The sequence below is a fragment of the Pristiophorus japonicus genome, chromosome 1 (genome assembly GCF_044704955.1).
Source record: "Pristiophorus japonicus isolate sPriJap1 chromosome 1, sPriJap1.hap1, whole genome shotgun sequence".
NCBI classification, from domain to species: domain Eukaryota; kingdom Metazoa; phylum Chordata; class Chondrichthyes; family Pristiophoridae; genus Pristiophorus; species Pristiophorus japonicus.
Genome location: NC_091977.1, coordinates 26,112,047 through 26,688,762, shown reverse-complemented (window position 1 = coordinate 26,688,762; position 576,716 = coordinate 26,112,047). Strand labels below are relative to the sequence as shown.

Below are 576,716 nucleotides of genomic sequence, written 5' to 3'. Positions count from 1 at the left end.
GCACAAGATAAAAGTTCACGGGGTTGGGGGTAATATATTAGCATGGAGAGAGGATTGGCTTACTAACAGAGAACAGAGAGTCGGGATAAATGGTTCATTCTCTGGTTGGCAAATAGTAACTAGTTGGGTGCTACAGGGATCAGTGCTGGGACCCCAACTATTTACAATCGATATTAATGACTTGGAAGAAGGGACTGAGTGTAACATAGCCAAGTTTGCTGATGATACAAAGATGGGAGAAAAAGCAATGAGTGAGGAGGACACAAAAAATCTGCAAAAGGACATAGACAGGCTAAGTGAGTGGGCAAAAATTTGGCAGGTGGAGTATAATGTCAGAAAGTGTGAGGTCATGCACTTTGGCAGAAAAAAATCAACGAGCAAGTTATTATTTAAATGGAGAAAGATTGCAAAGTGCTGCAATATAGCGGGACCTGGGGATACTTGTGCATGAAACACAAAAGGATAGTATGAAGGTACAGCAAGTGATCAGGTAGGGCAATGGTATCTTGGCCTTTATTGCAAAGGGAATGAAGTATAAAAGCAGGGAAGCCTTGCTACAGTTATACAGGGTATTGGTGAGGCCACACCTGGAATACTGCGTGTAGTTTTGGTTTCTATATTTACGAAAGGATATACTTGCTTTGGAGGCAGTTCAGAGAAGATTCACTAGGTTGATTCCGGAGATGAGGGCGTTGACTTATGAGGAAAGGCTGAGTAGGTTGGGCCTCTACACATTGGAATTCAGAAGAATGAGAGGTGATCTTATTGAAACGTATAAGATTATGAGGGGGCTTGACAAGGTGGATGCAGAGAGAATGTTTCCACTGATGGGCGAGACTAGAACTAGAAGCCATGATCTTAGCATAAGGGGCCGCCCATTTAAAACGGAGATGAGGAGAAATTTCTTCTCTTAGATGGTTGTAAATCTGTGGAATTCACTGCCTCAGAGAGCTGTGGAAGCTGGGACATTGAATACATTTAAGACAGAAATAGACAGTGCCTTAAATGATAAGTGGATAAGGGGTTATGCGGAGCGGGCAAGGAAGTGGAGCTGAGTCAATGATCAGATCAGCCATGATCTTATTGAATGGCAGAGCAGGCTCGAGGGGCTCTATGGCCTACTCATGCTCCTATTTCTTATGTTCTTATGTTACTTTCTGTATGCATGTAGGTGGGTACAAAGAGGCGGATCATCCTTGCTCATATTAAGTCTACATTCGTTCTCTGACCATTTCTTTAAATTATTTTTTTAAAGATACAACAAGGCAAAATCATGCTCCTATGTATCACCGTTACTGAAAGCACATGTTGCCAAAAAGTGATGGAGCACGAAATGGAATCACAACACAGAAGCGGTCCTGTGTTTTTCTCCACCTAGGCTATCCTCACTCACTGGACAGAATTGGGACATCGATCTCGACAGGCCTGCATCCCACACCGAGATTTCTGTAAAAGTGGGCATGGAATTGAACCATATGGTTGTGTAGATCCACGTCCAAAGTCTGTTTAGCATTGCTCCAAGAAAAAAATAATGTTAAGCAATTGGCCAAGCTTTTCATCTGAACTGTACTCAGATGAGATTTTTTTTCTCCCCCTGATTTTTAGAACAGAATCAAAATTTTGAATTTTAATTTTGAAAGGCACTGTATTCTATCTTATTCCTGATGCTGACCCAAAGGATCAAACGTTTCATTATTGCATTACCTATATAACAATTAGAAAGGATGCATTTAACTGGGCTAAATAGCCTACATGTGTGTGTGTGTGTGTGTGTGTGTGTGTGTAGCTATATATACTAGATAGATAGATAGATAGATAGATAGATAGATAGATAGATAGATAATTAGAAAGATAGATGGATGTAGATAGACACAGACAGATAGATAGATAGATTTTAAATAGATAGCATTTTAGATAGATAGATTTTTAGTTAGATATATAGAATTTTAGATATTTATAGATAGAATTTTAGGTTGATTATTGGATAGTTAGATTATATCTATCCGAGAGAGGATAGCTATAGTATATATGTGTGTATTTATAATAGTTATATGTAAAATCTCACTTTGTACAGCCATCCTACCAAACTAATATAGTGTTTCCTTTTTAAGTATCGTCCTAAGCTTTTTGCCAGAATATATGCAGTATCTTTTTCTCACCGTCGAGTATTTTATATATTATTTCACGTTATATATTTCTATTGATTCGGCAAATGGAGTTATCTTGGTAATAAAGTGAAGGTGGTGCACCCAAAATCTCACGTCTGTGGTGTTTTAAAATGTGTTACTATTATTCCAATCTGGCCAAGTCTGGGAAAAAGTAATTCGAATTGAGAAATCGTGTTTTTTTTTAGATACATGTTAGCACTTTTTAAAAGTTGATAAACTAAAGTGAGGTGATTATGACCCTCGCCGTACTGAGATGGCCTCCTACTATGCTATTTCTATGATACGAGATTGTCCTGCCATGTTTTAAACAAAACCTGCACCTTTTAGTTACATAAATTAATGTGATGGAGGTTCCCCACCCCCAACAAAGATTTCACCGAGTATCGATACATCCACAGCCAATCCGCGTCTTTTATTTAATTCTCAATATACCATTTCCTTGAGTTCGTTGCAGCCCAGTTTCAATTTGAATTGGTGAAATCTTTAACACGATTCTCGCTGAGAAAGACGGAACGAGCTTAAGTCATAAAAGCTGAGCTTGTTTGTAAATTGTATATGCTGGGAAATAGTAACACTTACCTCAGATTGTGCGAGAAATGCATGGGCAGTCACTGTGGCATTGCAGTCTTGATGTCTTCGTTAGCAGCATTCGGAATGATGTTTCAAGTGGATTATTTTTCCAGTAGCAACTGCAAGGAGACGTTGAACGTTCAATCGCAGGAACAATTTGGCTTCAGCTTGTTCATTCCATAAGTATATTGGGTGCATTTTTAATTAAAGCTGAGAATTGCAGTCACGAGTGGCCCAATCCTTTGTGGCTGCAAGACCTTAGCCCTGTGTGATTTGCAGAACAGTGTGGCCAATGTGACCCGCTCTGTACAGAATAAATGCTCTATTGCATATTGCTGATAAGTCTCTGTCTGCAACAGTCGTGTAAGATGCCACAAAAAATACTGAATGCCAAGCAGCGTACTTAACAGCAAACTGAATTTATTCATGTTTATTTCAAATCCAAACATACCAGGTGAAATGTACAAAGATCAGGGTTTCGACAAATCGTCAAATATTGTTAATCTCTATTTATATACAATTCTTCTGTCACTTTTTTAAAAATGTAATATTCCGTTTAAATAGATGCTCTACGCTCCTCGCACTGCTACAAGTATCCCTTTCACAACTGTGTTCATTCTCACTTCACTTATTATACATTATACACGTTTCCCGTTTGCTACTCTGTATAGCAAAAACAAAAAATAATGGTTTGCACGTATCGTTATTGATTATTGCAACTGCTAAGTGAGGCTTTCTGTTGAAATAAATGCAGCGAGCTGCAGTGAAAAGCAAACTGCATTGTTTTTTAGTAAGCGGTGTTTGGCATTTTCCAAAAGAGTATATACTAAGAAAGCAATTTTCCTTGATAGAGATATACGATAGAGACACTCAATTTGTTCATCTATCTGAGGGGTTTTGTGGGTTGGGCTGACGTGGAAAAAAGAAGCAAAATAATAAAAGAAAGCGTCAAGCAGTCCGCTGCGGCCAGGGTTTTAGTGACAATTGAGATAAAAGGATGATTAGAGAGGCGTGGTGGGGGGGGGGGGGGGGGACACTTTACTTTATTAGACGATACAAGTCTTTGACACTCAAAGTAGGAATAGAATAAATCAGTGCAGCTTTAAATAACTTAAATTGATGATTCTTTGTAGAAGTACATATTAAGCATATGTGTTAAAGGATGAGAGTCAAACAGACCCATCTATACAGCAATATTTTGGAAGTCATATTAGCCACAACCAATCTCACTGGATGCTTCAGTATTCTACCAGTTTTATTTTTCCAGAAAATAGGGACCAAACACGGAATCAGCTCACCCACCCTCCTCCGAACTGAAACACATTTTGACTTATTTTGTCACCAGTGATGAGAGAATGAAATGCCCGCATATACTGATACATCCAACCTGCATTATAGCACACAGGTATAAAACAACAAACCTATCAGATCACTCCCTGATTCCCTTGGCCATCTATCCGTCTCCCTGAGCACCTTAAGGACGCTGTTCTCGTCTTGACCCGTTTGGAATTCTAGGGGGAAAAAACATTAAGGATATTAGCCTCCGTGAGGGTTTTACATTTATTCCATTTTTATGTCGCAAGTTATTCATCCAAGATTCGATTCTTGGCCCAACTCTGGTTAATTTTCAACCTGGGAATGATGGTTCGAAAAATGGGTCCTGCTTTTTGTGTTGATCCGTACTTTTTCCCAAATAGAACACGACTTTCTTATTAATAAAAAAACATATTTCTACCAGGGAATAAAATGTTCTCATAATATTAATGTTCACTTCCCTCAGTGAAAGACATACGGGTTCTTCCTGAGCAGTGCTTGTCCGTGATGGAATGCGTCCCCCCTTGTTGAACCACAGAATGTCCCTTGCATGCTACCATCAGCTCAATTACTTGCCCTGTGTGGAATTTGATCAACTCCGATCGCGCTGAATCGATTAGCAGATCAGGATATAGCAACCTCTGAAAACAAGAGAGAGGTCGTTGGGTGTCGTTACTTTCAGGCATGCACGACCGGTTGCATTTTATTAAATTAAAAAGAAATCTAGCTGGTCGGAAGCACGGAACGACATCGAAAATTAAACTGCTCACTCGACATCTTGCCATGTTTTTGCACGCATTATTATGCTTACAGGTTTAGTTTGAATCATCATACATTAGGTGTCTCCAGGCTCTCTTGTTTTTAATAAGACAAAACAAATAGAGTTATCTTTTAACGACCTTTCCAGAAACAAATATTTCAAGATATATGCGAAGAATACTTGTTTACGAGATTTTTTTTTGCACATTGTTAATTTCATGATGGAAAAGAAATTGCAAGCCAATCCAAAAGTGAGTTTCGGCAATTAGATAGGTAAACAGTCCAAAGAAGTTTTAATGCTGAGTCTGGGGAGCCTCCCCTTTCACAGTCCCATTGGCCGCCCGGCGCTCTGACGAAATATATTAACCCAAGCTGCCCCTAATGATGCAGCTTTACATGGAGATCAAACTCGGAAAATCCTACTGCTGCGGCTCAACCTCGCCGTGACTGGATCAAAAAAAATATTGGAGCACGATTGCGGATAAGTGTTTTTTTTTTGGTCTGTGTGTGTGTGCGTGCGTGTGTGTGTATGTGTGTGAGAGAGACAGAGACCAGTGCTGAACCCTTTCCCAAATCCGTCTGAAGAGGAAGAAGATTATTTTGCGTTGTGTTCCTTGATGCTGCTTGCAGGCACAGGAGCCTAACACACACTTTCTTGTTTTTTTTAAAAGAAGGCTTTTATTCCCCTCTCTCTCTCTTTCCAAGTGACAATTCTTTTAATGTAACAAGGAACAGGGAGAAACTTTACCATGGAGGAAGTCGGTTGTAAGTAAAGCACCGCGATATTTAAAAGTCTAAAAAAACATCCTTCACCAGAAGTTGGTCAAGAGCAAACAACAAAACTTATCTGAACAAAAATATCACACAAAGTTGCGTGGGCTTTTTTTAATCCTCTCTCAAATTCTTCCAATACATTGTGGAGAGGGAGAGAAAGAGAAAGGACTGGGGCGAAATTGGCTTCCAATCGAAAAATGAGTTTAGTTGGAGGATTCCCTCATCACCCTGTGGTACACGATGGTTATCCTTTCGCCGCCGCGGCCGCCGCCGCAGCCGCCAGCCGCTGTCACGAAGAGAGCCCCTACTTCCACGGCTGGCTCATCAGCCACGCCGAGATGTCTCCCCCCGACTACACAATGGCGCCGTCCTACAGCCCCGAGTACGCCAACGGCGGCGCCGGGCTCGACCACGCGGCGTACGGGGGCGTTTCGTCGTCGTCGGCGGCGGCGGCGGCCGTGGCGGCGGCGGGAGGCCGGCCGACCAAGCGCAGGGGAACGGCCAACCGCAAGGAGAGGCGCAGGACTCAGAGCATCAACAGCGCCTTCGCCGAGCTCCGCGAGTGTATCCCCAACGTGCCCGCCGACACCAAGCTCTCCAAGATCAAGACCCTGCGCCTCGCCACCAGCTACATCGCCTACCTAATGGACCTCTTGGCCAAGGATGACCAGAACGGCGAGACGGAGGCCTTCAAGGCGGAGATCAAGAAGGTGGACGTAAAGGAGGAGAAGAGGAAGCGGGAGCTGGTAAGGAAGATTAAGGTTGCACTTTTATTTTTTTGCAGTTTAAAGCTAATTTTTCTACTTTAAGGCTAATTTACCAGTTTAAGGCTCATTTTTGCAGTTTAAGGCTAATTTTTCCAGTTTAAGGCTCTTTTTTCTACTTTAAGGTTACATTACATTTTATCGTGGACCTATTTTTGTCTTCAATTGTCCAACCCAAGGTCTCAAACCACCAACCGGTTGAAGTTTGCGTGCCACATTATCTTTGTCACTTTCTTTAAATTCAATGCAAAAAGGCGCGCCAGGCTTCAGTGTAACGCGCACTAACAGTAAATAGATTGGAGAATGCTGTATGGGTTTCCTTTTAACTATTTTTTAAAATGTAAACTGGACGAAATGATTGCAGGTACTGTACCGAGCTTTTCATTTTGTAACAGGGTTTGGGGAGGCCTGCAAAGGCTGGGGCAACAGGAGTTGTTTTTTTTTCCGCAAATCGTTCATTGGCAGCATTAGTTCTTACTATTCTGAAGTCATTTCCAGAATCTCAATCCTATTTTCATAATGAAGCATTTTCGCAATCTGTCCCTCGCAAAGAAAGGGGGAACGCCACTGAAAAACAGCAGTGTTCCAAGAGGGTGCATCTTTTACAACATTAGCCCGCGTTCTCGACATCCCAGTATAACTGAATCCGAGTTTAATAAGCTTGATTATTGAAAGAATATTCGACGCTTGAACTAAACGGCCTTTCTCCCGCGCCTAAGACCAATTTACAGCAACTCTACCGAATACAATTTCGTCAGTGAGTTATTGTTTTTTATTTTTAAAAAAGCAAATTGTAAAGGAACTAAAATGCTGTTGTCTTCTGCTACTAACACCGTTCCACGGGAAAAGCTTATTAACACCGGGAAAAAGGTAAAACGACCAAGGTCATAGGCTAAATGTGCAAGTGTTTACTCAAAAACACATATCTGAAAGCCAGAAGTATATATGGCTCAATCGTGGAACCAGATATTCCATATTAAGTTTTCAGGGAAGCAAGCAGAAGCTGAATCGGCAGATTCTGTAGCAGAAACTACGCCACAATTGCTTAAAATACCAATGTGCGTGTGCGAACCTATGTTTTGTGAGCGGGCAGTGTTGAAGAAAGTGTATGTTGTGGGGTACATTGCTTTTTTAAATTACAATGGGAGCGGTGGTTGCATCATAAATAATCGTCTTTAATTTCACCTTTTTTTTGCTGGGATTCGGCAGAATGAAGTTTTGAAGAACACAGTCAGCAGCAACGATAAGAAAACAAAAGGGAGAACTGGCTGGCCGCAGCACGTCTGGGCTTTGGAACTCAAACAGTGAAAGTTTGAACCTGAACTTAGAAGATGGGGGTGGAAAAGATTTCCAGATCGGGGTCCCCCCAATACTTGTCACACAAACTTTCGCACGTCGACAGAAGCTATATATGTTCAGAATCAACTTTATTTATATGTGCAATTTACCCCACCCCAGTGAGAGAGAGAGAGAGAGAGAGAACGGATTGCTGGAAGAAAAAAGCATTTCACATTTGGAAGAGAAAGTCCGAGGTGGTAAGGGGTTGTATTGTTCCATAGTAGATGTGAATTTTTGTTTCGTCCCTTTCTAGTGTTAAAAGTTTATAGCACGCATATACATACACACACACACACACAAAGATTAAGAATTATGTATGTGAAGTGTATCTTTGGAAGTACCTTGTGCGTATTTTATTTGGATATAAATATGCAAGGTTTTATTTCCGAACGTTGTATTGGAACGGAAAGTAGGTGTGCCAAAGTGCAATTTTGGTCATATTAGTGTGCAGTTTATAGCATTGTGTTGTTGTGTTGTGGTCATGCAGTATTGCGTTCGATTATTTTCCAATAATTGTTTGACTTGTGCACTTCCGTCCAGCAAGTGGAGATTAATATTCGAGATGTAAACGTTGTAATTATTGTCAATAAAAAAACCACTTTTTTACCAAAAAAAACACATACATATACATTTGCATCATTTCGACTTGAGTCTACCAAGGCCAATAGATTAAATTCCGGGTAGGTCAATGAATAATCACATGAAAATTAAGAATACCAATATACTGTGATATTCGCCCTCGACGAAAGCACGATTTGCCCTATTAATATAGAAAATCAAGTCCAATAATTATCTTGAAATGATTTCCTGTCACAAACCAGGGTCGTTCAGGTTGCGAGGTTTAGCGGGGGTTTTTTTGTAACAGCGCTAGAATTCCGTTTTTTTTTATAGTACTTTAAATCGCAAATGGCAGACATCCAACACATTAATTAGAATAGATTTGTAAAGGTTTCCAAACATTCCCAGGCGCTGAGTAAGCGTTCTTGTCTGAGGAACGTGAACTGATCCCTATAGAATTTTAAGCCCCCCCCCCTCAAAAAATTATAATAATTTTTTATTTAATAAATTCCCTACAGGATTCTTTTTTTAGCCAAAGAAAATATAATTTTTTTTAAATTATTACATTGTTAAAGCGTAGGGTTATGGGATGGACAGAAAATTGAATCATTAGTAGTTGATGAAATAAGGACAAGGAGTCAACAAATCAGCCTGGTCAGGTTGGACTTAAAGTTTGACCCCTTTCTGTGGGCCCGACCAGAACATGAAGCCTCTATAAAAGGTATATTTACTTGAAACTTTATGGGGGAGTGGAGGAGGTGGAATGCTTAAAATTGCTTAGTTTCAAGTAGACCTATTTTGTTGTACAGGTTTCCATGTGCATTCGGGGGCTTGAAAGGGAAATGCTTTTTTTCCCCATTGGGCTTAAACTCTCCCTGTTGAGATGGCACTGATAGTATTGTAAAAGAGGAGATTGTTTTGAAGTTATGTGGGGTCACCTTTGACTTCTGACAGGCCTGAAATGCAGTCGGTGGAAGAGCGATAGTCAGGGAGCGGTACAGATGTTCACAACAGTGTTTGTAACTCCACAAGTAATGCACTTTCTAGGGTTGGGAGGGGGGCATCGTTTTAAAGTGTATGTGTGTGTGTGTGTGTGTGTGTGCGCGTGTTCGGTATTAACATCTTAGATACCAGCAGTCGTAAGAAGCCGGCGTGTGCGCTACATAACTGGCGATTGCAGGTCTTACAACAGCAAAAAAAAAAGTAATTTCAGAGCGTTTGCCCTGCTCAGTAACTTTCAGTATCCTAAGTCACTGTGTAGTGAGTCGCAATATCCCGGTACTTGCGCGGCCGTGGGTGTACCACTATCCACCCCCTCTGTTTTTATGACACGCACCACCAGTTCGGGTAGGTACATCTGCAATTGCCCATAAAAGATAAGAGAAGCTTTACACCCTCGTGCAAATAGGTTACAAAGGCAAAGGTTGCGGGGTTAACAAAACTGGCTGTGGATGGGGAAAAGTGGTGTGCCCTAAAGGGTCATATTTTATGTTTGCTGTGTTTACATAGAAGTGCATTTGTTGCTAATACGCTGGTTGCAGTCTGTCTCATACTTACAAGGGGACTTTGATGCAATTTTCCATTCCCTCCGTGGCCTTAAGTCGCCCCCGTATATGCTCGCCGTGCTTATTTGACAAAACTCGCCTAAACTACGTGAAGATCTCGGTGGAACATATTTTCACCAGTCGCAAACAACCCCCAACATGGGCTGTTGTGGTAACCGAATTCTCGATGGTTGACTGTTAAACACAGCGAACGGCGGCTCGCTCTCTCTTTAACAAGCTAGTGACTCGGCGCTTGCATCTGACTTCGCCACCAACTCTCAAAACACATGCAACTTCCACATACACGGAATATATTAGCCACGGTTTATTCTGAGGAGTAAATAAAAGGGACACCGCACGCTTGTCATTGTAGTCGGCGATCAATTTCTCCGATGTCCCCAGTTATTTTAAAACATATACATTAAAATCCCCTCCACCTCACCCCCCCCCAAAAAAAACTGTATCCGTAAGGAAATCCATTCCAACTGTCAGCAACTGTCAATTGGATGCTGAGGTTTGTACCCGAGAGTTAAAATATCAGGCTTCAAAACTAGATATTGTACAAAGTCGTGTAGATCATGGCTTGCACTGTACGTTATCTGTTTATTTTGATTAATCCCTTTTCAAACAGCACTGGTGTTCCTGGGTGCCACTAGGCTGACACATTATGGTTAAGCCTCTGAATAAATAAACAGCAGTCATTTCCTGATGGCTCATATAGCTACTATATCTCAAAAAGGGTGCAAATATATTCTTTAAAAGAGTGAGAGGAAGTAGGATTTTAGATAGAATGATAGATTGGTTGATAGATTGATTAATAGTACATATATCTAGCGAGAGAAACGGTATCAATAATATATTTGTATAGAGATAGATTGATAGATAGATTAATAGTACATATATCTAGGGAGAGGATATCAATAATAAATGTATGGAGGTCAATAGATAGATTGATTAATAGCACATATATCTAGCAAGAGAGGATATCAATAATGTATATGTATAAATATATTTGTATGTAGATAGATAGATACATTTTAAATAGATTGATTAACAATACAATAATATTCTTGTGCAGCGATAGATTGGTAGATAGATTGATTAATAACAACGTATTTATATAGCGCCTTTAACGTAGTGTAACGTCCCAAGGCGTTTCACAGGAGAAATATTACATATATTTTGCGAGGAAAAGGGTATCTATAATATATCTGTGTAGATATAATAGCCAGCTCCTTGTTTAATGGGGATTCTGCCTTCTTTAGAACAGTCATGTGCAGGGTGAAAGCATTTGGGCCCTAGACATGTCGGAGCCGAAGCAACTGCCCGATTTGACGTTAAAAGTTAAATGGTGCAGTGAGATGTTCTGAGGTAAATTGATGGGCTATCGGGGATGTCAGTGACATGGCCTCGATACAACATGTGGGTTTGGTGTTGCCCGTAACATATTGATTCCAGCGGATGGCTCTGCATTTTCTACCCTGCAACTACACCCCCTCCCCATCCCATCTCTTTCCCTCCCTTTCACCCTGGGAAACTATTTGCAAAGCGTTAGTTGGCTGAACGATGAACCGGGGCTATCAAGGTCACATTCAGTTTTTTTTCTGCCGCTCTCATTTAAAGCAGAATTTCTCTTACCCGCCTTGTCCTTCCCCACACCTCCAGCACTAGTTTAAACCGTAACTGACAGAACTGAATACATTTGTATTGCAGCTGTTACAAGTTACGACTGAAAAATATGGCATGCAACCACCATTAGCAATATAGTTCGCTGTTTGATTTAATTGAGGATCCCTTTAATTTTACTCAAAACTGTCCCAGCTGGATCTCGCGTTTCAAACACCCGCGATGGTATTCTGTTCGGAACTGCTATAATTGAATGTAGAATCTGATTATTGAAATTTGCACCTTAAAATTAAGCACGAATTGCTCCCATTCTAATTAATAGTGTGCTCACCGTGTCTTTGGACTGTAGAGGTACAGCAGATTCAATAGCATGCGTCTTGTTTCTGGGGGTTTCTCGTCATCATCAAATCGTCCAGTGCTACCTTCCAGTTTCTTGAAAGCTGTCCTGAAATATCGCTACGATGTTAATGGACTGATGGAATCAATGGGTATATGCAGCATGAACTCCCGCCTCTGAGCTAACTCGAGTTAACATTTTCAACCGTTTTACATTTGCATGCTTTGCAGTATATTAGTCAATTCACAGGCCCACGCAATGGACACAATTACCCTAGGCAAACCAATAGAACTACTTATGTATATATCCGCAGCACACTGGGGCATAAAGGGACGGCCTGCATTCTATAAGGAAAAAGAGGTGCTTAACGTGCATCCAAAGTGTCTCAGATCGCGATTTGCAACTGCCTGTTGGCTTGTTTGACCAAAATAAGGCCGGATGGAATATGCGCGCCGCGGCAAAGGAATAGATTTGTTATGCGCAGAGAAGTTAAGACATTTTGAGTAATTGGTGTTTTAAATCATAATTATCTCAATTGGTGGGGCCCTCGAACAACCATAATCTCCCATTTAAAAAAAAACACAGCCAATTATTTTTTTTAAGCCTCTTTCACGAGGCGGAGGTCTGGATCACCCTACCTGTAAACAAGAACTGCACCCCTGTATCAAAGAAAGCAGAGTCAAACAGTGTTACAGTGCACCTTTTGTAGAATAGGTTTCAAACGCCGAGGAGTTATAGCACATAAACAATAGGCCTGACTGCAATAGCTCAGGAGTTAAAGAGATGCTGGCTGATGCCATCTTTCAAATGGCTGGATTTTCTTTTTAAATCATTAATGACAATTGACATTTATGTAAAGAACGTTTACATAGATAGCCTACGCGATTAACTATAGGGTGATATATTTACAATTAGTCGCATGTGCCACATTTAGTAGTGAATGTTACACACGCATTTAATTATAAATATAGCACTTTATATACATAGCGCCTTTCACGACCACTGGTCTCAAAGCGCTTTACATCCAATGAAGTACTTTTGGAGTGTAGTCACTGTTGTAATGTATAGATAGATACAATCCTCTGTTTCAACACACACATATGATTATAAATATAGAACTTTAGATAGATAGATAGATAGATAGTTACTGTTTCCACACACACATTTGATTATAAATATAGCACTTTATATATAGATAGATACAATACTATGTTTACACTCACACGTTTAATTATGAATGTAGCACTCTTTATATATCTATATATATATATCATACTCTGTTTCCGAAAAACCTTTAGTTCTGAATTGCCCCCAATACGCTGAATATACGCGGGTTTTGAATATAAAAGCTTCTTGCAACTTTCCACCCGAAAGAGATACATCATCTTGAAGCCAATTCGAGTATCAATGGCCTCCTATCTACCTCCTGTCTCTTGTTTTTTTTGGGGAGATCCGCAGACTTTCCCCTCGACGCGCCGATCCCTGAAGGCACACCAATTGATTAGCTTTAACATGATATTAGCAGGTCCCAATGGCTCCAATAAGCAGATAATTGCTGATAATTTGTTATCAGTGTCAAGATGGCGTCAAAGATAGACTCACGGGCCATTCCCCTCCGATTGAAGCCTCAGATAATCCTTGACCTTGGGACGACCTTTAGGTTGATGGCAGGAGAAGAACCAAAGAAATAAAATTGACCTTACAAGCAGGTGGTTCGTTCTCATCGCTTCCATGTAAAACATTAAAGACAAACATTGCATACCTGTAATTTAAGCGGGTGTGTTGCTTCTGCCTTGAACAAACAGCTCTGTTTAACCCCCAAATCGGTTCGATCCGATAGTAAAGTTGCATCAAACCTTGCGTGTTTAGATATTTATTTATCTCCAGTTCGCTTCCACTACAACCTCCCAGAAATTACAAAGTTATTAGAATGCTACGCATGACAACTGACATTATTCAAAACAAGCCTTCTATATATGGCCGTTCCCCAACTTCCCCGCATCGGAAAGCAATAGATTCTGGTATTATAATATACACATATTATTTTATGTATAATATGTATAATGTATTCTGGTATTATGTTATAATAGATTCTGGTCCTCTGGAGATGGTTTTCCGACAGTGTTCGCCGTATTGTATATTGTTGGCTAAAAGTTTGATCTTGCGGCACCATACAAGTTCTTATTTCTGGTATTACAGACATCTGGGAGTGATTACTGTGCTCAGCCCTCGCACCCCCCCCCCCCCCCCCCGTTGCATTCTTTATCTTCCCAAAGTTGCCTATAGACATATTGACGTCAGATCAGACGGCCAGGAGCCATCCTGTTCTCGAATTGGGTGCAATCATCCCAACTCCTTCCAGTTAGAGGCATTGGATTTCAAAATACGGAATGCGGATGCGAGTGAGTGAATGTGTGTGTGTGTTGCAGAAATATACGAGTGTGCCATTCGAGAGCCTGGGCTAAATATGTTCCATCGTTATAACTTGCGGACTGCAGTGTGTGCTGTCTTCCGTGGCGATGTTTAAAGGCAATTGCAAAGTGTTTGTATGAGAGAGAGAATGTGCGTGCGAGTGAGAAAGCGAATGCATGTGTGTGTGTAGACAAAATGTGATGTGTGTATATATATATATATAAATATGTGTATGTTTGTGCGTGTGGTTGTGTCTGTGTGTGGCGTGAGTGTGTGTGGGGTGTGCGTTATGGTTTAACGAATATATGCGTGTATATATAATGTGATATACATGGATACATACATAAGTGTGTACTTATAATGTGTGTGTATGTTATATATCTATAAATAGACTCGACTCTACATATCCAGTTGTTTGAGAAATATTTTTCGGTGAAACAGTTCTTGGGTAAAGAAAAGTGACTGAAATTTACATTGTTGCGACCTGATTCGGACGTTTCCAGTAGAATTTCTGTCTGATCAGCTTTATAGAAGGCACAAAACAAATGTGAACGACCCGATCTATATAATCTTGTTATTGTTGACAAGATTTAATTCAGTGCAAACGTAGGTGACCTCAGCTCTAGACATAACTCTGTCTCGCAAAGTAAGTCCACGTTTATTAAAATGATAAACCGAGTCGTGCATTAGCTATTGTGATCTATTTGTAATAGCTGTAGTGCATGTGGAAATCCAACGTTTTTATTTTATTTTACAAGAATGAGACAATCCAAAGTGCCATGTTAAGGGATTGAAAAGCTCTATACAAGAAGTCTATATCTGAAGGTCCCTTTGTTAAGGTCCCCGAGTTTCATTACTAAATGTAAGATGGTGGCCTCTTGGCCTTCCTTCCATTTTGAATTGGCTTCCTAAAATTATGAGCTATAGGGGCTGGTTAATTGTGACGAATGAGGTACTCTCCTTAAAATAGATTTTGGGTGCCTCCAGCAATTTTCATTCCAATTATATACGAGACGGTAATCAGGTTCTTATAGTAAATAATGTTTTTAAATGAATGAATGAATTTCGCGGAGGAATAAAGAACGGTTACCTTAACTGATCGCTTTGCCGGGATGTCCTTTATCGAAAAACAAATTGTTGAATTGATTATTTGTCTGACAGATTTTTAAGAATAGCTTTTGTTAAGGTTTTTCTTTTAAAAAGCGAGCCATGGTTTATGGAAGCTGACTTGCATTATGACCTAAAACGTCTACTTTACTGACCACCCAGTATTCGCCTCATATGTATAATAGTGAAAGCTATGGTGATAATTACAGATCCGCCAAATAATGTAAAAAGTCCGCGTTAATTATACTTACTTCAACATTCACGTTGTTAATTATATCCTTGGATAATCTTCTCTAAACTCTTTGTAATTTGATGAAAGCGGTTAGGGAAATGAGGGGAAAAAAATAAATCCTTATGGTACATTATTCAAAATTACAGCCTTAAATATCTGGATTTCGTGCAGTGCTATTGCTAACGTGTTTGTCTTCAATGAGGTGCGGGCTGACGAAACAATTGTTCATCATAACCGGACTGGAATAGAAACAAGATTGACTGTGTCCGCATTAAGTAAGCGAGGAGCAACCCTGGGGTCAGATAACGATTTCCATATATCAGGACATTGCCAGGAATGTGCTCATAGCGGGGCTGCAGAATATATGGAGTGGAGTGTACATGCAATCACAAATGTCTGCAAGGGTGTTCTGATCGAATGACTTGAATTCATTTCTATTGCTAACTTGTTAAATGTCTTTCTAAATATCTATATATAGATATACGCGCACTTGAGGTGCCATCTCTGTGGGCATTTAATCATTTAACAATGGAAATTAAGATATATATATATAGAGAGAGAGAGACATTCGTAAGAACAAATCTAATGGGAGTCTGAAAGTGTATGTATATATTATATAATATACTTGAGCCGCTACCTTTGTGGACATGTAATGATTTAACAATGGAAATTAAGTTATAAATAGAGAGAGAGAGCGCGCTATTTGTAAGACCAAACTATTAAGAGCCAAAAATCATATCAGTTTATTTATATGTATATATATACATATATGTATATATATGTATATATATATATACTTGAAGCGCCAACTCTATGGACGTTTAGAGCTAACAATGGGAATTTATAGAGAGAGATACTCGTAAGAGCAAAGTACTAGTAGGAGTCAGAAAACACATCAATTTGTGCATTGCACAATCCACAATAACGTTAGGTGTCCCATGGACTGGTGTATACAATTGCTGCATTGCCCATACTTTGGTTGCATTTTAATAAATAGATACTCCAAACACTAGATTTCCAGAAAGATGGTTTCGATGTATGATATTGCGGCCAATGTCGATAACCTGAGTCCCAGGTCCGTATGGAGAATGCCGAGGGTTTGTCTGGGTGTTAATGCCTGATGGGCCATTGAATGTACAGCTGGGGAAGAGTGGAGTTAGACGCTGCTAGCAGTGGGTGTATGGTCTGATATTCGGGAGATGCTGTGTTGTGTTTTTGGAGAGTCTGTCTCTGACCTATGGCGCTGTCAGTGTGACAGATCCCAGCTGGGAACTGAGGCCTTCCCGCTACTGTATGTGAGATTGGGTTTCCGCACTGTCCTGTGCGTCTCCACAGCCCTTCTCCCATCGAAAGCATATTGTCGCGCCCAAACCAGGCTGCTCTGAAATCATCAGAGGTGGGATTTTATATCCAAACAGCTCGCCACTCCTTCAGCCCCTCATCTGACCGGACCGAGCTCTTTAATTCTGGGACATGTAAAAGTCTTCGCGTGCTCTCTTACCTGATAATTTTATTTTCAACTGTTGAGCAAAATGAATTTTTGTTTCCGAAGTGAGACTCTCAGATTATTTTGGCCTAAAGATCACTCTTTTGTTTTCAGTTCGAAGGTAAGTCGATCGTTGGCAAATTAACAAATTGTATTTCTACACTACATATGTGTGTGTGTTTAGGTGGGTGGGTGTGTGGGTGTGTTATATTACATTTGTTCTGGCACTATTCGTATTTTCTGACTGTAAAGAGTCTCCGTGCTTGACCGGGAACCAGTTTGGGACAAATCCGACTTTTCCACGTAGTGTTTCCATCTTAATCGTGAAACCTCTTTAAATCAGAAACAATAACGAACAATGGAATTCCTTGAAATCACTCTCTTTACTATTACATAGAATTTGCCAGGAATGCGAGATGTTTATATATAAGTGTATGTCCGTGCGTGTGTGTGTGTGCAATATATTATATATATATGCAGCGTATATGCTATATATTTGTGCAAAATAAATAAAAAAGAATGCTGCATATATGTAATATATACCCATATATATATGCCATACATGTGTGGCTGTGCGTTTGCAATATACATATATGCCACATATATATGTGCAGTATATATATGCAATAGATATGCTATATATATATGCCATATGTTTGCTATATATATATGTGCCATATATAAGTAGAAAAGCAAAGATTAATTTAAGGAAAAAAAGTTCCATTCTTTGGTTAAAAATGGTCTTTGTATGAACGGCAAGCAGTGACTTGTTGAGACTGAAAGTGAAATGAACATTCCAAAGAGAGGAGTCTCGGAGGACGAGTTGTTCAAACTCCATCAGACACTTTTCACTTGTGTACAATTATGGGACGCACTCTTGCCAATTTCTCTTTTTAAAAAAAACAAAATCTGTAACCTACCAAACCAAAGTCTGCGAGCCGGTGTTGCGGGGAGCTGAGACAAAGCAGGAGCCAACTTCAGTGGAAGTGCAAGGCTTTTTAGTAAAATCTCAGTCGAGGGGTGGGGGAATACCCTCCAAATTTGGCCGGTAACTTGCTCGGAATCTGACGCGGCCAGAATGCTGTGCAGGGAAATACATTTGAAAACAATCCGAAAACCATGATTTACATCAGCGTGAGGAGGAAAGAGATGAAGAGATTACAACTTGGTAACATAAGCAAAGCGAGTTTCATTGCATCTTCCCGGGTCGGAATGTAATTTGATTTTGATGTTAGCTAAACATTAAGCGCGCATATTTAGAGTAGAGTCAGATCTGATTGTGAAAGTTGTAAAACAAAAATAGTCTCTTTAAACAACAATCACTTCTCGAATTGTCCACGAAAAACTCAGCACGCGGCAGGTAAAATCCATCTTTAAAAATTGACATTTCATGTTTTGCTTTGTACGGTTCGTTGTAGACGCATGAACCTAGCATTTGAGCACATTCTTTTGTTACATATTGTTTCTCCCTTTATGTCTTTCTAAAGGCTAGGATAATTAACCAGACCTGTGCTGTATATTATCTATATATGTATATATATATATAAAAGGCCCTTTCAGTTCCACGGTAGTATGGAGACCTCCCAAGTGGTCGAGGCCTGGGTGTCACTGCCAGCGATTCTGCAGTGTGTCTGTGTTCAGCCCACGGAGCCAGATTCAGTGTTTGTCAATGAATTTTTTTTGGCAATAACTAAATAGTAAACATTTTGACAAGAAAAGTGGAGCAGCGCATCGAACACCACTTGAAACCCCTTGAAAAGAAGGAAACACAGGCGCATATTTCATTGCGGGAGAGAATATATAGGAGGGGTTTTTTTTAGCTGTGTTACAAATGTTTTCAGTACCAAGAAAATGATTCATTCATTAATATTTTCGATAACAAGTGCAGCTTGAAGTACTCGAAAGAAATGTTCGCAAGCATCGGTCCTCCGCTTGGCAAAAATCGAATAGAATTAATTTCGTCGTGTAAGCACGGATAATTATATTCCGGCTATTCTGTTCCACGCTGGTACGGCCACAGGACGCTGGTTTGAAATACGTCCTTAATACTTCATAAAATGTCATAAATATTTAAGGAGGGGCGTTATAGGCGTGTAATATTCTAAAAAAAAACGTTTGAAGTAATTTAAATGAAGAATGGACAATTATATAAGTATCTAACATGGAAATTTCATTGCATTACAATGCTTTATATTTTGTTTGCAGCTTTTGTTTGATTACAGTGTTCTACATTGTTCAACTTATACTTTGCATTTACTGGCTTTTATCTTAATAGATTTTTTTAAACTCTCTTTAAACGAAACGCATGTTTCCTTCAGTGTGCAATCTCCGTGGCGGTTTTCCGAACTATTCCAATGTGTGAGCACCATGTTTTCATTTGAATCTCAGTAAAATTGCAATGCAATCGCAGCAAAGAATATAATTTGAAAGGAATGGCGAATCATTTATTTCGAATGAACATAATTGGGTCGGATTTGTTCAGTTGTGGGATGGATGGCTTTGCTGACGACTTTTCGATATTTATCAATAATATTGTCCCTGTCTCAATGCTGACTACACGATCTCTCCGTGGTAGGCCTAGGAGTTAATTTGAACACGAGAAATATCTTTTTTTTTTGCATTGCATTCTCTGTAGGAGACAGAAAGTTCGGGGGACTGTGGGGCGTCACGGATTGAGACTCCCAAATTCGTGACGGTGCCTGGTTGTGAGTTGATGGGACAAACACGTGTAAGTGGCTGCATAATAAAAAACAATCAGACAGGTTTGTATCTGGGACTTCACAGAATCATACAATGGTCACAGCACAGAATGAGGCCATTCGGCCGGTCGAGCCCGTGCTGACTCTATGCAAGAGCACTTCAGCTAGTCCCACTCCCCCACCCTTTCCCCGTAGCCCAGCAAATTGATTTCCTTCAGATACTTTATCCAATTCCCGTTTGAAAGCAACGATTGCGTCTGCTTCCACCACTCTTTCAGGCAGAGCATTCCAGATTCTAAGCACTCGCTGTGTAAAAAAGTTCAATCACCTTAAATCTGTGTCCTCTGATTCTCCACCCTTCTGCCAATGGGAACAGTTTCTGTCTGTCATACTCGGTCGAGACGTATTCCAAAATGTGGGCCTCCATGGTTTTCATTGCATTTTAAAGGGTGTTAATATTTGGGCCTGGTTTGCTGGGCACGTTCTATTAGCTCCCTAATAGTTCTGTTGGTTTTACTAAACGTTCAGGACTGACACACAATGACCCCTCGGTCGTTTAAGTCCATTTTCTATCATTCCATTCGGAAAATCGCTAGACGCCGATAATTGTTAGCATGCCTAATGATATATTGAATACTTTATCTTTATTTGTTCGACGTTGGGACGTGGATCACGGCGGTTCCAATCGGCTATAATAATGATCAAACATCAAGACAGCTTATTCCTCACGGAAGGTAGGCAGATGGTGAAATCAATCAGAATTAAAGCCAAGGGTCCTTATTCTCTATTTGGAGACGTGTCGGGTACCCGAGTAGCCTGGCGGAATAAGGCCAGGATAAAAGAAAATCGCTAGGCTTGTTTTAAATGCAAGTGCAATTTCTTTGAAAAAAACGGAAACGCACCTTTGCATCCCAATATAGATAAACATTCTTCGTTTTCGCCGATGGGTTGGTCGGAGAGGGGATGGTCGTTCAAATGAATCAGATGCTAGGTATGGGTATTGCATTGTTAATTTCCCTAATGTAGAAGACCTCTAAACAATTCCAAGAAACAAGAACCAACAAGGTAGAGCAAAAAATAAAAAGTAGACATGATAAACAAAAGGCACTCTGGTGTAAGTTGCCACACAACCTAATGATATCTGGAAGAATAACTGCACAGCCACTTGCCATTTTAATAAAAAATGCATTGTCCTGTGTTGCGCCTGTCGAATGCATACTGGAATTTGCTCTCTTAGAATGTCATCTTAGCAGTAAAAATACTACTGCATCTTTTTGGCAGCAGAACCTTGCAAGTATTAAACCTAATAATTGTTTAACTATGCTCTGCATTTCAGCGGCCTGATTTGGGCCGCTCTACTTTGATTATTGAACAATTCAGCAGAACTTGTGTACCAAGTGCTGTCTCTTAAATGATTGTTATGTAATATTTCCTTTTTAATAAAGATTGTAACAAAAGATTATAATGGGACTGTTTGAACGGGATAGTCAAAGGCTCCAAATAGCGATTTCCCCGCTAACCAACAAGAGAAAATGCTTTATTACTGATTAAGGCAGTGTGGGTTTTTGAAGATTTCAGTTCCAGGCATCAATAGCCTATTCACACACAAAAAAACTCCTGATTAAAAGCAACATTGGAACTAAGTAAACCGGGTCAATGGGCGTCAAATCTCTTAACTTACTATGAAACCTCTGATATTTACAACGGGAACTAGTGACATCTAGTGGCAAACGTAGGTTATGCATCGCCGTTAGCCTGGTCATTTTATATTTATGTATCAAATGGACAACGAGAGAAATAATGGCGTCACATCCCACTTGAAATGTAAAAGAATATTGTTGGGGTGCAATCAATTAAAAGTGGAGTGCAGAAAGCAGCTTAAAGTTAACGACTTCAACAGTAAAGCAATTACATTTACTAACCGATACGAATTTCCGAATCCGTGCGAAATTTTCCCGCACATGCAAATACCGCTGGCATATCAGTTTTGTTACTATTTGTAAGATTTGTAGTCCATTGGACAAAATCACTTGCTAATTAATATCAGTATTAAAATGTTATACATTTGTAAGTAAAGCATATTAGTAACTGGCACCAGGCTAATGCTGTCTGCGGTGCCTGATAAACATCGAGGGAGTGGGACTAGCTGAAGTGCTCTTGCAGAGAAGCCGTCACAGGATCCATGGGCCGAATGATCTCCTTCCGTGCTATGAGTCAATGAACATAGTCATCATATCGGATTGTGATTTTACACTGCATAGTATATCAGCACACACATTTACTTATTAATGTGCATGTAGTCACAGACATACATGAATCCAGACCATTATAAATACATACAGAAATAGATAGTTACATACGCACTAACACACAGAAGTACATTCATACACAGGTACAGACTTACACGTTTCAATGCATTACAGTGTTAACATACTCCCAAAGTTCAATCCCATTTAATACAATCCATCATGGCATTTCTACAAACTCTTGATCCAAGGAGAAATAATCCCAATTATTCCCGTGCTTGCAGAATATACTAATTAGAGACAGAAACGCGTTTTGGAAATTCACTACAAAAAGATTCTGTATAATATATTTGTGTTCTGTTTCGATTATTTAGACTAATGCAGAATGAATAATACCTACGTTTAAATACAGACCTACATCGGTTCAGACATTGGTTATATACAGACTGTCAGGCTTACATACGTCCATACAGAGAGGCAGGGACATATATGCATATGTACATGCATGAATGCCATTTCAATTGCGGACAGCACGTTCAAGTTCTGAATAGATGCAGTTACTGTGAATAAGAATGCGTATTTTACCACAAGCAGGCAGCCAGATTGTTTTCATATGAGAAAAATTGGAAAGGAACTGATAAGTAGAATATAATTTGAACCTCTTTGAGAAATACATTTGGAGGTCAATGTAACTGGGAGACTGGCACACACTATGGAAAGATACAGCGCGGAGCCAGGCTGTGCCCGCCCGGGATGTACACACTAAAGCGCACTGCGTGGCTTCGGGTTAGTGAGGTGTATGTTAAGAGATTGGGCGAGGATTAAGATTTAGGGGTGAATGGTGTAAAGTCTAAAGGCGATGTTGCGGGGGTAGGGCGGGGGGGGGGGGAGGGGGCTTAGCAAGGTTAAGGTTATAGATCGATAACATTTAATAGGAGAACCCGTGTTGTTCGGTATTCACTAAGGAGGACACAAACAACCTTTCGGATATAAAAGGGGTCAGAGGGTCTAGTAAGGAGGAGGAACTGAGGGAAATCTTTATTAGTCGGGAAATTGTGTTGGGGAAATTGATGGGATTGAAGGCCGATAAATCCCCAGGGCCTGATGGACTGCATCCCAGAGTACTTAAGGAGGTGGCCTTGGAAATAGCGGATGCATTGACAGTCATTTTCCAACATTCCATTGACTCTGGATCAGTTCCTATCGAGTGGAGGGTTGCCAATGTAACCCCACTTTTTAAAAAAGGAGGAAGAGAGAAAACAGGGAATTATAGACCGGTCAGCCTGACATCAGTGGTGGGAAAATGTTGGAATCAATTATTAAAGATGTAATAGCAGCGCATTTGGAAAGCAGTGACATGATAGGTCCAAGTCAACATGGATTTGTGAAAGGGAAATCATGCTGGACAAATCTTCTGGAATTTTTTGAGGATGTTTCCAGTAAAATGGACAAAGGAGAACCAGTTGATGTGGTATATTTGGACTTTCAGAAGGCTTTCGACAAGGTCCCACACAAGAGATTAATGTGCAAATTTAAAGCACATTGGATTGGGGGTAGTGTGCTGACGTGGATTGAGAACTGGTTGTCAGACAGGAAGCAAAGAGTAGGAGTAAATGGATACTTTTCAGAATGGCAGGCAGTGACTAGTGGGGTACCGCAAGGTTCTGTGCTGGGGCCCCAGCTGTTTACATTGTACATTAATGATTTAGACGAGGGGATTAAATGTAATATCTCCAAATTTGCGGATGACACTAAGTTGGGTGGCAGTGTAAGCTGCGAGGAGGATGCTATGAGGCTGCAGAGTGACTTGGATAGGTTAGGTGAGTGGGCAAATGCGTGGCAGATGAAGTATAATGTGGATAAATGTGAGGTTATCCACTTTGGTGGTAAAAACAGAGAGACAGACTATTATCTGAATGGTGACAGATTAGGAAAAGGGAAGGTGCAACGAGACCTGGGTGTCATGGTACATCAGTCATTGAAGGTTGGCATGCAGGTACAGCAGGCGGTTAAGAAAGCAAATGGCATGTTGGCCTTCATAGCGAGGGGATTTGAGTACAGGGGCAGGGAGGTGTTGCTACAGTTGTACAGGGCCTTGGTGAGGCCACACCTGGAGTATTGTGTACAGTTTTGGTCTCCTAACCTGAGGAAGGCCATTCTTGCTATTGAGGGAGTGCAGCGAAGGTTCACCAGACTGATTCCCGGGATGGTGGGACTGACCTATCAAGAAAGACTGGATCAACTGGGCTTGTATTCACTGGAGTTCAGAAGAAGAAACGTTTAAAATTCTGACGGGTTTAGACAGGTTAGATGCAGGAAGAATGTTCCCAATGTTGGGGAAGTCCAGAACCAGGGGTCACAGTCTAAGGATAAGGGGTAAGCCATTTAGGACCAAGATGAGGAGAAACTTCTTCACCCAGCGAGTGGTGAACCTGTGGAATTCTCTACCACAGAAAGTAGTTGAGGCCAATTCACTAAATATATTCAAAAGGGAGTTAGATGAAGTCCTTACTACTTGGGGGATCAAGGGGTATGGCGAGAAAGCAGGAAGGGGGTACTGAAGTTTCATGTTCAGCCATGAACTCATTGAATGGAGGTGCAGGCTAGAAGGGCTGAATGGCCTGCTCCTGCACCTATTTGCTATGTTTCTATGTTTCTATGTATAACTTACAGGCAAGTCAGTGTCCGAGGGCTTTCAATGGTGAGAGCCACGTCTGCATTGGCCTCCGGAAATGTGAAACAGGACATATTGATCGAATATTTTAAAAACCCGGTTATATTCAGCACCACGGTCGGTTCTGCTCACCCACATTAACAGTCCCGGCATTTTTGTATGTGATGCACTTTGAGACGTTTCCCACAGATATGCTGAGGCGCTACATAAATGGGACTTTCTCCCAATTCGTATACACGCATGTGTACACGCATGTCCTTAAATGAGGCACCCAGTTCAAAATGAACTCGTTGAAACCGGGACTTTCGCTTTGTGTTAAGATTATTACATTGTTTTGAAACACTAAACTTAAAATGGACGATCTCGAAAACGCCAGCCGCAGCAGGACATGTTGCACAGTTAATTATTTGTATGCAAAGTCAGTAATATTCAAGTGCCCCTGCAATTGTCTGTAAATTGATGGCTCCAATTTAAGAGGGAAAATGCATTTAAGACGGGAATCATTTTTTTTTAAAACGTAAAGACTAGACAACATTGAATGTATAGAGAATATATTGCTAGCACCTTTAAATACACAGAGAGTTGGATCCTGATGAATGCGTTCTTTGCCTGGAGATATAATGCCTTGATTAGGATTATACTGGATCAAGATCACTATAAACTGCAGATAAAAATCGCTCAGCTCAAAACTTGTGTCAATGTTCGTTCCGTAATTTCAAGCTGAAACCAAAAAAAAAATGAAAACGCGAAATACATTAACGAAAACTTTATTTTAAACAATGTCTAAAGCAAGCTGCTGTGATGAGACGGAGCAGGAGGTGTGAGATGGTGATGGTGGGGGATAAAACCTTTTGATTATAGTCAGTAAGCATGCTTTACTCCTAGACCAGGAGCCTGCATTGAAGTGCCCTGTTTGGGTTCTACGAATCGAGAGTGGACGGGAAGTGGGCTTAGCAGGTTGGAATTGTACGGCTGGATCAGAAACAGGTTTTTGATGAGAGCCGCCTTGTCTACGGGTTGTGTTGCGTATAGAAAGGGGAGAAAGTGGCTGTTCAACAGAGGACGCGTACAAAGAGATTCATATATAACCAAGTTCCATTAAATAAATAGATGTGGTCATATTGTAAATTTCACTTCAATGTTTACACATTACCTCACATGGCTGTTACAGTAAGGATCAGAAACGGCCAAATCCCCAGAGTCAGGTCGTTCACATTTGAAACTGATATAATACACATTTTACAGAAAAAAACTGTTAAGAACACCATATAATCACCGCGGCTCTAGTAATTACAAATACGCCTGTTACTGTTGCTAAAAAGAATACGAGCGTGACCCTTATAAATCCCAGCCTTTCTCCTGAGCAATTAATCTAAAGCCAGCGATATACACCCGCTGGATGCGCACGATACAAGGCACATTTCTCCACCACCGCCCCCCCCCCCCCCCCCCCACCACCCCACCTCCTCTCTGTTTCTGCGATCTTTGCTCAGTTGAAGTCATTGTTGTTAAGCCCCATTCTCAAATAAACGCGATTTCACAGCATCCTGGGCTCACATTCAAGTCCAAGAATTTCTGCAATGTTCAGAGTGATCAAACAAGGTAGCCAGTTACTGCAATAAACTGAACACTGACAGGCAACCGCTTCAAAGCGTGAGCCTCCCAGTCTTAATGTGGGGAACATATTCCAGAATGAAAAGGAGAGTTGGGTTCGTTTTATTTTTTTAATCATTGCCCTGAACTTAAAACGGAGATTACATATAGCCCCAATAATGTATCCTACATTGCAACTTCAAACGCACTTCATTAGCTATAAAGCACTCTGGGACGTCCTGAGTGCGTGAAAGGCGCTATAGAAATGCAAGTTCTTTTCAATAACACAATCACTTCCATCTTTTGATATTATTAATATTTACATTTTGCAGTCTTAATTCGCCTTAATAAAGACCAGTAGTTCCTCTGTTTGTCGAAGATACTGATTGCAAGTCCCTTATTTAAGACTCCTTTATGTCCTAATTCTTAATTTAAGCCCTATCATATCTCTTTCTCGAGTTAATGGAGGTCTGTGACAGTGGCGCCAATTCCCACATCAGAATCATGTTCCGGAGCTATGTGCTATCACTCGTTTCCTCTAAGCTTAAAAGTTAAAGGGAAGAGTAAATAAAATCTTAAGTGCAAGTTACAAGCATGTCGCAGGAGAACATGGAGTCTCTCTCACAGAATCGAGGCCGCGATCGTGTACTTTCCCCCTTCTGTCAAACTCCTAAGCAATTTTACAGACTGGCTTAAAACAGTACCCATGCCAAGCAAAACACTGGCTGAATAAAATGCTCACAAAAAACTACCTGAAAGGACGGTGGAAGCAGACTGAATAGTAACCTTTAAAATGGTATTTGATAAATACTTGAAAAGGAGAAATTCGCAGAGCTATGGGGAAAGAGCAGGGAGTGGGGCTAATTGGACAGCTCTTTCAAAGAGCCGGCACTGGCACCATGGGCCGAATGGCCTCCTTCTGTGCTGTATGATCCAGTACAGAAGGAGTTGGAGGTTAATTTTAAAGCGAACTGAACGGGGATATAATAATATCCATTTAACCGTGCCAAATACAAAATCCATACACATTATTGTCAGTGTGTGTTGTGAACTACTTGAAACTGTCAGAGAATTACTTCGTCAGTAGAACAGCCGGCCTGTTGATATCCACACAGGTGTGCCTTGTATTTTAGTGTGAGATCCATGTCTGTTTAAGCATTTATATATATTTCCGTGCACAAAATAGCATCTCTAGGTATTTATTGAATGGTTTACAGTATTGCAAAATCTAATAACCGTGACTGCAACACTAGTAAATTCAACGAAATGGTTTTATCTGCAGTGAATGAATCGGTAAGCTCCAATTGCCTCATCTTAGTCGCTCTTGCTGTTTGCCCATAGTTTTCTTTTCGCCCTATGGGTGTATGGAACCTCTGGGGCGGATAGGCAGTCTCTGTGTCTTAAGCCCGTTATGCCACAATGCAAGAGGAATTAAAATATTGCTTTCGAAGTTTATTTGTCTTTTTTTCTCTCTCTCTCTGTCTCGAAGCATTTCGATTGAAGGCGAAAAGAGCCAGGATTTCCGAGCGCTGGCATTGTCTGGAATCCCAGGCGTTAATTAGCAGGGCACGGGGCGCCGTCCGCTGTCTCCGCTCAGAGACCGTAAATTCCGGTCAAATGTAAACAGTTCTTTTTTTGTTCCTCGCACAGACAGCGACAGATCTGCTGCTTTCAAATTACACCTTCTTACAGTCGAAGAAAGCTATTAAAAAAGAACATAAACAAAGAGAAGTCGAACCGGATCCCAATGAAAGAGATGTAAGTGCATCTAATTTGTAAAGGCGCTTTCTTATATTGCAGGTTATTATTGTCTAATCCGTTTTGTAATACCCTCAAAACCTTGAGAAAAAACATATTTGCAATTTAGATAAGTCATATCCCAGTATCTCAGAAATAGCTCCAAGTGCTTCACATGCAATGAATGACTTTGAAACGCATTGGCTGTTAAGCGGGCGACTTGGTTCGAATATAGTTCGAGATATGAGTCGTTTATTAAGGTGTATTTTTCTTTAGTGGGGGGACTGGCTTTTGAGCAGTTCGTTCCCTTCCACCAAACCTGCTCACAACATCATCTGTAGCAACCGGAGTTTATTCTGCCGCCAGAAGACAGTAATTGAGTTAAAGGACAAAGTGGAAAAATTCCAACTGTGTACAAAACAGTTATGGCGGTGCGCCACCTACACAGATTTTAGTGAAATCTCCTTTTAATTGTATCAACATGTGTTCGTCTGCAAGCCTGAAAAGTTCAATGCATTTTGTGCAGTTAGCAGGTCTGTGCACAAACAGGGGCTGGAGGGGGAGGGGACCATACACCTTGTTGTGGGTTTAATAATTACTTTTATTTATTTGACTCTATCAATGCTTTAGCAACGTGATGTAAGGGTACAGTAGGCGCAAAGGACAGAGAAGAGAACTGTTTTTGACAACCCTTATCCTGTTCCAAATTTACTCTTGTTTAAAGTTACCCTTAAATATCTCGATGCGACCAATCGAATTAAACGATCTAGAGATAGTTTTTCAAAAAAATCTACCAATACACCATAAATAATTACTGCACAGGAAACATGTGATGGTTTTAACAGCAAGATAAGTGGAAGTTTGTTAGAATAAACGTGGGAAAGGACAAACAAGGTGGAGGGGTGGGTCTGAGCAGATAAGAATCAGAGCAATTTACGTCACAGAAGGAGACCATTCGGCCCATCGTGTCTGTGCCGGACGAAAAAGAGCTATCCAGTCTAATCCCATTTTCTAACTCTTCATCCGTAGCCTTGTAGGTTCTGGCATGTCAAGTGCACATCCAAGTACTTTTTAAATGCGATGAGGGTTTCTGCCTCTACCACCCTTTCAGGCAGTGAGTTCCAGACTCCCATCGCCCTCCGTGTGAAAAAAAGTTCTCCTCAACTCCCCTCTAATCCTTCTACCAATTATTTTTAATCTATGCCCCCCTGGTTATAGAGCTCTCTGCTAAGGGACATGTCCACTTTATCTAGGACCCTTCATAATTTTATGCACCAAAAGCGACCGAAGTATTTTTTTTTATTAATCAACTAATTAGATGGAAAAACAGGGCACGAAGTCTCAGCAAAGACCAGGTTTGAGACGGGAGGAGAGAGGCTGTGTTACTGAAGGAGGCCTGGCATGACAGCGCCACCCATCGGACTGCTGTTGCCTTTATTACCCAAGGCTGCAATAAATACCACTCGCAGCATAAGTGGGGTCAACTGCCTGGGATTCTGTGCGATATAAAGTTAAAACGAAAATTAACTACGCGACTATTTAATGTTTATTAAGGGTCCGCTCCCCTGATCGCTGGCTTAACCGGTCCTATTACTGAGAATGACGAATTGAGTGGTTTGCTAATGCAGTCACCCTACAGTACCTGGACTTCAATTCAGTTCTAAACTTATATTAATCTGCAGGAGTCGAACAATGGGTGGGTTTTCCGACGGGGCCTGCTAGAATTACGGTGCACTTTTCAACACAATCTTTGATTGTCAGAGTGCGGAATGCCTGCAATAAATAACATCGAGGTCTGGAGCCTTTCTAGCAACATTAATTAAATTGCAGGTAGATGCTCCGCGTTTAATATTTCACCATAAGGGGAGTGTATTAAAGTAATGTAGCATGTTGAACCATGTTCCTTTAGTCCTCGCCTTCAATTCATTACTTATTTCCCATTTGTACACTGGTGCAATTATGTAAACCCTGGTCGAATGAGTTTATAATCCTCCTACCTAATATTTATATATAAATAAAATAGGTCGAAAGAACAAGTGCGCCATTTACTTTGTGCATGGAACACAATCGTGGATGTCTGATATTTATTCCGTATCTTCATCCGTGTTTTATCGCTTATCTTTCCTTTACGGTTCTGAAAGAAATGTCTCTAGGTATTCAACAAGTATAAGTTTTTAAAATATAAATTCAAGGTGTTGTATGCGTACTGCTCTATCTCCTGCAGCCTCTTTATGTGATCGCAAGTACATCAACTCTAGCATATTTCTCGCATTTAACATTCATTCTCCCAGCTCAGATGTAGACATTGTTTTTACCTATCACACACAATAACTGATGTACTTGCGATGTACTTGCGATCACATAACGAGACTGCTCTGTCTCCTGCAGCCTCGTTATGTGATTGCAAGTACATCAACTCTAGTATATTTCTCGCATTTAACATTCATTCTCCCAGCTCAGATGTAGACATTGTTTTTACCTATCACACACAATAACTGATGTACTTGCGATGTACTTGCGATCACATAACGAGGCTGCTCTGTCTCCTGCAGCCTCGTTATGTGATTGCAAGTACATCAACTCTAGCATATTTCTCGCATTACCATTCATTCTCCCAGCTCAGATGTAGACATTGTTTTTACCTATCACACACAATAACTGACTATCGAAATTACTTGAGTTGAAATCCTGTCTGAAAGATGCTAGATTTGATGCACTTGCGCCCGCTCGCCTCGACAATGGATCTCTGTGTGAATCTTTAAAAAAAAATACATTAAAAGAATAATGTTACATTCGGCCAAATACATGTGAACCGCAGAAGGAGTTCCACAAGCGCCGTGGACCGCTGTAAGTGAGCAAGAGCGGGGTTTCTGCTGCTAAACGCGTGGTCGGGCGTCTATGCAGCAGTCACGATTTGAGTGCGCCACCCGACCGCTGAATAAATAATCCAATTCCCTCATTCCAGGCTAATGTAGGGATTTTGTGCAATGAGCGAATTGCATGCATTTAATTAGGGGACGTCAGAACAAAGCGGTTTGCGATTCCTGGCTTGGTGGTATGGACCCATTTCAAACCGAACCCTTTCAAACTTGCAGCCAACGAATGCATTGGTCGATTCTGCCTCTGGTAAGATTGTTGGTGCAACAATCGAAAGCGCCCAGCTCCTTTTGGACAAGGTTTTTTTTTGTTTCATGTTTCTTTAAAGTATTACCTGCCTGAGATTCTAAATATTAAGGGCAGGAAAGCGTATAGTGAAAACATAAATGGAACAAATTCAGATTTATTTCGCGTGTGCATCTCATTTCTTTCGGGTTATGTGATGTCAGGTTTCGCAATTTGTCACTGTGGATGATAGTCCAGCCGTCCTTTAATGGTGATTTTAAAAGAAAAAAAGTAGTAATTAAAGAAAATAACTTGCATTATCTCAGAGTCTATCGCGATCCCAGGATGTTCCAAAGCGCTTTGCAGCCAATGAAGTACTTGTGAAGTGTAGTCACTGTTGTAATGTAGGACATTTTACAGTTAATTCGTTTAGAAAATCCGATCCATGTTCACTTTACTTCTAAAATACACGATGAAATGTAAATATTTAGAAGCAATTATGGTCAACATAAATCTCCCGTGCATTTTTTACAATGCAATCGTGCAGAAGTGCCAATTCGTGCTTTGCTAACTGTACTGGACGTCTCTGGTAATTAATTAAATCTTCACGCCATGTGATTATTATTCACTGAACCTTCTGTTCATTTGGCAGAGAGGCTTCAGTTGACCAGCTGAAGTGTGTGCCCTCCTTTACGGATCTTTACAGTTTTGTGACACTCTCACCTGTGTGGAAAAATCCACCCAAAATATCTTTGGAAAATCGCGACGTGACAAAATACAGAGGCAGCTAACACGCGTAACATATCTTGGTGAAGTGTCTCGGTGAAATATTTTATTCAAACTGTTTAATACCATACTGCAGTGCGGATACACTTCGTTTTGAACAGTATTACATCGAATTTACATCGAATGTACAGCATAGAAACAGGCCGGTCGGCCCAACAGGCTACTCCACACGATAAATTATCATCCCGTGTATAAAAATCATGGAGAATGCCTTCTCTCAAATTTCCTGGGGGAAGGTTTCCATGGAGTATCTCCCGCGATAACCTGGGTGGATGAAAACCTTGGAGAAATGGTGCAAAGGGAAGGTTTCATTTTTAGGCATTTGCGCCACATTTCTCTAGAGGTTCCGCCGATATTCCGCTGGCGAATTCCTGCCGAGATGCACTGATTCGCTCAACAATGCATAGTGGTAACTTCGAAACTTGCCCCGGTGTATGGGTGGAGTTGGGTCGCTACTTTCCGCCCCAGCGCTCTCCATTTACCGGCGTCTGTAACAAAGAGACTTTACTCCGAATTTCTGCAATCGGTCAGAATGAATCTCCCTGCGCAGGTTGATAACAGCTCAAGTGGATGTGGAATTCGTGCTTTTATACTTTGCATTTAAAAAAATATAATTGATATCAATGTCCATGCATTAATCCCCCCCTCCCCCAAGAAATTAAAATTCGGAGCCCGCAGGAAATATAAATAAAATGTTAAAAAAGGTGTAAAACTCATTGGAGCATGAAGAATTGATAAAAAGCAACAATCGATCTGACGAAAGGTTACACTGCTAGACTCTGAATCCCAAACTAAGCTGGTTCTGCAGTCCCTGTGTATTTCCTTTCATTGGACCTTCCCTGGACGAAACCTGTCTTGTTGCAGTTTATACAAATTGAAATGCATCAATGACCACATTCTGGGTTGATATCCAGCAGGATACTTGCATCCGGTTGGTGCCCGCCCTCCCCCCATTGCATGGGTTGTGGGAGACACACTGGTGGAATAGGCAGACACGTGGCAGCGTAAATTTAACGCAGAAATGTGAAAAGTGTTGCATTTCGGTAGGAAGAACGAGGAGAGGCAATATAAACTAATGGGTACAATTCTAAAAAGGGGTACATGAACAGAAAGATCTGGGGGTATATGTGCACAAATCATTGAAGGTGGCAGGGCAGGTTGAGAAAGCAGTTAAAAAAAAGCATATGGGATCCTGGGCTTCATAAATAGAAGCATGGAGCACAAAAGCCAAGAAGTTATGATGAACTTTTATAAAACACTCGTTCAGCCTCAACTGGAGTATCGTTTCCAATTTTGGGCACCGCACTTTAGGATGGACGTGCAGGCTTTAGAGAGGATGCAGAAAAGATTTACATGAATGGTGACAGGGATAAGGGACTTCAGTTATGTCGTTAGACTAGATAAGCTGGGATTGTTTTCTTTGGAGCAGAGAAGGTTGAGAAGAGGTTTGATAGAGGTGTTCAAAATCATGAGGGGTCCAGACAGAGTAGATAGAAAGCAACTGTTCCCATTGGCAGAAGGGTCGAGAACCAGAGGACACAGATTTAAGGTAACTGGCAGATGAACCAAATGTGACATGAGGAAAAACCTTTTTAACTCAGCGAGTGGTTAGGATCTGGAATGCACTGCCTGAGAGGATGGTGGAGGCACACTCAGTTGTGGCTTTTAAAAGGGGATTGGATAAGTACCTGAAGGAAAAAAAAACTGCAGTTACGTGGGGGCAGTGGGACTAGCTGAAGTGCTCTTGCAGAGAGCAGGCTTGGTCTCTATAGACCCTAACCCTAACCCTAAAATGCCTCCTTCCGTACTGTAACCATTCTATGATTCTATGAGAGTCCATGAACCTTCCAGCTGTATAGGACTGTGGTCATGGCCACGGAAGGAGCATTCACATCGTGACCTGTCAGACTGTTAATCATCCTACGAATCCTTCCACTATTTCACACTGTTCCCCAAGGTAAAGAGTGAGAAGATACTGATAATAATTGCCAGGCGAGCATCTAATAGACCTCAACATAGTATTGATCGTGCATCTAATTCATTCGTATTCCTACTTTCAGTCACCTTTTTAATCAATCCCTAAAAATTAGGAACATAAGAACTGGAGGAGGCCATTCCACCCCTCCAGCCTATTCCGCCATTCAGTTAGATCATTGCTGAGCTGCGTCTTGAGGATATAGCTACCATGGAGGAAGAATGCAACATGAATACAAGAAGATATTAAAAAACTTGAACACTGGGCATTTAAATGGTAAATTATATTTAACATAGATAAATGTGAGGTGATGCACTTTGGTGGGAAAAATAGACCTACACCGTAGAAAATTAGAGCGATTTGGGGATACGAGTGAACAAATCATTAAAAACAGCATTGCAGGTCAGCAAAGCAATTTAAAATGCTAACAAAGCAATCAGATCTGGTCAGGTCGCACTTAGAGTACTGTGCACAGTTCTGGTCATACTATAAAAAGGACATAGAAGCACTGAATAAAGTGCAAACAAAGATTTACAAAGGTGTTACCAGAATTGAGAGGCTACAACTATTGGAAAAGATTGAACAGGTTCAGCTTTTTTCTTTGGAAAAGAGAAGATTTAGAGGAGACCTGATAGAGATCTTTAAAATTATGAATGGATTGGACAGGATAGATACGAAGAGAATGTTTCCATTGTGGGAGAATCCAAAATTCGGGACTATAAATACAAGATAGTTGCTAATAAATCCAATTGGGAAATAAGGAAAAATGTCTTTACTCACAGAGTGGTTAGAATATGGAACTTGCTACCACAGGAAGTGGTTGAGGCAAATGGCCTAGATACTTTCAAAAGGAAACTCGACAAGTACATGAGAGAAAAGGGATTAGAAAGATATGCTGCGAGGCTGAGAGGAGGTAGATAGAGTGAGAGGAGACTCGTGTGGAATATAAACACCAGCACAGACTAGTTGCACCAGACTATTTCTATACTGTATATTCTATGTAATTCCATCTTGGTTCTGTGTCCCTTAATAACCTTACCTAATAAAATCTATCAATTTTGAATTGACCCCCAGCCTCAACAACTTTTTAGGGGAGAGAGTTCCAGATTTCCACTACCCTTTTGTATGAAAAAATTGCTTCCTGATTTCACTCCTGAATGCCGGGCTCTAATGTCCCATTGTTCTGGACTTGCCCACCAGAGGGAAAGTCCCTATCAAATCCTCTAATCATTTTAAGCACCTCAATTAGATCAGCCCTTAATCTTCGATACTCAAAGGTACAAATTGAGAATATATAAATTGGGAGTCTATATATCAAAGTCCAATTTTATTACTGAGCCTTTTATGGAGACGGTAGATGCTGAGAGGATGTTTCCCCTTGTGGGGGGAATCTATAACCAAGGGGCATTGTTTCAGAATAATGGGTCGCCCATTTAAGCCGGAGATGAGGAGGAATTTCTTCTCTCAGAGGGTTGTGAATCTTTGGAATTCTTTACCCCAGAGAGCTGTGGAGGCTGGGTCTTTGAATATGTTCAAGGCTGAGATAAACAGATTCTTGAACTATAGGGGAATCAAAGGTTATGGGGAATAGGCAGGAAAGTGGAGTTGAGGCCAAGATCAGATCAGCCATGATATTGAATGACGGAGCAGGCATGAGTGGCGGTATGGTCTACTCCTGCTCCTATTTCTTATGTTCTCAAGTTCTTATGAATCTAATGTGATTTAAAAGTCAACACTTAGCATGAAGGTTTCTGAGTTAAACATGACATTTTGGATTTGTGTTGATTGGTACTGAGGTGTGGAATTTCGTGACATTGAATCATAAAGTATATAAGGATCATACATTTTGGCGTAATTATATTAAAATATTCAACAATATAATTGTTGTAAATATGATTCCAGTGTTATTCAGAATAAATTGTGTTTCCAATTATGGGTAACTCATTACTACAATTTGTAATCATTATTCTAGGTTTTTCAAAACTTGCATCAGTGCACTGTTGGAAAATTAAGGGACTCACATTTGTTTGTTTTTGAATGAACTTTGAACCTTTAATTACAGTAATGTTCAAGGATAATTCCTCGTCCCCAAATAAGAGAGTTTAACGCGACTATTTCTCTTGAGGATTGACCCACACCAAACGTGTCTTTGCTGGGATCCTACTTGGCTCCACCCCATCCCTGCAGTGTTTCAGAATTACTGATAAAGACACGAATATATGGCTGCTTTAAACACTGCACGAATATGGCGATTATGATGGTCACCTTTACTGTTCCCCTTTCACTACCACCCTTGTGTGTCCTTTTCCTGAACTATAATGAGAAGGAAAACCATCCTACAATTATTGTATGTATGTCAGTGAGACAGAAATTGGGACTTAGTTCTTAGAAAGTAAAATAAGCTAGTGTTTAAAATATAAGATGAGACTCAAATTAAAGATAATTTCTAGAACTTAAACATTCTTCATTTTTCATGAGTTCCATCTCGCTATTATCAATTATGTTGTCCTATGAATCCTGGCAAAGGGAAATAATTCAATGAAAGGGAAATCATTCAATGTAGTTTGCATATTAAATAATGCATATAAAAGATAACAGAAGAACATAAGAAATAGGAACAGGAGTAGGCCATTCGACTTCTCGAGCCTGCTCCGCCATTCAATAAGATCATGGCTGATCTAGCTCAACTCCACCTTCCTGCACTATCCCCATATTCCTTGATTCCCTTAGTATCCAAAAATCTATCTCTGGCTTGAATGTAATCAATGACTGAACATCAACAGCCCTCTGAACATAAGAACATAAGAACCTAAGAATTAGGAACAGGAGTAGGCCATCTAGCCCCTCGAGCCTGCTCCACCATTCAAAAAGATCATGGCTGATCTGGCCGTGGACTCAGCTCCACTTACCCGCCCGCTCCCCATACCCCTTAATTCCCTTATTGGTTAAAAATTTATCTACCTGTGATTTGAATACATTCAATGTGCTAGCCTCAACTGCTTCCCTGGGCAGAGAATTCCACAGATTCACAACCCTCTGGGAGAAGAAATTCCTTCTCAACTCGGTTTTAAATTGGCTCCCCCGTATTTTGAGGCTGTGCCCCCTAGTTCTAGTCTCCACGACTAGTGGAAACAACCTCTCTGCCTCTATCTTGTCTATCCATTTCATTATTTTAAATGTTTCTATAATGTTTCTGGGGGTAAAGAATTCCAAAGATTCACCACCCTCTAAATAAATACATTTTTCCTCATCTCAGTCCTAAATGGCCAACCCCTTATTCTGAGACTGTGACGTCTAGCTTCTCCAGGCTCTCCAACCAGGCGAAACATCTGCCCTGTTAAACCTCTTAAGAATTTCACATGTTTCAATGATAAATCCATGAGTGATGGAAATGTCTGTGTGAGCAATGGTTGGGAAACTACTGGGATTAGAGTAATAGCTGAGGGGCAGTCATTCCTACATATTTCACTCATTTTACTGAGGCAATTGATTTAAAAATATATATTCTTGGGATGTGCCCATTGCTGGCATGGCCAGCATTTATTGCCCGTCCCTATTGCTGTGAGAAAAAGAAAATAAAGACTTGCATTTATATAGTGCCTTGCACGGCCTCAGGATGTCCCAAAGTGCTTTACAACCAACGAAGGAAATGTGACAGCCAATTTGTGCACAGCAAACTCCCACAAACAGCAATGTGATAATGACTAGATAATCTGTTTTTTGTTATGTTGATTGAGAGATAAATATTAGCCAGGACATTGGGGATAACTCCCCTGCTCTTCCTCAAAATAGTGCCATGGGATCTTTTATGTCCACCTGAGAGGGCAGATGGAGCCTCGGTTTAACGTCTCATCCGAAATACGGCACCTCCAACAGTGCAGCACTCTCTCAGTATTGAATTGGAGCATCAGTGCCAGATTTTTGTGCTCAAGTCTCTTGAAGTGGGACAGGAAGCCACAACCTTCTGACCCAGAGGCGAGAGTGACACCCACTGAGCCACGGCTGACACTAGCAGAGAAGGTAGCGGAGGGCCTTCTTCGTGAACTGCTGTTGTCCCTGTGGTGCTCCATACATTATTTTCGTATCCTTGTTCCTTGTAGCAGTTTGATACAGCTGAGTGATTTTCTCAACCAGTTCAGAGGGCAGTTAATAGTCATTCATGAGTATGACTGCAGTCACATATAGGCCGGAACGGGCAAGGATGGCAGATTTCCTTCCCAAAAGGACATTAGTGAACCAGTTGGGCTTTTACAACATTCTAATAACTTCATGGTGTCTTTTAGAGTCTTTTAGAGTTTAGAAGAATGAAAGGTGATCTCATTGAAACATACAATATTTTTCCAGGTCTTGACAGGGTAGACGCAGAGAGGATGGTTTCCCTGGCTGGGGAGTCTAGAACTAGGGGTCACAGTCTCAGAATAAGGGGTCGGCCACTTAGGACTGAGAAATTTCTTCACTCAGAGGGTTATGAATCTTTGGAATTCTCTACCCCAGCAGGTTGTGGAGGCTTTGTTGTTGAGTATAGTCAATGTAGAGATCGAGAGATATTTTTGATATTAAGGGAATCGAGGGATATGGGGATAGTGCAGGAAAGTGGAGTTGAGGTAGAAGATCAGCCATGATCTTATTAAATGGTAGAGGAGGCTCGAGGGGCCGAATGGCCTACTCCAGCTCTTATTTCTTATGTTCTTCTGTTATATTCTTATATGCACTATTTAATATGCAAACTACATTGAATGACTTCCCTTTCATTGAATTATTGCCCTTTGCCAGAATTCATAGGACAATGTAATCGATAATCGCGAGATAGGTCCCATGAAAAATGAAGAACGTTTAAATTCTTATGTTCTTTACTGATGCCAGTTTTTTATTTCCGGATTTTTATAAGTGATTTCAATTTGCCATTTGAGCTCATTTGTTCTGATTTATTAGCCCAGCAGATATGGTATCATAGTGGTTATGTTACTGGGATAGCAATCCAGTTGGCCTGGATTAATAATCTGGGGACATAAATTCAAATCCCACCACAACAGCAGGGGAATGTTAATTCAATTTTATAAAATCTGGAATAAAATAACTAGTATCTGTAATGGTAACCATGAAACTATTGGGTGTTGTAAAACCCCATCTGGTTCACTAATGTCCTTTAGGGAACAAAATCTGCCCTAAAGGACTGGTCTGGCCGATATGTGACTCCAGACCCACAGCAATGTGGTTGACTCTTAACTGCTCTCTGAAATGGCCTCACAAGCCACTCAGTTGTATAAGGCACCTCACCACCACCTTCTCGAGGGCAATTAGGGATGGGCCTTGCCAACGACGCCCTCATCCCTTGAACGAATAAATTAAAAAAAATAACCACTGCACTGTGTCTGTTTTTTGAGATTATTGTTCATGTGGTTCCTTCCCATTTGATTTTCAGTGTTTCTGGGACTTTTGTCCCTGTTGACAATGGGATTTGGATTCGAATGTAAAAGAAAGACTTGCATTCATATAGCACTTTTCACAACCACCGGACATCACAAAGCACTTTACAGCCAATTAAATACTTTTGGAGTGTAGTCACTGTTGTAATGTGGGAAACGTGGCAGCCAACTTGCACACAGCAAGCTCCCACAAACAGCAATGTGATAATGACCAGATAATCTGGGTTTTTTTTGCTTTGCTGATTGAGGGATAAATGTTGGGCAGGACACCTGGGATAACTCCTTTGCTCTTCTTCAAAATAGTGCCACGGGATCTTTTACAGGTTTAATGTCTCATCCAAAAGACAGTACCTCCGACAGTGCAGCACTCCCTCAGCACTGCACTGGAGTGTCAGCCTAGATTTATGTGCTCAAGTTCCTGGATGGAAAGTGTGCTACCCACAGAGCCACAGCTGACACTATATATAAGGGGAGTGTATTCAGGAACTAGGATACCTCTCCCCAAGGTCCAGATTGTAAGTTGTTTCCCTTAGGTGTTTTCGAAGCAATAGTTTTAACATTGAAATTACCGTACTGGAGCGATGAATGAGTCAGGGACAGGTACCTTGGTCCGAGTACCAGCAATGCTTCTATTAAAGTTAAAACACACACCTGCACCCAGTAAAACCACACACACTCTGGTGTGTAAAACAAACAAATGCAGTACAATACATAGTTTGGCCTGTTTAAATAGGCCCCTAACGCAAAGTACCCATGTCTAAAACACCTTCCCTGAAAACCCGTAAAGCTTGGTTGGGACACACGACATCCTTTTACACTATGTGGTGATTTAAAGATCGTGGGCTGGGATAAATGCTCACCAATTAGCCCTCTGGCTTACTCACTGCTTCTCCCCATGAGCGTATCTTCTGGGTCCGAACCAAACTCTGTTATTCAAGTACAGTCTCAAGATCAGCCTCCCAGTCGAAGTAGCGAGGCTCTCTTGGCTCATAGATGATGGTTTCTTCTCTCCGTTCCAGACAGAGTGCTCAGTCCTTGTGCATTGCAAGCAGTCGTAGAAGAGGGGAGATAGAGAGATAGCTTCCAACTGCCCTTTTCTTATACCTGCAAGACTGCTTAAAATCCAACTGTCCTTCCTGCCTGAGGCTGTCCAACTGAAAAGCAAAAACCAAGTCTTTGCCTGCCCCTTTGTCAAACTGGGCTATCCTTTGATGGGTGGCTCCGATGAGTCTGTGGTCAAAGTAGCTTTCGTTTGTCTTTCGATGGCCTGAAACACCGGCCACCTTACTTAATGTCTCACTGATGGATTCCCATTCCATGACAAAAGGCGTCCAATTAACTTGCTTTCAGCCATTCTCATTCCCACCCAGCTGCTGTGTATTCAAGTTAAAACATGTTTTGGACTTGCCCAGGTTAGCTCTTCTGCTGTACAGTGAATGTGTCCCAGCAAAGTTCAAAACTTATAAGTCCAAAAGTTTACGCCGATGTTTTCGCCGAATCTTACAAGATGATGCACCAGATGATCCGAAGCTTCACTGAGATGTATCCAAAATAGATAGGATCAGAAAGCATTCACAAGTTCAATTCCAACCTGGTCACTTTGAGAGTGTTCTGGCTATGGGCACATAGGGTGGGGGAGGGGGGACCCCATTAATTCTATACTTCATCTATACCGTTAAATAATCCCAAGCACAATCTTCATATTATAGTGCAATCTTCTAATAGTGGCAGCTTCCTGCTTTCAAATGAATTGACGCTATGCAGTCCTGAATGAACCCGTTGCATGTAAAAATCTGGTTACCTGCGAACTTTTGAAACAGGAAATTATTTTTAACCAATGGAACTTTATTTCCTATTTCCCTCTGTCGGCTGGAGCAAATTCATTAACACATTTTAAGCATTCCAGGTAAATTTCAACAAACGTGTCCGTCTTTAACTTCTTATAATCCAATTCTGAGCCTATGTGTTCTTATTTGTAGTTTATGTTATTCTGAAGGTAAAAATTGTGCCTATAACTGATGGGAGTGTATTTTTTTTGTTGAGATATTGTTACGGTACAGATCTAATTGAGGGACCAAGTTCGAGGGGCTGAATGGCCTATCCTGTTCTTAAGTGCTGTTCGATTGGCGCTGATGCTCAGTAAAGGATATCGCAATGCACCAGCCTTTGTCTGGCTTTATTTCAGCCGATCGCACGTTGCGCAGCCCTTGTGAAAATACCGTTTTAAGTTATTAAGAAGCTGCCCAATGAACGGATCACCTCTGTTCAGATTGGCTAATGGTCAGTGTAAAGGAGGAAGGACAAGAACAGGGCGCTACTTCTAGTCTTGGAATCGACTGCCCCTGTTGATCTGATTCTCCGGTCTCGGGTGGTGTCGGGCGGTCTGGCAAACAGCAGTGGAAAGGGAACCTATACTGGGGATTGTATCATCCCTGACCAATCAGCTAGTTCTTCTGCACCAACGCGGAAGTAGGGAGAAGCCAGACATTTATAATTGGGGCATATACCTGTAAAACACCAAGTAGAACATGAACAAAGTATTCCAGTCTGCTTTGAAAACTACTGAAAACATGTTACAGTTAAATTCACATTAAAGCAGTCTTTTTTCCAAACAAAACTGGTTAACTTTTGTAACTCGTTTGAATGTCTCCCAAAATATTTATGTTGTTGCCCATTTACAACTTTTGGGAAATATTTTACTCGTCAAGTATTATTTTTAAATTTTAAATATAGTCGGGTAGAAATTCAGTATCACCCTATTTAGGGGTGGTAACAATTGGGAGGCACAAGACTTATTGCCAGGCGTTGAAGGGAAGGGCCCAGGCTGCCAAAGGGCTCACCCTGCTGACTCTGCAAAGGAAAAAGGCATCAACCTGGACGACCATGGAGCAGGGGTGCCGCGCGATCAACCCGACTCTCAAGCAGAGCGCGGGCTGAGCAAGTGCGGCCAGGATCCCGCAAAGAAAACGGAGCATCAGCAGGAAACCCGAGGTATTATTTTTGTATTTTCCCTTGGCAACCTCGCCTTTAATCGTCGCCCCGGTAGCGACCGGCCGCCCAATCCGCGCCTCCTGCAGCTGTTGGTGTTTTCGCCCAGCGCTGCCGCAGGGGGCGGAAGTGAATTTCAGAGCTGGGGCGCTAATGGGGGCGTGGTGCACGGCAATGATGTCACGATCTCTGGGTGTAGGAGATCGGGGCGCAAAGCCGTAGCACCGCTGGTAAACTCCCGCCCAATATGGTTGCGCCCGTTCAGTGCTGAATTTCTAGCCCAGTGTAGTTTTATGAGCCAGAATACACACTTTCATCATTTCTTTTTTTAAATATTGGGGGACCATTGCAGTGTGGAAAGTTCTTAATGTCGCTGTTATGATTGCAAAAATGTAAGTGAAATAATTGCTTTAATTAATCACTATTTTTAATACATAAATATTAATTCCCAATAGAATTGGCCCAGAATGGATGTAGCCACATGTTAAATTCACATTTACTCCGTGGAATATAGGAACACAGGAACAGGAGGAGGCCATTCAGCCCCTCGAGTTTGTTCCGCCATTCAATGAGATCATGGCTGATCTGCGATCTAACTCCATATGCCCAGCTTTGGCCCATATCCCTTAATATCCTTAATTAACAGAAAAGTATCAATCGCCAGTGTAAAATTAACAGTTGATCTAGCATCATTAGCCGTTTGTGGAATAGAGTTCCAAACTTCTACCACCATTTGTGTGTATAAGTGTTTCCTAATTTCACTCCTAAAAGGGTTGCCTCTAATTTTTAGACTCAGCCTCCTCCCCTAGTCCTAGAATCCCCAACCAGCAGAAATAGTTTCTCTCTATCTACCCTACCTGTTCCCCTTAATATCTTGAAAACTTCGATCAGATCACCCCTTAACCTTCTAAATTCTAGGGAATACAAACTAATTTGTGTAATCACTCCTCATAACGTAACCCTTGAAATCCGGGTATCATTCTGGTAAACCTATGTTGCACTTCCTCTAAGGCCATAGTATCCTTCCTAAGTTGTGGTGCCCAGAACTGCTCACAGTACTCCAGGTTGGTCTAACCAGGGTTTTGTATAGCTGCAGCATAACTTCTACTCCCTCGTATTAGAAACATAGAAACATAGAAACATAGAAAATAGGTGCAGGAGTAGGCCATTCGGCCCTTCTAGCCTCCACCGCCATTCAATGAGTTCATGGCTGAACATGCAACTTCAGTACCCCATTCCTGCTTTCTCACCATACCCCTTGATTCCCCTAGTAGTAAGGACTTCATCTAACTCCTTTTTGAATATATTTAGTGAATTGGCCTCAACAACTTTCTGTGGTAGAGAATTCCACAGGTTCACCACTCTCTGGGTGAAGAAATTCCTCCTCATCTCGGTCCTAAATGGCTTCCCCCTTATCCTTAGACTGTGTCCCCTGGTTCTGGACTTCCCCAACATTGGGAACATTCTTCCTGCATCAAACCTGTCTAACCCCGTCAGAATTCTAAACGTTTCTATGAGGTCCCCTCTCATTCTTCTGAACTCCAGTGAATACAAGCCCAGTTGATCCAGTCTTTCTTGATAGGTCCGTCCCGCCATCCCAGGAATCAGTCTGGTGAACCTTCGCTGCACTCCCTCAATAGCAAGAATGTCCTTCCTCAGGTTAGGAGACCAAAACTGTACACAATACTCCAGGTGTGGCCTCACCAAGGCCCTGTACAATTGTAGCAACACCTCCCTGCCCTTGTACTCAAATCCCCTCGCTATGAAGGCCAACATGCCATTTGCTTTCTTAACCACCTGCTGTACCTGCATGCCAACCTTCAATGACTGATGTACCATGACACCCAGGTCTCTTTGTACCTCCCCTTTTCCTAATCTGTCACCATTCAGATAATAGTCTGTCTCTCTGTTTTTACCACCAAAGTGGATAACCTCACATTTATCCACATTATACTTCATCTGCCATGCATTTGCCCACTCACCTAACCTATCCAAGTCGCTCTGCAGCCTCATAGAATCCTCCTTGCAGCTCACACTGCCATCCAACTTAGTGTCATCCGCAAATTTGGAGATACTACATTTAATCCCCTCGTCTAAATCATTAATGTACAGTGTAAACAGCTGGGGCCCCAGCACAGAACCTTGCGGTACCCCACTAGTCACTGCCTGCCATTCTGAAAAGTCCCCATTTACTCCTACTCTTTGCTTCCTGTCTGACAACCAGTTCTCAATCCATGTCAGCACACTACCCCCAATTCCATGTGCTTTAACTTTGCACATTAATCTCTTGTGTGGGACCTTGTCGAAAGCCTTCTGAAAGTCCAAATATACCACATCAACTGGTTCTCCCTTGTCCACTCTACTGGAAACATCCTCAAAAAATTCCAGAAGATTTGTCAAGCATGATTTCCCTTTCACAAATCCATGCTGACTTGGACCTATCATATTACCTCTTTCCAAATGCACTGCTGTGACATCCTTAATAATTGATTCCATCATTTTACCCACTACCGATGTCAGGCTGACCGGTCTATAATTCCCTGTTTTCTCTCTCCCTCCTTTTTTAAAAAGTGGGGTTACATTGGCTACCCTCCACTCCATAGGAACTGATCCAGAGTCAATGGAATGTTGGAAAATGACTGTCAATGCATCCACTATTTCCAAGGCCACCTCCTTAAGTACTCTGGGATGCAATCCATCAGGCCCTGGGGATTTATCGGCCTTCAATCCCATCAATTTCCCCAACACAATTTCCCGACTAATAAGGATTTCCCTCAGTTCCTCCTCCTTACTAGACCCTCTGACCCCTTTTATATCCGGAAGGTTGTTTGTGTCCTCCTCAGTGAATACCGAACCAAAGTACTTGTTCAATTGGTCCGCCATTTCTTTGTTCCCCGTTATGACCTCCCCTGATTCTGACTGCAGGGGACCTACGTTTGTCTTTACTAACCTTTTTCTCTTTACATATCTATAGAAACTTTTGCAATCCGTCTTAATGTTCCCTGCAAGCTTCTTCTCGTACTCCATTTTCCCTGCCCTAATCAAACCCTTTGTCCTCCTCTGCTGAGTTCTAAATTTCTCCCAGTCCCCGGGTTCGCTGCTATTTCTGGCCAATTTGTATGCCACTTCCTTGGCTTTAATGCTATCCCTGATTTCCCTTGATAGCCACGGTTGAGCCACCTTCCCTTTTTTATTTTTACGCCAGACAGGAGTGTACAATTGTTGTAGTTCATCCATGCGGTCTCTAAATGTCTGCCATTGCCCATCCACAGTCAACCCCTTCAGTATCATTCGCCAATCTATCCTAGCCAATTCACGCCTCATACCTTCAAAGTTACCCTTCTTTAAGTTCTGGACCATGGTCTCTGAATTAACTGTTTCATTCTCCATCCTAATGCAGAATTCCACCATATTATGGTCACTCTTCCCCAAGACCTCTAAATATAAAAACCAGTATCCCATGAGCCTTTTTGATTATTTTCTGTCCCTGTTCATGACATTTTAATGATCGATGTATCTGGACTCCAAGTCTCTTTGGACCTCCACTGTTTTTAGCTTGTCACCATTTAGAAAGTACTCTGTTCAATGCTTTTTACGTCCAACGTGGATGAGGTCAACAACCAGGAGGCATAGATGTAAAGTAATTGGTAGGAGGTTTAGAGGGGATTTGAGGGGAATTTTTGTCAACCAGTGAGTGCTGGGGGTCTGGAACTCACTGCCTGAAAGGATAGTAGAAGCAGAAACCCTCGCCGCATTTAAAAAGTACTTGGATATGTATTTGAAGTGCCGTGACCTACAAGGCTACGGACCAAGAGCTGGAAAGTGGGAATAGGCTGGATAGCTCTTTGTCGGCCAGCAATGGACTGAAATGGCCTCCTTCTATGATTCTATGACCTTACATTTTCCGACATTGAAATAAATTTGCTACAGTTTCACCCATTTACTTAATCTATTGACATCCCTTTCTAAATTTATGCTTTCATCTACACTACCTACAATGTCGCCTATCTCTGTGTCATCGGCAAATTTAGATATATGACTTTCTATTTCATCATCTAAGTCATTGATAAATATTATGAATAGTTGTGGCCCCAATACAGATCCCTGCGGGATACCACTAGACACATCCTGCCAATTTGAGTGCCTACCCATTATCCCTATTCTCTGTCTCCTGCCACTCAGCCAGTTTCCTAACCAGGTCAATAATTTGCCCTTAATTCCGTGGGCTTCTACCTTAGATAACAATCTCTTATGTGGGACTTTATCAAATGCCTTCTGGAAGTCCATATAAATAACATCCATAGACACTTCCCTGTCCATTACTTTAGCCACCTCTTCAAGAAATTTAATCAGGTTTGTCGGACATGATCTACCCTTCACAAATCCATGCTGGCTGTCTCTGATCAACTGAAAATTTTCCTTAATTATAGACTCGAATAATTTCCCAACAACAGATGTTAGTCTAACTGGTCTATAATTGCTTCATAAGTAAGACACAGGGGGGTACGGATATTAAATTGTAAACATGTGATTATTAACTGAAATCTAACTTTTTTTAAAGTGGTGATTTAAGGTGCATTTACTCCAGCCAGGCTCCAGCAAACTAATACCACGGCCTTCATCCAACTGGAACGATTGTTCCCCAGGTAGAATTTAAATGTTTGGAGAGAAGGCCGGTAGTGTGAAAGATTTTCTCTCTCTGGCATTAAATTGACAGCAAGACCAATTCTTTTAAAACAATTTGGAATAAGTTTAATAAACACACATACATACATGCACCTAGCCTATCAGACAAACAATAGTCTACTTGTATCCTATGGACTCTACTTAATTACAACAGGTAAGGTAATGAAATACAGATTTAAACAGACTTTTACTTCCCTCTGGGTCAAGCAAAGCTTGCGGTCTTCTTCCTTGCTTCTTGGTCTGGTTCTGTAGAGGGAGGCTTCCTGCTTTGCCTCATGGTCATCAAGAGAGAGCGAGCAGGCTTTGGGTTTCTTTTTTATATCATTTAAGTCCATTGTCTCTTTGCATAAGTCAGTAAAGCCCCAGGATTGGGTCTTAGTTTCATGACAGTTCTTTAATCAGTGTGACTATTTGTCCTAACGCTCGCTTCTGCGCATGTGTCTTCCGCACTGAGAGAAGCGGGGACTGAGAGAGGAGCGGCAGCTAGGAGCAGTTCGTTCTCATTCAGTGGCAATTTGAGTGAAGAGTCAAGCGGCACCATAAAGTGCTTCATGAGGAAAGAGACATGGGGGAGAGAGCATGGGGGAAGAAAGAGAGAGAGAGCCTGGGGGGAGAGAGAAAGAGAGCCTGGGGGGAGAGAGAGAGAGAGCTTGGGGCGGGGGGGAGAGAGAGCTCGGAGGGGGTAAGAGAGAGCTTCAGGAGGGGAGAGCTTGGGGGAGAGAGAGCGATACACAGGTGGGGGGCAATCGGAGGGGAGAAGGTAACTCAGGAAAGATAAATCACTTTCTTCCAACCCCTTGGGTAAGAGACTTTGACTGGGGGAGAGATGCACTTGCGCTGGGGTAATGGACTTCGGCTGGAACTTGGTGGCTTTTGGGGAGATCTATCCTCTGTGGCGTCTGAAGTCAAAATGGATTGAATTATAAATTGGAAAGTCAGTCAGAACATGGGCTGGGCAGTTCCATTACACATTCCAGAGGAATTTCAGGGTGTGGCCTATCCTCCAAGGAGGCCAATCAGCAATAGGTCATGTGGTAATGGAGAACCAATCAGAGAAACGGTTGCCTTTCAGTTAGTACAAATAAACCCATCCTTTAATTGGCTTTCCTTGCACATGTGACTGTCTGCAGAAACTGGTGCCATTTCTTGACCAGGTTAATCATTTTTGTATTGACACCTTTTAATATTTCTGATAGTCTGGTGAGTTTCGATGGGTTTGTTTACCGCAAAAATCAGGCTGTCTTTTGTTCCTTAAGCTCTGCCCACCCAGAGGAGACCTGAACTTGATGTATTTTATCTATTAAGAGCCATTTTGTATCCATTTTGTGTTTGTGAGTCTATACATGCACACCAAATTCATCTCCATTACATACATCCCGTATCAATAGTCTTGACTCCATCACACATCATAATTCTATCATTAACATACATTTTTATTCTTACAAGTGTCTGCAGTCTCTAAACATTTAAATCTACCCCGTGCATGTATATAGAAAGTGCTGAGGGAATACAGGATTAATCTACTGTTAAACATTCTTGACTCTGCTCTGAAGTTATGCTCCATGTGTCAAATCGGAAAGGTGTGATTCATTCAGTGAGGTAATCCTCAGACCTTCTGGCTTTAGGGCAGTTGAGTAGCAACTCAACTCCCAAATTGCACTTTGTGGTAACATTGACCTGAAACCACTTTGTATTGCAGGAATGGAGAATTTTAAATGTGGGGAAAGATTGGATAGGCTGGGGTTGGAACAGGGGAGGCTATGGGGAGACTTAATTGAGGTGTATAAAATTATGAGGGGCCTAGATAGAATGGATAGGAAGGACCTATTTCCCTTGGCAGAGAGATCAATAACCAGGAGGCAGAGATTTAAAGTAATTGGTAGAAGGATTAGAGGAGAGTTGAGGAGAACTTTTATTCACCCAGAAGGTGGTGGGGCAGAAACCCTCATCACATTTAAAAAGTGCACTTGAAGTGCCGTAACCTACAGGGCTATGGACCAAAGCTGGAAAGTGGGATTAGGCTGGATAACTCTTTGTCGGCCGGCACGGACATGATGGACCGTAAATTTCTACGATGCTACAATAAAAATGGAAGTAGAATCTCCCACTTTCAGTGAAAGGATAATATCTTTATTTAAAACATAAGCACTGCTTGGCCACTATGAGGTCAGTGGAATACGATGATGTAAGTGCTTATTCAAGATTAAAGTGGTAACAAGTCGCGGTTCTGACTGAGCAACACTCCCCTTTCCTTGGTAAAGCACAAGGATACTATTGAATAAATGGATGGAAGTAATTAAAAGGAAAGTTCCTATTGAGACACATTTGCTTTCTATTTGCAGCACGCACACATGTATGTTTGTAAAGTATAATGAAAGAACAACAGTTATAAACCGGACTCTTGCTGGGTTATGGGTTCTGCAGGCATTGGAAAGTGATCTGGCACCTTGTCCAATTGTTCATTCTTCATGCACAAACCCAGATAGTTTCCACTTGGTCCTGTCCTTAATGAAGGCCCTCTTGTAACAGGGGTCATTGAGCAGCAACCAGGAGATGGTCAGATCAGTATAAGATAAAATGGGTTGAAGGACAAAATAAAACAGCCCGAGGACCTTTCTTCATGCAAGTGTGGCTCAGTGGGTAGCACCCTTGCCTTTGAGTCAGAAGGTTGTGAGTTCAAGTCTTAATCCAGACTAACACTCCATTGCAGTACTGAGGGAGTGCTGCACTGTTGGAGGTGCCAGCTCTCAGCTGAGTCTCCCTTTTCAAATGGATGTATGACACTATTTTGAAGAAGAGCAGATATGTTCTCCCTGGTGTCCAGGCTAATATTTATCCCTCAAGCAATATCACTAAAACAGATTATCTGGTCATTACCTCATTGCTGTTTGTGGGAACTTGCTGTGTGAAAATTGGCTGCTACAGTACAGCAGAGACTACACTTCAAAACGACTTCATTGGTTATAAAAATGCTTTGGGACTTCCTGAGTTTGTAAAAGGGGCAATAGAAATGCAAGTACTTTCTTTTTCTTATACAACTCTTCATTGTTTAGTGGTGATTAAGGTTTTAAAAATGCCAAAAATCTGAAGCAGAAACAGAATGTTGAAAAAGCGCCGGACACAGGGGAGGGAGGGAAGGAAGGAAGGAAGGAAGGAAGGAAGGAAGGAAGGAAGGGAGGGAGGGAGGGAGAAGGAAGGAAGGAAGGAAGGAAGGACTTGCATATATATATACAAAAGCAAAATACTGCGGATGCTGGAATCTGAAATAAAAACAGAAAATGCTGGAAATACGCAGCGGAACAGGCAGCATCTCAGGAGAGAAAAACAGAGTTAATGTTTCAGGTTGATGACCCTTCACAGATGCTGCCTGACCCGCTGAAATTTCCGGCATTTTTTGCTTGTATTTATATAGCTCCTTTCACAACCTTAGGATGAAAAGTGCTTTACAGCCAATGAAGTACTTTTTGAAGTGTAGTCACTGTTGTAATGTCGGGATTAATAAAACTTTTCACATGTTGATGTGCATCTCCAGCATTTCTCGATTTTCTTTCTGGCCTTCATTGCTTGTTCTGCGTATTATAATCTCCAAGATACATATTTACTGATTATGCTGCTGTTGCTTTGGAATGGAATAAAATGAATAATCTCAGAAATATGACTGCGTACTCTTCATTTATTTTTGGGTGCGTATTGTGGATGTTATTTTAAGTTATAACAAGACCTCAAACTAGCAACACGACAGCAGTATATTTTTAACAGGATGTCTTCCTTCCTGCACTAAATCCAAGTTTGCTTTTACTATTTTTTTGTTTTCTTGAGAATTATCTGCCAAAATTCATTGGAATTTTGCTTGATCACAACAAGCACACAGCACCACCATTACTCGCTTTATAGTGAGAAACAGCAGCCAGCAATCTCTCGTTTCCCTATGCTCTGTACAAACAAATCCTGATAACTGAATAGCTCGTTTGTCAAGAGATACGTTTTTGGATGAGGATTATACTTGGACAAAGATTTCTATTAACCTCTTCTAAACGCAGCCAATTTATATTTTTCATACCACAGTTTTAATCCTTCAAACTGCAAATTAAAAACAAAAAAACAAAATTTATGCAGACATGAAATTCAAGGAAAGAGATTCCAATTAGATAAACTACTTCATGTACTAATTCTGAAATTCTCGATAGCTGTACAATTTGTGGGTTTTGATTAGGATTAGTGTCAGCTGTGGTGCAGTTGCCAGAACTCTCGCCTCTGATTCAGAAGGTTGTGGGTTCAAGTCTCACTCCAGGGCAATGAGCACAAAAAACTTGGCTGACGCTCCAATGCAGTGCTGAGGGAGTGTCACACTGTCGGAAGTGCTGTCTTTTGGATGAGACGTTAAACTAAGGCCCTGGCTGCGCTCTCGGGTGGATGTAAAATATCCCCAGCTCGGGCATTTTTTTTAATATATAAACAGAAAATGCTGCAAATACTCAGCAGGTCAGGCAGCATCTGTGAAGAGAGAAACAGAGTTAACGTTTCAGGTCAATGATCGACCTGAAACATTAACTTGTTTCTCTCTCCACAGATGGTGCATGACCTGCTGAGTATTTGCAGCATTTTCTGTTTTTATTTCAGATTCCAACATCTGCAGTATTTCGCTTTTGCATTAGGAACTTTTATCCCCAGTGCCCTGGCCAATATTTATTCCTCTACCAATATCTAACAAAAACAGTTTATCTGTTCATTTTACCTTGCTGGTGTGGGACCTCGCTGTGTGCAAATGTGCTACATTCACTGCACTTAAAAATACTTCATTGGCTGTAAAGTGCTTTGGGATGGATGTATTGACATTGTGAGCAGTGTTATATGAATGCAAATCTTTCTTTCTTTTTAGAGTGAGGAATGCTGTACAAAGATGATGACTGGGAAGTAATTCAGAATTGTGCAATTGAGTTAAAGTTATATTTGCATGTTGTAACAAGTGATCTGAAGATTTTAAAATTCTCTTCTTTCTTTTCAACTCCCTCCATAGCCCCGTCCCTCCCTTGCTCTGTCACTTCCTCCAACCCTACAACCCTCCAAAATCTCCACGCATCTCCGATTTTAATCACTCCACCATTGGCCTGGCCTCCAATGCCTGGGCCCTAAACTCTGGAATTTTCTCCTTAAACCTCTCCGCCTCTCTACAACTCTCTCATCCATTAAGACGCTCCTTAAAACCTACCTCTTTGACCAAGCTTTTGATCACCTATCCTAATATCTCCTTATGTGGCTTGGCATCAGATTTTGTTTGATAATCGCTCCTGTAAAGCGGCTTGGGACATTTTACTACATTAAAGGCGCTGTATATAAATACACGATGTTATGTATGTATGTAGACCATACCCAATTGTAAGACTTGCCACCAGGGGGCACACCTGTGGGAGACCTGAGGGTCACCCTGGGGCAAGCAGGTATAAAAGGTGACTCACCATGCTGCTTCCTCACTCTGGAGTCTAAAAAAAGTTTGAGCTTGCAATATAGCCCTGTGGATTTATTCTGATTATAACAAATTGGCGACGAGTAACGGATCACGAACTTTCACGCGGTAATGGCTGCCATTGGTATTCTTGAGAGATTTGTTGAGGGTGATGATTGGGAAGCCTTCATTGAGCGCCTCAACCAGTACTTTGTGGCCAATGAATTGGACAAGGCTGAGACAGAGGCCAAGTGCAGTGTGATTCTCCTCACCGTATGTGGGTCATCGGTATATGGCCTCCTAACAAACTTGCTGGCACCGGTCAAACTAACAGACAAATCTTACGCAGAGCTGTGTACGCTGGATAAGGAACATCTCAAGCCAAAGGAGAGCATCCTGATGGCCAGGTATCGCTTTTACATGCATCGTCACTCGAGGGCCAGAACATGGTGAGTTTTGTCGCCGACCTAAGATGCCTTCCGGGGCAGTGTGACTTTGCAAGATCCTTGGGGGAAATATTGCGGGAATTTTTCATGCTTGGAATTGGCCACGAGGTCATCCTTCGCAAACTGTTGTCTGCCGAATCCCTAGATCTGAGCAAGGCCATCACTATAGCCCAAGCCTTCATATCCACGAGCGATAATACAAAACAGATATCTTCACAGAATCGAAGCTCACCAGCGAGCACCGTGCACAAAATAATGTTTGCAGCAGGCAGAACGGCACAGGGCAGGGCCAACACAATTGCAGAGGCCAGACCTAGGCCTAGAGTGACTTGAATGCTTATTGATGCTGCGGGGGCAGCCATAGAGCTCATCAATGTCGATTCAAGCCCTATGTGTGTAAGGGCTGTGGAACAATGGGGCACCTCCAGCGAATGTGCAAACAATCTCTGACTCACCACGTAGCAGAGTCAGAAGAGGACAGCCGATCCAGCGAGGATGAAAATAAATGAGCAGAGGAGACAATTGAACCTGAGGTTGAAGAGGAAGTATATGGGATACACACCTTCTCCAACAAAAGCCCTCCGATAATGTTGAAAGTTGAACTTAACAGCACTCCAGTCTCCATAGAACTAGACACAGGAGTGAGTCAATCAGTCATGAGCCAGAAGGCTTTCGAGAGGCTATGGAGCGACGAAGCCAAACGACCCGAGCTGATCCCGATTCAGGAAAAGCTGCGCACCTACAACAAGGAACTGATGCCAGTTACTGGTAGTGCGGACATAAGAGTATTCCATGAGGGAGCAGTGTACGAATTACCACTGTGGATTGTTTCAGGTGATGGACCAAAGCTGCTTGGCAGGAGGTGGATGGGGAAGAGTCGATGGAAATGGGAAGACCTCTGCATACCCTCTCCGGCGAACGAGGCCTCCCTTTCCCAAAGGCCGAGCAAACCCCCACTTCCAGCTGAACCAGGTATCGAAGCGCAGATCCATTTGCAGATCCCTGAGGCACAGGCCGCTCATCACAACCACGAGAAGGTAAAGTTTAACCGAGCAGCGGTACAGGCGCGGTACCCACCTCCCGAAGCCGACGACCCCTTTGCGAGGATGGAAGAGGCTCCAGGTCGACCATGAGGAGTGGGACTCCGCCAAAATGATCCAAATGCGTCTTTCCGATGCCAGAGGCAAAATACCTTGGGAGGAAGATCACGGCAGTCGGCATCACGGACACGGACAAGAGGGTCCAGACCACGGGATGAGAAGGCGTCCAGACCACAGGACAAAGGTGCATCCAGAGCATGGGATGAGAGTGCATCCAGGCCATGGGACGAGAGAGCATCTAGACCATAGGACGAGGGAGCGTCCAGACCTGGGAAGGTCCGCAATGGAACAGAGGAATGTGTCGCCCAGCAAGGAAGAAAACTGGGTTTGGGGCAAAGGTAAAGAGGTGGCCGCGGTGAAGGACAGAAACCCACAATGCTCAAATAAATTGTGTGCACCATGTAACCCATGCGAGCGGTCTTTCGCAGCCAATGATGTATCATTGTATGGGGTTGGGGGTACCTTACAACAAGCCAAAGTAGCGGGCAAACCCCAATCAGTTGTACATGTATCTAACGAAGCATTTGTAGCAAGTGAGATGTTACCCCATAGGGTCGGGTGTGTTGTACAGCAAGCCAAAGTAGCGGGCGAGTCCCAACCAATCGTATATGTATCTAACAAATATTCGTAGCAAGTGAGATGTTACCGCACGGGGTCAGTAGTGTTGTGCAGCAAGCAAAAGTAGCGGGTGAGCCCCAAACGATTGAACATGTATCAAATAAGTTAAACAGAGCAGCAGCCTGTGTTCACGGGACATAAGGTGACGTACCAAAGAGTGTCCCAATATGTGCTCGAGTCAGACAAGCTGCTCATCCCACGAGCTTGGGAGAGCAGAGGCACCATTATCGAAGCGTTGTTTCGAGAGTGTCTAACCCTGTCTGTGCAAAGTAACATGATCTGCCACGGGCCAGGTACTGAGAGCGACACTAATGCCCTCAATTGGCTAGCGTTGCCCACCCCCAGGGTGGAAACGGCACAGCCTGCAGACCCACTCGCGCGAAAGTGAGAGGTCAACCGTAACGGCCCATCAGCTTAGGACCTGGACAAGCCAGGATCCCATGTTACCGCCTGCCAAAGGTGACCTGCTAGACAGGGTGTGGCAACCTATCCGCCAAAAAGACGATAGACCCACCCCAACGTTGCAAAGCAAGTCAGGGCGGCTACACGCAGTCGGTGGTCCGGGGTCCCCATACTACGGCCCAATGTCCACGGGGACCACTAGGCCTCCCACCACTACCGAAAGTCTCAAGGCCATTGTAGCCATCCTGGGCTTGCGGGACCCCAGGGTCAGCGCCCAAATCACTAAACCCAGCACCACGCATACCACGGTAGACTCCCTACAAACCCGGCTATCCTGGGCAATCACCAGACTGAATCACTCAGAACCGAGCCTTCCACATGCCGTCAGTAGAGAATGCACCATAAGTGCATGGCCCCCTCCACGCGACATCAGAATAAGTGATGTAGACCATGTTCAGGGCCCCAGTCGGGCCGTTAGCACCGCATTAGCCAAGGAGGGGAATGGAGTGCATGTGACGAAAATGAAGTGTCTGATTGTGAAACCATGTACCGAGCTAATGAGTAAAGCAGTAGGACGAGACCAAATGGTGAACGACAGATAACTAGGAACCACACTATAAGAACCTGGCCCCCAGCGACCCACCAATACGATCAACTTCGCTGTCAACCACAAGGATGAACCCACCATGTCAAGACTTCAACCCAGGCAATCGACCCTGGGGCACAGGGTGCCAGATCACCTTAACTTGCAAATAACTTGCACAATAAGACTTTGAGGGGGAGTGATGTTATGTATGTTTGTAGACCTTACCCACATATAAGACTTGCCACCAGCGGGCACACCTGTGGGGGACCTAAGGGTCACCTGTGCACCCTGGGGCAAGCAGGTATAAAAGCTGCTTCCTCACTCTAGAGTTTGAAATAAAGAGACCAAGGTCACAACAGTTTGAGCTTGCGATATAACCCTGTGGATTTATTCTGAACATAACACACTTCAGTGCTGAAGATTTATGAAGCTATCATTGTACTGCTATGTTAACAGACTTGAAGCATCCAATTAAAATAATGCAACCAAAAACAAAACAAAATTACACTTTTAACCCGAGCAGCAGCAAATATATATACAGTTACCACTTGAGCAATTCGCCCAAAAACAGTCCTCTGAAATGATCACATCCATTTGTGTGTGGGGTTTTTTTCCTCAAAAAAGAGGTAGAGAAAAATATAGAGAAAATGCCTCCTGAGATGTGAGGTTTGCAGGGGTTACTGCTGGCTGATGTGTCAGGTTGTGAATGATGGAATATCTTCTTGTACATTTTCCCCTGGAGGCTATGGCAGCACTAATCCGCTATTAATTGAATCCTATTCATCCTCGCCCATTCGCTCTTTATTCAAGGAGTTGAATTGATGTTTTGATTGACATTACTAAGCACCATACTTGCCAGAAGAGTTGTCAAGCCTTTAGTGTAATAGTCTGGAGATTTCAAAGCGATTAAATATTGTAAAGTGTCTTTGATTTACAGACGACTGAGGAAAGCATTCTAAATTGTAGCATAATACCATAATCCTGTCACCTCAATTCAAGAGCGCCTTCTAGATTCCATCATTTACGTAGTTGGTTTCAGGTGGTTATAGGTTTAGAAATATCAGTGTATTGCTTAATGTTACATAATATCACTCATGTTACGAACATAAGAACAGGAGGAGGCCATTCAGCCCCTCCAGCCTTCTCCACCATTCAATTAGATTGTGGCTGATCTGTAACTCAACTCCGTTTACCATCCTTTTCTCCCTAATTCTTTGATTACCGTACCTCACAAAAATCTATCGACCTCAGTCCTGAAACTGCCAACTGTACCAGCATCCACATGTTGGGGGGAGAGAATTCCAGATTTCCACTACCCTTTGTGTGAAAATAATGCTTCCTGATTTCGCCGTGGAATGGTCTGGCTCTAAAATTAAGATTATGTCTCCCTTGTTCTTCATTCCCCCATCAGAGAAAATAGTTTATCTGTATCTACCCTATTGAATCCTTGTAACATTTTAAACATCTTGATCAGATCGTCCCTCAATCTTCTGTAGTCAAGGGAAATTGAGTGTACCTGAATTATATAATACTGTAGTGGGAATATGAACAATTTCATACAACCAGAAGCTGGAGTTATTCTCCTTGCAACAGAAAAGGTTGAGAGGGGATTTAACAGAGTTGTTCAAAATCATGAGGGGTCTGGACAGAGTAGATGGAGAGAAATGTTCCCATTGGTGGAAGAGTCGAGAACCAGAGGACACGGATTTAAGGTGATTAACAGAAGAAGCAAAGGCGACATGAGGAAAAACCTTTTTATGCAGCGAGAGGTTAGGATCTGGAATGCACTGCCTGAAAGTGTGGTGGAGGCAGACTCAATCATGGCTTTTAAAAGGGAATTGGATAAGAACCTAAAGGAAATAAAATTGCAGGGGAAAGGGCGGGGGAGTTGAACTAGCAAAGTGCTCTTGCAGAGAGTCGGCACGGGTATGACAGGCCGAACGGCCTCCTTCTGTGCGGTAACCATTTTATGATTCGATGATATGCTGTGATTCAAGGATAGAAACATTTAAGCAAGAACAAGTTGTATGCTAATACCAAAAGTGGTAAAGGCAGAATAGACGAGTTGGCCTTGTAAGTAATCAAGGTTAAAATGATCGATATATTTCTTTTGAAGAAGTTTGTGCAGAGAGTAATTGAAACTTTATGGCTTTAATCAATGAATGTATACTTATAGATATATTCACTATTTAGTGAAACTTATGTTATTATTTAATTGTAAATAAATATTATGATACATTCCACTGTATTAACATTGTATATAACTAAATAAATAAATACAAAGTATTCATTTATATTCATACACAATTTTCATCTGAATATAAATGAATACTTTGTATTCTGTGCAAATATAAAGCTGAGCCTGAGGAAGATCTATTGGTTTCCTGCCTTTGTCATTTGTAGTTTTCGGAAGGTAGCTACCATCTTTGACTCCCATTCAATATGTTTGTTAAGCCATGAAGACGCCATTTACCTCACGTGAATGACGCCCTCCTGTGGCTCATTCAACCTAGAGATGGGACTGTTTGAGGAAACTCTAATGTCTACTTGGAACATGTGATATATTCTTAGGACATCACTAACAGCATACTGCACAAGGTGGCTCCATTATAGAAAACTTGTCATCATGTGACTTTGCCACATGACTCTTTTATTGTTATACATCAGTAATTGCATTACTACAGTAGTCCACTAGGTGGAGCAGTAGTCCACTAGGGGGAGCTCTATTATAGAACTCACCATGCATTTCAGGCAGTTCAAAATCTAATGGGTCATCTGGACCTTTGGGCTAAAAACTAATAGAGAGAGAGAAAGACTGACCCACAAACCAGGGTTGTCCAGAATTAAACAGAACCAAAAGAATTGCTGGCGTGCATTACACACTTTTGGTCTTCACTGGTACTAGAGTAGACTGTAAATTTAAATGGCATGGCTGCTTCTGTTGTCATTGCCCATAAGCTTGTGCTGTTCTGTATGTGTCCGATGTGTTAGTGTTAATATTATATTTTTGGGTCCTTTTTGTCCTTATGCTAGCTACTTTGGCTTCTGTATGTCCGATCACTCTCATAGGTGAGTACTTAGCTCTTTACAGCCTTGAGAGTATCTTCATTGCTCGATCTAGTAACATGGCAGGATAATGAACATGTCACCGGCTGCTAGGCCTACCCCTTGCCTCCACAGAATCTTTTTTCATGCCTTTCAAAATGAGCAGACCTTGTTTCAGACTATCAACTGAAATAATTAAACATAGATGAACAAGCATGGAACGTATACACCTGTGAGTATGCTCAGGCCTTGCTTTCACTTAGGAGATGGAGCACGCGGTGTCCACCAGTACGCTCGTGGCCTTCCACAAGAGGTGGGCACTGGAGGGACTGGAGTGCATCATCACCCCATGGAAACAGAATTTTAATTTGATTTGGTAAAGTTCCATTTAAGGTTTTATTTGTTAATTTGTGTGTTCTAGTGTCCCTTTAATAAGGGGACACTCGGCTTTATCTGTTTGTTTAAAATAATTGTAGAGCTGTTGCATTGTGAGTGGCTTAGCCAGTCACGTGATGTTCACAAGACTCAATAAAACCCCAGTCAGTTGGGTCTAGTTCATGAGGTATGCAGATGAGTAATGTGATTGTTAAACCTTTGTTAATAAACCAAATAGTTCCCAAATAGTTCTTAATAATAATGTGTTGCTATGAATTCTTAAGCAAAGAATTCATGAAGCAAATACAAAGCAAATGATTAATGGTAGAATACATATTTATCTTTTAAATACTTAACCAACAGTTATAGATTTGAATAACTAACAACTAAATTCAATAATAACTTCCAGTCATACAGATAAGAGTACATTTTGTTTAAATGTGACATGGCTCCTCTCTCCATGCCGTAGCCACCAAAACAACAAAAACTTGCATTTATATAGCGCCTTTAACATAATAAAATGTCCCAAAGCGCTTCACAGGAACATTCGAGAACAAAATTCAACATCGAGCCACAAAAGGGGAAGTGACCAAAAGCTTGGTCAAAGAGACAGGTTTTCAGCAGCGTCTTAAAGGAGGAGAAAGAGGTAGTGAGGCGGAGAGGTTTAAGAGCATAAGAACATAAGAATTAGGAACAGGAGTAGGCCATCGAGCCCCTCGAGCCTGCTCCGCCATTCAACAAGATCATGGCTGATCTGGCCGTGGACTCAGCTCCACTTACCCGCCCGCTCCCCGTAACCCTTCATTCCCTTATTGGTTAAAAATCTATCTATCTGTGACTTGAATACATTCAATGAGCTAGCCTCAACTGCTTCCTTGGGCAGAGAATTCCACAGATTCACAATCCTCTGGGAGAAGAAATTCCTTCTCAACTCGGTTTTAAATTGGCTCCCCCGTATTTTGAGGCTGTGCCCCCTAGTTCTAGTCTCCCCGACCAGTGGAAACAACCTCTCTGCCTCTATCTTGTCTATCCCTTTCATTATTTTAAATGTTTCTATAAGATTACCCCTCATCCTTCTGAACTCCAACGAGTAAAGACCCAGTCTACTCAACCTATCATCATAAGGTAACCCCCTCATCTACGGAATCAGCCTAGTGAATCGCCTCTGTACCCCCTCCAAAGCTAGTATATCCTTCCTTAAGGTGACCAAAACTGCACGCAGTACTCCAGGTACGGCCTCACCAATACCCTATACAGTTGCAGCAGGACCTACCTGCTTTTGTACTCCATCCCTCTCGCAATGAAGGCCAACATTCCATTCGCCTTCCTGATTACCTGCTGCACCTGCAAACCAACTTTTTGGGATTTTCATGCACAAGGACCCCCAGGTCCCTCTGCACCACAGCATGTTGTAATTTCTCCCCATTCAAATAATATTCCCTTTTACTGTTTTTTCTTCCAAGGTGGATGACCTCACACTTTCCGACATTGTATTCCATCTGCCAAACCTTAGCCCATTCACTTAACCTATCTAAATCTCTTTGCAGTCTCTCTGTGTCCTCTACACAACCCGCTTTCCCACTAATCTTTGTGTCATCTGCAAATTTTGTTACACTACACTCTGTCCCCTCTTCCAGGTCATCTATGTATATTGTAAACAGTTGTGGTCCCAGCACCGATCCCTGTTGCACACCACTAACCACCGATTTCCAACCCGAAAAGGACCCATTTATCCCGACTCTCTGCTTTCTGTTAGCCAGCCAATTCTCTATCCATGCTAATACATTTCCTCTGACTCCGCGAACCTTTATCTTCTGCCGTAAACTTTTGTGTGGCACCTTATCGAATGCCTTTTGGAAATCTAAATATACCACATCCATCGGTACACCTCTATCCACCATGCTCGTTACATCCTCAAAGAATTCCAGTAAATCAGTTAAACATGATTTCCCCTTCATGAATCCATGTTGGGGCTGCTTGATTACACTATTCCTATCTAGATGTCACGCTATTTCTTCCTTAATGATAGTTTCAAGCATTTTCCCCACTACAGATGTTAAACTAACCGGCCTACAGTTACCTGCCTTTTGTCTGCCCCCTTTTTTAAACAGAGGTGTTACATTAGCTGCTTTCCAATCCGCTGGTACCTCCCCAGAGTCCAGAGAATTTTGGTAGATTATAACGAATGCATCTGCTATAACTTCCGCCATCTCTTTTAATACCCTGGGATGCATTTCATCAGGACCAGGGGACTTGTCTACCCATTAGCCTGTCCAGCACTAACCACCTAGTGATAGTAATTATCTCAAGGTCCTCCCTTCCCACATTCCCGTGACCAGCAGTTTTTGGCATGGTTTTTGTGTCTTCCACTGTGAAGACCGAAGCAAAATAATTGTTTAATGTCTCAGCCATTTCCACATTTCCCATTATTAAATCCCCCTTCTCATCTTCTAAGGGACCAACATTTACTTTAGTCACTCTTTTCGATTTTATATATCAGTAAAAGCTTTTACTGCCTGTTTTTATGTTTTGCGCAAGTTTACTTTCGTAATCTATCTTTCCTTTCTTTATTGCTTTCTTAGTCATTCTTTGCTGTCGTTTAAAATTTTCCCAATCTTCTAGTTTCCCATTAACCTTTGCCACCTTATACGCATTGGTTTTTAATTTGATACTCTCCTTTATTTCCTTGATTATCCACGGCTGGTTATCCCTTCTCTTTCCGCCCTTCTTTTTCACTGAAATATATTTTTGTTGAGCACTATGAAAGAGCTCCTTAAAAGTCCTTCACTGTTCCTCAATTGTGCCACTGTTTAGTCTTTGTTCCCAGTCTACTTTAGCCAACTCTGCCCTCATCCCACTGTCGTCCCCTTTGTTTAAGCATAGTATGCTCGTTTAAGACACTACTTCCTCACCCTCAATCTGTATTACAAATTCAACCATACTGTGATCACTCATTCCGAGAGGATCTTTTACTAGGAGATTGTTTATTATTCCTGTCTCATTACACAGGACCAGATCTAAGATAGCTTGCTCCCTTGTAGGTTCTGTAACATACTGTTCTAAGAAACAATCCCGTATTCATTCTATGAATTCCTCCTCAAGGCTACTCCATGCGATTTGATTTGCCCAATCGATATGTAGGTTAAAATCCCCCATGATTACTGCCGTTCCTTTTTCACATGACTCCATTATTCCCTTGATTATTGTCCGCCCCACCGTGAAGTTATTATTTGGGGGCCTATAAACTACGCCCACCAGTGACTTTTTCCCCTTACTATTTCTAATCTCCACCCACAATGATTAGAGCCAATATCGTCTCTCACAACTGCCCTGATATCATCCTTTATTAACAGAGCTACCCCACCTCCTTTCCCTTCTTGTCTATCTTTCCGAATTGTCAGATACCCCTGTATGTTTAATTCCCAGTCTTGGCCACCCTGCAACCATGTTTCTGTAATGGCCACCAAATCATACCCATTTGTAATGATTTGAGCCGTCAACTCATTTACTTTATTTCGAATGTTGCGTGCGTTTAGGTAGTGTTTTAATACTAGTTTTTAAACCATGATTTTTAGTTTTGACCCCTCCTTCAGCCCCTTTATATTCTAACATATTGTCCCTTCCTATCACCTTAGGTGGAGAAATCCAGAGCTTCGCGCCCAGGCAGCTGAAAGCACGGCCGCCAATGGTGGAGCGATGAATATAAGACATGCATAAGAGGCCAGCATTGGAGGAGCGCAAAGATTTGGAGGATTGTGGGGCTGGAGGAGGTTACAGAGATAGGGAGGGGCGAGGCCATGGAGGGATCCAATGTAGGTCAGCGAGCACAGGAGTGATGGGTGAACGGGACCTGGTGTGAGTAAGGCGACAAGAACAAAAAGTTGCATCATTTCGATCAAGTTAGGCAGAGGATATGATCTTGAATGCAGCTGCTTTTTGTTTTAACTTCTTATAGTATTCTGACTAATAAAGGAAGTGCTACCAAACCTGTGAGATATTCTTTACGACATCACAAACACACACATTCTACAAGATGGCACCAATACATCATGTGACATGAAACACAAAAGTTTAGTATGCAGGTAGAGCAAGTGATCAGGAAGGCCAATGGAATCTTGGCCTTTATTGCAAAAGAGATGGAGTATAAAAGCAGGGAAGTCTTGCTACAGCTGTACAGGGTATTGGTGAGGCCACACCTGGAATACTGCGTGCAGTTTTGGTTTCCATATTTACGAAAGGATATACTTGCTTTGAAGGCAGTTCAGGGAAGGTTCACTAGGAGATGAGGGTGTTGACTTAAGAGGAAAGGTTGAATAGGTTGGGCTTCTGCTCATTGGAATTCAGAAAAATGAGAGGTGATCTTATCTTGACAAGGTGGATGCAGAGAGGATGTTTCCACTGATGGGGGAGACTAGAACTAGAGGGCACGATCTTACAATAAGGGATCGCCCATTTAAAACTGAGATGAGGAGAAATTTCTTCTCTGAGGGTTGTAAATCTGTGGAATTCGCTGCCTCAGAGAGCTGTGGAAGCTGGGACATTGAATAAATTTAAGATAGAAATAGACAGTTTCTTAAATGATAAGGGGATAAGGGGTTATGGGGAGCGGGCAGGAAAGTGGAGCTGAGTCCATGATCAGATCAGCCATGATCTTATTGAATGGCGGAGCAGGCTCGAGGGGTCTTATGGCCTACTCCTGTTCCTATTTCTTATGTTCTTATGTTCTTCTTATTGTTGTACTATAGTAATCCACTAGCTGGAGCTATATATTACAAAACCCAAACATAAAATTAAAAAACTAGCCATCTAGGATTGCTTGAGTCCTAAAATGTACAAAGTCTCTGCCGTGCAGAAAAGTGAGCAGGGCCACAAGTTTCAGTTCATAAGGAATGCGAGACTTGCTTATGAGAAACATTCTCATTGGGAATTTTCTGCTCCAGAAAGCTATGAAGGCTGGGTCACTGAATATATTTAAGGCAGAGGTATTTGAGCGATAAGGGATTAGAAACATAGAAACATAGAAATTTACAGCGCAGAACGAGGCCATTTCGGTCCATCGTGTCCATGCCAGCCGACAAGAGCCACACGGTCAGCAGCCCTGAAGGTTACATATAAACCTCTGAACAATGACGGAAAGGCAAAGAGCACCCAGCCCAACCAATCTGCCTCACACAACTGCGACACCCCTTATACTGAAACATTCTACACTCCACCCCAACCATAGCCATGTGATCTCCTGGGAGAGGCAAAAACCAGATTAAAACCCAGGCCAATTTAGGAAGAAAAAATCTGGGTAAATTCCTCTCCGACCCATCCAGGCGATCGAAACTAGTCCAGGAGATCACCCTGGTCGGATTCTATTCCCTGCAGTACTTACCATTATAATTGCGCCGTCCAACAAAAGGTCATCCAGTCTAATCCCAATTACCAGCTCTAGGTCCGTAATCCTGCAGGATAGTGCATTTTAAGTGCCCATCCAACCATCTCTTAAAAGTGGTGAGGTTTCTGCATCCACCACTCTTCCAGACGAGTTCCAGATCCCCACAACCCTCTGCGTAAAGAAGCACCCCCCCACTCAAATCCCCTCTAAACCTTCCATCAACCACCTTAAAACTATGCCCCCTCATAATAGACCCCTCCACCAATGGAAATAGGCCCTTACTATTCACTAAGTCCAGGCCCCTCAATATTTTGTTCCAATGAGAACAAACCCAGCCTATCCAATTTGTCCTCATAACTAAGATTCTCCATTCAAGGCAGCATCCTAGTAAATCTCCTCTGCACCTCTCTAGTGCAATTACATCCTTCGTATAATACGGCGACTAGAACTGTACGCAGTACTCCAGCTGTGGCCTCACCGAAGTATTATACAATTTAAGCATAATCTCCTTGCACTTATATTCTATGCCCAGGCCAATAAAGGCAATCATTCCCTATTCCTTTCATAACCATCTTATCCACCTGGCCTGCTACTTTCAGGGATCTGTGGACAAGCACTCCAAAGTCCCTTTGTTCATCTACACTATTAAGTGGCCTACTGCTTAATGTGTATACCCTTTCCTTATTAGCCCTCCCAAAGTGCATCACCTCACACTTCTCTGAATTAAATTCCATTTGCCACTGCTCTGCCCATCTGGCCAGTAGATTGATATCCTCCTGCAGTCCATGACTTTTCTCTTCATTATCAACCACACAGCCAATTTTAGTGTCATCTGCAAACTTCTTAATCATACTCCCTAGATTCAAATCTAAATCATTGATATATACCACAACAAGCAAGGGACTCAGTACTGAGCCCTGCAGAACAGCACTGGAAAAATCCTTCCAGTCACAAAAACATCCATCAATCATTACCCTTTGCTTCCTACCTCCAAGCCAATTTTTGATCCAACTTGCCACTTTGTCCTATATCCCATGGGCTTTAACCTTCATGACTAGTCTACCATGTGGGACCTTATCAAAAGCCTTTCTAAAGTCCATATATACTACATCGTATGCACTACTCTCATCGACTCTCCTGGTTACCTCCTCAAAAAATTCAATCAGGTTAGTCAAACACGATCTTCCCTTAACAAATCCGTGCTGACTGTCCCTAATTAATCCTTGCCTTTCCAAATGCAGATTTATCTTGTCTTTCAGGATTTTTTCCAATAATTTTCCCACCACTGAGGTTAGACTGACAGGCCTGTAATTACTCAGTCTATCCCTTTCTCCCATCTTATACAAGAGTTACGGGGAGCGGGCAGGGAAATGGATCTGAGTCCATGAACAGATCAGCCATGATCTTATTAAATGGCAGAGCAGGGTCGAGGGGCCAAATCCTGCTCCTATTTCTTATGTTCTTATGCTCTGTTTTGACGGGGACAATCCATTTCAGTACTCTTTAATTAGATCAGAGTGCATGCAGAAATCAAGCGCAGGCAGCGGAAGGAGCGTGCGGCGAACTAGGCTCCCTGCCCACCCTTTCCCTCAACAATTATCTGTCCCACCTGTGACAGAGACTGTGGTTGGACTGTACAGCCACCTAAGAACTCATGCCAAGAGTGGAAGCAAGTCTTCCTCAATTTCGAGGGAGTGCCTATGATGATGATGATGATGATGATGATGAATTAGAGCTGGCAAAGATACCAGTACCTTCACAAACACAATTGATCTTTCTGCTTCTGCAATCTGATCTGAATTTGAGACAGAGAGACAGACTATTATCTGAATGGTGACAGATTAGGAAAAGGGGAGGTGCAACGAGACCTGGGTGTCATGGTATATCAGTCATTGAAGGTTGGCATGCAGGTACAGCAGGCGGTTAAGAAAGCAAATGGCATGTTGGCCTTCATAGCGAGGGGATTTGAGTACAGGGGCAGGGAGGTGTTACTACAGTTGTACAGGGCCTTGGTGAGGCCACACGTGGAGTATTGTGTACAGTTTTGGTCTCCTAACTTGAGAAAGGCCATTCTTGCTATTGAGGGAGTGCAGCGAAGGTTCACCAGACTGATTCCCGGGATGGCGGGACTGACATATCAAGAAAGACTGCATCAACTGGGCTTGTATTCACTGGAGTGCAGAAGGATGAGAGGGGACCTCATAGAAACGTTTAAAATTCTGACGGGTTTAGACAGGTTAGATGCAAGAAGAATGTTCCCAATGTTGGGGAAGTCCAGAACCAGGGGTCACAGTCTAAGGATAAGGAGTAAGCCATTTAGGACCGAGATGAGGAGAAACTTCTTCACCCAGAGGGTGGTGAACCTGTGGAATTCTCTACCACAGAAAGTTGTTGAGGCCAATTCACTAAATTTATTCAAAAAGGTGTTAGATGTAGTCCTTACTACTAGAGGGATCAAAGGATATGGCGAGAAAGCAGGAATGGGGTACTGAAGTTGCATGTTCAGCCATGAGCTCATTGAATGGCGGTGCAGGCTCGATGGGCCGAATGGACTACTCCTGCACCTATTTTCTATGTTTCTATGTTTTCTGCGGCAAACATCTGTATCGCCCACCATAGCTTGCCAGAGAGATGGGTGGAAACAATAGGAACAGCTGTCCAGACCCTTCCTCCAGAGCTTACACTGATCTTTCACCGGAGTTGCAATGAGAGATTTGGGAAACCCCCTCCTCAACACAGAAATTCTACCACTTAATCTCCGTCATTCTATAGTGAGTGGGATAGCACAGCATGAAACACCATTTCATCCAGTCAGAGGCCAATTGCCAACATGGTCAATTTTCATCCTCAGATCATACAACTCTATAAAAGCAGATTAGTACAACCATACATCTTCCAAGATCATAGGGAAGCAACATGTGCTTGCAGGAAGTAATGTTGAACCATACAGAGAGCAAATTATTCTGTAATATGAAAGAAAGATTTGTATTTACCTATGTATAAAAACTGATGAAAGGTCATCGAACTGAAACACTGGAGGGTGGGGCGGGGGGTGGGGGTGGGGGTGGGTGGGGATGGCGGGATTTTAATCTAAACAAACGGGTGGGTTTGTAGCCTGGGGGATGTTAAATTTTTAAAGATCGGAATCACGACCTGATCCCGCCTACTTTTAACCTCCATTTTGTGTTTAACTCTATCTGGTCGGGCTTTACACACTCCGTAAAATCCGGCAGCTAAAGCAAGATGGAGACTGCTGCATTCAGGAGATACGTGCCTTTACATCTACCCCCTGGATCTGATGTCACTGCGTGACTTCGCCACCCGCGATCGGAGAACCCTTCAGATTTCCCAGACCCCCTCCCCCCAATGATGCCGAGGTCGGTCCCGATCTTCTCTCCATCCAATCGATCGTCCAGCGGTCGGCCACAATCTTACCAACACCCTTCCATTCCCTGAATCATCCGGAGGCCGGCCAAAACTCTCCGTTCACCGAACCCCCGCCACCCCTCCCATACCCGCTATCATCCGGAGGCCGGCCACGATCTTCCCTCCCCACTGATTATCCAACCATGATCTTCCATTCACTCCCACCCCCCCCACCCCCCAATTATCCAGCCCCAATATTCTCTCCACCACCCCCCCCCCCCCCACCCCACAATCCTCTTAACAGTGCGGCCCAACAGCCTGACTCCCCCCAGGCCAGTCTTCTGCCCGACCCCCCCAATCCTCTGAACGGCCCAGCCCCATTGCAAACCATCCCTCGTTACTCTGTGCGGCCTAGGGGCACAGGCCTACCTACCTTCAGCCAGCCAGTCTCTCAGTCTGGCAGGCTGCGGGTGGGAATCAGAGGGCCTGTTATAGTCGGCAGGGCCTGCGGGAAACCCGGCCTCCCCATGAAAATCCAGCCCACTAACTCTGTTTCTCTCTCTCCACAGGTGCTGCCTGACCTGCTGAGTATTTCCAGCACTTTCTGCTTTGATTTCAGATTTCCAGCACCCGCAGTATTTTGCTGTTGTACATGTATTTATATAGTGGTCATCATGTCCTGGCCCAAAAGAAACAAGAAAGAAAGAAAGTATTTGCTGGACTGGAGAATTGCAAATGTTACACCCTTGTTCAAAAAAGGGTGCAAGGATAAACCCAGCAACTACAGGCCACTCAGTTTAATCTCGGTGGTGAGGAAGCTTTTAGAAACGATAATCAGGGACAAAATTGGACAAGTGTGGATTAATTAAGGAAAGCTAACATGGATTTGTTAAAGACAAATCGTGTTTAAATAACTTGATTGATTTTTTTTGATGAGGTAACAGAGGGTTGATGAGGGTGATGCGGTTGAAGTGGTGTACATGAATTTCTAAAAGGCGTTCGACAAAGTGCCATATAATAGGTTCGCCAGCACAGTTGAAGCCCATGGAATAAAAGGGACAGTGGCAGCATGGATACAAAATTGGCTAAGTGACAGGAAACAGAGAGTAGTGGGGAACGGTAGTTTTCCGGACTGGAGGAAGGTATAAAGTGGTTTTCCCAGGCGTCGGTACGAGGGCCACGGGTTTTCTTGATATATATTAAGGACTTAGACTTGCATGTACAGAGCACAATTTCAAAATTTACAGATGACACAAAACTCATAAGTATAGTGAACAGTGAGGAGGAAGAAGACATATACAGGCTGCTAGAATGGGCGGACAAGTGGCAGATGAAATTTAACGCAGAAAAGTGTGAAGTGATACATTTTATAGGAAGAATGAGGAGAGGCAATATAAACTAAAGGATACAATCCTAAAGGAGATGCATGAACAGAAAGACATAGAAACATGGAAAATAGGTGCAGGAGCAGTCCATTCAATATGATCATCACTGATCATTCAACCTTAGTATTGTGTTCCTAACACAGATGAGGCTGCACACAGGGAGGTTAAAGTAACAGTGACCTCAGTCTTTAATAAGACACTCCAGAGTGAGGAACAGGCCTTTGGGGCCGGCTTATATATGGTGCTCTCAAGGGATGCTGGGATCCCTTGGGACTTCAGGGGATGAGCTCCCTGGTGGTGGAACATGGGAGTGCATGCTTTACAGATACACAACATCACTCCCCCCCCCCCCCTCCAAAGTCAAAGTGAAAACTATTCACAAGGTGAGGTGGTCGGGAGTCTTTCTTTCCCTGGTGGACCGCCTCAGTACAAATGTCTGTTCTGGTGTGTTGGCTGTGCCCTCGCTGGGCTGGCATGTTGTTGGCCCTGCAGGGCTGCTAGGTGAGCCTGGCCTTGCTGGGCTGTTGGGCATGATGGGTTCGATTTCCTGGTCCGGCGTGGTGTCGTTGATCCTTTGGGTGTGTGTTGTGGGCTTGAAAAAGGTGGTGTCTGCTGTGGGTTGTTCAGCGCAGTCTGTGAACTGCAGCATCGATTGGTCCAGGTGCTTTCTGCAAATTTGTCCATTGTCTAGTTTGACTACAAACACTCTATTCTCTTCTTTAGCTATCACGGTGCCCGCGATCCACTTGGCACCATGTCCATAGTTTAGCACATACACAGGGTCATTCAGATCAATTTCCCGTGACACAGTTGCGCGACCATCGTTTACATTTTGTTGCTGCCACCTGCTCTCTACCTGATCATGCAGGTTAGGGTGAACCAGGCGAGGGTCTGGTTTTAAGTGTCCTTTTCATGAGTAGCTCAGCCGGAGGCACCCCTGTGAGCGAGTGGGGTCTTGTGCGGTAGCTGAGCAGTACTCGGGACAGGTGGGTTTGGAGTGAGCTTTCTGTGACTCGTTTAAGGCTCTGTTTGATGGTTTGTACTGCCCTCTCTGCCTGCCCATTGGAGGCTGGTTTAAACGGGGCCGAGGTGACATGTTTGATCCCATTGCGGGTCATGAATTCTTTAAATTCGGCACTGGTGAAACATGGTCCGTTGTCAGTGACCAGTATGTCAGGCAGGCTGTCGGTATCAAACATGGCCCTCAGGCTTTCAATGGTGGCGGTGGCGGTGCTTCCCGACACTATTTCACATTCAATCCATTTTGAAAAAGCATCCACCAACACCTGAAACATTTTACCAAGAAACGGGCCCGCATAGTCGACATGGATCCTCGACCTTGGTCTGGAGGGCCAGGACCACAAACTTAGTGGTGCCTCTCTGGGTACGTTGCTCAACTGAGCACATATGCTGCATTGCCGTACATAGGACTCTAAGTCAGAGTCAATACCGGGCCACCACACATGGGATCTGGTTATCGCTTTCATCATTACTATACCCGGGTGTGTGCTGTGGAGATCCGAGATGAACGTCTCCCTGCCCTTTTTTGGTAGCACTACGCGGTTACCCCACAACAGGCAATCTGCCTGAATGGACAACGCGTCCTTTTGCCGCTGGAACGGCTTGATTGGCTGTTGCATTTCAATGGTGATGCTGGCCCAGCTCCAATGCAGTACACAGTTTTTTACTCGGGATAGCAGAGGATCTTGGCTGGCCCAAGTCCTAATCTGGCGGGCCGTGACAGGTGATTTATCATTTTCAAATGCTTCCATGACAATCAACACGTCTGCGGGCTGCGCCACCATCAATAAGTTTGCAGGCTGTGCTATTTCCACCCCCGTGGTGGGCAATGGTAGCCGAATGAGAGCATCTGCACAGTTCTCAGTGCCTGGCCTGTGGCGGATGGTATCGTTATACGCTGATAGCGCAAGTGCCCACCTTTGTATTTATCCCCTTGTTTTCAGCGAACAAGGATGTGAGGGGCTTGTGATCGGTTTCCAGCTCAAATGTGAGGCCAAACAGGTACTGATGCATTTTCTTTACCCCGAACACACACGCTAATGCCTCTTTCTCAATCATGCTGTAGGCCCTCTCGGCCTTAGACAAGCTTCTGGAAGCATAGGCGACAGGTTGAAACTTCCCCACAACGTTAGCATGTTGTAATACACACCCAACTCCGTACGACGACGCGTCACATGCTAGCACAAGTCTTTTACACGGTGATACAATACAAGCAGCTTGTTGGAGCATAAAATGTTTCTGGCTTTCTCAAAAGCAATTACTTGTTTTTTTCCCCATACCCAGTTCTCACCTTTGCGCAATAACACATGTAGGGACTCTAAGAGAGTGCTTAACCCCGATAGGAAGTTACCAATAGTTGAGGAGTCCCAGGAACGACCGCAGCTCCATGACTTTCTGTGGCCTGGGCGTGTTCCTGATAGCCTCTGTCTTGGTGTCTTTGGGCCGAATGCTGTCCGCCGTGATCTTTCTCCCCAAAAACTGCACTTCTGTTGCCATGAAGACGCATTTCGACCTCTTCAGCCGCAGCCCTACCCGATCCAGTCGCTGGAGGACCTCCTCCAGGTTTTGTAGGTGCTCGACGGTGTCCCGACCCGTGACCAATATGTCATCTTGAAAGACCACCGTGTGTGGTACCGACTTGAGTAGGCTCTCCATGTTTCTCTGGAAAATCGCTGCAGCCGACCGAATTCCAAACGGGCATCTGTTGTACATGAACAGTCCCTTGTGTGTGTTGATGCAGGTGAGGCCCTTCGAAGACTCCTCCAGCTCTTGCATCATGTAGGCCGAAGTCAGGTCGAGCTTGGTGAACGTCTTGCCTTCTGCCAGCGTCGCAAATACGTCGTTTGCCTTAGGTAGCGGGTATTGGTCCTGTAGCGAGAAACGATTAAGAGTTACTTTATAATTACCACAAATCCTGACCGTGTCATCACTTTGAGTACTGGAACAATCGGGCTGGCCCACTCGCTGAATTCCTCTGGGGAGATGATGCCCTCGCGTTGCAGCCTGTCCAGCTCGATTTCCACTCTCTCCCTCATCATGTGAGGTACCGCTCGCACCTTGTGGTGAATGGGTCGTGCCTCTGGGACCAAGTGGATCTGCACCTTCGGCCCGGAAAAGTTTCCAATGCCTGGCTCAAAAAGGGAAGGAAATTTGTTCAGAACCTGGGTACATGAGGCCTTATCGACATGTGATAACGCTCGGATGTCATCCAAGTTCCAGCGGATTTTGCCCAGCCAGCTCCTTCCAAGCAGTGTGGGGCCATCGCCCGGGACAATCCAGAGTGGCAGTTCATGCACCGTGCCCTCGTAGGTGACCTTGACCATCGCACTGCGCAGGACAGTGATAAGCTCTTTGGTGTATGTTCTCAGTTTCGTGTGGCTGGGGCTCAGGACTGGTCTGAATGCCTTGTTGCACCACAGTCTCTCAAACATCTTTTTACTCATGATGGATTGGCTAGCGCCAGTGTCCAGTTCCATGGCTACTGGTAAGCCATTCAATTTTACGTTTAGCATTATAGATGGATATTTCGTCGAAAATGTGTACACCCCGTGTACTTCAGCATCTGCCTCCTCTCTCTGAGGCTCAAAATTGCTTTGATCCACCATGGTCCATTCTTCCACTGCCACATGGTGGTTAGGAGGTTTTGCAGAGCTTGCAGCTCGTTTGCAAGCTTGTTGGAGGTGCCCCATTGTTCCACAGCTCTTGCAAACATACCCTTTGAAGCAGCATGAATAGGCTGAATGGAAGACTCCACAACGCCAACAAGATGTGAATTGCCTTGCATTCATCCTTTCTTGTGAACTCTGAGTCATCTGGGTCACTTGAGGCCTGCTGGCAGTTGCAGACTCGTGGTTTCTGCCCTGTACATTTCTGCTCGCAAACACAGTTCCAGTTAATTTATGAACATTGCTCGCACTTGTGTATTGAGAGATTTGTTTGGTGTTATCACTGGTGGACATAAACGCCTGTGCTATCGTAATGGCCTTACTGAGGGTCGGTGTCTCTACAGTCAAAAGTTTTCATCGGATAGTCTCGTGGCCAATGCCCAGTACAAAAAGGTCTCTGAGCATTTGCTCCAGGTAACCGTCAAAAAAATATTGTCCTGCAAGTCGCCTTAGCTCAGCGACGTAACTCGCCACTTCCTGACCTTCAGATCGCTGGCACGTGTAGAACCGATACCTCGCCATTAGCATGCTCTCCCTCGGGTTAAGATGCTCCCGAACCAGTGTACACAGTTCCTCATACGACTTATCTGTGGGTTTCACCGGAGCCAGAAGATTCTTCATGAGGCTGTAGGTCGGTGCCCCGCAGTCTGTGAGGAGGACCGCTCTCCTTTTTGCAGCGCTTCCTTCTCCGTCCAGCTCGTTGGCTACGAAGTACTGGTCTAGCCGTTCGACATAGGCTTCCCAGTCCTCACCCTCCGAGAACTTCTCCAGGATGCCCACAGTTTGCTGCATCTTTGCGTTGGATTCGTATTCTCATCGCCAGTTATTGTGTTCCTAACACAGATGAGGCTGCACACAGGGAGGCGAAAGTAACAGTGACCTCAGTTTTTAATAAGACACTCCAGGGTGAAGAACAAGCCTTAGGGGCCGGCTTATATACAGTGCTCCCAAGGGATGCTGGGATCCCTTGGGACTTCAGGGGATGAGCTCGCTGGTGGCGGAACATGGGAGTGCATGCTTTACAGATACGCAACACTCAGTACCCCACCCCAGCCTTCTCTCCATACCTTCTGATCCCTTTAGCCGTAAGGGCCACATCTAACTCCCTTTTGAATATGTCCAACGAACTGGACTCAACAAATTTATGTGACTGAGAATTCCACAGGTTCACAACTCTCTGGGTGAAAAAGTTTCTCCTCATCTCGGTCCTATATGGCTTACCCCTTCGCCTTAGACTGTGGCCCCTGGTTCTGGACTTCCCCAACATCGGGAACACTCTTCCTGCATCTAACCTGTCCAGTCCCATCAGAATTTTATACATTTCTATGAGATCCCCTCTCATTCTTCTAAATTCCAGTGAGTATAAGCCTAGCCGATCCAGTCTTTCCTCATATGACAGTCCTGCCATCCTGGGAATCAGTCTGGTGAACCTTCGCTGCACTTCCTCAATAGCAAGAATGTCCTTCCTCAGATTAGGAGACCATAAACTGCACACAATACTCAAGGTGTGGTCTCACCAAGGCCCTGTACAACTGCAGCAAGACCTCCCTGTTTCTATACTCATATCCCCTCGCTATGAAGGCCAGAATGCCATTTGCTTTCTTTCCTGCCTGCTGTACCTGCGTGCCTACCTTCATAGAAACTATGGGCCCAAGTTTCCACACGATAAAAAACAGGTGCCCCTCCGAGCTGGGCGCCCATTTTTCGCGCCTAAAACGGCGCCGGAAAAAAAACGCGCGATTCTGGAGCGCCCTGCAGCTCCTTGTCTGTTTGGCGCGGCGCCCAGGGGGGCGGAGCCTACACTCGCGCCGATTTTGTAAGTGGGAGGGGGCGGGTACTATTTAAATTAGTTTTTTTCCTGCTGGCAACGCTGTGCGTGCGCGTTGGAGCGTTCGCGCACGCGCAGTGTGAAGGAAACATTGGCACTCGGCCATTTTTGTAGTTCTTTGTAGCTGTTTAATTTTTGAACATTTTTTAATAAAAGCACATTGCCATCAGCACATCAGCACTGAGGCTTCCTGCTTACTGCCTACTGCCTGCCCCTCCCTCCCTCCCTCCCGTTCGCGGGAACGACGCCACATCGCTGAGCTGACTGAAGCACTTTCACACAGGTAGGAAGATGGTTTATTTAATCTTTTCTTTGCTTATAAATGTTTATTCAGGTTGGATTTATTTGTATAATATTTGTAGAAGTATAAATAAGGATTTATTGTAGAATTTAATGACTTCCCTTCCCCCCCCCCGTCCCCCCCACCTCGTTCTGGACGCCTAATTTGTAACCTGCGCCTGATTTTTTAATGTGTAGAACAGGTTTTTTCAGTTCGACAAAAATCTTCACTTGCTCCATTCTAAGTTAGTTTGGAGTACGTTTTCACTGTGGAAACTTTGAAATCAGGCGTCAGTGGCCGGACACACCCCCTTTTGAAGAAAAAATTCTGTTCCAAAGTAGAACTGTTCTACCTGACTAGAACTGCAGAAAAAAAAATGTGGAGAATTGCGATTTCTAAGATAGTCTGTTCTCCACCAGTTGCTCCTAAAAATCAGGCGTAAATCATGTGGAAACGTGGGCCCATAGAAACATAGAAACATAGAAAATAGGTGCAGGAGTAGGCCATTCGGACCTTCGAGCCTGCAGCACCATTCAATAAGATCATGGCTGATCATTCCTTCAGTACCCCTTTCCTGCTTTCTCTCCATACCCCTTGATCCCTTTAGCCGCAAGGGCCATATCTAACTCCCTCTTGAATATATCCAATGAACTGGCATCAACAACTCTCTGCGGTAGGGAATTCCACTGGCTAATAACTCTCTGAGTGAAGAAGTTTCTCCTCATCTCAGTACTAAATGGCTTACCCCTTATCCTAAGACTATGTCCCCTGGTCCTGGACTTCCCCAACATCGGGAACATTCTTCCTGCATCTAACCTGTCCAGTCCCGTCAGAATTTTATATGTTTCCATGAGATCCCCTCTCATCCTTCTAAACTCCAGTGAATACAGGCCCAGTCGATCCAGTCTCTCCTCATATGTCAGTCCTGCCATCCCAGGAATCAGTCTGGTGAACCTTCGCTGCACTCCCTCAATAGCAAGAACATCCTTCCTCAGATTAGGAGACCAAAACTGAACACAATATTCCAGGTGGGGCCTCACCAAGGCCCTGTACAACTGCAGTAAGACTTCCCTGCTCCTATACTCAAATCCCCTTGCTATGAAGGCCAACATACCATTTGCCTTCTTCACCGCCTGCTGTACCTGCATGCCAAACTTCAATGACTGATGAATCATGACACCCAGGTCTCGCTGCACCTCCCCTTTTCCTAATCTGCCGCCATTCAGATAATATTTTGCCTTCGTGTTTTAGCCCCAAACGTGGTAACCTCACATTTATCCACATAGCATCTGCTATGAATTTGCCCACTCGCCTAACCTGTCCAAATCACCCTGCAGCCTCTTAGCGTCCTCCTCACAGCTCACATCGCTACCCAGTTTAGTGTCATCTGCAAACTTGGAGATTTTACACTCAATTCCATCATCCAAATCATTAATATATATTGTAAAGAGCTGGGGTCCCAGCACTGAGCCCTGCGGCACTCCACTAGTCACTGCCTGCCATTCTGAAAAGGACCCGTTAATCCACTCTACTAGTTACATCCTCAAAAAACTCTAGAAGATTTGTCAAATATGATTTCCCTTTCATAAATCCATGCTGACTTGGACCGATCCTGTCACTGCTTTCCAAATGCGCTGCTATTACATCTTTAATAATTGACACCAGCATTTCCCCCATCACCGATGTCAGGCTAACCGGTTTATAATTCCCTGTTTTCTCTCTCCCTGCTGTACCCTTATTGCACATGTCCCTAATTTCCTGTGTGATGCCATCCTCAACCTCCCTACTGCTGTTTGGTGGTCTTTCTGCCCTTTGGTGTTTCGCAGCTCTACCCATATAGATTCCACATCATCCACGCTAATGTCCTTCCTTGCCATTGGGTTAATCTTCTCTTTAACCAGCGCTACCCCACCTCCTTTTCTTTCCTGTCTATCCTTCCTGAATATTGAATACCCCTGGATGTTGAGTTCCCAGCCTTGGTTACCCTAGAGCCATGTCTCCATAACCTGGGGGTATATGTGCACAAATTGTTGAAGGTGGCAGGGCAGGTTAATAAAGCAGTTAAAAAAGCATATGGGATCCTGGGCTTCATGAATTAAGGTATAGAGTACAAAAGAAAGGAAGTTATGATGAAGCTGTTTGAAGCATTGGTTCGGCTCCAACTGGAGTATTGTATCCAATTCTGGGCTCTGAACTTTAGGAAGGATGTGGAGGCCTTAGAGAGGATGCCGAAAAGATTTACAAGAATGGTTCCTGGGATGAGGGACTTCAACTATGTGGATAGACTGGAGAAGCTGGGGTTGTTCTCCTTCGAGCAGAGAAGGTTGAGGAGATTTGATAGAGGTGTTCAAAATCATGAGTGGTCTGGACAGAGTAGATAGAGAGAAACTGTTCCCATTGGCAGAAGGATCGCGAACCAGAGGTCACAGATTTAAGGTGATTAGCAGAAGAACCAAAGGCAACATGAGGAAAAAGTTTTTTACGCAGCAAGTGGTGAGGATCTGGAATGCACCGCCTAAAAGGGTGGTGGAGGCAGATTTAATTGTGGCTTTCAAGAGGGAATTGGAAAAATTACCTGAAGCAAAAACAATTGAAGGGCTACAGGGGAAGGGCGGGGGAGTGGGACTAGCTGAAGTGATCTTGCAGAGAGCCAGCACGGGCAAGACGGGCTGAAAGGCCTCATTCTGTGCTGCAACCATTCTATGAGGCCGATTTTCATCAAGACCTCCGCCCGCCCAAGTGCCGCCCAAAGTGCCGCTGATGGCCACCGAGGTACTGGCCGGTACTTTCAGCAGGATATTCATCGCCGAGGTCACTCGAAGGTCGGCAGGTGGCAAATGGACGACGTACGCCGCCAATCTGGGCGGCAGCGGGCGGGAGGGCTCATTCTCGGCGGCAGAGGCGCTTGCCGCCCAAGTGTTGCCGAGGATGGAGTCGGGCCCACGGAGGGGTGAAGACCTGAAAAAAGAATCAACAATGAAAAATACAAAAACTATCCGAAGACCTTCAGGGGACCCCATGCAGGTAAGTCGCTGTTGACATTGTTTTTTAACATGTTCACTAACCTTTTTTTCAGGTTGTTCATACTCACCGTCGTGGACAGGCCAGCCTCGTCGCAGCGGTCTACCCCCGTTCTGCCGCCGAGTTCCGCCGACTCCCGCCCGCAGGAATCCGAGAGCTCGGCGGGCAGGAGGTCAGTTGCGCCACTCGGCTGTCCGCTGATGTCAGCGGGCAGTTCCCAGCGGCTCTCCCCTCCCACCCGCTCCAGGTCACCTCCAAGGCGGCACTGGACGGATCTTCAGGAGGAATGTCGGCCGGAGTGGGTGGCAGTGAATTTCGGCCCCTATGAATCTATGATTTCCGTAGCGCCTTTCGCGACCTCAGCACACCCGAAAATGCTTTACAGCCAATGAAGTACTCTTTGAAGTGTAGTCACTATTTTAATATAGGAAACGCGGCAGCCAAATTGTGCAGAAGCAAGCTCTCACAAACAGCAATGTGATAATGACCAGATAATCTGTTTCTAGTGACGTTTGATTGAGGGGTAAATATTGGCCAGGACATCAGAGATAACTCCCCTGCTCCTCTTCGGAATAGTGCGAAGGGGTCATTTACATCAACCTGAAAGGTCAGACGGCAGCTCAGGTTAAAGCCTCATCTGAAAGACAGCGCTTAAGCACTTCACAGCCAAGGAATTAATTTTGAATGTTTGTTAATTATTGTTTTTGTAGGAAAACATTGGCAGCCAAATTACAGCAAACCTAACTGTTACCAGATGCAGCGTAATAATTTTTCCTGATGTACATTTCTACTCGTTATGTTTCCTGGCATTTAACTCTCAAATGCACCTGCTATTTATTCGGCACAATAATTACCCTTAACTACTATACATGGATCTCGACTGTGTATTCAAATGGTTTGCAGTAGGGTGAAGGCTAACTTCGAAGTCTGTTCACAAATCTGCTTCATCAGTGACTTTGTCTAATCTTGAAGTTTCCCTTTGCAGTTAACTTGACCACTGATTATTGACAACGGTAACGTGCAACTCTCATTATATACCCCAAAGAATAGGGAAAGCATATCCGATCCAAAAACTTAGGGGGAGAAATTGCCCTGTTTTGTGCCTCCCGTTAGCGCCTCCAGGGGACGATAATGAGGTGCTAGGCGAAATCACCGACGCCCGCAAACTCCCCTGGCGGTTTTGCGCTGGCGCTAACACTTACCGCCTCAATCTCATGCGCCCTGGAGATTATGACGACATCCGGTGCACAGCGCCCCATTACCGCCCCGGATGCAATATTCGCTCCCGATCCCTGCAGCATCGCCGGGCATCAACAACGGCAGCTGCAGGAGGCGTTGTCACCTCGGCTGGGTGCTTGAAGAGTGCTAATTAAAGCCAGTGGTGGTCAGGTAGGACAAAAATGTCGCCAGCGTGCTGTATTTTGATTTGTTTCCCACTCCCCACCCAGCCATCGCTCAGCCCTGCGCTCTCTTAGAGTGCTTGGGGCTGCCATGGAAGTAGCGCAGGTGCCATGGCCCGACGTAGACAGCAGTAAAACTCAGTCACCCCAGCAATGGCCCTTCCCTTGAATTGGCCGGATTGGATTTGTCCTGCTTTTTGTGGACAGGACATACCTGGGCAGTTTTCCACATTGTCGGATAGATGCCAGTGCTGTAGCGGTACTGGAACGGCTTGGCTAGAGGCGCGGCTATTTCTGGAGCACAAGACTTCAGCACGACAGCCAGGATGTTGTCGGGGCCCATAGCCTTTGCTGTATCCAGTGCGCTCTGACATTTCTTGATATCACGTGGAGGGAAAAGAATTGGCTGAAGACTGGCTTCTGTGATGGTGGGGACTTCAGCACTTCAGTCTGAAGATGGTAGCAAATGCTTCAGCCTCATCTTTTGCACACGTGCTGGGCTCCGTCATCATTGGGGATGGGGATATCCATTAAAAAAAAAGAAAGACTTGCATTTATATCGCGCCTTCCATAACCACTGGACGTCAAAAAGCCCATTACAGCCAATGAAGATTTTTTAAAGTGCTATCACTCTTGGAATGTCGGAAACGCAGCAGCCAATTTGTGCACAGCAAGCTCCCACAAACAGCAATGTGACAATGACAAGATGATGTGTTTTTGTTATCTTGATTGAGGGATAAATATTGTCCAGAACACCGGGAATAACTCCCATGCTCTTCTTCGAAATCGTGCCATGGGATCTTTTACCTCCACCTGAGCAGGCTGACGGGGCCTCAGTTTAACGTCTCCAACAGTGCAGGACTCTCTCAGCACTGCATTGGAGTGTCAGCCCAGATTTATGTGTTCAAGTTCATGGATCCTTCTCCACCCATTAGTTGTTTAATGGTCCACCACCATTCACAACTGGATGTGGGAGGACTGCAGAGCTTTTTCTGATCCGCTGATTGTGGGATTGCTTAGCCCCGTCTATAGCATGCTGCTTCTGCTTTATAGCATGCATGAACTCCTCTGTTGCAGCTTCCCCAGGTTGGCACCTCATTAGGCCACAGCTAGAGAACTGCATCATCATCATCATCATCATCATCATAGGCAGTCCCTCGGAATCAAGGAAGACTTGCTTCCGTCCTAAAAATGAGTTCTTAGGTGACTGAACAATCCAATATGAGAACCACAGACCTTGTCACAGGTGGGATAGACAGTCGTTGAGGGAAGGGGTGGGTGGGACTGGTTTTCCGCACGCTCTTTCCGCTGCCTGTGCTTGTTTTCTGCATGCTCTCGGCGATGAGACTCGAGGTGCTCATGGATGCACTTCCTCCACTTAGGGCGGTTTTTGGCCAGGGACTCCCAGGTGTCGGTGGGGATGTTGTACTTTATCAAGGAGGCTTTGCGGGTGTCCTTGAAACGTTTCCTCTGCCCACCTTTGGCTCGTTTGCCGTGAAGGAGTTCCGAGTAGAGCGCTTGCTTTGGGAGTCTCGTGTCATGCATGCGAACAATGTGGCCTGCCCAGCAGAGCTGTTCAAGTGTGGTCAGTGCTTCAATGCTGGGGATGTTGGCCTGGTCGAGGGCGCTAATGTTGGTACGTCTGTCCTCCCAGGGGATTTGTGGAGACATCATTGGTGATATTTCTCCAGCGACTTGAGGTGTCTACTGTACATGGTCCATGCCTCTGAGCCAAACAGGAGGGCGGGTATTACTACAGCCCTGTAGACCATGAGCTTGGTGGTAGTTCTGGTCACCACATTACAGGAAAGATGTGATTGCACTAGAGAGGGTACAGAGGAGAGTTACGAGGATGTTGCCAGGACTGGAGAATTTTAGCTATGAGGAAAGATTGGATAGGCTGGGTTTGTTTTCTTTAGAACAGAGGACGCTGAGAGGAGACTTAATTGGGGTGTACAAAGTTATGAGGGGATAGGAAGAACCTATTTCCCTTAGCAGAGGGGTCAATAACCAACGGGTATAGGTTTAAAGTAATTGGTAGAGAATTAATGGGGGGTTGAAGGGAAATGTCTTCACCCAGAGGATGGTGGGGGTCTGGAACTCACTGACAGAAAGGGTGGTAGAGGCAGAAACTTTCACCACATTTAAAAAGTACTTGGATGTGCAGTTGGTGTGCCATAACCTACAAGGCTACGGACCAAGAGCTGGAAAGTGGGATTAGGCTGGATAGCTCTTTTTCGACTGGCGCGGACACGATGGGGTATAAATTTCTATGATTCTATGATTGTATGATCAGAATTGTGCTGCTCTGGTGGACTGCACTGTCGGCCCCTGCAACCCAATCTCTTCGTGTCTAAGGTAACCTGGGATTGTATTCTCTGTAAGTCTGGCATCTATTCCACTGGCTGGCCCACTCCTGTGGGCTCAGCTCCTGCTCCTCCACTGGGAGTTTTCACTCTGTGCTGAGCTAGCTCCCGGATGTTCCTTCACCAAGGTCCCCATACTCTGGCCCGAGCCCATGGTGCTGAACGATCTCTGCTTTGCTGCTATCTGCTTGCTTCTCATGGCCGCTGACTATGCTCCTCCAAAGCATCCTTCGGAAATCCTCCATTAACTTTTGCTGGACTGAGTTTAACAAGCGCCTCAAACTCCTGCAGGGATTGCCTGCGAAAAGGTGGCAGGTTCGACGATCAAATCGCCAGCCCCCCTGTCCGGGTCCCACCCAGTGGTTGGAGGGTGCAGCCAATGACAGATCATTCTGGGGTTCGGATCTCCAGAAAATCTTCCTCCCACAACCCCCCGAGATGTCTGCGCTCCTCAAATTCTGCCCTCTTGAACATCCCTCATTATAATCGCTCAACCATTGGTGGCCGTGTCTTCTGTTGCCTGCACCCCAAGCTCTGGAACTCCCTGCCTAAATTTCTCTGCCTCTCTTCCTCTCTTTCCTCCTTCAAGACGCTCCTTAAAACCTACCTCTTTGACCAAGCTTTTGATCACCTATGCTAATTTCTACTTACGCGGCTCAGTGTCAAATTCTTTGGCTCCAAATACTCCTGTGAAGCACCTTGGGCTGTTTCACTATGTTAATGGTGCTATATAAATACAAGTTGTTGTTGTTGTTTATTGTATAGAACTGCCAGCACCTCAACCATAAATTCTGCATTTAAGGGGAAGCTAGATAAATATGTGAGGGAGAAAAGGAATAGAAGGATATCCAGATAGGGTTAGATGAAGTTGGGGTGAGAAGAGGTCCGTGTGGACCATAATCACCAGCATAGACTAGATGGGCCGAAAGGTCTGTTTCTGTGCTGTAGATTCTATGTAATCTTGTCTGCTTCTCACCAGCATCCAACCAGATTCCTCATCTGATGTAGTCTTCACTCCTCCTCGAGCTCCCTGATCTTCACTGCTCTTGGTCAGTCCTCAGAGTATTGCTCCCACTGCTCCCATTGCTGCTCTGCAGTCCCAGCTGTGCATACTGGCAAGGCCTGAGCAACCTCGGTTGGACTCCAGGATCACCCTCCGCTCACTTATGGTTGACCCACCACACCTCCTAGGCCTGCTGATTCCTCTGTACAACCTCCACCAGCACCACTGCTCATACTCTCCACTTCAAACAGCTCCTCGATACAATCATTCTGCTCAACTGACCCTGAACCTGGTTTGTGGGAGCTCCAAGACGATGTCTATAAGTTGTCTACAATGTGTATAAGTTGACTTAATTCCACCATAGGTCCATAGAGTTTTAACTTTGGACATTTCATGTTATCTCCTCCCTGTTCTGTTTATGACCATGACATGTCTCACACAATCTGCCATTTAACACTGAATGACTCCTCATCCTCAGTGATTTCAATCTCTTTCTCTATCTTGGCTCCTCTTGTCCTCTCTCTGCTGAAATCATTACCCTCTGGTCCTCCCCAAACCTCTCCCACTGTATGAACTCTCCTACCTATATTCATGGTCAAGCCCTTCATTTCACCATCTCCCATGGTCTCTCTAACTCCAGTGGTCTCCTTCAATGAAGAAAAAAATAAACATTTGTATTTATATAGCATCTTTCACGACCACCAGATGTCACAAGCGCTTTACAGCCAAATAAGTACATTTGGAGTGTAGTCACTGTGGTAATGTAGGAAACGCAGCAACCAATTTGTGCACAAGCAAGCTCCCACAAACAGCAATGTGATAATGACCAGATAATCTGTTTTTTGATTGAGGGATAAATATTGGCCAGGACACCGGGCTGCTCCCCTGCTCTTCTTCAAAATAGTAGTCATGTGATCTTTTTCATCCACTAGAGAGAGCAAACAGGGCCTCGGTTAAACATCTCATCTGAAAGACAGCACCTCTGACAGTGCAGCACTCAAGAATCAGTCTATATTTATACACTCAAGTCCCTGGAGCAGGACTTGAATCTACAACCTTCAGACTGAGAGACAAGAGTGCTACCCACTGAGCCACAGTTGACACTGTGATGAAAGTGCCAATTCTGACCACTTCCTCATATCCCTCACCACCTACAGTCCACCAACCCCTTCCAATCACACTTCCTTCTCAGTACGGCCCTGGAAAACATTCTCCTCCAAGTCACTCACAATTGCATTTTCAAACTCTGAACCGCCTTGCCTTTGGCCCTCCAAACACGGCGATACCTCTGCACCTGCCACTTTGCTCAACCACTCTCCCACCTCCGCCCACAGTAAAGGCACTATATAAATGCAAGCTGTCATTGTTGAAACACCTTCTCAATCAACCGAGATCCAGATTTGGGTAATTAGAAAATGTAAAATAAAAAACTATTGCAAAGGAACGCAAGAAAACATTAAAAAACATATTGGCTTCTTCAGAATATGCATAGATTGTTGAGCTCTATATACTGGCACCATGTTCTTCACCTTCCAACCCTATTGCACTGTTTACCTGAGTGATAGTTAGAAAGAAAGAACTCCTATTTATATTGTGCCTTTCATGCACTCTGGACGTGCTAAAGCGCTTCGCAGCCAATGAAGCACTTTTGAAGTGTAGTCATTGGAGGCAAAGTTAACAGCTAATTTGTGTACATCAAGGTCTTTTATCTTTATTCCTCCTCCCATTAGTTGTTTAATGGTTCACTACAAATCATGACTGGATGTGACAGGACTGCAGAGCTTTGATTTGCTCTATTGGTTGTGTAATTACTTAGCTCTGTCTATAGTGTGCTGCTTCCGCTGTTTAGCTTGCATGTAGTCCTGTGTTGCAGCTTCCCCAGGTTGGCACCTCATTTTTAGGTACACCTTGCTGCTCCTGGCATGCTCTTCTACACTCATTGAACCAGGGTTGGTCCCCTGGCATGATGGTAATGGTAGAGTGACGAATACAGATTGTAGTTGAATACAATTTTGCCGCTGCTGATGGTCCACAGTGCCTCATGGATGCCCCATTTTGAGCTGGTAGATCTGTTCTGAATCTATCTCATTTAGTACTGCGGTAGTGTCACACAACACAATGGACGGTGTCCTCAGTGTGAAGATGGTCCTTCATCTCACAAGAACTGTGGGGTGGTCACTCCTACTAATACTGTCATGGGCAGATGCATCTGTGACAGATAGATTGATAAGAACGAGGTCAAGTAAGTTTTTCCCTTGTGTTGGTTCTCTCACCACCTGCCATAAGCCCAGTCTGGCATCTCTGTCCTTCAGGACTCGGCCAGCTCGGTCAGTAGTGGGGCTACCGAACCACTCTTGGTGATGGACATTGAAGTCCCCCACCCAGAGTACATTCTATGCCCTCGCTACTCTCAGTGCTTCTTCGAAATAGTGTTCAACATGGATGAGTATCATGACATCCTTTGTCATTGTGACAAAGGCAAACTATCACCATCACTTTTCTCGACTCCTCCGCAATCTCTAATTTATCAGACTGCTTGTCCAACATCCAGTTCTGGATTAGCAGACATTTTCACCAATTGAATATTGGGAAGACCGAAGCCATTGTTATCAGTCCCCACCACAAACTCCGTTCCCTAGCCACTGACTCTATCCCTCTCCCCAAATTCTGTCTGAGGCTGAACCAGACTGTTCGCAACCATGGTGACATATTTGACCCTGAAATGAGCTTTCAACCACATATCTGCAGCATAACTAAGTCCGCCTATTTCCACCTCCGTAACATCACCCATTTCCGCCACTGCCTCAGCTCATCCGTGGCTGAAGCCCTCATCCATGCCTTTGTTACCTCTACTGATCACAGTATGGTTGAATTTGTAATACAGATTGAGGGTGAGGAAGTAGTGTCTCAAACGAGCGTACTATGCTTAAACAAAGGGGACTACAGTGGGATGAGGGAAGAGTTGGCTAAAGTACACTGGAAACACAGACTAAACGGTGGCACAATTGAGGAACAGTGGAGGACTTTTAAGGAGCTCTTTCATAGTGCTCAACAAAAATATATTCCAGTGAAAAAGAAGGGCGGTAAGAGAAGGGATAACCAGCCGCGGATAAACAAGGAAATAAAGGAGAGTCTCAAACTAAAAACCAATGCATATAAGGTGGCCAAGGTTAGTGGGAAACTAGAAGATTGGGAAAATTTTAAACAACAGCAAAGAATGACGAAGAAAGCAATAAAGAAAGGAAAGATAGATTACGAAGGTAAACTTGCGCAAAACATAAAAACAGATAGTAAAAGCTTTTACCGATATATAAAACGGAAAAGAGTGACTAAAGTAAATGTTGGTCCCTTCGAAGATGAGAAGGGGGATTTAATAATGGGAAATGTGGAAATGGCTGAGACCTTAAATAATTATTTTGCTTCGGTCTTCACAGTGGAAGACACAAAAACCATGCCAAAAATTGCTGGTCACAGGAATGTGGGAAGGGAGGACCTTGAGACAATCACTATCACTAGGGGAGTAGCGCTGGACAGGCTAATGGGACTCAAGGTAGACAAGTCCCCTGGTCCTGATGAAATGCATCCCAGGGTATTAAAAGAGATGGCGGAAGTTATAGCAGATGCATTCGTCATAATCTACCAAAATTCTCTGGACTCTGGGGAGGTACCAGCGGATTGGAAAGCAGCTAATGTAACGCCTCTGTTTAAAAAAGGGGGCAGACAAAAGGCAGGTAACTATAGGCCGGTTAGTTTAACATCTGTAGTGGGGAAAATGCTTGAAACTATCATTAAGGAAGAAATAGCGGGACATCTAGATAGGAATAGTGCAATCAAGCAGATTCATGAAGTGGAAATCATGTTTAACTAATTTACTGGAATTCTTTGAGGATGTAACGAGCATGGTGTATCGATGGATGTGGTGTATTTAGATTTCCAAAAGGCATTCAATAAGGTGCAACACAAAAGTTTACGGCAGAAGATAAAGGTTCGCGGAGTCAGAGGAAATGTATTAGCATAGATAGAGAATTGGCTGGCTAACAGAAAGCAGAGAGTCGGGATAAATGGGTCCTTTTCGGGTTGGAAATCGGTGGTTAGTGGTGTGCCACAGGGATCGGTGCTGGGACCACAACTGTTTACAATATACATAGATGACCTGGAAGAGGGGACAGAGTGTAGTGTAACAAAATTTGCAGATGACATAAAGATTAGTGGGAAAGCGGGTTGTGTAGAGGACACAGAGAGGCTGCAAAGAGATTTAGATAGGTTAAACGAATGGGCTAAGGTTTGGCAGATGGAATACAATGTCGGAAAATGTGAGGTCATCCACCTTGGAAAAAAAAACAGTAAAAGGCAATATTATTTGAATGGGGAGAAATTACAACATGCTGCGGTGCAGAGGGACCTGGGGGTCCTTGTGCATGAATCCCAAAAAGTTAGTTTGCAGGTGCAGCAGGTAATCAGGAAGGCGAATGGAATGTTGGCCTTCATTGCGAGAGGGATGGAGTACAAAAGCAGGGAGGTCCTGCTGCAACTGTATAGGGTATTGGTGAGGCCGCACCTGGAGTACTGCGTGCAGTTTTGGTCACCTTACTTAAGGAAGGATATACTAGCTTTGGAGGGGGTACAGAGACGATTCACTAGGCTGATTCCGGATATGAGGAGGTTACCTTATGATGATAGATTGAGTAGACTGGATCTTTACTCGTTGGAGTTCAGAAGAATGAGGGGTAATCTTATAGAAACATTTAAAATAATGAAAGGGATAGACAAGATAGAGGCAGAGAGGTTGTTTCCACTGGTTGGGGAGACTAGAACTAGGGGGCACAGCCTCAAAATACAGGGGAGCCAATTTAAAACCGAGTTGAGAAGGAATTTCTTCTCCCAGAGGATTGTGAATCTGTGGAATTCTCTGCCCAAGGAAGCAGTTGAGGCTAGCTCATTGAATGTATTCAAGTCACAGATAGATAGATTTTTAACCAATAAGGGAATGAAGGGTTACGGGGAGCGGACGGGTAAGTGGAGCTGAGTCCACGGCCAGATCAACCATGATCTTGTCGAATGGCGGAGCAGGCTCGAGGGGCTAGATGGCCTACTCCTGTTCCTAATTCTTATGTTCTTATGTTCTTATGTTCTAGACTTGACTATTCCAACGCACTCCTGGCTGGCCTCCCACATTCTACCCTACGTAAACTATAGTTTATCCAAAACTCGGCTGCCCATGTCCTAACTCGCACCAAGTCCCGCTCACCCATCACCCCTGTATCACTGACTTACATTGGCTTCCAGTTAAGCCTCGATTTCAAAATTCTCGTCCTTATTTTCAAATCCCCCCATGGCCTCACCCCTCTCTATCTCTGTAATCTCCTCCAGTCCCACAAGCTCCAGAGATGGCTGTGCTCCTCTAATTCTGCCCTCTTGAGCATCCCTGATTATAATTGATGAACCATTGGTGATCGTGACTTCTGTTGTCTAGGCCCCAAGCTCTGGAACTCCCTGCCTAAATCTCTCCACCTCTCTTTCCTCCTTCAAGACGCTCCTTAAAAAATACCTCTTCGACCAAGCTTTTGGTCACCTACACTAATTTCTACGTCTGCGGCTCGCGTAAAATTTTTTATCTCATAATACTCCTGTGAAGCGCATTGGGACATTTCACTACGTTAAAGGCGCTATATAAATACACGTTGTTGTTATTGATTCATCAGCTGAGGTAGGGCGTTCGGTGGTAATCAACAGGAAGTTTCCTTGCCCATGCTTGACCTGAAACCGTGAGACTTCATAGGGTCCAGAATCAATGTTGAAGACTCCTAGGGCCACATCTTCCCAACTGTGTACCACTGTGCTGCCACCCCTGGTGGGACAGGATATACCCAGGGATGGTGATGGGGGAGTCTGGGACATTGGCTGCAAGGTTTAATTCTGTGAGTATGACTATGTCGAGCTGTTGCGTGACTAGTCTGTGGAACAGTTCTCCCAATTTTGGCACGTGTCCCTAGATGTTAGTGAGGAAGACATTGCTTCTGGATTACTAGTCCAGTTAGGAGGTCGCGGCTTCTGGAGTAATAGTCCAGTAACATAATCACTGTGATACCGTTCCTTGCAGTATTAGAGGTGGCCATACCTTGCCTAGCACATCATGACCATTGTTTTGGTGAGGGTCCTTCAGGGTATTCATACACAAGAATAGAGAAAGTGCTCTACTCAGAACTCCTACACGGCAAGCGAGACCCAGGTGGGCAGAGGAAACGTATCAAGGACACCCTCAAAGCCTCCTTGATAAAGTGCAACATCCCCACTGGCACCTGGGAATCGCTGGCCCAAGACCGCTCTTACTGGAGGAAGAGCATCCGGGAGGGCGCTGAGCACCTTGAGTCTCATCGTCGAGAGCATGCAGAAACCAAGCGCAGGCAGCGGAAAGAGCGTTTGTCAAACCAGTCCCACCCACCCCTTCCCTCAACGACTGTCTGTCCCACCTGTGACAGAGACTGTAATTCCCGTATTGGACTGTACAGTCACCTGAGAACTCACTTTTAGAGTGGAAGCAAGTCTTCCTCGATTTCGATGGACTGCTTTTGATGACACAGGAAAAAAGTTTTCCGTCTACATGCAGTTCCAGGTATTGACCACCAGGTGGCGGTATTTTAATTAAACAAATGAAGGAAGACATAAATACACGTGTCTTTGTTTCTTTTTCTCCTCTTTGTTAACTCAGTGCAGGGTATATTCTTATTCAAAATTGACATTTGGCAGAATATGATCTTCTGATCCATTTAAAACCGTAGGACCCAATTTTGGCCATGACTTGCATCAATTTTTTTGGAGTAAGTTGTTTTTTCTGGCATAAGTTAGAAAACACATTTGGCCCCCAAAATTTGGTCCAGAGTAAGTCAGTTAGGTACGATTTTTTTTAGGTCAGATTTTTTTTTCAAAAGGGGGCGTTCCCAGACACTTAACGTCAGTTTTGGCCATTTATACCACTTTGGCCAGCAAAAATGTACTCCAGATCCACTTAGGTCAACGTTTGCGGCCAGCTCCGAAAAACCTTGCGGGCAGTTAAGAAAAAGCAGTGCACATTCAACACACATTAGGACGGGGCTAGGGGAAGGAAGGGAACTGGAGAGGACCTCAACAACCAAGCAGCAAACATTCAGGAAAAGCTCAAACCAAATACAATAAAAAAAGAAGTAAATCCTACCTTATCTTTAAAGTCTGCCCGGGAAAGGCAGCCGGCCAGCCTGTGTGTGAGGCCATTCGGCCTGGGATAGGGGAGGGAAGTTGCAACTGCTGGAGCTAAGTTTTCTTTCTATCTCTGTCTATTGCGCATGCGTGCACGTCGGGGTTGGCATCACTGACCATGATGTACCATGACATCCAGATCTCGTTGCACCTCCCCTTTTCCTAATCTGCCGCCATTCAGATAATATTCTGCCATCGTGTTTTTGCCCCCAAAGTGGATAACCTCACATTTATCCACATTATACAGCATCTGCCATGCATTTGCCCACTCACCTAACCTGTCCAAATCAGCCTGCAGCCTCTTAGCGTCCTCCTCACAGCTCACACCGCCACCCAGTTTAGTGTCATCTGCAAACTTGGAGATATTGCACTCAATTCCTTCATCTAAATCATTAAACTATATTGTAAATAGCTGAGGTCCCAGCATTGAGCACTGCGGCACCCCACTAGTCACTGCCTGCCATTCTGAAAAGGGCCCGTTTATCCCGACTCTTTGCTTCCTTTCTGTCAATCAGTTCTCTATCCACGTCAGTACATTACCCCCAATACCATGTGCTTTGACTTTGCACACCAATCTCTTGTGTGGGACCTTGTCAAAAGCCTTTTGAAAGTCCAAATACACCACATCAACTGGTTCTCCCTTGTCCACTCTACTAGTTACATCCTCAAAAAATTCCAGAAGATTTGTCAAGCATGATTTCCCTTTCATAAATCCATGTTGACTTGGATCGATCCTGTCACTGTTTTCCAAATGCGCTGTTCTTTCATCTTTAATAATTGATTGCAACATTTTCCCCTCTATTGATATCAGGCTAACTGGTCAATAATTACCCGTTTTCTCTCTCCCTCCTTTTTTAAAAAGTGGTGTTACATTAGCTACCCTCCAGTCCATAGGAACTGATCCAGAGTCGATAGAATGTTGGAAAATGATCACCAATGCATCCACTATTTCTAGGGCAACTTCCTTAAGTACTCTGGGATGCAGACTATCAGACCCCTGGGATTTATCGGCCTTCAATCCCATCAATTTCCCCAACACAATTTGCTGCCTAATAAGGATATCCTTCAGTTCCTCCTTCTCAATAGACCCTCAATCCCCTAGTTCTTCTGGAAGGTTTTTTGTGTCTTCCTTCATGAAGACAGAACCAAAGTATTTGTTCAACTGGACTGCCATTTCTTTGTTCCCCATTATAAATTCACCTGAATCTGACTGCAAGGGACCTACGTCTGTCTTCACTAATCGTTTTCTCTTCACATATTTATAGAAGCTTTTGCAGTCAGTTCCCGGCAAGCTTCCTCTCATACTCTATTTTCTCCCTCCTAATTAAACCCTTTTTCCTCCTCTGCTGAATTCTAAATTTCTCCCAGTCCTCAGGTTTGCTGCCTTTTCTGGCCAATTTATATGCCTCTTCCTTGGATTTAACATTATCCTTAATTTACCTTGTTAGCCACAGTTGAGCCACCTTCCATGTTTTATTTTTACTCTAGAAGGGATGTACAATTGTTGAAGTTCATCCATGTGATCTTTAAATGTTTGCCATTGCCTATCCACCATCAAGCCTCTAAGTATCATTTGCCAGTCTATTCTAGCCAATTCACATCTCATACTATCAAAGTTACCTTTCCTTAAGTTCAGGACCTTAGTCTCTGAATTAACTGTGTCACTCTCCATCTCCACTCTTAATAAGGAATTCTACCATATTATGGTCACTGTTCCCCAAGGGGCCTCGCACAACAAGATTGCTAATTAGTCCTTCCTCATTACACATCGCCCAGTCTAGGATGGCCAGCTCTCTAGTTGGTTCCTCGACATATTGGTCCAGAAAACCATCCCTAATACACTCCAGGAAATCCTCCTCCATCGTATTGCTACCAGTTTGGTTAGCCCAATCTATAAGTAGGTTAAAGTCGCCCATGATAACTGCTGTACCTTTATTGCACGCATCCCTAATTTCTTTTTGATGCTGTCCCCAACCTCACTACTATTTGGTGGTCTGTACACAACTCCCACTAGCGTTTTCTGCCCTTTGGTATTCCGCAGCTCTACATCATCCAAGCTAATGTCCTTCCTTACTATTGGATTCGATGTTAAACCAAATCCTGTCTGCTCTCTCAAGTGGACATAAAATATCCCATGGCACTATTTCAAAGAAGAGCAGAGGAGTTATCCCTGGTGTCCTGGCCAATATTTATCCCTCACTCAACATAACAAATAACCCCAGATTATCACATTGTTGTTTGTGGGAGCTAGCTTGTGCGCAAGTTGGCTGCCGCATTTTCCACATTACAACAGTGACTACACTCCAAAAGTATGTCATATTTAACACGTTTGGTGGTCGTGAAAGGCGCTATATAAATGCAAGTCTTTCTTTTATAGGCCAGACCAGGTAAGGACAGCAGATTTCCTTCCCTAAGGAACATTAGGAAGTCAGATTGGTTTTTTACAACAATCTGATAGTTTCATGGTCACCATGACTTATATTAGCTTTTTATTCCAAATTTATTAAATTAACCAAATTTAAATTCCCCAACTCATGTCTCTGAATTATTGATCCAGGCCTCTGAATTATTGGTCCGGTAAAATAACCATTATGCTACTGTACCAAGAAAAACAACCCCAGCCTATCCAATCTTTCCTCATAGCTAAAATTCTCCAGTCCCTTCCTGGCAACCTCGTAAATCTACAGCTTCCCTGTAATATGGCGACCAGGACCGTACGCAGTGGGTCTCAGCGCTGAAATTAGGGCCTATAAATTTGGCCACACATCACCCATTTTGCCGCTAACCAGCCTACTAAGTCCCCAATATGGCGGTCTGGAAGTGCGAGCACATTTCCATCTGGAATCGTTCCAGTCAGACAGACCTCAGATCGTAGCATATCGTTTGTTTTGATTAAATTATTTGCACATGTTGGGGAAATAAGAACTTAAGAATTAGGAGCAGGAGTAGGCCATTTGGCCCCTCGAGCCTGCTCCGCCACTCAATAAGATCATGGCTGATCGTCGAGCTCAAATCCACTTTGCTGCACTATCCCCTAATTACCAATAATCTATCGATCTCAGTCTTGAATATGCTCAATGACTGAGCATCCACAGCTCTCTGTGATAGAGAATTCCAAAGATTCACGACACTTTGAAATTACTCCTCATCTCAGCCTTAATGGTCGACCCTTATCCTGAGACTGTGCCCCCTAGTTCTAGACTCTCCAGCCAGGGGGAAACATCCAGCATCTACCCTGTCAAGCCCCTTAAGAATTTTCTTAAGATCATCTCTCGTTCTTTTAAACTCTGGAGAATATAGATCTCGTCTATTCAATCTCTCTTCATAGGACAATCCCCCCAATCCTGGCTGGCCTCCCACATTCTACCCTACGTAAATTTGAGCTCATCCAAAACTCGGCTGCCCATGTTCTAACTCGCACCAAGTCCCGTTCACCCATCACGCCTGTGCTCACTGAACTACGTTGACTCCCGGTTAAGCAGCACCTCAATTTCAAAATTCTCACCATCCATTTCCTCACCCCTCTCTATCTCTGTAATCTCCTCCAGCCCCACAATCCCCCTTAGATAACTGCGCTCCTCTAATTCTGCCCTCTTGAGCATCCCTGATTATAATCACTCAACCATTGGTGGTCGAGCCTTCTGTTGCCTATGCCCTAAGCTCTGTAATTCCCTGCCTAAACCTGTCCGCCTTTCTAGCCCTCTCTCCTCGTTTAAGATGCTCTTTTAAACCTACCTCTTTGACCAAGCTTTTGGTCACCTCGCCTAATTTATGTGGCTTGGTGTCAAATTGTTTATCTTATAATACTCCTGTGAATTGCCTTGTGATGTTTCACTACGTTAAAGGCGCTATATAAATACAAGTTGTTGTTGTTTTATCCCAGGATTCAGTCTATTTTGTTATGACACACTTTATTTTATATTTTCAATGACAGTGTTGTGGAATATTTCAAAATACTCAACACAAGTCTGACATCGAGGGTACAAACAGTCTTTGTCTGCACGCGTGGGGAGACAGCCTGCTTTCTGTCTTTAGCCAAGCTTCTCCACATTGATACAGAATGTACATGATTTTTATACATTCTAATGACGTGTTGTATAATGTACCCGTCTACTTTCTAGAACATTCCATATTACATAATTTGTCTTAATTCCTGTTACTACCAGGTGTCCTTAGTTTAGATAACAGTTAGACAGTAAGCAGTTGTGATCAGCATTAGATAACAGTTAAACAGTCGCTCTATAGACACTTGCGGTCAGCAGTTAGCCTGACCTATGGCACATATGGCACATATGCTATTGCAACCATTTTCTACTGGCAGTTGAGGTCAGCTCATTTAGCTTAATCATATTTCACTTTATCTTGTTTAGCCTTATCCATTGTTTCGTCACACAAGCTGTTGTCCAACATATGACTAGTTTCTTGGCACACAAGCTATTTCCAGGGCTATGGTCTTATATCTTCCAGTCTCCCCCGTGCTCCCCTTTCAGACAGCTCAATAGAATTGACATACAAAACATTCAAATCCGTCCATTTTACTAAACCTGTCTTGTCGCCAAGCACTCTTTTTAAATTGAGTAAATCAATGGTGTCCATACGTTTTGCCTTCACAGGCCAGGCAGATGCATAGCAGCGCAAGATGTAATAGCAGCATTTGGAAAGCAGTGACAGGTTCGGTCCAAGTCTGCATTGATTTATGAAAGGAAAATCATGCTTGACAAATCTTCCAGAATTTTTTGAGGATGTAACTAATAGAGTGGATAAGGGAGAACCAGTGGATGTGGTGTATTTGGACTTTCAAAAGGCTTTTGACAAGGTCCCACATGAGAGATTAGTGTGCAAAATTAAGGCACATGGTATTGGGGTAATGTAGTGACGTGGATAGAGAACTAGTTGGCAGACAGAAAGCAAAGAGTGGGAATAAACATGTCCTTTTCAGAATGGCAGGCAGTGACTAGTGGGGTGCCACAGGGCTCAGTGTTGGGACCCCAGCTATTTACAATTTATAATATACATTAATAATTTAGACGAAGGGATTGAATGCAATATCATCATTTTTTCAGATGACACTAAGCTGGATGGCAGTGCGAGCTGCGAAGAGGATGCTAGGAGGCTGCAGGGCGACTTGGACAGGTTAAGTGAATGGGCAAATGCATGGCAGATGCAGAATAATGTAGATAAATGTGAGGTTATCCACTTTGGTGGCAAAAACAGGAAGGCAGATTATTATCTGAATGGTGACAGATTAGTAAAAGGGGAGGTGCAACGAGACCTGGGTGTCATGGTACATCAGTCATTGAAGGTAGGCATGCAGGTACAGCAGGCAGTAAAGAAGGCAAATGGCATGCTGGCCTTCATAATGAGGGGATTTGAGTATAGGAGCAGCGATGTCTTACTGCAGTTGTACAGGGCCTTGTGAGACCATACCTTGAGTATTGTGTGCAGTTTTGGTCTCCTAATCTGAGGAAGGACATTCTTGCTATTGAGGGAGTGCAGCGAAGGTTTACCAGACTGATTCCCGGGATGGCAGGACTGACATATGAAGAAAGACTGAATCGACTAGGTTTATATTCACTGGAATTTAGAAGAATGAGAGGGGATCTCATAGAAATATGTAAAATTCTGACGAGATTGGACAGGTTAGATGCAGGAAGAATGTTCCCGATGTTGGGGAAGTCCAGAACCAGGGGTCACAGTCTAAGGATAAGGGGTAAGGCATTTAGGACTGAGATGAGGCAAAACTTCTTCACTCAGAGAATTGTGAACCTGTGGAATTTTCGACCACAGAAAGTTGTTGAGGCCAGTTCGTTAGGTATATTCAAAAGGGAGTTAGATGTGACCCTTACAGCTAAAGGGATCAAGGGTGCAGAGAGCAAAATTCACCAGAACCCCCCCCCCGTGTTGGGCTCATTCGAAAGGAAATTTAATTTGGGATTATCTACCGAAAAGTTTGGAACTCTAAAGTGCTTATGGAAGAAACTACAAACTTTAATAGAATTATGAACTTTTACAAGACAAATTCAAACCTGTGGGCGGACCTAGGGAATAAAGGAAGCCCACTTGATTATTGGAACTGTCTGGGTGTCAGGACTGAGTTAAACTTTCTGGAAGAATGAGTATTTGGAAATCTTCCTCCACAAGAGACATTACCATCAGAGTATCACCCAGAGATAGCACCCCATCAACATGGGTCTGGACAAACCATTTCAGCAGATACATCACAAAGAGGCCCAATCCAGCCTGTATGCGAAAGACTAAGCACAAAAGGACTTTGCAATTACCAAACTAATATTTCCATCAGGAAACAGTTTTCGAACATCAACCCACCCATGACATATCAATTTTAATGAGCCCAACAAAATATTACAAAGAAGAACCAAGTCTGCCAAAATTATACAAAGGATTGTGAACAGATTGGGTGGCAAGATTAGAACACTGAAATCGTGTAACTGGCCACTGTTTTCAACAGAGGTTAGAGAGAGGAGAGAGAGGAGAGAGAGAGAGAGAGAGGAGAGAGAGAGAGCGAGAGAGAGGAGAGTGAGAGGAGAGAGAGGTGGTTGCTACTACCTCATCAAGACAAGGAGAGAAACCAATGCGACAGTTGTAAAACTAACTTCTCCAACCTCGAAGTCTTGAAGTCCTGAAAAAGGAAGAACATCACCATCTACCATTAACTATGAAAAGGATTGGTAAGCATGAGTCCCTGCCTGCCCTGGAGTCTAACCTAGCTAGAATTAGGTGTTGGGAGGTGGGAGGTATAATTTTACTGCAACCCCCTTTGAATGTGTAGTGTATGGTACTTTATTAGAGTGATTTTAAGTTTGACCTTGTACCTTTCCTTGTACTGTCCTTTATTAAGAGTGATTGTAAGTTTGGCCTTGTATTTTCTTACTAGAGTAATAAGCCTGTAGTACTTTGACTGTAATAAAACCAAAGTTCTTTGCATCAAACCAGTGTCCTCTGCACTTTTGTCACACCCCCAAAATAAATCCAGAGTACAGAACCCAAGGGAGAGGGAGCGATTCGAAATCGCTCAAGTTGGTCAGAAGTGAACCTGACCCCCTCATAGAGACCACAAACACCCCGCCCCTCCCCTTACAAAATGGCGACCATGGCACAACTCTGGTACACAGGGTGTGATGTGGAGAGTGCTGATTTGGGTCAAAGAACCAAAATGAGAGGATTTCCTCCTATGTGTATAAGAAAGTGAATATCACTAAATAATGGATGCTTAGTCTATTGCGCACTGAGCATCCGGCTGACGCTGCAGCCCAGTGGACAGCAAGTAAAGATCACAAAGAAGCAGTAGGGATCTGGTTGATCTGTCTACAGCGACAGGTCCAACTGCTCGACAGAATGAATGAAACATTACAGGCAGAGTTATGTGAATGCGCAGAGAACTATCAGGAAAGGGTTATGTCAGAAGAAAGATTATCAGGAGAACTCCGTAAGCTAAAACAGGAAAGGACCCAAATAAGGGAAAGGTTTAAAAACAGTCAGGACTATTTTCAATGTCAGGTTACCGAGGCCAAAAATAATGAAAAGTCACTGAGGGAGGAAAGCACTCGCCTCACCCTACAAGTGAAAGAGCTCCAGGAAAGATTAAAAGATGTGCAAGCAGTGTATAAAGTAGCTAGCACTAATGGGTTTGAATCGGGAGACCACGGTCCCTGCCAGCAACAAATTAAAAGTTTAAACCTTGCTCTGTCCAAGGCAAAAGGCATGGTATGCCTAATAAGCTCGGGTATGTCCCAGGTAAACCTGGAAGAGAAGGAAGAAGCTAACTGGCCATTACCTGTAGCACCGGTGACTACACCGGTTCAGCAGCAGAAGGGGCAAATCAGTTGTGGGGCAGACAGGGATAGTGAACCACCACCACCTGTAGCACCACCGGCTAGAAACCCCACAGGCTTTCGCAGACCGACTGTGGCCGGTGTACAAAAGCGCCTGCAGTGGGGTCATAGGCAGAGATCACTTAAACCCGGACGAATTAGCACACTGGCTCCGAATCCGAGTAGCTAACAGTTTACCCAGAATAAGAACCAAGGCTGAGGCCTGGTTCGACCCAAGAGATCCCCAAGCCACAGAACAGGGAGTGCTTAGGCAACTGACCCCAGCTTACAGAAATGGCAGAGGGACAGAAGAGCACCCACAAAAGGGAAGGGTTCACGAAATCCGACCTAACCAAGACAAGAGGGAATCGCGCCACACGTGGGGCAACTTTTCCAATACAAAACGTACCTGCTTTGGGTGTGGAAAGAGTGGGCACTGGAGAAGGGATTGTAAAAATCCTTAGAAGAATAGCGCAGGAAAGAATTCGCCAGCCCCTGCCCAAAAGACCGAGAAGATAAGCCAGTCCCTCCCCACTCATTTGAGACCTTTTTAACTGCGCTCCGAGCCATGTTAGATGGCCCTGGAAAGGTAACCACCGCCACCGATACCGAAATCCCATCTGCCCCCTCACAACCAAAACCGTGACTAGGACAGGCACAGTCTGTCCACCTGTGTGCCCTCGAGTATGATGCGTGGGGGAGACCGACCGTACAGATGGAAGTGGAAAAGATGAAAGGGACTTACCTGCTGATCACCAGTGCCTCAAGCACCCTTGTCTATGCAGCTAACCCCGCCGACTCACCTCTGTTTAGCGGGGTCCCCTACAGCTTGGTGGGTTTCACAGGCACTGAACGGACTGGCTCATTCTCTGTTCCGCTCTCCATTCATTTAGGTACACTCCACATTAAGTGGACTTGTGTCCTGATGAAGTGGGAGCAGGAAGGGAGAGGGATCCTGGGGGCTGACTTCATCCTAGGCCACAGGATCCTAGTGGATTTAAGAAACCACTGTCTTTGGGGGTCAGTCTGTACGGGACAGGAGAGTGAGGTGATGGTTATCCCGGGAAAACAGGAAAAAGGGACGGTGTGCACCATGAAACCAAAGGAGGGTTACGACCTTGAATCACTGGTCAGTAACACCCCTGTAAAATATCAAGAGTATTTGAGGAAAAACCTTGCAGCTTTTGCCACTCACAAACACGACTGCGGGAGAATAAATGGGGTCGAGGTTAGCATAGATGGGGACCCCATGACCCGACCACAGAAACAGTACAACTTCCCCAGGGAGGCGGAGGCCAACATGGAAACAGCCTTGGGTTCGCTGGTTAAACAGGGGGTATTGAGACCAATAGCTACCCATGTGAACTCTCCATTGTGGCCAGTTAAGAACCCAGACAACTCCTGGAGAGCCACAGTGGACTATCGAGTACTCAACCTTAACATCCCCGCCTGTGCACCCACTGTTGCTGCTGTCGCCGACCTCATTGGAAGTATCTCAGCCTCCGCGACCACTTTCACGGTGCTGGATATTTCCAACGGGTTCTGGTCCATACCTTTAAGAAGGGAAGATCAGTACAAGTTTGCTTTTACCTTTAAAGGGCAGCAATATACTTGGAACTGTCTCCCTCAGGGCTTCCACAACAGCCCCAGTATTTTCCATCAGTGTATGGCCAACTGTTTAAAGTGTTTCAGCAGACCCCAGCAATTATTACGGTATGTAGATGACCTGTTCCTGTTCACCGATGAGGGGGAGGAGCATGGCCCACTGCTGGCTGAGCTGCTGGAGCTGCTGAAAGAAGAAGGATTTAAAGTAAACCCCGAGAAGGCATAAATCGGCCTGAAGGAAGTAAAATTCATGGGACTGACTGTGCGCGCTGGGGAAAGAGTCATAGACAAAGCTAGAAGGGAAGTAGTGCAGAAGTTACCCGCCCCGAACACAGTAACAGGAGTAAGATCTTTTCTAGGGCTAACCGGGTACTGCAGAGATTTCATTGAGGATTATGCAGCCATCGCAGCCCCTCTGCTTCAACTCCTACACAAGGGAGTGGAGTGGGAATGGAACAAAGGTTGCGAGGCAGCATTTATCCAGCTCAAGAAAGACCTGCAGACCATGCCAGCACTAGGGGCCATCGATGGGGGTAAAGAGTTTTTCCTGGAGGTAGCAGCCAGTGGGGACAGCCTGAGTGCAGTATTGCTCCAAGAGCGGCACGGCCGGCTGAGACCAGTGGTCTACTCCTCCAGGATACTCACGGACGTGGAGAAAGGATACTCCAACTGTGAGTGGCACCTCCTAGCCACTCACTGGGCTGTGAAAAGATCACTGATCTTCACAGGGGGGTCCCCTATCACACTCCTTATGCATCATAAGCCCACCCAAATGCTCCTGGACGGGAGAATCAAGAACGGGACAGTGAGCAGTGCCTGCATTGCTCGCTGGACCCTGCTCCTCTCCCAAGTGGACCTAAGGGTAAAGGGTCTCTGCGAGCCAAGACTTGCAGCCAACATGGTTTATCCAGGGACAGCCCACCGGTGTTCCATAGAAGGGATATGGGAAATTAACATAGGCGTTTGGGCTGGGTTACACCCCACAGGCCGAGAGATCAACGTGGACGGTTTAAGCATGGTATCTGCAGGTGAACGACTCAGGCTGCGGAGTTCATGACCCTGAAGCAGGCATTGCCCTGGCGATTAAACTCCCCAGTACTATGAGCGCCCAGCACGCTGAACTGTCTGCGGTGGTGTATGTAGTCACACACCCCAAAGAACTCCCTACTCCATACACGATTTGCTCAGACAGCATGTTCACATGCAATTCGTGTACAGAGTACCTGGCTATTTGGTCCCACCGCGGATACACATCCGCAGAAGGGAGACCCCTGGCAATTAAGCCCCTACTGGAAAAGATCATGAAAGCCATAGGGGAGGAAGGGAATATCTACATACATAAGGTGAAGGCACATTCCACCACAGAACCCCGTAGCGAGGGAAACCAGCAGGCTGACATGTTGGCCAAGCAAGGGGCCCGCACGGGCAAGCTCTGGGATCCATACAACTCAGGACCATAGCAGCAGTCAGGGGCAGGATGGAAATGGCAGGGAAGGCAGGGATAGCTTTGCCCCTGGACCTAAAAGTGGTCCAGACCCAAGACCCCGTCCTCAAAACTGTCCTGAACATGCTAGCTAAAGGGGAAAGGATAGACGGCCCATACGGCACCGCAGCAATTGCCATTAAAGAAGGCATGCTGTTCAGGAGGGAGCAATGGGTAGTACCGCAATAGCACCGGAGAGAATTCCTCCAGCTGGCCCACGGGGGTACAGGAGCAGGACACCCTGGACCTGAGACCACTTGGCAACGAGTGGAACAGGCAGGGTGGTGGCCAGGACTCAGGGAAGACGTCCGCGAGTTCTGCGCTAGCTGTCTGGTGGGCGCAGCCAACAACCCCGATCCCCAGAAAAGAAAGGTGTCTATGGGACATATCAGGAGGATAGAGGGACCCTGGCAATCGATCCAAATCGATTACATCGGGCCCCTACCCAGTGCCCAGGGAGGTTACAAGTACTGCCTAGTATTAGTGGATGTATTCACCAAATGGGTAGAAGCCTTCCCATGCCGAACAGCCACTGCCCTGGGAACAGCCAGGATCCTGGTCAGAGAAGATGGGGACTACCACAATATATGGAGTCCGACCAAGGGAGTCATTTCACCGGGCAGGTGATGCAGGAGACCCTTAAGGTACTCGGCATCAAAGGAAAATGGCATGTCGCCCACAACCCGCAGTCATCCGGGCCTGTGGAGCCTTTAAACCGCACTATCAAAGAAAGGCTGCACAAAGGGCCAGGGGACTCACCCAAAGGGTGGGTAGAGGTCCTATCACTGGTCCTCATGGCGATCATGGGGTTCTTTCAGTCAAAGAGCATGGGGTACTCCTCGTACGAGCTCATGACTGGCAGAGCCATGCGAACCCCCACCCATGTGTTAGCCCCAGTACTCATGAAAGGTCAGCTTAGGGAAGCAAACCGGGACAGCTTTGTCAGGAATCTGTTTGAACACCTTAAACAGATTCACTGGCAGACTGCTAACAACATGGGAAAACAGCATCGGAGCAACCTACTGCTGCTAGATCCTGGCAAGCACCATGAGTGGGAGATAGGGGACCAGGTTATGGTGAGAAACTACGCTAGAGTAGGGGTCTTTGAGGCACTGTACATGGGACCGTACCACATTGTCGACAAGGCAAGCCCCATGGTCTGTTCCATAAAACTGCCCCGCCGAACAAAGTGGTTCCACGTAAATCAGTGCACACTTTTCAACCCAGGGGCAGCAGCTAAACGTAAGGGACAACCAAAACCTGTAAACCGTGCTGAAGACAGAGACCCCCAGCCAATAGCCCCCGACTGTGGAAATCCCACAGGGGACGTGGCAGACCCAGAAATTGTACCTAGAGGGGCGGTGGACTGTGTTACTGGAGGAGCTGTCCCCCCAATCATTTGGGACTCGGACGCACCCCCAGCAGCCAGAGCCTTAAGAAGGACTCCCCGCACACCACGGCCAAAGACACCGTGGTCACCAGCGCTCCAATTTGAATGGTTCAGCCCCGGGAGAGGGACCAGCCGCAAAAGGTCACCTAAGGTCAGAGACCAGCCCGCGAGCAGGGACACCCAGCCGGTAGTCTCGGGCAACGAGGGACCCCCAGAAGAGGTAGCGGTGGACCAGCCACTAAGCGGGAGTCCCCAGCCCATACCCTCGACCAGGCACAATCCCCAGGGGAAGAAACAAACCAGGCAGCCCCCCCTAAAGGAGCGGGGTGCTGCAGCACCGGAGGGGACGTTCCTCCGATAGTGTGGAACTCAAACCCACGTCCGGTCAGGGTACTTGGGGTTAGGCGGTGCAGACCGACCTATTACCTACCTCACTGGACACCCAGCGGCAGAAGAAGAAAGAGAGAAAGCAGGAATTAACCTGGCCACCCGGAGACGGGTGGCAGATGTACATATATAACGATGTGAATTTAGGTATGTTTATTGAAAAAGTTTAGAATAGTGTAAGATTATCTGTGTAGTGATAACTATATATGTATTAGTTACTGGGGTAAGGAAAAGAATCTACCTGTGCAGCTGTTAAAAGAGGCACAGGCCGGGTAACACCCGGGAGTAAGAAGAATCTACCGGTATAGCTATTATGGAAGCACCAGTAAGATAACAAGCAGAACGCCGGTGAGATAAAGGTAAAAGCAATCAGTCCACAAGGAACTAATAAGACAGCCAGTCAATTAAAGACTATGAGCCCAATTTAGAACTCGGTCACCTTTGTCAGGCCAGAGAGCTTTCTCAGGGCTAGACAATCTGTTTTATGTGCCCCGACAGGAATGAGAACAGTATGAGAAGGATCCTGTTCCTGCTCGCCCTGATAAGGATAGTCAGCAGCGACCGAGGAGATGTGGAAGAATCCCTCATTTACGGGTGTTCAGGAGGGAGAGCACCGATCGTAACCGTCGGGGGTGGCCCCCGAGACGTGGAAGAACTCGCCGTTTACGCCCACGAGGGAAGATGGCCAGGGTGGCTGGGATCTAATTCTACCCGCTACTCCAGCCAGGAAGGTTTTACCCACGGGGAGGTCTCAGTTCCATGCCCCCGGATACGGATCATCGCTGCCCGAGTCAGTGTTACAGAGGGAAAGCGTGTGTGTTTGACTTGCAAAGGGAACATTCCCCTGGGAAGATGGTGGTGGCTCAGAAAACTCAGCAAGGACACATGGGACCAGGAATCGGACTGGGAAAAACTCGGTAATAATACGTACCGCACCATCACGGGGACACGGGGAGGAGTAAAAGTGTGTTGGGACAAATGGTGGGAATCCGAACAAGGAATTTATGTTTGCATGTGGGGATCAGAGAGTATTTGTCCCCCAGGCATATTAATCGCCTTCGCCAAGCAATGGCAAGATGACAGGGAAGGGATGGAGTGGGATTCTAGCCTACACGCGTGCACGGTCCCACACTCCCCGTTCCCAATTAACGCCATCGAACTAAGAGCACACATTAACGCACAATATTATTAATTTTTTTTATATATATACACAGAAATGGCATTTTTTTAATATTCAAACCTGCCCACAACCCCGCCAATACGCACAGTAATAGAAAGGTGTCCTACCACCATCAGGGACCTGGGAACGGATTAGTATTGGTACCGACCGAAAAGGTGTTATACCAGGGGGTACATTATGCAGTAGCTTCAGTAATTTTAAACCTTACCGAGGTACACTTGCCTGCATGGTGTCCGAAGGAAACAGAGCTGCTATACCAGGCCCTATTTAGAGACATGTTCAAGAAATTTTATGAGTTAGACTTTGGAAATGTAGACAAAGCAGACCTATACACCCTAAACGCTAGGGACACCATGGGCTCAGGGAGACCTAGAAGGAGAATCATAAATGTCGTTTTCACTACCTACAATACAGCATCTTCTGTAATAAATAGCCTAGGTGACATGGATCTGCAAACACAGATAAACAGTTTAAAGACCCAATTGAGAAAAATCCTGAAACAGGAGAATATCGTAGTAGGCTCAGAGCTACACGAGGACCAGGCTATGACTGTCCATTTAAAGGAAATAGTGGCTGAGCTGGAAAAACATGCACAGGCAGTGAATGCACTTATACGGGAGGATAGAAACGCTTCTGACCAGGCTGCACAGAACAAGGTGGGCATACTATATGGGGCATGTTTGTTGGGCGAGGGCCGCAACAACCTGGATGATTTAAGACAAGGTGTAGTCCCCTCTTGGATCAGGAACAAGCACCTCGCAGCCCTCCACCCGTACAGCAATTCACTAAGCCCGTGCCAGCTCCGCCTAGCCTCTGAAGCCTACCCTGTCCCAGTAGACTGTGGGAAATCTAACCACACTACTATGGGGATAGTATTAAGGATGCCGGTCATGGGTGGGACAGCCCGACCCGCACAGGTATACCGGGTGGAAAATATTGGAGTTATTCAGGGAGGTGCACACATTCGTTTTGCAGCAGTCTCACCCGATGTCAAAAAGTTGGAGCACGCTGTAACGGGTACTGACCTCTCCGGGTGCCGGAGCCGGGGTGCACACGTAATACTGTGTCCCCAGCACTTGAGTGCCCATTCAAAGTTAGAGTGTGGGTTTAAAGCTGCTGGCACACAGCCTATTAACTGCACCAACAAGACCATGTCCCTCCACGGGTAACATACATAGGGGGTGGGACGTATTGTGTCACCACCAGTGCACCCCACTACCAACATGGACACTTCTGGTGTCCGGTAAGTGACAGCAGTGTTTGTTTCAAACCTGAGGCATCAGTTCAGGTGACCCAGGAACGGATTGTCCCCATTCCTCAACCCTCCACTGTCCACCTCACTGTGAAGGAAAACATTACAAACCTGCAGGATTATGTTGTATATTTTGGCCATGCAATTCCTCCTCTACCCGAGCATCTTACCGCTCTGCTAAAAGCTGTAATTATCTCATGAAAATACTTCTATACTCTAGAACAGAAAACCATTGAGATAGAGAAAAAGATTATTGAGATCACCATTCTGCCTTGGTGGGATCTTTTCAGAAATATAGAGGTCCCAGTCTGGATCAGAATCGCTTCCCATACTTTAGTTATTTGTAAACTCGTGATTATACTTTACTTATGGTATCTCACTTGCCGAGTGAAATGCAGAGGCCGTCAGGTCAGGCACCAAAGGGTGCTATACGCTCTTTGGCCGAACTTGGGAATCGTGCAGGGAGGGTGACACCATACTACCATGTTTAATTTGTGTTTGATTTTACCTGCTGTAAACCGCAACATCGCAAGTGTTGTAAGAGTGTTACTTAAATGTTTTGACTATGTACCTTTATTTTACTGAACTTAAAACGTGTTTGACTATGGATCTTTATGCTATTTGAGAATGTGTTACTATGTATTTTTGTTTTACTTTACTTGAAGTTGTGTATGACTGTATACTGTCATTTTACTGTGAAAACCGAGCAACAGAGGGACATCATACACCCTCTATGTTATAACCGAATTGTAATGACTGTATCCGCCTGTATATTGCATTGCATTTCAACGGGGGATGCAGGGTAATGTTTAGCTAGTATAAATGAAGGGAAGGTTGATGCTCGGGAGCAGGAATTTTGCTTACCTTGTTTGACACTCAAGGAGAGTAGAGTGTCAACAGGGGGGACTGCAGAGAGCAAAATTCACTAGAACCCCCCCGGTGTTTGGGCTCATTCGAAAGGATGTTTAATTTGGAACTATCTACCGAAAAGTTTGGAACTCTATAGTGCTATGGAAGAAACTACGAACTTTAATAGAATTATGAACTTTTACAAGACAAATTCAAGCCTGTGGGCGGACCTAGGGAACAAAAGAAGCCCACTTGATTATTGGAACTGTCTGGGTGTCAGGACTGAGTTAACCTGTCTGGAAGAATGAGTATTTGGAAATCTTCCACAAGAGACATTACCATCACAGTATCACCCAGCGATAGCTCCCCATTAACATGGGTCTGAACAAACCATTTCAGCAGATACATCACAAAGAGGCCCAATCCAGCCAGTATGCGAAAGACTAAGCACAAAATGACATTGCAATTACCAAATTAATATTTCCATCAAGAAACAGTTTTTGAACATCCAAGACATATCAACTTTAATGAGCCCAACAAAATATTACAAAGAAGAACCAAGTCCGCCAAAATTATACAAAGGATTGTGAACAGATTGGGCGGCAAGATTAGAACACTGAAATCGTATAACTGGCCACTGTTTTCTACAGAGGCTAGAGAGAGGAGAGAGAGGAGAAAGAGAGAGAGGAGAGAGAGAGAGAGAGGAGAGTGAGAGGGGAGAGAGGTGGTTGCTACTAGCTCATCAAGACAAGGAGAGAAACCAACGTGACAGTTGTAAAACTAACCTCTCCAGCCTCAAAGTCTTGAAGTCCTGAAGGAAGGAAGAACATCATCATCTACCATTAACTATCAAAAGGATTGGCAAGCATGAGTCCCTGCCTACCCTGGAGTCCATCCTAGCTAAAATTAGGTGTTGGGAGGTGGAAGGTATAATTTTACTGCAACCCCTTTTGAATGTGTAGTGTATGTTACTTTATGAGAGTGATTATAAGTTTGACCTTGTACCTTTCCTTGCACTGTCCTTTATTAGAGTGATTGTAAATTTGGCCGTGTATTTTCTTACTCGAGTAATAAGCTTGTATTACTTTGACTGTAATAAAACCGAAGTTCTTTGCATCAAACCAGTGTCCTCTGCACTTTTGTCACCCCCCCCCCGCCAAATAAATCCAGAGTACAGAACCCAAGGGAGGGGGAGCGATTCAAAACCGCTCAAGTTGGTCAGAAGTGAACCTGACCCCCTCATAGAGACCACAAACACCTCCCCCCCCTTACATGGGTATGGAGAGAAAGCAGGAATGGGGTAACGTTGCATGATCAGCCATGATCATATTGAATGGTGGTGCAGCCTCGAAGGGCTGAATGGCCTACTCCTGCACCTACTTTCTATGTCTCTATGTTTCTGTATCATGAAGCACTTGCTGGTCACCTACAGCAAAAATCACCAAGTTACCACAACTAGATTAAACTAAGTTTAGAATCCTAGAATGATACACCATAGAGGTAGATCATTCGGCCCATCGTGCCTGTGCCAGCTCTTTGAAACAGCTATCCAGTTAGTCCCACTCCCCCTGCTCTTTCCCCATAGTCCCGCAAATTGTTCTCCTCTTCTTGTGGGAATTAGGTTAGCCACCAGCTTTTCATCTCTGGGACTTTAACTGAAACCTGGCCCAGGCTGATGTGATGGAAAGAATCCTCTGCTGCTGTGGGCAGTCCCAATCCAGGTCCTAGCAGACAATAGTTGACAGCATAAAACTACCCCTGTCACTCAGACAGGCATCAGGACGGAGCTGAGGAACATCTCTGAGGCAAAGTAGTAGGAGCTATATTGTGCCTCCAATTGTGCGATACCTGACCAGAAACTGCCGTATACAGACGAGAGGTGGCTGAGAAGGAAAGTGTTCCATTTCCCCAGCACTGTTTTTTATTTAATATTGATTCATGGGATGTGGGCGTCGCTGGCAAGGCCAGCATTTATTGCCCGACCCTAATTGCCCTTGAGAAGCTGGTGGTGAGCTGCCTTCTTGAACTGCTGCAGTGACACTTATTTGTAGCGGTTTGGTACAACTGAGTGGTTTGCTAGACCATTTCAGAGGGCAGTTAAGAGTCAACCACATTGCTGTGGGTCTAGAGTCGCATATAAGAACATAAGAAATAGGAGCAGGAGTTGGCCATTTCGCTCCACCATTTAATAAGATCATGGCTGATCTGATCATGGACTCAGCTCCACTTCCCTGCCTGCTCCCCATAACCCTTTATTCCCTTATTGCTCAAAAATCTGTCTATCTCCACCTTAAATATATTCAATGACCCAGCCTCCACAGCTCTCTGGGCCAGACCGGGTAAGATTTCCTTCTCTAAAGGCCATTAGTGAATCAGATGGGTTTTTACAACAACCAACAGTTCCATGATCACCATTGCTGACACTTGCTTTATATTTCAGATTTATTCAATTAACTGAATTTCAACTCCCCAGCTGCTGTGGTGGGATTTGAACTCTTGCCTCTGGAGCATTAGTCCAGGCCTCTGAATTACTAGTCCAGTAACATAACCACTATGTTACCACACCCAACATACTTCTCATTTTGATGAGTATTTAACAAAAAAATAATTTTGCATTATTAAAATCACATGATAGCACTCTACCCAAACTAAAGCCCCGATTCTAACTAGGGGCGAGTGAGGTAACCGCCAATCTCACACTGACTCACCATCAAGCTCACCATTATTACTCATTTAAATAGACAAGGCCCGTAACCAGCGGCAAAGGCGTCAGGTCAACAAGTGGCGATCAGGCGAGAGCAGCGAAGCACAGCAGCCCGGCACCCATGGGAATGTTCCCTGGTAAGGTCGGTGAATTGGGAGGGGTGGGGGGTCCCAGGCGATGGTGGGAAGCCCGAGGCAGGGGAGGCCCAAGGATTCCTCAAGAATCACAATACAGTATTAGTAAAAGCACAGGTCACTATTATTACAATCACAGCACATTATTATTGCAGTTTCAGTAGAGTATTATTGAAAGAAAGAAAGACTTGCATTTATATAGCACCTTTCACAACCACTGGACATTTCAAAGCACGTTACAGCCAATTAAGTACTTTTGGAGTGTAGTCACTGTTGTAATGTGGGAAACGTGGCAGCCAATTTGCGCACAGCAAGCTCCCACAAACAGCTGTGTGATAATGACCAGATAATTTCTTTCAGTGATGTTGATTGAGGGATAAATATTGGCCAGGACACCAGCTCTTCTTGGAAATAGTGCCACAGGATCTTTTATGTTCACCTGAGGGGGCAGACGGGGCCCCAGTTTAACATCTCATCCAAAAAAACAGCACCTCTGACAGTGCAGCACTCCCTCAGAGTATCAGCCTAGATTTATGTGCTCAAGATCCTGGAGTGGGACTTGAACTCACATCCCTCTGACCTACAGGCAAGTGTGCTACCTACTGAGCTACAGCTGACAATTGCCCACAGGGAGATTTTTTCCTATGTCCATCAAAAGATTTGCATTTCTCCCTTAAAGTACAACAACAACTTGTATTTTTATAGCACCTTTAACGTAGTAAAATGGCCCAAAGCGCTTCACAGGAGCGTTATCAAACAAAATTTGACACCATGCCACAAAAGGAGATATTAGGACCAGTTTTAAGGAATGTCTTAAATGAGGAAAGAGAGGTAGAGAAGCGGAAAGGTTTCGACAGGGAGTTCCAGAGCTTGGGGCCCAGGCAGTGGAAGGCACAACCGCCAATGTTGAAGCGAATGAAATCAGGGATGCTCAAACCTTCTGATACAGGGTACGTAAATATTGCAGGATATCTGTGCTAACGTTAGCAATCTGATTATTGTTACTGAGAGCTTTTTACTTATTTAATCCAGGAAAGTGAATTACATTCACCACCTAATTATGCAAAGCCCAGTGTAAGAGCTAATGTTAAAATCGAACACACGGTGGCGCCAAATTCTAACACAGACACTCGTTATAGTCCACAGCTCTGGTCTAGTTCACTGTAATTGTAGGAGTTGTATTATTATGTCCCTCAATATTTTGATTTTCTCTGCATCCGAGTATATAACCAGGATAGTCTGCACATTCTCTATTCTTCTGATCATGCTGATTACCTCCTTCCTTTTTACCATTTTTCGCCTGCCCTCTCAGGTGGACATAAAAGACCCCACAGCACTATTTCGAAGAAGAACAGATGAGTTCTCCCCGGTGTCCAAGGTCAATCTTCAACCCTCAACCAACGTCACTAAAAAGAAGACTATCTGGTCATTATCACATGGCTGTTTGTGGGAGCTTGCTGTGCGCAAATTGGCTGCCGCGTTTCCCTACATTACAACAGTGACCGCAACTCAAAAAGTGCTTCATTGGCTGTAAAGCGTTTTGAGACGTCCTGAGGTCGGGAAAGATGCTATATAAATGCAAATTCTTTTTTTCATGGATGATCACCCTTGCTTGAGAAAAGACATGCCATGTTTCCTCTGACAATATGGTAGGTAGTACCTCTTTTCTAACAGGGCCTCGCACAACCGCACTAGTTTGTTTCAGTTCCATAGTCTCATTATCACGGTCCTTTAGTGTGATCCTTCTAGGAAAAAACATCCCACCCTCTCAAGAAGTCCTTTTGTGTGCCCTGGGAAGATATTTCAGTCTTCATAGACTAGTTAGTAAACACAGGTCACCGGATAGTTCATGTTGCATGTTTTTTATTTAGAGTACACCAACAGTAAGGGCCTTTAACATACACAATGCAGATATAACAGGGGTGAGACAGGGACATAATTCAGTACGATAACTCTGGCCTCTTACATTCCCGATTTTAATCGCTCCACCACTGGCTGCCATGTCTTCTGCTGCCAAGGTCCTATGCTCTGGAATTCCCTCCCTGTGGAATTCCCTACCGCAGAGAGTTGTTGATGCCAGTTCGTTGGATATATTCAAGAGGGAGTTAGATGTGGCCCTTACGGCTAAAGGGATCAAGGGGTATGGAGAGAAAGCAGGAAAGGGATACTGAGGTGAATGATCTTATTGAATGGTGGCCTACTCCTGCACCTATTTTCTATGTTTCTATGTTTCTAAACTCTCCGCCTCTCTACCTCTCTTTCCTCCTTTAACACGTACCTTAAAACCTACCTCTTTGACCAAGCTTTTGGCCACATGTCCTAATATTTCCTTATGTGGCTCGGTGTCAAATTTGTTTGATAATTCCTACTGTGAAATGCCTTGGGACATTTTATTTGGTAAAAGGTGCTGTATAATGGTGAGTTGTGAGTGTTTTTGATAGGACCTAAGATAAAGTCCAACATGCAATCACATACATACTGTGGTATCAGACAGTGTGTCAACATCTTTGACAAACTGGAAGAACGGGTTGAATAATCTCTCCCATTTGGATGCAGGACTCATCAAGCCAATCATTTTCCACCATTACTTTCTAGGCTCGTGGATAGCTACATCATCATCATCATAGGCAGTCCCTCGGAATCGAGGAAGACTTGCTTCCACTCCTAAAGTGAGTTCTCTGGTGGCTGAACAGTTCAATACGAGAGCCACAGACCTTGTCACAGGTAGGACAGACATTCGTCGAAGGAAGGGAGGTAGGGTGGGGTGGGACTGATTTACCGCACGCTCCTTCTGCTGCCTGCGCCAGACCTCTTCATGCTCGCGCCTTTGGGATTCGAACAGCTCAATGCTCTCCCGGATGCGCTTTCTCCACCTAGGGCGGTCTTCGGCCAGGGACTCCCAGGTGTCAGTGGTGATGTCGCACTTCATCAGGAAGGCTTAGAGGGTGTCCTTGTAATGTTTCCGCTGCCCACCTTTGGCTCATTTGCCATGAAGGAGCTCCGCATAGAGCAATTGTTTAGGGAGTCTCGTGTCTGGCATGCAAACTATGTGGCCTGCCCAGTCGAGTGTGGTCAGTGCTTCAATGCTAGGGATGTTAGCCTGGGCGAGGACACTGATGTTGGTGCCCCTGTCCTCCCAGGGGATTTGCAGGATCTTGCGGAGACATCGTTGGTGATATATCTCCAGCGACTTGATGTGTCTTCTGTACATCGTTCGTGCCTCTGATCCATACAGGAGAGTGGGTATTACTACAGCCCTGTAGACCATGAGCTTGGTGGTAGATTTGAGGGCCTGGTCTTCAAATATTCTTTTCCTCAGGCGGCTGAAGGCTGCACTGGCGCACTGGAGGCGGTGTTGAATCTCCGCATCAATGTCTGCCTTTGTTAATAGCTACAGTAGTGACAACAACAACAACTAGTATTTATAAAGCACCTTTAACGTAGTAAATTGTCCCAAAGCACTTCACAAGAATATTATGAGGCAAAAGAAATTTGACACCAAGCCACATAAGGTGAAATTAGGGCAGGTGACCAAAGGTTTGGTCAAAGAGGTAGGTTTTAAGGAGCATCTTAAAGGAGGAAATAGAGGTAGAGAGATTTAGAAAGGGAATTCCCGAGCCTAGGGCCTAGGCAACAGAAGGCACAGCCACCAATGGTTGAGCGATTTTAATCAGGGATGCTCGGGGGGGCAGAATTAAAGGAGCACAGACATCTCGGGGGGTTGTGGGGCTGGAGGAGATTACAGAGATAGGGAGGGGTGAGGCCATGGAGGGATTTGAAAATAAGGATGAAAATTTTGAAATTGAGGCATTGCTTAACCGGAAGCCAATGAAGGTCAGCGAGCACAGGGATGATGGGTGAGCGGGACTTGGTGCAAGTTAGTACATGAGCAGCCAAGTTTTGGATCACCTCAAGTTTACGTAGGGTAGAATGTGGGAGGCCAGCCAGGAGTGCATTGGAAATTCAAGTCTAGAGGCAACAATGGCATAGATGAGGATTTCAGCAGCGGATGAGCTACGGCAAGGACGGAGACAGGCGATGTTACGGTGGTGGAAATAGATGGTCTTAGATATGCTGTGGATATGTGGTCGAAAGTTTATTTCAGGGTAAAATATGACACCAAGGTTGCAAACAATGAGGTTCAGCCTCATTCAGAGTTTGGGGTGAGGGATGGAGTCAGTGTCTAGGGAAAACCCAGAAAAGACATTAAGCTGGTCTCATCAATGGGATTCCACATAGGAGGAGGTTTGAAGGCTTCTTGAGAGGTATCCAGAGGATCTGCACTGGTCAGCTGCTTCTGTGTACTACAGACTTAGACATTCTTCCCTGTCGGAGGGTTGTGAGGGACCGATGGTCTGTTTTGCTTCTGAACAATTCTTATGTTGTTGATGCTTTCAATGGTTGATCAACTGCTGGAGCTAGACATTTTGTTGGTGCCCTTTAACACTGGAGCAATCATTCCTTATAAAGTTTATCAATTGGAAACAGGAATTAGATGTGACCAGTGCATTAGACCTGATTATTTTCCATGCCCGAGTTGAAATTTGAGATTTTAAACCTTTTTCCCAGAAAGTTACTGCTCTCCCGGGGCAGAGTTAAACTTTAATGCAGCGCAGCATATTGCTACATACTTCAATTTACTGCCATTCCTTTGGTAAACATAAGAACATCTGTTCCAAGAGGGAGAAGGGAGAGGCAGTCTTTATGGGTGGACTGTATTTGAACAGGACTAAAATAATCAATGCAGGGTGAACTAATTCACTTCTTCAGGAAACAACATGTTAAATGTCACATTTTTGAACCACCTAACACTAAAAAAAACCATGCATACACACGGCAACTTTATCACGTCTCCTATAAACACCTCATGGCTTTTCATGTACAATGAATTATTTTGAAGTTCAGTGATGATTGCGATGTAGGCACAGTCCTCTGCTTTGGCATCTAAACCAATTGTATGCAATGCTATATTAGGTATGTCCCCAGAAAGTCATTATTCAGTTCAGTTAATTACAACATCCAGGCTTGGGCTGGGAAGTCGCAAATAATATTCGCGTCACACACTGTTAGGCAATGGCTATCTCCAACCACTGCCAAGACCCGCACCATCAACATCCTGAGGGTCACCATTGACCAGAAACTGAATTAGACCAGCCACATAAATGCCATGGCTACTAGAACAGGTGAGTGGATGGGTATTCTGCAGAGAATGGCTCACCTCTGGACTCCCTAAAGCCTCTCTACCACCTACAAGACTCAAATCAGGAATGTGATGGAATTCTCTCCACTACTCCCAACAAAACTCAAGACGATTGACACCATCCAGGACAAGGTAATCCGCTTGATCAGCAGCCCGTCCTGCACCCCAAACATCCACTCCCTCTACCACTGACGCATCGTGGCTGCAGTGTGTACTATCCATAGGATACATTGCAGCAGCTCGCCAAGGCTTCTCAAGCCCACGGATTCCACCACCTCAAAGGGCAAGGGCAGCAGGTGCATGGGAATACCATCACCTCCAAGTTACCGTCGAAGTCACACACCATCCTAATTCCTTCATTGTCACTGGGTCAAAATTCTGGAAGTGCCTCCCTAACAGCGTTATGGAAGTACCTTCACCTAACCGACTGCATAGAAACACAGAAACATAGAAAATAGGTGCAGGAGTAGGCCATTCAGCCCTTCGAGCCTGCACCACCATTCAATAAGATCATGGCTGATTATTCACTTCAGTACCCCTTTCCTGCTTTCTCTCCATACCCCTTGATCCCTTTAGCCGTAAGGGCCATATCTAACTCCCTCTTGAATATATCCAATAATCTGGCACCAACAACTCTCTGCGGTAGGGAATTCCACAGGTTAACAACTCTCTGAGCGAAGTTTCTCCTCATCTCAGTCCTAAATGGCTTACCCCTTGTCCTTAGACTGTGTCCCCTGGTTCTGGACTTCCCCAAGTCCTGCCATCCCGGGAATCAATCTGGTGAACCTTCGCTGCACTCCCTCAATAGCAAGAACGTCCTTCCTCAGATTAGGAGACAAAAACTGAACACAATACTCCAGATGAGGCCTCACCAAGGCCCTATACAACTGCAGTAAGACTTCCCTGCTCCTATACTCAAATTCCCTAGCTATGAAGGCAAACATACCATTTGCCTCCTTCACCGCTTGCTGTACCTGCATGCCAACTTTCACTGACTGATGTAACATGACACCCAGGTCTCATTGTACCTCCCGTTTTCCTAATCTGCCGCCATTCAGATAATATTCTGCCTTCGTGTTTTTGCCCCCAAAGTGGATAGCGTCACATTTATCCACATTATACTGCATCTGCCATGCATTTGCCCACTCACGCAACCTGTCCAAGTCATCCTGCAGCCTCTTAGCGTCCTCATCACAGTTCACACCGCCACCCAGCTTATTGTCATCTTGGAGATATTACACTCAATTCCTTCATCTAAATCATTAATGTATATTGTAAATAGTTGGGGTCCCAGCACTGAGCCCTGCAGCACCCCACTAGTCACTGCCTGCCATTCTGAAAAGGGCCCGTTTATCCCGACTCTCTGCTTCCTGTCTGCCAACCAGTTCTCTATCCACGTAAGTACATTACCCCCAATACCATGTGCTTTAATTTTGCACACCAATCTCTTGTGTGGGACCTTGTCAAATGCCTTTTGAAAGTCCAAATACACCACATCCACTGGTTCTCCCTTGTCCACTCTACTAGTTACATCCTCAAAAAATTCCAGAAGATTTGTCAAGCATGATTTCCCTTTCATAAATCCATGCTGACTTGGACCAATCCTGTCACTGCTTTCCAAATGCATTGCTATTTCATCTTTAATAATTGATTCCAACATTTTCCCCACTACTGATGTCAGGCTAATTGGTCTATAATTACCCATTTTCTCTCTCCCTCCTTTTTTAAAAAGTGGTGATACATTAGCTATCCTCCAGTCCATAGGAACTGATCCAGAGTTGATAGACTGTTGGAAAATGATCACCAATGCATCCACTATTTCTAGGGCCACTTCCTTAAGTACGCTGGGATGCAGACTATCGGGCCCCGGAGATTTATTGGTCTTCAATCCCATCAATTTCCCAAACACAATTTTCCACCTAATAAGGATTTCCTTCAGTTCCTCCTTCTCACTAGACCCTCGGTCCCCTAGTATTTCCGGAAGGTTATTTGTGTCTTCCTTCGTGAAGACAGAACCAAAGTATTTGTTCAACTGGTCTGCCATTTCTTTGTTCCCCATTATAAATTCACCTGAATGTGACTGCAAGGGACCTAAGTTTGTCTTCACTAATCTTTTTCTCTTCACATATCTATAGAAGCTTTTACAGTCAGATTTTATGTTCATGGCAAGCTTCCTCTCATACTCTATTTCCCCCTCCTAATTAAACCTTTTGTCCTTCTCTGCTGAATTCTATATTTCTCCCAGTCCTCAGGTTTGCTGCTTTTTCTGGCCAATTTATATGCCTCTTCCTTGGATTTAACACTATCCTTAATTTCCCTTGTTAGCCACAGTTGAGCCACCTTCCCCGTTTTATTTTTACTCCAAACAGGGATGTACAATTATTGAAGTTCATCCATGTGATCTTTAAATGTTTGCCATTACCTATCCACTGTCAACCCTTTAAGTACCATTTGCCAGTTTATTCTAGCCAATTCACGTTGCATACCATCAAAGTTACCTTTCAAAGGACCCTAGTCTCTGAATTAACTGTGTCACTCTCCATCTTAATAACGAATTCTACCATATTATGGTCACTCTTCCCCAAGAGGCCTCGCACAACAAGATTGCTAATTAGTTCTTTCGCATTACACATCACCCAGTCACTGCAACGGTTCAATATGGCAGCTCACCACCACCTTCTCAAGGGCAACTAGGGATGGGCAATAAATGCTAGCCTTACCAGCGATGTCCACATCCCGTGAATGAATTTTTAAAATGTATATCTTAACTTGTATTTAATTCTCTCACCATGAAACAGTTGAAAAATTTGACACCGTTACCTCTGGTGTCCCCCAAGGTTCTATCCTTGGCCCCCTCCTATTTCTCTTCTACATGCCACTCCTCAGCGACATCATCTTAAAATACAGCTGCAGTTTCCACATTCATGCTGATGACACCCAGCTTTACATAGAAACATAGAAACATAGAAAATAGGTGCGGGAATAGGCCATTTGGCCCTTCGAGCCTGCACCGCCATTCAATAAGATCATGGCTGATCATTCCCTCAGTACCCCTTTCCTGCTTTCACTCCATACCCCTTGATCCCCTTAGCCGCAAGAGCCAGATCTAACTCCCTCTTGAATATATCCAATGAACTCTCTGTGGCAGGGAATTCCACAGGTTAACAACTCTCTGAGTGAAGAAGTTTCTCCTCATCTCAGTTCTAAATGGCCTACCCCTTATCTTAAGACTGTGTCCCCTGGTTCTGGACTTCCCCAACATCGGGAACATTCTACCCGCATTTAATCTGTCCTGTCCCGTCAGAATCTTATATGTTTCTATGAGATCCCCTCTCATCATTATAAATTCCAATGTATAAAGGCCCAGTTGATCCAGTCTCTCCTCACCAGCTCCTCACCACCACCTCTCTCAACACCTCCAATATCTCTAAATTGTCAGACTGATCGTCAAACATCCAGTACTGGATGAACGTGGTCAGTGCTTCAATGCTGGGGATGCTGGCCTGAGTGAGAACACTGACATTGGTGCGTCTATCCTGCCAATGGATTTGCTGGATTTTGCGGAGGCAGCGCTGGTGGTACTTCTCTCATGTCTTGAGATGCCTGCTGTACATAATCCATGTCTCTGAACCATTTAGGAGGGCGGGTATCACTACTGCTCTGTAGAAAATGAGCTTGATGCCAGGTTTGAGGTCCTGGTCTTCAAACATTCTCTTCCTCAGGCGACTGAAGGCTGAACTGGCACACTGAAGGCAGTGTTGGACCTCATCGTCAATGTCTGCCCTTGTTGACAGTAGGCTCCCGAGGTATGGAAAATGGTCCACATTGTCCAAGACCTCGTCGTGGACTTTAATAACCGGGGGGTAGTGCAGTGTGGCGGGGAGGGTTGGTAGAGTACCTTTGGGCGGGCCACATCGTCTGCATGCCTGACACGAGACTCCAAAACAAGCGCTCTACTCAGAGCTTCGACACGGCAAGTGAGCCCCAGGTGGGCAGAGGAACCCTTCAATGACACCCTCAGAGCCTCCTTGAAAATGTGCAACATGCCCCCGACACCTGGGAATCCCTTGCCCAAAACCGCTCAAAGTGGAGGAAAAGCATCCGGGAAGGCGCTGAACACCTCAAATCTGATTGCCGAGAGCAAGCTGAAGACAAGCATCAACAGCAGAAGGAGCTCACACCAACCCAGGCACCCCACCCAGCCGTTCCTTCAACTGCCGTCTGCCCCACCTGTGACAGAGCCTGTAGGTCCCGCATTTGACTCTTCAGTCATGTGAGAACTCACTGTTAGTGTGGTAACAAGTCATCCTCGATTCCGAGGGACTGCCTAAGAAGAAGAAGAAGACTGGATGAGGAGAAATTTCCTCCGACTAAACATTGGGAAGTCCGAAACCATCGTCTTCGGTTCCCCCCACAAACTCTGGTCCCTAGCCACTGACTCCATCCCTCTTCCTGGCAACTGTCTGAGGCTGAACCAGACTGTTTGTAACCTTGGTGTCGTATTTGACCCTAAGATGAGCTTCCGAGCACGTATCCTCGCCATCACTAAGACCGCCTATTTCCACCTCCATAACATCGCCCGTCTCTGCCCCTGCCTCAGCTTAACTGCTGCTGAAATGCCCATCCTTACCTTTGTTACCTCTACACTTCACTATTCCAATGCACTCCTGGCCGGCCTCCCATCTTCCACCCTCCATAAACTTAAGTTCACCCAAAACTCTGCTGACATGTCCTAACTCATACCAAGTCCCGCTCACCCATCACCCCTGTGCTCACTGACCTACATTGGCTCCCGGTCCGGCAACGCCTCGATTTAAAAATTCTTAGCCTTGTTTTCAAATCTGACTATTGCCTCGCCCTCCCTATATATCTAACCTCCGCCAGCCCTACCACCATCCAAGATCTCCTCCAATTTTGGACTCTCACAAATCCCCGATTTCCTTTGCTCCACCATTGGAGTCCTGCCTTCAGCTGCCTGGGCCCTGAGCTCTGGAATTCCCTCCCTAAACCTCTCCTCCTCTCTCTCTCCTCCTTCAAGGTCCTCCTTAAATTATACCTCATTGACCAAGTTTTTGGTCATCTGCCCTAATATCTCCTTATGTGGCTGGGTGTCAAATTTGGTTTGACAACACTCTTGTGAAGTGCCCTGAGACGTTTTACTAAGTTAAAGGTGCCATATAAGTGCAAGTATTAGTTGTTGACACTGGATCCCAGACATATAAGTTTGCAGGATCAGGAGCAATTGCTCAGCCAAGCCTGACAATGTAGAAAATTGGCCAAACGACATGTCCCAACCACAAAGGTTTTTTTAATTCATTCACAGGATGTGGGCGTAGCTTGTAGGGCCAGCATTTATTGCCCATCCCTAACTGCCCTTGAGAAGATGGTAATGAGCCGCCTTCTTGAACCGCTGCAGTCCTTTTGGTGAAGGTGCTCCCACAGTGGTGTTAGGGAGGGAGTTCCAGGATTTTAACCCAACAACGATGAAGGAACGACTGATATATTGCCAAGTGAATTCAAGAGACTGAGATGAAGTGTTTACAAGCATCTTCAGCAAAATATGTCAATGAATGACTCCAATTCAGCCTCCTTCCAAGGTTCCCATCATCATAAATATCAGTGTCCAGCCAGTTTGGCTCACTCCACATGGCATTAAGAATTGGCTCGCTGCTCTGGACAACGCAAAGGCTATGGGCCCTGACAAGTTCCTGGCTGTAGTGCTGAAGACTTGTGTACCACAGCTAGCAACTGCTCAGTCAAGCCTGACAATGTAGAAAATTGGCCAAACCACATGTCATAACCACAAAGATTTTTTTTATTCATTCACGGGATGTGGGCTTAGCTGGTAGGGCCAGCATTTACTGCCCATCCCTAATCGCCTGTGAGAAGGTGGTGGTGAGCCGCCTTCTTGAACCACTGCAGTCGGTGTGATGAAGGTACTCCCACAGTGCTGTTAAGGAGTTCCAGGATTTTGACCCAGCGACGATAAAGGAACGGTGATATGTTTCCAAGTCAGGATGGTGTGTAACTTGGAGGGGAATTTGCAGGAGAGGGTATTCCCATGCACCTGCTGCCCTTGTCCTTCTAGGTGGTAGAGGTCGCGGGTTTGGGAGCTGCTGTCGAAGAAGCCTTGGCGAGTTACTGCAGTGTAGGATCAATTTTACCTCGTCAAATTACACCCGATCAACCTTCTCTCCAATTATCAATAAAGTAATGGAAGGGGTCATCAATAGTGTCATCAAACGACACCTACAATTTGCTCACCGCTGCTCACTGGCTTTGCCAGAAACACTTGGCTCCAGACCTCATTACAGCATTCAGCCAGACATATGTCAGAGGAGAGGTGACAGTAAATGCTCTCAACATTAAGGCAGCATTTGACTGAAAGGAAAGAAATGCTTGCATTTATATTGGAACACAGGAACAGGAGTAGGCCATTTAGCCCCTTGAGCCTGTTCTGCCATTCAATGAGACCATGGCTGATTATAGCATTATTACTGACAGGATTATTACCGATTCAGGACATCCCAAAGCACTTTAAAACCAATAAAGTGCTCTTTGAAGTGTAGTCACTGTTGTAATTCTCTCAGGAACCCCTCTGCCCTAGCCCTGACCTCACATCTTTCTCCAGTTTCTCTCCGATCTCCCCTAATGGCCTCTCCGATCTCATAATGTCCATGAGACCCACTTCCTGCTCCCTCGACTCTATTCCCACCAAACTGCTGACCACCCAACTTCCTTTTCTGGCTCCCATGTTAGCTGGCATTGCTAACGGTTCTCTCTCCTCAAGTACTTTCCCCCTCTCCCTCAAATCTGCCGTCATCACCCCTCTCCTCAAAAAACCAACACTCGACCCCAGCATCCTTGCAAACTACGGTCCCATCTCCAACCTCCCTTTCCTCTCCAAAGTTCTTGAACGTGTTGTTGTCTCCCAAATCTGTGCCCACCTTTCCCACAACTCCACGTTTTAATCGCTCCATTCCAATGTCCGTGCCAGCCACAGTACCGAAACGGCTCTCATCAAAGTCACAAATGACATCCTTTGTGACTGTGAGAAAGGTAAACTAACCCTCTACGTCCTTCTCGACCTGTCTGCAGCCTTTGGCACAGTTGACCACTCCATCCTCCTCCAACTCCACTCCACCATCGTCCAGCTGGGTGGGACTGCACTCGCCTGGTTCCTTTCTTTTCTATCTATTCGTAGCCAGAGAATCACCTGCAACGGTTTCTCTTCCCACTCCTGCATCGTTACCTCTGGTGTCCCCCAAGGATCTATCCTTGGCCCCTCCTATTTCTCATCTACATGTTCCCCCTGCTTGTCCGACATCCAGTTTTGGACGAGCAGAAATGTTTTCCAATTGAATATTGGGAAGACTGAAGCCATTGTTTTTGGTCCCCGCTACAAACTCCGTTCCCTAGCCACTGACCCCATCCCTCTTTCCAACTCCTGTCTGAGGTTGAACCAGACTGTTTGCAACCTTGGTGTCATATTTGACTCTGAAATGAGCTTTCGACCACATATCCGCATAACTAAGACCACCTATTTCCACCTCCGCAACATCGCCCGTCTCTGCCCTTGCCTCAGCTCATCCGCTGCTGAAGCCATCATTCATGCCTTTGTTACCTCTAGACTTGACTATTCCAATGCACTCCTGGCTGGCCTCCCACATTCTACCTTACGTAAACTAGAGGTGCTCCAAAACTCGGCTGTCCATGTCCTAACTTGTACCAAGTCCAGCTCACTCATCACCCCTGTGTTTGCTGACCTACATTAGCTTCTGGTTAAGCAACGCCTCGATTTCAATATTCTCATCTTTATTTTCAAATCCCTCCATGGCCTCGCCCCTTCCTATCTCTGTAATCTCCTCCACTCCCACAACCCCCTGAGATGTCTGCGCTCCTCTAATTCTACCCTCTTGAGCATCCCTGATTATAATCGCTCAACCATTGTTGGTCGTGCCTTCTGTTGCCTAAGCCTCATGCTCTGGAATTCCCTGCCTTAACCTCTCTGCCTCTCTTTCCTCTTTCAAGACGCTCCTTAAAACATATCTCTTTCCACCTGCCCTAATTTCTACTTATGTTAAATCTTTTTATCTCATAATACTCCTGTGAAGCGCCTTGGTACGTTTCACTATATTACAGGCGCTATATAAATACAAGTTGTTGTTGTTGTTGTAATGTAGGAAACACAGCAGCCAATTTACACACAGCAAGCTCCCACAAACAGCAATTAAATAATGACTAGAAAATTTGTTTTAATGTTGGTTGAGGAATAAATATTGGCCAAGACACTGGGGATAACTCCCCTGCTCTTCTTCAAAATAGTGCCAGGGATCTTTTACGTCCATCTGAAAGGGCAGACAGGGCCTCGGTTTAACGTCTCATCCGAAAGACTGAGTATGCTACCAACGAGATCTAGCAAAACTGAGGTCAATGAGGGGGTCAAAAGGGAAAACTGGTGACTGCTGTCATACCTGAAACACTGTGAAATAATTGTGGTTGTCAAAAGCCAATCAGCACGGCCTAGGATATTGATGCAGAAGATCTTTGGCGCAGAGCCCTCAGCCCACCATTCACCACTGTTTTGTCAATAGCCCACCAGCCAGTAAAGGTCATGAATGGGATTCCACAGTGTTCAGTTCCATTCACAGCTCCTCCACTAATGAAGTGGCCTTACAGCAGGACTTTGACAACATCCAGACTTGGATTGATAATGGGCAAGTAACATGCATGTCACATAAAGGCCAGGTAATGACTATTGCCAACAAGTAAAAAAGCCCAACCACTTCCTCCGACCTTCAAAGGCAACACCTATCGCCCACAAGCAACATCTTGGGGTGGGAGGGTGGAGATAATCACTATTGACCAGAAGATTAACACCATGAGCTCCAAGTTCCCCTTCAAGACACACATTTGTGTGTGTATATATATTTTTTTTTCACCATTGCTGAGCAAGGCTATTTGGAAAAAATAATGCTCGCAGAATTGATAAACAATTAGTTAGGTGGATTGAAAATTAGCATCAAGTTCTATTTAAAAAAGCAAGATTTGCATTTATGTAGTGCCTTTCATGACCACCAGATGTCCCAAAGCGCTTTACAGCCAACAAAGTACTTTTTGAAGTGTAGTCACTGTTGTAATGTAGGAAGCATGGCAGCCAATTTGCACACAGCAAGCTCCCACAAACAACAATGTGATAGTGACCAGATAATCTGTTTAAGAGATGTTGATTAAGGGATAAATATTTGCCAGGAAACTGGGGAGAATTCCCCTGTTCTTTTTCAAAATAGTGCTATGGGATCTTTTACGTCCAGCTGAGAGAGCAGATGGGGTGTCGGATTAATGTCTTATCCAAAAAACAGCACCTTCGACAGTGCAGTAACTCCCTCAGCATTGGAGTGTCAGCCTAGATTTTTGTGCTCCAAATCTCTAGAGTGGGACTTGAACCCACAACCTTCTGACTCAGAGGCAAGGGTGCAATCCACTGAATCACAACTGACAATATTTAGTAATCTCAATATAGGATTACATGGGATATATGTCACAGAAACAGGCCATTTGGCCCAACCAGTCCATGCTGTCTTTCCTCATCTAAATCTATTAGCATAACCCTCTATTCCCTTCTCCCTCATATGCGTGTCTAGTCTCCACTTAAATGCATCTACACTATTTGCTTCACTCACTCCCTGTGGTAGCGAATTCCACATTCTTACCACTCATTAGATGAAGAATTTTCTTCTGAATTCCCTGTTGGATTTCTCGGTGACTATCTTATATTGGCCTCTAGTTATGCAGTGAAGAGGGATCGTGGCTGAGATTTGGTGGGTGATGGTTTGGTGCGGAGGGAAATCATGGCAGAGGTGCGGTGAATGTTTGTGTTGGAGGAGCAGTAAGAGATCGTGGTGGAAGTGCGGTGAATGAGGGTACGGGGTCCAGAAGAGCCAAGGGCACAGGGCAGCACGGGCCAGCCCACAGTACGATATGTGTGCGCACTAGGTCCGTGCAGCAGAGCAGGTCTCCAGTCGTCCTGGTTAACTCTTGCCACTGGGTAAAGGCCTAGCTCTGTCAAGCCCGTGTGGTGGCTGGTGTGCAACATAGAAACGTAGAAAATAGGTACAGGAGTAGGCCATTCAGCCCTTCGAGCCTGCACCACCATTTAATAAGATCATGACTGATCATTCACCTCAGTAGCCCTTTCCTGCTTTCTCTCCATACCCCTTGATCCCTTTAGCATTACGGGCCATATCTAACTCCCTGTTGAATATATCTAACGAACTGGCATCAACAACTCTCTGTGGTAGGGAATTCCACAGGTTAACAACTCTTTGAGTGAAGAAGGTTCTCTTCATCTCGGTCCCCCAAAAAATCCACACACAGGCATCTTCCACCCCTCAATTGGAGTTCAGGACTGGAACATGGGGTCCTTCATTGAAACATCTGTGAACTCATGTGGAAGCAAGTCACCCTCGTTCGAGGGACCGCCTATGATGATGAGTTATGCTCTTCCCCACAAGTGGAAACATTCTCTCTGTATCCACTCTATCAAAGAAGCCATGATTAATTAACAAGAACAGTCATGCTCATACAGCACCTGTAAGTGAAATATCCCAGAGCCCTGTAATATCGACTCTTGTGCTGTAGGGGTCGTGTTTTCCCTGATTCTGCACAGTTCAATGATCAGTAGAGGGCAGAGTGTCTCTCCCCTTCTCCCATCAAAAAATTAGCTCAACCTTTCCGACTTCTTGCGAGACGTTATAACGTTTCTCTTCGGAAGCTGTGAAATGCGCTGCTTGCCAAACTGGCTTTGAGTTCACTGTATGGTCCACAAGAAATTGACTTATGCGTAGCAAGCGCTGCTTAACCAGAAATGTAGCCGTATTGGGGAAAACGTGAAACAGACGTAGCGAAAAATATCTGGACAAGGCTTTTGTTCCCATTATTAATACCCTGTAGAAAATGGCATTCTGGTTCTATCACCAGACACTTTGTTCCAAGAACTTGTTCAAGTTCAGGAATATAATTGTACCAATTGCCAACCCGTTAATATTCTTTCCAGGGTTGAGGGAAACAATTCAAAATGGGCACATTCTTCAGGCTGAGAGCCTTACCGTCTGCACTCACTCCAGTCTGCAAGCGCCGTGAGGTTAAAATGAGTAGAAAATAGCTTGTAGCAACAGGAAAGCAACATGCATTTGGAGCGGGAGGGCTAGCCAGCGCACTTAAAATAGAAGAAACACGTTGGCAACAGGAAACTTTCTCTTTTGCAAACTTTGCATTTTTATTTTCTTGGGGTGGACGGTTGTAATACAGAATTATGAAATCCTAGACAAAAGCAAAATCCTGCGGATGCTGTAATCTGAAAATCCTGGAACTCTACAGCGCAGGCCATTCGGCCCACCGTGCCTGCACTGTCTCTCTGCAAGACAGTCCACTCCTGCTCTTTCCCCATAGCCCTGCAAAAGAATTTAAATCGTTTTAAATTGTTTTTAAAGTAGATTTTAAAAAAAAGAACTGGTCAAAGCACAAACCAGTAAAGGATAGAGGAACAAAGGCTACCTCTGAGCTGGCTGGGTGTTAACCTGAACTGCACTATCAACTTATGTCATTCAGCAGAATATTTATATTTAAGACCCTAACGAAGGGGAGAGGGATTCTCGCAATTCTCCTGCTGTGTGCATTCGCTGTTTCCTTCCAAAGTGAATCTATTGTGTTCCTTTCTCTCTCTCTCTTCACACGTATTTTCCCCCTGGATCCTGGCTGTTGAAGTAAGTTAGTTATTCTAATCCCTGGATCTCCGGGGCGGGGAGAAGGAGAGAAGCTGTAAGCTTTGGCAACAACCCCGACGAACACAAAGCCCCGTTTGTGGCTGTCTCTTTAGAAACCCATACTGAGAGGGAAAGTCTAGTCGCCCTCCACAACCGCCCTCGTCAGCTGCAGACTCACATACACACACCACTTCAGAAAGGTAAGTGATCTTTAAACCACATATTCAAACATTTATGTTTTATATATAAATACATCTATATTTAAAAACCCTAACAGGAAGCAGCAACAATGCATCTTGGCGACCAGTACTCAAAGTAAAATATATGTACTGCTCCTGCCAATCTTTTAAATCTGCACAATGTAAGCTCCCCTAGATGTTAAAAGAAAGTTACTAATTATTTCCAATTTGGAAACGAAAATTATAGTTAGGGATTTATTCCAAGTAGGCTGATTTTTTTAAATCTATATTCCAAATATGTGTTTGAATGTGTTTTTTTTTTCCTCATGTTTTCTCAGAAAAGTAATCAAGATAAATAAATATATATAAAAATATACTGGTTTTTCAAGAAATCTGGATTTCGACATATTGCTAACGAACAACCTTCGGAAAAATTGGTAACTCATAGCAACCTCGCTGTCTGACTGAGAACGACTGACGATATTGATCGACCCACGCCTTTCTGGCTTCTAAGATTATCATTCTTTCATAGATCTGCTCCCAGTTAATAATGTACAATTCAGTGACTTCTTTCATTCATAGGCAGTCAAAAGGCTTATATCTGAAGTCGGTGGATGTGGACATTTAATTCACTGAAATTATTAATTAAAAAATATATATATGAAATTATTTTAGCAGAAAATAAAGGGAGATGAAGTTCAATCTATCATTTTTCCAAAGATTGCAAACAGGTTGTTCTATAGCAATGTGTCGGAAGATACACATGTCGCTAATGGACCTTGCATGTTCTGCCCCACAGGCGGTGTGAGAATGGAGAAGCTGGTTGTTCTGATGTTTTTGAGCAGCTTGCTCGCTGTTCAAGCCATGCCCGCCAATCGCCTGTCGTGTTACAAAAAGATGCTGAATGGCCGGAGCTGCCACAATATCCCCGAAGGGACCGAGCACTTGCGACCCATAGACAAAGGGCTGACGGACCACTTCTGGGCGGGAGACAACTGCGAGGTGGTCTGCTTCTGCAATTTGCAAGAGCTGCTCTGTTGCCCCAAGTAAGTTACTCTCAACCTCTCCCCCTGCACCTCGCAGTTAGGGACCACAGCAACAAGGCACTAAACCGTGCGCTGCAGCAGTGAATGAGTCACTTGCCAAACTCTCACACACAGCTTGCTCCTTGTAATTTACTGCCAATTCGCCAATGATAAATACCATGTAATATAGAATAATAAAGAATTATCAATTCACAATATTAAAAAAAAAGGCTCTTCACTGAGCAAAGGAGTATCCCCGGTGTCCTGGCCAGTATTTATTCCTCAACCAATATCACTAAAATCTGGTCATTATCACATTGCTGTTTGTGGGAGCTTGCTGTGCGCACGTTGGCTGCCACGTTTCCCCTCATTACAACAGTGCTTCAAAAGTACTTCATTGGCTGTAAAGCGCTTTGAGGTGTCCGGTGCTCAAGGCGCTATAGAAATGCAAGTCCTCTCTAGAAATGTATCCAAGAATTTTAGGTGCAATCAATTATTTGGAAACAAAAGACTTGCATTTATATAGCGCCTTTCATGACCTCAGGACGCCCCAAAGCGCTTTGCAGCCTTTTTAAAATGTAGTCACTGCTGTAATGTAGGAAAACGCCACAGCCAATTTGTGCACAGCAAACCCTTACAAACAGCACTGTGATGAATGACCATATCATCTGTTTTTAGTGGTGTTGGCTAAAGGGTCATTGTTGGCCAGGACACTGGGGAAAACTCACCTGCTCTTCTTAAAAATAGTGCTATGGGATATTTTACATCTAGCTGAGAGGGCAGACAGGGCTTCACCTCATTGCTGTTTGAGAGATCTTGCAGTGCGTGCAAAATAGTCACTTGTTTAACCCACATAAAGTCATAGGCCCGGATGTTGCAGTCAGGAATGGCTCATCACGCTGACAACTGTCCACAGAGTTTTGTGGGCTTTTTGAGCAGCAACTTACAGTTCCCAGAGATCATTTTCAGCGCGGCGCCCTCTACGTGGGATCTGTGGTGTGTGTGAGCAGGTCAAGCAACAGCGTGTCTCCTCAACCAATCAGATTGAAGAATCCTCACTGAGACACGCAGAATCTAAACCAGGAAGTATCAATTAGAATATTTAATTAATTGTAAAATTATGTACAGAAAGCAAAATAAAGAGGGAAAGAAAGATGGGATTAAGAGAGAGATAAAAGGAACAGAAAGAAAAGAGAAAAAAAGTTTTATTTTAATTCTTTTAAAAATCTCCAACAATAATTAAATTCTGAAAGAATGAGACTCCACACTTGTAAAATTACAATTTCAGTGCCAGAGAGGTTGGTTGGCAATTATTATGAATTATCACGCTGTTAAAAATTCACTTACACCTGAATGCAGCAGCTCTAACTTTTTCTGGTATATTTAGTGTGTATCTAGTGGACAAGTAGTGTAACCTCGCACTATTACATGGATGTCAATGTCGAGTCTACCAGCGAGGTATACCAGTGGAGCGAAGCTTGTGAAGGAACAGTGTCGATGTACAGAGTGACCTGGTTGTTCTTGTACACCAGTCATTGAAAGCAAACATGCAGGTGCAGCAAGCAGTTAGGAAGGCAAATGGTATGTTGGCCTTCATTGCAAGAGGATTTGAGTACAGGAGCAAGGATGACTTACTACAGTTATACAGGGCCTTGGTGAGATGGCACTTGGAGTATTGTGTGCAGTTTTGGTCTCCTTACCTAAGAAAGGATATGCTTGCCATAGAGGGAGTGCAGTGAAGGTTCACCAGACTGATTCCTGGGATGGCAGGACTGTTATATGAGGAGAGATTGGGTCGACTAGGCTTGTATTCACTAGAGTTTAGAAGAATGAGAGGGGATCTCATTGAAACGTATAAATTTCTGGCTGGGAAGTCTAGACCAAGGGATCACGGTCTCAGAATACGGGGTAGGAAATTTAGGACCGAGATGAGGAGAAATTTTTTCACTCAGAGTGTGGTGAACCTGTGGAATTCTCTACCACAGAAGGCTGTGGAGGCCAAGTCATTGGATGTATTTAAGAGGGAGACAGATTTCTAGAAACAAAAGGCATCAAGGGGTATGGGGAAAAAGCGGGAATATGGTGTTGAGATAGAGGATCAGCCATGATTATACTGAATGGTGGTGTAGACTCGAAGGGCCGAATGGCCTACTACTGCTCCTATTTTTTATGTTTCTATGAGCAAGGGAAATCGGTCAGCAACTTCCGGATTTCCGCATTAAACTGCGCATGTGCAGACTCCGGAAGCTGCTGTCCAATTTACTCCAAAATAATGGCGAGCGCGAATAGCCTCACCGTTATTCTCAACACAAAATCCGGGCCACTACATTTCACAGCCATTATACACCACAAACTTCAGTCCTCTGGTCTTTTGTGCATCCTCCCCTTCCTTTATTCCTTCAACCATTCTCTCTCGAACTCCCTCTCCAAGTCTCTCCATCTTTAAAAAACTTCTCCAAACCCAACTTTTCCTCCAAGCTTTCAGCTGCCTCTTAATATGTCTCTGTATAGCTTGTGCTGCTCACTTACCTATTACAGGTACTACTTAATTTTTCTGCTTCCTCTGTAAAGTGCCTCAAGACATTTTCTACATTAAACATGCTACGTCAGTGGAAGTTGTTGCATTTTGAGACATTTTTGAGAAAAGAAAGCCTTATATTTATATATGCACATTTCACAACTCAGTCGCTTTACAGAGAATGAAGTACTTTTGGAGTGCAGTCAGTGTTGTAATGTGAGACACGCGGCAGCCGATTTGCGCACAGCAAGCTCCCCCAAACAGCAATGTGATGATGACCAGATAAACTGTTGATTGAGGGATAAATATTGGCCAGGACACCGTGGATAACTCCCCTGCTCTTCTTCGAAATAGTGCCATGGGATCTTTTACATCCACCTGAGAGAGCAAACGGGGCCTTGGTTTAACTTCTCACCTGAACCTCAGCACCTCTCATAGTGCAGCACTCCCTCAACACTGCACTGGAGTTTCAGCCTAGATTTAATGTGCTCAAGTCACTGTAGTGGGACGATGAACCCACAATCTTCTGACTCAGAGGCAAGTGTGCTTGCTACCCACTGAGCTGCAGCTGACATTGTAATTGTAAGGGACTTTCAGTATATATTTCAAATTGACAGATCATTAGTGGTAAACTCCTAATATTAATGATGCTGTCAGCAATAACACCAATTGAGGAATGGCCTTACTTTACGTAGAGTTGGATAGATTTGAAAACGTGAAAGAACACAGACAGATTCTGAACATATGAACAATGATGGACAGGAAAAGACTCTCTAGTCCACCCAGCCTGTTGCACACAATTGCAATGTCTTGTGCTTCACCATATATAGACGTCGCACCTTCCCCCCACCCCCCGAAAAAAAAACCTGGGCCAAAAAAGATTAAAAAATCAATTTGGGAACAAAATCTTGGAAATTCCTCTCCGACGTCCTTTAGCGATCAAAACTAGTCCAGGAGATCACTCTGGACCTGAATTCCCTGCAGTACCTACCTTCTGTAAGAAGTGATCTCTGCCCAGCCAAAACAGGTCCAGCTCTCGCTTGGAGGAATTCAGCGAATCAGCATTCACCGCACGAGACGGCAGCCTGTTCCACAGGTCCACTATTCTCTGGGAAAAGAATGGTCAGAAGTGACAAAATTACTTAGTGTTGGAACAACTGAGCAGTAAGTGTATGGAGATGAGACTGTCACATCATAGGCAGTCCCTCGGAATGGAGGAAGACTTGCTTCCACTCTGAACATGAGTTCTTAGGTGGCTAAACAGTCCAATATGAGAACCACAGTCTCGGTCACAGGTGGGGCGGATAGTCGTTGAGGGAAAGGGTGGATGGGACTGGTTTGCACGCTCTTTGCGCTGCTAGACTGTAGGTGAAGGTAAACTGCCCTTCATCAGATCTGTGATGAATAATCACAGTATACTTATACCCTTAACTATCACATGGAGAAAATGGCAGGAGCATGTAACATATTACAACACACACAAAGATTTTGAGCGAAATCATAAACTTCAAGAGTGAAATTCATGGAAATGCGAAGGTCTCAAGTGCATATACTTAGCTGGCAAATAGATAACATGCTGTATAAGAACCCTGGAACAGAAATGGTGCACACATTAAAGTAATTGGAAGTTGGTTGAGTCTTATCTAATAGCTCATAAATATTATGCCAGTATGCTGCAGTGTGGTTTCTATCAGATTACATCCACGTCGTGTATATATGTAGATCGTAAGTAAGCTGAGTGTCGGGGGTTTTTGCTCTGCCCAATTACGGGAGTCTTTGGTGGCTGTTGGTGTATTGGGCGTCTCTGTCCCTTCTAGGGGACGGTCCAGCAGCTTATGGCTCGATGACCACTAAACTGGCGGTTTTGAAGCACCCTAGCACCCTTATCTGGTTCTAACCTCAGAAATTTTGGTGGATTATGAGCTTCCACAAGGGAAAACAAAACACTCAGAGACAAGTGGTCCTTGGAACAAAAAAAAAACGGGTAAGTCCAATTTATTAACCACGGTAAGTTTCTAACAAGGTCAAACTTCATCAAAACACATATCTGACCCACACTTATAAACTATGAAAATCAATGGGAAGAAACGGACACAACAAGACATTTCCAACACCACCCCCACCCCCCTTGTTACCTGACTGACCTAGGTTGACAGTTGGGAAAAGAAACCCCAGGATAATACTTATGATCCCTTTTGACAGTTATTTTTTTAACCTGAGGATGGTTGGTTTACGGGGTAGCTGGAGTGAATGTTGCCTCTCCCAGTTACTTCGGTCTCCGGTTCTTCAGCTGGTTGGCCTCGGAGCGTTGTTCGGTGTGCAGCTCGGCTTCTTGAGATGATTTTGGGCCTCTCGGTAGTTGGGTTGTATATTCTGCACACAAGTCGAGTCCAGGGCCCGTTCAATGGTATGTCTCCCAGCCGGTAACAATCCTCTCCGTTCTCTCTCGGTTTCTGTCTGTCTGTGACTGCTACTGCTCCTCGACTCCTTCTCCTACATCTCCAGCTGCTTCTTCTTCCTTGGTGGTTCCGTAGGTCCTATATTTGTATCCAATTTAGATCTGGCCTTTTCGCATCCAAACTCAGTTGGTGGTCATTGTGCAAGTTTGAGTGGGGAGATAGCTTTGAATATTTAATCAGAAGTTGTCACAGGTACAGGTAGGTGTGAGGACAGGGGTATTGTTTCAGTGCACATTGGTGCCTCAAAGTCTGCTGGTCCATTGTAACAGTCCTGGGAGTCAATTAGTTTGGGCCCTCCCTTTGATGGGTCATCACCGCAGTGATCTCAGGACTATTGTCCACTGTCCATATTAAGTAGGTAGATGATGATCCACATTCATAATTTGATTAGGGGTGAGTCACATTTTCGAACTGGGCCGGGTAGTCCCCATTGGTTGAGGATTTCCCCGCTTCAGGCCCGACTCGACCCCTGATTGGCCTGCCAGAATGCACTTTTCCCCCATTGGCCAGTGCCTCTGTCTCGCTTGTGAGCCAGACTCCACAATGTCTGTATCCACCCACACGTTTCCCAGTCTGCCTGGTCTGAGGATTTTACTTGGCCAAAAATGTTCATTTAAAATGTATAGGACAATCCCATTCTTAGTTTTCTTGTCCTTAGGGTGTTCCAATAAAATGCGGCCGTGGATTTTCGAACCTTACAGTAAGCAGGAGACTGAAGATATTGGGCTTTATCCAATTTCACTGAATTCTCTGAAATTCTATTTTTTTTTAAATGTGGGATTTTTGGCAACAGAAAATCGCCTTATCTGCACCTGGTGAAAATGTAACTTTTATAAATTTAAATATCTCAGTGAAGGTCTCCTGTTCCACCATGGCTTCTTAAAGATGCTTCCAGCACTGAACAACTGTGACAGTGCTTGCCGTTAACTTAACATTTTAAATCATTGATTCAGATTCTACAATTTTCTGTTACTTTTCATGGGCTGATGGTTTTCACCAGTTAAGGGATGCCCTTAATTGATGTGTCAACCTTGACCCAGTGGTAGCACTCTTACCTCTGAGTTAGATGGTTGTGTGTTTGAACTCACGCCTCTCCTGGGCCCCGATCTCGTCGCTCTCTACCAACGTTTCCTATAAACTGCGTAGCTGTGCAGCTCTCTGCCAGTCGCTTGCTGCTCCTGCACCCCAACATCACCGCTGCTGTTGTACCTGCCCATGCTTGAATCATCGACTTGGACCTTAATGACATCCAATCCAATCGCTCTCCCCCCCCCCCCCCTGCCCCTGCACCAGCTCGCGCTGGACCTTGCAGTGGTATGGTCGCCACACTGCTCCCAGGGCCGCACGCCACTCCTTTTATGGCCCCGACCTGCCGCTGATGGTCTCTCACAGGTCAAGGCAGCCACACTGTCCAGGGAGCGCTCACCGCTCCTTTTATGGCACACATGCACACTGTGATATGTGTGTGCACTAGGTCCGTGCAGCAGAGCTGGTCCCCAGTCGTTTTGGTTAATCCTTGCCACTGGACCAAGACCTAGCTCTGTCAAGCCCGATGGTGGCTAGTGTAAAAAAAATCTACGCACAGACATCTTCCATCCTTCAGGATATAGTTCGAGACCTGGAATATTAGGTCCTTCATTGAAACATCTGTGAACTCATCGCATTTTGGCGTGAAAACAAGTCATCCTCGATACGAGGGACCGCCTGTGATGATGATGATGTGTGTTTGAGCCTTATTCCAGGGAAGCACAAAATCATGGCTGACATTCCTATGCAGTGCTGAGGGAACCATCTTTCTGATGAGACCTTAAGCTGAAACACTGCCTGCCCTCTCAGGTGGGCATAAAAGATCCCCTGGCACTATTTTGAAGAAGAGCAGGGGAGTTATCCCCGGTGTCATGGCCAATATTTATCCCTCAAGGCGTAAAGAAGTACAAATCTTTTTTTTTCTTCTTTGAATTTATTAGCATTAATGAAGATGCAGATCATAGTTTGTGTTATGTGACCACACCTGTGCAATATTTCAATGTATCGTAGCCATTGTTCCCTGTAAGCTGCGCTTTGTTCTGCGCGGTCTGTCTCTTTTAATGCACGGCCCCTTTAAATGGCTGCACATGCGCGGTATTTACAACGCAAAAGCCATTGAGCGGCAAGTGCGAGACCTTGCAGATTACTGCACAGCCGCACGGCTTAGAGGAATATTGATCGTGGCCCCCAAAGGTGATTTTCTAATTTTAAATTAATTTCTAATTATGATATATATTATTTGATTTTGTTGAATTGTAATTTATCTTTAATATACTGATTTTACTATTATATGCTCCTAATTATAAGAACGTAAGAACTTAAGAATTAGGAACAGGTGTAGGCCATCTAGCCCCTCGAGCCTGCTCCGCCATTCAACAATATCATGCCTGATCTGGCCGTGGACTCAGCTCCACTTACCCGCCCGCTCCCCATAACCCTTAATTCCCTTATTGGTTAAAAATCTATCTATCTGTGATTTGAATACATTCAATGAGCTAGCCTCAACTGCTTCCTTGGGCAGAGAATTCCACAGATTCACAACCCTTTGGGAGAAGAAATTCCTATTCAACTCGGTTTTAAATTGACTCCCCTGTATTTTGAGGCTGTGCCCCCTAGTTCTAGTCTCCCCGACCAGTGGAAACAACCTCTCTGCCTCAATCTTGTCTATCCCTTTCATTATTTTAAATGTTTCTATAAGATCACCCCTCATCCTTCTGAACTCCAACGAGTAAAGACCCAGTCTACTCAATCTATCATCATAAGGTAACCCTCTCATCTCCGGAATCGGCCTAGTGAATTGTCTCTGTACCCCCTCCAAAGCTAGTATATCCTTCCTTAAGTAAGGTGACCAAAACTGCATGCAGTACTCCAGGTGCGGCCTCACCAATACCCTATACGGTTGCAGCAGGACCTCCCTGCTTTTGTACTCCATCCCTCTCGCAATGAAGGCCAACATTCCATTCGCCTTCCTGATTACCTGCTGCACCTGCAAACTAACTTTTTGGGATTCATGCACAAGGAGAGTGCATCATCACGCCCGGCAACCAAATTTTAATTTGATTTTACGTTTTTTAAGTTTAATTTGTTTTAATTGCCGGTGCTTTTAGTGTCCCCCTCTCCTTTTATAGGGGGCACTGGAAAAAAAAGGAAAAATTTGATTTTAGTGCCCAAAAAAAAACCACAAAAAAAAACCCAAAAAAAAACAAAAAAGGGCCTTGTAAATGTCTTGTGTGTGTCATCCAGGTCGGGTGGCACGGATACATGTTTTATGTTTTCGCAGGTAAACTCAAAAGAGTTTCATGCACAAGGACCCCCAGGTCCCTCTGCACCGCAGCATGTTGTAATTTCTCACCATTCAAATAATATTCCCTTTTACTGTTTTTTTTTCCCCCAAGGTGGATGACCTCACATTTTCCGACATTGTATTCCATCTGCCAAACCTTAGCCCATTCGCTTAACCTATCTAAATCTCTTTGCAGCCTCTCTGTATTCCCTACACAACCCGCTTTCCCACTAATCTTTGTGTCATCTGCAAATTTTGTTTCACTACACTCTGTCCCCTCTTCCAGGTCATCTATGTATATTGTGAACAGTTGTGGTCCCAGCACCGATCCCTGTGGCACACCACTAACCACCGATTTCCAACCCGAAAAGGACCCATTTATCCCGACTCTCTGCTTTCTGTTAGCCAGCCAATTCTCGATCCATGCTAATACATTTCCTCTGACTCCGCGTACCTTTATCTTCTGCAGTAACCTTTTGTGTGGCATCTTATCGAATGCCTTTTGGAAATCTAAATACACCACATCCATCGGTACACCTCAATCCACCATGCTCGTTATATCCTCAAAGAATTCCAGTAAATTAGTTAAACATGATTTCCCCTTCATGAATCCATGTTGCGTCTGCTTGATTGCACTATTCCTATCTAGATGTCCCGCTATTTCTTCCTTAATGATAGCTTCAAGCATTTTCCCCACTACAGATGTTAAACTAACCGGCCTATAGTTACCTGCCTTTTGTCTGCCCCCTTTTTTAAACAGAGGCGTTACATTAGCTGCTTTCCAATCCGCTGGTTTCTCCCCAGAGTCCAGAGAATTTTGGTAGATTATAACGAATGCATCTTCTATAACTTCCGCCATCTCTTTTAATACTCTGGGATACATTTCATCAGGACCAGGGGACTTGTCTACCTTGAGTCCCATTAGCCTGTCCAGCACTACCCCCCTAGTGATAGTGATTATCTCAAGGTCCTCCCTTCCCACATTCCCGTGACCAGCAATTTTTGGCATGGTTTTTGTGTTTTCCACTGTGAAGACCGAAGCAAAATAATTGTTTAAGGTCTCAGCCATTTCCACATTTCCCATTATTAAATCCCCCTTCTCATCTTCTAAGAGACCAACATTGGTACCAATGTGCACCACGACAACTGGCTGTTCACCCTCCCTTTTCAGAATGTCCAGCACCCGCTCCGAGACATCCTTGACCCTTGCACCAGGGAGGCAACATAGCATCCTGGAGTCCCGGTATTAATTACAATGTCTTTTGAATTTCTTCTTTTTAGTTTTTTCCCTAGTGTCTATCTGCGTGCGCATTTTGGCTACTGTTTTGGACCTGAGCCTTTAATCCTCTTTTTACATTTTCTTCTCCCGCTTTTTCTCTCTTTCCCTCAATGGCCAATATCTAACTTGTTGTAAAATAGTTGCATCCTTCTGACAACTTACATTCCAACCTAGCTTTACAAAAAGAAAAGACAAGTAGAGAGCAATGCTCTTTGTAATTTTTTCCCCCTTGCACGGCCCCTTTAAGGTGCTGCATGGCCCATTCACACTTTAATATTGCAAAAGCCAGTCCCGGGCTGCACGGGACAGGCAGAGAGCTGCACAGCCACATAGCTTTTCGGGAATGTTGGTAGAGAGGTGAAGAGATTTAAAGAGGGAATTCCAGAGGTTAGGGCCTTGGCAGCTGAAGGCACAGCCGCTGTAAGGGGATAAAATATGGTCACTAAAGTGGAAGTAGACAGACAGATAGATGATCACTAAAGTGGATACTGAAGGTCGTGAATTGATCTGATACATGATCCAGATTGTAGGGCTTATCAGTATTAGGAGGTTCTGAGGAATCGGGACTACCTCTACCTTACAGTAGGGATTGTAATATATCGTAAATTGACAGATTGTATGTAATACTCGCTTATGTATATAAAGCACACTTATAACACTCGCTTACAATGGGGTTTAAGAACGGGAAGCAACAAAGCTTGCTACACAGCAAAGCTTGATGGTTAATGAACCATCCGTTGTGTTAACCTTAGTACAGACTAATGGAAACTTACATTCAGAACTGAATAATATCCACCAAGAATAGTGGAAAGTCAACAGTCTAGAAACATAGATTGTAGCAACATCTGAAGAGATGTTTGGGAACAAGATAGCAAACCCTAGGAAACAAGGTTAATCAACACGTCATGAGGAACTGAGGCAAAGTTGACACCACTGAACCACACATTCCATAAGACTGACAGGTGATGGAAGATGGAGAGGTTAGGGAAACCATTCAGAGCCAGTCTGATGAGGTTCAACAAATCAATGTAACTTCGCTGATAGCAATAGGCTAATCGGTGGTTTTGTAGGAGGGTTGCACACCTCGGAAACTGTATAATTGTAGATGCAAAACCTTTGTTCTTAGAAGGTTCATCTGTGAACCCTTCCCCTGCATGCTTGAATAAAAACCGGTTGAACCGAGGTTTCGTCTGAGTGATTCCGTGATCGCTATACGAGCGGGGGTCGATTCCTTATATCAGGGAGTCCACCTTGAAGAAAAGTCTTCTTTTTACCCCAACCACTGCCAATGGTGGCGATATATCGGAGGGTGGTGGGGCTGGAGGAGATTACAGAGGTAGGAAGGGGCATGGCCATGGAGGGATTTGAAAACAAGGATAGAAAAATAGAAAATAGGTGCAGGAACAGGACATTCGGCCTTTTGAGCCTGCACCACCATTCAATATGATCATGGCCGATCATCCAACTTCAGTACCCCACTCCTACCTTCTCTCCATACCCCGATTCCTTTAGCCTTAAGGGCCACAACTAACTCCCTTTCGAATATATCCAACGAACTAGACTCAACAACTTTCTGTGGTAGAGAATTCCACAGGTTCACGATTCTCTGGGTGAAAATGTTTCTCCTCATCTCGGTCCTAGATGGCTTACCCCTTATCCTTAGACTCTGACCCCTGGTTCTGGACTTCCCCAACATCGAGAACATTCTTCCTGCATCTAATCTGTCCAATCCAGTCAGAATTTTATATGCTTCTATGAGATCCCCTCTCATTCTTCTAAATTCCAGTGAGTATAAGCCTAATCGATCCAGTCTTTCTTCATATGTCAGTCCTGCCATCCCGGGAATCAGTCTGGTGAACCTTTGCTGCACTCCCTCAATAGCAAGAATGTCCTTCCTCAGATTAGGAGACCAAAACTGTACACAATATTCCAGGTGAGGCATCACCAAGGCCCTGTACAACTGCAGTAAGACCTCCCTGCTCCTATACTCAAATCCTCTCGCTATGAAGGCCAACATGCCATTTGCTTTCTTTACTGCCTGCTGTACCTGCATGCCTACTTTCAATGACTGATGTACCATGACACCCATTGCACCTCCCCCTTTACTAATCTGTCATCATTCAGAAAATCATCTGCCTTCCTGTTTTTGCCACCAAAGTGGATAACCTCATATTTATCCACATTATACTGCATCTGCCATGCATTTGCCCACTCACCTAACCTGTCCAATTCACCCTGCAGCCTCTTAGTATCCTCCTCACAGCTCACAAATGCCACCCAGCTTAGTGTCATCTGCAAACTTGGAGATATTACATTCAATTCCTTCATCTAAATCATTAATATATATTCTAAATAGCTGGGTTCCCAGCACTGAACCTTGCGGTACCCAATTAGTCACTGCCTGCCATTCTGAAAAGGACCCGTTTATTCCCACTCTTTGCTTCCTGTCTGCCAACCAGTTCTCTATCTACGTCAATACATTATCCCCAATACCATGTGCCTTAATTTTGCACACCAATCTCTTGTGTTGGACCTTGTCAAAAGCCTTTTGAAAGTCCAAATACACCACATCCACTGGTTCTCCCTTATCCACTCTAATAGTTACATCCTCAAAAAATTCTGGAAGATTTGTCAAGCATGATTTCCCTTTCATAAATCCATGCTGACTTGGACCGATCCTGTCACTGCTTTCCAAATGCGCTGCTATTACATCTTTAATAATTGATTCCAACATTTTCCCCACCACCGATGTCAGGCTTTAAAAATTCTTCCACCTACTTCCAACCCGTGACATTGTCTGTCGCCGCTCCTGCCTCAGGTCATCTGTTTCTGAAACCCTCGTCCATGCCTTTTCTACCTCTAGACTCGACTATTCCAATACTCTCCTATCTGGCCTTCCACCTTGCACCCTCCATAAACTTGACCTCATCAAAAACTCTGCTGCCCGTATCCTAACTCGTACCAAGTTCCATTCACCCATCACCCCTGTGCTCGCTGACCAACATTAGCTCCCAGTCCGACAACGCCTCGATTTTAAAATTCTCATCCTTGTTTTCAAATGCCCCCATGGTCTCGACACTCCCTATCTCTGTAACCTCCTCCAGCCCAGCAACCCTCCAATATCTCTGCGCTCCTCCAATTCTGGCCTCGTGCATCCCCGGTTTTCATCACTCCCCCATTTGCGGCTGTGCCTTCAGCTGCCTAGGCCCTACGGTCTATAATTCCCTCCCCAAACTTGTCATCTTTCCTCCTTAAAACCTACTTCTTTGACCAATATTTTGGTCATTTTTTCTAATATTTTCTTATGTGGCTTGGTGTCAAATTTTCTTTTATGACGCTCCTGTGAAGCGCCTTGTGATGTTTTACTACATTAAAGGTGCTAATATATATACATATATGCAAGTTGTTGGACATAGCGTCAGTGTGAGGTTCAAGGAGCTTTCCCTCTTGCTGGAACACAGTCGTGTGCTGCAGTCCAAACATGGGTTAGCGAGATGCTCACATACAGCACACTGCATTCACTAAAAGCTTTTGTGGCTTTTTGTATTGGTAGCAAACTTAATGTGTTGCCAGTAATGTATTGCCCCTACGATGGATGTTTGCAAATGGGCCATCTCTCAGAAATCCGGCAAAAGAATGCAATTAATTAAAATATATTGGATATAAATAAAAACAATGCAGTTGTGACTCTGGCTGTAGATTGCTGTTTGTCGGCCAAGATATTGTGGAAGAACTTAGATGTGTTAAAAAATGGTGGACTGCATACAGAAAGATAAATTTTCCTATTCATTTATGCTTTTTTCCCCTCCTTAAAAGGATATGTGACCCAAACCTGCAATGTTTAAATTAGGGCAATTTTCACCAATTGATTTAGTTTAGTTCATGTCACCTAAATTCATACTTCAGCTTAGTGCTCTCCCTCCCACACCCTTCCCCCTGTTAAAAAGAGACCATAAGATATGAATTACTGTTGCCAATGCCATCGGCTCCTTAAAACCTACCTCTTTGACCAAGCTTTTGGTCATCTGCCGCAATTTCTTCCTATGTGGCTTGGTGTCAAATTAATTTATAACACTCCTGTGAAGCATCTTGGGACAGTTTTACTACATTAAAGGTGCTTTATAAATGCAAGCTGTTGTTGTTGTATGGCTTATTGCTGGTATCACATTCCTCCCCGCTATTTTAACACAGTCTTTAAACCCTTTCAAATAAACTAAGGAATAAGGAACTGTGCGATGAAACAGAACCATGTCATAAAAACTTAGATCCTCACTAGAAACATTATTTCATAATGCTACTTGAACCTGAGGGCATATAGAAATCATGCAGCACAGGAAGTGTGCAGGCTCTTTGAAACTGCTATCCAATTAGTCCCACTCCCCCTGCTCTTTCACCATAGCCCTGCAAATGTTTTCAGTTGCAAATATATATCCAATTCTAAATTACTGAGCAGCACTGAATGAATAAATCAAAGGAGCACTTCCACCCTGGTTATACGATCAGATCTGTTCAGGAAAAGGCCAAAGTTCATCCCCCAGGTTACAGTACATCCAATGTCGAGTTAGCTCAGGCCAAAAACAGAGAGAGTTCGGGTGTTGGCTTCAGGTGGGCATCGATTCAGACACATCAATTGAGTAGACGAGGCCTGTACTCTCTAGAGTACAGAAGAATGAGAGGTGATCACATTGAAACTTACAAAATTCTTACAGGGCTTGACAGGGTAGATGCAGGGAGGATGTTTCCCCTGGCTGGGAGTCTTGAACCAGGGGTCATAGTCGCCGAATAAAGGGTCGGCCATTTAGGACTGAGATGAGGAGGAACAACTTCTCTCAGAGATTGGCGAATCTTTGGAATTCTCTACCCCGGAGGGCTTTGGAGACTCAATCGTTGAGTATATTTAAGACAGAGATCGATAGATTTTTGGATATTAAGGGAATCAGGGGATATGGGATCGTGCAGGAAAGTGGAGTTGAGATAGAAGATTAGCCATGATCTTATTGAATGGCGGAGCAGGCTCGAGGGGCTGAATGGCCTACTCCTGCTCCTATTTCTTATGTTATGTTCTTATCAATAATGCAACCAATGATGACATTCCATACCACCACCACCATCATCAATTCCACCCCCCCTTTCCCACCACCTCCCCTGCTCTCTATTATACACCCACAGCCTAAATGCTCTGCCTACCATCCAGTGTACTCTAGCTGTAATGTAAAGTTTAAAGAACAAAGAGAAATATTTTAGTCCCGGATGAAAAAAGATATATATATTTCTTACAAGGATATATGAAGCAGTGCTCCCCACCCCATTGCTGTATCTTGGTCATACAGACCAATTTTCAACCCTTGCTCAGCTGCTTGATCTCAGTTGGGATGGCAGTAGGTGCTAGACCTCCCCTCATCAGCCCCTAGTGTGGGGACATTGTGCTCGAGGAGGGTGTGGCTCAGCTATGCTACCCCCACAGTCAAATACCTTGGTCTGAGCATTCACGGTCACAGCTTACAGATAAATAATGACCATTTGGGCAAGATTCGACAGGGTGAGGTTGAACTATGCCACAGCAAGGAGACAACATCTTGGGCAGAGAAGAGTAATGGCAGAGATCACGGAGAGAATGAACAAGGATGTGCGAAGAACATGTACACGTGCACAGCCAAAAGAAAAAAGCATCAGTCTACAACTGCTGCCCATAGTGTCAGCAGTGGCTCACTTGGCAGCACTCTTGCCTCTGAGTCATTGAAGGTTGTGGGTTCCAGTCCCACTCCAGAGACTTGAGCATAAAAATCTAGGCTGACACTCCAGTGCAGATAGTTGTTGCCTTTCGGATGAGATGTTAAATCGAGGCTCCGTTTGCTCTCATCGGTGGATATAAAAGATCCTATGATGGCACTATTATGAAGAAGAGCAGGGAAGTTATCCTTGGTGTCCTGCCCAATATTTATCCCTCAATCAACATCACTACATAAAACAGATCATCTGGTCATTATCACATTGCTGTTGGTGGGAGCTTGCTGTGTGCAAATTGGCTGCTACGTTTTCTACATTACAACAGTGCCAACACCGCAAAAGTACTTCATTGGCTGTAAAGTGCTTTGGGACGTCCTGAGGTCATGAAAGGCACTATATAAATGCAAGTCTTTATTTTTGTAGCTCCAGAAAATCACCTCAGGAATAACTAAGCTGAACCCTCTCCACAAATCCACTTTAGCGATACCAATGACATATACCCAGATTATGATCCCACATCTCAGTACAACGGAGACATACAAAGTATAGTTATTTTAAAAAGTGAGTCTATTCCCATCGGCACGATATAAAAAAGGATTTAGCAATGAATAAATATACTGGAATGGCTATCCCCAGAGTCAGTAAACTTTGATAGTGAAGGGGATGATGACACCTGTGATGTTCACCTTATATAAATGTACTTCAGTACTAAAGCAAATTGGAAAATGTTGGCAATAATCACATTTAAAACATCTTCAATCAAAACATATTAATGCATGCTCTTTATAAATAAAGATTTGCATGCCAAACTAATATATTTCCATAGCAGATGTCACTTGTCAGCAGATTCAGCCTCTAAACAAGTTAAATAGAATTTACCTAGATAATAATTAATACCTGGCAATGAGTTACCATAATCTAAATACGGGAGATTACATGATGCTACAAATTTAGTGAACAATGCTTTAGTAGTTTATAGTCTTACCAGTTAGTCCAGCCTTGAATATACTCCTATATTTCATTTGTTTATCCTCATTTGACTGAATAAATCAAAACTTCAGCTAATCTAGTCTTGTATACAGGGGCGGGAGGTGGGGGGGCGGTGGAAGGGATGAGGAGAGACCCAATTGAACTGTCTAAAATTATGAGGGGCCTAGATAGAGTGCATAGGAAGGACCTGTTTTCCTTAGCAGAGGGGTCAATAACCAGGGAACATAGATTTAAAGTAATTGGCAGGAGGTTTAGAGGAGATTTGAGGAGAAGTATTTTCACCCAGAGGGTGGTGAGGGTCTGGAACTCACTGCCTGAAAGGGTGGTAGAGGCAGAAACCCTCATAGCATTTAAAATGTACCTGGATATGCACTTGAAGTATCGTAACCTACAGGACTGCAGACCAAGAGCTGGAAAGTGGGATTAGGCTGGATAGCTCTTTGTCAGCCGGCACGGACATGATGGGCCGAATGGCCTCCTTCTGTGCTGTAGATTTCTATGATTCTATACGCTGTCTCTCCCCCAAAGCCTCAAAAGTTATTGTCTCTGCGCCAGACAGGTCAGAAGAGGAAGGTCCCGTTCAATCCCACCCCCCCCACCGCCCCCAGTCTATGCTGAATTAGCTACCTTGGGTTGGACAGTGGCACGGTCGGTACAACTGGTTGTTGTGACCCTGTGTTAGAGAAGGGAGAAATCAGTCCGGGTTCCCACTTCTAATCACTATACAGTGACCCCACAGCTAGAAACGTGTGTATGTGGATACCACACAAGGAGGATTGCAGTTAGGTGTGACACCCTCGATAGTAGGGTAAATCTGCGAACAATAACCAGCACCACTCGTTGATTAGCAGTGACCAGCAGCACTCATTGACTAGCACCACTCAACTAGTTGCCACCAACTGCATCTGTCAAAGCTGAAATATGACCTTGGGTGGAACTGCTAACATTTAATGGATTGTCATGTGACTGTGCCAACCTTGTTCTGTTTCAGGGACATATTCTTTGGACCAAAGATTTCTTTTGTCATTCCTTGCAATACTCAATAAAAAGGAAATTGATCAGCTGAAGGAAAATCATTCACCGTCTGAAATCAAATGGAGGATTAAGTGCTGCCCTGTGTATAGAATTCTTCGATTGTTTTTCTCAAACGTTTATAGAATGTGACCCACTGCCACCCAATACAAGAGGTGCTATTTCCCTTGAGGAAACCTAAAATTATTTTTAATGTTTTTTGTCGACTCTCAAAATGATACAGCGCTTGCACTAACACACAATCACATACATGCTTCTTGCTTCTTTCAGCCAACCACTCAGTCAGCAGTCTTTGTTCATCTTGCAAGACGGTCATACAATTTTATTTAAAAGTTACCAGTTCTTTTTTTTAAATCATTCTGGATGCTAAAAAAAATGCAAGCTCGAAATGCACTTAAAATACTGATGATAATCCATACTAATAATATTAATCTGTACTGATCCTGCACAGTGTGTTTTGACAGCAACTGCTAATTCACCCACTCCAAAATGAACATACAAGTAACATTTACAAGTGTTGATATTATTTAAGTGGGGTCATAAAACTTAATATAGGAACCATTTAACACCCCGTTTTACAGATGGTCTTACTATATATTGAAGCAGTTTTGTTGTATTGTAATTATTTTACATGATTTAATAAAAATTACTGAAACAATTCCAACTACTCGAAGTTTATTTTATTGCACAAACATTCCAACTCTGATTATAGATTTTTTTCCATACAGTCCTAAGTAAAGAGTCAAACCCTTTAAAATAAAACACGAGTACATCTCCATGGCACTGCTAAGAATGAGGCTGAACAAACTGTGGTGAATGTGGAGATAGGGGAGCGAGTTAAACAGTAGGAACGAGGCAGTACAGAGTTTGGAAAGGCTGCAGAGCAAACAATTGGAAAATCCTAAGTTGGTAGTGAAAGGCCTGGAGAGCATGCAGCAGAAAGCCCACTGACAGATATTATAGCAGTAAGTTAGAAATAAAGGAGTGGAAATTCGGTTGAAGGCTTTTTCGGGCTCTAATGGTGGCGGGGCGGTAAATTTTGCCCCGGGAAATGGTTTACATAGAAACATAGAAAATAGGTGCAGGAGTAGGCCATTCGGCCCTTCGAGCCTGCACCACCATTCAATAAGATCATGGCTGATCATTCACCTCAGTACCCCTTTCCTGCTTTCTCTCCATACCCCTTGATCCCTTTAGCCATAAGGGCCAAATCTAACTCCCTCTTGAATATATCGAACGAACTGGCCTCAACAACTTTCTGCGGTAGAGAATTCCACAGGTTCACAATTCTCTGAGTGAAGAAGTTTCTCCTCATCTTGGTCCTAAATGGTTTACCTCTTACCCTTAGACTGTGACCCTTGGTTCTGGACTGCCCTAGTATCGGGAACATTCTTCCTGCCTCTTACCTGTCCAATCCAGTCAGAATTTTATATGTTTCTATGAGATCCCCTCTCATTCTTCTAAATTCCAGTAAATACAGGCCCAGTCGATCCAGTCTCTCCTCATATGTCAGGCCTGCCATCCCGGGAATCAGTCTGGTGAACCTTCGCTGCACCCCCTCAATAACAAGAACATCCTTCCTCAGATTAGGAGAACAAAACTGCACACAATATTCCAGGTGAGGCCTCACCAAGGCCCTGTACAACTGCAGCCACAAATTTCTGCAGCTGGGCCCTGAGTGTGGGGCGGAGCGCTAAGGGAGGCGTTCCACACCTCTCTTGGGGCGCTCCGAGGCCAGCTGAGCAACTGAAAATCCCGAGCTAAAGAGCCGGCCTCGGAGCGCCCCAAGGGTGGCATCCCTGGGGAAAAAGAAATCGGCCTAAAACTATTCCCAATACCTTGTTCACCCCACATAAAGATAAATCGCAAAAATAAAACAACCAAAAAACGATAACACTTACCTCAGGTAATCATTCCTTCCCTCCCCGCCCCCTGAACAGCTCGACCGCCTGCTTTCCCAGGCGGTCTCACTTTACGGGGCATTACGGGTCCCACTGCAAACAAATTTCAGATCGGGGCGTTGCACACCGGTTCGACTCTCCCAGGCGGTACTGCTCAGCGCCCTCACAAAACCGGCAACGAATGTCCCGGCAGGGTGCTGGAAGCTGGCCCCCTGCCCGGGAATCATTTCCACAGCCACTACCGCCCCACCGGGGCACAAAAGAGATGGCAACAGACCGAAATACCAGCCTAAGCTCTTTGTCTTTGTATCTTCGCTGGCTGGGCTATACATCAGCCGTGGCTCAGTGGGTAGCACTCTCATCTCCGAGTCAGAAAGTTGTGGGTACAAATCCCACTCCAGAGACCCGAGTACAAAATCCAGGCTGACGCACCAGTGCTAGGACTGAGGGGGTGCTGCACTGTCTGACGTGCCATCTTTCAGATGAGACGTTAAACTGAGGCCTCGTCTGCTCTCACAGGTGGGCGTAAAAGATCCCATGGCACTATTTTGAAGTTGCACATGCTGTTCCGGCCAATATTTATCCCACAATCAACATCACTAAAAAAAAAAAGATTATCTGGTCATTATCGCATTGCTTTTTAAGAGGGCTTGCTGTGTGTTTCTTACGACGGTGACTACACTTTAAAAGTACTTTATTGGCTGTAAAGCACTTTGGAATATGCTGACAGCTTTTCTTTTTATAGAAATTGAAATAAGGAATCATAGAATCATAGGGCTAGATTTTCCACTTTTTTTGCATGCATAACGCCCATTTTGCCGCTGAAATGATGTATAACGACCCTCTATCACCCACTTAGCCACAAAATGGAACCTGTCGGCCATTTTTCGGAAACTTATCGCCAAGCGTTACTTTCCCCATGTGCGTAACGCCAAGGAAAAATAATACTAGCCGTCCACTTTTTTTGGGCGGAATCGTCAGCATAGGCGAAATCAACGCCCATAATATCGCCCAGCATTACTTTTCACGTAGAACTAATGCCGAGATTTAATAATACCGCCCACCCATTTTTTTTGTCGTAAAGACCACATTTGGCGAAACTAACGCCCAGGAGATCGCCCAGCGTCACTTTCACCACCTCGCACACATATCGCCCACAATATCACGCGCCCAAAAACACGTCCTGAAAAAGTGGAACTGTTCTGAACTAAAGCTAGCAGTGTGGCTGCCATTTTTTAAATCGCAGGTCGCTTCATTCAAAAGGCTGTTTCAGCTTCGGGGGAGTTTGCATTGACTCTGGAGTTATTCTCAGGTGAAGTGACTATTGTGTTCCTAACACAGATGAGACTGCACACAGGGAGGTTAAAGTAACAGTGACTTCAGTCTTTATTAAGAGCCTCCAGTGTGAGGAACAGACCTTAGGGGTCCCTTGGGACTTCAGGTGATGAGCTCCCTGGTGGCGGAACATGGGAGTGCATGCTTTACAGATACACAACATCACGCCCCCCGCAAAGTCAAAGTGAAAACTATTTACAAGGTGAGGCGGTCGGGAGCCTTTCTTTCCCTGGTGGACCGCCTCGGTTCTGGTGCGTTGGCTGTGCCCTCGCTGGGCTGGCGTGTTGTTGGCCCTGCGGGACTGCTCGGTGAGCCTGGCCTTGCTGGGCTGTTGGGCGTTATGGGTTCGATTTCTTGGTGTCGTTGATCCTTTGGGTGTGTGTTGTGGCTCGAAAAAGGTGGTGTCTGCTGTGGATTGTTCAGGGCAGTCTGTGAACCGCAGCCCCATTTGGTCCAGGTGCTTTCTGCAAATTTGTCTATTGTCTAGTTTGACTACAAACACCCTATTTCATTCGTTAGTTATCACCGTGCCCGCGATCCACTTGGGACCATGTCCATAGTTTAGCACATACACAGGGTCATTCAGATCAATTTCCCGTGACACAGTGGCGCGACCATCGTTTATATTTTGTTGCTGCCGCCTGCTCTCTACCTGTTCATACAGGTTCGGGTGAACCAGCGAGAGTCTGGTTTTAAGTGTCCTTTTCATGAGTAGCTCAGCCGGGGGCACCCCTGTGAGCAAGTGGGGTCTCGTGCGGTAGCTGAGCAGTACTCGGGACAGGCGGATTTGGAGTGAGCCTTCTGTGACTCGTTTAAGGCTCTGTTTGATTGTTTGTACTGCCCGTTCTGCCTGCCCATTGGAGGCTGGTTTAAACGGGGCCGGGGTGACATGTTTGATCCCATTGCGGGTCATGAATTCTTTAAATTCAACACTGGTGAAACATGGCCCGTTGTCACTGACCAGTATGTCAGGCAGACCGTGGGTGGCAAACATGGCCCTCAGGCTTTCAATGGTGGCGGTGGCTGTGCTTCCCAACATTATTTCACATTCAATCCATTTTGAAAAAGCATCCACCACCAGGAACATTTTACCAAGAAACGGGCCTGCATAGTCGACATGGATCCTCGACCATGGTCTGGAGGGCCAGGACCACAAACTTAGTGGTGCCTCTCTGGGTGCGTTGCTCAACTGAGCACATGCGCTGCATTGCGTACACAGGACTCTAAGTCAGATTCGATACTGGGCCACCACACGTGGGATCTGGCTATCGCTTTCATCATTACTATACCCGGGTGTGTGCTGTGGAGATCCGAGATGAACGTCTCCCTGCCCTTTTTAGTAGCACTACGCGGTTACCCCACAACAGGCAGTCTGCCTGAATGGACAGCTGGAACGGCTTGATTGGCTCTTGCATTTCAACAGCTCCCATGCAGTACACAGTTTTCTTACTAGGGACAGCAGAGGATCTTGGCTGGTCCAAGTCCTAATCTGGCGGGCCGTGACCAGTGATTTATCATTTTCAAATGCTTCCATGACCATCAACAAGTCTGCGGGCTGCGCCATTTCCACCCCAGTGGTGGGCAATGGTAGCCGACTGAGAGCATCCGCACAGTTCACGGTGCCTGGCCTGTGGCGGATGGTATAGTTATACGCTGATAGCGCGAGTGCCCACCTTTGTATGCGGGCTGAGGCATTAGCATTTATCCCCTTGTTTTCAGCGAACAGGGATGTGAGAGGCTTCCAGCTCAAATTTGAGGCCAAACAGGTACTGATGCATTTTCTTTACCCCGAACACACACGCTAATGCCTCTTTCTCAATCATGCTGTAGGCCCTCTCGGCCTTTGACAAGCTCCTGGAAGCATAGGCGATAAGTTGCAACTTAGCTTGTTGTAATACACACCCGACTCCGTACGACGACGCGTCACATGCTAGCACATGTCTTTTACACGAGTTATACAATACAAGCAGCCTGTTGGAGCATAAAATGTTTCTGGCTTTCTCAAAAACAATTACTTGTTTTTTTTCCTGTACCCAGTTCTCACCTTTGCGCAATAACACATTTTACGTTTAGCATTATAGGTGGACATTTCATCGAAAATGTGTGCACCCCGTGTACTTCAGCATTTGCCTCCTCTCTCTGAGGCTCGAAATTGCTTTGAGCCACCATGGACCGATCTTCCTCTGCCACGTGGTGGTTAGCAGGTTTTGCAAAGCTTGCAACTCGTTTGCAAACTCGTTGGAGGTGCCCCATTGTTCCACAGCTCTTGCAAACATACACTTTGAAGCAGCATGAATAGGCTGAATGGAAGCCTCCACAACGCCAACAAGATGTGAATTGCCTTGCATTCATCCTTTCTTGTGAACTCTGAGTCATTTGGGTCACTTGAGGCCTGCTGGCAGTTGCAGACTCGTGGGTTCTGCCCTGTACATTTCTGCTCGCAAACACAGTTCCAGTTAATTTATGAACATTGCTCGCACTTGTGTGCTGAGAGATTTGCTTGGTGTTATCACTGGTGGACATAAACGCCTGTGCTATCGCAATGGCCTTACTGAGGGTCGGTGTCTCTGCAGTCAAAAGTTTTCGTAGGATGGTCTCGCGGCCAACGCCCAGTATCTGAGCATTTGCTCCAGGTAGCCATCAAACTCACATTGTCCTGCAAGTCGCCTTAGCTCGGCAAGATAGCATGCCACTTCCTGACCTTCAGAATGCAGTCACATGTAGAACCGATACCTCACCACCAGCACGCACTCCCTCGGGTTAAGATGCTCCCAAACCAGTCCTCATACGACTTATCTGTGGGTTTCACCGGAGCCATAAGATTCTTCATGAGGCTGTAGGTCGGTGCCCCGCAGACTGTGAGGAGGACCGCTCTCCTTTTTGCAGAGCTTCCTTCTCTGTCCAGCTCGTTGGCTACAAAGTACTGGTCTAGCCGTTCGACATAGGCTTCCCAGTCCTCACCCTCTGACAACTTCTCCAGGATGCCTACAGTTTGCTGCATCTTTGCGTTGGATTCTTAGTCTCGTCGCCAGTTACTGTGCTCCTAACACAGATGAGGCTGCACACAGGGAAGTTAAAGTAACAGTGACCTCAGTCTTTAATAAGACACTCCAGAGTGAGGAACAGGCCTTAGGGGCCGGCTTACATACAGTGCTCCCAAGGGATGCTGGGATCCCTTGGGGCTTCAGGGGATGAGTTCCCTGGTGGCGAAACATGGGAGTGCATGCTTTACAGATACACAACAGTGACCATCTCAACAGACATATTTTCAGACTCTGGAATATTGGAAGATTACTCTAGGTGTATTTTAGTGAGAAAATTATTGCTTCTGATCAATCGCTATTATACTTTCATTGCAATGGGGCCAGCCATTTCTTAGCCTGCATCGATTAATGCGCAGATGCTGCAGAGTGCAGAGGGCTCAATATGTGATGCACATCACTATGTCCCGAATTTAAGATGTGCAAGAATAAGGAGGAGGGCCAGACCATACACACCCCGCACGTATAGGTAAAAGAGATCTTAACTCGACGTGTCCGATCACACCTGCCTTCGGAGACTGCGCTTCCACAAGGTGGTGATCAATGAAATATGTGAGCTCATCAGGTGACATATGCAGCCTGCCATCAGGACATCAATGTCGGTCGAGGTCAAGGTCACCGTGGCTCTGTCTTTCTACACGTCCGGTTCCTTTCGTGCCTCCGCGGTCGAGATTTGCACTCTGTCTCACCATGCAACCTATCGCTGCATTAGACAGGTCACAGAGGCCCTGTACATGAGAAGGATGGACTTTATCAGCTTCCCCATGACCATGGAGGCTCAGACTGACAGGGCTGGAGCAGTCTACCGCATTGTTAAGTTTCCCAGGGTGCAGGGAGCTATACAGTACACTCACATCGCCATGTGGTCACCTTCTCAGGACCCGGAGCATTTTCGTAACAGGAAAGGATTTCACTCCCTGAAGGTCCAACTAGTTGTCGACCACAACCAGATCATACTGGCAGTGAATGCCAAATGTCTGGGCACCTTCGATGAGGCTCACATCCTGTGTGAGAGCGCTGTCTCTGACATCTTTAAGAGTCAGCCACAAGGACAATGCTGGATGCTTGGTGATAACTGATATGGCTTGGCCACCTGGCTGATGACCCTCCTGCGTAACACTCACACCGAGGCCGAGAAGCGATACAACCAGAGCCAAAGAGACACACGCAATGTGGTCCACAAAACAATAACTGTGCTTAAGCAGCGCTTCAGATCTCTGGACCACTCAGGAGGGGAGCTTCAATACAACCCTGAGCAAGTAGGTAAATTCGTGATCGTGTGCTCCATGCTGCACCTGGCTATCAGGAGGGGCCAAGAATTGCCAGAAGGGACTGATGCTGCACCTCAGGAGAGAGAGGAAGAGGACGACGAGGGGCTGGACACTGACCTAGGTCGAGACAATCAGGCTGGCTATCCAATCATGCCCACGACCCCCCTCCAGACCGCAGGAACGGCTCATGGTGGCTACATAGCTGGAAGACTCTTATGTGAGGAGCTGATAGCTGAACGATTTGCCTGAAAGAACGATGCTGTGAGTGACAACTCAGACATCAATGGTGCCCATCACCTTGGTGCCAGTTAAAGTTGATTGAAGTTAAGTTTTATTAAAGCTTTTCATGTTAAGCAATCACCCGTGTGTAACAGTCCAGCTATCTGAGACAATGCGCAACAAGGTTATGTTCAATAAAAAAAATGTTATACTAACATTGGTCTGAAATCATAAGTATCACAGGCAAAAACACCCAAACCCCGCCCACACCCCACTTTTTCCACCATTGACATCAATCAAATGTTCAACATGTCCAGCAACACAGAATACAAATGCAAAGCAGGAGTGTGGTCCCCCCCCCCCCACTCCATACATTACAACCAATTGCATACACCCATATGAAGGTGTAACACAGCCATCACCTGCAGACATGCACCTCACTTTCCTTCCCCTCTCGCCTTATTCCCCACCTCTATCCCTTCCCCTCTTTGCTCCATGACGCCTGGCCGAGGAGCTCCTCAGATGGTGCCTCATTGGGGGATGAAGGCAGAGGCGGTGGTTGCCATGGGTACGGGAGCGGGGGGCAACATTCTCTAGCAGAAGCAGGATCTTGGTTCTTGCTCTCATCTGTCGATCGCAGTGGTGGTGCAGAACCTAGGGGTGGAGAGCAGCGCTTGGGGACCACTGGGAGGCCTGTGCCAGCAGTGTTCCTGGCTATCGTATCCAGGGCCTCCGCCATCTGCGGAATGTACTCAGTCATGGTGGCCTGTTGTCGGGATATGCCCCCCAATGCTTCGATGAGCTGGTCACCAATGTCTACAGTCCTCCTGGACAACTGTACCATCTCTCCGCTCTCATGTGGCGCTCGTGGACCAAACCGTCCGCGTCCACGAGGCCTCTGTGGGGTCGGCGCCGTCCTGAGGACAAATAGGGTGCCCTGTGGCGAGGTGCTTGGGGCCGATACCTCCAGAGTGGAGGCGAGAATGACCGGAGGACCACCAGATGGCCTTGGGGTGGAATGGCTTCTGGAGCGAGGCGATGCAGGTTCCTCGAAGTCGGCGTTCTCATCCATGGAGAACAGACCCAGCAGATTGACGGGCGAGAATCGGAGCTCCTCAGCACCAGATTTCGGATCGTCCGGAGAGTCGGGCCCCACGCCCCCACCTTCTGGCCTCGGTGGTCTTGCCTGGGGCCGCGCTGCATAGTGAGCTGCAAAACACAAATGAGGTTATTAGAGGAGAAGGGAGTGCTAGTGTCACAAGGTGAGTCATGCGCTACACACAGCATATGCATGACAAAAGCACCACCGCTATCAAGATCATCACAGACATCACATTTCATGACCATCAACACATTTGCATTGCAATGATTTTCATCAGGCCAGCATTATTTCTAAGACAATGTTAGAAATCATCTATCATATATGATTGTTCGGATATGAGTGGGTGTGGCATCTATTGACTTTACACCACGCAATGGTGTAAGCTTTACTCACGTGGCATCACTTCAGGGTCTGCAGTTGCTTCTGTGGCTGTCCGGGTGTGCTTCCCCGTGAGTGCGAGCACTCGCTCCTCCATGTCAGTGATGTCGCTGGGGACTGGTGGCCCCTCCACCGTTCGCCTTTGCACAGACTTTATCTTTGATAGCTTCTTCGGTAGAAGGTGACAGGACGACATGGCATGAGATCATTGCGTGATATCATTGCTAGGTACTGTCACAGAGACTGATACAACACATAACCGACAAATGTAATCATCATTATTATGATAATTATCATTCTTTATCTAAAGACGTGCACCGTGACCGCAGGCTTTGACTACAACATTCCTGGTAAAAGTGAAAGACCTCACATCTGCTGATAGTCACTCATGACTGTTACAAAGCAAATTATATAAATAGTACATGTAAATCAATGTAATACTTACTCTTGCGGATCCCACAAGGTCGTTCCATCGTTTGCGGCATTGGTTGCCCTCACACATCTCGTTGGTCGCCGACGAGACCACCTCTGCTATCTCAGCCCATATCTTCTGGAAGGCCTTTGGGATGGGCTTTCCATGCCCTCCCTGTGTCAAATCACCCCAGCATAACTCGACCTCCTGCAGGAGGAAGGCATTTGCCTCGTCCGAGAAACACCTCGTTCTTTTGTGCCCTCCAATGTGCTCCTTTCCCACCTCACTGCTCTCTCTAGCGTTAGCCTCCAAAGCGTGCTGTGATGCCTCCTCCTCTTCCTCCATTGTTGGCCATTTTCGGCCAAAATTGTGGCTGGTAACAGCTAATTTTTGTCTCCCTAGTTGCTGTGAAGCTCTAAAGTCTCCCTCCTTCCTCTCAAAGCAGCCACACCACACCCACACACACCTTCAGTCCCTCTCAGCTCCCTCTCTATCTGTCCCCTCTTCTGCGCATGTCATGATGACCCTTGACCTCCTGAATCATGGGAATTGAGCATTGCCATGCCGTTGCTAAGGACAGCGACACTTTACGGCAGAAGGTCAGCAAGATTTAATGCTACTGCCCATTTCATATCGCTCGTGGTAACGCCCAATTTAAAAAATGGAGACTAGGTGCTTTGAGAATGGGCGAGAAGCCGGCGATATGAAAACCCATTTTTACTGCCCACGCCAGAAATAACGCCCGACAAGCACAAAAGTGTAAAATCTAGCCCATAGAAATTTACAACACAGGAGGCCATGCAGCCATCTTGTCTGTGCCGGCCGACAAAGAGCTATCCAGCCTATTCCCACTTACCAGCTCTTGGTCCATTGCCCTGTAGGTTACATCATTTCAAGTGCACATCCAAGTACTTTTTAAATGTGGTGAGGGTTTCTGCCTCTAGCACTCTTTCAGGCAGTGAGTTCCAGACCCCACCACATCTGGGTGAAAAGAATTTCCCTGAAATCCCCTCTAAACCTCTTACCAATTACCTTAAATCTATGCCCCCTGGTTGTTGACCACTATGCTAAGGGGAATAGGTCCCTCCTATTCACTCTATCTAGGCCCCTCATAATTGTGTACACCTCAATCAAGTCTCCCTCAGCCTCCTTCATTCCAAAGAAATAAAAACCCAGCCTATACAATCTATCCTCACAGCGAACATTCTCCAGTCCAGGCAACATCCTCATCAATCTCTTCTGTACCCTCTTTCTCATGATGGGTCTCTCTCAGAAATGTATCCAATCAGAAACACTAGAAACATTGAACCAGTGGGAAACGGCAGTCATAAGTCTTCATTTGCACCAATCCGAAATTCAGAATGATCTCCCCCAAAAGGTTGTGGATGCCGGGTCAATAGGAATTTTCAAGACTGAGATCGACAGATTTTTTTATGAGTGAAGGGTATCGGATCAAAGGTGAGAACATGGGGTTGAGGCCCAGACCAGCCACAATCTAATTAAATGGAGGAACAGGCTTGAGGGGCTGAATGGCCTACCTCGGTTCCTATATTCCTGAGATGTGAGCCCACAGACACAAAATAGTTTTATAGATAATTGGATAAGTGAAAGGAGGGATGGAGTTCGCAATATACATCAAAATGGGAGGATAAGACACTTCCCCGAGCAAGGCTCTGCCTCTGTCCCTGTACCGGTCACTATAGCCCTGGCCTCCTGTTCCACACACGGCTCCCCCCAAGGCTGGTGTGTTGTATCCTGGGGCCAGCTGTTCCTCCTCTCCCTGCCGCCTCCGGGCCGACCGAGACACCAAAGCTGGGCCTGAAATGCTGATCTCCCGTTGTCCGGCAAATTCTCTTATCTGGCACAGGCCAGGTCCCAAGGGTGCCTGATAACATAGAAACATAGAAAATAGGAGCAGTAGTAGGTCATTCGGCCCTTTGAGCCTGCACGGCCATTCAATATGATCATGGCTGACCCTCTATCTCAACACCATATTCCCACTTTTCCCCCATACCCCTTGATGCCTTTTGTTTCTAGAGATCTATCTATCTCCCTCTTAAATATATTCAGTGACTTGGCCTCCACAGCCTTCTGTGGTAAAGAATTCCACAGGTTCACCATCATCTGAGTGAAAAAAATTCTCCTCATCGGTCCTACATTTCCTACCCCGTATCCTGAGACTGTAACCCCTTGTTCTAGACTTCCCAGCCAGGGGAAACATCCTCCCCGCATCCAGTCTATCCAACTCAGTCAGAATTTCTACGTTTCAATGAGATCCCCTCTCATTCTTCTAAACTCTAGTGAATACAGGCCTAGTCGACCCAATCTCTCCTCATACGACAGTCCTGCCATCCCAAGAATCAATCTGGTGAACCTTCGCTGTACTCCCTTTATGGCAAGTTTATACTTTCTTAGGTAAGGAGACCAAAACTGCACATAATACTCCAGGTGCAGTCTCACCAAGGCCCTGTATAATTGTAGTATGACATCCTTGCTCCTCTACTCAAATCCTCTTGCAATGAAGGGGAACATACCATTTGCCTTCCTAACTGCTTGATGAACCGGCATGTTTGCTTTCAATGACTGGTGTACAAAGACACTCAGGTCCCTCTGTACATCGACACTTCCCGAGCCATCGCCATTTAAATAATACTTTGTCCTTATGTTTTTCCTACCAAAGTGGATAACTTCACGTTTATCCACATTATACTGCATCTGCCATGTGTTTGCCTACTCACTCAACCTATCTAAATCACCTTGCAGCGTCTTTGCATCCTCCTCACAACTCACAATCCCACCTAATTTTGTGTCATTAGAAAATTCGGAAATATACTTGGTTCCCTCATCCAAATCATTTATATATATTGTGAATAGCAGGGGCCCAAGCACTTGATCCCTGTGGTACCCCGCTAGTCACTGCCCGCTACCTGGAAAAAACCTGTTTATTCCTACTCTCTGTTTCCTGTCAGTTAACCAATTTTCAATCCATGCCAAAACATTACCCCCAATCTTATGTGCTTTAATTTTGCACAATAACCTCTTATGTCGGTCTTTATCAAAGGCCTTCTGAAAATCCAAATACACTACAGCCACTGGTTCTCCCTTAACTATTCTATCAGTTATATCTCAAAAAACTCCAGTTGGTTTGTCAAACATGATTTTCCTTTCATAAATCCATGTTGACTTTGTTTAATCCCGTTAATATTATTTAAATGTGCCATTATCACATCCTTTATAATAGACTCTAGCATTTTCCCTACTACTGATGTTAGGCTAACCAGTCTGTAGTTCCCTGTTTCCTCGCTCCCTCCTTTTTTAAATAGTGGGATTACATTTGCCACCCTCCAATCTGCAGGAACTGTTGCATTATCAATAGAATTTTGGAAGATGACAACCAATACATCGACTATTTCCATGGCTACCTCTTTTAGCACTCTGGGATGCAGATCAGGCCCTGGAGATTTATCGGCCTTCAGTCCCATTAGTTTCTCCAACACTATTTTCTTAATAATCAATTCCTTTAATTCCTCTTGCTCACTGGACCCTTGCTTCCCTAGAATTTCTGGGACCTTATTTGTGTCCTCTTCCGTGAAGACAGAACCAAAGTATTTATTTAATTGTTCTGCCATTTCCTTGTTCCCCATTACAAATTCTCCCATTTCTGAACGTAAAGGACATACATAAGAGGTTCAGCCTGTATGAGAGATAGAGAGAGATGGATGATTAGTATGAGCAGCCTTGTTCTTGTGGTAGCAAATAGTGTTCAAATGGATGGTCAGATTAATTTCAAATTTAGAGAGAGGTGGGCATTGGTACTGAAGTGATCTGGTTAGATTTTGGAAATTTCTATGTATAGACTTGGGGTCAGTCCAGTCAGTTTAATTTCAGCTGAGGCGTAACTGGAGCTGCTGAACTTCTCAAGGATTGGTGCATGGGAATTGGCCAGGATTTTTGCTCTTGATCCCTATTCCATGCTTTCCAGATTTCAGGAGAAAGTAAATCAAAAGAAAATAAATTGCACTTATAGAGTGTAGTTCATTATCACATCCCCAAGTTCTCCACAACCAATGAATTATCTTGGAACTGTAGTCACTGTGGTTCTGTAGTGCAAATGCAACAGCCAATTTGTGTGCAGCAAACATCAAATAATCAGTTAAACGGTTTTGGGGGTTGTAATATAAAGCCCAAGTAGGCCCATTTTTCGCGCCATGAAGTGCGCCTAAAAAAAACTTACCTATTCTCCGGCTCCCTGCAGGCCCTCTGGAGCCGGGCGCGGCGCAGCACGAGCTGTAGGGGGCAGAGCCAGGTCCCTGCGCTGAAAACAGTGCCGGGACCTCTGCACATGCGCGCTACAGTGGGCCGAATGGCCTCACTGGGGCTGCGTGAATAAGGCTTCTCCCACCCAACCGGACCCAACTGGACCTCTGCTTCCCCCCGCCCCCACGCCCAGCAACCCGACCTCCGCTCCCCCCTCCCCCCCGACCCGACCCGACCTCCGTGCCCACCCCCCCACGACTCTCTCTCTTCCCCCCCTCCCCCCGTGACTCTCCCAACCGCCCACCCTGACCTCCGCAACTTCCCTCCCCCCCCGGGCCTCCATGACTCTTCACCCCCCCGGACCTCCACGATTCTCCCCCCCACCCCCCAGATCTCCACAACTCTTCCCCCGGGACCTCCGCGACTCTCCCCCCACCCTCCCCCCGGATCTCCGCGACTCTTCCCCCCTCCCCCCCCCCCCACCGAGACCCGACGCCACCTATCTGTAAATCCAGCCCAAAGTCTTGGGCCCGGCCGTTCAGCCTCCTTCTCTCCCTTCCTTCCTTCCTTCCCTCCCTCCCTCCCCTCCCTCCATCCTCTCTCCCTTCTCCCCCTCTCTCCCCCCCTCCTTTCCCACCCCTTCTCCTCCTCTCCCCCCTTCCCCCTCCTCTCCCCCCCTTCCCCCTCCTCTCTCTCCCTTCCTCCCTCCCCCTCCTCTCCTCCCTACCCCCCTCCATCTCCACCTCCTCCCCCCCCCTCCTCCTCCCCACCCCTCTCCTCCGCCCATCCCCCCTCCTCCTCCCATCCCCCCTCCACCTCCCCCCCTCCCCCCCACTCCCCTCCCCCTTCCCCTCCACCCAATCCCCCTTCTCCCCCTCCCCCTCCACCCCACCCCCCTTCTCCCCTCCCCCTTCTCCCCCTCCTACCCACCTTCTCCCCCTCCCCTCACTGTCAGAAACACAGACACTGACAGACAGAGAGTGATAGACACACACACAGACAGACAGAGAGATAGAGACACTGACAGAGACACACTGGGGGGGGGGGGGGGGGGGGGCGTCCCAGCATGCTGTTGGAGGGCTCCCGGTGCTGCAGTCGGTAAGTAGAAAATGTTTTCTTTATTGATTTTTTTAAAAATGTATTTTTTATTAATTTGTTTTGATTGATTTATTGGTTGATTTATTGATGTATTTATCATTTATTATTGATGATGGCTCTTTATTTGTAAAACTGAGGTGTTTAATGTTTGTAAACTTTCCTTTAAACCCTAGCCCCCCCCCCACCCCCTTTCCCTACGCCTACTTTGTAACCTACGCCTGATTTTCTAAAGTGTAGACAAGGTTTTTTCGAACGTACAAAAATCTTCACTTACTCCATTCTAAGTTAGTTTGGAGTAAGTTTTCACTGCCTAAAATTTCAAAACAGCCGTAAGTGGCCGGACACGCCCCCTTTTGAAAAAAAAATTCTGTTCCAAAGTGAAACTGTTCTAACTGACTAGAACTGGAGCAAACTAAATGCCGAGAATTCAAATTTCTAAGATTCTCCATTATAAACCAGTTGCTCCAAAAAATCAGGAGCAACTCAGGCCGAAACTTGGCCCCATAGTTCCACCAAGTGGACTACTGCCCCAACTAGATGACTACTGTGGTAATGCAAACATTGCTGTTTACAAGTGTCATGTATTCAACCAGCATTGTAACCCATGTATAAACTGGCCTAAGTTGTACACCGTGAGAACACTGACCACTCGGTGGGAGACACTCCTAACCTGGACCTTCAGGTATAAAAGGGGAAGTTCCACCCACCTTCATCACTTGAGTGCTGAGGAATAAAGGACAGGTTACAGACTGACCTTCTCTCAAGCATGGGCCTCGTGTGCATTTATACTGTGTAGTAAGGACGTATCAATGGCGACAAGAAACTGGGATTTAAACTACGCGAGCATGGCCACTAGCAGAACAGACGAGAGGTACTGTGTTAAGGAATGGTTGGGACAGAGATTCAACATTGTTAAAGCAGCACACAGTTCTCCAGACAGACAAGGGCAGTCAAGCATGCCCCAACATGTAGTCGAACCCAGAGGGGGAGTTCGACAGAGACAATGGCAAGCTGAACAGCGATTCACGCCATTGCAAGGGACAATGCGGCCAGTAATGGGGCCATCAACACCTGTTAATGGTGCACTCAAGGACAATAACAGGGGCAGTCAGGGACGATCGACTGGCAAGGGAACTTTTGTTTCAAACCGCAACTCATGCTGGAGGCGTGGAGGCATACATTCAGCCGGAGTTTGCAGAGATGAGCAAAATACCTGCAGAAATTGCAGAAATGGACACTGGGGGAAATCGCTGGAAGCTGAAGTTCAGCGAGTTCATACACCAGGATGCCACTGATAATGATGAAAGTGCTCCTCAATGGCATCCCAGTATCAATGGAGTTAGACACGGGTGCCAGCCAGTCCCCGAAGGGTATCAAACAGTTCGAAAAGTTGTGGGCATCCAAGGCCAGGAGGCCAAAATTATCGCCGATTGACGCACAGCTACGGACTTACACAAAGCAGATCATTCCGGTGCTAGGCAGCGCCACGGTAGTCGTGACCCACAAAGATTCGGAGAACAGGCTGCCACTCTGGATTGTCCCAGGGGACGATCCCACACTACTGGGGAGGAGTTGGTTTGCTGTCATGAACTGGAAATGGGGCGGTGTCAATGCAATTTCCTCTGTGGAGCGAGTATCATGCTCACAGGTCCTGGACAAATTTGACTCATTATTTCAACCCGGCATTGGCACTTTCATGGGGGCCAAGGTAGTGATTCACCAGTACACCACAAGGCCAGAGCGGTGCCGTACGTGATGCGGGAAAAGATGGAAGGCGAATTGGACCACCTGTTGAGGGAAGGCATCATCTCGCCAGTCGAATTCAGTGACTGGGCGAGCCCGATTGTGCCGCTGCTCAAGGCGGATGGGTTGGTCAGGATATGTGGCGATTACAAGGCCACCATCAATCAGGTGTCACTCCAAGACCAGTACCCGCTATCGAGAGCGGAGGACCTCTTTGCGACGCTATCTGGTGACCCAGGAGCTTGCGAGTGAGTCGAAGAAGCTGACCACCATCACGACACACAAGGGGTTGTTTGAGTACAACAGATGTCCGTTCGGGATTCGCTCGGCCGCCACGATCTTCCAACGAAATATGGAAAGCCTCCTCAAGTCGATTCCAGGGACGGTGGTTCTTCAGGACGACATCCTCATCACGGGTTACGATACTGAAGAACACCTCCACAACCTGGAGGAGGTGCTACGCAGACTGGACCGGGTAGGTCTGCGACTGAAAAAGTCGAAGTGCATCTTCCTAGCTCCAGAGGTAGAATTCCTGGGGATGAGGGTAGCAGCAGACGGGATCAGCCCTACTGCATCCAAGACGGAAGCGATCCAGAGAGCACCCAGACCCCGTAACACTACGGAGCTGCGTTCGTTCCTGGGGCTCCTGAACTATTTTGGTAACTTTCTTCCCAAATTGAGCATGCTGCTAGAGCCGCTACACATGCTCCTACGCAAAGGTCGCGAATGGGTCTGGGAGGACAGCCAGGAAAAGGCTTTTAATAGAGCACGCAATTTGTTATGTTCCAACAATCTGTTAACGCTATATGACCCATGTAAGAAACTTGTGTTAACGTGCGATGCGTCGTCCTATGGTGTCGGGTGTGTGTTGCAGCATGTCAATGCCAAGGGTCAGTTACAGCCGGTAGCTTATGCCTCCAGGAGTCTGTCCCAGGCAGAAAGGGGCTACGGGATGGTAGAAAAGGAGGCGCTCGCATGTGTATATGCGGTAAAGAAAATGCACCAGTACCTGTTTGGCAGGAAATTTGAGCTGGAGACAGATCACAAACCCCTAACGTCCCTTTTGGCCGACAACAAGGCCATAAATGCAAACGCATCGGCCCCCATACAGAGGTGGGCACTCATGTTAGCTGCCTATGACTACACAATTCAGCACAGACCGGGCACCGAAAACTACGCCGATGCACTCAGCAGGCTCCCACTAGCCACCACTGAGGGGGCTACCGAGCATGGTGCTGAGATGGTCATGGCTGTTGAAGCTTTCGGAAGCGAAGGCTCACCCGTGACAGCCCGTCAGATTAAAGTCTGACAAATAGAGACCCGCTATTGTCTCTAGTCAAGAAATGTGTCCTGAATGGGGACTGGGCAGCCACGTGCAGGGCATGCCCTGAGAAATTTAAACCATTTCACAGGCGCAAGGATGAACTCTCGATTCAGGCCGATTGCCTACTGTGGGGAAACCGTGTAGTCATGCCCCAGATGGGCAGAGAGGTGTTCATCAGAGAACTCCACAATGGGCACCCGGGCATTGTCACGATGAAGGCAATTGCCAGGTCACACGTTTGGTGGCCAGGGATAGACGCAGATCTGGAACTTTGTATTTGCAGGTGCAACACGTGTGCCCAGCTGGGCCATGCGCCCAGGGAAGCCCCCCTTAGCCCCTGGCCATGGCCCGCCAAGCCTTGGTCACGCATCCATGTGGACTACGCAGGTCCTTTCATGGGGAAAATGTTTTTGGTTGTAGTAGACACCTACTCCAAATGGATCGAGTGTGACATTTTAAATTCAAGCACATCCTCTGCCACGATAGAAAGTCTACGGGCAATGTTCGCCGCCCACGGTCTACCGGACATCTTGGTCAGCGACAATGGCCCGTGCTTCACAAGCACTGAGTTCCAGGACTTCATGGCAGGCAATGGAATTAACCATGTTAGAACGGCACCGTTCAAGCCGGCCTCAAATGGCCAGGCAGAACGAGCAGTGCAGATAATCAAACAGGGGATGCTCAGATTCCAAGGGGGTTCCCTACAAACCCGCTTATCACGCCTCCTGTTGGCCTATAGATCCCGACCACACTCGCTCACAGGGGTTCCACCCGCAGAGCTACTAATGAAAAGGACGCTCAAAACCCGATTATCCCTTTTCCACCCCACCATGAAAGAAATTGTCGAGAGCAGGCGCCAGTCACAATATCACGACCATGACAGGAATGCGAGGGCGCGATATATTGATGTAAATGATCCTGTTTTTGTCCTCAACTACGCTGCAGGGCCCAAATGGCTCGCAGGCACTGTGGTTGCCAAAGAGGGAAATAGGATTCTGGTAGTTAAGCTTACCAATGGACAAATCTGCTGCAAACATGTGGATCAAACAAAAAGGAGGTTCAGCAACCCCATAGAAGAAGCAGAGGAAGAACACGATATAGAGTTCACTCCACCACAGATGACCGAACACCGGAACCAAAGGGAGGAGAGCCCAGTCACTGTGGGCAGTCCGGACAGGCCTGAGGCACTGCAAACAGCAGACACTCAGGCCAGCGCCCAACAACCGGAGCCCCAACTCAGGCGCTCTACAAGGGAGCGTAAACAACCAGAGAGACTCAACCTGTGATCCCAATAAGACTTTGGGGGGGGGAGGTGATGTCATGTATTCAACCAGCATTGTAACCCATGTATAAACTGACCTAAGTTGTACACCGTGAGAACACTGACCACTAGATGGGAGACACTCCTAACCTGGACCTTCAGGTATAAAAGGGGAAGCTCCACCCACCTTCATCACTTGAGTGCTAAGGAATAAAGGACAGGTCACAGACTGACCTTCTCTCAAGCATGGGCCTCGTGTGCATTTATACTGTGTAGTAAGGACGTATCAACAAGAATAAAGCATCAGGTGACAGGTCACCTAACAGATTCCTGAGTTAAGAGCCATCTTGTAAAAGTGTGTGTTAGAAACACAGAAATTTACAGCGCAGAAGGAGGCCATTTCATCCCATCGTGTCCGCGCCGGCCGATGAAGAGCAACATGGCCCTCGGTCAGCAGCCTTGAAGGTTACATGTAAACCTATGAACAATGGCAGAAAGGTAAAGAGTATTTCGTCCCAACCAGTCCACCCCACACAACTGCAACACCCCATGTATCGCAACATTGTACACTCTACCCCAACCAGAGCCATGCGATCTCCTGGGAGAAGCAAAAAACGAGATAAAAACTCAGGCCAAGTGGGGAAATAAAATCTGGGAAAATTCTTCTCCGACCCATCCAGGCAATCGAAACTAGTCCAGGAGATCACCCTGGCCATATTCGATTCCCTGCAGTACTTACCATCGTATCTGCACCAGCTAACAAGAAGTTATCCAATTTAATCCCACTTACCAGCTCTAGGTCCATAACCCTGCAGATTATGGCACTTCAAGTGCCCATCCAAGCACCTTTTAAATGTGGTGAGGGTTTCTGCATCCAACACACTTCCAGACAGTGAGTTCCAGACCCCCACAACTCTCTGCGTGAAGAATCCCGTCTGATCCTTCCACCAACCACCTTAAAACTATGTCCCCTCATAATTGACCCCTCCACCAAGGGAAATAAGCCCTTGCTATCCACTATATCCAGGCCCCTCAAAATTTTATACACCTCGGTGAGGTCTCCTCTCAGCCTCATCTATTCCAATGAGAACAAACCCAGCCTATCCAATCTGTCTTCATAGCTAAGATTCTCCATTCCAGGCAGCATCCTAGTAAATCTCCTCTGCACCCTCTCTAGTGAAATCACATCCTTCCTATAATACAGCGATCAGAACTGCACACACTATTCCAGCTGTGGCCTAACTAGAGTATTATACAATTTAAGCATAACCTCCCTGCTCTTGTATTCTATGTCTCGGCCAATAAAGGCAAGCATTCCATATGCCTTCTTAACCACCTTATCTACCTGGCCTGCTACTTTCAGGGATCTGTGGACAAGCACTCCAAGGTCCCTTTGTCATCCACACTTCTAAGTGGCCTACAATTTAATGTCTTTACCTTTTCCTTATTAGCCCTCCCTGTTATGTATGCATGTCAATGATGTACTGTAACACTAGACCTGAGTGTACCTTCACCCTGTATATACCATACCTGTACACCAGAGGGTGCTGCTGCTGGAGATCTAAGGGTCATTTGTATACTGCAGGTAATCAAGTATAAAAGGGAGCTCACCTCTTGGTGTCCTCACTCTAGGAGCTGCAATAAAGGACTAAAGTCTGTACAGTTCAAGTGCCATACCCCTGCCTCGTGGAGTCATTAAGAGAGTGCTTACATATACAATACTCCCCAAGTGCATTACCTCACACTTCTCTGAATTAAATTCCATTTGCCACTGTTCTGCCCACCTGACCAGTAGATTGATATCCTGCTGCAGTCCATGACTTTCCTCTGCTTTATCAACCACACAGCCAATGTTAATGTCATCTGCAAACTTCTTAATCATACTCCCTATATTCAAATCTAGATCATTGATGTATACCACATCAAGCAAGGGGCCCAGTACTGAGCCCTGTAGAACCCCAATGGAAACATCCATCCAGTCACAAAAATATCATCAACCATTACCCTTTGCTTCCTACCTCTAAGCCAATTTTGGATCCAACTTGCCACTTTGCCCTGGATCCCATGGGCTTTTATCTTCGTGACCAGTCTGCCATGTGGGACCTTATCAAAAGCTTTGCAAAAGTCCATATATACATCGTGCACACTACCCTCATCGACCCTCCAGGTTACCTCCTTAAAAAGTTCAATCAGGTTAGTCAAACACGATCTATCTTTAACAAATCCGTGCTGACTGTTCCTGATTAATCCTTGACTTTCTAAATGTAGATTTATCCTTCAGGATTTTTTCCAATAATTTTCCCACCACTGAGGCTAGGCTGACAGGCCTGTAATTACTTGGCCTATCCCTTTTTCCCTTCCTAAACAAGGGTACTACATTAGCAGTCCTCCAATCCTCTGGCACCATGCCCAAATCCAAAGAGGACTGGAAAATCTTGGTCAAGACCTCTGCTATTTCCTCTTTTACTTCGCTCAACAGCCTGGGATGCATTTCATCCGGGCCTGGGGACTTATCCACTTTCAAAGCTGCTAAACCCCTTAATAACTCCTCTCTCACTATGTTTATTTCATCCAGAATTTCACACTCCTCCTCGATAGCAGTATCTGCATTGCCCCTTTACTTTGTGAAAACAGACGCAAAGTATTCATTAGAACTATACCAACATCTTCTGCCTCCACAAAGAGATTACCCGCATGGCCTCTAAGCCCTACCCTTTCTTTAGTTATCCTCTTACTCTTAATATATTTATAGAATAACTTTGGGTTTTCCTTAATTTTACTTGCTAAGAAGTTTTCATGCTCTCCCTTAGCATTCCTAATATCCTTTTTAATTTTACTTCTGAATTTTCTATATTCCTTCAAAGATTCTACAGTATTTAGCCGTCGGTATTTGACATAAGCTTCCGTTTTTTTCTTTATCCTCCCCTGTAAGTACCTAGACATTTAGGGGGCTCTAGAATTGTTATTCCCACCTTTTTTCTTTAAGGTCAGATGTTTGGCCTGAGTCTTCCGGATCTCCTCCTTGAATACCTCCCACTGATTTACCTAAAAGTAGCTGTTTCCAGTCCACTTTGGCCAAATCACTTCTCAAATTAGCAAAGTTTAGCTTTTCCCCAATTTGGGACTTTTATTCCTGGTCTATCCTTGTTCTTATCCATAACTACCTTGAATCTGACTGAATTAATGGCCCTGAAATTCCGCCCTCCCCAGATCCGTACGGAGTGTGTACGGACCCGGGAAGGCACCGGAAAAGCCGGCTTTTCCGATCTGTCAAGTTTCTGGCTTGACAGATGGCCGCATCTCAGGGAGAAGGACATTCCCATGGCGGAGATTGAGCTACTTGCCCATCTCTTGCCCTGTGAATGTCCTTAAAACTCTTGAGCATAGCCTACTTTTACCAGTGTAAGTGTTTAAAAACATATAAAAATAAAATTTAAAAAAAACATATTTATGTTAAAAACCCTGCTCACTCAGGTAATTTTAATTTTAAACCAGAATTTAAACTTTTTTTAAAAATCGGCAAATATTTTTTCTTTTCAAAAACATTTCTATCAACTTTAATTTCTATAATGTATTGATGTGAGGTGTTTTTTTTAATGTTTTATGTAGTGTTTGGGTGCTTGGTGGTGTTTCTCATTCATAGTAATAAGAGTTTCGGACTTAACTATGAATGAGAAAATACTTTACCGTGATTGGGGGTCCAGGCCCATGTGACTTCTACGGACGTCCCAACGTGAACGCGCTCCGTTGCGCAAGAAGAGGAGACCTGGAGTCCAGAATCTCTGGTGAGCGTTTGACCAAAAGGTAAGCGCACATCTTTTCTCCTATTTTTAGTCGAACGCTCGCGGGAAGAAGAAACCGGGATTTCTGCACCATGGTCACTGGCACCCAAGTGCTCTTTTACTGCTACCACTTCCACCTGCTCGGCCGAGGGCTGAGCGCTTCTTGCCGGAAGTGAACTCCTCGCCGATCTCCGAGCCTCCTGCTCCTCAGACTCCTGAACACTCCGACCCTCCCGAACTCACAGGGCCTCCCGACTCGCCTACCTCCCGACTTGCCGAATTCCCAACCCACCGACCTCCCGAACTCACAGGACCTCCCGACTCGTCAAACACTTGTGATGTCATAAAGAATATATCACATTGGCGATGAAGGATGGGATTCTCGAGCTGAAATTTTTATTGGTGGATGATTCCAGCCAAACAGAGAGACTAGATAGATCCTTTATTAACAGAACAGCTAAAAATCCAAGGTAAATTACAAGCATACTTGTCTGAACTGCCAGAGTCCAGATGGCCACACCTATTGGAATAATAGGGCACTTGAGTGAATTCTATCACTACCGTGAAACTTTCGGAGCGTATGTGGAGTGGCTAGAAATGTTTTTCACCTCGAATAGCATCATCGAAGTCCCTGATGATGAAAACCGTAACTGGGTGGTGTTGGAAAGAAAACGGGCTATCTTCCTGACTGAAGCAGGCTCCGAGGTGTATGAAATCCTGAAAAATGTGCTTGTTCCCATCAAGCCAAAGGACACATCACTGACGAAGATTCTAAGGAAGTTAGAACAGCACTACAGTCCTGAGCCCCTGGAAATTGCTAGAAGTTATCGTTTTGGAACACGAGATCAGTTAATTGATGAAAGTTACAGTAAGTACATTACAGCATTAAAGAAGCTACCTATTTCAGAACCTGTTATTTCAGAAACTGTCAGGACCAAGCACTGCGAGACCACTTTGTTTGTGTGATGAAAAATGAAGCGATCAGAAGAAAGTTGTTGACAACTCCTAACTTGGCTTTTGATTTAGCTTGTCAGACAGCTTTGTCAATGGATATTCCCGAGAATTTCATACCATTTACAGTCGTCAGACAACCGAGGTGAATTGCCTGCTGGTTAAAAGTAAAAGCAGTTGGGCCCCAAGGCCTCAGCAACTGGGCAAGGGAATAATACATTGAAGTCATGCTATTGGTGTCTGGGACAACACATTATCTATAAATGAATGAGAGTGTTTATTGTGCATGAAGACAGGGCATCTTGCAAAGGCATGCCGACTGAAGAATAAACCAACTTTCAAGGCTATAAGTAGAAATCCCCAGAACGTACATAGCATGGAAGAAAAACAACAGGACGAGGAGGTTTTAGAGCTACACATCATCAGGAGCACGAGGGTATCTAACAGCGATTTAAAAAATATCATCATCCAAGTAGATGTTGCAGGAACCAAGATACCCATGAAAATCGACACTGGTGCATCCGTGAGCATAGTACCGGAATCGCTATATCTCGACAAATTGCGTGATTTCTCAAATCCAAGATAGAGCTGCGAGGCTACTCAGGAGAGATTCCAGTTGTAGGTCATATCACCGTGAAATACAAGGATCAATTTTGTGGCAGGAGATAAGCCTGCCTTACTAGGAAGAAATTGGTTGGAATCACTGAAGCTGGATTGAAATGAGATTTTTCGTGTTGAAACAAGATTTGCATCGTAGGATGATGTCATCAAGGTGTATCCAAAGGTGTTCTGCAAAACAGGCAGACCGATTCAAGGCTTCAAGGCGAGTGTCAGGGTACAGAAGGACGCTAGACCAGTTTACTGCAAACCACGTCTCGTACCATAGGCACTCAAGGAGAAAGTTGAGCAAGAACTCAAAGAACTAAAGATTGAGAACATTATTTCTATGTAATTGGGCTACACCCATTGTTTTTGTTCCGAAGCCAGATGGTAAGGTAAGGTTGTGTGGGGATTATAAACATAAGAACATAAGAAATAGGAGCAGGAGTAGGCCACCTGGCCCCTCGAGCCTGCTCCGCCATTTAATATCATGGCTGACCTGATCATGGACTCAGTTCCACTTCTCCGCCCGCTATCCATAACACTTTATTCCCTTATCGTTCAAAAATCTATCTATTTCCGCCTTAAATATATTCAATGACCCAGCCTCCATTGCTCTCTGTGGAGAGAATTTCATGGATTTACAACCCTCTGAGAGAAGAAATTCCTCCTCATCTCAATTTTAAATGGGCGGTCCCTTATTCTAAGACTATGTCCCCGAGTTTTAGTTTCCCCTATGAGTGGAAATATCCTCTCTGCATCCACCTTGTCAAGCCCCCTCATTATCTTATATGTTTTGATAAGATCACCTCTCATTCTTCTGAACTCCAATGTGTATAGGCCCAACCTACTCAACCTATCTTCATAAGTCAACCCCCTCATTTCTGGAATCAACCTAGTGAACCTTCTCTGAACAGTTTCCAATGCAAGTATATCCTTCCTTAAATACGGAGACCAAAACTGTACATAGTACTCCAGGTGTGGCCTCACCAATACACTGTACAGTTGTAGCAGGACTTCTCTGCTTTTAAACTCTATCCCCTTGCAATAAAGGCCAACATTCCATTTGCCTTCCTGATTACTTGCTGTACCTGCATACTAACTTTTTGTGTTTCATGCACAAGGACCCCCAGGTCCCTCTGTATTGCAGCACTTTGCAATTTTTCTCGATTTAAATTATAATTTGCTTTTCTATTTTTTCTTCCGAAGTGGATAACCTCATGTTTTCCCACATTATACTCCATCTGCCAAACTTTGCCCACTCACTTAGCCTGTCTATATCCCTTTGCAGATTTTTTGTGTCCTCCTCACAATTTGCTTTCCCACCATTTTTGTATCATCAACAAACTTGGCTATATTACACTTGGTCCCTTCATCCAATTCATTAATATAGATTGAAAATAGTTGAGGACCCAGCACCGATCCCTGCGGCACCCCACTGGTCACTGCTTGCCAATCGGAAAATGACCCATTTATCCCGACTCTCTGTTTTCTGTTAGTTAGCCAATCCTCTATCCATGTGGGTGTATTACTAATTGCATCCAGCTTTCCCTTGGTTGGATGTAAACCATTTTTGTCTACTCTGTGCCCTAGCAATCCTCTATCCTCTATAAAGTAACCGTAAATCAGGTTCTAGAAGGTAATCTCCCCAATACATTGCCAAATGTAGAAGATTTGTTCACAATGCTAACAGGTGGTCAGATCTTCTCAAAGTTGGATCTTACAAATGCCTACTTACAACTTGAACTATATGGGTCCCAAGTCATGCTTGACTATAAATACTCATCTGGGCCTATATCAATTTAATAGACTATTATTTGAAGTGTCTTCCACCCCTGCCATATTCCAAGGGGTGAGGAACCAGATTTTGCAAGGCATTGAAGGGGTAGTATTTAGATGACACACTAATTTCAGCACCAAATTAGCAAATCCATAATAACATATAGGATGAAGTGCTCAAATGACTAGAGAAGCACAGAGTACGAGTGACTACTCATAAGTGTGAGTACTTAGGGCACAGAGTAGACAAAGATAGTTTACATCCAAACAAAGGAAAGCTGGATGCAATTAGAAATACATCCACTCTCAAGAATGTCACTGAACTTCGATCATTTTTTGGGTCTTTTTATTATTATGGGAAGTTCCTACCAAATTTGGCTACAGTGTTATATCCACTGAATGAACTTGAAAAAACAGGTCCATTGGAAGTGGTCAGAAGAATGCGATGCAGCATTCAAGGAGTGTTGAAGCCAGTTGGTAGACAACACCATGTTAGTTCACTATGACATATATAAGGAGATCAAGCTAGCATGTGATGCCTCTCCGTATGGAGTTGGGGCAGAGATCTCTCATGTACTGCATAGTGGGGAGGAGAGACCAATTGCTTTTACTTCATGCACTCTCAGTGCCAGTGAGAGTAATTATGGGCAAAATGAAAGGGAAGCTTTGGCATTAATTTTTGGGGTCAAGAAGCTCCACAAATACTTGTATGGTCGTAAGTTTACCATTGTTATGGACCATAAGCTCCTGACAGCAATCCTCCATCCAAAGTCCTCAATTCCAACATTATTAACTGCAGCCCGAATGCAGAGATGGGCTTTAATTTTGTCAGCATATACATATGACGTTGTGTACAGATGATCAGCTGATCACAGTAATGCTGAGGCTATCTCTAGATTGCCATCCCCATCACAAGTTACACCCAATAGGGAAGAAGTGTTCTATTTGTCATATATTGATGAACTGCCAGTCATAGCTGAAGAGATTGGTAGAGCAACCAAACGTGACCCAGTTATGTCAAAGGTGCATAATTACATAGCAAATGGCTGGCCAAACCAGGTATTAGAGAAAGATATTCATCCATACTTTGTTCATAGGAATGAATTATCAGTGGATAAAGATTATATCATGTAGGGTGCAAGATATACCAAATAAATTTAGGTCCAAACTATTAGGAGATCTTCATGACCAGCACCTGGGAATGTGCTTGACCAATAGTTCTGCACACAGTTACTTATGGTGGCCAAGTCGAGATAAAGATATAGAGTACATCGTCAGTCAGTGTACGACATGTCAATCGGTAATGAATAAACCACCATCAGTACAATTACAGCCATAGAAATGGCCTCCCAGGCTGTGGCAAAGGTTACATATTGATTTTGCTGAGCTAGAAGGACAGCAATTGTTCATTGTGATTGATAGCCATTCAAAGTGGGTAGAGGTGTTTCCAATGCGGAAAATAACAAGTAAAACATATACTTGTTATTATTGCGAGGATTATTTTCTTCATATGGCCTCCCATTAAAAATTGTGCCTGATAATGGACCACAATTTTGTTCAGAAGAATTTGCACAGTTCACAAGAAAAAATGATGTGAAACATGCCAAGGTTCCACTGTACCATCCTGCTTCAAATGGTGCAGCAGAGCGCACTGTACAAATTGTAAAATGTGCTCTCATCAAACAAATTTTGGATCCAAATCCAAAGAAATTACAGTTTCCGTTGGAGCACAAATTGGCTAATTTTCTGATTATGTATCATAATAGTCTTCATAGTGGTAGAACACCAGCAGAGTTGTTTTTCAAATTACAGCCATTATCCATCTTTTGTTATGTATAACCATGCAAGTTATGCATGATGATTGTTTGTTATGATTACTTCTTCATTAGGTGGACTATTGCTCCACCTAGTGGACTACTATGGTAATGCAGCCATTGCTGTTTACAAGAATAAAACATCAGGTGACAGGTCATCTGAGAAGTTCCTGAGTTAAGAGCGATCTTATAAAAGTGTGTGTTGTGATGTCGTAAAGAATATATCCCAGTTGTGAAGGACAAACGTTGGCTAGCGCATGGAGTGTTCCCAGCTCATCTTCAAACAGTGCTGCTGAATCTTTCACAGCCACCCGAACAGGCAAATGGGGCCTCCTCGAACATCTCAACTGAAAGATGACACCTCCCACGGTACAGCACTCCTCTCAGAACTGCATTGAAGTGCCAGCCTAGATTGCACGCTGAAGTCCACTGAGCCTAACTAGCACGATCAGGCAATGATGCCAAATAGTCTGCAAATGCTTATGTCCAGGCTCAACAACCAAACGGCCACTCAGCTGAGATACTGGAGAGCGACTAGTGTCTGCACTACCCAACCGCAGCGAGGACTCAATATATTTGGCTTTGATAAGGTGTCACACAAGAGGCTTGTTCATAAAATTAAAGCACATGGTGCACAGCAACATGGATAAGTCGTCTGAGGAATGGATGCTACAATTAACTTTTGTTCTTCTGGGAGAATTTTCCCAGGCTTCCTGCATTATTGCTATCATGTGACCTCCAGTGGAAATATAGAGGACTGTTTCATGTTCATAAGAAGTTGGTTAAACAGCAGAAAAGAGAGTAGTGATTAATGAATGATTTTGGATTGAAGGGATATAAACAATGGTGCCCTCCAGTAGTCAGTGTTGGTTGCATTGCTCTTCTCAGTATACGCAAATGATCTGGGGCAAGATTTTACACTTTTGTGTATATCGCCCAAAAATGGACATTATTTCCGGTATGGGCGGTAAAAATGATTTTCAAATCGCCGGCTTCTCGCCCATTCTCAAAGCACCTAGTCTCCATTTTTGAAATTGGGTGTTACCGCGAGCATTATGAAATGGGCGGTGGCGTTAAATCTCTCTGACCTTCTGCCGTAAAGTGTCGCCGGCCTTAGCAATGGCATGGCAATGCTCGATTCCCGCGATTCAGGAGGTCAAGGGTTATGACATGCGCAGAAGAGGAGACAGAGAGAGAGGGAGCTGAGAGGGACTGAAAGCGTGTGTGGCTGTGGTGTGTGCTTGTTTGGCTGTTGTGGGAGACACGAGGGAGATTCACCAGCAGCAAAAAGCTTACTAAGCACCAAGAATATAGTTGGCACCGAGTTTTTGTCAAACTTAATAAGATAACACATGGAAGGGATGGAGGAGGCCCTAGAGCTGGTAGCCAGGAACACTGGTGGCAGAGGACTCCCAGTGGTCCCCAGAGTGCGGCACTGCACCCCAAGGTGCCGCACCCCCATTGCCAACCACACAAGAGCCAGGAGCAACATCTTGCTTCTGGCTCGGAGAACACTCCCACCTTAGGACTGTCCTCTCCTGTATCTGTCCAAGCAGCGGTTCGGCTGTCATTCCCCCCCACCACCGCCCAATGAAACATCGCCTGAGGAGCTCCTCGGTCAGGCGGCTTGAAATCAGGAGGGGAAGGGGCAGGGGTAGAGGTGGGAAGGAAAAGCGGGGGGGGGGAGGGGGGGGCGGCGGAAAAAGGTTGGTTTTTACAGAAATACTGATGATTTCAGACAACTGTTCGGTTTAAATGCTTTTTAGTTAACAAAACTTTGTTGCGCATTGGCTCAGATAGCTGCATCGTTACACACTGGTGATTCCTTAACATCAAAAGGTATAATTACACTTATCTTCAATCAACTTAAACTTTAACTGTCATCAAGGTGATGTCCATCATTGATGTATGATGTGCACACCCAGCAGTGTGTCAGCCTTGTAAATAACACCAACGTTCTTTCAGGCAAAGCGATCACTGATGAGCTCCTGATGTAAGGCTTTTGCAGCTATCTTGTCACCACGGGCCCTTTCATGCAGTCTACGGTGTGGGGGGGGAGGGGGGGGCATGGCTTCAGCATCAGCCTGATTGTCTGGGCCGATGTCAGCGTCTGCCTCCTCGTCCTCCTCTTCCTCTCTCTGGTGAATTGGACTGTCAGACTCATCAACCAATTCTTGTCCCCTCCTGATAGCCAAGTTGTGTAGCATGGAGCACACCACCATGAATTGAGCTACCTGCTCAGGGTGATATTGGCGCTCACCTCCTGAGTGGTCCAGGCATCTAAAGCGCTGCTTAAGCACTCCAATGGTTTTCTCCATTATACTGTGAGTGGCTCTGTGGCTCTCGTATCACCTCTCGACTTCAGTGTGGGTATCACACAGGGGGGTCATCAGCCAGATGGCGAGGCCATATCCTTTGTCACCAAGCATCCAGCATTGACCTTGTGGCCGATTGTTAAACAAGTCAGATACTGTGCTCTCACGCAGGATGTGAGCATCATGGATGCTGCCCGGAAATTTAGCATTCACTGCCATTATAATTTGGTGATCGACAACGAATTGGACATTCAAGGAGTGGAATCCCTTGCGGTTCCTGAAAACCTCTGCATCCTGAAAAGGTGCCCGCATCGTGATGTGCATACAGTCTATTGCTCCCTGCACCTTGGGGAAGTTTGCAATTCTGGAGAATCCTAGAGCCCTCTCACTCTGTGCCTCCCTGGTCATAGGGAAGCTGATCAAGTCTCTCTTGCATGCGTACAGGGCTCCAGTGACCTGTCTAATGCAGCAATGTGTGGTATGCTGAGACAGACCGCAAATGTCACCAGCTGAGGCCTGAAAAGAACCTGATGTGTAGAACGACAGTGCCGCGGTGACTTTGACCTCGACGGACAGTGCAGTACTGATGGTGCTGGCAGGCTGCAGATCTCCCCTTAGGAGCTGGCATACCTCAGTGATAACCTCTTTGTGGAAGCGCAGTCTCCGAAGGCAGATGGTGTCGGGCAAGTTGAGGTAAGACTGCTTCTCCCTGTACTTGTGGGGGGGTGTAACGTCTGGTCCTCCTCATGTCTGGCACATCTTACACTGTGGAGCATACCTTTGGCCATCTCGGGTCTGCAGCATATATTTGGTCATCAAGAGAGGGTGAGAAAGGACAGGCCCCATTGCAATAGCTCTCTGTTTTCCACCGATTGGTCACAAACAATGAATGTCCTGACGAAGACACCTATTAAATTCCAATCGGTCACAATATTGTCAAGTTTTACAGATGTTCACATCAACTCCAATGACCTCCAGTATACATCCGAACTCCCCCGAGGTTGAATCACAGCAGTCTTTTAAAGGATGTGACATATGATGGAGAACATGGTGTCCATAACGCTGTGATTAGTTCCGGTTAGTTCCACTTTTTCCGGGCAGTTTTTTGGGCGAGCGATATTGTGGGCGACATGTGTGCAAGGTGGTGAAAGTGACACTGGGCAATCTCATGGCTGCTAGTTTCGGCAAATATGATCTTTACGACAAAAAAAAGTAGGCGAGCGTTATTATTGAATCTCGGCATTAATTCCGTGCGGAAAGTAATGCTGGGCGGTATTATGGGCATTGATTTCTCCCATTCTGATGATTCCACCCAAAAAAAGTGGGCGGACGGTATTATTTCTTCCCAGCGTTACACACATGGGGAAAGAAACGCTCGGCGATAAGTTTCCGAAAAATGCCTGTCAGTTTCCATTTTGTGGCTAAATGGGCGATATATGGGCATTATACATCATTTCAACGGTAAAATGGTCATTAAGTGGGCTTTAAGCATGCAAAAAATGTGGAAAATCTAGCCCTTGGACTCGGGGTGGGGGGGTAAGGGGGTTCAACATCAAAATTTGCAGATGACTCAAAAATGGGGAGCATGGTTAAATTTGAAACAGCAAATAATGTCCCAGAATTTGCCGTCATTCTGCCTTTGAAACTGACTGCAATTTCAGGATTGAGTGCACGCGCAGCCTAACGCGGAAATCATGAAGTTGCGCCAGTTAGTCACTGCTCCTCCACAGGCTGTGCTGTTATGGGCCACTATTTTTTCTAATAAGAATCAGATCCTGGGTAATTTACAAAAATAAATACAGATAACAGAGGCTACTTGCCCCATCATGAAGACTTACGATTTCTTCTCAAGAAACCACGTGTTGGCCTCTTAATACTTCAGTGCGGTGTGGAGTAGTCGGTCTCGCGCCTGTAGCGGATATGTAGCCCACCAGAAGTTGCTATGTTCTATGGTGTAAGAGAATATAACTCTTTAGACTTACAAGTTTCAACTACAGCATAAGTCCGAGCAATGAATAGCTGTTGTCTCGACCAGGGTCCAGTCATTTTAACAGCTGAATTTAAGTTTTTGGTTTACCTGAATTATGGATTCTTTAAAGCCAAGGCCTGATTTCTCCATCTCTATAACTTGCAATTTCTCCATACATAGAGATAACTTGGAGTTATCCCTTTTAATACCATAGCTCAAAGAAATGTTCATATTTATAGCACAGAAACAGACCATTCGGCCCAACAGGTCCATGTCGGTGTTTACGTTCCACACGAGCCTCCTCCATCCTTCTTCATCTAACCCCATCAACATACCCCTCTGTTCCTTTCTCCCTCTAGCTTCCCCTTAAATGCATCTATGCTAGTTGTCTCAAGTATCCTCTGTGGTAACAAGTTCCACATTCTAAGCACTCTCTAGGTAAAGAAGTTTTGCATAAATTCCTTATTGGATTTATTAATGACTCTCATTTGTTTTCCTTAGATCTGGTCTCGCCCGCAAATGGAAACATCTTCTCTACGTCTAAACCCTTTCATAATCTTAAAGCGCTTTCATCCTTTCATCTTATCTTTTCTGGATAAAAGAGCCCAGCCTGTTCAATCTTTTCTGATAGGTATAACTGCTCAGTTCTGATATAATTCTAGTAAATCTTTTTTGCACCTTCTCTATTGCCTCTATATCCTTTTTATAATATGGAGACCAGAACTGTTTACAGTACTCCAAGTGTGGTCCAATCAAGGATCTATACAAGTTTAACATAATTCCTCCACTTTTCAATTCTATCCCTCTAGAAGTGAACCCCAGTGCTTGGTTTAATTTTGTATGGCCTTGTTAACTTCTGTTGCTACTTTTAATGATGAGTATCTATACCCCACAGTTCCCCCTGTTCTCTACCCCATTTAGACACATTTTCCACGAAGTATGCAGCATCCTTACCCAAATGTATTACCTCACACTTACCTATATTGTTGTTCTATAATGCAGCATTAAATAAAAAAGATAATTTAGAAAATTGCATTGTGTCTCAGTAGATGAAACTATTTGATCTTTAATTTTCTTCCTTCCTTCTCAAGACTGAATTCTTGCTGGGATAATAGTCTGCAAGGTCAATTCAATTGAATACCACTCTTCCTCCACAACTGTTGCATGCAGCAATCCAGGAAATAGAGTGTCATATATATATATATATATATATATATATACATATATAGATAGTAAAAAAATAAATATTGTAGCACATTTCTAGTGTCACCTTACAAATTTTCTCCTTTTCCACACTCAAGCAAGTGACTCACTGCGATGAGTTCTTTTTCAAATTAATTTTTTTGTTTGTTCCAGGATGTAAGTGTCACTGGCTTGCCCAGCATTTATTGCCCATCCCTAATTGCCCTCAAGAAGGTGGTGGTGAGCCACCTTCTTGAATCGCTGCAGTCCATGTGGTGAAGGTACTCCCACAGTGCTGTTAAGGAGGAAGTTCCAGAACTTTGACCCAGCAACGATGAAGGAACGGCGATATATTTCCAAGTCAGGATGGTGTGCGACTTGGAGAGGAACTTGCAAGTGATGGTGCTCCCATGCGCCTGCTGCCCTTGTCCTTCTAGGTGATGGAGGTCGGGGACTTCGGGGATGCCTTGGCGAGTTGCTGCAGTGAAATGTGCTCAGATACTTTGTTTAAGCACCCAACTTTCATGGTGAGCCAAGACAGTGAGCGTCAACAGCAACCATGCGATTGGACAACTTGATCCCATTCCTGTTCTCAATATCCACACAATTTGTATTTATATAGCACCTTTAACATAAAATGTCCCAATGTGCTTCGCAGGAGGCTTCACGAAAAAAACTAATATATTTGACACCTAGCCCCATAAGAAGAAATTACAGCAGAAGATCAAAAGTTTAGTCAAAGAGGTAGGTCTTAAGGAGCCTCTTAAAGGAGGAAAGAGAGGTCGAGCGGTTTAGGGAGGGAATTCCAGAGCTTGGGTCCTAGGTGGCTGAAGGCTCGGCCAACAATGGTTGAGTGGTTATAATCAGGGATGCTCAAGAGAGCAGAATTTGAAGAGGGCAGACATCTCTGGGATTGTGAGGCTGAAGGAGATTAGAGATAGGAGGGGAGGGGCCATGGAGGAATTTGTAAACAAGAATGAGAATTTTGAAATCGAGGCATTGCTTAACCTGGAGCCAATGCAGGTCAGCGAGCACAGGGATGATGAGTGAGCAGGACTTGGTGCGAATGAGGACATGGGCTGCCGAGTTTTGGGTGACCTTGGATGAGACTGGGACACCCATCAAGGATCACTAAATACCTATCAGGAGTGGATCTTAGAGTGGATATTTCCCCTCTTTAGCCTGGTACATTAAGACCATCATAGCCCCCTCGCTTCTAGTGACCCTGACAACTACATGTGCAAGAAGTGTATTCAGCTGCAGCTCTTGACAGACTGCATTGCGGCACTGGAGCTGCGGATGGATTCACTGGAGCATCCGCGATGCTGAGGATGTCATGAATAGCACGTTTAGTGAGTTAGTCACACCACAGGTAAAGGTTACACAGCCAGATAGGGAATGGGTGACCATCAGGCAGAACAGTGGAAGGAAGGTAGTGCAGGGGTCGCCTGTGGTCATCTCCCTCCAAAACAGATACTGCAGCGCATTCTGGAGGGGGAGGGTGAACAGCCAGCTGTCATGGTACATATAAGTACCAACGATATAAGTAAAGAACGGGATGAGGTCCTACAAGCTGAATTTAGGGAGCTAGGAGTTAAATTTAAAAGTAGGACCTCAAAGATAGTAATCTCAGGATTGCTACCAGTGCCGCGTGCTAGTCAGAGTAGGCATTGCAGGATAATTCAGATGAATACATGGCTTGAGAAATGGTGCAAGGGAGAGGGATTCAAATTCCTGGGACATTGGAACCGATTCTGGGGGAGGTGGGACCAGTACAAACCGGATGGTCTGCACCTGGGCAGGACCGAAACCGATGTCCGAGGCAGAGTGTTTGCTAGTGCTGTTGGGGAGGGTTTAAACTAAAATGGTAGGGGGATGGGAATCTAAGCAGGGAGGCAGAGGGAAGTAAAAAAAAAAGGGGCAGAAGCAAAAGATAGGAAGGAGAAAAGGAAGAGTGGAGGGCTGAGAAATCAAGGGCAAAAATCAAAAAAGGCCACATTACAACATAATTCTAAAAGAACAAAGTGTTAAAAAAAACAAGCCTGAAGACTCTGAGTCTCAATGCGAGGAGCATTCATAATAAGGTGGATGAATTGACTGCGCAGATAGCTGTTAACGGATATGATGTAATTAGGATTACGGAGACATGGTTCCAAGGTAACCAAGGATGGGAACTCAATATTCAGGAAAGACAGACAGGAAGGAAAAGGAGGTGGGGTGGCGTTACTGGTTAAAGAGATGAACGCAATAGTACGATGGACATTAGCGTGGATGATATGGAATCTATATGGGGAGAGCTGCGAACCACCAAAGGGCAGAAAACATTAGTGGGAGTTGTGTACATAGCACTAAAACAGTAGTAGGGAGATTAGGGATGGCATCAAACAGGAAATTAGGGACACGTGCAGTAAGGGTACAGCAGTCATCATGGGTGACTTTAATCTACATATTGATTGGGCTAACCAAACTGGTAGCAATACTGTGAAGGAGGATTTCCTGGAGTGTATAAGGGATATTGGTCTAAAAAACAACTAGAGAGCAGGCCATCCTAGACTGGGTCTTGTGTAACGAGAGAGGATTAATTAGCAATCTGGTCGTGCGGGGCCCCTTGGGGATGAGTAATCATAATATGGTAGAATTCTTTATTAAGATGGAGAGTGACACAGTTAATTCAGAGACTAGGGTCCTGAACTTAAAGAAAGAAAACTTCGACGGTATGAGACGTGAATTGGCTAGGATATACTGGAAAATGATACTTAAAGGGTTGACGGTGGATAGGCAATGGCAGACATTTAAATATCACATGGATGAACTACAACAATTGTACATCTCTGTGTGGCATAAAAATAAAAAAGGGAAGGTGGCTCAACCATGGCTAACAAGGGAAATTAGGGAAAGTGTTAAATCAAAGGAAGAGGCATATAAATTGGCCAGAAAAAGCAGCAAACCTGATGACTGGGAGAAATTTAGAATTCAGCAGAGGAGGAAAATAGAGTATGAGAGTAGGCTTGCAGGGAACATAAAAACTGACTGCAAAAGCTTCTATAGATATGTGAAGAGAAAAAGATTAGTGAAGACTAATGTAGGTCCCTTGCAGCCAGAATCAGGTGAATTCATAATGGGGAACAAGGAAATGGCAGACCAACTGAACAAATACTTTGGTTCTGTCTTCACTAAGGAAGACACAAATAACCTCCCGAAAATACTAGGGGACCAAGGGTCTAGCGAGGAGGAGGAACTGAAGGAAATCCTTATTAGCCAGGAAATGGTGTTGGGGAAATTGAAGGGACTTAAGGCCAATAAATCCCCAGGGCCTGATAGTCTGCATCCCAGAGTACTTAAGGAAGTGGCCCTAGAAATATTAGATGCATTGGGTCGTCATTTTCCAACATTCCATATACTCTGGTTCAGTTCCTATGGATTGGAGGGTAGCTAAAGTAACCCCACTTTTTAAAAAAGGGAGCGAAAACAGGGTAGTATAGACTGGTTAGCCTGACATCGGTGGTGGGGAAGATGCTGGAATCAATTATTAAAGATGTAATAGCAGCGAATTTGGAAAGCAGTGACAGGATCTGTCCAAGTCAGCATGAATTTATGAAAGGGAAATCATGCTCGACAAATCTTCTGGAGTTTTTTTGAGGATGTAACTAGTAGAGTGGATAAGGGAGAACCAGTGGATGTGGTGTATTTGGACTTTCAAAAGGCTTTTGACAAGGTCCCACACAAGAGATTAGCGTGCAAAATTAAGGCACATGGTATTGTTTTGACGTGGAGAGAGAACTGGTTGACAGACAGGAAGCAAAGAGTGGGAATAAACGGGTCCTTTTCAGAACAAGTGGGGTGCCACAGGGTTCAGTGCTTGGACCCCAGCTATTTACAATATATATTAATGATTTAGACGAAGGAATTGAATGTAATATCTCCAAGTTTGCAGATGACACTAAGCTGGGTGGCAGTGCGAGCTGCAAGGAGGATGCTCAGAGACTGCAGAGGTACTTGGACAGGTTAGGTGAATGGGCAAATACTTGGCAGATTTAGTATAATGTGGATAAGTGTGAGGTTATCCACTTTGGTGTCAAAAACAGGAAGGAAGATTATCTCAATGGTGACAGATTAGAAAAATGGGAGGGCAATGAGACCTGGGTGTCATGGTACATCAGTCATTGAAGGTAGCCATGCAGGTACAGCAGGCGGTAAAGAAAGCAAATGGCATGCTGGCCTTCATAGCGAGGGGATATGAATATAGGAGCAGGGAGGTCTTGCTGCAGTTGTACAGGGCCTTGGTGAGACCACACCTTGAGTATTGTGTGCAGTTTCGGTCTCCTAATCTGAGGAAGGGCATTCTTGCTATTGAGGGAGTGCAGCGAAGGTTCACCAGACTGATTCCCGGGATGGCAGGACTGACATATGAAGAAATACTGGATCGACTAGGCTTATATTCACTGGAATTTAGAAGAATGAGAGGGGATCTCATAGAAACATATAAAATTCTGACGGGACTGGATAGGTTAGATGAAGGAAGAATGTTCCCGATGTTGGGGAAGTCCAGAACCAGGGGTCACAGTCTAAGGATAAGGGGTAAGCCATTTAGGAGATGAGGAGAAACCTCTTCACTCAGAGAATTGTGAACCTGTGGAATTCTGTACCACAAGGTTGTTGGGGCCAGTTCGTTAGATATATTCAAAAGGGAGTTAGATGTGGTCCTTACAGCTAAAGGGATCAAGGGGTATGGAGATAAAGCAGGAATGGGGTACTGAAGTTGCATGATCAGCCATGATCATATTGAATGGTGGTGCAGGCTCGAAGGGCCAAATGGCCTACTCCTGCACCTATTTTCTATGTTTCAAATCCCAAACAAGATCATCTAACTCGGCACCAATAACAAAATCTGGGATCTTTCTGCTCTGAATGACTCAGCACACCTCAACTCTAAGAACACGTCTGTTTTTCTAGTATAGATGATTTTCTAGTGGGCTAAAATTAAGAAAAATTCTTACTGGAATACACCCCCCCCCCCCCCCCCCCACCCTACAGCTCAGAATGGAGAGAAAGCCAGTTTTGATCCTCAAAATGTATGGAGTTAGTTCAGGGCAGTTGGACAGGGCAGCAATAGACCCATTACTATTGGCCTGTCAACACTAATTAGCTTGGCTCAACAGAAGGAGGGAGAATGGCACATTATCAAGGGGCCTTCCAGCTCCTGTGAAACTACTCCAAACACAAGTCTGCCTTGTGGAAAGGGGACAATTCCCTTACCTTTTCCTTGATCCATTGCAAAATGGTACATTGAAGTCTTCTGTTGAAATTGTTACAGGGTTGATGTGCTTGGGCGCCTAAAGACTTGTCCTCTTGTGTCCTATGGAAAAGGCACTTATCCAACCTGACCACGTACCTACCACTGAAGGTTAAAACTGAAATGTTGGCTAGATTTTCCCTTTTTGAGCTTGCTGTGCACTTCCAGCATTCCAATTATTTTTTTCAAAATCCCTTTTACTGCATCTCTTTGTTCAGTCACTTTAGATGGGAAAATGCTCTAAATACACCAACGTTGGACACTTTGAATTCAACTGTGTCAATTACGACCATTTCCTGAGCTCGCCAAATAACAGAAAGCAGACAATTTGTGCATATCTGTTTAATGCAAAATTGACAATCATGTCTCAAGTAGCCCGTAAGGTACAGTAATAACAAACCTATACCTGTGCAACCACACCCCCACCCCACTGAAGCTGACAAGTGTAAATATTACAAAAATTCTGAGTGTCATTGTACAGTACATTGTATATTGATGTGCACAGAGGGGAAAAAAAATAACACTGTAATCAATCTCGAGAGAATCCCGGTGCACAAAAAAAGTTCAAACTTTACAATCGATCACCCTATTGCAGACAGGACAGCGCTTCACCTCCAACGAGGATCAGTGTTTTACAGTACAAAAAAATGAATTAATAAGCACTACAAAATTCTCGATCGAGAGCCTTCCTTTCCCCGCCCACACGAGCCGTGTTTACCTGGTACGAATTCCCAAGTTACAAAATGAAACAGTTACCACCACATTAGTGCGACGCAGAACTGAATTCCTGCACTCTGGAACCTTGGCCAGCTTGTGGTGCGGGGAGGCACTGAATCAGAGCAAGGTGGCTTCCAATCGGAAGGGACAAAAAAAAACAGTGAGGGAGGTCTCCGGCTCCGGGAAAACTCCTAAAAAGCACCATTTCAAAGCATCGATTTCTCTTTCAGAACTTGGCCTCATTTTCACAACAGAAAAAAAAATACATGAAGGGTGTTCGTCTATTTTTGTAGCTCTCATTTAACTATAACGACATATTCTAGATGTTATAAGTGAGAGATGGGAAATCATAAATTCACTTTTTTTATGTTTAAAAAAAAAATCACGTGCCAATTTCAGCTTTTAAGGAATAAAATGCTTAAGTACAACTGACTTTTCGAAGTGGAACTCTCGTCACTGCGCGATCATGTGATCAATAAAAGCACCGATAATGTCTGTTTCAGTGAATGCTGCTGTCGGGTTTCTGATCATGCCGGATTTTGTCGTTCTTCACCATGTAGATAAAATAGGCTAGCGTTTCCTTTTCATTGACAGGAATGGTCCTAAAATGACGACTGATTGTCTGGGGGGGGGGGGGGGGGGGAAGAGAGAAAGAGAGAGAAAGTAATTTTTAAGACTTGAATTTAATTAGGCATTTTCAGTAGAAGTTGATGTTACATTTCAAGCTCACTTCTTCAGGTACTTTCCCCTCCCATGCCAACATACAACTCTGCTTTCGTGGACAAATCTTTGCTCCCCACGAAGCTCAACATGACCTGCTACGTGTGGTATTGAGATGGTGACTACAGCATGATCAATTAATACTTTGGGTTTTTTTAAAAATCACTGATGTATGGACTGAGAAAAGGTACTGGATCGCACCATGCTCACTCAAATCTCTGACACATAACATACCAACAGATCGCAAGACTTAACTGGAAAAGTATGAACCAAATTTATTAAGCAAAATCAACAAAAGCAAAATTAAAACCCACATTTCACTTCACTCAGTGACCCCTTTAATACAACTTAACTCTGGAGTAACTTGGATCACACATCTGTGAGGAAAAGCTTTACGCGAGACTGGTCTCCACCAACTCCCAAATCATCCTTTATAACAGCGCAATAAGATTGTTAAACACAAATGAGACGACCAGCCAGGGTTACGTGATACACCTCCCTTTGGAGTGGCAAATTATGTTCAAACGGTATCTTGTTAAAACAAAACAATTAAAGGCAAAAAACAAAAAGGGCCACGGAATATAAAGGGGCTGCAGGAGGGGTCAAAACTAAAAATCATGGTTTAAAATCTAGTATTAAAACACTCTACCTAAACACACGCAGCATTCGAAATAAAGTAAATGAGTTGACGGCACAAATCATTACAAATGGGTATGATTTGGTGGCCATTACAGAAACGTGGTTGCAGGGGGGCCAAGACTAGGAATTAAACATACAGGGGTATCTGACAATTCGGAAAGATAGATAAGAAGGGAAAGGAGGTGGGGTAGCTCTGTTAATAAAGGATGATATCAGGGCAGTTGTGAGAGACGATATTGGCTCTAATGAACAAAATGTTGAATCATTGTGGGTGGAGATTAGAGATAGTAAGGGGAAAAAGTCACTGGTGGGCGTAGTTTATAGGCGCCCAAATAATAACTTCACGGTGGGGCGGGCAATAATCAAGGGAATAATGGAGGCATGTGAAAAAGGAACGGCAGTAATCATGGGGGATTTTAACCTACATATCGATTGGTCAAATCAAATTGCACGGGGTAGCCTGGAGGAGGAATTCATAGAATGCATACGGGATTGTTTCTTAGAACAGCATGTTACAGAACCTACAAGGGAGCAAGCTATCTTAGATCTGGTCCTGTGTAATGAGACAGGAATAATAAACGATCTCTGAGTAAAAGATCCTCTCGGAATGAGTGATCACAGTACGGTTGAATTTGTAATACAGATTGAGGGTGAGGAAGTAGTGTCTCAAACGAGCGTACTATGCTTAAACAAAGGGGACTTCAGTGGGATGAGGGCAGAGTTGGCTAAAGTAGACTGGAAACACAGACTAAACAGTGGCACAATTGAGGAACAGTGGAGGACTTTTAAGGAGCTCTTTCATAGTGCTCAACAAAAATATATTCCAGTGAAAAAGGGCGGTAAGAGAAGGGATAACCAGCCGTGGATAACCAAGGAAATAAAGGAGAGTATCAAATTAAAAGCCAATGCGTATAAGGTGGCCAAGGTTAGTGGGAAAATAAAAGATTGGGAAAATTTTAAACAACAGCAAAGAATGACTAAGAAAGCAATAAAGAAAGGAAAGATAGATTACGAAGGTAAACTTGAGCAAAACATAAAAACGGATCGTAAAAGCTTTTACAGGTGTATAAAACGGAAAAGAGCGACTAAAGTAAATGTTGGTCCCTTAGAAGATGAGAAGGGGGATTTAATAATGGGAAATGTGGAAATGGCTGAGACCTTAAACAATTATTTTGCTTAGGTCTTCACAGTGGAAGACACAGAAACCATGCGAGAAATTGCTGGTCACAGGAATGTGGGAAAGGAGGACCTTGAGACAATCACTATCACTAGGGGGGTAGTGCTGGACAGGCTAAAGGTAGACAAGTCCCCTGGTCCTGATGAAATGCATCCCAGGGTATTAAAAGAGATGGCGGAAGTTATAGCAGATGCATTCGTTATAATCTACCAAAATTCTCTGGACTCTGGGGAGGTACCAGCGGATTGGAAAGCAGCTAATGTAACGCCTCTGTTTAAAAAAGGGGGCAGACAAAAGGCAGGTAACTATAGGCTGGTTAGTTTAACATCTGTAGTGGGGAAAATGCTTGAAACTATCATTAAGGAAGAAATAGCGGGACATCTAGATAGGAATAGTGCAATCAAGCAGACGCACCATGGGTTCATGAAGGGGAAATCATGTTTAACTAATTTACTGGAATTCTTTGAGGATATAACAAGCATGGTGGATAGAGGTGTACCGATAGATGTGGTATATTTAGATTTTCAAAAGGCATTCGATAAGATGCCACACAAAAGGTTACTGCAGAAGATAAAGGTACGCGGAGTCAGTGGAAATGTATTAGCATGGATAGAGAATTGGCTGGCTAACAGAAAGCAGAGAGTCGGGATAAATGGGTCCTTTTTGGGTTGGAAATCGGTGGTTAGTGGTGTGCCACAGGGATCGGTGCTGGGACCACAACTGTTTACAATATACATAGATGACCTGGAAGAGGGGACAGAGTATAGTGTAACAAAATTTGCAGATGACACAAAGATTCGTGGGAAAGCGGGTTGTGTTGAGGACACAGAGAGGCTGCAAAGAGATTTAGATAGGTTCAGCGAATGGACTAAGGTTTAGCAGATGGAATATAATGTCGGAAAGTGTGAGGTGATCCACCTTTGGAAAAAAAAAAACAATAAAAGGGAATATTATTTGAATGGGGAGAAATTATAACATGCTGCGGTGCAGCGGGACCTGGGGGTTCTTGTGCATGAATCCCAAAAAGTTAGTTTGCAGGTGCAACAGGTAATCAAGGCGGCGAATGGAATGTTGGCCTTCATTGCAAGAGGGATGGAGTACAAAAGCAGGGAGGTCCTGCTGCAACTGTATAGGGTATTGGTGAGGCCGCACCTGGAGTACTGCATGCAGTTTTGGTCACCTTACTTAAGGAAGAATATATTAGCTTTGGAGGGGGTACAGAGACAATTCACTAGGCTGATTCCAGAGATGAGGGGGTTACCTTATGATGATAGATTGAGTAGACTGGGTCTTTACTCGTTGGAGTTCAGAAGGATGAGGGATGATCTTATAGAAACATTTAAAATAATGAAAAGGATAGACAAGATAGAGGCAGAGAGGTTGTTTCCACTGGTCGGGGAGACTAGAACTAGGGGGCACAGCCTCAAAATATGGGGGAGCCAATTTAAAACCGAGTTGAGAAGGAATTTCTTCTCCCAGAGGGTTGTGAATCTGTGGAATTCTCTGCCCAAGGAAGCAGTTGAGGCTAGCTCATTGAATGTATTCAAGTCACAGATAGATAGATTTTTAACCAATAAGGGAATTAAGGGGTATGGGGAGCGAGCGGGTAAGTGGAACTGAGTCCACGGTCAGATCAGCCATGATCTTATTGAATGGCGGATCAGGCTCGAGGGGCTAGATGGCCTACTCCTGTTCCTAATTCTTATATGGTGTGATGCTGAGCCCCACAGACCATGAAGGTCTCACATTTGAACCTTGGGACTGTGCTAAATTAGCTCGATGCTAAGGAGGGAACAAAAAAAAAATAATTAATGTACCGCACATCTAATTTCCAGCAGGGTGCCCTGGATAGTGATGAGTGTACATCAGATGAAGATAGGAGCAATCTCAAAGTTGTCAGTGTAGCAGTTATAGTTATAGTGGAGTAGTAATCCAGAGAATAAGTGTATAAATCACACCATAGCAGATTATTAAAAATCTGGTTCCATTAAAAGTGACTTTGCCGTAGAAACCCAACTAGTTCACTAATGTCCTTTAGGGTAGGGAAGGAAAGCTGCTGTCCTTACCGAGTCTGACCCTATATGTGACTCCAGTCCCACACCGTGATTGATCTTAACTGGACTCTGAAGTGGCCTGGCAAGTCACTTCGTTGTAATCAAAGTGATACAGTGTAGTGGTTCAACAAGGCGGTCCACCGCCACGTTCTTAAAAGCAACTAAGGATTGGGGAATAAATGCCAGCAATGGCCACATCCCAAAAACGAATGAATAGAAAAGTCAAATAGACCACCGACACTCATCGTCTCCGCTCAGACACAAAGAATGGGCGCTTTCAGGGCTGTTGGCACTCGGATCTCAATACGAGAAAAGGGCGGAATGTGAGGGGCGGGGAGCGAAAAGGGAGCAATTTAAAGAAAGACTTGCAATTATACAGCGCCTTGCACAACCTCAGGACATCCTAAAGCCCAGGAGCAGCCAATGAAGAATTTTTAAAGTGTTGTCACGTTAGAATGTCGGAAACGCAGCAGCCAATTTGCACACAGCAAGTTCCCACAAGCAGCAATGTGATAATTATCAGATAATTTGTTTTAGTGATGTTAGTAGAAAGGAAGGAAAGAAGGAAAGAAAGAAAAGAAAGACTTGCATTTTGTTAGCGCCTTTCACGACCACCGGACACCTCGCGCTTTACAGCCAATGAAATACTTTTGAAGTGTAGTCACTGTTGTACTGTGGGAAACGAGGCAGCCAATTTGCGCACAGCAAGCTCCCACAAACAGCAGTGTGATAATAACCAGATAATCTGTTTTAGTGGTGTTAGTTGAGGGATAAATATTGGTCAGGACACAGAGACCTCCCTGCTCTTCTTCAAAAATAGTGCCGAGAGATCTTTTACGTCCACCTGAGTGAACAGGGGGCCTTGGTTTAATGCCTCATCTGAAAGACGGCACCTCCGACAGTGCAGCACTCCCTCAGTACCAACACAAAGGCCTTAACCTCAAAGCCTTATATTTCTAGGAGTTAACAAGAAGCATCCCTTATCAAATAAGCCATAACTAGGTCAAGTGATTTGTTATCATTCAGGAAACAAAACAAATCAACATTTTCACCTCCTTCCAAATGTTTTAATGCAAAATTGTGGATCTTGGGGTGCAAACTACACAATAACCAGGTAGCGTATTTGCAGGTTTTGCTGCACAAGTCCTGCCAAATCACTTGCCCTATCTACCACCAAGTTCAAAGAGGGTCGCTCTCCAACACCTATAACATTAACTTTTGCAATGTGCTTCACTAACTTTGGGAGGATAGAGATCGATCATTATTCTCTCCCCACTCAGGCAGAGATAGCACCTTGAAATAATCTCCGTCCAGGCATCATGTACCACTGGTCAGATCAGAGAACTACAAAAGCCCCAGAATAATCTTAAAGAGCAGATAGCGAAACACAAACCAAAGTAATGATGATGTGTATCCAAGGACTTGTATGGAAGTGGAACAGGTATCCCCCATCCCAACTCTGTTTGAAACAAACCAATTGTTCACTTGGTCTATGATCAGAGTCTGGAGCAAGCAAGTGACTTTTGGAGTACGACTGTTGCGAGTATTAACAGCTTTTAAAAAAAATATGAGTACACAGCCCTGACATCATTAGTGGGGAAAATGTTGAATAAATTATTAAAGATGAAATAGCAGCGTATTTGGAAAGCAGTGACAGGATCGGTCCAAGTCAGCATGGATTTATGAAAGGGAGATCATGCTTGACAAATTGTCTGGAATTTTTTGAAGATGTAACTAGTAGAGTGGACAAGGGAGAACCAGTGGATGTGGTGTATTTGGACTTTCAAAACACTTTTGACAAGATCCCACACAAGAGATTGGTGTGCAAAATCAAAGCACATGGTATTGGGGGTAATGTATTGACGTGGATAGAGCCTGGTTGGCAGACAGGAAGCAGAGAGTTGGGATAAATGGGTCCTTTTCAGAATGGCAGGCAGTGACTTGTGGGGTGCCGCAGGGCTCAGTGCTGGGACCCCAGCTCTTTACTATATACATTAATGATTTAGATGAAGGAATTGAGTGTAATATCTCCAAGTTTGCAGATGACGCTAAACTGGGTGGCGGTGAGAGCTGTGAGGAGGACGCTAAGAGGCTGCAGGGTGACTTGGACAGGTTAGGTGAGTGGGCAAATGCATGGCAGATGCAGTATAATGTGGATAAATGTGAATAAATGTGAAGTTATCCACTTTGGGGGCAAAAACACGAAGGCAGAATATTATCTGAATGGCGGCAGATTAGGAAAGGGGGAGGTGCAACTAGACCTGGGTGTCATGGTTCATCAGTCATTGAAAGTTGGCATGCAGGTACAGCAGGCGGTGAAGGCGGCAAATGGTATGTTGGCCTTCATAGCTAGGGGATTTGAGTATAGGAGCAGGGAGATCTTACTGCAGTTGTACAGAGCCTTGGTGAGTCCTCACCTGGAATATTGTGTTCAGTTTTGGTCTCCTAATCTGAGGAAGGACGTTCTTGCTATTGAGGGAGTGCAGCGAAGGTTCACCAGACTGATTCCCGGGATGACGGGACTGACATATGAGGAGAGACTGGATCAACTAGGCCTTTATACACTGGAGTTTAGAAGGCTGAGAGGGGATCTCATAGAAGCTTACAAGATTCTGATGGGACTGGACAGGTTAGATGCAGGAAGAATGTTCCCGATGATGGGGAAGTCCAGAACCAGGAGACGCAATCTTAGGATAAGGAGTAGGCCATTTAGGACTGAGATGAGGAGAAACTTCGCTCAGAGAGTTGTTAACCTGTGGAATTCCCTACCGCAGAGAGTTGTTGGTGCCAGATTATTGGATATATTCAAGAGGGAGTTAGATATGGCCCTTACGGCTAAAGGGATCAAGGGGTATGGAGAGAAAGCAGGAAAGGGGTACTGAGATGAATGATCAGCCATGATCTTATTGAATGGCGGTGCAGGCTTGAAGGGCCGAATGGCCTACTCCTGCGCCTACTTTCTATGTTTCTATGTTTCTACCACTAATATTCCATAAGCTCAAAGCAAGCACCGTCAAGAAGGAAGATCTCACATTCCCCCAATTTTTTGTGGGGGTTCGCAGGACTGCCAGACGGGCTGCCAGCCCATTCAAAATTTCACGCCCGAAATCTCCCATTTGAAAAGCCTTCCCGGGCCGCGCAGGAACGGCAGACAGCTGTGCGGGAATGTTGCTTGCATTTATATAGTGTTTTTCACGCCGTCAATGTCCCCAAATGCTTCAAAGTCAATGGACTACTCTTGGGATTCCAATCAAGGTGGTTATGGAGGCAACGCAACAGCCAATTTGCAAACAGCAATGAGATAAATGAGCAGTTAATCTGTTTTATTGGGCGTTAAAGGATAAATGCAAGCCAAAGGATGTATGTTGGCCAGGACAATGGGAGATCTCCCCAGCCCTTCTTTTACTGCCAGCTGAATCTTCTATGCCCATCTGATCAAGCAGACGCTTGGTTAAATATGTCACCTACAAGACGACAACTGGTCAGTGCAGTATTGAGGGAGTACTGCATTAAATGTTAGCCTACATAGTGTGCTCAAGTCCTGGAGTGCTGCTTGAACCCACATCTTCCGACTCGGAGCCAACTGAGCCCAGCTCACACCCAGCAAATTTAAGAGGGAGGGATGAACTTTTTTTTTTTAATTCAAAGAGTAACGAATGGAATAATTGCCAGGCAGGGTAGTTGAGATAAAAACATTGGGCATGCCCAACATATCACCGATACTAGAGGGACGGAAGTGAGAATTGAGGTTTTCTAGAAGATGTCAATTGTCAGAGACCACTGAAGAAAAGCAATTGGTTCTGAAAATAATTAGCAGAACCTAAAGTGTATAAGTCACTTGGTTCTGATGGAATTCACCCTAGGTCATTGAAAGAAGTCAGAGGATATAACGTAGATTCATACACAAATACACAAACTGTGATGTGGAGCTGGATAGCCACGAATATTAGACCTTTGTTCAAAAAGGGAAGAGAAGCAAAGAGGATAAAACAGGTCACTCCACATAAGAGAACGTAAGAAATAGGAGCAGGAGTAGGCCATTTGCCCCTCGGGCCTGCTCCGCCATTCAATAAGATCATGGCTGACCTGATCCTGGCCTCAACTCCACTTCTCTGCCCGCTCCCCATAACCCTTTACTCCCTTATCACTCAAAAATCTGTCTATCTCCACCTTAAATATATTCAATGACCCAGCCTCCACAGCTCTCTGGGGCAGAGAATTCCATAGATTTACAACTTTCAGAAGAAATGTCTCCTCATCTCAGTTTTAAATGGGTGGTCTCTTGTATGTCCTCTAGTTTTAGTTTCCTCTATGAGTGGAAACATCCTCTCTGCATCCACCTTGTCGAGCTCCCTCATTATCTTATCTGTTTTGATAAGATCACCTCTCATTCTTCTGAACTCCAATGTGTATAGGCCAAACCTACTCAACCTATCCTCATAAGTCAAACCCCTCATCTCCGGAATCAACCTAGTGAACCTTCTCTGAACAGCCTCCAATGCAAGTATATCCTTCCTTAAATACAGAGACCAAAACTTTACTCAGTACTCTAGGTGTGGCCTCACCAATACCCTGTACAGTTGTAGCAGGACTTCTCTGCTTTTATACTCTATCCCCTTTGCAATAAAGCAAACATTCCATTTGCCTTCCTGATTACTTGCTGTACTTGCATACTAACTTTTTGTGTCTCATGCACAAGGACCTCCAAGTCTCTCTTTACTGCAGCACTTTGCAATTTTTCTCCATTTTAAATTATAATTTTCTTTTCTATTATTTCTGCCAAAGTGAATAACCTCACATTTTCCCATCTGCCAAATTTTTGCCCACTCACTTAGCCTGTCTCTATCCCTTTGCAGATGTTTTGTGTCCTCCTCACAATTTGCTTTCCCACCTATTTTTGTATCACCAGCAAACTTAGCTACATTACACTTGGTCCCTTCATCCAAGTCATTAATATAGATTGTAAATAGTTGAGGACCCAGCACCGATCCCTGCAGCAGCCCCCCCCGAGTCACTGTTTGCCAACTGGAAAATGACCCATTTATCCTGACTGTCTGTTTTGTGTTATTTAGCCAATCCTCTATCCATGCTAATATATTACCCCCAACCCCGTGAGCTTTTATCTTCTGCAGTAACCTCCTATGTGGAACCTTATCGAGTGCCTTCTGGAAATCCAAATACACCACATCCTCTGGTCCCCCCTTATCCATCCTCGTCTCCTCGTCATTACATCCTCAAAAGAATTCCAGTAAATTTGTCAAACATGATTTCCGTTCATAAAACCATGCTGACTCTGCTTGATTGAATCATGCTTTTCCAAATGTCCCGCTACTGCTCCATTAATAATGGACTCCAACATTTTCCCAATCACAGATGTTAGGCTAACTGGTCTATAGTTTGCTACTTTTTGTCTGTCTCATTTTTTAAATAGGGGCGTTACATGTGCGGTTTTCCAATCCACTGGGACTGCCCCAGAATCCAGGAAATTTTGGTAGATTACAACCAATGCATCCACTATCTCTGCAGCCACTTCTTTTAAGACCCGAGGATGCAAGGCATCAGATCCAGGGGACTTGTCTGCCTTTAGTCCCATTATTTTACCTAGTACTGCTTCATTAGATCACCGAGTTATGAGCCAATTCTTAAATGCATAATTTAAGTTAAAATTAATAAGCATTTAAAAATGCATGGATTAATCAAGGACAGCTTGCACGGATTTGTTAAAGGCAAATTGTCTCGAAAAAATGTAATTGGACAATTGGATAGTTAAGAGCATTAGAAGTCATCTTCTATTTTCAAAGATGTTCAACAAGCTGTTTCATAGGAGGCTTATTAGAAAAAAAAAATCAGACCAGGGGAAATGTAACAGTAGTGATCAAAAGTTGATTGATGGGCACTAAGCAAGGTTACTGCGATTGGGAAAGGTTTGGTGCACGAAAGGGGTCAGTCAATGCAGGCTCCACTTTAGTTCTATACATATCTAGACATATACTTGGGTACAGGAAGCACGTGAAGCTTTGCTGATGACACAAAAGTAGGGGGATTGGCAGAGAGGCAGGCCTTAGGAAATCATAAGCTTGTTCGGAAAATAAGCACGCATGGCAGATCCAATTTAATGTGGAGAAGTGTGAAGCAATACATTGAATGAAAAGGCTCCGAAGGGTGTTCCTAGGGGAACAAAACCAATTTTAAGAATAACTGCAGGTACATGAAGCCATAAAAAAGGCCAATAACAATGTGGGTTTTTTATATATGTAACTGCCCTTGACATCGAGGGTACTAAGGAACAAGAATGTTGCCTGGACTGGAGAATTTTGACTATGAGGTATGATTGGAGATGCTGGGTCAGTTTTCTTTGGAACAGAGGAGACAGAGGGGAGACCTTATTGAGGTGTATAAAATTATGAGGAGCCTGGATAGAGTGGATAGGAAGGATCTGTTTTCCTTGGCAGAGGGGTCAGCAACCAGGGGGCATAGATTTAAAGTAATTGGTAGGAGGTTTAGAGAGTATTTCAGGAAATTATTTTCACCCAGAGGGTGGTGGGTCTGAAACTCAATGCCTATAAGGGTGGTAGTGGCAGATACCATCACCACATTTAAAAAAATACTTGGATGTGCATAGGTAGTACCGTAACCTGCAGGGCTATGGACCAAGAACTGAAAAGTTGGATTAGGCTGGATAGCTCTTGGTCGGCTGACGTGGACAAGATGGGCCGAAATGGTCTCTAAGCTTTTTCAATGTTAAGTTTTCGTATGCACAAAACTAAGTGGGCCTCGCAGCCCACTTAAAGGGCACCCCCCCCCCCAAATATTAGAGGGAACATTGGGTTCAAAGTCCCATTCTGAGACCAGAGCACAAAAATCTAGGCTGATGCTCCCAGTGCAGTGCTGAGGGAGTGTGCACTGTCGAAGGGGCCATCTTTCGAATGAGACATTAAACGGAGGCCCCATCTGCTGTCTCGGGTGGACATAACAGATCCCATGGCATTATTTCGAAGAAGAGCAGTGGATTTATCCCCGATGCCCTGGGCCAATATTTATCCCTCAATCAACACCTAAAATAGATTATCTGGTCATTATCGCGTTGCTGTTTGTGGGAGCTTGCTGTGCGTAAATTGGCTGCCACGCTGCCTACATTACTACACTTCAAAATTACTTAACTGGCTTGTAAAGCGCTCTGGGATGTCCTGAGGTCGTGAAAGACGCTATATAAATGCAAGTCTGTCTTTCATTTCTTTCTTTACAAGCATCACCCACTCTGCAGGTGGCTTATTTTGCTATCATTGCCCAACACAGGCAAATAAACACTTTGGAAACAAACACATCACTGAGGATGTAGAATACCTCAGCCAGCTGAGCTTTATTTAGTCCGGGTCTGGTCTGTAGTTTGAAGTGTCTCTTATAACGCCTCAGTGTATTTACTTGCAATTGAAACAGGTCAACCTAAATAAAGAAATAAAAAAAGTTGAGCATCATTTGGTCAAATCAAGTTGGAGATCATAAAATACAAACAAACAGAGAAATAATTGCAAAATACAGAAGTGATGATGGATGCGCTGAATGGGGGATAATTTCAGGACACGTGAATTGAAGAGAAAAGTAAAAGCTTATGTTGATGCACAAGACTTCCGCCAATTCTCCAATCCGCAAACGTCTATAGGTCTAAACGGAGTTGCAGGCTTGCGACATCTCCCATCACAAGCTCTCAACCATAGACACGTTACATCAGAACATTACAGAGTACAGACTTGGAGGTGGCAATATAGAAACTGCTGCTGCTGCTAGTAGTGCGTTAAGTCCATGTACGAGTAAACCTACATCGGATAGAAGAGCGCTAGTCGGAAATCATACTCAATTACAATACTTATTGTTAGATCTCTTAATTTCCAATGAAATACGAACTCCGATGGTAGTTTTAACTTTTTAATCTTGGCAGAGAGCAACAAACTTCTTGGCTTCAAGCCAGGTCTTTGTTCTTACTGAGACACATGGTCAAAATGGCTGTATTTTATACCTGGATCAATTTACAGAAAAGAACTCGCCTTCATTGACCTTATTGGCTCACTACCCAAGGTCCGAAAATGTCAAGTTGATTGATGGCTTAATGCAACATGCTACCACTCACGTAGCATCTCTGACTTGTTGTCTGTGAATTTTCCCAGCCTGTCTAAATGCAGCCTGTTTGAATTCTCTATCACTTATCCACGTATATACTTGAAAAAGAATGATTTGCATGGCTTTGGGAAAAGAGCAGGAGGTGAGGGACTAACTGGATAGCTCTTTCAAAGAGCACGATGGGCCGAATGGTCTCTTTCTGTGCTGTAAGATTCTACACACATTCATGAACAGTCTATCAGAGGGTCCCTCCCCTTTAATTATTTGCCCATGAAGACTGTAACTCATGCAAAGTGTCTGGGTACAACTGCCTCGCCAATAGCGTGCAAAAATGGCCATTTTCTCTTCCAAGTCCTGACAGGACAGTGATTGCCATCGGACTATCTGAGCATGACAGGTGGGTGGGAGGGGAAGGAGAGCAGCTCGGACACATCCTCACCCAAGGTCCCCACACCAATGCACATCAGGACAGTCACAAGGAGTGGGAAACCGGAATAATTATTTTTGACTTCCAGGCACACCAGTACCAGGGTAGAATATGGCACCCACGAATACCTAGCTCATATCAGTCAAAGGAACAATTCTTTTTACAGCCTTCTGGACTCAACAAGTTCAACAATTTCAAACCATAACCTTTGTCCCTACTGTTTTTCTGCTTTTTTCCCTCTTTTCCACCGTTGCTGTTGATAATTCTGCCATCTCCATTTACACCCGATCTAGACTCATCTTTTCTTTCTTAACTTGTCCCATTACCATCTCCTGTTGCCTTGTACCATCATCCCTTTTTGTCTCTTATTCACGTCTGCCTTCCACCCTATTGTTCTTCCCCTCCCCTCCCCTCCCCTCACACTTGCTTAAAAACCTGTTACATCTCATTAACCTGAAACGTTAACTCTTTCTCTCTCCACAGATGCTGCCTGACCAGCTAAGTATTTCCAGCATTTTCTGTTTTTATTTCAGATTCCCGCATCCACAATATTTTGCTATTGTATTATTAAAGTAACAATTCTGTTCCCAGTACTAAACCACGAATCCTTCTGGCCAGGGTCCCTCAGTGCCAGATATAACTATTGAGCAGTTCTGGAGTACTACTGAATTACTGCAAGTAAGACTTGCCATTTTTATAGTAGCTTTGCTACCTTGTTACATCTTAAGGCGCTGTACAGCAAATAGTGCACTTTTGAAGTGTAGTCACTGTTGTAATGTGGCCAGCGATTCACGCACAGCAAGGTCCCACAAACAGCAATGTGATAATGACCAGATAATCGATCTTTTTAAGTGATGTTAGTTGAGGGCTAAATATTGGCCAGAAAACCGAGGAGAACGCTACTGCTCCCCTTCAAAATAGAGCCGTGGACTCCTTAGGGTCTCTCGATGGGGCCTCGGTTGAACATCTCATCCGAAAGATGGAACCTCAGACAGTGCAGCCCTCCGTCATTACTGCACTGGAGTGTCAGCCTAGACTTTAGTGCTCAAGTCTCTGGAGTGGGACTTGAACCTACAACCTTCTGATGCAGGCAACACTGCTACCACTTAGCAATAATAATTCTCCCAGAGAGGTACTGACTCATGCTAGTATACTCTTTCATGGGTCTGCCCTCTCAAGCGGACAAGAAAGATCCCATGGCACTATTTTGAAGAAGCGCAGGGGAACGCTCTTCAGCGTTCGGGGACAATTTTCATTCCACAGCAAACATCACTATCTGGTCATGATCAGAATGGTGTTTGTGGGAGCTTGCTTGTGTGCAAATTGGCTGCTGCGCTTCCTACATCACAACAGTGACTACTTTTCAAAAAGCACTTCATTGGCTGTAAATCTATGTAGGGAGACATGGGAAGTAAAATGGGGGCAGAAGCAAAAGATAGAAAGGAGGAAAGTAAAAGTGGAGGGCAGAGAAATCCAAGACAAAAATCAAAAAGGACCACATTACAGCATAATTGTAAAGGGACAAAGAGAGTGTTAAAGAGAAGGCTCTGTGTCTCAATGCAAGGAGTATTCGTAATACGGTGGACAAATTAACTGCGCAGGCAACTATTAACGAATATGATATAATTGGGATTACAGAGACATGGCTCCAGGGTGACCAAGGCTGGGAACTCAACATCCAGGGTTTTTTAAAATTCAGGAAGGATAGACAGAAAGGAAAAGGAGATGGGGTAGCGTTGCTGGTTAAAGAGGAAATTAACGCAATAGTAAGGAAGGGCATAAGAACATAAGAATTAGGAACAGGAGTAGGCTATCTAGCCCATCGAGCCTGCTCCGCCATTCAACAAGATCATGGCTGATCTGGCCGTGGACTCAGCTCCACTTACTCGCCCGCCTGCCGTAACCATTAATTACCTTATTGGTTAAAAAATCTATCTGTGATTTGAATACATTCAATGAACTAGCCTCAACTGCTTCCTTGGGCAGAGAATTCCACAGATTCACAACCCTCTGGGAGAAGAAATTCCTTCTCAACTCGGTTTTAAATTGGCTCCCCCGTATTTTGAGGCTGTGCCCCCTAGTTCTAGTCTCCCCGACCAGTGGAAACAACCTCTCTGCCTCTATCTTGTCTATCCCTTTCATTATTTTAAATGTTTCTATAAGGTCACCCCTCCTCCTTCTGAACTCCAACGAGTAAAGACCCAGTCTATTCAATCTATCATCTCCAGTATCAGCCTAGTGAATCGTCTCTGTACCCCCTCCAAAGCTAGTATATCCTTCCTTAAGTAAGGTAACCAAAACTGCACACAGTACTCCAGGTGTGGCCTCACCAATATCCTGTACAGCTGCAGCAGGACCTCCCTGCTTTTGGACTCCATCCCTCTCGCAATGAAGGCCAACATTCCATTCGCCTTCCTGATTACCTGCTGCACCTGCAAACTAACTTTTTGGGATTCATGCACAAGGACCCCCAGGTTCCTCTGCACCGCAGCATGTTGTAATTTCTCTCCATTCAAATAATATTCCCTTTTACTGTTTCCCCCCCCCCAAGGTGGATGACCTCACATTTTCCGACATTATATTCCATCTGCCAAACCTTAGCCCATTCGCTTAACCTATCTAAATCTCTTTGCAGCCGCTCTGTGTCCTCTACACAACCCGTTTTTCCTTTGTCTCATCTGCAAATTTTGTTACACTACACTCTGTCCCCTCTTCCAGGTCATCTATGTATATTGTAAACAGTTGTGGTCCCAGCACCAATCCTTGTGGCACATCAATAACCACCGATTTCCAACCCGAAAAGGACCCATGTATCCCGACTCTCTGCTTTCTGTTAGCCAGTCAATTCTCTATCCATGCTAATACATTTCCTCTGACTCTGCGTACCTTTATCTTCTGCAGTAACCTTTTGTGTGGCACCTTATCGAATGCCTTTTGAAAATCTAAATACACCACATCCATCGGTACACCTCTATCCACCATGCTCGTTATATCCTCAAAGAATTCCAGTAAATTAGTTAAACATGATTTCCCCTTCATGAATCCATGTTGCGTCTGCTTGATTGCACTATTCCTATCTAGATGTCTCACTATTTCTTCCTTAATGATAGCTTCAAGCATTTTCCCCACTACAGATGTTAAACTAACCGGCCTATAGTTACCTGCCTTTTGCCTGCCCCCTTTTTTTTTTTTAAAAACAGACGCATTACATTTGCTGCTTTCCAATCCTCTGGTACCTCCCCAGAGTTCAGAGAATTTTGGTAGATTATAACGAATGCATCTGCTATAACTTCCGCCATCTCTTTTAATACCCTAGGATGCATTTCATCAGGACCAGAGGACTTGTCTACCTTGAGTTCCATTAGCCTGTCCAGCACTACCCCCCTAGTGATAGTGATTATCTCAAGTTCATCCCTTCCCACATTCCTGTGACCAGCAATTTTTGGCATGGTTTTTGTGTCTTCCACTGTGAAGACCGAAGCAAAATAATTGTTTTAGGTCTCAGCCATTTCCACATTTCCCATTATTAAATCTCTCTTCTCATCTTCTAAGGGACCAACATTTACTTTAGTCACTCTTTTCCGTTTTATATATCGGTAAAAGCTTTTACTATCTGTTTTTATATTTTGCGCAAGTTTACTTTCGTAATAAACATAGAAACATAGAAAATAGGTGCATGAGTAGGCCATTCGGCCCTTCTAGCCTGCACCTCCATTCAATGAGTTCATGGCTGAACATGCAACTTCAGTACCCCATTCCTGCTTTCTCGCCATACCCCTTGATCCCCCTAGTAGTAAGGACTTCATCTAACTCCTTTTTGAATATATTTAGTGAATTGGCCTCAACAACTTTCAGTGGTAGAGAATTCCACAGGTTCACCACTCTCTGGGTGAAGAAGTTTCTCCTCATCTCGGTCCTAAATGGCTTACCCCTTATCTTTAGACTGTGACCCCTGGTTCTGGACTTCCCCAACATTGGGAACATTCTTCCTGCATCTAACCTGTCTAAACCCGTCAGAATTTTAAACGTTTCTATGAGGTCCCCTCTCATTCTTCTGAACTCCAGTAATCTATCTTTCCTTTCTTTATTGCTTTCTTAATCATTCTTTGCTGTCGTTTAAAATTTTCCCAATCTTCTAGTTTCCCACTAACCTTGGCCACCTTATACGCATTGGTTTTTAATTTGATACTCTCCTTTATTTCTTTAGTTATCCACGGCTGGTTATCCCTACTCCTACCGCCCTTCTTTTTCACTGGAATATATTTTTGTTGAGCACTATGAAAGAGCTCCTTAAAAGTGCTTCACCGTTCCTCAATTGTGCCACCGTTTAGTCTGTGTTCCCAGTCTACTTTAGCCAACTCTGCCCTCATCCCACTGAAGTCCCCTTTGTTTAAGCATAGTACGCTCGTTTGAGACACTACTTCCTCACCCTCAATCTGTATTACAAATTCAACCATACTGTGATCACTCATTCCGAGAGGATCTTTTACTCGGAGATCGTTTATTATTCCTGCCTCATTACACAGGGCCAGATCAAAGATAGATTGCTCCCTTGTAGGTTCTGTAACATACTGTTCTAAGAAACAATCCCATATGCATTCTGTGAATTCCTCCTCAAGGCTACCCCGTGTGATTTGATTTGACCAATCGATATGTAGGTTAAAATCCCGCTAAAATTAGCTTGGATGATGTGGAATCTATATGGGTAGAGCTGTGGAATACCAAAGGGCAGAAAACGCTCATGGGAGTTGTGTATAGACCACCAAATAGTAGTAGTGAGGTTGGGGATGGCATCAAACAAGAAATTAGGGATGCATGCAATAAAGGTACAGCAGTTACCATGAGCGACTTTAATCTGCATATAGATTGGGCTAACCAAACTGGTAACAATATGGTGGTGGAGGATTTCCTGGAGTGTATTCGGGATGGTTTTCTAGACCAATATGTCGAGGAACCAACTAGAGAGCTGGCCATCTGGACATGGGTGTTGTGTAATGAGAGAGGACTAATTAGCAATCTTGTTGTGCGAGGCCCCTTGGGGAAGAGTGACCATAATTTAGTAGAATTTTTTATTAATATTGGAGAGTGACACAGTTAATTCAGAGACTAGGGTCCTGAACTTAAGAAAAGGTAACTTCGATGGTATGAGATGTGAATTGGCTAGGATAGACTGACAAATGAAACTTAATGGGTTGATGGTGGACAGGCAATGGCAGACATTTATAAATCACATGGATGAACATCAACAATTGTACATCCCTGTCTGGAGTAAAAATAAAAAGGGGAAGGCAGCTCAACCGTGGCTAACAAGGGAAATTAGGGATAGTGTTAAATCCAAGGAAGAGGCATATAAATCAGCCAGAAAAAGCTGCAAACCTGAGGATTGGGAGAAATTTAGAATTCAGCAGAGGAGGATAAAGGATTTAATTAGGAGGGGGAAAATAGAGTACGAGAGGAAGCTTGCAGGGAACATAAAAACTGACTGCAAAAGCTTCTATAGATATGTGAAGAGAAAAAGGTTAGTGAAGACAAACGTAGGTCCCTTGCAGTCAGAATCAGGTGAATTTATAATGGAGAACAAAGAAATGGCAGACCAATTGAACAAATACTTTGGTTCTGTCTTCACGAAGGAAGACACAAATATCCTTCCGGAACTGCTAGGGGTCCGAGGGTCTAGTGAGAAGGAGGAACTGAAGGAAATCCTTATTAGTCAGGAAATTGTGTTCGGGAAATTGATGGGATTGAAGGCCAATAAATCCCATCAATTTCTCTGTACTCTGGGATGCAACCCAAGGAAGTGGATGCATTGGTCACCATTTTCCAACATTCTATTGACTCTGCATCAGTTTCTATGGAATGGAGGGTAGCTAATGTAACACCACTTTTTAAAAAAGGAGGGAAGAGAGAAAACAGGGAATTATAGACTGGTTAGCCTGACATCGGTGGTGGGGAAAATGTTGGAATCAATTATTAAAGACGAAATAGCAGAGCATTTGGAAAGCAGTGACTGGATCGGTCCAAGTCAGCATGGATTTATGAAAGGGAAATCCTGCTTGACAAATCTTGTAGAATTTGTTGAGGATGTAACTAGTAGAGTGGACAAGGGAGAACCAGTGGATGTGGTATATTTGGACTTTCAAAAGGCTTTTGACAAGGTCTCACACAAGATATTAGTGTGCAAAATTAAAGCTGATGGTATTGGGGGTAATGTATTGACGTGGATAGAGAACTGGTTGGCAGACAAGAAGCAGAAAGTCGGAATAAATGGGTCCTTTTCAGAATGACAGGCAGTGACTAGTGGGGTGCCGCAGGGTTCAGTGCCGGGACCCCAGCTATTTACAATATATATTAATGATTTAGACGAAGGAATTGAGTGTAATATCTCCAAGTTTACAGATGACATTAAGCTGGGTGAAAGTGAGAGCTGTGAGGAGGATGCTAAGAGGCTGCAGGGTGACTTGGACAGGTTAGGTGAGTGGGCAAATGCATGGCAGATGCTGTATGTGGATATATGTGAGGTTATCCACTTTGGGGGCAAGAACACGAAGGCAGAATATTATCTGAATGGTAACAGATTAAGAAAAGGGGAGTTGCAACGAGACCTGGGTGTCATGGTACATCAGTCATTGAAAGTTGGCAAGCAGGCGGTGAAGGCGGCAAATGGAATGTTGGCCTTCATAATTAGAGGATTTGAGTATAGGAGCAGGGAGGACTTACTGCAGTTGTACAGGGCCTTGGTGAGGCCACACCTGAAATATTGTGTTCAGTTTTGGTCTCCTAATCTGAGGAAGAACGTTTTTGCTATTTTGAAGGGGTGCAGCGAAGGTTCACCAGACTGATTCCCGGGATAGCAGGACTGACACATGAGGAGAGACTGGATCGACTGGCGCTGTATTCACTGGAGTTTAGAAGAATGAGGGGGGATCTCATAGAAACATATAAAATTCTGACGGGATTGGACAGGTTAAAGGCAGGAAGAATGTTTCCGATGTTGGGGAAGTCCAGAACCGGGGTCACAGTCTAAGGATAAGGGGTAAGCCATTCAGGACAGAGATGAGGAGAAACATCTTCACTCAGAGAGTTGTCAACCTGTGGAATTCTCTACCGCAGAAAGTTGTTGAGGCCAGTTCGTTAGATATATTCAAGAGGGAGTTAGATATGGCCCTTATGGCTAAAGGGATCAAGGGGTATGGAGAGAAAGCAGGAAAGGGGTTGAATGATCAGCCATGATCTTATTGAATGGTGGTGCAGACTCGAAGGACCGAATGGACTACTCCTGCACCTATTTTCTATGTTTCTAAAGTGCTTTGGAATGTCCCAAGATCGTGAAAGGCGCTAGATAAATGCAAGTTATTTCATTAAGAGGGAGAATTTGAAAAAAAAAAGTCTGAATGTACAAGGTGATTTCTAATGGTACAAGGTGATTTCTAAAGGATATCCTGACAGCGAGGTTTAAAATGAAATGTTTGTCCTCATCAAGGCGATGGAAGGTGGACCAGAACAAGGCTCATTCTTTGTGATAGTGAGAGCTTTTTTTTTTTAAAAACAGACATGTAAAGTGAAAAAGTGAAAAATGTCAGTTAAATAATAAATCTTAAATGTTGTACTGCCTCAAGCATTTGCAAAAAGAGTCTTTGGAGGATAGCATTAATGCCACAAATAATCAACATATCCTATACAATCACCGCCTTTCTCTTCTCCTCGAGATCAAAACAAATCATACAGTGAGGCGCTGTTACTTCGCATTGCATCAAATGACATTGCAGGAAGTTTACTAATAAAGTACGCAGGAAAGCCCTTGTGTGGGAAGTCTGGAGGGAAAAAAGTGGGAGAAAATTTGCAAATAAGGTCTTTCAATTGCCTTATCCAACGAGTCGCTGAATCATTCCGATCAGCAAAGGCCCAGTTTCAAGCCATGATCTGTACTGTGTTCGCCACTCTCAATGGGGGCAGCGGTTGGCATACAACTGACCTTGGCAGCCCTGGTAAGGGGTGCAATAAAAGCAGGGCACTGCCACTGTCCTTGGTGCTGTTGGTTTAGAAAGACAGGGAAAAGATCAGCCAGTGCATGTTTTCCTAATCACTTATCCAGCGATCTCAGTTGGACGTGTATGCATTCTGCACGTCGAATGGGGACATTACTGGACTTGGTCATGATGCCTCTGCACATTGAGCAGATGCGCACCATCACGTGGACAATAGCCACCCTAATGACGTACCCTAGGGAAACCTCAGCTTGTGAAGAGCAACCCAGCCAGGAGTCAGTGTAATGAGAAGAGGTTGGAAATTTGGGTTTGGGGAATTTGCAAATAAAGAATTTTGAAGCAAAAGGCAAATAGATTTTTAAAACTTGACGATGAAAGTCCCTTAAAAAGCACCCAAACTACCGGTGTTAGACACATTTACCTCTGGAGATTCAGCGTCATGGTCTGGTGAATCGCCCCCATCGTCATCGCTACCTTTTCTCTTTCTCTTATTTCGCACACTTTGGATGAAACTTTTGTGAAAGTCACATATGTACAGATGTCGGACCTGGAAAACAAATGTAAAGAAAAAACAGCACCAGTTACAATACGCTGTAATGAAATCGTTGCAGAGTGGAGGTGGGTCAAATGTAGCGAGACAGAATTGACGTCTCGAACTTAAATTAGCATCAGTTTTCACTCCACTCAGAGCCTGAAAGTAGCAAGCCAGGTGGATAAGGTGGTTAAGAAGGTATACGGAATGCTTGCCTTTATTGGCCAAGGCACAGAATACATGCGTAGGGAGGTTATGCTTAAATTGTATAATACTTTAGTGAGGCCACAGCTGGAATACTGCGTGCAGTTCTGGTCGCTGTATTATAGGAAGGATGTGATTGCACTGGAGAGGGTGCAGAGGAGATTTACTCGGATGCTGCCTGGAATGGAGAATCTTAGCTATGAGGACAGATTGGATAGGCTGGGTTTGTTCTCCTTGGAACAAAGGGGGCTGAGAGGAGATCTCATCGAGGTGTATAAAATTTTGAGGGGCCTGGATTTAGTGGATAGCAAGGGCCTATTTCCCTTGGTGGAAGGATCAATTATGAGGGGGCATAGGTTTAAGGTGGCTGGTGGAAGGTTTAGAGGGGATTTGAGGGAAAGCTTCTTCACGCAGAGGGTTGTGGGGTTCTGGAACTCACTGCCTGGAAATGTGGAGGAGGCAGAAACCCTCACCATATTTAAAAAGGTGCTTGGATGTGCACTTGAAGTGCTGTAACCTGCAGGGCAAGTGGGATTAGACTGGATAACTTCTTGCTGGCTGGCGCAGTTATGATGGCAAGTACTTCAGGGAATCCAATACGGCCAGAGTGATCTCCTGGACTAGTTTTGTTTGCATGGATGGGTAGGAGAGGAATTTTCCCAGATTTTTTTCCCCACTTGGCCTGGGTTTTTAAATCTGTTTTTTTATCTCTCCCAGTTGATCGTATGGCTCCGGTTGGGGTGGAGTGTAGGATGTCGCAGTTGTGTGGGGCGGACTGGTTGAACCGGATGCTCTTTACCGTTCCGACATTATTCATTGGTTTATATGCAACTTTCAGGGCTGCTGACAGAGGGTCGTGTGGCTCTTTGTTGGCCAGCGCGGACACGATGGGCCGAAATGGCCTCCTTCTGTGCTGTAAATTTGTATGTTTCTAATGCAGAAGTTCCCGATACCTTCTCTTCATCTAGCAGGACTCAAAACTGTCAGCAGTCTCAGGCTATTGAGGGGATGCAGCGAAGGTTCACCAGACTGATTCCTGGGATGGCAGGACTGACATATGAGGAGAGACTGGATCGACTGGGCCTGTATTCACTGGAGTTTAGAAGAATGAGAGGGGATCTCACAGAAACATATAAAATTCTGACGGGCCTGGACAGGTTAGATGCAGGAAGAATGTTCCCGATGTTGGGGAAGTCCAGAACCAGGGGTCACAGTCTAAGGATAACGGTAAGCCATTTAGGACCGAGATGAGGAGAAACTTCTTCACTCAGAGTTGGTAACCTGTGGAATTCTCTACTGCAGAGTGTTGTTGATGCCAGTTCGTTAAATGTATTCAAGACGGAGTTAGATATGGTCCTTACGGCTAAAAGGATCAGGGTGTATGGAGAGAAAGCAGGAAAGGGGTGAATGATCAGCCATGATCTTATTGAATGGTGGTACAGGCTCGAGGGGCCGAATTACCTACTCCTGCACCTACTTTCTATGATCAAGTAGGATCTATCCTGGTTGGGTTGCGTGGAGTAGGGGGGGGGGGGAATGAATATATTCTTAACTGGATATATACTTAAAAAGGAAAGATTTGCAGGGCTACGGGGAAAGAGCAGGGGACTGTGGGACTAATTGGACAGCTCTTTCAAAGATTTGGCACAGGCACGATTGGCCAAATGGTCCCCTGCTGTGCTATATGAGTTTATGAAATTGCCCAGTACAGGACCAATAGGTATTAATATTAAAGAGCAAACAACATAGCTTAAGTATCTTCATGAACTTTTCAACTGATGTGTGCAACGCAATTGAAGCTAGGCAACAAACTGTGAAGTGGAAGTTTAAAGATTTCATCCAGCCATCGTTCAAAATTTCAAAAACAAATGAGAAAACATTTGGCCATAAACCAGAAGTACTACTTTAAAAAAAATAGTCCAGTAAGTTACATTGTGGCACTGAAAACAAGTACAGCGTCCCACACAATTCAAAGCCAAGATTCCCATAAATAGAGGTGTCAGCCTTGGCTTAGTGGTTCGCACTCTCGTCTGAGTCAGAAGGCTGTGGGTTCAAGTCCCACTCCAAGGACTTGAGCACAAATGCTGCTCTAGTCATTATCTTGTACAGTATTTGGCAATCCTACTCACGGTGATGTCAATTGTATTGGTTCTTTGCTGACTATATATGCAATGCTGTAGCTGTGATTTGGCTTCTACTTGGCCACAGAATCACAATAAAACTTGTATTTATATATCACCTTTAACATAGAAACATAGAAAATAGGTGCAGGAGTAGGCCCTTCGAGCCTGCACCACCATTCAATAAGATCATGGCTGATCATTCCTTCAGTACCCCGTTCCTGCTTTCTCTCCATACCTCTTGATCCCTTTAGCCGCAAGGGCCATATCTAATTCCCTCTTGAATATATCCAATGAACTAGCACCAACAACACTCTGCGGTAGGGAATTCCACAGGTTAACAACTCTCTGAATGAAGAAGTTTCTCCGCATCTCAGTCCTAAATGGCTTACCCCTTATCCTAAGACTATGTCCCCTGGTCCTGGACTTCCCCAACATCGGGAACATTCTTCCTGCATCTAACCTGTCCAGTCCCGTCAGAATTTTATATGTTTCTATGAGATCCCCTCTCATCCTTCTAAACTCCAGTGAATACAGGCCCAGTCGATCCAGTCTCTCCTCAAAGGTCAGTCCTGCCATCCCAGGAATCAGTCTGGTGAACCTTCGCTGCACTCCCTCAATAGCAAGAACGTCCTTCCTCAGATTAGGAGACCAACACTGAACACAATATTCCAGGTGGGGCCTCACCAAGGCCCTGTACAACTGCAGTAAGACTTCTCTGTTCCTGTACTCAAATCCCCTTGCTATGAAGTCCACCATACCATTTGCCTTCTTCACCACCTGCTGTACCTGCATGCCAACCTTCAATGACTGATGAATCATGACATCCAGGTCTCGCTGCACATCCCCCTTTTGCCTAATCTGCCGCCATTCAGATAATATTCTGCCTTCGTGTTTTTGCCCCCAAAGTGGATAACCTCACATTTACCCACATTATACTGCATCTGCCATGTATTTGCCCACTCACCTAACCTGTCCAAGTCACCCTGCAGCCTCTTAGCGTCCTCCTCACAGCTCACACCGCACCCAGTTTAGTGTCATCTGCAAACTTGGTGTAAAACGTCCCAAGGAGCTTCACAGGAGCGGTATCAGACAAAATTTGACACGAGCCACACAAGGAGATATTAGGACAAATAACCAAAAGCTTAGGCAAAGAGGTAGGTTTTAAGGAGCGTGTTAAAGGACGAGAATGAGGTAGAGTGGTTTAGGGCTCAGGACATTTCAGAGCTTAGGGCCTAGCTAGCTGAAGTCACGGCCATCAATAATGGGGCGTAAGAAATCAGGGATGCACAAGAGGCCAGAATTGTAGGAACACAGAGGATTGTAGGGCTGGAGGAGATGACAGACATGGGGAGTGGTTAAGCTATGGAGGAATTTGAACAATCACAAGCAAGTGAGCAGGGGCAGAGTAGAGAATAAGTACAGCAACATCACTACAGGTTGAGGGATCCACTGCAAGTGCTGTTCTGTGAGCAATCACTGAAATATCTGCAAGAGATGTCCAACTTTTCCTTCGATCCTTTACATCTCAGTTCCATAGGCAAACAGCTCATGTTCAGTGTGGATTGTTCCTCCCAATACTACTCAGTAAAATAACTACCGCACTGTAGCAAAAAAATGGGACGTCCTCTGATCACGAATAGATCTGCTGCAGAATCTAGTCCTCGTGAAGCAGAAGTTCGTTTCAAGGTACTGTACAGTTCAAGAAGTCAACACTGATCGTAATTAAATTGCAGTCCATGACGGTCACTGATGCCAAAGACTCGAGATGACAATATCATACGCGGTCCCACGAAATCGAGGAAGACTTGCCTCCATTCTTAAAGTGAGTTCTCAGGTGGCTGCACAATCCAATGCAGGAATTACAGTCTCTGTCACAGGTGGGACAGACAGTGGTTGAAGGAAAGGGTGGGTGGGGAGCCTAGTTTGCTGCACGCTGTCTGCGCTTGATTTCCACATGCTCTCGGCAACAAGACTCGACGAGCTCAGCGCCCTCCCGGTTGCTCTTCCTCCACTTTGGACAGTCTTGGGCCAGGAATTCCCAGGTGCCGGTGGGGATGTTGCACTTTATCAAGGAAGACTTTGAGGGTGTCCTTGAAACGTTTTCTCTACCCACCTGGGGCTCTGGCAAAGATGACAATAATGACTGTCCTGAATAGTAGAAACTTACAGCACAGAATTTTACAATGGAAATTCCTGAGGGCTCTCCTGTTGGGGAACTACTGAACTCAACAGAGCAGGAAGATTCCAGGTTTGATCCCTGGTCTGAGAGTTAGTTGATCACTGGTAGGGAAACACTTGTGGTGATAAATCTGGCCATGACAACATTTACAGGACATTGGAGGAAAAAGAGTAGGGGAAATGAGATTAACTGGATAGCTCTTAGTTTCCATAGTTCACCATAGGCTGAACACGTATATTCTAGAGCAGCAGGGAAAGAATGTCAGAACTCACATTCTTGATTACTATACAAGTGCATCGTTCAGACAGGTCCAGGTTTGGCTGCGACACTTCCATAACAAAAATATAAGAAATAGGAGCAGTAGGAGGCCATTTGGCCCTTCGAACCTGCCCCGCCATTCAACAAGATCATGGCTGATCATCTATCTCAACTCCACCTTCCCGCACTATCCCCATATCCATTAATTCCCCAAAATGTATTGTCTTTTGTCTTGAAAATACTTAACGATTGAGCATCCACAGGTCTCTGGGATATAACATTCCCTTCGAGTGAAATAATTTCTCCTCATATCAGTCCTAAATGGCCAAACCATTATTCTGAGATTGTGACGCCCATGTTCTAGACTCCCCAGCCAGGGGAAATATTTTATCAGCATTAACCCAGTCAGGCCTGTCATGATCAAATAGCTTGGCCGCACTGACTAGCCCAACTCGCGTGTAAGAAACTGCCATCAGAAAAAGCTTCCAAAGGGCTCTCGCTGACTAAGGAAGCAGAAGTCGGCTCAAGTCAACATCTTCAGGAGTCCGAGGAAAACAACGACCTCCTCGCTTACACTGTTCCAAAACACAACACAGCATGCCACTCACTGGGCACACTTGGCAATGTCACAAAAATCAAATCTCATCACTCAAATACACTTGCCGACCCGGTGATTCAGTAAGGTGTCAGCCGTGGCTCAGTTGGCAGCACTCCATCAAGTCAGACAGTTGTAGGTTCAAGTCCCACTCCAGAGACACGAGCACAAAATTCAGACCGACACTCCAGCTAAGGGAGCCCTGCATTGTCGCCATTAAACCGAGGCCTCATCTTACCTCTCAGGTGGTTGTAAAAGATTCCAAAGAGATTCAAAGAACAGACCATTTTACACGGTGTCCTGGCCAATATTTATCCCTCAAATCAACATCTCGAAAACAAATCTCCACATTGCTGTTTGTGGGAGCTTGCTGTGAGCAAATTGGCTGCCACATTTCCAACATAACAGTGACTACACTTCAAAAGTACTTCAATGGCTGTAAAGTGCTCTGGGACGGCCGGAAGTCAGGAAAGACACTATATAATTGCATGTTCTTTCTTTTGGTTATCGTTTCGCAATATCCCGTAGGAATCGCTTTGCTTTAACAGCTCCTAGGGTCCAGTGTGTCCCTTTCCTCTCCTCTTCTCTCCATACAGCACCAATTCTCAGTCAGCATGTGGTTCCATATGCCTCAGTCAGCTCAACTACCTCAAACAAAGCGGCAAGCCATCATGTGCGAGGCTAGACGGTGTGCCAGCAGGCTATTTGACGACAAGGTCAACACATGCCAAAATACATCCTCGCTCGATGCTCATACTTCCCATCTGGGACTACCGTGCACCCATCAGGGGCCAGACCCTGGCTGATTTTCCTTTCACTGAACAAGTCACTGAGGCCAGTTGTATACCCTCTCTTCCTACCTCACTCGGTGACACCAGCTGAAAGCAGCACAGACCCAAGAATGCAAGCTGGAACTTTTCCTGATCTGTTGTGGCTCAAGATCCAAACTGGGCTGAGCATTTACCAACTCTGCAATGCCATTTAACATTCCTGCCTGGGCAACGACTTCACTCAATCAGGACGACTCTGTGACCACATACTCCCCAATGTTAAACTGTAGGTCACACGAGACGTACAATTTAGGCCAGTTTAATACAAGCAGTAAGCTTGTGAAAATGCTGGTCTTCTAAAACCAGGATATCGGATAAACAGAACTAAAAATCGGATGTTTTCATTTTTAAAAGAAAGATTCTCTGTTGCCAGGTTAAGTCGGTACAGGGTATTGAAATTCACTACATTTCAGGCCTCTGATCGACCTCATGACAGTCTTGTTGAACGTCCAGTACGATTGCTGAATTGCAGACACTGAAAATTGTCCCCCCCCCACCCCCTCTTTATTTACAATATTACTTTGGCTACTTTTGCAGAAGCTACCGGCCTGAAAAATTGCAGGGGGTTTAAAAAAAAAGTATAATAAAACTCAACAGACTTACGTTCTTGTCGGTTTCCAGCTTGAGTTTCTTCTGTGAAATACTTTTCTGGATCCTCTTGCTGAAGCTGGCGTTGCCGGCAGGGCGGTTGCACCTCTCCCCATCATCAACCAGGCAGCAAATGTGCCCAAAGCCCGGAGCCCCGGCGCCGCCATCCCGGCTGTCTTCTTCTGTACTAAATCCGTTCATCTTTCCTCAAACCCCGCTTCAGAGAACGGGTCTCTCAACTCAATGTAAGTAAGTGTGTGTAAGTAAGTGTGTGTGTGTGTGTATGTGTGTGTTGGTTCGAGACCGGCGGCAACACTACCAGCTCCACAACAACAGCAACAAAAAAACTCTTTTTAAAATAAAAAAATTCAATATGGCAGAAAGTGTCTCTTTAACAGCGGCTTAAAGAACTCATGCTGCAACTTTCGCAGTGGGTTTTAATTTCGTTTTTTTTAAACCCCCCCCCCAAAAAAAAATACAACTCTCTCAACCAGCTCACAATGGCCGTTCAAAGCCCTTTAGAACAATTCTTCACCTTCTTGCGGCGTCTTTGTAGAAGAAAAATAAAAGAGGGGGGGGGGGGGGGGGAAGAGAGGAGGAGGAAGAGCAACAAAAAAAAAGCTAGCGGGATTAAAGTGTTTTCATTCAGCCTTGGACAATACAAACCTCAAGCTGGTGGATAAATAAACGTATTGCACACGTTTTCTTTCTCTCAATCAAAAAATGGGGAAGGGAAATAAAAACATACACACACACACCCCAAATATTAGATTACAGGAGGTCCGACCGCTCCAGGCAGGCTCTGACTGCAGTGTCCAGGTTGCCTCTGCCCAACAGCTGTTGCCATGTATCAGCGTTCCAAATTGGAACCAGGAAATAATGGCCCCTGCAATCGCTACATTGCCCCAGCGTTCCAAATTGGAACCAGGAAATAATGGCCCCGCGGTTGCTACATTGCCAGCGTTCGGAACCCTGCGTCAGTGACGCACCGCGGGAAATGTAGTTCCTTTCGAGGGGGGCTCTTCCACGCGCGTCACATCAACGTGCGTCAGCCGGCCGGCAGAGAGAGAAACTACACGTCCCAGAATGCTACGCGCAGCGAAGGGGGGGGTGGAGACTGGTGCGCACGCGCACACAGATTAAACGCAGAAGAAGTGGCGCTCGTAGGAGGAGGAAACCGAATTGAGCACCAAGATTTTTTTTTAAAAGCCCTACACGCACACCGCATTTTTAATTTCAAAAATATACTTTATTCCTAAAATTTGTAAAGTTGCATTACAGTACAATTCAAATGCTGCAATTCAACACAATGCAATACAGATTAAATGCAGTGCATGGTGCCTCTTTCCAGTTACAGTGCAGTTTATTATCTACATTTACATTACATTTTCTGCTTCATGCATGCCTCGCTTTCGCTGTTTGTTGCGGGTCGGGGGGCGGACAAGCACGAATAGGGTGACCAGCAGTGTAAAGTCCTGTCCCCTCAGTACAGCTTCACACGAGGCATGTCGTGAAGTCAAGGTCACTGTGGACCTGCACCTTTATTTCACAGCTCTGGAATGCTGCACTTGCCTGAGACCTGTCCTTATATACCTGTCTCTTGCAAGTGCACCCCTGGTGGTAAGGTATGCTGGTGGTTACAGGTCAAAACTTATTACAGTCATGTATAGCATGTTAGGATATAGTTATATATAATAATGTAAGATACATGACATCACCCTCCCCCAAGGTCTTATTGGCTTTATAGGTTCAGTCTCTCAGGTGGTCTACGCTCTCGCGTGGAGCATCTGAGTTGTGGTTCAGTTGTTTGCCTTGGTGTCTGTTTTTCTTTGGGTGTGGTTGCTGGTATCTCGCCTGGGCTGTCTGTTTCGATTGGTGTGATTGTTGTTGACTCGCCTGGCATGTCTGTTGGGATTTCCCTTTCCTCAGGTTGTTCCCTCTGTCTGTCCACCAGGTGTGGTGCGAGTTCCACATTGTAGTCTGCCTCTGGTTCCGCATTGTTGTTGGTAAATCTGGTTTTGACTTGGTCTACATGCCTCTGGCAGGTTTTGCCATTGTCCATTTGTACTACCAATAGCCTGTTTCCTTCCTTGCCCGTTACTGTCCCTGCAAGCCATTTGGGACCCTTGCCATAGTTTAGTACAAACACTTTGTCCCCTATCTCATTCCATCTCCCCCTCGAATTTCTGTCATGGTACTCAGTCAGCTTACGGCGCTTTGCCTCAACGATTTCGTGCATATCTGGGAGGATTAATGAGAGCCTTGTTTTTAAAGTCCTTTTCATCAACAGTTGCGCGGGGGGGGGGGGGATCCCAGTCAATGAGTGTGGATGAGATCTGCATGCCAGCAGCAGTCGCAACAGGCGACCCTGCAGCATGGGACCTTGGATTTTAAGCATGCCAAGTTTAATAATTTGCACTGCTCTCTCCGCCTGGCCGTTGGAGGCCGGCTTGAACGGTGCCATGGTCAATTATAAAGTCTTGGAATTCTGCGCTGGTGAAGCACGGACCATTGTCACTGACCAATATGTCAGGGATTCCGTGCGTTGCAAACATGGTTGCGAGGCTCTCCACAGAGGTGGAGGTTGTGCTCGAGTTTAAAATGGTGCATTCGATCCACTTTGAAAATGCATCTACAACTACGAGGAACATTTTGCCCATGAATGGGCCCGCATAGTCTACGTGCACCCGCGACCACGGTTTGGTAGGCCAGGGGCTCAGTGGAGCCTCCCTGGGGGCATTGCTGAGTTGGGCACAAATGGTGCACCTTCGGATGCAGAGCTCCAAGTCCGCATCAATACCAGGCCACCAGACGTGGGATCTGGCTATGGCCTTCATGAGAATGATCCCCCGGTGCTCGCGGTGGAGCTCCCGGACAAATGTCTCTCTGCCTCGCAGAGGCATGACTACTCGGCTGCCCCACATCAGGCAGTCTGCTTTTAGTGATAGCTCATGCATACGCCTGTGAAAGGGTTTTAATTCCTCGGGGCAGGCATCGCGAGCCTCTGTCCAGTCACCGGTTAGGACACATCTTTTTACTAAGGGTAACGTGGGGTCGCTGGCCGTCCAGGCTCTGATTTGGCGAGCCGCCATGGGCGAACCTGTGGACTCAAAGGCATTGATTGCCATGACTATCTCACAGTCCTGTTCGTCAGACCCTTCCGTGGTCGCCAGGGGTAGCCTGCTGAGCGCGTCGGTACAGTTGTCTGTGCCTGGTCTGTGCCTTATGGTATAGTCGTAGGACGCCAGCATGAGTGCCCACCGTTGAATTCGCGCCGAGGCGTTGGCGTTTATTGCCTTGCTCTCGGATAGGAGGGACGTGACGGGCTTGTGATCGGTTTCTAATGCGAACTTGGCCCTGAAAAGGTATTAGTGCATCTTTTTGACACTGTACACGCACGCGAGCGCCTCCTTTTCTACCATAACGTACCCGCGCTCCGCCTGCGAGTGACTTGGAGGCATAATCTATGGGTTGTAATTTGCCCGCACTATTGGTATGTTGCAAAACACACCCGACCCCATATGCTAACGCATTGCATGTGAGAACTAGCTTTTTACCTGGATCAAAGAAAGTCAAAACACTGTTGGAACACAGAAGGTTGCGTGCCTTATTGAAGACGTGTTCCTGAGCGTCCCCCCAAAACCAATCGCACCCCTTCCTGAGTAGCACGTGGAGAGGCTCCAGCAGCGTGCTTAAGTTCTGCATAAAGTTCCCAAAGTAATTGGGTAGCTCGAGAAAGGCGCGCAGTTCTGAGACATTCCGGGGCCTGGGTGCCAGGCGAATTGCTTCCGTTTTGGACTCTGTTGGACGGATTCAATCAGCGGCAATCCTTCTGCCCAAAAATTCAACCTCGGGTGTGAGAAACAGGCACTTGGATTTCTTGACTCGTAGGCCTACCCGATCTAACCGCTTTAGTACTTCCTCCAAATTACGGAGATGGGAGTCGGTGTCCCTGCCCGTGATAAGTATGTCGTCTTGAAATACAACTGTCCCCGGGATGGACTTGAGCAGACTCTCCATGTTGCGCTGGAATATGGCAGCTGCCGACCTGATGCCGAATGGGCATCGATTGTACATGAAAAGGCCTCGATGTGTGTTGATGGTGGTGAGTAGCTTGGATTCCTCGGTCAATTCTTGCGTCGTATACGCAGATGTGAGGTCTAATTTTGAGAAAAGTTTACCTCCAGCCAATGTGGCAATTAAGTCCTCCGCTCTGGGTAGCAGGTACTGGTCCTGTAGATTTGTAGTCCCCACAGATTCGTACGGATCCATCAGGCTTCATGACTGGGACGATGGGACTTGCCCAGTCGCTAAATTCCACAGGTGATATAATGCCTTCCCGCAGAAGCCTGTCTAGTTCATGTTCAATCTTTTCCCTCATCACATAGGGTACAGCTCTGGCCTTGTGATGGACCGGTCTAGCATCCTGTGTGATGTCGATTTTGACTTTGGCCCCTTTGAAAGTTCCCACACCTGGCTGAAAGAGATGTTCAAATCGCTTTATAACTGTTGAGCAGGAGGTCCGTTCCTCTAATAACATGGCATCCAGTTTAGTTTTGCCAGCCAGCTTCTCCCCAGCAGTGCTGGGGGGTCTCCGGGGACAATCCACAGGGGAAGTCGGTTCACTGTCTCTTTGTGTGTGACAGAGAGCATGGCGCTGCCGAGGACTGGTACGATTTCTTTGGTATCGGTCCTTAGTTTGGTGTCGACCCTTGTGAGTTTTGGTCTGTCTTTTTTATGCGGCCACAGTTGTTCAAATTGTTGAGCGCCCATGAGAGATTGACTTGCTCCCGTATCCAGCTCCATGTTGACAGATATCCCGTTGAGTAGGACCCTTATCATTATAGGAGGCGTCCTGTTGTAGGAGCAGCGGCCATTGATCGTGTTGACCCGCTGTACATCGGTGTCCCGGGTACTGTCCCCACCATCTTCTGGTCCGCTTTCCGACCCATCCGATTTGTATACCAGCCGAGCTGCCGTTTTTTTGCACATGTGGGCCAAATGCCCTGTATTTTCACAATTTCTGCAAAGAGCCTGCTGAAATCGACATCCCCTTGACGAGTGCCCACCCCCACACCTCCAGCACAGACCTGTTCCATTGTTCAGTGTTCCCAAAGAATGAGCTGCGTCTGGCTGATCTCTCTTGAGCTTCTCTCAGTTTGTAGTTGATTGCTTGCATTGTGGATTGATGAGGTGTGAATGGCCGTTCCTGTGGCCCTTGATGGCTTCTGCCTGCTGTCGAGAGCCTGTTCTCCCGGTTTTGTCTGTGTGTGGGGGTAGCAGCTTGTTTAATGCTGTGAACTTCTTGTTCCGATATTTTGTTAGTTGTCGTACCTGCATTGTAAATCAACGTCGTTACTTCTTCCCCTACCAAGAATGTCTGTGCATCCAGTGCTGCTGCCTCTAAGGTGAGGTTCTTGGTCTCTATGAGCTTTCGGAATATGCCTGCGTGGCCTATTCCTTCAATGAAAAAGTCTCTCAGCATTTCTCTCCTCAGTTCATCGGAGAACTCACATAAACTAGCCAACCTCCGAAGTTCCGCTACAAAGTCGGGTATGCTCTGGCCCACACAGCGTCTGTAGTTGTAGAACCTGTGTCTGGCCATGTGTAGGCTGCTCGCTGGCTTCAGATGGTCTCTTACCAGTGTGCTCAATTCTTCAAACGACTTGCTTGCTGGTTTCTCGGGTTTCAGCAGGTCCTTCATTAAGGCGTATGTTTTCGAGCCACAGCTGGTCAAGAGATGGGCTCTTCTCTTGTCTGCCTTATCGTCGCCTAACCAGTCTTTGGTTACAAAGCTTTGCTGGAGCCTTTCTATAAAGTCCTCCCAATTGTCTCCCGCATTGTACTTTTCATCTGATCCGTTGTTCGCCATTCTGTGGATTCTGTAATCCCGTAACTCGTTGCCACTGTAAAGTCCTGTCCCCTCAGTACAGATTCACACGAGGCAAGTCGTGAAGTCAAGGTCACTCTGGACCTGCACCTTTATTTCACAGCTCTGGAATGCTGCACTTGCCTGAGACCTGTCCTTATATACCTGTCTCTTGCAAGTGCACCCCTGGTGGTAAGGTATGCTGGTGGTTACAGGTCATATCTTATTACAGTCATGTATAGCATGTTAGGATACAGTTATATATAATAATGTAAGATACATGACAAGCAGGAAACTAATGTACTTTAAAAAACATGGTGTACAACTAAAAATTGCATGGCCGATTGTAAAAAGGTGACACCGGTTCAGAGAGCAGTGCTTTCATTTGTGAGAAAGCCAAATGGCAAGTAGAAGTGCCAACACACGTTGCCTGTGTTTCTTAAAACACAAAAATTGTGTGGGGAGTTTTTTTGTTCAGCTACTGTACTGGTAGTTTACTTCTACAGGATGCGTTCAGGTTGTGTTTGTATGTGCTCTTGTTACTGCTGTGTAATCATTCTCCGGTATCGCTTCCTGCTTACTTTGTTCTGCAGCAGACATCCGAAAGCTTTTTAACAAGTAACACGATTCAGGATTTTGTAGAGCTCGTCTGAATTCATTCTGAGCTAAACTCGAACGTTTAAGTGTAATGCTGTAAAACCCCCATGTATTTCTGTGAGATCCCAGTGAACCCAGTAAATGCAGTTATGTGAAAGTTAAGTTTAAAAAAAGATCCTGCCCGAGACACGTAGAAAGTTACGATTGGATAAAGAAAACGACTGTAAACTACAAAGTAGGGAACGTCAAGGCGACTGAGTGACAATTCAATGCACAATGGCAGAGCAATGTGGTCGGAAGCGGTTTGGGCCTGCGATACCGTACATAATGCATTACAGTCCTTGGTTTGACGCTAACAGGAAGCGTTGAGCACAGGGAAAGAAAAACTCGATGTGAGACATTCATGTTGCCCGTCCTACTCCTGGGGCAGCCGTCTCAAATTTGTTTTCGAACTGCCGTTGTCAAGATGCACAAAATAAACGCCGAGTACAAAAAAGATGTGTGCAATATGTTAAAGCCTTGTTTGCGTCAGTAAAAAAAGACTGGGACGAGGAGCCTATTTGGCAACGAGCATAGTACAATGAGGGGGGGAGAATAAATTCAAAATCAGACAAAAGTAGCAACTCGCCAAAGCTTCTTCAGCAACACCTCCCAAACCCGTGACCTCCAGCACCCAGAAGGACAAGTACATTAGATGCATAAGAACACCATCACTGCCAGGTTCTCCTCGAAGTTATGCATTCATCATATATCATTGTTTCTTTATTGTGCTCAAAAGCCTTGAAAACTCTACCCAACAGCATTGTGGCAGTATCGTTATCACACAGACTGCAGCGGTTATAGAAGTCCCACCATCACCTCAGGGCAACTAATGATGGGCAATAAATGCCAGCCTTGCCACAAACGCTCACATGTACGCTCGCGGCCTTCCGCGAGAGGTGGGCACCGGAGGGACTGGAGTGCATCATCACGCCCGGGAACCAAATTTTAATTTGATTTTACGTTTTAAAGTTTAATTTGTTTTAATTGCCAGTGCTTTTAGTGTCCCCCTCCCCTTTTATAGGGGGCACTGGAGGAAAAAAAAGTGATTTTAGTGCCCCAAAAAAAAAGAAAAACACACAAAAAAAAAGGGGCCTTGTAAATGTCTGGTGTGTCATCCAGGTCGGGTGGCACCGATTAATGTTTATGTTTTACAGGTAAACTCCAAAAGAGCTTCAGAGAAATAATTAAAAACAAATGCATGACAAATACGTAGCAGGCCAGGAAGCAACTTAAAGATAAAAGGAGTCTAAGGATAGGGCGTCGGCCATTTAAGACCAAGATGAGGAGAAATTTCTTCACTTATAGAGGGTTGTGCATCTTTGGATTTCTCTACCCTAAAGGGCTGTGGATTTTGAATTGTTGAGTATATTCAAAGGTGAGATAGATAGATTTTTGGACTCCAGCGGAATTAAATGATATCAAGAGGGAAAGTGGAGTTGAGGTCGAAGATCGGCCATGATCTTATTGAAAGAAAAGGACAGACTTGCATTCATATAGCACCTTTCACAACCACCGGACATCTCAAAGTGCTTTACAGCCAATGAAGTACTTTTGAAGTGTAGTCCCTGTTGTAATAAAGGAATGAATGAATATTGAATGGTGGAGCAGGCTTGAGGGGTCATATGCCCTACTCCTGCTCCTAATTCTATGTTCTTAGTACGTTCTTATGAGTAAACATTTGGGGTGTGCAACCTTCACTTTCAGATTTCCGGCATCAGCAGTTTTATTTTTGATTTGTGCAGTTTCAGTAATTCTGGTTTGCTCCATCGCCACATCCCCATTTCCAACAAATCAAGTAGGCACACAAACATCAGAATGAACTCATAACAAAACATTAAAAAAAGTAAAGCATTTCATTCCCTGCAGGCAACTAATCACACTTGTAATTATTTTAATAAAAGTTTATTAAATTGTAACTAGCACTGACATTGCAAACATAGTTACTAAAAATAACAAAATCTTGAAATTAAACTTTTTCAATAACACATAGCTGGGAATTTGTACATGCTTTATGTACAGATTATTTGGGTTTAGTTTACAGGCTCACTGTTCTTTTTGATGCTGTGTCATGTCATGCCTCTTTCTATTTGTGTAACTTAAAACCAAGATATTTAGGCAGGCAAATTTTAATCAACATCAGGAACTTAAAAAAACTATATAATGTGACTTCATTAGTGTTCCAAGATCCTATGTCTGAGAGAAGTAGGATAGCAGTTTATACCGACTCTTCTTCATGCAGCCCATTCCTGCATTTATTCGGCACAGTGCAGGCTCTGCAGCCCCATGTGACATGCTATAACAAGTCCCACAAATTTCCACTTACCCCAAATACAGCAATTTTTCATTAAATCTTCCAGAGACAGTAAAAGTGCAAGTTTCTAAGCAGATTGAACCGGCGTGATAGTAAATCACTTGCCCGAGCCTTTATCGGGGCCACCTAAATTAAGGCATGCCTTCCTACATTACAATAGTGAATGCTCTCCAAAAATACGTCATTGGCTGTAAAGCGCTTTGGGTCATTCGGAGGTCGTTTAAGTCAGGATAAATAGTTCATTCTCGGGTTGGCAATCAGTAATTAGTAGGGTGCCGCATGGATCAGTGCTGGGACCCCAACTATTTACAATCTATATTAACGACTTGGATAAGGGACCGTGTAACGTAGCCAAGTTTGCTGATGATACAAAGATGGGAGGAAAAGCAATATGTGAATACAAAAAACCTGCAAAAGGACATAGACAGGCTAAGTGAGTGAGCAAAAATTTGGCAGATGGAGTATAATGTCGGAAAGTGTGAGGTCATGCACTTTGGCAGAAAAAAAATCGAAGAGCGAGTTATTATTTAAATGGAGAAAAATTATAAAGTGCTGCCGTACAGTTGGGCCGGAGGGTCGGGGTGCATGAAACATAAAAGGTTAGTATGCAGGTACAGCAAGTGATCAGGAAGGCCAATGGAATCTTGGCTTTTATTGCAAAGGGGATGGAGTATAAAAGCAGGGAAGTCTTGCTACATTTATACAGGGTATTGGTGAGGTCACAGCTGGAATACTGCGTACAGTTTTGGTTTCCATATTTAAGAAAGGATATACTTTGGAGGCAGTTCAGAGAAGGTTCACTAGGTTGATTCCAGGGATGAGGGGGTTGACTTATGAGGAGAGGTTGAGTAGATTGGGCCTCTATTCATTGGAATTCAGAAGAATGAGAGGTGATCTTATCGAAACGTATAAGATTATGAGGGGGCTTGACAAGGTGGATGCAGAGAGGATGTTTCCACTGATAGGAGAGACTAGAACTAGGGGGCATAATCTGAGAATAAGGGGCCACCATTTAAAACTGAGATGAGGAGGAATTTCTTCTCTGAGAGTTGTAAATCTGTGGAATTCGCTGCCTCCAATGAGTAGAGGCCCAACCTTCTTTCATATGTCAACCCCCTCATCCTCTGTAAGGGCATCCAACAGCTTTTATGTGCAGGACTTGACTCTCACTGACCAGTATCAACTTATACGATAGCGAAACATAGAAGAGGTAACAATACATCCCCTCTTGACATACATAATTCTGGATGTAGCATCTTTCACAAATGCCTTCATGTGCAATTTTCCAATCATTATGAAGGTGGACCAAGAAAACATTAGGTAGGACATGGCCTGATATGAATCGTTAATTTGTTTTATTTCACAGACAGCAAATCAAAATATAGAGCAAATTATGATCGGATTAATTTATTCAAATCAATACAACTTGTCTTCGCATATTAATACAAAGTAGTGAACATCAGTGGTTTGTCTTGCTTGACGTAAAATCATTTCACCATTAGAAATACATCATACAGCACAGGAGGCCATTCAGCTTGTGCTTGTGCCAGCTCTTTGAAGTAGCTATCTGATAAGACAAGGGAAGGAAGGAGTCAAGTTGAAAATGAGCAGAAAGGAGAGTTGACACATATGATAATGTGTGTGATTAAATTAGCGCAAGACCAGGGCCCTGATCACCTCAGCAATTGATTAAATTAGCAGCTTGAAAACTAATTTCACCACCAGGGAGCAACTATAAGGCAATGCACAAACTTTTAACCAATCATAAAGTTAAGAGAAAGAAGCAGGATATTTAAATGCATAAAAAAGGAGGATTCGATTAAAGCTACGGTACTTCTGAAGAGCGTGTGCCTACATTTGAATGTATCCTGTTTATCGTATTTTAACATTGAAATAAAGGCAAGACAAGAAACAAGGACCGAATCTGCCTATTATTTTACCCAACAGATTTAAATTCATTTAACTTCCAATTAATCCTACTCCCCTTTCCCCATAGCCCTGCAAATCTTTCCCCTTCAAGTATTTCTCCAATTCCCTTTTGAAAGTTATTATTCAATCTGCTTCCATCACAATGAATTACAGACTGCTCTCCTGCATACCAACTTTTTTATTACTTTTATTTATTTATTTTTAAATAAGATTATTGAGTTATTATACACAATTTATTTTTCTATGAACAGTATAAATAATTAAAAGACATGCTGAACTTTGAGATTAAAAGGGCAACTAAAGGCAAACATTTAAAAATCTAGTCTTGCGTTACAAAAATTAATACACACACACACAAACACATCTCTGTAATCTCCTCCAGCCCCACAACAACAACCCCCCCCAAATCCCTGATTATAATCGCTCAATCATTGGTGGCTGTGCTGTCTGTTGCCTAGGCCCCAAGCTCTGGAACTCGCTGCCTAAACTTCTCCCCCTCTCTTTCCTCCTTGAAGACGCTCCTTAAAACCTACCTCTTTGACCACGCTTTTGGTCACCTGCGCTAATTTCTACTTCTGTGTCAAATTTTTAATCTCATAATTCTCCTGTGATGCGCCTTGGGATGTTTCACTATGTTAAAGGCGCTATATAAATACAAGTTGTAACTGCCATGTTCATCAGCAAACCCCCCCTACCTTGATCTTCCTCCAGCCATTAGGGCTTCCCCAACCCATTCCTGACCTGTTCCCACCAATCAAGTGGACCCTCTTCCCACTTTAAATACTGTATTGGTAAAATTTGCCCATGAGCTCCCAGTGAGAAGCTGCATTTGCAGGGAGTGCGGTTTGGACAATTCAGAGTTACAACATGGCTTGAGCAGTGGTGCAGCAGGGAGGGATTCAAATTCCTGGGGCATTGGAACCAGTTCTGGGGGAGGTGGGACCAGTACAAACCGGACGGTCTGCACCTGGGCAGGACCGGAACCAATGTCCAAGGGGGAGTGTTTGCTAGTGCTGTTAGGGAGGAGTTAAACTAATATGGCAGGGGGATGGGAACCAATGCAGGGAGACAGAGGGAAACAAAATGGAGACAAAAGCAAAAGACAGAAAGGAGATGAGTAAAAGTGGAGGGCAGAGAAACCCAAGGCAAAAAACAAAAAGGGCCACTGTACAGCAAAATTCTAAAGGGTCAAAGTGTAATAAAAAGGTAAGCATGAAAGCTCAGTGCCTCAATGCAAGGAGTAATCGGAACCCAGGAAAGGGCTCTGAGCTAGTTAAGAGTGGGTAAGAACTCAGATGAACAGGACCCCAAGAAAGAATGCAAAAGGCAGGAGGCAACAGAGCAGAGTAGCACTGGGGTAAGTGTAAACCACAAGGTGACAGGAAGGGACAATATGTATGAATATCAAGGGGCTGCAGGAGGGGTCAAAACTAAAAATCACGGTTTAAAAACGAGTATTAAAAAACTCTACCTAAACGCACGCAGCATTCAGAATAAAGTAAGTGAGTTGACGGCACAAATCATTACAAATGGGTATGATTTGGTGGCCATTACAGAAACGTGGTTGCAGGGGGAGCAAAGACTGGGAATTAAACATACAGGGGTATCTGATAATTCGGAAAGATAGACAAGAAGGGAAAGGAGGTGGGGTAGCTCTGTTAATAAAGGATGATATCAGGGCAGTTGTGAGAGACGATATTGGCTCTAATGAACAAAATGTTGAATCATTGTGCGTGGAGATTAGAGATAGTAAGGGGAAAAAGTCACTGGTGGGCGTAGTTTATAGGCCCCCAAATAATAACTTCATGGTGGGGCGGGCAATAATCAAGAGAATAATGGAGGCATGTGAAAAAGGAACGGCAGTAATCATGGGGGATTTTAACCTACATATCGATTGGTCAAATCAAATCGCACGGGGTAGCCTTGAGGAGGAATTCATAGAATGCATACGGGATTGTTTCTTAGAACAGTATGTTACAGAACCTACAAAGGAGCAAGCTATCTTAGATCCGGTCCTGTGTAATGAGACAGGAATAATCAACGATCTCCTAGTAAAAGTGAATGAGTGATCACAGTATGGTTGAATTTGTAATACAGATTGAGGGTGAGGAAGTTGTGTCTCAAATGAGCATACTATGCTTAAACAAAAGGGGACTGCAGTGGAATAAGGGCAGAGTTGGCTAAAGTAGACTGGGAACACAGACTAAACGGTGGCACAATTGAGGAACAATGGAGCACTTTTAAGGAGCTCTTTCATAGTGCTCAACAAAAATATATTCCAGTGAAAAAGAAGGGCGGTAAGAGAAGGGATAACCAGCCGTGGATAACCAAGGAAATAAGGGAGAGTATCAAATTAAAAACCAATGCGTATAAGGTGGCCAAGGTTAGTGGGGAAACTAGAAGATTGGGAAAATTTTAAACGACAGCAAAGAATGACTAAGAAAGCAATACAGAAAGGAAAGATAGATTACGAAAGTAAACTTGCGCAAAACATAAAAACAGATAGTAAAAGCTTTTACCGATATATAAAACGGAAAAGAGTGACTAAAGTAAATGTTGGTCCCTTAGAAGATGAGAAGGGGGATTTAATAATGGGAAATGTGGAAATGGCTGAGACCTTAAACAATTATTTTGCTTCGGTCTTCACAGTGGAAGACACAAAAACCATGCCCAAAAATTGCTGGTCACGGGAATGTGGGAAGGGAGGACCATCAGATAATCACCATCACTAGGGGAGGGTAGTGCTGGATAGGCTAATGGAACTCAAGGGAGACAAGTCCCCTGGTCCTGATGAAATGCATTCCAGGGTATTAAAAGAGATGGCGGAAGTTATAGCAGATGCATTCGTTATAATCTACCAAAATTCTCTGGACTCAGGGGAGGTACCAGCGGATTGGAAAGCAGCTAATGTAACGCCTCTGTTTAAAAAAGGGGGCAGACAAAAGGCAGGTAACTATAGGCCGGTTAGTTTAACATCTGTAGTGGGAAAAATGCTTGAAGCTATCATTAAGGAAGAAATAGCGGGACATCTAGATAGGAATAGTGCAATCAAGCAGACGCAACATGGATTCATGAAGGGGAAATCATGTTTAACTAATTTACTGGAATTCTTTGAGGATATAACGAACATGGTGGATAGAGGTGTACCGATGGATGTGGTGTATTTAGATTTCCAAAAGGCATTCGATAAGGTGCCATACAAAAGGTTACTGCAGAAGATAAAGGTACGCGGAGTCAGAGGAAATGTATTAGCATGGATAGAGAATTGGCTGGCTAACAGAAAGCAGAGAGTCGGGATAATGGGTCCCTTTCGGGTTGGAAATCGGTGGTTAGTGGTGTGCCACAGGGATCGGTGCTGGGACCACAACTGTTTACAATATACATAGATGATCTGGAAGAGGGGACAAAGTGTAGTGTAACAAAATTTGCAGATGACACAAAGATTAGTGGGAAAGTGAGTTGTGTAGAGAACACAGAAAGGCTACAGAGAGATTTGGATAGGTTAAGCGAATGGGCTAAGGTTTGGCAGATGGAATACAATGTCAGAAAATGTGAGGTCATCCACCTTGGAAAAATAAAACAGTAAAAGGGAATATTATTTGAATGGGGAGAAATTACAACATGCTGCGGTGCAGAGGGACCTGGGGGACCTTGTGCATGAATTCCAAAAAGTTAGTTTGCAGGTGCAGCAGTTAATCAGGAAGGCGAATGGAATGTTGGCCTTCATTGCGAGAGGGATTGAGTACAAAAGCAGGGAGGTCCTGCTGCAACTGTATAGGGTATTCGTGAGGCCGCACCTGGTGTACTGCATGCAGTTTTGGTCACCTTGCTTGAGGAGGGATATACTAGCTTTGGAGGGGGTACAGAGACGATTCAGTAGGCTGATTCCAGAGATGAGAGAGTTACCTACCTTATGATGATAGATTGAGCAGACTGGGTCTTTACTCGTTGGAGTTCAGAAGGATGAGAGGTGATCTTATAGAAACATTTAAAATAATGAAAGGGATAGACAAGATAGAGGCAGAGAGGTTGTTTCCACTGGTCGGGGAGACGAGAACTAGGGCACAGCCTCAAAATACGGGGGAGCCAATTTAAAACCGAGTTGAGAAGGAATTTCTTCTCCCAGAGGGTTGTGAATCTGTGGAATTCTCTGCCCAAGGAAGCAGTTGAACGTATTCAAATGACAGATAGATTTTTAACCAATAAGGCAATTAAGGGTTACGGGGAGCGGGCGGGTAAGTGGAGCTGAGTCCATGGCCAGATCAGCCATGATCTTGTTGAATGGCGGAGCAGGCTCGAGGGACTAGATGGCCTACTCCTGTTCCTAATTCTTATGTTCTTATGTTCTATTGCCGAACTGCACTCACTCACTGCAACTATCGTGCAGCATAGGAACTTGAATGTAACAGATTTATAAACAAAAGACTCTTTAAACAGTTGACAATCTCGATGATGTGCAGAATGAAGTCAAGATAGCCTGGAATATTGAAATAAATATGAAGCATACCTATTAATACATACAGCAAGCGGGTTTAAAAGAGCAACAGGGGCCAATGACCGATCCCAAAAGTAACATGATATTAAATGATCATGGGGCAGCAAATATCTATAAATATTTAAAAATCTTGAGCCTACATGTACTTCTGTCAACTTTTCCCATTATAAATTCCAATGTCCATATTTATAGTGGAAACTGTCAATGTTAAATTGTGATGCTGTAATTACATCCTTCTCCACCTCTCTTTAGGGAAGAGTGTAATTATAGGATGACAAGTTTAGATTGGTTGTTTCATTATAAATGTGATAGGAGTTTATAACACAAATATAAAATTAGGTCATAATGTATGACTTTAAAATGCAAATGATTGGAAAATTGTACTTCATTCAGCTTTTTAAAAATGGTGAGAGAGTGAAACTAGGGAATTCTAGACCATTTAGCCTAACATCTGTTGTCGGGAAATTGCGAGAGTCTATAAGTAAGGATTGGGTGATTGAACACCGCAAAAACTTTCAGTTGATCAGAGAAAGCCGGCATAGATTTGTGAAAGGTCTGACAAACCTGATTGAATTTTTTGAAAGGTGACTAAAGTAGTGGACAGGGGAATGTCTGTGGATGTTATTTATATGGACTTCCAGAAGGCATCCAGAACCCTACAAGGCTACAGACCAAGAGCTGGAAAGTGGGATTAGGCTAAATTGGTCTTTGTCGGCCAGCACGGACACGATGGGCCAAAATGGCCTCCTCCCGTGCTGTACATTTCTATGATTCTATGATTTGATAACGTCCCACATAAAAGACTGTTATCTAAGGTAGAAGCCCACAGAATTGAGCGCAAATTATTGACCTGGTTAGGAGATTGGCTGAGCGGCAGGAGATAGAGAGTAGGGATAATGGGTAGGTACTCACAAATTGGCAGGATGTGACTAGTTCTGTCCCGCAGGGATCTGTGTTGCAGCCTCAACTATTCACAATATTTATTAACTTAGATGATGGCATAGAAAATCATATATACAAAATTTGACGATGACACAAAATAGGCAGCATTGCAGATGAAAGCATAACATTACAAATGATATTGATAGGTTAAGTGAATGGACAAAACTGTGGCAAATGGATTTCAATGTAAGCAAATGTAAGGTCATCCACCTTGGACCTTAAAAGGATAGATAGAACAGGGTACTTTCTAAATGGTAAAAAGCTAAAAACAGTGGGTGTCCAAAGAGACTTGGGGGTTCAGGTACATAGTTCATTAAAATGTCATCAACAGCTACAAAAAATAATCAAAAAGGCTAATGGAATGCTGGCCTTTATATCTAAAGAACTAGAGTACAAGGGGTAGAAGTTATGCTGCAGCTATACAAAACTCTGGTTATACCACACCTGGAGTACTTAACCTGTGAGCAGTTCTGGACACCACACCTTAGGAAGGATACATTGGCCTTGGAGTGCAGCGTAGGTTGACCAGAATGGTACCCGAACATCAAGGGTTTAGTTACCAGGAGAGATTATACAAATTAGGGTTGTATTCCCTAAGTTAAGGGGTAATCTGCTCGAAGTTTTCAGAATATTAAGGGGAACAGATAGTGTAGGTAGAGAGAAACTATTTCTGCTGGTTAGGGATTCTAGGATGAGGGGAGGGGGCATCGTCTAAAAAAAGAGAGCCAGACCTTTCAAGAGTCAATTTAGGAAACACTTCTACACACAAAGGATGGTAGTTTGGAACTCTCTTCCGCAAACGGCAACTTATGCTAGATCAATTGTTAATTTTAAAATCGGGAGATTGATAGCTTTCTGTTAACCAAAGGTATTAAGGGATATGGGCCAAAGGCGGGTATGTGGAATTAGGTCGCAGATCAGCCATAATCTCATTGAGTAGTGGAACAGGCTCGAGGGGCTGAATGGCCTACTCCTGTTCCTAGACTAAATTACATCTGCAAGTCTTCGTTCAATTAGTCCTGCCATCTAACCTGCTTCACCTGAAGATTACAATTAATCTTGTCAATATTTTGTGACATTGCGCACTAGAAGTCTAGTACTAAATTCATTTTTCCATGTTCATGGAACAGATCATGGACAGTCTTCCCAACACTTAAGTTAAATGTCTTCTGGGGAACCGGGGGGGAGGAAGTACTAAAAGAAATAGAAGTCGTAGATAAAGTAGTCACTGAAGGCTGAAGATGAAGGAAAACAAGTTACCAAACGACATTAGAATAAAAAGTAGTTCAGAAATAGGAGGGATCAGATATGGGGGGGGCGGGGTGGTGGTGAGAGGGTGACACGCAAGTGCACGTGCATAAATGCATGGAGCTGGTAAATAAGGTTGGTGAGCTGTAGGGACATGTGGATTATAATATATAATAACAGAGACCTGACTCAAACAAGAGAAGGAATGGGCACTTAATATTCCTGGCAACAATGTATTCAGAAAAGTTAGGGGGTGGCAGTATTGATCAAATATACTGTTTACAGTACTAGAAAGGCAGAATCTATTTGACTAGAATTAAGTAACAATAGAGGAGATATTAAGCTGCTGTCGTAAATTATAGGCCATCAAATAGTGGGAAGGTGATAGAGGAGCAAACGCGGAGACAAAATGCGGAAAGGTACAAGAACTTTAGAGTAGTTACAATGGGAGAATTTGCTAATCCAAATATAGAAAATAAAAGTCCAGAGAGAGGGGGAAGAATTCCTGAACTGTGTACAAGAGAACAAGCTGAAGAATAATTCAGTAGAATTCTGACCTATTCTTGCAGCAACAAACCATTGAGGGAGTGGAGTTTCTTATTTGATGTGTTGAAGCAGACATCTTTGGGAAGTCGATCTGCATCTGGTCTGACTTTATTATTTGTTTTTCAAAGATTATTCCTTCACCTCTTTGCATCTGATGATGAAGGAATAGAGTGTAATATCTCCAAGTTTGCGGATGACACTAAACTGGGTGGCGGTGTGAGCTGTGAGGAGGGCGCTAAGAGGCTGCAGGGTGACTTGGACAGATTAGGTGAGAGGGCAAATACATGGCAGATGCAGTATAATGTGGATAAATGTGAGGTTATCCATTCTTTCACGTCCCTGAAAGATCTTCGTTGAGTCACAGCTTTGAAATGGAAGTATTTTCAATGACAAGCTTGATCTATTATTTCAAGCTCTGACTTTAAAATGTGGCCTCCAGATCTGACTAGCTATTGTTCTGACAGTCTGTTTTCCTAAAATAGACATTTGCTCACTTAATTCCAACATCAACTTCTTCGACAACACCTCCCGAGTCAGCATGGATTTATGAAAGGGAAATCATGCTTGACGAATCTTCTGGAATTTTTTGAGGATGTAACTAGTAGAGTGGACAAGGGAGAACCAGTGGATGTGGTGTATTTGGACTTTCAAAAGGCTTTTGAGAAGGTCCCGCACAAGAGATTGGTGTACAAAATCAAAGCGCATGGTATTGGGGGTAATGTACTGACGTGGATAGAGAACTGATTGGCAGACAGGAAGCAGAGAGTCGGGATAAACGGGTCCTTTTCAGAATGGCAGGCAGTGACTAGTGGAGTGCCGCAGGGCTCAGTGCTGGGACCCCAGCTCTTTACAATATACATTAACGATTTAGATGAAGGAACAGAGTGTAATATCTCCAAGTTTGCGGATGACACTAAACTGGGTGGCGGTGTGAGCTGTGAGGAGGACGCTAAGAGGCTGCAGGGTGACTTGGACAGATTAGGTGAGTGGGCAAATACATGGCAAATGCAGTATAATGTGGATAAATGTGAGATTATCCATTTTGGGGGCAAAAACACGAAGGCAGAATATTATCTGAATGGCGGCAGACTAGAAAAAGGGGAGGTGCAACGAGACCTGGGTGTTATGGTTCATCAGTCACTGAAAGTGGGCACACAGGTACAGCAGACGGTAAAGAAGGCAAATGGTATGTTAGCCTTCATAGCTAGGGGATTTGAATATAGGAGCAGGGAGGTCTTACTGCAGTTGGACAGGGCCAAAGTGAGGTCTCACCTGGAATATTGTGTTCAGTTTTGGTCTCTTGGTCTGAGGAATGACGTTCTCGCTATTAGAAACATAGAAAATAGGTGCAGGAGTAGGCCATTCGGCCCTTCGAGCATGCACCGCCATTCAATGAGATCATGGCTGAACATGCAACCTCAGTACCCCATTCCTGCTTTCTCGCCATATCCCTTGATCCCCCGAGTAGTAAGGACTATATCTAACTCCTTTTTGAATATATTTAGTGAATTGGCCTCAACAACTTTCTGTGGTAGAGAATTCCACAGGTTCACCACTCTCTGGGTGAAGAAGTTTCTCCTCATCTCAGTCCTAAATGGCTTACCCCTTATCCTTAGACTGTGACCCCTGGTTCTGGACTTCCCCAACATTGGGAACATTCTTCCTGCATCTAACCTGTCTAAACCCGTCAGAATTTTAAACGTTTCTATGAGATCCCCTCTCATTCTTCTGAACTCCAGTGAATACAAGCCCAGTTGATCCAGTCTTTCTTGATATGTCAGTCCCACCATCCCAGGAATCAGTCTGGTGAACCTTCGCTGCACTCCCTCAATAGCAAGAATGTCCTTCCTCAAGTTAGGAGACCAAAATTGTACACAATACTCCAGGTGTGGCCTCACCAAGGCCCTGTACAACTGTAGCAATACCTCCCTGCCCCTGTACTCAAATCCCCTCGCTATGAAGGCCATCATGCCATTTGCTTTCTTAACCACCTGCTGTACCTGCATGCCAACCTTAAACCAAAAAAAGAAAAACACAAAAAAAAAACAAAAAAAAAGGGGGAAAAAAAAAAAGGGCCTTGTAAATGTCTGGAGTGTCACCCAGGTCGGGTGGCACCGTTTAATGTTTTTTAGTTTTGCAGATGAACTCCAAAAAGAGTTTCAATGACTGATGTACCATGACACCCAGGTCTCGATGCACCTCCCCTTTTCCTAATCTGTCACCATTCAGATAATAGTCTGTCTCTCTGTTTTAATCACCAAAGTGGATAACCTCACATTTATCCACATTATACTTCATCTGCCATGCATTTGCCCACTCACCTAACCTATCCAAGTCACTCTGCAGCCTCATAGCATCCTCCTCGCAGCTCACACTGCCACCCAACTTAGTGTCATCCGCAAATTTGGAGATACTACATTTAATCCCCTCGTCCAAATCATTAATGTACAATGTAAACAGCTGGGGACCCAGCACAGAATCTTGTGGTACCCCACTAGTTACTGCCTGCCATTCTGAAAAGTACCCATTTACTCCTACTCTTTGCTTCCTGTCTGACAACCAGTTCTCAATCCACGTCAGCACACTACCCCCAATCCCATATGCTTTAACTTTGCACATTAATCTCTTGTGTGGGACCTTGTCGAAAGCTTTCTGAAAGTCCAAATATACCACATCAACTTGTTCTCCCTTGTCCACTCTACTGGAAACATCCTCAAAAAATTCCAGAAGATTTGTCAAGCATGATTTCCCTTTCACAAATCCATGCTGACTTGGACCTATCATGTCACCTCTTTCCAAATGCGCTGCTATGACATCCTTAATAATTGATTCCATCATTTTACCCACTACTGAGGTCAGGCTGACCGGTCTATAATTCCCTGTTTTCTCTCTCCCTCCTTTTTTTAAAAGTGGGGTTACATTGGCTACCCTCCACTCCATAGGAACTGATCCAATCGATGGAATGTTGGAAAATGACTGTTAATGCATCCGCTTTTTCCAAGGCCGCCTCCTTAAATACTCTGGGATGCAGTCCATCAGGCCCTGGGGATTTATCGGCCTTCAATCCCATCAATTTCCCCAACACAATTTCCCGACTAATAAAGATATCCCTCAGTTCCTCCTTCTTACTAGACCCTCTGACCCCTTTTATATCCGGAAGGTTGTTTGCGTCCTCCTTAGTGAATACCGAACCAAAGTACTTGTTCAATTGGTCTGCCATTTCTTTGTTCCCCATTATGACTTCCCCTGATTCTGACCGCAGGGGACCTACGTTTGTCTTTACTAACCTTTTTCTCTTTACATATCGATAGAAACTTTTGCAGTCCGTCTTAATGTTCCCTGCAAGCTTCCTCTTGTACTCTATTTTTCCTGCCCTAATCAAACTCTTTGTCCTCCTCTGCTGAGTTGTAAATTTCTCCCAGTCCCCAGGTTCACTGCTATTTCTGGCCAATTTGTATGCCACTTCCTTGGCTTTAATACTATCCCTGATTTCCCTTGATAGCCATGGTTGAACCATCTTCCCTTTTTAATTTTTACGCCAGACATGGATGTACAATTGTTGTAATTCATCCATGCGGTCTCTAAATGTCTGCCATTGCCCATCCACTGTCAACCCCTTAAGTATTATTCGCCAATCTATCCGAGCCAATTCACGCCTCATACCTTCAAAGTTACCCTTCTTTAAGTTCTGGACCATGGTCTCTGAATTAACTGTTTCATTCTCCATCCTAATGTAGAATTCCACCATATTATGGTCACTCTGCCCCAAGGGGCCTCGCACAACGAGATTACTAATTAATCCTCTCTCATTACACAGCACCCAGTCTAAGATGGCCTCCCCCCTAGTTGATTCCTCGACATATTGGTCTAGAAAGCCATCCGGCTGGCAGAGCTGCACATGGCAAGGCCTACTCGACTGCGTCTGCAAGACCGGGAGCCGCTCAAAGTTCGCCATCGAGGGCCTACTCGACTGCGTATGCAAGAACGGGAGCCGCTCAAAGCCCGCCATCGGGTGCAAAGCCGAGCTCAATGTGTTGGTGTTGCGGGGTCAATCACCGACCCAATCAGTGCCGCTTCAGGCAGTATGTATGCAGAGGGTGTGCGAAGACGGGGCATTTTCAGGGAATGCAGCGAAGGTTCACCAGACTGATTCCCGGGATGGCTGCGCTGTCATATGAGGAGAGACTGGATCAACTGGGCCTTTATTCGCTGGAGTTTAGAAGGATGAGAGGGGATCTCATAGAAACATATAAGATTCCGACGGGACTGGACAGGTTTGATGCGAGAAGAATGTTCTCGATGTTGGAGAAGTCCAGAACCAGGGGACATTGGGATAAGGGGTAGGCCATTTAGGACTGAGATGAGGAGAAATTTCTTCACTCAGAGAGTTGTTGACCTGTGGAATTCCCTGCTGCAGAGAGTTGTTGATGCCAGTTCATTGGATATATTCAAGAGGGAGTTAGATATGGCCCTTACAGTTAAGGGGATCAAGGGGTATGGAGAGAAAGCAGGAAAGGGATACTGAAGGAATGATCAGCCATGATCTTATTGAATGGCGGTGCAGGCTTGAAGGGCCGAATGGCCTACTCCTGCACCTATTTTCTATGTTTCTACCTGTGATGTGCAACACCTAGAAGGACAAGGGCATCAGGCGTATGGGAACACCATCACCTCCAAGTTCCCCTCCAAGTCACACACCATCCTGACTTGGAAGTATATCGCCGTTCCTTTGTTTCGCTGGGTCAAAATCCTGGATCTCCCTCCCCAACAGCGCTATGGGAGTACATTCACCACACGGACTGCAGCGGTTTAAGGCGGCGACTCACCACCACTTTCTCAAGGACAATTAGGGATGGGCAATAAATGCTGGCCTTGCCAATGATGTCCACATTCTGTGAACGAATACGAAAAACATCTCAAGAAAATGTATTTTAATTTTTTTTTAATTATCCTTTGACCATATTAGTGTTCTCAAATCTTTTTTTTTCAGAATTGAGAAATGTCTTCACCTCCAATAATATTCATTAAAAAATGAATCTGACCCTTGCATACCGATCTTCAGGCAATATTAGTGCCAATCAACTTTCAAAGTCTTAGCTTTAATGCTGTATACTCCTGGAGCTAGAAATGGCCCAGCCTTGCACCCGTTTTTTTGCGATATTTCACCATTTTTGACAGTAAAAGGTGGTCACCTAAATTAGCCAAAGTTGTGCGCCAGCAGTTTTGAAATACCCTTGAAAAGCGGACCGCCTTCATGCAACGCCAAAAAAAGCGATATCGCTTTAAATTGGCCGTTCGGCGCAAAAATAAAACATAGAAACATAGAAAAGAGGTGCAGGAGTAGGCCATTCAGCCCTTCTAGCCTGCACCGCCATTCAATGAGTTCATGGCTGAACATGAAACTTCAGTACCCTCTTCCTGCTTTCTCGCCATACCCCTTGATCCCCCAAGTAGTAAGGACTTCATCTAACTCCCTTTTGAATATATTTAGTGAATTGGCCTCAACTACTTTCTGTGGTAGAGAATTCCACAGGTTCACCATTCTCTGGGTGAAGAAGTTTCTCCTCATCTCAGTCCTAAATGGCTTACCCCTTATCCTTAGACTGTGACCCCTGGTTCTGGACTTCCCCAACATTGGGAACATTCTTCCTGCATCCAACCTGTCGAAACCCGTCAGAATTTTAAACGTTTCTATGAGGTCCCCTCTCATTCTTCTGAACTCCAGTGAATACAAGCCCAGTTGATCCAGTCTTTCTTGATAGGTCAGTCCCGCCATCCCGGGAATCAGTCTGGTGAATCTTCGCTGCACTCCCTCAATAGCAAGAATGTCCTTCCTCAAGTTTGGAGACCAAAACTGTACACAATACTCCAGGTGTGGCCTCACCAAGGCCCTGTACAACTGTAGCAACACCTCCCTGCCCCTGTACTCAAATCCCCTCGCTATGAAGGCCAACATGCCATTTGCTTTCTTAACCGCATGCTGTACCTGCATGCCAACCTTCAATGACTGATGTACCATGACACCCAGGTCTCGTTGCACCTCCCTTTTTCCTAATCTGTCACCATTCAGATAATAGTCTGTCTCTCTGTTTTTACCACCAAAGTGGATAACCTCACATTTATCCACATTATACTTCATCTGCCATGCATTTGCCCACTCACCTAACCTATCCAAGTCACTCTGCAGCCTCATAGCATCCTCCTCGCAGCTCACACTGCCACCCAACTTAGTGTCATCTGCAAATTTGGAGATACTACATTTAATCCCCTCGTCTAAATCATTAATTTACGATGTAAACAGCTGGGGCCTCAGCACAGAACCTTGCGGTGCCCCACTAGTTACTGCCTGCCATTCTGAAAAATATCCATTTACTCCTACTCTTTGCTTCCTGTCTGACAACCAGTTCTCAATCCACGTCAGCACACTACCCCCAATCCCATGTGCTTTAACTTTGCACATTAATCTCTTGTGTGGGACCTTGTCGAAAGCTTTCTGAAAGTCCAAATATACCACATCAACTTGTTCTCCCTTGTCCACTTTACTGGAGACATCTTCAAAAAATTCCAGAAGGTTTGTCAAGCATGATTTCCCTTTCACAAATCCATGCTGACTTGGACCTATCATGTCACCATTTTCCAAATGCGCTGCTATGACATCCTTAATAATTGATTCCATCATTTTACCCACTACTGAGGTCAGGCTGACCGGTCTATAATTCCCTGTTTTCTCTCTCCCTCCTTTTTAAAAAAGTGGGGTTACATTGGCTACCCTCCACTCGATAGGAACTGATCCAGAGTCAATGGAATGTTGGAAAATGACTGTCAATGCATCCGCTATTTCCAAGGCCACCTCCTTCAGTACTCTGGGATGCAGTCCATCAGGCCCTGGGGATTTATCGGCCTTCAATCCCATCAATTTCCCCAACACAATTTCCCGACTAATAAAGATTTCCCTCAGTTCCTCCTTCTTACTCGACACTCTGACCCCTTTTATATCCGGAAGGTTGTTTGTGTCCTCCTTAGTGAATACCGAACCAAAGTACTTGTTCAATTGGTCTGCCATTTCTTTGTTCCCCATTATGACTTCCCCTGATTCTGACTGCAGGGGACCCAAGTTTGTCTTTACTAACCTTTTTCTCTTTACATACCTATAGAAACTTTTGCAATCCGCCTTAATGTTCCTTGCAAGCTTCTTCTTGTACTCCATTTTCCCTGCCCTAATCAAACCCTTTGTCCTCCTCTGCTGAGTTCTAAATTTCTCCCAGTCCCCGTGTTCGCTGCTATTTCTGGCCAATTTGTATGCCACTTCCTTGGCTTTAATACTATCCCTGATTTCCCTTGATAGCCACGGTTGAGCCACCTTCCCTTTTTTATTTTTACGCCAGATAGGAATGTACAATTGTTGTAGTTCATCCATGCGGTCTCTAAATGTCTGCCATTACCCATCCACAATCAACCCCTTCAGTATCATTCGCCAATCTATCCTAGCCAATTCACGCCTCATACCTTCAAAGTTACCCTTCTTTAAGTTCTGGACCATGGTCTCTAAATTAACTGTTTCATTCTCCATCCTCATGCAGAATTCCACCATATTATGGTCACTCTTCCCCAAGGGACCTCGCACAATGAAATTGCTAATTAATCCTCTCTCATTACACAACACCCAGTCTAAGATGGTTTCCCCCCAAGTTGGTTCCTCGACATATTGGTCTAGAAAACCATCCCTTATGCACTCCAGGAAATCCTCCTCCACCGTATTGCTTCCAGTTTGGCTCGCCCAATCTATGTGCATATTAAAGTCACCCATGATAACTGCTGCACCTTTATTGCATGTACCCTTAATTTCCTATTTGATACCCTCCCCAACATCACTACTACTGTTTGGAGGTCTGTACACAACTCCCACTAACGTTTTTTGCCCTTTGGTGTTCTGCAGCTCTACCCATATAGATTCCACATCATCCAAGCTAATGTCCTTCCTAACTATTGCATTAATCTCCTCTTTAACCAGCAATGCTACCCCACCTCCTTTTCCTTTTATTCTATCCTTCCTGAATGTTGAATACCTCTGGATGTCGAGTTCCCAGCCCTGATCATCCTGGAGCCACGACTCCGTAATCCCGGTCACATCATATTTGTTAACCTCTATTTGCACAGTTAATTCATCCACCTTATTGCGAATACTCCTTGCATTAAGACACAAAGCCTTCAGGCTTGTTTTTTTAACACCCTTTGTCCTTTTAGAATTTTGCTGTACAGTGGCCTTTTTTGTTCTTTGCCTTGAAAAGCCTGCCCGTGAAACGCCTGCGTTGCAGCCCCAGAAACAGTGATAAGTATGACGACCTGCAAAAAAGGTAAGTTAAAGTTTTTATTTAATTTAATTCTTTTGTAGCGATTATTTAGTTAAGGGTCTTGTAAATGTTTTGCGATTTTTGATTTTTTGTGTGTTTTCCCGCCTCCCAGGCCTGTCTTTTTAGCGGTAATCAGCCTTAGACCATAGAAACATAGAAAATAGGTGCAGGAGCAGGCCATTCAGCCCTTCTAGCCTGCACCGCCATTCAATGAGTTCATGGCTGAACATGAAACTTCAGTACCCAATTCCTGCTTTCACGCCATACCCCTTGATCCCCCGAGTAGTAAGGACTTCATCTAACTCCCTTTTGAATATATTTAGTGAATTGGCCTCAACTACTTCCTGTGGTAGAGAAATCCACAGGTCACTCTCTGGGTGAAGAAGTTTCTCCTTATCTCGGTCCTAAATGGCTTACCCCTTATCCTTAGACTGTGACCCCTGGTTCTGGACTTCCCCAACATTGGGAACATTCTTCCTGCATCCAAACTGTCCAAAAACGTCAGAATTTTAAACGTTTCTATGAGGTCCCCTCTCACTCTTCTGAACTCCAGTGAATACAAGCCCAGTTGATCCAGTCTTTCTTGATAGGTCAGTCGCACCATCCCGGGAATCAGTCTGGTGAATCTTCGCTGCACTCCCTCAATAGCAATTAAGTCATTCCTCAAGTTAGGAGACCAAAACTGTACACAATACTCCAGGTGTGGCCTCACCAAGGCCCTGTACAACTGTAGCAACACCTCCCTGCCCCTGTACTCAAATCCCCTCGCTATGAAGGCCAACATGCCATTTGATTTCTTAACCGCCTGCTGTACCTGAAAAAAAAAGTTGGTGAGGACCGCGGTTTCCACCGCAAATCCTCGTGCAACGCCGATTTTTACCATTAGGTGCACTTTGTTCCTAATTTTACCCCTTTAAAAAATAGCGGCATTTGTAACGGTATTTTTGGCGAAAAATGCCGAAAAAATACCGCTATCGCCAAAAGACTAATTTCTAGCCCAGGTCTATATTTGGCAAAATTGCCAATGATCTTAGCATGGCAAACTGAAATGTTAGTGAGAGAGAATACCTCAGCATAGAGTGTCACTTAAGGGTATGGGGGTCCCTGCCAAGCCTAACTGAGGATATAGTCACTGACTCAGATGCAAAGCATTAGTCACAGCTCAGACATAACATGCAAATACATTGTTTTAATTTACAAATACTTTTAAAACCAGATCTTACTATTACTGTTGACATTAGATTACTAAATATATTCAGCACCCGGATGAAATAGATTGTATTGTCCAACAGCTCTCAGAACAGAACCATGGATATCTGAATAGATAGAATCATACAGTACAGGAGGCCATTCTGCCCATTGTAGCTGTGCTGGCTCTATTAAAGAGCAATCCAATTAGTCCCACTCCTCTGCTCTTTCCCTGTAGTCCTGCAATATTTTACTTTTAAAGTATTTATCCAATTCCTTTTTGAAAGTTTCTATTGAATCTGCTTCCACCATACTTTCAGGCAGTGCATTCCAGATCATAACAACTCACCGCGCAAAAACATTCTCCCCATCTCTCCTCTGGTTCTTTTGCCAATTACCTTAAGTCTGTGTCCTCTGGTTACCGACCCTCCTGCCAGTGGAACCACGAATATTCATTGAGCTATGGAATAAAAACAGAAAGTGCTGGAAATACATAGCAGGTTAAGTCAGTATTTGTAAAGACAAGAGACAGGTTATGACATTGTGTGTGTGCACAACTCATCAGAACCGCTGTTAAAAAAAAAACTCCAGAATGTTCCTCGTGGCCGAGACTACAGGATTGCGACTTCAGGAAGTTAGATGTATCACAATACAGTGGTCTGACCATCAATTGGAACAGCAAAACAATCCTGCCGATCTGAGACTGGACTCATCTGATATTCATTAGAACATAAGAATTAGGAACAGGAGTAGGCCATCTAGCCCCTCGAGCCTGCTCTGCCATTCAACAAGATCATGGCTGATCTGGCCATGGATTCAGCTCCACTTACCCGCCCGCTAACCATAACCCTTAATTCCCTTATTGGTTAAAAATCTATCTATCTGTGACTTGAATACATTCAATGAGCTAGCCTCAACTGCTTCCTTGGGCAGAGAATTCCACAGATTCACAACCCTCTGGGAGAAGAAATTCCTTCTCAACTTGTTTTTAAATTGGCTCCCCCGGATTTTGAGGCTGTGCCCCCTAGTTCTAGTCTCCCCGACCAGTGGAAACAACCTCTCTGCCTCTATCTTGTCGATCCCTTTCATTATTTTAAATGTTTCTATAAGATCACCCCTCATCCTTCTGAACTCCAACGAGTAAAGACCCAGTCTGCTCAATCTATCATCATAAGGTAACCCCCTCATCTCCGGAATCAGCCTAGTGAATCGTCTCTGTACCCCCTCCAAAACTAGTATATCCTTCCTTAAGTAAGGTGACCAAAACTGCACGCAGTACTCCAGGTGCGGCCTCACCAATACCCTGTACAGCTGCAGCAGGACCTCCCTGCTTTTGTACTCCATCCCTCTCGCAATGAAGGCCAACATTCCATTCGCCTTCCTGATTACCTGTTGCACCTGCAAACTAACTTTTTGGGATTCAAAACTCCGAGTGCTGTCCTACAGGGGTCGAGCGCTAGTCATAAACCAGCTGGTGGCCGCAATGTTGTGGTACCGGCTGGTCACTTTGACCCCTCCCCCTGCGTTTGTCGCCAAGATACAGAAGAAGCTGGTGGACTTCTTCTGGAACAACAGGAAGCACTGGGTCTCTGCCGCAGTCCTGAGTCTCCCGCTTGAGGAGGGCGGTCAGTCGTTGGTGTGCGTCAGCGCCCAGCTCGCGACTTTCCGTCTTCAGACCCTGCAGAGATACCTTTACGTCGAGTCCCCTCCTAGGTGGTGTGCTCTGGCGAGGTATTTCTTCCGCCAGCAGCTCGACCTCAATTATGACACGCAGCTCCTGTTTGTGAACTTGGGGGGTGCCAGGACCGCCCTCCGGGAGCTGCCTGTCTTTTACAGGGAACTCATCAGGGTCTGGAACAAAGTCTCCACCAAGCGCAGCTCTCCGCCGGCTGGAGTGGCGGCCGTCCTGCAGGAACCGCTGCTCGGGAATCCGTACCTCCACGGCCGAGGTTTTATGTGGCGGTCGGAAGAGAGGGCTGTGGCTGGTGAGGTGACCAGGGTCAGGGACCTGCTCGATGGCGCCGGAGCGGGCTGGATGGCGCCAGACACGCTGGCGCGGCGCCTAAATTCTGCCAACGTCCGCCACGCGGCCGATGCCATCGAGTCGCTAAAAACAGCTCTGGGCCCTGACTCCGTTAGGTGCATCGAGGAGGCTCAAGCACGTGGGGAGATCCCGTCCGAACTGACCCCCGTCCGGACGGAATTCCTCATCGGCGCCAAACCCCGGAACCTCCCTCGGGGGCCGGCGCCTCACAACTTGAGCCGCCTCAGGGAAATCCCCTCCGTGCCTTTCAGTTCCGCGCGGAGGGGTTTCCTGTACGGGCTGCTCCTGCACACCCTCAACTTTGCCATCCTCGCCGGCCGTCCGGACACGCCATGGCGTACCATCTTGCCGTCCGGAGGAGGCGGGGGTCCCCGATGGAGTGAACTCTACGCAGGGGTCCTCCCACTATTCATCGGGGACTTGACCTGGAGGGTGGTGCACGGAGCAGTGCCGTGCAACAAATTTTTAAGCCGGTTCACGGACTCCCAGGCCGCTTGCAATTTCTGCGGTCTGGAGGAGTCCGTGTTCCATGTTTTTATTGAGTGCACAAGGTTGCAGCCCCTGTTCCATTATTTGAAGGGGCTGCTCCTGAAATTCTGGCTGCACTTCAGTCCCACTCTCCTGATCTTTGGGCACCCTGTGCGGAGGGGAGCAGGTAGGTCCGAGGGCCTCCTCGTAGGACTGCTCCTGGGCACGGCCAAGGGTGCCATCAGCCGGTCCAGGCAGCGGGCGGTCGAGGGGGTCGTTCAACCTGACTGCCTGCCTCTCTTCCGCTCTTACATCCGGTCCAGGGTGTCCTTGGAGATGGAGCACGCGGTGTCCACCGGTACGCTCACGGCATTCCGCGAGAGGTGGGCACCGGAGGGACTGGAGTGCATCATCACGCCCGGCAACCAAATTTTAATTTGATTTTACGTTTTAAAGTTTAATTTGTTTTCATTGCCGGTGCTTTTAGTGTCCCCCTCCCCTTTTATAGGGGGCACTGGAAAAATTTGATTTTAGCGCCCCAAAAAAAAAACCAAAAACCAAAAAAAAAAAGGGGCCTTGAAAATGTCTGCTGTGTCACCCAGGTCGGGTGGCATGGTTTTAATGTTTTATGTTTTTGCAGGTTAACTCACAAGAGTTTCAAAACTCCGAGTGCTGTCCTACAGGGGTCGAGCGCTAGTCATAAACCAGCTGGTGGCCGCAATGTTGTGGTACCGGCTGGTCACTTTGACCCCTCCCCCTGCGTTTGTCGCCAAGATACAGAAGAAGCTGGTGGACTTCTTCTGGAACAACAGGAAGCACTGGGTCTCTGCTGCGGTCTTGAGTCTCCCGCTTGAGGAGGGCGGTCAGTCGTTGGTGTGCGTCAGCGCCCAGCTCGCGACTTTCCGTCTTCAGACCCTGCAGAGATACCTTTACGTCGAGCCCCTCCTACGTGGTGCGCTCTGGCGACGTATTTCTTCCGCCAGCAGCGCGACCTCAACTACGACATGCAGCTCCTGTTTGTGAACTTGGGGGGTGTCAGGACCACCCTCCGGGAGCTGCCTGTCTTTTACATGGACCTCATCAGGGTCTGGAACAAAGTCTCCACCAAGCGCAGCTCTCCGCCGGCTGGAGTGGCGGCTGTCCTGCAGGAGCCGCTGCTTGGGAATCCGTCCCTCCACGACCGAGGTTTTATGTGGCGGTCGGAAGAGAGGGCTGTGGCTGGTGAGGTGACCAGGGTCAGGGACCTGCTCGATGGCGGAGGAGCGGGCTGGATGGCGCCAGGCACGCTGCCTAAATTCAGCCGACGTCCGCCACGCGGCCGAAGCCATCGAGTCGCTAAAAACAGCTTTGGGCCCTGACTCTGTTAGGTGCATCGAGGAGGCTCAAGCACGTGGGGAGATCCCGTCCGAACTGACCCCCGTCCGGACGGAATTCATCATTGGCGCCAAATCCCGGAACCTCCCTCGGGGGCCGGCGCCTCACAACTTGAGCCGCCTCGGGGAAATCCCCTCCGTGCCTTTCAGTTCCGCGCGGAGGGGTTTCCTGTACGGGCTGCTCCTGCACACTCTCAACTTTGCCATCCTCGCCGGCCGTCCAGACACGCCATGGCGTACTATCTTGCCGTCCGGAGGAGGCGGGGGTCCCCGATGGAGGGCACTCTATGCGGGAGTCCTCCCACTATTCATCGGGGACTTGGCCTGGAGGGTGGTGCACGGAGCAGTGCCGTGCAACAAATTTTTAAGCCGGTTCACGGACTCCCAGGCCGCCTGCAATTTCTGCGGTCTGGAGGAGTCCGTGTTCCATGTTTTTACTGAGTGCACGAGGTTGCAGCCCCTGTTTCATTATCTAAAGGGGCTGCTCCTGAAATTCTTGCTGCACTTCAGTCCCACTCTCCTGATCTTTGGGCACCCTGTGCGGAGGGGAGCGGGTAGGTCGGAGGGCCTCCTCGTAGGACTGCTCCTGGGCACGGCCAAGGGTGCCATCAGCCGGTCCAGGCAGCGGGCGGTCGAGGGGGTCGTTCAACCTGACTGCCTGCCTCTCTTCCGCTCTTACATCCGGTCCAGGGTGTCCTTGGAGATGGAGCACGCGGTGTCCACCGGTACGCTCGCGGCTTTCCGTGAGAGGTGGGCACTGGAGGGACTGGAGTGCATCATCACGCCCGGCAAGCAAATTTTAATTTGATTTTACGTTTTAAAGTTTAATTTGTTTTCATTGCCGGTGCTTTTAGTGTCCCCCTCCCCTTTTATAGGGGGCACTGGAAAAAATGTGATTTTAGCGCCCCAAAAAAAAAAAAAAAGAAAAACACAAAAAAAAAACCACAAAAAAGAAAAAAAGGGCCTTGTAAATGTCTGCAGTGTCATCCAGGGCGGGTGGCACGGTTTAATGTTTTATGTTTTACAGGTAGACTCGAAAAGAGTTTCATGCACAAGGACCCCCAGGTCCCTCTGCACCGCAGCATGTTGTAATTTCTCCCCATTCAAATAATATTCCCTTTTGCTGTTTTTTTCCCCCCCAAGGTGGATGACCTCACACTTTCCGACATTGTATTCCATCTGCCAAATCTTAGCCCATTCGCTTAACCGATCTAAATCTCTTTGCAGCCTCTCTGTGTCCTCTACACAACCCGTTTTCCCACTAAACTTTGTGTCATCTGCAAATTTTGTTACACTACACTCTGTCCCCTCTTCCAGGTCATCTATGTATATTGTAAACAGTTGTGGTCCCAGCACCGATCCCTGTGGCACACCACTAACCACCGATTTCCAACCCGAAAAGGACCCATTTATCCCGACTCTCTGCTTTCTGTTAGCCAGCCAATTCTCTATCCATGCTAATACATTTCCACTGACTCCGCGTACCTTTATCTTCTGCAGTAACCTTTTGTGTGGCACCTTATCGAATGCCTTTTGAAAATCTAAATATACCACATCCATCGGTATACCTCTATCTACCATGCTTGTTATATCCTCAAAGAATTCCAGTAAATTAGTTAAACACGATTTCCCCTTCATGAATGCGTCTGCTTGATTGCACTATTCCTATCTAGATGTCCCGATATTTCTTTCTTAATGATAGTTTCAAGCATTTTCCCCACTACAGATGTTAAACTAACCGGCCTATAGTTACCTGCCTCGGTCAGCAAAGTTCACTGTAGATACAGCAAGTCTTTTGTTCCAAAATGGTCATGGTTTCTTACCTCTAAGGAGTAGGTTTCAAATTAGGTAAAATTTGGACTTTCAACGAATTGCATTTCTCTATCCCCTTGAACATAGCAAAACGTCCCAAGGCACTTCAGATAGAAATTGATACCAAGCCACATTAGGGCATACATCTTGGTCACAGAAGTAGGCTTTAAGGAGGGTCTTCAAGCAGGAGGAGAGAAAATAAAGACCTGCATTTATATAGCATCTTTCACAACCACCACCGCGTTAAGTACTTTTGGAATGTAGTCACTGTTGTAATGTGGGAAATGCGAAAGCCAATTTGCGCACAGCAAGCTTCCACAAACAGTAATGTGATAATGACCACATAATCTGTTTTTGTTATGTTGATTGAGGAATAAATATTGGCCAGGACATTGGGGATAACTCTTTGAAATAGTGTCATGGGATCTTTTACACCCATCTGAAAGACGACACCTCCGACAGTGCAGCAGTCCCTCAGCACTGCACTGGAGTGTCAGCCTAGATTTATGTGCTGAAGTCCCTGGAGTGGGATTTGAACCCATAACCTTCTGATTCAGAGGTAAGGGTGCTGCCCACTGAGCCATTGGCTGACTCTTGCGAAGTGGCACAAAGGAAATTCCAGAGCTTAGGGCGTAGAAAGCTGAAGGTACGTCTGCCAAAGGGTGCTGCAAAGAGCGGTGGATAGACAAAAGACCAAAATTGGAGAAACGCAGAGTTCTCGGGCTTGGGGAGGTTATAGAGATAGGAAGGGGCAAAACCATGGAGTGATTTGAACACACAGATGAGAATTTTAATATCGAGGCGTTGCATCACAGGGAGCTAATGTACATCAGTGAGCACAGGGGTGATGGGTGAAAGTGGCTTGGTGAGAGTTAGGATACGGGCAGCAGAATTTTAGATGAGCTTAAATTTATAGAGGCTGGAAAGCCAGCCAGGAGAGCATTGGAATTGTCATGTCTTCAGGTAACAAAAGCATGGATGAGGGTTTCAACAGCAGATGGGCTAAGGCATGGGTAGAAACTGGCGACTCAACAGAGGTGTTTTAACCGGTCTTGGTGATGGAGAATATGGGGTCGAAAGCTCAGGTAAAATAAGACACCGAGGTTGCGAACAGTCTGGTTTAGCCAACAGTGGCCAGAGAGGGGAATGAAGTCCAGGACTGGATATTGAACAAGTAGTCTGACAACAAAGTGGAAGGGTCGAGATAGAGTTGGACGTCGTCAGCGTACACGTGGAACTGGACATTGCGTTCTTGGATGATGTTTGCCAAGCATGTAGATAAGGATTTTGAATTCAATACATTGAGGCAATGGGAAATAATGTCAGCAAGGGCAAGAAAAACAGTGACATCACTGCAAAAAACAGATTATCTGCCCTTTTGCCTCACTGCTGTTTGTGGGACCTGAAGAGCAGGATTTTTGGCTTTCGGGGTTTTCCGGCGAAAATGGTAACAATATGTGATATTTACCGTTTGCACTGCGTTATCGTTTTTAGTCTGAACTTTCGGCCTTTACATCTGCGTTAAGGGGAGCGCTGCACAAGGATTCGTGGTGCAAAAGCGCGAGTTTCGCCCGGGGCCGCGAGAGAGACCATCGGAGGGAGGAAAAAAAAAATTCCAAAAAACATTTACAAGACTCGTAACTACATAATCACTACAAAAGAATTTTAAAATAAAAACTTTAACTTACCTTTTTGCAGATTTTCATACTTACCGCCGCTGGCAGGGCTGCACCGACAGGTTTGACCCTGTCGGTATTCTGGGCAAAGCCGAAACTCCGACGCAAACGTAATCCACGTCGACACACCTCTCCCCGATGGTGCAGGTACACGAGGATTCCGCCTGGGCTTTGAGACCGGGTTTTCGCTGCGGAGGGTCAAATCGCGCCGAAAACCCGGTCGCAAACTTCTCGAAAATCCGCTCCTAAATGTGCGTACCCTGACTGCCATTTCCTGACAGTACAACAGTAACCATACTTTAAAAAGAGCATGGGACAGACTAAGCGAGTGGGCAAAAATTTGGCAGATGGAGTATAATGTGGGAATATATGAGGTTATCCACTTTGGCAGAAATAATGGGATAGAAATTCCGATGTCCTGGGCCTGTACAAAGTTTCAACGGACACGGGAAGGCAGCGGAAAAGCCGTTTTTCAGCGCGCAATGCGTATACGCTGAAAACCGGCTTTTCCAATCTGTCAAGCTGGAGCTTGACAGATCACCGCAGTCGGGAGCGAGGACATTTGTACGGGCAAGATTACGGGATTTACGCATATCTTGCCCAGCAAATGTCCTCAAAAATCTTGCGCTTGAAAAAGCAGGCGCATAGCCTAATTTTACAGGCGCAAGTGTTTAAAAACACACACATATACGATAAAATTAAATAAAATAAACACATTGTATTGTTAAAAACTCTGCCCACTAAGGTAAGTTTATTTTTAACCTGAATTACAAAACTTTAAAAAAAAATCGGAAATATATTGTTTTTTTTCTAAGGCATTTATTAATTTCAATTTCAATTAATTTGAATTATGGGAGGTCTGTTTTTTAATTTATATTAGTGTGTGTGTTTTTTTTCCCCATTAATAACACTGAGAACTCGTAGATATGCGAGTCTCAGTGCTATTAATGGTAACCTGTGAAACACTGACCTGACTGGCTGAGCAGTCACACGTGACTGCATCTTCTGCATGGGAACCCTCTGGACGGGAGCGCGCTTCGCAGCGCGGGAAGAAAAGGCTTCTCCACTGGGATCCAGGGCGCTTCTGAGACCACCAGGTACTTTCGTATAAAAATCTCTGGTCGGAAGGCAATTGCCTGCGAGAAGCCTCCGACCGGAATTTTCGGGCTAATAGAAAAGCAAATAATTTAAATGGAGAAAAATTGCAAAGTGCTGCAGTACAGAGGGATCTGGGGGCTCCTTGTGCATGAAACACAAAAAGTTAGTATGCAGGTACAGCAAGTGATCAGGAAGGCAAATGGAATGTTGACATTTATTGCAAGGGGGATAGAGTATAAAACAGAGAAATCCTGCTACAACTGGACAGGGTATTGGTGAGGCCACACCTAGAGTACTACGTACAGTTTTGGTCTCCATATTTAAGGAAGGATATACTTGCATTGGAGGCTGTTCAGAGAAACATAGAAAATAGGTGCAGGAGTAGCCCATTCGGCCCTTCTAGCCTGCACCGCCATTCAATGAGTCCATGGCTGAACATGCAACTTCAGTACCCCATTCCTGCTTTCTTGCCATACCCCTTGATCCCCCTAGTAGTAAGGACTTCATCTAACTCCTTTTTGAAGGTTCATTAGGTTGATTCCGGAAATGAGGGGGTTGATTTATGAAGATAGGTTGAGTCAGTTGGGCCTATACTCATTGGAGTTCAGAAGAATGAGAGGTGATCTTATCAAAACATAAGATAATGAGGGAGCTCAACAAGGTGGCTGCAGAGAGAATGTTTCCACTGATAGGGGAGACTAGAACTTGGGGACATAGTCTCAGAATAAGGGGCCGCCCATTTAAAATTGAGATGAGGAAGAATTTCTTCTCTGAGGGTTGTAAATCTATTTAATTCTCTGCCCCAGATAGCTGTGGCGGCTGGGTCATTGAATATATTTAAGCTGGAGATAGACAGATTTTTGAGCGATAAGGGAATAAAGGGTTATGGGAGCGGGCAAGGAAGTGGAGCTGAGTCCATGATCAGATCAGCCATGATCTTATTAAATGGCGGAGCAGGTTCGAGGGGCCAGGTGGCCTACTCCTGCTCCTATTTCTTATGTTATCCCGTGTCCTGAAATATAGTTGTTGTTTGTGGGACCTTGCGGTGCGCAATTGGCTGTTGCATTTCTCACAATACAACAGTAACTATACTTCAAAAAGTACTTAATTGGCTGTAAAGTGCTTTGGCACGCCCTGAAAGATGCTATATGAAATCAACTCTTTCTTTTTTTTCTTGTCCATAAAGCACTTGGGATCATACAAGGCGCTAAATATTAATGCAGTCTCTTTTCTTTAATATTAAAAATGAACAAATATAGAAATCAAAACTCAAGACACCATGCTTGCAGTGCATGAATATTACTGTAAGCCCTAGGCAGACATAATCTAATGACCACTGAAAATCTCACCCCGCTATGCTTCAGATTGTGGATATTGATTTAACAAAATAATAAATCAGCCTAGCTAGCAATTGGAAACAAAGAAGGAAAAGACAATGGAATAACTATATCAATTAGATATTGATAAATATACCAATTTTTCTTTAGTATGGTTGGTAGTTACCCTGGTTGACTAATCATTCGCAATCAATTAGTCTCAGCGATAGGCCCCCAGACAACAATTTGTATTTATATAGCGCTTTTAACATAGTAAAAGATCCCAAGATGCTTCCACAGGAGTATTATAGAACACAAACTGACACCGAGCCACACAATGAGATATTAAAGCCGATGACCAAAAGCTTGGTTAGAGGTAGGTTTTAAGGAGTGCTTTAAAAGGAGAGAGAGGTGAAAGGATTATAACATGAAATAGGAGCAGGAGTAGGCCATTTTGCCCTTCGGGCCTGTTCCACCATTCAATATTATGGCTGATCTGATCATGGACTCAGCTCCACTTCCCTGCCCGCTTCCCATAACCCTTATCGCTCAAAAATCTATCTATCTCCGCCTTAAATATATTCAATAACCCAGCCTTCACAGCTCTCTGGGGCAGAGAATTCCATAGATTTACAATCCTCTGAGAAGAAAGAATTTCTCATCTCAGTTTTAAATGGGTGGGCCCTTATTCTAAGACTATGTAAATGTAGATTCTTTTCTCCACAACTATGTCCCCTAATTTTAGTTTCCCCTATGAGTGGAAATATCCTCTCTGTATCTACCTTGTTGAGCTCCCTCATAATCTAATGAATTTCAATAAGATCACCTCTCATTCTTCTGAACTCCAATGAGTATAGGCCCTACCAATCTTCATAAGTCATCATCATACGCAGTCCCTCACACTCAAGGAAGACTTTCTTACATTCCTGAAGTGAGTTATTTGGTGGCTGAACAGTCCAATACGAGAGCCACAGACTCTGTCACAGGTGGGACAGATAGGCGTTGAGGGAAGGGGTGGGTGGGACTGGTTTGCCGTACGCTCTTTCCGCTGCCTGCACTTGACTTCTACATGCTCTTGGCGTTGAGACTCGAGGTGCTCAGCGCCCTCATGGATGCACTTTCTCCGCTTAGGGCGGTCTTGGGCCAGGGTCTCCCAGGTGTCAGTGGGGATGTCGCACTTTATCAGAAAGAGACTTGTAACCTTTCTGGTGCCCACCTTTGGCTCGTTTGTCATAAGTCAACCCCTTCTCTGAACAGCCTCCAATGCAAGTATATCCTTCCTTAAATAGAGACCAAAACTGTATGTCGTACTCCAGGTGTGGCCTCACCAATACCTGTACAGTTGTAGCAGGACTTTTCTGCTTTTATACTCTATCCCCTTGCAATAAAGGACAACATTCCATTTGCCTTCCTGATTACTTGCTGTACCTGCATACTAACTTTTTGTGTTTCATGCACAAGGATCCCCAGATCTCTCTGTATTGCAGCACTTTGCAATTTTTCTCCATTTAAATTATAATGTGCTTTTCTATTATTTCTGCCAAAGTGGATAACCTCACATTTTCCTACATTATACGCCATCTGCCAAATTTTTACCCACTCACTTAGCCTGTCTATATCCCTTTGCAGATTTTTTGTATCCTCTTCACAATTTCCTTTCCCACCCATCCTTGTATCATCAGCAAACCTGGTTACATTACACTCGGACCCTTCATCCAAGTCATTAATATCGATTGTAAATAGTTGAGGACCTGCGGCACCCCACGAGTCACTGTTTGTCAACCGGAAAATGACTCATTTATCCCGATTCTCTGTTTTCTGTTAGTTAGCCAATCCTCTATCCATGCTAATATATTATCCCCAACACCCGTGAACTTTTATCTTGTGCAATAACCTTTTATGTGACACGTTGTCAAATGCCTTCTGGAAGTCCAAATACACCACATCCAAGTGGTTCCCCCTTCCACCCTGCTCGTTACATCTTCAAAGAACTCCAGCAAATTTGTCAAACATGTTTCCCTGATTGAATTATGCTTTTCCAAATATCCTGCTACTGCCTTCTTAATAATGGACTCCATCATTTACCCAATGACAGATGTCAGGCTAACTGGTCTATAGTTTCCTGCTTTTTGTCTGCCTCTTTTTTTAAAAAATAGGGGTGTTACATTTGCGGTTTTCCAATCCGCTGGGACCGCTCCAGAATCCAGGGAATTTGGTAGATTACAACCAATGCATCCACTATCTCTGCAACCACTTCTTTTAAGACCCTAGGATGGAAGCCATTAGATCCAGGGGACTGGTCCATCTTTTGTCCCATTATTTTACCTAGTACTGCTTCATTAGTGATAGTGATTGTATTAAGTTCCTATTTCTTATGTTCTTATTTATGTGCTCAAGGCCCTGGAGTGTGACTTAAACCCACAACCTCCTGAGAGACGAGTATGCTGCCCACTGAGCCATGGCTGACACTGAATCCGTCCTATCCACTCCATGCTCATCACCATCATAGGCAGTCCTTTGGAATCGAGGAAGACTTGCTTAACACTCCTGAAGTGAGTTCTTTGGTGGCTGAACAGTCCAATATGAGAGCCCGATTCTGTAACAGGTGGGACAGATAGTCATTGAGGGAAGGGGTGGATAGGATTGGTTTACCGCACACTCCTTCGCTTGTTTTCTGCTCTCGGCATCGAGACTCAAGGAGCTCAGCGCCCTCCCGGATGCACTTCCTCCACTTAGGACAGTCTTGGGCCAGGGACTCCCAGGTGTCAGTGAGGATGTTGCATTTTATCCTGGCCCCTCATAATTGTATGCACCTCAATAAGGTCTCTCCTCAGCCTCCTCTGTTCCAAAGAAAACAACCCCAGCCTATCCAATCTTTCCTCATAGCTAAAACTATGTAAACAGATTATAGCCCACAATCAGCAAATGATTAGCATTGTACTTCCCTTCCCCTCCTCTTTTTGGTTTGTTGCAGGGCAATTCCCCTTCATTTCTTTCTTTGGTTTGTGCAGAACATTTGCCCTTCCTTTGAGTTTGGTTTGACTTTGGTACAGGACACTGGCTCGCCCTGAAGCTGCCCTTGACTCGGGACTACTCACACTCGCACTGCCGCAGCCTCCCGCCAGCACCTGGCCTTTTGTCTCCGCCGCGCTCGAGCGTGGCCAGGCCGGGCTAACCGTTTTTTTTCAAAAATAAACACGTCATGTTATTTTTCAACGGCGCCAGTGGATGGTTGGGGGGAGGGAGCGGTGTCACCGTCAGCCGCCGACCAATCAGGTGGCGCAATCGCTACCTTTTTGAATTGTGCTTGTGTGTGTGCGTGGGGGGGGGGTGGTCGATGACGAATTCACAAGTCCGCCGCCGACCAATCGGATTGGCGAACGCCTGCGATTCAAACTGGTACATCCCGTAGCGGGGGAGGGGGGAGAAAAAAAGAGAGACCAGCGTGTGTGTGAGCGAGCGCAGCCTAACTCGCTGCGCGCCGCCCCCTGTCCCTTGATTGACGCAGACGCCAACCAATAGACCGCCCGTTTTACCTTCCGTCACGCCCCCGGTCTTACCACCCGACCAATCGGCGCGCACGCCTGGGCCTGATTGACAAGGCGGCGCGCAGGAGGTGGGTGGGGAAACGTGTAATCAAGTTCGGCTGAAGGGTAGCATAGTGAGAACCAGCGCCCTGTGTCGCTTTGTAGTCCATTGAGGCGTTGTGTAGTGCGAGCCTGGTAGGTAATCCTATGTATATAACAGTATGTGTACGTACGGGATATAGTTTTATTTTTTTTAAACTATTAAGCATTTTAGTTACTTTAAAACGATTACATTAACAAAAGAAAAATTAAACCAACCGCGAAAATTTGTTTTAGTGCAACAATTTGTCTTTTTAAAAACGATATATATATATTATTTTAAAGTGCAATAACTTTTTGTCTTTTTTAAAAAAAAAACGTTGGTTACAACTGCGGTAAAGGGGGTGGGGGGGGGAAAGAAACTTGAGACGGTTGTTAAAATCAAATTTTGTAAAAAAAAAATCGGTCGTGAAGGGGTTTTTTTTGAATATAAATTTTGAGGAATGGAACTTTTTTTGATTTTAAAAGTGTGTTACTGGAGCGCTCCTGGATTGTTGGGGAGGGAAAGAATATAAAAGGGTTGCGTTTGGAAATGGCCGCCTCTCGACAGCAATGTGCTTGATGCAAGTGCGCAGTAATTACAGGCAGCCCGCACTCAACTGGCATTAGCATCTTTTCCTCCTCCCCCCTCGATAGAATCCATTTTCTATTAATTTAAAAAAAAATGTGCAATCGAAATGTAAATAATAATTACTTTTTTTGTTCAGTTTTGGTGAAGTGGACTGTATGCTTGTGCAAAATGCTACCCCGCCTCCCCCCCCTTCTCTCTCTGTCTCTGATTCATTGCTTGCTCCATCTGCTTAGTATTGTGTGTGTGTGTGTAAAATGGAGGTGGATGGACGAACCACTTACACATCTGCTGCACAGGCAGCCCGCCCTTTTTCTTGCCCCATTATTTTTTTCTTCCTCCTCTCCCCTTTTTATCAGTTTTTTAAACATTTCCATGATTCATGCGTGTATATATTTTTTTTAAGTTGGATCAAATCATGGATAAAAGTTTTACCTAACTTACAGTTGGAATAGATCGAGTTTGTATGTCTACAGTTAAATATCTTTGTGTGTGTGTGTGTCTGCAGTTAAATATCTGTGTGTGTGTCTGAAATTAAATTAATCTTTAATTAAATAAATCTTCGTTTGTGAGTCTGCAATTAAACTTTAATTAAATAGTGTCTGTAACGTTTGTATGTGTGTGTGTGTATATATTAAAAACAATCCGTTTTAGATGAATTAGGACACAGTTTCTCGATTTGATTCAACGTTTTAAAAAGTAACATGTTCCCAATACATAAGTTTGACGTGTAAACACTATTTGTAATTAACTTTTGAATTCTACACGGCACAAGATTCCTGAATCAGTACAGTTTTTGTTGCAGGTGTTTTCCCCTCGTTTGTAAGAATAAATTGTCGGTTGAATTATAGTTGAGCAAAAGATTGCAAGACCTTTTATTAAATTGGATGTTGTTTGAAGAGTAGACTGTTTTGTCTGGTTATAGAGGGAAGGTGATGAATATTTCAAACAATGGATAGAATTTTATGTTAAGTGAAAAGTGCACCTGCATTCCTACCACGCTCAGTCATGTATAATTTTCTAAAAATGTAATAAGCAGGTAAGATATTAATACTTGCTTGTCTTTCTTGGGACTGACGGTGATAGGCAACAGGAACGAACCACAGACGCTTAAAGTTCAAAAGGGGCCATTTGGCTCATTGTGTCTACACCAGAGCAATTCAAAACTAATCCAGCTTTGCTGTCTCTTCATAGCCTTGTATCACCCTCTGATAGAACTGTAGACTTTAGAAGCACAGTAATCTGTTTCAGAAGTGCATCTCTGGAGGCTGATTTCTCCTATTAAAATGCTTAAGTCGAACTATCCAAGACTAAATATAAGCACTTTGTTTACAAAAATTAAGCTTCACCTTGTTTACAATAGTTGCAAATTACACTTTTTAAATCAAATCCTCCTGAACCTGCCAGAATTTAAATTTTCCATCAAAGTTGGAGTACAAACTGAACCTTGTGTCATGATAGTTTTACTGCTATTCAAAATTCATCCCTCAGTCAACACTCAAACATCATCTGGTTATTTATCTGATTGTGATGCAATAATTGGTTACTATCTTAGCTAGTGAATTTTCTTGAGCTATAAAGAGACACACACAGGTTCATTCGTGCTTAAACTGAGTGTCTAAAGTGTAAACTGCTGAAGCAAAAATAAGCAATTACCAAATCAGCTTGGTGACTGTATGAGAAACTTCTCGGCAACATTTGTATCCATAAACTGAGCTAGACGTCAATGTATACAAAAGCATTTAAATGTTTTTAGTTTTACTCATAAATGTTACTCTTTGGATACCTGAGCATTTTTATTTTGTATTGTAGATACAAACTGGTCATGGTTAAAAAAGATCCCAATAAGCCCCGGGGCAAAATGTCCTCCTACGCATACTTTGTGCAGACCTGTCGAGAGGAGCACAAGAAGAAACACCCTGAAGCCAGTGTCAACTTTACAGAGTTCTCAAAGAAATGTTCGGAAAGGTGGAAGGTGGGTTGACTTTTGAGTTCAACATTTTGGCACACTTTCAAATTTCTTTTGTGTATTTGTAATAGCTTAAATAGTTTTTCTTTTTAGACCATGTCAAACAAAGAGAAGTCAAAGTTTGAAGATCTGGCTAAGACTGACAAGGTCCGTTATGATCGGGAGATGAAGAACTATGTTCCTCAAAAAGGGGACAAGAAAAGGAAGAAGGATCCAAATGCCCCCAAGAGACCACCGTACGTACTGCAGTTGAAGTACTTGAGATTATTGTTTACTCTCTGCTGAAATCTTGTTTTTTAATAACTTGTTCATTCTTGCAGATCAGCATTTTTCATTTTCTGCTCTGAAAAGCGTCCAAAGATCAAGAGTGAAACTCCTGGAATGTCCATTGGCGATGTTGCAAAAAAGCTGGGAGAGATGTGGTCTACAGTGCAGCCCAAAGATAAGCAACCATATGAGCAGAAGGCAACTAAATTAAAGGAGAAGTATGAAAAAGTAGGTTGCACATGTACAAACTTTGGATTTTATGGGTTTTTAATACTCTGGCAGCTGTAAGCTGGGAAAGTCCAGTATTTGATTTGGTGATTCATTCTTTACCTGCTTCGGGCCATCTGGGGGGGTGGGGGGGGGGGGGAGGAATCTTTGCACGAAGTAGAAACCAATTCATGTTAACCACTGTGATTTGCCAAAGACTTGTTTCTGTGGGATTTACCATATTTCTCATTCTTTATCCTAAACCTAACATGGATAAGTTAACTATTCATTTTGAGGAGCAGCATATTTCTAGTCTGGTACTTGCAAAGGGTATCCGTTGGAAATCATTTTGACTGGTGGAGTAATTTCCGATCAAAAAATAAAATCTCGTTTCATAATTGTGGGGGGGGGGGGGGGTCCTTAGCCCAATATCATAAACTGAATTTAAGCCCAACTTTTTTTTTCTTGGGTGCTTGTCACCCTCAGGCCTGAGACTACAACTGACTGAGGAGCTGCACTGCACGAAAGTGATGGGGTGTGATCACATCTGTAATTTAATTTCATACCTGCGGTTAGGAAAGAATAACTTTATATACCTATAGCCCTGCTTCTCGCATGTGGACATTGTACCACATTTTGTCCATAAAAAGAGCATAACATTTTATGATTACTGACACACACAACTGTAGAAATAACTCAAGACCAGTTCCCTCGTGTCTGAAGCTTCCACGTTTGCGCAAAATCTGTGTCTCTTGTGGATTTCTAGGGCTTCTACGCATTCTCAATCCCTTCGTAACCGTGGTACTAGTTTACACTTGCGTGAGTTCAGCCCTGGTATACTGCTGCTTCCAGGCCCCAGAAATACAGACATGTGGGTTCTGCCATAATCAAAGGTATTCAAGATTATTATCCTCAACTTCTCCACAAAGTCCAATTTCATGTCAACCGCCAACGCCTGTAGATTCAATACAACGTTCTATATTTCCTCACCTGCATGTGTTGTGCCACATTGCAGATGCTATATCTCCATTGGATCCGAGTACTCAGCTCTGAGTTGGTGCATGTTGGCTGTTAGCTTGGGTTATGTATGGATTTATTTACATGAGGAAAGGTGTAAAGAGGCCTGGAGTTGAGTTGGGCACAGCCAGAGATGACAATGAATGTGTATGATGCACACAAAGGGAGACGGAAATATGTAATGGAGAGAAGCAGAGTTAAGGGTCTTCAAAAACAATTGTCTATGATCATGGGAGATCTGTGGTATTACAGAAAATTGGTGAATTTGGGAAGGGGTAGTAAATTCTGCAGATCAAATACATAATTTTTTAAAAGTAGTTTAGACACCTGCCTGACAAGTTTACTATGTAGTCCAGCATATTGGTCTGTCCAATGCTAGTTGGAATTTAATTGCTTACCTTTGTTTTGGAATAATAGCCGAGTAAATAGTTGCTGAAGTGTAGTATTGGCAGTACCTTGTATCGGTGATGACCCGCTTCCACACCAAAATGGGGAATGAGTTCACGGGTGTTTCAATCAGGGACCTACATATTGAAGGGTGGAAGATGCCTGTGCATGAATTCTTTTAACATGGGGTGGCCGTTGCACACCAGCCACCACATGGGCTTGACAGAGGCACGGTCTTAGTCCGGTGTCAAGGATTAACCAAGATGACTGGAGACCAAGCTCTGCTGCACGGACCTAGTGCGCACACATACTCTTACTGTCCATAGATCGCAGTATAGGCTGGCCTGGGCCCAAGCCTCTTCCGGTCCCCGACCTCGCCACTCCTCTGCTTGCCACCTCTCCTGGGCCGCTCCGATGGTCCTGCCCGCGCTTCCATCGGCGACCTAGATTCTGGTGATGTCAATCCAGTCGCCCTCCTGGACTAGTTCGCGCTGCTTCCTGCAGAGGCCAGCTCCTCTTACAACCCTGACCTGTGGCGATGGTGTTCCCTCACAGGTCGGGGGCCATGCTGGTTCCGCTCCAGCCCCGACCTGCGGCAGGAAAGTGGTATTGAATGCGCTATGGTAACTTTTTGTGTCTAATTTTGCTCTCTAGGAAGTTGCAGCTTATCGTGCCAAATCTAAGTGTGATACTGGTAAGAAACCTGCTGCCAAGCCGGCACCAGCTGCAAAGAAGAAGAAGGAAGAGGAAGAAGAAGATGATGATGAGGATGATGAGGAGGAGGAAGATGATGAGGAAGAGGAGGAGGATGATGATGAGGAGGATGATTAAATAACTACAGATATAAAAAATAAGATCTTTGTCTAAGCTTGATCTATTTTTTTTTTGCAAAGACAAGAAATGTGAACTCATTTGTAATTTGGATCAATGGCTTAGGTGTAAAGAAACTGTACAAAACTGTGTATAGTTAGTGTTGTATTTTTACACTGCGTAGCCAGTACTGTTCTGTACTGTTAATTGTAAGTAGCTGATTTTTTTTTTAAAGGCACTGCCTTTCAAGAAGAGAGGGACTCCAGAGTGGAGGAATGTTATTGCCTATTTAATGTTTTGTGTGAAATTTCCAATGGCAAAAGTAGTGAGGATTTTTTTTCATGCAGTTAATACCAATTTTTTGCAAATTGTTTTTGTAGATCTTTTGTCACTACAAGTGATAACTTCTCATGGTTAGATCATGATAAGAATCAATACTTTTTTAATAAAACCGAAACATTATCTTGTGGCTGGTGTTTATTTTTGCATTCTGATTCGAAGATGGGCAGAGTAAATGCAAACTAACCTGGATATAACAGCACAACCTTCCAAATGAGGCATACCTCACCAATGAGCTGGAGATAAAATTAATAACTTATTTATATAGCGCCTTTAACGTAGTAAAATGTCTCCAGGTGCTTCACAACAGTCTTGCAACACGTTAGATATTGATGAGAGAAAGAGAAAAAGCGGCAGAAGGAAGTGTAAAGGCTCTGGTTTGAAGTGGCAGCCACAATGGGTGAAAAAATTAAAAAGAAATTCAAATTGTAAATAATACAAATGAGTATAATAAAGATTAATTAGGATTAAACAAATATATGCAATAATTATACATTAAGTTAAAATTAGAAAATCAATTGAAACAAATTGTTTTTATCTTAAATTCATTCCGTGTCCATTGATACATATTAATTGAATCATATATCTTGAATATAAATGTCTTATGATCAATTGGAACCCTGTGCTCAATGTACGTTGAGTATATAGTTTATAATACAGTAGACAAAACTTGGACCTAGTTTTTTTTTAAATTACGTTGAGAATTTGTATGCTTTGATAATTGACTGCATACATAGGTTAATGTTGGATGGCAATAAAAAATAGTACCCACATGATAACGGTGGAGAAAATAGCTTTGTATGGAAACATTTACCCCATTGGCTGTGAAAATGCAAGGATCTTGCTGCGCAATACTGGAAGTGCAATGGAGCAAGAGTCCCAGCTGCCAACTTCTGGCTATCCATGCCCTCTCCAATCTTGAATGGGCTAATTTTTAATATACTGCACATGTATATTTTTCTACCCCAAGTACTTTAAAGGAAAAATTAAGAGTTTCTACCTGGGGCGGAGACAAATTTATAATGTTTCGTATTCCTGAAGGAGCACTGAGCTTGTACCCACGTGAAGTGCCCCTGCACTGAAACTTATTTAAGATCTTTGGAACATGCATAGCTTCTGGTAGACTGAAGGACACTGTTCTGGATAATTTTTATTTACATAGCGGCTTAAATGTTGTAAAATATCACAAGGCGCTTCATAACAGTGTTAAAAGACAAACATAAATTTGACACTGAGCCACAAAAGAAATTAAGATAGATGACCAAAAGAGGTAGGTTTTAAGGTGAGTCTTGAAGGAGGATAGAGAGGCGGAGAGGTTTAGGGAGGGAGTTCCAGAACTTGGGGCTCAGGCAGCTGAAGTCATGCCCACTGATGGTTGAGTGGTTATAAAGAGGGATGTTCAAGAGGCCAGAATTTGAACAGCATAGACATCCTGTGGGGTTGTGAGGCTTAAAAAGATTAGAGATAGGGAGGGGTGAAGCCATGGAGTGATTGTAAACAAGGATGAGAATTTTGAAATCAAGGTGTTTAACTGAGCCAATGTAGGTCAGAAAGCACAGGGGTGATGGGTGATCTTGATCTGGTGTGGGTTAGTACATGGGCTGCTGAGTTGGATGAATTCAAAGTTTACATAATGTGGGAGGCTGGCCAGGAGTGAGTTGGAATAGTCAAATCTGGAAGTAATAAAGGCATGGATGAGGGTTTCAACAGCAGGTGGGCAATGTTAGAGGTGGAAAAAGGCAGTTTTAGTTATGCCGTGGATATGTGGCTGGAAACTCATTTCCGGATCAAATATAACAGCTAGGTTGTGAACAGTCTTATTCACCCTCAGATTGATGCTAGGGAGAGGGACAGAGTCAGTGGTTAGGGAACACAATTTGTGGATGTTTGAGAAAACTGGCAAGACTTCCAAAAGAATTACCCAAACTGAACGACTTCCAGATTGCAGGGATAAGGCTCCAAAGCTTTACTGGTCCCTTTGTTGAGGCTGGGAGTCATGTAAGGGCCATAAACCATGCCACATCGTTCCAGGAAATTCTGAACCATTCATGTAAGGTCGTCTGACTTGGAAGGCCTTTGACTTTCAGGCCTGTGTGGTGTACCTTTTCTGGGCTTGCAGCTTAATAATTATCAATGATTCCTAACTGAGGGGCATGGAGTGATTTGTAAACAAGGATGAGAATTTTGAAATCAAGGCATTTAACTCTGTGAAATACACTAGGACTGAGTAAAAAGGGTAAAAACAACTGTCAAGTTTGCAATTCTATATAGTTGAACTGTACATTTTTTGTTTATTATCAGCAATATCTTATGCTTATAAATAATCCCAAATTGGATATTTAATTGGATAGTTAGATGGCTTGCATATAGCATTGGTTCCCAACAGAAGAATAGATTGATTCAGTGAATATCAGTTAATCTTTGCACCTATGAACACGCTAAACTGTAACATATGCCTTCCAGCTTATGATGCATGCACCTTGCTGGAGGACAGGTACAGTCCCATGGGTTCAAAGTGTTAGTAACTGGTAGGCACAATGTTTTTTTTAAACTTAGTTATTCATGGGATGTGGGCATCCCTGGCAAGGCTGCCATTTATTGCCCATCCCTAATTGCCCTTAAGCAGATGGTGGTGAGCCGCTGCCTTGAACTGCAGAGAGCAGGGCAGTTAAGGGTCAATCACTGCTGTGGGTCTGGAGTCACATATAGGCCAGACCGGGTAAGGATGGCAGAATTCCTTCTCTGAAGGATATTAGTGAACCAGATGTGGAAGCGGGTCATCCTCAATACAAGGGACTGGCAAATACTATACTAGATGGGTGTTTACAACAATCCGGTAGTTTCATGGTTCACCATAACTGAACCCATAATTGCCCAGCTGCCATGGTGGGATTTGACCCCACATCTCTGGATCATTAGTCCAGGCTTCTGGATTACTAGTCTAGTAACATAACCACTATGCTAGGTACCCTCTAGGCCATAGTGCAGGACATGTTGAGTGAGGTATATGTAAGAACATTTCTGATTATACATAAGGGACCTGAAAGCCTCCTTATTTGGAAGCCTGGGAAGTGAATTTCCATGGGTTCTCCAGCCATAACTTCAGTGGAAGAGCCATGGAAACCCAGGAATAATGGCATAAAATCAGAAATTCACCACTCTGCCATGTATAACTAGCAAACAATACATGCACAAGAGTACTTTTCTCATAAAACAGACTATAAATCCCACCTTGATAACATGGGCTGAATTTTGTGAGGCATTCTGTCCGGCGGAAACTGGGGCGGCAGCGTCCCAAAATGACCTGCTGTCGCATTCTCCCGGTCATTGTGGCTGTCTCCATTTTGCTGGGGTCCTTCAAATAGAGTGGATTTAGATATTTAAATCTATGGGAAACTAGAACTAGGGGACATAGTCTCAGAATAAAGGGCCACCCATTTAAAACTGAGATGAGGAGGAATCTCTTCTCTCAGAGGGTTGTAAATCTGTGGAATTCTCTGCCCCAGAGAGCTGTGTAGGCTGGGTCATTGAATATATTTAAAACGGAGATAGACAGATTTTTGAGTGATAAGGGAATTGGGTTATGGGGATCGGACAGGGAAGTGGAGCTGAGTCCATTATCAGATCAGCCATGATCTTATTAAATGGCGGAGCAGGCTTGAGGGACCAAATGGCCTACTCCTGCTCCTATTTCATATGTTCTTATGGTCTTATGACACCAATAGGACCCCAAATGCCATTTTTTTGGACTGCACTGGATAGAGCGTGCGCCAACGGGTAAATGTTATTTTAGTGGGGCCAGGAGGTGCAGGAGTGTGCAGGGCCTTGTCAGTGGGAATGAAGGTGACAGTGGCCCTCAATTTCCATGGCTCTGGTTCCTTCGAGTCAGATGCTGGAGATCAACAGGTGACAGATGTCCTCCTTCATTGGGTATCCAACTTCATTAAATAGGACCGGTCTCTGCTCTACCTCATCAAGGAAGGCCCACCAGTCCTCACCCCTAAAGTTTACTGCCCTTTTCTTTCTGACTGAAAATGGTTAGGTCAAAACCTTGTGATATGTCCTTTTGTGTCAAACTGGTGGATGTGTTCGATGTGTGTTTCTTGAAGCAACAGAACATCGACGCTGTGTTCCTTCAGTAACCTTTCGAAGTATTTGCATTTTGAAAGGGAGATGCCTTCGATGTTAAGTTGGTATATTTGGATGGTTGGACCTACATGTAGTTTTCTTTGGAGAGGACCGTTCGATTTGCTTGGTTGGCTACTGCTATCGGGAGGTCGATTTAACATCAAGTTCGAGATCCTGGGACAACATTAGTTATGAGCTAAGAGCTAAGATCACGTAACAGGGTGGGCTGCGAGCGGGATGTCATCATCCACCCCTCTTTCTGATTGCGGCATATCTGTAGGAAAAGGGGTTTGCAGACACGGGAAATTACTCCACAGCCTTCCAGTCTTTTACAACAATTTTTAACTAAAATGTACTGTTTTAATTGATTTCAGGACAGCTCACTTACCTCCCATTGCCAAGCCTCACTCTCACCTTTTTAACAAAGAACTTGCATTTATATAGCCTCTTTCACGGCCACGTCCCATTGCACTTTACACCCAATGAAGTACTTTTGAACTGTTGCCACTGTTGTAATGTAGAAAACGTGACAGCCAATTTGCACACGGCAAGATCCCAGGGTCAACAATGTGATAAAGACAAGATATTGTCTCTGATGTTACAGTGGCAATGTGAAACTATCAGCGTTCACTCTTCTGAAACTGACCGCGACGTCAATCTTTATCCCTCAACCAACATCATTAAAACAGATTATTTCATTGCTGTTTGTGGGACTATGCTTTGTGCAAATTGGCTGCTGCGTCTCCTTACATTACAATAGTGACTGCAATTCAACAGATCATAGCTGGCTGCAAGGGCTTTGGGACATCCTAAATCATGAAAGGGATTATAAATCATGAAAAGTACTTTCTAAGATTTGCGTGAAGTTATGGTGGATAACCAGTTAATCCCTGCGGAAATTCACCCCCAGTAACTCTAAGAATGAATCTTTTTTTAAAAATTACTATTAAATATATAAACAGTGTTTCTCCTTTATTCCAGGAATTTAAAGCAATCAATGCATTTCAAACTGCCACTTGTTGCTTCTCTGATGATCTCAAGAATGACCTTACAGGATTTTCCAACTGCCTTTCTCTGACTTAAATAGAATTGTCTGTTTTATATCCCATTAAGAATTACAGTATTGGGACACCCTCACAAATTCAAAAGTAAAACTCAGTCAAATACAAACTGAACTAAACAAAAAGTCTGTATGTATTTGAAAATATTGAATCTGTTTCCATCACCCTTTCAGTCAGTGCATTACAGATCATAACAACAACATAAGAAATAGCAGGAGTAGGCCATTTGGCCCCTCGAGTCTGTTCCACCATTCAATAGGATCATGGCTGATCTGATCTTGGCCTCAACTCTACTTTCCCGCCCGCTCCGCATAACCCTTGTCTCTCTTATCATTCAAAGATCTGTCTATCTCCACCTTAAATATATTCAAAGACCCAGCCTCCATAGCTCTTTGGGGTAGAGAATTCCAAAGATTCACTACCCTCAGAGAAGAAATTTCTCTTCATTTCTGTTTTAAATGGGCTGCCCTTTATTCAAACTAGTTCTAGATTTTAGAACAACTTACTGCGAAAAAACTTTCCTTATCCCGGCGTCCCATCCCCCTGTTTTTTTGACAATGATCTTAATCTGGAGAAGTCCAGAGGACACCGATGGACATTTTTTGTGGAAAAAATGTGTTTATTGTGTTGAAAGATGTATGGCAGTGCACTGAGTTCTTAGGAAGAATAGAAATTAAGTTTCATCTGTCTTCCTTGTGCTTCAGATTGAATACAGGTTGTTTACCATTAGATTAACATCATTTTGCATTGCAGTTCACCCGGACTATTTCAAATGATGCCACCTTGGTGGATCCTGGTCCCATGGCAATTGTTTGTTGTTGGTTTCTGGCTTCATAGTTTGCATATAGTACCAAAGGTTCTTTCCAACAAAAACATTTGTGATACTTATCTTCACTGCCACCCACATGGGCTGGAGGCAGCCCTTACATTGCATGCCTAAATCTCTGAACCACGAAGGAGAACTGTTTGAACATATCCTATACTCAACCAGCTTAATCTGCATTACTTCATCATCAAAGAGAGATGAGAAAGAACAGAGCTCCCTTCATTCCTTGCCAATGCAGTCTTGAGGAACCGGGTCCCAGCTCAAGTTCGCATTCACCAAAACACTCGGGTACAATATGAATCAACAATACTAGGCATCCTTTATACCTTCTGTGTTAATACCTTAAAAATGCCCTCCTGATGCATACCAGACCATTTACTCAGCACTGGGTGGGGGATAAGATGATTCGCCACACATCCTGCAGGTCATCCATTGTTCAAGTGAGTGAGTCTGCCAACAACATATCTGGAAAAGCTCACCCCACGGAATACTGAGCTATGTTAAATATGCTATATGTTGCTTTAGTAAATCATACTGCCAAAGTTTTAACTGGCAAGTCACATCTCCTATTGAAGGGAGTATCACCTAATTAATGTGTGCAGAGCTCTAACCTAATGTGTAGATTGAAGGATTTTTGTCAATTTAGAGTATTTTAGCATAACCCTTCAGGCAAACTCGTTAATCTTGCACTCTTCTGTAGCTGGACAAGGAAAAGTCAAGGGTCATTCTACACAGGTCTGTTTGCTACAAACGGCAGTTGATGCTGGGTCAATTGTTAATTTGAAATCAGAGATTGATAATACATCCTGGTTAACGGAAGTCTAAGGGATATGGGGCAAAGGCGGGTATTTGGAGTTAGGTCGCAGATCAACCATGATCTAATTGAATAGCGGAACAGGCTCGAGGGGCTGAATGACCTACTCCTGTTCCTATATTCCTGCAGAAGAAAGGACAAGAGAACCAAAGACCTGTTACCGGTTGATGCTGTGATACAGCAGGGGGTAGTGTTATGTATGTTAACTGGGTTTTACCTGCCACCGGAGGGCGCGACTGTCGGAGTCCTAATGGTCACTGGCAGACACATGCAAGCCGTGTATATAATGTTGGCAGCCATGTTGAATCCTCACTTTGAGAATAAATAAACTGGAGTAAGGTCATGCCTGAACTAGCTCATCGTACTTAGCCTCGTGGAGTTACTCGAATCTTAACAGGTAGCATCATATCTTCATCATCGCAGCCCCTCATGTGATGACAACATCCGCTGGTTATGTATGAAGGTTGAACAAATGAGGAAAACCAGATCATTGAATCACATAGAAGGTACAGCACAGAATTGGGCCATTCGGCATCAACAGATCCATGCTCTCCTCCCACCCCTCTTCATCTAACTATCAGCATAACCTTCTGTACCTTTCTCACTCGTGTTTATCTAGCTTTCCCTCAAATGCATCTATGCTATTCACCTCAACTACTCCATGTGGTAACGAGTTCCATATTCTAACCACTCTCTGGGTAAAGGTGTTTCTCCTGAATTCCTTATTAGACTTATTAGTGACTATCTTATATTTACGGCCCCTGGTTTCGGAAACTCTTGAACAGTGTTGACCAGCCACATTGACAAGGACTATTCAGGTATGTCGTAGTCCGTTTTATTTGGCTTAGTGATAACTTCAGAATAAATGTACAGCAGAACGAACTATGGTTTGATTTTTTTTTGAGAACCATTGCATACCATTTCAATCCCAAATTTTAGTCCATTAAACAGTTCTCCCCAATTATACAGTTTGTACAGAAATTGTCATTTGTCAGAATATTTACAATGGATCAACAGTTTCCGTAATCAAAAGCAAGAAATCTTCTTGCAGAACGATGTAAGACATGGATTAGATACAAAGGATGTGTTTTGGCAGGTGAATGTTGAACTTGCCATCCAATCATTTACAAATAGCACTGCTGAAGTGAAGTACAGGACTCAAATAGTACAGTATCTTCAAGGAATTGCAGAGCTGTATGTGGAAGTGCTTAAGAAAAAAAAAAATAAACTTAGTTTTCCCGTCATCAGTTGCTGCAGCCACTACATTAAAGGACCAAGTTAAATATCTTTATTTCTACCCACATTCAAGTACATTATAGAAAAATATATTTCAATATGGCACAGTTTATCAAGGTCAGCTAATTTCCCCAGTGACAGGTGTCAACATTTGGACACGGAAAATCATTTGGAGGAAACTATCATCCGTGTGAAAGGAACTTGAGCAACAAACCCAAGATGCTTAAAAATGCCGCCACTAGTTTAGGAATTAAAACAGAACACTCTCCTTAAGATAAATATTAATTATTTCAATAAATAGGGTGGTTACAAAGCAGCACCTTGGCTTTAGGGCTCCACTGCTGAAGAGTGGCAAAGTAGCAAAGCTCCAAACCTGGGTTAGACAAAATGTGATTTAAGCAATTTTATGATCAGTTTCAGACCAATGCTGAAAATCAGAAACACAGGTAGGAACTCTTCAATCTCCTTGACCAATCTGGACTGGGGGGCAGGGGTGGGGAACAGTGGAGGCTAGATATCTCCGGACCTAAAAGGATTCCAAGGAGTCCATAAAGTCGCCAAGATTTCTGTCTGTACAGTATCATATTTCTGTATTTGCTTTAAAAAAGACATGTAATTTCTGTTAGTCTATACTAATCAATGCTTTCTGCAATAATAGCACTATGTTTCCTTTTAGCAGCTGACACGGTCAGGGTTTCCCCAGGATCGTGCCAATATTTGCAGGGACCCCTCCCCATACACAGAAAAGTTTGAAAATGACTGAGCTGCAAGATCCATTAGAACCTCAGTGATAATCACTTCTGAATGTCTGAGGTGAGGTGGGGGGGTGGGAAAGAATTAAACAAAACATTTAAAAAAAAATCTTCTAGGGTTGTTTATAACGAATGTATACCAAACATACTGGAAGTTTCAGAACTCAAAATCTAGCGCCTGCCTTATCGGGGGAAATAGACGACCCTAATCACAATGTGCCCATTGAAGCAAACCTATTGAGGAAAAGCCACCATTGTTCAGCGCCCCTGAGTGTAATCCCCCCAAAAATAGGGTTGCACCTTACTACTAAGATACAACATGTCTCAAGATGACAGCAGAATAAGTTGTAAACATCTAAGAAATTTCAAGGTAACAAAAAAATGATAGTGTCATTTTGTAATTACATGATTTTGACTATCATATTACATTATCACAGTTTGTCTAGATCCTTCATTGAAAAGGGTGTCAAAAATATTTACACACTGAGCTGTACACATTTTTTTTTTGCAGCAATATACAGATAATTCTCCATCTTGTACATATATATGACAAACTACCAGTAGCTTCCACCTTTGTTCTACACTGCAAGAAGGTTGTTCATTTCCCACTTTTGTGTAGCCTTTGCAGAGTCACAGTCGGAGATGAAAATCTGGTGATTCACCTCGGAGCGGTCTAAGCACTTGCCAGTAGGAATGTGTGTGAATCTGTGCAAAGTCTGAAAGGAAAGGTAGACAGATAACTTTCAATCAGAGAGTCATGTTGACTAAATTAAGCCACTTTCAGTCTAGTATTGGTTTAGAAACATAGAAACATAGAAAATAGGTGCAGGAGCAGGCCATTCAGCCCTTCTAGCCTGCACCGCCATTCAATGAGTTCATGGCTGAACATGAAACTTCAGTACCCACTTCCTGCTTTCACGCCATACCCCTTGATCCCCCGAGTAGTAAGGACTTCATCTAACTCCCTTTTGAATATATTTAGTGAATTGGCCTCAACTACTTTCTGTGGTAGAGAATTCCACAGGTTCACCACTCTCTGGGTGAAGAAGTTTCTCCTTATCTCGGTCCTAAATGGCTTACCCCTTATCCTTAGACTGTGACCCCTGGTTCTGGACTTCCCCAACATTGGGAACATTCTTCCTGCATCCAACCTGTCCAAACCCGTCAGAATTTTAAACGTTTCTATGAGGTCCCCTCTCACTCTTCTGAACTCCAGTGAATACAAGCCCAGTTGATCCAGTCTTTCTTGATAGGTCAGTCCCAACATCCCGGGAATCAGTCTGGTGAATCTTCGCTGCACTCCCTCAATAGCAAGAATGTCCTTCCTCAAGTTAGGAGACCAAAACTGTACACAATACTCCAGGTGTGGCCTCACCAAGGCCCTGTACAACTGTAGCAACACCTCCCTGCCCCTGTACTCAAATCCCCTCGCTATGAAGGCCAACATGCCATTTGCTTTCTTAACCGCCTGCTGTACCTGCATGCCGACCTTCAATGACTGATGTACCATGACACCCAGGTCTCGTTGCACCTTCCCTTTTCCTAATCTGTCACCATTCAGATAATAGTCTGTCTCTCTGTTTTTACCACCAAAGTGGATAACCTCACATTTATCCACATTATACTTCATCTGCCACGCATTTGCCCACTCACCTAACCTATCCAAGTCACTCTGTAGCCTCATAGCATCCTCCTCGCAGCTCACACTGCCACCCAACTTAGTGTCATCCGCAAATTTGGAGATACTACATTTAATCCCCTCGTCTAAATCATTAATGTACAATGTAAACAGCTGGGGCCCCAGCACAGAACCCTGCGGTACCCCACTAGTCACTGCCTGCCATTCCGAAAAGTACCCATTTACTTCTACTCTTTGCTTCCTGTCTGACAACCAGTTCTCAATCCACGTCAGCACACTACCCCCAATCCCATGTGCTTTAACTTTGCACATTAATCTCCTGTGTGGGACCTTGTCGAAAGCCTTCTGAAAGTCCAAATATACCACATCAACTGGTACTCCTTTGTCCACTTTATTGGAAACATCCTCAAAAAATTCCAGAAGATTTGTCAAGCATGATTTCCCTTTCACAAATCCATGCTGACTTGGACCTATCATGTCACCATTTTCCAAATGCGCTGCTATGACATCCTTAATAATTGATTCCATCATTTTACCCACTACTGAGGTCAGGCTGACCGGTCTATAATTCCCTGCTTTCTCTCTCCCTCCTTTTTTAAAAAGTGGGGTTACATTGGCTACCCTCCACTCGATAGGAACTGATCCAGAGTCAATGGAATGTTGGAAAATGACTGTCAATGCATCCGCTATTTCCAAGGCCACCTCCTTAAGTACTCTGGGATGCAGTCCATCAGGCCCTGGGGATTTATCGGCCTTCAATCCCATCAATTTCCCCAACACAATTTCCCGACTAATAAAGATTTCCCTCAGTTCCTTGAAAAAAAAAGCAGTCTACAGCCAACATTCCCCTTTCAACCAATACCACCTTAAAAAAAAATTGACTGGATGTTCATCTTATGGCTGTTTGTGGGATGTTGCGGGCACAGAATGAATCATAGAAATTTACATCACGGAAGGAGACCATTTCAGCTCATCGTGTCCGCGCCAGCCGGCAAAGAGCTAAATCCCACTTTCCAGCTCTTGGTCGGTAGCCCTGTAGGTTATGACACTTCAAGTGCACATCCAAGTACTTTCTCAATGCAGTGAGGGTTTCTTCCTCTACCATCCTTTCAGGCAGTGAGTTCCAGACCCCCACCACCCTCAGGGTGAAAACATTTCCCTTCAAATTCCCTCTAAACCTCCTACCAATTACTTTAAATCTATGCCCCCTCTGCTATTGGAAATAGGTCTTTCCTATCCACTCTATCCAGGCCCCTCAATTTTATACACCTCAATAAAATCTCCCCTCAGTCTCCTCTGTTCCAAAGAAAATGGTTGCCGTGCTCACCCCAGTAATAGTCATGCCATTTATTTTTTAAAAGGAGGTAATTCATGACAAATGCATTGATATGTTCCAACTTCAAAAGGTGTCATTGTAAATGCAAGTATACTGAAGCTGTATGATGAAGCTGTACAATGTATTGATTAAACCAATATTGGGGTTGGAGAGGAAAGGTGAGGAGGATGGGAGATGGGGTAGGGGAAGAAAGAGGGGGTGGAGGTAGAAGATGCTTGGATGATTAGTTTGTGGTGGTGGGGCAACAGTTTCCCATGGTCCACTTAAATCCTCTGTGGAGTAGGGGGGCATTGGTCAGGGATGATTCCCCTAGGGGGGAATTCAGTACAGGGGACAAGATGCTGTTTATAGGGGGTGTGGAGAGATAAACGGAAAGATCCTCATTTGTGGGGCCAGAGATAATTGGGAAAGGGGACTAGATGGCAAGGCTCAGTGAGTGTGTGGGGGAGTTCAATATACTACCGAGCAGATGTTTTAGCAGCTAATGTTACGTTACATGTAACATTGAACAAACCCATCACTGCACCAGCAACTGGTGCATCAGATACTGCAGTGATACTTTTATTATGGGTTTTCCCATTGGGATACTATGATGTAAAACTTTTCAATGCATTTTAAAATGGACCGTTGTAACCTACTCAGCGATTTTGATAGATAATATTTTTAAAAATCAAAATAGTAAAATTATAAAAGAAATTTACAGCTAATCATAGGTTATAATTCAAAAATACAATTGTGCATTAACAGGAGCATTAAAGCTGCATAGAATTACATAGATTGTGCAGCACAGAACAGGCTATTCGGCCCAACTGGTACAAGCTGGTGTTTATGCTCCACATGAGCCTCTTCCCACGCACTCTTCATCTAATACACAAGGCTCCAATCTCCCTATCAACATAACCTTCTATTCCTTTCTCCCCATATGCTGGTTTAGCTTTCCCTTAAATGCATCTATGCTATTCGCTTCAACCACTCCCTGTGGTAGCGAGGTCCACATTCTTATCACTCCCTGGGTAAAAACGTTTCTCCTGAATTCCCTATTGGATTATTAGTGACTACATATTTATGGCTCCTAGTTCTGGGCTCCCTCATGTGGAAACATCTCTATCAAACCCTTTCATAATCTTAAAGACCTCTATCAGGCCACTCCTCAGCTTTCTCATTTCTAAAGAAAAGATCCCCAGCCTGTTCAATCTTAAGTAATAATAATATTTACTTTACCTTAAAATACTGCCAGTCTTTATATACATTCATGTTACAGTGTGTAATCATAACCTTTGACCCATCAGTTCCTCTGGTCAAGCACTGGTCATACTGCATCAATTGGTTGGCTTCGTTGATTCGGAACAACTGAAAAACAATGTTCAGCTTGTGATGCTCCAAGTTTTTTTTCTTATTTCTGTAGTACTATGATCAAAACAACTTTCTTGTTTACAGACATTTATAACTTACAAGGCCATTTGAAAAGAGTTTCTGAGTGTGCTAGATAAGCAGGAGGTTACACTGCAAATGCAAATTGGTAACAAAACAATACTGCAGGGACAGTTTGAACAGGACTTGAAGCAGGTTACAGGAAAGAGAACTGCCACCCACTTAGCACACAGGGCTCCAGTCTCCCGACTTATCCGGGCCCAGTTACGGAGTCTATGCCTCGCAGCATCCCCCTCCCAACTATCTGTCACCAAGCTGCTTTCAGATGTTCCTGTCTGAGAATACGGTGCAGTCGACTGATGCAGAACTGCAAGTCGACAGCGTTTTGGGGGTCTGGGTGCGTGCATCAGCACTGTTACAAATATGGACCAGGACCACCCCCACCTCCCACACTTTCCTTGGCACCATTTCCTGTCGGAGTCCCGCTGCAAAGTGATATCTGGCACTACATATTGTAGACAGACATTCTCATGAGAACAGAAGTTTCTCCTTATAGTATGCAATGACCAGAATCACTTCAAAAGCAGGACTCGGACAGGAGCAGTGCTGAAGGGAGAGGTAAGACGAAGGGGGCAGGGAATGGATGGTAATGAAAGGCACAGGGAAGGAGAACTGGATGGGGCAAAGGGGGTGGGGATGACAAAGAAAGTGGAACTGATGCTTTGAGGTGAGGGAGAAAGGAGAATGCCAATTGGATGGTGGTGGTGGGGGGGGTGGGGGCGGTGGGGGTTAAGAGAAACTGCCAGCATTGTTAGCAGAATGCAAGTATAAAAGTTGAGGGCAAAGAGCAGAATAGCACCAGCTTGAATAGTAGAAGGGTAGAAGAGTATCAGCGTAAACTGTATTGGAGGCAGAGAAGAGTGCAAGGTTAAAATGGAGGATGGCAGGGCTGGGGCATTGAAAAGAAGAGTGCTATTATGAACTGAAAGGCTTGGAGAAGAGCATACGTCTGTGAAAAGGTGGGAATTGGACGGGGCTGTGTCTCTAAACTGGAACAAAGGGTTGGATGTGAGAGAATAGCGTCACTTGGCAGTGCCACACAAACATGAAGAAAACTAGAATTAATATAGCTGAGGTGCTTTCTCATTGCCTATTTCAGTTCTAATTTCTTTCATATTTATCACAGTAGTTTTCTTCTGTCACTACAGCTTTAGAACCAAAACTTTACACTGAATTTTTCATTTAACTGCAGAATTTTTAAGAGTTGAGTGATCTCCCACAATTAAAAAAAAAAAGGGAGAAAAAACAGTGCGTCATATGTCGTGATTACAATGGCTAAGAGACTCATGATTCACCCACATTTAACTAACAAGAACCTCGTACATTAGAACAGTGTTTATCATGCAATCACCCACTGTCTTGGCTCACTAAATCTCAAGCACAGGCATGTGCCAAAATTACCAGGTCTGACCTATCTTGAATAAACATATAGGCTTCTTACTTATTCATACAGGATGTATTAGTTACACTAGAATCCTTTTACTTGTCACTGCAAAACTGTCAAGAGGGTTACCTGGTTTCCTCCCATTCTGTGGCAAGGTCCCAGCTCGACAAACCCACCGTTGGTATGGCCCATGCTGTCTATGCAGTAATCAGATTCATATCCTCTGATCTGGAATGAAAGGTGAAAGGTCAGTGAAGCTGGTGCAGTAAACGGCATGCAATCATTGAACTAGCTCTAGAATAAGGCTCTACAATATTGCTATATGCTGGAGTATTTGAGCAAAGGTTACTAAATATTGTTTCATATTCTGGAACCGGTACAATTTTTTGAGGTTATTTACCAAGATTCTGCATCATAGTTAAAAACTATCATTTTAGGTCCTCAATGCAGATCTGAGCTGCAAGGTCAGAGATTCACAGCACAGATTCCCTCCTCTTCCCCTCCCAATTTCCCCCCCAACCTTTCCTCTCTAGCTCCCAAAGATGGCAAACTCATATTGGGATATGGTCCCAGTCGCCGCCAAGCATCTTACATAAATAGCAATTATTCACATGAAAGTCTACAGGCTGAATGTAGGCTGGCTGTTTGATCATAGGTATCATCATAGCCAATCCAATCCTGTCCTCAACTGCTGTCCCACTGCCAGCATGCTCATCCTTTCCCGAGAGAATTGTCAGAGGCCGACTAAAGCACTAAGACTGGTGCCCTGGCCTAGACTGTTCCTGCAGATCAAATTGGGCAGCTTCAATTTACAGGGGTATGATAGCGTAGTGGTTGTATTACTGGACTAGTAATCTGGAGACATGAGTTCAAAATGCACCACGGCAGCTGGGGGAATTTAAATTGTTAATTAAATAAATCTGGAATAAAAAAGCTAGTCCGGTCTGGGCTATATGTGACTCCAGATCCACAGCAATGTGGTTGACTCTTAACTGCCCCTTTGAAATGGCCTACCAAACCACAACGACTGTGGGAGTACCTTCACCACAAGGACTGCAGCGATTCAAGAAGGTGACTGACCACCACCTTCTCTAGGGCAATTAGGAATGGGCAATAAATGCCAGCCTTGCCACATCCTATGAACAAATACATTAAAAAAAAACACTGCAAATTCTGTACCAGTGCCGGTACTGCAGTGAATTGGCGAACAAATCTGCACTGTCTCAATAAAGCTGTAGATAGTGATTTTTTTTCCTGACTGTGCTAAAGTTTTGGGGAATATTGCCAAACAATCGTCGGGGGAATAAAAATCCATCATTTAATCTATTTTGAATACAAAACTAGTCATTTTACCTCTCCCCATTCTAGATTTTTAGCTGGTAGTGGGTAATGGTCTGCAATGTCGTAAGCTATTTCATCCATGAACCATTTAAAACTCTTGCAGTGGTGTTCTTCACGAAACTTCTTCAGCTCAGTTATATCACCATAAGCCATGGCTTTTGTTTCTGGACGACTTGCATAAAAATAGTCAGCGTACTCATCCCACCAGACTTCTACAACACGAACATAATTCTGTAAAGAATAATGTCGATAAAATAAATTCATGACGAGCACATGAGATTCAAAGGGGAAAACAACTTGCACACATCTGCAATTGAAATTGAGCTGAAATGTGAAATTGAACCAACCCAAGGCAAAATAGCTCGGCTTAAAAACTGTCCCATTATGAAAAATGGAAACCACATTATGAAAATTTAGACTTCATCAGATAACATTGGAGACGGAAACACGAGTGCTCAGTTGTGAGAGAAAGCTCTATATTACCATGTGATGGAACTAGTGTTCTCTTTCAAAGCCACAGACTGTAGAATGAAAGACTGATTTCCTGAGCAAAATTAAATTCCAAGGCAACTTTGGCTTGTAATTGAAGATGATGGTCACCCCATATGTTGGTCACTAGACCATGATGACCCATCTAACCAATAGCAATGCAAGAAGCAGAGTGGTCTTCTAATCCCATACCTTTATACAGTTGATTCTAAAAGGAGCACCAGAGATGTAGGGCTAGAAATTGCATAGCACCCTGTTTGGGGTCAGTAACTTTTGCGGGAGCGCAAAAGTATCGCCGGGCGCTAAATATTTGATTTTGCTGGGAACTTCCGCTTTAGCACTCCAAGAGGGAAGTGGAGCGCTAAATCAAGTGCTACCACTTCCATTAGAGCGTTAAAGGGAGTAAGAGGGGCAGTGCAGCATTGCCGGTTTTACAGGCTCCTCCCCTCCCTTAAAGGGAAGGACCAATGCTGTGTTCATTGAAGCCTAAGGCTGTGTATGTTGGGCAACGGCACATGTGATATGCGCACAGCAACCCCAAGCACTCTAAGAGCGTGCAGGGCTGAGCAAAAAAGGTGGGGTGCCAAAAAAGCAAAATGCAACACACTGGGGACATAATTACATTTTGGCCTACCTGACCACCACTGTCTTTAATTAGCGCTTCCCAAGGGGCCAGCCGAGGTGACGCCGCCTCCTGCAGCTGCCGTTGTTGATGCCTGGCGATACTGCAGGGGGCGGAAGTGAATTTTACATCCGGGGTGCTGCGCAACCGGATGATGTTGCGATCTCCGGGGCGCAAGACAGCGAGGCGGTAAGTTTTAGCGCCAGCGCAAACCCGCCATGGAAGTTTGCGGGCTTCGCTGATTTCACCGTGCCCGGTCAGTTAGCCCATATTTCCCCGTTATCGCCCCCTGAGGTGCTAACGGGAGGCCCAAACTAGGCCAATTTCTCCCCCTTAGCACCCAAACCATCAGCAAATATCAGAGAATGTTACAAGTATTTTATAACAATCAGTCAGGCTGAGGAATACTTTTCTGCTGATTCCGTCCATTCGCTATAATGTATTAAATTATTTGCCATCAGAGGTGGGTGTAGAACTATTATGTTCTTATATTCTTAATAACCTAAGAAATAGGAGCAGGAATAGGTCAAACGGCCTGCTCTGTCATTTAAAATGATCATGGGTGATCCGATCATGGACTCAGATCCACTTTCCTGCCCGCTCCCCATAGCTCCTTAATCCCTTATCGGTTAAGAAACTGTCTTATCTCTGTCTTAAATTTATTCAATGACCCAGCTTCCACAGCTCTCTGAGGCAGCAAATTCCACAGATTTACAACCCTCTGAGAAAATAAATGGGCGGTCCCTTATTCTAAGATTATGTCCCTTAGTTCTAGTCTCCCTTATCAGTGGAAACATCCTCTCTGCATCCACCATGTCAAGCCCCTCATAATCTTATACGTTTCGATAAGATCACCTCGCATTCTTCTGAATTTCAATGAGTAGAGGCCCAACCTACTCAGCCTTTCCTCATAAGTCAACCCCCTCATCTCTGGAATCAACCAAGTGAACCTTCTCTGAACTGCCTCCAAAGCAAGTATATCCTTCTTTAAATGTGGAAACCAAAACGACACGCAGTATTCCATGTGTGGCTTCACCAATACCCTGTACAACTGTAGCAAGACTTCCCTGCTTTTATACTATTCAAAGAGTGATGGTACTAAATAGGTTATCCAAACTTAAGCTAAACACAACCTTGGTTTACAGCGAGCATCCTGAAAGAAGCTAGGGAAGAAATAGCAGGAGATCGAATTATAACCTTTGAAAGGAAAATTGTGTGAGAACTCGGGGATGACAAATGTGAAAATCCACTTCAATAAAAAGGATGGCGATAAGGCAGGAAATTATAGCTCAGTTAGTCTTAATTAAATTGTTGGTATAATACTAGAATCTACAGTACAGGATGAAATTACGAGCAGAGGCGGCTCGTCAGGTGAGGCACTGCCTCACTTAGCATCGCCCCTCCCTATCTCTGTAACCCCCTCCAGCCCTACTACCCTATGAGATCTCTGCGTTCCTTCAAATCTGGCCTCTTGTGCATTCCTAATTTCCTTCACCCCACCACTGGCGGCTGTGCCTTTGGCGGCTGTGCCTTCAGCTGCTCTGGCCCCAAGCTCTGGAATTCCCTCCCACTCAGACCGTCGTGGTGGCGTTGTGGCTCTCATCACCAAATCATACACTTTGGTCTATCTCCCTACTCCTGCGGCACTTTCTCCTCCTTTGAACATCTCACCTTATTCCACCTTTCAGCGCTCTCATTTAAAATTCTTGTTCTCTACTGCCCACCCAAGTACCATGAAAATGTTATCACTGAGAGATCTTCACTGCTTCCCTCCCTCAGCCTCTGCACCGAGCAACTTCTCATCTTCAGTGATTTCAACCTCCATCTCAATTCATCATGCTCTCTCTCCTCTGAGTTCACTAGTCTCCTATCCTCCCTTAATCTCTCCATGTGCACTCCCCAACCCATATTCACATCCACCCCCTGACCTTGTCATCTCTCATGGCTTCGCTATTCCTACCTTGTCAATTGCAGAAAAGGCCATCTCTAACCGTTTCATTGTATCGCTCTCCAGCCAAATCCCCCTTCCCCCATCCAACCCTATGTCCTCCTGCGTCCACCCCTGGAAAAAAAACTCTCTCCAAATTCTCTTAGAACTGCACTTATCAACTCCAAACTGTCCAGCCTTTGGTCCTCCATTCACCATGACATTTCTGCAGCCACTGAGTTGCTCAGATAAGATATAAGGTGGAGATAAGGTATAACAATGGGCACAAAACACTGGTGGGAATAGTATATAGGTCCCCTAACAGTAAGCTATGCCATTGGAAAGAATATTTATCAAGAAATAGTAGGAGCTTGTATCAAAGGTAATGTAATAATCATGGGGGACTTTAATCTTCATATAGACTGGACAAATCAAATTGGCAAAGGTAGTCTGGAATCATGGAATGCATTTGGGACAGTTTCCTGGAACAAAACTTCATGGAACCAATTAGGGAACCGGCTATTTTAAATCTTGTATTGTATAATGAGGCAGGGTATTTAGCAATCTCATAGTAAGGGATCCTCTGGGGCATCATAATACGATAGAATTTCACATTATGTTTGAGAGTGACTTGCCTAAGTATGAAACTAGATTCTTAAACTTAAATAAAGTCAATTATATAGGTATGAAGGGAGAGTTGGCCAAGGTAGATTGGAAACATACATTAAAAGGTATGCAAGTAGATAAGCAGTGGCTAGCATTTCTCAAAAAATACATTCTATTGAGAAACAAAAACTCCACAGGAAAAGTGATCTATCCATGGCTAACTGAAGAAGTTAAGGATAGTATTAGATTGAAAGAAGAAGCTTATAATGTTGTGACGAATAGTCGTAAGCCTGAGGATTGGGAAAATTTCAGAAACCAGCAAAGGATGATGGTGTGAGCTGTGAGGAGGATGCTATGAGTCTGCTGGGTGACTTGGACAGGTTAGGTGAGTGGGCAAATGCATGGCAGATGCAGTATAATATGGATAAATGTGAGGTTATCCACTTTGGTGGCAAAAACATGAAGGCAGAATATTATCTGAATGGTGACAGATTAGGAAAAGGGAAGGTGCAACGAAACCTGGGTGTCATGGTACATCAGTCATTGAAGGTTGGCATGCAGGTACAGCAGGCAGTGAAGAAGGCAAATGGCATGTTGGCCTTCATAGCTAGAGAATTTGAGTATAGGAGCAGGGAGGTCTTACTACAGTTGTACAGAGCCTTGGTGAGGCCATACCTAGAATATTGTGTTCAGTTTTGGTCTCCTAATCTGAGGAAGGACGTTCTTGCTATTGAGGAGTACAGCGAAGGTTCAACAGACTGATTCCCTGGATGGCAGGACTGACATATGAGGAGAGACTGGATCAACTGGGCTTGTATCCACTGGAGTTTAGAAGAATGAAAGGGGATCTCATCGAAACATATAAAATTCTGAAGGGATTGGACAGGTTAGAGGCAGGAAGAATGTTCCCGTTGCTGGGGAGTTCCAGAATCAGGGGTCACAGTCTAAGAATAAAGGATAAGCCATTTAGGACCGAGATGAGGAGAAACCTCTTCACTCAGAGAGTGGTTAACCTGTGGAATTCTCTACCGCAGAAAGTTGTTGAGGCCAGGTCGTTAGATATATTCAAAAAGGAATTAGATATGGCCCTTACGGCCAAAGGGATCAAGGGGTATGGAGCGAAAGCAGGAAAGGGGTACTGAGGTTGAATGATCAGTCATGATCTTATTGAATGGCGGTGCAGGCTCGAAGGGCCAAATGGTCTGCTCCTGCACCTAATTTCTATGTTTCTATGACTAAAAAATTGATAAAAGGGGAAAAAATAGAATGAGAGACAATTAGCAAGAAATAAAGCAGATTGTAAGAGCTTCTACAAGCATGTAAAAAGGAAGAGAGTAGCAAAAGTCAACATTGATCCCTTAGAGGCTGAGACAGGAGAAATTATTATGGGAATAAGGAAATGGCAGAAGCGTTAAACAAATATTTTGTATCTGTCTTCACATAGAAGATGCAAAAAGCATACCTAAAATGGTGGGGAACCAAAGGTCTAATGAGGGTGAGGAATTTATTGTAATTAATATAAGTGGAGAAAAAGTACTATAGAAATGAATGGGACTAAAAGCCGACAAATCCCCTGGACTGGACGGCCTACATCCTGAGGTTCTAAAAGAGGTGGTTGCAGAAATTGTGGATGCATTGGTTTTGATCTTCGAAAATTCCCTAGATTCTAGAACGGTCCCAGGGATTGGAAGGTAGCAAATGCAACATCACTATTCACAAAAGGAGGGAGATGCAAAACAGGGAACTACAGGCAGGTTAGCCTGGCATCAGTTGGGGGAAAAATGCTGGAATCCATTGTTAAGGAAGTGGTATCAGGGCAATTGGAAAATAATAACATGATTAGGCAGAGTCAACATGGTTTTATGAAAGGGAAATCATGTTTGACAAATTTATTAACAGTTTTTTGAGGATGTAGCTAGCAGGGTAGATAAAGGGGAACCAGTGGATGTAGTATATTTGGATTTCCAAAAGGCATTCGATAAGGTCCATATAAAAGGTTATTACACAAGATAAGGGCTCATGGGATTGGAGGTAATGTCTTAGCATGGATAGAGGATTGGTTAACGGACAGAAAACAGAGAGTAGGGATAAACGGGTCTTTTTCAGATTGGCAGCCTGTAACTAATGGGGTGCCGCAAGGATCTGTGCTGGGGCCTCAGCTATTTACAATCTATATTAATGACCTAGATGAAGGGACAGAGTGTAATGTATCCAAGTTTGCTGATGATACAAGTAAGCTCTGAGATGAGCACAAAGCAACTTCAAAGGGATATAGATAGTCTGAGTGGGAAGTAAGGTGGCAGATGGAGTATAATGTAGGGAAATGTGAGGTTATTCACTTTGGTAGGAAGAATAGAAAAACAGAATATTTTTTAAATGGTGAGAAATTTTTAAATGTTGGTGTTCAGAGAGATGTGGGTGTCCTCGTGCAAGAAACACAGAAAGCTAGCATGCAGGTACAGCAAGCAACAAGGAAGGCAAATGGCATGTTGTCCTTTATTGCAAGGGGGTTGGAGTAAGGAAGTCTTGCTACAATTGCACACCATCATCATAGGCAGTCCCTCGAAATCGAGGAAGACTTGCTTCCACTCTAAAAGTGAGTTCTTTGGTTACAGTCTCTGTCACAGGTGGGACAGACAGTCGTTGAAGGAAAGGGTGTGTGGGACTGGTTTGCCACACGCTCTTACAGGCATGCGAACAATGTTGACCTGATCGAGGACGCTGACGTTGGTGCGTTGTCCTCCTAGGGGATATGCAGGATCTTACGGAGACATAGTTGGTGGTATTTCTCCAGCGATTTGAGGTGTCTAATGTATATGGCCCACGTCTCTGAGCGATACAGGAGGGCGGGTATCACGACAGCCCTGTAGACCATGAGCTTGGTGATAGATTTGAGGGCCTGGTCTTCGAACACTCTTTTCTTCAGACAGGTGAATGCTGCACTGGCGCACTGGAGGCGGTGTTGGACCTCGTCGTCGATGTCTGCCCTTGCTGATAATAGGCTCCCAAGGTATGGAAAGTGGTCTGCATTGATCAGGGCCGCGTCGTGGATCTTGATGACTGGGGGGCAGTGCTGTGTAGCGGGGTCAGGTTGGTGGAGGACCTTTGTCTTACGGAAAGCCCATGCTTTCATATGCTTCAGTGAAGATGTTGACTATGACTTGGAGTTCAGTCTCTGAATGTGCGCAGACGCAAGCGTCGTCCGCGTACTGTAGTTCCGACGACAGAGGACGGGACGGTCTTGGATCTGGCCTGGAGTCGATGAAGATTGAACAGGTTTCCACTGATTCTGTAGTTTAGTTCCACTCCAGCCGGGAGCTTGTTGAGTGTGAGGTGGAGCATTGCAGCGAGGAAGATCAAGAAGAGGGTTGGTGTGATGACGCAGCCCTGCTTGACCCCGGTCCGGATGTGGATTGGGTCTGTGGTGGATCCGTTGGTCAGGATCACGGCTTGCATGTCATCGTGGAGCAGACGGAGGATGGTGACAAACTTTTGGGGACAGCCGAAACGGAGGAGAACGCTCCATAGTCCCTAGCGGTTGACGGAGTATTGCGTGCAGTTCTAGTCATCACATTACAGAAAGATGTGATTGCACTGGAAAGGGTGCAGAGGAGATATACAAGAATGTTGCCTGGACTGGAGAATTTTGGCTGAGGAAAGATTGGAGATGCTGGGTCTGTTTTCTCTGGAACAGAGGAAGCTGAGGGGAGACCTGATTGAGGTGTATAAAATTATGTGGGGCCTGGATAGAGTGGATAGGAAGGACCTGTTACCCTTGGCAAAGGGGTCAACAACCAGGGGATATCGATTTAAAGTAATTGGGGGGAGGTTTAGCCGTGATATGAAGGGAAATGTCTTCACCCAGAGGGTGGTGGGGGTCTGGAACTCACTGCCTGAAAGGGTGGTAGAGGCAGAAACCATTACCAAAAATACTTGAATTTGCACTTAAAGTGCAGTAAACTTTACGGACCAAGAGCTGGAAAGTTGGATTAGGCTGGATAGCTCTTGGTTGGTTGCCGCGAACACGATGGGCCAAAATGGCCTCTTTCCGAGTTGTAAATTTCTATGATTCAATGACTTGACCACATTCAAATCCATTTGGCAGTCAACTCATCAATCTATCCAGATCCTTCTGTATTGGGGGCAGGGGGAGGCGGGGGGGCGGGGGGGTGGTGGGTGGAGGAAGAAACAGAAAATGGCTAAAAAGGTCAGAATAGACAATAAATTTGATCAAAGATTTGTAGAAGTAGCACAGAAGCACATTTGACAACTACTGTTTCTACATCTATAAAAACATCCAATAAGTGTTATAATACACATGCACGATAGATGCATATAAAGTAAGCTGAAGAGAAAGCTCAAGATTAAATTATTGAGATCCTTGCCATATTGCAAATAGAGACCTTCATATTTCCATTTAAAGAAACGATGCAACTATTTGTACTGCACTTTTTTTTTGACAGACATGTGTCTGTCAAGCTCCGCCACCCCACTTCCCGGCCCCGAATCATTCCCTCCACGTAGTGCCGAGAAGCAGGAACCGAGGCCCAAGAGGGCAGCCGAGAGGGGTGTGGAAGAGAGGGAGAGAAGAGAGCCTGGGGGAGGGAGAGGGAGAGGAGAGAGACTGGGGGAGGGAGAGGGAGAGGAGAGAGACTGGGGGAGGGAGAGGGAGAGGAGAGAGACTGGGGGAGGAAGAGGGAGAGAAGAGAGACTGGGGGAGGGAGAGGGAGAGAAGAGAGACTGGGGGAGGGAGAGGAGAGAGACTGGGAGAGGAGAGAGACTGGGGGAGGGAGAGGGAGAGAAGAGAGACTGGGGGAGGGAGAGGGAGAGAAGAGAGACTGGGGGAGGGAGAGGGAGAGACAAGAGACTAAGGGAGGGGGAGGGAGGGAAGAAAGACTGGGGGAGGGAGAGGGAGAGAAGAGAGACTGGGGGAGGGAGAGGGAGAGACAAGAGACTGAGGGAGGGGGAGGGAGAGAAGAAAGACTGGGGGAGGGAGGGGGAGAGAAGAGAGACTGGGGGAGGAAGAGAGACTGGAGGAGGGAGAGAAGAGAGACTGGGGGAGGGAGAGGGAGAGAAGAGAGACTGGGGAAGGGAGAGGGGGAGAAGAGAGACTAGGGAAGGGAGAGGGAGAGAAGAGAGACTGGGGAAGGGAGAGGGAGAGAGACTGGGGGAGGGAGAGGGAGATGAGAGACACTGGGGGAGGGAGAGGGAGATGAGAGAGACTGGGGGAGGGAGAGACGAGAGACTGGGGGAGGGAGAGAGAAGAGACTGGGGGAGGGGGAGGGAGAGGAGAGAGACTGGGGGAGGGAGAGGGAGAGGAGAGAGACTGGGGGAGGGAGAGGGAGAGGAGAGAGACTGGGGGAGGGAGAAGGAGAGGAGAGAGAATGGGGGAGGGAGAGGGAGATGAGAGAGACTGGGGGAGGGAGAGGAGAGAGACTGGGGGAGGGAGAGGAGAGAGACTGGGGGAGGGAGAGGAGAGAGACTAGGGGAGGGAGAGGAGAGAGACTGGGGGAGGGAGAGGAGAGAGACTGGGGGAGGGAGAGGAGAGAGACTGGGGGAGGGAGAGGAGAGAGACTGGGGGAGGGAGAGGAGAGAGACTGGGGGAGGGAGAGGAGAGAGACTGGGGGAGGGAGAGGAGAGAGAGACTGGGGGAGGGAGAGGGAGAGACAAGAGACTGGGGGAGGGAGAGGGAGAGGGAGAGGAGAGAGACTGGGGGAGGAAGAGTGAGAGGAGAGAGACTGGGAGAGGGAGAGACAAGAGACTGGGGGAGGGAGAGGGAGAGGAGAGAGACTGGGGGAGAGAGAGTGAGAGATTAGGGGAGAGAGAGTGAGAGAGTGAGAGACTGGGGGAAGAGAGAGTGAGAGTGAGAGACTGGGGGAGAGAGAGTGAGAGACTGGGGGAGAGAGAGAGTGAGAGACTGGGGGAGAGAGAGAGTGAGAGACTGAGGGAGAGAGAGAGTGAGAGACTGGGGGAGAGAGAGAGTGAGAGAGTGGGGGAGAGAGAGAGAGAGAGAGTGAGAGACTGGGGGAGAGAGAGTGAGAGACTGGGGGAGAGAGAGTGAGAGAGAGACTGGCAGGGGTGGGGGAAAGAGAGTGAGGGAGAGACTGGGGCGAGAGTGAGAGAGAGACTGGGACGACAGTGAGAGAGGGGCTGGGGCGAGAGAGAGCGCGACTGGGAGAGAGGGAGAGAGAAAGACTGGGAGGGAAAAAGAGACTGGAGGAGAGAAATGGCTTGGGGGGGCGGGGGTGTGGGGGAAGAGACACTGGGGCGGGGAGAGAGACACGGGCGGGAGGGAGGGGGCGAGAGACACTGGCGGGGGGGAGGGGGCGAGAGACACGGGCGGGGGGGGAAAAGAAACGCGGGCGGGGAGGGGGGGGAAAGAGACACGGGCCGGGGGGTGAAGAGACACGGTTGGGGGGGGGGGGGGGGGGGAGAGAAGAGACACGGGTGGGGGGGGAGACACTGGTGGGGGGGAGGGGGAATGAGACACTGGTGGGGGCGAGGGGGGGGGGGGGGGGGAAATCGGAGGGGAGAGAGGGAACACCGGGAAGACGGATCACGTTCTTCCAACCCCCTACAAGGGACATCGTTGGAGTGGATGATATCCAGAAGCTACAACACTGACACTATTCACTTCATACCCAATAAACCTAAACCTGTAACAATCCATACACATGCCCCATGTATGGTGGGGCGGGAGGGAGGATGCACTTGCGCTGGGGTAAGGCACTTTGGCTGGGGGAGGGATGTACTTGGACTGGGGTAAGGCACTTTGGCTGGGGGAGGGATGTACTTGGACTGGGGTAAGGCACTTTGGCTGTGGGAGGGTGTACTTGGACTGGGGTAAGACACTTTGGCTGGGGGAGGGATGTACTTGGACTGGTGTAAGACACTTTGGCTGTGGGAGGGGTGTACTTGGACTGGGGTAAGGCACTTTGGTTGGCCCTTGCTGTCTTCTGGGGAGCTCTGACCTTTGTCGCTTCAGGAAGTCAAAGTGGATTGAGTTACAATTTGAAAAGTCAGTGAGACCTTGGGCTGGGCGGTTCCAGTTACACAGTCCAGTGAAACTTCAGGGTGTGGCTTATCCTCCAGGGGGACCCACGGGCCCTCTCGGCATCCCACCGCCGCCATTTTCGGCCGCCCTCAGCCCTCCGAGAGGGGTCGGGGTCAGGAAGGGGGAGAGAGTCGGGGCCCGGGGCCTGAGCGGGGGAAAGAGTTGGGCGGGGGGGAAAGAGAGTCGGCGGGGTGGGGGAGAGAATCGGGGGGGGGGGTGAAAATCGGGGGGGGGGTGAAAATCGGGGCAGGCAGGGAGGTCGGGGCAGGCAGGGAGATCGGCGGCGAGGGGGGGGGGGAGGGGGAGAGGGGGAGAGAATCGAGGGCAGGGGGCAGAGATTTGGGGGTGCGGGAGAGAGAATTGGGGGGGTGGAGAGAACCGAGGATGAGGGCAGTGAATTGGGGGGGTGGAGAGAATTGGGGGTGGGGGGAAGAGAATCGGGGCCGGTGCCAGAGCGGGCGAAGAGAGTCGGTGCCTGAGCGGAATCTCGGGCCTCAGGTCCTGCTTCTCAGCACCAAGTGAAGGGAATGATTCTGGGCCGGGAGGGGGTGGTGGAGCTTGACAGGGGAACGGGCTGGACAGATGCGGCATGGGGATTGAGGTTTGAGAGACGCATGTCTGTCAGAAAAAGTGCAGCACGGTAATAGGAGGCGGGGCTTGACAGACACATGTCTGTCAAAAACAGTGCAGTAAAAATAGTTACAGTGCAAAAATATTGGCCAGGGCACCGGAGATAACGCCCCTGCTCTTCTTCAAAATAGTGCCATGGGATCTTGAGAGCAGACGGGGCTTCGGTTTAACGTCTTATCCGAAAGACAGCACCTCCGACAGTGCAGCACGCGATCAATACTGCACTGCAGTGCAGCACGCGATCAGTACTGCACTGCAGTGTCAGCCTAGATTTTTTGTGCTCAAGTCCCTGGAGTGGGACTTGAACCCACAACCTTCTGATTCAGAGTGACCCACTGAGCCACAGCTGGCACATTTTAATAAACACATAATTTAATATTATTTAGTAATGTCCCTAAATGACTTTTATAAAGTTAGGTAATTGGATGAGTACATACCTTTAATGTCGGGGATGACCCAGCATGAGCAGGTGGTGGATTCCCTGCCCACCCATGTAGACGATAAATATGTCCAACACGAGAGCAAGGTACAAAGAGCAATTTTCCTCCGCATTGCCATATCTAGAGAGATGTGGAACAAGAGAGAAAAGAAAAACATTTGTTGTGCAGGGATAAAAATCCTCGATTTCTCAAAAATTATATCACATGCATTGACTGTGCACCTTCAGAAAGGTAAATCACCAAGCTGATAATTTCAGATCAGATCTACAATCCCTAAAAATAAAGCTTTATCATCAATTGTTTAACACTTACAATAATAAAACCGCGCTGGTACAACATGTTACTTTGTTGTCGGGTTGCAACATTTCCTGACAATACAAAGATGGGAGGAAAAGCAATGTGTGAGGAGGACACAAAAAATCTGCAAAAGGACATAGACAGGCTAAGTAAATGGGCAAAAATTTGGCAGATGGAGTATAATGTTGGAAAGTGTGAGGTCCGCATGCACTTTGGCAGAAAAAAAATCAAAGAGCAAGTTATTGAAATGGAAAAAGATTGCAAAGTGACGCAGTACAGCAGGACCTGGGGTTACTTGTGCATGAAACACAAAAGGTACAGCAAGTGATCAGGAAGGCCAATGGTATCTTGGCCTTTATTGCAAAGGGGATGGAGTATAAAAGCAGGGAAGTCTTGCTACAGCTATATAAGGTATTGGAATACATAGAACCATAGAAAATAGGTGCAGGAGTAGGCCATTTAGCCCTTCGAGCCTGCACCGCCATTCAATGAGCTCATGGCTGAACATGCAACTTCAGTACCCCATTCCTGCTTTCTCACCATACCCCTTGATCCCCCTACTAGTAAGGATGACATCTAACTGTTTTTTGAATATATTTAGTGAATTGGCCTCAACAACTTTCTGTGGTAGAGAATTCCACAGGTTCACCACTCTGGGTGAAGAAGTTTCTCCTCATCTCGGTCCTAAATGGCTTACCCCTTATCCTTAGACTGTGACCCCTGGTTCTGGACTTCCCCAACATTGGGAACATTCTTCCTGCATGTAACCTGTCTAAACCCGTCAGAATTTTAAACGTTTCTATGAGATCCCCTCTCATTCTTCTGAACTCCAGTGAATGCAAGCCCAGTTGATCCAGTCTTTCTTGATATGTCAGTCCTGCTATCCCGGGAATCAGTCTGGTGAACCTTCGCTGCACTCCCTCAATAGCAAGAATGTCCTTCCTCAAGTTAGGAGACCAAAACTGTACACAATACTCCAGGTGTGGCCTCACCAAGGCCCTGTACAACTGTAGTAACACCTCCTTGCCCCTGTACTCAAATCCCCTCGCTATGAAGGCCAACATGCCATTTGCTTTCTTAACCGCCTGCTGTACCTGCATGCCATCCTTCAATGACTGATGTACCATGACACCCAGGTCTCGTTGCACCTCCCCTTTTCCTAATCTGTCACCATTCAGATAATAGTCTGTCTCTCTGTTTTTACCACCAAAGTGGATAACCTCACATTTATCCACATTATACTTCATCTGCCATGCATTTGCCCACTCACCTAACCTATCCAAGTCACTCTGCAGCCTCATAACATCCTCCTCGCAGCTCACACTGCCAACCAACTTAGTGTCATCCGCAAATTTGGAGATACTACATTTAATCCCCTCGTCTAAATCATTAATGTACAATGTAAACAGCTGGGGCCCCAGCACAGAACCTTGCGGTACCCCACTAGTCACTGCCTGCCATTCTGAAAAGTACCCAATTACTCCTACTCTTTGCTTCCTGTTTGCCAACCAGTTCTCAATCCACGTCAGCACACTACCCCCAATTAACTTTGCACATTAATCTCTTGTGTGGGACCTTGTCGAAAGCCTTCTGAAAGTCCAAATACACCACATCAACTGGTTCTCCCTTGTCCACTCTACTGGAAACATCCTCAAAAAATTCCAGAAGATTTGTCAAGCATGATTTCCCTTTCACAAATCCATGCTGACTTGGACCTATCATGTCACCTCTTTCCAAATGCGCTGCTATGACATCCTTAATAATTGATTCCATCATTTTACCCACTACTGAGGTCAGGCTGACCGGTCTATAATTCCCTGTTTTCTCTCTCCCTCCTTTTTTTAAAAAAGTGGGGTTACATTGGCTACCCTCCACTCCATAGCAACTGATCCAGAGTCTATGGAATGTTGGAAAATGACTGTGAATGCATCCGCTATTTCCAAGGCCACCTCCTTAAGTACTCTGGGATGCAGTCCATCAGGCCCTGGGGATTTATCGGCCTTCAATCCCATCAGTTTTGGTTTCCATATTTAAGAAAGGATATACTTGCTTTGGAGGCAGTTCAGAGAAGGTTCACTAGGTTGATTCTGGCGATGAGGGGGTTGACTTATGAGGAAAGGTTGAGTTGGTTGGGCCTCTACTCATTGGAATTCAGAGGAATGAGAGATGATCTTATCGAAACGTATAAGATTATGAGGGAGCTTGACAAAGTGGATGCAGATAGGATGTTTCCACTGATCGGGGAGACTAGAACTAGAGGGCATGATCTTAGAATAAGGGGCCGCCCATTTAAAACTGAGATGAGGAGAAATTTCTTCTCTGAGGGTTGTAAATCTATGGAATTCGCTGCCTCAGATAGCTGTGGAAGTTGGGGCATTGAATAAATTTAAGACAGAAATAGACAGTTTCTTAAACGATAAGGGGATAAGGGGTTATGGGGAGTGGGCGGGGAAGTGGACCTGAGTCCATGATCAGATCAGCCATGATCTTATCGAATGGCGGAGCATGGCCTACTCCTGTTCCTATTTCTTATGTTCTTATAAGTGATGTCATTGTGGTTTGTGTCAACATTGAAGAGCCCTGCCAATGATATTACAGCGTCCTTTTATCAGTCATTGGGTTATGAATTTAAGAACAGTACTTCAAATATTATTGTAATTCTCTGTACATTACCTTATAGGATATTTCAAAGTTTTCACCTCCCCAGATTTGAAGGCCAGGATCATACAACCCCAGTTCAAAGAAGTACTCTCGTTCAATAGCGAACAACCCCCCAGCCATAGCTGGAGACCTGGGAAATCATTGTTGGACAAATAGATAGTAAGTTAGAAGTTTCCAAAAGTTGTAGCACTCTTTCTGCACATAATCTTTTTTCTGAATTGCAAGAATTAAATCCATATAAAATGAATTTAAAGCTGCATTGCCCTTTTCCAAGGAAGAATATGCCAATTTCAGGTCAATTTCCTAAATTAAGATACAGCCAGCCGTTAATCTAGAGATATTAATTGATTCAAGCATCAGGAATCATCATTAAGTACAACAATGTAGCAACATTTTAATAACTTTTAAACTGTAAGTGACAAGGAGAATAAAGTTATTACAGGGCTTGACAGGGTAGATGCACTGAGGATGTTTCCCCTGGCTGGGGAGTCCAGAACCAGGGGTCGCAGTCTCAGAATAAGGGGTTGGCCATTTAGGACTGAGATGAGGAGAAATTTCTTCACTCAGAGGGTGGTGAATCACCCCAGAGGGCTGTGGAGGCTCAGTTGTTGAGTATATTCAAGACTGAGATAGATATATTTTTGAATATTAAGTGTGTCAAGGGATATGGGGATAGTGCGGGAAGGTGGTGTTGAGGCAGAAGATCTTATTGAATGGCGGAGCAGGCTCGAGGGTACGAATGGCCCACTCCTGCTCCTATTTCTTTTGTTCTTAAAATGTGTTTAGAGTGTCAAATAAACACATTTGGAAGATTTCAGTGAAGGCCCAAAACAAAAGTCCCTGAAAAAGGGTAATACAACATTAAACAATGGAAAATGCTGGAAACATTCAGCATCTGTGGAATAAACAGGCAAGTTAATGCTTCAAGTGTATCCCTTGCTGAATGTCTCCAGCTTTTTCTGTTTCCGTTTCAAATTGTTAGCATTTTCAGATTTTTTGCTTTTTATTTAATTAAGTACAACCTCCATTTACTGGGAAATACAATTCCAGCTCAATGTTTAAAAGCAAGCAAGCAAAGTAATGCAGGAGTCTAATTCAGAGCCTGTAATCTGTTTTAACAAGAAAAATTACCTTTACCTTTATCTTGTCCTCCCCCACCCTAATTAACAACATATATCTTGTTCGATCTGTAGTTTATATAATGGGACTACAGGGCACATGCTGCTGATTTGAGATCAGACAAGTCTCTGTGCTTTGTCTTGGTATGGTTACCCATTCACTTTAATCCTGACTACAAGTCTAGACCTGTTTGCAATTGGTTTTGCTCCACATCTGTATTTCTAACTCAAAGTATTGAAACCTTTATCCCTTTGCCTTTGTACTTTCTCCCCCAGAACACCATGTATAAACTTCAAACATTGCTTGCTTTGTTTCAACACTTTCTATCTATCTGCCAGCTGTTTCAGTATCTCCAACCGTCTCCTCTTATAGTTAACATATTCTTTTGTTTAACAATCTAGTCTAAACATACGTTTATAGCTCACATTGCTTTCAATTGATACTCAACTAGACTTGTGCTTTCCACTAAAGGATTCAGAACAGATTTCACCTCCGCTGCGTGGCTCGACTCCAGCTTTTCCACTTCATCCAAGTTTAAAAAAAAGGCAGGTGACGGGTAGAACATGCATTTAATTTTCATTTTCTTTCAACTGTCGTGAAATTTTAAAGGAAGTGATAATCCACGCAATTGTCTGGAGTTAATAAGAACATAAGAAATAGGAACAGGAGTAGGCCATATGGCCCCTCGAGCCTGCTCCGCCATTCAATAAGATCATGGCTGATCTGATCATGGACTCAGCTCCACTTCCCCTCCCGCTCCCCATAACCCCTTATCCTCTTATCGTTTAAGAAACTGTCTATTTCTGTCTTAAATTTATTTAATGTCCCAGCTTCCACAGCTCTCTGAGGCAGCGAATTTCACAGATTTACAACCCTCTGAGAGAAGAAATTTCTCTTCATCTCTGTTTTAAATGGACGGCCCCTTATTCTAAGATTATGCCCTCTAGTTCTAGTCTTCCCCATCAGTGGAAACATCCTCTCTGCATCCACCTTGTCAAGCCCCCTCATAATCTTATACATTTCGATAAGATCACCTCTCATTCCTCTGAATTCCAATGAGTAGAGGCCCAACCCACTCAACCTTTCCCCTCATAAGTCAACCCCCTCATCCCTGGAATCAACCTAGTGAACCTTCTCTGAACTGCCTCCAAAACAAGTATAATCCTTTCGTAAATATGGAAACCAAAACTGCACGCAGTATTCCTGGTGTGGCCTCACCAATAACTTATACAAAGGCAATCATATTATGACCCCCAGTAGCTACAAAACACCAGAACTTGCCTTGTCGATGCAGGAAATAAGTGTCTGTGTAAAACGTTACTAGCACCATTGGACTTCCTTTAATATTGCAAATCCAGAATTAAAAACAAATATTGTACCCAGTGCAGGCTAGTCAACTGTGCTCACATTCAAAACCTGCCAAATGGAGAAATTGGAAATATTTTATTTCAAATATACAACTGCATCAGGAAGGCCAGTGGTATCTTGACCTTTATTGCAAAGGGGATGGAGTATAAAAGCAGGGAAGTCTTGCTACAGTCATACAGAGTATTGGTGAGACCACACCTGGAATACTCCGTGCAGTTTTGGTTTCCATATTTACGAAAGGATATACTTGCTTTGGAGGCAGTTCAGAGAAGGTTCACTAGATTGATTCTGGGGATGAGAGGGTTGACTTATGAGGAAAGGTTGGGTCTCTACTCATTGGAATTCAGAAGAATGCGAGGTGATCTTATCGAAACGTGTAAGATTATGAGGGGGCTCGACAAGGTGGATGCAGAGAGGATGTTTCCACTGATGGAGGAGACTAGAACTAGAGGGCATGATCTTAGAATAAGGGGTCGCCCATTTAAAACTGAGATGAGGAGAAATTTCTTTTCTTAGAGGGTTGTAAATTTGTGGAATTCGCTGCCTCAGAGAGCTGTGGAAGCTGGTACATTGAATAAATTTAAGACAGAAATAGACAGTTTCTTAAACGATAAGGGGATTAAGGGGTTATGGGGAGCGGGCAGGGAAGTGGAGCTGAGTCCATGATCAGATCAGCCATGATCTTATTGAATGGCGGAGCAGGCTCGAGGGGCCATACGGCTTACTCCTGCTCCTATTTCTTATGTTCTTATTACATTTACTGTGCTGTAATGGGACGGTAAGCTTAACTGGCCTGGTTATTGACTTTAGCTTAGGTAAAGCAGGGAAAGCGCAGCACACTACACAGCACTCTGAAGATCAACGGTTCTACATTCTTTAAAAAAAAAGGCCACATCTGATTTGAACCACTTGCTCCTTTCATTAAAATGACATTCTAAACAGTGCAGGTAACTTCGATTTATAAACTAAATGCTGCAAAACAAAATGCAAGGCAATTTGCAAACCAAGGTTACAACAACGCTCTGTAGAATATTTACAGTATTAAATGTAACTGGCTATCTATGCTCATGACAAACACATTTAAATGCAGAGGAAAAATGATCAGAAGTTAAAAAGCCTTACAGAAGTGCTTTCTTTTGAAAATAAGAAAGAAGAATCACATTAAGAATGCACCTTAAAACATGGAAACACATGCGGCAGCAGAACCCCATGCATGGTCACCACTTTTCATTTGGTCAGATATGCAGAGCACCACAATATGTTCAGGTAAGGTGGGTCCAAGATGATCAGAACAAGGAAAGTAGAATCACAGACTCAAACTTAAGATTTTTCAGGGAGAGGGAGAGCAGAAGAAAATCTCCTATCTTACACGAGGACAGCGGAGTGAAAATCTAAGAGTATTAGAAAAGGCACAATCAGGGAATCAGATTAAAGCCCGCCGCACTCACTTAATGCCAAGGAGCTATCATTTTATCAAGTTTTTTTTGTTTTGTTTACCATATTGTGCAGACAGTAAGATGCATTACAGTGAGGTGGAAGCACTACATGTTACGGTACATTTTTTTTTGCCTAGATTAATACTTTTTAAATGGTTAGAAATTTCCAATAAAAACCTTGCAAGTCAGCAACCACGCATTCAGCTGTACATGCTCACATATACTGGGTCAGGCCACAGCACTGATGATCTAAAGCTAAGCCTTTCCACATGATGCAAATGGAATCTTGCAATCATTTGTGAGTCGACATGGTGGGGTGCAATATTAGTAACAAACGCTTCAGTGCATTCGGATGAGATTCCTTCGTCATCTATTTTAATGAAGCTACTAACCAGTGTATTACGACCAGTCGCTAATATCGCACAGCAAAATTTCAGCCGCTAGGGTTTAAATTATTTTTTTTAAATCTTTACAATGTAGCTGCTATAATGGATATAGAAAGGCAGATTTGAGTGATTTGTTTTATCCAACATCAAAATGGAAGTCTAAAGATATTACAGGCATTTGTGCCATGCCATTCATAATCAAGACTACTTCAGTCAATGGTTTATCTTTCCACATAAAGGTTAGTAGTGCACCTTGTTCCCTGCACATCAGGATAAACCAGGCAATATCTCACACAACTTTGTTTTGTAAGGATCGACCAATATTTAATGCTGAACACAGCAAAAAAAAAAGCACTACTTACTCATGATGACTCACAGTTTAGTACTGCAGCTGCACCAGTCTGCATTGGTTACTGCACATTCAATAATACAACCAAAGGAATTGGAATCAGCAACCTCACAAAAACATGAATTTCTGGATGGTCCCAGATTGCCATAAAAATGCAAGCCAAAGTTAGGGTTGTCCAATATAGAAAATCTCAAGGCTTGAACTAGACTGGCATCTTGCTGTCCAGGTGCTTCTCTTCAAGATATTTGTCTCATTTGGCGTTTGAAAGATCTAAGCCCTTTACAGCCTCCTTGATAACTGTCCACCCAAAAACTGTCCACTTTTCAATAAAGTAATGCTTTCTTGTGTCCTGCCTGAATCCCCTTTTCAACTTATACTCGTGTCTCTTTGTTCGCTATGTTGTACCAAATCGAATAGTTCTCACTTATCCTCTACATCACTGTGCCTCACTAATTTGGATACCTCAACCATATCTCTCCTCAGTCCTCTTCTCGCCAACAAAAAGAATCCAAGTCCCGTGAGTGCATCCTCAAACGTCTTCTTCTCTAGTCCCCAGTCAGTCCCATAGTGGTTTTCTGCACATTTTGAGCTTGGTTACATCTTTTCTGTAGTGAGGCTTTGAGAACTGTATACAATAATCAAGATGCATAGAAACATAGAAACATAGAAAATAGGTGCAGGAGCAGGCCATTCAGCCCTTCTAGCCTGCACCGCCATTCAATGAGTTCATGGCTGAACATGAAACTTCAGTACCCCCTTCCTGCTTTCTCGCCATAACCCTTGATCCCCCGAGTAGTAAGGACTTCATCTAACTCCCTTTTGAATATATTTAGTGAATTGGCCTCAACTACTTTCTGTGGTAGAGAATTCCACAGGTTCACCACTCTCTGGGTGAAGAAGTTTCTCCTCATCTCGGTCCTAAATGGCTTACCCCTTATCCTCAGACTGTGACCCCTGGTTCTGGACTTCCCCAACATTGGGAACATTCTTTCTGCATCTAACCTGTCTAAACCCGTCAGAATTTTAAACGTTTCTATGAGGTCCCCTCTCATTCTTCTGAACTCCAGTGAATACAAGCCCAATTGATCCAATCTTTCTTGATAGGTCAGTCCCGCCATCCCGGGAATCAGTCTGGTGAACCTTCGCTGCACTCCCTCAATAGCAAGAATGTCCTTCCTCAAGTTAGGAGACCAAAACTGTACACAATACTCCAGGTGTGGCCTCACCAAGGCCCTGTACAACTGTAGCAACACCTCCCTGCCCCTGTATTCAAATCCCCTCGCTATGAAGGCCAACATGCCATTTGCTTTCTTAACCGCCTGCTGTACCTGCATGCCAACCTTCAATGACTGATGTACCATGACACCCAGGTCTCGTTGCACCTTCCCTTTTCCTAATCTGTCACCATTCAGATAATAGTCTGTCTCTCTGTTTTTACCACCAAAGTGGATAACCTCACATTTATCCACATTATACTTCATCTGCCATGCATTTGCCCACTCACCTAACCTATCCAAGTCACTCTGCAGCCTAATAGCATCCTCCTCGCAGCTCACACTGCCACCCAACTTAGTATCATCCGCAAATTTGGAGATACTGCATTTAATCCCCTCGTCTAAATCATTAATGTACAATGTAAACAGCTGGGGCCCCAGCACAGAACCTTGCGGCACTCCACTAGTCACTGCCTGCCATTCTGAAAAGTACCCGTTTACTCCTACTCTTTGCTTCCTGTCTGACAACCAGTTCTCAATCCACGTCAGCACACTACCCCCAATCCCATGTGCTTTAACTTTGCACATTAATCTCTTGTGTGGGACCTTGTCGAAAGCCTTCTGAAAGTCCAAATATACCACATCAACTGGTTCTCCTTTGTCCACTTTACTGGAAACATCCTCAAAAAATTCCAGAAGATTTGTCAAGCATGATTTCCCTTTCACAAATCCATGCTGACTTGGACCTATCATGTCACCATTTTCCAGATGCACTGCTATGACATCCTTAATAATTGATTCCATCATTTTACCCACTACTGAGGTCAGGCTGACCGGTCTATAATTCCCTGTTTTCTCTCTCCCTCCTTTTTTAAAAAGTGGGGTTACATTGGCTACCCTCCACTCCATAGGAACTGATCCAGAGTCAATGGAATGTTGGAAAATGACTGTCAATGCATCCGCTATTTCCAAGGCCACCTCCTTAAGTACTCTAGGATGCAGGCCATCAGGCCCTGGGGATTTATCTGCCTTCAATCCCATCAATTTCCCCAACACAATTTCCCGACTAATAAAGATTTCCCTCAGTTCCTCTTCCTTACTAGACCCTCTGACCCCTTTTATATCCGGAAGGTTGTTTGTATCCTCCTTAGTGAATACCGAACCAAAGTACTTGTTCAATTGATCCGCCATTTCTTTGTTCCCCGTTATGACTTCCCCTGATTCTGACTGCAGGGGACCTACGTTTGTCTTCACCAACCTTTTTCTCTTTACATACCTATAGAAACTTTTGCAATCCGCCTTAATGTTCCCTGCAAGCTTCTTCTCGTACTCCATTTTCCCTGTCCTAATCAAACCCTTTGTCCTCCTCTGCTGAGTTCTAAATTTCTCCCAGTCCCCAGGTTCGCTGCTATTTCTGGCCAATTTGTATGCCACTTCCTTGGCTTTAATACTATCCCTGATTTCCCTAGATAGCCACGGTTGAGCCACCTTCCCCTTTTTATTTTTACGCCAGACAGGAATGTACAATTGTTGTACTTCATCCATGCGGTCTCTAAATGTCTGCCATTGCCCATCCACAGTCAACCCCCTAAGTATCATTCGCCAATCTATCCTAGCCAATTCTCGCCTCATACCTTCAAAGTTACCCTTCTTTAAGTTCTGGACCATGGTCTCTGAATTTACTGTTTCATTCTCCATCCTAATGCAGAATTCCACCATATTATGGTCACTCTTCCCCAAGGGGCCTCGCACAATGAGATTGCTAATTAATCCTCTCTCATTACACAACACCCAGTCTAAGATGGCCTCCCCCCTAGTTGGTTCCTCAACATATTGGTCTAGAAAACCATCCCTTATGCACTCCAGGAAATCCTCCTCCACCGTATTGCTTCCAATCTGACCAATACTCTGTACAGTGGCAGAATAATCTCTTCTATTCCTCTTTTAATATAAGGCAACCCACTGCCTTCTTGACAACAGCCAGACCTTGGCTTGATGTGTTGAGGGAGGAATCCATCTATTATGACTTCCAGAGCCCTTTCCTGATTTGTTATTGTCGCTATTTTTCCATTAATCCTATAATTCCCCCCGCTGATTTTGTATCCCTAAGCTCATAACTTAACATTGAACTGCATTTGCTAATTATCCACCCACCTTTCCCAATAATCCAATTTCCCAGCAGCTTGTCTCCATCTTTCATCATGTTAACCATCCTGGTATTGTGACGTTATCTGCAAACTTTGAGATGAAGCCACCGACATCCTTTTCCAGGTCACTTGTTGATGGATACTAGGCTAAACAGCAAACCCTATAGGAGCCCACTTGTCCAAACACGTACTTCTCATTTACCCTCTGTTTCCTAGCACCCAAAACGATTAGATCCACACTGCAGCTAATAACGTGGCTGTTAATTTTCTCCCCTAGTTTTTTAATTATTCACAAGAGCAGCATTTTAATTACATCAAAATAAGACTCATGAAAAATGATGGCTCATTTCATGGTAAATGAACAGTTGGATTAGCTCCACTTTTACACAGTATTTTGAGCTGAAGGAACAGATTTGGGTGTGGGAATTGATGGCGTCTCACTGATTCAGGAAGGAGTTAAAAGCTGTGCTCTTAGCTCAAGTGCTTTGTGTAATTTTACACTACTGTAATTCAAACCGATTTTCCACCTGATTTCTTCTCAGGTTTTAGCAATGGAGAAATAATAGAAGCCTTTTGTTTACTTACCTAAAGGCGCTCACTCATGTGTACATATAATAAAGGGAGTGGCTTAAATCCACACCCGATGCCAAGATCTGGTGTGTGTGTGAAAGAAAATACGTGGCAGTGTACGAGGCTACGAGGATATTGTAAAGTTCATATGTACGGAGGAAAAATTGTTCTGTGTGAAATATAAACGACTCCTCAGCTTTTCCTTTTTGAAACCCATCTTCTTCCAAGACATTTATCTCGGCACATTTTGACAGAAACGTTTAATTCACTTAATACATTCCATGCTGCGCTATTTCCTCCAATTGTACTACTGGAAAAAGTTAAGGCGCTTGCAGCCAACTGCGTGGATTCAGGCCACTCCCTCTGCAATGAATACCAGCTCAGAGTACAAGTAGGAGCTGCATTTCATTGATTGCATTATGTGCTAAACTGGAACTTCCTCTGGTTTGTAGTATTTCTGGTAGTCTCCACACAGAAGTTGACAAAGAACTATTGGTCGATCCCTACTTGGCAATAAGCATTGCATGGCTTAAATGATTTTAAGAATTTTTAAAAAAGTTTTTAAAAAATGCAACGGTTCTCATGTTTAAAGCCAGAAAGACTTTGGAACTATATGTGAGTGTAGCCTTTTCAGTTCATTGTGAACATTATTTTTCAGGTAAAGGAGAAAAGAAATATCTAACATATAAAAACAGGAACAAAAGCACAAATGGACATTAGCTGGATACAGAACTAGAGTGCAGATTTTTTAATAATAAGTGCCAATTATCAAATGTTCTAATGATTACCAATATGGCTCAGTTCTATGTTTTCTCCTTTCCTTCTCCCGCTTGGACAGAGGGACACGCTTCCACAGCATGCTCCAATCCCATGCTCCTCTAGCAAAACCATCTTCGTCACCACCTCCTTGTGGCGATATCTCGTAAGTATTTCCGTTTATGGCATCTATGAGTGGCACAGTACATGTGGTTCTGCAGCATTGGCCAAATCGTTGGTGGATGCAGAAAGGGGGTAGGTGCAAGGATCCATGCGTCAACATATTATTGGAATTAGGGTGAGGGAAGCAGCAGGATACATGAGAAAAATGGAGAGATTATAGGACAATCGAAACAATAAATAAATTCAACTGCAGTTACCGATAAGGCTCAGTTTTATGTTTTCTTCTGGCCTTTTCACGACTGTTTAATGGTATACGCTTCCATAGTAAGCTCCAATCCCAGGCCCCTCTGGCAAAACCATCCTCATCCCCACCTTGCTGTGGTTCAATGGTAAAGTCATTGCCATCTATGTAATCTATAAGGGGAACTGTACATGTAGTTCTGAAACAAACATTCAAGAACACAATAGATACCAAAAAATAGGTGGTTACCAATTTGAACCTTCACATTTAACAATTAGCTGCAAACAAAGTCTGAGCAAACTGAATTACTGGTGGCATTTAACAAAAACAAGAAAAAAGATGCAATTTTACCATTAATTTTACTGCTTTTTGTGTTCAGGATTAGGCGCATGCAACCAATAGCATATTTTTAATAACTTAAAGCTGCTTTTGTCTGCTGTCATGTTACATCGTTCAGCCAGACTACAGACTACATGGTAACGTTTAAGTATTGTAATGTTGCTGGTGTTTCAAAGGGGACAGCTCTAGTATCCCAGCTGAGATCTGCTAATTCAGCAAAGACCAGGAGATGGAACCTGTGTCCTCCAGATCTGCAGGGTTCAGTGGTGCATTTATTCATTAAGCCATTAGGGGTCCTACCCACTGGTAGCCTGTATTTGTTTGTCTTGTATCAGATATTAATCGTGTTGTAAATAATTTACTCTGGATACACATTTTATGACTCATTATTTGCATTGTATATTTTCATAATATACACATATGGACAGCAATTCTTTCAAAATGGACACATAAACTGACACTTGAAAAAATACCATTAATTTGAGTGATTCAAGTTAGCTGAGGGGTACATAGCGATTAACAGGATTTCTTACACTTAAAGGACAATTAGATACACAATAGTTCGGGTTTTGTAGCAAAACAAAATTTCTTCGACTATAACTAAGGACTGTATTGCAGCACAGCCCCATGAAAAATGATTCTGTTTTTGTTGTTGAGATAACCTAACAGTAACCCAGCATCACCCAGTCAGAAGTGCATTCTCAGTTTGAGTTTATGAATAACCGAGCTTTAAGTTACTCACAAAATGTGACAAAGGGGACCTGAAATTTAAAAAAAGTCAATGTTGTCAACAGCTAGCCGTTAATCAAAGGTTAGCCATAAGGAGAACGTTCATCTAGCTTCCATTGACTCAGAGCCAAGAGTGTGCAATTCCTGTGGATGGAACTAATCTTTTGGCATAGGACTGCTTCATTCAAAACTAGTATCCAATAGAGGCATTAAACCAGGTCCCAGCTGCCGGTTCAGGTGAATGTTAAAACGTCTCACTGCATTATTCAAAGAGAGCAGGGATTTCCAGGTGTCCTGACCAAAGTAATAAATTACATGAAGGGGTTTGCAATGTTGAAGATGACATGATAAAGCACTGTGTAAGTGCAAGTATTTGAAGCACTTTTCTTCACAAGCTGGGGAGACTGGAGTCCAATTAAAGGCATTTTTATACTGCTGCACTGCCATCCACATATATCATCATCACAAATGGAGGTGTTTTACATGCAGATGAACTTCTGCATTGAACATCCAATGATAAAAAAATGCAGAAGGGAGCGCTGACATTTTAATTTCCACACATGCGTGCTGTTGCATCACAACATCCATGACAAACGAGGTCATAACTTTCAAATTATGCAGCAGATTTTGTCTGCCACCATTTTGATTTGCATATGCAAATGCCTACCATGCAAACCTTGCTAGCTGTGTTGAGAAGTCGCATCTGCTGTTCACTCAAGTATATTGTGCAAACTAAAGTGAAGTACTTAAAAAAATACATATTCATTCTTGGGATATTAGCGTCACTGGCAACGCCAGCATTTATTGCCCATCCCTAATTACCGTGGAGAAGGTGGTGGTGAGCCGTCTTGTTGAACCGCTGCAGTCCGTGTGGTGAAGGTACTTCCAGGGAGGGAGTTCCAGGATTTTGACCCAACAACAAGGAAGGAATGGCGATATATTTTCAAGTCAGATTGGTGTGTGACTTAGAGGAGAAACTTGGGAAGTCTGCTGCCCTTGTCCTTCTAGGTGGTAGAGGTCGCGGGTTTGAGGGGTGCTGTCGAAGAAGTCTTGGTGATTTGCTACAGTGCATCTTATAGACGGTACACACTGTGGCCACGTTGCATCAGTGCTAGAGGGAGTGAATGATTAAGGTTGTGGATGGGGTCTCTTCTTTAGGTGGTTGAAGGCTGCACTGGCGCATTGGAGGCGGTGTTGAACCTAGTCATCGATGTCTGCCCTTGCTGATAATAGGCTCCTGAGGTATGGGAAGTGGTCCATGTTGTCCAAGGCTGTGCCATGGATCTTGATGATTTGGGGGGTGGGGGGGGGGGGGGGGGGGAAGTGCTGTGTGGCGGGGTTAGGTTGGTGGAGGACCTTTGTCTTATGGATGTTTAGTGTAAGGCCCATGCTTTCGTACGCCTCAGTGAAGAGGTTGACAAAATGCAACATCCCCACCGACACCTGGGAGTCCCTGGCCAAAGACCGCCCTAAGTGGAGGAAGAGCATAGGGGAGGGTGCTGAGTACCTCGAGTCTCATCGCCGAGAGCATGCAGAAAGCATGCACAGGCAGCAGAAGGAGCGTGCGGCAAACCAGACTCCCCACCCACCCTTTCCCTCAACGACTGTCTGTTCCACCTGTGACAAAGACTGTAATTCCCATATTCGACTGTTCAGTCACCTAAGAACTCACTTTTAGAGTGGAAGCAAGTCTTCCTCGATTTCGAGGGACTGCCTATGAGATGATGATCATGAGGATGGGGTACCAATCAAGCAGACTGCTTTGTCCTGGATGGTGTTGAGCTTCTTTATGTAGTTGCAGCTGTACTCATGCAGGCAATTGAAGAGTATTCCATCACACTCCTGACTTGTGCCTTGTAGGTGGTGGAAAGGCTTTTCGGCAGTCAGGAGGTGCGTCACACGCTGCAGAATACGCTGCAGTATTTATGTGGCTGATCCAGTTAAGTTTCTGGTCAATGGTGATGTCCAGGATGTTGATGGCTGGGGATTCGACAATGGTAATGATATTGAATGTCAAGGGGAGGTGGTTAGACTCTCTCTTGTTGGAGATGGTATTTGCCTGGCATTTCTGTGGCGCCAATATGTACAAAGGCATTTTGCACTGATGTAGGGATAAGTACATTGATCCCCACATCAATAATGAAAGACTTTCATTTATATGGAAGCACTTCAAGTTATAATGAATTACTTTGAAATGCAGTGCCTCATGTAGGTAAAACACAGTAGCCATTTTGCGCACAGCAGGGTTCCCAGATGCAGCAATGGAATGATTGGCGAGTCAACCTTTTATTTTATGGCAATGTTCGTTGAGGGAAAAGTGTTGGCCAGGACATTGGGAGAATTCCTTGCTTTTCTTCAAATAGTGCCCGGGGATCTTTAATGTTCATCTGAACATCTTACTGTCCTTTATTTTGCTGCTTTTCTTTGTTTCATCTATTTCACAAGTTAATTTCTCTAATGCCCTCTTTCAAAAAGACTTTTAATCTTTTCATTGCAGAGCTCCCAGTGTCAGTGCTGATCCCTGATCCACTAACAGGAAGCATATATGCTTATAGTTTTCATTGATCTCATTACAGCAAGACATGGAAAAAAAACAATCAAGTTCATGCCGAACACCAACACAGAGTCATAATCAGATCCCCGCACTTGCACCTTGCTTGGGGAGGGTGCATGCTCTACTGTTTGTGATCCTGAGCTGCTTGGCAAATGTCACAATAAGTGCAAGGATGCTGTAGCAGTACAGCTGTGGTGGAACTCGCGTACCCGAGGAAGAAACAAATAAACCACCCAATCCAATACGGTTGTGCTGATCTGGGTAGAGATGGGTGGGGAGATGAAAGGAAATTTGTATTATCCCATTTGAGTAAATAACAATCCCAAATTAGTTAAAGACGCTAAAAGTAGTTGCATAATATTCTGGTAACGAAGTCCCTGTCGCCTAGCCCTTTTCAACGAGGTTTGAAATAATACAGCTTGCCTTACCTGTCCGCAGCAATGGGGGCTACAAGTGGTGCATACCAGTTAGGCCCGACTTCACAATGAGCATCAAGATATATCAGCACCTAAAAATGTAAGGGACACATGTTTTATTTAATCAGTATTGTAACTGAGTATTGACAGATCCTAGAACACAAAAAGGTGAAGAATGACCAAAGGCTATTCAGGCCCATCCACTTTTAAACACAATCATTTATATATAAAAGACCAGTTACAATAAGGGATTGCAGCTCAAATATTAAGCTGCAATCCTGGAAAGAAATGGCGGCCGCTGCTCTAACGGCCTTCTCTGGCACGGTTCTCAGCACCCGCCATTTTGGTGAGGATAGCATCGCTGACCCTGGTAATACAAATATGGAGAGCGTGATGTCAGTCAGCATGCAACGGCTGTGAACTTGGAACCTTTGTGCTGAGATTAGCGCAGGGTCCTAGGCTCGCTTTGAAAAGCGAATGTGCAACACTTTTTAAAGGGACACATACATCTTTCAGGTAAGTTTGCATTTAAGGACTGGATCTTAAAATATTTTATTGAAGTAGCGGCTTGGTGCAATACACGCTAAAAGTTCTTAAAAGTGTGCAGGGATTCTTGCAAGGCCTCAGATGGTAAAGGAAGGCCTCTGTGAATACAGAAAATGCTGGAAATACTCAGTAGGTCAGGCAGCATCCGTGGCGAGAGAAAAAGAGTTCACCTCTCACCTGCTGAGTATTTCCAGCATCTTCTGCTGTTATTTCAGATTTCCAGCATCTGCTCGCAGAGGGAAGAGGAAGACGCAGAAGATGAAAAAGAGGAAGGAAGGATGCAACCCAGACAGCCCCTTTGTGGCCAGGATATCTGGGATGGAATCATCCTTCTGTGGTACAGTCACTACGGGCCCAAGTTTCGAGCCGCGCCTAGAATGGCGCAGTCCCGACCTGGACGCCCGTTTTTCGCGCCACAAAGCCCGCCTAAAAAAACCCTCCGTATTCTCCACCTCCCTGCAGGTCCTCTGGCCCTCGGCGCAGCATAGCAGGAGCTGTAGGGGGCGGAGCCAGGTCGCTGCACTGAAAACAGTGCCGGGACCTCTGCACATGCGCGCTACAGTGGGCGCGCAAGTGCAGTAGCTCCAGGCGCCCGAAACTGTGTGGGAGGGGCCTGAAGCACGCAGCCCCTAGCCCTGGCCGAATGGCCTCACTGGGGCTGCATGAATAAGGCTCCTCCCACACCCAGCTCCTGCTTCCTCCCAATCCGACTCGACTCCCGCTTCCCGCCCCCGACCCGCGCTTCCCGCCCCCCCCCCCACCCCCGCCGCCTCCAGAACCGACCCGACTCCCGCTCCCCTTCACCCCCCGCACCGGACCCGAATCCCGCTCCCCGGACCGGACCCGACCCGACTCCCACTCCACCCCCCACCGCCCCCGGACTGGATCTGACCTGACCTCCCTCTCCCTCCCTCCCCCCGACCCGAACCGAACTGACCTCCCTCCCAACACCCCCCCCCCCCCCCGACCCGACCCAACGCCATCTACCTGTAAATCTGGTGCTGGGGACGGGCCCTGCGCGAAGGGCCCGTTCAGCCTCCCTCCCCCTTCTCCTTTTTTGCCCCCCCCATCTCCTTCCCCCCCCCCCCACCATCTCCTTTCCCCCCCATCCCCTTCCCTCCCCCACCATCCCCTTCTCCCCCTCTGCTCCCCCCCTCTCTCCCTCTACCTCCCTCCTCCCCCTCCCCTCGCTGTCAGAAACACAGACACTGACAGACAGAGAATGAGAGACACACACAGACAGACAGAGAGATAGAGACACTGACAGAGACACACTGGGGGGGGGGGGGGGGGGAACCCAGCACACTGTTGGAGGGCTCCCGGTGCTGCAGTCGGTAAGTAGAAAATGTTTTATTTATTGATTTAAAAAAATATATATATTTCTTTTTAATTTTTTTGATTGATTTATTGGTTGATTTATTGATGTATTTATCATTTATTATTGATGATGGCTCTTTATTTGTAAAACTGAAGTGTTTAATGTTTGTAAACTTCCCTTTAAACCCCCCCCCCCCCATTCCCTACGCCTGATTTGTAACCTACGCCTGATTTTCTAAAGTGTAGACAAGGTTTTTTCGAGTGTACAAAAATCTTCACTTACTCCATTCTAAGTTAGTTTGGAGTAAGTTTTCACTGACAAAACTTTGAAAACAGGCATAAGTGGCCGGACATGCCCCCTTTTGAAAAAAAAATTCTGCTCCAAAGTGAAACTGTTCTAACTGACTAGAACTGGAGCAAACTAAATGATGAGAATTCCGATTTCTAAGATACTCTGTTCTACACCAGTTGCTCCTAAAAATCAGGAGCAAATCATGTGGAAACTTGGGGCCTACAATCCCAATTCCCCTTTCAACATTTGTCCCACACCTTACCTTCCCCCTCTGTTACTGACCAGCACAGCGTCCTCTTGGTTACAATGCTGAAATAAAATCCACCACAAAGCAAACTTTCCAATTCAATTTGATACATCTATCCATCCAATATGACTTCAAGAAATCAACAAATCAATGAATCACCCTTGTACATTCCCTGTGTGAGCCTTTGCCTATGCTAGTGATGTCATGCAGTGCTACCCCAGTGCCTGCAGCATGGCTAGTGGAAGGCTGCTGACTTTCAAGTGGGGGACACTGCAAATGGCCTTGCTGGTCCACCTTGAGGAGCTGGTGACTGGCAGCATGAAATCAAGTAACGATGGTTTTCCTTCTTCTTCACTCTCCTCTCCCTCTTCTTGGCCAACCACTGGCTGGGCAGGCTGCATTTCTTGGCTATGTGAAATGAGGAAGGCTTAGGGGTGAAGTTGTGACAAAAGGAGAGTGGGAAAGCAAGAGGTGCATGCGAGAAGGAGGATAACATATGAGGATAACAGCATCTTGTATCCTTTCAGCCCCGCTGCTGGCCATGGGCTGAGCTAAGTCCCTGCCAAGAACAGCCAGCACCGTCTCCTCCAAGGGGGTGAGGTGAAGCTAGGACTGGGGGTGTGCCTTGTGTTTGGTAGAGATTGTTAGTAGGTGATGATTGGTGGGTGGGGGGGGGGGGGGGGAGAAAGTCATGCATTAAGTATGTGAGGCTAGTGGTGCAGTTAGTAGGAGATGGCTTTTGAAGATGCATTCACTGACCTTGACCACTGGTCTGAGGTCATGAAGCTTCTTTGGGCACTGTAGCCAGGTGGTGGGAGCGACACTGCTGGCAGTGACAGTCTCGGTGATTTGGTCCCACATCATTCTTTCTGCAGGGCCTCCTGTGCAGAGGACCTCTCTTGCAGTGCTGAACCCCTGCACAAAGCTGGAGTGCTGCGTGCGAGACCTGGGTGTCCCTTCCCTGGCTTGCTGAGCTATTGGTGTTAGGACTGAAGCACTTTTCCCATTTTTTTTTAGGTGCGGAAGGCAATTCAGCTTTAAGAGCTGAAGACTCCCATTTGGAAATTCTGCTTAATGTTAATTTTTTTTCAGAAGCCAGTTGAGCTGTAAGTGCTAGAAACTGCCTATATTTACATGATTTTTATTTTTTCATTAGAAGGCAGTTCCACTTTAAAATGACAGCCTTGCTTTAAGAGAAGGCTGTTCTTGCTGCAATGATTCTACGACCATGCTACAGTGGGCCTCTTGCTGGGACTACCACCACGAAAACGGCCTTGCACGGTACGTTTAGTGCTGGGCTAATGTAATAGAAACATAGAAAATAGGTGCAGGAGCAGGCCAATCGGCCCTTCGAGCCTGCACCGCCATTCAATATGATCATGGCTGATCATGCAACCCCATCCCTGCCTTCTCTACATACCCTTGATCCCTTTAGCTGTGAGGGCCACATCTAACTCCCTTTTGAATATGTCCAATGAACTGGACTCAATAACTTTCTGCGGCAGAGAATTCCACAGGTTCACAAATCTCTGGGTGAAAAAGTTTCTCCTCATCTCGGTCCTATATGGCTTACCCTTATCTTTAGACTGTGATCCCTGTTTCTGGACTTCCCCAAATTAGCAACCAGCGTCAAAATCCCGGTCCTACCAGCGCCATTAACTTTGGCGGCTGTTAACTCCGGCCCACGGTGACACCAGCAGATTTTTAGCTGTCTCGAATTTCTAGGTCAGACTCTTTTAGGTGATGCACTATTTTTTGGCAGTCATACACTTATTGTAAATTAACTAAATCAGAAAATGCTGGAAATCTCAGCAGGTCAGGCAGTATCTGTGGAGAGGAAGCAGAGTTAACGTTTCAGGTCGATGACCCTTTGCCAGAATGTAAACGAAGTAAAAAAAAATGAGCACGTTAAAGTGTTATATAATAGCTGAATGTAGACAGTAGTTACAAGAAGGAAACGAGCCATTCAGCCCAGCCAGTCTGAGTCAGCCTTTAGAACTATTTGTTCAAGTGGAGGGTAATCATATTTACCCACCCTGCTCCCATATCACTTCAACCCCTTTCGCTTCGTGCACCTATCCCATCTAATCCTGAATGACATAGTACAGTATTACATAGTAACTACAGCACAGAAACAGGCCATTCAGCCCAACATTCCATGCCAGTGTTTATGCCACGGCACTATTTCAAAGAAGAGCAAGAGTTATTTCCGACGTCCTGGCCAATATTTATCCCTCAATCAACATAACAAAAAAAAGATTATCTGGTCATTATCACACTGCTGTTTGTGGAAGCTTGCTTATATGCAAATTGGCTGCCGCCTTTCCTACATTACAATAGTGACTACACTCCAAAAAGTACTTCATTGGCTGTAAAGGGCTTTGAGACATTCGGTGGTCATGAAAGGCACTATATAAATACAAGTCTTTCTTTATGCTCCACACCAGCCTCCTCCCACTCTTTTTCTTCTAACCCCCTCAACATATCCCTCTATTCCTTTCTCCCTCTGTTTATCTAGCTTCCCCTTAAATGCATCGAAGCTCGTCACCTCAACTACCCCTTGTGGTGGTAAGTTACACATTCTAATCACTCTTTAGATAAAGAAATTTCTCCTGAACTCCCTATTGGATTTATTAGTGACTATCTTGTATTTATGGCCCCTAGTTCTGGTCTCAGCCTCCTCTACGTTTACCCTATCAAACCCTTTCATTATCTTTATTGTGTATGCAATAGACTGAATACTGTAAACTCTGAACAGGTACAAACCTGGCTCGACTGTATTAGGACCCAAAGTGATTACATTACAAGATGGCTGGCCTTTTATACCTGGGCCACACACACGTGCGCACAGCCCAATGACCTCCGACAGTGGCGCCACCTGGTTGCTAATAAACCCAGGCATACATATATGACAATATCCCCCTTTAAGATTTTAGTAACGGTCTTTTTACAAATTGAGACGGTCCAGGGCTTTCCGCTCCAGAGTTGAACATCTCAATTCAACGCCAGCCTTGGGCGAGCGTTCTGAGTCTGTTATGACTGGGGACTGGGTAGACGATCTGATGGGAGTGGCAATGACCACGTCAGGGATTGAAAGTCCAGATTCATTGACCATGTCAGTGATTGAAAGTCCAGATTCATTGATGACAGCGGAGTTCTCCGATGACTGAGTGTAGGTTGGTTGGTCACTGATTGTGTCTTCCTCAGACTGTTCCAGTTCATCCATGTGCCGCAGCTTTATCGACATGTTTCCTGCATGTCTGCCCATTCTTGAGCTTAACAATAGACACTCTGTTACCCTCCTTGACCAGCGATCCATTTGGAACCTTGACCATAATTCAGTACTTACACAGGATCATTGATAGAAATGATGCGTGACACAGTAGCGCGATCATGATACCCTTGCTGACTTTGACGTCTGTATTCGACACGATTATTCAAGTCAGGGTGGACAAGAGAGAACCTGGTCTTGAAACCTCTCTTCATCAATAGTTCAACAAGGAGACCCCGGTAAGCGTATGGGGCCTTGTCCTGTAACTAAGCAATATGCGAGTTTGCAGTGAACCTTGAGTTACATGTTTTATAGTCTGCTTGATGGTTTGGACTGCATGCTCTGCTTGTCCATTGGATGCGGGTTTGAATGGTGCTGACCTCACATGTTTGATACCATTGAGTTTCATGAACTCTTGAAACTCCAGACTAGTGAAACAAGATCCGTTGTCGCTTACAACGATGTCAGGCAGACCATGCGTAGCAAACATTACACGAAGGGTCTCAATGGTAGCTGTGGATGTGCTGGATGACATGATTGTACATTCTATCCACTTGGAATAAGTATCTACCACAACTAGGAACATCATTCCCAGGAAGGGACCTGCAAAGTCGATGTGGATCCTGGACCATGGTTTAGATGGTCACGGCCACAGACTCAGCAGCGATTCCGCTGGTGCTTTACTAAGCTGCATGCAAGTGTTGTACTGATGCACACATGATTCCAGATCAGAGTCAATTCCAGGCCTCCATACATGAGACCTGGCAATGGCTTTCATCATGACAATACCGGGATGCGTGCTATGTAGATCATGCACAAATTTCTCTCTGCCTTTCTTGGGCATAACAATACGATTACCCCTCAGTATAGCCTAATGGCCTACTCCTGCACCTATTTTCTATGTTTATGTTTCTATACAATCTGATTGAATGGATAGTTCGTCTTGGTGATGGATGTAAGGTTTGATCTCCTCACACATTTGCTTGGGTATGGCAGACCAATCACCGCTAAGGATATAACGTTTCACAACCGATAATATCGGGTCCTGGCTGATCCAGGTCTTAACTTGTTGGGCCATGACAGGGGTTCCTTCACTTTCAAAAGCATCCATGACTAACAGTAGTTCTGCCGGTTGTGGCGCTTCCACCACCTGTGTGGGCAACGGCAGACTGCTCAATGCATCGGCACAATTCTCAGTGCCAAGTCTATGGCAAATGACATAATCATAGGCAGATAATGTCAGCGCCCACCTCTGGATGCGGGACGATGCACTGGGATTGATACCTTTGTTTTCCGAAAACAACTAAATGATCTGTTTCTAGTTCAAACTGAAGACCAAACAGGTACTGATGCATCTTTTTAACCCTATACACACATGCTAGTGCTTCTTTCTCTACCATGCTGTAGGCTCTTTCCACCTTTGACAAACATTTTGAAGCATATGCAACAGGTTGTAATTTGCCCGACTCATTAGCTTGTTGGAGCACGGAACCAACTCCATTTAACAAAGCATCACAGGCCAATACTAGACCCTTACACGGATCATAATGTACCAGCAGCTTGTTAGAGCAAAGCAGATTAGTAGCTTTCTCAAAAGCTCTATCTTGAGACGCACCCCAAACTCAGTTGTCGCCTTTTCTTAGCAGCATGTGCAGTGGCTCTAATAAGGTGCTCAATCTAGGTAAGAAATTACCGAAGTAGTTGAGTAGACCAAGGAACGAACGCAGCTCCGTCACATTCTGAGGCTTTGGTGCATTTTTGATGGCCTTGGTTTTCGAGTTCGTAGGCCTGATATCTTCAGCAGCAATTTTCCTCCCCAGGAATTCGACTTCCGGTGCCATGAGTCCCACTTTGTGCAGACAATGTAGAACCTCTTCCAGGTTGTTCAGATGTTCGGTGGAGTCACGACCTGTGACCAGTATGTCATCTTGGAACACGACGGTTCTGGGGACGGACTTCAGTAGACTCTCCATGTTCCTCTGAAATATGGCTGCAGCCGAGCGAATTCCAAGAGGGCACCTGTTGTATATAAAGAGTCCTTTGAGTGTTGATGCACAAGTTTTTTCGACGTGTCGACCAGATCCTGTGTCATGTAGGCCGACGTCAGATCCAGTTTTGTGAACGACTTCCTCCCGGCTAGCATTGCAAACAGGTAACAGGTATTGATCCGGTTTCAAAACTCGGTTGATCGTAACCTTGTAGTCTCCACAAATCCTGACAGTGCCAACACTTTTCAACACGGGAACAATGGGGCTGGCCCATTCCTTAAATTCGACCGGTGATATGATCCCTTCATGCTGGAGCCTGTCCAGTTCGATTTCGACCTTCTCCCTCATCATGTACGGAACTGCCCGAGCTTTATGATGGACAGGTCTTGTATCTGAGTCCACGTGGATCTGCACTTTGGCACGATGCCAGGTTCAAACAGCGAGGGGGACTTGCTCAGCACTTGAGCACATGGAGTATCCTCCGACGACAACAAGGCTTTGATCTCGTTCCAGTTCCATTTGATTTTTTTCTAACCAGTTCCCGCCGAACAGCGTTGGACCATTGCCTGGAACAATCCATAACGGTAAATTGTGAACCGCACCATTATACGACATCTTGATTACTGCACTGCCAATCACCGTTATGAGTTCTTTAGTGTACGTACGCAACTTGGCCTTGACTGGACTCAGCTTAGGCCTCACAGCCTTAGTATCCCACAGCCTGTCGAATGTCCTCTGGCTCATTATTGATTGACTCGTACACGTGTCCAATTACATCAATACCGGCACACCATTAAGTTTTACATTAATCATTATCGGTTGGCTCTTTGTTAGGAATGAATACAGTCCATTTTCTTCCTCCTCTGGTATCTCGGATTGCATATCCGGATCTGCGCTATACTGGTTATCATCCTCCGTGTGGTGTATCGCAGCACACTTGCTCAGTTGCGGTCACATGCACTGGAGATGCCCCACTCTCGAACATTCTTTACAAATATACTATTTAAACCGACACGGACGATACCGATGATTTCCCCCACAACACCAACACAGTGATATCGGATTCATTCCCGTTGACGGACTTTGAGCAGCTACAGGTTTCTCGTACGCAGTTGGGTAGGCCCTGCCATATGCAGCTCTGCCAAACGACGATACTATCTTGTTTACAGTACTTGCCGAGTTCTGATTTTTCAATGATATTTGCTTTAAGCTTTTATCTGTCGTCATGCATGATTGGGCAATCGTGATTACCTTGCTCAAATCCAGCGTCTCCACCGCCAGAAGCTTACGCAGGATCACCTCGTGGTTGATGCAAATTACAAAGAAGTCCCGCAGCATGTCTGCCAATGCACTTTCAAACTTACACAGTCCAGCTAGACGTCTTAGGTTGCCAACGAATTCCGATACATCCTGGCCCTCAGAACGAACGTGCGTATAGAATCGATATCTTGAGATGATGATGCCTTTATCTGATTTGAGATGGTCACGTACCAGAGCACACAATTGTTTCATAGTCCTTGTCCGTTGGACTTAAGGGTGAGAGGAGATTTTCGGACCGCAAACCGTGAGGAGGACCTCCCTGCGCCAAACTGCGTCTGCTTCTTTCTCCATTTTGTTGGCCATGAAGTACTGGTTCAAGCGGGCTACAAAGTCTGCCCAATCTTCTCCCTCCACGAATCACTCCAGAATTCCAATTGTGCTAATTTTTGCAAGCGAAGGTTCTTGTCACCTCGTCGCCAAATGTTGTGCATGCAATAATTCAATAGACTGAATACTGTAAACTCCGAACACATACAAACCTGGCTCTGCTTTATTAGGACCTAAATTGATTACATTACAAGATGGCTGGCCTTTTATACCTAGGCCGCAAACACTTGCGCACAGCCCAGTGACCTCCGACAGTGGCGCCACCTGCTGGCTAGTAAACCCAAGCATACATATATGACAATCTTAAAGACCTCCATCAGGTCTCCCCTCAGCCTACTCTTTTCTAGAGTAAAGAGCCCCAGCCTGTTCAATTTTTCCTGATAGGTATAACTGCTCAGTTCTGGTATCATCCATTGTAAATCCTTTTTTGCATCTTTTCCATTGCTTCTATGCCCTTTAGATAATATGGAGATCAGAACTGTGATCAGTACTCAAGTGTGGTCTAACCAAGGTTCTAACAAGTTCAACATAACTTCTCTGCTTTTCAATTTTATCCCTCTAGAAACTAACCGCAGTGCTTGGTTTGCTTTTTTTTTTAAATAAAAAGGCTTTATTAACATAGAAGCGAATTTCAACTGCCTTTGTGAAGAAGTTTCTCTTGCCCTCTGTTCTAAATCTCATATTTAATCTTGCATCTATAGTTCCTTGTTCTTGACCACTCAACTACTGGAAACAATTTGCTTCCAAATACAAGCAGAGTTCTGCAAGTGGCGATACCTGAATGCTCTCACAAAGGCCCGTCTTAATCGGACATCTCAGGAATAATAAGTGCTTTGCACAGTACAAGATATTAACAACTCACATTTACACAGAACCTTTAATGCAGTAAAACGTCCCATGGTGCTTCACATGAGCGTAATCAGATAAAAATTGACAACAAGCCAAAGAAGGAGACATTAGAAAAGAGGCATGTTTTATGCATGTTAAGAGGGAGAGGTAGGTAAATTTAGGGAGGGAATTGCAGACAGTTTAAGGAACGGGCGCGGCAGTCTCAATATTCAGGTTTTCAGATTCTCACCATCGGTTTCCACCCTATTTGTGTGTAGGGGCTGAACAAATGAGCAAGATCTTTATCCATCAATAGGCACAGGCTTCCCCCTTTTTTTGAAAGGAGCTTAAACCTTCAAATACAGTGCTCTTGCTCTGTTTTTGTGTGGCTTGGTGTTTCCTGGAGATACTATTTGAATTACGTGCATTACAATTGTACTGTTGAAATATTACCTCCTCCGGTGAAAGAACCAAAAATGCTTATCGCAAAGCCTTATATTAAAAGACAGAGAATGGGAAAGATCACTTTACCATGAATTTGAGAATTCCTCAAACAATGCCACTTAAGTGATATAACAGGAAGCCCTATTAGTATGTAGACTTTGAATGAATAAAAATCCAGATTTTACTCTACCTGTCCAAGGGTCGCCTTATGAGCACCGATACTTCTTGCTTGAATTAATCCTTCTCTTCTTTCATTTCGATGTACCTTGACTAACCCATTCCATTGTTGCAAATATTCCTCCAACCTCTCTTTCAAATGTACTGGAGACGAGACAACAAAGAGAACAAATCATCAAATTGCTTGGAGGCAGGGAGCTTGTCAACAGCATTTCAAGTAAAAGTCATAGTTTAAAACGAATCCCAATGCACACAGAGCGCTCAAAACTTTTCTACCTCAATCATATGCAGGAGCTGAATTATTTTTTTTTAAAATGGATTAAATGTGGAATCATGCCAATAGCTTCAAGTACCGAACCTGTAGGGGCAAAACAATGACCATCTGTCACCAGCCACTCGCCGAGTGATTTATCCGCTTTCTATTCTGACCATACTGAAGCTGTCAGAAAAGATTTAAAAAAATCTGTGGATGCTTCAATATATGTGTGGTGTTTTGAAAAAAATGCTTGCCTTTTAGTCAGTTTAAGGCAAGAACAGTAAAAACTTGTGAATGGAAGGATGGGATCAGTGTGGGGAAGCAAACGACAATAAATATTTATATACTGCTTCACATGTTTCAAAGTGCTTACGCTGAACAAGGAAGACAGCAAATGCAAAACAGGAGGAAAAATAAACAGGATTGGGAGAGGCAAAGAGAAGGGTTTTGAGTTTTCTGAAAGCAAGAAAGAAAGAAAAACATTTGGATTTATACAGCGCCTTTCATGACCGCTGGACACCTCGAAGCGCTTTACAGCCAATGAAGTACTTTTGGAGTGTAGTCACTCGAGATGAGGAGAAACTTCTTCACTCAGAGAGTTGTGGGCATGTGGAATTCTCTACCACAGAAAGTTCATTAGATAAATTCAAAAGGGAGTTAGATGTGGCCCTTACGGCTAAAGGGATCAAGGGGTATGGAGAGAAAGTAGGAATGGGGTACTGAAATTGCATGATCAGCTATGATCATATTGAATGGTGGTGCAGGCTTGAAGGGCTGAATGGCCTACTCCTATTTTCTATGTTTCTATGTCACTGTTGTAATGTAAGAAATGCGACAGCCATTTTGCGTACAAACAAGCTCCCACAAACAGCAATGACCAGATGATGACCAGATAATCTGTTTTTTGTTATGTTGATTGAGGGATAAATATTGGCCAGGGCACCGGGGATAACTCCCCTGCTCTTCTTCGAAATAGTGCCGTGGGATCTTTTACATCCACTTGAGAGAGCAGACGGGGCCTCGGTTTAACGTCTCATCCGAAAGATGGCACCTCCCACAGTGCAGCACTGCACTGGAGTGTCAGCCTAGATTTTTGTGCTCAAGTCCCTGGAGTGGGATGTGAACGTACAACCTTCTGACTCAGAGGCCAGAGTGCTACCCACTGAGCCACAGCTGACAATAGAAGGATCTCGGGAGGGAGTTCCAGAGAACAAGAGTTTAATGAATGGCTACCAATGGTGGAGTGGGGGATGGGGACGGGGGGGCGGGGAATAGAAAACCAGCTGTAACTCATTATAGAGCAAGGCTCTACGGAGGGATTTGATGGAGGATGAGAATCTTGCAGTTAAAAATCACCCAGACACAAGGATGCTTAGATAGGACAGGGGTGATGGGTAGAAGGATTTTGAGGACACTGTCTGCACGTTTTGAATGATTGGTAATTTATGGAGGGTTGAGGAAGGAACCTGACCTAAAAAAAACATGAGAGAATTTGAGATTTTAGATTATGAAGGCACGGATAAATGTTTTGTCAACAGTGGAGGAGGAGTGGCAGGGCAGAGGTGGAAGAAAGCAGTCTGGTCTCAATAACTCAACAGGGATGGCGAGGAAGCTCAGCTTGGGGTAGAGCCTGACTTAAAAAAAAAAATAATTCTCAGGATGCGGGTGTTGCTGTCAAGGCCAGCATTTATTGTCCATCCCTATTGCCCTCAAGAAGGTGGTGGTGGGCTTTCGCATTGATTCGCTACAGCCCGTGTGGGGAAGGTACTCCCACAGTGCTGTTAGATAGGGAGTGCCAGGATTCAGATCCAGCGACGATGAAGGACTGGCGATATATTTCCAAGACAGGATGGAGTGTGACTTGGGGAGGAACTTCCAGGTGGTGGTGTTCCCCGCACCTTCTGCCCTTGTTCTTTTATGTGGTGGAGAGCCAGCGGCAGTTGGTGAGAGGGGAGCGACCGATCAAAAGCCCAGCGGGAGATCGAGAGCCAGCGGCAGTTGGTGAGAGGGGAGTGACCTATCAAAAGCGTACCGGTGCAGCTACAGCGGGAGAGAAAGCAAAATAGAAGTAGAAAGTAATCAAAAAGTGACGTCACAGCCAATGGGGTAAGTGATTGGCTGGTGATTGGTGAGTAGCTTTTCTTTTATTTTTTATATCAGTAAGTGAACTGTAACATTGTTATTACCAATTTAAGGGTATCTAAGGTTAAGACATGGCAGGAGAGCTCGGTCACGAGATATGCTCCTGCTGTACCATGTGGGAACTCGGGGACACTTCCGGTGTCCCTGGGCGCTACGTGTGTGGGAAGTGTATCCGCCTCGAGCTCTTGACGGTCCACGTTGCGGAATTGGAGCGGAGGGTGGATTCACTCTGGAGCATCCACGATGCTGAGAATGACGTGAGTATCACGTGCAGTGAGTTGGTCTTACCGCAGGAGAAGGGTCCACAGCCAGATAGGGAATGGAAGAGCAGTGCAAGAAAGATAGTGCAGGGGTCCCCTGTGGTCATCCCCCTGCAAAACAGATACACTGCTTTGAGTACTGTTGGGGAGGATGACTCATCAGGGGAGGGCAGCAGCAGCCAAGTTCATGGCACCGTAGGTGGCTCTGCTGCAAAGGAGGGCAGGAAAAAGATTGGGAGCACGATAGTGATAGGGGATTCGATGGTGAGGGGAATAGATAGGCGTTTCTGCGGACGCAACCGAGACTCCAGGATGTTGCCTCCCTGGTGCAAGGGTCAAGGATGTCTCGGAGCGGGTGCAAGACATTCTGAAATGGGAGGGAGAACAGCCAGTTGTCGTGGTGCACATTGGTACCAACAATATAGGTAAAAAAAGGGATGAGGTCCTACGAAGAATTTAAGGAGCTAGGAGCTAAATTAAAAAGTAGGACCTCAAAAGTAGTAATCTCGGGATTGCGACCAGTGCCACGTGCTAGTCAGAGTAGGAATCGCAGGATAGCGCAGATGAATACATGGTTTGAGCAGTGGTGCAGCAGGGAGGGATTCAAATTCTTGGAGCATTGGAACCGGTTCTGGGGGAGATGGGACCAGTACAAACCGGACGGTCTGCACCTGGGCAGGACCGGAACCAATGTCCTAGGGGGAGTGTTTGCTAGTGCTGTTGGGGAGGAGTTAAACTAATATTGCAGGGGGATGGGAACCTATGCAGGGAGACAGAGGGAGACAAAAATGAGGCAAAAGCAAAAGACAGAAAGGAGATGAGGAAAAGTGGAGGGCAGAGAAACCCAAGGCAAAGAACAAAAAGGGCCACTGTACAGCAAAATTCTAAAAGGACAAAGGGTGTTAAAAAAGCAAGCCTGAAGGCTTTGTGTCTTAATGCAAGGAGTATCCGTAATAAGGTGGATGAATTAACTGTGAAAATAGATGTTAACAAATATGATGTGATTTGGATTACGGAGACGTGGCTCCAGGATGATCAGGGCTGGGAACTCAACATCCAGGGGTATTCAACATTCAGGAAGGATAGAATAAAAGGAAAAGGAGGTGGGGTAGCATTGCTGGTTAAAGAGGAGATTAATGCAATAGTTAGGAAAGACATTAGCTTGGATGATGTGGAATCTATATGGGTAGAACTGCAGAACACTAAAGGGCAAAAAACGTTAGTGGGAGTTGTGTACAGGCCTCCAAACAGGAGTAGTGATGTTGGGGAGGGCATCAAACAAGAAATTAGGAGTGCATGCAATAAAGGTGCAGCAGTTATAATGGGTGACTTTAATATGCACATAGATTGGGCTAGCCAAACTGGAAGCAATACGGTGGAGGAGGATTTCCTGGAGTGCATAAGGGATGGTTTTCTGGACCAATATGTCGAGGAACCAACTAGGGGGGAGGCCATCTTAGACTGGGTGTTGTGTAATGAGAGAGGATTAATTAGCAATCTCATTGTGCGAGGCCCCTTGGGGAAGAGTGACCATAATATGGTGGAATTCTGCATTAGGATGGAGAATGAAACAGTTAATTCAGAGACCATGGTCCAGAACTTAAAGAAGGGTAACTTTGAAGGTATGAGGCATGAATTGGCTAAGATAGATTGGCTAATGATACTTAAGGGGTTGACTGTGGATGGGCAATGGCAGACATTTAGAGACCGCATGGATGAATTACAACAATTGTACATTCCTGTCTGGCGTAAAAATAAAAAAGGGAAGGTGGCTCAACCGTGGCTATCAAGGGAAATCAGGGATAGTATTAAAGCCAAGGAAATGGCATACAAATTGGCCAGAAATAGCAGCGAACCTGGGGACTGGGAGAAATTTAGAACTCAGCAGAGGAGGACAAAGGTTTGATTAGGGCAGGGAAAATGGAGTACGAGAAGAAGCTTGCAGGGAACATTAAGGCAGATTGCAAAAGTTTCTATAGGTATGTAAAGAGAAAAAGGTTAGTAAAGACAAACGTAGGTCCCCTGCAGTCAGAATCAGGGGAAGTCATAACGGGGAACAAAGAAATGGCAGACCAATTGAACAAGTACTTTGGTTCAGTATTCACTAAGGAGGACACAAACAACCTTCCGGATATAAAAGGGGTCAGAGGGTCTAGTAAGGAGGAGGAACTGAGGGAAATCTTTATTAGTCGGGAAATTGTGTTGGGGAAATTGATGGGATTGAAGGCCGATAAATCCCCAGGGCCTGATGGACTGCATCCCAGAGTACTTAAGGAGGTGGCCTTGGAAATAGCGGATGCATTGACAGTCATTTTCCAACAGTCCATTGACTCTGGATCAGTTCCTATCGAGTGGAGGGTGGCCAATGTAACCCCACTTTTTAAGAAAGGAGGGAGAGAGAAAGCAGGGAATTATAGACCGGTCAGCCTGACCTCAGTAGTGGGTAAAATGATGGAATCAATTATTAAGGATGTCATAGCAGCGCATTTGGAAAATGGTGACATGATAGGTCCAAGTCAGCATGGATTTGTGAAAGGGAGATCATGCTTGACAAATCTTCTGGAATTTTTTGAGGATGTTTCCAATAAAGTGGACAAAGGAGTACCAGTTGATGTGGTATATTTGGACTTTCAGAAGGCTTTCGACAAGGTCCCACACAGGAGATTAATGTGCAAAGTTAAAGCATATGGGATTGGGGGTAATGTGCTGACGTGGATTGAGAACTGGTTGTCAGACAGGAAGCAAAGAGTAGGAGTAAATGGGTACTTTTCGGAATGGCAGGCAGTGACTAGTGGGGTACCGCAGGGTTCTGTGCTGGGGCCCCAGCTGTTTGCATTGTACATTAATGATTTAGACGAGGGGATTAAATGTAGTATCTCCAAATTTGCGGATGACACTAAGTTGGGTGGCAGTGTGAGCTGCGAGGAGGATGCTATGAGGCTGCAGAGTGACTTGGATAGGTTAGGTGAGTGGGCAAATGCGTGGCAGATGAAGTATAATGTGGATAAATGTGAGGTTATCCATTTTGGTGGTAAAAACAGAGAGACAGATTATTATCTGAATAGTGACAGATTAGGAAAAGGGAAGGTGCAACGAGACCTGGGTGTCATGGTACATCAGTCATTGAAGGTTGGCATGCAGGTACAGCAGGCGGTTAAGAAAGCAAATGGTATGTTGGCCTTCATAGCGAGGGGATTTGAGTACAGGGGTAGGGAGGTGTTGCTACAGTTGTACAGGGCCTTGGTGAAGCCACACCTGGAGTATTGTGTACAGTTTTGGTCTCCTAACTTGAGGAAGGACATTCTTGCTATTGAGGGAGTGCAGCGAAGATTCACAAGACTGATTCCCGGGATGGCGGGACTGACCTATCAAGAAAGACTGGATCAACTGGGCTTGTATTCACTGGAGTTCAGAAGAGTGAGAGGGGACCTCATAGAAACGTTTAAAATTCTGACGGGTTTGGACAGGTTGGATGCAGGAAGAATGTTCCCAATGTTGGGGAAGTCCAGAACCAGGGGTCACAGTCTAAGGATAAGGGGTAAGCCATTTAGGACCGAGATAAGGAGAAACTTCTTCACCCAGAGAGTGGTGAACCTGTGGAATTCTCTACCACAGAAAGTAGTTGAGGCCAATTCACTAAATATATTCAAAAGGGAGTTAGATTAAGTCCTTACTACTCGGGGGATCAAGGGGTATGGCGTGAAAGCAGGAAGGGGGTACTGAAGTTTCATGTTCAGCCATGAACTCATTGAATGGCGGTGCAGGCTAGAAGGGCTGAATGGCCTGCTCCTGCACCTATTTTCTATGTTTCTATGTTTGGGAGTTGTTGCCGAAGAAGCCTTGCCGAGTTCCTGCAGAGCATCCTGTAGATGGTACACGTTGCAGCCACAGTGCGCCAATGATGGTGGGAGTGCCAATCAAGTGGACTGCTTTGTCCTGGAAAGTGTCAAGTTTCTTGACTGCTGTTGCAGCTGCACCCATTCAGGGCAAGTGCCTTGTGCCTTGTAGGTGGGTAAAGAACCTGGTGCGTCAGGACGTGAGCCACTCGCCACAAAATTCTCAGCATTTGATCTGCTCCAGCCACGGCATTTATGTGGCTGGTCCATCTCAGTTTCTTGTCAATGGTGACCACCAGGATGTTGCTGGTGTGGGACTCGGTGATGGTAACGCCATTGAATGCCACGGGGAGGTGGTTACACTCTCTCTTGTCGGAGATGGTCATTACCTATCATGTGAGAGTCACCGCTGAATCAGAAGATTGTGGGTTCAAATCCTACTTCAGGGACTTGAGCGTATAAATCTAGTCTGATGCTCCAATGCAGTGCTGTGGGAGTGCTGTCCTATCTAATGCGCCATCTTTTGGATGAGACGTTAAACCGAGACTCCGTCTGCCCTCTCAGGTGGATGTAAAAGACTCCACGGCACTATTTCGAAGAAGAGCATGAGAGTTATCCCCGGTGACCTGGCTAACATTTATCTCTCAATCAACATAACAAAAACAGTTTATCTGGTCATTGTCACATTGCTGTTTGTGGGAGCTTGCTGTGCGGAAATTGGCTGCCGCGTTTCCTACATTACAACAGTGACTACACTCCAAATGTACTTCATTGGCTGTAAAGCACTTTGGGACGTCCGGTGGTCGTGAAAGGCGCTATATAAATCCAAGTCTTTCTTTCTTTGTGTGGTGTGAATGTTATTTGCCACTTATCTGTCCAAGTCGCCAAAGGGTCAGACTTGGATTCTAACTGTTGGTCAAGAATATAAAACAATTTATTAATGACTTCAATATTAATTTTAACATGCAAAAGTAGCCACTGAGTTATCCGGGATAAATTAACATGGATACATTGAATCTGGAAGTGGTAGAAGTAATAAGAACATAAGAAACAGGAGTAGGAAATTTGACCCTTTGAGCATACTCCACTATTCAATTTCATGGCTGATCTTCGACCTCAACTCCACCTTCACAAACGATCCCCATATCCCTTGGTTGCCCTTAACATAGTAGTAGAACTTGCATTTTTATACCACCTTTCACAACCTCAGGATGTCCCAAAGTGCTTCACAGCCAATGAAGTACAATGTATAGTATAATGAACAATGCAGGCTAATACAAATGACATACATATAGTGATAGCCATGAGCACATACCAGCTGTTTTTTTAATCTAATTCTCAGTCGGCTATATTCAATTCTATTTCCAAGGGAATGAGAACATCAGCTGATTAAAACACCCATGCTATACAAACAATATGCGAAAACCCTTCAGGAAATGTACTGCGCAACTCCGTTAAGCTACAAGGAGGAAACTTTTGTCAAAAATATAATTAATGGTTACAATTTTCACAATGGTCAATTTGAGGACTCTATGGCAGCTGGTTTTGGTCCTTTGGAAAGAACGTACACTAATCAAGCTTCTCTTCCCTAAATGCTGTACAGATTTCCTTTTTCTATTTTGATAGTGGTGAAGGCATATTAAACCTTAAGACCACTGCATATGCCTAGACTGTATACTTCTTTTAAATAGTAAAAATGAAAGAGGATGCTTTACATCAAATTACGTTTAGCAATGGATTCTTGTATGTTATTTTTGCATTGCACTACTTCGGTGAGCTGACAGCATAAGAATCCGTAAGACGAGTATGAAAGTGCGTTAGGATTTGGATTTAGTTGCCACCGAGATCGCCAAACTTAAAACCTGGGATCCAAATGAAGTCTCTCAGGATCAGCGACTGGATTTTCGGTTCTGCTCATTTCAGGGTAGTAATGGCGGCGGGGCGGTAAAGTGTGCACCCGGGAATAGTTGGCAAAGTTGGGCAGCTGGGCTCTGAGTGTGGGGCGGAGCACCAAGGGAGGCCCCATCTCTCTTGGGGCGCTAGGCAGGATGAGCAAGTGAAAATTCCGAGCTAAACAGCTGGCCTCGGAGCGTTCTAAGAGAGGCCTGGGGAGAGATAAAAACCTGAAAAAAAATTCCAATACATAGACCACGCCCCCACAACATAAATCACAAAAAATTAAATAAATAAAAAACAATTACACTTACCTGAGGTCGACATTACTTACCTCACTGCGGTCGTTACAGCTTGGACTGCCCGCTTTCACAGACGGTCCCTGCATAGCGCTCTACGAATCGGGTGGGAGCCAAAAATCGAGCTGGTGTCACAACCAGGGGCGTTGCACACCAGCTTGCCTCTTCCGGGTGGTAATGTCCCGTGCCCCGCCAAAACTGGCACCGAAAATCCCGACGGGGCGCTGGAAGCTGCCCGTCCGCCCGGAAGAGCTTACTGCCGCTTTGCCGCCCCTCGGGTGAAAACAGAGGCAATAACAGGCCGAAAATCCATCCCCAGGAGTCTAACGCTGCGCTCCTTGCACACAATCGCTACAGATTCTAACACAATAAAAAAGCAACCTCAATGCAATTACAAGCTTGGGAAAGGATGCCCCCTTGTGGGTTCCTAAAAGACTAGTAACATTTTTTAAACATTAACTGGACGGCACAAATTTCAGAGCGGGGGTGGGGGGGCTGTTGGGAAAGTGCATGGAAGGAGGGAAGAGGGGGAACAGACACACAAAGAAAAAAACACACTGCAGAATTTGGTAGATTCTCTAGTATACTGTAGGGTACTATATACAGGGGTTGCATGAACAGAGAGACCTAGGGTATGTGTGCCTAAATCGTTGAAGGTGGCAGGGCAGATTGAGATAGCAGTTAAAAAGGCTTACGGGATCCTGGGCTTCATAAGTAGAGGTTGAGTACAAAATGATGATGAATCTGTATAAAACACTGGTTCGGCCCCAACTGGAGTACTGTGTCCAATTCTGGGCACCGCACTTTCGGAAGGATATGAAGGCCTTAGAGAAGGTTCAGAAAAGATTTACGAGACGGACTTCAGTTAGGTTTGTAGAATGGAGAAGCTGGGGTTGTTCTCCTTGGAGCAGAGAAGATTGAGAGGAGATTTGATAGAGGTGTTCAAAATCATGAGGGGCCTGGACAGGGCAGATAGAGAGAAACTGTTCCCATTTTCAGAAGGGTCGAGAGCCAGAGAACACAGATTTTTAAAGTGATTGGCAAAAGAACCAAAGGCGACGTAAGAAAAAACTTTTTTACATAGCGATCGGGAATGTACTGACTGAAAGGGTGGTGGAGGCAGACTCAATTTTATCTTTCAAAAGGAAGTTGGCTAAGTATCTGAAGGAAAAAAAATTGCAGGGCTACGGGGAAAGGATGGGGGAGTGGGATTAGCTGAGAGCCGGCACGGGCTCGATGGGCCAAATGGCCTTCTTCCGTGTTGTAACCATTTTATGATTCTATGATATTGTACTGCTAAATCCTGCACGTAAAAAGCAGCATTTAAACAACTACAGCCTGCATTGATTATAGCACCTATAACATAGTACAGTGCCCTAAGGTGGTGCACAGGAGCGTTATCTGACAAAATATGACACCGAGCCACATCAGGAGATAGTCGGAGGGGTGCTAAAAAGCTTGATCAAAGAGGTGGGTTTTAAGGAGTATCTTAAAGGAGGTAGAGAGGCAAAGTGGTTTAGGGAGGGGACGACAATGGGTAGCATGCAAGTTCTTACCTTTGTTACTGTAGTCATCAATCATAACTATTTCTGCTAGATACTTTTTGGGTGTCCTCTTGATCACACTGTGGACAGTCCTCATAAGGGTTGACCATCCTTCATTATGGAAGACAATTATAACACTGGCCGTGAGCAAATGATCATCATAATCCCAATACTTGCACCTGGCAAGAACAAAATGGAAGTCAGATACCTGTATTGAGAGCACAATACACTAACTAAAGAAACATCATTCTTCACCAACAGTTTTCACCCAGCCCCCATGCGTTTCTTATCAGTTTTCTCCTCACCCCACTGATTCCTTCTTGGGGTACAGTTCTGTTCGTCATCCAGTACTTTCCCAAGTAATAATATGCGAGCCTCAACTGCAAGTATCAGCAACTTAGAATCATAGACATTTACAGCACGGAAGGAGGCCATTTTGGCCCATCGTGTCCGTGCCGGCCAACAAAAAGCTATCGAGGCTAATCCCACTTTCCAGCACTAGGTCCATAGCCCTGTAGATTACGGCACTTCAAATGCACATCCAAGTACTTGTTAAATGTGGTTCCTGCCTCTACCACTCTTTCAGAAAGGAAGTTCCAGACCTGCACTACCCTCTGGGTGAAGAAATTTCCCCTCAAATCCCTTCTTATTCAACTGCAGGAGGCATCAGTCAAATCTGACCCCACCTTCACCCCCTGTGTACATACACACACACACATGCAGTTCAATAAGAACATAAGAAATGGGAGCAGGAGTAGGCCATACGGCCCCTTGAGCCTGCTCCGCCATTCAATCTGATCATGGCTGATCTTCAACCTCAACTCCATTTCCCCGCCCGATCCCTATGTCCCTTGATTCCCTTAATATTCAAAAATCTATCGATCTCTATCTTGAATATACTCAACGATTGAGCCTCCACAGACCTCTTTCTTCAGCGTGAAAAAACTAAATGAATCACTGACACAGTATAAAAGAACTTGTGTTCTTCAATTTTGTTATTCAATTTTGTTATTCAATGGCCCCACACAGCAGTGCTGCAGTATTCAATAGTGTTTTAATTTAACAGCGCCTGACTAACGTAAAATTAGACCTCATATATCCAAACTTGTGCTTAGATATATGAGGTCCCTTTATCTCCGCCTCGAGCTCAGAACTAGCAAAAGGACAGATACAATCTAGAAAACTGAACAATTCTCGTCAGAATAAAAAGATAGAACTATAAATGCTTTAGAAATGCTATCCAAAGAAAATTGGACAAATTTATGTGTTACTGAAAGTTGAACAAAATAATGCAAAATCACAGACAAAACAGATTCAATCAGTGCTCTCAGAATTAATTGCACTCAGTAAAATCAGAGCTTGGGACTGCCCACTACCAGAGAGGTAAGCTTTTGAAAAACTCATATCCATCTTCCTACCTGGCCACTGTTTGAGGTTGAATAAGAGATCTGAAAAGATGTGTGCGGCACGGTAGCAGAGTGGTTATGTTACTGGACTAGTAATCCAGAGGCCTGGACTTATGATCCGCTGATACGACTTCAAATTCCAGCCAGCAGCTGGGGAATTTAAATTCAATTAATGAAATAAATCTGGAAAAAGCTTCACCGTGAAAAAACTGAATGAATCACTGACGTGACACGAAGAGTCATCGATCTGAAACGTTAACTCTGTTTCTCTCTCCACAGATGCTGCCTGACCTGCTGAGTATTTCCAGTATTTTCTGTTTTTATTTTAGATTTCCAGCACCTGCAGTATAATGTTTTTGGGAAAAGCTAGTATCAGTAACAGTGACCACAAAACTACCGACTGTTGTAAAAGCCCATCTGGTTCACTGATGTCTTTTAGGGAAGGAAATCTGCCGTCCTTACCCCTACTCTGGTCTACATGTGACTCCAAACCCACAGCAATGTGGTTGACTCTTAACTGCCCTCTGAAATGGCCCAGCAAGCCACACAGTTGTATTCAAGATGGCGCTCATCACCTCCTTCTCAAGGACAATTAGGGATGAGCAATAAATGCTGGCCTTGCCAGCGACATCCACATCCCATGAATAAATTTAAAAAAAAATATATAAATACATTTAAGATAGAAAGGGGAAGATAATTGATAAACTAATCCTTAGAGAGGATAAAATGCCTGGTCCGGAGGGATTGCATCCACTCATATTAAAAGAAGTTAGGGAAGAGCTAGCAGAGGCACGATTACATATATATAAAAACGATTACATATATTAGAAAATGAAATAGTGCCAGAGGACTGGTGGACGACTAATGTGACTCCTATATTTAAACAAGGAATTAGAACAAGTCCAGGGAACTACAGACCAATTAGCTTAATATTGGTGTTTGGAAAGATAATGGAATCCTTACTCAAAGATGTAATTAAAAAAATCTAGAAGCTGAAAATATTAAGGAGTAGTCGGTACCGATTCCAAAAGGGAAGATTATGCTTGATCAACCTGACTGAATTCTGAAGTAACAGATAAGCAACATTCCCACGAAGCTGTGCAGCCGTGCAGCGGTTTGGAGGCCACTCACCGTTTTTTCAATGCAAGAAACTGTTCATGAGAATTTGAATCGGCTGTGCAGCCCGTTAAAGGGACCGTGCACCAAAAAAGATCACCCAACATTGCAGATAATGTAGTATAATGCAGTAGACCTAATATATTTGGATTTCCAAAAGGTCTTCAATAAGGTACCGTATAGTAGACTCATGACGAAGGTCAGAACATGAAGAGTCAGGGGACAAGTAGCAGAATGGATAGCTAGCTGGCTACAAAACAGAGAGGAGGAGTTAAAAGGTAGTTACTCAGATTGGCAAAAGGTAGGAAATAGTGTTCCATTTACATAAACAATTTGAACTCGGGAATCGGAAGTACAATTTCAAAATTTGCAGATGACACCAAGTTAGGGGGTGTGGTTAATACAGAGGAGAACTGCGACAAAATACAGGAAGACATTTACAAATTGCAGAATGGTCGTGTAATTGGCAAATGGGCTTCAATAAAGCCAAGTGTGAGGTGGTACATTTTGATGGAACAATAAAGAGGTCACATAACTCCTTGGAAAATAAGAATCTAAATGGGGTAGAGGGATCTGAGGCTACAGATACACAAATCACTAGAAGTAGCGATGCAGGTTAATAGCACCATAATAAAAGCTAACAAGTGCAACACTATTTGAACGACATTTTGAGTTATGGTTACAGTAAACTGCCAAGCCTCATCATTGGCATAAATACAATGTTTAATAGATCCCAGTCAGTAGACCCAACTTCTGATAACATAATATTGTCTGACTGACTGACATCTAGTTTTCCACTGTCAACTATACTGCTATTGGGTTCCAGTTTATCAAATAGCACAAGTAAACTATATGGAAAATAATTGAGAATTGAACTCTTGATTCTTATGTCAAGAGATTGTAGAAGCTGTGTGTTCTCCTTAGAGCAGAGAAGGTTAAGAGATTTAATAGAGATGTTCAAAATTATGAGGGGTTTTGAAAGAGTAGAGAGGGAGAAACGGGGACATTTTTCAGCGGCTTAGTGGGCACGTTTGGTGGCTGGTTGGGTAAGAATTTTTAAAAATCTGACAGTGGGTCAGGAACCCGCTGTCAAGCTACTTTCCCACATACTGGGTCTATCAGGGCTGAACAGACCCAACAAGCAGCAGCGGGGGAGGCAATTTCAGTCATTATAACCTTGTTAACAGCCAATTAAAAAGTATTTTGAGCTCACCGTACCATTTTCCGAGGTTACCCATGGGGTTCACGCTGCTCGGGGATCACATCAGATAAGGAAAGAGAGAGATCGGGAGTTGAATCAGCATGGGATCATCTTTTTACGTGACAGCTGCAAATGTTCTATTAAAACTCCCATCTCACAGCTGTTCACTTTCCAAGCTCAGAAGCTATTGCTTACTGCATTTGGAAGACAGATTGAGCTTTATGCAGGTTACAAATGTTTGGAGCAAACTCTCTATCCAGTGTCACCTCATTGGAACAACTTCTCTCACCAATGACAGATCGTTTCTGTCATCTCAACTTCACCTGCCATCTATTACATCGGCGCCCTTGAAACTCTCTCACCGTAGTCCTCAGAATCACATCACGATTAGCCCCAACACCAGCAACACCAGGCACACCAACAACACCACCAACCTTCACAATCAACTGATCCTGCACAGGACAGAGGGCATTAGCACCCGAGCACATTGCTTCCAGGGATGGCCTCACCATGGCCAGATTTACTTCATTTGACGCTGTACACCCTGGCTGCCACATGATACGCCAGGGTGGCACCACCCTACACCTCTTCTTCTTCTGAGGCAGTCCACCGGAGTAGAGGATGACTTGCTTCCACACTTAAATGAGTTCTAAGGTGACTGCTGAGCCCAATGCAGGCCAGGTCCCGAACTTCATTTTAAAAGGGTGGAAGATGCCTGTGCGTGAATTCTTTTAACGTGGCATGGGCGTTGCACACCAGCTACCACACGGACTTGACAGAGCAAGGTCTTGGTCCAATGGCAAGGGGATCCAAGACGATTGGAGATCAGGCTCTGCTGCATAGGCCTAGCACATACACACACACATATTCCTACTGATCCCCCTCCCTCCCTCAGGTCCTCTCTTCCTGGTTTTCAGAGATCGCAGTGTAGGTGAGCACATCAATCTTGGAGCAGCTTTCGAATTTGACCGTAGAACACTGACAGTGTTGGGTCCAGCGAGGAGCGGAGGTCAGGACCGGCGAGGAGCGGAGGTCGGCAGCGGCAAGGAGTGGAGGTCGGGACCGGCGAGGAGCGGAGGTCAGAAGCGGCGAAGTCAGGGCCCAGGAGTGACACAGCGTGGACTAGCAGTGGAGCAGCATGGGCCAACAGCGAGCTCCTGAGGCCTACACTGCCTCCTATGAATCCCACGGAGAGAGGACCTATGGGAAGGAGGAGTACGTTTGTGAGAATGCACTAGGCTTATGCAGCAGATCCCTGGTCTCCAATCGTCTTGGATCCCCTTGCCACTAGACCTTGCTCTGTCAAGCCCGTGTGGTAGTTGGTGTGCAACGGCCACCTCACGTTAAAAGAATTCACGCACAGGAATCTGCTATCCTTTAAAATGAAGTTCTGGACTTGGAACATCAAGACCCTCATGGACAACCCCAACAGTAACAGACCGGAATGCCGTACTGCTATCGTTGTCCGGGAACTCAGACATTTCGACGTAGACATCGCCCCCTGAGCATGACCAGGTGGTTACGGGAAGGCCAGCTCAAGGAACAAGGTGGTGTTTACACCTTCTTCTGGAAAGGCAAACCAGAAGAACGACGCCACCTCCATGGGGTAGGTTACGCCATAAAAAATGAGCTAGTCAGCCGTCTCAGAGACTCCCCTTACGGGATAAATGAACGCCTCATGACCCTTCGGCTCACCCTAGCCCGGAACAAGTGCGCTACGGTCATCAGTGTGTACACCTCAACACTGGAAGCTACAGGCGAAACCAAAGAGGAATTCTACTCCAGCCTTGAACAATCTCTGTTCCGAGTCCCAACGGGCGACAAGCTGATCCTCCTTGGCGACTTTAATGTCAGAGTTGGAAAGGGCACAGACCTCAGGGGAGGTGTGATCGTCAGAGATAGGGTAGGGAAAACCAACTCCAATGATACCCTCCTCCTGACGAAATGCTTAGAACGTGGCCTTGGCATAACCAATAGCTTGTTCCATCAGAGAGACAAGTACAAGGCTTCATGGCAACACCCTCGATCCAAGCACTGGCATCTGCTAGACTACGCCATTGTCCGAGCGAGGGACGGCAAGGACGTGCGCATCACCGCGCCATGACATGAGCTGACGACTACTGCACGGACCACTGCCTAATCCGTTTTGTCATTTCCAGCAATATAGCCCCAAAACAACGGCGGCAACAGAAACAATGCCGCAGCAAAATCAACGCTGGAGCACTCAAAGACCCTACTAATAAAGCCCTATTCAGCCAGCGCCTCACAACCAACCTGAAGACTCCCAGTGATCCAGAGATGCAGAGTGTCCACAGCGTCTCTAGGTCTGCCCTCAAGGCCTCCATAATTAGCACCTGTGAAGAGACGCTCCGTCACTCGACCAGGAAACACCAAGACTGATTCGACGAGAATGAACAGGAGATCTGGGAGCTAATAAGCTGCAAGCGCAAGGTATTCTTGAACTGGAAACAGCAACATAACTCGATAGCAAGAAAGCAACTCTATAGACGTCTGAAGGCCAAGGTCCAAAAAAACACTCACGACCTAAAGAACAGATGATGGGTGGAGAAAGCATTGGAGATCCAGCAACTAGCCGACAACCACAACGTGCGTGGATTCTTTAGTGCAGTCAAGACCACTTACAGCCCAAGCACCCAAGGTCCTACCCCACTGCGGGCCAAGAACGGAGAAGTACTCATCAAGGACAGAGATGCAGTCAGTGCCCGCTGGAAGAAGCACTTCGAAGATCTCCTTCGAGACTCTGCCTTGGACGCGAGTGTCCTCGACTCCATCCCGCAGCATGCTACCCACCACCACCTCAGCACAGCATGAGGTTGAAAAGGCCATTCTACAACGGAAGAATAACAAGGCCTCAGGAGCAGATGGAATCCCCGCCAAAGCACTAAAGCATGGCGGAGAAGCACTAGTGGTGTGAATACATGATCTCATTTCTCTTATTTGGAAGGAGGAGAGCATGCCAGGGGATCTCAGAGATGTTGTAATCGTGACCATCTTCAAGAAAGGGGACAAGTCCGACTGCGGTAATTACAGAGGAGTTTCCCTGCTGTCTGCCACAGGGAAAGTCATCGCAAGAATCCTCCTCAACGGCCTTTTCCCTGTGGCTGAAGAGCTCCTCCCAGAGTCGCAATGCGATTCTGCCCACTAAGGGTCACAGTGGACATGATCTTCACCGCATGTCAAATTCAAGAAAAATATAGGGAACAGCACCAACCCTTGTACATGTCCTTCTTTGACCTCACAAAGGCCTTCGACACGGTCAACCTTGAGGGATTATGGAGTGTCCTCTTCAAATTCGGCTACCCTCAAAAGTTTGTCAACATCCTCTGTCTGCTTCACGATGACATGCAAGCCGTGATCCTGACCAATGGATCCACCACAGACACAATTCACATAAGGACTGGGGTCAAGCAAGGCTATGTCATCAACGCTCTTCTCGATCTTCCTTGCTGCAATGCTCCATCTCACTCTCAGTAAACTCCCCGCTGGAGTGGAGTTAATCTGCAGAACAAATAGGAAACTGTTCAACCTCTGTCACCTCCAGTCTAGATCCAAGGTCGTCCTATCCTCTGTCATTGAATTACAGTATGCAGACAATGCTTGCGTCTGCGCAAACTCAGAGGCCTAACTCCAAACCATCATCAACACCTTCACCGAAGCGTACGAGAGCATGGGCCTTACACTAAACATCCGTAAGACATAGGTCCTCTACCAACCTGCCGCCACCACACAGTACTGCCCCCCAGTTATCAAAATCCACGACGAGGCCTTGGAGAACGTGGACCATTTTCCATTCCTCGGGAGCCTACTGTCAACAAGGGCAGATGTCAATGATGAAGTCCAACACCACCTTCAGTGTGCCAGTGCAGCCTTCGGTCGCCAGAGGAAGAGAGTGTTTGAAGACCAGGACCTCAAACCTGGCACCAAGCTCAAGGTCTACAGTGCAGTAATGAGTGATATCCGCTCTCCTGCACGCTTCAGAGACATGGACTATGTACAGCAGTCACCTCAAAACACTGGAGAAGTAGCACCAACGTTGGTTCTGCAAGATCCTGCAAATCCATTGCTAAGATAGGCGCACCAACGTCAGTGTTCTTGCTCAGGTCAACATCCCCAGCATCGAAGCATTGACCATGCTTGATCAGCTCCAATGGGTAGGCCACATCATCCGTATGCCCGATACTAGACTCCCAAAACAAGCACTCTACTCGGAGCTTCGACACGGCAAGCGAGCCCCAGGTGGGCAGAGGAAACGCTTCAAGGACACCCTCAAGCTTTCTTGAAAACGTGCAACATCCCCACCGGCACCTGTGAATCTGTGGCCCAAGACCGCTCAAAGTGGAGAAGTATCCGGGAAAGCGCCGAACACCTCGAGTCTCTTCGCTGGGAGCAAGCGGAGGCCAAGCGCAAACAGCGGAAGGAGCACACAACAATCCAAGCACCCCTCCCACCACCCGTCCCTTCAACCACCGTCTGCCCCACCTATGAGAGACCGTAGGTCTCACATCGGACTCAACAGTCACCTGAGAACTCATTTTTAGTATGGAAGCAAGTCATCCTCAATTCCGAGGGACTGCCTAAGAAGACTAACAACTGTACCCCGGGCCCCCCAGCTCCAGCTTCAGCATGCTGCTCTCCATGCTGTGCTTTTTCCAGCCACTCACACTTTGGTCGTTGGTTATCACACATATTCTGGCCTTGTGTCCTGACCTCGCTGCTGGCCTCAGGTCCCGACTTCATTGCTGGACCGTGCTATACCCCTTCCCTGGGTCCTGACCTCGCTTCTTCCCCATGCTGTACCTTTCCTGGGCCCTGACCTCGTTGCTGGTCTGTGGTGAACCTTTCCTGGGCCTTGACCTCGTTACTGGCCTGCGGTGAACCTTTACTGGGCTCCTAAGATGGCACTCCTGGGTTCCTTTTCGTGTAGTTTCTGTTGGATGCTGATCTGCCTTTTAATTGATACTGTGTACACCAATGTTGCCATACATTTCCCCATAGCCTCAATGCCTAGAAATTCAGCCACACAGCACGCGTTTTTTCCTCTCCCGCCGCCTGCGATCCCCCTTCCCCTGATGACGTTTTTTTTTACCGGTTTACCCGCCGCTCGCCGCCCAATGCCGTCAGATGAAGAAACAGAGCCGAATCACCGAGTCGGGAAGGCCAGCAATGAGATCGGGGCCCAACCAGCAACACCATAAAGCATTCAACACCATAAATGCCCATGCCATTTCTTTCACACTCATGATCATTGCGAGGGGTACTGTTAAGTCTCACCATTCACTGCAACTCACTAAGCCACTTCCAAAGGTGCACACAAATTTGTCTAAGAACGCAAAGTGTTTAAAATAATGGTTTCATTATTTGACATCACATTAACAGAAACTTCACATGAACATTGAATTAAACACCCAAGTGCCTACCCCTGTGTGTTGTTATCTGGTTTGATTGGACGAGGATGAGAGTGAGAGTGAGGGGTGGCGAGTGAGATGGGGATGTGATAATGTAGATAGAGGGATGGACGGAGGTGCAAGGTAAGTTGGTGTAAGTAAGGATGTGCAGGAGTACGGTCGGGAAGATGAGTGGCATAGCAGGACGAGGTGGAGTGATCTACTGAGGTCATTGAAAGGTTTGTGCCACTGTAGCCTGGTCCTCCTGTGCAATGTGCAACCAGGCTGTGTTGGTCTCCTGGGGAGGTCCCTTCCCCCCATTGAAAGGGAAGAGAAACTCCATGTGGCTGTGACTCCCTCCATAAGTCTATGAAGTGAGTCATGGGAGAGACTCTGCGCAGTGGTCGTCAGTGTTTGCCGCACCTCAATGCTGTAGAACACTTACAGCACAACTGTCAAACTAAATTTGCGCATGGTCTCTTTAAGCACCTCTATAACATTGCTCGTCTCAGCCCACCTGTTGCTGAAACCCTAGTCGATACCTTTTTCACAACCACACTCAACTATTCCAATGCTCTCTTACCTAGCCTCCCATCCTCCACCGTCCATAAACTTCAGGTCATCCAAAACTCGACTGTCTGTATCCTATCCCGAGAGAGGTAGCAAAATCAATTGGAGAATGAAGATTAAGAAGATAGCTCCAGAGTATGGGGCCAAGGCTGAAGACATTACCACACAGGTAGAGTGGGAAGAGGGGGAATGGGAAAGAGCGAAGAAGCCAAAGTCAGAGGATAAGTAGGACAGGGCAAGGGCACAGAGGTGTGGAAAAGGACGAGTTTCTTAAAAATCCAAATAGATACCAGAAGAGATGAGGCAGGAATTCCAGAAACAATAGCTCCTATGTTCAAAATGGGCCAAGGCAACAAGCCAAAGAGCTTTTTGATGCATAGAAGCAGTTTAAAAATAAGCGAGACAAGCATACTTCATTAGAGTGAATAGGTAGGCACTAACAGTCACCTCCAGAGCAGACACTCATTTGTGTCTGCTTGGCTCACTTGACAGCACTCTCACCGTGGAGTCAAAAGGACATTGGTTCAAGCTCCAATGTAGAATTGAGCAAATAATCCAGGCTGACACTTCAGTGCAGTACTGAGGGAGTGCTGCTGCTGAAACCCTCATCCATGTCTTTGTTACCTCTAGACTTGACTATTCCAATGCTTTCCTAGTCAGCCTCCCATCTTTCACCCTACATAAACTTAAACTCACCCAAAACCCGGCTGCCCATGTCCTAACTTGCACCAAGTCCTGTTCACTTGTGCTTGCTGACCTCGTGGCTCCTGGTCTGGTAACGCTGCGATTTTAAAATTCTCATCCTTGTTTTCAAACCCCTCCATGGCCTCCTCCAACCATCCAAGATATCTGCGCTCCTCCAATTCTGGCCTCTTGCGCATTATCGATTTTAATCGCTCCACCATTGGCGGCCTTTAGCTGCCGAGGCCCTAAGATCTAGAATTCCCTCCCTAAACCTCTCCGCCTATCTTCCCTCCTTTAAGGCGTTCCTTAAAACCTACTATCCTACTGCCCTAATATCTCTCGTGGTTCGGTGTCAAATTTTGTTTGTTAACGCTCCTGTGAAGCACCTTGGGATGTTTTACTACAGTAAAGGCGCTATATAAATGCAGGTTGTTGCTGCTGCATTGTCAGAGGTGTTGTTGTCCAGATGTGTCATAAAACTGAAGCCGTCATTAGCTGTGCAACAGTTTGAGATGTCCTGAGAATGAGAAAGGCACTATAATAGATACAAGTTCTTTCCCTCATTTTGATTTAAAAAGACATGTATTTTAACCCACTTCTCATCCTACACAGAACTATGGGCACAGGTCTTGCCCTTTGTGATCATATAAATCTTATTCATAACATTTCCCCGATGTTGACACCTCTGGATACACATTTAAAGTTATTCAACAACACCCATTTTTCCATGAACAGGAATGGAGAAAGTCCATGTAATTTAACAGAGGTTAATTGCCTGAGGATATGGGATCCTTTACGCTTCACTCATTATATATTTGCACAGACATTCATGACTACACCACGGTGCATTTATAGTGACCCAAAAATATCATGGGAACACAGACATGTCTGAAATTTGCCACAGCTCCATATGCAAGGATATTTGAGACAGTGAATTTTATTACCAAGCGTTCTACTGCACTGCTGTCACAAGTTTAACAAAAAAAATCTCTAGAGCTCCTTAAAAAATGGTAGGGTTCATGTGTCTTTTTTGTGCGCGAAGAACTGGAGTTTATTTTTGACACTAATGGATTCCGCCCCTCACCACCGTTTGATTTGTTACTTTAATGCCATGTCTTTTCACTCGTGCCCTTCAGGAGCAAGATTTCAGCCTCAGTCGGTACTCCTGGCTGATTTTGCCATCTTTTGAATTGCTCAGAGCTACAGCTGCAGTTTTGCGGCCTCTCTGTTCACGAATGGTAATTAAAAGTCCCGTCTCTCCCCCCCCACTCCTCCCTGCTTCCTGCTGCCGAACACTCAATGCCAACTTTTACTTATTGAGGGCAAACCTCAGGGGAATCGTTTGGGAGGAAAACACGACCCAGAGAGAACAGAGAGGTGTGAAAGCTATTGGAATTACAATTATTTATGGTGTTGTTTCTTGGTCATGCTCCTAAAGATTTCCATTTTGCTTCTAACATTTGACAGCTGGTAGTATGCGTGTTTTTAAGCACTGATTCATGCCAAACTGCAGCAAATAAATATTCTGAAAGCTACAGTTTACTAACATGAAACCTTCTGATATACACGGTGCATTGAATACACATTGTGCAAGGTTATAAAAATATTTCGTAGAAAAACAGTAATTTCTTAAAAAAGAAAATGGCAGTACCTAACTGGATACTGTTTCAAGTGCCTGTTCAAAACTAAAACATGTGTCATGCACAAAAATCAAACAAAGTAGTAATAAAAACACCACAGGAAAAAAAAAATTAGGTCAAATTTTTGGGCGGCTATGATCAAATTTTACAACCGTGACTCAGTGGGTAGGACTCTCGCCTCTGAGTCAGAAGGTTGCGGGTTCAAGTCCCACTCCGGACACTTGAGCACAAAAAATCCAGGCTGACACGCTAGTGCAGTACTGAGGGACTGTTGCACTGCTAGAGGTGCCGTCTTTCAGATGAGACGTTAAACAGAGGTCCCATCTGCCCTCTCAGGTGGACGTAAAAGATCCCATGGCACTATTTCGAAGTTATCACTGGTGTCCTGACCAATATTTAACTCTCAATCAACATTACTAAAAACAGATTATCTGGTCATTATCACATTGTTGTTTGTGGGAGATTGCTGTGCACAAATTTGCGGCCGCGTTTCTAATATTACAACAGTGACTGCACTTAAAAAAACGCTTAATTGGCTGTAAAGTGCTTTGGCACGTCCGGTTGTTGTGAAAGGCTTCTATACAAATGCAAGTTTTCCCTTTTTTTTTATGGTCCAAGTTCCCTAATTTCCACTTGGCGTCGAGAAAACCCGTGATAGGGAATGTGGGGATGCAAATAGGCTATAATTCTTTATGCAACGAATCTTGTATTATTTGCTTCAAAGCTTGTTTTCTACACAGCAAATGAGGATAGATGGACTTTGGTCTCACATAGCTCTTGGGTTGTGGTACTTTGGGCAGCTTCCCATTTCCACAAGGTAACTTCCAACAACTTCCTTGGTCCTGGCCCTTCCCTTATAGTTTAATGCACACCGTGGCAGAGATATATATATGTAAATAATCATTAAGGGACTGAAATTGCCCGCCGCCCAAAGCGGGTCGGACCTACCACGCTTGAAGTGTTTCATTCGCCCCAATGCACGGGGCGGGCAATCTGGAGAAATTTAGCTTTTTACTTGGTGTTTCTGGTCGGAGCGGTGTTGGTGTGGGGAGAGGGCGGAAGTGCAGTCGGGTCGGAGTAACCGCCATTAGCGGGGTGGAAGTGGGGGCGGGTCAGAGTGGCCGACGTGCCAAGTCATCAGTGCCGCGCTGATGACGTCATTGCGCTGGCGCGTCACAATGTTCCTCCCCTTCAGTTAAAGGGGAGGGCCGTTGCGAACTCTGCAGCCACTTCAGTGGCAAACACTGGGCCACTAGGGAGGGTTTCAGCTGGGCCAGCAGCCTGGCGCCCAAGAGGGGGTGTCAGGCTGCCTGTTGGCGGCCCGGCCAAACCCGCAGGCATAATTGCTGGCCCGACCTGGCAGTCGGCCAAGAAAAAGAAACATGGAGTTGCCAGCAGCTCCATCACCCCTCTAAGGGTGGCTGTGCCGCCAAGCCACAGAAAGGGTACCGACAGCAAAAGCTGTTAGGGGCACCGACCAGTGGCTGCGCTGCTACCATGGGGCAATTTCCAAAAGGGGCAATTTCAGGATGGGGTCGCCGCTGGTCAGTAAGGGTTGGCGTGTGCACGACGCGGTGGGAAAACGGGCAGAGCGGTCCCCTACACCGCTCCAAAACTGAAGGAGAGCAATGTTTAAAATGGCGGCCCCTCCGCGGCGACTCGGCACCAACCAGTGACGGGTCTTATAGCAAGGAGCAATTTTGACCCCAAACAATTTTGCAGAGGCTAGCTTTTAAAAACCATATGGTGGGTCCCCTTTTGGATAAGATCACAGACCTAGATAACCAAATGAATCAAAGGCATGTTCAGCTGTCGGGATTGAGTTGTGCAAAAACATATCCATAACAGATGTTATTTATAGTTCAACTTTTTTTTTAATAAAATGGTTTGATTAAATGAGTTGCCTTTAAACAGGGAAAAAAATTGTTGTGGGCAAAATATCCTCAACTATACAAGTTATATTAGTATTTTTGAGTCATACGAATAAAATTAACTGGTAAATAAAACCGCACTCTTGAGTACATCTGCTCGGTTTACCAACCTGTTTATGATTATTTTTCTCCGTACTCAAAACAAATCAGTAGTGTGTAATTTTCTTCCTTTAATACAAAATATCTTATAACAAAAAGAGATTATCTAGTCATTATAACATTGCTGTTTGTGGGAGCTTGCTGTGCGCTAATTGGCTGCCGTGTTTCCCACATGACTACACTTCAAGAGGTACTTTATTGGCTGTAAAGCGCTTTGGAAAGTCCTGAGGTCATGAAAGGCGCTATATAAATGCAAGTCTTTCTGTCTAATTAAAAAGAAAATAAACCTATGAATAATTTATTTTATTAAATCTTTGCCCTGTAGGAACCTGCCAAGCATACGCTACTGAATCAGAATTCACAAACATACAACTGGGCACACCTGTGGCTCTAAGAGGTTAGGATGACCCATGTAAAGACCCTATTCAGCATGGAGGCGACCACATAACCTCTCTTGAACTGGGAATTTGACAATCATTTATACATTTTGTTTTTTCTTTGTGCTCAGCATACTTGATACTAGACAAACACCACACACAGGGCAGGTCCTGTCAAAGCAGGGAGTGGTGGGGTGGGGGGGAGGGGGAAGGGGGGGTAATTGCTGATAATAAAATTTACAGGTATAGTGTGGGACCTCGCTTAACAACATAAAAGTTGATGATTTAAAAACAGCAGTGCCAGTTAACATCTGAATGCAACAACTGAAGGTAAAATAAAGAGCCCTCATAATCACCTGCCAAAATGAACACAAAATAATTAAACAAATCGGTGATAGAATCAATATAATTTCATTTTAAGTGATACAAGATGCATAGAGGATATTTCAATACCTTCATGCATTCAGGGAGAGGTAAAAGGTGCTTCACAAAAGATTTTATCGAACAATTTGAAACCCATTAGCAGGGAACGAAGTTAGAAAAAATTGATAATAGCAATATTGTATTTCATAATTTGTGTTGGATCAAATTTAAAAAGTCTAACTCCAGCCATCGATATTCCAAATACTCAAATTTCAGAATAGATTTTTTTTTTAAATCAATAGTCATATGTAGCCATACTGGCAACTACCAGTCACCACTTCCTACTTCAGCTCCGAACCACACCTGCTCATTTTATTTACCACGCCAGTTGGGCCACAGGGCCACAGCCAGAGGTCAAATTAGCCCCATGACAAATAAATTGTTTTCACAGCTGACGAAGTGGTTCTGTAAAGCAAGCTGCAAACGGGAAACTAGCCCCAATCTCCATAAGTGAACTGGATGCATGAATGAAATAGAAAAGCTGGAGGTGCTCGGCAGGGTCGGGGCGGGGGGGGGAGGGGTCCTTATCGTCAGCGTTCTTCGCTCAGGCCAACATCCTCAGCATTGACCACGCTTGATCAGCTCCGTTGGATAGGCCACATTGTCCGCATGCCAAATACGAGACTCCCAAAACAAGTGCTCTATTCGGAGTTTTGACACAGCAAGCGAGCCCCAGGTGGGCAGAGGAAACGCTTCAAGGACACCCTCAAAGCCTCCTTGAGGAAGTGCAACATCCTCATCGACACCTGGGAATCCCTGGCCCAAGACCGCTCAAAGTGGAGGAAAAGCATCTGGGAAGGCACTGAACACCTCGGGTCTCTCCGCTGGGAGCAAGCTGAAGCCAAGCGTAGACAGCAGAAGGAGCGCACGGCAAACCAACCTACCCACCCTTCCCTTCAACCACCTGTGACAGAATTTGTAGGTCCCACATTGGACCCATCAGTCACCTGAGAACTCATTTTTCGCGTGGAAGCAAGTCATCCTCGACTCCGAGGGGCTGCCTAAGAAGAGAAGAGTGAAAAATATTCCACCACCATTTGAAAACAAAAATGGAACATTGTATCCCCAACCATTTGGAAATGTTGTGAATTCAGTTCTTCTCTGCACGGCATGGAGCTCGACGGGCCGAATGGCCTCCTTCTGTACTGCAAGCATTCTATTCTATGCCTTTCTGATCTCCACCTGCACCTCCACATCTGTGTCAGCCTTGGCTCAGTGGGTAGTACTCTTGCCTCGTAGTCAGAAGGTTGCGGGTTCAATCCCCACTCCAGAGACTTCAACATATAATGTAGACTGACAGGTCAGTGCAGTGCTGTGAGTGCTGCATGGTCGAGAGGTGCTGTCTTTCAGATGAGAGGTTGAACCAAGCTCTTGTCTGACCTTTCAAGTAGATGTAAAAGATCCCAGGGCACTATTCGAAGAAGAGCAGTGGATTTATCCAGGCCAACATTTAACCCTCAACCGACACCTCATTGCTGTTTGTGGGACCTTGCTGTGCACAAACTGGCTGCTGTGGTTCCATACATTACAAATGACGACACTTCAAAAAGTACTTTCTTGGTTATAAAGCATTTTTGGGTCGTCCTGAGGTTAAAGGCACTATTATGAGTGAAATTTTTTTTCTCGTACCTTAGTACAGAATGTGGATCCCAGAGCTACAATAGCAATAGGCTGAATTTTAATGGGGAAGGTGGGTTGGGAACGGGTGGGCTCCGAGACTGCCGGAAAACCCGGAGGAACGGGTTAGGAGCAGTTGGGCGCTGGCCTGAGTGTCTGCTGTTTGCAGTGCCTCAGGCCTATCCAGACTGCCCACAGTGATTGGGCTCTCCTCCCTTTGGTTCCGGTGTTCGGTCAACTATGATGGAGTGAACTCTACATCATGTTCTTTCTCTGCTTCTTCTATGGGGTTGCTGAACCTCCTTTTTGTTTGATCCACGTGTTTGCGGCAGATTTGTCCATTGGTAAGTTTAACTACCAGAATCCTATTTCCCTCTTCGGCAATCACAGTGCCTGCGAGCCATTTGGGCCCTGCAGCGTAGTTGAGGACAATAACAGGATCATTTACATCAATACATCGCACCCTCGCATTCCTGTCATGGTAGTCATATTGTGGCTGGTGCCTGCTCGCGACAATTTCTTTCATGGTGGGGTAACCGGGTTTTGAGTGTCCTTTTCATCAACAACTCTGCGGGTGGAACCCCTGTGAGCGAGTGTGGTCGGGATCTATAGGCCAACAGGAGGCGTGATAAGCGTCTTTGTAGGGAACCCCCTTGGATTCTGAGCATCCGGTTTGATTTTCTGTTCTGCTCGTTCTGTCTGGCCGTTTGAGGCCGGCTTGAACGGTGCCGTTCTGACATGGTTAATTTCATTGCCTGCCATGAAGTCCGGGAACTCAGTGCTTGTGAAGCATGGGCCATTGTCGCTGACAAGACGTCCGGTAGACCGTGGGCGGCGAACATTGCCCGTAGACTTTCTACCATGGCAGAGGATGTGCTTGAATTTAAAATGTCACACTCGATCCATTTGGAGTAGGCGTCTACTACAACCAAAAACACTTTTCCCATGAAAGGACCTTCGTAGTCCACATGGATGCGTGACCAAGGCTTGACGGGCCATGGCCAGGGGCTAAGGGGGGCTTCCCTGGGCGCATTGCCGAGCTAGGCACACGTGTTGCACCTGCGAACACAAAGTTCCAGATCTGCGTCTATCCCTGGCCACCAAACGTGTGACTTGGCAATTGCCTTCATCATGACAATGCCTGGGTGCTCATTGTGGAGTACTCTGATGAATACCTCTCTGCCCATCTGGGGCATGACTACGTGGTTTCCCCACAGTAGGCAATCGGCCTGAATCGAGAGTTCATCCCTGCGCCTGTGAAATGGTTTAAATTCCTCAGGGCATGCCCTGTACATGGCTGCCCAGTCCCCAATCAGGACATATTTCTTGACTAGAGACAATAGCGGGTCTCTATTTGTCCAGACTTTAATCTGACGGGCTGTCACAGGTGAGCCTTCGCTTCAGAAAGCTTAAACAGCCATGACCATCTCAGCAGCATGCTCGGTAGCCCCTTCAGTGGAGCCTGCCGAGTGCATCGGCGCAGTTTTCGATGCCCGGTCTGTGCTGAATTGTGTAGTCATAGGCGGCTAACGTGAGTGTCCACCTCTGTATGCGGGCCAATGCGTTTGCATTTATGGCCTTGTTGTCGGCCAAAAGGGACGTTAGGGGTTTGTGATCTGTCTCCAGCTCAAATTTCCTGCCAACAGGTACTGGTGCATTTTCTTTACCGCATATATACATGCGAGTGCCTTCTTTTTTACCATCCCGTAACCCCTTTCTGCCTGGGACAGACCCCTGGAGGCATAAGCTATCGGCTGTAACTGACCCTTGACATTGACATGCTGCAACACACACCCGACACCATAGGATGACGCATCGCACGTTAACACAAGTTTCTTACATGGGTCGTATAGTGTTAACAGAGTGTTGGAACATAACAAATTGCGTGCTCTATTAAAAGCCCTTTCTTGGCTGTCCCCCCAGACCCATTCGTGACCTTGGCGTAGGAGCACGAGTAGCAGCTCTAATAGCGTGCTCAATTTGGGAAGAAAGTTACCAAAATAGTTCAGGAGCCCCAGGAACGAACGCAGCTCCGTAGTGTTACGGGGTCTGGGTGCTCTCTGGATTGCTTCCGTCTTGGACACAGTAGGGCTGATCCCGTCTGCTGCTACCCTCATCCCCAGGAATTCTACCTCTGGAGCTAGGAAGATGCACTTCGCCTTTTTCAGTCGCAGCCCTACCTGGTCCAGTGTGCATAGCACCTCCTCCAGGTTGTGGAGGTGTTCTTCAGTATCGCAACCCGTGATGAGGATGTCGTCCTGAAAAACCACCGTCCCTGGAATCGACTTGAGGAGGCTTTCCATATTTCGTTGGAAGATCGTGGCGGCCGAGCGAATCCTGAACAGACATCTGTTACACTCAAACAACCCTTTGTGTGTCGTGATGGTGGTCAGCTTCTTTGACTCACTCGCCATCTCCTGGGTCATGTAAGCTGAGGTCAGGTCCAATTTTGAAAAAAGTTTGCCACCGGATAGCGTCGCAAAGAGGTCCTCCGCTCTCGGTAGCGGGTACTGGTCTTGGAGTGACACCCGATTGATGGTGGCCTTGTAATCACCACATATCCTGACCGACCCATCCGCCTTGAGCACCGGCACAATCGGGCTCACCCAGTCACTGAATTCGACTGGCGAGATGATGCCTTCCCTCAGCAGATGGTCCAATTCGCCTTCTATCTTTTCCCGCATCACGTACGGCATCGCTGTGGCCTTATGGTGTACTGGTCTGGCGTCCGGGTTTATGTGAATCACTACCTTGGCCCCCATGAAAGTGCCGATGCCGGGTTGAAATAATGAGTCAAATTTGTCCAGGATCTGTGAGCATGATACTCGCTCCACAGAGGAGATTGCATTGACATCTCCCCATTTCCAGTTCATGACAGCAAGCCAACTCCTCCCTAGTAGTATGGGACCGTCCCCTGGGACAATCCAGAGAGGCAACCTGTTCTCCGAATCTTTGTGGGTCACGACTACTGTGGCGTTGTCTAGCACCGGAATGATCTGCTTTGTGTAAGTCCGTAGCTGTGCGTCAATCGGCGATAATTTTGGCCTCCTGGCCTTGGACGCCCACAACTTTTCAAACTGTTTGATACCCATCAGGGACTGGCTGGCCCCCGTGTCTAACTCCATTGATACTGGGATGCCATTGAGGAGCACTTTCATCATTATCGGTGGCGTCCTGGTGTATGAACTGTATACGTGCTCCACATGAACTCGCTGAACTTCAGCTTCTAGCGATTTCCCCCAGTGTTCATTTCTGCAATTTCTACAGATATTTTGTTCATCTCTGCAAACTCCGACTGTGTGTGCCTCCACGCCTCCAACATGAGCTGTTGTTGGAAACAAAAGGTCCCTTGCCAGTCGATCGTCCCTGAATGCCCCTGTTATTGTCAGATTAGGAAAAGGGGAGGTGCAAAGAGACCTGGGTGTCATGGTACATCAGTCATTGAAGGTTGGCATGCAGGTACAGCAGGCGGTTAAGAAAGCAAATGACATGTTGGCCTTCATAGCGAGGGGATTTGAGTACAGGGGCAGGGAGGTGTTGCTACAATTGTACAGGGCCTTGGTGAGGCCACACCTGGAGTATTGTGTACAGTTTTGGTCTCCTAACCTGAGGAAGGACATTCTTGCTATTGAGGGAGTGCAGCGAAGGTTCACCAGACTGATTCCCGGGATGGCGGGACTGACCTATCAAGAAAGACTGGATCAACTGGGCTTGTATTCACTGGAGTTCAGAAGAATGAGAGGGGACCTCATAGAAACGTTTAAAATTCTGACGGGGTTAGACAGGTTAGATGCAGGAAGAATGTTCCCAATGTTGGGGAAGTCCAGAACCAGGGGACACAGTCTAAGGATAAGGGGGAAGCCATTTAGGACTGAGATGAGGAGGAATTTCTTCACCCAGAGAGTGGTGAACCTGTGGAATTCTCTACCACAGAAAGTTGTTGAGGCCAATTCACTAAATATATTCAAAAAGGAGTTAGATGAAGTCCTTACTACTAGGGGAATCAAGGGGTATGATGAGAAAGCAGGAATGGGGTACTGAAGTTGCATGTTCAGCCATGAACTCATTGAATGGCGGTGCAGGCTCGAAGGGCCGAATGGCCTACTCCTGCACCTATTTTCTATGTTTCTATGTTTCTATGTTGAGTGCGCCATTAACAGGTGTTGTTGGCCCCATTACTGGCCGCATTGTCCCTTACAATGGCGTGAATCGCTGTTCAGCTTGCCATTGTCTCTGTCGAACTCCCCCTCTGGGTTCGACTACATGTTGGGGCATGCCCGATTGCCCCTGTCTGCCTGGAGAACTGTGTGCTGCTTTAACAATGTTGAATCTCTGTCCCAACCATTCCTTAACACAGTACCTCTCATCTGTTCTGCTAGTGGCCATGCTCGCGTGGTTTAAATCCCAGTTTCTCGTCGCCATTGATAGGTCCTCACTATACAGTATAAATGCACACGAGGCCCATGCTTGAGAGAAGGTCAGTCTGTGACCTGTCCTTTGTTCCTTAGCACTCAAAGTGATGAAGGTGGGTGAAGCTTCCCCTTTTGTACCTGAAGGCCCAGGTTAGGAGTGTCTCCCACCTAGTGGTCAGTGTTCTCACAGTGTACAACTTAGGTCAGATTATACATGGGTTACAATGCTGGTTGAATACATGACAAGTAAAATTGTGGTTCGTCTGCAGCACCAGCAAAACGTCAGACAATGATGAACTACAGGCTCTGCAGCAGTTGTTTGCCAAGAAAAATCTACGATAGATAACAATTTTTTAAATCTAGGGGTTGGTACAGGCTTGCAGTTACAATGGAGAGTTGCCTGGGGCTGGTCGGACTGAGCTAGACTGCTATTAAAATAGGCATGGCAAAATACAGTAAGAGAACTTTGAAATTTATTTTGGTAGCTCAGTCTGCAAAAATCCTCCTTCCTGAAAATCCAAAACATTCAGAAGATTTGAATTATCCGTGATCAATAAAAGACCAATAATTAGTGATTGGATTTTTTCTGTTGTGGTAAACAGAGAGCAGCTACTAGCATTAAAAATTTTAAAAGAAAAATTACACATAAAAATGTTGAAGGAATCAACAAATCTCAAGCAGGATTTTTTCTTCCCTGTTCCTTTTAGCCTCACTGGCTGATTTTCACCCCTATATACATATATTCTTGCTGGGTGCAGCAAATTGCCTTTTGCTTGTGTTGCCAGAGTTGGATTTAAAAAAAAAAATGCACAATATTTCTGTATTGCTCGATATCTGTACCATCATTTATTTGTTTTCACAATGGCCAGCAGCCTGAAACTTCCTTCAATCTCACAATGGTGTTCAGAAGTGTTGATAACTTACGACACTGGTGTAACCATTATTTTCGTTCTCATACATTTTGGGCTGTTGTGAGATCACTCTTTGCAATACCTGGAGGTGCAGGCTGTCCTTCCATTCCATTTGCACACTGGATGGCTAAGCTAAAGCAGACTCTGGGGAGCCACCTGCCCCATATCAAAGAGTAGACCTTGGTGTAGTAGCTGTGAACAGCTTGTGGGTCAAATTCACATCTGACTGACTCTGGCTCAGTGGGTAGTACCCTCGCCTCGGAGTCAGAAGGTTGTGGGTTCAAGTTGTGCACATAAATCTAGGCTGATGCTCCAGTGCAATGCTGGGGGAGTGCTGCACTGTTCAAGTCATTTTTATTTTAAAGAGGAATGGCACAGGCCATTGATCTGCTCCGAGACCTCTGCCGGTGCTTTTTTTGCCACCTTGAAGCAATGCAACAGCAACCCAGTGAAAACTGGGCCTGTAGACTTCCCCACAGCTTCAGTAGAGAACAGAGCAACACCAACGCTCCATACATTGGCACTTCCATACACTGCGGCACAGCCTCCTAGTAATGCTGTACTGATCTTTTCAAACACACTAAATGAACTGTATACTGTAATCACACCAACATCTGGCTTCCACTGAAGTCCTTAAGAATTCGTCAGAATGAAAATATTTTCTGCCAGAACAATTTTATCTTGTGTTGATAATAGCCAGTCTGGATTAGCAAATTAGTTTATATGCTCAGAACATTTACTGCATTGTAAAAATAAATGCAACAACATTTTAAACTCATTCTGCAGAAACTGTTATAGAATGACACAGCACAGACGGAGGCCGTTCAACCCATCGTGCCTGTGCCGGCTCTTTGAAAGAGCTATCCAATTAGTCTCTCGCCTCTGCTCTTTCTCCATAGTCCTGTAAATTTCTTCTTTTCACGTGTAGATCCAATTCCATTTTGAAAGTCATTATTGAATTTGCTGCCACTACCCTTTCAGGCAGTGCATTCCAGATCATGACAACGCATTGCATAAAACAAATATTTCTCACAACCCCTCCAGTTCTTTTGCCAATTACCTTAAATCTGTGTCCTTTGGTCACTGATCCTCCTGCCAATGGAAACAATTTCTCCTTATTTACTCGAAGAAAATCCTTAGTAAAGAGGGACATTAGCCTGAATAATGTGGAATTGGTATGGGTGGAGCTGTGGAATTCCAAAGGGCAGAAAACGCTAGTGGGAGTTGTGTACAGACCACCAAACAGTTGGAGTGAGGTTGGGGACAGCATCAAACAAGAAATTAGGGATGTGTGCAATAAGGGTACAGCAGTTATCATGGGCGACTTTAATCTACATATTGATTGGGCTAACCAAACTGGTAGCAATGAGCTGGAGGAGGATTTCCTGGAGTATATTAGGGATGGTTTTCTCGACCAATATGTCGAGGAACTAACTGGAGAGCTGGCCATCCTAGACTGGGTGATGTGTAATGAGAAGGGACTAATTAGCAATCTTGTTGTGCGAGGCCCCTTGGGGAAGAGTGACCATAATATGGTAGAATTCTTTATTAAGATGGAGAGTGACACAGTTAATTCGGGAACTAGGGTACTGAACTGAAGGAAAGGTAACTTTGACGGTATGAGGCGTGAATTGGCTAGAATAGACTGGCAAAGGATACTTAAAGGGTTGACGGTGGATAAGCAATGGCAAACATTTAAAGATCACATGGATGAACTTCAGCAATTGTACATCCCTGTCTGAAGTAAAAAATAAAACAGGAAAGGTGTCTCAACCATGGCTAAGAAATGAAATTGAGGATAGTGTTAAAGCCAAGGAAGAGGCATATAATTTGGCTAGAAAAAGCAACAAACCCGAGGACTGGGAGAAATTTAGAATTCAACAAGGAAGACTAAGGGTTTAATTAAGAGGGAGAAAATAGAATACGAGAGGAAGCTTGCAGGGAACATAAAAACTGACTGCAAAATCTTCCATAAATATGTGAAGAGAAAAAGATTAGTGAAGACAAACGTATGTCCCTTGCAGTCAGATTCAGGTGAATTTATAATGGGGAAGAAAGAAGTGGAAGACCAATTGAACAAATACCTCGGTTCTGTCTTCACGAAGGAAGACACAAATAACCTTCCGATTGTACTAGGGGACAGTAGGTCTAGTGAGAAGGAGGAACTGAAGGATATCCTTATTAGGCGGGAAATTGTATTTGGGAAATTGATGGGATTGAAGGCCGATAAATCCCCAGGGCCTGATAGTCTGCATCCCAGAGTACTTAAGGAAGTGGCCCTAGAAATAGTGGATGCATTGGTGATCATTTTCCAACAATCCATTGACTCTGGATCAGTTCCTATGGACTGGAGGGTAGCTAATGTAACACCACTTTTTAAAAAGGGAAGGAGAGAGAAAATGGGTAATTATAGACCGGTTAGCCTGACATCAGTAGTGGGGAAAATGTTGGAATCACTCATTAAGGATGAAATAGCAGCGCATTTGGAAAGCAGTGACAGGAACAGACCAAGTTAACATGGATTTATGAAAGGGAAATCATGCTTGACGAATCTTCTGGAATCTTTTGAGGATGTAACTAGCAGAGTAGGCAAGGGAGAACCAGTGGATGTGGTGTATTTGGACTTTCAAAAGGGATTTGACAAGTTCCCGCACAAGAGATTGGTGTGCAAAATCAAAGCGCATGGTATTGGGGGTAATGTACTGATGTGGATAGAGAATTGGTTGGCGGACAGGAAGCAGAGAGTCGGGATAAACGGGTCCTTTTCAGAATGGCAGGCAGTGACTAGTGGAGTGCCACAGGGCTCAGTGCTGGGACCCCAGCTCTTTACAATATACATTAACGATTTAGATGAAGGAATTGAGTGTAATATCTCCAAGTTTGCGGATGACACTAAACTGGGTGGTGGTGTGAGCTGTGAGGAGGACGCGAAGAGGCTGCAGGGTGATTTGGACAGGTTAGTGAGTGGGCAAATGCATGGCAGGTGCAGTATAATGTGGATAAATGTGAGGTTATCCATTTTGGGGGAAAGAACACGAAGGCAGAATCTTATCTAGATGGCGGCAGATTAGGAAAAGGGGAGGTGCAACGAGACCTGGGTGTCATGGTTCATCAGTCACTGAAAGTGGGCATGCAGCTACAGCAGACAGTGAAAAAGGCAAATGGTATGTTGGCCTTCATAGCTAGGGGATTTGAGTATAGGAGCAGGGAGGTCTTACTGCAGTTGTACAGGGCCTTAGTGAGGCCTCATTTGGAATATTGTGTTCAGTTTTGGTCTCCTAATCTGAGGAAGGACGTTCTTGCTATTGAGGGAGTGCAGCGAAGGTTCACCAGACTGATTCCAGGGATGGCTGGACTGTCATGTGAGGAGAGACTGGATCAACTGGGCCTTTATTCACTGGAGTTTAGAAGGATGAGAGGGGATCTCATGGAAACGTATAAGATTCTGATAGGACTGGACAGGTTAGATGCGGGAAGAATGTTCCCGATGTTGGTGAAGTCCAGAACCAGGGGACATAGTCTTAGGATAAGGGGTAGGCCATTTAGGACTGAGATGAGGAGAAATTAGAAATTTGCCCTTATAACCTTTGCTCTAAAGGAGAACAATCCCAGCTTCTCCATTCTCTCCACATAACTGAAGTCCCTCATCGCTGTCCTCAAGTATTGATGCTGTATAGCAATCACTTTCACCTTAGCCCACTCAGTGACCATGAGCCAGCATTATCTGTTTGTGTAAAGTCAGTGTATATTGGAGCTCAATGTAGGTAGCTGATGAGGCGCTTGGTGCCCTGAACTAGTTAAGGGAAAAATATGCCATGTTCTGTTTCTGATCACAACCTGGTGATTCCTATTAGAAAGTGCACGTGGGTGAACAGAATTGGACTTGGCTATGATGTCCTGCTGACATGCACTCTAGGTTCACAAATGAAGAAAGGGCTCTTCAGAGTGCAGTGACCAAACAGCAGCTAAGGCAGTTATTTAATACAAACAGTAGGTGCACTATGTGCACATAGTTAATACAACTAGATCATGCTCCACGCCCAGTGTATTTAGTACAGCAGGCACCTCAAAACACTGGAGAAGTACCACCAACGCTGCCTCCAGAAGATCCTGCAAATCCATTGGCAGGATACGCGCACCAACGTCAGTGTCCTGCTAAGTGTCCTTGCTGATACCCAGTATCGAAGCATTGACCACGCTCGATCAGCTCCGATGGATGGGCCACACCGCCCGCATGCCCGATACGAGACTCCCAAAACAAGAGCTCTACTCGGAGCTCTGACACGGCAAGCGATCCCCAGTTGGGCAGAGGAAACGCTTCAAGGACACCCTCAAAGCCTCCTTGAAAAAATGTAACATCCCCACCCACACCTGGAATCCCTGGCCCAAGACTGCCCAAAGTGGAGGAAAATCATCCGGGAACGCGTTGAATACCGAGTCTCCTCGCCGAGAGCAAGCTGAAGCCAAGCGTCGACAGCGGAAGGAGCGTGAGGCAATCCAGGCACCCCACCCACCCGTTCCTTCAACCACCGTCTGCCCCACCTGTGACAGAGACTGTAGGTCCTGCTTTGGATTCTTCAGTCACCTGAGATCTAATTTCTAGTGTGGAAGTAAGTCATCCTCGACTCCCGAGGGACTGCCTATGATGATGATGATGATGATGATGTAGTACACCATTCAGACCGACCATTTATGCTGCTCAGCAGTCCAGTACCGCCAGTGTTTGTGCGAAATGCAAATGAGAAGCACATAATTATGGTGCCTGTTCACCTTGCTGTGAAGCGGTGGTGGGAGACAAAGACTGGGCAAACCTGCTTGCATGGGCTCTCACTTCCCAACCTTCTGTTTAGCTGATTGAAAACAGCCAGTTGGTGAGAAATACAAGAGACGGTACAAGACAAGAGGCTATCCGGGTTTTAAATACACTAAATGAAAGGCAGGGTTTCTTTCGGCAGTAGTTACATGAGCACAGGGTGCGGAGCAAATTCGCTGCAGGACCACTTGCCTGGACTTGCCGAGACTGACGAGGGCTGGCCTCAGTACAAGATTTCTGCTCTTTGAACATCACCAAGATGTGATCTCAGCATAGCATTAGCACAAAGCGCAGTGCAACTTGTGGCATGCACACACGATGTTAAGTGAAATGGGAGGCAACTTGAAATAAGGAGGGCCTAAAAGGTATTTTAGTTCTAAGTTCATATGCGGGACACAAATTGGGCGGCTCAGTGTCAATATTTTTAATCTCAAAATACTCTTGTGAAGTACCTTGGGACGTTTCACTACGTTAAAGGCGCTATATAAATACAAGTTGTTTGTGCAAGCCATTCCACCCCAGTACAAAAAAAACACAAGCCCAAGTATAAAAGTTCAATGTCATTCAGAACATGTGAACTAAAAAAAATCCACAGTGCTTAGAAATGGGCTGTGAAAATGAATAAATAGATTGGAGCCAGTGTACTGTAACCCTTGAAAAATGTAGAAACTTGTGTAACAAAGTATGTGACAGATTTACATTTTCAAAAATAACACTGCCCTCTGCTGGCTATCACTGGAATAGCATTATGTAAAGCTAAAAAGAAATCATTGCTTTATACAATTGTCTCATTAAACTTTCGAGACAAGAGCCCAATATTACTGAATTTCATCAAGGCTGCATTCAGTGTGACTGTTTTTCTTCCAAAATATCTAAGAAAGTAAATTCAGTTGGTTCCAAAGGTGGATAAAAGGTATAATAAAAACAGAAAATGCTGGAAAAACCCAGCAGATCAGATCTGTGGAGAGAGGAACAGAGTTAACATTTCAGGCCAATGACCATTTGTCGTGGATTGTATAAACCAATTTCATGCTCTTTGCATGCAGATAACCAGCCCAGTTTGCTTATGGTCTGAAATGTGCTGTGTTACTTAAACTGAATCATTTGAAAAACACACAGGTTTATGTTATGGAAAGAGCCAAAGAGAGGGACATTTTGGGGTGAATACTTTGCTCAAAGCATCCCCCACTCTATACAAGGAAATAATTGACTTGGGGGTAAAAACTGAAAATGCTGAGAGTGACAGGTCTGTAGAAAAGACAGGAATATGTTTCAGCTATGGAATCTCTGTGGGGATCTTTTTATTGCAATGATTGACACAAGAGAATTTTGATGAATGTTTAAATAGAAATCCTCGAGTCAATTTACAAAAAGTCATGTCAATTCTTACTGGGATGGAGATTCGAGCTGGGTCTGCCATACTGCCAGACCACTGCAGTGAAGTCACCAATGGGGAGCACCTGGAGCAACATTTATTGGAAACGGGAGGAGCCACAAGCAATGTCCCCTTTAAGCCACGCGACGCTCTGCAGGTCCCGCGCAGTTGGTGAGCCAGCTTTTAAATAGAAAGCTGTTAAAGGGGCATTGCGGGCCAAAATACAATTAGAGGGAATATTGGCCACAATTTCAAATTAGCTCTGGAAATCTGTACTCCCAGCTGGTCGCATGATTTCCCAAGATTCATGCTTCTCCGACGTTTTCCTGTGAAGCCACTACAGGGCGCTGCTTGGTGACAACGTGGCTTACTATCTGTGTAAAAGAAAGTCTTGAAATTCTAACGCACCTTTCACGACCTCGGGACATCCCAAGCGCTTTGCAGCCAATGACGTACTTTTGAAGTGTACTCACTGTTGTAATGTGGTACAGGTTGAACCTCCTTTATCCAGAACTCCCTCATCCAGAACCACCCCTCGCCCAGAACCGTTCCCGGCCATCGGATGGCGCATGCGCAGAACTCTCGACATGAACCAACTGAAGTCCTTCCTTGCTGCCGACTCCAGCAATCGCTGGCCTGACCCCGCGATCCACTGCCCCCCCCCCCACCCCCCATGATCTCTCTGCCGCACTCCTAGCCACAAGCCAGCCAGCCCAGATCTTTACCATCCAATTTAACGTGACCACTCCTTATCCAGAACAGGCCAGGTTTGTAGACGACACTAAAATTGGCTGTGTGGTCAATAATGAAGAGGAAAGTTATGGGCTACAGGAGGATATCAATCTACTGGTCAGTTAGGCAGAGCAGTGGTAAATGGAATTTAATTCAGAGAAGTGTGAGGTGACGCACTTTGGGAGGGCTAATAAGGAAAGGGTATACACAATAAGCGGTAGGCCACTTAATGGTGCAGATGAACAAAGGGACCTTGGAGTGCTTGTCCACAGATCCCTGAAAGTAGCAGGCCAGGTGGATAAGGTGGTTAAGAAGGCATACGGAATGCTTGCCTTTAATGGCCGAGGCACAGAATATAAGAGCAGGGAGGTTATGCTTAAATTGTATAATACTTTGGTTAGGCCACAGCTGGAGTATTGCGTGCAGTTCTGGTCGCCGTATTATAGGAAGGACGTGCCGTATTATAGGAAGGGAGGAAGCACTCGAGAGCGTGCAGAGGAGATTTACTAGGATGCTGCCTGGAATGGAGAATCTTAGTTATGAGGACAGATTGGATAGGCTGGGTTTGTTCTCATTGCAACAGAGGAGGTTGAGAGGAGACCTCATTGAGGTGTACAAAATATTGAGGGGCCTGGACATAGTGGATTGGTGGGTCTATTACAAAGGGGCATAGTTTTAAGGTGGTTGATGGAAGGTTTAGAGGGGATTTGAGGGGGGCTTCTTTACGCAGAGGGTTGAGGGGATCTGGAACTCGCTGTCTGGAAGAGTGGTGGATGCAGAAACCCTCACCACTTTTAAGAGATGGTTGGATGGGCACTTAAAGTGCAGTAACCTGCAGGGTTACGGACCTAGAGCTGGTAATTGGGATTAGACTGGATGACCTTTTGTTGGACGGAGCAGATATAATAGTAAGTACTGCAGGGAATAGAATATGGCCAGGGTGATCTCCTGACTAGTTTTGATCGCCTGGATGGGTCGGAGAGGAATTTTCACAGATTTTTTCTCCCTAAATTGGCCTGGGTTTTAATCTGGTTTTTGCCTCTCCCAGGAGATTACATGGCTCCGGTTGGGGTGGAGTGTAGAATGTTTTAGTATAAGGGGTGTCACAGTTGTGGTGAGGTGGATTGTTTGGGCTGGGTGCTCTTTGCCTTTCCGTTATTGTTCAGAGGTTTATATGTAACCTTTAGGGCTGCTGCCCAAGGGCCGTGTGGCTCTTTGTCGGCAGGCGCGGACACGATGGGCTGAAATTTGCGCTGTAAATTTCTATGTTTCGGATAAGGGAGTTTCAACCTGTACATTGATTCTATAAAAAGTCAATCAAAATTCCCCGAGTCTATTCATTTATTCCAAAATATTTTATTTGAAGACTGTCCTTCCCCTTTTAAGATGAATTCTGTTCCCTTCCACCCGATCATAAAGAAACTCCAAAAATTCTTGCCACAGTGTAGCTGTCCTACCTTGTATTATCTTAACTCTTTCATAAGGCTGAAAAAGAACAGTAATGTGAAACAAACCTTGGCACCACTGCTAGTTATTTTACAATCCAGTCCGTTAGCCCCGCAGGACATTACCTACAGTTTAGAAACACTACAGTTGCAAGATGCTGGATGTGCATTTCAATGAATACAAGATAGTTCAGGCCTTCACGGAAAACTGGTTCGGCCCCAACTGGAGTATTGTGTCGAATTCTGGGCGCCACACTTTAGGAAGGATGTGAAGGCCCTAGAGAGGGTTCAGAAAAAATTTACTAGAATGTTTCAAGGAATGAGGGACTTCAGTTATGTGGATAGACTGGAGAAGCTGGGGTTGTTCTCCTTGGAGCAGAGAAGATTGAAAAGAGATTTGACAGAGGTGTTCAAAATCATGAGGGGTCTGGACAGAGTAGATAGAGAGAAACTGTTCCCATTGGCAGAAGGGTCGAGCATCAGAGGACACAGATTTAAGGTGATTGGCAAAAGAACCAAAGGCGATGCAGAAAAATGTTTTTTACGCCGCGAGTGGTTAGAACCTGGAATGCACTGCCTGAAAGTGTGGTGGAGGCAGACTCAATCGTGGCTTTCAAAAGGGAGATGGATAAGAATCTGGAGAAAAAGTATTTTCAGTGCTTCGGGGAAAGGGCGGGGGAGTGGGACTAGCTTGAGAGCTGGCAGTGGCTCGACAGGCCGAATGGCCGTCTTCTGTGCTGTAACCATTCTGCGGGCCCGAGTTTGGTCAACTCGGTGGTCTCGATGATTTTTGGTCGCTCTCCCCTCCGAGCGAGTTTCGTCAGGTCCTCACATCGGCGGGCAGAGAAGACCGCTGGGTACCGTCTGCTGGCGTGCAACGCCCACAAGAGTCCTCCCGCCTGCTGCGTCCCCAGCTTGGTCCAGGCGGTCCTCTGCTCCAGCGTGGAAGCAGGTCTGACCTGAACCGTAAGTATGAAGACCTGCAAAAAAAGGCTAGTGCACTTCTTTTCTTTTGCAGGGATTTAAGTGGATGGAGTCCCCTGAAGGATTTCTGGTGTTTTTTAAAAAATTGTTTTACAAACTTTGTATTTTATCTGTTCCCTCTCCCTGGGCCCGACTCCATCCTTGGCGGTACTTTGTCGAGGATCACATTTGCCGCCGAGAATGGGAGCTACTGCCCACTGCCGCCCAGAATCAGCATGCAAGGCCCATTTTTGCCGCCGGGCGGTCTTTCCCACATTTTTTCATGAAACCTCCGCCCAAAGTACCGTCAGGATCTTGGCAGTCCTTTGGACGGTACTTGGGCGGAACTTAGGGTTTCACTTATAATTCTAAAATACTACAAAGTTTGTAGATTACAGCAGAGATTTATTTCCTCGGTTGGATTTGGCCCAACTGCAGCATCAGATCACAAACCCTTCTTTTGGTTACTTATCATCATCACCATTGGCAGTCCCTCGGTTACTATTAGATTTCTTATAAACAAATACAAACCTACTGCTCTAGAAGTATGTACTGTTCAGATAGGGATGACAGATTCGTCACAAAACAGGTTTTTGTAACAGTGACATTATCTTGAAGCCATTTTATTGACTAAAGTTATGTCAACCTCATTTTGCTACAAGGAATCCATTTCAGGATTTATATCAATAGCGGATTGGATTATACTCACATTTCACTGCCAATAAGTCTCCTTTATGGCTTCTGAGCTACTGTAGCTCCAAGTACTATCAACAACTGTTCCTCGTTCCCATGCTGCTACTCGAGACCTAGGCTGCACACTGAGACGCCATTAAGCTGCAGCTGTGTTGATGCGGGCCATCCTCAAACAATGCAAGATGATGGCTGTGGTGCAAGGATTCGCTTTTTTCTAGGTAAATGCAAATATATTACACTGGCGAAGGTTCACCAACTACAAAGATTTACGTTCTTTGCACCAGAACAGCTGATGGGACACAGATATTTCTTATTTTTGCTGTGTTTGTGATCACTAAAATATTTCTTCTTTCTATTGCACTCCTTGTGTGGTTTGGGAGTTATGTAGACTTGATGGAGCCACCGGTTCCTCCCCTCTCAACATATCCCAAACTATGAGACAATAACAGTAATTTGCATTTAAACAGTGCCTTTTAACATAGGTCCCAAGATTCCGATGTTACAAAAGTGGCACATTTCAAAAAGAACTTAATTTGCTGTAAGGCATCTTGAGATTGCGAAAGGCACTATAGAAATGCTATTTTTTGTCTTTCAAGATGCTTTGTAGATGCAAAATACAACATGTTTCTGTGACATTTGACTCGAGTCACCGATGGCTTAATTTTCCATATGCAGAATCCAATCATGCAGCTTGTTTATACCAGGAGTCAAAATCTAAGACTTAAATAAATAAAGAAGTAATGAAACATATCGGCAGGTTGCCTTCCCTGATGGCTGTCCGTAAATGCATTGGCCAGTGTCGAGCTGAGCCACACAGGCCAGGAGGGCTCCAGGTTCAACAAGCAGTTAACATGCAGGTACAGCAAGCAATTAAGAAAGCAAAGTTGGCCTTTATTACAAGAGGATTTGAGTATAAGAGTAAAGATGTCTTCCTGCAACTATACAGGGCCCTGGTGAGAATGCACCTGGAATATTGTGTACAGTTTTGGGGGCCGAAATTGCCTCCTCCTTAAGCTCCATCAAGAGGTGTAATGGAGCGGATAGGTCTTACTGACCGGGGGCAGATCGGTGATCCAACCCGTCCTAAATTGCTCCCGGGCTGGGAATGGGTTTCCGTGCCACCCTTTGGGCAGGCACTGACACCACCCCCCTGCACCAACCGGCGGCAACCCACTTTCCGACCTCCGTGGGAGTGGAGCAGACGCCCGCCTGTGGGAACCTGCGTGTGGCTGGTCGGCGCGTCCGCCCTTAAAGGGGAGGGCACGTTGCCGACACCTCCATTTTATTTTAATTGTCGTCCAACTCCCAGGTCGGCTGACAAAGGTGGCCTCTTGGGTACCGGACCGCTGGCCTGGCCGAAACCCTCCCTGGTGGCCCAGTGGGCCTAACTAAACCCCAAGCAGAGTTCACAGCGGCCCTCCCCTTTAACTGAAGAGGAGGGACGTTATATCGTGTCATCAGCGATGTGCTGATGACGCGTTGTGTCAGCCGACCCGCTACAAGGGCACTTCCGATCCTCAACACCGCCCCAACCAGAAATGCAGAGCAAAGATCTGAATATCGCCGCATGATTCGCCACGTGGATTGGGGCGGAGACAAAACTTCAAGATCGGTAAGTGCGTATACTTTTTGGTTGGATGGAAATTTCGGCCCCTTGGTCTTCTTACCTAAGGAAGGATATGCTTGCCGTTGGAGTGCAACGAAGGTTCACCAGATTGATTCCTGGGATGGGGGTGGGGTGGGGGGATTGTCCTGTGAGGAGAGATTGAGTAGACTAGGCCTATATTCTCTAGAGTTTAGAAGAATGAGAGGTGATCATTGAAACATACAGAATTCTTACAGGGCTTGACAGGGTAGATTCAGGGAGGATGTTGCCTCTGGCTGAAGAGTCTAGAACCAAGAGTTTCAGTCTCAGAATAAGCAGTCGGCCAGATAGGACTCAGATGAGAGAAATTTCTTCACTCAGCGGGTGGTGAATCTTTGGAAATCTCTATCCCAGAGGGCTGTGGAGGCTCAGTAATTGTACATCCCTGTCTGGAGTAAAAATAAAACGAGGAAGGTGGCTTAACCGTGGCTAACAAGGGAAATTAGGGATAGTGTTAAATCCAAGGAAGAGGCATATAAATTGGCCAGAAAAAGCAGCAAACCTGAAGACTGGGAGAAATTTAGAATTCAGAGGAGGACAAAGGGTTTAATTAGGAGGGGGAAAATAGAGTATAAGAGGAAGCATGCTGGGAACATAAAAACTGACTGCAAAAACTTCTATAGATATGTGAAGAGAAAAAGATGAGTGAAGACAAACATAGGTCCCTTGCAGTCAGAATCAGGTGAATTTATAATGGGGAACAAAGAAATGGCAGACCAGTTGAACAAATACTTCGGTTCTGTCTTCACGAAGGAAGACACAAATAACGTTCCGGAAATACTAGGGGACCGAGGGTCTAGCGAGAAAGAGGAACTGAAGGAAATCCTTATTAGTCAGGAAATTGTGTTAGAGAAATTGATGGGATTAAAGGCCGATAAATCCCTAGGGCCTGATAGTCTGCATCCCAGAGTACTTAAGGAAGTGACCCTAGAAATAGTGGATGCATTGGTGATCATTTTCCAACAGTCTATCGACTCTGGATCAGTTCCTATGGACTGGAGGGTAGCTAATGTAACACCACTTTTAAAAAAAGGAGAGGGAGAGAAATGGGTAATTATAGACCAGGTAGCCTAACATCAGTAGTGGGGAAAATGTTGGAATCAATTATTAAAGATGAAACAGCAGCGCATTTGGAAAGCAGTGACGGGATCTGTCCAAGTCAACAGATTTGTGAAAGGGTAATCATGCTTGACAAATCTTCTAGAATTTTTTGAGGATGTAACTAGTAAAGTGGACAAGGGAGAACCAGTGGATGTGGTTATTTTGGACTTTCAAAAGGCTTTTGACAAGGTCCCACACAAGAGATTGGTGTGCAAAATTAAAGCACATGGTATTGGGGGTAATGTATTGACGTGGATAGAGAACTCGTTGGCAGAGTTGGGATAAACGGATCCTTTTCAAAATGGCCGGCAGTGACTAGTGGGGTGCCCGCAGAGCTCAGTGCTGGGACCCCAGCTATTTACAATATACATCAATGATTTAGATGAAGGAATTGAGAGTAATATCTCCAAGGTTGCAGATGACACTAAGCTGGGTGGCGGTGTGAGCTGTGAGGAGGATGCTAAGAGGCTTCAGCGTGATTGGACAGATTAGGCGAGTGGGCAAATGCATGGCAGATGCAGTATAATGTAGATAAATGTGAGGTTATCCACTTTGGTGGCAAAAACATGAAGGCAGAATATAATCTGAATGGCGGCAGATTAGGAAAAGGGGGGGGTGCAACGAGACCTGGGTGTCATGTTACATCAGTCATTGAAAATTGGCATGCAGGTACAGCAGGCGGTGAAGAAGGTAAATGGCATGTTGGCCTTCATAGCGCGAGGATTTGAATATAGGAGCAGGGAGGTCTTACTGCAGTTGTACAGGGCCTTGGTGAGGCCACAGCTTGAATATTGTGTACAGTTTTGGTCTCCTAATCTGAGGAAGGACATTCTTGTTATTGAGCGAGTGCAGCGAAGGTTTACCAGACTGATTCCTGGGATGGCAGGACTGACATATGAGGAGAGACTGGATCGATTGGGCCTTTATACACTGGAGTTTAGAAGGGGATCTCATAGAAACAAATACAATTCTGACGAGACTGGACAGGTTAGATGCAAGAAGAATGTTCCCGATGTTGGGGGAGTCCAAAACCAGGGGTCACAGTCTAAGGATAAGAGGTAAGCCATCTCGGACCGAGATGAGGAGAAACTTCTTCACTCAGAGAGTTGTTAACCTGTGGAATTGTCTTCCGCAGAGAGTTGTTGATGCCAGTTCGTAGATATATTCAAGAGGGAGTTGGATATGGCCCTTACGGCTAAAGGGATCAAGGGATATGGAGAGAAAGCAGGAAAGGGGTACTGAGGTGAATGATCAGCCATGATCTAATTGAATGGTGGTGCAGGCTCAAAGGGCCGAATGGCCTACTCCTGCACCTATTTTCTATGTTTCTATGTATATTTAACACAATGATCGCTCGATTTTTGGATATTAAGGGAATCAGTGATAAGGGGACAGTGCAGCAAAATGGAGTTGAGGTAGATCAGCCATGATCTCATTGAATGGTGGAGGAGTCGAATGGCCTACTCCTGCTCCTATTTCTTGTAATCTTATGTAAGCAGTCTGAGCTTAGCCAGGGTGAGAGTGGAGGGTAAAGTCAACCTCACTGCCCAGGGACTGAAAACGAGAGTTGGGGAGGGGAAAGTGTGGAAAGGTCAGACAGAATCCTCGCTCCTGACCAGCAGTTGGACTTCCACACAGTAAGGCACTGCACTGGGGCTTGGTTTAGATGTTGTTGAGAAGAGCATCAGATTAGCACCAAGCAGCTTATACTCGGGTTACCACGCTGATTTGGACAACAACAACTTGTATTTATATAGCACCTTTAACGCTGTAAAACACCCCAATGTGCTTCACTGAAGCGTTATCAAACAAAATTTGACACCGAGCCACATAAAGGGCCGAAGTTTCCACACGATAAAAAACAGGCGCCCCTCCGAGCTGGGCGCCCGTTTTTCGCACCTAAAACGGCGGCGGTAAAAAAACTCGCAATTCTGGAGCGTGCTGCAGCTCCTTGTCTGTTTGGCGCGGCGCCCAAGGGGGCGGAGCCTACACTCACGCCGATTTTGTAAGTGGGAGGGGGCGGGTACTATTTAAATTAGTTTTTTTCCTGCCGGCAACGCTGCGCGTGCGCGTTGGAGCGTTCACGTACGCGCAGTGTGAAGGAAACATTGGCACTCGGCCATTTTTGTAGTTCTTTGTAGCTGTTCAGTTTATGAACATATTTTAATAAAAGCACATTGCCATCAGCACATCAGCACTGAGAAGGCTGCAGGAAGCCTCAGAAAGTTGAGGCAGCCGTTTCCCGACGACCTCCCCCTTTTGCCGACGGGAAATGGCTCCTCAATTTCTGAGGCTTTCTGTAGCCTTCTGTCTCCCTCCGTCCCTCCGTCTGGAACGGCTTCCTCCCTTCCACCCGCCCACCGGCTGTCTGGAACGGCTTCCTCCTCCCCCCGCGTTCGGGAACGGCTGCCTCGTTTTGTGAGGCTTGCTGCAGCATTCTCCCTAGCTGATGCACTTTCACACAGGTAGGAAGATGGTTTATTTAATCTTTTCTTTGCTTATAAATTTTTATTCAGGTTGGATTTATTTGTACAAGTATAAATAACGATTTATTGTAGAATTTAATGACTTCCCTTCCCCCCCCCCCACCTCGTTCTGGACGCCTAATTTGTAACCTGCGCCTGATTTTTTTAATGTGTAGAACAAGTTTTTTCAGTTCGACAAAAATCTTCACTTGCTCCATTCTAAGTTAGTTTGGAGTACATTTTCACTGTGGAAACTTTCAAATCAGGCGTCAGTGGCCGGACACGCCCCCTTTTGAAGAAAAAATTCTGTTCCAAAGTGGAACTGTTCTACCTGACTAGAACTGCAGAAAAAAAAATGTGGAGAATTGCGATTTCTAAGATAGTCCGTTCTCCACCAGTTGCTCCTAAAAATCAGGCGCAAATCATGTGGAAACTTGGGCCCATAGAGATATTAGGACAGATGAGCAAAAGCTTGGTCAACGAGGTAGGTTTTAAGGAGCGTCTTAAAAGGAGGAAAGAGAGGCAGAGAGGGTCAGGGAGGGAATTCCAGAGTTGAGGCCCCAGGCATCTGAAGGCACAGCATCCAATGGTGGAGCGATTAAAATCAGCAGATGTTCAAGAGGCCAGAATTGGAGGAGTGTAGATATGTCGGATGCTTGTAGGGCTGGAGGAGATTACAAAGATAGGGAGGGGCGAGGCCAATGAAAACAAGGATGAGAATTATAAAATCGAAGACATATCCTTGGAGATTTTAATCACATGACCTCCAGCCGATCTGCCATTGGTCTCCTGACACATCCATCCTCGCAGTGCACGAGCTCCCTGCACCGATTGGATGATTCTTGACTGTCAGTCAAACAGCCTTTATTTCCCTTATCCAATCTTTTTATGATTAATAAACAAAATTATTCAAAGTAAATGGAAAAAACACACACATTTATATTTAAATCCCCAATGATTTATCTCCCGGGTTTGCTCGTAGCAGTATCCTGCAGATTCATCTTTAATTCCTGGAGACTTCAGGACAAGCCTGGAGGATTGGGAACCCCAGCTTATGCTGAAATGCAAAAAGTAAGAAAGAAAGACTTACATTTCTATAGTGCCTTTCATGACTGGATGTCTCAAAGCGCTTTACAGCCGATGAAGTACTTTTGAAGTGTAGTCACTGCTGTAATGTGGGAAATGTGCAGCCAATTTGCGCACAGCAAGCTCCCACAAACAGCATGGTGATAATGATCTGATAATCTGTTTTTGTTATGTTGGTTGAGGGATAAATATTGGTCAGGAGACCTGGGATAACTCCCGTTCTTCTTTGAAAGCGTGCCATGGGATCTTTTACGTCCACCTGAGACCGCAGACAGAGCCTCGGTTTAACATCTCATCCGAAAGACAGCACCTCCAACAGTACAGCACTCCCTCAGCATTGCACTGGAGTGTCAGCCTAGATTTATATGCTCAAGTCCCTGACTCAGGCGAGAGTGCTGCCCACTGAGCCACAGCAATCTATATTGCAAATTGTTCTCCTGTCACACATAACCTTTCTTCTGTTGTTGATCTGGCTTGCATCCAAGAAAGTCCACTCTCTCCCCCTCCCTTCCCCCCACAGCCTGCAGAGCTTCTCCGACATACATGGGGGCCTCGCTTGGATCAGCCTCCTGGGGGAGGGAATTCATTAAAAGTTGAATAGCACAGAAAGGAGCATTTGAATGAAGATTCTCCACAACGGTCACTTTCTGAAAGACTGTAGGAAAGAGGCTGGACCACGCACAATTAAATGACTGAACAGTGCCCTGTATTTTATTAGTACACATTTCATCACTGAACTTGCACTGTTCGTTTCAAATGAAGTACTTGCCCAGTCTCCTTTCTTTGAGGCATACTACTGTACTTGCTTTTAATACAAAAAGCTTTGCAATGGGTAAAGGTCTTGTAACTTGTACAATCTTTATCCAATTCAAATTAAAAAAAAGAATTTCCTGTAATTTAATCTATTCTGGGGGGGGGGGGATTTCTGCAAAACTGAATACTTATGTTCAAACTGGCTTGAAAGAGGGAATTGTATTTCAGAATTCATGAAGTTAATGCTTAGAATATATTTGATCCATTGTTCTGAATTACTGGACAACAAATTGCACAGAGTGAAATGCTTCCCTCCCTCCAGCCTTCACCCAGAGTATGTCACTTTAAACCCCTCCCCCCAACACTTGTGGGACTGTAACACTACCAGCAGAGCAGAGGCACTTGTATCTGACGATGTAAGAATTTGCATATGACTACATAACTGCTTGCTTTCTTTCTTTACGTGCAACACCTTGAGCTTAAAGCTGGTCTTAAGCTCCGATTTGCACATTTCTTTGTGGCACAGTAACCGGCATTTCATAGAAACATAGAAAATAGGTGCAGGAGTAGGCCATTCAGCCCTTCGAGCCTGCACCACCATTCAATGATTTCCGCAAGGGTTTTGCACCTTCTGTTATCAGTTACGTTGTTTTTATTCCGCATTTCAGAAGTTGCTGCAGCGCCCTTTTGGGTGCAGAACAAACACTAAAAGTAAGTGCATGCGCACTGACAGAACAGCTACCTGATGCATTTTCGGTGTTCTTCTATTCCATTCTGAAGAAAAGACCAACTTCATATTGCGCCTTTAATGTGGTAAAATGTCCCACAACATGTTACTGGTGCATATTCAGCCAAAATTTGACATGGAGCCATGTAAGGAGATATTAAGAAAGGTGATCAAAAGCTTGGTCAAAAGAGGTAGGTTTTAAGGGGGGGGGGGGGGTGGTGAAGTGAAGAGAGAGGCAGAGAGGTTTAGTGATGGAATTCCAGAACTTAGGGCCTAATCTACTGAAGGCACAGCTGCTAATGGCAGGGCGATGGAAACCGGGAATGTGCGAGAGGCTAGAACTGGAGGAGCAAAGAGATCTTGGAGGGTTGTAGGGCTGCAGGAGGTTACAGAGATAGGGAGAGGCGAGGCCATGGAGGGATTTGAACACAAGATTGAGTATTTTACATTGGAGGATCTCAAATGCAGGTAGTAATTTAAAGTTTCCACACACACCACCCAATCCGTCACACCATCGCCTCCACCCATTTCCCGGGAATCAAGGATACACCCCAATCTTGTAGATATTGCCTTATGTGCGACTTTCTAACTGCTGGGTCAGTGTAAAAGAAATTAGTGACAAAACGAGTGACACTTTAAATAGCCGTGCTGCTGTCTGAGACGACAATGAAAAAGATCTACATTCAACTGTGGAACAGGGGAGTGGGCATCACAGCCTGAACCCAATCTCGTCTTCACCCAGTGCCCACACACACAGCTTCCTATAGGGGTCACAGCAGAAGTGGAAACTCTGACCATGTCCTCCCGTTTAGCCAATTGTAGAGCCCTCAACTATTGCCCCAGTTGAGAGCAGGCACATCAGCACAGGCCAAGAATGGAACTGGGCTGGACAATTCAAAACCACCCGATGCTTTTACACATTAGAGCCAAGTGGCACTTCAGGGGTTTGTCTTTGCATCTACATCAGCCATATCTCAGTTAATAGTACCTTCGCCTGAGTCAGAGGTTGTGGGTTCAAGTCCCACCCCAATCCAATACAGTACTGAGGGAATACTGAAATGTCGGAGGTGCCGTCTTTCGGTTGAGACATTAAACCGAGGCCCCGTCTGCTTTCTCAGGTGGACTTAAAGGATCCCATGACACTATTTTGAAGAAGAGCAGGGGAGTCATCCCTAGTGTCCTGGCCAATATTTATTACATTGGATTATACGGCATAGATACAGGCCATTTGGCCCAACCAGTCCCAGAATCAACATCACTAGAACAGATTATCTGGTCATTATCACAGTGCTGTTTGTGGGAGCTTGCTGGGTGCAAATTGGCTGCCGCATTTCCAACAACACAACAGTGACTACACTTCAAAAGTACTTCCTTGGTTGTGAAGTGCTTTGGGACGTCCGGTGGTCGCTGATGTCTTTCTTTCTTTCTGTCGCATGCTACACCTGAGATGTAAGAAACTCCTGAAGGCTACACTGGGAGTAAAAATCGAAGAGCTTTCCCACTGCACAGAACCCTTTCTGTCACGAAGAGCACTACCTGAGCCCCTCAGCATTGGAAAGAAAGCTCTTAATTTAGACTCATAGGTTTCTTATATTAAATGTTCACACAAATTAATCAGTCCCTTTGAATTATAATCCTATAAACCGAATTGAGTTAGATACAAGACCACGGGGAAAGATCAGGGCAGTTGCATGAGTTTTGGATTGCCCTAGCAAGAGACAGTACTGACACAAGGGGCTGAACGGCCTCCTTCTATGCTCTATATCTCTATGGTTAAATAAAAATAGAAATCCTGTAAATACACAGCGGGTCTATTCACAACTAAAAAGAAAGATCTGCTGAGTATTTCAACAACAGCAACTTGAATTTATATCGTGCCTTTAACGTAGTAATACGTCCCAAGGCGCTTCACAGGATCGTTGTTCAATAAAATTTCACACTGAGCCACATAAGGAAATATTAGGGCAGGTGGGTCAAAGAGGCAGGTTTTAACTGGCCAAGGCTTCTTTGGTAGTACCTCCCAAACCCATGAACTCTACCACCTAGAAAGATAAAGGCAGCAGGCGCATGGGAACACCATCACCTCCATGTTCCCCTCTAAGTCACACACCATCCTGACTTGGAAGTATATCGCTGTTCCTTCATCGTCGCTGGGTCAAAATTCTGGAACTCCCTCTCTAACAGCACTGTGGGAGCACCTTCACTGCACGGACTACAGCGGTTCAAGGTGGTGCCTCATCATCACCTTCTCAAGGACGATCAGGGATAGGCAATAAATGCTGGTCTTGTCAGCCACACCCACCACTGAACGGGTTAAAATAAAAGGAGCATCTTAAAAGGAGGAAAGAGCGGTAGAGAGGCGGAGAGATTTAGGGAGGAAATTCCAGAGCTTAAGAGCCTTGGCAGCTGAAGGCACAGCCACCACTGCTTTATTTCAGATTACCAGCACATTCGATGCAGCTGTCACACAATCTTTGATCATAAATTGCTCAATTTCCTCAACTCAATCCTTAAAAGGTAATAAAATTAAAATTGTGCCAAAGTTATTGTGCACAATATAACCCGGCAGACACTTGCTGTCTGAATCATAACTGCATATACTACTGCAATAAAGATAATTTGCAGCAAACATTTGCACATATAACAAGGTCCCTTTTATGCTTTTCTTTTCAAAATGAATAACACACAGTTTATCACATCATTGAAACTGATGAACAGTGCTGTTGCTGTATATATTTCTAAATGCTTACCTGCAACCCCGCCATGTACCAAACGAGGGCACCAGTGAACAAGCCAACAGCAGCACATCCAGTCATGCATCTGCTGGTGATTTTCAGAGACAAGGGGGTAGAAATTTGTATGTGTTGCGCCTGTTTGTTAGGCATAAAATGGACAAAAAAAATACTAATTTAGCAGTGTGACAGACTGCACCCAATCTGCACATGCATTGGACCCACCTCTAAATTTAGGGGAGGCTTTTCTTTTTAAGGCATTCCAGGCGGACACATAAACAATGCATTAGGCCCCTTAAATATGTAAATTAGGGACCTAATGTCTGTTAAAGAACCAAAATCTTTCCGTCCATAATCTTTGCCCCTATTTTTTTTAATCTTTCTTTGTTTTTTTCTCTCATTCCCATGGCAGCTGTTGATGTTTCTGCCATTTCAATTTACACCTTACCTAGACTCATCTTTTGTTTGTTAACTTGTCCCATTTCCTTTTGCCTTGCACCATAATCCCTTTTGTCTCTTAATCTTTCCTGCCTTCCATCCTATCACAGACTCTCCCTTTTGTTCTTTCGTCCCCTATCCGCTTTCCCTGTCCCCGACATTTGCTTAAAAACCTGTCACAGCTCTAACTTTTTCCAGTTCTGACGAAGAGTCATCGATCTGAAACGTTAACTCTGTTTCTCTCTCCACAGAAGCTGCCTGACCTGCTGAGCATTTCCAGCATCTGCAGTATGTTTCTGTTTTTATTTCAGATTTCCAGCATCCACAGTATTTTGCTTTTGTGTCTGTTAAAGAACCCTTTTTCAAAATTGGTAGGGAATGTGGGCAGGCGCTGGGCCTGCTCAGCATTCTTCAGCAGCTCCTGCTCCATCACATGGAGCCAAGATTGAGCAGAGGTGATCCGCAGGGGCTATGATCACCCTCATATCACACTCCAATCCCCCCTTTCCACAACTTACCCGGATGGCCGTTGCCGGCCCGACACTGATGTCTTTTACAGTGTCAGCAGTGGCTCAGTTGTCAGCACTCCTGCCTCTGAGTCAGAAGGTGGGGCTTGGGTTCAAGTCCCACCCCTGAGACTTGGGCACAAATATCCAGGCTGACACTCCAGTGTAGTATCAAGGGAGTGCTGCACTGTTAGAGGAGCCATCTTTCGGATGAGACGCTAAACAGAGGTCTCGTCTACTCTCTCAGGTAGACGTTTTTAAAAATATTTGCTCACGGATGTGGGCGTCGCTGGCAAGGCCAGCATTTATTGCCCATCCCTAATTGCCCTTGAGACGGTGGTGGTAAGCCGCCTTCTTGAACCGCTGCAGTCCAAGTGGTGAAGGTGCTCCCACAATGCTGTTAGGAAGGGTGTTTCAGGATTTTGACCCAGCGACGATGAAGGAATGGCGATATATTTCCAAGTCAGGATGGTGTGTGACTTGGAGATGAGGAACTTGCAGGTGATGGTGCTCCCATGCGCCTGCTGCCCTTGTCCTCCTAGGTGGTAGAGGTCGCGGGTTTGGGAGGTGCTGCCGAAGAAACCTTGGTGAGTAGCTGCAGGGCATCTTATACAAGGTACACACTGCAGCCACAGTGCGAAGGTGGTGAAGCGAGTGAATGTTTAAGATGGTGGACGGGGTGTCAATCAAGTGGACTGCTTTGTCCTGGAGGGTGTCGAGCTTCTTGAGTGTCGTTGGAGCTGCACTCATCCAGGCAAGTGAAGAATATTCCATCACACTCCTGACTTGTGCCTTGTAGATGGTGAAAAGGCTTTGGGGGTGTCAAGAGGGGAGACACTCGCTGCAGAATACCCAGCCTCTGACATGCCCTTGTTGCCACAGTATTTATGCGGCTGGTCCAGTTAAGTTTCTGGTCAATGATGACCCCCAGGATGTTGATGGTGGAGGATTCGGCGATGGTAATGTCGTTGAATATCAAGGGAGGTGGTTAGACTCTCGCTTATTGGAGATGGTCAACGTGTGGCGTGAATGTTACTTGCCACGAATCAGCCCGAAAGTCTGAATGTCGTCCATGTATTGTTGCATGCGGGGATGGGCTGCTTCATTTTCTGAGGAGTTGTGAATGGAACGTAAAAGATCCCATTACACTATTTCGAAGAAGAGCAGGGGAGTTATCCCCGTTCTCCTAGGCCAATATTTATCCCTCAACCAACATCACTAAAACAGATTATCTGGTCATTATCACATTGCTGTTTGTGGGAGCTTGCTGTGCACAAATTGGCTGCCCCATTTCCTACATTATAACAGTGCCTACACTTCAAAAAGTACTTCATTGGAATAAAAGGAAAAGGAGGTGGGGTAGCATTGCTGGTTAAGGAGCAAATTAAGGCAATAGTTCGGAAGGACATTAGCTTGGATGATGTGGAATCTATATGGGTAGAGCTGCAGAATACCAAAGGACAAAAAACGTTAGTGGGAGTTGTGTACAGACCTCCAAACAGTAGTAGTGATGTTGGGGAGGGCATCAAACATGAAATTAGGGGTGCGTGCAATAAAGGTGCAGCAGTTATAATGGGTGACTTTAATATGCACATAGATTGGGTTAACCAAACTGGAAGCAATACAGTAGAGGAGGATTTCCTGGAGTGCATAAGGGATGGTTTTTTAGACCAATATGTCGAGGAACCAACTAGGGGGGAGGCCATCTTAGACTGGGTGTTGTGTAATGAGAGAGGATTAATTAGCAATCTCGTTGTGCGAGGCCCCTTGGGGAAGAGTGACCATAATATGGTGGAATTCTGCATTAGGATGGAGAATGAAACAGTTAATTCAGAGACCATGGTCCAGAACTTAAAGAAGGGTAACTTTGAAGGTATGAGGCGTGAATTGGCTAGGATAGATTGGCGAATGATACTGAAGGGGTTGACTGTGGATGGGTAATGGCAGACATTTAGAGACCGCATGGATGAACTACAATAATTGTACATTCCTGTCTGTCGTAAAAATAAAAAAGGGAAGGTGGCTCAACCGTGGCTATCAAGGGAAATCAGGGATAGCATTAAAGCCAAGGAAGTGGCATACAAATTGGCCAGAAATAGCAGCGAACCCGGGGACTGGAAGAAATTTAGAACTCAGCAGAGGAGGACAAAGGGTTTGATTAGGGCAGGGAAAATGGAGTACGAGAAGAAGCTTGCAGGGAACATTAAGACGGATTTCAAAAGTTTCTATAGATATGTAAAGAGAAAAAGGTTAGTAAAGACAAACGTAGGTCCCCTGCAGTCAGAATCAGGGGAAGTCATAACGGGGAACAAAGAAATGGCGGACCAATTGAACAAGTACTTTGGTTCGGTATTCACTGAGGAGGACACAAACAACCTTCCGGATATAAAAGGGGTCGGAGGGTCTAGTAAGGAGGAGGAACTGAGGGAAATCCTTATTAGTCGGGAAATTGTGTTGGGGAAATTGATGGGATTGAAGGCCGATAAATCCCCAGGGCCTGATGGACTGCATCCCAGAGTACTTAAGGAGGTGGCCTTGGAAATAGTGGATGCATTGACAGTCATTTTCCAACATTCCATTGACTCTGGATCAGTTCCTATGGAGTGGAGGGTAGCCAATGTAACCCCACTTTTTAAAAAAGGGGGGAGAGAGAAAACAGGGAATTACAGACCGGTCAGCCTGACATCGGTAGTGGGTAAAATGATGGAATCAATTATTAAGGATGTCATAGCAGTGCATTTGGAAAGAGGTAATATGATAGGTCCAAGTCAGCATGGATTTGTGAAAGGGAAATCATGCTTGACAAATCTTCTGGAATTTTTTGAGGATGTTTCCAGTAGAGTGGACAAGGGAGAACCAGTTGATGTGGTATATTTGGACTTTCAGAAGGCTTTCGACAAGGTCCCACACAAGAGATTAATGTGCAAAGTTAAAGCACATGGGATTGGGGGTAGTGTGCTGACATGGATTGAGAACTGGTTGTCAGACAGGAAGCAAAGAGTAGGAGTAAATGGGGACTTTTCAGAATGGCAGGCAGTGACTAGTGGGGTACCGCAAGGTTCTGTGCTGGGGCCCCAGCTGTTTACACTGTACATTAATGATTTAGACGAGGGGATTAAATGTAGTATCTCCAAATTTGCGGATGACACTAAGTTGGGTGGCAGTGTGAGCTGCAAGGAGGATTCTATGAGGCTGCAGAGCGACTTGGATAGGTTAGGTGAGTGGGCAAATGCATGGCAGATGAAGTATAATGTGGATAAATGTGAGGTTATCCACTTTGGTGGTAAAAACAGAGAGACAGACTATTATCTGAATGGTGACAGATTAGGAAAAGGGGAGGTGCAAAGAGACCTGGGTGTCATGGTACATCAGTCATTGAAGGTTGGCATGCAGGTACAGCAGGCGGTTAAGAAAGCAAATGGCATGTTGGCCTTCATAGCGAGGGGATTTGAGTACAAGGGCAGGGAGGTGTTGCTACAATTGTACAGGGCCTTGGTGAGGCCACACCTGGAGTATTGTGTACAGTTTTGGTCTCCTAACCTGAGGAAGGACATTCTTGCTATTGAGGAAGTGCAGCGAAGGTTCACCAGACTGATTCCCGGGATGGTGGGACTGACCTATCAAGAAAGACTGGATTAACTGGGCTTGTATTCACTGGAGTTCAGAAGAATGAGAGGGGACCTCATAGAAACGTTTAAAATTCTGACGGGGTTAGACAGGTTAGATGCAGGAAGAATGTTCCCAATGTTGGGGAAGTCCAGAACCAGGGGACACAGTCTAAGGATAAGGGGGAAGCCATTTAGGACCGAGATGAGGAGGAATTTCTTCACCCAGAGAGTGGTGAACCTGTGGAATTCTCTACCACAGAAAGTTGTTGAGGCGAATTCACTAAATATATTCAAAACGGAGTTAGATGAAGTCCTTACTACTAGGGGAATCAAGGGGTATGGTGAGAAAGCAGGAATGGGGTACTGAAGTTGCATGTTCAGCCATGAACTCATTGAATGGCGGTGCAGGCTAGAAGGGCCGAATGGCCTACTCCTGCACCTATTTTCTATGTTTCTATGTTTCTATGATGCACCATGGGACGTCCGATGGTTGTGAAGGGTGCTAGATAAATGCAAGTCTTTCTTTCTAGCTTGGCCAAGCAGCCTGTGGAGACCAAAGTGTGTTGACGAGGCCCGAGGACCAATTTCCATCGATCCTGGAGTCACTCAGTATCGAGTCTGGGCCAGAAAGCAGGCCGAGTCCAAAGTCTCGCCCTAGGAATTTAAGGTGTGGGGCATAACATTAACCACACATTATATTTACAAATGAAATATTCAAAGAACTAAGAGAGTGAGAGTCCTCCAGTTGATAATTTTAGCAAAAGAAGTCATCAGGAGGATAATAAGTAATTGGATGGAATGTGTAACTTTATACAGGACAATGGCCTTTTTCAAACAACATATACCAAACAGATTTTGAATTTCAGGGTCAAGCCATCGTGAATTTAAAACAAATAAAAAAAGACATGCTTTACAATTTGCAGCAATTTCTTTTTTTTTTAAACCACTGATGGAGAAAGAAACCATTCCAAAATGTCACAACACAACTATCTATATTTCAATTTGGGCTTATGCTCTGTTTGGCATCATGTGGGAACCTGAAAGATAGGGCAGAACTGCTCAAGCAGGTTTCTATAGATTGCTCACACATAATCCTCTACCCAGTAACCATTGGCATTGGGTTGGGTTGTGAAAATATCGGTTTGTAAAATTGTACTTGAGAGGGTGTGGGCAGAAAGTGAGGCAAGCACATTCTGGTCAACATTCCACAGAGGTGCAATCCTATGCTCTACATTACCACTACAGTTTGGGGGCCTATAAACAGCCCCACCAATGTTTTCTGCCCCTTGCTGTTTCTTAGCTCCACCTGAACTGATTCTACTTCTTGATTTTCAGAGCCAAGATCCTTACTTGCTTCAGTCTTTATCCCATCTTTTGTCAGAGGCAAGCGGAGCTTAGAGCAGGAATGAGGGGAGATAGGCGAAAAACTCGAGAAGGATGCAGGTTCAGCGCTAGGAAAGAGTTGAGTCTGGAGGTTTGGCTTGTTAGGCAAGGAGAAGCAGCAGAGGCGGCTGAATGGATGGTTTCAATCTTAGTAACAAAGAAGTCCCTGCACTGCTTATACGTGTTGATGAGGTGATGGGGGAACAAGGGGCTGGGGGGGGGAAAAGAGATGGGCAGGGGAGAGGGGTTTAAGGAGTTGGTTGGTAGCTGAGAAAAGACGACGTCTGGATAACCTTTGCGCTCCAAGATAATCCTGAAGCAGTGCATAGTTTTTTTTGGCTGAGAGCCGAGAGCACTGGATGTGGTCCAGTCAGATCTGTCGATGGATAACTAAACCAGTCGTGGGCCAGATATGCTCACATCTGTGGCCCGTCAACAATATGCAGTTGATGGGGACACACTCCTGGGTTCGCAGCTATCTATAGTGATGTTAACTTACTTTCAACATAAGCCAGGGGCAAGATTTTCCATGATTATGCCCTAAAATCATTAGCACTCTTGTCTTTTAGGGGAAAAAAAAGACAAGAATAAAACTTAAATAAATCCAGGGTTCACTATATACAATTGATAAGATTCCCTCTTTATGATGGTACTGGTAAAAATTTGTGAACTTTGAGCAAAAATGTAACTCATTCCTCTTTCATTCCCACCCCATCACCCCCCCACTCCAATTCCACCACCGTAAAACAGCAGAATCTGCTGTATTCTGAAAACACAAATCTGTTGTATTGGCAACTGCTTCAAACAACTGGCCTTTCTGAATGTCAGTGTCAGAGACAGGAATTATGAAGGTTCTCTTCCGTGCAAGAAAAGTACTCTCTCTGCTGATCAACGAGGAGCTTGCCAACATGAGTTACAGCTCCAGTGAGCCAAGAAGCAAAACATGTCTGCAATACTTCCTAGAGAACAGCTGCACATTTCATTGGCAGTCTCCAACTCAGTGCGTCTTTACTTCCCAGCTATTCTGCTTTCTTGGTGGCAAGCAAAATTCACCTCCAAATCACAAGCACACCTTTTTTTAAAAAATAGATAGTGTTCGACTTGCATCACCACTAGATCGCATCCAAAGACAGCTCATTCTTTCTGAAACTAGGTAGTCAATTTATACAACAAAAAAAAGCATTGGATCCTGGGCGGGAAACCATCCAAGTTAAAGGTCAGCATCTGCCGTGTATGAACAATGGCCTTACGACACTCTGCAGGCTCCAAAAGATACTTGTGGCGCTGATAGCACTAGCTTACTACAATTCAGAAGAATCATAGGCCACCCAATCCTTCTCTTCTGAATTTTTACACAATGCTCTGATTTTTATGTCCCGACACTGTTTGGTGATTGGAACGTGGCACACACCTCACCATTGTGCTGAACCCATCCACATTTCCAGGTTCAGCATGATTAGTAGCTGTGGGCGAGCTCCAGGAAGTAATAATAATTGAGTAGATGGCAGGCGCAAACCTGGATTACTGTGTGCGGTTCTTTTTGGTACAGATTTCAATATACACCACGGTACATCAACATTCCTCCCTATCGGTACTGGCGACATTCCCTGTGCCTTCAAGAAACCCAAAGACCTGGGTAAACAACGTAGTAGGATTATCGAAAAAAAGACTTTTCTTTTAAATTTCTTAAAAAATTTTTTTTTTTTTTACAAATGTCTAAGAGTTGGCATTTGCCCATTAGTGGGTGGGACATTGCACCTGCTGCAGGCTTTAAAGCTATGCAACAATTTAAAGGGGTATTGGTGTTTTTTTTTGTCAACAAGGGTGAATGCAAGGTGACAGTGAGACTTTATCAATCTCAAACAGCAGTTGTGCAAGTAGCAGCGTGCCTCAGTTTCCTGATGGTTGGTGGCGAAATGATCGTCAGTGGACCTGGCTGCAGTAGGTTTAATGACCTCACCAAGAGACTCCCCCTTAACCTAATGTTAATGCACCTACCCACCCACATAGTCTTACACTACTTTAAAAGCTTTCTATGGTTACCCATTATGCCTAACGTACACTGAGCAGCAGCTCCTTTCCCGCTAGCTGTTGCTTTCCTCATATCCTCAACAGCTGATCCCGCTGAAAAAAAACGACCGCCCCTCGGTGATACTCATTACTGTAATGACACCCACAACATCATGGGCAGGACTTGATACACGGGTATCTCTGTATTCCCTCCAATGTCAATGATTCAACCCCGGCTACTCTTTTTGCAGGAGAAAACCCTATAAGAGAGAGAGAAGTCCCATGGGAGAACTCCTCAAATTCCATGCTTTTATGATCCGAGGCATAGTCACGATGGAAGAAACAGGGGATAGGGGGATTGAGAGCCTGGCCCCAGATCAGGATTTGTGCCAAACTCCTCCTGCTCTTTTTTTGTTTATATTATTGTTATAGCATGTGTGCTGTGTTGATGTATGGAGGCGAAACACTGCAGTTCACAAAGGATCACGTGCCAAATCCAGGGCTCGGCCTTGGACAATGTGGACCACTTTCCATACCTCGGGAGTCTACTATCAGCAAGGACAGACATCGATAACGAGGTTCAACAATGCCTCCAGTGCGCCAGCCCAGCCTTAGGTTGCCTGAGGAAGAGAGTGTTTGAAGACCAGGAGCTCAAATCTGGCACCAAGCTTATGGTCTACAGGGCAGTAGTGATACCTGCCCTCCTATATGGATCAGAGATGTGGACCATATATAGTAGACACCTCAAAGCGCTGGAGAAATACCACCAGCGCTGCCTCCGCAAGATCCTGCAAATCCACTGGGAGGATAGACGCACCAACGTCAAGTGTTCTCGCTCAGGCCAACATCCCCAGCATCGAAGCACTGACCACACTCGACCAGCTCCGTTGGGCAGGCCACATCGTCCACATGCCCGACACGGGATTCCCCAAGTGCTCTACTCAGAACTCCTACATGGCAAGCGAGCCCCAGCTGGGCAGAGGAAACATTTCAAGGACACCTTCAAAGCCACCTTGATAAAGTGCAACATCCCCACCGGCACTGGGAATCCCTGGCCGAAGACCACCCTAAACGGAGGAAAAGCATCCGGGAGGGCGCTGAGCACCTTGAGTCTCGTCGCCGAAAGCATGCAGTAAACAAGCACAGGCAGCGGAAGGAATGTGCGGCAAACCGGCTCCCCATCCACCCTTTCCTTCAACTGCTGCCTGCCCCACCTGTTAGAGACTGTAATTCCCACATTGGACTGCACAGCCACCTGAGAACTCACTTAGAGTGGAAGCAAGTCTTCCTCGATTTCGAGGGACTGCCTATGATGATGATGATGATGCAGTGGAATCCCTACGGCAAGGCTCCAAGGCCAGTTGTTGTAACTCTCACAGGTGCCATACAGATCTGGACGCCACTGCTGTCTCCTTCTTGGACAAGTTTGGGGCGAGCCGGTCAGGGATGCTCAGTGCCCTCCTCTCCGGTCATCCATGTTGATACTTGGTTGTACGGCAAAGTTATGGAAGAGGCAGAAAATTATGATGATGTGCATAACTTTGTCTGGGCTGTAGTCTAGGCTGTTCTCGGTCTTGGCTTTGGAACCTTTACTTGACAGGGTTAGACAGAGAGAAACTATTTCCTCTGGTGGCCGAGTCCACAGCAAGGCGACATAACCTTGAAATTAGGCCATTCAGGAATGAGATCAGGAAGCACTTCCTCACACAAATGCTGGGAGGTTGTTTCCCCTGGATGGAGTGTCTAGAACTAGGGTTCATAGTCTCCGGATAAGGGGTCAGCCATTTAGGACCTAGATGAGGAGAAATTTCTTCACTCAGGGGATTGTGAATCTTTGGAATTTTCTACCCCAGAGGGCTGTGAATGCCCAGTCATTGAGAATAATCAAGACTGAGATAGACAGAAGGCAAAGAAAGACAGAAACAAAAAAAAGACTTGCATTTATATAGCGCCTTTCATGACCACTAGACATCTCAAAGCGCTTTACAGCCAATTAAGTACTTTTGACGTGTAGTCACTGTTGTAATGTGGGAACATGGCAGCCAATTTGCGCACAGCAAGCTCCCACAAACAGCAATGTGAAATGACCAGAATCTGTTTTTATTATGTTGATTGAGGGATATATGTTGGTCAGGACACCGGCGATAACTCCCCTGCTCTTCTTCGAAATAGTGCCATGGGATCGTTTACATTCACCTGAAAGGGCAGACAGGGCTCGTTTAACATCTCATCCGGCACCATCGACAGCGCAGCGCTCCCTCAGCATTGCACTAGTATGTCAGCCTAGATTTATGTGCTTAAGTCCCTGGAGGGGGATTTGAACCAACAACCTTCTGACTCAGAGGCAAGTGTGCTATCCACTGAGCCACAACTGACACTGTCAAGAAGAGTCCGGAGCCAGAAATCAGAAATGGCTCACTACAATGTATAAAAGTGAGGGGATACTGATGTAAGGGGTCAATCGGGACTGGAGACACCGGAGATCAAGCTCAGGTCACCCGAGGTTCTATCCAGTGGGCTGACCTTGTGTAAGGTAGTGTGCACATGTGGGACATGCATGTTTACTCTGATTGATGGATCAGTATAAGGTGCAATAGAGGACAGAGAATCTGCTTATCTTATACTTCTTAATAAGGTATTAAACTTGCTGACACTAGACTCTTGAACCTGCTCATTAATAAGGCAAGGCATTAGCTAGCATTCTTACTCTCATACATCTCTCTGCTCCTCTACTCCTTTTAAACTTTTACTATTAAATGTACTTTTCTTACCATTTTCCCGACAAAATGTAACACCTCACATTTCTCTGCATCAAATTTCATCTGACATCTACCTGTTCCATTTACTAAGCTGTTTATGTCATACTGAAGTCATTACATTCCTCTTCATAGTTGCCCATGGTTCCAAAGTGGAGATCCCTAGGGGTATATGTGCACAAATCGTTGAGGTTGGCTGGGCAGGTTGAGAAAGCAGTTAAAAAAGCTGATGGGATTCTGGGCTTCATGAATAGAGGTATTGAGTATAAAAGTGTGGAAGTATTGATGAACATTTGTAAAACACTGGTTCAGCCTTAACTGGAGTGTTGTGTCCAATTCTGGGCACCGCACTGTAGGAAGGATGCGAAGGCCTTAGAGAGGGTGCAGAAAGAATTTACAAGAATGGTTCCAGGGTTGAGGGACTTCAGTTACGTGGATAGACTGGAGAAGCTGTGGTTGTTTGGTTGTTCTCCTTAGAGCAGAGAAGGTCGAGAGGAGATTTGATCGACCTGTTCAAAATCATGAGGGGTCTAGAAAGAGTAGTAAGAGAGAAACTGTTTCAGGTGATTGGCAGAAGAACCAAAGGCGACATGAGGAAAAATGAGTGGTTAGGATCTGGAATGCACTGCCTGAAAGGGTGATGGAGGGAGATTAATTAATGGCTTTCAAAAGGGAATTGGATAAGTACCTGAAGGGAAAAAATTGCAGGGCTACGGGGAAAGGACGGAGGTGTGAGACTAGCCAAAGTGTTCTTACAGAGAGCTAGCACAGGCTCGATAGTCCGAATGGCCTCCTTCTGTGCTGTAACCATTCTATGATTCTGCTTCATCACACCCATAGTGTGCTCAATGTTGGCTCTTGTGGATGAATGCATGTGTTCAGCTGCCATAGAGTTGACGGTCGTAGTGCATAGTCTAGCTCTGCAGGAAAAAAGAATGAACATCTCTTTCCTGATCAAATAATGGAGACATATTAGATAACTTTAAAATAAAAGCATCATGACTGCTGCCAGGGAATCAGGCATTGACCTAGATGATCCTGTGCAAATAGCCACAGATAAACTGCTCAATGATGGAAGTGGTACCCTTTGCATTTCATGAACACACCGCTAAATGTGCCCCGGCGCGTGTAGGACTAAGTTTATAATGCATGACGCCCTTCACAAAACCAAGTCCCTGCTGTTGTGTTTTGCCCATGAGGAAAGAGATGACATTTCGTGCTCAGGGTAACAAGTCAGAGGCAGTCTGGGTAACAATCTGCTTGTGTGGACTGCAGATTGACTAATTTTTTTTTTTATTCGTTGCCAATCTTTCCAATTCTTTGTCAGATCACAAACGCCAGAGGTCACCTTGCACCTGTCAAGGATCACTCTGCGCCAATGCTCTTAGCCAAAAGGCCTAGAGCCCAAGCACCGTTCCTGAAAGTACTGCAATACCAGGTTCGTGCCATGGAGGTGGATGGGTCAAGCCCCCCACCCACCTCCGTGGAGGTGGATGGGTCAAGCCATCCCACCCACCAGATTGACTAATATTGCTGATGTCCCCTGTGACAGTACTGGAATGAGCCAGTGGCGAAAAAGTTCAGAGCCGAAGTGACATCAACAACCACCTGCAGTGTTATTCCGGCCAGTTTGCCGCATGTGACACAACTATTACAGCCTCTTAAGAAAAGTTAAGCCCATGCAAATTGGTCGACAAGTTTAGGTCCAAGTTGCACGACAAAGAAGGATTCCCATAGTGACAACTACTGTCCCGAGGGGTAGCTTGCTTGCAAAAGTGATGCAAAGGATTCATTCTGTAAACCCACCCTCCAACCCTTCAAAAACAGTTGACCACACAAATAACACAGTTGAAAAAAATATATTTTAAGTTGCACCTGAAAAGTTGCTGGCTATCTCTTTAAATATCTTTCAATTGAAAGGTGCAACCAAGCAATCTTCAACACCCCATTTACGGGGATGAAATTAAGAAGCTTTGTAATTCTAGTGTAAAGGATAGAAAATAGCACAATATCTACAACAACAACTTGTATTTATATAGCCCCTTTAACGTAGTAAAACATCCCAAGGCGCTGCACAGGAGTGTTACAAGACAAAGGATTTGACACCGAGCCACACAAGGAGAAATTAGGGCAGGTGACCAAAAGCTTGGTCAAAGAGATAGGTTTTAAGGAGCGCCCTAGCGGAGAAAAGCGAGGTGGGGAGGTTTAGGCAGGGAATACACCCGAAATACATGTCTTGCACAAAATAGACAGAGATCCAGTATTAATGATCTCTCAATATTTTTCCACTTTATGCACTATATACTGTCAATCCTGCAATATGACAAAAGACAAAAATAAGCATCAATACACAAGCAATTTTTTTAAAACCTCTCATTAGTTAACAGATTACAATACTTTGTATTCAACCAGGATTGTAATACTAGTTATTATGGTATTGAAGTAGCAAAACAAGGTAATTTTCCCCAGCTACTGAAGCAAAGAAAATAAATGTTAGTCATCTGAACAATACAAATCTATACACAATTGAGTGGCCATTCAGCCCATCTAGCTCATGCTTCCTTGCAAATCTACCATTTCTCCCTACCCCTTTATCATATTGTCTTAACTGCCTTGTGAGTGATTCTAGAGATACTGCTTCCACACAACTATCTAGAAGGAACTTTCCAGGTATTGAATACTCTATATTTGGAAAAACTGCTTCCTAACACCAATTCCGAACTTGCGTTTTGCTAGTTTGTTCCAATGTAGATTCGTTCTGCAGTTATGCCATTTCAAGGTGAGGATTCCAAATTTTATGAACCTTCCCCAAAATTCAATCCTGTGACACGAGAAGTCAGCCTCGTTGCCCTTCTTTGTACCTTCTCCAGAATTTAGATGCTTTACTTGCATCTTGGTGACTAGAGTTGAAAGAAGTGGCCTGAACACAGCATTCTGGACTTTCCACATGAATTATACTCGTGGGATTTCGCAATATAGTTCAGCATTCAGGTTAGCTTTACTGCTTGTTGCGCCGCAATGACTGAACATGGTAAGTGCCAAGTCCATCATTTCCAGATGACTTTCAGCCACCACCTGAGTTTGATCCTCTGAGTGGCAACCATTATGCCCTCTCTTTCAGCCATTTCCTTACCCAGCTCCAGATTTACTGCAGATACCTGCGTACTTTGTATAGTCCTTCACGCAGAAATTTATCAAAAGCTTTCTGGAGGTCGAGGTACACTGCTTCATGGGGCTTCCTACTGTCAACTTGAGATGTTACTTCCCTTGAAGTTAATTATGTTAGCCAGGCAGGATCTCGCCTTTTGAAATGTGCTGATTGAGCTTTACTAGGTTACTTTAATTCCATTATTTTGCCAATGACTAACGCACCTGGGTGGGTGGGAGGACACAAGGCTGCACATCTTAATAGATAGGGTAAGTATTGATAACTCCGATGGTCTTCTTTATGTTGTGTATGCAGACTATGGATGTACTCTCTGTGTAGTCACTGTGTGGTTGCAGAAGATGGAGACTTGTTTACCTGACGTACGATCAATAAGGTTTACACTGTGTGTATACATGCTGGCACCACTAGAGGGTGCAACTGGTGGAGACCAGGGGTTTCCTGCCCTGGTGGCAGGGCCCAGTATAAAAGGCTGCACACCATGTTTGTGCCTCACTCTGGAATTTGGAATAAAGGACCAAGGTCACTACAGTTTGAATACAACACATTGCCTCATGGAGTCATTCATAAGTACATTACAGACATAATACTTGACATATGTTTGTTTGCAGGTTCTAGGCTTGTTGGTCATGTTTTGGAAGCTGGACAAGCACTGGCCTGCTTCCAAAAGACGACCCTTGCATTCGTAGGCTTCCTCATGACCGTCAGCATTTTTGCAAATTGGAGACAAAATCTACAGGAACAGATACTATATACACCAGAAGGTTCTATTAATAATGAAGCGTTTGGATGAGTAGATAAGGAGAAACTGTTTCCACTGGCAGGATGGTCGGTAACCAGAGGACACAGATTTAAAATAGAAACATAGAAATCTACAGCGCAGAAGGAAGCCATTTCGGCCCATCGTGTCCGTGCCAGCCAACAAAGAGCCGTACGGCCCTTGGTCAGCAGCTCTAAAGGTTATATATAAACCTATGAACAATGGCGGAAAGGTAAAGAGCACTCAGCCCAACTGTCCGCCTCACATAACTGCGACACCACTTGCACCAAAACATTCTACACTCGGCCCCAACCGGAGCCATGTGATCACCTGAGAGAGGCAAAAAATCAGGTAAAAACCCAGGCTAATTGGGGAAAAAAAAAATCTGGGAAAATTCCTTTCCGACCTGTTGTGTATCTGTAAAGCATGCACTCCCATGTTCCGCCACCAGGGAGCGCATCCCCTGAAGTCCCAAGGGATCCCAGCATCCCTTGGGAGCACTGTATATAAGCCGGCCCCTAAGGCCTGTTCATCACTCTGGAGTGTCTTAATAAAGACTGAGGTCACTGTTACTTTAACCTCCCTGTGTGCAGTCTCATCTGTGTTAGGAACACAATAACTGGCGAATCCAACGCAAAGATGCAGCAAACTGTGGGCATCCTGGAGAAGTTCTCGGAGGGCGAGGACTGGGAAGCCTCTGTCGAACGGCTAGACCAGTACTTTGTAGCCAACGAGCTGGACGGAGAAGGAAGCGCTGCAAAAAGGAGAGCGGTCCTCCTCACGGTCTGCGGGGCACCGACCTACAGCCTCATGAAGAATCTTATGGCTCCGGTGAAACCCACAGATAAGTCGTATGAGGAGCTGTGTACACTGGTTTGGGAACATCTTAACCCGAGGGAGAGTGTGCTGATGGCAAGGTTTCGGTTCTACACGTGCCAGCGATATGAAGGTCAGGAAGTGGCGAGCTACGTTGCCAAGCTAAGGCGACTTGCAAAACAATGTGAGTTTGATGGCTACCTGGAGCAGATGCTCAGAGACTTTTTTCTACTAGGCATTGGCCACGAGACCATCCTACGAAAACTTTTGACTGTAGAGACACCAAACACATCTCTCAGCACACAAGTGCTAGCAATATTCATAAATTAAAACATGTGCGAGCAGAAATGTACAGGGCAGAAACCATGAGTCTGCAACTGCCAGCTGGCCTCAGGTGACGCAGATGATGCAGAGTCCCCAACAAAGGATGACTGCAAGGCAATTCACACCTTGTTGGCGTTGTGGAGGCTTCCATTCAGCCGCTTCAAAGGGTATGTTTGCAAGAGCTGTAGAACAATGGGGCACCTCCAATGAGCTTGCAAACGAGCTGCAAGCTCTGCAAAACCTGCTAACCACCACATGGCAGAGGAAGATCGGTCCATGGTGGATCAAAGCAATTTTGAGCCTCAGAGAGAGGGGGCAGATGCTGAAGTACACGGGGTGCACACATTTTCGACGAAATGTATACCAATAATGCTAAACGTAAAATTGAATGGCTTACCTGTAGCCATGGAACTGGACACTGGCGCTAGCCAATCCATCATGAGTAAAAAGATGTTTGAGAGATTGTGGTGCAACAAGGCATTCAGACCAGTCCTGAGCCCCATCCACACGAAACTAAGAACATACACCAAAGAGCTTATCACTGTCCTGGGCAGCGCCATGGTCAAGGTCACCTACGAGGGCACGGAGCATGAACTGCCACTCTGCATTGTCCCGGGAGATGGCCACACACTGCTTGAAAGAAGATGGCTGGACAAAATCCGCTGGAATTGAGATGACATCCGATGAGGCCTCATGTACTCAGGTTCTTAACAAATTTCCTTCCCTTTTTAAGCCAAGCATTGGAAACTTTTCCGGGGCGAAGGTGCGGATCCACTTGGTCCCAGAGGCATGACCCATTCACCACAAGGCGCGAGCAGTACCTCACATGATGAGGGAGAGAGTGGAAATCGAGCTGGACAGGCTGCAATGCGAGGGCATCATCTCCCCAGTGGAATTCAGCGAGTGGGCCAGCCCGATTGTTCCAGTACTCAAAAGTGATGGCACGGTCAGGATTTGCAGCGATTATAAAGTAACTATTAATCGTTTCTCGCTATAGGACCAATACCCACTATGTAAGGCAGACGACCTATTTGTGATGCTGGCAGGAGGCAAGACATTCACCAAGCTCGACCTGACTTCGGCCTACATGACGCAGGAGCTGGAGAAGTCTTCGAAGGGCCTCACCTGCGTCAACACGAGCAAGGGACTGTTCATCTACAACAGATGCCCGTTTGGAATTCGGTTGGCTGCAGCGATCTTCCAGGGAAACATGGAGAGCCTACTCAAGTCGGTATCACGCACGGTGGTTTTTCAGGACGATATATTGGTCACGGGTCGGGACACCGTCGAGCACCTACAAAACCTGGAGGAGGTCCTCCAGCGACTGGATCGCGTAGGGCTTCGGCTGAAGAGGTCGAAATGCATCTTCATGGCAACAGAAGTGGAGTTTTTGGGGAGAAAGATCGCGGCGGATGGTATTTGGCCCACAGACACCAAGACAGAGGCTATCAGGAACGCGCCCAGGCCACAGAACGTCATGGAGCTACGGTCGTTCCTGGGACTCCTCAACTATTTTGGTAACTTTCTACCGGGGTAAGCACTCTCTTAGAGCCCCTACATGTGTTATTGCGTAAAGATGTGAACTGGGTATGGAAAAGAAACCAAGTAATTGCTTTTGAGAAAGCCAGAAACATTTTATGCTCCAACAAGCTGCTTGCATTGTATAACCCGTGTAAAAGACTTGTGCTAGCATGTGATGCGTCGTCGTATGGAGTCGGGTGTGTATTACAACAAGCTAACATTGTGGGCAAGTTGCAACCTGTCGGCTATGCCTCCAGGAGCTTGTCTAAGGCCGAAAGGGCCTACAGCATGATTGAGAAAGAGGCATTAGCGTGTGTGTTCGGGGTAAAGAAAATGCATCAGTACCTGTTTGGCCTCAAATTTGAGCTAGAAACCGATCACAAGCCCCTCATATCCTTATTCGTTGAAAACAAGGGGATAAACACTAATGCCTCAGCCCGCATACAAAGGTGGGCACTCGCGCTATCAGTGTATAGCTATACCATCCGCCACAGGCCAGGCACCGAGAACTGTGCGGATGCTCTCAGTCGGCTACCATTGCCCACCACGGGGGTGGAAATGGCACAGCCTGAAAACTTGTTGATGGTAGTGCAGCCCGCAGACTTGTTGATGGTCATGGAAGCATTTGAAAATGATATATCACCTGTCATGGCCCGCCAGATTAGGACTTGGACCAGCCAAGATCCTCTGCTGTCCCAAGTAAAAACTGTGTACTGCATGGGAGCTGGGCCAGCATCCCCGTTGAAATGCAAGAGCTAATCAAGCCATTCCAGCGGCGAAAGGACGAGCTGTCCATTCAGGCAGACTGCTTGTTGTGGGGTAACCGCATAGTGCTATGCAAAAAGGGCAGGGAGATATTCATCTCGGATTTCCACAGCACACACCCGGGTATAGTAATGATGAAAGTGATAGCCAGATCCCATGTGTGGTGGCCCGGTATGGACTCTGACTTAGAGTCCTGTGTACGGCAATGCCGCGTGTATGCTCAGTTGAGCCATGCGCCCAGAGAGGCACCACTAAGTTTGTGGTCCAGGCCCTCCAGACCATGGTCGAGGATCCACGTCGACTATGCGGCCCGTTTCTCGGTAAAATGTTCCTGGTGGTGGTGGATGCTTTTTCAAAATGGATTGAATGTGAAATAATGTCGGGAAGCACCGCCATCATTGAAAGCCTGAGGGCCATGTTTGCCACCCACGGCCTGCCTGACATACTGATCAGTGATAATGGGTCATGTTTCACCAGTGCCGAATTTAAATAATTCATGACCCGCAATGGGATCAAACATGTCACCTCGGTCCCGTTTAAACCAACCTCCAATGGCAGGCAGAGCGGGCAGTACAAACAATCAAACAGAGCCTTAAACGAGTCACAGAAGGCTCACTCCAAATCCGCTTGTCCCGAGTACTGCTCAGCTACCGCACGAGACCCCACTCGCTCACAGGGGTTGCCCCCGGCTGAGCTACTCATGAAAAGGACATTTAAAACCAGACTCTCGCTGGTTCACCCCAACCTGCATGATCAGGTAGAGAGCAGGCGGCAGCAACAAAATGTAAACGATGGTCGCGCCACTGTGTCACGGGAAATTGATCTGAATGGTCCTGTGTATGTGCTAAACTATGGACATGGTCCCAAGTGGATCGCGGGCACGGTGATAGCTTCAGAAGGGAGTAGGGTGTTTATAGTCAAACTACACAATGGACAAATTTGCAGAAAGCACCTGGACCAAACGAGGCTCGGTTCACAGACTGCCCTGAACAACCCAGAGCAGACACCACCTTTTTCGAGCCCACAACACACACCCAAAGGATCAACGACACAACCCGGACCAGGAAATTGAACCCATCACGCCCAACAAGGCTAGGCTCACCCAACAGCCCTGCAGGGTCAACAACACTAACCCAGCGAGGGCACAACCAGAACAGACATTTGTACCGAGGCGATCCACCAGGGAAAGAAAGGCTCCCGGCCGCCTCACCTTTATAAATAGTTTTCACTTTGACTTTGGGGGGGTGATGTTGTGTATCTGTAAAGCATGCACTCCCATGTTCTGCCACCAGGCAGCGCATCCACTGAAGTCCCAAGGGATCCCAGCATCCCTTGGGAAAACTGTATATAAGCCGGCCCCTAAGGCCTGTTCCTCACTCTGGAGTGTCTTATTAAAGACTGAGGTCACTGTTACTTTAACCTCCCTGTGTGCAGCCTGATCTGTGTTAGGAACACCATATGACCCATCCAGGCGATCGAAACTAGTCCAAGAGATCACTTTAGCCATATTCGATTCCCTGCAGTACTTACCATCGTATCTGTACCAGCCAACAAGAGGTTATTCAGTCTAATCCCACTTACCAACTCTATGTCCGTAACCCTGCAGGTTACGGCACTTTAAGTGCCCATCCAAGCACCTTTTAAATGTGGTGAGGGTTTCTGCATCCACCACCCTTCCAGGCAGTGAGTTTCAGACCCCCACAACCCTCTGTGTGAAGAAGCTTCCCCTCAAATCACCTCTAAACCTTCCACCAACCACTTTAAAACTATGCCCCTCATAATTGATCCCTCCACCAAGGAAAATAGGCCCTTGCTATCCACTATATCCAGGCTCCTCAATATTTTGTACACCTCAATGAGGTCTGCTCTCCGCCTTCTCTGTTCCAATGAGAACAAACCCAGCCTATCCAATCTGTCCTCATGGTTAAGATTCTCCAGTCCAGGCAGCATCCTAGTAAATCTCCTCTGTGCCCTCTCTAGTGCAATCACGTCCTTCCTATAACATGGTGACCAGAACTGCACGCAGTGCTCCAGCTGTAGCCTAACCAAAGTATTATATCATTTAAGCATAACCTCCCTGCTCTTGTATTCTTTGCCTTGGCCAATAAAGGTAAGCATTCCGTATGCCTTCTTAACCACCTGGCCTGCTACTTTCAGGGATCTGTGGACAAGCATTCCCAAGGTCCCTTTGTTCATCTACACTTAATGTGTATACCCTTTCCTTATTAGCCCTCCTAAAGTGCATTACCTCACACTTCTCTGAATTAAATTCCATTTGCCACTGCTCTGCCTACCTGACCAGTCGATTGATATCCTCCTGCAGTCCATGACTTTTCTCTTCATTATCAACCACACAGCCAATTTTAGTGTCACCTGCAAACTTCTTAATCATACTCCCTATATTCAAATCTAGATCATTGATGTATACCACAAAAAGCAAGGCACCCAGTACTGAGCCCTGCGGAATCACACTGGAAACATCCTTCCAGTCACAAAAACATCCCTCAATCATTACCCTTTGCTTCCTACCTCTAAGCCAATTTTGGATCCAATGCCACTTTGCCCTGGATCCCATGGGCTTTAACCTTTGTGACCAGTCTACCATGTGGGACCTTATCAAAAGCTTTGCTAAAGTCCATACACACTACATCGTACGCACTCCCCTCATCGTCCCTCCTGGTTACCTCCTCAAAAAATTCAATCATGTTAATCAGACATGATCTTCCCTTAACAAATCTGTGCTGATGTCCCTAACTAATCCTTGCCTTTCCAAATGTAGATTTATCCTGTCTTTCAGGATTTTTTCCAATAATTTTCCCATCACTAAGGTTAGGCCGACAGGCCTGTAATTACTCGGCCTATCCCTTTCTCACTTCTTAAACAAGGGTACCACATTAGCAGTCCTCCAGTACCATGCTGAAATCCAAAGAGGACTGGAAAATGATGGTCAAGACCTCTGCTATTTCCTCTTTTACTTCGCAACAGCCTGGGATGCATTTCATCAAGGCCTGAGGATTTATCTACTTTCAAAATTGCTAAACCTTTTCATACCTCCTTTTCATACTCCTCCTTGATAGATGAGAATTGATTAAAAAAAAGATCCGGGGGAAAACGAGGGGAATTTTTTTTTTAAGTTATCACAATCTGGAATGCACTACTTGAAAGGATGGTGGAAGCAGATTCAATAATAACTTTTAAAAGAGGATTGGATAAATACTTGAGAAGGAGAAATGTGCAGGGCTATGGGGACAGTTTGGTGGGACTAATTGGATAGCTCCTTCAAAGATGGGCTCAATGGCCTCTATCTGTGTTGTATGATGCTATAATTTGATTTGTGCCCTTTAAGCCAATCTAGGACCTTCATTCCAATCATGTAGAAATCTTTTAAATATACTTGTAGACTTCTCTCGTGGGTGGTGTGTTACTAGTAACTATTTTGAGGAAGCAATTTAATATGTCAACTATTTTTAGTGTCAATTCTGTCTGCATCCTTAAAGTTCTCATAGTATTTCTTGCTGTTGCTTTTAGCTTCTACAGTCATTTGCGATTATCTCTACGCAAGTCTGCTTATTTAAAAAATAGTTCCTCTATTCTTCCCAATGACTATCCTCGTCTAACTCCAAACAGAATTAAAAACAACTGAAAACAAATTCCAGGCTCTAAAATTAGTTTGGAGGATAGCTTGCTCAGAGCAGATGATCAGAGTTTTTTTCCAAGATTTGGAAGAAAACTGGCTGAGGTGGATCCAATTAAAAACAAGGATGTACAAAGTGGCCAAAACTAGTGAGAGGACAGAAGATTGGGAAGCTTTTAAAAGCCAGCAAAGAATGACGAAAAAAATGATTAAGAAAGGGAAGATAGACTATGAAAATAAACTAGCACAAAATATAAAAACAGATTGTAAGAGTTTCTATAGGTATATAAAAAGGGAAAGAGTGGCTAAAGTAAATGTTGGTCCCTTAGAGGACGAGACCGGGGAATTAGTAATGGGGAATATGGAGATAGCAGAAACTCTTAACAAATATTTTGTATCAGTCTTCACGGTAGAGGACGCTTACAATATTCCAACAGTGGATAGTCATGGGGCTATGGGGTGGGGTGGTCAGGGGGAGGAACTTAACACAATCACAATCACTAAGAAGGTGGTACTCAGTAGGAAAATGGGACTAAAGGCAGATAAATCCCCTGGACCTGATGGCTCGCATCCTAGGTTCTTAAGATAAGTAGCGGCAGGGATTGTGGATGCATTGGTTGTAATTTACTAAAATTTCCTGGATTCTGGGGAGATCCCAGCAGATTGGAAAACTGCAAACGTAACGCCCCTATTTCAAAAAGGAGGCAGACAAAAAGCAGGAAACTATAGATCAGTTAGCCTAACATCTGTGGTTGGGAAAATATTAGAGTCCATTATTAAAGAAGCAGTAGTAGGACATTTGGAAAAGCAAAATTCGGTCAGGCAGAGTCAGCATGGATTTATGAAGGGGAAGTCATGTTTGACAAATTTGCTGGAATTCTTTGAGGATGTAACGAACAGGGTGGATAAAGGGTAACCACTGGATGTGGTGTATTTGGACTTCCAGAAGGCATTTGACAAGGTGCCACATAAAAGGTTACTGCACAAGATAAAAGTTCACGGGGTTGGGGGTAATAAATTAGCATGGATAGAGGATTGGCTAACTAACAGAAAACAGAGAGTCGGGATAAATGGTTAATTCTCTGGTTGGCAATCAGTAACTAGTGGGGTGCCGCAGGGATCAGTGCTGGGACGCAACTATTTACAATCTATATTAATGACTTGGAAGAAGAGACTGAGTGTAACATAGCCAAGTTTGCTGATGATACAAAGATGGGAGGAAAAGCAACGTGTGAGGACACAAAAAATCTGCAAAAGGACATAGACAGGCTAAGTGAGTGGGTAAAAATGGCAGATGGAGTATAATGTTGGAAAGTGTGAGGTTATGCACTTTGGCAGAAAAAGTAAAAGAGCAAGTTATTATTTAAATGGAGAAAGATTGCAAAGTGCTGCAGTACAGCGGGACCTGGGGTACTTGTGCATAAAACACAAAAGGATAGTATGCAGGTACAGCAAGTAATCAGGAAGGTCAATGGAATCTTGGCCTTAATTGCAAAGGGGATGGAGTATAAAAGCAGGGAAGTCTTGCTACAGTTATACAGGGTATTGGTGAGGCCACACCTGGAATACTGCTTGCAGTTTTGGTTTCCATATTTACGAAAGGATATACTTGCTTTGGAGACAGTTCAGAGAAGGTTCACTAGGTTGATTCCGGAGATGAGGGGGTTGACCGATGAGGAAAGGTTGAGCAGGTTGGGCCTCTACTCATTGGAATTCAGAAGAGTGAGAGGTGATCTTATCAAAACGTGTAAGATTATGAGGGGGCTTGACAAGGTGGATGCAGAGAGGATGTTTCCACTGATGGGGGAGACTAGAGCTAGAGGGCATGATCTTAGAATAAGGGGCCGCCCATTTAAAACTGAGATGAGGAGAAATTTTTTCTCTCAGAAGGTTGTAAATCTGTGGAATTCGCTGCCTCAGAGAGCTGTGGAAGCTGGATCATTGAATAAATTTAAGACAGAAATAAACAGTTTCTTAAACGATAAGGGATTAAGGGTTTATGGGGAGCGGGCAGGGAAGTGGACCCGAGTCCATGATCAGATCAGCCATGATCTTATTAAATGGCAGAGCAGGCTCGAGTATGGCCTACCCCTGTTCATATTTCTTATGTTGTTATGTTATGTTCTTATTAACGAGGCACGCTGGAAGGAGTTGAGAAGAGCATGACTAAACTTGTTAAAACTATGGGATAAAAATTATCCCTACTTTTCTGGTTTATCAGGGGGAGTCCCTTCTCCTTTTAAAGTCTTTCCTTCTGTGTGTCAGCTGTGGCTCAGTGGGTAGCACATTCGCCTGAATTAGAAAGTCACGAGTTCAAGTCCCACTCCAGCAACTTGAGCACAAAGTGTCGACAGACAATCGTGCCATGCTGAGCAGGTGCTGCACTGTTGGATGTGCTGTCTTTCAGATGAGACATTAAACTGATGTTCTGTCTGCCGTCTGAGGTGGCCGTAAAAGAACCCATGGTACTATTTCGAAGAAGAGCAGGGGAGTTATCCCTGGTGTCCTGACCAATATTTATCCCTCAATCAACATAACAAAAACAGATCATCTGGTCATTATCACATTGCTGTTTGTGGGAGCTTGCTGTGCGCAAGTTGGCTGCCCCATTTCCCACATTATAACAGTGACTACACTCCAAAAGTACTTAATTGGCTGCAAAGCGCTTTGATACGTCCGGTGGTCGTGAAAGATGTTATATAAATGCAAGTCTTTCTTTCCTTTCGTCATGTATGTACTTTTGGGATCACTAGCCTCTAGATGGCATCACTGTTGGAAGCCATTGGGCTGCACGCACGTGTGTGCAGCCCAAGTATAAAAGGCCAGCCATTTTGTATATTAGTCACTTTGGGCCTTAATAAAGCAGAGCCACGGTCATACCTCTTGGAGTTAAACAGTACTCAGTCTAACAGTTATTGCATACACAACACTTTTAAAGGTATTAATACTCAACTAGTACATTGAATTTTCATTCTCAAGAATCTAGTGTTTCAGAGTAAGTAATTACTAGGTTCCATCCCAAAACTGCAGATTAATTTTTTTTACAACTGGAGACTGCTGATCTGTAGAAAACGTAAGACCTGAACTGTCTGCAGTAACAACAGAGCTACAGTCATCTATCTGTACATGAATACAGCAATACAGCTACAGACACTAATCCTTTTGCCCATTAAGTATCACAGCAGGCGACAGCCAAAGGCATCTGCAACATGACGCAGGTCACACAAAACTGACTAGACGGCAGCACAGAAAGACCAAGTTACACAGACAGGTTCAATTCCTAATGTATTCTGAGTTAGCTGATCTCACTTTAGGCAGTTGGTATCGATGCCCCTCAGTGGGTAGAAAGAACGCCAGGATTCCTATTTCCATGATCTTTATCCAACAGGCACTGCTGGAAATTTAGAGAGTAGGAACTGAGCATAGACAGGCAATGCCCGGCTGTGACATTCATCAGTCAAATTGATGAATAATTGGTACTAGAGCAAGGTTCTAGAGAGAGCGTTCGTCACCTGTGGAAACGTAACCGAGCGCAGAAAATAAAGTGAAGAAAATGCAAGAGTAAACACAATCTTATATCCATGCACACTTACTCTTCGTGTCTCAGATCATTGATCGTTCGGTCCAGCGAGATCAGATCACTGGCCACCATGTTGAAACCAAACTCCTTGATACTTGCTTGCACAACGTCTTTATATTCAGGACCCAATACAAAAGGTTTCGCTCCTTCTCCAGGACCATTGACAACACCAGGAGGTTCTGGCCCTTTGGCCTCAAAGTTCCCCAGGGCACCATCCCTCAACACCGGATCAGGGTAAATGTGTTGCTGGGGCTTGAAAGTAACATACTGTTTCTGGATTGCATTTTGTTGATTATTGCCAGCGGCATCTTGTTGCGGCACATTTTTATTTTTCAGTCGAATAGATTCTAGGTCCACCTCCACTCCTTCAACCTGAGGCCAAGGGACAACGGGCTGAAATCTGTTAATCGCAGCATGTTCATTATCTACAACATTTGGCAGCTGGTTGTTCATATCTCTTCCGGGCTAAAAAGGTAAACAGATAACAAAAATATTAATAATATGCACTTTCAAAAAGGATATATACAGAAGAAGAGATTGTGTGGACCAGGGAGTGTCGAAACCTCAGTCCATGCCCTTTGTGGTTTCCGAACCTCAGCCAACCAGTCACTAGTACTCGGGAGCCAGCTCTTTCAGCATTTATGCTTATTTGCTGATTTTCCAGTTTGAATTTTGCGGGTCTGGAAACTTGGAAAAGGCTGATCTTAGCTCTTTCATTGATAGATAAATCCTAAGTCAGAGCACTAACATGTGATGTGGAAACAGCAAAGACACGACAATCCCTACCATTACATCTACATTACTATCAAAACATTAAACAATGCCAAAGAGGCTTCCCATGAATGGGCTGGCAGGCATAACTTTAGCTTTGAAAAAAAGAGCTTTAGACGATTTGTCATTTTAATATGGTTTCAATATTCATAGAGCAAGTTGGAAACATTCTGTTCTCCTGACCCATTTCATGATTTCTCAACCTAACTCTCATAGAATCATACTATACAGATGGAAGGCATTCAGCCCATTATGCCTGTGCTGGCGCTTTGAAAGAGCAATCTAATTATTCCCACTCCCCTGCTCTTTCCTCAATGTTTTGCAAATTTCTCACTTTTCAGTGCCTTTCCCACATTACATCAGTGACTACACTCCAAAAATAGTTCATTGGCTGTAAAGCACTTTATAAGAACATAAGAACAGGAGCAGGAGTAGGCCATTTGGCCCCCTCGAGCCTGCTCCGCCACTTAATAAGATCATGGCTGATCTGATCATGGACTCAGCTCCACTTCCCTGCTCGCTCCCCATAGCCCTTTACTCCCTTATCGCTCAAAAATATGTCTATCTCCGTCTTAAACACAGGTGCAGCACCTAAATTCCGGAATCCTCGGGACCAAGCCATTCCAGCCTTCGTGTTTTTCCAGACTTTCGAATGTATTTCTGATGTCCAAAGTCTGGAAATGCCCAAGCCCAGGTTCGGGTATTTCCGAATTTCGGAACACCAGAGGTACGTCCAGAGTCTGGAAATGCCTGGGCCCAGGTTCCGATAGTTATGGTTTTTGGACACCATTTTGTAGTTCTCTTCGCAGGCCTTGTAGTCCTCGCTTCTTCACAACACAGCACAAGTCTCCCTCTCTTGTTTTCGTACCTGTATGTTTCGGAAGGTAGTCTGATGCCCTGAACACCTGTACCTGTACAAGCCGAAGGGGACTTGCACGCGGAGTTTGGTTGGTTCTGGCCGAAGGGACTTGTGTGCTGTGCAGAGTTTGATTTTGGCCAGGGACTTGCGCACGGAGCTTGGTTGGTTCTGGCTGAAGGGACTTGCGTGCGGACCCAGGAGTAGCGGTGCGGTGACTGTGAAGATCTGACCTGGAACATGTAGGATTGGAGTTTTTATTCTTGCAATTTTTGTTAGTTGGATTGCATTTTTTGACTTTTCCCTGGGCCTGGCTGGCAGAGGTAATGGTTTGGCAGAGTGTCCGGACTCCGGAACATTTTGCGGATTATAGACGATCCTGCCATGGATCATCCTGGAGTACAGACTCCGAAATGTTCTGGAACTCCGGATTTTCGACGCTGCACCTATATATTCAATGACCCAGCCTTCACAGCTCTCTGGTTCAGAGAATTCCATAGATTTCCAACCCTGAGAGAAGAAATTCCCCCTCATCTCAGTTTTAAATGGGCGACCCTTTATTCTAAAACAATTCCCCCTCCTAGTTCTAATTCCCCTATGAGTGGAGACATCCTCTCTGCATCTACCTTGTCTAGCTCCTTCATTATCTTATACGCCTCATTCTTCTGAACTCCAATGAGTACAGGCCCAACCTGCTCAACCTAACTTCATAAGTCCTTCATCTCAGGAATCAACTGAGTGAACCTTCTCTGAACGGCCTCCAAAATAAGTATATCCCTCCTTAAATAAGGAGACCAAAACTGTACCTAGTACTCTAGTTGTGGCCTCACCAATACCCTGTACAGTTGTAGCAGGACATCTCTGCTTTTATACTCCACCCCCTCGCAATAAAGTCCAACATTCCATTGGGCTTCCTGATTACTTGTTGTATCTGTATACTAACTTTTTGTGTTTCATGCACAAGAATCTCCAGATCCCTCTGTACTGCAGCATTTTGTACCTTTTCTCCATTTAAATAATAATTTGCTTTATTATTTTTTCTGCCAAAGTGGATAACTTCACATACTCCATCTGCCAAATTTTTGCACACTCACTTAACCTGTCTATATCCCTTTGCAGATTTTTTGCGTCCTCCTCACAACTTGTTTTCCCACCCATCTTTTTATCATCAGCAAACTTGGCTACATTACATTTGGTCCCTTTATCCAAATCATTAATATAGATTGTAAATATTTGAAGCCCCAGCACCGTTCCTTGTGGCACCCCACTAGTTACTGTTTGCCGACCGGAAAATAACCCATTTATTCCGACTCTCTGTTTTCTGTTGAACTTTTATTTTGTGCAGTAACCTTTTATGTGGCACCTTATCGAATGCCTTCTGGAAATCCAAATATACTATATCCACTGGTTCCCCCTTATCCACCCTGCTCGTTGCATCCTCAAAGAATTCCAGCAAATTTATTAAACATGATTTCCCTTTCATAAAACCATGCTGACTCAGCTTGACTGAATTTTGCTTTTCCAAATATCCTGCTATTGCTTCCTTAATAATGGACTCCAGCATTTTCCCAACGACAGATGTTAGGCTAACTGGTCTATACTTTCCTGCTTTCTGTCTGCCCCCTATTTTGAGACGTCCAGTGGTCGTGAAATGCAAGTCTTTCTTTCTCGCTCCCTATTATGAGCACTCCAGTACAGATTAAATCCAAAATGCCAACAAGGAATTTTGCTACAGTAAAACAAACAGTTTAACATTATATAATAGTTAGCACATATGGGGTAGGCAATACACATGTCATGGACTATTTAAAATGTGGATGCACTACCTAAATAGACCTTTAATGATACAAAAACATTTTTATATGCAGATTTACAACGTAAGAGCCAACAGTCAACAGTTAAAGTGAACAGTCAACATTTTTTTTTAAATTACATTCGAATCACATTCCTCTTTCTTTCAATGAGATTGGTGCTCATCAATGTGGACTAATTAGATTAACTGGAGGGCAAAACTGAAAGCTGTTCAAAACCATCAGCTCATTCCAAAACATTGGTCTCAAGATTCTACATAACCTTAGAGATACACGCTCAGGGCGCAATCGGCAATCTGGGCATAAATTGCTTTTCTTTTTATATGCTTAAGTTCTCACTCAAACTCATTTGCAACTCGCCGATGCAAAATCTTTCATGACTCAGCGCAATCAGGCAGCGTGTTAGACTGTAACAACAAATATTTTTACATTGAATATATAAAGGAATTTTTTTTTAGTGTGCAGTTTTATTAATACAGCTGAAATTGGGTTTATCACAAAAATATAAGCATTTTTAATCAGTGTCTCGTCCACCATCTGCGAGTAACCCAATTTTAAATAATTGAAAACTATGCAGAACCATTTATTGTTTGATTGACATAACTAAGACCACCTATTACCACCTCCGTAACATCGCCCGTCTCTGCCCTTGCTTCAGCTCATCTGCTGCTGAAGCCCTCATCCATGCGTTTGATACCTCTAGATTTGACTATTCCATCGCACTCCTGGCTGGCCTTCCACATTCTACCCTACATAAACTAGAGGCGATCCAAAACTCAGCAGCCCATGTCCTAACTCGCATCAAATCCCGCTCACCTATTACCCCTGTGCTCGCTGACCTACAGTGGCTCCTAGTTGAGCAATGCTTTGATTTCAAATCCCTCCATGGCCTCGCCACTCCCAATCTCTGTAAACTCATTCAACCCCACAAACCTTATGTGGCTCGGTGTCAAATTTTGTGTCTCATAATCCTCCTGTGAAGCATCTCGGAACGTTTCAACACGTTAAAGGCGCTATATAAATACACGTTGTTGGTGTACAGTAGTCAGTTTGAGTAAATTAAATATTTAATCTTTAAAAGCTTATTAGTATCCTTGCACCGAAAAGAAAAACAGCTTAATTTGAGAGTCGCATGGCATGCAATTGGCCATAATTAGCGGTAACTCGCCATGGTGTTTAATTCGATGGGGGGGGGGCAGCCAGTTTTGTGGGTGGGGCCAGCTTCCAGCGCAATGTTTTATCAACCAGCGTGAATGATTGTGGAAATTCTTTACGCTGGTTTGGCCGATTTGAGACTAATTGCGCTGAAGAAAACCAGCGCAACCTAGCAGAAACTCCAGGTCACAATATTTTAATATTTTTTCCCCAAACAAGTTACACATGACCAATAAGCTGCTAAAACACAGTTCTTAAAAATTTCTTGATTTCCTCAACAACAAAAAACTTAGTGATGTGTGCTTAACTGTTGTCTCTTGCGAAAGTTTATTTTCTTCAGGGCAAGTTACAGCTATTTTTCTTTGTAAAACAGAACAACAATTTGCATTTTTATAGCACTTTTAACAGAGGTGCATCACAGGAGCGTTATCAGACAAAATTTGACACTGAGCCACATCGGGATACTAGGACAGATGACCAAAAGCTTGGTCAAAGAGGCAGGTTTTAAGGAGCGTCTTAAAAGGAGGTAGAGAGGCGCAGAGATTTAGGGAAGGAGTTCTGGAGCTTAGGGCCTTGGCAGCTGAAGGCAAGGCCATCAATGGTGGAGAAATGAAAATTAGCCAAATTGGGAGGATTGTAGGGCTGGAGGAGGTTAGAGATAGGGGGGGCTGAAATAAGGAGAAATATTCCCTAGCGCAAATGCATTAACCAACTTTATTTGAGGATTCTGAAAACATTGTGCTTACAGAACTGCTTGGAAATAAGAGATATTGGGGCCGAAATTCACCGTCCCCGAAGGCCAATGGCGCGGTGAAGCCGCTGTAAAGGAGGGTTTCCATTGGAGAGCTCTGCAGCATGAGGGCCGCTGGAAAGTGGCAAAGACAGGGATTTTCAGCTGCAAAAAGGTAAGGCCTTTTCTCAGCAGTGTCCCGCGAGGTATTCGAGTCAGTACTCGAACGGGACACCGCTGGAGTGTTGCCGCGATCGGGGCCCTTTGGTAGGGAAATCGTTTTATTAATTATTAGTGTTTTTATTTAAGATTACAGTTTCCACTCTATTTATCTTTTAATTGTTTTGGTTCCATTCAACTTGCTGAGTGCTGCTCAGAGGTTTGCAAAAAACCTTGTACTTTTGTCCAACTTTCAGGTCTGACTCTTTAGTGGAGTCCTATGGGCTGCAGAGATCTGCTTGGCAGTGTTCACCGTGAGGATGGGAGAAGTGTTGGGAGGGCAACACCTGGTACACCTGCTCAGAAGCAGAGCGATACGCAGCAGAAGGTGTCGCTGTCAGCACCGTGCAGACAGGCAGCGGGCAAGGGAGGCAGCAACCATGATTTGTTCATTCTGCGCCAGTGTGCCCGCCGCCTTGACCGGCCTGAATCAGGATTGCGGTTGGCTGCTTGGGGACAAAGGATATCCCCTGTCCACTTGGCTGCTCACTCCACTGCGGAACCCCAGGACAGTGCCAGAGCATGCATACAATGACGCTCATTGTGCCACCAGGTGCATCATCGATCAATGCATAGGCATCCTTAAGCAGAGGTTCCGGTGCCTGGACCATTCTGGTGGCACCTTGCAGTACTCTCCTCAATGGGTCTCCATCATCGTCGTGGTCTGCTGCATGCTGCACAACCTGGCCATCATGAGGGGACAGCCTCTGGAGGTCGAGCCAGCAGTACCACCTGAGGAGGAGGAGGCGCAGGAGGATAAGGCACAGGAGGAGGATCCCCGTCGCCGCAGAGCTAGGAGGCGTCAACCATCACCACTCTGGAAGGGCCAGGTGCAGACTGGCCAGCACCCTCCTGGGAGGGTGCGTCCTCACATATATGGAGGTGCCTGACATCTCCCCTGCAATCTTCCTCCATGCATTATGTACTGCCTGTCTGCCCAGTCTCCCTACATCAGGAAACACTATTCTTCTTCGGTCCTCCACACCGTCCATCAGTGTCTTCAGCTCCATATCACTGAACCTGTTGGCTCTCCTTGCACCTCTTTCACCAGCCGTCCTTCCAATCTCCTTCTCCCTTCAGAGCCTTGCTGCAAACCTTGGCCTTTAAAAAGGCCAGGGAGCAGCTGACTCATTGGAAACCCTTACCTGCATGCTGAATTTCTCAATGGTGACAACGCTCAAATTAAGACAGCCACACCGTTGAAAAATCCACTTTGGAAAGGTTAATTAGCGCTGGAACCCATTTGTTCACTTTTGGAGCTGAATATGGGGTGGCCCAGCCACGAAAAAATTTCGGCGCTAATGGCCACAAACAAGTGGGGGGAGCACCAGCTTTCCCGCAGTACTGAATTTCGTGCCGATTGAACTTTACTTAATTAATAAATGACATTCCATATTTAGGATTTTACTTCATGTCCTGCTGTGATCGTTGACATGGACCACTGGCTTTTTTGTGAAAGTGAGTCGCAATGCCCGATTAGGTTCTTTAATTTAGTGGCTGTTTTCAGTTTGTTTAAATGCATGGTTGCGGTTTCTTTGTTACCGTGCAGTCACTGCGCTGAGAGATCGCAGCATCCGTATTAGGTCGGTCAACATCCATGGGCAATTGTGGCAAGTGGCACGAAGAGTATAATAGATCGCAAAGCCCCAGCCCAGAGGTCAGTCTGGCCCATTTAACAGTGGCAAATTCAGCTCTCCCTGCCTGCTGCACAAAGCAAGCGTCTGTGTACTTTCTTTTCTTATGATTATTATTTCCAGTATAAGAACCCATTGTTAAGAAGATAGAGATGATTGTTGGTGATGATAGCAGATTATAGTAAATGCTTGATCCGCAATTTTAACAGAGAATGTCATTTTAACTTTACCCCGTTAAGCTGCATTAATATCAACTTTTATTTTAAATAAAAACAGAAAATGCTGGAAATAATCAGCAGGTCAAGCAGCATCGGTGGAGAGAGAAACAGAGTTAACGTTTTAGGTTGATGATCTTGCCTCATTTTTATTTTCATATTTATTGACATTCCTAATCTTTCCAGGCAAATGTACTTGTGGCTTGTCAGACAACATTATAGTAGGCTCCAAAATGCTGGATCATGTACAAAGGAAAATGTAGAAAGTTAAAACTTGGTGTGGGTGGGCGTGCAGGTAGGGCATTTAATGGCATGACTCTCACCTCTGAGTCAGAAGGTTGTGAGTTCAAGTGCCACTCCAGAGACTTGAGCACATAATCCAGCCTTGCAGTACTGAGGGAGTTGCTGCACTGTCAGAGGTACCATTTCTCAGATGAGACGCTAAACCGAGGCCCCGTCTGACCCCTCGGGTGGCGTAAAAAATCCCATGACACTATTTCGAAGAAGTTCTCCCAGGGTCCCATTTGTGCACTTCAGTCTCTCTCCTGCAGCTCACATCATGACGTGTCCATATCCCACTGCATTTATAGTGCAACCCCTTGTCTCATCATTGAATCATACACCATAGGAGGCCAACATTTGGCGCATCATACTTCAGATAATAAGAATTAGGAACAGGAGTAGGCCATACAGCCCCTCGAGCCTGCTCCACCATTCAATAAGATCATGGCTAATCTTCAACCTCAACTCCACTTTCCTGCCCTCGCCCCATTTCCCTTAATTCATCTGGAGTCCAAAAATCTCTCTCTCTCAGCCTTGAATATACTCAGCATCCAGAGCACTTTAGGGCAGAGAATATCAAAGATTCACAACCCTCTGAGTGAAGAAATTCCTCCTCGTCTCGGTCTTAAATGGCCTCCCCCTTATCCTGAGACTGTGCCCTCTAGTTCTAGACTCTTTAGCCAGGGGAAACTATTAAGTCCGGACTCTAATGTACTGACTTACACGAGACACATGCTGAAGTCAAGGTCACTCAGGACCTGCACCTTTAATTCCCAGCTCTCCAGTGCTGCACTTGCCTGAGACCTCCCTTTATATACCACAGTGGGATAGGTATGGAGTGTCTCCTGCAAGTGCACCCCCTGGTGGTAAGGTATGCTTATTGTTACAGGCCATATCCAGTTACAGTCATGTATAGCATGGTAAGATACAGCTATATACAGTAATGTGAGATACATGGCAGTAAATATCTGGGGTCCCAACACTGAGCCCGGCGGCACCCCACTGCCTGCCATTCTGAGAAGGACCCGTTTATCCCAACTCTCTGCTTCCTGTCTGCCAACCAGTTCTCTATCCACGTCAGTACATGTGTTTTGATTTTGCACACCAATCTCTTGTGTGGGACCTTGTCAAAAGCCTTTTGAAAGTCCAAATACACCACATCCTCTGGTTCGCCCTTGTCCACTCTACTGGAAACATCCTCAAAAATTTCTAGAAGATTTGTCAAGCATGATTTCCCTTTCATAAATCCATGTTGACTTGGACCGATCCTGTCACTGCTTTCCAAATGCGCTGCTACTTCATCTTTAATAATTGATTCCAACATTTTCCCCACTACTGATGTCAGGTCAGGTCTATAATTCCCCGTTTTCTCTCTCCCTCCTTTTTTAAAAAGTGGTGTTACATTAGCTACCTTAGGTGGTTGAACAGTCCAATACGAGAGCCACAGTCCCAGCCACAGGTGGGACAGACAGTCGTTGAGGGTAAGGGAGGGTGGGACAGATTTGCCGCGTGTTCCTTCCGCTGCCTGCGCTTATCTTCTGCTTGCACTTGGTGATGAGACGCGTGGCGCTCAGCACCCTCCCGGATGCACTTCTTCCACTCAGGGCGGTCTTTGGCCAGGGACTCCCAGGGGTCAGTGGGGATGGCTTTGGGAGGCCTTGAGGGTGTGCTTGTAACGTTTCCTCTGTCCACCCTTGGCTCGTTTGCCATAAAGGAGTTCCGAGTAGAGCGCTTGCTTTGGGAGTCTCGTGTCTGACATGCGGACAATGTGGCCTGCCCAGCGGAGCTGATCAAATGTGGTCAGTACTTCAATGCTGGGGATGTCGACCTGGTTGAGGACCCTAATGTTGGTGCGTCTGTCCTCTCAGGGAAATTTGTAGGATCTTGCAGAGGCATCGTTGTTGGTATTTCTCCAGCGTCTTGAGGTGTCTACTGTACATGGTCCATGCCTCTGAGTCATACAGGAGGGCGGGTATTACTACAGCTCTGTAGACCATGAGCTTGGTGGTAGATTTGAGGGCCTGGTCTTCGAACACTCTTTTCCTTAGACGGCTGAAGGTTGTGCTGGCGCACTGGACGGGGTGTTGAATCTCCTCATCAATGTCTGCTTTGTTGATAAGAGGCTCCCGAGGTATGGGAAATGGTCCACATTGTCCAGGGCCGTGCTGTGGATCTTGATGACTGGGGGGGCAGTGCTGTGCGGAGAGGACAGGCTGGTGAAGAACCTTTGTCTTACAGATGTTTAGTTAAGGCCCATACTTTCATATGCCTCGGTAAATATGTCGACTATATCCTGGAGTTCAGCCTCTGAATGCACGCAGATGCAGGCATCATCCGCGCACTATAGCTCGACGACAAAGGTTGGGGTAGTCTTGGACCTGGCCTGGAGGCGGCAAAGGTTAAACAGCTTCCCACTGGTTCTGTAGTTTAGTTCCACTCCAGTGGGGAGCTTGTTGACTGTGAGGTGGAGCATGGCAGCAAGGAAGATTGAAAAGAGGGTTGGAGCGATAACGCATCCCTGTTTGACGCTGGTTCAGACGTGGATTGGGTCTGTAATGAATACGTTGGTAAGGATCAAGGCCTGCATGTCGTCGTGGAGTAGGTGAAGGATGTTGACAAACCTTTGGGGGCATCCAAAATGGAGGAGGATGCTCCATAGAACTCGCGGTTGACAGTGTCCAAGGTAAGCGAGACGCAGCGGGCAGGGGAAAGCCAGCTCAAGGAACAAGGTGGAGGTTACACCTTTTTCTGGAAAGGGAAACCAGAGGAAGAACGCCGCCTTCACGGAGTCGGCTTCGCCATCAAAAATGAGCTGGTCAACTGCCTCTAAGGCTCCCCCTGCGGGGTTTACGAACACCTCATGACTCTTCGACATCCTATCCTGGAACCAATGCGCCATAGTCATCAGTGCGTACGCCCCAACACTTGATCCAACGGACGAGACCAAAGAAGGTTTTTACTCCAACCTCGAATAATCCCTGTCCCGCGTCCCCGCAGGCGATAAACTGATCCTCCGAGGTGACTTCAACGCCAGGGTCCCCTCTGGGGACTAGAGAAAAGTAATGGTGTTCAATCATTAAATGAGAATGTAACTACAGTGTCCCATAGCATTTCAAACTATATTTATTTTCTCTCAAATTTATATTTGAAGGGTTCCCTGTGCGTCTACTGCAAAGGTTTTCTTATTCCTTGTGGTATGGAAAGACAGCCATCCAATACAAGGTACAATGAGCTAGGTGAGCATCCGGCCAGGCGTTCGGGTCCCCAGCGACGACCAGGTGTTCGGGCCCCCAGCGGTGTCCAGACCTCTCCCCAGTGGCGATCCAGTCTCTCTGCTTCCTGTGCCTGCCTGCTAACTCTCTGTTTCCTGTATGAGAACACCCAAATCTCTCGGACAACCAACATATAATAGTTTCTCATCATTTAAAAAAAGATTCTGTTTTTCTATTCTTCCTACCAAATTGAATAACCTCACATTTCTCCACACTATACTCCATCTGCCACCTTATTGGCCACTCACTTAACCTGTCAATATCCCTTTGCAGGCTCTTTGCATCTTCCGCACAACTTGCTTTTCCACCTAGCTTTGTTTCATCAGCAAACTTGGATACATTACACTCGGCCCCTTCATCTAATTCATTAATGGGGATTGTAAATAGCTGAGGCCCAAATACTGATCCTTGCGGCACTCCACTAGTTCCTTGTTTGTGCTTGCATATTCTGTGCTGTCAACCTTTCGAGTGCTATGTTGGCTTTTAAAATCTGTTAGCAATTCTTTCTACCTCTGAGTTGGCATATATGTTACAAGCTGTTTGCTTTCAAACTGTGGGGAATTTTATTCATTTTCTTCTGGTAGCAGCACTACACCGCAACCACCCCCAACCCCCACCCCCCACCCCTCCATCTCTCAACTGCCTTCCTCCATGATCAGAACAGGGATAAGCCTGACAGCAAGCCTCTCACATCTGTCACAGTGCATGCACATGCTCCAGTGTCTCCATTCCAAAATCATGGAATTTTATCGTGCGAGGCAAAGCAGCGTTCGGCCTACAGTTATCCAGGCCACATTGGCCACATTGTCCACATGCCAGACACGAGACTCCCAAAGCAAGCGCTCTACTCGGTACTCCTTCATGGCAAATGAGCCAAAGGTGGGCAGAGGAAATATTACAAGGACACCTTCAAAGCCTCCCTGATAAAGTGCAACATCCCCACCGTCACCTGGGAGTCCCTGGCCAAAGACCACCCCAAGTAGAGGAAGTGCATCCGGGAGGGCGCTGAGCATCTCGAGTCTCATCGCCGAGAGCATGCAGAAATCAAACGCAGGCAACGGAAAGAGCGTGCGGCAAAGCTGTCCCACCCTCCCTTACCCTCAACGACCACCTGTGATAGAGACTGTGGCTCTCGTATTGGACTGTTCAGCCACATAAGGACTCATTTTAAGAGCGGAAGCAAGTCTTCCTTGATTCCGAGGGACTGCCTATGATGATGAAACAAAACAGGGTAACTTTTGTGCTTACAACAATAATAACAACTTTTATTTATATAACACCTTTAATGTCGTGAAATGACGCTAGGCGGGTTGTGAGGCTGAAGGAGATTACAGAGATGGGGAGAGGTGAGGCCATGGAGGAATTTGTAAACAAGGATAAGAATTTTGAAATCGTGGCGTTGCTTAACTGGGAGCCAATGCGGGTCAGCGAGTACAGGGGTGATGGATGTGCAAGTTAGGACACGGGCTGCTGAGTTTTGAATCACCTCAAGTTTACGTAGGGTAGAATGTGGGAGGTCAGCCAGGAATGCGTGGAGTAGTAAAGTCTTGGGGTAACAAAGGTATGGATGAGGGTTTCAGCAGCAGATGAGCTGAGATGTGGCGGAGGCGGAGGCTTACTGTTCCAAGTTTTGAAATCACTTATTGCACAAATGGCAACAACAAGTTTTGGGCTGGAAAGCTATCTGTATTCAAGCGATCAAATTAAATCCTACTCGAAGCCACGTTCTTAGCTCCCTTCAGCCCTGGCAAAAACTAACTGCATCATTTTAAACATTCGCTCATTAACTCTGCTGCTGTGGGGGGGTTTTTTGTTTTCAGTTGTACAGTTAAGATTTACTGTCAGCTCATATTTTAGTTTTCTTTCATTTACTGCATGCAGCATGGAGTGTTATCTCTTAAATGGCCGTTCACCAGAAAATTCAAGTGCTCTTGAACAATATAAAATTCATTGCTACAAGGCATTAACTGATAACAAATCTTAATACCTGTATTGTGGAAGCTTAAAGAACATAAAACAACTGTAAAACAGCAATGCAATAACATTATAGATAATATTAGAAAACTCTTACTTTTTATCGATTTCTTCCTGGGATATGGACATCACTAGCAAGGCCAGCAATTATTGCCCATCCCTACTTGCCCTTGAGAAGGTGGTAGTGAGCAGCCTTCTTGAACCGCTGCAGTGATACTTCTTTGTATGACTGAGTGGCTTGCTGGGCTATTTCAGAAGGCAGTTAAGATTCAACAACGTTGCTGTGGGTCTGGAGTCACATATAGGCCAGACTGGTTAAGGACGGTAGATTTCATTCCCTAAAGGACATTTAGTGAACCAGATGGGTTTTTATAACAATCCGGCAGTTTCATGGTTGCCACTAGCTTTTTTAATTCCAGATTTATATAATTAACTGAATTTAAATTCCCCAGCTGCCGTGGTGAAGTTGAAGCTGCGAGAACCAAATGATTAAGTAGTTCTAAGCACATGCCACAGTATCAAACAGCTGTTGTCATGGAATGCATTTCCAACAGCTTCTAACACTTGAACACTCAGGCACTCTCAGTGTTTAGCCTGTGCATGTGTAGAATTTGGGTGAGGAAAGTACCGGATATGGCTGTGATTCCTCTCATGGTGAAGAGCCTGCTGACACCATGACACCACCTAGTCATGAAAAACAATGGTCATTTTAGTGTGGCACCAGAGGGGTGCTTCTGGTAAGATTCTGAGGGAGATTGACAGGGTAGATAGATGCTGAGAGGTTGTTTCCCCTGGCTGGAGAGTCTAGTACTAGGGGGCCACAGTCTCAGGATAAGGGGTCGGCCATTTAGGACTGAGATCAGGAGAAATTTCTTCACTCAGTGGGTTGTGAATCTTTGCAATTCTCTACCTCAGAGGGTTGTGGATGCTCAGGCATTGAGTATATTCAAGGCTGAGATCGATAGAATTTTGGACTTTATGGGAATCAAGGGATATGGGGATTGGAGTCGAGGTCGAAAATGGAGTTGTGGTCGAAGATCAGCCATGATCTTATTGAATGGCGGAGCAGGCTCGAGGGGCTACTCCTGCTCCCATTTCTTATGTTCTTATGATCTTATTGTAAGGTTCGAAAATCCACGGCCGCATTTTATTGAAACACCCTAAGGACAAGAAAACTAACATGGGATCGTTCTATTCATTATAAATGAACATTTTTTGGCCACCAAAACCTCAGACCAGGCAGGCTGGGAAACGTGTGGGCGGATACAGACATTGTGGAGTCTGGCTCACAAGCGAGACAGAGGCACTGGCCAATGGGGGAAAAGTGCATTCTGGCAGGCCAATCAGGGGTCGAGTCGGGCCTGAAGCGGGGAAATCCTCAACCAATAGGGACTGCCCGGCCCAGTTTGAAAATATGACTCACCTCCAATCAAATTATGAATGTGGACCATCATCTACCTAATTAATATGGACAATGGACAATAGCCCGGAGATCACTGTGGCAATTGACTCCCGGGACGTTACAATGGACCAACAGACGTTGAGGCACCAATGTGCACTGAAACAATGCCCCTGTCCTCACACCTATCTGTACCTGTGACATCTTCTGATTAAAAATTCAAAGCTATCTCCCCGCTCAAACTTACACAATGGACCACCAACTGAGTTTGAGGGCGAAAAGGCCAGAACTAAATTGGTTATAGGACCTACAGAACCACCGGGAGGTGTAGAAGCAGCAGGGTGTGGAGGCAGTTGGGGAGCTTGGTGCTGGCAGCTTGCAGCTTGTATCCAGAAAGAGCTCTCTCTCCCTCTCGCTCTCGCTCCACCAGAGGAAGAAGCAGCAGGGTGTGGAGGCAGTTGGGGAGCTTGGAGCTGGCAGCTTGCAGCTTGTATCTAGAGAGAGCTCTCTCTCCCTCTCACTCCACCAGAGGAAGAAGCAGCAGTTCCGCAGATGAAGCCACCGAGACTGAAAACCAGCAGGCAGTGGCAGTGATTTCCCACAGCTGAGCTGAGCAAGGAAACCAACCAGAGGTTGGAGGCTGGAGTCAGCTTTTGGGAGTTGAGTCAGTTTTTCACAGGGCCCTCGCTCTGGGGAAGGTGTGCTTAACTCCAGCAGCTTTTTGCTTAGGAGCCAACCGAAAGGCAAAGAGAAGAAACCGACGCAACATCGAGGAGGAAAACCGAAATGACCAACAATGTAAAACCCACCCCAGAGGGAGCCCGAGCTGAAATAAGTGCCCCCAGAACCCCGGAGTTGATAGGATTGTGAGTATCGCCCAAACCCCCTCACAGACCCAATTTAGTATAGGAATTGGTAAAAAGGGTGGAAGTGGGAGGTATGGTTGTGTGTGAGTGGAATGTTTTAACCTCTTATTTTCTCCTTCCCTGTAGTGAGATTTTTTGTGTTGTTGAGTGAGATTGTGCCATTACTGCTATTTATGACCTCTTCCTATGCCCTCTATCTTGGTGTTTCCTATTCTAAAATAAACAACTTTAGCCATTTTGTACTCTTAACCACTGTGTCTGGTGCCTTGTTACTCACCCATCCTCATAAATCACATGTACAGAACCTCAGGGAAGTGTGGATTTGAACCCACACCCCAAGCTCCCCTTACATTATCTACTGCACTCCAGCAAAAGTCAGCACCTTCAGGAGAACGGAGAAGGAAACAGGGAAGAAAGGGAGGGGTGCAAGATTTTTACAAAGTAAATTACATCAGTACAAACACCTTCCAGGCTTGGAACAAAAATTACATTCAACTTCTCATTCAGCCCTACCCACCCCAGGGGAGAAATAGCAATACTCTGCACAAGTGGGGTCAGATGTACACTGCTTTGGCAGGTGTGCCCATGTACTGTGCTAATTTGCCAATTGTGTTTTATTCTAAACACGTTTGTTTTTTAGTGAGTCAACACGATGTAAGGGATTAAAAAATAAATGCCCAAGAGTATCCTGTACGCATCAGTCTTGGTGTCAACGGCTAAGTTCAATAACTAACTATTGCTCAATTACATTTAGAAATCAGCACTCTGTGACCATGTAACAGACAACTTTAGGCAGTTCTAAATAAGAACATAAGAAATAGGAGCAGGAGTAGGCCATATGTCCCCTCGAGCCTGCTCCGCCATTCAATATGATCATAGCTGATCTGATTTTGGCCTCAACTTCACTTTCCTGCCTGTTCCCCATAACCCTTCACTCCCCTATGGTGCAAGAATCTTGTCTATCTCAGCCTTGAACATATTCAATGACTCAGCCTCCACAGCTCTCTGGGGTAGAGAATTCCAAAGATTTACAACCCTCAGAGATAAGAAATTCCTCCTCATTTCCGTCTTAAATGGGCGATCCTACTCTGAAACTATGTTCCCTAGCTCTAGATTCCCCCATGAGGGGAAACATCGTCTCTGCATTAACCCTGCCATGCTCCCTCAGAATCTGATATGTTTCAATAAGGTCACCTCTCATTCTTCTATACTCCAATGAGTATAGGCCCAACCTGCTCAACCTTTCTTCACACGACAACCCCCTCATCTCAGGAATCAACCTAGTGAACCTTCTCTGAAATGCCTCCAATGCAAGTATATCCTTCCTTAAATAAGGAGACCAAGAGCTGAAATTGCCCCTTTCTCTTTAAGAGCCGGTGACCACAGGTTGGTAACGACACTCCGCCTAGTCGGTACAGAGTAAGGACCATTTTGTAAATCGCCCTAATTGGCGTAGCACCTGAAATCGCTACCGCGCCACCCCTGCTCCCGCCCCGTCAGGCACGTGCAGACCCCCCACAACCGGTGACGTTGCCCTTTCCGCCCCGCGTGGTAAATTGCCGTCCGAGCGGTGCCCCCGACACCTTTCCCCGACGGGAAGCCGCGTGTGCCTCTGCGGCGCGTCCGCCCTTAAAGGGGAGGGCGCACTGTCGCGAACGCCATTTTATTTAATTTATCGGACGACTGCCAGGTCGACAATGGTGCCCACAGGTTCGGCCGGGCCGCCAACAGGCAGCCCGGCACCCTCTCTTGGCAAAAACCTTCTGTGGTGGCCCAGTGGACCTAACTAAACTCCATGCAGAGTTCGCAGCGGCCCTCCCCTTTTACTGACATCATCAGCACAGCGTTTATGACTGGGAGGGGAGGCCGACCCAACCGAAAGCCACATCTGTCCCACACCCGCCCGGAACACCGTCGTGCTGGAAAAAAAAAATTCTAAGACCTGAACTTCCTATCGGATCTCTGCACCATGGATTGGGGCGGAAAAAGGCTTAAAAAAACGGTGAGTGCGCCCCAAAACTGTACTTAGTACTCTAAGTGTGGTCTCACCAACGCCCTGTACAGTTGTAGCAAGACTTCCCTACTTTTATACTACATCCCCCTTGCAATAAAGGCCAACATTCCATTTGCCTTCCAAATTACTTGCTGTATCTGCATACCTTTGTGTTTCATGTACGAGGACTAACATATAAAATAGGTGCAGGAGTAGGCCATTCGGTCCTTCGAGCCTGCACCACCATTCAATATGATCATGGCTGATCATGCAACTTCAGTATCCCATTCCTGCTTTCTCTCCATACCCTCTGATCCCTTTAGCCGTAAGGGCCACATCGAACTCCCTTTTAAATAGGAGTGGCCTCAACAACTTTCTGTGGTACAGAATTCCACAGGTTCACAATTCTCTGAGTGAAGGAGTTTCTCCTCGTCTCGTTCCTAAATGGCTTACCCCTTATCCTTAGACTGTGACCCCTGGCTCTGGAGTTCCCCAATATCGGGGAACATTCTCCCTGCATCTAACCTGTCCAATCTTGTCAGAATTTTATATGTTTCTATGAGATCCCCTCTCATTCTTCTAAACTCCAGTGAATATAAGCCTAGTCGATCCAGTCTTTCTTCATATGTCAGTCCTGCCATCCCGGGAATCAGTCTGGTGAACCTTCGCTGCACTCCCTCAATAGCAAGAATGTCCTTCCTCAGATTAGGAGACCAAAACTGCACACAATACTCAAGGTGTGGTCTCACCAAGGCCCTGTACAACTGCAGTAAGCCCTCCCTGCTCCTATACTCAAATCCGCTCGCTATGAAGGCCAGCATGCCATTTGCTTTCTTTACTGCCTGCTGTATCTGTATGCCTACCTTCAGTGACTGATGTACCATGACACCCAGGTCTCGTTGCACCTCCCCTTTTACTAATCTGTCACCATTCAGATAATAATCAGCCTTCCTGTTTTTGCCACCAAAGTGAATAACCTCACACTTATTCACATTATACTGCATCTGCCATGCATTTGCCCATTCATCTAACCTGTCCAAGTCCCCCTGTAGCCTCCTAGCATCCTCCTCGCAGCTCGCACTGCCACCCAGGTTAGTGTCATCTGCAAACTTGGAGATATTACATTCAATTCCTTCGTCTAAATCATTAATGTAAATTGTAAATAGCTGGGGTCCTAGCACTGAGCCCTGCGGCACCCCACTAGTCACTGCCTTCCATTCTGAAAAGGACCCATTTATTCCCACTCTCTGCTTCCTGTCTGCCAACCAGTTCTCTATCCACGTCAATACATTAGCCCAATATCATGTGCCTTAACTTTGCACACTAATCTCCTGCAAGGGACCTCTGTACAGATCCCTTTGTACCGCAGCAGTTCTGTACTGTGTGTTCAAGGCTGGGTGAATTTCTGGGAGTGTCGGGAGAAAATACAATGTACAGCTGGCAAATGTAGTTCTCCTTGTAATCTCAATTACTCACAACATAGCTATTTCTTCCTCATGCAGGGAAAGCAAATAATGAGATGTGGCATCTTATGTATATTTTGACACACCTTACTTTGCATGTTATCTATCTACAAATACCGATGCCGCACAGTACTCCCATATATTTTGATTTACTCCAATCAGATTATCAATCTGCTGATGGCATTACAATGGGCACTATAGAAAGTGCTGGATATCTGAAATAAAAAATAAATGGCTTGATCTTCCCCAGTGATTTGCTCCCTTTATTTGGAGCAGGCTGCTCTTTTTAGCCTAAGTTGAAAAACTACAATTTCCCCAATCAATTTGCACTAGTGCAACTCAGTTACGATTTTTTTAGGTCAGTTTTTTTTCCAGCCAAAGGGGGCGTAACCAGCCACCTACGCCAATTCTGGCCATTTAGGGAAATTTGGCCAGCTGAGAGTTACTCCAGCTCTGATTAGGTCAGCATATGTGGCCTCTGCAGAAAAATCTTCTGGAGAGTTAAGGAAACCGGCGCAGGTATGGAAATCGGCGCAGCAGCTGCCCGGACACACTAAAAGAATTGAAAAATACATAGCAGCGAGAGAGAGAGAGAGAGAGAGAGAGAGAGGACCGGACCGGGAGAATGGGGATCGATAATGGGACCGGACTGGCAAGCCCTTCGGGCAGGGCTGGTAAGTTGCTGCTATGTGTTTTACAATTCTTTTATTGTGTTGGGAGCTGGCTGTATGCTTCACTTTGCAGCCTCAGCTCACATTGTGTCCCTGGTTTCCATGGCAGCCTGATCTTAGAAACATAGAAAATAGGTGCAGGAGTAGGCCATCCGGCCCTTCGAGCCTGCACCACCATTCAATAAGATCATGGCTAATTATTCCCTCAGTACCCCTTTCCTGCTTTCTCTCCATACCCCTTGATCCCTTTAGCTGCAAGGGCCATATCTAACTCCTTCCTGAATATATCCAATGAACTGACATCAACAACTCTCTGCGGCAGGGAATTCCACAGGTTAACAACTCTCTGAGTGAAGAAGTTTCTCCTCATCTCGGTCCTAAACGGCCTGCCCCTTATCCTAAGACTGTGTTCCCTGGTTCCGGACTTCCCCAACATCGGAAACATTCTTCCCGCATCTAACTAATCTTTTTGGCGCAGTTCAAGGCTCCAGCCCCAAAACGAAAGGTCGGGTACGCCACGCCAAACTGAAGAAATCCAACGGGGAAACTTAGAATTTTTTTGGGGGGGGGAGGCGTACTTAGGCCCCCAAAAAATCGGGGGTAACTCTTCAAGTATGCCAAAAAAAATGCTTTGGGGAAAATTGAGCCCAAAATGCTGGAAATACATAGTCCTGTAAAGATAAGAGACAGGTGAATATCTCTGGTGGAGATCCAATTTCTGGATCTGATAAAAAAAGTTTTAGGGCTGAACCTGCTATGCATTTGCAGCATTTTGTACTCGTTATTATAAACAGAGTGGGGGGAATTTTAATCATCCCCTCCGCCCTCATGAAGGTCGTGAGAGGGTCGGGGTTAAATTGGCAGCAATGTGAAACACGACCCCAACCCACCAAGAACGTGCCTGCTTCCAGTTTAACAGCGGCGGGTTTAAGGGTGTCCTAGTATCCCGCTCTGGAGAGGTGGGGCAGTGATCTTAAGCTGTTAATGAGGCAGTGTTCCTCAGACTTTGGCAGCCATTTAAATTTGATGGCATGCTGGGGGCAGGAGCTCCCAGATCCAGAAGGTAAGCGCTTTTCCAGCACTGCTCGTGGGCCAGGAGGTGAAGGAGTGCTTCCCCCAAGCCCCCGCGATCTGATCTCTCATCCCTCCCCACCCGCCCTCTCCACTGATTGTCCCTAATCTGTGGAACTCACTCCCTGAATCCCTCCACACTTGTATTTATCTCTTCACCTCCAAAAGCTTCCTCAAACCTACTTTTTCCAATCATCCTTTTGGTCACGCTTTCTAACTCTTCTGTTCTTGCTCAATATCAATTTCTCCTCTGTGAAATGCTTTGGGCTGTTTCACAATGTTAAATGAGCTATATAAATGAAAGTTGTACAGTAGTAAGATGCTAAAATCAACTGTCAAATACAACTCTCAACAGCAGTGAAGAGAATAAAGAGTAAGCAATATACTAAGGCCTAGAAATTCATTTGCGCTCGAATCTTGGGATCTTTGTGCTGTCTGCTCATTTCTATGATTGGGGCATTGAGCCCAGCACTGAACGCATTGCTGAGTGGCTGAATGCTCAGCTGAGGACCCAAGTTCATGCGAGACTAGCACCAATTAAAGCTAGTCTGCACCTCTCAAAGGTGAGGTGCATTCTGCCTGCAGCAGATCATTCCACTGGCTAAGGGAAGACAGTGCAAAAGAATCAATTAATGATGGCATAGCAGGGGAGAGAGCGTATGCCAAGGTTCTCCGATGCAGCACTGGAGGCCTTGGTGCAGAAGGTCAATAGGAGAGGTGGCCAGGAAGCCCTCCAGGCAACAGACCAAAGTTCAGTGGGAGCAGATAGCTACTGTGGTGAATGCCAGCAGTGTAGCCTTGAGGATGGGGATGCAGTGCAGGAAGAAGTTTAATGACCTCACGTGAGTAGTCAAGGACAGTGAATTCATCTTCAAATGCCATATCCCACAAACTGCATCACTGGCTTCACACACTGCTTAATTCACCATACCCCAATCACTCATCTACTATCAATCTCCAGCAATCATGACTCACACTTCACATTCATAGCTTCGCCTCACGCTCACACACTTACTGCTGCTGCAATCTTCACACCCACATCTCACAGCCTGCACACACTAGCAGCTATTCAACCATGACAGGCACATCACCCAAACACATTGTACCACACTCTCTGACACACTTCACTTTCTCTTGCAGGAAAAGGTGGTGCATAACCCGCGCCAGCAGAACCTAGCCAGCGGGGGAAAGGCCTGCATCACCTCACCCCCTTGGAGGAGATGGTGCTGGCCGTTCTTGGGAGGGGCATGGGTGAGTATGTGGCCAGCAGCTTGGCTGAAAGAGTACAAGATGGCGGTTTCCTCATACGCTATACTCCTTCTCACATCCCAATTCCCCCATATCCCACAATCTCTTCTGATCTACAACCTGCACCTGGTATAAGGATGCACCTCTTGCTTTCCCCCCCTCGCCCCTCACTGTAACCCTTCCTTTGTGCCTTTCTCATTTCAGATACCCAAGAAATTCCAATCTGCCCAGCCAGTGGTTGCAGAAAAAAAGGGTGAGGAGAGTGATGAAGGATAAGAAACACCGTCACTCAATCGGACAGTTGCAGCCACCAGCTCAGATACTGGCACTGCTTGGAGTTTAGAGAGTAGCTTAGAGGTGGGACCTGCACATGGTTAGTCACTGGGCACGAGTAGGCTGCAGCCAGGGCAGGGTGAGAGGGTAGAGCAGCTACCAGCTCCGCAGAGGGAGAGGTCGCACAGCATGATCTTGTTGAATGGCGGAGCAGGCTCGAGGGGCTAGATGGCCTGCTCCTGTTCCTAATTCTTATGTTCTTATGAGTTCTGCTGCAGAGGATTCAGATGGGGCAGCCTACAGAAGAACACAGATGGGTATGCACACTGAAATGCTTGGTGCATTGGCAGGCCTGCCAGGAAGCCATAGTCCAATGTCAAGGAGCAAGGAGGAGTCCGGCACCAACCTTGCATAGGGCTTTGCGCAGAGCTTGGAGCCCATTCTTTCCTGCATGCACGGGGTGGGCAGATCCATTAGCGCACTTGTGAACCCAACCATCATGTAGTATCTGATGATTGATGTCTCAGCTTTCATTTCAGCACACGCACAAGCCACCTTACATCTGAGTGCTGCAGTGGAAGCTCAGACGCAAGTCATGCAAGCTCAGTCGGCTGCCATCGTGGCTGGGTTTACCAGTGTGGAAAGGGGATTGCAGGGTGTCACAGCATTCCAGCAATCTGTCCTCCAACAGATGGCTAGGAATGCTGCGGTGCAGCCCTAGGGGAGTAGCAATAGCTCCGTGGAGTGGTGGGACGAATGCTGTCCTCTCTCAGGAGGACAGCATTTGTCCTCCCATCACTGGCACTCCGCCAGTGCCTTTGCTTTTTGCGTGTTAGTCAGTTAGCCCTGACTGCTGTTGCTCATGCCGAGATGGTGCAGTCCACAGCCGGGCCTTCTAGGCCCAGTGCTGCTAGAAGTCATCCTGCAATCTCCCACACTGAAAATTAGCAGCCTTCCACCAGCCATGCTGCAGCTGCTGGGTTAGCACTCCGTAGAAGCACTCGGACAGGCAAAGGCAGACTGAAGACAGGAACTAAGGGAATGCACAAGGGTGGTTAATTGACTTTGTTAGGTTATATTGAATGCTTTGATGGATAACGTTGGATTGGAATGTTTCTTTTGTGGTGGCTTTTACATTGTGGCCAAGAGGACACCATGATGGTCAGTAACAGAGGGAATGTAAGGCATGGGACCATTGTTGAGTAGGGAATTGGGGTTGTGTTTACTTGTACCACAGTCAGATCAGTTTTTCACTGATAGCCCGGGCAGAAAAGAGCTATCTGGGTTGCTTCCTCCCTCCCGCTTCCTCCTCTTCCACTTTCTCCTCCTCTTCTTCCTCAGCTGGTCGTCATATACCTGGTGTCAAGGGTTGTACCCTCAATGGAGAGGTTGTGAGCATGCAACAGACCACGAGGAATCATGAGAAGGGTGCTGGTGAGTACGGCAGGGCTCCTCCAGAATGGTCCAGGCAGCAGAAGCATTGTTTCAGGACGTCAAGGATCTGCTCTGTCAGATTTCATGTGGGACCATTGTACGCATGCTGCGACATGTTGGGTTGCGGAGCGGAGTCATGAGCCAGGTGGTCAGCAGATAGTCCTTGTCGGCCAGTAGCCATCCTCTTGATTGTCTTGGTAGCTCAGGGAACAGCGGACTGGTGCAAAATGGAAGCATCATGACCGCTAGCAGGATACCAAGCATTCACTATCATAATGTGCTCAGCATGGTCACACACCAACTGCACATTCAGCGAGTGGTAACTTTTGCGGTTGCGGTACATCTCAGCATTTAGATGCGGCACCCACAAAGCCACGTGTGTGCAGTCAATAGCGATCTGCACTATGGGAAAGCCTGGCAAAGTTATCCTGGCAAAGCCACATGCACTGGTCAGAGAGAAGACAATGAGGTCCCCAATCCTGGCATAAAGAGCATCTATCACCTCTCTTATGCATCAGTGGACAGTGAACTGGGAGAGGTTACAGATGTCTGCAAGGATCCTGACACAAAGAAGTTCATGGCCAGGGTCAGCTTCACAGCCACTGGCAACGCTGTCCTTGCCCCGGTGTGAAGCTGCAGGTCTGGATGCAAGAGATGGCAACGTTTTGTGGACAACTCCTTGGTCAAGCGCAGGCGCCTCACACACTGCTCCTGGCTCAGGTTGACCCAAGAGAATTGCACTCGGAAGACCCTAGGTGGGCAAAACCTCCTGCTGAGAGCCCTTCTCCCCCCATCTCCCCTCTGCGAGAAGCTTGTTCTCTTCTTAGCTGCCTTTGCTCCATCTTCCCATCATGTTGCAGGCCAAGGGGTTGACAACTAGAGCATCCATGACTGAGATCAAGTGGTCTGACCAGAACCCTTGATGTCAGAAGCAAGGACCTGTCCACTTGCAGCACCACTACCTGTCACCTCAACAACTCCAATCACTTCCACAAACATACACAGAGCCAGTAGAAATGAATCATCAACTGACCAGAGATTGGTCGATGATCCCTTTAAATATCGCAGGTAGGGGTCCTTACAGCTGCTGAACGCATGTTCAGCTGTGTGAGGTTACCACAGGCCATTCCACCATTGAGGATGAAAATGGCAGCGCTGATGTCACAACGTCATGATCTACCTATTCTACATAGTTCTGGCTACATGCTCCCAGCACCGAAGCCAACGCCCTCACCAAGATGGCATCCGTTGCGGCCCACACCAGAATTGTGTGTGCACGGCTTGGACGTCATTTTCGACCTACCCGTGGCGCCCAAACAACGGGTACTACGCAATCGATTTTTTGGCCCCAAATCTTTTCATTATGCTAAAATAAAGTCACTTGATAGTTATTACATTTTTTTTTAAAGAAGTCACGAGAGACTTATCAGAAATTCATTAAGACATCAGAATTTAGTTGTTGTTACACCCTCTGAACTACAGATAGAATAACAAAATACCATCAGTATAAAATTATTCCTTCCGCTGTAATTTTTTTTAAAGATTTTTTTGTGTTAATGATATATTCCCTTTTTGAATCTCTGGTTAAAACTGAAGCTGCTTTGATGATCAGAGATGGGCTGCTTGCATGCTGAGAGAATGTATTCATTTATACAAATGTCTACTGCATACTCTCTAGATATCAATTTACAGGCATGTGTGCGAGGAGAAAAAAAATTATCAACTGACTATATACTGTAGCAGTGCTCAGCTGATACAAATGTTTTGCCTCCAGCTCATACACTTCTTGATGAACCTTCATAGAAACGTGGAAATTTACAGCGCAGAAGGAGGCTATTTCGGCCCATCATGTCCATTCCGGCCAACAAAGAGCTACACGGCCCTCGGTCAGCAGCCCTGAAGGTCACCCCAACCGGAGCCATGTGATCTCCTGGGAGAGGCAAAAAAAGATAAAAACCAAGGTCAATTGGGGAAAAAAATCTGGGAAAATTCCTCTCCGACCCATCCAGGCAATCAAAACTAGTCAGGAGATCACTCTGGCCCTATTCGAATCCCTGAAGTACTTACCTTCGTATCTGCGCCAGCCAATCAGAGGTTATCCAGTCTAATCCCACTTACCAGCTCTCGGTCCGTAATCCTGCAGGTTACAGCACTTCAAGTGCCCATCCAAGCACCTTTTAAATGTGGTGAGGGTTTCTGCCTCCAACACCCTTCCAGGCAATGAGTTCCAGAACCCCACAACCCTCTGCTTGAAGAAGCTTTCCCTCAAATCATCTCTAAACCTTCCACCAACCACTTTAAAACGATGCCCCCTCGTAATTGACCCCTCCACAAGGGAAATAGGCCCTTGCTATAGGCCCTTCAGACTAGTCCAAAGTGTCAACCCTTGCAAAATAAACAGACCACAGGGACAGCCCCATAAAATACATGACAAGACTGGCACTGGTTCTGAACGCCCAAAATAACAGGCCTGCAAAAGGTCTAGAGAGTTGGCAACAACTTTTTACTTTGAATATACATGTGGCAGTGACATGACATGTCGATGGGATCTTATGCATGGGAAACTACTGAAGTGGCGTGACAGTTAACATCAATCATTACTAAAACAAGTGTGCAGACAATGCAGTGCAATTGTTACAGTGGGTAAATTCAACAGCTGGTGTAGTGTACTGGGCAATGTGAACCAGGGATCTCTGTGGAGTAATCAGGAAGGAAGAGGCCAGATTTTGCTCGTGAGAAATCTGTGGGATTTGAGTTGTGGCTTTATACAAGATCGCAAGGCATCATAAGGTTCAGGAGAACCCTACTTAAATTGCTTTCATCGCGGATTCATAAAGCTTTTGGCACAGTACTTATGCAACCTCACAAAAGATACTGGAAACTAGGAATACCCATTCATTGGATATATTCAAGAGGGAGTTAGATATGGCCCTTACGGTTATGGGGATCAAGGGGTATGGAGAGAAAACGGGAAAGGGGTACTGAAGGAATGATCAGCCATGATTTTATGAATGGTGGTGCAGGCTCGAAGGGCCAAATGGCCTACTCCTGCACCTATTTTCTATAATCCAACGTCAAATCTTGGACATTATATTTGGGCAGTAAGGATGAGAAATTCGCATCGTTTGCTCCTCCCGAGCGCAAGAAGTCCCGCTTCACAGCGGTTACCATCCCCAAATGGGGCAGTACCGTACTTTGGCTCCAAAATGGCCTCAGAAGGCTCCAATATGACAGGTAGGAAGCACATGCTCACTATGAGCTGCAAGTGCGCTGCCCACATCGATATAGACAAAAAAAAAATTGAGGCACCGTGCCCACAGGCATTAGCCACTTTTCATATGCAAATAAGGGACCTCATGCCTATTTGAGGTCACCCCCATTTCAAAATCAGTTTGCTGAGGGAGCCAGGCCATGTGGCCTGTGCCATGCACGAGGGGAACAGGCAGCTTTGGACACATGGTTCCCAAAGCTCTCTACCACTGGGGGATTTTCCTTCCCTCGTCTCTGCGTCTATTTCAGACTATTGGAGAGAGATTTATTGCCATAATTAGTCAATAGCTCCATTATTGTTGGGTCATGCGACTACCGGGATGGTAGAAGACAAACTAGATGGACCTTGGGTAATTCTTCGTCTAGCAATTTTTATGTTTCTATGCTTTCTGTCGCTCTGATGAACATTGGAGGCAGACCGTTCAGCCATTCTTAGTCCCGCTGGAGCTCCCACCCTATCCTCCACCTTTAAAAACCTCCTTAAAACCAATCTCTCTGACAACATTATGGTCACCCTTCCTAACCTCCAATTATCTTTATTCCTGCTTGGAGTCTCTTTGCATTAGGTCCATATATGAAGCGCCGAGGGAGGGTTTTTTTTTCTTTAATGCTAAAAGCACTATATAAAGGCAAGATGTTGTGGAGACCATTTGAACTAGTGTGGATTTACAGCTTGGTCATTGCTGATGGTAGTGCTGGGAGTAAATTTGAGATGATGAAACAAAAGCAGCATTTAACAATATTGGCAGGAAATTCACTTAAAAAAAAGAGTATTGGCTGGAGTGTGATTCTTTCCTATAGTGTACCACTACACTAAATAAGCTTCATGGCAATACTGGTAGCCGTGTGACTTTCAGAAGTGAACTGTGGCCTCCGCACCCGAGTCAGAAGGTTGTGGGTTCAAGTCCCACTCCAGAGCCTTGAGCACAAGATCCAGGCTGACATTCCAGTGCAGTCATGAGGTTCTGTCTTTTAGATGAGCCATTAAACCGATGCCCCGTCTATCCTCTCAGGTGGGCGTAAAAGATACCATAGCACGACTTCGAGGAAGAGCAGAGGAACTTTCCTGGCCAATATCTATCCCTCAACCAACATCACTGACGCAGATTATCTGGGCATTATCACATTGCTGTTTGAGAGACCTTGCTATGTGCAAATTGGCTGCCGTGTTTCCTACAGTACAACAGTGACTACACTTCAAGAGTACTTCGTTGGCTGCAATGCCCCCTCTAAGCTGCGCTGCCGTGCAGCTCTCTGCCGGTCCTGCGCAACCCGGGACCAACTTTTTAATGTTAAAAGTGGTCCACCCAGCCCCTTAAAAGGGCTGCAGACCCCCCCAAAAAATTGGGAGAACATCAATTGGCTGTAAACCACTTTGGGACATACAAGTCTTTCATACTGAAAATCAGAGAACTTGGCTAAACAATTTTAATTACATCAGCAGAGTCATGAGACTTCAATCTGCAAATGGTCACACTGGACAGATAACAGTGAGTGTATTCAAGAAGTGTGAATAACATTGAACCATAGACTGTTGACAGTATCATTTGAACTGAGATACATCATGTATAATAATATTCAATTCATGCTCAAGTTTCACAGTTGCTGATGGCATGTTTACTGCTGCCAAGGCTGCCAAGGTTTGGCATGGCGACTTTTATCACTGAGGATGCAGGGGAAAGCTTTACAAGATAATAGCACAGGGAGTTTCTTTTGAAATGATCATATTTGACTTAGTTATACAAGGTCAAAAGAAGAGATGACTAGGAGTATATTAGTCTGAAACACTTGTTTGGATGTCATAAACTCAAATGGATTATAAACATCATCTGAATAATGCATTGGATACAACTTTAAACATGTTCCTCGAGCATTTCTGCACGATTTATTTTCTATTCTTTCAATTCTAACTTTGTGCTGGAGTTCATTGTGGTAGTTTTGCTTCACAGCTGTTTGCAGCATACATTTGGAAAGTTTTTTTTTAATAATTCCGGCCGGCACAGCCCGATTAGTATCCATGCGCTCAAATTTGGCCCACCCCTTTTTTCGGCGCACTTACCGGAGATGCGGCGCTTTTCTCCGTTGATAAGTGTGCTGAAAAAAATCACTCCCCACTTTGGCTGCTGTCTGGCCTCTCCTCGGTCTTCGCGCAGCGTGGCCAGTCGGGTCGGGGGCGGAGCCAGCGCTCTGCGCTGAAAACAGTGCCAGGGCGTCTGCGCATGTGCAGTAGCTCCTCGCCCCCAGCTTCTCTGTGTGCGTGCTGCAGCCGCTCTGTGTGTGGGATCCGATGACCGCCCCATCCCTGGCCGAGTGGCATCCCGGTGCTATTGACCTCGGGTTTGAAATTTTATGCACTGTAGCTATTTTTGAACTTTCTTAATGGCTTGTCATTTTCCTGGACTTTTGGATATTTTGTAAAAATTATGTAAATATGTTTTATCTCTTGTGATTAGTGGTGACCATTTGTCAAGCTTATTCACCTGGTGCTATTGTGAAAGAAGAACATAAGTGTTGGAGGAACACTGAGAGAATATCTTATTTATTGAAGCAGACTTTATTTAGATAATATGAGCTCAATTTTGGCCCAGTATAATCATTACAAACAAATAGTTGTTTAAATTAGTTGTGAGATTAGGGCAATTTAATTCAACTATCTTTTACTTCTTTTATTTTTGTAGTTTAAGCTTCCATGAATGCTTCTGTTATATAGTGAATTAACTTTGCGAAGTTTGTCATATGATGTCCTGTAGAGCTGTTTGATCCGATTCACATTCTTTAGTCAAGTCATTAAGTTCTGCTAGCCTCTTAACTCTCCGCAAGGATTTTCTGAAGTGGCCACATACGCTGGCCTAAGTAGATTTGGAGTAACTATTAGCTGGACAAAGTGGCCTAAATGGCCAAAACTGACGTAGGTGGCTGGTAACGCCCACTTTTGAGAAAAACTAAACTAAACTAAAAAAAAAAAAATAACTAACTCACTTGCACTGACGCAAATTGAATATACAAAATGGAGATTTTTAAGATACTCCAGAAAAATCAAGTTGCTCGAAATAAAATGGAGCAACTCTTGGCCAATTTTGAGCCCCATCAGTGGACAGTATCTTATTGAATATAACTCCTCGACCGATAGATGTTTCCGCATATCTGTAGGTTGAATTCAAAGTAACGAACCGTATGTATCAAGGGTTTAACAAGTGAAGTGTTCAAATATCAAATCACATCAGGAGTTTATCAGCCTATATTATATGACTGTCACAAAACCAGTATTTTTTCAAATGCAGATTCACATCCTGTGACTGGAAACAGAAATATGTAACTACAGTAAAATGCTGTATTAGGGTTACAATGGGGTCAGCTTACAGGATCTAGCATGATGTATTTTTAAATGAAAAAATTTCAATATAAAAGAATGACTTTTTGATCTGAAGAGTATTTTAATTAAGCTTTCTCACCACACCTTAAAGAAACACGCCTTAGTAGTCTCCAGGCAATTTGAAGGTTAATGAAGCTTTTATTAACCACCTTCAACTCTTCCGCAGCCAGACTAATTTCAAGAAGTCAGAGGGTACTCAACAAGCTGAGATACAGCTCAGCAGTAACTGCAGAATTAACACGCAGATTAAAAACCTGGTGTGTCAAAATTCAGGTGCGAGTGGTATTTACCACTGGAACTCCTGGTATGGTAAGTAGATTCATTTTCAGGACTTTGACATTTTTTCCAAGGGAAAGGGATCATAATGGGGCAGGCCTTAGATTCAAAGCTAGGCCGACTGGCTGAAAATGGGTCAGTCTGGACCTCCGCCGCTATCAATCAGCAGTGGAGTTGTGATGACGTCACAGCACGTGTGCGTCACCACGCTCTCTCCCCTCCATTAAAGGGGAGAGAATCTATCATTTTTTAAACTATGGCAACTGGGCCACCAGGGAGGGTTTCGGCCAGGCCAGAGGGGGTGCCGGGCTGTCTGTTGGCAGCCCGGCTGAACCCAGGGGCAGTATTTTGCCGGATAATCGGCAAGTCAGCTGGTAAAAAGGTTTACATTGCGGCCTTGGCAGTGGGTCCTCCCTTTTAAGGGCAGCCGCACTGCCGGCCGCACTCAGTGCGGAGATAGTGCACAGGCAGAAAAACCTGTTGGGAGCACCGCACGGCGGTGAATCGATGGATTCAGGCTTTTTAAATTGTTTTCATTGGCGGTGCAACCACTCGGGCGGGATGGGGTCCAGGCCAAAAAATCCCCAACCTGAATTTAGGTCGGGTCATCCTGTTGAATGGCCGCCGCAAACGTGCATTAACGGGTCTCTTCAAGACCCTGAATTTCACCCCCCTAATGGGATAGTGAGCCATTTAAATCAGGAAGGTCACGGGTTCAATCCATGCTCTCCACTGAGTTACCAAACTCAATCAACTCAGCAATAGGGACATTACAATTAGCCTCAACCTGTTGGAGATCGGCTTGGATTGATCCAATAGCCAACAACCTATGCTAGAACATGTAGGTGTGTATGTATGTTGGACAATAACAGGATCAGTTGTGCAAAAATAGGAGCGAGGTATTTGAGAACTATTGGAACATGAATCAGCATTCTTCAGAAGTGGCGGGAGGGGTGAAACAGAGAAAATCTGAGGAGCAGCACAAACTAATAGATGCCTATAAAGTACACTCATAGGCCCCAAGTTTCCACATGATTTGCTCCTGATTTTTAGGAGCAACTGGTGGAGTACGGAGTATCTTAGAAATCGCAATTTTCCACATTTAAGTTTTCTGCAGTTCTAGTCATGTAGAACAGTTTCACTTTTGATCAGAATTTTTTTTTCAAAAGGGGGCGTGTCCGGCCACTGACGCCTGATTTGAAAGTTTCCACAGTGAAAACGTACTCCAAACTAACTTAGAATGGAGCAAGTGAAGATTTTTGTAGGCCTGAAAAAACCTTATCTACACATTAAAAAATCAGACGCAGGTTACAAATTAGGCGTCCGGAACGAGGTGGGGGTGGGGGGGGGGGAGGGAAGTCATTACATTCTACAATAAATCCTTAGTTATACTTATACAAATATTATACAAATAATTCCAACCTGAATAAAAATTTATAAGCAAAGAAAAGATTAAATAAACCATGTTCCTACCTGTGTGAAAGTGCTTCAGGCAGGGAGAAGGCTGCAGGAAGCCTCACAAGTTGAGGCAGCCGTTCCCGACGGCAGTGGGGGGGGGGGGGGGGGGGGGGAGGCAGTGAGGAGGCAGCCGTTCCCGACGGCAGCTGGGGGGGAGGCAGTTGTTCCCAAAGGCAGGGGGGGGGAGGCAGGGAGAAGGCTGCAGGAAGCCTCAGAAGTTGAGGCAGCCATTCCCGACGGCAGGGGGGGTGGGGGGGGGGGAGGCCCCCTGCCGTCGGTCGGACCCGTCGGGAAATGGCTGCCTCAACTTCTGAGGCTTCCTGCAGCCTTCTCACTGCTGCAAGAAGCCTCAGTGCTGATCTTGGAAGGGAATGTGGTTTTATTAAAAAATTTTAAAAATTGAACAGCTACAAAGAACTACAAAAATGGCCGAGTGCCAATGTTTCCTTCACACTGCGCGTGCGCGAACGCTCCAACGCGCACGCGCAGGGTTGCCGGCACGAAAAAACTCATTTAAATGGTACCCGCCCCCTCCTACTTACAAAATCGGTGCGAGTGGTAGGCTCCGCTCCCTGGGCGCTGCGCCAAGCTGACATTGAGCTGCAAAGCGCTCGAGAATAGCGCGTTTTTTTTCAGGCGCCGTTTTCGGCGCGAAAAACGGGCGCCCAGCTTGGAGGGGCGCCTGTTTTGCCGCGTGTTGAAACTTGGGGCCATAGTGTTTGATGCCCACAGCAATTCTCAATCCGAAGCGCTCTTTATTGAAATCTAATGATTGCACCAGATTCTGGTGATAAATTCTCAATCTTCCAATGTTTTACTTCCAGTGATATATTCTCAGTGTTGTACTGGGTATGAGAATCTGTATCAATGTAGCTACTAACTTTATATGTATTATCCATACTAATTTCAAATGTATTAACTCTTTCTAAAATGGCCGCTCATGGTTATCGCTGACTCTTCAGATCTCACTATAGGGAGAACAATGAGTAACTTGTTTTTGTGAAACAACCTTGAGGAACCGTCTGATAATAATGGGAATGTAGCAACAGATGTAGGGGCCAAACTGTAGGAATACCCAGAGAAGCAGAACTGTGCATTCCTTGCCTGCAAAACAAAGATAAGTTGGAGATGACTTAATCTTCACTCATGATTAGGGACATTGCTTACTTCACTGTGTAAATGACTAATTTAGCTTGTATCTAAGACACGGTAGTTGATGTGATAGGACAATTAAAAGGGATTGTACCGATCATGAACTGTATAACTGTCTTGTTTTTGTAATGATTTTTACTTGCTCTGGTGGATTCGACAGACTCATGGAGTCGGTGCCCCTTTATCAGAGCAAGACTTCATCGATGAAGCCTGAATAAAGTTAGTTTGGACTAAACTTTAAAGTGTTCGAGTCAGTGTATTCGCTGAAACAGCTTGAGGGAAAAGAATCCGTATTAACAATTGGTGTCAGAAATGGGATCTTAACGGACGACTGCCGGGAACTTGCGAACTAAGAGCTGGACTAGCCTTGGACGAGACAGGAGGAAAATGGCCACCGGAGTGAGTACCTTTTAAATACCACCTCGGTTTCCTCCAGTCCAAAAGTCTGAAGAAAGTTTAGCCGCTCGCTGGTTCTCAGGTAGCGTCTGAACGAGATCCAGGTCAATCTGGCGAATACCTATTAAACTTAGAAAATAAGTGTCCAAGTCAGGTATGACGTCGACCTTGTATATCACTTGGGCCATCTAGGCGCTGATTGGACTTAAACGGATTAACCGGGATACGATTACCGCGGGGCGACGCGAGAGGGATTGTGTAAAGTTAACTTGTACTTATGCCAAGTACGATGTCGACCTTGTATATCACTTGGCCCGCCTAGGCTCTGGATAAGATAAACTACCTTTTTACCGCGGGGCGACGTGAGAATGGGCAATCACTTAGACAGTACTACGGATACGGCAGCCCGCTACAGAAGATTTCCCCGAGAAGGCTGAGCAATTTAGACAGTTATCTGGAGTCTTGAACAAATTATTAGGAAATGATCAATGGCCTCTAGGAGGCACCAAGAGTGTAGAGGTGGCAAAAGGGGCACAGGAATTAATTTGGAAAAAGGGACGAAGAAAAAGGGATAAAAGCTTAATTGCCACATGGAGACAATATTGTTAAAAACTAAAAGTTGGCAGGAAAATGTCACTAAGTTAGGACTCTCATTAATGGAAGGAGGACATGTTAAACCCCTAGATGTATTAAAGAAAGAGTGCGCACACGAAAAACATACCAAGAGCTCCACTCGGACCTCTGAAAAGGGTATTGATAGACTACATAGTCAGATGGTTGGCCTTGCATTGACTGAGGCAGACGATGAGATAGAAGAATGGCCGCTCACGTGACGTCCCACTGCTCCAGTGCTCCACGGTCCCGTTGAACCTCCATTGTATAATCGAATATACCCGGCCATTCCGACAGCTACAGGCAATGTTCAACTAGCCATAAATCCCCAAGCCTTAGATCACGTTCTGCTCTCAGCTCTACCGCCACTCTCGCTGCCACCGGTGCCCGTTGATACACCATCAAACATAACACCAGTGGGTCCCCAGACGGTCCCTACAGTCTTCCCTCTGCCAGCTACACACCCTGTATTAGTATCAGTCTCGACTACCTCGCCCGGACTTGTCCCTGTCCCCCAACAACCCTTTACGCTGGCAGGTCTCCAACCTAGCGTTTCGACTCCCTCTGCGCCCTTTGTTAATTTAGGTCCGACCTTGCAGTCAGATCCTACCTGGACCCCTCCGACTTTTGTGGACCCAGTCGCTACTCGGACCAGGTCGCAAATGAAACAGAAGAATAAGAAGTCCCTCACTCCGGCCGCTAGGGAGACGCCGAAACATGGAGCTAGCCGAAAACCATCGCTATAGTCACGCGCCTTCCAGGGCTCAGCCCGTCACCCCGATTCTGAGAGCTCAAGTGACTCCGACTTGGGCTCCCCTTCCCTATCAGACTCGGAATCTGAATCTGACACTGATTGTGCCAACCAGCAAAAAAGGCCCCTACGACAGTTCCCGGTAAGAGACATGTCGAACCCTGATCCTGCCGCGGCTGTCGCTAACCCGACGATTCAAGCATACATGCCTTGGAAGCCCAACGAGATTATGGCTATATTGACCGGAATGCCGGACCGGAAAAGGGAACCTGTCAAGTTCGTGGACTTTCTCCGCACCACGATAGCCGTCTATAATGCCGATTCTAGGGATCTATGGTCCCCTTGTCCGTCAAACCCTGAGCCCGATTGAGCACACCCAGTTCCTGACTCATTTAAATGTTGCCGACCAGGCAGCCTTACAAGCGCAGCATAACAGTGATGGAGCCCGTCAAGGGGCCATTTTCATTGCGCTGGATACTATTCTTCAGAAGCCTATTAGCATGGCAGATGTTTTAGAGACAAAGCCTAAGCGAGATGAGAATGCAGATGAATTCCTGGAAAGATTCGTTGAAATTTATGGAGGCCAGTCGGGAGATAATCCCTTCCGGGCAAGACGAAATTCACCTCAATTCTGCGCTATTCTGCTCCGGTGCTTGCCTCATTCGATCGCTTACGTCATCCGGACCAATAATATGAATTGGGCAGATAATAGTAAGGCCCAAATGGAAAGAGCAGTGAAGTATTATTGGCAAGAAAGAAAGGGAGAAGGAGGTAATGCGCCCCCAACTAGAGTCAAAACCAAATTTGTAACTAAGAAGGAGTTGTTCCCCCCAGGCTGCGGGACCAAAACCCGACCCGACAGAATACCAGATGGAGCCTCAGTATTGTGTGCCGGGCTGGGTGGACAATCAGGGCTGTGGCTATATTGAACATCCAAATGGTCCAGGCCCTGCAAATTATGGACCGGTCTATTGTCCCCGACCAGGCATGGCAAAGGGAGGCAGACTGAATCAGGGAGCATGCTTTAATTGTGGACAAGAGGGACATTGGAGCAGAGAGTGTCCCTCCCGCCGACCAGGAAGAAGACAACAGGAGGGAGAGTAGGAACCAAGTCACAACTGTTTATCCTTAATCCAAGAGAGCACCTCTGTTCGGGAGGATTTAGTTGATACACCAATGGCGGACCCCGACTGTATTATGTATGTTTTCGGAAGCTCTTCCATTGACCCGGAGGGCGGCAAATTTCGGGGATATGCTACAGTAAACCAAGAGAATCGGGTCCTAGAATCTGCCGCCTTTGAGATTGCCTATTCCGTCCAACAGGCTGAACTGTTCGCCCTCACTCGAGCCTGTATTCTAGCAAAGGACCTCAAGGTCAATATCTATACCGACTCTAGGTATGCCTTTGGGGTAGCCCATGACTTTGGGCAACTGTGGAAAAATAGGGGATTCCTGACCTCAAACGGAAACGAGATATCCCATAGGCAACTAGTATCAGACTTGTTGCAGGCCCTCATGCTCCCCAAGCGTATTGCCGTCGTTAAATGCACTGCCCACACTACCGGAAAGTCCCCGGTTGACATAGGCCTTTTCAGGTGTCGCTTACCACCCCCACCGCTGCCAAGGTCGAAGGAAGAAGCGCCTGGGTTCACCTGCATCACTGTAAGCTTATCACTCCCTAATAATCAAAGTCTATCAGCCTTTCTAACCATTCTTTCTGTTCCAGACTTCCCCCTTCTCCATAGCTGAATAAGGACCTTCTTCAAGGCATTCCGATTGGCAGAGTGAATCCCGAAGAAGACAGTTTGGATCCCCGCCCGGCATGATAGACGAGCATTTGTACCGACAATAGGCTAAAGAGAAAAAAAAAAATCGAACTCTTGAACTCAGCAAAATGTTCGGACTAATTATCCTTGTGGGTCTGACCCTACCCCTCTGCAATATGGAGCTACATGTGAATACGTTCTTGTACATGGCATATAGTTACGCCAAGGAAGCTAACATCTCTAGCTGTTGGATATGTGCGCATGTATCTACTCACTCGAAAGGGGGAATTCCCTTGAGACCGGTTCCTCTCAGTGATTCCGAAACGGCAGAGTGGTTCTTCTGCCAGAACCGCACAACCAAGGATAGGACCAATAGTCTAGGGGAGGACATCAGCTCCACAAAGGCTGAATGGCACTGGGTTAAACACCTTTCTGGAGTGGTAGCAGCCCCCGTATAATCAGATCTTGAATCCCCCATTCCTGGTCCTTACTAACACTTCGGGGGCAGGAAGACCCCAGGGATCAGTGTGCTTAATCAAAAATCAGACCGGAGGGCAGGGAATGGGAAATAGTATGTGTAACCAAAACGTAAATGTGACCAATGGGAGCATGCAGAGCTTTCTGAAATTCGCAAACAAAACCAATCCGGGCCAGAACTTCAACCAGAGATGGGTAACGATAGGGGGTGACCGCCATTCCCCGTACAATGGTACCTATTTTATATGCGGCCATAAAGCCTACCCCTGGCTCCCACAGAATTGGGTGGGATCCTGCTACTTGGGATATGTGGTACCATATATCCATCACTTGCCCTCGCTAGCAGACCATCACCATTACCGACCCAAACGAGCGATAACGGAAACCGAGCGATTCTTTGCTATCCTACTCCCTGGGTATGGCACAGCTAGGGAAATCAAGGAAATAAGACTAGTCGCCTCCATTCTGGAAAAAGTGGCCAACGACACAGCTAAGGCCATGAGTGAACTTAATGCTGAAATGGTAGTCATCCGTACAGTGGCCCTGCAAAATAGAATGGCCCGAGACTATTTGTTAGCTGAAAAAGGGGGGACATGTGCCCTGATGGGATCTGAGTGCTGCACCTATACCCTGACAACTCTGAGGAAATAAATGACTTGGTGGGGCACATCCGAAAGGAAGTTGAGAAATTAAAGAAAACGGATTTTTGGAGCCAATGGGGTTTTGGTGGCTGGTACGATTGGGGGATCAACATGGCAACGTACCTGGAATCCTTTGTATCTTTATACGTTTAATCCTTGTAAAATGTCTCCTCGCCAAAATGGGAGACTCCCTTAATAACATAGGCACCCCGCGGATGATGCTTCTGACCAAGGGGAATGGAGACTTTACTGGAAATAAGGATTATGATCGCGTGGAGCAAGAATGTGAAAGATTAAATGCCATACTCCTGTATTAAGATACTGAGTTATCATAAAATGATAAAAGGGAGGAATGAGAATCTGTATCAATGTAGCTACTAACTTTATATGTATTATCCGTACTAATTTCAAATGTATTAACTCTTTCTAAAATGGCCGCTCATGGTTATCGCTGACTCTTCAGATCGCATTATAGGGGAGAACAATGAGTAACTTGTTTTTGTGAAAAAGCCTTGAGGAACCGTCTGATAATAATGGGAATGTAGCAACAGATGTAGGGGTCAAACTGTAGGAATACCCAGAGAAGCAGAACTGTGCATTCCTTGCCTGCAAAACAAAGATAAGCTGGAGATGACTTAATCTTCACTCATGATTAGAGACATTGCTTACTTCACTGTGTAAATGACTAATTTAGCTTGTATCTAAGACACGGTAGTTGATGTGATAGGACAATGAAAAGGGGTTGTACCGATCATGAACTGTATAACTGTCTTGTTTTTGTAATGATTTTTGCTTGCTCTGGTGGATTCGACAGACTCATGGAGTCGGTGCCCCTTTATCAGAGCAAGACTTGATCGATGAAGCCTGAATAAAGTTAGTTTGAACTAAACTTTAAAGTGTTCGAGTCAGTGTATTTACTGAAACAGATTGAGGGAAAAGAATCCGTATCAAGAGGTATAAGCAGAGATAAGCTGCTTATCTCCATAATAAAAGTGCTTTTGATTCTTCTGGCTTTTTCCAATCCTGAAAGGGGTGAACTGCTGGGACATGGGTCCACATGTATTGCCGTGTCTAACATCACCTAAATGGTCATGCTTCATGTATGAGCTTAGACAGGCGTGGCTGAGGAATTTTTTTAACCAGATCGGCCCGAAGTGATCTTCATTAGACATCTGCATACGGTACAGTTCCAGCTAGTATCAATGGGCCCAAGTTTCGGCCTCAGTTGCTCCTGATTTTTTGGAGCAACTGGTGTAGAACGGAGTATCTTAGAAATTCAAATTCTCGGCATTTAGTTTGCTCCAGTTCTAGTCCGTTAGAACAGTTTCACTTTGGAACAGAATTTTTTTTTCAAAAGGGGGCGTGTCCAGCCACTTACGCCTGTTTTCAAAGTTTCGGCAGTGAAAACTTACTTCAAACTAACTTAGAATGGAGTAAGTGAAGATTTTTGTACGCTCGAAAAAAATTTGTCTACACTTTAGAAAATCAGGCGTAGGTTACAAATCAGGCGTAGGGAATGGGGGGGGGGGGATTTAAAGGGAAGTTTACAAACATTAAACACTTCAGTTTTACAAATAAAGAGCCATCATCAATAATAAATGATAAAAACATCAATAAATCAATCAAAAAAAATTAATAAGAAATAATTTTTAAAAAATCAATAAATAAAACATTTACTACTTACCGACTGCAGCTCCAGGGGCCCTCCAACAGCGTGCTGGGATTTCCCCCCCTCCAGTGTGTCTCTATCTCTCTGTCTGTCGGTCTGTGTGTGTCTCTCACTCTCTGTCTGTCAGTGCATGTGTTTCTGACAGCGACGGGAGGGGGAGGAGGGGGGTAGAGGGAGAGAGGGGGGGGGCAGGGGGAGGGGAGGGAGGAAGGCAGAGAGGGAGGGAGGGGAGGGGGAGGGATGGGGGAGAAGGGGGAGGGAAGGGGAGAGAAGGGAGTGGGACGAGAAGGGGAAGGGGGGAGGAGAAGGGGAAGGGGGGGAGGAGGAGAAGGGGAAAGGGGGAGGAGGGGAAGGGGAAGGGGGGAGGAGGAGAAGGGGAAGGGGGAGAGGAGGAGAAGGGGAAGGGGGGGGAGGAGGAGAAGGGGAAGGGGGGAAGGAGGAGAAGGGGAAGGGGGGAGGAGGAGAAGGGGAAGGGGGGGAGGAGGAGAAGGGGAAGGGGGGGAGGAGGAGAAGAGGAAGGGGGGGGAGAAAGGGGGGGAGAGAAGACGGGGAAAGAGGGGGGAGAGGAGAAGGGGAAAGAGAAGGGGGGGAGAAGGGGAAGGAGAGGGGGAGAAAGGAAAGGAGAAGGGGGGAGAAAGGAGAAGGGGGGGAGAAGGAAGTTGGGCAGGGAGAAGGAAGTTGGGCGGGGAGAAGGAAGTTGGGCGGGGAGAAGGAAGTTGGGCGGGGGGAGAAAGGAGAAGGAGGGGAGAAAGGAGAAGGGGGAGGGAGGCTGAACGGGCCGGGCCCAGCTGGGCCCAAGACTTCGGGCAGGGCCCGTCCCCAGCACCAGATTTACAGGTAGGCGGCGTCGGGTCGGGTCGGGTCTGGGGTCGGGAGCGCGGGTCGGGTCGGGTGGGCGGATCGGGTCCGGGGGGGGGGGGTGTGGAGGAGGGAGGTCGGGTTGGTTCGGGTAGGGGGCGGGGGGGGGGGGGGGAGGGAAGGAGCGCGGGTCGGGTCGGGTTGAGGGGGCAGAGGGAGGTCGTGTTGGTTCGTGTCGGGGGCAGGGGGCGGGAGATCAGGTTGGGTCGGGTCCGTTCCAGGTGGTGGGGGGGGTGGGGGGGCGTCGGGAGCGCAGGTCGGGTCGGGGGGGTGGTGGGAGGGAGGTTGGTTCGGTTCGGGTCGGGGTGGGGGGGGAGTGAGAGGGAGGTCAGGTCGGGAGGGGGGTGGGGGAGCGGGAGGCGAGTCGAGTCGAGTCGGGAGGAAGCAGGAGCTGAGCGTGGGAGGCAGCCTTATGCACGCAGCCCCAGTGAGGCCATTCGGTCAGGGCTAGGGGCTGCGTGCTTCGGGCCCCTCCCACACTGTAGCGCGCATGTGCAGAGGTTCTGGCACTGTTTCCAGCGCAGGGACCTAGCTCCGCCCCCCACAGCTCGTGCTGCGCCGCGCCCGGCTCCAGAGGACCAGCAGGGAGCCGGAGAATCTGAGAGTTTTTTTTAGGCGCGCTTTGTGGCGTGAAAAAAGGGCGTCCAGGTCGGGGCTGCGCCGTTCTAGGGCCCAATGAATGATGAACAGGTACAGGAATCCTAGCTAATTTCCCTCATGTACCCAACCCATGGAACCAATTATAGAATATGAGAGTAAGTTTGCAGGAACATAAAAACTGGCTACAAAAGCTTCTATAGTTACATGACGAGAAAAAGATTAATGAAGACAAATGTGGGTCCCTTACTGTCAGAATCAGGCGAATTTATAATGGGGAAGAAAGAAATGGCAGACCAATTGAACAAATACTTTGGTTCTGTCTTCACTAATGAAGACACAAATATCCTTTTGGAAATATTAGGGGACCGAGGGTCTAGCGAGAAGGAGGAACTGAAGGAAATCCTTATTAGTCAGCAAATTGTGTTAGGAAAATTGATGGGATTGAAGGCCGATAAATCCCCAGGGCCTGACAGTCTGCATCCCAGAGTACTTAAGGAAGTGGCCCTAGAAATAGTGGATGGTAATTTTCCAACATTCTATAGACATTGGATCAGTTCCTATGGACTGGAGGGTAGCTAATGTAACCCCACTTTTTAAAAAAGGAGGAAGAGAGAAAACAGGGAATTATAGACAGGTCAGCCTGACATCGGTGGTGGGGAAAATGTTGGAATCAATTATTAAAGATGTAATAGCAGCGCATTTGGAAAGCAGTGACCGGATCCGGTCTAAGTCAGCATGGATTTATGAAAGGGAAATCATGTTTGAAAAATCTGCTGGAATTTTTTGAGGATGTAACTAGTATAATGGACAAGGGGGAGCCAGTGGATGTGATGTATTTAGACTTTCAAAAGGCTCTTGACAAGGTCCCACACAAGAGATTCATGTGCAAAATTAAAGCACATGGTATTGGGGGTAATGTACTGATGTGGATAGAGAACTGGTTGGCAGACAGGAAGCAAAGAGTAGGAATAAACGGGTCCTTTTCAGAATGGCAGGCAGTGACTAGTGGGGTACCGCAAGGTTCAGTGCTGGGACCCCAGCTATTTACCATATACATCAATGATTTAGCTGAAGGAATTGAAAGTAATATCTCCAAGATTGCAGATGACACTAAGCTGGGTGGCAGTGTGTGAGCTGTGAGGAGGATACTAAGAGGCTGCAGGGTGACATGGACAGATTAGGTGAGTGGGCAAATAGATGGCAGATGCAGTATAATGTAGATAAATGTGAGGTTATCCACTTTGGTGGTAAAAACAGGAAGGCTGATTATTATCTGAATGGTGACAGATTATTAAAAGCGGAGGTGCAACGAGACCTGGGTGTCATGGTACATCAGTCATTGAAAGTTGGCATACAGGTACAGCAGGCGGTGAAGAAGGGAAATGGCATGTTGGCCTTCATAGCGAGAGGATTTGAGTATCGGAGCAGGGAGGTCTTACGACAGTTGTGCAGGGCTTTGGTGAGGCCACACCTTGAATATTGTGTATAGTTTTGGTCTCCTAATCTGAGGAAGGGCATTCTTGCTATTGAGGGAGTGCAGCAAAGGTTCACCAGACTGATTCCCAGGATGACAGGATTGACATATGAAGAAAGACTGGATCGCCTAAGCTTATATTCTATGGAATTTAGAAGAATGAGAGGGGATCTCATAGAAACATATAAAATTCTGACAGGATTGGACAGGTTAGATGCAGGAAGAATGTTCCCGATATTGAGGAAGTCCAGAACCGGGGGGGTCACAGTCTCCAAAGGATAGGGGGTAAGCCATTTAGGACTGCGATGAGGAGAAACTTCTTCACTCAGAGAGCTGTGAGCATGTGGAATTCTCTACCACAGAAAGTTGTTGAGGCCAGTTCGTTAGATATATTCAAAAAGGAGTTAGATGTGGCCCTTATGGCTAAAGGGATCAAGGGGTATGGAGAGAAAGCATGAATGGGGTACTGAAGTACATGATCAGCCATGATCATATTGAATGGTGGTGCAGGCTCGAAGGGCCGAATAGCCTGCTCCTGCACATATTTTCTATGTTTCTATTATAACACTCCTACCACTTTCCCAGCCGAGATACAACAACAAACTGCATTTATACAATGTAGAAAAACATCCCAAGGCACTTCACAGGAGTGTTACCAAACAAAATGCAACACTGAGCCACATAAAGACAGATCAGTATAGAGATATGTTTTAAGGCGGGTCTTAATGGAGGAAAGGCAGAAAGGCTTAAGGAGGGAATGTCAGAACTTGGGGCCTAGGCAGCTGAAGGAAGAGTGCAGAGATCGCAGAGGGTTGTAGGGCTGGATGGGGTTACAGAGATAGGGAGAGGTGAGGCCATGGAGGGATTTGAACATGAGGATGAAACTTTTAAATTTGAGGTGCTGCTGGACCAGAAGCCAATGTAGTTCAGCGAGCACAGTGGTAATGGGTTAAATGATTGAGCTCTGGGCCACTGAATTTCCATTGAGGTCTTCTACATTAAAGAAGCTGAATAAATGCAAACTGTTGTTGTTGTTGGTATCTACAAAACACATGCTTTTGATACCAGAATTTTCTCAGTTAGTCCCTCAAGTTGCTGTCGCACTTTTCAGCTAAATGTAACCACGTTCGTTGCATTTTTCAGACATTTTCTGCATTTTTTTATATTAACAGCTGTGGATGTAACTGTAAGATTAGCAGTCAGTTAAGCAGAGATGACAGTCTGCAGAGATTTTCTGGCAATTCGGAGAAAGCTTACAATGGCTTAAGTATCCGAACATCAGAACTGAAAAGAATAATCTCATCGGTGTAATAATAAATCGCCAAAGGAAGTCAGTCGACCAGATAAGAACCCAGTGTACATAAATCCTTGATTAGAGAATTTCCACAACCTCATTTCAACTTAGTTTTACAATTTTCACTGAAATGACTGGCAAGTATCTGCACAGCTGACAGCACTGCAAACTTTTTGTTTCGATATTCTGTACATTTCTGTATTTTATTTGCTTCATGCTGTTGGTTTCCTCAGGTTATTCAATGTAAAATGATGGAGGAAGATGAAGGTGTTCAGATGATGTCATTACGGACAGCATTTGAAGCCCGAGGTTAAATTGAAGCCTTTTGCTTGTAATATAAAATTTGACACTGTTGCCTTCAATAGAATAAAGGTAATGCCAAGAGCAGGACTGAAATTACACAAATTAAAGTTTGTAATACATTCAAAGAAAGACTTGCATTTTTACAGTGCATTTCATGCCACTGGACGTCTCAAAGCACTTTATAGACAATGAAGTACTTTCTTTGGAGTGTAGTCACTGTTGTAATGTGGGAAACGCGGCAGCCAACTTGCACATAACAAACTCCCACAAACAGCAATGTGATAATGAGTAGATAATCTGTTTTAATGATGCTGATTGAGGGATAAATATTGACCAGGACACCGGCATAACTGCCCTGCATTTCTTCGAAATACACCCACCTAAGAGGGTAGACGGGGCCTCGATTTAACGGCTCATCCGAAAGATGGCACCTCTGACAGTCCAGCCCTCGCCCAGTATTGTGCTGGAGTGTCAGCCTAGATTAATGTGTTCAAATTCCTGGAATGGGACTTGAACCCAAAACCTTCTAATTCAGAGGCGAATATGCTACCCACTGGGCCACGGCTGACACTGGTCTGTTGTCAGCCCATTCTCGGATTCAGTGGCGTCAGTCACTTCCATTGTGGCCCAAATGTCTTACTTTTATGGGAGTTGATTCACATCTACTTGGACCAAGTGGTACAACAAACCCATGTGACCCTGACCAGATATACACGTATTTCATGTGCACGCCTTCAATCTATCTGAAGCAAACACTGCGTGAGGCAAGGCTTGATACGAATCATTCAGCTGCTTTTTTTCACAGCGTGCACGTGAGCAGTGGTCATGATCAGATTCACTTAGTTCAATCAGTACAATGTATCTTTGCATATTGATACAAAACCAGCAAACATGCTAAACTGCCTCATATCACAGGAACAGGAGTAGGCCATTCAGCCCCTCGAGGCTGTTCTACCATTCAATGAAATCGTGGCTGGTCCGAAGGAACTGAATGTAATATCTCCAAGTTTGCAGATGACACTAAGCTGGGTGGCAGTGCGAGCTGCGAGGAGGATGCTAGGAGGCTGCAGGGAACTTGGACAGGTTAGGTGAATGGGCAAATGCATGGCAGATGCAGTATAATGTGGATAAGTGCGAGGTTATCCACTTTGGTGGCAAAAACAGGAAGGCAGATTATCTGAATGGTGCCAGATTATTAAAAGGGGAGGTGCAACGAGACCTGGGTGTAATGGTACATCAGTCATTGAAGGTAGGCATGCAGGTAAGCGAATGGCATGCTGGCCTTCATAGCGAGGGGATTTGAGTATAGGAGCAGGGAGGTCTTACTGCAGTTGTACAGGGCCTTGGTGAGACCACACCTTGAATATTGTGTGCAGTTTTGGTCTCCTAATCTGAGGAAGGACATTCTTGCTATTGAGGGAATGCAGCGAAGGTTCACCAGACTGATTCCCGGGATGGCAGGACTGACATATGAAGAAAGACTGGATCGACTAGGCTTATAGTCACTGGAATTTAGAAGAATGAGAGGAGATCTCATAGAAACATAAAATTCTGACAGGATTGGACAGGTTAGATGCAGGTGGAATGTTCCCAATGTTGGACAAGTCCAGAACCAGGGGCCACAGTCTAAGGATAAGAGGTAAGCCATTTGTGAACTTGTGGAATTCTCTACCACAGAAAGTTGTTGAGGCCAGTTCGTTAGATATATTCAAAAGAGAGTTAGATGTGACCCTTACGGCTAAAGGGATCAAGTGGTATGGAGAGAAAGCAGGAATGGGGTACTGAAGTTGCATGATCAGCCATGATCTTATTGAATGGTGGTGCAGGCTCGAAGGGCCGAATGGCCTACTCCTGCACCTATTTTCTATGTTTCTATGTACCCTAACTCCATACACCCACCTTGGCCCCACAACCTTGAATACCCTTGGCTAGCAAAAGTCTATTGACCTCAGATTTAAAATTACTAACTGAGCTAGCATGCTTTATGTGGGAAAGAGGTCCACATTTCTACCACCCATTGCATGAAGAAGTGTTTCCTAACTTCTCTCTGATTTTAATGTTTTGTCCCCTTGTCCTAGGTTCCCCCACCAGCAGAAAAGATTTATCTCTATCTACCCTTTCAAAATCCTAAAAACCTCAATCAAATTACCCCTTAGCCTTCTATATTCCAGGAATGCAAGCCTAGTTTATGTAATCTAACCTTTGAAGCCCTGGTAACATACTGGTGAATCTGCGCTGCAATCCTTCCAAGGCCAATATATCCTTTCTAAGGTGCGATGCCCAGAACTGTACACAGTGGTCTAACCAGGACTTTGCATAGCTGCAGCAAAACTTTATATTCTAGGCTTCTAGTTAAAAAGGCTAATATTAAAATGTGTGGTTGATGATGAGGAAGAAAGCTGTAGACTGGTCAGGTGGGTAGAAAAGTGGCAAATGGAATTCAATCTGGAGAAGTATGAGGTCATGCATTTGGGGAGGGCTAACAAGGCAAGGGAATACACAATAAATGATAGGATACTGAGACGTGTAGAGGAACAGAGGGACCTTGGAGCGCACAGATCCCTGAAGTAGCAGGATAGGGAGTTAAGGTGGTTAAGCTGAAGCATGGAATATAAGAGCATGGAGGTTATACTTAAACTGTATGAAACACTAGTTAGGCCACAGCTAGAGTACGGCGTGCAGTTCTGATCACCAAATTACAGGTGATTGCACCAGAGAGGGTACAGAGGAGATTTACGAGAATGTTGCCAGGATTAGAAAATTTTAGCTATGAGGAAAGATTGGATAGGCTGGGATTGTTTTCTTTGGAACAGAGGAGACTGAGGGGATAAAATTATGAGGAGCCGAAATAAGAATGGATAGGCAGCACCTATTTCCCTTAGCAGAGAGGTCAATAATAGGGGGCATAGATTTAAAGTAATTGTTAGAAGGATTAGAGGAGAGTTGAGGAGAACTTTTTTCACCCAGAGGCTGGTGGGGGTCTGGAACTCATTGCCTGAAAGGGTGGCAGAGGCAGAAATCATAATCACATTAAAAAAATGCAAGGATATGCACTCTAAGTGCTATAACCTACAAGGCTATGGACCAAGAGCCGGAAAGTGGGATTAGGCTGGATAGACATGATGGACCAAATGGCCTCCTTCTGTGCCGTATATTTCTATGATGCGATGAGATTTTCTGATTATATTTTGTACTCGACTGCTACATTTTAGTGATCTGTGTACATGAACCCCTAAATCTCTTTGGACTTTGTTCCTAGCATTTCACCATGTAAACAAAATACTCGGATCTATCTTTTTTTGGTCCAAAATGGATGACCTCACACTTACCAGCATTGAAATCCATCTGCCACAGTTTTGCCCACTCACTTAATCTATCAATGCCTCTTTGTAATTTTATGCGCCTGTCCCAACTACTCAGTATGCCACCAATCATTGTGTCATCGGCAAACTTGGATATATGGCTCTCTATTGTGTTATCTACATCATTAATAAATATAGTGAATAGTTGAGGCCCCAACCCAGATCCTTGTGGGACACCACTAGTCAACTTCCTTCTAATTCAAGTGCACATCCATTAACCTTACTCTCTGTCTTCTACCATCTAACCAATCTCCAAACCAGGTCAATAATTTGCCTTCAATTCCATGAGCTTAATTTTAGCTAACAGTTTCTTATGTGGTGCCTTATTGAATGCCTTCTGGAGGTCCATATAAACTACATCCATAGATATTTCCATCTACTACTTTAGTTACTGCCTCAAAAAAAACAATTAGGTTTGTTAGACATGATCTACCTTTTACAAATCCATGTTGGCTATCTCGATTCAGCTCATATTTCTCGAAGTGCTCAGTCACTCTGTCCTTAATTACAGATTCCAATAACTTCCCCACAACAGATATTAGACTAACCGGTCCATAATTTCCTGGTTCCTCTCCCTCACTTTTCTTAAATTTAGTTACATTTGCAATTTTCCAATCTGAAAATTGAGAGAGCTTTGCAAGGTCATGGCTAAAGCATCTGCAATTTCCTCACCTACTTCCTTTAAAACCCCGGAGTGGAAACCATCAGGTCCTGAGGATTTATCAGTCTTTAATGCCATTATTTTTTGTAAGACTGTTTTCTTGCTTATGTTAACTTTATTGAGTTCCAATCTTGATTCATTAGATTCCCTGAAATATCAGGTATATTATCCTTTTCCTCCACTGTGATAACTGACACAAAGAAGCTATTCAACAAGGTTGCCATTTCTTTATTTTCATTTGCAATATTAACCCCATCTGTTTTTAAAAGGCCCATATTACCCTCAACTACCTTTAACTGTATCTGTTGTATTTCAGGTTTTGAGGTTGACAAAAGTTTTCACAGCTCTCTGTTGAACAGGCCTGACTACTCTCTCAGCCTTCCTGTTTCAACAAGACCTTTTTTCCTCTCTATACATCCCCTCTCTCTCTCTCTCTCTTCCTTCACAGATAGGGATCAAAGGACTTTGCAACACGATAAATGTGAGGCATTTTTCTGATTTTGTAAAGATTTGTTCCTGGGATGTGGGCATCGCTGGCAAGGCCAGCATTTATTGCCCATCCCTAATTGCCCCTTGAGAAAGTGGGCCACCTTGAACCGCTGCAGTCCATGTGGTGAAGGTACACCTACAGTGCTGTTAGGGAGGGAGTTCCAGGACTCTGACCCAGCAACGATGAAGGAATGGCAATATATTTCCAAGTCAGGATGGTGTGTGACTTGGAGGGGAACCTGCAGGTGATGGTGTTCCCATGCCCTTGTCCTTCTAGGTGGTAGAGATTGCAGCTTTGAGAGCTGCTGTCTAAGAAGCCTTGGCGAGTTGCTGCAGTGCATCTTGTAGATGGTATACACTGCAGCCAAGGTGGTGGATAGGGTGCCAATCAAGTGGGCTGCTTTCTCCTGGATGGTGTCGAGGTTCGTGAGCGTTGTTGTAGCTGCACTCATGACTTGCGCTTTTCAGAAAGGCTTTGGGGAGTCAGGAGGCGAGACTGTTATCGCAGAATATCCAGCCTCTGAGCCACTCTTATAGCCACAGTATTTATGTGGCTGGTCCAGTTGAACTTCTAGTCATGGTGATCCCCAGGATGTTGATGGGGGGGCAGGGATTTGGCAATGGTAATGCCATTGAATGTCAAGAGGCAGTGGTTAGACATTCTCTTCTTGGAAATAATAACTGCCTGGCACTTGTGTGGTGCGAATGTTACTTGCCACCTATCAGCCCAAGCTTGGATATTGTTCAAGTCTTGCTGCATGCAGGCATGGATTGCTTCATTAGCTGAGGATTATCTAGACACGGTAACAAATTGTTCGAGATTCATTCTCTGGGGTAAACAACTGTAATTTAACATGTCAACTACCTTTTATTTAGCTACTTTTTTTTTTAAAATGAGAGAAGAAACTTTGTTTAAAAATTACAAAATTATTTTTTTTCCAATTTCTTTCAGTGGAAAAAAAGTCAAAAAATCCTGATACATGACAAGGGCTGCTTTGTTAATAATTCTAATACTCTAGTGTATGGGGCAGAGGTGAATAAGAACAGGAAGTTCTGCAATCAAGCTCAATCTATTTGAGGTTATCTATTCCAGCACAAGACAGGTCTAAATGTTCATTTTAACTAGCAGCAAATAATTGCAATGACGAAGCCGTACCTGTGATATTAGAATGCAGGCTTTTAACCACACAGTAATACCCACATTCTGCACTAATAGGATCACCAGAAATTAATCTGGTAATATAGTCACATGATTTACAATCCTTTCTTTACCTAGTTTTGAAAGACAAAAATATCGGACTAAGGCCACAGTACTACACTTCTAGATTGGCTGTATTGGGGGGAAACCCCGAGGTAGAAATAAATCTACTCCGAGACTACGTTAGAAAGTTGAAAACACACACAATTTATTAATACAAGGTACCAGTGGAGTTGTATGTAGGTCTCTCAACCAGGCTACAACTCAACTTGGGTTTACAAAAAATGAGTATTTAAAGTTGTAAACCGCAAAGATCACATGTCACTGCTTCTACATCTGTCAATGCAAAAAGTGTCTACACAACGAGTTTTTTTTTGTCTTCGGCCAACATCTGGTGTGATTGGTTTCTTTCTTGCTCAGCGTCTTGTGACCTTTTAGCAATTGCTTATCTTATTCGGTCATATAGTACATTTTCTAAAGCACAGCAATTTCGCACTAACGCGATTAACCCTTCAATCCCTCATTTGGCCGAAATTTTTCATATACATAATTCTATGCCAACGTATACCCGGTCTTCATGCAGAAATTGGTGATGTGATGTGCCAGTTCCTGAGCCCTGGGGTCTCCACTCGGGGTCCAGATTCCCATCTCCTGTCGCAGCTCATTCTGCTGCTTGTAAAACCTCATCATATAGGTGTTTTGGGCGTGTGTATGCCACCTTCTGAGACACTGCTAGGTTCTCATAGTTTGAGGGCGGTTGGGTTACAGGTCTGCTCGATAGTAAAGATGACAGTGCTTTGCTTATACAACATTTAAGTAACATACATAGACAATGCAGCATTATTACCACAACCACAAAGGTAACCAGACCTTGGATTAGTGACGTTCCCATAGACCCTAACCACCCTGAGAACCAATCCCACAACATGGAGGATGGTGGTTGCTTAAGCTTTTTAACCTCTTCTTGGATATGCTCTGTCAGATTGGTAATTTCTTCCAAGCTATCCGGGATGTATGTACAACATTCTGCCCCGATGAGAGCACAGGTTCCCCCTTTTTCTGCCAACACATAGTCAAGGGCCATCCGATTTTGCAGAGCTACTGTGCGGAGGGCTACCATCTCTGCATTAACCTTAACTAGGGCTTCAGCTGTATCGCTGGCCACCTGTTCCAGGATGGAAGCCATGTTAATGGATTCCCTTGCCAATTTACCTGCTCCATACCAGGTAAACGCAATGGCCCAGAATCTTTCATTCTCCGTGATGGCTCGACTGGCTCTCTGGTGGAGGTCCTTCAGAGAACCCAGGTGATACATGTAGGGTACGATATAAGCCAGATAATAAGAACCCGTCCATTCTCAGGGCAACCAGGGGTAGGCCCTGTGACCGCACACAAAATGAGTCCCGTTGTAGGGCGTACACTTATTTATCGCTGGGGGGTCCCATTGGACCGAAAAGTCACCATTTCCGTTTAATGACAGGAGTGTCACCCTACCCTCTTCGGCAGGTAAGGTAAGGCTATATGTGCAGTTACTGTACCCCACAATAGGTCGTCCCTGTCTTGTGAGATATAGCCCCCTCCCTGTCCCTTCTTACAACTTGTTCTCAGGAATGGTGGTAGATAGGAATCGTTATAGGTTGACCGTCTCCACTCACTACACTGTTCTGGATTATACCCATGACTTTTAAGTTTTATTATGGTGCTGCAGTCTGCCTCTATGGCATAAGAGCCAACGCGTGTGGATCCTGTTCTACTCCAAACATCCAGCTGGCCATCTCATTATCACTAAATGGGATTGATTGTAGGGGGATTCCTTCCTCTGAGTGTGTGGGCACATGGGCACAGATCTAACAGCTGGCAACATTGGCTTTCTTGGCATAGGTGTATGACATGTACAAAAAGGTGTTCACATACAACTCTCTCTTGGTCCGTGGGGGTACTCTGGCCTGAGTCCTCCTTAGGCTACATATTACAATTACACAAAAAAGCAACTGCACATAATATCGCGTAACACATTCATCTTGGATCGTCTTTATTTCTTCCGGCGGTTTCTGCTGATGCTTCCGCCTTCAGTTTCGTAGAATGTGTATGAAGGCAGGGTTATTTGTTTTGTTCGCTTGTGCTGGGGTCATTGGATTCATATTCTTTGAGCTGAGACCAATGTTTCCATCGGCCAACCCCACCCATATCTATGCAGGTGCACGTATCTCCGCTAATTAGGACTTCAAATGGGCCAGACCAACGGGGAACAAACCCCGTTCGTCCTGGCAGACATTTTACCATTACCTTTGCCCTACCTGTGGGACCTCCCCCTGGTCCTCCAATTCCTTCTGTTCGTCCCTGCCTGCTTGCCGTTCCCTCACTTCCTTCCTCAATTCCTTAAGTTGCTTACTCAGTTCCAAGATGTACTTTCTAATCCGATCTCTCAGGGGTCCTACGTCGGATCCCCCAGTTATGATTCCTTCCGGCAGGCGCATCGCCCTGCCTGTTATCAACTCATATGGAGTTAATCCCGTCACTCGGTTAGGAATTGCCCTTTGTCTCATCAAGATTGTGGGTAGTAAATCCGGCCAAGCTTGTCCCATCTCTTGGATGGCCTTTGCTAGGGCTGTTTTAAGTGTCCTGTTCATACGTTCTACCATCCCAGAGCTTTGCGGGTGGTAGGGGATATGAAACTTCTGTCTAATACTCAACATAGCACACACCTCCTTCATTATTTGTCCGGAAAAATGAGTTCCCTGGTCGGAATCGATTTGGATAGGGACGCCCCAACGTGGGATTACTTCCTCTGCCAAGATTCGGGCCACCGTGATTGCGGTGCAGTTTCGCGTGGCGAACGCTTCTACCCACCGCGTAAACTGATCTATTATTACTAGACAGTATTTCTTGCCCCTTGAGGATGGTAAAGGTCCCGTGAAGTCTATCTGTATATACAACCACGGCCCCCTTGGTCGTGGTTGGTGAGCCATTCTAACCTTAATGGCCTTTCCTGGGTTATGCTGGGCACACGTGACACATTGCTGACAGTACTTAGCTACGTTCCCATCCCATTCCTGACCACCACCAATCCCCGGTTATGTTTGTTATCATGACGTTCCGTCCAACATGACTGATGCCGTGGTGTAGTTCCATGAGCATTTGTCTAATACAAGCTGGGGCTATCACCTTCCCATCTTTCCTCCATACGAAGTCATCACCCTGGCTCCCTTCTTTTGTGCCCCAATCTTTCTTTTATTCATCACTTACATCAGCATGTAATCTCACAATGTCTATATCTTCCCTGGTAATGATACTACATACAACTTCTTCCTGCACTTCTAAGGATATACCTGCTTCCTGTGCCGCTTTATCCGCTGCTTCATTGCCCCGTTGGACATTGTTTACTACTTTCTGGTGAGCCTTAACCTTGATCACTGCTGCCTCTGCGGGTTTACTGGCGGCATCTAATAGTAGTCTGATTCGGCCCTCATGTTTGATAGCCTCCCCGCCCGAAGTGACGAACCCTCTCCTTGCCCAGGCAGTCATGTAGTCATGGACTACCCCGAAGGCATAGCGGCTATCCATATATATATTTGCCCGCCAGCCTTCGGCCAGTTGGAGGGCTTCAGTCAGGGCAGCGAGTTCAGCTACTTGGGCCAACAGTCCTCCGTCTAACCTTCCCTTTCGGACAGTGTTTAGCGCTTCGTCTACCACCGCCCATCCCGTATGCGGGGTCCCCTGAATATATTTCCGGGACCCATCCACGTACAGGATCAGCTCGGGGTTTTCAAGGGGAATCTCACTTATGTGTCCCGGTGAGTCCTCCCATTCCTGTGCCTCACCCACGGATAAGAAGCCCTCTGCCGGGTTCTCCCCCGTGTCTCGTACAATTTTTACGGACCCCTCTAAGGGAAGTAATACTGCTTCCCATTTGGCCCGGCGGACGTTGGACACGGAGCGCAATTTCCACCAAGGTATGTTTGGTATGTAGTATAACCCCCCCTGTCATTACTACTGGCTCACTAACTTTCACCGCCCATGTTACGCAATCCAAGGCTGCTACACATCTTGACAGACCTCCTGCCACGGGCGACTGTTGGGTGGAATAGTACACTACTGGGTGGGCTCGGTCTCCATGCATTTGAGTAACTACTGCTCCGTAAAACCCACCCTCGTTTTCACAATGAATGTGAAATGGTGTGTTCATATTTGGCAGTCCTAGGCCTGGTGCCGACATCAGGGTTTCCTTTATCTGGCCATGTGCTGTTTCTTGGTCCGGGCCCCACTCCACACTTTCTAGAGCTGGCTTTCCTCCCTTAACTAGTCTCTGTATGGGTTCCGCGATTGCCGCGAAGTTGGCTATAAAGTTCCTACAGTAGTTAAAGTCCTAATACTTTATGCACTCCTCGGACCATTTTTGGTCGGGGCATAATGCGAATTGCTTCCTTTCTGTCGTGGGGCATTGTTTTTGTCCCCTGCGACAGGCTTCCTTTCTGTCGTGGGGCATTGTTTTTGTCCCCTGCGACAGTTGGTGTCCCAAGTACTGTATCTCCTTCAATCCGATCTGAGCTTTCTTGGGGTTTACCTCAAATCCCGGTTTCTTTAAGGCTTCTAGGGTTTCTATTAAGAGTCCCCATATGTCCTCTCTCGTCCTCTGAGGCAATCAACAGATCGTCCACATATTGGAGGATGGTACTTCGGTAGGGGGCTAAATCTACGGTCTCCAAGGCTCGACTCATAGTTCGGTGAAATATGGCCGGACTGTTGTGAAAACCCTGGGGCACTCGTGTCCAAGTGTACTGCCTATCCCCGACAGTGAATGCAAATTTATCTTGGGACTCCTGGGCTAATGGTATGGACCAAAATCCATTAGCTATATCTAAGACTGTGAATATTTTATGTTCTGGTTTCAGTCCATTAAATATGGTTGCTGGGCTTGCTACGATGGGGTGCTGGCGGGGAGTTACTTTATTTAACGGCGTATAGTCTATGGTCAATCGGTATGACCCATCTGGTATCTTTATGGACCAGGTTGGCGAGTTCGTAGTGATTTCGGCTTCCTGAAGGACACCGCTCTGCAAGAGGTCCTGCACTATTTGTTTTACGGCCTATTGGGCCTCAGTTTTAATGGGGTATTGCTTACGAGGAGTGTGTTCGGGCCCAGGAATGACCACTGGCTTGGTCTTTACCAGCCCACAATCCTGCTTTGATTGAGCCTACACTTCCCTCATTTGTTTGCATAATGGGCCGTAGTCTCCTGCTGTATCCCAATCTCGGGTGAGAAGTTGCACACTTCCGACCTTTGCGTGATTGTGCAAATTAGTCTGTTTCCCGTACGTCGTGATTTTGCGTCCTCCCTTATTTCTCCAAACTATTCTCTTATTCTGTGGGTCTATTATTGCCCCGAACTGTTCCAGGAGGTCGATCCCCAATATGGTACCTTCTGCATGTGAGGGGATGCTAGCCCTGTCCACCGGTCCTTTGGACACTTAGCCCGAACTATTTGGTGGAGATCTCGCTCATGCATATCGTGGGTCTCATACAATTCTTCTAACTTTTGCCAAAATTCTACATTTCTCTTCTGTGGTTGTAGACTCCCCAAATCCTGATTCATCATTTGTTTTTAGTATTGATATTGGGGGTTCCCTCCCTGTACGCCCTAGGTTACACTAAGAGGGGCTGCCCTTTCTGTATTTACTGAATTTGACCCTTCCATCTCGGTCTCCTCATCAAAGGAAGGAGCTGAGGCCACTACTGCGGCAACATAAGTCAGAGGGAGGTCATAATCTGATCCCCCTCACTTGCCGGTTTGTTCATACCACTCTCTCCATTTCTTATTCTCGGCTTCTGTCTCCTTACTTTTCTCTACTAATTGTTTGGTTTTACTTTGTAACACACATAGCTGATATACTAAAAGTACTTCGGCTTTCTTTTTCTGTTTCTGTTTCTCCCACCAATTCTTTTGCTCCTTGGGGACAGCCGAGGGATCCCACTCGTCTTTAATCATTTTATCTATTAAGCCCTTCTGGTCGTCTGCATAGAACCTACTAAGACACCCTACCGGCCCCCATTCAAGGTCTTCCCCCGACGCCATTATGTGATCTGACCTTCCCTCGCCTCCTCTGCGAATGAGTCTCTTCACGCGGGCCTTTCTTCTACTCTGTCCCTTATTTATTGCAATGGGATTATCCCTCAACTCGCACACCAGTTCATGTGTATCACACAGTCTCTCACAGGGTTCCGCCGTCACTTTGTCCTCCCGGTGCTCCCTTCGACCTTAATCCTTGGCCATCAGGTGGGGCATTTGCCCTCTTAATTCCGGCTCAAGTTATATGATTGAGATAGTTTGTGACAATTGAAGTGACGGGGACACTAGTTTCTCTTATACACCACTTTTCTTACTTATATTCTACTTTATCTTAATTTCTACTCACTGTGTCTGTTATCAAACCTCTCCGAGTCTCACTTGTTCGTTGGGTGTCCGGCAGCCTCACTCCTGCCGGTTCGACGTTCCAATTTCTGGGATGTCGTGAAATCCGACCTTATCCCCGTACGTTCGAGTCTCGGTCAGGAGGGCTTACCGGTATACCTTGCTCGCAGCGCCAAAACTGTTGGGGGAAAACTCCAAGGTAGAAATAAATCTACTCCGAGACTATGTTAGAGAGTTGAAAAAACACACAGTTTATTAATACAAGGTACCAGAGGAGTTGTATGTCGGTCCCTCAACCAGGCAACAACTCAACTTGGGTTTACAAAAAAATGAGTATTTAAGGTCGTAAACTGCAACGTTCACATGTCACTTCTTCTACATCTGACATTGCAAAAAGAGTCGACACAACGAGTTTTTTTTTCCTCTTTGTCCCGCTTCCTCATCTTCGGCCAGAATCTGACGTGATTGGTTTCTTTCTTGCTCAGCGTCTTGTGACCTTGTAGCAATTGCTTATCTCATTCTGTCATATAGTAAATTTTCTAAAGCACAGCAATTTTGGACTAACGCGATTAACCCTTCAGCTGTTTATCACAGAATCATAGACCACAGGAGGCCGCCATTTGGACCATCGTGTCTGTGCCGGCTATTTGCAAGAGCTATACAATTAGTACCACTCCTACCCTCTTTCCCCATAGCCCTGCGATATTTTCCTTTTCAGGTATCCCAGTCCCTCTGGAAAGTTACTATTGAATCAGCTTTCAGGTAGTGCATTCCAGATCATCATAACTCACTACGTAAAGAAATTTCTCATCTTCCCTCTTGTTCTTTTGCTAATTATCTGAAATCTGTGTACCCTGGTCATCGACCCTCCTGCCAATGGGAACAGTTTCTCCTTATCTACTCTATCAAAAATAATTTTGAATATCTCTAATAAATCTCCCCTTAACCATCTCTACCAAAGAGAACAATCCCGGCTCTCTAGTTTCTCCACATAACTGCAGTCATGTTACCATTTTAGTAAATCTCTTCACCCTCTCAGTCGGCCGTGGCTCAGTAGGTGGCACTTTTGCCTTGGAGTCAGAAGGTTGTGGGTTCAAAACCAGAGCAACACTCCAGTGAAATGCTGAGGGAGTGCTGCACTGTCGAAGGTGCCATCTTTCAGATGAGATGTCAAACCGATGCCCGTCTTCCCTCTCAGGTGGACGTAAAAGATCCGATGGCACTATTTCGAAGACCAAGGGAGTTATGCCCGGTGTCCACCCAACCAACGTCCCTCAACCAACATCATTTAAAAATATGATTATCTGGTCATTACCAAATTGCTGTTTGTGGGAGATTGATGTGCACAAATTGGCTTCCGCATTTCCTACATTATAATAGTGACTACACTTCGAAAAGTACTTTATTTGCTGTAAAGAGCTATGGATCGTCTTGAAGTCATGAAAGGCGCTGTATAAATGCAAGTCTTTATTTCTATCTCAAAGGCCTCGACATCCTTCCTCAAATGTGGTGCCCAGAATTAAACATAATACTCTAGCAGAGGCCAAACCAGTGTTTATAAAATGTTTTAGCATAACTTCCGCACTTTTGTACTCTAAGCCTCTATTTTTACAGCTCAGCATCTCATATGCTTTTAAAAAAATAAAAAGCCTCAGCAACTTGTCCTGCCACCCTCAAAGTTTTGTGTATGTGAATACCCAGGTCTCGCTGTTCCTGCACATCTTTTAAAACTATACCATTTAGATTATATTGCCTCCCCTCATTCGTCTTTCCAAAATGCATTCTTTCACTTCATGGAACCAACCAGGGTACAGGCTATTTTCGATCTTGTATTGTGATAGGGATAATTAGTGAAGTATCCTTTTGGGCAGAGTGATTATAATATGACCGAATTTCACATTAAATTTGAGAGTGACTTGCCCAAGTCTGAAACTAGAGTCTCAGAGGGCTAAATTGGGTTATACTCTGTTTGTGGGCGGTAACTGAGGGGAGGCAGGACTTCCTGCACCAGATGTGGAAGTCCCACCCTGGCTGCAAAATTGCGGTTACCGCCCCTCACAGGCAGCAGAGCGCAATGTCATGCATTCCACTTCCCTTTGGGGTGGGTTCGGGGGTGCTACACGGCTTCTCTGCGTAGCACTTACACGTTTCAATGCCCTTCTCATTAAAGGGGCGGGACGCTGCAAACTCTGCACGGCCATTTCAAGGCCTCCACTGGGCTACCAGGGCTGCGTGGTGCCGTGGCCGCAGCCCGGCGCCGAGACAGAATGTCGGGCTGCACGAGTGCGGCCCAGACCACGCGACAGCAAAGCAGGATAAGCCAACCGGTGAGTCAGCTGAAGAAAAAAATGGCGGCGCTCGGTGCAGCACACCTCCTCATTAACTTCCGCCCCACAAGCAGAGGTCGGCATGGTTCGCGACCCGTGAGGCTGACTCTGACATTGCCCACGTCAGCCTCACGGGATACTGGCCAATTTCCGCCAGCGGGGCACTACCGTATTCGCGGCTCCACTATTCCCACGCAATTTCACGGGAGCTGGTAATGCCCCCTCCCCCAAAATAGTTTTGCACCCAGTTAGCGGCCCCAGAGGCAGAAAAGGGGACTTCAGGCCCCTTAAAGTTAAATAAAGCTAATTACATAGGTATGAGGGGCGAGTTAGCGAAGGTAGATTGGAAAAATAGATTAAAAGGTATAGCGGTAGATAATGACCAGATTCTCAGGAAAACGACATTCCATTGAGAAACAAAAACTCCATAGGAAAAGTGATCCATCCATGGCTAACTAAAGAAGTTAAGGATAGCATTAGATTGAAAGAAGAAGCTTAAAATGTTGCGAAGAATAATAGTAAGCCTGAGGATTGGGAGAGTTTCAGAAACCAGCAAAGGATAACCAAAAAACTGATGAGGGAAAAAATAGAATATGAGAGAAAACTAGTAAAAAATATAAAAACAGATTGTAAGAGCTTCTACAAGTATGTAAAAAGAAAGAAAAAAGCAAAAGTAAACGTTGGTCCCTTAGAAGCTGAGACAGGAGAAAGTATTATGGGGAATAAGGAAATGGCAGAAACATTAAACAAATATTTTGCATCAGTCATCACAGTAGAAGGCACAAAGAGCATCCCAAAAATGGTGGGGAATCAAGGGTCTAATGAGGGTGATAACTTAACATAATTAATATAAGTAAAGGAAAAAGTACTACAGAAACTAATGGGACTAAAAGCCGACAAATCCCCTGGATCTGACGACCTACATCCTAGGGTTCTCAATGAGGTGGCTGCAGAGATAATGGATGCATTGGTTTTGATTTTCCAAAATTCCCTAGATTCTAGAACGGTCCCAGCAGATTTTAAGGTGGCAAATGTAATGTTCAAGAAAGGGGGAAGAGAGAAAACAGGAAACTACAGGCCAGTTAGCTTGACATCAGTCATAGGGAAAATGCTGGAGTCCATTGTTAAGGAAGTGGTATCAAGGCATTTGGGAAATCATAACATGATTAGGCAGAATCAATATGGTTTTATGAAAGGTAAATCATGTTTGACAAATTTATTAGAGTTTTTTGGGGATGTAACTAGCAGGGTAAAGGGGAACCTGTGGATGTAGTATATTTGGATTTCCAAAAGGTGCCACATTAAAGGTTATTACACAAGATAAGGGCACATGGGGTTAATATAGTAGCATGGATAGAGAAGTGGTTAACGGACAGAAAACAGAGAGATGGGATAAACGGGTCATTTTCAGGTTGGCAGCCTGTAACTAGTGGGGTGCCACAAGGATCAGTTGAGGTCTCAGCAATTTACAAACTATATTAATGACCTAGATGAAGGGACTGAGTGTAATGTATGCAAGTTTGATGACAATACAAAGCTAGGTGGGACAGTAAGCTGTGAGAAGAACACAAAGAGTCTGCAATGGGATATAAGTAAGTGGGCAGTAAGGTGGCAGATGGAGTATAATGTAGGATATTGTGAGGTTATTTACTTTGGTAGGAAGAATAGAAAAACAGAATATTTTATAAATGACGAGAAACTTTTAAATGTTGGTGTTCAGAGAGATTTGGGTATCCTCGTGCAAGAAACACAGAAAGCTAGCATGCAGGTACTGCAAGCAATAAGGAAGGGAAATGGCATGTTGGCCTTTATTGCAAGGGGGTTGGAGTATATGAGTAAGGAAGTTTTTCTACAATTGTACAGGACCTTGATGAGGCCACACCTAGAGTACTGTGCACAGTTTAGGTCTCCTTAGCTAAGGAAGGATATACTTGCCTTGGAGGCAGTGCAATGAAGGTTCACTAGATTGATTCCTGGGATGAGAGGGCTGTCCTATAATGAGAGATTGTACAGAAATGGGCTTATAATCTCTGGAGTGTAGAAGAATGAGAGGTGATCTCTGCCCCAGAGGGCTGTAGATGCTGAGTCTTTGAGTATATTCAAGGCTGAGACAGATAGATTTTTGGACTCTAGGGGAATCAAAGGATCGGGAGATCAGGCGGGGAAGTGGAGTTGAGTTTGATGATTAGCCATGATCTTATTGAATGGTGGAGCAGGCTCGAGGGCCGTATGGCCCACTCCTGTACCTATTTCTCATGTTCTTTACACTTCTCTGCATTAAGTTTCATTTGCCATATGTCTGCCCATTTCACCAGTCTGCTATGTCCTACTGAAATCTGATATTATCCTCCTCACTATTTATTACATTGTGTACATTTGTGTTACCTGCAAACGTTGAAATGATGCCCTTGATACCCAAGTTTATTTAATTTGTTCTTCCAATGTGTGCGTTGGAGGCAAAACTGGATTTATTACCATGCCCGGAGAAGATAGTAGTGTGTCTTCTCCTTGAATCATAGAAATAAACAGCACAGAAGGAGGCTATTTGACCCATCATGTCTGTGCCAACCAAAAAAGAGATACCCAGTCAAATCCCATTTTCCAGCTCTTGGTCCGTAGCCTTGTAGGTGAAGGCACTTTAGGTGCATATCCAAGTACTTTTTAAATGCGATGAGCATTTCTGTCTTTACCATTCTTTTAGGCACTGAATTGCATACCCATACCCCCACTCTCCTCTGGGTGAAAACAGTTCTCCTCAACTCACCTCTAATCCTTCTACCAATTATTTTAAATCTATGCCCTGGTTATTGACCTCTCTGCTAAAGGAAAGAGGTCCTTCCTATCCACTATCTTGGCCCCTCATAATTTTATACACCTCAACTAAGCCTCCCCTCAACCTCCTCTGTTCCAAAGAAAACAACCCCAGCCTATCCAATCTTTCCTCAGATAAAATGTTTCAGTCCTCACAACATCCTCATAAATCTCCTCTGTACCCTCTCCAGTGCAATCACATCTTTCCAGTAATGTGGTGACCAGAAATGTACACAGTGTTCCAGCTGTGTCCAAACCAGTGTTTTATGCAGTTTAAGCATAACCTCCCAGCTCTTATATTCTATGCCTTGGCTAATAAAGACAAGTATTCTGTATGCTTTCTTAACCACCTTATCTACCTGTCCTGCTGCCTTCAGGGATCTGTGAACAGGCACTCCAAGGTCCCTTTGTTCCTCTACACTGCTCAGTATCCTGCTATTTATTGTGCATTTCCTTGCCTTGTTAGCCCGCCCCAAAAGCATTACTTCACACTTCTCCAGATAGAATTCCAGATTGAACCTCATGGTGATCGTGCTCCCACAATGGTGTTAGGTAGGAAATTCCACAATACTAACTCAGTGACGGTGGACGAAGTACACTGCATGTTCAAATCAGGATGGTGTGAGACTTGGAGGTAATGGTGTTTTCACAACACTGCTCCTGTTGTGCTTCTTGGTGGCAGAGGTCACAGGGCAGGGAGATGATGTCAAAGTAATTGGTAAATTGCTGCAGTGTATCCTGTAGATTGTACATACTGCAGCCACACTGCGCTAGGTAGAAAAGTTAGATATTGATTCCAGTCGCAGGGATACTAATCAAGGGAACTTCACTGTCCTGGATTGTTTTGAGCTTCTTGAGTGTTGCTGCAGTTGCAATCATCCAGCCAAGTGGTGAATATTTCATCACACTCCTGACTTGAGCCTTGTAACTGGTGGAGAGACTTTGAAGGGTTAAGAGGTGAGCTATTCATTGCACAGCAGCCAGTCTCTGCCTATCTTCTGGTCAATGGTGACACCCAGAATACTGATGGTGAGGAGAACTCAGCAACGGCAGTGCCATTAAATGTCATCAGCAGGTGGCTGGGGTTGCTCTTGTTTGAGATATCATTATCAGGCACTTACGTATCATGAATGTTACTTGCCACTTGTGTGGATGTTACCGCCACTGAGTCAGAAGGTTGTGGGTTCAAGTCCCACTCGGAGTGAGTGAGTGGAAGGAAGGAAGAAAGCCAATTAAGTACTTTTTGAAGTGTAGTCACTGTTGTAATGTAGGAAACGCAGCAGCCATATGCACACAAGGTCCCACAAACAGCAATGTGATAATGACCAGATAATCTGTTTTCGTGATGTTGATTGAGGGATAATTATTGGCCAGGACACCTTGGATAACTCCCCTGCTCTTCTTTGAAATAGTGCCATGTGATCTTTTACGCCCACCTGAGAGGGCAGACAGGGCCTTGGTTTAATGCTTCATCCGAAACATAAAAAGAAACATAGAAATTTACAGCGCAGAAGGAGGCCAGTTCGGCCCATCGTGTCCACGCCGGGCGACAAAAGAGCCACACGGCCCTCGGTCAGCAGCCCTGAAGGTTACATATAAACCCATGAACAATGAATAATGGCGGACAGGTAAAGAGCATCCGGCCCAACCAGTCCACCCCACACAACTGCGATACTCCATGTATCGCAACATTTTACACTCCACCCCACCCGGAGCCATACGATATCCTGCGAGGCGCAAAAAAACAAGATAAAAACCCAGGCCAATTGGGGAAAAAAATCTGGGAAAATTCCTCTCCGAGCCATCCAGGTAATCAAAACTAGTGCGGGAGATCTCCGGCAGTATTAAGATTCCATGATGTACTTACCATCGTATCTGCGCCAGCCAACAAGAGGTAATCCAGTCTAATCCCACTTACCAGCTCTAGATTTGTAACCCTGCAGATTACGGCACTTCAAGTGCCCATCCAAGCACCTTTTAAATGTGGTGAGGGTTTCTGCCTCCACCACCCTTCCAGGCAGCGAGTTCCAGACCCCCACAACTCTCTGCGTGAAGAAGTTTCCCCTCAAATTCCCTCTGAACCTTCCACCAACCACCTTATAACTATGCCCCCTCGTAATTGACTCCTCCACCAAGGGAAATAGGCCCTTGCTATCCATTATACCAAGGCCCCTCAAAATGTTATACATCTCAATGAAGTCTCCCCTCAGCCTCCACTGTTCCAAGGAGAACAAACCCAGCATATCCAATCTGCTCTCATAGCTAAGATTCTCCATTCCAGGTAGCATTCTCGTAAATCTCCTCTGCACCCTCTCCAGTACAACCACGTCCTTCCTATATTACGGCGACCAGAACTGCACACAGTATTCCAGCTGTGACCTAACTAGTGTATTATACAATTTAAGCATAGCCTCCCTGCTCTTGTATTCTATGCCTTGGCCAATAAAGGCAAGCATTCCGTATGTCTTCTTAACCACCTTATCCACCTGGCCTGCTACTTTCAGGGATCTGTGGACAAGCACTCCAAGGTCCCTTTGTTCATCTACACTTCTAAGTGGCCGACCGTTTAATGTGTATACCCTTTCCTTATTAGCCCTCCCCAAGTGCATCACCTCACACTTCTCTGAATTAAATTCCATTTGCCACTGTACTGCCCACTTGACCAGTAGATTGATATCCTCCTGCAGTCTATGACTTTCCTTTTCATTATTAACCGCATAGCCAATTTGTGTCATCTGCAAACTGTTTAATCATACCCCCTATATTCAAATCTCGATCATTAATGTATACCACAAAAAGCAAGGGACCTAGTACTGAGCCCTGCGGAACTCCACTGGAAACATCCTTCCAATCACAAAACATCCATCAACCATTACCCTTTACTTCCTACCTCTAAGCCAATTTTGGATCCAACTTGCCACTTTGCCCTGGATCCCATGAGCTTTTATCTTCATGACCTTATCAAAAGCTTTGCTAAAGTCCATATACACTACATCGAAAGAAGGCATCTCTAACAGTGCAGCACTCCCTCAGTACTGCACTGGAGTGTTAGCCTAGATTTTTTTGTGTTTAAGTGCCTGGAGTGGGACTTGAACCCACAATCTTCTGAGGCGAGAGTGCTACCAAATGAGTCACAGCTGACGCAATCTAGGCTAACATTCTATGCAGTACTGAGAGAGTGCCACACTGTCGGAGGTGCCATCTTTTGGATGAGACATTAAACTGACCTTTTAGGTGGACGTAAACAATTCCATGGCACTATTTCAAAGATAACCAGTGAAGTTCTCCCTGGTGGCCAATATTTATCCCTCAACCAACATCACTGAAACAGGTTATGTGCAATGTTCCTGATAAGCTGCGCAGCCGTCTGGAGGTCCCGCACAGGCCGTTCATCGGCTCTTACATGGAAGAAATCGCGCTTGCTCGAAAATTTGAATGGGCCGTGCAGTCAGTTAAAGGGTCTGCATATGAAAAAATAATGAAATGGAACATTAAATATATGGTTGTTATGGCACTGCTATTTGTGGGACCTTGTGTGCAACTTTAGCTACCACATTTTCTACATTGCAACAGTTACTCTTCAAAAGTACTTCCAAAGCGCTTTAAAGCCAATGAACGTCCTGAGGTTGTGAAAGGCGCTATATAAAATGCAAATTCATTCATCAATTCAACCAGGTCCTGTTGCAGACTAGTATGGGCTGCATTATTATCTGGGTTGTGAGCAGAGCTAAACATTATAGAATCATCAGCAAACAGCACCACTCTACCTTAGGATGGAGGGAAGGTCATTGCTGAAGCAATTGAAGATAGTTGGGCCGAGGACATTTTCCTGAGGAACACCTGCTGTGATTGCTCGTCTCTGACATACACAACCATATTCAATTGCAACGTACGGCTTCAGCCAATTGAGGGCTTTTCCTTGGACTCCCATTGTCCAGTTTTGCTAGTACTCCTTGGTGCCACACTTGGTAGAATTTGTGTTGACATCAATGGCAGATACCTCTCCTCTTGCATTCAGTTCTTGCATTTATGTCTATGATAGGTCTGGGCCAAGTGATTCTGGCAGAACCTAAACTGAGCACCACTGGTAAGCTTACTGGTAAGTAGGTGTTGCTTTATAGCACTAATAATGACTCCTTCCATTACTTTATTGATGATTGGCAGGAGGCTAATAACAGAAGGGGGAGGGGGGATAGAGGATTGGAAGGGGAGGAGAGGAGAGGGGAGGAGGAAAGAGAGAAGAAAAGAGAAGCTATTAAACCAATGATTATATTTTCTCTAAACCAAAATCAGCAAGGACATGTGATGGGGTTCAGGAATAGTGTTGACATTGCACAGTTTAACTAAAGTATTTGTGCTATCAACCACTCCTTGAGATAATATATATAGCTGGAACAAAATATAATGACAACTACTTACAGTATGTGCATGGGCAGATAATAGCAGTAAAATTAACTGCTCATAACAGATGCCCCATTTATGTGAATTTGCCAATTGGAGGGTTTCCCAGTTTTGAGAGCAAACTAATTTGCAAACAGCAAAATAAGCACCTCATAATCTTTACAAAATGAGCTGACACAGACCCGACAAGATCTTTGGTGGTCCATTTTGTAGAGAAACTGCTTGTAATGAATCCACTTATGAGTTCCTGCTTTCTAATATGTTGTCAAACGTTAGGCCAGAGAAAAGCACTGAATCCTGGATTTCACCTGAAAGACAGGTTTTCCCTACTTGACTAAGCAATCCAACAAACACACCAGGTGCTGGAATGATTAGAACATGCAACTTTGGCGCAAATAGGAGGGATTCAGATGAAGTAAACCACACACACACAAACAGAACTCTTTGATACATTCAAGTGAGCCCTGCACAAAAAAGGAAACACTGACAAAAGAGCAGAATTAGATTAATAAAACAAGAGTTGAACTGAAATAGTGCTTTCCTTTACATGGCTACAACATTTTCAAATTAAATCTCACTAATTACAGAACTCTAGCAGCATCAATGACCAGGATTGAGTAGATTGGGCCTATAGTGTCTGGAGTTTAGAAGAATGAGAGGTGATTTCATTGAAACATGCAAGATTCTAAGGAGAATTGACAGGGTAGATACTGAGAAGTTGTTTCCCCTGGCTGGAATGTCTAGAACTAGGGGGCATTGTCTCATTATAAGGGGTTGGCCATTTAAGACTGAGATGAGGAGAAATTTCTTCACTCAGAGGGCTGTGAATCTTAGGCATTCTCTACCCCAGAGGGCTGTGGATGCTGAATCGTTGAGTATATTCAAAGCTGAGATAGATAGATTTTTGGACTCTAAAAAGACTTACCTTTATGTCGCACCTTTCACGACCACCAGATGTCTTAAAGCGCTTTACAGCCAATGAGGTACTTTTGGAGTATAGTCACTGTTGCAATATGGGAAGCACGGCAGCCTATTTGCACACAGCAAGCTCCCACAAACAGCAATATGCAAAGACCAGATAATCTGTTTTGTTATGTTGATTGAGGGATAAATGACACCAGGGATAATGCCCCTGCTCTTCTTCGAAATAGTGCCATGGGATCTTTTACGTCCACCTGAGAGAGCAGACTCAGTTTATCGTCTCATCTGCAAGTCGGCACCTCCAACAGTGCAGTACTCCCTCAGCACTGCACTGGAGTGTCAGCCTGGATTTATGTATTCAAGTCACTGGAGTGGGACTTGAATCCATAACTTTCTGACTCAGAGGCGAGTGTGGTACCTGACATGTATGTAGCCCATGTATACTAACTGTATTGTCATATAATGTGTGCCACCAGAGGGCACTGCAGTGGGAGACCTGAGAGTCACCTGCATAGGTGTGCAGGGCCCAGAATAAAAGGCTGCCCATCATGCTTGTGCCTCACTCTGAAGTTACAATAAATGGGACTAAGATCACAACAGCTCAAGTACAATACTAGACCACGTGAAGTTATTCAAAAGAGTATTAAAGACATAACAACTGGCGATGAGATTACGAACTTTCCCGCAAAAATGACTAACATTGGTGCATTAGAAAAGTTCTCAGAGGGTGAAGACTGGGAAGCCTTTACGGAGCGGCTCGACCAATATTTCGTAGCAAACGACCTGGTAGGCGATGATCTGGCCATGCTGGCAGATAAGCGCAGAGCTATCCTGTTGACCAGTTGTGGGCCCGCAGTCTACGGCCTTGTCAAGGACTTGCGTGCACCAGAGAAAACAATGACCAAGTCATACGAGGAGCTGAAAGTCCTAATTCGGGACCAACTAAAACTGAAGGAGAGCATCCTCACAGCCAGGCATCGATTTTATACACACCGCCGCTCCGAGGGCCAGGAAATCGCGAAGCATGCTGCCGACCTCAGGAGGCTGGCAGGACCGTGTTAATTCGGCGCATCCCTCGCCGATGCGTTGCGGGACGTCTTCGTAATTGGCATCGGTCATGAGGCCCTCCTTCACAGGCTACTGACGCCAAAACCACCGTCACACTCTGCAGAAGGTCATCTCTCAGGTGTCCATGACCTCAAGCTGCAGCTCCAAGCAGATGATGAATCACTCTCAGGACACAAACCTGGCAAGTACTACAAATAGAATGGCACCTTTCACAAGCAGAACTGTTGAACGTGAATCTGCCCAGGGCAGAGCGTACAGGCCCATTCAGAGAGTCTGCCAAGGGGTGCAAATATAAGTCGAGTAGCACCATGCTGACGTTGCGGAGGTAATCACAGGGCTCATCAATAACAGTTCAGAGACTATATGTGCAAAGGCTGCAGCGAATGTACAAAAGAGCTGTGACTCACCACATGGAAGAGGAGTCAGCAGATGGCTGTGAATCCAGCGCGGATTATGAGGAGATGGCTAGAAAGACAGCTCAGTCCCAGGACGAAGTGTATGGAGTATATACCTGCACCACAGATTGTCCTCCAGTGATAATGGAAGTCGAGATAAATGGCGTTCCAGTCTTCATGGAAGTGGACACGGGGGCGAGTCAGTCAGTAATGAGCCAGGAAGCCTTTGAGAGGCTATGGAATGATCAAGCTGAACGACCCAAGCTGGTCCCGGTTCAGGCAAAGCTGTGCACCTACACCAAGGAACTGATATCAGCTGTTAGTAGTGTGGATGTAATTGTATCCCATGATGGCGCGGTGCACAATTTACCATCGTGGATTGTTTCAGGTGATGGACCAGCGCTACTTGGAAGAAGATGGATGGGGAAGATTCATTGGAACTGGGAAGACTTCATCCCTCCAGCGATCGACGTCCCCCGTGCTCGGAGGCAGAGCAAACCCCGACCTGCGGTTGGACCAGGCACCGGAGAGCAGATCCGCGCAGTCCCCGAGGCACAGACCGCTCATCACAACTGCGTGGCGATGATCCGGCCAAGCTGACCCGATCGCACCTTCCCGGTTTCAGTGGCAGGACTCCTGGGGAGGAAGATTGGATCCGAGGGCGCCTTCCCAGCTTCAGTGGCAGAATCCCTGGGAAAGACGATCGCGGCAGTTGACATCATGGACAGGGACAAGATAGCGTCCAAACCACGAGGTGCAGCGCTAATGGAGCAACTACACGTGGTTCCATGCAAGGAAGACGATTGGGGTAAAAGTAGTAAGGCCATTTTAAAGGAGACCAACAACCCGCCATTTTTGAATAGTTACCAATTTCAAGCATTTCAATGTAAAAGTCCAGCTGTAATGAGCAAAATGTTGTTGAGCGATGTCGGGTGCAAATTGCAATCAGCCAATGTAGCGGGCGAACACCCAACGGTCGTATACACGTCCAGCGGGCTACCCAATGCTATAGCCTGCGTCCCCGGGACCAAAACGATGTATCATGAAGTGTCCCCACAGCTGACAGAAGGAGACAAGCCGCAGAGCAAACGATCCCCGGAGAGCAGAGGCACTGGTAGCAATACCCTACCTCAGATCGGTTTAACATCGCAGGCACCCGATGGCATGAAACAGTAAACTGCGCCTAGGCTCGCAGTTGACTCCCGACGCCCACCACCCAGGTGGAAAAGGCACAGCCCACAAACCTACTCACCACCACGGCAATGCCCAAGAACAAAGGGTCACCCACAACGGCTCCTCCGAACGGGACCTGGACCAGCCAGGATACCAAACTAGAGAGTACTCAAATTGGTGCCCACAAGGAAAGCGAGTCAGCAGTCCCCTGCGAACTGCTAGATAAGACAAGGCAGCCCTACCATCGCTTAGACAAAACGCTCACTCGCTCAGACCGCTTCCCAGGGAGCAGCAGCGACACTGTGCCAACGAAAAGGACAGAGGTGTCACAGACACATCAGCTGTCTTTGTGCCTGCCCGACACTAGGAGCAACGGCAAGAGCCCTGAGCTCCGGCAACTCGAGCAAAATGAGCTCACCTCGCCCACAGACCCATTAGCATGGGGCGCTGCGCCGCCACCAGACGACCCGGATCTCATCCGGCCGTGCTGGAACTAGACTGTCCTGGTGTACCTGTATTGATATACCTGTACTGATCATGTAAATGTACCACACAAAAAGAAACGCAACTGTAATCCACCCAACAAATGTACCAAGATGTAAATGTAAAACCTTTGTAATGAACTTGAATGAAACTTGTATGTAACGGGTCATTAGCATGATCTCTGTGTGGGGGAAGAGAATGGAGTAGTCATGGACTCACAACCAGAAACCACGGGGACTTCCACTGGCAACAAATCTCACTACCAACCCACCTGAGTTAGAAGCGACCCTCCAATGGTCAACCAGGAAGAGCAAAGCCCAGGTCACCATCAATATACAAGTCAATTTGCATTAAAGACTTGGGGGGAAGTGATGTCATGTATGTAGACCATGTATACTAACTGTATAGTCACATAAGTTGTGCCACCAGAGGGCACTGCAGTGGGAGACCTGAGGGTCACCTGCATAGGCTGCCTATCATGCTTGTGCCTCACTCTGGAGTTACAATAAATGGGATTAAGGTCACAACAGCTCAAGTACAATACTAGACCTCGATGAGTTATTCATTAAAGACATAACAGTACCCACGAAGCCACAGCTGACACTAGGGGAATAAAGGGATATGTAGATCAGGCAGGAAAGTGGAATTGAGGTCGATAATCAGCCATGATCTTACTGAATGGCGGAGCAGGCTCAAAAGGCTGTGTAGCCTATTCCTGCTCCTAATTCTTACCTTCTTATGTAGGATGGGAGCAATCTTGATAAGTGGCAAATGGAAATATAGCAACAGGGAGAGAAAGTTGATGGACAGAACAGGAAACAGAAGGTGAAGGTTAACAAGTGTTGCTTGGACTGGAGAATGTTTAGGAGTGGTCTACCCCAGGGTAGGGGCGGGGGGATGGCATTTCTTGGTCACTTTTATACAAAGTGCTACATCTGTTTTGGACAGACATAGAGCATGATACTGAAATTTTCTGGAAACACAAAAGTCGGTGGTTTGGCAAACAGGAACAGCTCAGGAAGAGGTAGGTTGGAGAGATTGGTGGACAGGTGGCAAATTCAATTTCATGTAGCACATGGTGAGATAATGCAGTTTTAGGAAGAAAATATAACTCAATGGAAAGATTCTGAAGAACAAAAATGAACAGGCATCTCAGGGTTTAAATACACAATGCCTTGAACGCGCATGTGGAAGATAGATCACAATTTATTAAAGATCACCCACTGAGAAACAATTCTTGCAGCGACAGACTCAATCAAATTAGGTTTCACAGGTATAGGGCTGATCAGCCAGAAATCAGACAAGCAATGCACACAACAACTTGTATTTATATAGCACCGTGAACATAGAAATATCTCCCACAATGTTTCACAGAGGCATAATCAGACAAAAATGGGACACCAAACCAAAGGAAATATTAGGGGTGCATCGAAACGATTGGTCAGAGGTGAATTTTAAAGAAAAAACGCATGTATATAATGCCTTTCTCAATCTCATGATGTCCCAAACCACTTTACAGCAAATTAAGTACTTTTAAAGTGCAATCACTGTTGCAATGTAGGAAAGTCAGGGAGTCAGAGGAGGCAGAGCGGGATGTCGAAGAGGTCGACAAAAGGCCCAACAGTCGTCGAGCAGCCAGCGGGGAGGCGGAGGAGGCGGTGCAGGATGTTGAGGAGGCCTACAAAAGGCCCAACAGTCGTCGAGCAGCCAGCTGGTGCAGGGTGAGAAGGCAAAAAAGTAGAAAGAAATCGAAGGGTGATGTCACAGCCAAGGGGGTAATTGATTGGTGAGTAGTTTTTCTTTTTCTTTTCTTTATCAGTAGGTAACCTTTATCATTGTTGTCGCCAAATTAAGTTAATCTAGGAATTAAGTCATGGCAGGAGAGCTCGGACACATGACATGCTCCTCCTGTGCTATGTGGGAACTCAGGGACGCTTCCAGTGCCCCTGATGACTAATATGCAGGAAATGTATCCTGCTGCAGCTCCTGACAGACCTCACTGCGGCACTGGAGCTGCGTGTGGATTCACTCTGGAGCATCCGCGATGCTGAGGATGCCGTGAATAGCACATTTAGTGAGTTGGTCATACCGCAGGTAAAGGATACACACAGACAGATAGGAGATGGGTGACCAACAGGAAGAGCAGTGGAAGGAAGGTAGTGCAGGGGTCCCTTGCGGTCAACCTCTCCAAAACAGATACACCGCTTTGGGTACTGTTGGGGGGGGGGGGGGGGGGTGACTCATCATGGAAAGGCAGCAGTAGCCAAGTTTATGGCACCATGGGTGGCTCTGCTGCACAGAAGGGCAGGAAAAAGAGTGGGAGAGCTATGGTGGTAGGGGATTCTATTGTAAGGGGAATAGATCAACGTTTCTGCAGCCACAATTGAGACTCCAGGATGGTCTGTTGCTGCCCCGATGCAAGGGTCAAGGATGTCTTGGAGCAATTGCAGGACATTTTGGAGGGGGAGGGTGAACAGCCAGTTGTCGTGGTCCATATAGGTACTAATGATATAGGTAAAAAACGGGATGAGGTCCTACAAACTGAATTTAGGGAGCTGGGAGTAAAATTAAAAAGTAGGACCTCAAAGGTAGTAATCTCAGGATTGCTACCAGTGCCACGTGCTAGTCAGAGCAGCAATCACAGGATAGCTCAGATGAATACGTACGTGGCTTGAAGATTGGTACAGAAGGGAGGGATTCAAATTCCTGAGACATGTGAACCGGTTCTGGGGGAGGTGGGACCAGTACAAACCGGACGGTCTGCACCTGGGCAGGACCGGAACCAATGTCCTAGGGGGAGTGTTTGCTAGTGCTGTTGGGGAGGGGTTGAACTAATATGGCAGGGGGATGGGAACCTATGCGGGGAGACAGAGGGAAGTAGAATGGGGGCAAAAGCAAAAGATAGAAAGAAGAAAAGTAAAAGTGGAGGGCAGAGAAACCCAAGGCAAAAATCAAAAAGGGCCACATTACAGCAAAATTCTAAAGGGGCAAAGTGTGTTAAAAAGACAAGCCTGAAGGCTCTGCACCTCAATGCGAGGAGTATTCGTAATAAGTTGGACGAATTAACTGCACAGGCAGCAATTAATGAATATGATATAATTGGTGTCACGGAGACATGACTCCAGGGTGACCAAGGCTGGGAACTCAACATCCACGGGTATTCAACATTTAGGAAGGAGAGACAGAAAGGAAAAGGAGGTGGGGTGGCATTGCAGAGTACTTAAGGAAGTAGCCCTAGAAATAGTGGATGCATTGGTGATCATTTTCCAACAGTCTATCGACTCTGGATCAGTTCCTACGGACTGGAGGGTAGCTAATGTAACACCACTTTTTAAAAAGGGAGGGAGAGAGAAAACGGGTAATTATAGACCGGTTAGCCTGACATCGGTAGTGGGGAAAATGTTGGAATCAATTATTAAGGATGAAATAGCAGCACATTTGGAAAGCAGTGACGGGATCGGTCCAAGTCAGCATGGATTTATGAAAGGAAAAACCTGCTTAACAAATTTTTTAGAATTTTTTGAGGATGTAACTGGTAGAGTGGACAAGGGAGAACCAGTGGATGTGTTGTATTTGGACTATCAAAAGGCTTTTGACAAGTTCCCACACAAGAGATTGGTGTGTAAAATTAAAGCACATGGTATTGGGAGTAATGTACTGACGTAGATAGAGAACTGGTTGGCAGACAGGAAGCAGAGAGTCGGGATTAACGGGTCCTTTTCAGAATGGCAGGCAGTGACTAGTGGGGTGCCGCAGGGCTCAGTGCTGGGACCCCAGCTCTTTACAATATACATTAATGATTTGGATGAGGGAATTGAGTCTAATATCTCCAAGTTTGCAGATGACACTAAGCTGGGTGGCGGTGTGAGCTGTGAGGAGGACGCTAAAAGGATGCAGGGTGATTGGACACGTTAGGTGAGTGGGCAAATTCGTGACAGATGCAGTATAATGTGGATAAATGTGAGGTTATCCACTTTGGTGGCAAAAACACAAAGGCAGAATATTATCTAAATGGCAGCAGATTAGGAAAAAGGGAGGTGCAATGAGACCTGGGTGTCATGGTTCATCAGTCATTGAAAGTTGGCATGCAGGTACAGCAGGCGGTGAAGGCGGCAAATGGTATGTTGGCCTTCATAGCTAGGGGATTTGAGTCTCGGAGCAGGAAGGTTTTACTGCAGTTGTACAGGGCCTTAGTGAGGCCTCACCTGGAATATTGTGTTCAGTTTTAAGAACATATAAGAATTAGGAACAGGAGTAGGCCATCTAGCCCCTCGAGCCTGCTCCGCCATTCAACAAGATCATGGCTGATCTGGCCGTGGACTCAGCTCCACTTACCCACCCGCTCCCCGTAACCCTTAATTCCCTTATTGGTTAAAAAAATTGGTCTCCTAATCTGAGGAAGGACGTTCTTGAGGGAGTGCAGCAAAGGTTCACCAGACTGATTCCCAGGATGGCAGGACTGACATATGAGGAGAGACTGGATCGACTGGGCCTGTATTCACTAGAGTTTAGAAGGATGAGAGGGGATCTCATAGAAACATATAAAATTCTGACCAGACTGGACAGGTTAGATGCAGGAAGAATGTTCCCAATGTTGGGGAAGTCCAGAACCTGGGGACATAATCTAAGGATAAAGGGGTAAGCCATTTAGAACTGAGATGAGGAGAAACTTCTTCACTCAGAGAGTTGTTAAGCTGTGGAATTCTCTACCGCAGAGAGTTGTTGATGCCAGTTCATTGGATATATTCAAGAGGGAGTTAGATATGGCCCTTACGGCTAAAGGGATCAAGGGGTATGGAGAGAAAGCGGGAAAGGGGTAACGAGGTGAATGATCAGCCATGATCTTATTGAATGGTGGTGCAGGCTCGATGGACCGAATGGCCTTCTCCTGCACCTATTTTCTATGATTCGAAATGTGGTAGCAAATTTGTGCACATTAAGATCCCACAAGCATCATCGAAATAAATGAACATATCATCTGTTTTTGGTCATAAGAACATAAGAAATAGGAGCAGCAGTAAGCTATACAGCCCCTCGAGCCTGCTCTGCCATTGAATAAGATCCTGGCTGAACTTCTAAATCACTCCATTTTCCTGCCTGATCCCCATATCCTTTGGTGCCCAAAAATCTATTGCTCTCAGTATTGGCCGTACTCATCCACTGGGCATCCACAGCCCTCTGGGGTAGAGAATTCCATAGATTCACAACCCTCTAAGTGAATAAATTTCTCCTCATCTCAATGGCCGACTTCTTATTCGGAGATAATGCCCCCCTAGTTCTAGAATCTCCAGCCAGGTTGAGGGATAAACGTTGGCCAGAACACCGAGAGAACTCCCCTGGTCTTCTTCGAATAGTGTTGCAAGCTCTTTTATGTCCACCTGAGCGCGCAGATGGGGCCTCGTGTTAATGTCTCCAAAGGACGCTCACCTCTGTCAACTGACTCAAACACAAGGATGGAAATTTTAAATTTGAGAAGTTGGAGGATCAGGAGCCAAAGTAAAAGAAAGACTTGCACTTATATAGCGCTTTTCACAACCATCGGACATCCCAAAGCGCTTTGGGATGTACTTTTGAAATGTAGTCACTGTTGTAATGTAGGAAATTAGGTCAGCAAAGATCAGAGTGATGGGTAAACGGGGCTTGGTGCGGCATGGGATACAGACAGCAAAGTTTGCATGAGCTAAAGTAGGTGGTCAGTGTGTTGGAGAGTATCTGGGGTCAGAAGCTCAGCTCGGGTTTGAATATAATGCAGAGGTTGTGAACAGTCTGGTTCAACCTGAGACAGAGGTTGGGGAGTGCAACCAAATGGTGATAGTCTTGTTGATGGCCTCCCTGATGGGACAGTTGCAAATGCCGTAGACGGATGGATCAATGAGTTATTGATAGTCTGGTGATTAATATGAATTATTTCTATGCATCACACGAGTCGAATTTGTGTTTTCCAACAATTGTTAAATAATCAACATAACCCTGAAGTTGCATCTACATTCCAGCTAAAGATGCTGATTTTTTTTCTATCCATCCCACAGATGCAGACTGTTTCCAGCCAGCCGCTACAGCAACACATTTCTTTTTAAAGCAGCAACACAAATTAATTTCAAAATATAAAATACAGAGAATCCTAAAATCCAAAACTGGACAGATCTCTGGTCAGCAAGATGGCAGCCTCTTCCACAACTGTGAGGAACAGTTGCTTAAATTACATTGGGGGGCTTCTTACCTTATAAATTATAAACTTTAGCATTCTACTTACAATACCATTGTCAATCTCATTAATAAATACTACATGAGCACACTGCTGGCCACTACTTCACAAATAGCATTAACACTGGGCACTTTTGTTTTCGTATTACCTAGCCTGTTAATCATTCAATTTAGAATATATCAGATGACATCAAATTTCACTTAAGTTGCATGTCTGCTGTGAGCTTAATATTCATATTATTACATGCCCGCACAATGCCAGTAAATTGTTCTTCTATTTTAAAAGACATCTGCGAAAGGGAGTTTCAAGTTTACTGTCTTTTCTTTACTATACTGGTCTTAAGTTTCTGACTTTTGTCAGAGATGCGCTGTGCTCACCTAATTTTGTAACTTTAATGAGAGGTTTGTACTACTGTTACCCGATCTGAAATGCTGACGTTGCTCAGTCTGCTCTCAGCCATGTGTGTAGAGCGACGCTTGTCTTCCTGTTCTCTGAAATTCTCTCTTCCCCTCCCTCGAGAGAACACTGTTTCTCTGCTCAATGTTCAATGTTGAGTTAGCTGGCCTCAACCGAAGTCATAGTTTGAGGGGGGTATAATGCAACAGGATTCACACACAGTCTTCAAGACACAGAAAAAACAACAAATTTCTTGGGTTCCCAAACATTGTGCAGTCTGCCCTACTGGAGGGTGACAGGGCTAAGTTTAGTGATGATTGGGTTAGTTTGACAATGGGAGGCAGTGACACAAATAAAGAATGACAACTTTTGCAAGTAAGCACTGAGCCTCCAACACAAATATATGTGAAACAATCATTCCCCTCTCTACAACTCAGCAACACACAAAAGAAGTAATCTCAAAACGTCTTTACTTCAGAAATTTTAACTTCACACTTCAACCCGTGTAAAAGTGCATTTCATTTTTGGTCCCAACCTTACCATTATCTGTATAATTTTCTGCTTCAGGCCAACATCCCGAGCATCGAAGCTGTTATATATGCAAACTATAGATATACTCTCTGTATAATCACTGTATAGTTGCATAAGATGGAGACTTGTTTACCTGATGTACTATCAATAAGATTTACACTGTGAACATACATGCTGGCACCACTAGAGGGTGCAACTGGTGGAGACCGGGGTTTCCTGCCCTGGTGGCAGGTGCTGTATAAAAGGGGAGCCACCATGCGGTTGCCTCACTCTGGAGTTACAAATAAAGGACCAAGGTCACTACAGTTTCAGTACAACACATTGCCTCGTGGAGTCATTCATAGGTACATTACAGACATAATAGAAGCATTGACCATGCTCGATCAGCTTCGAAGCAGAGGCCACATGGTCCGCATGCCCAATACTAGACTTCCAAAACAAGTGCTCTACTCGGAGCTCTGACATGGCAAGCGAGTCCCAGGTGGCCAGAGGAAACGCTTCAAGGACACCCTCAAAGCTTCCTTGAAAAATTGCTACAATCCCACCGAATCCCTGGCCCAAGACCGCTCAAAGTGGAGGAGAAACATCCGGGAAGGCGCCGAACACCTCGAGGCTCTTCGCCAGGAGTAAGCGGAAGCCACGCGCAAACCGCGGAAGGAGCACACGACAACCCAAGCACCCCACACACTCCTCCCTCCAACCACCGTCTGCCCCACCTGTGACAGAGACTGTAGGTCCCGCATCAGACTCATCAGTCACCTGAGAACTTATATTAATGTGGAAGCAAGTCATCCTTGACTCCGAGGGACTGGCTGAGAGAGAGAGAGACATTTTCTGTTTCATTTGTCCTGTGACATGAGTTGTCCTAGCACTCTAGGTAACCCACCCCCCATGAAATTCTCTCTCGCACACAGAATGTATTATTAGAAGCTTTCGCTCACTGAGGGATTACTGCAATATTGCAGATGCCACCTTTCAAATGAAGAATTACACTGAGAATATAAAGGATCCCATGACACTATTTGAAAAGCAGAGGAATCTTCCTGGTATCCCAGCCAACAATTATCCCTCAACCACCACCAAAGTGTTGCTTATATCATTGCTTTTAGTGACTTTGCTGTATGCTATTTGCTGCATGGTATTTTCTGCCACGTACGCCTATAAAACAACAATGATCACACTTCAAGTGTAATTAATTGGCCACAAAGCACTTTGTGAGGCCCTGTCATAGAGTGTGTACACAGTTGAGTCAGAAATCGAGATGACTGTCACCCACTTGAAATGACTGGAAATAATTGTGCAAAACTGGTTCGAATTTCAGGGTTTGATTTGATGGAATCTTTCCTGAACTTTTTTCAGTGAATCAGTAAAGTATTTGAACCGGAGAAACATTATTTATTTCTCTCTGCTGTGGACGGATTTAATGGGCCATCCTACACATTTAATGTAACTCATTATCTATAAGACTGAATTACGTAGATAGGGAAATCTGGAACCTAGAACAAATTAAGTAAGGCTTAGGTTAGGGAAATCTGGAACCTAGAACAAATTAAGTAAGGCTTAGGATAGGTAAATCTGGAACCTAGAACAAATTAAGTAAGACTTATCACGCGGCGACGCGAACCGCGCGGCGACACGGAGGTTAGGGAATTACATAAAATTAAGCCGCGGGGCGACGTGGGACTGTGTAAATTTTAAATTGTACTTATTCCAGGTACGGCGTCGATCTTGTATATCACTTGGTCCGCCTAGGCTCTGGATAAGATAACTTATTCCACCGAGGGGCGACGCGGGGACAATCGGGACTAATTAGGACCCTGATCCTACGCGGGGCGACGCGAGGATGGGTAATTTAGATAAAACTACGAATTCCCTGAAAGATCATGGATCCAAAAATAGAGCCGGCCAAAACAATTAATAGGAAAGGAGAGAAACTTTTGTGAACATCTGTTTTGAATGAGAAGTACTTGTGTGATTTTGACTGAAGAATGAAAGCCTGTTTGGGAAACCGGGGAGTTGTGGTTTGTTTTAGCTCCACCCACTTTTTCAAACAGAGTGAAAGTTTTTTTTTTAAACCCTTCGTAGTGTTGTCCTGTATGTGGGAAGTTTAAGAGTGTGAACCTTATTGAATTACATTTTAAGTTAGAAACGCAGGTGTGGATATATTCGAATGATAAGTTACAGAGCTAGGAAATGCACAAAGGATAGGTTTGTTGAGTAAAAGATAAAAAAATACATGGTCCCAGTGGTTGAAAAAAAAAAAGGAATTTATTTGACACGCTCACTTACTTGTCGAAAGAAAACATGCAATAATTGATTACATTGGGTTGAAAGACATAAATTTAGTCTCGGAATGATATAAAGAATGCCTTTTAAAAAAGCTTCTAAGCTCAAAAAAAAAGTTTTAAATAAAAATTGAAATTACAAAATTTGAATTGGGATTTTGAGATATTAAGAGAAGGCACAGCAAAATACTGAGGTGGATTCAAAAAAAAAATAATATTAAATCTGATCTCTTAAAGAAAATAGGAGATATAAAACTAAAAGGTTTGGAAACAATCTAGAAATACCTTCAGGGATCAGGTCAAACTCCTGGGCGAGTGGCGAGCTATCTGCGAAGGTGTAAAAGGGACTTTTGAGATGTTAAAAACAGCAAGCTTTAGCAGTTTAGAAGAGACATGGTAACGACCTTGAAACTGGAACAATTGAGATAACGAAAAGCAGCCCTCTCAGCCTACGTGCCAGACTTCCCTCTAGTTATGGAAAAGACGAAAAAAAGACGCAACCTTGAAAGAAAACAAATACAAAACCTAATTTGAAGAAAGGAGATCTTAAAAAAACGTAACGTACTAAAAGGTGCTGAAAGGGAAAAAAAAGTGTTCTGAGATGGAAAAGGACATAACTTACTAAATACTAGCTGATATTTGCTGTGAAAAAGATATTGGCTTAATTGAAAAATTTTGGAAGAGGTAAAAGACACTCTCCATTGACAATGATTTTAAATTATGAGAAAGTTCCACTGCAGTTTGAAAAGATGCATCACTTCTGTCAAGTTGGCAGGAGAACGCCACTAAATTAGGACTCTCATTGACAGAAGGAGGACATGTTAAAACCGTAGACGTCTTTAAAAAAAAAGAGTGCGCGCACGAAAAACGTATTAAGAGTTCCACTGGGACCTCTGAGAAAGGTATTGACCGACTACGTAGTCAAATGGTTGGCTTTGCATTGACTGAGGCTGATGACGAAATTGAATTGCAGTAAACAAAAATGTGTGGTCTCGTTTTAAATCAATTAAAAAAAAAATCTTTGGCAAGTACTTGAATTAGAAGTTAAAAAAAAAATTGGAGTTTAATCTAAAATGCTGCCTTTCCTGATGAGAAGACTTTTATTATGACGGCTTTACTAATGATTTCTGCTGTTTAACGGATTCCTAATTTCTAAGCAAGTTTTGAAGGCACAAAGACTTTTTTTTCAGATGATTTCGTGAAGTCACGTAATGACATCAGGTCTTCTTACAAACCTGTAAAGGAGTTAACCCTTTCCATTGACAGCTGTTTTATACTGAACATTATTAATTTGGATTTCTTAATAGAAAAAAGACTCACCTAACAAAGGAAATGGTGGGATAGTCAGAATAAAATAGAACTAGCTTATGTAATAATACTTGACTCAAACAAAACAAATTGAAGAGTTAAAAGGCCAAGATAAATAAGCTGAAAGAGATTTGAAATAACGGGACCAGACAGATACAGATAGTACAGTGCACAGCCATAGCACCATCACCTGTGGCAAAAGAGCCAATGTACCCCACGGTGGGGAATCCACAAACCCAAACGATTTCACGGAGTAATCTCGACATGCATGGATAAAAGATGAGTCAGACTAAAACCTTGCAAAAGATAAGTTAGCCTCAGAAAAACCAATGCCAACCATCCAAGACGTCATTAAAGCACAGGAGGACACTCCTGAAAAAGATAAAACTGTTGTGGAAAGATTATGGATGTACTTATGACAATGTCTCTAAACTCTGGACCACTCCCGCAGAACAGACTTGCATGTCTGACGAGTTGGCCCTATGGGTTATTGAATGTATGCACTTTGCTACTCATTGTGGAGCAAGGACAACAAGTGACACGCTTTTGGCCACTTGGTGGCACCCTAGACTCCAGGTGCTGGCCCAGAACATCAGTAGTCACTGCCTTGTTTGCCAACAGCATAATCCAGGGAAGGGAGTCCCCTGTGATTGGGGTAAGACACCCCTACCAGAAGGTCCCTTTGAGACCTTGCAGTTGGACTACATTGAGTTGCAAAGAGTTCAGTGTTACAAATATGTGTTAGTAATAGTAGATGTGTTTAGCAAATGAATCGAGGCTTATCCTACACTGAACAATAAGGCTCAGACTGTTGTTAAGGTGTTAATGAGGGAAATTGTTCCTAAATATGGTATCCCAGCTCGACTGAGTTCCGATAATGGCCCTCACTTTATTGGCCAAGTTAACAAAGAATTCTGTTCCCAGATGCGCATTAACCAGCAGCTGCATTGTGCCTACCGACCCCAAGCTGCAGGATTAGTTGAACGTGCTAATCAAACTCTTAAAACCAAGCCTGCAAAACTGGTAGCATCAACCGGACTCAATTGGCTTAAACTCCTTCCCATAGCCCTATTCCAGATCCGCACTACTCCTACTGGTAAGGCTAGACTGACCCCCGCTGAGGTCATTTATGGTAGACCCCTTAGGACCCCCTGGAATCAGAATGTCCCCTCCACTGTCCAGTTCCACCACATGACTGAGGAAATGACCACCTATGTTCTTTCCCTGACTCAGGCTCTGCGAATAGCCCACAACCAGGTTCAAGATGCTCACCTCGACCTCCCAGTCTTACCTGAATCGTCTCTCGTGGCACCAGGAAAGTAGGTCCTGATTAAGAAATGGATGCGGAAGGGATTGGAGCCTCCAGAGCTTCAGCAGTATAGTTAGCTATCTGTTCCAATACCCTCTCTAGGTTCTGTACTTCATCCATGGTGCGTCCTATCCCGAATGGCCCCATCATGACCCCAAATAGCAGGACCCTGTCCATCGCCTAGGTAACCAGGGGTATGCCCTATGCCCGCACACAAAATACATGCCTCGATGGGAGGGGCCTTTTCAGGTGTTGCTTACCACCCCCACCGCCGCCAAGGTTAAGGGGAGGAGCACCTGGGTTCACCTGCACCACTGTAAACTTGTCACCCCATAACGAACCTATTTTACTGGTTGTCCTAACCCCTGTTTCTGTTCCAGACTTCCTCTTCTCCATAGCTGAATAAGGTCATTCCTAGGAGCGTCCCAACTAACCGAGTGGATCCCGAGGAGAACAGTTTGAACCCCTGCCCGTAGTGATAGACAACCAGCTACACCGACGGTGACCTGAGAAGAGAGGCGAGAAAACCGAACTCTTTGAATCAGCAAAATATTCGGACTATTTATCCTTGTCCATAAAGACGCTACAAGAAACATTTTGTTCTCGAGTAATTGTTAACCTAGAGCGATAAGATGAAACTGTGTCTGTGTGCCACAGTCTGTATAGTAGCGTTGGTGTATGTCAAGTGTGGCGCGTGGGAAGCAAGACTGAAGCGAGAGCTCCATGTAAACATGTTCCTATATATGTCTTATGTTTATGCGCGAAACGGGAACTTTTCTAGTTGCTGGGTGTGTTCACATATCCCTATACATTCCAAAGGGGGAATTCCTTTGCGCCCCGTTCCACTGACTCTAACTGAGACTGTCAAGTGGCTTCTGAGCCAGACTAGCATGAGCGGAGGGGGGCCAATGCAAATACGAAAGATGAAAGGCGGGTCAAGAGAGGGATCACGGAGGGCAGGAGGAGCATCATACTGTTACCGCGTGGACAACCACGGGGACGTCACCGAGTGGGAGAGTGCTGGGTACCCCATTAGTCAAACGTTCCAGGGATGGTACCAACCACCCTATGACCATAATAAGGAACCCCCATTCTTAGTCCTGACCAATACCTCGGGGATCGGGAGGCCAACCGGGGCCATATGTTTAACCCGAAATGACACCAGCAGAAAGGGACATATCATAGGGTACAGCGATTGCCCACACAACCTCAACATCACAACAGGTGCAGGAGTCACTATCCTCTCTCACTTTCCGAATAAAACAGGTGGAGATCTGTGGGCCCGTCTTGGGACCCCAACACAATATATATATATAAAGGCAGCGTATAACGGCACGTATTTTGTGTGCGAGCATAGGGCATACCCCTGGTTACCTAGGCGATGGACAGGGTCCTGCTATTTGGGATATGTGGTGCCATTTGTGCGGCAAACACGTACCCTGGCGGAAACACATGCCTCCAGCCGACACAGGCGAGCCCTCACCCCCGCCAAAAGGTTCTTTGGGGTCATGATATTCCCATTCGGGATAGGACGCACCATGGATGAAGTACAGAACCTAGAGAGGGTATTGGAACAGATAGCTAACTATACTGCTGAAGCTCTGGATGGCATCACGGCCGAAATGATAGCAATACGGACCGTGGCATTACAAAACCGAATGGCCCTCGATTATCTGTTAGCTGAGAAAGGGGGAACGTGTGCCCTGATAGGATCTGAATGTTGCACTTACATCCCCGATAGTTCAGAAAACATAACCAATCTCGCTGATCACATAAGAAGGGAGGTAAAGAAGTTATCCACCCCTGCAGGAGGAGTGGGCTGGTTTGATTGGCTGTTTGGTGGATCCTGGGGATCGTATCTAATGAATGGAGCAATTATTCTCATCGTAGTAATAATTACCTGTTGCTTGATTATTGGTTGCTTTAACCTTTGTTGTAAAGTCATGATGGCAAAGTTAGCAAACCCTCTTGTGGCCATGGGCTCCCGGGTTATGATCCAGCAAACTAAAGACCTACTCGACAAGGAGGATCAGGAAAGAGAGTGCGAACGGCTGAATGCGATACTCCTGGAATAGTCACCAGGGTTATCATGGAATGATAAAAGGGGGGGAATGTGAATGTGTGAAAATGTATAAGCAATAGAGACAGTGAAGTGAACAAAGGAATCATGGAAGAATAACTAAAAGAATGTCAGACTGCAAATATTACAACATCAGCACAAATAACAAACTCGCTCAAGGTCTTAGTTACTAGTCACGCCAGTAAAATTGTAACATTTACAAGCAATGGGTGAGAAAGCTCTTTGTGAGAAAAAGTTGCTATAACCACTTGCCCGTATCTAATTGGGCAAGGAAGGCCAGGTATCGGCTCATGAGTGGACAAAGGGAAGGAGGGATCACAAAGGATAGGGTGAACTGAATGTCCCTCAATTGTATTACGTACTGAAAGTGTATAACCGTTGCGCCCCTACATTGTAACGGGGCTTGTCCGAGGGAAGTGGACGCACTCTGAGGGAGAGCGTTCCTTTGTTCTGATAAGTCCCGGCCGGTGAAACAAATAATAAAGACTGCTTTGTTATAAGCTGCTTTGGTGTTCGTGTGTCAGTGTATTCGCTGAAACAGATTGAGGGAAAAAGAATCCGTATTAACAAATCTATTCACTCAATTTACAGTAAAATAAAACTCCAGAAAACTGTCAGAACCGAGATTGTGCAAATACATCATAAGAACATAAGAAATAGGAGCAAGTTGAAGCCATTCGGCTCATCAAGCCTGCTCTGCCATTCAATAAGATCATGGCTGATTTGATCATGGACTCAGTTCCACTTACCTGCCCGCTCCCTGTAACCCTTTACTCCCTTATCGCTCAAAAATCTGTCAATCTCCGCCTTAAATATATTCAAAGACCCAGCCTCCACAGCTCTCTGGGGCAGAAAATTCCACAGATTTACAACCCTCAGAGAAGAAATTCCTCCTCATCTCAGTTTTGAATGGGCAGCCCCTTATTCTGAGATTATGTCCTCTAGTTTTGGTTTCCCCTATGTGGAAATATCCTTTTTGCATCCACCTTATCGAGCCCCCTCATTATCTTATATGGTTTTATCATAACCAACTTAGACTCCTTGTAATGTACAGAACACAGTATGGATACAGTAGCATCGTGATTGGTTTCTGGACTAGTAATAAACGAGAACGTGAGTTTGACTCCCATCAGTAAGAATTCAAGTTCACTTTTTTAAAATAATCAAGTAAAAAGCTGACCGTGAAACTGTCAAATTGTGGTAAAAATCCAAATGGTTCGCTAATAACCCTTAAGGAATGAAGGAAAGAGCCATCCTCACCCAGTCTGGCCTGTATCTGACACCAATCTCACACCAATATTGGTTGACTCTAAACTTGCCTCTGTTGTGGCCGAACAAGACACTCAGTTGTATCAAAGCACGACAAAGGAATAACAAGTACAGCGCCGGGAACATAAAAACTGACTGCAAAAGCTTCTATAGATATGTGAAGAGAAAAAGATTAGTGAAGACAAACGTAAGTCCCTTGCAGTCAGATTCAGGTGAATTTATAATGGGGAACAAAGAAATGGCAGACCAGTTGAACAAATACTTTGGTTCTGTCTTCACGATGGAAGACACAAATAGCCTTCCGGAAATAATAGGGGACCGAGGGTCTAGTCAGAGGAGGAACTGAAGGAAATCTTTATTAGGCGGGAAATTGTGTTAGGCAAATTAATGGGATTGGAGGCCGATAAATCCCCAGGGCCCGATAGTCTGCATCCCAGAGTACTGAAGGAAGTGGCCCTAGAAATAGTGGATGCATTGGTGATCATTTTTCAACAGTCTATCGATTCTGGATCAGTTCCTATGGACTGGAGGGTAGCTAATGTAACACCACTTTTTAAAAAAGGAGGGAGAGAGAAAACGGGTAATTATAGACCGTTTAGCTTGACATCAGTAGTGGGGAAAATGTTGGAATCAATTATTAAAGATGAAATAGCAGCACATTTGGAAAGCAGTGACAGGATCGGACCAAGTCAACATGGATTTATGAAAGGGAAATCATGCTTGACAAATCTTCTGGAATTTTTTGAGGATGTGACTAGTAGAGTGGACAAGGGAGAATCAGTGGATGTGGTGTATTTGGACTTTCAAAAGGCTTTTGACAAGGTCCCACACAATGATCAGGCATGATCTTATTGAATGGTGGTGCAGGCTCGAAGGGCCGAATGGCCTACTCCTGCACCTTTTTTCTATGTTTCTATGTTTCAAGAAGGTGGTCCACCACCATCTTCGCAGGGCCACTGGGGACGGGCAATAAATGCCAGCCTTGCCATAACCCAAGAATGAATACTATTTTTAAATGAAGTGGGAAATAAGTGGAAAAGCAGTTTTTTCTCGTTTCCACTAAATCCAATATTCTACTTCTTTTCTAAAGGCACAAGTATAAGCATCTACATTCTCCTTGCATGCGCACCAACGCTTCTGATCTTGCACGATAGCTTTTGTTTGAATCACAAAGCTATCACCGGGCTTCCAACTATTACTAGCAGAAACAAAATCTGATCGGATTTCTTTTACGAAAATAAATTCTGTGAGAATAGAAAAAAAAACTATTTTCACTCAAGGTGCACTGATTAAAACTAGCAGTCTGAATCCATGGCTTGATCTGCAAGAAAGGTTTACATGAATGAATACAGAAACCTACATGCACTAACAAATGGGAGGAAAAACACTGTGCAGCAAGCGGAAAGACAGTACTAAGATTCAACATGGAAAATCATTGGCACAAAGTACCAGCAAGTAAGAATAAAACTATCATCTAACGGGTGCAGATGATCTATACTACAGCAGTGCCAAGTCACTTATATCCATCAACTGAAGCCCCAAATTAGATTACAGCCTTGAAATTGTTCCCTGTATATGTAGTTATTTATAATTAGGACAAATGGTTTGTTGCGATAAAAAAAATGGCAATATCACAGGGACAATTGTAGTATTTCTCAGGCTGGGTTTCAATCTAATGATAGCTCTCTGCCCCTTTGTCATCTTCGTGCACTATTCACATCAGCTTTTCTGTTGTTCCTACTCCGTCTACCTGCTCGGGCCAGCAATATGCTCACTAACGTGGTGACTGACCACCAGGGCTTCAAGCAAAATCACGCAACTCGGGAAGCATGCCATATATGTGTAGAAAATCATGGCATTTGACGCAGGATGTGCCACCAATATTTGAAACAGGGAATAGGGAGCGGGAAGGAAGATTCTGGATCTGGTTCATGCAAATGTCAACTCTCAATTTTTTTTGTCCTTTATGATAAATACATGGTAGTACTGCAAATTTAACAACATGCAATTGACTCCCTAAAAAATTAAAAATTAAGTGCATTTAAAAAATGTCACTCACGCATAGCAAGAGGCGACATGATGATAGGTTGCCCACATCTCAGAATGGCCAAAAAAGTCAATGTTTCACGTCCTTTTTTATAATATTCACGCCATAAAAATTTTTTAAGTACATCAACTGACAGACTTCATGAAAGCTTGACAACATTTGATATGCCTAAATTACATTTGATATGCCTAAATGACTTGTGGACCCTATGGGGGAAGAGAATGAGGCAAAACAACAGGGTACAATGTTTATTTATAAGTAAACCCGACTACATCGTGGTAGGATGGGATACAGGCTGCTGAAAGCTAAGTTATAATCTAATTGAATGCAACAGATTGCAGTGCCTTCTACTGACATTTCCTACAAGGAAGTCCTCCAAAAGAATTAAATACCAATATAGAGCGGCAGCACGACTGTCCTCTGCTGGGGGGAAAAAAGGAAATGTCAGTAACTTTCGTCTAAAAAGGGGCAAAGCACTATTCCTGAGGGATCAAAGCTAACGGGCATAAGCAGTAGCTCAAGGAATTGAGCCAGGCTGGCAAAGAGAACAGATTTATAGTCATTATGCACAGAGGGCTCAAAACAATACTCAATCTTTGTGGGTGTTGACCTTTCCTATTGAAGCAAGACCATTCAATTGGACTTGAACAAAGTGAGGCACTAACCTGCTCGTTAGGGGGCATAGCTTGAAAGTTTTTTTTAAAAAAGCATAATAGAATCCAAAATCTAAAATATGTTTTAATTAACACCAAGAGCTCATCATTCAAGATTTGTTTTTTTTAAACACTCCCAAGTGCTTATACCACACAACATTGTCAGAGCAGTTATGGGGTGGAATTAAAAAAAAAACAATCAGATTAAAAGATGCCATTGTAAATCTGACCCTCAAAGACGTTTGCACATCCTTCCTTACCTACTGGAGCACATACTTCAAACTCATGCCTTCAGTCACAACCACATCCTGGGGCCTGAAGTCAGGCTTCAGCCTGGTCTGCTCTGGCCTAAATCTAACCCTTTATTTTTTATTGTTGTTGTGATGGTGGTGGTGGTGATGGTGAAAAATAAATTACTCTGGAGATTGCACGTAGTAAATCCGACTTCAAATTTAAAAATAAACACACACACAAAAAAAAAACGAAATAGATAAAAGTCTGCCTGGGTTCACCAGTGAGATAAAACACTGCCTTCCCTTCCACTCACTCACTCACTCACTGACAGGCGGCTGCAGAGACCCGACTGGCTCAATCTCCATGGCAACCGCGCCGTTAAAGGGCCGCAGGGCCCCCCCTGCCCGCCCGCCGTGCCCCCCTCTCGCCTCACTCACCATCTGCCGCTCGAACGGGTTGTTCTCCTCGCCTTGGGATGAGAGCAGCTTGGACCAGAGCACCATCAGAGCCAGGAACGTCCCGACGATCAGCAAACTCCGTAAGAGAAAGCCTAGTTTTACCCTCATTGCTCTCCCTCTCTCTCACTCCTGTGTGTTGTGTGTGGCTGCAGAACTTTCAATGTGGTAAAGTCAAATATATATATATATATAAATAAATCTGCTCCTGGAAATTACTGCAATTAATCCTGGAAGGGGGAACAGGATTAAAAAAAAAAATTAAACTTACAATTATAATAAACCTTTGGTTTGAAATGTGCACTGGGATGTATTTTCAAAATAATAATTTTTAAAAAATGAGAGAGAGGAAGGGGAAAAAGCTCCCGTGGCTGGTTTTTCTCTCTGTTTCCTCCTTTTCGGTTTTGATCGCCTTCCTACTTGGAGCAGGTTTCACGCACTGCTGCCCCCTCCAGCTCTCTAGCAACATGTGCACCGCCCCCTTCCTTCCTCTTTCTTTCCTTTTCTCTCTCTCTCTCTCTCTCTCTTCCACCCCTCTGCCGGTTATGCCGTTAATGACGTTTGACTCTGGCTCCACTCGAGGCGGTGCAGTTGGAAGACTGTACGCCACAAACCTCTCTACGTGTGTATGTGTGATTGGGGTGGGGTTGCTTTATTTTTTTTAAAAAAATAAATACAAGTTCAAACCATCGTCAGATAAAGCCACAACTTTCGTTTCTAGGTCACCAGCCAAAAGCATGAAATGTTGTTAACCCATTCAAGGTGGTTGTTTTTCTTATATTTACCCTCTGCCCTTTTTGGAGAAGGGTGTGAAATGGTGGAAGGGTTTTGACCCCTGGCCGGCCACACGACACAAGCAATTCTTCCATCTTTTATACTAGTCAATAAATGGGGTGGATCATCTCAGGATTACAGCAGCAGGGTTTTATGGGCTCCCACAAGGGCCAACAGAGGCACGATGGGACGAATGGCCCCTTTCTGTGATTCTATAATGTAGTGAGGATAGAAGGAGGGGAGCAACCACACTCAACAAACATAAGTATCCCAGGGGATGTTCACCCTAAACCTAGAGCTCCAATCTCCACTATCAAGAGTGCCCGGAGCAGGCTTCAAATTCTGCATCTTCTGACAAAGAGGCAGGAATGCTACCACAAATACAGGTGTGCTGTAGATAAGAACATAAGAACCTATGAATTAAGGGCAGGAGTGGGCCAAATGCCTCCTTAAGCCCGCTCCGCCATTCAATAAGATCATGGTTGATCATCATAGAATCATAGAAATTTACAACACGGGAGGAGGCTATTTCGGCCCATCATGTCCGTGCTGGCCGACAAAAAGTTATCCAGCCTAATTCCATTTTCCAGCTCTTGGTCCATTGCCTTGTAGGTTACGGCACTTCATGTGCATATCCAAGTACTTTTAAGATATAGTGGGGGTTTCTGTCTCTACCACCATTTCAGGCAGTGAGTTCCAGATCCCCACTACCCTCTGGGTGAAAACATTTCCCCTCAAAATCCTCTCTAAACCGCCTACTAATTACTTTAAATCTATGCCCCCTGGTTGTTGACCAGTTCGACCTCAACTCCACATTCCCGCCCGGGATTCCCCTCGAGTCCAAGAATCTATCTCTCTCAGCTTTGAATATACTCAACGATTCAGTATCCACAGCCCTTTGAGGTAGAGAATTCCAAAGATTCACAACCCTCTGAGTGAAGAAACTTCTCCTTATCTCAACCTTAAATGCCCAACCCCTTATCCTGAGGCTATGCCCCCTATTTCTAGACTCTCTAGCCAGGGGAAACAACCTCTCAGCCTCTACCCTGACAATCACCCTCAGGATCTTACATATTTCAATGAGATCATCTCTCATTCGTCTAAAATCAAAGAGTATAGGCCCAATATATTCAATCTACTCGTAGGATGATCCTCTCATCGCAGATACCTTATACAGTGGCATCAGTCACTGCGTAAGCAATCTGAATATCTTACTTTTACTTTTATTGGAGTTAATTCCTATTGCCCTATATATACTTTCACGACTGTATAACCCAGAGGCGTAACCATAGTATCCCACTAGTGACCTGAATCCGATATTTGTGTCTTGCACACGTGTACTTCTTCAACATTACAAAGGTTGGACTGAGGGAGCACTTGGTCCGATCAGGCTAGACAAGAATTGTTAAGCTTCTTTATTTCACAGTGGTTTGTTGTAAAGAGCAATAGTTATGATCAGATCCAATTAGTATTTGTCTTTGCATAATAACACAAAATAATAAACTCATTACAATTCCGCACAGCAGTGGGTCATCTGACTTGATTTTAAATGATTTTTGATTACTCTTTCTTGCTTTCGAACCTTCTTGGAGCCTTTGCAGCCTGAATGCCTCGCAGCATTCCGCGTTAAAAATCCGACTGACTGCTTGCTTATGTCTATGTCTATGTCTCTGTGGCTGGCTCAGTGAGTGCACTCTCGCCTCTGAGTTAGAAGGTTGTGAGTTCAAGCCCCACTTCAGCGACTTGAACATATAATCCAGGCTGGCAATTTAGTGCAGTACTGAGGGAGTGCTGCATTTCAGAGGTGCCATCTTTCAGATGAGGTGTTAAACCAGGTGTTAGTCTGCCCTTAAAAGATCCCATGGCGCTATTTCAAAGAACAGCAGGGGAGTTCTTCCTGGTGTACTGACCAATATTTATCCCTCAATCAATGTCACTGAAACAAATGATCTGATTGTTATCACATTGCTGTTTGTGGGACCGTGCTGTGCCCAAATTGGCCTTTCCTACATTACAATGGGGATTGTATTTAATTGGCTGCAAATCACTTTGGGACGTCACAAAAGGCTTTCTTTCTGTGTGTTAGCGTTTGCCGTTTGCAGCTAAAAGGGGAAGGCCTGCTAGGTCTCCCACAGGTGGCTCTGTGCCCAGGTGCAGCAACTCTGCAACACAGTGGGTCGAAGTTGTTCAATAATCAGGAGGTGGGTGGGGAGGGTTGACCCATCCACCTCCACGGAGGTGTGTGGGGGACCTGACCCATCCACCTCCATGGCACGAACCTGGTATTGCAGTACTTCCAGGAACGGTGCAGTGGCTCTAGGCCTTTTGGCTAAGAGCATTGGCGCAGAGTGATCCTTGGCATGTGCAAGGTGACCTCTGGCGTTTGTGATTTGACAAAGAATTGGAACGATTGGCTACGAATTTTAAATAAATAAAAAAAAAAAATAATCAGGAGGTGGAGGTGGGTGGGGTGGCTTGACCCATCCACCTCCACGGAGGTGTGTGGGGGACCTGACCCATCCACCTCCATGGCACGAACCTGGTATTGCAGTACATCCAGGAACGGTGCAGTGGCTCTAGGCCTTTTGGCTAAGAGCATTGGCGCAGAGTGATTCTTGAATGGGCCCAAGGTGACCTCTGGCGTTTGTGATTTGACAAAGAATTGGAACGATTGGCTACGAATTAAAAAAAAAAAAAAATAATAATTACCAGGAGGCTTCTCGGCCTTTTGGCTAAGATCATGCGTAACTGACCTGACAGGGGAGTAACCATGACCCCAAAGTGGTTCTCCCTGGATCAGGAAGGTGGTTCTCCTATGCTTTTTGGAAATAGGAGGTGGGTGGGGTGGCTTGACCCATCCACCTCCACGGAGGTGTGTGGGGGGCCTGACCCATCCACCTCCATGGCACGAACCTGGTATTGCAGTACTTCCAGGAACGGTGCAGTGGCTCTAGGCCTTTTGGCTAAGAGCATTGGCGCAGAGTGATCCTTGATGTGTGCAAGGTGACCTCTGGCGTTTGTGATTTGACAAAGAATTGGAAAGATTGGCAACGAATTTAAAAAAAAAATAATAATTACCAAGACAAGTTAATTATCAACTGTACATGGAGAACCAACATCATCATCATAGGCAGTCCCTCGTATCGAGGATGACTTGCTTCCACGCCAAAAAGGGGTGAGTTCACAGATGTTTCAATGAAGGACCGAATATTCCAGGTCCCGAACTATATCTTGAAGGTTGAAAGATACCTGTGCGTGGATTTTTTTAACGTGTGGTGGCCGTTGCACACCAGCCACCACACGGGCTTGGCAGAGCTAGGTCTTGGTCCAGTGGCAAGGATTAACCAAGACGACTGGAGACCAGCTCTGCTGCATGGACCTCGTGCCTGCACATGTCGCAGTGTGGGCTGGCCCGTGCTGCCCCTGGGCCCTCGCACATCCCTCTATGAACTCTCGCCGCTCCTTCGCCCCAACATCGTCGCTCCAGCTGTACCTGGCCACGCTCCAATCAGTAACCTGGACCTGGATGTTGGTGTAGTACAGGTTGAACCTTCCTTATCCGGCACCCTCGGGACCTGGCCTGTGCCGAATAAGGGATTTTACCGGATGAGGGGAGGTCAGCGGCCCAAGGTCGGAGGAGGAGGTCGGCGCCACGGCCAGGCCCAAAGTGTCGGCGGGCCCTCGACGGGCCGCGAAGGAAGTGTCGACGGGCCGAGTGCCGGTGCGGCTCCAACGGGTGTCGGTGCGGCCCCAGTGGGCTGAATGCCGGTGCGGGCTGAGTATCGGCACGGCCGGTACGGGCTGAGTGTCGATGGGCCCCAAAGTTGGCGTTCTGCGCATGCGCTCCCGGCCGCCAGACTCACACGGTGGTGCCGGATAAGGGATTTCTGGATAAAGGGAGGTCCAACCTGTTGTACAAGTAGAGCATCCGAAATCCGGAGTTCCAAAAGCTGGAAGGTTCCGAAAACCAGACACCGTGCAGATCGCAGGAGTCGACATCCGAAATCCGGAAATCTGTTCCGAAAACGAGACCTTTTTTTCACAACAGTGAAATAAACGGCATAAAATTAAAGAAGTAAAATTTCAGAAAAGGATATTTGGTATTCTAATCAGTATTCTGTCAATAATCCCCCCCCCACCCCAAAAAAAAATCGCAAAAAACAAAAAATAAAAAAAATCACAAAACATTCACAAGTCACTTAACTATCGAATCGCTGCAAAAGAATTTAAAAAATAAAAACTTTAACTTACCTTTTTTGTCGATCTTCATACCCATCGTTGTTCCAAGGGCTGCAACGCAGGTTTTTCCCAGGCGTTTTTTTTCGTCCTAACTACGGGTACGCTGTGAGCCAAATTTTAGGTGAAAGCGCTATTTCTAGTCTTGCACGCTGGTGGTCCGCTCCCCAGCAGTACTTAAAAACCGCCGGCACAAGACTTCTCCGAATTTCCTGGTTCGCTGTTTGGCCTGATCTGGTGTCAGCCCTGGATGTAGTCCTGCCATATCACACCAGGTGCCTGTGCGGTCAATACAGAGCAATAGTAATCCAAAACGAGGTCCCCAATGCCTGTTCCCAACCAAGCCTTGGACCACCTACCATCAAGGGCGCTACCCAGCGCCGAGTCTGCAGCCAACACCTCGCTGTAGGCAATTAGGCCCATATAGCAGTGCCTGGTCTCCAGTCATCCTGGACCCCCTGGACCAAGACCTCGCTCAGCTAAGCCCGTGTGGTAGCCAGTGTGCAACAATCACCCCACGCTAAAAGAAATCACGCACAGGTATCTTCCACTTCTCGAACATGAAGTTCGGGACCTGGAAAGTCAGGACCCTCATGGACAACCCCAACAGCGTCAGACCGGAACGCCACACCGCCCTCAACGACTATCTGTCCCACCTGTGACAGAGACTCTGGTTCTCGGATTGGACTGTACAGCCACCTAAGAACTCATGCTAAGAGTGGAAGCAAGTCTTCCTCGAATCCGAGGAACTGCCTATGATGAAGCATAATAAAACAGTTTTTTTTTTGAATAACCCCCGCAGCCGCATTCCCTGCCATTATTTGATTTTGAGTCACCTACAGCCACTGTCCCTGACAGTATCGGGATTTGAATCACCCACAGCCACTGTCCCTGTCTCCAAAATCCGGAAATACCTGTATAGGTTGGACCCCTCTGGTCCGGCACCCTCAGGACCTGATCGGTGCCGGAATAGAGAATATTCCGAACCACGGGAGGTCACGCCGAGCCTAATCTTGCCTGTAGTCAGTGTCCGGGCTCCTGAACACCTCTGCCACGCTCTGGCTCAGGCTGCGAAACTCGGGCCTCGTTCTCTCCGTGTAAGCGCGCAAAACTGGGACCTACGCAAAGCGGCAGTTACGCACTGATCACCGAGCCAGGAAGCGCGGGAAACCGATGCCGAAGCCGAACCAGAGAATCCCAGACCAGAGAGGTCCAACTTGTACTAAAAGGTTGCACTTGTCAAATATTTAGCCCAAGTGCAGCTTTCCATAATGTAAACCCCACGGTGCACTGACATGCCAACAACAGCTTCAGAAAGTTCAATTCCGCTGGTGAAGTAAGGAGGCGTAAATGCATTTTAATGATGTAAATAACTGAGAAAAATATTTTGGAGGAGCAAGCTGGTAAGCTTGGAGAACGTTTAATAGAGGTGTTCAAAATTATGGGGTTTTGATAGAATAAATAGGGAGAAACTGTTTCTACTGGCAGCAGGATTGGTAACCAGAGGACAGCGATTTAAGATAATTGGCAAAAGAACCAGGTGGGAGATGAGGAGACATTTTTCTTTAAGTAGCGAATTGTGATGATCTGGAATGCACTGGCTGAAAGGGCGGTGGAAGCAGATTTAATAGTGACTTTCAAAAGGGAATTGGATATATATTTGAAAAGGATAAATTCGCAAGACTATGGGGAAAGAGCAGGGGCGTGTGGGACTAATTGGATAGCTCTTTCAGAGAGCCGACACAGGCCCGATGGGCCAAATGGCCTTCTGTGCTGTATGCTTCTATGACATACAAGAATTTTTTAGGGTTATCGTGCATTTACTACTATGGTCATAAGAATATAAGAACATAAGAAATAGGAGCAGGATTGGCCCCTCGAGCCTGCTCCACCATTCAATAAGATCATGGCTGATCTGATCATGGACTCAGCTCCATTTTCCTGCCCGCTGCCCATAACCCGTTATTCCCTTATCGCTCAAAAATCTGTCTATCTCTGCCTTAAATATATTCAATGACCCAGCCTCCACAGCTCTCTGGGGAATAGAATTCCAAAGATGCACAATCCTCAGAGAAGAAATTTCTCCTCATCTCTGTTTTAAATGGGTGGCCCCTTATTCTAATAAAACTATGTCCCCTAGTTTTAGTTTCCCCTATGAGTGGGAATCTCCTCTCTGCATCCACCTTGTTGAGCCCCCTCATTATCCTATCATTTGCAAGCTACTCTGAAATGTACATGAGCAGTCGCAGTGTTGTTATACACTGTGTACCATGAAACCAATGTGGGCAAATCAACAAATGCAAAGCTTTTTACAAAAAAACATTGTCAGGTCTCCATGTGTAATTCCATCTGATTGATGGAGAAAAACCAGTTATAAAAATTCACCCCTCTTGGACCTGCTTGTGCTGCAGTTTCATACTGGCATCAATATTGTAAATCAGGAAATGGGAGTACTGCCAGCATAAAGACTTCAATGTGCAGGCAGTGTAGTATGACAATAGTTACTTTTCAGTCTGAAGTAATGCATTGCATACTGCTGAGATTTACTTTGGAAGCAAACACATTGTGTGGATTTGAAGTTACAGTATTCCAGCCTGTACCAGCAACAAATGAGATCACAAAAACACCAACTCAATTGATGCTATTTTAACCCCTCGACTGGGAGTTCTGTGTTCCCTGGGATAGCCATTTTTAAAAGATTTTAGATCACGCTCAAAAATCTTCCAATAATAATGCAGTAATCCTACTCTGCTGTCTATAGGAGTTTTATTATTGTACCATATTAATAAAAGGCGCCAGCCGTGGCTCATTGGTAGCACGCTCGCCTGAGTCAGAATTGGTTCAAGCCCCACTCTTAAGACTTGAGCACACCTTCGAGGCTGACAATACAGTGCAATAGTGAGGGAGTGCTGCACTGTCAGAGGTGCTGCCTTTCGGATGAGATGTTAAACCGAGGCTCTTTCAGGTGGATGTAAAGGATCCCATGGCACTATTTTGAAGAAGAGCTGGGGAGTTCGCCCTGGTGTCCCGGCCAATACTTATCCCTCAATCAACATCAATGAATCTATTCTACTGTTCATTTAATCTTAGCTGCTTTCCACCCCATCACAGACCTTCCCTTTAGTTCTTCCCTCTCCTCCCCCCTTTCCATGCCTCTGTGCTTGCTTAAAACCTAGTGCATCTGTAATATTTTCCAGTTCTGACAATAGGCCACCAGCCTGAAACGTTAACTCTGTTTTTCTCTCCACAGATGTTGCCTGACCTGCTGAGCATTTCCAGCACTTTGTTTTTATTTCAGATTTCTAGCATCTTGAGTATTTTACCTTTTGTATCACTTAAATGGATTATCTGGTCATTATCAAATTGTTGTTTGTGGGACCTTGCTATGTGCAAATTGCCTGCTGTATTTCCTACATTACAACAATGAGTACACTTCAAAAGTACTTTGACCTTGTTCCAAACCAAGTTTAAAAAAACATCTCTTCTGTTCTCCTTATCTTACTTTTTTTGCTTTTTTATTTACTCCTCTTTGTGTTCAGATCCATTCATGACCTTGTCCCTCCTTATTTCTGTAATCTCCTCTAGTCCTAAAGCCCTCCGAGAACTCTGTGTTCCTCCAATTCTGGCCTCTTGTGCGTCCCCAATTTTCATCACTCCACCACTGTCGGCCATGCCTTCAGCTGCCTAGGCCTTAAGTTTGGAATTCCCTCCCTAAACCTCTCCGCCTCTCTACCTCTCTCTGCTCTTTCAAGATGCTGTTTTAAAACCTATCTCTTTAACCAACCCTTTGGCCACCTGCCCTAATATCTCCTTATTTGGCTCGATAATAAATAATTGCTGATAATGCTCCTGTTAAGTGCCTTGGGATATTTTACTCCCCAGTGTACTAGCCAACAGTTATCGCCCACCAACATCTTAAAAACAGATGACAGATGACATTGCTGTTTGTGTATGGAAGCTTGCTATGCGCATTTTGGCCGCTGTATTTTTTAAATTACGAGTGACTACACTTCACAAGTGCTTCATTGGTTGTAAAGTGCTTTGTGACGTTCTGAGATTGTGAAAGGCGCTTTATAAATGCAAGTCTTTTTAAAAAAAAAAAAAAAAATTTTGCTAAATGAAATTCTCTCCAATTTTCTCACCTCTTCTTCTGAGTTGTGGAATTCAGTTGGACTACAGTTCCAGGAGTGCTGCCTGCACAACTGTACTTCACACTCGTGGCCACTCTTCGTGTATGTGCATAGAGAATGAGTGCTGGCATGTTATTTGAGCCCAATCATATTCTCAATTTGATATTCATCCTTATCTCATTACTACTGCATGCCCAAGTACAGGTGGTCATAGTACTGGAATAGTAACTAACTTTCAATAATGTCATTCAGGGAAATGTCTGGACTTCACATGGCTCCACTCCAACATCTTTGTGGTTGACTCTTAATGCTCTCTGAAACGGCCTCGCAAGCCACTAAGTAGCAAACAGTCGCTACAAAGTTGAAAAATAAGGACAACATTTAGATACTACAGTAGTTCAAGGAGAAAGCCCACCAAAGTTACAGTGATGCAGCAGCAAAAAGTCCGAGGAAAGTCAGGGCCATAACATTCTGTCCTTATTTTTATACTCTTTGATTTTATATTGCGACTTATAGTTATATAGCAAGACTTACGGCCATATGAGAAACAGCAAAAGGTTGGTTGGAACATGGGGACTGGGCGGAAGGGGGGCTGGGTCGGAGGGGGGGGGGAGCGGGGGGTTCTCTGCAGCACAAGCTGAGTAGCTGGGAGGTGCAAAAGTGAAGTGCTACAGTGCCCCCACTGATGAGGGTTTACATAGACAGTTGTGGGAATAGGAATCATAATGGAAATTTTGACACATAAGTGTGACAATTGAAAGTAAGACTTTGTAGACAGGAAGTACAGAAGACCTTTAGTGTATTTTAAAAGTCATTTATTACTCGTGGTTTACCATTTACTGACTTCCATATAAATAGCTGGAATAAGAGTAGCTGGGAGTCATTAAAAATGTCATAACAAGCCAACTGGTTTGCTAATGTCTTGCAGAGATGTCCTTACCCGGTCTGACCTATTTGTGACTCCAGTCCCACACCAACGTGGTTAACTCTTAACTGCCCTCTGAAATGGCCTAGCAAACCACTCAATTGTACAAAACCACTTTCTCATGGCAGTAAGGGGACGTGGAAAAAAAACTGGACCTAGACACCATTATCCACATCCTGAGAACAACTTTTTCTTTTTTAAAAAGCTCCCACAAAACCACGTTGCAAAATTGAATCTACTAAATATTAGTATTTGTGGGTTGGTACTAGTAATCAAAAAGACCTTGAAAGTTATCTGATTGGAGTAAAAACCTGTAGGTTTATTAATTTTCTCAGTGAAGGGAACCTGCCATCCCTAACTCATCTGGTCTACCTTAATGACCTCTGACATGGCCTAACAGCTATGCAGTTGTAAAAACGGGAAGGAGACTTCTTCTCCACACAAGTAGGAATGTGCCAAAAAAAATCAGGCTTGCCAACATTGCTCACATTCTGAGGATTTAAAAAAAATTTACAGTATTGAGGTCATCCATACATACCTCCTCTAACCCCTCTCCTAAATGAGCCTGTCTCCCACACTCAACTGTTTTTGTCTCCTCGCACATCCTTCATGAAATTTATCACAGCTCTAATTAATCCAGATACTCTTCCTGAGCCCTGTGCTCACTGACATCATTAATCTGTCCCTACTTCTGCTGTTATCGCCCTACTCTGCGAATATTTCAGCCTCAATCTTTCTATTGTCTCCAACTACCTACCACCCTAAGTTTCTTTGTCTCAAGTCCTATCTTCCAGTCTCATAAATATACTCGTATCTCTCTTCTTCAGCCATAGTATTTGTTATGTTCAGAATAACTCCACAGGACTATATTGTAAGCTCAAACTGTTGTGACCTTGGTCCCTTTATTCAGACTCCAGAGTGGAGAAGCAGCATGGTGAATTACCTTTTATATCTGCTTGCCCCAGGGTGCATAGGTGACCCTTACGTCTCCCACAGGTAAGGTTTACATACATACATAACAGTATCTACAGTATAAGATTTATTTGTGGTCTTGCCCTACCTTATCTCTGCAATATTCTCCAGCCTTATGTCCCATATTGTGCTGAATTTGTTGAGCTATTTCTTGTTCTCTCCACTCCACCATTGGCAACTGCTCCTTCAGCCACTATGTCCCCATCCACTGGATTACCCACTAAAAATCCATCCATTTGTGACCTCCTGCTTTCAGAAACCTCCTTAAAACCCTTATCTTTGACCATTCCCTTGATTCTCCTCCTAAATCTCTTTTAAATTTATATCTCTCCTTTCCCTTCCCTGTTCAATTCTATATATAAAGAAAGACTTGCATTTATATAGCACCTTTCATGACGTCAGGACATTGGCTGTAAATTGCTTTGCAATGAAGTACTTTTGAAGTGTAGTCATTGTTGCAATCTAGGAAATGTGGCAGCCAATTTGCACACAGCAAGTTCCCACAAATAGCAATGTGATAATGACCAGATTTTTGTTCTGTTGATTGAGGGATAAATATTGGCCAGGACACTGGGGATAACTTCCCTGCTGTTCTTTGAAATAGTGCCATGGGATCTTTTACATCCCCCTGAGGGAGCAGTTGGGGCCTCGGTTTAACTTCTCATCTGAAAAACGGCACCTCCAACAGTGCAGCACTCCCTCAGTATTGCACTGGAGTGTCAGCCTGGATTTCAGTGCTCAAGTTTCTGGAGTGGGACTTGAACCCACAACCTCCTGACTCAGAGGCGAGAGTTCTACCCACTGAGCCACAGCTGACGTAAAAACATAGCATTCCTCACTCCTGATTTCTAACCAATGACTCCTGCTGGAAGTGTGTGTGTGAATTTGGGTGAGTACAGGAAAGGCCTCCGCTGTAATGCACCATCCTGTTTGAACATACTGGCAAGGCTCAGACATGAAGAAGGAACTAGAGAGAGTCAATTACTTCAGGACATGGTGAGGTTGTAGAATTTGCAGAAACATTTATAGAGGAGAAATAAAAAAATATGAGACTGACATTGAGACTGATCCACGTTTTTCTTCAGCAGCAACAATGACTGGGCAAACAAAATGGCTCAATACTACATTTTTGCATTCTGGTCAAGAGACAAATATCATACATGAATATCACTGGAAAAGAAAGAAAGAAAGACTTGCATTTATATAATGCCTTTCATGACCACCGGACGTCTCTAAGCGCTTTACAGCCAATGAAGTACTTTTGGAGTGCAATCACTGTTGTAATGTTCAAGTACAAAATCCAGACCCATTAGGCCTTCTGTTTCAACTCAGCATGAAGCAGGTAGTTATTTTGTCCTCTGAGGTGGCCTACGATATATAGAAGAGTGCCAGATTGTGTGTGAAGAGAAATATAATTATAAACAACATTAAACATGCTGGGAAATAATCCATCAGAAATGCCAACGTTAGACTTCTTCCTGTGAAGCAGCAAGACCGTATCTGATTACATTTTAAAATTCCATTTTCTTAATTTTTTTTGACTGTTTAGTCTCCCCATGCTGCACACCATCTTCCAAACCTCTGTCAATATTGTTCTCAAAGTGACTTTTCATTTGTTTTTCCATCCTCCCTTATTGTCATCATATCATCATCATCATCATCATAGGCAGTCCCTCGAAATCGAGGAAGATTTACTTCCACTCTAAAAGTGAATTCTTAGGTGACTGAACAGTCCAATACGGGAATTACAATCTCTGTCACAGGTGGGGCAGTCGGCGAAGGAAAGGGTGGGTAGGAAGACTGATTTGCCGCATGCTCCTTCCCCTGCCTGCGCTTGTTTTCTGCATGCTCTCGGCAATGAGACTCGAGGTGCTCAGCGCCCTCCCGGATGCTCTTCCTCCACTTAGGGCTGTCTTTGGCCAGGAACTTCTAGGTGTGATAAGCCATTGGTGGCCGTGCCTTCAGCTAACTCGGCCCTAAGCTATGGAATTCCATTTCCCTAAACCTCTCTGCATCGCCAGCTCTCTCTCCTCCTTTAAGACGCTTCTTAAAACCTACCTCTTTGACCAAGCTTTTGGTCACCTGTCCCAGTATCTCCTATGTGGCTCAGTGTCATTGTTTGATAACGTTCCTGCGAAATATCTTGAGATGTTTTACTACGTTAAAGACACTATATAAATGCAAATTGTTGTTCGACATGTATCCTCTGTTCCGCCTCCCTCTCCTACAGCTCAAATATGAAACTGTATTCTATCTGGCCTAATATTAACCTATGGCTTTGACCGATTTTCAAGGGCATGATTCAAAGGGTGAACTGAAATTCTGTTTAATGGGTAGAAATTAATAACACCCAGATTGAAATCACGCTGCGCAATCTTTTCAAATACAATGTAAATGGCTTAATCCCTTTGTTAGAATACCATGAAAAAAATTCATATACTTTAACGAGTTAGTAATATCACGCAGCATGATTTCAATCTGATATAAATTTTGTCTTTTTTTGATGAGACGTTAAAACCGCAGCCCTCTCTCAGGTGGACATAAAAGATCCCATGGCACTATTTCGAAGAAGAGCAGGGGAGTTATCCCCGGTGTCCTGGCCAATATTCATTCCTCAATCAACATCGCAAACGATTATCTGGTCATTCTCACACTGCTGTTTGTGGGAGCTTGCTGTGTGCAATTTGGCTGCCTAGGTTCCTACGTTACAAAAGTGACTACACTTCAAAAGTACTTTGTTGCTGTAAATCATTTTAGAACGTCCTGCAGTCATGAAAGGCACTATATAAATGCAAGTCTTTCTTTCTTGTCTTTGTATTTAGTTACCTAGGTTCTACTGCTTCATATGGTTATAAGAATAGATTTCATAATGCTTATTATACAATGGGAGGTTTTGATTCCATTGTGTTATCCTACTTCAGTTTATTTTTATTTCTGAAAAACCTCACCATGAGCTGTTCATTCCATTACTACTGGTTTTCAAATAATCCTTTGAGTATATTTGTTTGATTAGTTCCCTTTTAATTGTGCACTGTTTCTCTTTTTATCATAAGAACATAACAAATAGGAGCATGAGTAGGCCATTTGGCCCCTCGAGCCTGCTCCACCATTCAATAAGATCATGGCTGATCTGATCATCGACTCAGTTCTACTTCCCTGCCCGCTCCCCATAACTCTTTACTCCCTTATCGCTCAAAAATATGTCTATCTCCGCCTTGAGTATATTCAGTGACCCAGCCTCCACGGCTCTGGGGCAGAGAATTCCATAGATTTACAACCCTCTGAGAGAAGAAGTGGGATTTGCTGTTGTATGGTTGTCATTTTATTGAGCTGCCTGCTTTTTTCTGTTTAACTTTTTTTTTAAAGTGTGTCCTCTCGCTTTTTCTAGTGTAATGTAGGACAAGGTCCTGAGAAGCAATGCAGATTTTTGGGGATTTGGGATACTGAGGATGATGCTGAGAGAAGTGAATTAGAATGGATGATTGATGAAAAAGAACGGTTATTGATTGCTGATTACCAGCACAGGTTTGCAAGGCCATAAAAAAGCAAACCAAGCACTAGTCCAAACTTAGAGTACTGCATACAGTTCTAGTTGGCATATTATAAAAAGGATATAGTGGCACTGGAGAGGATGCAGAGAAGATTTTTACAAGGATGAGACCAGAAATGCGAGGGTATACCTCTCCGGAAAGGATGAACAGGTTGGGTCTCTTTTCTCTAGAAAAAGGAAGGCTGAGAAGAGGTCTTTAAAATTCTGAAAGGTTTTGATCGAGTGGATACAGAGAGAATGTTCTCACTTGAGGCCATCAAAAAAGATAGTCACCAAGAAATCCAATAGGGAATTCAGAAGAAACTTCTTTACCCAAAGGGTGGTGAGAATGTGGAACTCGGTATCACAGGAGTGGTTGAGGCTAATAGTATAGATGCATTTAAGGGGAGGCTAGACAAGCATATGAGAGAGAAGGGAATAGAGGGTTATGCTGATAGATTTAGATGAGGAGGCTCGAGTGGAACATAAACGCCGGCATGGACTTGTTGGGCCGAATGGCCCGTTTCCGTGCTGTATATCCTATAAAATGCACATTAAAACATGTAGTATGACAAAAGCTATGTCTAGAAATTCAGCCGTCCGCGCCCGTTCTTCAGGCGCTAACTAGCCTACTAAGCTTTCAATATGGTGAGCAGGAAGCGCGTGTATATTCCCGGAGAGAGTTATGCCAAATTGGACAAGGTAGAGAATTGGCGATAGGAACGCACGTTGGGAACATTTAAATGGCAGAATAATTTAAGTCCTGCGTATCTTGCAGAACCCGCTCTCGATTTTTGATCGCTCCAGCACTGCATTCGCCACGTGTCGAACTTGTGCAGCACACAGTTGCCATTAATTGCTTGGTCACTGCTACCTCCTCTCCACCCCGCCGCCCCTCGCCACCGATTGCTCACCCTTCCTCACTTACCTGAGGGGCCTCTGCGATACCAGCAGTGGCCCGATGAACAACTTCTACAACTTGTATTTATATAACGCCTTTTGTAATGACTCCACGAGGGCAAGGTATTGCACTTGAACTGTTGTGACCTTAGTCCATTTATTGCAGCTCCTGCATGAGGTTACAGTAAGGTGGGCTCCCTTTTATACCTGGTTAGCTGTGGTGTGCAGGTGACCTCTAAGTCTCCTCCTGTTGCACCCTCTGGTGGTACAGGCATATTGTATGCAGTGTAAAGATACATTCATTGGTCTTATGTAACTGTACATTGAGTGTACAGGGTATATACACACACAACACCTTTAATGTAGTGAAATGTCCTAATTTGTTTCACAGGAGTATTATGAGATTAAAGCAAAGATCCTCAATCATGATTCACCAGCAGCTCTGCACAGCTCATTGGCTCCATGGAAATGAGGCGCGAGATCCAATTTCGAGGAGAGGGGGACGGTGGGGGAGCATTCGGGTCTCAAATTCAGGCACAGGGATAGGCACAGGGATTGGCCCCTGCACCCTCCCTCCCCCGCCCCCCCCCCCTCCCGCATGGCCAAAATTGTGTGACCCCAAATTTCTAGGCTCTTGAATAATAAATGTCTGCTCAATACCAAATAACTTTAATATTCTTAAGAAAATGAATAAAGCAATAATTGAGATCTGGGAGCTCTACAAGTATTAGGCTTGTACCTGATGACTGGAGAATAGGTAATGTGAAAAAAGGAGCTACACATGACTCAGCCAAATTATACACCAATTACCCTAATAGAATTTGACCAATGTTCATCCAAGGGGCACAGAGGTGATAAACACCAGGTAACATTCGATGTTATTAGTAATATGTCATGGCTCGCAAATCCTCTGGGATATTTTGAGGATTATAAAGAACACAAGAGCAAAAAAATGATCTGACCCTTGTTTTGTTCGTGCTGTTTCGTACTGACTGACCCTGTGACCTACCACAGCTAAGTGCATCTGAGGTATTTTACCTAACCTGAACTGGCAGGTCTCCTGATGCCACTGATATATGCATGAGACCGAAAAAGGAACAATACTCACTTGTGACAGTGTTCCAGCATAAATCCGATAGAAACTGCTTCCAGTGGTTGAGAGGTCTAGATCAAGAGGGCATTGACCTAAAAGTAATTTTCTGACATTTTGAACAGAAAGCAGGAGAATGTTGTTTTTTTTCACACAAGGGCTATGGACTGCACTACTAGAGTTAGCTTAGTTAAGTAAACACAGAACATAGGTGCAGGAGCAGGCCATTCGGCCCTTCGAGCCTGACCACCATTCAATATGATCATGGTTGATCATTTTTGCAACTTCAGTACCCCATTCCTGCTTTCTCTCCATACCCTTTGATCCCTTCAGCCATAAGGGCCACATTCATCCTCAAGTTTCTCCTCATCTCGGTCCTAAATGGCCTACCACTTACCCTTAGACTGTGACCCCTGGTTCTGGACTTCCCCAACATCAGGAACATTCTTCTTGTCTATCCTATCCAATCCCGTCAGAATTTTATATGTTTCTATGAGATCTCCTCTCATTCTTCTAAATTCCAGTGAATATAAGCCTAGTCAATCCAGTCTTTCTTCATATGTCAGTCCTGCCATCCCGACCATGTCACCATTTAAGAATACATTGCATAGGTAGCCAAACGAAAGACGAATAAGGAGAAATGGGAATAGGGAAGCCAGACGGGATTAGGATTATGGCGCAAGTGGATGATAAATAGCAACATGGACTGGTTGGGCCAAATCTGTTTCTGCTGCAATCTCTGCAATTCACTTTCAAATTTCCACAAAGAAAATAATTTTCTCAGAAAGCATCTTTCATGACATAAGTACATCCCAAAGCACTTTATAGCCAATTCAGAACTTTTGGAGTGTAGTCACTGCCAGACCGCATTGCGGCACTGGAGCTGCACATGGATTCACTCTGGAGCATCCACGATGCTGAGGATGTCGTGAATAGCATGTTTAGTGAGTGGTCACACCGCAGGTAAAGGTTACTCAGGCAGATAGGGAATGGGTGACCATCAGGCAGAGCAATGGAAGGAAGGTAGTGCAGGGATTCCCTGCGGTCATCCCCATCCAAAACAGATACAACACCTTGGATGCTATTGGGGGGGATGACTCATCAGGGGAGGGCAGCAGCAGCCAAGTTCATGGCACCATGGGTGGCTCTGCTGCACAGGAGGGCAGGAAAAAGAGTGGGAGAGCTATAGTGGTGGGGGATTCTATTGTGAGGGGAATAGATAGATGTTTCTGCCACCGCAATCGAGACTCCAGGATGGTATGTTGCCTCCCTGGTGCAAGGGTCAAGTATGTCTCGGAGTGGCATTCTGGAGGGGGAGGGTGAACAGTCAGTTGTCGTGGTGCATATAGGTACCAACGATATAGGTAAAAAATGGGATGAGGTCCTACAAGCTGAATTTAGGGAGCTAGGAGTTAAATTTAAAAAGTAGGACCTCAAAGGTAGTAATCTCAGGATTGCTACCAGTGCCACATGCTAGTCAGAATAGGAATTGCAGGATAGCTCAGATGAATACGTGGCTTGAGGAGTGGTGCAGGAGGGAGGGATTCAAATACCTGGGACATTGGAACCGGTTCTGGGAGAGGTGGGACTAGTACAAACTGAACGGTCTGCTGGGCAGGACCTGAACCGATGTCCTTGGGGGAGTGTTTGCTACTGCTGTTGGGGAGGGGTTAAACTAATATGGAGGGGTTAAACTAATATGGCAGGGGAATGGGAACCTATGCAGGGAGACAGAGGGAAGTAGAATGGGGCAGAAGTAAAAAATAGAAAGAAGAAAAGTAAAAGTGGAGGGCAGAGAAACCCAAGGCAAAAAATCAAAAAGGGCCACATAACAGCAAAATTCTAAAGGGGCAAAGTGTGTTAAAAAGACAAGCCTGAAAGCTCTGTGCCTCAATGCAAGGAGTATTCATAATAAGGTGGACAAATTAACTGCGCAGGCAGCTATTAATGAGTATGATATAATTGGCATCATGGAGACATGGCTCCAGGGTGACCAAGGCTGGGAACTCAACATCCAGTGGTATTCAACATTCAGGAAGGATAGACAGAAAGGAAAAGGAGGTGGGGTAGCGTTGCTGGTTAAAGAGGAAATTAACGCAATAGTAAGGAAGGACATTAGCTTGGATGATGTGGAATCTGTATGGGTAGAGCTGCGGAATACCAAAGGGCAGAAAACGGTAGTGGGAGTTGTGTACAGACCACCAAACAGTAGTAGTGATGTTGGGGACAGCATCAAACAAGAAATTGGGGATGCGTGCAATAAAGGTACAGCAGTTATCATGGGCGACTTTAATCGACATATTGATTGGGCTAACCAAACTGGTAGCAATACAATGGAGGAGGATTTCCTGGAGTGTATTAGGGATGGTTTTCTACACCAATATGTCGAGGAACCAACTAGAGGGCTGGCCATCCTAGACTGGGTGATGTGTAATGAGAAAGGACTAATTAGCAATCTTGTTGTGCGAGGCCCCTTGGGGAAGAATGACCATAATATTGTTAGAATTCTTTATTAAGATGGAGAGTGACACAGTTAATTCAGAGACTAGAGTCCTGAACTTGAGGAATGGTAACTTCGATGGTATGAGATGTGAATTGCTAGAATAGACTGGTGAATGATACTTTAAAGGGTTGACGGTGGATAGGTAATGGCAAACATTTAAAGATCACATGGATGAACTTCAACAATTGTACATCCCTGTCTGGAAAAAAATCAAACGGGGAAGGTGGCTCAATCGTGGCTTACAAGGGAAATTGAGGATAGTGTTAAATCCAAGGAAGAGGCGTATAAATTGGCCAGAAAAAGCAGCAAACCTGAGGACTGGGTGAAATTTAGAATTCAGCAGAGGAGAGCAAAGGATTTAATTAGGAGGGGGAAAATAGATTATGAGAGGAAGCTTGCTGGGAACATAAAAACTGACTGTAAAAGCTTCTATACATATGTGAAGAGAAAAAGATTAGTGAAGACAAACATAGGTCCCTTGCAGGTGAATTTATAATGGGGAACAAAGAAATGGCAGACCAATTGAACAAATACTTTGGTTCTGTCTTCGAAGGAAGAAATAAATAACCTTCTGGAAATACTAGGGGACCGAGGGTCTAGTGAGAAGGAGGAACTGAAGGAAATCCTTATTAGTCACGAAAGTGTGTTAGGGAAATCGATGGGATTAAAGGCCGATAAATCACCAGGGCCTGATAGTCTGCATCTCAGAGTTATTAAGGAAGTGAGCTTAGAAATAGTGGATGCATTGGTGATCATTTTCCAACAGTCAATCAACTCTGGATCAGTTCCTAAGGACTGGAGGATAGCTAATGTAACACCACTTTTTAAAAAAGGAGGGAGAGAGAAAACAGGGAATTATAGACCAGTTAGCCTGACATCAGTAGTGGAGAAAATGGGGAAAAGGCTTTTGACAAGGTCCCACACAAGAGATCGGTGTGCAAAATTAAAGCAGATGATATTGGGGGTAATGTATTGACGTGGATAGAGAACTGGTTGGCAGACAGGAAGCAGAGAGTCGGGGTAAACGGGTCCTTTTCAGAATGGCAGGCCGTAACTAGTGGGGTGTCGCAGGGCTCAGTGCTGGGACCCCAGCTATTTACAATATACATCAATGATTTAGAAACATAGAAACATAGAAAATAGGTGCAGGAGTAGGCCATTACGCCCTTCGAGCCTGCACCATCATTCAATAAGATCATGGCTGATCATTCACCTCAGTACCCCTTTCCTGCTTTCTTTCCATACCCCTTGATCCCGTTAGCCATAAGGGCCATATCTAACTCCCTCTTGAATATATCCAATGAACTGGCATTAACAACTCTCTGTGGTAGGGAATTTCATAGGTTAACAACTCTCTGAGTGAAGAAGTTTCTCCTCATCTCAGTCCGAAATGGCTTACCCCTTATCCTTAGACTGTGTCCCTTGGTTCTGGACTTCCCCAACATCGGGAACATTCTCCCTGCATCTAACCTGTCCAGTCCCGACAGAATTCTATATGTTTCTATGAGATCACCTCTCATCCTTCTAAACTCCAGTGAATACAGGCCCAGTCATTTCAGTTTCTCCTCATATGTCAGTCCTGCCATCCTGGGAATCAGTCTGGTCAACCTTCTCTGTACTCCCTCAATAGCAAGAACGTCCTTCCTCAGATTAGGAGACCAAAACTGAACGCAATATTCCAGGTGAGGCCTCACCAAGGCCCTGTACAACTGCAGTAAGACCTCCCTGCTCCTATACTCAAATCCCCTAGCTATGAAGGCCAACATATCATTTGCCTTCTTCACCGCCTGCTGTACCTGCATGCCTACTTTCAATGACTGATGTACCATGACACCCAGGTCTCATTGCACCTCCCCTTTTCCTAATCTGCCACCATTCAGATAATATACTGCCTTCATGTTTTTGCCACCAAAGTGGATAACCTCACATTTATCCACATTATACTGCATCTGTCATGCATTTGCCCTCTCAGCTAACCTGTCCAAGTCACCCTGCAGCCTTTTAGCATCCTCCTCACAACTCACACTGCCACCCAGTTTAGTGTCGTCTGCAAACTTGGAGGTATTACACTCAATTCCTTCATCCAAATCATGAATGTATATTGTAAATAGCTGGGGTCCCAGCACTGAGCCCTGCGGCACTCCACGAGTCACTGCCTGCCATTCTGAAAAGGACCCGTTTATCCCGACTCTCTGCTTCCTGTTTGCCAACCAATTCTCTATCCACATCAGTACATTACCCCCAATACCATGTGCTTTAATTTTGCACACCGATCTCTTGTGTGGGATCTTGTCAAAAGTCTTTTGAAAGTCCAAATACACCACATCCACTGGTTCTCCCTTGTCCACTCTACTAGTTATATCCTCAAAAAATTCTAGAACATTTGTCAAGCATGATTTCCCTTTCATAAACCCATGCTGACTTGGACCGATCCCATCACTGCTTTCCAAATGTGCTGCTATTTCATCTTTAATAATTGATTCCAACATTTTCCCCACTAATGATGTCAGGCTAACCGGTCTATAATTACCCATTTTCTCTCTTCCTCCTTTCTTAAACATTAGCTACCCTCCAGTCCATAGGAACCGATCCAGATTCGATAGACTATTGGAAAATGATCACCAATGCATCTACCCCTATTTCTAGGGCTACTTTCTTAAGTACTCTGGGATGCAGACTATCAGGACCTGGGGATTTATCGGCCTTCAATCCCATCAATTTCCCTAACACAATTTCCCGCCTAATAAGGATTTCCTTCAGTTCCTCCTTCTCACTAGATCCTCGGTCCCCGAGTATTTCCGGAAGGTTATTTGTGTCTTCCTTCGTGAAGACAGAATCCAAGTATTTGTTCAACTGGTCCGCCATTTGTTTGTTCCCCATTATAAATTCACCTAAGTCTGCTGCAAGGGACCTATGTTTGTTTTCACTAATCTTTTTCTCCTCACATATCTATAGAAGCTTTTGCAGTCAGTTTTTATGTTCCCAGCAAGCTTCATCTCATACTCTATTTCCCCCCTCCTGATTAAACTCTTTGTCCTCCTCTGCTGAATCACAAAATTCTCCCAGTCCTCAGGCTTACTGCTTTTTCTGGCCAATTTATATGCCTCTTCCTTGGATTTAACACTAATTCCTTAATTTCCCTTGTTAGCTATGGTTGAGCCACCTTCCCCGTTTGGTTTTACTCCAGACAGGGATGTACAATTGTTGAAGTTCATCCATGTGACCTTTAAATGTTTGCCATTGTCTATCCACCTTCAACCCTTTAAATATCACTCGCCAATCTATTCTAGCCAATTCACGTCTCATACCATCGAAGTTACCTTTCCTTAAGTTCAGGACCCTAATCTCTGAATTAACTGTGTCACTCTCCATCTTAATCAAGAATTCTACCATATTATGGTCACTCTTCCCCAAGGGGCCTCGCATAACAAGATTGTTAATTAGTCCTTTCTCATTACACATCACCTAGTCCAGTTGGTTCCTCGACATATTGGTGTAAAAAATCCATCCCTAATACACTCCAGGAAATCTTCCTCTAATGTATTGCTACCAGTTTGGTTAGCCCAATCAATATGTCGATCAATATTTAGATGAAGGAATTGAGTGTAATATCTCCAAGTTTGCAGATGACACTAAGCTCGGTGACGGTGTGAGCTGTGAGGAGGATGCTAAGAGGCTGCAGGTGACTTGGTTAGGTGAGTGGGCAAATGCATGGCAGATGCAGTATAATGTGCATAAATGTGAGGTTATCCAATTTGGTGGCAAAATCACAAAGGCAGAATATTATCTGAATGGCGGCAGATTGGGAAAAGGGGAGGTGCAATGAGACCTGGGTGTCATGGTACATCAGTCATTGAAAGTAGGCATGCAGGTACAGGAGGCGGTGATGAAGGCAAATGGCATGTTGGCCTTCATAGCTCGGGGATTAGAGTATAGGAGCAGGGAGGTCTTACTGCAGTTGTACAGGGCCTTGGTGAGGCCTCACCTGGAATATTGTGTTCAGTTTTGGTCTCCTAATCTGAGGAAGGACTTTCTTGCTATTGAGGTAGTGCAGCGAAGGTTCACCAGACTGATTCCCGGGACTGACATATGAGGAGAGACTGGATCGACTGGGCCTCTATTCACTAGAATTTAGAAGAATGAGAGATGATCTCCTAGAAACATATAAAATTCTGTCGGGACTGGACAGGTTAGATGCAGGAAGAATGTTCCCGATGTTGGGGAAGTCCAGAACCAGGGGTCACAGTCTAAGGATAAGGAGTAAGCCATTTAGGACTGAGATGAGGAGAAACTTCTTCACTCAGAGGGTTGTTAACCTGTGGAATTCTCTACCACAGAGAGTTGTTAATGCCAGTTCATTGGATATATTCAAGAGGGAGTTAGATATAGCTCTTATGGCTAAAGGAGAGAAAGCAGGAAAGGGTTACTGAGGGAATGATCAGCCATGATCTTATTGAATGGTGGTGCAGGCTCGAAGGGCCGAATGGCCTACTCCTGCACCAATTTTTCGATGTTTCTATGTGTCTAAATACAGCAGCCAATTTGTGCACAGCATGCTTCCACAAACAGCAATGATCTAGTACTTGATATTATGTTTTACTGATGTTGTTGGAGGGTTAAATATTGGCCAGGACATTGGGGACAATGCCTTTTGTTCTTCGAATAGTGCAGTGGAATATTTTACGTTTACCCGAGAGGACAGCCGAGGCCTTGCTTTAATGTTGCCTCCGAAAGTCGGAACCTCTGACAGTGCAGCGCTCCCTCAGTACTGCACTGGAGTGTCAGCCTTGATTATGTGCTCAAATTCCCTCAGTTGGATTTAAAACCACAACTTTCCGAATTGTACGCAAGAGTGCTACTACTGATCCAAGGTTGATACCTAAACACTGCAGAGACCCATGCTGGCTCTCTGCAAGGGCACTTCAGCAAGTCCCACTGCCCCACTCTTTCCCTGTAGCCCTGCAATTTTATTCCTTCAGGTAATTATCCAACTCCCCTATGAAAGCCATGATTGAGTCTGCCTCCACCTACCTTTCAGGCAGTGCATTCCAGATCTTAACCACTCGCCGCGTAAAAAAAGCTTTTCCTCACGTCACCTTCGGTTCTTTTGCCTATCACCTTAAATCTGTGTCCTTTGGTTCTCGATCCTTCCACCCAATGGGAACAGTTTCTATCTACTCTGTCTTGCCCCCTCATGATTTTGAATACCTCTATCAAGTCTCCTCTCAACCTTCTCTGCTCTAAGGAAAACAACTCCAGCTTCTCGAGTCTATCCAAGTAACTGAAATATATCACCGTTCCTTCATTGTCACTGTCAAAATCTGGAACTCCCTCCCTAACAGCAGTGTGGGAGCACCTTTACCACAACGGTTCAAGAAGGCAACCCACCACCACCTTCTCAAGGGCAATTATGGATGGGCAATAAATGCTGGCCTTGCCCGTGACGCCCACATCCCGGAATGAATTTTTTTTTTAAAGTCCCTCGGCCCTGGAATCATTCTCTTAAATCTTTTCTGCACCCTCTCTAAGGCCTTCACATTCTTTCTAAAGTGCAGTGTCCAGAATTGGACACAGTACTCCAGCTGAGGCTGAACCAGTGTTTTATAAACGGTGGTGTGAGATTGTTAGCCGTGGCTCAGTCTGAGCACTCTCGTCTTTGAGTTAGAGGGTTGTAGGTTCAAGTCCCACTCCAGAGACTTGAGCACAAAATCTAGGCTGACACTCCAGTGCAGTATTGAGGGAGTACTGCACTGTTGGAAGTGCCGACTTTCAGATGAGACATTAAACCAAGACCCGGTCTGCCCGCATAGGTGAAGTTAAAAGATCACATGGCACTATTTCAGAGAAGAGCAGGGGAGTTATCCTCTGTGTCCGAGCCAATATTTATCCATCATGCATCACCGAAAAAACAGATGATCTGGTCATTATCATATTGTTGTTTGTGGGACCTTGCTATGCATACATTGGCTGCTGTGTTTCCTCTATTACAACAGTGACTACACTTCAAAAATATTTAAATGGCAGTAAAGTGCTTTGGGATGTACTCGGGTCGTGAAAGGCGCTATATAAATGCAAATCTTTCTTTTACATGTGACCGCTGAAATGATTTGGAAAGCATTTTGTGAGAAATGTTCTCACAGAAGGTGAACTAAGTGTTTTTAGATTAGTTCCTAGAAAATCAATAAATAAGTAAATGAAATAATTAGGGTTTCGTTAAGCAGTACGGAAAGATAAGTAAATGCATTTGTTCGTGTCACGGACCACAGTTACATAAGTAAATCTCTGTATGCAACGTGGTGTGGTTACATAACCAACTGTCCGTATATAGCTGAATTGATTTTCCTGATGAAGTTATCTTGGATAAAGTTCCAATGCTCATGCTTTAATGCTGTAATGCTTTTTTTTCTCCAGACTTTTCACATTGCCGGATGAAGATGTAAGAAATGGTGAATTGGAAGAAATAACTCGAGACCAAAAAGGTCAGACTGGTGTTAGAATTGAAGGATTCATTCCATGGTACAATTGTTAAAGCTACTTAAACAGCATGAACATAACTATCTGATAATGGGCAGCTCCAAACATCTGACGGCCAAGAAAGGCATGTCTGACTCTAACCTTGGGAGGATAAACAGGAAAGATATGTGAAGAGGAGGGTTTCACCTAAGAGTTGAGACAAAGAACTTGACATATCATGGGTTAAATGGTCCTGTTCATATCCTACATCAGGACCACCCCTAAAAAGAGAATTAAAAAAAGACCTAGAAGGCGTTTCAGGGCTGATTGTGAAGATAAGAACTATTCGTGTCATCAGCCGTCTGGCTGATCGGGACTAATAACAGCTACTTGTCATGGTCGTATGTCTACTATGTCTATCCTGATTGTGTGTTGTCTTTGACTTTATTTGACTTACTGCTCCTTAATAAAATGCCTTCTGAATCCTAAGACCCTTTGGGCAACTGTGTGTGCCCTGCGATCCTAATCTTACAAAGAAGGCCGTGGGGGCAGGACTTACAAACAGCTCTGTCACAGTCTGAATGGACATTCCAAAATGTGGTTATGTTCCTTAGACCTTGGAAGGAGTTTCCTTTGTGGTACATTCTGGAGCAAATAGGGAAGCGCTTGATCTGGTTGACAGGACTGTGGCATCGACTGAAAAAATAATTAATGATTGAAGCCCTGGACTTCAGCAAGAAAACATTTTAAGGTGATTTACAGCACTGTTACAGGGAACTCTGAGTCAGGATAGGAATGTGTAGAAGAAATGAAAGAAAGAGTTGCATTTATATAGCACCTTTCACGACCACCGGAATTCAATTTACTCATTAATTTTATCTTATTAATCTTATGAATATTTTTAATTTTTTATGCCCTTTTATGTTGTAAATGTTATTTACATGTGTGGCTCAAACCAAGTTGTCAAAACCATTCGAGCAAGCTGATTTTCTAAAGATATCTTGTTTTGTACTGGTACCTGTTGAGTCAAACTGTATTTTATTCATTCACTTATACAAGTCTTTGAAGGTGGCAGGACAAGTTGATGAGGCTGTTAAGAAAAGCCTACAGGATGCTTGGCTTTATAAATAGAGGCATAGGTCATAACAACTCACTGTGTAATAACTCCGTATCTCCCCCCCGGTTCTTTTACCAACTATCTTAAATTGGTGTCCTCTGGTTATATACCCTCCTGCCAGTGGAAACAGATTCTCCCTATTAAAACTCTTCATAGTTTAAAACACCTTTTATTAAATGTCCCTTTAACCTTGTCAAAAGGAGATAAATCACAGCTCATCCCTGGTACCTGGTAATTCTCCTCTGCACCCTTTCTAAATCCTTGACATCCTTCTTAAAGGGCGGTGCCCAGAAATGGACACACTGCTCCAGCTGAGGCCTAAACAGTGATTTATAAATGTGTAGCATAACTTCTTTGTTCATCACTGATTGAAGCCCTGGACTTCAACAAGAAAACATTTTAAAGCGATTTACAGCACTGTTACAGGCAACTCGGTGAGTCAGGATAGGAATGTTAAGAAAGAAAGTCTTGCATTTATATAGCACCTTTCACGACCATCAGAATTTAATTTATTCTGACTTATTAATTTTTTATGGGTTTCTTATGATCTGGAATGCACAGCCTGAAATGGTAGTGGAAGCATATTCAATAGTAACTTTCAAATGGGAATTTGATATATATTTAGGATTACATAGGATATACGGCACAGAAACAGGCCATGTGACCGAGCCAGTCCATGCCGGCGTTTATGCCCAACTCAACCCGCTTCCTGTCTTTCCTCATCTAAATGTATCCGCATAACCCTCTATTCCCTTCTCCCTCATATGCTTGTCTAGCCTCCCCTTAAATGCATCTATACTATTCGCTTCAACCGCTCCCTGTGGTAGCAGGTTCCACATTCTCACCACTCTTTGGGTAAAGATGTTTCTTCTGAATTCCCTATTGGATTTCTTGGTGATTATCTTGTCTTGATGACCTCTAGTTATGCGCTTCCCCACAAATGGAAACATTCTCCCTGTATTCACTATTAAAACCTTTCATAATTTTAAAGACCTCCTATTATGTTAGCCCTCAGCCTTCTTTTTTTCAAGACAAAAGAGACCCAGCCTGTTCATCATTTCCTGATATGTATAACCTCGCATTTCTGGTATCATCCTTGTAAATCTTTACTGCACCCTTTCCAGTGCCTCTATCCTTTTTATAGTATGGCGATCAGAACTGTACACAGTATTCTGTGGGGCTGAAATTTCCCCTTCTGATAAGGCCTCTGGCCGCCTGAAAGTAGCGGCCACGGATCGGCACAAAATGGCAACCGAGTCTCTGTGGAGGAGCTGCCATTTTGAAAATTTTCCTTCCTCAGTTTTGAATTGGTGTCCGGGACCGCTCTACCCGTTTTCCCGCCGCAGCGTGCACGCGATGACCCCTTACCGACTGGTGGGGGACCCCTTCCTGAAACTGCCCCTCGGCCAATTGCCCCTATCCGAAATTGCCCTATGGGAGCGGCTCCACCACAGGTCAGTGCCCCAGCTGTCGGTACACTCTCTGTGGAATGACAGCATGGCCGCCCTTGACAGAGGCTGTGCTGCCCTGGACGCCATGTTATTTATTCTTGTCGGCCGACTGCTAGGTCGGGCCGACCATTATGGCCGCAGGTTCGGCCAGGCTGCCAGCAGGCCGCTGGCTCGGCCGAAACCCTCTCTGGTGGGTCAGTTTTTGCCACTAAAGTGGCTGTAGAATTCGCAGCAGCCCTCCCCTTTAACTGAAGGGGAGAAACATTGTGACGCGCCAGCGTGATGACGTCATCAGCAGCCTCGGCTACTCCGCCCCGCCCCCACTTCTACCCCGCTAGTGACGGCCACTCCGCCCCATCCCCACTTCTGCCCCCATGATGAGTCCAGTTCCGCCCCGCTCCAAAAAATCCCCGAAGTGCTAAATTTCAACGGTCAGGCCGTTCCATGTATTTGGGCGGCCAGACCACATTGAAAACGGTAGGTGCGCCTCATTTACAGCGGTGGGCAATTTCAGCCTCTGTGTGTGGTCTAACCAAGGTTTGATACAGGTTTAACAGAAGTGCCCTACTTTTCAATTCTATACCTCCAGAAATAAACCCTAGGTTTTGGTTTGCTTTTTAAATGGCCCATCTAACCTATGTCGCAACTTTTAACGATTTGTGTATTTGTATTCTTCCTACCAAAATGTAATATCTCACATTTATCTGTGTTGAACTTCAGTTGCCAATTATATACCCATTCTGCAAGTTTATTAATGTCCTCCTGTAATTTATTGCAGTCCTCCTCAGTATTGACTGTCGCCCCCAATTTGGTGTCATCCGCAAATTTAGAAATAGTGTTTTTGATTCCAAAATCTAAATCATTAATATAAATTGTGAACAACAGTGGTCTCAGCACTGATCCTTGTGGAACACCACTACCCACCTTCTGGCACTATGAATAACTACCATTCCCCCCTACTCTCTGCTTTCTGTCTTGAAGCCAGCGAGCGATCCATTCTGCTACTTGTCCCCTGACTCCATATTCTCTGACCTTGTTCATCAATCTATTATGGGGTACCTAATCGAAGGGCTTTTGAAAATCTAGATAAATTACATCTACTGCATTACCCTTGTCTACTCTCTCTGTTACCTCTTCAAGAAATTCAATGAGGTTCGTCAAGCAAGACTTTCCCTTTTGAAATCCATGCTGACTATTCGTTATTATATTTTTGGTTTCTAGATGTTCTATTTTCTCCTTTAGTAGGGATTCTATTATTTTTCCTACCATCGATGTTGAACTGACTGATCTATAATTCCCTGGACATGTTCTATCCTCCTTCTTAAATGTAGGTATTACTTTAGCTATCCACCAGTCCTCTGGTACTACACCTTTTTCTAACGAATTATTAAATATGTGTAGTGAGGCCTTTATTATCTCTTCCCCAGATACGTGAAAAGGAAATATTTGCAAGGCTACGGGGAAAGAGTACGCGAGTGGGACTAATTGGATAGCTCTTTCACAAGAGCTAGCACTGGCATGATGGGCTGATTGGCATCCTATGCTGTAAGATTCTATGAAATCCACTCTCATCACCAGGACTGGCTAATTTCACCTCCGTAACATCGTCTGACTCCACCCCTGCCTCAGCTCATCTGCGTCTGAAACCCTCATCCAAGCCTGTGTTACCTCTAGACTTGACTGTTTATTTCTTTTTTCTCTTTGTCTCTAATGGCAGCTGGTCATTATCCTGCCATTCACAATCTATCTTAACTAATACTTTTCTACCTCCTGGCTTACCATTTGAATTTGGGCCATCATCCCTTTTGTCTCTCTAATCTCTCCTGTTTTCCAATCTATCACAGACCTTCCCCTTTGTTCTTTCTTCCCTTCCCCCTTTCAGTGCTTGTTAAGAATCTGTTCTTTCCGAACACTCTCCAGTTTTGACGAAGGGTCATCGACTCGAAACGTTAACTCTGTTTTCTCTCCACAGATGCTGCCTGACCCGCTGAGATTTCCAGCATTTTCTGTTTTTGTTCCAAAGCTTTCCTGGCCGGTCTCCCAGCTTCCACCCTACATAAACTTGAGCTTATCCAAAGTTCTGCTGCCCGTGTCCTAACTCGCACCAAGTCCCATTGACCCATCACCTCTGTGCTCAGTGACCTACATTGGCTCCCGGTCCGGCAATGCCTCAACTTAAAAATGTTCGTACTTGTTTTCAATTCCCTAAATGACCCCATCCCTCCCTATCTCCGTAGCCTCCTCCAGCTCTACAAACCTTCGAGATCTCTGTGCTCCTCCAATTCTGGCCTCTTGCATATCTCCACTTTTAATCACTCCACACTGGGCAGCATCCTAGACCCTAAGCTCTGGAATTCCCTCCCTAATCCTCTCCGCCTAGTTGGGGAGTCTAGAACCAGAGGTCACAGTCTCAGAATAAGGGGTCGGCCATTTAGGACTGAGATGAGGAGGCTGGTGAATGTTTGGAATTCTCTACCCCAGAGGGTTGTGGAGGTTCAGTCTTTGAGTATATTCAAGACGGAAATTGATAGATTTTTGAATATTAAGGGATACGGGGACAGTGCAGGAAAGTGTTGAGGTAGAAGATCAGCCATGATCTTATTGAATGGCGGAGCAGGCTCGAGAGGCCGAATGGCCTAATCCTGCTCCTAATTCTTATGTTCTTATGCCTCTCCTTCTTTAAGACACTCCTTAAACCTACCTCTTCTGTCCTAATATCTCCCTATGTGGCTCGGTGTCAAATTTTGTTTGATAATTGCTCCTTAGACATGCTTTGGGATGTTTTACTATGTTAAATACACTATATAAATGCAAGTTGTTGATTTGTTTAATTTTCGGCCTACAGATGTGTGATGCTTTACATTTGATGCCCTGAGGTCTAATACCCTGACGTGTGACACTGAGGTGAGAAAGCTCCAAGGCTATACTTGTGAAAGACATGATTTGGAGGATGCATGCTCAATTCAAAATGTTTAACTTTCTAGATTATCAACTTTGCAGTCCGCAATGGCTATGTGACCTGGTGACCAGTGGAGGAGAAATTGATTCCATGCAACGGGATCTGAACAAGTTAATTGGATGATCTTAGGAATGCCAGATGATATTCCACTGCTCTTTGTTTCACTAGGCATGGAAAAGTACAAGTGCACATTGGTGGAGGAAACACAGAAAATGTGAACGCACCTTAATTTCAAATTGGTAAAACACAATCCCAGAGGAATGCAATAACAAGTCTTTCACTCTTCCTTGGTGGACACCATTGAATATATTTATATGTAATCCCTTTGCTATTTGAATGGGAATGTTACCCTGCTTATTTTAAAAGGGTAATGTCTATGTTGCAATTTAACACTGCTTTGCTAATAGTCACACAGATCCAAGTGTGCAATTTTGGATACCTTACTTTAAATGACATTGCAAAGGGTTTTGAGCTGCGTGGCAAGGATAATTCCAGAATTCAAAAATTTAAAGTGCAAGAATAGGCTAGTTCAATTAAAATGTTATTCACTAAAGAAAATTGGGTAATTGAACACGAGATGAGGATGAGAAACTATAGTAATGAGAAGAGTCTTCAGATCGTGAGACTCTTTCTGCTGGAGAAGAAAAGGCCAAGAGGATATTTAATGAAGGTGTTTTAGGATTAGGAAGGGTTTTCATGGAGTGAATAACAAAATGTGATTTCCTCTGGTTGAAGAGTCAGTGTTAATCAATTTAAAATTGCCACTAAGGGAGTGAGGAGAAAGATTAGCAGAGTTTTTTTAATGCAGAGATTTGTTAGAACATGAAATGCTTTGCTACAGGGAATAGTTGAGGCAGAGTCCATTGCATTCTTTACGGGAAGAGTAGGTTGCTATTTGAAGCAGAAGAAGTTGAAAGAGCAGGCAGTAGGATTAATTTTGTATTTTTGTAGCAAAGAGCCAGCACTGACACAATGGGGTAGATTTTAACTTTTAGAGGATCTGCTGTCCTTTTTACACCTCATCCCGATTTTACTTTCCATTCATTTCGGCCCGTTTTCCACCTGCCGCTTGTTTTCTGCCTATCGGTATATTTAAAATCTGCCCCACTGGGTTGAATGCAATTTTCCTTGAAAGCACTCCAGGGAACCTGCCCAGCCGGCTTGATGGCTTTTCAATGTAAAAGCCATGCATGTCGGGCATTTTGAATGGCTCATGCAGCCCCTTAAAAGGGCCGCACAGGGCCAAAATAAATTACAGGGAACGTTGGTTCAATGGTCTCATTCTGTGCTGTAAACTTCTGTGGTCTATTTGTGGTGGAATTACCACCTTACCCCTGATTTTCTTTTTAAAAATTAATTCATAGGATGTGGGCTTCGCTGGCAAGGTGAGCATTTATTGCCCATCCCTAATTGCCCTTGAGGTGGTGAGCCGTCTTCTTGAACCGCTGCAGTCCACGAGGTGAAGGTACTCCCACAGTACTGCTAGGTAGGGAGTGCCATGCTTTTGACCCCGCATGATTGATGGAACGGCGATATATTTCCAAGTTAGGATGGTACGTGACTTGGAGGGGAACTTGGAGGTGGTGGGGCTCCTATATGCCTTTTTTCAACTTAATTCCCGGAATGTGGACATCACTGGAAAGGCCAGCATTTATTGTCCATCTCTGATTGCCTTCGAGAAAGAGGTGTTGAGCCGCCTTGTACAACTGAGTGTCTTGCTAGGCCATCTCAGAGAGCAGTTAAGAGTCAACCACATTGCTGTGGGTCTGGAGTCACATATGGATCAGACCGGGTAAGGCGGCAGATTTCCTTTCCTAGAGGACATTAGTGAACAAGTTGGGTTCTTACAGCAATCCAGTAGTTTTGTGGTCATCATCACTGATACTAGGTTTTTATTCCAGATTTATTAAATTGAATTTAAATTCCTCAGCTGCCGTGGGGGGAATTTGAAGTCATGTCCCTAGATTATTAGTCCAGATCTCTATATTACTAGTCTAGTGCATAAAGTGGAGTTTTCTTTCTTTATTTGTTCACAGGATGTGGATGTCGCTGGCAAGGCCAGCATTTATTACCCATTCCTAATTTCCCCTAAGTGATTTCAGAGGACAGTTCAGAGCCAACCACATTGCTGTGGGTCTGGAATCACATATAGGCCAGACCGGGTAAGGACGGCAGATTTCCTTCCTTAAAGGACGTTAGTGAACCAGATGGGGCTTTACAACCATGCTTTCACGACAAGCTTTTGTTAAAATGCAAGATTTATTTAATTAACTAAATTTAAATTCCCCAGCTGCCATGGTGGAATTTGAACTCTTGTCTCAGGATTGTTAGTCCAGGCCTCTGGATTACTAGTCCAGTAACATTACCACTATGCCACCGTTCCGTGGAGTTGAGGGAGAAGATCAGCCATGATCTTATTGAATGGCGGAGCAGGCTCGTGGGGCTGAATGGCCTACTCCTGCTCCTAATTCTTATGTTCTTAGTAACATAACCACCATGTTACCGTAACCAGGGACTGGTGCCCTTCTAGGTGGTTGAGGTCGTGGGTTTGGGAGGTGCAGTCTAAGCTGTCTATGTTTGTTTATAATTAGTGGATGAGAAATCACAACACCAGTCATCCAATTATCTTCCTGCTATGCTAAATATCTTTTCTTTGCCTGTTCTTTATTTCTATAACTATTGTGTTCCTAACACAGATGAGACTGCACACAAGGAGGTTAAAGTAACAGTGACCTCAGTCTTTAATAAGACACTCCAGAATGAGGAACAGGCCATAGGGGCCGGCTTATATACAGTGCTCCCAAGGGATGCTGGGATCCCTTGGGACTTCAGGGGATGAGCTCCCTGGTGGTGGAACATGGGAGTGCATGTTTTACAGATACACAACATCACTCCCCCCCCCGCCCAAAGTCAAAGTGAAAACTATTTACAAGGTGAGGCGGTCGGGAGCCTTTCTTTCCCTGGTGAACTACCTCGGTACAAATGTCTGTTCTGGTGTGTTGGCTGTGCCCTCGCTGGGCTGGCGTGTTGTTGGCCCTGCAGGGCTGCTAGGTGAGCCTGGCCTTGCTGGGCTGTTGGGCGTGAGGGGTTCAATTTCCTGGTCCGGGGTGGTGTCGTTGATCCTTTGGGTGTGTGTTGTGGGCTCAAAAAAGGTAGTGTCTACTGTGGGTTGGTCAGGGCAGTCTGTGAACCGCAGCCTCGTTTGGTCCAGGTGCTTTCTGCAAATTTGTCCGTTGTCTAGTTTGACTACAAACACCATACTCCCTTCTTTAGCTATCACCATGCCTGCAATCCACTTGGGACCATGTTGATAGTTTAGCACATACACAGGGTCATTCAGATCAATTTCCCGTGACACAATGGCGCGACCATCATTTACATTTTGTTGCTGCCGCCTGCTCTCTACCTGATCATGCAGGTTGGGGTGAACCAGTGAGAGTCTGGTTTTAAGTGTCCTTTTCATGAGTAGCTCAGCCGGGGGCACTCCTGTGAGCGAGTGGGGTCTCGTGCGGCAGTTGATCAGTACTCGGGACAGGCGGGTTTGGAGTGAGCCTTCTGTGACTCGTCTAAGGCTCTGTTTGATTGTTTGTACTGCCCGCTCTGCCTGCCCATTGGAGACTGGTTTAAATGGGGCCGAGGTGACATGTTTGATCCCATTGCGGGTCATGAATTCTTTAAATTCGGCACTGGTGAAACATGGCCCGTTGTCACTGACCAGTATGTCAGGCAGGCCGTGGGTGGCAAACATGGCCCTCAGGATTTCAATGGTGGCGGTGGCGGTGCTTCCCGACATTATTTCACATTCAATCCATTTTGAAAAATCATCTACCACCACCAGGAACATTTTACCGAGAAACGGGCCCGCATAGTCGACATGGATCCTCGACCATGGTCTAGAGGGCCAGGACCACAAACTTAGTGATGCCTCTCTGGTCGCGTTGCTCAACTGAGCACATACGCTGCATTGCCATACACAGAACTCTAAGTCAGAGTCGATACCGGGCCACCACACGTGGGATCTGGCTATCGCTTTCATCATTACTATACCCGGGTGTGTGCTGTGGAGATCCGAAATGAACGTCTCCCTGGCCTTTTTTGGTAGCACTACACGGTTACTCCACAACAGGCAGTCTGCCTGAATGGACAGCTCGTCCTTTCGCCACTGGAACGGTTTGATTAGCTCTTGTATTTCAACGGGGATGCTGGCCCAGCTCCCATGCAGTACACAGTTTTTTTTACTAGGGACAGCAGAGGATCTTGGCTGGTCCAAGTCCTAATCTGGCGGCCGTGACAGGTGATTTATCATTTTAAAACGCTTCCATGACCATCAACAAGTCTGTGGGCTGTGCCACCATCAACAAGTTTGCAGGCTGCGCCATTTCCACCCCCGTGGTGGGCAATGGTAGCCGACTGAGAGCATCCGCACAGTTCTCGGTGCCTGGCCTGTGGCGGATGGTGTAGTTATAAGCTGATCGCGCGAGTGCCCACCTTTGTATGCGGGCTCAGGCATTAGTATTTATCCCCTTGTTTTCAGCGAACAGGGATATGAGGGGCTTGTGATTGGTTTCCAGCTCAAATTTGAGGCCAAACAGATACTGATGCATTTTCTTTACCCCGAACACACAAGCTAATGCTTCTTTCTCAATCATGCTATAGACCCTACCGGCCTTAGACAAGCTCCTGGAAGCATAGGTGACAGGTTGCAACTTCCCCACAACGTTAGCTTGTTGTAATACACACCGAACTCCGTACGACGACGCGCCACATGCTAGCACAAGTCTTTTACATGGGTTATACAATACAAGCAGCTTGATGGAGCATAAAATGTTTCTAGCTTTCTCAAAAGCAATTACTTGTTTTTTTTTCCCCCCATACCCAGTTCTCACCTTTGCGCAATAACACATGTAGGGGCTCTAAGAGGGTGCTTAACCCCAGTAGGAAGTTACCAAAATAGTTGAGGAGTCCCAGGAACGACCGCAGCTCTGTGACGTTCTGTGGCCTGCGCGCGTTCCTGATAGGCTCTGTCTTGGCGTCTGTGGGCCGAATGCCGTCCGCCGCGATCTTTCTCCCCAAAAACTCCACTTCTGTTGCCATGAAGACGCATTTCGACCTCTTCGTCCGCAGCTCTACGCGATCCAGTCGCTCGAGGACCTCCTCCAGGTTTTGTAGGTGCTCGACTGTGTCCCGACCCGTGACCAATATGACGTCCTGAAAGACCACCGTGCGTGGTACCTACTTGAGTAGGCTCTCCATGTTTCTCTGGAAGATCGCTGCAGCCGACCGAATTCTAGTGAGATGATGCCCTCGCGTTGCAGCCTGTCCAGTTCGATTTCCACTCTCCTTCATCATGTGAGGTACCGCTCGCGCTTTGTGGAGAATGGGTCGTGCCTCTGGGACCAAGTGGATCTGCACCTTCGCCCCAGAAAAGTTTCCAATGCCTGGCTCAAAAAGGGAAGGAAATTTGTTAAGAACCTGGGTACATGAGGCCTCATCGACATGTGATAACGCTCGGATTTCATCCCAGTTCCAGTGAATTTTGCCTAGCCAGCTCCTTCCAAGCAGTGTGGGTCCATCTCCCGGGACAATCCAGAGTGGCAGTTCCTGCACCGTGCCCTCGTAAGTGACCTTGACCATGGCGCTGCCCAGGACAGTGATAAGCTCTTTGGTGTACGTTCTCAGTTTCATGTGGATGTGGCTCAGGGCTAGTCTGAATGCCTTGTTGCACCACAGTCTCTCAAACATCTTTTTTACTCATGATGGATTGGCTAGCGCCAGTGTCCAGTTCCATGGCTACGGGTAAGCCATTCAATTTTACGTTTAGCATTATAGGTGGACATTTCATCGAAAATGTGTGCACCCGTGTACTTCAGCATCTGCCTCCTCTCTCTGAGGCTCGAAATTGCTTTGATCCACCATGGACCGATCTTCCTCTGCCACGTGGTGGTTAGCAGGTTTTGCAGAGCTTGCAGCTTCGTTGGAGGTGCCCCATTGTTCCACAGCTCTTGCAAACATACCCTTTGAAGTGGTATGAATAGGCTGAATGGAAGCCTCCACAACGCCAACAAGGTGTGAATTGCCTTGCATTCATCCTTTGTTGGGGACTCTGGGTCACCTGAAGCCTGCTGGCAGTTGCAGACTCGTGGTTTCTGCCCTGTACATTTCTGCTCGCAAACACAGTTCCAGTTAATTTATGAACATTGCTAGCACTTGTGTGCTGAGAGATTGGTTTGGTGTTATCACTGGTGAACATAAACGCCTGTGCTATCGCAATGGCCTTACTGAGGGTCGGTGTCTCTACAGTCAAAGGTTTTTGTAGGATGGTCTCGCGGCCAATGCCCAGTACAAAAAAGTCTCTGAGCATTTGCTCCAGGTAGCCATCAAACTCACATTGTCCTGAAAGTCGCCTTAGCTCGGCGACGTAGCTCACCACCTCCTGACCTTCAGATCGCTGGCATGTGTAGAACCAATACCTTGCCATCAGCACGCTCTCCCTCGGGTTAAGATGCTCCTGAACCACTGTACACAGCTCCTCATATGACTTATCTGTGGGTTTCACTGGAGCCAGAAGATTCTTCATCAGGCTGTACGTCGGTGTCCCGCAGACTGTCAGGAGGACCGCTCTCCTTTTTGCAGCGCTTCCTTTTCCGTCCAGCTCGTTGGCTACAAAGTAATGGTCTAGCCATTCGACGTAGGTTTCCCACTCCTCACCCTCCGAGAACTTCTCCAGGATGCCCACAGTTTGCTGCATCTTTGCGTTGGATTCGTATTCCTGTCGCCAGTTATTGTGTTCCTAACACAGATGAGGCTGCACACAGGGAGGTTAAAGTAACAGTGACCTCAGTCTTTAATAAGACACTCCAGAGTGAGGAACAGGCCTTAGGGGCCGGCTTATATATAGTGCTCCCAAGGGATGCTGGGATCCCTTGGGACTTCAGGGGATGAGCTCCCTGGTGGCAGGACATGGGAGTGCATCCTTTGCAGATACATAACAATAACAATATTGTCAGCAAAACGATTGGTGATAAGCCTTCAGTCTGATTATACAATGTGGAAAACAGGTATGGCAGATGAAGTTTCCATTAGCTTTGAGTGCTTGGTACAAAATACCAGCTGTATGGAAAATAGTGGTTGTATCTTGCCTACACAAAGCAGTGACTATACTTCAAGGCAAGTCATTGCACCAAGCTGAGGTGGAACCGTTTCCGATTTATTTCTCCTTCCCTAGCCTAGGAACACTGAGGCCTATTGTGGCACCCTCAGTGCCACAATGCCTGACCTCCGCTCACTCAGTACAGACTACCCAGCCTTGCAGACCAGGTAGGTGCCAGGGTCAATTCCTGGCCTGATTCATCAACTTATCACAGACCTTTCTCTTTATTCTTTCCTCCCCTCCCCGGCTCTGTACTTGCTTAATAACGGTTAAATCTTTTGCAACTTCCAGTTCTGATGAAAAGGTCATCAACCTGAAACATTAACTCTGTTCCACTCTCTCCACAGAGGTTTTCGAGCGTTCTGTCTTTTTAGCTTTCCAGCAACCGCAATATTTTTATTTTTTCTTCTGATTTGGTGCTAGTTTGCTCATCCCTGCAGGCGGCTATAATTGGAGCACCCAGTACACTGTTTATATGTTTCTACTGGTTGCCATTTAAGTCTGTAGCGAGCATTAATCTAAAGCCATCATAAGAGGATTAACTAGAATCAAAACCCATCCTCAGAGCATGAAGAAAGTTCTTTCTTAACCAGATATTTATCCTATTTTTTTTTAAGGGGTCAATCCACATAGCATTAACTGTCTCTATTCCAAATATCCACTACTCACAGAATGGCAGAAAATCTTTAATTTCTACTATCACTCAATCCCTGTTAATTGTGTACAGATAAATACTTGAAGCGGAAGCAATTGCAGGAGCTATGGGGAAAGAGCTGGGGGAGTGGGACTAATTGGATAGCTCCTTCAAAGAGCCGGCGCTGGCACGACTGGTTGAATGGCCTCATTCTGTGCTGTAGCTACGTGTTCTAATTCATACGACCATAGTCTAAGTGCACGTACATTATCTATGCTTGTCAGCGTTTTAAAGAGCTGGTTCAGATCCCCTGTCAAATGGTGCACGACAGGTGCACTCAAGATGAATTACAATTAGGAACATTATTCTTGCTACCTACCCATTTGAATTGTATTTTAACAGGGCCAAGGAAGGCAGATGTGGAGACAGTTTCCCATCATTAGCAACTCAACAAAAGGCAAGAATAAAGAAACTGAATATGCGGTTTATTAATAGTATGCACCTCATGGCTTGCTGGCAGGAGACGGAAGACTGCAAATCAGAGAGTTAGTGAGCATCAGAGGCATAAATATTTCCATTAACAGCAATAGTGGTTTCTGCAGAGAACATTTAAATATCACAGACAGCGATCACAAATGGAGCTATAATGATGAGAAAACCAATGGCATCGGTGTGGTTCACACAGTTTTTTGTGCTTGATGTAACAATGGAAGATGTAAAAACTCAGCCCTCCACTGAACATATCAATGGTTAATACATATTTATTTCTTTTGGCTGGGAAGAATTATCAAGCTGTTGAATTTCTCTGTTGTTGACATTTTCTCATCCTACACTTAATGGCTCTTCTTCCACTCCTGCAGATGGTGACCCATTGCAAAAGCACTGGCCGGCCTTCAGTACTTCGGACGAGTGGGCAATTTTCCACAAGTTGGAGTGAGTACCAGCTATTTAACTATGGAAGGCATCAAGCTGAACCAGAAAGAAGATGAACAAGGAAAGAAAGAACATGCATTTATATAGTGCCTCTCGCTTCTTCAGGACGTCCCAAAGCGCCTTTCCGCCAATGAAATACTCAAAGTATATTCACTGTTGTAAAGTAGGAAACACGGCAATAAATTTGCACACAACAAGCGCCCACAGAGTTATAAATGACCTGATAATCTGTTTGGGATGCTGTTTGGGGGATAAATATTGGCCAAGGCATCAGGGAGAACACCCCTGCTCTTCTTTGAAATAGTCCCATGGAATCCTTTATGTTCACCTGAGGGCAGACAGGGCCTCGGTTTAATATCTCATTGGAAAAACAGCATCTCTGCAGTGCTCCCTCAGTACCCTACTGCCATTTCAGCCGAGATTACAAGCTCACAGTCACTGCAGTGGGACTTGAACCCACAACCTTCAGAGTCTGAGACAAGAGTGCAACCTACTGAGCCACAGCTGAGACCAACTGAGGCTACACCTCAGGAGGTGGAGCCTTTGCTGATTCCTTTCTCCTTTCCTGGCCGAGGTACATTGAGTCCTAATTGTAGCACCCTCACTGCCACAATGCCTGACCTCAGCTATCTCTGCACAGACCTTGCAGACCAGGAAGATCCCAGGCTGAATATCCTGGTCTACGCTGAGATAGCTAGGGAACTGGATCCGTTCTGGTCAACAGTTTGGTGCTAGTTTGCTCACCCCTTCCGCGGGGTGTAATGGAAACATAGAAAATAGGTGCAGGAGTAGGCCATTCGGCCCTTTGAGCCTGCACCACCATTCAATAAGATCATGGCTGATCATTCATCTCAGTACCCCTTTCCTGCTTTCTCTCCATACCCGTTGATCCCTTTAGCCATAAGGGCCATATCTAACTCCCTCTTGAATATATCCAATGAACTGGCATCAACAACTCTCTGCGGTAGAGAATTCCACAGGTTAACAACTCTCTGAGTGAAGAAGTTTCTTCTAATCTCAGTCCTAAATGACTTACCCCTTATCCTTAGACTGTGTCCCCTGGTTCTGGACTTCCCCAACATTGGGAACATTCTTCCTGCATCTAATCTGTCCAGTCCGGTCAGAATTTTATATGTTTCTATGAGATCCTCTCTCATCCTTCTAAACTTCAGTGAATACAAGCCCAGTCGATCCAATCTTTCCTCATATGTCAGTCCTGCCATCCCGGGAATCAGTCTGGTGAACCTTGGCTGCACTCCCTCAATAGCAAGAACGTCCTTCCTCAGATTAGGAGACCAAAACTGAACACAATATTCCAGGTGAGGCTTCACCAAGACCCTGTACAACTGCAGTAAGACCTCCCTGCTCCTATACTCAAATCCCCTAGCTATGAAAGCCAACATACCATTTGCCTTCTTCACCGCCTGCTGTACCTGCATGCCAACTTTCAATGACTGATGTACCATGACACCCAGGTCTCATTGCACCTCCCTTTTCCTAATCTGCCGCCATTTAGATAATATTCTGCCTTCGTGTTTTTGCCACCAAAGTGGATAACCTCATATTTATCGACATTATACTGCATCTGCCATGTATTTGCCCACTCACCTAACCTGTCCAAGTCACCCTGCAGCCTCTTAGCATCCTCCTCACAGTTCAAACTGCCACCCAGCTTAGTGTCATCTGCAAACTTGGAGATATTACATTCAATTCCTTCATCTAAATCATTGATGTATATTATAAATAGCTGGGGTCCCAGCACTGAGCCCTGCGGCATCCCACTAGTCACTGCCTACCATTCTGTAAAGGACCCGTTGATCCCGACTCTCTGCTTCCTGTCTGCCAACCAGTTCTCTATATACGTCAGTACACTACCCCCAATACCATGTGCTTTAATTTTGCACACCAATCTCTTGTGTAGGACTCCAAATACACCACATACACTGTTTCTCCCTTGTCCACTCTACTAGTTACATCCTCAAAAAATTCCAGAAGATTTGTCAAACATGACTTCCCTTTTATAAATCGATACTGATTTGGACCAATCCTGTCACTGCTTTCCAAATGCGCTGCTATTTCATCCTTAATAATTGATTCCAACATTTTCCCCATTACTGATGTCAGGCTAACCGGTCTATAATTACCTGTTTTCTCTCTCCCTCCTTTTTAAAAAAGTGGTGTTACATTAGCTACCCTCCAGTCCATGGGAACTGATCCAGAGTCGATAGACTGTTGGAAAATGATCACCAATGCATCCACTATTTCTAGGGCCACTTTCTTAAGTACTCGGATGCAGACTATCAGGCCCTGGGGATTTATCGGCCTTCAATCCCATCAATTTCCCTAACACAATTTCCCGCTTTATAAGGATTTCCTTCAGTTCCTCCTTCTCACTAGACCCTCGGTCCCCTAGTATTTCCGAAAGGTTATTTGTGTCATCCTTCGTGAAGACAGAATCAAAGTATTTGTTCAACTGGTCTGCCATTTCTTTGTTCCCCATTATAAATTCACCTGAATCTGAATGCAACGGACCTACATTTGTCTTCACTAATCTTTTTCTCTTCACATATCTATAGAAGCTTTTGCAGTCAGTTTTTATGTTCCCAAGAAGCTTCCTCTCATACTCTATTTTTAGCCTCCTAATTAAACCTTTTGTCCTACTCTGCTGAATTCTAAATTTCTCCTAGTCCTCAGGTTTGCTGCTTTTTCTGGCCAATTTATATGCCTCTTCCTTGGATTTAACACTATCCTTAATTTCCCTTGTTAGCCACGGTTAAGCCACCTTCCCCATTTGATTTTTACTGCAGACAGGGATGTACAATTGTTGAAGTTCATCCATATGATATTTAAATGTCTACCATTGCCTATCTGCCATTAGCCCTTTAAGTATCATGCGGCAGTCTATTCAAGCCAATTCACGTCTCATACCATCGAAGTTACCTTTCCTTAAGTTCAGGACCCTAGTCTCTGAATTAACTGCGTCACTCTCCATCCTAATAAAGAATTCTACCATATTATGGTCACTCTTCCCCAAGGGGCTTCACACAACAAGATTGCTAATTAGTCCTTTCTCATTACACATCACCCAGTCTAGTTGGATCCTCAACATATTGATCTAGAAAACCATCCCTAATACACTCCAGGAAATCCTCCTCCACCGTATTGCTACCAGTTTGGTTAGCCCAATCTATATGCAGATTAACGTCGCCCATGATAATTGCTGTACCTTTATTGCACGCATCCCTAATTTCTTGTTTGATACTGTCCCCAACCTCACTACTACTGTTTGGTGGTCTGGAGCACCCAGTGGACTGTAATATTTCTATTGGCTGTCATTCAAATCTATGACAACAGCGGCTTTCTTTTATATAGCGCCTTTAAATTAGTTATAAGTCCCAAGGCACTTCACAGGAGCATTATCAAATAGAACTGGATGCCGAGCCACATAAGAAGATATTAGGACACCAAAGAGGTAGGTTTGAGGAGCATCTTAATGGAGGAGATAGAGGTAGAGAAGCCGAATGGTTTACGGAGTTGTAATGTATTTGCTTCATGGGTTCTTTGCTTAAGAATGTATAGCAACACATTGCTATTAACTAGTTGGTTTATTAATAAAGGTTTCAATTCACTAAATATATTCAAAAAGGAGTTAGATGTAGTCCTTCCTACTAGGGGGATCAAGGGGTATGGTGAGAAAGCAGGAATGAGGTACTGAAGTTGCATGTTCAGCCATGAACTCATTGAATGGCGGTGCAGGCTAGAAGGGCCGAATGGCCTACTCCTGCACCTATTTTCTATGTTTAACATTCACACTACAAATTACCAGTTCATCCACGAGGCTCACAACCACATGCCTCATCGTGGATCCCCTAAACCCAACTGACTAGGGTTTTATTGAGTCTTGTGAACATCACTTGACTGGCTAAGCCACTCACAATTCAACAGCTCTACAACTATTTCAGTTGTGCACTTTAATCAAGTGCCCTCTGGTTAAAACGGGGGGGGGCACACTCCAAACACTTTCAAACAAGTGCCCCCTTGTTTTTTTTTTGAGGGCACTTAAAACACAAATTATACACGTGCCCCCTGACTAAAATGGGAGTGGGGGGGGGGGGGGGGGGACACTAAAACCGGAACAATAAACAAATTAAACTTTAGACAAAAAACATCAAATTAAAATTTGACTGCCGGGGGTGATGGTGCAACCAGAATTTGAGGAGCAGTCCCTTCAAATATTGGAACGGGCTTCAATCTCGTACATTCAATAAAAACATGGAACATGGACTCTTCCAGACCGCAGAAATTGCAGGCGGCCTGGGAGTCCGTGAACCGACTTAAAAACTTATTGCATGGGACTGCTCCATACATCACCCTCCAGGCCAAGCCCCCAATAAATAGGGGGAGGACTCCCGTGTAGTGTGCACTCCATTAGGGGCCCCCACTTCCTCCAGACAGCAGGATGGTGTGCCATGGCATGTCCGGACGGCAGACAAGGATGTCAAGGTGGAGAGTGTGCAAGAGTAGCCCATACAAGAAACCCCTGTGCGTAGAACTGAAAGGCATGGAGGGGTTTTCCCCGAGGAGGCTCAAATTCTGAGGTGCCGGCTCCCGAGGGAGATTTTGCGGCTTTGCGCCGATGAGGAATTCTGCCCGGACGGGGGTCAGTTCGGATGGCATCTCCCCACGTGCTTGAGCTTCCTCGACACACCTAATGGAGTCAGCGCCCAGTGCTGTTTTTAGCGACTCAATGGTATTGGCTGCGCGCCGGACGTCGGCCCAGTTTAGGCGCCGTGCCAGCACCTCTGGTGCCATCCAGCCCGCTTCTCTGCCATCGAGCACATCCCTGACCCTGGTCACCTCGCCAGCCACAGCCCTCTTGTCCGCCTGCCATCTAAAACCGTGGTCGTAGAACCAGCTCTTGCAAAACAGCAGCTACTCCAGGCAGGGGAGAGCTGCGCTTGGTGGCGATTCTGTTCTAGACCCTGATGAGTTCCTGGTAAAAGACAGGCATCCCCCGAATGGCGGTCCTGATGCCCCCCAAGCTCACAAACAGGAGCTGCGTGTCGTAATTGAGGCTGTACTGCTGGCGGAAAAAATACGTCACCAGTGCACGCCACCTAGGAGGGGGCTCAATGTAAAGGTATCTCTGCAGGGTCTGAAGATGGAAAGTCGCATGCTGGGTGCTGATGCACACCAACACTGACTGCCATCCCTAAGCGGGAGACTCAAGATCGCAGCAGAGACCCAGTGCTTCCTGTTGTTTCAGAAGAAGTCCACCAGCTTCTTCTGTATCTTGGCGACAAACACAGGGGGAGGGGTCAAAGTGACCAGCCGGTACCACAGCATAGTGGCCATCAGCTGGTTTATGACTAGCGCTCGACCCCTGTAGGACAGCACTCGGAGCAGTCCTGTCCAGCGCCCTAGGCGAGCGGCGACTTTGGCCTCCAGCTCCTGCCACTTCACTGGCCAGGCTTCCTCGTCAGGGCTAAGGTAGACTCCCAGATAGAAGAGATGGGTAGAGGAAAAGGCCTGAGCTCCTCCGGCAGGGAGTGCACCCGCCACTGACCCACCAGGAGTCCGGAACATTTCTCCCAGTTGATCCTGGCAGAGGATGCGGCTGAGTAAATCGCCTGGCACTCACGCATCCTCCGCAGGTCAGCAGGATCCTCTACCGCGAGTAGCACGTCATCGGCCTAAGCCGAGAGGACAACCTTCCCGCCCGGCCCTTGCAGTCAACAGCTCTACACCTCTTTTGTTGTGAGCAAAATAAATGTTAAATCAATTGCCCCCTGATCTGGGGAACATGCTAAACACTTTCAAACAAGTGCCCCCTTGTTTTTTTCTGTTTTTTAGGTTTTTGTTTGAGGGCACTGAAACACAAATTATACAAATGCCCAATGGCTAAAAGGGGGGGGGGGGGGGCACTAAAACCAGGCACAATAAACAAATTAAACTTTAAACATAGAAACATTGAAAATAGGTGCAGGAGTAGGCCATTCGGCCCTTTGAGCCTGCACCACCATTCAATAAGATTATGGCTGATCATTCACCTCAGTAGCCCTTTCCTGCTTTCTCTCCAGACCCCTTGATCCCTTTAGCCGTAAGGGCCATGCTTAACTTTCTCTTGAATATATCCAATCAACTGGCATCAACAACTCTCTGTGGTAGGGAATTCCACAGGTTAACAACGCTCTGAGTGAAGAAGTTTCTCCTCATCTCAGTCCTAAATGGCTTACCCCTTATTCTTAGACTATGTCCTCTGGTTCTGGGCTTCCCCAACATCGGGAACATTCTTCCTGCATTTAATCTGTCCAGTCTGGTCAGAATTTTCTATGTTTCTATGAGATCCCCTCTCATCCTTCTAAACTCTAGTGAATACAGGCCCAGTCGATCCAGTCTCTCCTCATATGTCAGTCCTGCCATCCCAGGAATCGGTCTGGTGAACCTTCGCTGCACTCCCTCAATAGCAAGAACATCGTTCCTCAGATTAGGATACCAAAGCTGAACACAATATTCCAGGTCTCACTAAGGCCCTGTCCAACTGCAGTAAGATCTCCCTGCTCCTAGATTCAAATCCGCTAGCTATGAAGGCCAACATACCATTTGCCTTCTTCACTGCCTGCTGTACCTGCATGCCAACTTTCAATGACGGATGTACCATGACACCCAGGTCTCGTTGCACCTCCCCTTTTCCTAATCTGCCGCCATTCAGATAATATTCTGCCTTCGTGTTTTTGCCACCAAAGTGGATAACCTCACATTTATCCACATTATATTACATCTGCCACTCGTTTGCCCACTCACCTAACCTGTCCAATTCACCCTGCAGTCTTTTAGTGTCCTCCTCACAGCTCACACTGCCACCTAGCTTAGTTTCATCTGCAAACTTAGAGATATTACACTCAATTCACTCATCCAAAGCATTAATGTATATTGTACATAGCTGGAGTCCCAGCACTGAGCCCTGCGGCACCCCAGTAGTCACTGCCTGTCATTCTGAAAAGGACCCATTTATCCCGACTCTCTGCTTCTTGTCTGCCAACCAGTTCTCTATCCACGTCAGTACATTACCCTCAATACCATGTGCTTTAATTTTGCACACCAATCTCTTGTGTGGGACTTTGTCAAAGGCCATTTGATACACCACATCCACCGGTTCTCCCTTGTCCACTCTACCAGTTACATCCTCAAAAAATTCGAGAAGATTTGTCAAGCAGGATTTCCCTTTCCTAAATCCATGCTGACTTGGAATGATCCCGTCACTGCTTTCCAAATGTGCTGCTATTTCATCTTTAGTAATTGATTCCAACATTTTCCCCACTACTGATGTCAGGCTAACTGGTCTATAATTACCCACATTCTCTCTCCCTCCCTTCTTAAAAAGTGGTGTTACATTAGCTACACTCCAGTCCATAGGAGCTGAACCAGAGTTGATAGACTGTTGGAAAATGATCACCAATGCATCCACCATTTGTAGGGCTACTTCCTTAAGTTCCTTGAGCCACCTTCCCCATTTGATTTTTACTCCAGAAAGGGTGTACTATCAGGCCCCGGGGATTTATCGGCCTTCAATCCCATCAATTTCCCTAACATAATTTGTCGCCTAATAAAGATTTCCTTCAGTTCCTCCTTCTCACTAGACTCTCGGTCCCTTAGTATTTCCGGAAGGTTATTTGTGTCTTCCTTCATGAAGACAGAACCAAAGTATTTGTTTAACTGGTCCGCCATTTCTTTTTTCTCCATTATAAATTCACCTGAATCTGACTGCAAGGGACCTATGTTTGTCTTCATTAATCTTCTTCTCTTCACATATCTATAGAAGCTTTTGCAGTCAGTTTTTATGTTCCCACGAAGCTTCCTCTCATACTCTATTTTCCCCCTCCTAATTGAACCCTTTGACCTCCTCTGCTGTGTTATAAAATTCTCCCAGTCCTCAGGTTTGCTGCTTTTTCTGGCCAATTTATATGCCTCTTCCTTGGATTTAACACTATCCCTAATTTCCCTTGTAAGCCACGGTTGAGCCACCTTCCCCATTTGATTTTTACTCCAGACAGGGATGTACAATGGTTGAAGTTTATCAATGTGATCTTTAAATGTTTGTCATTGCCTATCCACCGTCAACCCTTTAAGTATCACTCGCAAGTCTATTCTAGCCAATTCACATCTCATACCATCAAAGTTACCTTTCCTTAAGTTCAGGACCCTAGTGTCTGAATTAACTGTGTCACTCTCCATCTTAATAAAGAATTCTAACATATTATGGTTACTCTTCCCCAAGGGGCCTCGCACAACAAGATTGCTAATTAGTCCTTTCTCATTACACATCACCCAGTCTAGGATGGCCAGCCCCCTAGTTGGCTCCTCGACATATTGGTCTAGAAAACCATCCCTATACACTCCAGGAAATCCTCCTCCACCGCATTGCTACCAATTCGGTTAGCCCAATCAATATGTAGATTAAAGTTGCCCATGATAACTGCTGAACCTTTATTGCACGCATCCCTAATTTCTTGTTTGATGCTGCCCCAACCTCACTACTACTGTTTGGTGGTCTGTACACAACTCCCATTAGCGTTTTCTGCCATTTGTATTCCATAGCTCCACCCATACCGATTCCACATCATCCAAGCTAATTTCCTTCCTTACTATTACATTAATTTCCTCTTTAACCAGCAACGCCACCCCACCCCCTTTTCCTTTCTGTCTATCCTTCCTAAATGTTGAATATCCCTGGATGTTGAGCTCCCAGCCTTGGTCACCCTGGAGCCATGTCTCCGTGATGCCAATTATATCATATCCGTTAACAGTTATCTGCGCAGTTAATTCCTCAACCTTATTGCGAATACTCCTCGCATTGGGGAACAGAGCCTTCAGGCTTGTCTTTTTAAAATCCTTTGCACCTTTAGAATTTTTGCTGTAAAGTGGCCCTTTTTGCTTTTTGCCTTGGGTTTTTCTGCCCTCCACTTTTACTTTTCTTCTTTCTATCTTTTGCTTCTGCTCCCATTCTACTTCCCTCTGTCTCCCTGGATAGGTTCCCATCTTCCTGCCATATTAGTTTAACCCCTCCCCAACAGTACTACCAAACACTCCCCCTAGGACATTGGTTCCGATCCTGCCCAGGTGCAGACCGTCCGGTTTGTACTGGTCCCACCTCCCCCAGAACCAGTTCACATGTCTCAGGAATTTGAATCCCTCCTTTTGGCACCACTCCTCAAGCCACGTATTCATCTGAGCTATCCTGCGATTGCTACTGTGACTAGCACGTGGCACTGATAGCAATCCCGAGATTACTATTTTTGAGGTCCTACTTTGTAATATAGCTTCTAGCTCCCTAAATTCGTCTTGTAGGACCTCATCCCATTTTTTACCTTTATCGTTGGTTCCTATATGCACCACAACAACTGGCTGTTTACCTTCCCCCTTCAAAATGACCTGCACCTGCTCCAAGACATCCTTGACCCTTGCACCAGGGAGGCAACATACCATCCTGGAGTCTCGATTGTGGCAGCAGAAACGTCTATCTATTCCCCTGACAATAGAATCCCCTATCACTACAGCTCTCCCACTCTTTTTCCTGCCCTCCTGTGCAGCAGTGCCACTCACGGTGCCATGAACTTGGCTGCTGCTGCTCTCCCTTGCTGAGTCATCCCCCTCAACAGCACCCAAAGCAGTGTACCTGTTTTGCAGGTGGATGACCGCAAGGGACCCCTGCACAACCTTTCTTCCACTGCTCTTCCTGTTGGTCACCCATCCCATATCTGGCTGTGTAACCTTTACCTGTGGAAGACCAACTCACTAAATGTGCTATTCACATCATTCTCAGCATTGTGGATGCTCCAGAGTGAATGCACAAGCAGCTCCAGTGCCGCAATGCGGTCTGTCAGGAGCTGCAGCCGGATACACTTCCCAAATATGTAGTCGTCAGGGACACTGGAAGCGTCCCTGACTTCCCACATAGTACAGGAGGAGCATAACATGTGTCCGAGCTCTCCTGCCATGACTTAACCCCTAGATTAACTTAATTTGGCACCAATAAAGCTAAAAGTTACTTACTGATAAAGAAAAGCAAAAGAAAAACTACTCACCAATCTCCAGCCAATCACTTACCCCCTTGGCTGTGACGTCATCTTTTGATTTCTTTCTAATTCATTTTTGCCTTCTCACCCCGCTGCTGCTGCACCGGCTGGCCTCTCCGACGTACCGCCTCACGAACTCCCCGAACTCAACGCTGACGGGCCTTTATAGGCCACTGGCCTCTCCGACGTACTGCCTCACGAACTCCCCGAATTCAACGCTGACGGGCCTTTATAGGCCGCTGGCCTCTCTGACATCCCACCTCACGAACTCCCCGCTGACGGGCCTTTATACGTCGCTGGCCTCTCCGACGTCCCGCCTCACGAGCTCTCCAAACTCCACGCTGACGGGCCTTTATAGGCCGCTGGCCTCTCCGAGGTCCCGCCTCACGAACTCCATGCTGATGGGCCTTTATAAGCCGCTGGCCTCTTCGACGTCCCGCCTCACGAACTCCCCGAACTCCTCGTTGACGGGCCTTTATAGGCCGCTGGCCTCTCCGACGTCCTGCCTTACAAACTCCCCAAACTCCTCGCTGACGGGCTTTTATAGGCCGCTGGCCTTTCTGACATCCCGCCTCACAAACTCCCCGAACTCTTCGGTAGTCAGGGGTAATGATGCACTCCAGTCGCTCCGGCACCCAGCTCTCGCGGAAGGCCGTTAGCGTACCGGTGGATACCGCATGCTCCATCTCCAGGAACACCTGGGCTCGGATGTAACTGCGGAAGAGAGGCAGGCTGTCGGGCTGAATAGACCCCCTCGACCGCCCGCTGCCTGGACCGGCTGATGGCCCCCTTGGCCATGCCCAGGAGCAGTCCTATGAGGAGGCCTTCCGACCTGCCCGCTCCCCTCAGCACAGGGTGCCCTAAGATCAGGAGTGTGGGACTGAAGTGCAACCAGATTTTGAGAAGCAGCCCCTTCAAATAATGGAATAAAGGCTGGTACCTCGCACATTGCATAAACACGTGGAACACAGACTCCTCCAGACCGCAGAAATTGCAGGTGGCGTGGGAGCCCGTGAATCGACTTAAAAATTTATTGCAATGGGACTGCTCCGTGCACCCACTTCCAGGCCAAGTCCCCAATAAATAGTGGGAGGACTCCCACGTAGAGTGCACTCCATCGGGGACCCCAGCCTCTTCCAGATAGCAAGATGGTGTGCCATGGCGTGTCCGGATGGCAGACGAGGATGGCAAGGTGGAGAGTGTGCAGGAGCAGCCCGTACAGGAAACCAATCCGCGCAGAACTGAAAGGCACGGAGGGGAATTCCCCAAGGCGGCTGAAGTTGTGAGAAGCCGGCTCCCGAGGGAGGTTTCGGGGTTTGGTGCCGATGAGGAATTCCGTCTGGACGGGGGTCAGTTCGGACGGGATCTCCCCACGTGCTTGAGCCTCCTCAACACACCTAACGGATTCAGGGCCCAGCGCAGTTTTTCGCGACTCGATGGCATTAGCCGCGCCGCGGACGTCGGCCCAGTTTAGGCGCTGTACCAGCACCTCTGGTGCCATCCATCCCACTCCTCCACCATTGAGCCGGTCCCTGACCCTGGTCACCTCGCCAGCCACAGCCCTCTCGTCCGCCTGCCACCTAAAACCGCGGTCGTGGAGGTACGGATTCTTGAGCAGCGGCTCCTGCAGGACAGCCGCCACTCCAGCCGGTGGAGAGCTGCGCTTGGTGGCAACTCTGTTGCAGATCCTGATGAGTTCCTGGTAAAAGACAGGCAGCCCCTGCATGGCAGTCCTGACGCCCCCCCCAAGCTCACAAACAGGAGCCGCATGTCATAATTGAGGCTGTACTGCTGGTGGACAAAATATGTCGCCAGAGCACGCCACCTAGGAGGGGGCTCGACGTAAAGGTACCTCTGCAGGGCCTGAAGACGGAAAGTCGCAAGCTGGTTGCCGACGCACACCAACCACTGACCGCCTTCCCTACGCGAGAGACTCAAGACCGCGGCAGAGACACAGTGCTTCCTGTTGTTCCAGAAGAAGTCCACCAGCTTCTTTTGTATCTTGGTGACAAACGCAGGGGGAGGGGTCAAAGTGACCAGCCGGTACCACAGCATAGCTGGTTTATGACTAGCGCTCGACCCCTGTAGGACAGCACTCGGAGCAGTCCTGTTCAGCACCCTTGGCGAGCGGCCTCCAGATCCTGGCAGTAGACTCCCAGATAGAGAAGATGGATCGTGCTCCAGGCAAAAGGCCTGAGCTCCTCCGGCAAGGAGTCCACCCCCCACTGATCCACCAGGAGTCCGGAACATTCCTCCCACTTGATCCTGGCGGAGGATGCGGCCGAGTAAATTTCCTGGCACTCACGCATCCTCCACAGGTCCCGGCGGTCCTTGACCTTGAGGAGCATGTCATCGGTGTAAGCCGAGGGGACAAAGTCCAAACCCGGCCCTTGCAGTCAACAGATCTACAACTCTTTTGGTTGTAAACAAATTAACCAATTAAATCAAGTGCCGTCTAATTAAAGGGGGAAGGGGGGGCACTCCAAATATTTTTTAAGTGCCCTTTTTTGTTTTTTTGTGGGTTTTTTTTGTGTTTTTTTAGGGCACCAAGAGGCAAATTATACAAGTGAACCCTGACTGGGGGACACTAAAACCCGGCAATAAAACAAATTAAACTTTAAAACATACAAAATCAAATAAAAATTTGATTTCCGGGGGTGACGATGCACTCCAATCCCTCCGGTGCCCACCTCTCGTGGAAGGCCGCGAGCGTACCGGTGGACACCGCGTGCTCCATCTCCAGGGACACCCTGGCTCGGAAGCAAGCACGGAAGAGGAGCAGGCAGTTGGGCTGAACGACCCCCCCTGACCGCCTGCTGCCTGGACTGGCTGATGGCACCCTTGGCCGTGCCCAGGATCAGTCCTATTAGGAGGCCCTCGGACCTACACTCTCCCCTCCAACAGGGTGCCCAAATATCAGGAGTGTGGGACTGAAGTGCAACCAGAATTTGAGTAGCAGCCCCTTTAAATAGTGGAATAGGGGCTGCAACCTCACACATTCCAGAAAAACATGGAACACAGACTCCTACAGACCGCAGAATTTGCAGGCGGCCTGGGAGCCCGTGAACCGGCTTAAAAATTTATTGCACGGGACTGTTCTGTGCACCACCCTCCAGGCCAAGTCCCCACTAAATAGTATGAGGACTCCCGCGTAGAGTGCACTCCATTGGGGACCCCCGCCTCCTCCGGTCGGCAAGATGGTGTCCGGACGGCAGATGAAGATGGCAAGGTGGAGAGTGTGCAGGAGCAGCCTGTACAGGAAACCCCTTTGCACAGAACTGAAAGGCATGGAGGGGATTTCCCCGAGGCGGTTCAAGTTGTGAGGCATCGGCTCCTGTGAGAGGTTTCGGGGCTTGGCACTGATAAGGAATTCCATACGGACAGGGGTCAGTCCAGATGGGATCTCCACACGTGCTTCAGCCTCCTCGGCACACCTAACGGAGTCAGGGCCCAGCGCTGTTTTTAGCGACTTGATGGCATTGGCCGCGCGGCAGACGTCGGCCCAGTTTAGGCGCCGTGCCAGCACGTCTGGCGCCATCCAGCCCGCTCCTCCATCATCGAGCAGGTCCCTGACCCTGGTCACCTCGCCAGCCACAGCCCTCTCATCAGCCTGCCACCTAATACCGTGGTCGTTGAGGTATGGATTCCTGAGCAGCGGCTCCTGCAGGACAGCCGCCACTCCAGATGGTGGAGAGCTGCGCTTGGTGGCGATTCTTTTCCAGACCCTGATGAGATCCTGGTAAAAGACAGGGAGCCCCCGCATGGCGGTCCTGACGCTCCCCAGGCTCACAAATAGGAGCTGCGTGTCGTAATTGAGGCTATACTGTTGGCGGAAGAAATATGTCGCCAGCGCACGCCACCTAGGTTCGATGTACAGGTATCTCTGCAGGGTCTGAAGACGAAAAATCGCTAGCCGACGCACACCAACCTGACCGCCCTCCCTAAGCGGGAGACTCAAGACTGCAGCAGTGACCCAGTGCTTCCTGTTGTTCCAGAAGAAGTCCACCAGCTTCTTCTGTATCTTGGCGACAAACGCAGGGGGAGGGGTCAAAGTTACCAGCCGGTACCACAGCATAGCGGCCACCAACTGGTTTATGACTAGCGCTCGACCCCTGTAGGAGAGCACTCGGACCAGTCCTGTCCAGCGCCCTAGGCGAGCAGCGACCTTGGCCTCCAGCTCTTGCCAGTTCGCCGGCCAAGCTTCCTCGTCGGGGCTCAGGTAGACTCCCAGATAGAGGAGATGGGTTGTGCTCCAGGCAAAAGGCCTGAGATAATCCAGCAGGGAGTCCACCCACCACTGACCCACCAGGAGTCCGGAACATTTCTCCCAGTTGATTCTGGCAGAAGATGCGGCCGAGTAAATCTCCTGGCACTCACACATCTTCCGCAGGTCAACGGGATCCTCGACCATGAGGAGCACATCATCGGCGTAAGCTGAGAGGACGACCTCCATGCCCGGCCCTTGCAGTCAACAGCTCTACAACTATTTTTTGTTGTAAACTAATAATCAAGTGCCCCCTGATTAAGGGGGGAGGCACACTCCAAAAACTTTTCAAGTGCCCCCTTTTTTTTGAGGGCACTGAAACACAAAGTATACAAGTGCCCCCTGGCTAATAGGGCGGGGGAGGGGGAGGCATTAAGACTGTCAAATTAAGCTAATTATTATTTAGCTATTCAACAGCTCTACAACTATTTTTGTCGAAAACAATTAAACAATTAAATCAAGTGCCCCGTTAAGAGTGGCAGGGGACACTCGAAACACTTTCAAATAAGTGCCCCCTTGTTTTTATCTTTTTGCCTGCACAAAAAAACTCAAATTACACAAGTGCCCCCTGGGTAAAAGAGGTAGGGCACTAAAGCCGGCAAATTAAACAAATTAAACTTTAGACATTCAACAGCATTACTATTCTTGTTGGCTGTAAAACAATAAATCAATTAAATCAAGTGCCCCCTGATTAAAGGCGGGGATACTCCAAACAGTTTTCAAGTGCCCTTTTTGTGTGTTTTTTTTTGTGTTTTTTGGGGGGGCACCAAACCACAAATTATACAAGTGCCCCCTGGCTAAAAGGGAGGGGACACTAAAACACGGCTCAATAAACCAATTAAACTTTAAAACATATAAAATCAAATTAAAATTTGGTTGCTGGGGGGTGATGATGCACTCCAGTCCCTCCGGCGCCCATCTCTCGCAGAAGGCCGCAAGCGTGCCGCTGGACACCGTGTGCTCCATCTCCAGGGACACCCTGGCTCGGATGTAAGTGCGGAAGAACCGCGGAAGCGCGGCTGAACGATCTCCTCGACCGCCCGCTGCCTGGACCGGCTAATGGCAGCCTTGGTCGTGCCCAGGAGCAGTCCTATGAGGAGGCCTTCAGACCTACCCGCTCCCCTCCGCACAGGGTGCCCAAAGATCAGGAGTGTGGGACTGAAGTGCATCCAGAAATTGAGGAGCAGCCCCTTTAAATAATGGGGCTGGTCTGAAGGCCTCCTCGTAGGACTGCTCCTGGGCACGACCAAGGGTGCCATCAGCCAGTCCAGGCAGGGGCTGCAACCTCGCACATTCCATAAAAACATGGAATACGGACTATTCCAGACCTTAGAAATTGGCCTGGGAGCCCGTGAAACGACTTAAAAATTTGTTGCATGGGACTGCTCCGTGCACCACCCTCCAGGCCAAGTCCCCAATAAATAGTGGGAGGACTCCTGCGTAGAGTGCACTCCATCGGGGACCCCCGCCTCCTCTGGACGGCAAGATGGTGCACCATGGCGTGTCCGGACGGCAGACGAGGATGGCAAGGTTGAGAGTGTGCAGGAGCAGCCCGTACAGGAAACCCCTCCACGCAGAACTAAAAGACACGGAGGGGATTTCCCCGAGGCGGCTCAAGTTGTGAGGCGCCGGCTCCCGAGGGAGGTTTCAGGGCTTGGCACCGATGAGGAATTCCGTCCGGACGGGGGTCAGTTCGGACGGGATCTCCCCACGTGCTTGAGCCTTCTCGACACACCTAACGGAGTCAGGGCCCAGCGCTGTTTTTAGCGACTCGATGGCATTGGCCGCGCGGCGGACATCGGCCCAGTTTAGGCACCGTGCCAGCACGTCTGGCACCATCCATCCCGCTCCTCCGCCATCGAGCAGGTCCCTGACCCTGGTCACCTCGCCAGCCACAGCCCTTTCGTTCGCCTGCCACCTAAAACCGCGGTTGTGGAGGTACGGATTCCTGAGCAGCGGCTCCTGCAGGACAGCCGCCACTCCAGACGGTGGAGAGCTGCACTTGGTGGCTGCTCTGTTCCAGACCCTGATGAGTTTCTGGTAAAAGACAAGCAGCCCCTGCACGGCAGTCCTGACGCCCCCTGTAAAGTCCTGTCCCTGCACTACAGACTCACACGAGGCACATGCTGAAGTCAAGGTCACTCAGGACCTGCACCTTTATTTCACAGCTCTCGAATGCCACACTTGCTTGAGACCTGTCTTTATATACCTGTGTGGAACAGGTATGCAGTGTCTCCTGCAAGTGCACCCCTGGTGGTAAGGTATGCTTGTGGTTACAGGTCACAATTAGTTACAGTCATGTATAGCATGGTAAGATACAGTTATGTACAGTAATGTGAGATACATGACATCACCCTCCCCCAAGGTCTTATTGTCTTTATAGATTCAGTCTCTCAGGTGGTCTACGCTCTCGTGTGGAGCATCTTAGTTGTGGTTCAGTTGTTTGCCTTGGTGCCTGTTTTTCTTTTGGTGTGATTGTTGGTATCTCACCTGGGCTGTCTGTTGAGATAGCCCTTTCTTCAGGTTGTTCCCTCTGTCTGACCACCAGGTGTGGTGTGAGTACCACATTGTAGTCTGCCTCAGGTTCTGCAGTGTTGTTGGTGAATCTACTTTTTACTTGGTCTACATGCCTCCGGCAGGTTTGGCCATTGTCCATTTGTACAACCAATAGCCTTTTTCCTTCCTTGCCTGTTACTGTTCCTGCAAGCCATTTGGGACCCCTGCCATAGTTTAGCACAAACACTTTGTCCCCTATCTCATTCCACCTCCCCCTCGAATTTCTTTCATGGTACTCAGTTAGCTTATGGTGCTTTGCCTCAACAATTTCATGCATGTCTGGGAGGATTAACGAGAGCCTAGTCTTTAAGGTCTGTTTCATCAATAGTTGTGCGGGGGGAACCCCGGTCAATGAATGCGGATGAGATCTGTATGCCAGCAGCAGTCATGACAGGCGATCCTGCAGCTTTGGACCTTGGATTTTAAGCATGCCTTGTTGAATGATTTGCACTGCTCGCTCCACCTGGCCATTGGAGGCAGGTTTGAACGGTGCCGTCCTAACAACATTTATGCCGTGGTCAACTATAAAATCTTGGAATTCTGCGCTGGTGAAGCACGGACCATTATCATTGACCAATATGTCAGGAATTCTGTGCGTTGCAAACATGGTTCCAAGGCTCTCCACTGTGGTGGAGGTGGTGTTCGAATTTAAAATGGTGCATTCGATCCACTTTGAAAATGCATCGATGACTACGAGGAACATTTTGCCTATGAATGGGCCCGCATAGTCTATGGGCACCCGTGACCACGGTTTGGTGGGCCAGGGCCGGGGGCTCAGGGGGGCCTCCCTCGGGGCATTACTGAGTTGGGCACAAATGGTGCACTGTCGGACGCTGAGCTCCAAGTTCGGGTCAATGCCAGGACACCAGACGTGGGATCTGGCTATGGCCTTCGTGAGAACGATCCCTGAGTGCTCGCGGTGGAGCTCCCGGACAAATGCCTCTCTGCCTTGCAGAGGCATTACTACTCGGTTGCCCCACATCAGGCAGTCTGCCTGAAGTGATAGTTCATGCATGCGCCTATGGAAAGGTTTGATCTCCTCGGGGCAGGCATCGCGAGCCTCTGCCCAGTCACCAGTTAAGACACATCGTTTGACTAAGGATAACGTGAGGTCGCTAGTCGTCCAGCCTCTGATTTGGCTAGCCGTCATGGGCGAACCTGTGGACTCAAAGGCATTGATTGCCATGATTATCTCACAGTCCTGTTCGTCAGACCCTTCCATGGTCGCCAGGGGTAGCCTGCTAAGCGCGTCGGCACAGTTGTCTGTGCCTGGTCTGTGCCTTATTGTGTAGTCGTAAGACGCCAGCATGAGTGCCCACCATTGAATGTGCGCTGAGGCTTTGGCGTTTATTGCCTTGCTCTCGGATAGCAGGGACGTGAGGGGCTTGTGGTCGGTTTCTAATGCGAACTTGGCCCCGAAAAGGTATTGGTGCATCTTTTTGACACGCACGCAAGCGCGTCCTTCTCCACCCTACCCACGCTCCGCCTGCGAAAGTGACCTGGAGGCATAAGCTATGGGTTGTAATTTACCCACACCATTGACATGCTGTAAAATGCACCCGACCCCGTATGCTGACGCATCACATGTAAGGACTAGCTTTTTACCTGGATCAAAAAAAGCCAAAACACTGTTGGAGCATAGAAGGTTGCGTGCCTTATTGAAGGCGCGTTCCTGGGCATCCCCAAAACCAATCGCACCCCTTTCTGAGTAGCATGTGGAGAGGCTCCAGCAGCGTGCTTAAGTTCTGCATAAAGTTCCCAAAGTAATTGTATAGCCCGAGAAAGGCGCGCAGTTCCGAGACATTCCGGGGCCTGGGTGCCAGGCAAATCGCTTCGGATTTGGATTCGGTTGGGCAGATTCCATCAGCGGCAATCCTTCTGCCCAAAAATTCAACCTCGGGCGCGAGAAACAGACACTTGGATTTCTTAACTCTTCGGCCTACCCGATCCAACCGCTTTAGTACTTCCTCCAAATTGCGGAGATGGGAGTCGATGTCCCTGCCTGTGATAAGTATGTCGTCTTGAAACAGAACGGTCCCCGGGATGGACTTGAGCAGACTCTCCATGTTGCGCTGGAATATAGCAGCTGCCGACCTGATGCCGAATGGGCATCGATTGTACATGAAAAGGCCTCGATGTGTGTTGATGGTGGTGAGTAGCTTAGCCTCTTCGGTCAGTTCTTGCGTCATGTACGCAGATGTGAGGTCTAGTTTCACGAAAAGTTTTCCTCCAACCAATGTGGCAAATAGGTCCTCTGCTCTGGGCAGCGGGTATTGGTCCTGTAGGGAGACTCTGTTTATGGTAGATTTGTAATCCCCAAAGATTCATATGGATCCATCAGGCTTCATTACTGGGACGATGGGACTTGCCCAATCGCTAAATTCCACGGGTGAGATAATGCCTTCCTGCAGAAGCCTGTCCAGTTCATGTTCAATCTTTTCCCTCATCACATAGGGCACCGCTCTAGCCTTGTGATGGACTGGTCTAGCATCCTGTGTGATGTAGATTTTAACTTTAGCCCCTTTGAAGGTGCCCACATCTGGCTGAAAGAGATGTTCAAATCGACTTAGAATTGTTGAGCAGGAGGTCCGTTCCTCTGCCGACATGGCGTGAACATCATCCCATTTCCAATTTAGTTTTGCCAGCCAGCTTCTCCCCAGCAGTGCTGGGAGATCTCCGGGGACAATCCACAGAGGAAGTCGGTTCACTGTCCCTTTGTGTGTGACTGAGAGCATGGCGCTGCCAAGGACTGGGACGATTTCTTTAGTATAGGTCCTTAGTTTGGTGTCGACCCGTGTGAGTTTTGGTCTGTTGCTTTTGTGCGGCCATAGCTGTTCAAATTGTTGAGCGCTCAAGAGAGATTTACTCACTCCCGTATCCATTTCCATGTTGACGGGTATCCCGCTGAGTAGGACCCTCATCATTATTGGAGGCGTCTTGTTGCAAGAACAGTGTCCATTGATTGTGTTGACCCGTTGTACTTCGGTGTCCCGGGCACTGTCCCCACCGTCTTCTGGTCCGCTTTCCGACCCTTTCGATTCGTATACCAGCCAAGCTGCTGTTTTTCTGCACATGTGGGCCAGATGCCCTGTATAGTTGCAGTTTCTGCAAATGGCATGCTGAAATCGACACCACCTTGATGAGTGCCTTCCCCCACATCTCCAGCACAGACCGCTTCCATTGTTTCCGAAGGATGAGCTGCGTCTGGCTGATCTCTCTTGAGCTTCTCTCAGTTTGTAGTTGATTGCTTGCATTGTGGGTTGATGAGGTGTGACCCTTGATGGCTTCTGGCGCCACTGCCTGCTGTTGAGGGCCTGCTCTCCTGCCTTTGTCTGTGTCTGGGGGTAGCGGCTTGTTTCACGCTGTGAACCCCTTGTTTTGATGTTTCGTTAGTTGTCGTACCCGCAGTGTAGATCAACCTCGTTTCTTCTTCTCCTGCCAAGAATGTCTGTGCAACCAGTGCTGCTGCCTCCAGGGTCAAGTTCTTGGTCTCTATGAGCTTTCGGAATATGCCTGCGTGGCCTATTCCTTCAATAAAAAAGTCTCTCAGTACTTCTCTGCTTAATTCATCGGAGAACTCACATAAACTAGCCAGCCTCCGAAGTTCCACCACAAAGTCGGGTATGCTCTGGCCCACACAGCTTCTGTAGTTGTAGAACCTGTGTCTGGCCATGTGCAGCATGCTCGCTGGCTTCAGGTGGTCTCTCACCAGTGTCTCAACTCTTCAAACAATTTGCTTGCTGGTTTCTCGGGTGCCAGCAGGTCCTTCATTAAGGCGTATGTTTTCGAGCCACAGCTGGTCAAGAGATGGGCTCTTCTCTTGTCTGCCTTATCGTTGCCTAACCAGTCTTTGGTTACAAAGCTTTGCTGGAGCCTTTCTATAAAGTCCTCCCAATTATCTCCAGCATTGTATTTTTCATCTCAGCCGTTGGTCGCCATTCTGTGGATTCTGTGATCCCGTAACTCGTCGCCACTGTAAAGTCCTGTCCCTGCAGTACAGACTCACACGAGGCACATGCTGAAGTCAAGGTCACTCAGGACCTGCACCTTTATTTCACAGCTCTCGAATGCCACACTTGCCTGAGACCTGTCTTTATATACCTGTGTGGAACAGGTATGCAGTGTCTCCTGCAAGTGCACCCGGGTGGTAAAGTATGCTTGTGGTTACAGTTCATATCTAGTACAGTCATGTATAGCATGGTAAGATACAGTTATATACAGTAGTGTGAGATACATGACATCACCCTTCCCCAAGGTCTTATTGTCTTTATAGATTCAGTCTCTCAGGTGGTCTACGCTCTCGCGTGGAGCGTCTTAGTTCTGGTTCAGATGTTTGCCTTGATGCCTGTTTTTCTTTCGGTGTGATTGCTGGTATCTCACCTGGGCTGTCTGTTTCGTTCAGTATGATTGCTGGTATCTCACCTGGGCTGTCTGTTTCATTCAGTATGATTGCTGGTATCTCGCCTGGGCTGTCTGTTGAAACTGCCCTTTCCTCAGGTTGTTCCCTCTGTCTGTCCACCTGGTGTGGTGTGAGTTCCACATTGTATGTTTGTGGTTACAGGTCATAATTAGTTAAAGTCATGTATAGCATAGTAAGATACAGTTATGTACAGTAATGTGAGATACATGACACCCCCCAGGCTCACAAACAGGAACTGCATGTCATAATTGAGGCTATACTGCTGGCGGAAGAAATACGTCGCCAGCGCACGCCACCTAGGAGTGGGCTCGATGTAGAGCTAAGTCGCTAGCTGGGTGCTGACGCACACCAATGCCTGACCGCTCTCCCTAAGCGGGAGACTCAAGTCCGCAGCAGAGACCCAGTGCTTCCTGTAGTTCTAGAAGAAGTCCAGCTTCTTCTGTAACTTGGCAACAAACGCAGGGGGAGGGGTCAAAGTGACCAGCCGGTACCACAGCATAGCGGCCACCAGCTGGTTTATGACTAACGCTCAACCGCTGTAGAATAGCACTCGGAGCAGTCCTGTCCAGCGCCCTAGGCAAGCACCGACCTTGGCCTCCAGCTCTTGCCAGTTCGCCGGCCAGCCTTCCTTGTCGGGGCTAAGATAGACTCCCAGATAGAGGAGATGGGCATGCTCGAGGCAAAAGACCTGAGATCCTCCAGCAGGGAGTCCACCGCCACTGACACACCAGGACTCCGGAACATTTCTCCCAGTTGATCCTGGCGGAGGATGCGGCCGAGTAAATCTCCTGGCACTCACGGATCCTCCGCAGGTCAATGGGATCCTCGACCATGAGGAGCACCTCATCGACGTAAGCCGAGAGGACGACCTCCAGGCCCAGTCCTTACATCAACAGCTCTACAGCTATTTTTGTTGTAAACTAATAATCAAGTGCCCCCTGATTAAGGGGGGAGGCACACTCCAAAAACTTTTCTAGATCCCCTGATTTTTTTTGAGGGTACTGAAACACAAATTATACAAGTGCCCCCTGGCTAAAAGGAGGGGGGGGGCACTAAAACTGCAAATTAAATAAATTATCATTTGATATTCAATAGCTCTACAACTATTTTTATAGAAAACAATTAAACAATTAAACCCAGTGCCCCCTTAAGGGGGGCGGGCGACACTCAAAACACTTTCAAACAAGTGCCCCCTTGTTTTTTTCTTTTTGAGGGCACTAAAAACATAAATTATACAAGTGCCCTCTGGCTAAAAGGGGGAGGGATCTAAAACTGGCAAATTAAACAAATTAAACTTTAGACATTCAACAGCTCTGGAAACCTGTGAGCATCCTCACAGGTTCATACATAACAGGAGGGAATTCCAGAGGTTTGGCACTAGGCAGCTGAACGCACGGCCATTAATGGCAGAGCGACTAAAATCTGGGATGCAGAAGGGGCCAGAATTGGAGAGCGCAGAGTTCTCGGAGGTCTCTAGGGCTGGAGGAGGTCACGGAGATAGGAAGTGGCGAGGCCATGGAAGGATTTGATGACAATTTTCAAATTTGATTTGTTGCTGGACTGGAAGGTCAGCATGCACAGAGGTGATGGGTAAATGGGACTTGGTGTGAGTTAGGATACGGGCAGCAGGGTTTTGGATCAGCTCAAGTTTATGTTTGGTGGAAAGTGGGAGGGCAGCCAGGAGAGTATTGGAGTAGTCGAGTCTAGAGATAATAAAGGCATGGATGAGGGTTTCAGCAGCAGATGAACTGAGGCAGGGATGGGGTCAGGCGATCTTACGCAGGTGGAAGTAGGCGGGCTTAGTGATGGAGCGGATATGTGGTCGGAAGCTTATCTCACTGAGAAATACGACACCAAGGTTCCGAACAGTCTGCTTTAGCCTCAGGCAGATGCTAGGAAGAGGGATGGAGTCGGTGGTTATGGAAATGAGTTGTTGGCCGCGACCGAAGAGGAGTCATCTAAAGCCACATTAAGATGATTATATAGAATCAAAGCCAATCCTCGGTGCCTGAATTGCATTATTAGATTTGTCTTTGTGCAAAGTCCTGTTATGAAAATGAGGTCAGCTTGTAGCTGAATGGATCTCAGTAGCTGAACTTCTATGCCGGCTGATGTTTTGTCCATAGGAATATCTCACTTGAAGAAGTATGAAGGGAGCTTTTCCACTCACTTCTTGAAGGAAAAGTAAGTGTGAATGAAAAAAGAAGTCTATAAGGGAGAAAGTGAGAGAATATTTGTTTAAAAGGACAGTGCATGCAAGTAGGTGTATGACTGAATATGTAAGGGTGAGGCAGGCCGGTGATAAAGAAGTAAGAGGAAGCTCAAAAATATGTGTGGGTGAGGCAAGAATGTGTTTTTATTAAAGACCTAAGAGGAAGGCTCAAGGCCTTTGGCTCATGTCGAAAAACGTTTGATATGATCAATCGGGAAGTAGCAATCCGTTGACAACAAGCCAGGGTTTTAAAAGTTTTCACATTGCAAGAAGGAGGTAAGTCTGAAGGAGGAAAGAAGTTTTGTGATCCTGGGCAAGACTGATAGAGCCTGGAAAATGGCATGACAAGTCTTGATTTAAGCGCAGGGAGGGAGAAATGAAGAATCCTGATTTTCTTCACCCCACCATTGACGGCCATGCCTTCAGCTATCTAAGCCCTGGAATTCCCACCCTATGCCGCTCTCTCCTTTTTAAGACGCTCCTTAAAACCCACCTCTTTGACCAGACCTTTGGTTACCTCTCCTAATATCTCCTTATGAGACTTTGGTGTCAAATTCTATATGATAATGCATCTGTGAAGCATCTTGGGATATATTACTATGCCAAAGGCACAAGATAAATGCAATATGTTGTTGTAGATCACTTAGAATCAGAAGGAGGCTATTTCAGCCCATCGTGTCCGCGCCGGCCGAACAAGAGCTCTCAAGCCACATTTAGGAAGGATAGACAGAAAGGAAAAGGAGGCGGTGTGGCATTGCTGGTTAAAGGGGAAATTAATGCAATAGTAAGGAAGGACATTAGCTTGGATGATGTGGAATCAGTATGGGTGGAGCTAGGGAATACAAAGGGGCAGAAAATGCTAGTGGGAGTTGTGTACAGACCACCAAACAGTAGTAGTAAGGTTGGGGACAGCATCAAACCAGAAATTAGGGATGCATGCAATAAAGGTACAGCAGTTACCATGCGTGACTTTAATCTACATATTGATTGGGCTAACCAAACTGGTAGCAATACAGTGGAGGAGGATTTCCTGGAGTGTATTAGGGATAGTTTTCTACACCAATATGTCGAGAGGGCTGGCCATCCTAGACTGGGTGATGTGTAATGAGAAAGGACTAATTAGCAATCTTGTTGTGTGAGGCCCCTTGGGGAAGAGTGATCATAATATGTTAGAATTCTTTATTAAGATGGAGAATGAAACAGTTAATTCAGAAACTAGGGTCCTGAACTTAAGGAAAGGTAACTTCAATGGTTTGAGGCGTGAATTGGCTAGATCGACTGGCGAGTGATACTTAAAGGGTTGACGGTGGATAGGCAAAGGCAAACATTTAAAGATCACATGGATGAACTTCAGCAATTGTACATCCCTATCTGGAGTAAAAATAAAACGGGGAAGGTGGCTCAACCATGGCTAGCAAGGGAAATTAAGGATAGTGTTAAATACAAGGAAGAGGCACATAAATTGGCCAGAAAAAGCAACAAACCTGAGGACTGGGAGAATTTTATAATTTAGCAGAGGAGGACAAAGGGTTTAATTAAGAGGGGGAAAATAGAGTACGAGAAGAAGCTTCCCAGAACATAAAAACTGACTTCTATCGATGTGAAGAGAAAAAGATTAGTGAAGACAAACATAGGTCCCTTGCAGTCGGATTCAGGTGAATTAATAATGGCGAACAAAGAATTGGCAGACCAATTGAACAAATACTTTGGTACTGCCTTCACGAAGGAAGACACAAATAACCTTCCGGAAGTACGAGGGGACCGAGGATCTAGTGAGAAGGAGGAACTGAAGGATATCCTTATTAGGCGGGAAATTGTGTTAGGGAAATTGATGGGATTGAATGCCGATAAATTCCCGGGGCCTGATAGTCTGCATCCCAGAGTACTTAAGGAAGTGGCCCTAGAAATAGTGGATGCATTGGTGATCATTTTCCAACAATCTATCGACTCTGGATCAGTTCCTATGGACTGGAGGGTAGCTAATGTAACACCACTTTTTAAAAAGGGAGGGAGAGAGAAAGCGGGTAATTATAGACCAGTTAGCCCGACGTCAGTAGTGGGGAAAATGTTGGAATCAATTATTAAAGATGAAATAGCAGCGCATTTGGAAAGCAGTGACAGGATTGGTCCAAGTCAGCATGGATTTATGAAGGGGAAATCATGCTTGACAAATCTTCTGGAATTTTTTGAGGATGTAACTAGTAGAGTGGACAGGGGAGAACCAGTGGATGTGGTGTATTTGGACTTTCAAAAGGCTTTTGACAAGGTCCCACACAAGAGATTGGTGTGCAAAGTCAAAGCACATGGTATTGGGGGTAATATGCTGACGTGGATAGAGAACTGGTTGGCAGACAGGAAGCAGAGAGTCGGGATAAATGGGTCTTTTTCAGAATGGCAGGCAGTGACTAGTGGAGTGCCACAGGGCTCAGTGCTGGGACCCCAGCTATTTACAATATACATTCATGATTTGGATGAAGGAATTGTGTGTAATATCTCCAAGTTTGCAGACGACACTAAGCTGGGTGGCAGTGTGAGCTGTGCGGGGGACACTAGGAGGTTGCAGGATGACTTGGACAGGTTAGGTGAGTGGGAAAATGCATGGCAGATGCAGTATAATGTCGATAAATATGAGGTTATCCACTTTGGTGGCAAAAACACGAAGGCAGAATATTATCTGAATGGCGGCAGATTAGGAAAAGGGAGGTGCAATGAGACCTGGGTGTCATGGTACATCCGTCATTGAAAGTTGGCATGCAGGTACAGCAGGCGGTGAAGAAGGCAAATGGTATGTTGGCCTTCATAGCTAGGGGATTTGAGTATAGGAGCAGGGAGGTCTTGCTGCAGTTGTACAGGGCCTTGGTGAGGCCTCACCTGGAATATTGTGTTCAGTTTTGGTCTCCTAATCTGAGGAAGGACGTTCTTGCTATTGAGGGAGTGCAGCGAAGGTTCACCAGACTGATTCCTGGGATGGCAGAACTGACATATGAGGAGCGACTGGATCAATTGGGTCTTTATACATTGGAGTTTAGAAGGATGAGGGAGGTTCTCATAGAAACAAATAAGATTCTGACGAGACAGAACAGGTTAGATGCGGGTAGAATGTTCCCGATGTTGGGGAAGTTCAGAACCAGGGGACACAGTCTTAGGATAAGGGGTAGGCCATTTAGGACTGAGCTGAGGAGAAACTTCTTCACTCAGAGAGTTGTTAACCTGTGGAATTCCCTGCCGCAGAGAGTTGTTGATGCCAGTTCATTGAATATATTCAAGATTGAGTTAGATATGGCTCTTACAGCTAAGGGGATCAAGAGGTATGGAGAGAAAGCAGGAAAGGGGTACTGAGGGAATGATCAGCCATGATCATGGCGGTGCAGGCTTGAAGGGCCGAATGGCCTACTCCTTCACCTATTTTCTATGTTTCGATGTTTCTAATCCCGCTTACTAGCTCTTGGTCCATAGCCCTGTAGTTTACGGCACTTTAAGTACACATCCAAGTATTTTTAACATGTGGTGAGTGTTTCTGCCTCTACCACCCTTTCAGGCAGTGAGTTCCAGACCCCAACCACCCTCTGGGTGTGGAAATTTCCCCTCATATCTCCTCTAAACCTCCCACAATTACTTTAAATCTATGTCCCCTGGTTGTTGACCCCTCTGCCAAGGGAAACAGGTCCTTTCTATCCACTCTATCCAGGCCCCTCATAATTGTATACACCTCAATCAGGTCTCCCCTCAGTCTCCTCTGTTCCAAAGAAAACAGATCCAGCATCTCCAATCTTTCCTCATAGCCAAAATTCTCTGGTCCAGGCAACATTCTTTTAAATCTCCTCTGCAGCCTTTCCAGTGCAATCACATCTTTCCTATAATCTGGTGACCAGAACTGCATATAGTACTCCAGCTGCGGCCTAACCAGTGTTTTATACATTCAAGCATAACCTCCTTGCTCTTGTATTCCATGCCTCAACTAATAAAGGCAAGTATTCCATATGCCTTCTTAACCACCTTATCTACCTGGCCTGCTATCTTCAGGGATCTGTGGACCTGCACTCCGAGGTCCCTTTTCACTTTTCAGTGTCACTTTTAGAGAAATAGGAGGGAAATTTAGAAGGAAACGGAGCATAGTAGCAGCGATAAAATATGATAAGAAGGGTTATAATGGAAAGAGTTTCACGGCTTCAGAGAATAATTAAAGTATAACAATGCAAATTAGTGTAATAAAGGCCTAATTTCTGTCCATGATAATGAGCCTGAAATTGCGATTGAGGTCTTCCTCGGGCAAAGGAGTGAAATAGGGAAAAAAATATGGGCATTTACCTGTTGCTGCTGCGCTCGTTCAAACTTCCGAGTCTGAGGCCTCTGGTGACTGCGCGTCACAGCACGTGCATGTGGGGACGTGCGCAGGCCGGGACCTGGAGACAGCAGCCAATCAGGTTAGTATATTTTCTCATTCATAATAATAGGAGTTCCGTAAGTCCGGATCTCCTATTACTATGAATGAGAACCCCCCCGCCAAACACCAAAACACAATAAAAAATAGAAAATAAACCACATAATTAACATTCATTTAAATTAAAGTTCTTAAAAAAAAGTAAGGAAAATATATTTTTTATAAGTTTTTTTAATTAATCCTTTAAATAAACTTACTGTAGTGGGGAGAGTTTTTACAAATAAAATGTGTTTTAATAAATTTATTTTAAAATGTTTCTGTGTACTTTTAAACACTTGCGCCTCTAAAAGTAGGCTATCTGCCTGCTTTTTCAGGCGCAAGATCTTAAAGGACATTTTCAGGGCAAGATATTCGTAAATTCCTTGCTCCCGATATGCGTGAGATCTGTCAAGCCAGAAACTTGACAGATCGGAAAAGCTGGTTTCCAGCGCATGCGCATTGCACGCTGAAACCCAGCTTTTCCGATGCCTTCCCGGGTCTGTAGGAACTTCGTACGGACCCGGGACATCGGAATTTCAGGGCCAATGTTTCAGAAATAGTGGCAGGGATAGGGGCAACCCATTTTATCCCCACTGACACAAATGGAGCAAAGTTAGTTTGACAGTTTGGTGCTCTCTCTGCCTTGCCCTGATAGGCCCTTTGGACCTCACAGAGGTCCCGCTGCTGTAACCAGAGTAAAAAGGGAAAGTCTAAATAATGGCTGCAGGTTTTACTTACTCTTTTATTGCCAGAGTAAAATCTGCACAAGCCCCTGGAGTTACACCACACCCAGCTACTAAAGAATGAAAATCCAGATCCGGGCATTTGCATTTGCTAGAGAAACGTTTGTTGTGATGCTGTAAGTTGCACGGAGGGAAATAAATCGAACTTTAGTACGAGGCAACATTGGAAATGGCGCGTAATGTGTTTCAGATTTCATAGAATCATAGAATGGTTGCAGCACAGATGGAGGTCATTCGGCCCCTCGAGTCCATGCCGGCTCTCTGCAAGAGCACTTCAGCTAGTCTCACTCCCCCTTCCTTTCCCCGTAGCCCTGCAATTTCAGAGGCAATCTTAAGGCATTGTCAGTGAATGTAATCTGTGTGAATACTTTTACATAAAATTTACACAGAATTTACATTACAGAAACAGGGTATTGAACCTAACTGGTCTGTGCCATTTATATGCTCCACACGAGCCTTCTCCCACTCTACTTCATCTCACCCTATCTGCACATCCTTCTATCTTTTCTCCCTCAGATACGTATCTAGCTTCCCCTTAAAAGCTCCTATGCCATGCACTTCATCTACTCCATGGGGTAGCAAGTACCACATTCTGACCACAATCTGGCTGAAGAGGTTTTTCCTGAATTCCTTATTGGATATATTTGTGACTAGCTTTATATTCATAACCCTTAGTTTGGGCACTCCCCAAGTGGAAGCATGCTCTTTACATCTATCCTATCATAATTTTAAAGACCTCTATTAGGTTAGCCCTCAGTCTTCTCTTTCCTAAAGTCCTTGAACATGTTGTCACCTTCCAAATCTGTACACATCTTTCCCAGAACTCATTGTTTGAATCCCTCCAATCCGGTTTCCGTCACTGCCACAGTATCGAAACATCTCCCTTCAAAGTCACAAATGACATCCTTTTTGTGACTGTGACAAAGGTAAACTATCCCCCCTCATCTTTCTTGACCTGTCTGCACCTTTGACATGGTTGACCACTTCATCCTCCTCGAATGTCTCTCCACCATCGTCCAGCGAGGTGGGACTGCACTCGAGTGGTTCCATTCTTATCTATCTAATCATAGCCATAAGATCACTTGCAATGACCTCTCTTCACACGCCGGCATCATTACCTCTGTTGTCCCTCAAGGATCTATCCTTGGCCCCCTTCTATTTCTTATCTAGAGTAAAAATAAAACGGGGAAGGTGGCTCAACCGTGGCTTATAAGGGAAATTAAGGATAGCGTTAAATCCAAGAAAGAAGCATATAAATTGGCCAGAAAAAGCAGCAAACCTGAGGACTGGGAGAATTTTATAATTCAGCAGAGGAGGACAAAGGGTTTAATTAGGAGGAGGAAAATAGAGTATGAGAGGAAGCTTGCTGGGAACATAAAAACTGACTGCAAAAGCTTCTATAGATATGTGAAGAGAAAAAGATTAGTGAAGACAAACATCGGTCCCTTGCAGTCAGATTCAGGTGAATTTATAATGGAGAACAAAGAAATGGTGGACCAGTTAAACAAATATTTTGATTCTGTCTTCGCAAAGGAAGACACAAATAACCTTCCAGAAATACCAGGGGACCGAGGGTCTAGTGAGAAGGAGGAACTGAAGGAAATCCTTATTAGGCGGGAAATTGTGTTCGGGAAATTGATGGGATTGAAGGCCTATAAATCCCCCGTGTCTGATAGACTGCATCCCAGAGTACTTAAGGAAGTGGCCCTAGAAATAGTGGATGCATTGGTGATAATTTTCCAGCAGTCTATCGACTCTGGATCAGTTCCTATGGACTGGAGGGTAGCTAATGTAACACCACTTTTTTAGAAAGGAGGAAGAGAGAAAATGGTTAATTATAGACCGATTAGCCTGACATCAGTAATGGGGAAAATGTTGGAATCAATTATTAAAGATGAAATAGCAGCGCATTTGGAAAGCAGTGACAGGATCGGACCAAGTCAGCATGGATTTATGAAAAGGAAATCATGCTTGACAAACCTTCTAGAATTTTTGAGGATGCAACTAGTAGAGTGGACAAGAGAGAACCAGTGGATGTGGTGCATTTGGACTTTCAAAAGGCTTTTGACAAAGTCCCATATAAGAGATTGTTGTGCAAAATTAAAGCAGATGGTATTGGGGGTAATGTACTTACGTGGATAGAGAACTGGTTGGCAGACAGGAAGCAGAGAGTTGGGATAAACGGGTCCTTTTCAGAATGACAGCCAGTAACTAGTGGGGTGCCACAGGACTCAGTGCTGGGACCCCAGCTCTTTACAATATACATTCATGATTTAGATGATGGAATTGAATGTAATATCTCTAAGTTTGCAGATGACACTAAGCTGGGTGGCGGTGTGAGCTACGAAGAGGACACTAAGAGGCTGCAGGGTGATTTGGACAGGTTAGGTGAGTGGGCAAACGCATGGCAGATGCAGTATAATGTGCATAAATGTGAGCTTATCCACTTTGGTGGCAAAAACACAAAAGCAGAATATTATCTGAATGTGGGCAGATTAGGAAAAGGGGAGGTGCAACGAGACCTGGGTGTCATGGTACATCAGTCATTGAAAGTTGGCATGCAGGTACAGTAGGCGGTGAAGAAGGCAAATGGTATGTTGGCCTTCATAGCTAGGGGATTTGGGTATAGGAGCAGGGAGGTCTTACTGCAGTTGTACAGGGCCTTAGTGAGGTCTCACCTGGAATATTGTGTTCAGTTTTGGTCTCCTAATCTGACGAAGGAGGTTCTTGCTATTGAGGGAGTGCAGCCAAGGTTCACCAGACTGATTCCCGGGATGGCAGGACTGACATATGAGGAGAGACTGGATCGACTGGGCCTGAATTCACTGGAGTTTAGAAGGATGAGAGGGGACCTCATAGAAACATATAAAATTCTGACGGGACTGCACAGGTTAGATGCAGGAAGAATGTTCCCGATGTTGGGGAAGTCCAGAACCAGGGCACACAGTCTCAGGATAAGGGGTAAGCTATTTAGGACTGAGATGAGGAGAAACTTTTTCACTCAAAGAGTTGTTAACCTGTGGAATTCCCTACCGCAGACAGTTGTTGATGCCGATTGATTGGATATATTCAAGAGGGAGTTAGATATGGCCCTCATGGCTAAAGGGATCAAGGGGCATGGAGAGAAAGCAGGAAAGGGGTACTGAGGTGAATGATCAACCATGATCTTATTGAATTGTGGTGCAGTCTCAAAAGGCTGAATGGCCTACTCCTGCACCTATTTTCTATGTTTCTATGTTTCTATGCCCCTTGGTGACATGATCCGAAAACATGGAGTCAGTTTCCACATGTTTGCTGATGACACCCAGCTCTACCTCACCACCACCTCTCTTGACCCCTCCATGGTCTCTAAATTGACACACTGCTTGTCCGACATCCAGTACTGGATGAGCAGAAACTTTCTCCAATTAAATATTGGGAAGACCGAAGCCATTATTTTTGGTCCCCGCCACAAACTCCGATTCCTAGCAACTGACTCCATCCCTTTCCCCAACTTACGTCTGAGGCTGTACCAGGCTGTTCACAATCTTGGTGTCATATTTGACCCTGAAGTGAGCTGCTGACCACATATCCGCTTCATAATTAAGTCAGCCTATTGCCGCCTCCATAACATTTCCCATCTCTGCCCTTGCCTCAGCTCATCTGCTGCTGAATCCCTCATCCATGCCTTTGTTACCTCTAGACTTGACTATTCAGCGCACTCCTGGCTGGCCTCCCACATTCTACCCTACGTAAACTTGAGGTGATCCAAAACTCAGCTGCCCGTGTCCTAACTTGCACCAAGTCCTGCTCACCCATCACCCCTCTGCTCGCTGAGCTACATTGGCTCATGGTTAAGCAACGCCTCGATTTCAAAATTCTCATCCTTGTTTACAAATCACTCCCTGGCCTCGCCCCTCCCAATTTCTGTAATCTCCTCCAGCCCCACAACCGCATCCCCCCCCGCCGAGATGTCTTCGCTCCTCTAATTCTGCCCTCTTGAGCATCCCTGATTATAATTGCTCAACCATTGGTGGCCGTGCCTTCAGCTGCCTAGGCCCCAAGCTCTGGAACACCCTCCCTGAACCTCTCCGCCTCTCTACCTCTCTTTCCTCCTTTAAGACGCTCCTTAAAACCTACCTCTTTGACTAAGCTTTTCGAAATCTTCCCTGATTTCTTATGTGGCTCAGTGTCAATTCTTTTGTAATAATACTCCTGTGAAGTGCCTTGGGACATTTTACTACATTAATGGTGTAATATAAATACAAGTTGTTGTTGTGGAGAGAAAAGCTTCGGCCTGTTCAGTCTATAAGGACCTGTAGTGACTTCCTTTGAAATTATATACTGCCCTAAGGAGGAATTGAGACAGCAAAACAATCTCCCATGGCTAAGACATTCGTTGAGCACTTAATTGCAACCTGGTCACATAAATCATTCAGAACAAAAATTATAAACAGGCACAAATCATGTCACTATGGTTGTGAAGGACAGGGAATACAGACAAATGCCAGGTTACTCATACAAGGATAAAATAAATCATTTCCTGTAGAAAACCTCAGCTGCAATATTTCATTTCCTGACTAACTTATTTCCAGCATTTAAAAATAAATGCGAGAGGCTTGAAGTCAGAATCAGGACATGGAAAATCCGTTTGAAATACACAAATTTATCAATGCATAACAAGCAGGAATTAATCAGCGCAATTACTTGGCTCCCATTTACCTCTATAAATATCGTAGGACAAATTCCCCTCCATCCTCTAAGTTATTTTAAATATCCCTTTTGTTCTGTTTGAATGCTTGTGGCAGAAATGATGACTTTTAGTTTTATCCAGTGGTGCCAGAGCAAAATGTGAAGTGTGTGGTGCCCAAAATAACATTTCATGTTCATGCCCTCCCCATAGATGAAGCTGTTTTTTTAGGGAACATAGATATGGATCCTCCTTGCGTGTGTGTGTGTAAACTTTTAATTTCTGCCAATATACACCATCTTCCTTTTCCTGGCAGTGTTGGCTCCTTGCTCAGTTCTGTTTCCTTGGGCACTCCGGTCATCTCGTGATACCTTGTGCAAGTGGCTTTTCTTTATGCGTAAGCTCCTTGCAGAGGGGATCAAAGCCAAGCCCAATGCTATTCTCTCTCAGCCACCATACTTCCAACAGGGAGGTCAGCGAATAACAATCAGGAGTGCTAACCCTGGATGATTTTATTACTAAGTCCAACTGACTTGAATTCTCTCCCTCAAACTGGCCATCAGGTGACTGACCCATGAACAGTTTGTAATCGCTTCACATGACTGTTTTAAACCACATGATCTTTGCTTTCAGATTTTATCGTTCGCTTTGCATAATCTGCTAAGAATTCAGACTATGTTTGCGACTTGTGTTTGAACAGGATCAGATTATAACCGTGCATTGGTGATTATTAAATATCTTGAAGCAATGAACAAATTGGTCAAACTAATGAATATTTATTCTATTTGTGAATGAAAGCAATAATGTGAGGACGGAGATCAGTGTGGTTTGAAACAAGCGCTCTACTCGGAACTCCTACACGGCAAGTGAGCTACGGCAGGCAGAGGAAACGTTTCAAGCACACCCTCAAAGCCTCCTTGATAAAGTGCAACACCTGGGAGTCCCTGGCCAAAGACAGCCCTAAGTGAAGGAGGAGCATCCAGGAGGGCGCTGAACACCTCGAGTCTCGTCGCCGAAAGCTTGCAGATAGCAAGCGCAGGCAGCGAAAGGAACGTGCGGCAAACTAGTCCCATCCACCCTTTCCTTTAACGACTGTCTATCCCACCTGTAACAGAGACTGTAATTCCCATATTGGACTGTACAGTCACCTGAGAACTCACTTTTAGAATGGAAGCAAGTCTTCCTCGATTTCGAGGGACTGCCTATGATGATGATGTGAGGATGGAGATCAGTGTGGTTTGAAACAGTCAGGCGATTGCCCAGTGAAGTGATTATGAGCTACTTCTGTGTCACCCAATGGCCATGGATAAGCAAGTGTTTCGTGTGCCATATGGAGGGAGATGGTAATGGCACAAGGTGCCACCACTCTCACCCCCAGAATCGCAGGCCAGTGCTGGAAAACGATCTGACAAGGGCAGGCAAGGTTCCTTGTTACATGCATTCCAACACACCTCTAAAATTAATAGCAGCACAATTAACTCTTCACACTTCACTGTGGTTAAGGGGGGTTACTAACCTTAACAATGAATATGTTGGCATACCCCCGAACAGCAATTACTTTCATGCAGAATTTTGAAACCCCTTTCTGCAGCCCAAAATAAAACTTCTATTCCAGCCCGCCCATAGATGAAGCTGCTTTTTTAGGGAACATACTTATGGATCCTCCTTGCGTGTTTAGTAAACTTTTATTTTCTGCCGATATTCTTCCTCCCCTCCCCCCACCCCCATCTTTTTTTCCCTGAGCTTTAGTTATATTTCCTTGGGTACTTGGGTCATCCCTAGCATAGCAACCCGTACACACACATGCAAATACATGCCAGTCTTGCCAAGAATTAAATTTTTTTTCCAATTCATTCTCGGTGAGGCTGGCATTTATTGGAGAAGGTATGGGTGGACTTTCTTCTTCTTGTATTAAATGGCTTACCAGGCTACATTAAAGGGCAGTTATGAGGAAATCCACGTAGGTGTGGGACTGCCGAACGGCAGATTTTCCTTCCCAGTGAACCAGCTGGGTTTCGAGACAATTCACTGATACCAGCCTTTTCTTATTTAAATTGAATTCAAATTCCTATGGTGGGATTTGAACTGGCGTTCTAGCTGGATTATTAGTCCAGGCCTCTGGATTACTCATTTGGTAACATAACCAATGCACAATTGTTCCCTTCTAATGTGGACTGTAGGCCCACACTGATTTAGTCCAGGAACTAAGGTGTGTCGGAAAGTATTATACCAAAACAGGTTTGACATACATAATTTCTGCACTTTGTATACTTACACCACACCTTAAACTATTAAAAAAAAATCTATTTTTGATATGTTGATTGAGGGATTAGCATTGGCCAGGACACTGGGGTTACCTCCCCTGCTCTTCTTCAAAATAGTGCCATGGGATCTTTTACGTCCACCCGAAAGAGCAGACGGGGCCTCAGTTTACCATCTCATCCGAAAGACAGCACCTCCGACAGTGCAGCACTGCGCTGGTGTGTCAGCCTAGATTTATGTGCTCAAGTCTCTGGATGGGCCTTGAACCCACAATCTTTAGATGTGAGTGTGCTGCTCACTTTTTAATTTTTTTAATTATTTATTCAATATTAAAAACATTTACAACATCATGGTCATTCCATTGTATCATACAACTCCTTTCCGCCCTTCTGCACAGCCGTTCCTCCAACACACTCATCAACATTAAAACCTGAAGTTCAATTTGTTTCCTATAACTTATAGCAATCTATTGGGTTGGATTTTCGGCTTTTGGGATTTTGGGGCGGTAACGGCAGCGGGGCGTTCCTGATACCGGCTGGAAAAAATTTGCGCCCTTGTCTGAAAATTTTGCCAAAAAATGAGGTTCCACGATCGGGGACGCAAAATCAGGTGTTACACGAGGAAGTTTTTGGGCCCCAGCTAAAAATCGCGGCGTTAAAAAGGTTCGGCATTTTGCGAATGTGCAGACGCCTTTCAATTTTCCCGGGCGCAGTCGGTACTTTAGGGCGTGGCGGTTTCCTGCACACATGCGCAGATGAGCCGACTCACTTCTGAGACTTTGGGAGAGATGGCGCAGCAAGAGGGCTGACAGTATGCCAGACGATTCTCCATAGAGGCTTTAGTGCAGGCCGTTGAAAGGAGATGGTCTGCACTCCATCTGGTTGGAGGAGGGAGGCCATTGCCCAGCATATTTAAGAGAATCTGGCGTGAGATCACACAGGAGGTGTCGGCGGCAGACACGGTGGCCAGAACTGCTGCAGGAGGGCGACGGCTACGAAGCCAGGTCGCTGATTGCAGTGTGGGCAGGCACAGCAGGAGTGGCGAAGGAACGGCAAGAGTCCATAGAGGGAAGTGACCAGGGCCCAGGAGAGGCGAGGGCCCAGGGGCAGCACGAGCCAGCCCACACTGCGAATTTTGTGTGCGTGCTCGGATGTGCAGCAGAGCTGGTCTCCAGTTAGACTTGGGTAATCCTTGCCACTGGACCAAGACCTAACTCTGTCAAGCCCGTGTGGTGGCTGGTGTGCAACGGCCACCACACGTTAAAAAAATCCACGCACAGGCATCTTCCACCCTTCACGGTGTAGTTCGGGATCTGGAATATTAGGTCCTTCATTGAAATACTTGTGAACGCATTCCTTTTTGGCATGGAAGCTTCCTCACTTCGAGGGACTGCCTATGATGATGATGACAATGCCGCAAGAAGTTCAACAACCTCATGAAGGTCGTCAGGTTGAGTACCCTTCACATTTATGTAGGCTGGCCATGCTTGCAAAACCAATGTCTCACACAATGTTAAGTCGTTGATGGAGCTGCCCTTTCTCAATGTATTACTCGCCATGGCGTGGGTTGTAGAATGCAGCAGAAAGCTGAAGGCTCACTACTCCAGCCAGTGCCTCTGCATTCAGGATGCACGTACCCTCTTGGCCCCTAACCATTGTCAACCCTCCTCGCACTCCACTTCCACTGTTGATATGCGTTATCCAAACATCACCCTGAGCCACTTTGCTACCTGCCTCTCACCTCCTCCCAATCTTTGAAAAACCTCCAGTCACCAGCCACACAGATTGAAGTGAAGACATTTGCACATGCACACAACGGCAGCTATTGAACTATGGAAGACACATGTGGCACAACAAGAGGTGGACCCTTACTGGACCCTTCTTCTTGCTCTTATTGCAGGCCAAGCTCTTCCACAACAGACAGGACCAACAGTGTACCTGGGGCGGGCAGCCTGAGCTACTGGAGCTCACTGATGTGCAGCAGCGAGTCTCGGCCCTCATGGGCACTTCAGTTCGCACAGTGGCTGGGGGCGATGCCGAGACCCCTTCGGGTAGTGAGGGTAAGTAAATGGAACTTGCGACTGGTGTGATTTCCTTGACCCAAATATCAAGTGGCCTAGCCCCTTTACATGTAAATGTGCAATGCCACCTTCCTGCTATCACCCTGTACCCTACCCTGCTGCTAACTACACGACCGTTGTTTCCTGCTTGCAGATGACCAGCCTTCTCGGGAGCCATCTACATCTGGCCACGAGGGAGACGATGAGGGAGGTGATGAAAGTGTGCTGCTTGAACCTCACAGCCCTGTCTGCTGACCATACATTTGGGGACAAAGCCGATTTTCAGCGGTTTGAGGACTCTGAGGCTCCTGGCCCCAGTGGCCTACAGCAACGCTGAGCGGGAGGGTAAGCTCAGAGGCCAGGAAATGGAAGGTGCTGTCCTCCGTCAGGGTGTCTGCATTCCGGCTCCCACCACTGACTCTCCTACCATGCACTTTACGCGGTCCATACCCGAGCCATCAGAGACTGCTTCCGCCGATGCTGAGGCGCAGCAGTCTGTAGCCAAACTTTCCAGGCCCAGAGTTGGTCCAGGGCGTCGTCCCAGGCCATCTGCACTGTCTTCCCCCCTAACACAGCAGCCCTCAAGTAGCCTTGTTGTACGCTCTGTGGCCTCATTGAAGAGGAGCAGCAGGCGTGGGAGGGGGAAGAAGGGGAGAAGTTGTAAATCTCAGAACAAGTCCCATTAAGGGATGGGACAACCTTGCACAGATGCCTTGATGTATTCTGAATACTCCTGTAAATAGTTTTCATTAAAGCACTTGTTGTTGAGTTGCTTGCAGCAGAACACTGTCGATTTAATCATTTGGTTTTGGTGAGGGGGGATTGTCTGTTACTTTTTTTGATAAAAATATCACGTTGACCCTTTGCCATCGGTGTCGTGTGTATCATTCCAAAGTTCAGCGTAGATGTGCCTTTATGGTGGTACATAGCGTGGTCAGTATTAGATGTATCCTTCATCTTCCTCCATTTAAGCAAACTCGTCTGTTATGAGCTGGCATCATGCGGCTCTTGCTCCAGCAGCATCTCCATGCTGCCTCCCCCGTGGATGGGATGGCTGTGCAATGGGGGCCTCACCAGGCTTCTCTTCGTCGTCCTGAGGTGGGCCTGCAATCCCCACTGACAATGTCTGGCCCCTCATGATGGCCAAGTTGTGCAACATGCAGCCCACCACAATGAATTCGGAGACCTATTAAGGCTGCCTCCAGAGTGGTCGAGGCATCGGAAGCGCCGCTTGAGCATTCCAGTTGTCTGGTTGATGAAGTTGCGGGTGATCGCATGGCTCCCATTGTAGCGTTCCTAGGCTTCTGTGGTGGGATTTCAATGGGGGGATCATGTGGCTCGACCCTATCCTTTGTCCATGAGCAGCCAGCCGCGCCCTTCCCTTTGTTGCTGAAACACTCGTGAGACACTGCTCTCATGCAGCTCTCCCTGGATAGCGGGCATTCACTGCGAGGATGCTCTGAGTGTGGTTGCACACCAGCTGGACATTTAAGGAGTGGTATCCCTTTCGGTTTCTGAATAACTCTGCGTTGTGGAATGGAGCTCACAAAGTCATGTGTGTACTTGGCTCCAATTCTGCCAAAACCAAGTGCCCGCTCATTCTGGATGTCCCTGCTCATTGAGAACTTTATGAAGTCCATTCTGTGGACATACAGACCCTTTGTAACATGCCGAATGCAAAGCTGTGTAGCGTATTGAGAGATGTTGCATATGTTCCCTGCTGCTGCCTGGAAGGAGATGGAGGCATAGATGGGGAGCGGGCATGGAAATGGAGCTGACTCCATGTTCAGATCAGCCATGATCTTATTGAGTGGCGGAGCAGGCTCGAGGGGCCAAATGGCTTACTCCTATTTCTTATGTTCTTATTAAGTCCAGCACCGCAGTCACCTTCACTGTGATGGGCAGCGCAGTCCTGTTGGCGCTGGTAGACTGTAGGTCTGCCTGTAGGAGATGGCATATCTCTGTCAGCACTTCCTTTCGGAAGCGCAGCCTTCTCACACACTGCTCCTTAGAGAGCTGGGGGTATGAGCGTTGGTGCCTGTAAATGCGTGCGAGTACTGCCTCCTACCCAGACTTTTTCGGCCTCTCATCATCCGTGGGCCGACATGGCCAAAAGCCCTTCTTCTAGCTTGACGCCGCTTGGTACTAGCATGCAGCATGATATGCTGGCGAACTAGTAAAACCGCCATTAAATTCTCTCACTGACCTTGTAAGGATACTGGAATGACAGATAAAACTGGCATTTTCAAGTCGGAGGTTCACGCAGTATGCTGTGCAGAACCATTGCAGTCAATATGACCTGCGATATAGGATCCTCACCCCTCCATTTAAATACGCTGCCAATACAAATCAAGTTGGTCAGGGTAGCCTTGAGGAAGAGTTCATAGAGCACAGTTTCCTTGAACAGTAATTTGCAGAACCAACCAGGGAGCAAGCTATCTTAGATCTGGCACTGAGTAATGAGACAGGATTAATACATGATCTCTGATAAAGGATCCTCTAGGAAAGAGTGATCATAGCATGGTTGAATTTCAAATTCAGTTGGAGGGTGAGAAAGTTGGATCTCAAATCAGTGTCCTAAGCTTAAATAAAGGAGACTATAAAGGTATGAAGGCAGAGTTGGCTAATGTGGACAGGGAAAATAGAATAAATTATAGGACAGTTGATGAGCAGTGGTGGACATTTAAGGAGATATTTAATAATCCTCAACAAAAATATATTCCAATGAGAAGGAAAGACTTTAACTAAGGAAATAAAGGATGGCATCAAATTGAAAACAATGGCATACAAAGTGGCCAAGATTAGTGGGAAGCCAGAGGATTGGGAAATTTTTTAAAAACCCGCAAAGAACGACTAAAAAAATAATAAAGGGACGGAAGATAGATTATAAAAGTAAACTAGCAAGAAATATAAAAACAGATAGTAATAGTTTCTAAAGGTATATAAAAAGGAAGAGAGTGGCTAAAGTAAATGTTGGTTCCTTAGAGGATAAGACTGGGGAAGAAATGGCTGAGACTTTGAATAAATATTTTGTATCACTCTTTATGGTAGAATACACTAAAAATATCCCAATAATGAGTAACCAACGGGCTATAAGGAGGGATGCACTTAAAACAATCACTATCACTAAAGAAGAAGTATTCGGTAAAATGATGGGACTAGAGGTGGACAAGTCCCCTGGACCTTATTGCTTACATCCTAGGGTCTTAAAAGAAGTGGCTGCAGAGACAGTGGATGCATTGGTTGTAATCTACCAAAATTCCCTGAATTCTGCGGAGGTTCCAGCGGATTGGAATAAGGGGGAACCAGTGGATGTGGTGTATTTGGATTTCCAGAAGGTATTCGATAAGGTGCCACATAAAAGGTTACTGCACAAGATAAAAGTTCACGGGGTTGGGGGTAATATATTAGCATGGATAGAGGATTGGCTAACTAACAAAAAACAGAGAGTTGGAATAAATGGGTCATTTTTCGGTTGGGAAACAGTAACTAGTGGGGTGCTGCAGGGATCGGTGCTGGGTCCTCAACTATTTGCAATCTATATTAATGATTTGGATGAAGGGACTGAATGTAATGTAGCCAAGTTTGCTGATGATACAAAGATTTGAGGAGGACACAAAAAAATCTGTAAAGGGGTATAGACAGGCTAAGTGAATGGACAAAAATTTGGCAGATGGAGTATAATGTGCAAAAGCGTGAGGTTATCCACTTTGGCAGAAAAAAATAAAAAGTAAATTATTATTTAAATGGTGAAAAATCACAAAATGTTGCAGGACAGAGGGAACTGGGGGTCCTTGAGTATGAATCAAAAAATTTTAGTATGCAGGTACAGCAAGTAATCAGGAAGGCAAATGGAAGGGGGATGGAGTATAAAAGCAGGGAAGTCCTGCTACAACTGTACAGGGTAGTGGTGAGGCCACACCGAGAGTACTGCATCCAGTTTTGGTCTCCTTATTTAAGGAGGGATGTACTTGCATTGGAGGCAGTTCAGAGAAGGTTCATTTGGTTGATTCCTGAGATGAAGGGTTTGACTTATGAAGAAAGATTGAGTAGGTTGGGCCTTTACTCATTGGAGTATGGAAGAATGAGAGCTGATCTTATTGAAACACATAAGAAAATGAGGGGGTTCGACAAAGTAGATACTGAGAGGCGTTTCCACTCATGGGAGAGTCTAGAACTAGGGGGCATAGTTTCAGAATAAGGAACCGCCCATTTAAAACTGAGATGAGGAGGAATTTCTTCTCTCAGAGGATTGTGCATCTTTGGAATTCTATTCCCCAGAGAGCTGTGGAGACTGGGTCATTGAATATATTTAAGGCGGAGATAGACAGATTTTTGAGCGATAAGGGAATAACGGGTTATGGGCAGCGGGCAGGAAAATGGAGCTGAGTCCATGATCAGATCAGCCATGATCTTATTGAATTGCGGAGCAGGCTCGAGGGGCCAAATGGTCTATTCCTGCTCCTATTTCTTATGTTCTTATGTTCTTATGTGCTTATACCACCTGCAGCAACCTGGGAACGCTTGATTTTTCAGATGTTTCCTGGGGCGGGCGTTTAATGAGGCATTAGGGCCCAATTTTGCGTACGGGGCGCGAGCGGAGCGATACACGATGATTGAGATCGTGATCTCAGTGAAACTAGAGGGCGGGGCAATAAATATTTGCACCGCCACAAACCATGAGCCAAATTTGCCGGCCGGGCGGTAAAAGCAGGACACCTGCGGTAATGCCTAGAAACAGCATTTACCGCCCCTCCTGGGCGCTAACTGAGGCATAAGTGAATCAAAAATCCAGCCCCTAGTACCTTAAAAATTGATCATATCCAAACCTTCCAAACCTTTTCTGGGATATCCCCATGCCAAAAGGTTTCTTGCAGATACAACAGGTCAGTGCCTTTGAAACTGCTGCAATTTCTTCTCCTCCCTCAGTTCGTTCATATTGATCGAAACCAATGTAATCATGGCTCCTAATAAAGGAAGTGTGCCTGATAATCCCCCTATCATTTAATCTCTGGCTCTTCTCTCCTCTCACACTCCTTCCCAACCCTCCTGCAGCCTCTGACTCTTTTTCACCTCCTGTTTGAACCTTCTCTGCCATTTCAGCCTCTTCTTTACATTCGGTTTGGGCCAAGGGGCTGCCCCTTCTCCCTCATTCTGCCCCTCACTAACCTTTCCCTTTCCACATGATGCCACCCCCAAGTCCACTTCCATGTCTCCATTCCCCTTTCGAGCTCTTCTGTAATCTCCCATCCCTGCTCCCCCCATCAGATACATAATCTCTCAGAGAATCTTCCTGCTACCATGGTTTCTCCAACAGTGCCACTCCTTTCGCCTCACTTCCACTGCTGACCCTTGCTCCCCATTTCTTCCCTCTCTGGGATAAAGGCGAGTCCTCGTCTATCTTGTTCCCTTTTGGCATCTTTGTCTCCCTGCTGCCCATTTTAAGACTCCTGCCTCTTACACTCTCTCATTGTCTTGCCCCCTCCAGTGCCCCCAGATAGCCGACTCACCATCTTTCTTTGGAGTACTTACACTTACCCCGCACCCTGCTCCCGCCTCCGCTCACCCCACGGACTCCTGATTCTTTAGGGAGAGCTGAGCCACTTTATGGCTCGACTCTGCCCTCAACCCGTGCTGCCCTCTGCCGTCTTTGTCCTTTTCACTGTAGCTTTTATGTTTTCCACATCTCCATCCTGATCTCTGCTCCATAATTTTCTGCCTCTCCTTGCGCTCTTTTCTCGTTCTGTTCGCCGGCTGTGTCCTCCTCCTGCTCCGCTCCTCTGGCCACTCCATTCACACCTCCTGCTCCTTCTCCCATCTCCTCGTCACTCAAGGGGCTTCCTTCTGCCTCACACTTACAATGGGTGGGGCCTTTGTGTCACAACCCACAGCTCTCTGCCTTGCAGCTCCGAGCAATGTGTCCAGACTCGCAGCAGTTATAATAGTACAGGTATGGACAGCTTCTTGCAAGATGGTCGTGTCCAAGACAATAATAGCAAACCTTCACCTGGTTATCGTGCAGAACCCGGAAGTACTGCACTCCTTCCATTGTCTCAATTTTAATGCTGGACGATAATGACTTCACTCCCTCTGGGTTTACATAACGGGTTCCATCTGTACCCCCGTTCCAGGATATCTTCTCTTTATTGCTGAGCAAATTTTAATGTCCCACGCCTCCAACTTTTTTATTAGCACCTTGCCCTCAGCATAAACTGGCAGGTTTGAGAATGAGATCATCACCTCTGCAGGATACAGCAAAGATATATCCAAGAACTTATCACCAAACGTCAAGTTCAGTAAAAGTTTTTCCACCTCCTCTCGGCCACTGACCGTCACTTCGAATCCAACATTCGGCTTTGGTCGGCAGGCAAAGCTGCTTCTCTCACTGCAGTCCTCATGTACTGCCTGGATAATATCCCAAGCTCGTATCTCATTATCCTCGCACTGAACCACCACCATGTTTTCTTTTCCAAACCTCCTGGAGGACCCGGCCCAAAGCTTTGGGCCTTTTATTCTCCCTTCCCCTAACATTTTCTCCCCTGATTAAATTCACTCTGGAAACATTGTTCTCTGGCTGCTGTTACGGGCCAAAAAGGCCCTAAAAAAAACCCCCAAAAACCCACCAACAACTTTTTACAAACTCACTCCAATTGCCAGCATGAATCAAACAGCCAGCAGCACCCGCTCACCCCTAGTCCCTCCCACCTCGAGAGTGCTGACACTTAGCAAGTGAGGGCAATGCAAGTGTAACATCGGGGGCTTCGGTGTTTTGGCGGCACTGGCCTGATTCAGCGGTCTGAGGAAGGCGAGGGACAAACCACAACTGCCAGCTTATGCACATTGTTCATGGTGGAGAAAACCAGCAGATATGGTTTCTGCTACAATTACCAGCCTCAAAAAACACAAGCCGCGGCTACGTAAAGAAAGAACTTGCTTTGATATACCAACATTCACGACCTCAGGATGTCCCAAAGTGCTTTCCAAGCCAACAAAGTACTTTTGAAGTGAGTTCAATGTAGGAAACACAATTGGTGCACAGCGAACTCCCACCAACGGCCGGTTAATGTAGAAAATGGCCAGTAAGCTTTGAGCCCATGTAATTTACGGGAAAGAAATGGCCAACTTGATTATGAGCTGAAGAGCAACAAAAGTGCCAAAAACACTTTGGGGCTCCAGGATGACAGTCTTGTGTTGTCAAAATCTAAAATGACACTCAAACGATACGATGGGCTGAAGCATTGTTTGGGAGATGTTGACCGATTGTCGGCAGTAATTTGGGAGGGGTGGGGGAAAGGGTTCTTCTGCTTGTAAGTCGTAACCTCGGTGGATTCCCCGGAGTGAACGATCGTTTCTGCTAATTGTGCAACGATGCCAGGTAATTATGGACCCCCCCCACCATTGAAATACTACCGCTCTATCTTTATTACCTAACAGCATATTACAGCAGTTTAATGATTTCCTTATGACTCAGTCCATTTTGGCATGATAAGAAACATATAGGAAAATGATCATAAAGCTTTACAGGTGCAGCAAAGTAAACAGCAACAGCTTGATTGTGGATTTGGAGTCCTCCATGTACCTCAACAAAAACAAAATGCTGCGGACACTGGATATCTGAAATAAAAACCAAAAAATGCTAGAGAACACTCAGCAGGTCGGGCAGCATCTGTGGAGAAAGAAGCAGAGTTAACATTTCAGGTCGATGACCTTTCATCAGTTTTCCAACCTACCTTTTAAAAAAATGTATTCATTCACAGGATGTGGGCGTCGCTGGCAAGACCGGTATTTATTGCCCATCCTCAACAACCCTTGAGAAACATAGAAACATAGAAAATAGGTGCAGGAGTAGGCCATTCGGCCCTTCTAGCCTGCACCGCCATTCAATGAGTTCATGGCTGAACATTCAACTTCAGTACCCTATTCCTGCTTTCTCGCCATACCCCTTGATCCCCCTAGTAGTAAGGACCTCATCTAACTCCTTTTTGAATATATTTAGTGAATTGGCCTCAACAACTTTCTGTGGTAGAGAATTCCACAGGTTCACCACTCTCTGGGTGAAGAAATTCCTCCGCATCTCGGTCCTAAATGGCTTACCCCTTATCCTTAGACTGTGACCTCTGGTTCTGGACTTCCCCAACATTGGGAACATTCTTCCTGCATCTAACCTGTCTAACCCCGTCAGAATTTTAAATGTTTCTATGAGGTCCCCTCTCATTCTTCTGAACTCCAGTGAATACAAGCCCAGTTGATCCAGTCTTTCTTGATAGGTCAGTCCCGCCATCCCGGGAATCAGTCTGGTGAACCTTCGCTGCACTCCCTCAATAGCAAGAATGTCCTTCCTCAGGTTAGGAGACCAAAACTGTACACAATACTCCAGGTGTGACCTCACCAATGCCCTGTACAACTGTAGCAACACCTCCCTGCCCCTGTACTCAAATCCCCTTGCTATGAAGGCCAACATGCCATTTGCTTTCTTAACCGCCTGCTGCACCTGCATGCCAACCTTCAATGACTGATGTACCATGACACCCAGGTCTCTTTGCACCTCCCCTTTTCCTAATCTGTCACCATTTAGATAATAGTCTGTCTCTCTGTTTTTACCACCAAAGTGGATAACCTCACATTTATCCACATTATACTTCATCTGCCATGCATTTGTCCACTCACCTAACCTATCCAAGTCGCTCTGCAGCCTCACAGCATCCTCCTCGCAGCTCACACTGCCACCCAAGGTGGTGGTGAGCCGTCACCATGAACTGCTGCAGTCTGTGTGAGAATATGTTTATGTCCACTTCATATTCTTGTTGTCTAGCTGACACCAAGACTATGAGGTGGACATAAACATATTTACATGAAAAAAAAATGTAGCAGATTAGATCTCAAATATCATGACCTGTTTCACACCCTGTTCATTTTCCAGTTGCATCATAATGCAGCGTGCAAAGAAAATTTCTACAAGATTGCAGAACACCTGGACACACCTTCATCCTATCTTGAGACCAATGGCAGATGCTGGTTCAAATACCACCGTGGCAGCTGGGGAATTTAAATTCAGCTAATTAAATAAATCTGGAATTAAAAAAGCTAGGATCAGTAATGGTCGCGATGAAACTATAGGATTGTCGTAAAAACCCATTTGGTTCACTAATGTCCTTTAGGGAAGGCAGTGGGTCTGCAAAATGTACCGACCAAACTTTCATTATCGCCACACCGCCCCCCCCCACCACCAGCTCTGGTGTGCAATGGTTGATTTATCGCCCCTGAAAGCTCTTGTGATGAATTTCTGGCGGGAGGTGCAAACTTTCTTAAGGCGCTAAAAGAACCGCACCCCCTGGATTTACGCCGCAATAGAAGCACAACCGAATTTCTCCCCATAAGTGTCAGTAATGATGACCACAGTGCTGACTTTGTTGTAGCGGTTTGGTACAACTGAGTGGCTCGCTAGGCCACTTCAGGTGGTAGTTAAGAGTCAACCACACTGCTGTGGATCTGGAGTCACATACAGGCCAGACCGGGTAAGGACGGCAGATTTCCTTCCCTAAAGGACATTAGTGAACCAGTTGGGTTTTTCCGACAAACCGGTAGTTTCTTGGTCATCATTACTGATTCGTGGGGGGAGAAATTCGGTTGCGGTGTAAATTCAGGGGGTGCGGTACTTTTAGCGCCTTGAGAAAGTTTGCACCTTCCGCCCAGAAATTCATCAGAAGAGATGACAGGGGCAAAAAAATCAGCCATTGCGCATCAGAGCTGGGGGAGCAATAATGAAAGTTTGATCGGTATATTTTGCAGACCCATTGCCTTCCCGAAAGGACATTAATGAGCCAGATGGGTTTTTACGACAATCCGGTAGATTCATTGCGACCATTACTGATCCTAGCTTTTTAATTCCAGATTTATTTAATTAGCTGAATTTAAATTCCCCAGCTGCCACGGTGGTATTTGAACCAGCATCTGCCATTGGTCTCAAGATAGGATGAAGGTGTGTCCAGGTGCTCTGCAATCTTGTAGAAATTTTCTTTGCACGCTGCATTATGATGCAACTGGAAAATGAACAGGCTGTGAAACAGGTCATGATATTCGTGAGGCAGTCGGAGAGGTGGGGGATCGAGGAGCAACGTCGGGAGGCCTATAAAGGCCAGCGGGGAGTTTGTGAGGCAGTCGAAGAGGCGGGAGATCGAGGAGCAGCGTTGGGAGGCCTATAAAGGCCAGCCGGTGCAGCTGCAGCTGGGCGAGAAGGCAAAAAAGAAGTAGAAAGAAATCGAAAGGTGACGTCACAGCCAAGGGGTAAGTGATTGGCTGGTGATTGGTGAGTAGTTTTTCTTTTTCTTTTCTTTATCAGTAAGTAACCTTTTAGCATTGTTGTTGCCAAATTAAGTTCATCTAAGGGTTAAGTCATGGCAGGAGAGCTCGGACACGTGTTATGCTCCTCCTGTAATATGTGGGAAGTCAGGGACGCTTCCGGTGTCCCTGACGACTACGTGTGCGGGAATTGCATCCGCCTGCAGCTCCTGACAGACCGCATTCCGGCACTGGAGCTGCGGGTGGATTCACTCTGGAGCATGCATGATGCTGAGGATGACGTGAATGGCATGTTTAGTGAGTTGGTCTTATCGCAGGTAAAGGGTACACAGCCAGATAGGGAATGGGTGACCAACAGGAAGACCAGTGCAAAGAAGGTAGTGCAGGGGTCCCCTGCGGTCATCCCCCTGCAAAACAGATACACCGCTTTGGGTACTGTTGGGGGGGATGACTCATCAGAGGAGAGCAGCAGCAGCCAAGTTCATGGCACCGTGGGTGGCTCTGCTGCACAGGAGGGCAAGCAAAATGAGTGGGAGAGCTATAGTGTAGGTGTAAAGTCCTGACCCTGCAGTACAGACTTACACGAGGCACATGCTGAAGTCAAGGTCACTCTGGACCTGCACCTTTATTTCACAGCTCTCGAGTGCCACACTTGCCTGAGACCTGCCTTTATATACCTGTGTGGAATAGGTATGCAGTATCTCCTGCAAGTACACCCCTGGTGGTAAAGTATGCTTGTGGTTACAGGTCATATTTAGTACAGCCATGTATAGCATGGTAAGATACAGTTATATACAGTAGTGTGAGATACATAACATCACCCTCCCCCAAGGTCTAATTGTCTTTATAGATTCAGTCTCTCAGGTGGTCTACGCTCTCGCGTGGAGCGTCTTAGTTGTGGTTCAGTTGTTTGCCTTGGTGCCTGTTTTTCTTTCGGTGTGATTGCTGGTATCTCACCTGGGCTGTCTGTTTCATTCAGTATGATTGCTGGTATCTCGCCTGGGCTCTCTGTTGAGACTGCCTTTTCCTCAGGTTGTTCCCTTTGTCTGTCCACCAGGTGTGGTGTGAGTTCCACATTGTAGTCTGCCTCTGGTTTTGCAGAGTTGTTGGTGAATCTACTTTTTACTTGGTCTACATGTCTCCGGCAGGTTTCGCCATTGTCCATTTGTACAACCAGTAGCCTGTTTTCTTCCTTGCCTGTTACTGTCCCTGCAAGCCATTTGGGACCCCTGCCATAGTCTAGCACAAACACTTTGTCCCCTATCTCATTCCACCTCCCCCTCGAATTTCGGTCATGGTACTCAGTTAGCTTCCAGTGCTTTGCCTCAACAATTTCATGCCTGTCTGGGAGGATTAACGAGAGCCTAGTCTTTAAGGTCCGTTTCATCAATAGTTGCGTGGGGGGAACCCCAGTCAACGAATGTGACGAGATCTGTATGCCAGCAGCAGTCACGACAGGCAGCTCTGCAGCGTGGGACCTTGGATTTTAAGCATGCCTTGTTTAACGATTTGCACTGCTCGCTCCACCTGGCCATTGGAGGCCGGCTTGAACGGTGCCGTCTTAATGTGATTTATGCAGTGGTCAACTATAAAATCTTGGAATTCTGCGCTGGTGAAGCACGGACCATTATCACTGACCAATATGTCAGGAATTCCGTACATTGCAAACATGGTTCTAAGGCTCTCCACAGTGGTGGAGGTGGTGCTCGAGGTTAAAATGGTGCACTTGATCCACTTTGAAAATGCATCGACGACTATGAGGAACATTTTGCCCATGAATGGGCCCGCATAGTCTACATGCACCCGCGACCACGGTTTGGTGGGCCAGGGCCAGGGGCTCAGTTGGGCCTCCCTGGGGCGTTACTGAGTTGGGCACAAATGGTGCACTGCCGGACGCAGAGCTCCAAGCGCGTGTCAATGCCAGGCCACCAGACGTGGGATCTGGCTATGGCATTCATGAGAACAATCCCCAGGTGCTCACGGTGGAGCTCCCGGACAAATGCCTCTCTGCCTCGCAAAGGCATAACTACTCGGCTGCCCCACATCAGGCAGTCTGCCTGTAGTGAGAGTTCATGTGCCTATGGAAAGGTTTGATCTCCTCGGGACAGGCATAGCGAGCCTCTGCCCAGTCACCAGTTAAAACACATCTTTTGACTCAGGATAAGGTGGGATCACTGGTCGTCCAGGCACTGATTTGACGAGCCGTCATGGACGAACCCGTGGATTCAAAGGCATTGATTGCCATGACCATCTCACAGTCCTGTTCGTCGGACCCTTCCGTGGTCACCAGGGGTAGCCTGCTAAGCGCGTCGGCACAGTTGTCTGTGCCTTATTGTGTAGTTGTAAGACGCCAGCATGAGTGCTCACCGCTGAATGCGCGCCGAGGCGTTGGCGTTTATTGCCTTGCACTCGGATAGCAAGGAAGTGAGGGGTTTGTGGTCAGTTTATAACGCGAACTTTGCCCCGAAAAGGTATTGGTGCATCTTTTTGACACCATACACGCACGCGAGCGCCTCCTTCTCAACCATATCGTACCCACGCTCCGCCCGCGAAAGTGACCTGGAGGCATAAGCAATGGGTTGTAATTTACCCGCATCATTGACATGCTGTAAAACGCACCCGATCCCGTACGCTGACGCATCACACGTAAGAACTAGCTATTTACCTGGGTCAAAAAAGGCTAAAACACTGTTGGAATATAGAAGGTTGCGTGCCTTATTGAAGGCGCGTTCTTGGGCGTCCCCCCAAAACCAATCGCACCCCTTTCTGAGCAGCACGTGGAGAGGCTCCAGCAGCGTGCTCAAGTTCTGCATAAAGTTCCCAAAGTAATTGTGTAGCCCGAGAAAGGCGCGCAGTTCCGAGACATTCTGGGGCCAGGATGCCAGGCGAATTGCTTCTGTTTTGGATTCTGTTGGGCGGATTCCATCAGCGGCAATCCTTCTGCCCAAAAATTCAAACTCGGGCGCGAGAAACAGACACTTGGATTTCTTAACTCTTAGGCCTACCCGATCCAATCGGCTTAGTACTTCCTCCAAATTGCGGAGATGGGAGTCGGTGTCCCTGCCCGTGATGAGTATGTCATCTTGAAACACAACCGTCCCCGGGATGGACTTGAGCAGACTCTCCATGTTGCGCTGGAATATAGCAGCTGCCGACCTGATGCCGAATGAGCATCGATTGTACATAAAAAGGCTTCGATGGTGTTGATGGTGGTGAGTAGCTTAGACTCTTCGATCAGTTCTTGTGTCATATACGCAGATGTGAGATCTAGTTTCAAGAAAAGTTTTCCTCCAGCCAATGTGGCAAATAGGTCCTCCGCTCTGAGCAGTGGGTATTGATCCTGTAGGAAGACTCTGTTTATGGTAGACTTGTAATCCCCACAGATTCGTACAGATCCATCAGGTTTCATGACGGGCACGATGGGACTTTCCCAGTCGCTAAATTCCACGGGTGAGATAATGCCTTCCCGCAGAAGCCGGTCCAGTTCGTATTCAATCTTTTCCCTCACCACATAAGGCACAGCTCTAGCCTTGTGATGGACCGATCTGGCATCCTGTGTGATGTAGATTTTAACTTTAGCCCCTTTGAAGGTGCCCACACCTGGCTGAAAGAGATGTTCAAAACGACTTAGAACTGTTGAGCAGGAGGTCCGTTCCTCTGACGACATGGCGTGAACATCATCCCATTTCCAATTTAGCTTTGCCAGCCAGCTTCTCCCCAACAGTGCTGGGAGATCTCCGGGGACAATCCACAGGGGAAGTCGGTTCACCGTCCCTTTGTGTGTGACTGAGAGCATGCGCTGCCAAGGACTGGGATGATTTCTTTGGTATAGGTCCTTAGTTTGGTGTTGATCCTTGTGAGTTTTGGTCTGTTGCTTTTGTGCGGCCACAGCTGTTCAAATTGTTGGACGCTCATGAGAGATTGACTAGCTCCCGTGTCCAGTTCCATGTTGACGGGTATCCCGTTGAGTAGGACCCTCATCATTATTGGAGGCGTCTTGTTGTAAGAACAGTGGACATTGATCATGTTGACCCGCTGTACCTCGGCGTCCCGGGCACTGTCCCCACCGTCTTCTGGTCCGCTTTCCGACCCTTCCGATTCGTATACCAGCCGAGCTGCTGTTTTTCTACACATGCGAGCCAGATGCCCTGTATACTTGCAATTTCTGCAAACGGCATGCTGAAATTGACATCCCCTTGTTGAGTGCATTCCCCCACATCTCCAGCACAGACCGCTTCCATTGTTTCCGAAGTGTGTGCTGCGTCTGGCTGAACTCTCTTGAGCTTCTCACAGTCTGTAGTTGATTGCTCGCATTGTGGGTTGATGAGGTGTGAACGGCTGTTCATGTGGCCCTTGATGGCTTCTGGTGCCACTGCCTGCTGTTGAAGGCCTGCTCTCCTGCCTTTTTCTATGTGTGGGGGTAGCGGCTTGTTTCATGCTGTGAACCATTGTTCCGATGTTTCGTTAGTTGTCGTACCCCTCGATCAACCTCGATTCTTCTTTTCCAGCCAAGAATGTCTGTGCGACCAGTGCTGCTGCCTCTAGGGTCAAGTTCTTGGTCTCTATAAGCTTTCGGAATATACCTGCGTGGCCTATTCCTTCAATAAAAAAGTCTCTCAGTACTTTTCTCCTTAGTTCATCGGAGAACTCACATAAACTAGCCAGCCTCCGAATTTCCGCCACAAAGTCGGGTATGCTCTGGCCCACACAGTGTCTGTAGTTGTAGAACCTGTGTCTGGCCATGTGTAGGCTGCTCGCTGACTTCAGGTGGTCTCTCACCAGTGTGCTCAACTCCTCAAACGACTTGCTTGCTAGTTTCTCGGGTGCCAGCAGGTCCTTCATTAAGGCGTATGTTTTCGAGCCACAGCTGGTCAAGAGATGGGCTCTTCTCTTGTCTGCCTTATCGTCGCCCAACCAGTCTTTGGTTATAAAGCTTTGCTGGAGCCTTTCTATAAAGTCCTCCCAATTGTCTCCAGCATTGTATTTCTCATCTGAGCCGTTGGTAGCCATTCTGTGGATTCTGTGATCCCGTAACTCGTCGCCACTGTAAAGTTCTGACCTTGCAGTACAGACTTACATGAGGCACATGCTGAAGACAAGGTCACTCTGGATCTGCACCTTTATTTCACAGCTCTCGAGTGCCACATTTGCCTGAGACCTGCCTTTATATACCTGTGTGGAACAGGTATGCAGTGTCTCCTGCAATTGCACCCCTGGTGGTAAAGTATGCTTGTGGTTACAGATCATAACTAGTTACAGTCATGTATAGCATGGTAAGATACAGTAATATACAGTAGTGTGAGATACATGACAGTAGGGGATTCTATTGTAAGGGAAATAGATAGACGTTTCTGTGGGCACAACCGAGACTCCAAGATGGTATGTTGCCTCCCTGGTGCAAGGGTCAAGGATGTCTCGGAGCGGGTGCAGGACATTTTGTGAAGGGAGGGTGAACAGCCAGATGTCGTAGTGCATATAGGTACCAACGATAGAGGTAAAAAATGGGATGAGGTCCTACGAGATGTATTTAGGGAGCTAGGAGTTACATTAAACGTAGGACTTCAAAAGTAGTAATCTCAGGATTGCTACTAGTGCCACGTGCTTGTCAGTGTAGGAATCGCAAGATAGCTCAGATGAATACATGGCTTGAGGAGTGGTGCAGAATGGAGGGATTTAAATTCCTGGGACATTAGAACCAGTTCTGGGGGAGGTGGGACCAGTACAAACCGGGTGGTCTGCGCCTGGCCAGGACCGGAACCAATGTCCAAGGGGTATTGTTTGCTAGTGCTGTTGGGGAGGAGTTAAACTAATATGGCAGGGGGATGGGAACTTATTCAGGAGACAGTGGGAAGCAGAATGGGGGCAGAAGCAAAAGCTGGAAAGGAAAAAAGTAAAAGTGGAGGGCAGAGAAACCTAAGGCAAAAAGCAAAAAGGGCCACATTACAGCAAAATTCTAAAGAGGCAAAGTGTGTTAGAACGACAAGCCTGAAGGCTCTGTGCCTCAATGTGGGGAGTATTCGGAATAAGGTGGACGAATTAACTGCGCAGACAGTAGTTAATGGTTATGATGTAATTGGCATCATGGAGACATGGCTCCAGGGTGACCAAGGCTGGGAACTCAACATCCAGGGGTATTCAACATTTAGGAAGGATAGACAGAAAGGAAAAGGAGATGGGGTGGCATTACTGGTTAAAGAGGAAATTAATGCAATAGTAAGGAAGGACATTAGCTTGGATGATGTGGAATCGGTATGGGTGGAGCTACGGAATACCAAGGGGCAGAAAACGCTAGTGGGATTTGTGTACAGACCAGTAGTGAGGTTGGGGACAGCATCAAACAAGAAATAAGGGATGCATGCAATAAAGGTACAGCAGTTATCATGGGTGACTTTAATCTACATATTGATTGGGCTAACCAAACTGGTCGCAATACGATGGAGGAAGATTTCCTGGAGTGTATTAGGGATGGTTTTCGAGACCAATATGTCGAGGAACCAACTAGAGAGCTGGCCATCCTATACTGGGTGATGTGTAATGAGAAGGGACTAATTAGCAATCTTGTTGTGCGAGGCCCCTTGGGGAGGAGTGACCATAATATGGTAGAATTCTTTATTAAGTTAATTCAGAAACTAGGGCCGTGAACTTAAGGAAAGGTAACTTTGATGGTATGAGGTGTGAATTGGCTAGAATAGACTGGCAAATGATACTTAAAGGGTTGACGGAGGATATGCAATGGCAAACATGGAAACATAGAAACATAGAAAATAGATGCAGGAGTAGGCCATTCGGCCCTTTGAGCCTGCACTGCCATTCAATGAGTTCATGGCTGGACATGCAACTTCAGTACCCCATTCCTGCGTTCTCGCCATACACCTTGATCCCCCTAGTAGTAAGGACTATATCGAACTCCTTTTTGAATATATTTAGTAAATTGGCCTCAACAACTTTCTGTGGTAGAGAATTCCACAGGTTCACCAGTCTGGGTGAAGAAGTTTTTCCTCATCTCGGTCCTAAATGGCTTACCCCTTATCCTTAGACTGTGACCTCTGGTTCTGGACTTCCCCAACATTGGGAACATTCTTCCTGCATCTAACCTGTCTAAACCCGTCAGAATTTTAAACGTTTCTATGAGATCCCCTCTCATTCTTCTGAACTCCAGTGAATACAAGCCCAGTTGATCCAGTCTTTCTTGATATGTCAGTCCCGCGATCCTGGGAATAAGAACATAAGAACATAAGAAGATAAGAACATAAGAATTAGGAACAGGAGTAGGCCATCTAGCCCCTCGAGCCTGCTGCGCCATTCAACAAGATCATGGCTGATCTGGCCGTGGACTCAGCTCCACTTACCCGCCCGCTCCCTGTAACCCTTAATTCCTTTATTGGTTAAAAATCTATCTCTCTGTGACTTGAATACATTCAATGAGCTAGCCTCAACTGCTTCCTTGGGCAGAGAATTCCACAGATTCACAACTCTCTGGGAGAAGAAATTCCTTCTCAACTCGGTTTTAAATTGGCCCCCCCGTATTTTGAGGCTGTGCCCCCCAGTTCTAGTCTCCCCGACCAGTGGAAACAACCTCTCTGCCTCTATCTTGTCTATCCCTTTCATTATTTTAAATGTTTCTATAAGATCACCCCTCATCCTTCTGAACTCCAACGAGTAAAGACCCAGTCTATTCAATTTATCATCATAAGGTAACCCCCTCATCTCCGGAATCAGCCTAGTGAATCGTCTCTGTACCCCCTCCAAAGCTAGTATATCCTTCCTTAAGTAAGGTGACCAAAACTGCACGCAGTACTCCAGGTGCGGCCTCACCAATACCCTATACAGTTGCAGCAGGACCTCCCTGCTTTTGTACTCCATCCCTCTCGCAATGAAGGCCAACATTCCATTCGCCTTTCTGATTACCTGCTGCACCTGCAAACTAACTTTTTGGGATTCATGCACAAGTTGGGGGGGCACGGTTTAATGTTTTTTGTTTACTCCCAAAAAGAGTTTCATGCACAAGGAACCCCAGGTCCCTCTGCACCGCAGCATGTTGTAATTTCTCCCCATTCAAATAATATTCCCTTTTACTGTTTTTTTTCCCCAAGGTGGATAACCTCACACTTTCCGACATTGTATTCCATCTGCCAAACCTTAGCCCATTCGCTTAACCTATCTAAATCTCTTTGCAGCCTCTCTGTGTCCTCTACACAACCCGCTTTCCTACTAATCTTTGTGTCATCTGCAAATCAGTCTGGTGAACCTTCGCTGCACTCCCTCAATAGCAAGAATGTCCTTCCTCAAGTTAGGAGACCATGACTCCAGGTGTGGCCTCACCAAGGCCCTGTACAACTGTAGTAACACCTCCCTGTCCCTGTACTCAAATCCTCTTGCTATGAAGGCCAACATGCCATTTGCTTTCTTAACCGCCTGCTGTACCTGCATGCCAACCTTCAATGACTGATGTACCATGACACCCAGGTCTCGTTGCACCTCTCCTTTTCCTAATCTGTCACCATTCAGATAATAGTCTGTCTCTCTGTTTTTACCACCAAGTGGATAACCTCACATTTATCCACATTATACTTCATCTGCCATGCATTTGCCCACTCACCTAACCTATCTAAGTCACTCTGCAGCCTCACAGCATCCTCCTCGCAGCTCACACTGCCACCCAACTTAGTGTCATCCGCAAATTTGGAGATACTACATTTAATCCCCTCGTCTAAATCATTAATGTACAATGTAAACAGCTGGGGCCCCAGCACAGAACCTTACGGTACCCCACTAGTCACTGCCTGCCATTCTGAAAAGTACCCATTTACTCCTACTCTTTGCTTCCTGTCTGCCAACCAGTTCTCAATCCATGTCAGCACACTACCCCCAATCCCATGTGCTTTAACTTTGCACATTAATCTCTTGTGTGGCACCTTGTCAAAAGCTTTCTGAAAGTCAACTGGTTCTCCCTTGTCCACTCTACTGGAAACATCCT

The 576,716-nt window shown here is 45.2% G+C and overlaps 5 protein-coding genes, 3 long non-coding RNA genes and 1 pseudogene across 13 annotated transcripts in view; 5 read left to right on the top strand and 4 right to left on the bottom strand.

Annotated features, from left to right (window-relative positions):
• LOC139277470 (uncharacterized) overlaps nucleotides 1-15,727 on the bottom strand; it is a 17,230-nt gene extending 1,503 nt beyond the window's left edge. Inside the window, exons 1-5 of one of the 3 annotated variants that reach the window (XR_011596092.1) lie at nucleotides 15,523-15,727; nucleotides 13,515-13,656; nucleotides 11,747-11,860; nucleotides 4,160-4,693; nucleotides 2,748-2,857 (exon numbers count right to left, since the gene is read on the bottom strand). This is a non-coding gene — a long non-coding RNA (uncharacterized lncRNA). The remainder of the gene's footprint in view (nucleotides 1-2,747; nucleotides 2,858-4,159; nucleotides 4,694-11,746; nucleotides 11,861-13,514; nucleotides 13,657-15,522) is intronic. The other 2 variants (XR_011596097.1, XR_011596102.1) reach the window with 2 other exon arrangements.
• Nucleotides 5,221-8,287, top strand: hand2 (heart and neural crest derivatives expressed 2). The gene is made up of 2 exons (XM_070895873.1): nucleotides 5,221-6,331; nucleotides 7,559-8,287. The coding sequence occupies exons 1-2, from the start codon at nucleotides 5,783-5,785 to the stop codon at nucleotides 7,655-7,657; spliced, it is 648 nt and encodes a 215-aa protein (XP_070751974.1). The 5' UTR covers nucleotides 5,221-5,782; the 3' UTR covers nucleotides 7,658-8,287.
• Nucleotides 15,728-124,686: 108,959 nt separating the features above from the next.
• LOC139277356 (scrapie-responsive protein 1-like) lies at nucleotides 124,687-126,874 on the top strand. Its single transcript, XM_070895756.1, has 2 exons — nucleotides 124,687-125,845; nucleotides 126,624-126,874. Exon 2 carries the CDS (start codon nucleotides 126,635-126,637, stop codon nucleotides 126,872-126,874), a length of 240 nt encoding a protein of 79 aa, XP_070751857.1. The 5' UTR covers nucleotides 124,687-125,845; nucleotides 126,624-126,634.
• A 56,644-nt stretch (nucleotides 126,875-183,518) lies between these two features.
• Nucleotides 183,519-213,185, bottom strand: sap30l (sap30-like). The gene is made up of 4 exons (XM_070878280.1): nucleotides 212,350-213,185; nucleotides 205,447-205,572; nucleotides 195,843-195,941; nucleotides 183,519-184,530 (listed from the first exon to the last, which is right to left on the bottom strand). Exons 1-4 carry the CDS (start codon nucleotides 212,533-212,535, stop codon nucleotides 184,408-184,410), a joined length of 534 nt encoding a protein of 177 aa, XP_070734381.1. The 5' UTR covers nucleotides 212,536-213,185; the 3' UTR covers nucleotides 183,519-184,407.
• A 9,359-nt stretch (nucleotides 213,186-222,544) lies between these two features.
• On the bottom strand, nucleotides 222,545-252,860 carry LOC139262946 (uncharacterized). The gene is made up of 3 exons (XR_011593003.1): nucleotides 252,738-252,860; nucleotides 240,251-240,312; nucleotides 222,545-222,720 (listed from the first exon to the last, which is right to left on the bottom strand). It is a non-coding gene; the product is annotated as an uncharacterized lncRNA (long non-coding RNA).
• A 395-nt stretch (nucleotides 252,861-253,255) lies between these two features.
• On the top strand, nucleotides 253,256-258,952 carry hmgb2a (high mobility group box 2a). The gene is made up of 5 exons (XM_070878265.1): nucleotides 253,256-253,361; nucleotides 255,646-255,808; nucleotides 255,896-256,038; nucleotides 256,123-256,297; nucleotides 258,335-258,952. The coding sequence occupies exons 2-5, from the start codon at nucleotides 255,659-255,661 to the stop codon at nucleotides 258,509-258,511; spliced, it is 645 nt and encodes a 214-aa protein (XP_070734366.1). The 5' UTR covers nucleotides 253,256-253,361; nucleotides 255,646-255,658; the 3' UTR covers nucleotides 258,512-258,952.
• A 7,525-nt stretch (nucleotides 258,953-266,477) lies between these two features.
• On the bottom strand, nucleotides 266,478-480,494 carry galnt7 (UDP-N-acetyl-alpha-D-galactosamine: polypeptide N-acetylgalactosaminyltransferase 7). 4 transcript variants are annotated; one of them, XM_070878225.1, is made up of 12 exons: nucleotides 479,986-480,494; nucleotides 391,840-392,291; nucleotides 324,250-324,416; nucleotides 314,021-314,151; nucleotides 303,263-303,342; nucleotides 299,229-299,411; nucleotides 289,516-289,633; nucleotides 286,543-286,665; nucleotides 274,790-275,008; nucleotides 273,566-273,664; nucleotides 271,843-271,971; nucleotides 266,478-268,362 (listed from the first exon to the last, which is right to left on the bottom strand). In XM_070878225.1, the coding sequence occupies exons 1-12, from the start codon at nucleotides 480,112-480,114 to the stop codon at nucleotides 268,225-268,227; spliced, it is 1,968 nt and encodes a 655-aa protein (XP_070734326.1). In that variant the 5' UTR covers nucleotides 480,115-480,494; the 3' UTR covers nucleotides 266,478-268,224. The 4 variants fall into 4 exon arrangements, with proteins under 4 accessions (XP_070734326.1, XP_070734318.1, XP_070734337.1 ...); XM_070878217.1 differs by lacking the exon at nucleotides 299,229-299,411 and adding an exon at nucleotides 298,881-299,063 and having other exon boundaries at nucleotides 479,986-480,492; XM_070878236.1 differs by lacking the exons at nucleotides 299,229-299,411; nucleotides 479,986-480,494 and adding exons at nucleotides 298,881-299,063; nucleotides 479,575-479,864.
• On the top strand, nucleotides 479,857-520,210 carry LOC139262933 (uncharacterized). The gene is made up of 6 exons (XR_011593000.1): nucleotides 479,857-480,086; nucleotides 505,474-505,541; nucleotides 510,929-510,987; nucleotides 511,068-513,204; nucleotides 519,229-519,575; nucleotides 519,687-520,210. It is a non-coding gene; the product is annotated as an uncharacterized lncRNA (long non-coding RNA).
• Nucleotides 483,490-483,727, top strand: LOC139279744 (U2 spliceosomal RNA; annotated as a pseudogene).
• Nucleotides 520,211-576,716: the final 56,506 nt, after the last annotated feature.

Excerpts from the sequence above, each read along its gene's own strand:
- hand2 (XM_070895873.1), top strand. The coding sequence starts at position 5,783 with ATGAGTTTAGTTGGAGGATTCCCTCATCACCCTGTGGTACACGATGGT. Across the intron at positions 6,332-7,558 it reads AGAAGAGGAAGCGGGAGCTG|AATGAAGTTTTGAAGAACAC; the intron begins GTAAGGAAGATT and ends GGGATTCGGCAG.
- LOC139277356 (XM_070895756.1), top strand. The coding sequence starts at position 126,635 with ATGGAGAAGCTGGTTGTTCTGATGTTTTTGAGCAGCTTGCTCGCTGTT.
- sap30l (XM_070878280.1), bottom strand. The coding sequence starts at position 212,535 with ATGAACGGATTTAGTACAGAAGAAGACAGCCGGGATGGCGGCGCCGGG. Across the intron at positions 205,573-212,349 it reads AGCTGGAAACCGACAAGAAC|GTCCGACATCTGTACATATG; the intron begins GTAAGTCTGTTG and ends TTTGTTTTCCAG. Across the intron at positions 184,531-195,842 it reads ATAAAGCTCAGCTGGCTGAG|ACAATCAGTCGTCATTTTAG; the intron begins GTATTCTACATC and ends CCCCCCCCCCAG.
- hmgb2a (XM_070878265.1), top strand. The coding sequence starts at position 255,659 with ATGGTTAAAAAAGATCCCAATAAGCCCCGGGGCAAAATGTCCTCCTAC. Across the intron at positions 255,809-255,895 it reads AATGTTCGGAAAGGTGGAAG|ACCATGTCAAACAAAGAGAA; the intron begins GTGGGTTGACTT and ends TTTTCTTTTTAG. Across the intron at positions 256,298-258,334 it reads TAAAGGAGAAGTATGAAAAA|GAAGTTGCAGCTTATCGTGC; the intron begins GTAGGTTGCACA and ends TTTGCTCTCTAG.
- galnt7 (XM_070878225.1), bottom strand. The coding sequence starts at position 480,114 with ATGAGGGTAAAACTAGGCTTTCTCTTACGGAGTTTGCTGATCGTCGGG. Across the intron at positions 324,417-391,839 it reads AATGATCTGAGACACGAAGA|GTGCAAGTATTGGGATTATG; the intron begins GTAAGTGTGCAT and ends TGTTCTTGCCAG. Across the intron at positions 299,412-303,262 it reads GCCCCCATTGCTGCGGACAG|AACTACATGTACAGTTCCCC; the intron begins GTAAGGCAAGCT and ends TGTTTGTTTCAG.